General features: G+C 42.5%; 2 long non-coding RNA genes across 2 annotated transcripts; one reads left to right on the forward strand and one right to left on the reverse strand.

Annotated features, from left to right (window-relative positions):
- Nucleotides 1–19,020: 19,020 nt before the first annotated feature.
- LOC125100332 (uncharacterized) lies at nt 19,021–373,951 on the forward strand. Its single transcript, XR_007127502.1, has 5 exons — nt 19,021–19,159; nt 66,242–66,385; nt 277,730–278,109; nt 282,664–282,804; nt 373,773–373,951. It is a non-coding gene; the product is annotated as an uncharacterized LOC125100332 (long non-coding RNA).
- Nucleotides 351,081–389,772, reverse strand: LOC125100334 (uncharacterized). Its single transcript, XR_007127504.1, has 3 exons — nt 389,669–389,772; nt 362,098–362,162; nt 351,081–351,196 (listed from the first exon to the last, which is right to left on the reverse strand). It is a non-coding gene; the product is annotated as an uncharacterized LOC125100334 (long non-coding RNA).
- Between the last annotated feature and the right edge of the window lie 102,118 nt (nt 389,773–491,890).

Here is a 491,890-nt window from a genome sequence, read left to right on the forward strand (position 1 = left end):
CTTGCCTTTGAAGAGTTAAAATTCCTTTTATACTATGAGCCCCTGAAAATTCATTTTAAGTCAACAAACAAAGAATTAGTTACAAGGACGAGCAAGGAAAAATAAGCCATCATGCCATTGTATCTTAGGCAAAGCATTGGCCAGGGCTTTTCCTTGTTTCGGCAGAAATTTCAACAACTGCAACAGACAATCGGGGACAGCTACATTAATGCTTATACAGGCAAAAGGAAATAGGGAGTAATTATGTTTAATCGGATTAATCAAACATATATTTGTAAGTGAATTTTTTTAAAGATTTTTATTTATTTATTTGACAGAGAGAGATCACAAGTAGACGGAGAGGAAGGCAGAGAGAGAGAGAGGGAAGCAGGCTTCCCGCTGAGCAGAGAGCCCGATGTGGGACTCGATCCCAGGACCCTGAGATCATGACCTGAGCCGAAGGCAGCAGCTTAACCCACTGAGCCACCCAGGCGCCCCTGTAAGTGAATTTTTTAAAATGACTTTGATTTGAGGAAGTTGACTTTAATTTGGGTTGTTTCGTGATTGACTGAATTACCCTCTACCTTGCACATCACCTTAATTGTTTCCACACTAACTTGGGAGAGGAATGTAAAGGAAAGGCTACAGGTGTCAGGCCTGGGAGAGGATGCTGGCTTTGTTACCTACTAGTGGTAAGACCTTGAGCAACCTACTCATTCTTTAGAACTTGAGTTTCTCCAACAGTAAAATGGGATTTTAATACTTACTTTTTAAAAAATTATGGTGCATATAAAGTAACAGTGTATGCAAAGTGCCTGGAATCAAGTAGGTTTTTTTTTTTTCTTTTTTAAAAAGGTTTTATTTATTTGGCGGTGGCAGGGGGAGAGGACAAGCAGGGGGAGAAGCAAAGGGAGAGAGAGAAAGAGAAGTAGTTTGTTACGGGGTTTGATCCCAGGACCCTGGGATCATGATCTGAGCTGAAGACAGACACTTAGCTGACTGAGCCACCCAGTGCCTCTAGAATGAAGTAGTTTTAAAAATGCTATAGTTCCTCTCTCTTTGTTTCTTCTAAGTCTGAAAATATCTTGTGGTTTTTGCTCATGTTATAATATCAGTCATTACCATTTTTCTATTAGTTACTACTTTCTGACACAGAAAATTCTGTGCCTAGTGCTGCCATAAGCAAGTCCAGATACAGAGATGAAAGTGCTGAGGCAGTTAACTCCAATGGGTTTGAATCCAAGCTCTGGCTCTAACATGCCAGTTAGCACATGTGTAAACTTGGGCAGTTTACTTAAGCTCTCCCTGCCTCAGTTTCCTCATCTGTAAAATGTGGTTATCAATATCTAGCATTGCCCTGGGGATTAAATGAGGATTAACTTAAATGAGGATTCATTAATGTATTTGAAGTTGTAAGTATGGTGCAATTATAAGAACTTTGTGTTAGCTGTGATTGTTGCAGACTCTTGATGGTGCATTTGTGGCTGCCTGCTCATAGACCACATTTTTGGGAATTGCTTTCACCCACTACCTCTTCTCCCCTAGTGACTTTTGTATTATTTTGTATTATACAAATGGATCATCCATCCAAGTCATAGTTGTTTGGATCAGGAATGGACATCTTCTCTGAGCTGGATAAATCAGAACTCATTCCTTGGTTTGGGAACACTGAGAATTTGAGCCAATAAACTGTGGGTTGTTGACCTAAAACTTGTATAGACAGAGATCTGAGGCATTATCCAAGCCCTGATGGGTAGATAGAGAAAGATTTTCTGCTAAGAGAAGTAGGGAAGTGGGGCAGATATGAGAGGAAAAAAGAAATGGTGGGAGGCTTGGGAAAATGACTTTTCCAGTTCCTGAGACCAGCCTGAAGAACTCTGTGCTTGAATCCCTGAGAGCTCCAGATTCTTGCACTAACAGTTTCCAATTCCCAACCCCTTCCTTGACTAGCTTAAGCAATCCTCTCTGTTCTGCGCACATAAAGAAGCTGTGATTGAAACTGACCTTCAGCAGGAAAGACCATCAGTGGTCTACAAATGTTTTTTTGATCACATAGCTGCAGAATTGTCAAAAACTATGTATCCCCATACATTTTCAAGTGGACATCTAAAATTTTTATCTTCAGTTTAAATAACATGTATCATAGAATCTAAAAATTCATTGATTTCAAGGTATTATGCTTCATACTTACTATATTAGATTATGCATAACTAAGAAAGAAAAAATGCTATCAGACTATGACCCACCATCATTGTAAGATGCATCCCAATTTCAGAGATGTTAAAAATGTGGAAAAATGTATCTCTTCGAAGGTAATATTCTTCACATTCTTAGAATGTGAATTCTAATTCACTTTGGAATCCAATGTGAAATTTATTCACCTTGAAATGGGGCCATTACCAAGGATATAATACCTTTTGCAACATATTATAAATATTAACCTTTAAAAATAAAACTGTTACATTCCTCTTTTAAATGTATCCAAAGAATCTAAGCACTATAAGGATTTGCTATCTACCATGGTCCTGTTAAAAATGTAGGTGAGCAAGATCTTTTTTAACATATGGAAGTTCTATATCTCCCCCCCCAACCCCTTGATTCTATATTTCCATTCTATTACCTATGCAGAATTTTATCCACATGTTAATGTATTCCTTTATAAAAATATATGAAAGTCTTTTATTGATTATCCTATCAGAATACTATTCCACAAGAAAAATATACCTAAAAACTGAAAATTTATTTTATTCCCTGTATCCATAGACTTTAAGTCTGTACTATCCAATATGGTAGTCCCTAGTAGCTATTTAAGTTTAAATTAATTAAAACTAAATGAAATTAAAATTTCAGTTCCCGCATCATCTCAGCCACAAGTACTCAATAGCCACAAGTGGTTAATTTGTGGCTCCCATATTAGTAGTGCACATAGAGAATACTTCTCTTGTCGTAGAAGGTTCCATTGGACAGAGCTGACCTGAAAGTTAAAAGTTTTTTCCTAATTCATTTATCACTATACTTATTATAAATACTCATTTGATTAAAACAACCTAAATGTATAACATTTTTATAAATAATTAAACAAGAGGAAACATTTAAGTATATGTGTCTTAGTCAAATGAAAGGAGTGGCTTTCTTTTTTAATAGTTTTTGTGTTCTGTGACTTATTGCTAGAATGAACTGGGTTCAGTGTCAGTTCTGTCACTAATGGTTAAATTTTGTAGATGGAAGCATTGAGAAATTTTCTTCACACAAATAACTAGATGAAAATGGGAAGTTTTATGATAGCATTGTTGCTCATTTCTTTGAATTTAGGAGTTTATGAGCCAAAAATCAGATAATGATCTGCCATCTAAATTTATATTTAAGAATCTTTCAGCTCATAATCTGATTATGCAGTTCTTTGTTTCTGTTTGAATCAAAGAATTAGAAACTGATTGACTTGTAAAATAATTTTGCATTATAGTCATCTACTTTCTCAATTTCTGAGAAGTATACAAAAAACATATCAAGACTTATGAAGTTTATTATCAATTATACCTTTTACTCTTACACTAAAGTCACTGTATCTAACCTGATATACTCAAAATAGATTAAAAATATTGCTAATTTTACTGTACTTTGCCAATAAAATATGTTGTGCTAAATGCTTTTTTATCATATATTGTAAATGATATTTTTTTCAGAAGCTGAAGATTTTAACTTATTTACCTGAAAAATAATGACTTTAAACCCAAAGCAGAGAAGCCTAGCTTAATTTTCAAACAAATTAGTCAAATTACAGTTACTCCATGATAGGAAAACTGTGACTTTAATTTACAAATGAAATTAGTATGTTGATAAGTTTTGAGAAATATTGTAAGATACAGAGAGAAATAAATTATGGAATGCATTTTGTAAGGTAGATCAGGTCAGGACTAAAGTGATGACAAATATAATTAGGTTATTTTTATAATGTTGCAAATGCAGAATGGTAAATGGATAAGCTCTTTTCTCTAATTTGTAACTAATGCAAGGTGATATGTTATAAGATAAGTTATATATAAAGCAAGGAGTTGACAAATTTTTTGGTAATTGGTAATTGGCATGGTAATTTTTTATTAACCTTATGTGCATGTGTGTGTATAAAACTCTGGTGTTTTGTTTTAGATGGTTAAGGTGCAACCATATGTAGAAATAAAAAGTCCCTTAATTTCATTAGATATTAATTTTGTTAGACCTTTCCCCTTGTAGTTATTGAAAGTGAAAGGTATATGTTTATAAATGCTAATTATTTGGCAGTTAGAATATAATAAAATTTTTGAAAATTGGTAGTGGCAAATATTAAACATTTTATTAAATGAAATTAGTTAAGAATTGACCAGAGTTGGGATATATAGCTCATTATATAATTTGAAAAAATAGATTTTAGATATCTAATAATATATACCAAATTTGAAAGAAATCATTACAAAAATTTATCCAAAAGATTTCTTCTAACGGATCTTTAAAGATGCATTAATCCCGGAAAATACTCCATTTCTATTTCAAAGAATCATCATTAGAAGTCTATACTATTTGACTATTTGTTTCTTTGCAAATAGTAATATGTTCCAGAGAAGACTTGGAGAATAGCCAAACATTATAACTTTTATTTAAATATGTAAGGGAAAAATTGTTTTTAGGGATCCATGTTTTTCTGCTCTTCTTGATTTGGTTCCTTGGAATTCTTCTTCAAGAGGGAGGTATTCTGACAACCCCTAGTGGATGTAAGGAGAGAATTGACAAAAGCAGCCATTGTTCCACCAACCCGTTCCACCATGGATTGGAGGTCAGAACTCCCAGACCTGGCCAGAATGCCCCTGGGATTGGGAAAGACTACAGCTCTATCAGTTTCTGGAGCTCAGAGGATGTATCCCTTTTGTTTGATGTCTTGGAGAGTCCTGTGGCAAGATATCAGAGTTAGATTTGAGATGCATGAGAGGTTGTCTTTCTTTCATATAGACCATGGAACTTTTGGAAACATAGGTACATTCTCATTCTCAGACTAGATTAATTTTAGGAAAAAAATAGAGGCAGAAGTTGAGGATCTGGGGGAAAAAAATCCCTTAGAACTACATGTGATCACACAGCCCTTGGAAAGTGTGTGTTTCTGTCTGAAAATCACTTGTATACATGCTTGTTTATAAAACAGGGATTCTCCTTTCTTTCTTTAAAAAAAATTATTAACAGGGTGCCTGGATCACTCAGTTGGTGGAATATGCAACTCTTAATCCCAAGGTCATAAATTTGAGCCCCACATTGGGCATAGACTTACTTTTAAAAATATTATTAAAGTTACTAGGGTAGCATTAAAGTGAATTTCAAAAAAAAAATCATTGTTTTACTGGCCTTATATAAAACAATTATCAACCTTCCCTTATGGTTTTCAGTTCTGCATACTCTATATACATGCTTTTATATGATGGTGGTCTTGGTCAATCCAGAGATTTGTGTTCTGCTTTTTTTTCTGTGTTTGTTTTTTCTTCAAATAATGTTGGATAACATTGAGGGTAGTACCCAGAGCATGTATGAGCCATTTATCACCAGTGGTTGGCCCACATTTCTCTGTTAAAACACTTTATTAGTTTGAATTCCTTCTGTAACAAATTGTCACAAAATCTATGGATTGGAGCACCTGGGTGGCTCCGTGGGTTAAGCCTCTGCCTTCCACTCAGGTCATGATCTCAGGGTCCTGGGATCGAGCCCCGCATCCAGCTCTCTGCTCAGCAGAAGACCTGCTTCCCCCTTCCCTATGCCTCCCTTTCTGCCTACTTGTGATCTCCTCCCTCTCTCTGTCAAATAAATAAGTAAAATCTTTTTTTAAAAAATCTGTGGATCAGAACAACACACATTTATTATCATGGGTTGGATCAGAACAACACATATTTATTATTATAGGATTCTGGAGGTCAGATGTCCTAAAATCATGAGGTTGGCAGGATTGCATTCCTTCTGGAGGTTCTAGGGGAAGATCAGCCTTCTTTTTCTTCTAGAGACTGCCTGTATTCTTTGACTCAGGCCTTGGCCTCCCCCGCCCCTGCCCCCACCAAATACCACTTCATCTTCAAAGCCAGCAGTGATGTATTTTTATACCGCTCTTTGTGATTCTCCTGTTACTGCCCTCTACCCCCTGCATTTATAAGGGAGCTTGTGATTTTATTTGGGCTCACCTGGATATCTACGATATTCTCTCCAAATAAAGGTCAGCAGATTAGCAACCCATGTTTCCCTTTGCCACAGGCCCCAGGGGACTAAGATACAGACATTTTAATGGGCTCTTCTGCCTATTGCAGACCCTAAAGTCAGTTGTCACTGAATTTTCCTTTTTTTTCTGGAAAAAAACAAGAGGGCCATTTGGTGTTATTATCATTCCATGTTGTTTGCCTGCCAACAATGCACTGAGCTCTCCGCTAAAACATATTTAGGAACAGTCTTGCTCAATGTGCTTACAAATATGATTATTGTTAACATTTTCAATTATTTAACATTTATTGAGCACCAACCATGCGCTAAGTACCCTTCAAAACGTACAATTAGTCATGGTTGTTGCCTAAAGGGTTTAGTGTATAAAATTAGACAAGTCTAAAATTAGGCAGATGCAAACATCTATAAATAGCAATGCTTTGTGAGAGAACTCTGCATATCCCAGACAAGTCAGATGTAGTGCTTCCTATTATATGTTCCCCAAACTCATCTTCACTCTCAGAAGGCCTAGAAACGTACACTCTACAGAAAATATACAATGAAGGTTTATGTAGACAGGAAGAAATACTGTGTATATGCCACTTACAAGCAATTTTTATAAACTTTGGGACAGCTGCCTTGCATTTTTATTTCCTATCTAATGACAAAGTCTTTTGTGTTTTATGATCAGCAATGAAAAGAAAATATCCCATAAAAGATTCACAGTATGAAATTTAATTGCTAACTAGAGGAAAAAATTTTCAAAAGCTTGTATTGTGAGTGACAAGCCTAGCTCTCAGAAGTCTAGAGCCATTTTAGGAAACTGTTTCACACTTTCACTCAAGAGCAATGAAGAAACCATTTCCATAGTTTATAAGCTTGAACCAGCCATTGTGTTAGTGTCTTGGGATGGTTGCTTGAAGTATAAACATGTATACACTACTTGGTCTAAACCTCTAATGAGTTTCCCTGGCACTAACTTCCTCCCTATGCCATTTATAGGGAGGGGTTTGGCAGAGCTAAATTCAATTTACATACTTGCCCTTTTTTTACAAAATGGAAGCATGTTTACACCATTTTAAAATACTACTGTTTTGTTCGATGAACTCTAGGAGCCAAAACTTTTCATTTATTTGATGATAAATAAACTGAGTACCTGAGGTAAGGTGAATTGCTTAAGGTCATAAAAGAGGTAATGTTCTCTAGTTAATATCAGAGTCAGAAAATGAATCACAGTAACCTGTGACACCAGCAGGTGTTTCACCATTTCCTCTTGATGCTCCTTGTCTGCCTCTTATCAAGACATTCCTTCAATATCTTCTAGCCTCCACTATTACCCACCTCTTGCCTGTAATTCTTTTTTTTTTTTTTTAAGATTTTATATATTTATTTGACAGAGAAAGAGAGCACAAGCAGGGGGAACAGCAGGCAGAGGCAGAGGGAGAAGCAGGCTCCCCACTGAGCAAGGAACCTGATATGGGACTTGTTCCCAGGGCCCTAGGATCATGACCTGAGCCGAAGGCAGACGCTTAACCAACTGAGCCACTCAGATGCACTATAATTCTTTTTTCAAAAAAAAAAAAAAAAAATCATTCATTTGAGAGAGAGAGAGAGAGCAGGGCAGGGAGGAGCAGAGGAAGAGGGGAGAGAGAGAGTCTTAAGCAGATTCTGCACTGAGCAGGACACTGGGCTCAATCTCAGGACCTTGAGACTGCCACCTGAGCTGAAACAAGGAGTTGGAGGCTTAACTGGCTGCACCACCCAGGTGCCCCTATAATTCTTTAACATTAAAAAAAAGGGGGAATGTTTCTTCAGTGCCCTGTATCTATTCTCATTGACATTTCCCAAATGTTCTTCCAAAGTGTCAAATAGATTGTGGAAGCATCAACCTATAGCTTTAAGGAAAGGCTCAAGTTGTCATGCTCCCTGAAAAACAGTGGCATGATGCTCCCCTTTCAGGAGAACTGAGGAGGGTTTGAGTTCCCTGACTGACCTGGCCAACCAGCACTTTGGACAAAAGAATGGCTGCAGGCCTCTGCCTGTCCTTATCACAGAACATGGGGCTACCACGTTAAGGGGCTCCACCACAATGTGCCAGCAATATCTGGTTGTAGGGGACAGATAGTTACCGAAACTAAAATTACGTAGTGTTCATCTGATCCTCTCCCCACAATCAGAGGAGCAGATGGAAAGGCTGGGACATGGCCTTGTTTTAGGGACCAGGGCTCTAGTTAGAAGGAGACACCACAGCCTGTCTCATTCTCTTTTCACTTTCGCTTCAGGCTCAGCCTGGCATCTCCAAGCTTTCCAAGTCTGTTTTCAAACTGCTAGATGCCACCTCTCTCTGATTGTACATCTTGCCTTCATTTCAATCTAGCTCCATCACTTACCACCTGTGTGGCTTGTTTCATAGGCCCTCTGTATCTTGGTTTCCTTATCTGTAAAATGTAGGTAATTTTGGTATTTACCTCGGAGGATTTCTAAAGAGGGTTTCATGAGAGATTATAGGAAAAGCATTTAGAAAAACCATCAGGCATATTATTAGTTTTCAATATGCTTTATTCTTGTTATTATTCATTTGATAAATATCGATGGCACACAATGGGGCTGTTAATAAGTTAAAAGCCTTGCCTTCCAGCAGCTCTCAGCCAAGCTGCAGAGAAGCTTTTATAAAAGATAAGGATAATTTGGAAAGACTTAGGAGGAAGCTGTCAAAGTAGAAGGCCACTAACTGTGGAGGTGAGACTTGTAAGCAGACATCACAGAGGAAGAAAGCATCAAGCAGGAACTGGAAGGGATTGCCAACAGGGTGTCTCATGTGTCTATCCCCAGTGCCTGAGGCAAGTAGCTCTCTAGCTCTTGTTCTTGGTAAGGGTTTAGTGGCACGAAGTTTAATAATTGTATTTTTTTTTAAATTTTGAGCCAAGTGGAGCAGCTAGACCTAAACTGATTAGTTCATTATATCAAGGAGAGTAAAGAAAAATAACATTTTTCATCATGTCCCCACTGCCTGAAAGACAGATCTGAACTACGCTTAAGGAAACAATATGCTCAGGCAGTCACTGAACATATTTTTCTGGAAACCTGAAGGTAGCACTGTCTGATAGGAATGTAATTTGAGCCACATATATAATTTTAGATTTTCTGGTGGCCACATTAAGAAAAGGAAAAAGAAGCAGGTAAAATAAAATTTACACTGCATTTTATATAACTAAACACCTTGAGAAATATCATTTCAACATATAATCAATATAAAAGTTATCAAAGAGATATTTTACATTTGTTTTTGCAATGTAGGTTTTTACCCCCCGGTGTTGTGCATTTTATACTTAGAGTACATCTCGATTCATACTAGCTAGGTTTTAAGTACTCAGTAACCACATGTGACTAGTGGTTACTGTACTGTACATTGCAAATCAAAGTTTTATTGAGATTAGAGATTCAAAAAATACATACTTGAAAATATTTCATCATAGAAAATAAACTCAAATAATTTGGGTAATGCTGTATGTCACACACCGTTCTCTGATGGCAGAACATACTAAGGTTGTTTCAGTAATCCCCGCTCCAGAAATTTTCAAAGAATAAAGGCAAACACAAATCCAGTCTGACGACTTGCTAGACATGATGATTAATTAAGACATATGGCTGAGCATAAAGCAAGATTTCCTCCTATAATCAGTCTTCTACTGACCTTCATTAAGGACAAAGGGCATTTTAATGGATGAAGCCTTCACCTTTAATAAGCCTTTACTCTGTTATTTCCTATGGAACCATTCATTAGATTAACAAAACAATCTTAGCTGGCTAATGACAGAGCTATGGTCAGAACCCTAGGGATAGCCTATGTCACCATTAGGGCCTGAAGGCAAAATGTCACTTGGGCCACTTCATCCAATCCAGTCAAGAAAATGTTGACCTATAATTATATTCAGAGTTCAAGAGCTCAAGAGGTTATAGATGGGGGTGAGTGGATCCAAGCTTTGCACCATCATGTCAGCTTGAGAAAAGGAGACAGGAGAGCATAAATAGAGATTGATATGGGCAAGAGTGAGGCATATTTGTTTCTGCTCCCAACTGATATTCCTGTTTATCATTCACTACTTTAGAGGTGTATTTGTTTGTTTATTGTTCAAATATATTTTAATTTTGGAATAATTTTAGATTTGCAGAAAAGTTGCAAAGATAGTACCAAGAATTCTTATGTACCCGTGCTAGATTTCCCCCTTATATAAACATGGTACATTTGCCAAAATTAGGAAATTAACACTGGTACATTATTATTAACAAAACCCCAGATTTTTCACTGAGTTAAAAAAATTCAAGAAGATTGTGTAAAAAGCAAAATATTAAAACTCTTCTCGAACGTAATTTAAAAACAGAAGATAACTCACATCTTGGAGAGAGGAAGGATAGGAATAAAAGATGCAAGAGGCAAAGTGATGACATCATCTCAGGATGGACACTCGGATGAGCTTTTATCATTCAAGCCAGTTCAGAGTGTATTTCTTTATGAAGACTTCCCCGACCTTATGCCAGTAGTTAGTGTTCACTCTGGAGAACAAACCTCTCTAACACTTTATGTGTTGCATTTCCTGGTACCAACAGATACTCACATTCTAGCTAAAAGAAGGAAAGAGACATGAGTGTTCAAGGTGCATGATTACAGCTTCCCTTACCTCATTTCTTGCCACCCATCACTCTCTGTTAGCTAATGGACTTTCAGAAAACATCTCTGAGAGTTTCATGGATGAAGAATTTGCTTTGGGTCCTTTACCTTTTGAATCGCTGGAAGGGAGATATGTATCTCCAAAAATGTATACTTAGGAATCATTATAGATTACATATCTTAGCATGTTTAGGTAAAGGTCAAGTTATTCTTACTCTAAAATGAATTCAAGGGGAACTGGGTCTACTCATTTTACTACTGACTTAATTATTTTATTTTACTTTATTTTTTTATTATGTTGCATTAGCTAACATAGTACATCGTTAGTTTTTGATGTAGTGTTCAACGATTCATTAGTTGCATATAACACCCAGTGCTCATCCCAACCATGCCTTCCTTAATAGCTATCACTTGGCTACCATCCCCCCCACCGCCCTCTCTTCTGAAACCCTGTTCAGAACGTTCTGGAGTCCAGAGTCTCTCATGGTTTGTCTCCCTCTCTGATTTGTTCTCCTTTAGTTTTTCCTCTCTCCTGACTTAAAATTCAACAAACACAACTTGAGCAACTGCCATACATTTGTCACTGTTCTAGGCATGATTTGAAGGCCACTCCTGTGAGCAATGATTCATGGAATACTTCTTTCTCTCTGTGAGACACTAAGTTCCTTGATGGTGGGGACTCAGAACAGTGTCTTATTTTATCTCTCTTGTCCTTAGACACTCAATGCCTGAAACATTCTCCAATATTTAGTAGATGCTTCATAGTGTTATTGAATCAATAATGGACAAATAACTGTAAATGAACAGATGGTTGAGTGAATGAATATATGAGTTCTTAGAGGAGTAATTCCTAATCATTGACCTTGAAGAGATTACACACTGGGAAAAAAGCATAGAGAAGCACATAAATTATTTTAATGCATGCTGGAATGAGGTAAATACCATTAGAGGTGAGCCTGCTTAAAATAAAAATTTAAAAACAGCACTATTAATGTTTGGGTGAGCATGGCACCTCCTGAGAAAATAAGCTAAGAGTAAGCAGTAATTGAAATTATCCAGGAGGATGGATTGGCTGTCATAGTCAGGGATGGGACAGGAAATAAGTGAGGACATTCTAGCCTAAGGGAACAGAGTAAACAAACACAGCAAGGTGGGAGATCATGAATGTTTGAAGAATTTGGTTTGGATAGCTTATATGTCATGTGTAGGTAAGTAAGGGAAAATAAATGAGATTCACACACTAAGTCTATGTTATATGGATCCTTGAATGCCTGGGTTTGCTAATTTGGAAGTGATAAATCATGAGGAAAAGCTGTCTTGGTACAAGGGCCATAAAATAGGTTTGTTTTAACATATCTCCCAAAACATAATGGTTCTAAGGAAAAGACTGGAATTATAGGGAAGAAAAGGGATTTGTGATAATATGATATGACTTGTCTTCAGGTTCTTTGACAAATCAGGATATTCTTATGTTTATAATATAGGAATCTATGATGTGATTAAACCATGATATTTGTCTAGCAAGTAAAATACGAAGAAAGCCATTAAGGCAGTTTTGTTAAATAAGCAGTTAAAATAGTAGTGGTTTTAGAACGTTATACTTTTTCTTTATGCTACATTAAAAGTTATGTGATCAAGCTGACCTGAGGTTTCCAAACAGAAGCTGAATAGTCAACCTCACATTGTTAAGAAGTGAAAAAGATCTGTGCTGATTTGCATTATGTATCACTCAAGGAGTCCAAAGGATGAAAATGAACATCTCATGTGGGCCAAGTATTCCTAGTTGTAGCAAAGAAAAGGCCCATGAGCATCCCACTGATACCCTTTATTTCAACACTTACGACTGCAGTGGAATAACTCCTTATGCTTAGATGAAAATCTTCTTTGGAAAAAGACACATTGGGTCACTCTGCTGAGTGGTTCCTGTTTATTTGCATTTACAGGGCCTTCTGCTGCACTTGCTGGGTGCCTCTCCGGCAAAACTCTGAGAGTGGTAAAACCCCTCTGTTCCCAGCTCCAAGCTTGCTGGGTGTAAAGATAGAGGCTATCAGCAATAATTGCTGGATGTGCTGTGTTTGCACATCTGCGGTGGCCTTCTGAATTGAGTTTCAGGCCAGAGCCAGGCAGCAAGCCCCCCCCCCTTTATTTTTGCTGTCACACCATTACAGGAAATGAGATTATGGCACAAATCATCGTTCACATGACTCTAGCATTGAAGGTTAGTGAGATATTGCAGAGATAATTCCATAGCCGCCATGGCCCTTGATAATAATTGCAATGTGACCACAGGGGATCACCTTCTAATAGGCTTTTGTTCAGTCAATTCAGACTCTGTTGTGTGCTCTGAGTTTGGATAATTAAAGTTGTGTCTCAGAAGCCACATGTGGTAGCTCATAATTATGTAGTCGAGTCTGAGAGGGACCTGAGGTGACTGACACATGGACTGGAGTAAGAAACAGGGGCCCTGGTGACCAGGCAGAAAGAAACCAGTCCCCTCATTTGGGAACAGGGGGATGGTGTTCACTCCACAGCATCCACTCCTTTATTTATTTTAAAACGAAAATGAGTAATTACAGCCCTTCCCAGTCCAATCCCTTACCCTCCAGAGAGACTTTCCCTAACCCTTTCCTATTGCCTCCAACAAAAGAATGGTAGCTGACCTGGGCAGTGAAGAAAATAGACATGGCTTATTTAAACACCATCATGGTTTAATTATTTAATCATTTGCATGTTGAGTGATTTGCATAAAAGCAGGAAAAGTCCCATGTTGGAATTTGGCCTGTATCTCCTCCTATTCCTCACTGGAGAAAAGATCTCGAAACTTGGCCTGGTGTAAGCTCTTTAATTTTAGAGAAATGTGAACTTTGGAAAGCTTAGATTTGTTATTTTAAGGACACAATATTTGAAAGGAAAACAAATCCAAAGACCATATCCCATAAGGCCATATTTCCCAAGTCAGTTTATAGCTGTCAAAGAAGCAAAGTAGTTGATTTTCCCCATGCAGTATGCCCTTGAAAAAAAGCATTCTCCTGGGCAGAATAGGCAGACTGCTTTGGTAAGTAGGTGCCTCTTCAACATTCTAAGACTGGGTCCCATATTATCTATATGGAACATGTAAGAGATGGCTATTTTACCGTTCTGTTTAAAAGTTGAATTGTTTGGACAGGACACCTTCTATCCTAAATCTTTAGACTGTTTAGAGGATTCGTGGAATTTACTTCTAAAGGGCTTTCAGTTTCTGAGCCTGGAAAGTAGAATTCTGTTTTTTGTTCTAATATAAGACATCTTTTCCTCCAAGTTTTGCCAGCAAAATGGAGCAGATTTGCTATCCCAAAATATGTCTCTTTGGCATAAAGATTATTTTGAGCTAAAGGCAATCAAAACTGGGCAGATTCAGGAAAAGCTTTTTACCTCCCCCTCGGCTGCCTAAATTTACAATGGAAAGAGGGCCTGTACCAGAAACACAGCTATTACTGGAGATACTTCTTACCTAAGAAACTTATCTGCATAACAGGACAACGTTTGTTTCCAAACATTTCCTCTGCCTTCCTGTGAGTAGCTTTTCTCCCACTTTGAGTTACACACCTCTGCCCAGTTTCTTAGCTGAGGATGTTATATAAGACTCAAATACCTGGCTGCCTTTTGGGTTTTCATATTTTTACAGTGCTCTTATAGGTATGTAATTAAGTATGTTTTTCTCCTGTTTATCTCTCTTACAGCTATTATTAGACTAGCCAAAGAGCCTAGAAAGTAAGAAGGGAAAATTTTTTTCTTCCCTACACCAGGTAGACAAAATGCTTCCTTCAAACACTGCGATCTCTTTGAAGCCCAGCAAATTTATTCTTCAGCTAATGTGAAAACAACAATTGATATTCAAAATACTGCCCTTTCCTAAGACTTTGCCTTCCTGAAAATGAAACATATTTTGTACTGAGCACCATATGGTGTTTGTGGAGAGTGGACACACAGATGCTTCCTAATTAAAGCATTAAAGTTTGTCATGAGAAATGGCAGCCACAGATGATTTTGGCTGGGCGTGTGTATGGGAGGGGGTAGGTGGGAAGGGATCCCAGAGAGTGGGTGAAGTGGTAGGCTGACTCCCCGCTTTTTCAAACACTATCTCTGATTGGTCCTCAGGGAACAGATAATGGCAAGAGGCAGTTAATTTGAAGATAATTGAGAGATCTCTTGCCTGTCTTCAAACAATGAAACGAGGTATGGGGCCTCAGCTGGCACTTGTACTCTGGTAGGAAGAAAAGGGCCCAGAATTGTCTGCTAAAGCTGCCACCTCATTTTCACTTCTCACACAAAGCTGGGAAACCCCTTTCCCAGCCTCCACCCCCCCACCTGACCCTCAGACTCCCAGGCATGATCCTGTGTTTATTGTTTCAACACTTCAGACCATAAGTAAGAATTTGCAAAGAGAGAGGATTGTAGGGAACTGGGCATGGTCTCTTCTTGTGGAAAACAAGGGCTGTGCCTCTAAAAACATAAGCTCACAGACCAACTAGAAAAGGAGCACCCTCTCAGATGGCATGTTTTCTTCCAGAAAGGGAAGGGTTTTCAATTTTTTTTTTTTTTCCTTTCTCAGCATCCTTGTTACTATGTACAAAATCACTGAAAGTCCAGGAATACTTAAGGGACTTTCTAAGGCTGACTTATCCACCCAGCTTGTGATAGAGGTAACGTACAGGAAATAGTCTTAAACCAGGCTCCACAATTCCCTTTGCTGCACTGAGAAGGGAAGAGGTGGATCATAAAAAGTCAGGTGCTTTCTTTTCTTTTTCTTTTTTTTGGGGGGGAGGGAATCGTTCCTGCTTTTCTGCCTACCTTCCCAGCTCCCTTTTATTCTCTTTTAGGGCAGCTTGCTCATAACTTCTAGGAAACTCTTAAGCCAAGTCAATGGAAAAATAATCTGATTTCCTCTTTTAACACATACATGTGAGGAATAACTGGAAATTAGACTTACGTAAGTGTGAAAAAGAATGTTGCTCTTTTTTCTCAAAACAGGGAAACAATGGTGACATGCTTATGGGTATGACAATGATAAAGAACTTTACAAAGTGAAAACTTTACAAAGTGAAACTTTACAAAGTGGAGGGGAGGGGTGCCAGATTTACCACATTTATTCCTCATCAGTAAAACCCTAAAGAAAAAGATTTGTGGTAGTGGGCAAACAGGCAAAGAGTGGTAGGGGGCAATCTGAATGAGAAAACCAGGCAGGGGACTCTGAATTAGGTGACTCAGGCAAGATGGCTTGGGGGTCATGAAAGGTAGGCAGACAGCTGGGTTTGCTAGTCTGATTTTAAATTTTTTTTTTTTTTTAGACAACAATGATCTATTTATTTATTTATTTATTTACTTATTTTTACAGCTTTATAAACATATATTTTTATCCCCAGGGGTACAGGTCTGCGAATCGCCAGGTTTACACACTTCACAACACTCACCATAGCACATACCCTCCCCAATATCCATAACCCCACCCCCTCTCCCAACCCCCTCCCCTCATCAACCCTCAGTTTGTTTTGTGAGATTAAGAGTCACTTATGGTTTGTCTCCCTCCCAATCCCATCTTGTTTCATTTACTCTTCTCCTACCCCCTCAACCCCCCATGTTGCATCTCCTCTCCCTCATATCAGGGAGATCATATGATAGTTGTCTTTCTCCGATTGACTTATTTCGCTAAGCATGATACCCTCTAGTTCCATCCACGTCGTCGCAAATGGCAAGATTTCATTTCTTTTGATGGCTGCATAGTATTCCATTGTGTATATATACCACATCTTCTTTATCCATTCGTCTGTAGATGGACATCTAGGTTCTTTCCATAGTTTGGCTATTGTAGACATTGCTGCTATAAACATTCGGGGGCAAGACAACTGACAGAATGGGAGAAGATATTTGCAAATGACATATCAGATAAAGGGCTAGTGTCCAAAATCTATAAAGAACTTAGCAAACTCAACACCCAAAGAACAAATAATCCAATCAAGAAATGGGCAGAGGACATGAACAGACATTTCTGCAAAGAAGACATCCAGATGGCCAACAGACACATGAAAAATTGCTCCATATCACTCGGCATCAGGGAAATACAAATCAAAACCACAATGAGATATCACCTCACACCAGTCAGAATGGCTAAAATTAACAAGTCAGGAAATGACAGATGCTGGCGAGGATGCGGAGAAAGGGGAACCCTCCTACACTGTTGGTGGGAATGCAAGCTGGTGCAACCACTCTGGAAAACAGCATGGAGGTTCCTCAAAATGTTGAAAATAGAACTACCCTATGACCCTGCAATTGCACTGCTGGGTATTTACCCTAATGATTTTAAATTTTTTTGCAGTAAAACATATTTTTTCTGTTGCTTTGGTTAAGTTGGGACCAAGTATGGTCTTTTCTTCCCTGTAACCAGTGAGAATCTGGTGGTCTTCTCACTGGAGAGCTATCTTCAAGTTTGCTCCTGGGGAGCACCATAGAGGTGGAAATATTGGTCTATGTTGCCATTTCTGTGTTGTAATTACCCGCAAAAAGCACAATGGGATAAATTGCTGGGACCGTAGAAATAAAAAATAATGAAACTAAAATTAAAAATTTCTGGTTATCAAATGAGACCATAAAGAAAGCAAAAAGATAAGATTCAAACTTGCAGAGAGATAAGCCAATAAATGTTTAGTATTGAGAATAAAGAATTAATAAAGGTATGAAATCAACAAACCCAGCCCAATAGAAAAGCAACCCAATAGAAAAACTAGGTAAGTGACAGAAATAAATATTCTATGGTAAAGAAAAGACAAATGATAGATATACATGGGACAAAATGCTTGATTTCACTAGTAGGAAGGAAATGGAAATTAAACCCAAATGAGAACCTAATTTATAACACCAGATTAGTGAACAGTTGAGAAATCTCAGATCTCAAGTGCTGATATAAGTGTAGAGGATAAGATTGCTTATACACTCTGGAGTGTGTGTGGATTCGTACCACAACACTGGAAGATAATCTGGTTTTATTGACTCATCTAGTAATTCTATTCCTGGACATAGCCCCTCAGTAATTTCTGGTGCATCTACAAGATGCATACTAAGAACAAAAATTATCTAAACCAAAAGGTCATCAATAGGTAACTTTAAGAATAGATAGTGAAAATTTACCCCCAAAATACAGATATAGTGAAAATAAGGGCCTTTATACTTCAGTGTTCATAGCAGCAATGCCCACAGTCACCAAACTGTGGAAAGAACCAAGATGCCCTTCAGCGTTATGAATGGATAAAGATGATGTGGTCCATATATACAATGGAGTATTATGCCTCCATCAGAAAGGATGAATACCCAACTTTTATAGCAACATGGACGGGACTGGAAGAGATTATGCTGAGTGAATTAAGTCAAGCAGAGAAAGTCAACTATCATATGGTTTCACTAACTCGTGGAGCATAAGGAATAACATGGAGGACATTGGGAGAAGAAGAGGAGAAGTAAGTTGGGGAAATCAGAGTGGGAGACAAACCATAGGAGACTGTGGACTCTGAGAAACAAACTGAGGGTTTTGGAGGGGAGGGGTGTCGGGGGTTGGGTGAGCCTGGTGGTGGGTATTAAGGAGGACACGTATTGCATGGAGCACTTGGTGTGGTGCATAAACAATGAATTTTGGAGCACACACACACACACACACATTTTTTTAAAAGTATAAAATACAAAAAATAGTGATAGTGGAGTATTATATAGTAGTGAGAATAAATGAATTAGAACTAGTATATATCTAATGCAGACTCTCACATATCATATTTAGTGAAAAAGGAAAAAAATCCAGGTTTTACAGGATTCCATACAATATGATGCCATTTTTCTAAAGCCCAAATCAAGCAAATAAAACAATATATCATTTAAAGATAGTTGATTCTTTTTATCCTCAGTAGTTATATTGTCTGTAAAGTTTTCAGTGAACTTAGTTAGCAAATACTGAACCATTGCTCCTAAGGAAAATAAACATACACCCACACCCACACCCACCCCACACACTCCAAGTAGATTATAATCTTAAATTCTGAAAACAGCTCCCTCCTCTGGTAGATTCTATTTTCCTGATTATATAGAAGAGAAAATGAAGTTCAGAAGCGTTTAAGTGACTTGCCTGAGCCACTCCACTAAGTAAACAGAGTGGGATTTTAAACCCTGCTCAACCGACCCCAGAGCCTATGCTTTCTGCACTATACTGTACTGTCCCTTACTTCTCCATTCTCTGGTCATCACTGTATGAGCTGAAGTAAGAAGGTGTTGTGTTGTCTCAGCTGACCTCAGGTGGGATCATGTTTGTCGGGTGACTAAATTTTTCTCTGTTCTGTGTGTGTTCACAAATGACTGTAAAAGCACTCATTTGTTTTGGTTGCCTGCTGTTTACTAGGCTACTGGACATGTCTAGTCATGTCTGAAATTTAGTTATGAATATTATCTAGACATAGGCCAGTATATGGAGGGGTGTGTGTGTATGTGTGTGTTCATATTTTTATATAAACATGGGATATCGCTGAATACTCTGCTGCCTTTTGATCTAATTAACTTTTTAAACTTTCCTCTAGAGTTTCTACCATATGTTACTTTTATTATGAGAAAAATATTAAATATAAATGATCTATGTATTCTCAGAGAAACTATAAGCCCCCAAATAAATACAAATAATAGCTTTCATTCTCCTTACTATGAAAAGAAAGTGTGATAATTTTTATTTTTGAGGGAATATTTTAAAACTGATTTCTTCCTAATTATTAGAATTTTTTAGGAAAAGACAGTAGAGTCATCAAATTGTTAATATGTCTACAAATATCAGTATACTTTTCTGTAGGTAGCAATAGTAAGTTACAAAGTAAGATGGAAAAATAATCCCACTCACGCTAATAGTAAAAGACATAAAATGGTTAAAAAACTTTAACAAGAAAGGTGTGAACCTATATGAATAAAATAAAATTTTTTGAGAGACATAAAATAATATTTGAATGTCCCAAGTCATACACTAGATGACTGAATGGCAATATTGCCTAATATAAACATGTTAGTTCTTCACAAACTCACTTACAGTTGTAAGAGAATTATGATTAAAATCCCAGAGAGGTTTTCAGGAAGAAACTGAAAAAGTTATTTTTAAGGTAATTCACAGGCATAAAGAGTGAAGAATAGCTAAGAAAATGTTGAGGATGAAGAGCATTTCTGACTCCTGCCAAGGTGGTAGGTTAGCACAGCCTGCTGGTTTTACTCTGTAGCATTGACCATGAAGAAACTACTAGAGTAAGAAGAAAATAGGGATTTCTAGAACTAAAAGGAAAAAAGTGAGAAACCCTTGGGAGACTGAACTGTTTGTGTATGTGTGTGTGTTGGGAATGGAGAGTTGGGGGGGGTGGCTTGCGGTGGCTACAGGCAAGACACAGGGCATTCAGGGGGCAGTTGGGAGAGGATAGGTTGGTGAAACTAAGTGTTGCTTTCCTACGTGGTCTCAGGATAATTCTTTACCTGCCCCAGGACCATAGAAATAGGCCCATCACTCAGGCCACCACTCTCCCAATAATATAAGGGTAGCAAAAACCTGACTAGGAAGAGCAGGTAATGAAAGGACATTTATTCTTCTCTCTCTCACTTTTCAAATCCCCCATTCTGGTGAATTTCCATATTTAAAAAACTGCCTTCTAATAACGCTGCTTCTTTCTAAGAGTTTAAGGAGACACACATAAAGCAGGTCTTAGGTATATATAGCTTTAAGTATATTTATCAGAAAATAAGAATGGTTGAAAGAAAAACTTAGCCAAGGGTGTCACTACAAGTGGGTAAAACGGTAATAGAACACTCAAGGAAGGAGAAAATAAAGATACAGGAATGAATAAAATACTAGCACTAGTAAAAGAAAATGTATACTCTTACACTCACAAATGAGGAATGGAGGTTGACCAAGCTCAGTTGTTTCTTTAAGAGTATTCCTAATATTGACAGACTCTAGAAGGAATGACAAGAAAAAAATTAAGTAGACCCCAAATACAGATAAAAGGGGAGAAATTTTTTTAATTTAAATTCAATTAGCCAACATATAGTATATCATTAATTTCAGATGTAGAGTTCAATAATTCATCAGTTGCAGATAACACCCAGTGCTCATCACATCGAGTTCCCTCGCATGCCCTCCTTAATGCCTATCATCTAATTATTCCATCTTCCTCCCCTCCAGCAACCCTCATTTTGTCTCCTGGAGTTAATAATCTCTCATTGTTTGTCTCCTTCTCTGATTATTTTCTGTTCAGTTTCCCCTCCTTCTCTGTTTCTGGTATTCCACATGTGAGTGAAACGATATGATAATTGTTTTTTTCTGACTGAGTTATTTTACTCTGCATGATACCTTCCACTTCCATCCACATTGAGGTAAATGGTAAGTATTCATCCTTTCTGATGGCCAAGTAATATTGCATTGTGTGTGTGTGTGTATGTGTGTGTGTATGTACCTCACTTCTTTATCCATTCCTCTGTCGATGGACATCTCAGCTCTTTCCGTAGTTTGGCTGTTGTAAACATTGCTCCTATAAACATTGGGGTGCACATGCCCCTTAGGATTACTACATCTGTATCTTTGGGGTAAATCTCTAGCAGTATAATTGCTGGATCGTAGAGTAGCTCTATTTTTAACTTCTTGAGGACTCTCCATACTGCTTTCCAGAGTGGCTATACCAGCTTGCATTCCCACCAACAGTGTAAGAGGGTTTCTGAAAGAGGGGGAATTACTAGATAACACTTACTGTTTAGAGATAACATTAAGAAAGTGAATAGGGAAGCCACAATCTGGGAAACAATATTTGTAAAATATATATATATATGACAAAGGACTTGAACTCAGGGTATATAAAGAACTCTTACAAGCCAAGAATGAAAAGCTAAACAGCTCCAATAAAAACTCAACACAATTCTCAAAGGAATATACATGCATGGCCAAAAGTACATGAAAAAGTGTTCAGTATCATTAATCCCAGGGAAATTAAAATTAAAGCCACAAATTAGATACTGCATACCCACTAGATTGCCTAAAATTTTTATTTTTTTATTTAAGATTTTATTTATTTATTTATTTATTTGAGACACACAGAGAGAGAACAAATAGGGAGGAGCAGCAGAGGGAGAGGGAGAAGCAGACTCTCCCCTGAGCAGGGAGCCTGATGCAGAGCTCAGTCCCAGGACCCTGAGATCATGACCTGAGCTGAAGGCAGACGCTTAACCAACTGAGCCACCCAGGTGCCCTAGACTGTCTAAAATTTTTAAAGATTGATGATCTGGGTTAAAGCCTCTGCCTTGGGCTCAGGTTGTGATCCCAGGGTCCTGGGATCGAGTCCTGCATCGGGCTCTCTGCTCAGCGGGGAGCTTGCTTCCGCTCACTACCCCCCACCCCCACCTGCCTCTCTGCCTACCTATGATCTCAGTCTGTCAAATAAACAAAATCTTTTAAAAAAGAAAAAGATTGGGGGCGCCTGGGTGGCTCAGTGGGTTAAGCCGCTGCCTTCGGCTCAGGTCATGATCTCAGAGTCCTGGGATCGAGCCCCGCATCGGGCTCTCTGCTCAGCAGGGAGCCTGCTTCCTCCTCTCTCTCTGCCTGCCTCTCTGCCTGCTTGTGATCTCTCTGTCAAATAAATAAATAAAATCTTTAAAAAAAAAAAAAAAAAAAGAAAAAGATTGATGATACCAAACGTTTATAAGGATATGGAACTAAAACTTTTCTAATTTGTTGGTGGCAGTGGTGAACCAAGGATGGGGGACAGAGTGGTCATCCTGAGCACAAGCGATAAGGGGGTGGGGGCGTTGTCTGAGGTAATTTAGTAGCAATAGCAAAACTGACTATAAGTCAATTTGCTTTTTATTATCAACATAAGCTAACAATTTTAAACAACATTTGTTATAAAATACTTGTCCCCCAAAAATATCTTTTTGTTGGTCTAGCCACTGAACAATTATTGAGCCATTACTCTTGATTTTTAACAATATACATGTAAGCTTTAGCACATGGAGAGTTTTATTATTTATCCTTTACTAATCATTGCATTTTACATGGAACTAAAGTCCAGTTCTCCCAGTTATATAATCATTCTCCTACACAATCACACTCAGCTACATGTGTTTTGAGAACAAGCCCCTTATGGTTTGAAATCTTTCAGCAGCCTTCAGAGCACAGTTTTTATCTCCAACCTACCCCTGTGCACCACACATGCTTGTAGATTTGAAACAAACAACAGAAGCATAGCGGTTGTAAAGTCAAAGAAACAGAACGTTAGTTACATGAATTCTGTCATTCTGTATGACTATGTGGAGTTTTTATTTGTGTTTAAAATTTTAAATGGAGAAATAGAATCCAAATTGCAAGGAATAATACTTTTGTGTATACTTGTCTTTATAATATTAGTAGCTAACATTATGTTTCTTGCTACATGCCAAACACTCTACTCAGTATCTCATCTAATAGTTATAGTGATCTCAGTGGTAGGTATTATTTTCTCCCCCACTTTATAGATGAGGAAACTAAGGCACAGAGGGACCATACTGATGGTCCTAGGTTGGTACATGGCAGAGCCAGAATTTGGACCCATTAAGTCTCACTCTAGAGAGGCACTCTTACCCATTTCATCACAATCTCTCACCACATACGTGCATGTATATGTCTTCTTCCAACTCTTTACATGTATTTGTGCTTTTGTCTACACATACGTGCTTCAGTCAGAAGTATGCATTGGCTCTTGAACAAATTATAAAGTGAGGACAGGAAAAGAGGTCAACAGTGCATCTCTCTGGGAGCTGTAATAATAAACACCAGAGGCGGCTGAACAAATGCTTGGATCTGAATTCTCATCTCCTTTTCTTTCTCCCATCCTTTTCTATACCACCAAATAGTCTTCCTCACATGGACTAAGGGAGCCTTGGGCTCCTGAGGGCATTCAGGAAACAAGCAACACTCACACCAGTTTAGGCTTATGTTCCCTGACAGCTTTAGAGGCTCAGGATGGCCCCAGGTTGAGTATGGTGGAGGGGCGGGGGGAGCCCCTTACCAGGCAGCATGCATTCAAGGTTCATGGAAGCTGTCTAGAAACTGCTGCAGTGTTTTCCATTAAAGACAAACTAGTTACACTGCCAAGTATTTCCAGGAATGTAGGAGTTTTTGATGCTATTCTTTGCATCCTGTTGTTTTGGAGCTCTAATTAGACAATACCGCTTGTAATACTCCCCGAGGTCCTAAGAAAGGGTAATTCGAATGATTTTGAATCATTCGATGATGGTCGAACTTTCTTTAGAAAGTGCTTGGATATTTTTGAGACTTTACTTGCAGGCAGTAATTCCTGATGTGTAGTTGATAATCCAAATGTATTCCTTCGCGACTGTCACCCTTGGGCCACACACTTGATTCTAGTTGCAAAGGATTTATTATTTACCGTTTTTGTCTGTATGGTTTTTCTTTGTTCTGTAAAATAGAGTAGCCCCCCCCCCCACTAATTTTGCTTCTTTTTCCCTTGAATGAGAACTTTATTGAGATTTGCATATCATACAATTCACCCACTTAAAGAGTACAATTCAGTGTTCTTTAGTATATTCACAAAGTTACGTAACCATCACCACAGTTAAATTTAGAACATCTTCATTACTCAGAGAAGAAATCTAGATTTCAGGTCATGGTTTTTGGCACCATTTTCCTATAAAAAGAATCAGAATTCCTTGGGAAAATTCAAGGACTGGGCAGGAAATATCTGAAGATTCTGGAGCATTGCTTAGTGCCAGAAAGTAGAGAAGTGCTAAAACAAATAAAACACCAAAACCCACCAAATCCTGCTTTCGTGGGGTATAGCAAAGGAGCCAACCCAGAGAGCTCCCAGTGGACAAAACTGGAAAAAGTGAAGCAACAAAGTGAAGGAGCATTGGATTATAACCCAAGTTACGAAATAAAAATCTGAGTTCTCACTGATGTAAATGAGTAAAAAAACAAATGGAGAGAAACAAGAAAGTTCAGTTGCAAATTAATTAAAAAATATTTATTAACACTATTGATGAAACATTGTCCTCATACCTTCCTTTATGATTTAAAGAATAGTTTCCTTTTTTATTTTGAAGTCTTTGTTAAATCCAGTATGTGTGTCCCCTGACAGCTCCTGTTTCTTACCTTGTTCTTTGTGTATTAGTCATACTTTCTTATTTGCTTCATGTCTCATGGTTTTTTGTTGAAAACTGCACATTTTTAGATAATATATTGTAAAACTTGGGATACTGATCTCCTTCCCTGGTCTGTGGATTGTTTTTGATGGGATTTACTTGTTGATTTGGCTGGCCCATTTTGGTGAAATCTGTTTCTCTGTTAGTATGATCCTGTGGTACTGCTTCTCAGAAGGTGGAGCCTTTGGTCACGCCCATGCTATTACCCTGGGATGACAGTGGTTTCAGCCCTCTTTGACTGCTTTTATTCTTGGTTTTTCTGTTAAGGTGTCTGTCTCACTTGGTATCCCACCAAACTGATAGTTTCCCCTAACTGCTGGCTGAATGCAGTACTGTTTTTTGTTTTTTTTTTGTTTTTGTTTTTTAAAGATTTTATTTATTTGACAGAGAGAGATCACAAGCAGGCAGAGAGGCAGGCAGAGAGAGAGGAGGAAGCAGGCTCCCTGCTGAGCAGAGAGCCCGATGCGGGGCTCGATCCCAGGACCCTGGGATCATGATCTGAGCCGAAGGCAGCGGCTTAACCCACTGAGCCACCCAGGCACCCCTGCAGTACTGTTTTTGGCAGTGCCTGGGGTATGAATGGCTTCTCAGTCTGGTCCTATTCAATCCAGCACCTTTTGCAAGAGCAGTCTTTGAGGGGTGTTCTGACCCCAGAAAGGGCTTTCCTTACCTCTTTCCTTTGTTGTCTCTCATAAACTACTTGCCTTACCTGTTTTGGTTTTTTGTTCTCAGAGAGCTACCAGCTGCCTCTTCATTGTTTGCCACCAATATCTCTGATGTTTTTGAGAGGATCCTTAGGCTTGAACTTGCCGGCTCTGTTTCAAATAAAGTCAGTTCATTTGGCATGAGCTTCAGAGCTTTCTGTTCTTGGGACCTGCCTTACTTCTTGGTGAAATCTCTGAGCCTCTGCTCCAGAAGTGGGACAAGGGTGACACCCATGCCTTATGAGCAGGTGCTAGACAGGGGCCTTTGGTCTGTCTCAATGTGTTTCTCCCAGCATAAGAGCAAGCTGAGACAAGGGTGATCAGGGCTTCAGTATTCTTGCACTGCTGTGCCTGATGGAGAACCTCTCCTTTATGAGTAGAGGTTTGGGGGAAGGAAGAGGCAACATCTTGTCCTCACTTACCAGGAACTTATTCTCTGCAAGTCATTGAGAAATGCTGCTGGCCATTCTCTCTCAATGAGATACTGTATCCCTTGACTGCGAGAAAAGGGAAGAGGGACCCTCTTCTTGGCCACACCTGTGCAGAGTGGAGCTTCCAGCTCTCTGAGCTGCTAGAAAGGAGGAGGAGGGAGAGCATGGCTTGTGGCCATACCTTAAGGGCCACAGAATATTACTGTTCTAAGATTTAGTAGAGTTTCTTGAATTAATGTTTTTTAATTGATGTTTGCCCTTAGGATGATTTCCAGAGACTACATGATTGCTTTTAAAAATAGTTTTCACTAGTTACGGTTGCTGGGGAATGATTTAGTGGAGCTCCTCATACCACTCTTCTGAAAGTGGAACTCCTTCTGTTTTCCTGCTCTCAATCTAAACCATACTCTATTTTCATGAACGCGCTGGAATTGAAGAGTCTGTCTGTATCGGCTTTTCTCTATGACTCTCTCTAAGGAGGGTGATCTGGGGCCAGATTCCTTGTAGAAAAAAAGTGACAGAAGGTCTGAGGGCAGGTTCTGCAATGGGTCTATCAGATGATTCTGATGGATTGACATAACTGATCTGCCTAGTGTGCCGTGTTGAGTGACTGCATTTCCAGGAATCAAGAAGTCATAAGGCTGGAGACTCCATGATAGCAACCCACATGTCAAAGAACTCCCCACAACCTCCCCAATTAACCAACTGAATTCACAAGCCATTTTTTAACAAATTGTCAAACATGGGATGAGTTTATATAGTATATGACTAACATTTTTTAGTTGGTTATTTATAGATTTACTAGAAAAAAACTAGAAAGATGAACAAGATGTAGAAATATAGATACAGATTTAGAGAGAGTATTTCTTAGTGTACAGATAGATTAAAGATTCAGGTCAGGTAGCAAATATTGCTGTGTTTCCCTTTCACAAACAAACGCATTAGTTCAGACTCCCACGTGTTTCTAGGAATGGAGACGTTTCCTGATTCTGTTTTTCTGTTCCATTTTGTTGTTTCAGTGCTTTAATTAAAGAGTGCCACTCCATACTTTGTTATTCTGCAAGGCCCTAGAAAATTTGGATGAGATGAGATTATACATTTTGAAAAGGATATAGGCACAAATGCACATACATACAGAGCCTATCAAAATTGAAATTTTACCATATTACTGCTCAGATAAGGCTGAAGAGCTGTATACTTTCTTCCAAGTAAGTAAATTTAAAAGTGATTTTGGAGATTAAGCAAAAATTGTTAAGGTGGTATGAAAATGACTGAATTTTGAAAAAAAAAGGTGTAAACATCAGGTAAAATTTCACATGATACCAAATTTTAGACAAAAAGAGTAATTACATGGGTTGTTTAACTCTGTGGCAAGATGGTGTATTCAGAATTCTCTCTTCTAATTAGTTGTATTGGACAGCTTCAAATATAGGGGGCTCACACAGACAAAAGGGAAAAATAATGGTTCCTCTTCTTCCATCCACTTAGCCTTCCCATTTGTAGCTTCAGGTACAGCTAATCTTTTCCTTTTCATTCTTTGCAAAGCACTGTAAGGATTAGCTTGAATGAGCAGACAGCTTGAGTCAACTTAAAAGAGGAGCGTCCGTAGGCCTCTGCTGAATTAGAGAGTCAGCGGGACAGAGGTTAATTAGGAGGGAACCAGCAGAGCCACAGTTCAGATGGACATGAGGCTTCCACTCAATTGGTGGTAATGTCATCATTTTCAAGTTTAAGAGCAACCTTCCAGAGAAGGCTTGTGATTGTTGTCATGGGCTGGTTGCCATATAGACCTTTGATGTCTATGGACTGAAAGCATTGTTTTTTTGTTGTCCAATTTTTTGTTTTAAAGGATTTGTCCTAAAATAGTTTACAAGTTTATGAATATGTCAGACCAAGCTGTGAAGGAAGTAGTTGTTAATATTCCAGCTCTGCATGTCTCATGGCAGCCTTATCTGTGTTTCCCAGGAGCATTGACTGCAAATGTTTGCGTGTCAGAGTACCTGTGTACCTCTCCTTCCTGGTCAGGCTCACCCCCTGTCCTTGCTTTTCTCCTGAGAAGAGGATCAAGTTTTGAGGAAATGGACACAGTCCTCCACTGCCCCACATTTAAAAATGAGAAAAGATTTTGCTGAAAACTAAGCTTAAGAAAATATGATCTGGAACCTACTTCTCTCCCATCCTTTTATTTAATGCCATTTGTCCTTATTCATCTTTATCTTGCTTAACCAGTTTTGTCAGTGAGCTTCCAAGTGACAGCAATAACTGACATGGGTTTTGCTTTTCCTAGTTTCAAGTTGCCCTCATAAAAGATCTAAATAATTGGGCACATCAAGGAGACAGAAAGGAGAAATCAAAAAAGCGGTGGGTCTGGAAATTTCTTGGCACAAGGGAAGGACTGATCACAATAATTATGAGATATATGTGTGGTAATAAGGTGTCTTGTATAGCACACATCCTACTGGCCTCGTCAGATTCTCCTGGCCTCACCTGTCCCCTGAACCCTTGGCCCCTGGACTGGCAGCCGAAGCAAAAGACTTCATGTTGGATCTCATGCCTGCTTCCGTGTAGTCTTCAGCTTTTCCTCCACTTCTAATCCCATAAAATGCCACACCACAGGTTATCAGATCAGCTTCCTTAAAAGAGGTCTGTTGCCAAAAGAGGCCAGATGACCCAACCCAGAAATATAGGAAGAGAACTCCCATGTGTTTGTTTGATAAACAGGAAAGAGGAGGCAGGAGGGAGGCAAGAAGGGGGCTTTCTCTCTATTCCTCCCTCTGATGTATTGTTCTGAGAATTAGTTTTTCATACAGCTTGTCTGGAGACATCCTGCCCCCATCCAGCCACTGGCCTTGTCACTTCGTGGCTTACTGTGATACAGTAGTCTTTGCAGACCTGCATGCCTTCGCCTTGGCTGCCGTTCTTGCCTTGCTTCCCATAATTGTTCTTCCTTCCCAATGGGGCATGAGCACTGAAGCCTTGCCCCACAGGTTGAAATAGTTGGCCCCTTTATTTCTAAGTGTTTTGGGGTTTGCCAGAGTATGAGATCCCTTCTTCCTCCTTTATTTTTTTTTTAAATTTTTAAAATTTTTTAGTTCAGAAAGTCCCAGGGACAGGATGCATAAGACTAAAGAAGATGGTGGCACCTCTTTCATTCAATTTTAAAAATTTCTGGGGGCGCCTGGGTGGCTGAGTCATTAAGTGTCTGCTTTCGGCTCAGGTCATGATCCCAGAATCCTGGGATTGAGCCCCACGTCGGGCTCTATGCTTAGCAGGAAGCCTGCTTCTCCCTCTCCTTTTCGCCCTACTAGTGTTCCCCCCCTCTCTGTCAAATAAATTAGTGAAAACTTTAAAATAAAATAAAATAAAATTTCTGTCTTTAATGCTTGCTATCTTCCCACTTAATTTTGATCCTCTGCTTTTGTGTTTTCTTTATTCTCTGCCTGGCAAGATCTGGCTTTTCCTTCCCAGCCCATCTAAATGTCATCTTCCAGGGTAAGCCTTTCTTGACACTTCTACACACACCTGCCATGCCACTCTCTGCCATCTCCAGCCAGGTGTAATAGAGCCTGCAACTGTGCTTCCTAGAGTACTGGCAGTGTAGTCTTGCTGGTTGGACCCAACGTGACCATGAGCTTCCCCCTCCCCCACCAACTGTTACTGATTTTTTACCTCCAGGATGGCCCATAGAAAGTGTTAAAAAATTTTTGCTGAATGACGGTGGTTCACATTCTCCTCTTCACATTCATCATTTTTGTATCCATCTCAGCCCAGGTAGGCCCACCTCTTCCCTGGGCAGGACAGTGACCTCTTAACTTCCCTGTGGCCAATCTCCTGACAATTCAATCTTCATAAACCACCAGACTGTTCTTCCTAGAAGTTGCATCCTCTTCTCCCTAGATCTCTAGCACCTATAGAAAAGGGATATTATAATAGAAATAATATAAATGCTCAAAGCCTAGACAGACAGTAATGGCACCTAGTGAATGTGAGATATATCCTATCTGATATACATGCCTTTGTCTGGTATTCAGGGTCCAAGTCAACTGGACTCCTGTACCTCCATTCCGCTATATAAACTCTCCATTCTGAAAACAAACAAACAAATAAATAAATAAATAAATAGGCACCTGGGTGGCTCCGTCAGTTTAGACTCTTGGTTTCAGCTCAGGTCATTATCTCAGGGTAGTGAAATGGAACCCGGGTCAGACTCTGTGCTGAGCAAGGAGCCTGCTTAACATTCTCTCTCCTTCTGCCCATCCCCTGCTTGCATATGTGTTTTCTCCATGGTCCCCCCTCAAAAAAACAAAAAACCAAAAATAACTGCTCCCTGCGTTAGAGTAACTTGGAACATCTCTGTACCTACCCACATTCTGTCCATCCTTCAATCTCCCACCTTCACAGGTACCAGTGGAGTTGCTGTAACTAGACAGATTCCCACATATCTCAGCTTTTATAAGCATCAGAAATGTGCCATCCTGTTTTTCAGGCTTGAGATCTGAGTGTGCTAAGCTTTCCCCATCTCTTTCTTCAGTAAGACTGCAAGATTTCCAAAAGCAGGAACCTTGTTTAGTACTTCTTTAAGAATCCTCCTCGTACCTGGGCCAGTAAAGACCCAACAAATATTAGTTGATTGATTCATTGCTACAGAATGTAGCCTGACCAAACCAGGCAGAGGAAGTTAATGATAATCTTTAGCCTATTAGTTTGGGGGTATCATTAGAGTATAAATTTTTTAAAAAGGAATTTTCCATTATTTTTACTTATGTCAGCATGGAAGGAGAAAAACAACACACATTTTTCTATATGTCTAGAGAGAAATACTACTGTACATTAGAATAGTTCATTAAAGCATTCTTCTGCTCCCTTTCTCACATATGCTATGAATCTTCAGAGCAGTTAGGGCACATTTTTTTCCAATTAATTTTTCTCTTTTGCTTTCCTGGCAGTCAGTTTTTCTAATAGCCATTTTTCTAAGTCAAACACTTTAATTAAGGTTCGAATGAAAAATCTGATTAAAATCTAAATTGGCTCAAGTTGCTCTGATCTTCTGGTTTGCTTTTTGCACTTACATAATTTTGCCCTAAATTGCTACATTAGAGCTTTCAGTCCATTTTCCTAACCTAAGGGTTTTAAAATGGTCTGGAGCTTTGAGCCAAATAATCCTAATTTGTTAGCTATTGGATTACTCCATGTTAAAAATTTCAAGACTAGGGGCGCCTGGGTGGCTCAGTGGGTTAAAGCCTCTGCCTTCAGTTCAGGTCATGATCTCAGGATCCTGGGATCAAGCCCCGCTTCGGGCTCTCTGCTCAGTGGGGAGCCTGCTTCCTCCTCTCTCTCTCTGCCTGCCTCTCTGCCTACTTGTGATCTCTCTGTCAAATAAATAAATAAAATCTTTAAAAAAAAATTTCAAGACTAGCAATAGGTTATGGAATGAATTTCCAATTTAGTTTTAAAACAATTCCCAAAGACAAGCACATACTTTCTTTTCTTTTGGTTGACTTTTCTCTCCAGACTTCATCTTCAAATAAATTTAGTATTCACCCCAAAACTCATTTTCAGTGATAGATTCTCTGTTACAATGCAAAAGAAACCAATTAATTTTGAATATGTAAGTGAGTGTTCCATATGAAAAAAGATGTGATGTGGTTTACCTATGTTTCCATTTTTCCATTTTCCAAAAACCTTTCTTTTTTTTTAATAAATTTTATTTTTTTTAAACATATAATATATTTTTATCCCCAGGAGTACAGGTCTGTGAATCGCCAGGTTTACACATTTCACAGCACTTACCATAGCACATACCCTCCCCAATGTCCATAACCCCACCCCCCCTCCCCCAATCAACCCTCAGTTTGTTTTGTGAGATTAAGAGTCACTTATGGTTTGTCTCCCTCCCAATCCCATCTTGTTTCATTTACTCTTCTCCTACCCCCTTAACCCCCCCATGTTGCATCTCCTCTCCTTCATATCAGGGAGATCATATGATAATTGTCTTTCTCTGATTGACTTATTTCGCTAAGCATGATACCCTCTAGTTCTATCCACGTCGTCACAAATGGCAAGATTTCATTTCTTTTGATGGCTGCATAGTATTCCATTGTGTATATATATCACATCTTCTTTATCCATTCATCTGTTGATGGACATCTAGGTTCTTTCCATAGTTTGGCTATTGTAGACATTGCTGCTATAAACATTCGGGTGCACGTGCCCCTTCAGATCACTACGTTTGTATCTTTAGGGTAAATACCCAGTAGTGCAATTGCTGGGTCATAGGGTAGTTCTATTTTCAACATTTTGAGGAACCTCCATGCTATTTTCCAGAGTGGTTGCACCAGCTTGCATTCCCACCAACAGTGTAGGAGGGTTCCCCTTTCTCCGCATCCTCGCCAGCATCTGTCATTTCCTGACTTGTTAATTTTAGCCATTCTGACTGGTGTGAGGTGATATCTCATTGTGGTTTTGATTTGTATTTCCCTGATGCCGAGTGATATGGAGCACTTCTTCATGTGTCTGTTGGCCATCTGGATGTCTAAAAACCTTTCTGATGATAAATTTTTAAAGGTAGGATCTGAAGACCTGGAAAAATTGCCATATTGCAAAACAAACAAACAAAAACACCCCCAAAAAACTCCACAAAAACCCAAAAGCAAGGAAACAAACAAAACCCCTAAAACTCTGAACCACAGAGTAAGTTGATAAATCTGATTCTCACTTAGTGTCTTAGGTGGACGAGTTAATAATTTCATGGCAAATGTATAAGACCATCTGGAAATACGAATTAGAACAAAAGTTCAGAGAACAAAGGTAACAAAAATGGGGAGCATTTATGAGAGGGAAATTGAAGTTACTCGAATGTCTTGTTTTTCAAGCTCAGCTTGTGGGGGTCAGACAGGGTAGTTGGCCCTATTGTTGTTCTCTACAGATTGAAATTGGCTGCCGTGGGCAAAGGTCACCCCGCGGTATCAATTACTTGCAGCTACCTGGAAAATTTAATTTCATGCCCTGCAATAGATCTGCTTTCTTCTGTTAGCATGAATGGCAACTGTCCCCAATTGATAACAAGAATAACTCATTTTCTCAGAGTCATTAGATTCTAGAAGCTCCTCCGTTCAGAAAGGTTTCTACAGATTTCTGGCAGAGTCAAAAGGTCTGTTAACATGCTGAGCCGATGGAATAAAAGCTGTGTGTTCGCCATATTCTTAGCCTTTTTTAAGACATTGTTTGGTTTCTGATTTGTAGTGAATCTCACCTAAACTCTTGTGTATAATCGGTATTTAGACTAACATAGGTTTCTGCATGTATTTCCTCAAAAAAAAAAAAAAAAAAGGAACATCTAGGGATGTTAGCAATCAAAAAAAATGTCTGTATTTTCAAATGACAGGGAATCTGGTCATAGGGAACTTATTTCCCAGGGCTTAATTTTGCCTGCAGACAAAATTTAAATGTCTATAAATAATTTCTCCATCTTCTCCCCAAATCATAGTCTTTGGAAAGGTGAGGTAAGAACTGTTTTCATAGTGAGATCAACAGTACACTAGGAAGCTGATAGGAATATTTAAAACAAAGAAGCAAAGAACAAACCCTTTCTCTTTAGTCTGCTCCATTATTGACCTGGATGTAAGCTAGAAGAATGAGAAAGCAAAACTTCCAGAAACCCCAGGTCGTTAATGACCAAAGGAAAGATTTTATCATATATATGTTCCTCTTTTTTTTTTTTTTTTTTTTTGGTTAAACTTTGTTCCTTTGGCCTTAATTCTTTTTTTTAAAATTTTTTATTTTTTATTAACATATAATGTATTATTAGCCCCAGGGGTACAGGTCTGTGAATCGCTAGGTTTACACACTTCACAGCACTCACCATAGCACATACCATCCCCAATGTCCATAACCCCACCACCCTCTCCCTACCCCAGCAACCCTCAGTTTGTTTTGTGAGATTAAGAGTCTCTTATGGTTTTTCTTCCTCCTGATCCCACCTTATTTCATTTTTTTCTTCCTTATCCCCCAAACCCTCCACGTTGCCTCTCAAATATCTTTGGCCTTAATTTTAATTAAAAATGGTCCTACTTAGTTTCATCAGCATTTTAAATAAAGAATAAAATTATAACTCAGTTAAATAACCATGTACATCTCACAATATCTGGTTTTTTTTTTAAGCAGAAATGAAAAATTAGGTTTTAATTGGTGTTTCTTGCAGAATATGTGTATGGGCATTTTTACATGCGCACGCGTGCGTGCGCGCGCACACACACACACACACACACAAAACATACATGACAGCCTAAACATGCAGTTGTGAACAGAAGCCTTACTCCTGTTTGCCTGTAATAGAGTCATTGGAGAGCGCAAAAGGGACCTCACAGGTCACTTCCTCTCCAAATCACCCTGCCAGTTCTCATTAATAAAGCCAAACCCACCCTGGTCATAGAGCATGTAAGGGAAAGACAGAACCATAGAGCTTAGGGTGTTAGGCATCTCAGCAGGTGGGGAAATGGTGGGGAAGTGAGGGAAGATGAAGAGGTGGGTGAGAATTGCTTCTTCTCTGGCCATTAGTTCCAAGAACAATGCCGCATCTAAGAAGAGCTGCCATTGTCAGAGGAAGCCTCAAATATTTCCTGCTGAGGGTCAGAGGTCTTCAATTTATTCCATCCTTTTGATACAAAAGGCCACACTCTACTCCTCCTTCCCCTCATGCTAAGAAATAAATGAACTAGATAATCATGTGTTGCTTTCGGCTGATGATCTACTATTATGGTTATGTAGATGATTTTTAAAATGTAAGTGGACTAAAAAATACTCTCAAAACAGAAACAACAACAATAAAAAGCCTCTGGAAAGGAAGAGAAGGAAAATGAGGTATCTTGGTTTTTGAGGCCTACATAAAGAAAAAGTAATGATTTTCTAGCGTGGCTCCCTTGTCATGCAAAATGGAAACTGGAACTCAAAAGGCAAAGTGACTTGTCCCAGTTCACATAGCTTCTCAGGGTCAAAAGAGGTATTAAAACCCATGTTCTTAAACCTGGGACAATTTGAACATCAAAATAAGTGTAGAACATTATAACCCATTGAGAGGAATAAAAATTCTAATTCTATACTGATGTAAATAAATAAATTGGGGAAGAAAGGAAAGTTCTTTTTTAACTAGAATGATAATAAATACAGAAGAACTGATTGATCTAAAAAATTGCAAATAGATACTGAAGTTAGAGAGTGAGAAGTCTTGATGAGAAACAAACTATAGAGTCTAAGGATTGCATTAGCTGTTGAGACAATTGACAAAACTTTAAATAGACTGTGGCTTAGATAATTGTATTCTTTCAATATTAATTTTTTAAAATTTGGTAATTATATTGTGTGTAAGAAAATGTCTTTTTTTTTAAAGGAGAAAATACACTGTAATATATTTAGGGGCAAACATTTAGAGTCTCCATCACTCTCAAATGGTTTAAGGGAAAAATACATGGATATATAAATATATATGTATATATCCATACAGTGTATATATAAAAATGAATGCATTTATGAATATTTATCTACATATACATACATGTATATATTATATTTTATAGATGAAATGATAAAGCTAATGACACAAAATGCAAACTTCTAGCAAATCTATATAAAGGATTTATAGTGTTCTATGTACTAGTTTTGTAACTTCTCTATAAATTTAAAATGATATCAAAAGAAAGAGTAACATGAGAAAAAATCAGGAATGCCTGGGTAGCTCAGTAGGCTAAGCATCTGCCTTCAGCTCATGTTATGATCCCAGGGTCCTGGGATCAAGTCCTACATTGGGCTTTTTACTCAGCACGGAGCCTGCTTCTTCCTCTGTCCCTCACCCCACTCACGCACGTGCACATACTCTCTCTCTCTTTAAATCAATAAAATCTTTAAAGAAAAAAATCAGGCCTCCTGACTCTTAGGCCAGAGGCAATTGATTTAAGAATGAAAATTGAAGATCTTCAAGGTTTGTATTTATGTAACATACCTGGCTTAGTCACCCAGATTGCTATAACAAACTACTATAGATGGCGTGGCTTAAATGATAGAAATTATATCTCAGAGTTCTGGAAGCTAGAAGTTCCAGGACCAAGGCATCAGCAGATCTAATGCCCAGTTTGACCACACTTCCTGTTTCGTAGATGACCATCTTCTTGTTTCCTCACATGGTGGAGGGCAGAGAGTGAGAGCAAGCACCCGTGTTTCTTCTTACAAGGGTACTAATTCCAGTCGTGAGGGCTCTATCCTCATGACCTAATCACCTCTCAAAGGCCCACCTCCCAATACCATCACATTGAGAGTTAGGATTTCAACTTATGAATTTGGAGACACAAATTCATAGTTTGTCCCTAATGCTAATGCCTACCAAGGTGCCCCAGTATGCGGAGTCTTCCCTTTGGCCAGCATGTGATTCCTTTCTTGGCATTGAGCCTCTAGGATGGGGCTGACATACTGAATTTGGGTGGTGCTTATTCATGTTTGACACAGATTGAATTCAGGGCTCTGGACTAACAGAGGCCCACCATCAATGCTTGGCCTCTAGCTGCATGGTGGGCTCATGCTTCTGCTCTGACCCATCTGTGTTCTGATCATGAGGCTGCCTCTGGGCCACAACACCCTAAGGTGGCAGGGGTGGCAATCTGGCTTCCTACTGGTACACTGGGCAGTCACCCCAACACTCCAAAGCCTCCATGCCACATGTCAGGTAGTTCTCCACAATGGCCACACCTGTGTCTGTAGGGCTTTTAAAGCTTTGGTTCCATGATGCTAACAGACTTTTTTTTTTTTTTTTTAAGATTTTATTTATTTATTTGACAGAGAAAGAGAGAGATCACAAGGAGGCAAAGAGGCAGGCAGAGAGAGAGGGGAAAGCAGGCTCCTCTCCAAACAGAGAGCCCAATGCGGGGCTTGATCCCAGGACCCTGGGATCATGACCTGAGCTGAAGGCAGAGGCTTAAGCCACTGAGCCACCCAGGTGCCCCAATGCTAACAGACTTTTTCAGTTAATGACCTCATGTTATCCTGGGTAGGTCTGAATCCCTGTCAGATAAATAGTGAACATTCTATGTGTGAATGAGACCAATATTCTAGCTGCCCAGGCCCCTCAGGCACATCCCCTGTTAATGAAGGTGTGTAGAAGGCTGAAGTACAGTCAATATGGAAAGAGATCACAATCTATAAAGACACTGTTGTAGCCTAAGGAGGTCAAAAGAAGATGTACTTGGAAGATGTGCTCTTTTATGTTGATGCTGTAAAATTTCCAATGATAAATTCACCATAACCAGAAAATGAATTATTGCTGATACATTCCTACATACTTTTAGTAAGACTTGCATTTGTGGTCATCATCAGTGAATCCCAATAACTATTTGAGAATGTCATTGGAAGGCAATATTCAGAAATAGCTAGATAAATGATGCAGGGTCATGAGTGAAGATTTCACCAACATTAAATTAGCAGTATGAGGAATGGCAAAGGCAAACATCTAAATTGTTTCAATAGAAACAGGTTCTGAAGAGTCAAGGCATCATCAGTAATACCGACATTACTACATTTTTCTTGTGCTGAAAGACATGAAGTTTGGCAGAAACAGTGCATTTGATAATAAAGAATACAAAAAGAAAGTAGATGTTAGCTCTTCTTGGTGCTTAGACACTTGGAAGAATCTTCATATGCTCTGACTGAACAATAAACAAATGCATAATTTCTACCTGTTATTTCAAATCTCCATTGCTAAATCACTGTACCTCACAGGAGCCCATGAATATTGTAATCTATTTTTTAATCAAATTGTTTATGTAGATAAGGTCTTCATGCAGTCTGGGGAGTACCCTGCCTGTGGTGTTGTCTAACTTTGATGATAATAATTTAAGAAGAGTTACAGAGAGAATTCTTGAATTTGTGGTACCTCTCTGTCTCAATTTTCTCACCTAGCTGAGGGGCTAATTTATTATTTTATACAGAAGCTAAGATGCTTATTTATTATTTTATACTAAGAAATGTTATTATCAAGCCCAAGAAGATGTAAAAATTGGCTGACCAAAGCATTTTCTCTGTATAGACAAGATCCTGGGGAAGCAAATTTATAGGATCAGAAATAGGGGAGTTTATTCTACCATGGGGATGTTTAGTGTGGTCATCAGGAATTGACATCCAGATGTGGGTGGACTCACTGGGTTGCTAGCTTTGGCTTAAAAGGGCATACTCTCTCCTAAACAGTGCCAAGAGGGGCAGCACCAGTCCGTAGTTTTGAATCTGTCTTTGTTGAAGACCACCAAACATGGCTGATCATTCTTTCTGATGGGAGTGTGTCTTATTTTTTTTTTTTAATTTGTTTGTTTGTTTAAAAGACAGTGAGTGAGACAGAGAGCATGAGCCAGGTAGAGGGGCAGGCGGGGAGAGAGAAGCAGACTCCCTTCTGGACAGGGAGCCTGACATGGGACTTGATCCCAGGATCATCATGACCTGAGCCAAAGGCAGACACTTAACTGGCTGAGCCACCAAGGTGCCCCAGGAGTGTTTTTTATTTACCTATATTAACACTTTCAGATAGGTTTACTCTGCAAGGGAGCTGGAGCCTCATGGACATTGTATATTTTTATTTATTATACACTGAATATCTGTGTGCTCCATCCAAATTCATTTTGATATCCTAACCCCTGAAGTGATGGTATTAGGAGGTGGGGCCTTTGACAACTGATTAGGTCATGAGGGTAGAGGTGTTATGAATGGGATTGGTGCCCGCAGAAAGGAGACTCTGGAAAGCTCTATCACTCCTTCTGACATATCAGGTTATAGCAAAAAGATGGCCATCTGTGAACCAGGAAGTGGGCCTTCACTGGATACCCAAAGTGCCAGTGACTAGATCTTGACTTCCCAGGCTCCAGAACGATTAGAACCAAATTTTTATTGTTTATAAGTTACTCCATCTGTAACATTTTGTCATAAAAGTACAAGCGGAGTGAGACAGTATTCAGATTTGTATAGCTGATACTTTAACTCTCTGAGGGCTAAGTTTCCCTCATTTATAATTTATCGGGAAGCATCTCATATCTCTCTTGCCAATAAGGGCTGACCTATTCCATAAGAGATACAAGCCTGTTGACAGTGATTTCAGCTATGTATTATCTTTGTATTAAAGAATGTTTGAATAATTGAAATCTGTATCCCAGTTTGAATGCTCATTTTCTTGTGACACAATGGTGATCTCCCTGATTCCCATACTCTCCAACATGCAGGCTAAGATGCTCCTTCCTCTCATGCTATTTTAAAAGCACATTCCATTAGCTATAACATTTAGTTTCACTGTGCTTATTTTACAGTTCTGCCTCTTCTTCTAAACTATGAAGGTATGGGCCATGCCTGACTCACCTTTGAATTTTCTGGAGGCAGTATCATGCTACTACGGTCAACATCTTGGTCTCTGGAGTCAGCCTGTCTAATGTGGGATAGCTGCTCTAGTGTTTCTTCTGACTTCAGCCTCCATTTCTCAGCTATAAAAAGGGGATATTAATAATAACTGCCTTATGACTTTTTGGGAAGAGTATGAGGTGAAATGTGCATGTTGCTTAACATTGTAGCTGCCATTTAACTACACGTCTTAGATATTAGCATCCAGGTAGTAATAGTTGGTACATGGAACATAGGTACATGAAAAAATATTTACTGAGTGAATGCAGGAGTATGTGAATGAATGAGTAAGAGATGCAGCCAAACCTGTGAACTTAAGTCACAAATAGAGCCCCCAAATCACAAAATGGGTCCATAGTCATAGCCCATTGGCACACAAAGACATTCACTAAATGTGGCTGTAATAAAAAGAGGAATGAATCTCTGGGCTTCCTGAGATTTTCAGCATCTCTTTCTTTGCCCAAAGGGACTATATCTGGTAAAGACCCAGCTCCATTGGGTGACAGAATTAATGTGAGGAAGGGACATTAGAAATCATGGAATTCACTCCCTTTTGCTTCAGAAGTGGAAGGTTGAGGCCCATAGGTTTCAAGAGTCTTCTGAGGGTTAAAGGATCCTGTCCTTTGGAGCTTCTGCCATCCCTATTAAAACATCAGGACTATGACAGTTGGTGGTGTGACTAGAGGCACACAGAGTAGAAGGTCTTCATCTGTAAGAGCAGAGATTAACTACAAAGTTTTCAGGCCTCTTTTTGTGGTATAGTGTTCTTAAAAGGGCTGCTTCAGCACATGGACGCTGGTGTATATCACTGTGACAGGTAGACACATCTTAAAACAAACCTCACAAATACAATTCAAAACAAACCAAGTTTCTAAGAACCAGTTCCTTACATTGGCTCATGAAGCCCATCCCCTTGTCAAGAAGAATCAAATCCCCAAGTAGAAGACAAAGTACCTGATCTTTTCCAGAAGACCATGTGAATTTCATTTCTTCCCCTTCCAGGACTAGTAAGATCTCAAACAACCCCATCAGCCTGGCTCACAGGAGTATGGAGGCCTTGCTTTGCTAAGTAGTTGGTAGATAGCGAGAGCCTGAGATCTCTGTACACACCAAGTTTCAGCTACACAGCTGTACAACTTGGTTTTGCTTTAAGTTCTCTGGCACATTGTTCTCCTTGCTGGCTAATCATGTGGACCAAATGAAATGTGTGTAACAGAGTGTTTAAAATCATCGCAAAGCTCTATGCTGTGATGATCTGTGATGATCTGTCATTCTTCAGGGCTTTGTTAATATATAATCTTTAACTTCAGAGAGCTCTTGGTTTGAATACACTTATGACCTGCATATTAATAAGCTTTGTCTGTGTGTGATTCTGGTAAATAAAGTCAACTTGAATGGGAGCTGTTGGACACGGGCTAGAGCAGAATGGGAGTAAGCATTAGACACAAGAGTTTGGAGTTTTGGTTAGCAGTTACCTGTGTAACGCAAGTCTCCCCAGCCTGAGGGCAGATTAACAAAATGACGTCAGGCCTGCCACCTCTTGATTGCACTTGTCCATGCGGGGTCCGGTTCCTATTGAATGCCCCTCCAATATTTTGATCTGTGTCAATGGGTATAGCTACTTCTCTGCCATTTTCCACTGGGTACCACCTTCTTCCTGTGCCAGGCCTCCCCACTGGGCGCCACATACACAGAACAGTGGCACGCCATGTTTTCTCTTACTTTCCTATCCTTACTTTCCTATTCTCTATCACACTCAGTTGGAGCATTCTCATAGCAGGACTGCCCCCCTCCCTATTATATATTTTCCAGAGTTTTAGAGGAAGGTTTCCTCTTATTTCCTACCCATGCTGCTCTCCACTGAGTCCCACATGGAGTACAAAAGTGCTACACCAGGAGCAGAAGTAGGTGATGGTCTCACTGTGCATGGTTGAGGCTTTCCTTTAGGTCTTACTGGTTGTAGCTGGCTTCTGTCCTCAAGGCTTCTCTCTCAAGAAATTTAGCCTCCTAGGGTCTGTGCTGTGGACTGAATGTGTGTGTCTTCTTCCCGTACCTCAATTCATGTGTTGAAATCCTAATTCCCAGTGTGGTATCATTGAAGGTGGGGACCTTTTGAGGTGATTAGCTCATGAGATTAGAGCCCCCATGAATGGGATTAGTGCCCTTTTAAGATCACTATCTCTACTCTTTGCTGTGTGATTATACAACGGAGAGATGGCCACCTGCAAACTAGAAGCAGGGCTCTCACCAGACACGGAATCTGCCACCACCTTGATCTTGGACTTCCCAGACTCTGAAACTGTTGTGGAAATCACCCTGTCTATGATGTTCTGTTATAGTAGCCCAAATAGACTAAGACTGTCTGTCCCACCAGGTTTCGTTTTGTTTTCACATGTCCCCAGAAATGTCTGTGTCCCATTTAGACTTTACTTCCCTCTTCTCCTGCCCCACTGCACCTGCTTTTTAAAACTCTCCTTGCTTTTCCAATATCCATTCATTCCATAGATTTATTTGAAGTGTATTTACTATATGAAATGTTTCTCAAGCTGTAAAATGAAATCGCATTCCAACTTCAAGCAGTGCTGAAATGTCCCGTAACTTAAAACCGTATAACTAGAAACATTAGGCTTATGGAAAATTGGGGGAATTGTGACTATATTTTATTATGTATATTTAGTTTTAAGAGATGATTTAAACCCAAACACTGAAATAGATTTAAATAGTTTTATTAAAAATATTTACTCAAAAATTACACCTCAATGAAACTGCAGTATGTGTCATTTTACAGCTCCAAATTGCAAAGTAAACCATTAACATTTGTGGATACTTACCTAGTTCTCTTGGCGGTAAGCTCCTGGAGGAACTGAAGGTCTGGAGAAGCTGGAATGGTTCTGGGGTTTGCTGGGGATGGCTGGATGGGTGGGGTAGGAAAAGGAATGCGCACCTCTTCCTCTTTTAACTACCCCTATCCCCTCCTCCCTATTTTCCACGTTGGCCCTAATTTATTTCTCTTTGCCCATGAAATATCTCCACTATGTGGTGTGGGTGGAGTGGGAGGCTGGGAGATAAGACAGGATTCAGAGAGGAAGAAAGAAGGCATTCAACACAAACTTAATTCCTTTGGAAAGGTCTTCAGGGTGCCTGGGTGGCTCAGTCGTTAAGCATCTGCCTTTGGCTCAGGTCATGATCTCAGGGTCCTGGGAGGGAGTCCCACATCGGGATCCCTGTTCAGCAGGAAGCCTGCTTCTCCCTCTCCCTCTCTCCCTGCTTGTGCTCCCTCTCTCACTGTGTCTTTGTCCATCAAATAAACAAATACAATTCTGTTAAAAAAGAAAGAAAGAAACAAAGATCTTTAACATTTTCTTCTCCCATTGGAGACCACATCACATGGTATCCACAGTTTCTTGTGTCACCTGGACAGTCTAATATGGGCATGAGAGAGGGAGGGGTTGGGCGTAGCTATGCCCATATTCTCTCCTCCCCCACCCTGGTCTATCCTTTATTTCAGCTTTTGGAAATCCAAGCAACAACTTGTCCCTGCTCAGGCAAACACCCAACAATGGGGGAATTACTGGCCTTTGTGATTTACTTAAATAAGAACACCAGAATTCCTGTTCCTGGGTTAATATCAGTAGGGATGAGATCATGTAGGGGAAGCGAAGGGGTCAGTTTTAGGCTGTGGTGCTTTGGGAGAGAGATCTGGAGGAGCTATCATGGCTTATCGTCACTGGAGGTCAGTGTGAGACCCCTGGGTCTTGGGAAGTCTTTTCGGATTTTCCCAATTCTGAGTGAGGTGTCCCTCCTTCATGCCCCCCATGAAGGTGCTGACTGCATCCAGAGCAACTCAGCATCCTCAGCCTGTAGCCCTGCCTCCTAGAAAGAAATCTAAGGTTGCTTGTCTAGGAACAAAGGGGGTTGCCATATTGGAAAGGTCTTAAACACGTGTGGAATTTCTGTTCTAGCAATTAACAGGACTGGGTGCTCAGTCTCTCTAAACCTGTTTGTTTTTAATCACAAAATGGATTCAATCTTTCCCATTCTACTAATGAAATAATGGGGCAAAATGAGAAAATGCATGCAAAATGGCTTTCTAGACTATACAGTGCTGGTCACATATAAAATATTATTGTCCAGGTGAAGCTTCAGCAAATAAAAGTAAGATTCTGTCCATTCTATGTAAAGCAATTGCTGTACTTGTGGTGTAGACTTTCATAAGACTAGCTCTGTAGCCTCAGAATGAAATTGAATAAAATTACAATAATAAACAATTATGAAATAATAATAACACTTTCACATTGTGACTATTTATTATGTGTCGGGAAATTATGTTAAACACTTGGCATGCATTACCTTTTTAAAAATTCTGTGCAATCATATGAAGTAGATATTTTTATGACCCTTCCTTCTCTGAGGCTAAGAGTGTCGTGTGACATATGGTGAGTTGAAGTCAAGTGAGATCTGACTTTGGAGCCCAGCTCTACTGGACTATAAACATGTTAAATAGCCACTAGAACTAACTTGAACTTCCTTAGAAAGAAAGTCTTAACTAAAGACAAGGGGTCCTGTGTCTGAATCTTGCTACCTGTAAAATGTCAGTAGTCGATTTTCTCAAAGAACTATAAGGAATGATTGTTTCCTGAATATCAGTGGCCCCCCAGGGAAGATGTGTAGTGTATGGGAGGGTGGGGTGCTGCATAGGCCAGACCAAATGATACTCTGTGTCCCTTGTTTTAATTAGCATTAATTCTAGTTTTTACTTTTGTGAGACTCTTCTAAGACCTAGGAGATTCCATTCTCCAAAGAGGACTTGCATGGGTTTCAACAAGATGTCCCCGATAATTTCCTGGGAAAACTTTTAAGCTAACTTCTCTACTTAGGGTGTTCTCAACCATGCAGGTGGTGTAAATTCAAACCCCACACCCACAGAATGACAAGTACGATCAAGGCTGCAAATTCTCTAGGAAATCTTTTTTTCACTGCTCAGAACCCAGATCAAGTCATGCATATTTTCTTGTCATCTCCTTTTGCCGGTCGGTACACCATTTTTTCCCCTTAATCTACACTTTGACTTTACAAGTCCCAGATTTTGACAGGAGTCTTAGTTCTAGCTCCCCATCTGGCACAGACCTGGTCCCCTGTGTCATTGTTAAAACCCAAGGGCACCAAATTTGTCCAACCCCCCATCACCGCCTGCCTTAACATTTACTTTCCACTCTGGATTGTGGCCTCCCTCCTTCATTTTTGGCACCCCCAGGGTTTCCTCAACTTTCCTGTTTGTTATCATTTCCTAGCATTTCTAGGTGTTTGGCAGTAGGTGGGGTTTTCAGAATATATAGTCTGCTACACCGGCAAAAAGAGAACCCCACCAATATTTTTCCATAAGTAATATCTGGTTAACAACTAACAGGAGAAGAGGAAAAGAAGAAAGAATCTGCTACCTGAATGGGTCAGTGGCCCTACTCCTTAAATCAGAAGTCAGGATGTGTAATTATAAGTTTCTTTAAAGTTCAAGGGATGGAGCATGAAAAATCAGAACTGGTCTAAGTGATCCAGGAACAGAGGTGAGACAAGCAGCACTGCCAGCAGGGCTCATCCTGACTCAGGGCTGAGGAGAACGTGTCTCCAGAGACCAGCTGGAGCATGATCCATGTACTCTAAGAGCTTCCACAGCCTGCCTGAGTCACTCCCAGTCATCCCATCTTCCCAGAGGGTGGAGGAGGCCCAGACAAGAATCCCAGCCTCTTGTCCAGGAGAAGATCTCTGCCATGGCCTTGAGTGCCTCCAAGGACAGGTTCTGTAAGAACACATTATATGTTCAAATGCTAAGTTTTTCTGCCTCTCTCTTTTCTTATAACAGCAGGAAAGAATTTGGAGAAGTTGACTTAGCCACAGGACGTGAGAATTGAACACTTAAGTCAAATATCCATTTTATTTGGTTACATTGCTTAACATAAGGTGGCCATGAGTGTTCTTGGTTGATCCATTCTAATCAGTCAGTGCTAGGTACATTTCTGAACAAGCAGATGGACTGACTTGGAGAGGACTGGTGGTCGTGGCAGTAGCACTTGGGTAGGGGTGTGGACAGTTAGGAAGGAGGCCTATTCTTACTCACTGTTTGCTGCCCTTCTGGCTGACACCTGAGCTACGCTTACTTTGTCTTGCACACAATCACAAGTGAAGCTCACTTACCTCGCTGAACTCTTCCTCTTCCTTCCCACGTTGCATCCTTGTGCTTCAATCCAGGCCACACTCAGCATGCTTATGATTGAGCAGCCACAGCTGGAGGAGAAGAAGTGCCTCCACCGAATTCATCATTGGCCTTGGCTAATTGTCACTGGGGGCACTTGCCACGTCAGACAAACTTCCCCAATGGAAACCAGATTCAAATTTATCCTAGAGATGGGAAACTTCAGAGCTCAAAAGGGCAGTGCTCTTAGAGTACATTTTTTCCTTATTCCTTTAGAGCTGCCAGTTCTTCAGCCACTGAGAACCTATTTGGTATTTTAAATTCATAGTCCTTTGATTAATTTTAAGACTGGAAGTATTATTTCTACTCCTTGCTCTCCAACCAAGGTCCAAAAAGGTCTGGTGATGTGCTGGCATCACGCTGCTCACTTGAGGCAGGATCTCCCATTCCTAGAGCAGTTTTTCCCCTTATCCTCAGTGCTTCCCATAAGATGGTAACAGACAAAGCAGATGAACATCTGGGAAATATCCCCCATGCCCTCCACCTCCTAAACAAAGTAGTGGAAGCAGTGGTTAGGGGGTCTGTCTTGTTTGCTGTAGATTAAGTAGAAATAGTTGCTGAGTAGAGTCTGCACCCTGGGCTTTGTCCTTAAATCTCCAGCCTAACACATGCCATGTCTGGTGAGGAGCTTAAAGAAACAAACACTTTCTTTGCAGGATCAGATCACTCAGGCAACTTATAAAAAGGGGACCATCGTTTTATAGGCAGGTAACTTCTCCAGGTCTTGCTCCTTTCTCTGCTTCAAAGGATGTCATAGCAACAGGGCCTATACCTCTAGGTTCCCAAAGACCTTCATGTTAACTTTCCTGGACATACAGCCTCAAAACCAATTCTTCTTTGAACCAAGGTCAGAGAAATCTAAACTGCCTAGAAAGTACAAAACGTGAACCACCTCTTCCAGTCCTTGTGTCCCTTGTGATACTGGGGACTCATTCTTGATTTGTCTCTGGGATGAGGGTATTCCCGATTTTAGAGAAAGCTCTGTTGTAAGTATCTGGAAATTTTCTTTCTAGCCTCTGGATCCTCCTAGCTATGTTGGAGGCAGGGCTTGCCACTGATGTCAGACCAGAAGTGGTTCAGTTAGTCGTTCTCTCAGCCCCTGGCATATGGGGTTGGATGTAACTGCTCTGGCTTTTGAATCTCTAGTGAGTGATACAGAGAAATATGGGGTTACTTACAGGTGAGTTCTGGAAGTCCCAGCAATGTTAGGAGCTGCTAAGTGCTGGGGACCTCCCGGGGAGCTGCTGTGACATCCAGACCCTTCTGGCAATGACCTTGGCTGTGCTTCCAGAACCTGGCTTCCCTTGGCACCTGTATACCATCTACATCTAAGACTAGTTCTACATGGGCCCCACTCATTGATTTTGCAAGTTATCCAATCTCCTTCCAAAAAATTCCTTTTCTGCTTCAGCTAGCTAGGAATAGTTTCTGTTGTTTGCATCCACAGATCCTGACAAACCCTGTCTCCTTAAAGTTGTTTCAGTGGGAGCGGGGGTGAGTATTTGCGGTGAGCTATGCTCATGGCATCTTATTAAAAAGGAGCATGAATGTGAAAGTTCGTGACTGAGGCTTGCAGGACTGAGGCTTCTCCAGCTGCTGGTAGTGGGGACAGGAAAGGAGGTCATTTATAGTCAGCAGGGGGTGGTGGTCTATGTTAAATCACCCGTGTGACTTCTGCTACAGCTCCCACACCCGTAAGTTAAAAACAGGTACTGACAGGCATCCTGTAGATTTATTTTTCCAGCTCTGCCCTCCCTCTCTCTCTGGCTCTCCTTTCTAGCCAAAGTCAGGCCCCACAGCTGGATGAAATAAAATGGTTATGTTGGGAGGCCTTAAAATTAGCATAGCTCAGTATGTTTTAAAGTTGAGGCCCTTCCCTGAGTAGAGAATGGAGGCTTTTCTCACTTTCTCTGCCACAGCTGCTGGGATAAAGTCAGGAGCTGTCTGCTGCAAGGGCTCCCCTGAACCAGACCTAACACTCTCCTTCCCCAACCCCTTCAAATCCAGTCACGACTACACCCACCATCTACCACGGTGAAAGACAAGCCCACTCCATCAATGGCACATTTTCATGTGGCTTTCCATTTTTCTTAATCACCTTATTCCTTTGTTCTTCAAAAGTTGAGGATAAATTATTTAACAAGTCTCCGGGGGTTAACTTTATGAGAAGTTCAAGCCAGTGCCCATCTGCTCTAGGTTAGGATAAGCCAAATGCTGAAAGTTAATCCTTCTTGTTCCACTCTGGAAAACACCCAACCATGCACACACACGTGTGCACACGTGAGCACTCACAGACACACACACCCTACAACAGCACCTTCCAAACCACATGGCCCAAGCAGTAAAACATCAAGGCTTGAATCACCCTATCCAGGCCAATAAAAACTCAACTTTGCGCCCTCACATAGTTGAGTTTGTGCTTGGGAAGTAGCCTCCACGTGCCTGGCTCTGTGATTGAAATGCTGTCAGGACTTTCAGACAAGGGAATAGGTTCTATTTAAATGTTCATATGCACCTACACCTTCCTGACACATGCGTGGAAGTGTGGAATATCAGAGATGAAAGGCCCATCTATGACATATGTAGAATACACACACATTCCTATTGTATAATTTTATAATGTATTAATTCTACCACCTTTAATTTTAACTTTGGGGCAAAGATCAGCTAATGCAATAGTTGTGAATCTTTTGACTTTGAAACTTGACTTTGACATATTCTGCCTGGAACACCTTTTTTTTTTTTTTTTTAAAGATTTTATTTATTTATTTGACAGACAGAGATCACAAGCAGGCAGAGAGGCAGGCAGAGAGAGAGAGAGAGAAGATGAAGCAGGCTCCCTGCGGAGCAGACAGCCCGATGCGGGGCTTGATCCCAGGACCCCGGGATCATGACCTGGGCCGAAGGCAGAGGCTTTAACCCACTGAGCCACCGAGGTGCCCCCCTGGAACACCTTTTTAAGCCAGAGCTCAGTTTATGTGTAGAATAAGGACTAAAAATAGTACTTACCTAATAATATCATAATATCAGTATAATAATATAATAATAAGTAATATTGATATATATTATATAACATATTATATATAACATATAATAATATTACAATAATATCCAAAGACATCTTAGCACAGTCTGACAACCAGAAAGCCAGGAAAATGATAGCCATCTTGTTATTCATTTCAGATGGATTCTATTTTGAAGGGGTTAGCCAAAGGAAATGCATTTATGAATTAGTAATGAATTCCCTCTCCCTGCTTTTTAATTTTCAGACATATTAATTTCACCCCATTAGGACTTCTCATCAGAGAAATCAGTTGCCATAACTTCAATAAAAGGTAAAGCTTGCTCTAATTCAGTTTAACCTAAGCAGCCTTACTGTCAATGGGTGATGAACGTTAGAATTAAAAAATATGTATTTTTGATATAGCTATTTATATAGCACTGGCCTAAGGAAGTTTCTTTATTTTTTATAAGAAGAAACTACTGTCCTGAGGAGGGACTTTGCCTTAGACCACAAAGCAAAATGAAGAAACCAGGTTTCCAACCACAAGGCCAACTTCAGTCTATATCATCCTGCATCCAACTAAAAACCTATGGCCTGATTTTAAACTACATGTTGGCACATTTATATGTTCTGAGTCAGGAAGTTTGGTGGAAACCTATTGGATTGTATGCACAGCAAGTCACCCCTTTTCCACCTCCAGCTCTTTTTGGAAGCTGCTCCTCCCCACATGCCCACCACTATGGCTCTTGGCGGCTATGTTCATACGATATGACTCAGCCCCTGGCCAAAGGTCCAGGGGTGGTGGGTACCACACCCAGCTTGGGCCAATAGAAATACTACTTCTTAGGAATATGGAATGAAGTGGAGAAAGTCAGTCTTTTAATAGACACCATTATTAGTTACGTTTTCAATGGTGCTTTCTGTAGAAGCAGAGAAAGGCAGGGTATAGAAAGAGAAAGGAAAATGCATTCACCATGAGGAAAGATAGAAGAATCAGATTCCTTATGGTTTTTACCTCCGAATCTCCTTTATTTTGAGGTCTGCTGCACGCTTACCCTTCAGTTTTTGGAAACATTGTGGCATACGTTCTTTATTGGTTTAAGTCAGTTTGAGTCATTTCTCAACTCTTTGCACAGCCACAGGGGTTACATTCCAGGAGTGGGGGCAATTGGGGATCTGCACGGTAGTGCCCATCAGACTGTCTTCTCTACGGAGAGATTATTTTCTCATCATTAGTAATAGTTCTTCTATGCCTCAGATCTCTTGAAGGCATAGCATGCCTCTGGCCAGGATGGCCGAAGCTACCAGGTCTGACCTCCCAACTACTATGATATCTCCCTTGCAGTTGTCTAAGAACTTGTCCCAGGCTCTGACAGCCTTCTGATTTCCTCTCCACTTCTTACCACCATTGCTTTGAAGGCACCTTGGACTTCCATAGAACTTGAATTTTACCATCAGGTGCAATACTCTTTGCCTTCACTTAGCAGCTCTTGGCTCTAGCACTTGTATGTCTTTGGGCAGCCATCTGGGATCCCCCAGAACACAGGATGAATGGCTGAAACAGAGATTGCAGTGGACCAAATGGCACCCATTACATGACACCCTCAACTCAGGAGTGCAGGGGAGAGCACATATGCCCGCTGAAAGGACAGAGGAGTCTGCCTGGAGGGTTCTGCTTAGTTGTGCAGCCTAAGCTTGTTCTCAGAACTCAGGGAAAATACATAGTAATAATTGCCAAGCTGGTGTTAAGTGTGGCTATGTAAATAAGTTTATGTGTGTATACACCTTTTAAGGAAGAAACTTAAGACACAGGTATAATTTTAACAAATCAGCCCTGTGCAGCATGTGGGGGAATATGTGAATTTGTATCCAAAACATGTTTACTTCTACAAGAGCTACAGGAGCTACAAAGGTTTGTTAAAAGCTATGAGAAATATTTGGACTTGCTAACTTAGCAAATGTTTCCTGGTTGCCTACTATGTGCTATGTAGCAATGCACAAAATAAATAAAATTCCTTGCTATTTTGGGCCTTCTGTCTGTAGGCAGGAAAACCCTGATGGAGACACTAGCAATGGAAACTAGTGATAAAAGTGTCTGTTCGGTGCCTTTGATTCCACTAGGTTAATGCGGTTTTGATACATTTTTTGATACATTATTTCTCACGTTCTACCAGATAATGAAGTTGTTTCTCCTCTTCCTCCTCCCCCCACTTCTTCTTCTTCCTCTCTCTCCCCACCCCCCTTCTTCTTCTAGGACTGTGTTTCTTCTTATTCATCATTCCTTTTTGTGTGATTTTATTTATTTATTTAACAGAGAGTGAGAAAATGAGAGGGAACATAAGCAGGGGGAGGGGCAGAGGGAGAGGGAGAAGCAGGCTCTCCGCTGAGCAGGGAGCCCAATGCGGGGCTCAATCCCAGGACCCTGAGATCATGACTTGAATCGAAGGCAGACACTTAACGGCTGAGCCACACAGGTGCCCCACTTATTCATCATTCTGTTTCTATTATCTGACTCACAGCTGGTCCCAGTAAATATTTATTGATGAAGTAAACAAATTATCCAGCCATAAATCCTGTGAGGTTGATATTATTATGCCCATTTAAAATTGTAATGTAAATTGAGGATCAGAGGGTAGAATATTCACCATGTGTAATTTGGCCTAAATCACACAGTAAGAGAAGCTAGAGTTCAAACCCAGTTTTTCTAATTATTCCAAAATACTGCTTTTGCATGCATCAGTTGACTAAAAGTGTCTTGGAGCTCAGGTCACTCTTTTCTATAAGCTGGGCCTGTAGGGATGAACTGTACCTAACACTTTCAGTCCTTGGGATACTATTCTACCACTAACCAGAGGCCATGATCCCTGATGAAAGTGTTAACTCTGCGCTACTTGCATGTTCCTGTCTTCGCCAACCCAGCCAGGGACTACCAATGAGCTGTAGTTAACAGCCATGATCCAAAGCCCCTATTTTTGTCCCAGTCTACAGCCTCTTAAGCATCTCTTTTCTTAAAACAAGCCAGCCACCACTCTAATTACTCCACGTCCACCATGCATGCACAAACACTTCTTGAATTTCTCAAAGACCAGCTTCTGTAGACCTTGAACCCTTCTGCTAGTGGGTCCAAAGCCACCCTGGGTGACTTTTATCTTCTGCCAGAGCTTTGTTTTGTCAACTTCTAACATACGAGCAGTTGTTGGGGGCTCCCCCAACTGTTGCTGCTGTTACTGGTGCCTTTTAGGACAATGAAGACAATGACTCTATTCTCCCAGTTTCCATCCCTGAGGGGCCCCATACTAAGCTGGTTTCTGTGAGGAGATCAGGAGAATGGCCCCATAGCCGCTGTTATTATGGAACCTGACCCGAAAGTAGCACTTACAGTCCTGAGTCTCTAAACATTTCTGCTTCACATCCAGCTGGATACTCTCTCCCTGTAAGTCCACACCCAGGCAGAGGAGGCCTGGAGCACAGACACCCTTGCACATGCTCTGATGGCAGAATACTAGGAAGACACAGTGTTCTTTGTGGAAACCTGGGAGTCATTGATCTATTAGAATAACTGAGTACTGTGATTTTGCTAAGTGATAAACATCTTGGATTCTCACCCCAGCAAGGATTTGTAGACACCAGAATTTAAGGACATACATACGTGTGAGCACACACAGACTTCTCACAGGGAAGGAAATTCAACTCATTAACTCTGTGTATGTATACGCATGTGCATGCAGGAGAGAGACAGAGAGGGAGAGAAGAAAGGAGGATGCGAGGGAGAAAGAGACAGAAAGAAATTGAGTTGCTGTGGACTGTCCATGTGTGGCAGGCCCAGCCCTTGGAACAGCCGGGTTGGAAATCTCTAGGAGATAGCTGAGTCTGAGAGTCATTCAGGTGTCTTGGTGAGTATTTTCAGCACTCAACCCCCCATGAGGGTTCCTTCTCAGTCAGTCTCTCAGTTTCTCAGTAACACAGTGTGATTATACTTGAGGCTCTATTTGTCCTGGTCCAGTTTTAGCCTCCTCCTATTCCCACTGAAGCTGGTAGGCCAGGACAGAGAAGGCTTTGGGGTAAAAGCAAACGTTTCAGAGAGGTAAATGCCAAGAGGGGAGGTTTATTAGGTGGGAATTATTTTATGATATAGCTCAGGACCTCACAGTGGTCTGTGTCTACAAGGGTGGCACTGTAATTACAAGGAATTTTAAAAGGAACATTCCAGCCAGGAATAATATAATTTCAGTCTTTTCTCCAAGCTTCTCAGTGCCTATGCATATGAACTTATTAAGCCCTACAGACTCCCAGCATGGGTTGTAAGTATCGTTGTACCTTTCAGGCAGTAAAAGGAGCCTTGGCCACAGAGAGTGTTGTCTCTGTGTTCCCAGAGTTTACCCACCAGCTCAGTGGTCCTCCAGGGGTGGTCCAGGCCTCCCTGGTGGTCTGTGTGGACTTCCAGGGGTCTACGTAGGGATTGGTGTGGAGTAGTCATGCTTAATCAAGAACATTGTCTCTGCTTGTGTTCCAGAAGAGGTTTGTAATTTACTTACACTCCATCTTCTGGCAGTTTGCCATGCTTTGGTACTATTCTTCTTATTTCTTCTTGTGACATTTTCCATGCCCACCCCGTGAATCTTTTCTACAATGCTAAGTTATTGAATGTGTTAGGTGGCCTGAGTGCCCCCTCCTTCTGACAAAGTAGCCCTTTACTCTAAAGGGGCAGCTTCTCTGGTTCTTCCTGGCTTTGGCTTAAGGCGATTCCCTGTGATACCGAATTTGAGCCCGGTGACTAGGTGGGGCAGTGTTCAGAGGTTACCTCCTCCTTTAATAACAGTTGTTTTTCTCCTCTGAAAGCAGGTGTTAGTTGTCAATATATCATCCAGACAGTGCTACTTTCCTGCCTAGTAAAAGACCAAGAAAGGAAACCATGAAAAATAAAGTTATCTGTAGGTCAAGGTTTGTTATTCAGCATCAAGTTTTCATTTTAGTAGGGGGATGGGGAAAAGAACGTACACATGGCCACCCAAACAGTTTATTAATCAGCGATTTGTTTTCGTTTGTTATTGGCTGCTATTCCAAAGGCTCTGGCAAGTAAACATAATGAAATATTTTTTTAAAGCAGTAACTCTTTGCAAAATTTTACATTTTAAATAGAAATTTCTAACTATTGGCTCAATTTCCCAGTAAACCACAACAACCTGGGGTCTCTTTTTTAACATTTTTGGGCTGTGTGTTTGACAATAAAATTCTACATCTGGGCTGACAAGCCTGGTGCCAGATTTTAGCTTAATGCAATTTTTAATGGAGGAGCTGTTATGTTCAAGGAAGCAAGAAGGCTCAGGCTTCTAATGGAATTGCTCGATAGCCCTTCACCTACAGCTTGCTCATATAATGACAGTGTAGCTCTGCTTTGTGACCAGTAAACTCAGATTCCTGCCTTAGACCATCTTTCTAAAGAAGACAGTGCTTTTTAACTCACTCTTCATCATTTACTTATCAGGCAGGGCCCAACTATCTGGGTTCTTCCATTTATATCATCTGTGCTAGTAAGTGCTTCCCTAGTAAGCCTAGATGTGAGACTCAACTCAACAGTGATCCAGTTTATTCAAACTAGTCCTCCTTTGGAGGGCTACTACTCCCATATTAATTCCTTATTGCTTTTCTTTCCTCTGTACACCAGTAGTACCTCATTCAAAACCTACTGTAAAGATTCTGTAGCAGGAAATCCCAAAGTGTATAGCAGTTCAAATGGGATAAAGGTTTATTATTTCTTGCTTATACAAAGTCCAAAAAATGCTCCCAATTGGTGGCCTGTTCTGCTTCAATATGATGCTAGGATGCAGGCTGATTCTGCCATCTGTCTCACCTTTCCCCTTTATACCTATCCAGCTTCAGGAGGAAGGGTACAGCAACTCACAGCTGGCATGGGTCTGAGGCCAGGCCCAGAACATCACATCTCCCTTCTGCTCACATTCCTTTAATCCGAAGAAGCAAAGGGGTAAGAGGATATGGACCAGTGAACCAGGAGCTGGTCTCTGCCTTGCCTAACACTTCATTCTAGAGCACTTCTTCCCTACTTCCCTCTAGCACGTGGCTTGTAACAGAGTCATGTCCAATCTGTACCAACTGTGGTCTCCAGGAGAATGAAAGGATGAATTTCAGCCAGAAGAGGCATAACGTGGACATATTTGATGGATCTTGGACTTTCTTGTGTGAGGACAGACTGTGAGGCTGAGCGGATGTAGCTGTTAAGGTCATCTTTTGCACAACTGAAAAAAGGATTTTTCTCTTGGCTAATTATAATATATGCTCGTTGTAAAAATTCAGAAGAATCCTGAAATATTTTAAGTAAGAAGATAAAAAATGCCCATCATCTCTTTTTCTGAGATGCTAAAATTTTTCTTGTTTATATACTCTGATGGATTTCTTATGTGCATGTAATTTAAATTAATTTGTGTTCACAAAACAGACTGCACAACCTATACTATTTTGCAGTTTGCTTTTTTACTTAACAAGATACATTATGAACATCAATCCATGTAAATAAATGTAGATCCACATCATAATTCTTGGCTATGTATTTGATTCTATAGATGTGTATGAGAATAATGGTATAATACACTTAGCTTAGCTGAACAGTAAGAACTAGGTAGTCAGTGAGACTGGGATGATGTTATTTCATATATCAGTTTATTCCAGAGCAAGGTACACTATCTTGCTATTGGTAGATGACCAGTAGTGTTTTGCCTAAGCTGACCTCAGCAAGACGGAAGTAGCTCTCAGACCTTGGTGCACAGACAGATCACATGGGGATCTTCTTAAAACACAGAGATGCAAACGTTCATGAGGTGTAGACGAGCCTTGAGATCCTACAATTTGAACGAACTTCTGGGTGGCACTCATATTGCTATGCATATAAGAGGAAGGATTTAAACTGGTGGTTCTCAACCAGGGGTGATTTTGTCACCCCTGGAGATTTGGCAATGTCTAGAGACATTTTTGGTGGTTTAGCTATAGTAGCTTTTGAATCGGGGGTGGTGGGCAGGAGCGCTACTGGCATCTAACAGATGGAGGATGGGACACTGCCCCTCATCCTACAATGTGCAGAGCAGCACCCACAACAAAGAATGACCTGGCCCGAGTTGTTAATAGCGCCCCTGTCAAGAGACTGATCTAGCCTTTCTCAACCACTTTTCTCATCTGAACTGCAGAACACAGAAAAAGTTCTGGGTGACTTTTTTCTCAGCTTTCCCAAGGATGGTATGTAACTTGTACTAAATCAGATGCATAGGAGTAAGTTGATTGATTATGTATAGTGGATGCTTTAGGGAATTCAAACTTAATTCTTTCCCAGAACCCTGATTTCCTGCTGGTTGTGTTACTGTCTTGTTTCAAGAATTATTGGAAGTCACCATTGCATGGTTTGATTTCTCTGTCTCTTCCTCTCTCTTTCTTGCTCCCTCCTTTTCTTCTCTCTCCTTCCTTCCTTCCATGGAAAAAGGGATCTGAAATAATTGCTTGCATTGTAGTTTAGCTCTCCTTGAGGGCTAAATAAATACCTGATTGGAAAAACATAGAAATCTATAGAATGCCTGGATTATTTAGTTGGAGGACATTCAGAAGAGCTTCTCATAAAGCTAGGCCCCAGTGGACCAGTCTTAACACAGAGTTGCAGCCAATAAAGCACAGTCCAGCCACCAAAAGGTCCTCAAGTTCTGTACATGAATTTCTTCACAATGGGAGAAATAACAGAATCCAACAATATTTTAGAACAAAGAAAACAAGCAAAACTTTTGCTTTATTCATTTTCTCATATATATTACCAGTTCCCTTCTTTTTGATGCAAATGCACCTCAGTTCATCCACTAGCCTCAACTTTCCAGCCTTTTTGGATTCCTTCCCAGTTAACTCTTAATTCTGTGCCGTAAAAGGCCAAAAGATCCAGCCTTACAGAGAAAAAAAAATTTCCTTGAAGGACACTGAGATAATAATCTCCATGAACAGAATCAGAATTCTCTTGAGAAGAGAGGGTATAGATATAGATATGGATGTACATATCCATATCCATATGGTATTAGTCAGGATGCTCCAGAAAAATAGAATTAATAAGATATGTGGAATTGGTTCACATGATTATGGAGCCTGAGATGTCCCAAAATCTGCATTCTGCAAGCTGGAGACCCAGTAGAGCAAATGGTCTAAGTACCAGCCCTGAATCTAACGGCTTGAGAACTGAGATAGAAATCCAGTCCTAAAGCCATAGACTCAAGAACCCAAAAAAGAGCCAAATTTTCAGTTTTGGTCCAAAGGTAGGAAAAGATCAGTGTCTTAGCAGTCAGGCAGAAGGAGTTCCCTCTCACTGAATCTTTCTGTTCCTATCAGGTCTTCAACTAATTAAGCAAGGCCAACCCACGTTAGGAAGGGCAATCTCTTTTACTAAGTCTACCAATTCACATGTAAATCTCATCCAGAAATACCCTCACAGATGCAGGCAGAATAATGTTTGACCAAATACCTGGGTGCCCTGTGGCCCAGTCAAGTTGACACATAGAATTAACCATCACGGAAGTGGATGGATAGATATAAATATTTGTATGTTGATAGTAGTGATGATTTTTGTCCTGTCCCATCAGTTTACACCTACAAGAAGCTTCTGAGGCTCCTGTGAGGGTCTCTAGGAAGAGTTACTCCTGCGGACTTAAACTCTCCTGAAGTTTCCTCTGCAGTTATGTCATTTTGAGCCAAGCACATGGTATAATACAGATGGAGGGGACAACAGGACTGTCAGGTGTCATGTATGTCTTCTGGGCCCTGACTTTGAGCAGAGTTCTTAACTGCAGATGCTGGAGTCACAAAGACCTTCATTTAAAGGCCAGCTTTGCTTCCCTTTTCCAACCCTTAAAATGGCACATGGAACCCCTGTGGAGGATTTCTCTAAGAATGAAAAGGTCAATTCTTTTTGGAATGCTCCAGCACAGTGTTTGAAACATGGCAGTGTCACAATGCGTAGCAGGTGATGGGAGGAGGGTGAGGTGATTAAGGTGCGGTGACATGCCTGGCCTTGGGAGGGGCCCCAGCCTTCTAGGTTGGACTCCCATCTAAACCCCTTACAGTTGTGTGACTTCAGGCAGTTTGCAAACTACTCTAAGTCTCAGTTTCTGAGCTGGTAAAATGAGAGCGTTGGGGGATTCAATTAGATATGCAGGTGACACACTAACACAGTATTTAACACAAAGTAAGTGCTTCAGACAGTTTCAAATCTGAAACACAGCATGACCCTTTGTTGATTTTTTAATACCATTTTCATAGCTTAGGACCGTGAATTACTCCAGCCTTCCTGGAACAAGGTTAGGACCCTGTTTTAAAGGAACTCTTGGCTTAAGATCTGGGATACTCCCTGGTCTTTGCCAGACCCCAAATTAACAGATTCTTATTAGGTAGTAGTGCAGAGATTCAGAATTCCAAGAAACAGGTATCAGGTAGAAGAGATTTTCAAATTCTCTTAGATCACATTCCCACTTAAGACACCATGAGCTAAAATTTGCTCAGTCTTCCCCTGATAAGATACTTTGTTTGAATAATTTCAAAGGTCACAGCAGATCTGGATAATCCTCCCTCCCAAGGGGGTTCTCAGAGAAACAGGTCCTTCAAGGCCATGCTCTGTGGACACAGTCTAAACACAGTTTTCCTCTGTATTTAGGAAAGGTGACCAGCCTCCATTATCAATAACAGCAAGGTGAGGCAAGGTGACCAGCCTCCATTATCAATAACGAAGATGGCTGGCTGAGATGACACCCAGTTGCAATGCCTCCCTTCCCATTTGGCACTGAGAGGCAGGCTGATGTTTTTTATAAACAGAAAGATTACAAAATGGCCAGCATGCTGGAATTCTTGTGTGGATGCACAAGATGTAGAGTGAAGAATGCATGTTGATTTCATTCCTTCACCTTCTCTCACTGTACTTAAGTGATCTCTCAGCCACAGAATGGTCCAAGCACACAGTACCATGTGTTCCTGTTGGCAGGATTCCAAGACTACATGTCCACAGGGGAAGGAGACATTCTAACTTTGTAGCTGACCTAGCAGGACGGTCACGGACATTCTGAAACAGGACCAGACATATGAATGCTTCCCAGTGGTTCTGATGTACAGTCAGGACAACTTCAGACTAAAGGCTCTTGGATGCTCAAGACGGTCCCATTCCTTCCCACCAGGGCTGTATCCTTATTTAACCAAGTGCCTTGCCAGTGTCTGTCAGATGTCTCTTCCAAGAAACAACAAGCTCCATGGGGCCAGATGGCCTTATTCCCCTGGTCTCCAGGTGTCTGGTGTTTACCCTGGAGCAAAGCTCGAGTCCCCACAGTTACATAAGTCAGGGGCACTTACAGACATGACATTAGCTAGAGAATATTTGCTAAGCAAATTAACAGTGTAAATAAGATTAGAGGAAAACAAGGAATGGGTTGAAATGTTAAAATGCCCAAGGATTAACTGTATGCAAGCATCTTAAAGGCATCCATTAAGCCTTAAGTAATTTAAAATTAATGAATCTAAAAATTTATCATACCTATCTCCAAGGCCATCTTTCTTGACCTCTATATATTTATGTATGACGCTTATGAAGGAAGCTGCTGCTTTTTACCTGTTCTATGAGCCACAGGTTTCATTTCTATCCAACCTCCACAGCATGCCAGCCTGGGGTTTTGAATGAAATACCATGACTGCTGCTGCCAATGTCTTTGACCTTCTCACTCCTAGTTGTTCATCTAGTACCTTCCATGGTCCCACGTATCTACATGACTTCCCAAACAGTGTCTTCTGTCCATCCATGAATTGGCTTAGGGACATTGCCTCTCATTGCCTCTGCTGTTCATGGTCAGCCTCCAAGGACCCCTGCCACCCACTGCTCTGACCTTAGCCATCCTGCACTGGCCTGCACTGTTTGCAGCTGCAGCTGCCTCCCAGAGCCACATTCCTGCCTTTGACCTGGACCCCTCCCACCAGACCTCCGCCTGGCCAACATTCACCTAATTCACCCTGGCTGCCACCAGTGCTATCAGTCACCACGGGCCCATGACAGCTTCACAGCCTCCTGTAAGTTAGAAAGGAAAACACTCCTTCCCTCTATGTCACCTTCAGATTGGGGAGGGTGGGCGATGGTGGTGGTTCCTTGGGGAACAGCGGGGGTTCCTTGGGCCTCAGATTATTGCTAGTTTTATTGCCACACCTGTCAGGTTACACACCCAGCTCCAATTTAAAACAAAACAAAACAAAACAAAGCCAGACAGATGCCACCAGGACAGCAGGGGGGGGGGGGGAAATCCCATGTTCCACAAACTTCCGCTGCGTATTCCAGGAACATCTCTTCCACTCTGAATCACAGGCAGACCCTGGGCCCTATTTATCTTTTTATTCCATATAGTGACTTCTCCCTTGAGAAACCTGCTCTCTGTACCCCTGTCTCCACATCCCCCACTACCTCACTACTCCAAATATGTCTACACACGTTTGGACCCCATGGAGGATATCATTCAGACAGCCATTCACTCCCCTCCCTGCTCCATGTTATTTCCATTGCTACAAATAGATTGGGGGGTAGAAAGGGTGGGATGTGGACAAAAAAGTATAAGGTGGTATCAAGCCCATCCTACAATCAAATATATATTTAGTAATCCCAGATTTTACCTAGCCAAGACCCTTGTTCTGTAAGAATTCTTTTTTGCATTTTCTTCAATTAGTCTACATCGATGAGGTCATGTACTTCCAAGATTTGTCTACTTAATAAACTTCTAACCTAGGAGGAGCACTAATAGAAAAAACAGAAGTATGTTGGGATAATATTTTGAAAACTTATGGTGCATATTGTCCATTGAGGTAATGTTAATTTTTTAAAACTAAAACTTATGAGAAATGACAAGCACTTGCATGTGAGATTACTGTTTAGTACAAATAATTCCACAGCCCAGAGAGTGAATAATAGAATATGTCAAATAACACAATAATATAACATGTCTCTGTGTTTTTTTAAAGGTTCTTAATTTCAAGTTTACTCAAATTTCCCAACTCTTTATTTAGAGAACATTCCAAGAGATCTGGAAAAACAATTAGTGAGAGACTAGAACATTTTTGGTTCAAGTCCTTGAGCGCCTTCTCTTCCCCTTCACACCTCCCCCAAAGAAAGCTGGGAAAGTTACTGGACCTTGCCTTTGTGTCTTTGGTTTTGCCCAGCTATGGGTTGCCTTTCAGACTGTACCTTCTCTCATGATTTCAACTATCACCTTTACAAAAACGATGCTTTGATTTGTATCTTCACCCCTGATCTCCATTCATCCCTGGGTATGTAACTCTCCAGAGCCACACCTAGCGGTCCTTTCCTCCTTCATCAGAAATACAAGATCTAAAACTAGATTCATTCATTCTTTGTTCCCAAACTAGGTCTGTTTCCAGATTTGCCCACTTCAGTCATTCTATTTTGTAATTTTTGTTACTGTATGAAAACTTTTCAAAGGACCAGGAGGCTTTAAATATTTTTCAGAGAACTGGAGGCTTTTTTTTTTTTTTTTTTAAAGTTGGGTTTTTCTTCCCCTAGCACTGCAGTGGAAGTGTTTCCACTTCTCTTATTGCCTTCTGAGGGAAGGAACAAAGCTGAGCTATAAACAGATAAACATGGCGGCTGCGAGAGGAAGTGTGAAGGAAGAAGGCGGCCATGTCTGTTGGCTAATGGTGAGTGGGCAAGGATTCCAGTGCCAGATGGCATTTCAGAATGCTGTCACCATTATAAAGCCATTGGTCCACATTCTCAGCATCCCAGGGGAACAGGATGTGGGTGTAGCCCTTCTCCTGGATGTGAAGCAGTGTCTCTACTCAGTGTGGGCACTTGCAGATGGGCCCGGAGAATGCAGATGACATCATCATGCACAGCTGCTGCAATGTCAGTCTTGGGGTTTTGCTTCTAGCCCAGCTTCGGCCTGGTACTCTATCTCGCTGGCCCTGAACATTCTGTTGAAGTTCGAGCACATTCTGTGCTTTCTGGTCTTCCTCTGGCCATGCTTTGCTTTTCCTACCCATTTACCCCCAAGTGGAAAGCCACAGCTGCTGCTGCTCACAGCCCTTTCCCATGGTCTCTTTCCACACCAATGTCAAGAGGAGGAATGTGAACTGATAGCTGACACTGACCATCTCTGTTTTCTTGTTGAATGGAGCATATTAGGAGGCAGCTGAACTTCCTTACTTTTCTTTTTATATTTATATTATTCTTCCAACTTCCAAATTTCTTAGTGGCTGAAAGCACTGTAGCTGGGCTATCTGGTTCCAAATCCTATCTCCACTATTTTACAAGCTGTGTAAAATTGGGCAAATTACTTAACCTCTCTGTGCCTCAATTTTCTTGTTTAGTAAAAGGGAATAATAAGAGTACTTATCTCATAGGATTATTATGGGAATTAAATGAATTGATTTCTGTAAAGAACTTAGAATAGTGCATGACCTAAAATAAATGCTACCTGTTAGAATTCTTATCACTAAAAAGGTATTATTAAAAACATATCACAGCAGCGATCCATACCACAATTAACATTCTGTCATTTCTAAGACAAGTGTTTATTAACAGTAGTTGATATTTTTTAAACACTTTACAATTTTAAGGGAGTGCCTTCACTATTTCACTAAATCCTGTGAAATAGACAAAAGCAAAAGTTTTAGTTAGACCTAACAGAGGAAGCTCAGAGAATCTTAATAACTTGTCTAAGATCACAGAGTTTGTAAGTACAGAAACAAAACTTAAATTTAAGACCTTTTGATTCTAAATTTCATACTTTTCTGCTCTATCAGACTGTCTCAATTTTTATTGATCAGTTCAGTCAGTGTTTGTTGAGTTGTGAGTTGGTATTGGAACAGGTGAAATGAAATTGAATGAAATATAGAAATGGCCACCAATGGAAAGATTCAAGCAGGCAAACTGATTTATGATCGTTTATTCAAGAGTTATACTCCTCATATGTATAACATTTAATTATTATAAAGTTGAATAATAGATTGAATCAACTTCCTATTTCAAGAAAGTTTCTTAAGAAGGTGATCTCCTAGATCAGTCAGGGTTTGGTCAGAAAATCAGAAAATCATTCTAAATATTTTAGCAAGAAGGGACTTAATGCAAGGAACTACATACCTATAGAACTATTATAAGGGGTAAGGGGGTGAAAGTCACAGAGACCCTCTGCTACTTTCCGGAAATCATGGAGTGTTTCTAGCAGTTCTACAACAGGCAAACAATAGGAATTCACCTGGAAGCCACTGCAAACCTTACTCCTGTCTTTCCACAAGTTTACCTACAGCTTGCAGAGGGAGAGTAATTACTAATTCTCTTCTGCCATTGAAACCTCATAGCAGTGTCTTTCATTGACTGTATCTGAACCAGAACTGTGCTGGCAAAGGAGTCTGGGAAGTGTAGTTTCTAGACTTCTAACTCTGTGATACAGAGAATAAGTTTAGAGGGCAAGGACATTGCTAAGTCTCAATAAATACAATATGATACTCCTCCCATTCAGCTATAAAATGCCTAATGATGGGGCTGATTCTCTTCCTCAGGTCTAGGAGACTAAATATTGTTTAATGGAGATAGGTGTCACCATTGTTTAGTCCCACCAAAGTAAAAGAGCTGAATGTTCTTCCTTTGTCACTATCTTAATGACATACAGATACTGTTTTGGGGACCTACAGATACTATGTGAGATACTGCTTTTAGACAGTGTAGCCCACTTGAAAGAGGATGTCCATCTGAGTCTCGGAAGATCTTGGCATTTGGGATGTTTTTGCTTGTAGTAGATGATACATATGTGGGTGATTTGCAAGTAGCAGTCAGAGGGAAGCTCTCATACTGTATTGCTCACATGGTCATAGTCTCTGGAATGGCCATCAGGAAACAAGCCCGTGATCCTCATGCAATTCATGCTGATCTCTTTTCAGATTGACTCTTTCCTCCTTACAAGGTGCTTTGGACCATTCCCCTCATCTTAGGTGCCTGTGTCTCATACCACTCTCTGACTTCCTCCCATCCCAGTCTAATGGAAGCATGTAGGGAATAGTGGCCATTAGCCAGGGTCCCTCTCTTTTTTTTCCAATTTCAAGCTAACACAATGCCCAATTTCCTTTAACTTCTCAAGAGCTTTTCCTCTTTGGACCAAACCTGACTCTAACAAATAAAAAATGTTGGCTTTCAAAACTGTTATTTCTGATATGGGCTGCAAGAGCTTACTTTGGAAGTCAGAAACTGCACATCAAATATTGTTCTTTAAAATTATTTCCAGAAACAGACACACATATATAGTCACTTGATTTATGACAGAGTCACAATTCAATGAGGAATGACCTGAACTTTACCAAAAGTTGTATTGGAACAATTAGATATCTATATGAAAAAATTAACCTTGACCCCCTGCCTCACACTAAAATACTAATTCAGGATGAACAATAATCTTAAGTGTGAAATAGATTAATAAATATTCTAAAAGAAAACATAGGAGAGCCTCTTCATGACCCTGGCACAGGCAACAGTTTTTAAAAATCAGGACACAAAAAGGACTAATTACAAAAGAAAAAGCTAAAAAAATTGAACTTAATTAAAGTTAAGAACTTATGTCCTTTAAAAGGCACCAGTAGGAGGGTGAAAATGTAAGCCACAGGCTAGAAGAAGATTTGCGCAATGTATATGTCTGACAAAAGGTTGGCATCCATAATATATAAGGAATTCCTGTGAATCAACAATGAAAAGAAAATAACTGAATTTAAAAATACATATAGCAACTTGAGCAGGCACTACATAAAAGAGAATATAAAAAGGGCCAGTAACTACATGGAAAGTGTTCAACACTTGTAGTCATCAGGATAATACAAATTGAAATAACAATGAAATATCATTATACAACTTCTGGAATACTAAAATTTTTAAAAGATGGACAAAACCACCTGTTGGTAAATGTGTGAGCATTCCCCACCATGCAGAACTTATACATTCCTGCTGGGAGTATAAAATGGTATAATCGCTTTGGAAACTACTTGGCAATCTAAGTATACATTGTTTTCCTAGATATATGCCCAAAAGAAATGTGTTTACATCCCTCAAAAATTTTCACAAGAATGTGCACAGAAGCTTTGCTCATAACAATCAAAAACTAGAAATCACTTAAATATCATCAATAATAGAATGAATAAATAAATTATATATGTATATATACATGTATGTATATATATATATATAAAATCACAAGACATCAAATCATTATGTAGAACATTTAAATGATTTAATGTAAATGAACAAGAAATTGATTTTGTGTATATAAATGTGAACCGCATAGAAAAATCTTAGAGACATTATGCTGAGGAAAGAAACCAACAAAAAGACTATATTTATATGAAGTTCAGGAACAGGCAAACAAGTCATGGTAATAGAAATTAGTACAGAAGTTACCTCTTGAGAGAGAGTGGTCATTGTCTGGGAAGGGACCCAAAGAGGCTTCTGGAGTTTGTGAGAATGTTTATGGCTTGATGTGGTGGTGGTTACTTGTATATATACATTTGTAAGAATTCATTCATGTACTTGAGATGAGTGCATTTATTGTAGGCATGTTATACCTCAACTTAATAAGAAGAGAAAAAGACCGTATTTGGGAAGTTTAAAAGATAAACATCAAATATTTCTCTCTTTTCTTTCCTTGCAATGATTTTAATTCTTCTCCAAGAAATGTGTATACTTCTGATTGCCTTGGGGGAAGGGCCACCAACAAGAGAATCTGGAAAAGAAGAGGACACATATTTGCTTTATTGGTGGGGGAGGTATGGGGTTACGTGTGGAGAGACACATATGCACCAGGACAAGCAGCGGAAAGAGAAGAAAGAAAACACTAGTCAGGATGCCCTGGTGCTCAGTATAATGTTTTGCATGGATAATAGCATGTAAATATTTGCTAATTTTGTGACTGAGCCTTAAAAAGGAGACTGGGCCCCATTAAAGCTAAAGGAAGCCAATATGGTTGTATGAAATTGCACATGTTTATTTCACAAGATTCCTGAGAGTGGACTTCTGCCCACCCTGCAGAACTGGCTGCTGGGCTCAGAGCTACCCCTCTCTAAGGTTAACGCTTAGCCTCACATTGATCAGCTCAGCTGTGCTACAGAGACTGTGGGTTCGCCTGATTGTTGCCTCTCCGGCCTGGGAAAGTCCCTTGTATTTTAAAACTTCCTGGCATAGCTCCCACTTCCCCTCCTGCTTTGCTTGGTGGCCCCTGAGTAAACTGGACATGCTACATTTGAACAATCCCGTCATCAGCAGACAAGCTTATCTCAGTCTAGCCACAGACTTAAAAGTACCTGCACTTTATGTTTCAGAAAATCCATCCTGTGTCTACAGAAATGAACAACCCCTCCTATGAACCCTAATAAATATCTGGAAGATCTCAAGGAATGAACCTTGGCTGACCCATTTGTGCACATCTTTGAATTCCCTCCCTTCTGCACTTTTTGTGGAACTGGGTGAGTAGTCTGAAAACCCTCGAACACTTTTGTGAACCATAAATTCAGAGAACTGTTAGTTTGGGGATTTGAGGAACAGATTTCAGGAAGTAGCAAGGAATAATCATGTTTTGGGTCATTTCATCATTGTCCATTCCCCAGAGGTTACATATGTTCTCTGCCTCTATCCCTATAGATTTGCATTTCCTGTTGGAAGGAAAGGAACCAAGTCAGTATTCAATCTGAAAATGATATTAATCAAAATTATATTTAAAGTGACAGCTCTTGATAATGTGGGGATAGTTCCATTTCTCACAGAAGATCTATTCTGTCTGCTTGAATGTGAATATAAAGCGATGTATGTCCTCTCTGCATAAAGAATCATTTCATAAATATATATCCCTTTCCCATATGGCATATCTTTTCAGCCCTTGTTATGTGTGTATTCAGATGAATAGCAAGCAGTAGCTTTGAGCTGCATGATCAAGTTCATGTTATTTTAAGAATCTAAGGGTTTGACTTCAGCTCAGAGTCATACTTAAAACTGTTAGATTCTGTATCTTGCAATTGTGAAATGGGAATTCTTTGCTTGAGGAGTTTATTTCATTGTTTCTAGGGGATGGAATAAATGGAGATGGTGCTAATTAGGAAAAAAAGTCATTCATTTTTCTTTTGGGTTCTAGCCTAGAAGTTGAATCGTCTGGTGTTTGAACTTGTTTATTTTGGTAAAAAAATGTGACTATAGGGAGAAAAGGATTAGAACATTTTTTGAATTACTTCCAAAAGCATCTTAGACATCAAAAGGGATATAAGCAACATTTTAATGATTTAATGTAAATGAACCAGAATGGATATATTGCATTTCCTTTAGAAGTACACAGGTTTTAAAATTAAAGGGGAAATGCTTAGAGATAGGGTTTCTGACTTTACTGAATCCAAAATGTTTCTAAGACTGATTCTATGCTGGATGGGATTAAAACAGAATAGCTTGCTTTTCCTGAAAAAGTAGTAATCTGATCTGTTTTGAACTCATTGAATTCCATTATTAGCTAATAATGTTTAAATATAAATCATTTGTACTCATTGAAAATGCTGAGGCTACCATCGTAACAATAGGTTTTGTTTTCTTTACCCTAAATAGCAACATTATAGCAATTCTAAAAATTCTAAAAAATAAGGAATGTGAAACATGGGTGTCAGCAAAAATTCAAGGACATTTTTGGTGTTATATTTAAGAAATTATTTCCTGACCCAATGTCATGAGGGTTTACTCCTGTTTTCCTTTAAGAGTTTTTGGTTTTAACGCTTGCATTTAGGTCTATGATGCATTTTGAATTAAATCGTATGGTGTGAAAAAAAGATTCAAGGACATGTTAAAAGTAGAGTTAGCAAGCTTGTGGCCCTATCACTGAATCTTCTGTACTCGTGTTTTATTTGGCCCAGAGAGCCTTCAAAATGTTTTTGAGTTATTTGCCCGCATTTCACAATCAATTGATGTAATCAAAAGTTTAAGATTTCTACAGGGTAACTGGGCAGCTCAGTCAGTTGAGCACTGACTCTTGATTTCAGCTCAGGTTATGATTTCAGGGTTGTGGAATCAAGCCACAGGTGGAGCTCCCTGCTGAGCAGGGAGGTCTGCTTGAGGATTCTCTCTCTCCCTCTGCCCTCCTGCTCACAGGCTCTCTCTCTTTCTTAAATAAATCAATCAATCTAAAAACAACAACTTAAGATTTCTAGTTTCTCTTGTTGAGTAGAAAATCTGGCTACAACCTCCCCAGTTGTGGCATGATAGCCACTGGCGGGAGGGGAAGCCAGGCTGCCTCTTTGGCAAGTGAGTTCTGCAGTTTGCCACAGCCCTCCCTCAGCCACCTCAGCCAGTCCCATGTTTTGTCAGTCTGGGCTCTGAATGCATGATCCCTGCTGAAGGGCAGAAGTGGAATGCAGCAACCCCTAAAAATGACACACTTTCAAAGAAAGATGTGGAGTGTTTCTGCTGCAGGTGCTTCAAAAGGTTTGAATAATTTTCAAAAGCAAGTTTTCTGCTTTACCAGTACTCCATTCCAGATCTTTCTGTTTGTTGTTCATAGATGCTTCATCCAAAGGGCAGGAGAACCACAGGGAGCCACAACACTGGCCAATACCTTAGCTCTTGATCCAGTGGATTAAAAAGATAGCCCTTGAAACTAAAATTGAATTATGGAATTAACTATGACAGTTATTCTCCAGGTTCTACCTCAGCCACTGAGAATTGGGAGCTATGTATTTCACTGGGCTACTTAATTATTACCTGGAATCTTTGGTAGAGACAAGGTTCAACTGCTTCTGTTGGCCCAAGTTTTTGGTTGGGTCAAACATTATCCTCAGGAGGAGCAGATAATGAGATCAAGTATGACACGGACTATTTACATATTATCATCACAGAAAATACCATTAAGCTAAGCCAACTAACTGCTTATCATAAGGAAAGAAGAGGTTAGAAAGTGAACCTGTATAATGATGCAAACCCTTCATCATCTTGAATAAATAATTTAAAAACACAGTTGCAAACAGAAAGGTGTTGTCTTTGGTCAGGTTAGCTTATTTATACTTTCTAACATTGATTTGTGTAAAATGGTGAAGGCTACGAAATATGTCCAGTTACGACTCATAAGACAGCTACTAATTACATGCTAGAATCAGTCCACATAAGGGAAGAATTCCACAACCATGGGGTTATGACCTATGGCACTTGGGTCAAATTGATATGTGGTTTTAGTAGAAATCAGAGCTAAAAACAAAATGCCCAGAGTTTGCCAAGATTCACCCTTCTGGCATGACACAAGTCAGTGTGTGGTCACAAACTCCTTTCTCTCTGACTAAAACTGATGGAGACAAGACTCACTGTCAAGACCACCATGTGAGAATACAGCTATCTGCTCTACTTGAGCTTCTTCTTGATCTTTCTCATGTTCAAAACTTAGCACTATTGTTTCTCAAAAAATTCTTTGGAATGGCCTCTTCTCTTCATTGTGCAAAACTCAGTGCTTGAGGGGAAGTCCTTGGTGTCTTTCTCAATGAGAATCTTAGGGACAGGGCCAAAACTTTTGTGTGGAAATTAGTCCTTAACAAGATCAGTAGTTGTGACTTGCTGTCATAATTGATGACATCTGTTTACTTCCCCCATTCTAGATTTATTCAACAAATATTTGTTGACTGTATACTCCAGGCCAGATATAGTTCCCAAACTATGACATTTAAATCCCTTACTCAACTATTTCTCAATATTTCTTTTTTTTTTTAAAGATTTTATTTATTTTTATTGACAGACAGAGATCACAAGTAGGCAGAGAGGCAGGCAGAGAGGGAGAGGAGGAAGCAGGCTCCCTGCTGAGAAGAGAGCCCGACGTGGGACTCGATCCCAGGACCCTGGGATCATGACCTGAGCTGAAGGCAGAGGCTTTAACCCGCTGAGCCACCCAGGCGCCCCTATTTCTCAATATTTCTAGTGATGGAAAATGAAATTCTTACTCTGAAATCCTTGTTAATGTATGAACTTTCACAAAATGACATCCTTTCTCATGACTAATTAAGATTCTTCATACTTAACATAGCATAATCTATTAACACTACTCATTAATTTTTTTCTGTTCCCGAAAACACTTCAGAAGAACATATCAAGGATAGCAATTAAATCACCAACTGGATGACCTTTTATTTTTCTTTCAAATGAGATTTATTAATTTATTTTTTATTTAATTTATTAATAAATTTATTAATTTATTTATTAATTTATTTTTCTTTCAAATGATGATTTATTAAGAATACTTTTGATGGATATCTTGTCCTCTCATGGAGAAATAAGATAATTCCTTTGTTTGTGGTGTGTGGCCTGGGCATATCCCAGGGATGATGTTTTCATGTCAGCTTTCCCAATCTACCTCAGCAGTCACCAGGGTTGTCCAGAGCTGTAGAAGGATCTATGATCTATAGATGATAAGAGACTCTAACCAATTAAACTACCAGCTGAAGAGGGAGCTAAGGAAGCACAGTGCTAATGTCATGGCATCCCTGCATGATGGGATAGCATGACATAATGCTGCTGCATGTGACTCTGTGTCCTTGCAATTCACATCTATAAAGCCTGGCTTCAGTGAGGTTCTTTGTGCATCCATAGAACTTTCCAGCAAAGACATCGCACAGGGCTTTCCTATAACTCAAGTGTAAATGAAGAGAGGAAGAAACATCTATAGAAGATGTTGGATGCCAAAAATCCAGACACAAGAAAGGTTCAAAGAAGCTTGAGAAAAGAAAATTCTTCCACCCTTCTCTCAGGATAGATGCTTGGTTACTTTGAGATGCAGTTTGTTTTCCTGGGATCTGAGGTACTGTTAAGTTATTGTGAAAACTAATTACTAGCAATTTTGGTTAAAGATGGGCCTTACAGAAAATGGGATAACAGAATAGTATTGAAACCTGTAACTTAGGGGAGAAGTAAGGCTTCTATTAATTTGGACTCCCAACTCAATAGTCACTTATACTTGTTTTCATGAATGTACCTTTTGCTGAAAAGTCACATGATAAGTGCAGTTGAGACAAATGTGCCACTGAGAGGCCCCGGAAACAATTTCCATACCACACAGCATGAAGGGGAAGAACATATTAAGCATATTTCAGCTTTGCAATCTGTATCCCCAGCTTTAACCCTGTGCAGCAGTCTGGCCAGCTACCAAGAACTAGACTTAATTTTTACCCTTGAGTATAAATTAGTCCAGCACACTGACTGCAGGACTCCGGAGCTCAGCTCAGACTCGACTTGCCTGAACCCCACCGTGCACCGTAGCCAGGTCCCTTAAGCCCACCAGCTAATTAAGCTCACTTCCTGAAGGGAGAATTTCAAATGTATGGGGGTCTTGTAATAGATGTAAGTGAAATGCCACTGAGATGGTAGGCAAGAGGAAGGGTTGTATCTTTTCTAAAGTCTGCTATAATTTAAAATTTGATAAACACACATTTCTTTAATACAATAACACAACTCATAACTAGAACACAGAAATTCCATTAAATTTTTATCTTTTATTGGAGAAATCTGTTAAAGGAGAGAATTATGTTTATCTGACTCAGCCTAAGAAAATGTTCAACCCCAAACTATTTCAGAAGCATTAGGCTGGCTCATATGAAATGTAATTAGATTAAATAGTCACTTTTATTGAGAGAAGCCCAATTCACCATTCTGATATTTTTAGTTTTCTTGTAGGTTGGGAAATTCAAGAGTAGAATTGTAGTTGGGGCAGAAAAAAAAAGTTATATGGAAAAGAACTCCAGTAACCAGCAAGGCACCTGAAAAATAATCTGAAACATTGCTCTTAGGAAATAGTGTACAAAAAAAAAAATCGTCAACAAAATAGGGGCCCAGGATTTAGGGAAGACATCACCTATTTTCCATCGGTACAACTTCACAGCTGTCATGTGAAATGTGATGATGACTCTTTGGTCTTGTGACAGCCTCACAAAGAAGTGGAAGCACATGGCTGAAGATTAAAGCTAATCAGAGTGACGCCAGGGTTGTGGTGTCACCTGGAGGGGAGAATTCAGTGGAAGCCTACAAAGCCCATGAAACAGCAAGAGAAGAATGCAGTGTGCCTTCTCTGTGGACAGCTGGAAAGAGAGGGACTTGTACAGTGAAAGGTTAAATGCAGCTTAAGTATGAGATATTAGAGGAGAGGGAAACCAACGCATTGAAGGGGCAAAGAGACAAACTGTAAAAAGTTAATGAAGAAGAAAATAATTAAATAGCAGAGCCACAGTGGGTGGGGCTCTGAGGAAAGTGTGAAAGTATGGCGAGCAATAACAACACACCAACGCTGTTGCCTGCCCTGGCAGGTGCTGGGTGGAAGACACAGCAGGGTGAATTGTAGCTTGGCTGTGCAGACCTCACCTGGGGGTGATCTGGTGAAAGCAACTGACACTACAAAACATTTAAGGTACTGATGCACGGAAAGAATTGGAAATACATGAAATACTCCTAAGGAAAAAAGGCTGATAAGTGGCTTTTGGCAACTCCATAGGAACTCCAGTATTATCTATAGATAGAATCAATAGACACACCCTGAGAAGCATTATTTTTCAAATGCATCCACATGGAAGCATGATGATGTCAAGAACTGTGAGGAGTCTGAGATTTTACCCTATTTATGAGCTATCAAATTAGCCTGTCAGTTTCAGGCATCCTGGTAAAGGATATGGAGACTCCTGGATCAGAGACAAAAGATGCTTGACTACTTAGCAATTGCTATGACTAGAGTGTCATCATTTCCTTGTTAGTTCCCTGAGTCTATGTCCTACTGGGGTTCCATGGGGAAGGTCAGGGAACACTGGCACATTTAGTGGGTTGTATTGCAGGGGAGGAATCTTGAGCTGAAGGAGCCTGGATCATTACAGTGGACTGCAAGCAAATCTGCCCTTTGCTCCAAAGAGAGACATTTTTCTCCATCTTCCAAGACTGATTTCTGTACCGTTACTATGTTTGTGAGATTCATCCATAGTGTTGCATATAGTTTGGGATTATTTATTCTTTTTGCTACATAGTATTCCATTTCTGAACATTCCACAACTTTTTAATCTATTCTTCTAATCTGTTTTTTAAATGTGTATTTTCTAAATCTATTGACGGACATTTGGGGAATCTTCAGTTTCAGGTTATCATGGATAGTACTACTAGTAACATTGCAGTACATGTCTTCTGATAAACATGTGAATGAGTTTCTGTTGAGTAAGTCCCTCTGGGTAGAATGGTGATGTCATACTGTATGCTTACATTTAGCTTTAAAAGATGCTGCCAAATATTTTTCCTAAGCAGTTGAGCAATTTGCACTCCTCAAAAGTATATGAGAGTTCTGATGGCTCCACTTCCTTGCCAACACTTGGTATTTTCCATCTTTTTCATATTAGCCTTCCTACTAGCTATAAATGGCTATCAATGAGTGTTTAAGCTCTGTGAGGTTTAAATCATAAAACAATTTTTTTCTAGCCCTGATTTCAACTATGCTGCCAAATCCCACTTTTCCATCACTTTAATGGTATCTAGGGAAAATCCCATATCTTCAAGGTTCTTTTTGGTTATTAACATTTAGTTTGGTTCAGGTTAAAATTTCAGGTTTCTCTCTGATTCAGACCTCTTCCCCTCCTCCAGGCCAGACTAGTCCTATGGCTTCAGAGGCATAGAGTGGAGAGGCCCACGGTCATCTTTGCAGACCGCCCTCTCCTCCCTTTTGGAGGTTCTGGTTCTGGTTTGGGGGCAGGGAAGAGGGGCACATTTTTTAAATGGCTTGCTAACTAGTTCTGTGAGCACATAATCATCTCCTGGTGGTTGTGGCTGCTTCTCTGACTATCCCTGGTGAGATGTAATGGAGAATTTATCTGATCTTTATGTCTAGACCTGGCACAGCAAACTTCAAAAATCCTTGCAATTTTCTAAGTGATAGGAGTATCTTGCTATGCTACTTCATTATCTGGTGGATTCCTAAATAGCTTCGGGATGGAGGCTGGTCACCTCAAAGACCAATCACATTAGAGGGTTGGGACTTTTGGTCAGCCTGACCTCAGGGGAGGAAAGAGGAGCTGGAGCTGGAGTGTGGCAAACAAGTCAGTTAGTCATGGCTAGGTAAGGAAGCCCAGTAAAAACCCTACATACAATGCTCAGTGGAGTTTCCCGATCAGTGAACTCACTGATGAGCTGGTAGGGTGATGTGTCCTACTTCTATGCAGAAGCTGGCAGGGTGCTATAACCTGATTGCGTGCAGGATCCTGATCTCATGGAGGCTCCCCAGTCCCTCCCAAACCTTACTCTAAGTGGATCCTTTGTAATAAAACTGCAGTTGTAACTACAGTGCGTTCTTGAGTTCTGTAAGCCTTTCCAGTGACTGAGGACGTTATGGAAACTCCTGAATTTGCTCCCAGTCAGTCAAAATTATAAGTGGCCTGGGGATCCCATATGCAGCAGGTATCTGAAGTAAGGACAATCTAGTTGAGGACCATCTCCTTACACCTGTGAAGTCTGATGCTAACTCTGGGTGGTTGGTGTCCAAACTGGATAGCAGTACACCCCCAGTGTGGTGGAAAGAGAACAACTGCTTTGGTACCAAGCTCCATGGCCAGTGTCCAGTGGCTGGTTCTGTCATGGAGCTTCGTGCTTAGTTCAACAGAAGCCTGTGAGGCCTCTCTATGACATGGAAGATGTAGCTCCAGCTTGGACACTCCCATATCCTCAGACTCTCCACACCAGCAGCCTGCCCATTAGCCTTTTGCTGCTGGAATACCCTGGAGAGAAGGTAGTCCTCAGAGGTGGGAAATGGACAATGCAGATCAAGTCTAGGTCCCTCCCTCTGTGTCCCTGACACCCCCAGGAACTTCACACGTGGGAATGGAGAGAACTCTGCCAATAGCCCTTCCTCCCACTTTTCCGTACCTCTCATGATGGCACAGGGCAGGGCATTCAGCCCATTGACCAAGCTGATGTCTAACCTGGGACATGAAATGCCAATCACTTCTTATAGATACTTCAAAGATTTTACAAATAATTCTCTTGGGGCTGCCCCATTCCCCCACTTTGATTAAGGAAAGGAAATAATACCCCTGTCAAACACTCATGCCCCCCTAAATTTAGCTTTCTGGCAACTCTCTCTTCCGGTCTCTTTATGCGGTTAGTGGAGGGATTCTTGATGGTGGTAGCGGGGCTCGCTCTGCTAGCTCTTAATCAGTAAAACCTGCAGGGGGGTGCCTACCCATATGAGAAGCTCTCACTAGAATATAGGCATCCTCAGAACCTCTTCTTTTCAGCTTTAGGCCTCAGCCATAATTCCCGGACAGAGTCCTCTTATGAATTAACCAAGAAAAACAGGTCAGATCAATTAGCAAATATATTTTCAGCGTCTATTATTTCATGCACTAGATGATAGAAAGAAAAGAAAAGGAATCACAGAGTTAGTTGTGAGGGATCTTCGTAGGGAGGATAAATATCTATAATAAGAGATGGGATTTGAAAATTGTAGATAAGAGAGATCATTGGTCCTCATCGGGACTAGTAATTCTGTGTTGGCAATTCTCCACTTCCCCCATTGAAGCAGCACTAATTACAGGCAGGGGAAGGTGAACCCTGAATAACTAAATTGGATTATTTTTATTGTTTCCTCAGGAACCACACCATGTGGGGAATGTTTGTTCAGGGAATATGCTGTGTTTTTATTCATTTCATTCAATTGTCTGTAAGAGTGATTGAATTTTATGTTCTATAGCTTTAATACCATGAAAAATGCTTGTGGTACATTGATTTTAGACAGGACATGAATTTCAAAACTCCTGAGCTGTCCCTTCGCACTGTCCTTCCATGTCCTTTTGTCTTGTCATTATTTTATTTAGCTGATCTTCCTTCTTAATCTCCCATTCAGCTTTTCTTTAAAACATAAAAACCTTAAGGTCATTTGCAAACTCTTCCTGTTGGATCTGGGGTCTCAGCCTTTCTGCCGGGTGGTCATTACTCTGGATGAGGACTGTAATGCTATGGGGCTTCTATTGCATTAACTACAGGTACTGGAAGGGAACAGAACAGCAAGCAATGCAAAGTCATGGTTGGGAGCTCAGCCTTCACCTGGGCTCACATTCAGGTGCCACCATTTATCAGCTCAATGACCTTGAGACATTGCTTACTCTTCCTGACTCTCCATCTTATTATTTTTACAATGGCTATAAAAAGACTACCTCCCTCACAGTGCTGTTGGGAGGATTAGATGAGATAATGCTTGTGATTCCCTTAGGGTGCTGCTTGACGCATAATAGCACTTAATAAATATGACCTGCTCTTCTGAAAAAGGGAGTGGGGGCAGGCAAGGAACGTTCTTAGTAAATGTGTACATAGTCACTACAAATTTTATAAGTGCTGTGGCATTTTTGTGGACTGTGCTGTCTCCAGGAGGGATATATAGCTTTTCATTAGGTTGGAGGGCCTTCTCCGTGAAGAAGGAAATTATCTCATCAGGGTTCATGTTCCGCGGTTGTGGTGCCTGCTGAGGTCGATTTAGCTCACTTACAAAGCCACACACCACGCAGCAACATTCATCGCCCTCCGCCTTAGCTTATTAATCCTCGAGTTATTCCTCTACGGTTCAAGGGTATATTGGCTTTCCAGTCAAGGCATCAAGAGGTGAAATAACGTGCCCCAACCGGGACTGAAAGTGGGTGGCTGAGTCAGCTGTTTCTCTTGTCACCCACCCCACTCCAAGGTTTCATTTGTATGAAGACTTTTTCCTCCTTAAAACTGAGATTTTAATTGTGGGCGTTTTATTTGCTAAGTGAGAGAGAAGAAGTGGGGGATAATAGAATATAAACTGGACCAGTATCAGCTTAGACTTTTAGTCCCTTCCTTGCCCTCACTGTTAGGTGACTGGGTACAAAGCATCCAGCTTTCATTCCTCTCCGTTCCTTTCCAGCCCTCATTCCCACATCGCTCCAATGCAGGATCAGATTGGAACCATCTCAGCGTTCCCTTCCAGTGCAAACACTCCATGGTTAATGCTTTTGGAGAGAAGAGACGGCCCTTTTTGGTGACCCTAAATCTTACTAAATTGAAGAGATTTTAATTTTAGAATGTTCTTCTTCATAATTAAATAACATCATGTGAGTTTTGACCCATCAGCAAGTGACAGTGGAGTGCCACTCTGGGCATCTTTAGATCCAAAGGAAATGAAAGGCAAGCAATCAGAGAGCATCTCGAATGCCCCAAGGTTGAACATCCCATCCTGGGTCCATCCTGACCCTGTTGGCTTCATCCAGATGCTGTGGGTGGTGCTGCTTCCTGCAGAGCTTCCTGGCAGCTGTTGCTCTTGGAGCGTTGTGTCCGACGGTTGCCAAAGACAGTGAGCTCATGCCATGGCTGCCTGGCCCAGCGTTCAGCCCGGAGAGCTCTTTTCAGCAAAGGTCTCTCTCCGTTCTCCTCTCAGGCAAATGTGCAGCTGGCGGAGGTAGCATCTAACTATAGCATAATTACCCAACTGTTCTCCAGAAATGCTAGGGGCTTGCTTCCACCCTCCTCAGCACAGATGCAAGCACCCTGACAATGCTTATGGTTGTCTCTTGGAGCCACTCGTAATGTGCCATTGTTTCTCTTAAATACATCCAAAAGGGAGAAGCTCCAGAAAGTGATTTGCAAGTCTAGGGCTTTGTCCCAGATGCTGCTTTCCCTGGGCTCTGATTTTCTGAGGGAGAAGTCTCTAGGTCATTCCACAGAGATTTTACAACCTGGGTCTTTATCCCTCATGGCCTCTCCAAAGGAAGATGCCGGTCTCTCGATAGCCCACAATCCTGTGGGGCCAAATACTTGGCTGTTCGGATGGGAGCTATCAGTTTCTGGTGGGAAAAGGGAACACAGATAGTAATAGTAGTAAGCATACTATTGTTTGAGCATCTCTCAGACTGAGCATCTTATGGGTCAATCATGCCTATGATAATTACCGTCTTAGAGATGAGAGAACTAGAGATGGGAAGAATTGCCTTTCTCAAGACCACAAGTGGCAAAACTGGAATTTAAATTAGGCTGAGTCTAGTTCAAAAACCAGGAGGGAAGTTCCTTATGGTGAGGGCTGATACCTGCCCTTCAGAACACCGCTCCCCCCTGCCCCACCCCTGCCACAGCCCAGAAAGGCCACACAGAATCTTGTTCTACAGTTGCTCTCTTTATGTAGCACCAGTGGGTATGCCCTGCTGGGTTTGTTCATATACAGCAATTTCTTTACCCCGTTCTTCAGTTGATGCACATCGGGCTTTCCGTTTGGGGGCTACTGTGAGTAGTTATATGCCTTAAGTTTTAAAAAAGTATCTTGTCAGGTCTTGCCCTAAGTGCTAAGTAATTAGGATTTCAGAATGATCACCCCTGATCTCAGTTCTTCTCACAAAGCAGAGCTGGCTGCTGGGCTTAGACCTGCCCCTCTCGCCGCGTGAGCACTCAGCCTCACGTTGGTCAGTGCAGCTTTCCTACAGAGACTGGGTTCACCTGATCCATGCCTCTCTACCCTGGGAAAGTCCTTTGATTTAGAACTTCCAGGTGGGGCGCCTGGGTGGGCTCAGTCAGTTAAGCGTCTGCCTTCAGCTCAGGTCATGATTTCTGGAGTCCTGGGATGAGCCCCACTTTAGTCTACTTCTCTGTCTTTGCCCAGCTCATGCTTGGTCTCTCACTCAAATGAATAAATAAAATCTTTATAAATAAATAACAAAACTTCCTGGTATACCTGGGTTAGCAGGTGAAGTCAGTGAGTACTGGGAAGCCTATAGGGCCACTTTATTTCAGAAAGCTACTGCATTAAGAGTCCTGGATAGGAAGGAATATGGGCCAGCTTATGCCCTGACATGCAACCAAAAATACTGGGGGAGCCCAGTGTCTTCTGGTGGCCAAGAGTCCTGCTGGAGTCTGTTCCATTGGGAAGACTGTGTTACAACCAAAAGTCTTTGAGACAATTAGGAACGTTATAATTAATGGTCTGGATCACTCAAATTTCATGACACAGTTGGAAGATTCGGATCTTGGGATCATTGATTACATTTTGAGGTAAGATTCTGTGACCACAAATTCACTGTTCTCTGCAGTGAACATTTCAGGGAAGGCTTGGCTGTAGGCAACCTTGAATGCCCAGCATTTTAAAGTACATATTTTATGGTGTGGCATAGCTTGTAAGTAAGAACTACAGAAATAAAGTATGTTCTAAATGTCATTTGTCTTTGGGAAATATCCAGTTACATAACCTGGCTGTGTTTGGAAAAGCAGAGCAAAAAAGGAAAAAAGGCAAAAAAGAACAACAGAGCCAGAGAATCTAATAATAGCATATTATGGGGAAATAAGGCTCTAGGATGCCTGATAACACTCTCAATCATGGACACAACTATCTGAGATAGAAATACATATTTTAAATTACTGAGGTTACATAAATTAACTTTTCTTCCCTGATCTCCATGTGTTTTCACAAAAGTGATAAAGGGATACAAGATTTCTAATGGCATTTAAAAAATGCCTAATGGCATTAAATATTTCTTTTCTCACTCTTAACATATGATCGTTTTAGCAAAATTGGGTGTATAAAGAATAAAGTAAAAAAGCACCCATTATCCTGTGATTCACAGTTAGCTTCTGTTAACATTTTGGTGTACTTACCACCATAGTCTTGGTTCTCCTCTATAACTGAGTTCATCCTGGATGATAGCAGTTTAATCCCCCTTTAAAAATTTGCTTTTATATGTGACTATATTCACATACTATTTAATTAAACTTGAAAAGCAGCATCTATGTCTATCACATGGATGTGTCAAATTTATTTAACTTTTTCCCAACATCATATTTTGGGTAACAATATTACTTACCTTTCTGCACTCTGTGTTCTACTTTATAATTTAAACATAAGAAAATTACTCCCATTAGTTAGTATAGAATGTAGCTGTATGCCTTCTTTCCTGTCTTCTCTGAAGGAGTCAGAATAGTGATCCATGGCTTTTTCTTTAGCAAACGTGTCTGCTCTCAAACGTGGTGAGAAGCCATCTACTAGAGTTCTCAGTTAAAAAGCCCATGAACTGGGGCACCTGGGTGGCTCAGTGGGTTAAGCCTCTGCCTTCGGCTCAGGTCATGATCTCAGGGTCTTGGGATCGAGCCCCGCATCGGGCTCTCTGCTCAGCAGGGAGCCTGCTCCCCTCTCTCTCTCTGCCTGCCTCTCTGCCTACTTGTGATCTCTCTCTCTCTCTCTCTGTCAAATAAATAAATAAATCTTTAAAAAAAAAAAAAAGCCCATGAACTTGCTACTCAGAATCAAGATGTCAGCCATGAGGGGGTCAGAGTTTGGTATTCTGAAGGACCGGATGCAATACCTCAGTGATCCTGGCCCCTCTCAAGCCTGAGCACCTCTCCCAGGAGACACCAAATGCTGCCTCATCCTTTTGACGGCATGGCATAGAATGAATGGGGTAATGCATTACCGACAATGACATATCATATTCTCATTTAAGCTTCTCTCACCTGACACCCAAAAGATCCACTTCCTTCCTACCACCCACAGAATCAACATGGGAAACTGATGCCCAGATTTGAAGTGGTTCCAGGGAGTCACAGGCAGGTTAGTGACCCTGCACCTGCCCCTGACAGAGAAAAGAAACTCACTTTCCAGGAAGGTGGAATGGGTCTCTGTCTAAGATGGGAAGGGGGCACAACTCCATTCAGGCAGCCTCAAATCATGCTAATTTGCTGCCCACAATATATCGTTCAGAGGATGTAGGCAAGTCTCAGTGCATCTATCCAGTGGTTTACGCGCTGTAGTCTCCTCAGGGGAGGACACGAGTTGGAAGTCTCTCACTCTTCACATATGCCTCCACACCCCCCAGGGTTTAACCTCAACCTAGCCATGGTATGTACCCTTTACATGTGGACAGACAGAGAGCAGTAAGAGTTAAACTACTTTTCCAGCAGAAGCCGGTGGTCTCTCAGGCGTCTGCATCCTTATTTTGGTGTAGAGAGCCAGATCACTTCAGCCCCCCAGCTACTAGTTTCCTCTCGCTTCCTTTCAGGTTTCTCTGCTCAGCCATCAGCACTGGCCTCTTCTCAGCCTCCCCACAGGACTGCTAATGTTTGTGCAGGAACATTCCTTCCACCTGGAGCCATCTCTCTGCATCTTTCTTCTTTGTTTCATTTCTGTTCATAGCAGGGCGCCATAATTTTCTCCCTTTCTGTTAATAAAAATTAAGCAATCAATTTCCTTCCCCTCCATTATACTTAATTCCCTCTGTAACTCAATTATTATTGCAACTCTGGCAACTGCATTGGGAGGCAGATGGCAGGAAAGACACGTTGCCAAAATAAAGGGCATTGTTTGCAGAGGAACACTATTTACATGAAGGTGATGACACTCCCTTTCCAAGGATAGATTATTTTTTTCTAAAATCAAATTTATGTAACCCTATTCATGTAATAAGTTTATGCAAGTGCTGCCAAGGTTAATATAAGCAAATGTAACAAACTAGCAACCATTAAAAATACTTGATACATATTATTTCCCAATTCAGGGGTTGTAGGACCTTAGAATAAACATCTTACATGACTTTTTATTGCAAGAACAAGAATACAATGAATGCATGGCCTTTATCGAGTGTTAAAATATACGATTTGTAATGGTGTTCCCAATTCTATGTATTGTAGTTGTCACAGTGGAGAGCAAGACTGGCAAGTGGATAGTATGGACCTTTGTAATGATACTCGAGAAGATTTGTTGTGGCCAGGAATGGCATAAGGGTCCCAGCTCAAGTGCAAACTTCAAACGACTGATTGATTGGTTAGTTGCTGATGCTTGCCTACACTGGGGTGAGAGGGAGATGAGAGAAGATGACAGGCACTCTTTGTCATACTCCTGATTCCTGGGGATGCCCAGAAAGAGGGGAAGCAAGATTGTCCTCAGGTCGTCCTGTCCTAAGGTGAGGCCCTGGTGGGTTTCAGTGGGCTCTTTCTGCATTGTCTTAGGTTTGACTATAGAATAGAGATGCTGTTTTCTATAAGCCAGCAATAAAACCAATCTTCTTAATTCATAATCACACTACATTTATAACACTTTCTGCCCTGCAAAAATACTTCCATCTCTCCTTGCCCCTGCCTTTCTGGGTCACTGCTTCTAGCAACTTAGCTCTTCCAGAACACGGGGGAGCCCCTGAACAACAAATCTCAGAACCAGGACTTAGCATTGTAGAAGACTGTATTTGGGAGAACCTGGACATCTGTGTCCCATTAATTCCCAGAGTGGATGTCCTGAGCTTATCAGGACACATGAAGCTGGAATGTCTGGCCAGGATTTTCCTTCTCTTAAAATAACTTGGATAAGGATTACCTAAATGATTAATGGACAGCAATGTAAAAAGAGTACATTTTCTTTGTTTTAGTACAGTAGGAAAACATATTTATTGTTGAAACACCAGAAAACATAAGTAAGCATAATAAAAACCATAAAATCACCCATAATTTTACTTCATGAACAGTCATCAATGTTGTATTGTATCCCAATAATTTTGTAATGTATAGATGCTCTTAAAAATGAAAGCAGCCATATATATTCCATTGCAACCTATTTTTTTCCTGTAGTAGTATATTATTATTATTGTTTACATTTTACCAAAGATCCTTCAGCCTCATTTGGAATAGCTACAAAGTACTCTGTTACATGGATATACCATAATGTCTGTTAATCAGTTTCCTATGATTATACATTGAGAGTAAGTGATTAAGCCCACTATAGCTGACTTTCTTATTGCTATGACTTCAGATATACCTGCAGTTGTTACCTTAGGACAGATTATTAGAGGTGGAACGACTGAGTCTAAAGTTACTCGAAATTTTAAGGATTTGGTATCTACTGTCAAACTGACTTCCTTTAAGGCTATATGATACTTAGTAAATTATATTTTTTCAAGGCTGCATAATCTAATTTTTATTTTCGGTATCTGAGAAGGCACTACCTATACATGTGTTTTGCATATGTTCCATTCAGCTCTGTGGCTAGACATCATAGGTACTGGTGTTCCTTAAGAGCAGTCACAATTAGGACTCCCTTTAGTGCACCAATTTTTCAAGCTCACCGGTTATTTTTGCAAAGTATTCCTCATTTATACAACTATTAATATACTTAGCATTACAAATCAGTGGCCCTAGGCTTGCAATGGGATTCAGATGTCTCTCCACTTAGATTCATTTTCCTAATTTATTTGAAGAATTTTACTCAATATTCATAAAGCCAAATGTTCCAATAGTTTATTTGCCAGGCTATTATGGCCCTGTCATTATATGTGAGGCCCTTGTGTCTGAAGCAGGACTGGCGGCCGCACCCCAGCTCTGAGAGGCACAATACAGGTAACGTTCCTTTGGCTCCACTCCCAAAACCACAGCACACAGATGGCAGAGAACAAAAGGTCTGCGTGGCCCACCACGTTTCAGCTGTCCCTCTAGCCTTCTCCCCAAGCCTCCCGGGTCTGTGCCTTCCCTGCTCTCTACTCCCCTCCAAAGAGTGCCTTTACAACTCTCATGGACAAAGGGCCATGCTGAAAACACCCCAAGTGTTGGTCCAATATGGTGAAGCTGAAAGGGGAGAGATTTATTGTCCTTCAGTCCTCTTATTAGACTTTGTCCTCGCCCTCCTCTTTGAATGTCAGAGAAATAAAGTCCATCTAGGTGCCAACAAATCCTTCTGATAGAACAGTTGCTATAGCAACTTTATAGAGACAATTAAACAGCAAACCATTCAGTCAGAAGGTGTTGGCTCGGAAACTGCTCTGCGTGGTGCACCTCCTTCCTTTGAAACTAGATTGTTCTCTGTGACCTGGCGTCTATTTTGTGTTACTGTGTTTCAGGCACAATCCTTTGTTTAGGTATTTGATTTACGATGGAATTAAGACTCCCACAGTGGGGAAGAAGGGGTGTGGTGGAGAATAGCTGAGCGACTGGAAAAATATGACAAATATAGGAGGATGATTTTTTTAAAAGGGAGAGGGGGAGAAAAGCTTAAATAGAAGCAATTCATTCAAAACCAGGTGCAGAGGAATAATGTCAATTCTGTGCTCTGTGAGATGGTAAAACAAAATCAGCTCTATCTAATGTATGGGGTTGGCTTAAAACAAACCTCATGTTATTATCAATATAATCCCTGCTTTGTAAGCCATGACATTTAACCGGGTAATTAAATAATAATCGATTAAGTCTGCAAGGCATAAAACCGGGCAGAAAGGCCCTGAGGTGATTTTTATCAAATATTGACTTACTCTTCAATATTAATAATGGGAATTTAATGTTATATTTTATATTTACATACTAACTTTGTTTGAAAGGCTCTTTGTAATTTATAGGTTCTCAAGTTACACATGTGACTTGAATTAAAGCACAAAGGAAAGAACCAGGGGATAGGGTATGTGCAAATATGGGGTAAGGGTGGGGGGACCAGTCTTTACTGCAATTAGTCCTGCATTGGCGGGGGTCTTTCACCTATCATGGTCTTCATAAATGTGTTTGAAAGAGTCTGAGTCTTCTACAGAGACATATACTACATGCTGGGGCAGAAATGGAGCTCCCTTTTCTTTCTTTCTTTTTTTTTTTTTTTTTTTAAGATTTTATTTATTTATTTGACAGAGAGAGATCACAAGCAGGCAGAGAGGGAGGCAAAGAGAGAGAGGGAAGCAGGCTCCCCGCTGAGCAGAGAGCCCGATGCAGGGCTTGATCCCAGGACCCTGGAATCATGACCTGAGCCGAAGGCAGAGGCTTTAACCCACTGAGCCACCCAGGTGCCCCTGGAGCTCCCTTTTCAAGCAACCTCCTTTGCTTTTGTTGGCTTTCTGGGAGGGCCAGATAGAGAAGAATATGGTGTCCCAGCCCCACTGGCATGCTGGTAAATGGTTAGCAATTGGCTCTTCAGAAAAAAATGTATGTGTGTGTAGAAACATAGGTAAATTTATTCTAAATTTGACTGATATGAAAGATATGTAGAATATCATTTAAGAAGAAGAATAAATGTATAATATCCTGGTTTTCTAAATTCCATTGAGCCTATTGATTATCACAGAATGCTTTTTGGTTTGTATTTATTTTATTTTTTTTATCTTTTTTTTTTAAAGAAAGAGAGCATGAGAGAGAGGCAGAGAGGGTACAAGTGTGGGAGGGAAGGGCAGAGAGAGAGGGGAAGAGAGAGAATCTTAAGCAGGCTCCATGGTTGGTGCAGAGCCAGAAGTAGGGCTTGATCTCACCATCCACAGGCTGTGACCTGAGCCGAAATCAAGAGTCAGATTCTTTTTTTAAATTTTTTTTTTAAGATTTTATTTATTTATTTATTTGACAGATAGAGATCACAAGTAGGCAGAGAGGCAGGCAGAGAGAGGAGGAAGCAGGCTCCCTGCTGAGCAGAGAGCCCGATGTGGGGCTCGATCCCAGGACCCTGGGACCATGACCTGAGCCGAAGGCAGAGGCTTTAACCCACTGAGCCACCCAGGCGCCCCAAGAGTCAGATTCTTAATCGACTGAGCCACCCTGAGCCACTCGGGGTGCCCACACAAAAAAGGTGCTTTTTGGGGGCGCCTGGGTGGCTCAGTGGGTTGAGCCGCTGCCTTCGGCTCGGGTCGTGATCCCGGGTCCTGGGTTCGGGCCCCGCATCGGGCTTTCTGCTTAACGGGGAGCCTGCTTCCTCCTCTCTCTCTGCCTGCCTCTCTGCCTGCTTGTGATTTCTCTCTGTCAAATAAATAAATAAAATCTTTAAAAAAAAAAAAGTGCTTTTTGTTTTTTTGCTGAAGTTTCAGATCTGTCAACCTCTAGCTGTAACCAATTTTCAGTTGCTTGCAATTAATATATAACAGTTTCCACAGAATTTTTGACAGTTATCTTCATTCCCGTGGACTCTGATGAAAGTGAAACCAGAAAGACACATTGAACTTCACTCTGCTCAGTGATGTGAGAGCCTTCTTTGCTGAGTCATGGCTTTCTAGTATAGAGGGTATATCCCTTCAGTGTTGTGTGGCTATTCACAATGTAATAGCTACAGATACAGTGCACTTTTAAATTTAATTTTCATGATTAACACTTTTCATGTTAATTGTTTAAGCAATTAACAAAGCAGCAAGTTAAGGTCTGATCTGTAGCCTTTGCAGTTTCTGCTCTTGTCCTGGCAGACTGGAAGCTAGCAACATGGATGCCCCTTAACACGAGGGTTCAAAGATGTTCAGTGGCGCACCATGGTTCTTATTTCCACCACACAAATACGAAAGCCTGGAGTAACCTCAAGAACATAGCTATTGTAGAAGATAGTAAGGCAATTAGGAAATGAGTTTTGAGAATATATTTTTTACCTTTGCTTTTAATAAACTCATTAAGTAATCCTTTAATTGTAATAACTGCTACATTGAATGGTCATCTCACAATTTCTGGAAATGTTGCAGTTAGCCTCTGGGAGCTGGTAAGAACTGGTTGGCTCAGTCATTGAGCCTCTGCCTTCAGCTCAGGTCATGATCTCAGGGTCTTGGGATTGAGCCCCTCATTGGGCTCTCTGCTCAGCGGAGAGTCTGCTTCTCCCTCTCCCTCTGTGCTCGCTCTCTCTGTCTCTGTTAAATAAATAAAATCTTAAAAGAATAATAATAAAAAAAAGAACGGATTTCAGTACAGCAGTGTTCCCTGATCCTTCACCTCGGCGTTCACTCCTACTTGCAGCTTGTGTACAGCCCCTGCCCGTACTGAGCACACCATCAGTGTTCTCCACCACTGCTGGTCCTTGGGTGGTCTCCACCTCTAAGCACAGAAACAACTTGCAGCGACTAAACTCTGTACCTTGTGGTGTGGGGCCCTCTCAGTTGCTCCATGGTGTAGGTGCCTGACTCTTCCCTGAATCTCTCTAGCCTGCAAATGTGCACCTATACGGCAAACACACCAATCTCCCCCACTGCCAGGCCCGCCTTGTCCCACCTCTGCTGCCTGACTCAAAAAGCTCACCTCCTCTTGCATCATAGGCCTGTCCTCTCAACAATTACGGAATTGGAAATAATGGTCTTTTTCTCCTTTGGCTCTTAAGTGTTACACTCTGTAAGGAGAAACACGATGGAATCTTTCATTCTCTGGGTTTTCTTCCAAGGCATCCTTTACCTTGTTTGGGATACTCATTGTCATGGTGCTGCCCCTCAACCCCCCAACCCCATTTTTTCAATTTGGGTACACTGCTTAGCCACTCCCAAATGACATGAAAGACCTTTAACTCTCTTTAACGTTAACAAGCTCAGCTTTTTAGCAGATATATAATTCAGTGATATACCCAAACTCCCTGTGTGTGTATTATAGGGAAAGAAAAAGGCCAAAAAAAAAATAAAAAAAGGCAAAAGACATTTATTCTTTCTAATATGAGACAAAACTCTGTGATTACAAACCATAACTCACTTAAGCAAGAAAACAAAGGGAATGCATTGGTTCCTATTTAAGATGTCCAGAAATGAAGCTGGCTTCAGATCAAGCTGGATCCAAGGGTTCACATGAAAATGATGTTAGTGATTTCTCTCTTTTTCTCATTTTCTTTCTCTTCCTTCAGTCTGTTGCCCTCATTGTTTCCTCCTGTAGATGAGCTTTCCTATGATGCCAAGAAAGGTGCCTAAATGGCAACTCTAGGCCGATTCGGTCTCACTGTGCAACTCCAGTGGAAAGGGAGCATCTGTCTTCCCATGCACAGAAATGAGAGAAGGACTTGCCTTGGCACTGCACCCCAGGCAGACAAATCCCATGTGCTCTGAGGGACTTGACTTACAGCAAGGGAAGAGGGAGGATAGAATGGCAGCTGTCAGTAACCCATCCTTATTGCCTTTGCCACACATCCAAGCATCAGTCCCTGTTTCTCTTGGCCTGAAGGCTTTGTCTGGCTTTTATGCAAGGTTGTCAAGAAGTGCATGGGATCTGCTCTCAGGTGTATAAAGACCCCAGTGCTCTTGCCCTTCGCGTGGGCTAACTTTGAGGCTTGTGCTCCATGCTGCTCCCCCAGAGTTCCCCAGCAAGTGTAAGCTCCAGTCCTGCAGTGGCCACTAGCTTGAAGACATGGCCTTTATTGGATTCCTTTCCTCTCCTGCCTCAGATTCTTACTCTCTTACCATTGTCTGCTGGTATTGCCTTGCAAAATAAGCTGCTTGAACTCGAATTCTTGTTTCAGGGTCTGCTTCTAGATAGCTCAAACTAAGACAGAAAGAACCCATGAAGAGCCCCTCCTGGACCATGTGGAATGTGACAGACACTCTTAGCCAGGAACGAAGGTGCTGGCAGACCAAAGCAACAGAGACCTACAATACGTCCAACCCTTCTTGTGGTTCTCCTGGTACCAGGTACCTGCTTCTTCCCTCCCAGCTTTCAGAGTCAGGTGACAGGATCTCACTTCTAAGGCCCCTAGAATCACTTGTCCTTCTGTTCTAGCCTTCCAGGTTCCTACATAGATGACTCCCACTCACTCTCTGCCTCTCTATCATGTCAGTACCAAAGCCCACAGGGGCCCTCTTATTCTTCAAGTTCCATTTCAGACAATTCCGTAAGCACTTGATTCCTAAGATTTTTTTCAAAGGATATTTTTAGGTTAGAAATAAATGTACATAAGGTAAATTCATATAAAGTTGCTGGTTAGGAAATTAGTGTTTTATATTGCTTTTCAACTTCACTCTGCCCCATGACCCTTTCTAAGAGACACCAAACTCTTGGAGAGTCCAAAGAGAAACCTGTTGGTAAGCCAAGAACAATGTACTCATTAGGGTATTTGCCCCTCTCTGTGCTAGAGGATCCTGTTTTTTTGTTTTGTTTTGTTTTGTTTTTTTAGGATTTCTGCTTACTCTTGCCAGAGGTTGAAAATCATTCCTAGATTTTTTTTTAACATTCATTTTTTTTTTCTTGAAATTCCTTTCAACTATCTCTGCATTTCTCAGAGAAAGCAAAGCCCAGAGTAATCATAAAACCAGCCAAACCTGTGGCTTAACTTTGGGTAGATTCACCCATTTTTAGGGCTCTGGCCTTTGAAACCACATGATTTCTCACACTGGTTTAAAAAATGTTTGGAAAGTTGCTCTCTATATGCAAAGCTCAGAGAAACTTTCAGTCCTATATGTTATAGTGGGTCCCAGTGGTGCTAGCTTCTCTAGAGAAATCAGCCAAATTATGTTGAGCTTTACAACTACAGAATGCCAGGGGTGTGTGAATGCAAGAGGATGGGATCCTTTTCGTTATATGCAAGCAGATGACAACAGAGTGACAGAGACTCTGTGTGCTTCTGGTAATACAGTAACTTCTCTATCAGTTTTGTTTCTATATTGTCATAGTGGTAACTTGTATTCTACATTTGTGAGTATAGAAGTTTAAAATTTAGAAAATTTCAAATTTTGGAAATTTCAAATTAATATTAATTAATTAATAATTAATATTAATATAATTTCAAATTATATACAAGCATATTTTTGGAAAATATTTTTTTAGATATTTTGTGGTTTTCTGTGCCTTGAAAAGAGGATAATGAAGACATTTTCATTTCTATTTATTATGACATCTTGATGATTTAGGGTTATAATAAATATCCATAATACCGCCATCATCATCACCATCATCTTCATCATCTAGGCTATAAGGCGATGATGTTCTCAAGAACTTTCGAAGTATGCAGAAGTTTTTGAGAGTGTTTAAACTGCCCCTGACTAGTAGCTTTATGAGGTCTCCCTGTCTTCTCCCCCATCATCATCATTATCATCTTCTTCCTCTTCCCATTCTTCCTCCTCCCCCCTCCTCCACCACCTCCTCTCCTTCTTCCCCACTTCCTCCTCTTCTTCTCCCCCTCCCCTACTCATCCTCTCCCTCCTCCGCCCCTCCTCCTCCTTCTTCCTTCTCTTTCTTCTTCTTCTTATTCCCTAGCAGACTATCCTAAAAACCAGTGTTTTCCATTGCTTCCATTAACCAACTTGGCAAGTATTTATAAGCACCTACTCTACACCTACAACAATTCTAGGTCCTGGGACTTCAGCAATGATTAAAAAAGTCCACTTCTCTCCCTTCTGGAGCTTGTCTTTGGGCAGATAATGCCTACTTGTCTTCTCTAGTTTTCTCTCATCTCCTTGTCCTCTTCTCATCTTTCAAACCAACAAAACTTATAACTAAATAGACGTATGTTTACAGCATCAGTAAGCAAGCCCTGAACAAAGATGTGAAGGTCTAGTCCATGACTCACCTTATGCAGTTCAGTGCATGGACTGTGCAATATGAACTTTTAGGTAGTGAAAACTTTCACTTCTGGTTTCTCACCAGTGAGCCAGATGGTTTGACTTATGAGACAACAGTCTCTGGATAAATGCCATTTTATTTGATTCAGATAAATAGACTTTCTGAGAGAACCATTTCCCTCTCTTGCCTGGTGGAAAAGGACAGTGATACATTATATAAAGGGTCCTGCGAAGTTTTGCTTAAGATTCAAAAGAGCTTGTAGGACATACTGCAACTGGCTCTGCTGGTGTGTTCTGAGTGGGTTTGGTACTGAGCATTGATTCTCAAATGGAATCCTAATGTACACACATTAACAAACCAAAAGCCACCTTCCAGCTCCACCCCAGCGATGCCTGCACTGCAGCTGAGACAAGAAAAATCACAATCTAAGACAAAACCTTACTCTTTAGCTCGTCCCAGTTTAAGAAACAGCCCAGCAGCTGCCACCTGGTCAGTGCCTCCAGATTTGGCACCCAGCACAGGGCAGCCTGCCAACCTGCCACCTGAAGGCTGTTTTTCTTTGCTGACTTGGTCACTGTTCTCCCGGCCCCCCAGATTTGTTTGGTTTTTCCACGTGTTCAGGTTTGGCCAAATGGAAAAAAAATAGTCTTCAATTAATCCAAGTGATCATGCTATGTGAATGGGAGAGAGAAAACCCGAATCTTTCTCTGGCTGCTTTACTGACTGCCATAAATTGTCCTCCAACACGTGTAGAGAGAGTGGAGCCAGAATTTCCATAGAAGGATTCCAACCAGGAAACTCTGGATGTGCTTTATTTTTGAGAGAACTACTCTCTGGTTTTTGGGCCCCCTGGGCAATCCCACACCCGTGGAAGAAACTTGACTGATGGTTGTTGTTTTCAAGGAGATACTGTTGATTTCAGACAGGAGCTAAAAAAGCAATCTAAGGACTCAGAAGAGAGCAAACATCTAAAAAGTCAAAAGTAGTGAAGCTCACACACTCTCAGGACAGAGGCAAAAACCAAAACTCCTTGAAAATATTTTTGAAACCAGATATGACATTCTATTTCTCTTAACCATTTACCTGTGAATAATTAAAAATGATCACTTCGTTGCCCAGAAAATAGGCAGTTTAATTCTACAATCTGAGACTTTGAGGTTTTAATTATGGTAAGGGGAGGGGAATGGAAGGGATTGGGGAAACTATTTTTTCCCTCAGCACCTAAGTTGCTGAGAGGCACTCACTGTTTTGGTCAGGAGGGATGCAGAAAACCCCTGGGTAGCTTTTGAATTCATAAGCCGTCTTGGTAGTACAAGATATGAGACTTTTTACAGGGGCTTTGGAAGAGAAAGGATCTACTACTTTTCTGCAAATACAACTAAGCTGTCAGTGACAAATACCCATAATGTAGTAGGACAGTGACTTTTATCTGGGCCTACATGGAAGGGCAGGAAAGGGGCCTCCCACCCAACTGTGTCTGAGATTTTGAGAATGAGGAGGCTGATGGCTTGGCTACCTTACAGTAGCACACTGAGCAGGGTGAGATGGGACAAGCTTTGCTACCACATTTGAACCCTGGAACCATCAGTAAACTTGAAGCTTCAATTGAAAGGGTCAGTTTAAATACTTTCCCATTCTTCACCTCGTACCTCCCACATTTGTGCCCTTTGAGTACATATAACAGGGAAATACTGCTGAAGGGTGATAAGGGATTTTTACTGAAGAGAGGAAATGCTGCAAGGCAGTGATAACACTTGAATGAAAAGACAGCTCAGTTCTCAGAGCTTTTTCCTTGTGTCCAACTAGACAAGGGCAGAGGTATTTGTGAAGGAGAAAGGGGTGACCTGGGGACTACCTGTGCCTGGGGCTGGAAAAAGGAGGCACCAAAACTACTACGGTTGACTGGGGCAGGGGGTAATGTGAACAGTCAAAGAAACAGAAGATTTAGTGAGCATTTGACATGCAGATCCAGACCCCTGGGGACAACCAGCAAAGAGGAACACGGGGAAAAAGCCATGGTTGAAGATCACAATTCCACATATTCCACTCAGTGCTGCAAGTTTGAGCTCCATGTTCCTAGGACATGTCTGCTGAGGGCTTTCCGTCATTGCAAACACAGCCTCCCCATACACTTGCTTTGGCAACTTTGTAAAAATCGTATATACACATGCAGACTTAATTCTAAATTTTTTATTCTGTTCTGTTAATCTGTTGGGCTACCCTGAGGTCAGCACCAGACTATCTTGATTACTATAGACTTATTGCAAGTCTAGAAATCATGCAGTGCAGGTCTTTCAATCTGGTTTTTCTACTTTAAGATTTCTTTGGCTATTCTAGGTCTTTTGTACTTACATATAGATTTTAAAAAGACGTTTCCATTTTTATAAAAAGTCTTGTGGGATTTTGATTTGAATTGCATTGAATCTACAGAATAATATGAGGACAGTTGTTCTCAAATTACTGAGTCCTTTAATCCATGAAAACATTAAACCTCTCTACTTCTTTAGGCCTTCTTTAATTTCTGTAGCAATATTTCATAGTTTTCAGCATAAAGATATTGCATGTCTTTTGCTAAATTTTATGTAAGTATTTAATTTTTTGGTGCGATTGAAATGAAATTTTATTTTGTTTCTTACTATGATGTAGAAATACAATTGATTGTTGCATTTCGATCTTCTACAATCTGCTAAATTCACTAATTAGTTTCTAGTGGGTGTTTCATAAATAACCTGGGATTTTCTATATACACAATAATGTGATCTACAAAGAAAGGGAGTTTTACATTTTCCTTTCTGACCCATGTGTCTTATATATTTTTTTGTATTGACTGGGATCTGTAGTACGATTTTGAATAGAAGTCATGAAGATGAACATCTTTGCTTTGGTCTGGATCTTCAAGGGAAGCATTCAATGTCATTCTTAAATATAATGTTAACTCTAGGTTTTTTTTTTTTTTGTAATGCTTTTTTGGATTGAAGCAATTTCCTCCTATTCTTAGTTTGCTAAGAGATTTGATTATTAACGTTAAATTTTGTCAAATGCTAGTAAACAGAAGCTCAAAGCATGCTGAATTTATCCTTTCTGAGGGAAGGCAGCACTACCCATTAACTTAGTTTTGGTCCCGTTTCACAGAATCCCCCCAAAAGCAAATTCTCCTTGTGCTTAGATGGCACAGATGGAGCCAGTCTTTCTTCTTGCTTCCTCTCCTTCCTTCTCCCCCATGCTTTTCCTATGAAGGGTGTGGAAAGCAAGCAGCCACAAGTAACAGGCTTCCTGCCTCCATCAACAGATCTCCAGAGAGGGTCTTAACATCTTACTTAATCTGCATGTGGAGCTCGATTTTATATGCTGCACCTGGATCTCACCAAGTCGAAAAATGGAACATTCAGTTCAGTTCAATTCAGTGCAGTTCAGTGCAACCCCTGCTCACACTTGAGAAAACAGTGATGAGATAAAGATCTAGTAATCATGAGACTGAGCAAAGTCTTTTTGGTGTCTTCCTGTTCATATCTGCAGCATCATTTGGCATTGCTGGGCAAAGTAAGTTTGAACTACTGTAGAATGTCTAGAATGTCTAACAGACATATGCTTTGGTAACCATGTTGGCACTAAGTGTCAATCAGACTTTTGCTGGAAACAAAGTGAGCCCAGGTGAGGTGCTAGCCATGCATCATCAAAGCCCCCAGACTCTGAAGGCTGGGTGCCTGGAAGGAGTCAGGCTTTCCCTGGCCCTGAGTTCTCGTGCTCTCACATGCGTCACTTAAGCAGTAGCACCCATTGTGAAAGCCAGTCCTTCCTTTCAGTGCATACAGATTCACACAGATTGTGATGAGTCTGCTGGGTATGTTTGCATAGGCTCCTTGAACATTTGGCCTAGGATATAAAGTGAAGGCTATCACTCAAACAGAGAGATGGTCTTCCACACTGAGAAATTAGACTGCCATAAAAGGAACTGTTAGAGAAGAAAATGTGTGAAACACCAAGCATCTCCCTTTGAAAATGCATAGGAAAGTATCAAATGAGAGGGAAGCCTTGTTGTTTTCCTACCCAGTAATTCATTTAAAAATAACTTTCTGGCCTGCAAGCTCCCTCTTTTTAGAGAGTTAACATTTCCATAGCTAAATTCAACTATATTGCTCTCTTATGACTAAGGGAGGCCAAAAAAAATCTGGTCTGCAAATCAGTGAGAGTAAAATGGTGCACAAGTCATTCTGCAGTGTTGATGCAGAGTGGCTGGGTCTAAGGACCAGAGTGGGTCTCACAGGACCAGCCAAGAGGGTTCTTGGCTCCATGTAGGATAGAAATCAAACACAAGTTGAGAGGAAGTGAGAGCAGAGTTGACTGAAGACCTAAAGAGAGTGCAGATCCAGACAGAGCATCTGAAAGACTCAGAAAGGAAAGAAGAGTGAGCCTTATCCTTGTTTGGGGTCTGGGGTTTTTAATGAGGATTGTGGTTCAATCTGTGTGTCTTCTCAGGCAACCAGGAACAAAGAGTGTTTAGGTCTTCTCCATAGGTGACTTACGCCCAGGAACCAGGGGTCTTGATGAGTCAGTAGTCCTGGAAAATGTTCATGATGACTCCGTCCATCATCATTCCTTAGATGTTATCAATTGCATTGGGAGACTCCAAAGAAATCATTAACTCCTTGACCTTCATCAGGTGGGCAGACAATATCTGTTCTATAAGGTGTGTGTAAGGTGAGGGTGCAGGTCCTCAGAAGAAACGATGCAGGAAAAGGAGTGTAAGCGATTTTTCATGAGGTCCCTTTAGTTTCCCTGTCTTAGTATCATGGGCTAAACAGTAGCAAACTGTCATAACTGTAACTGAGTATGGCCAGTTATGGGCCAGATACTGCTTTATGTCCTTTATATGACTACACAACCTTACAACCAGATGAGGAAACTAGCTTAGAGACACTAGACCAAGGTAATGGGAGAGTGTCATGAGCTCAACTCCGAGGACACACACAGCAGTTGTGTCTTTCTACAACGTCAGCTTTATTCAATCATACAGCCAAGTTAAATCACAATTATAAAGCGGTCCAGGATTCTGAGCTCATGACATTTCGCCTTGTGATTAAACTTGGCTTCTTACACTGCACACAGAGCAGGACAGAAGACAAGCCACACAACACACAAGATAACAGAAGGGCTCAGTAAGGGAATGAACCAAATGCAAAGTCAGTCTGTGGGTGCACAGTTGAGACAAGTCCTTGGTTTGGTCTGGTCAGCTCTCAGTACTTACTGCTTCTGACGTTCAAGCAGGGAAGGCTCTTGGTTCTGTTTGGAGATCCATCGGGCAGAACCTTCAGTGGCTGTTGCCTTTTTAAAATGGCCCGACATCAAGGGTTTGGGCCTAAAGATTTGACAGTTTGCTGCCCAAATCCTTCCCTTTTAAAGGGATTTCATCAGTTTTCAGTCTCAGCAGACCTCCTTTGGTTGGGCTCAATATCAGTTCTGGGGGGTCAGCTTGGTCCTGGCAAGATCTCCTAGTGGCAGTACCTTAACTGCTTGGGTCATTGCTTGACATAGGACCTTGCTTGACATGAGAAAGTCCATTTTGCTCTCTACAGAGAGCAAAGATATGAACCCTCTAGTCTGTCTTTAGAGCACACACTCTTAACTACTAGGCCCAAGTTTAAATTCTATGATAGTAAAGAGGTTTCGCTTAAAGACTAACCTAAAGTATTTCTTTTTTTTTTTTCTGTGAGTTTACTTCTTTATTTTTTAATTTTTACTTTTATTTTTTATAAACATATAATATATTTTTATCCCCAGGGGTACAGGTTTGTGAATCGCCAGGTTTACATACTTCACAGCACTCACCATAGCACATACCCTCCCCAATGTCCATAACCCCACCCCGCACCAAACCCCCTCCCCCCAGAACCCTCAGTTTGTTTTGTGAGATTAAGAGTCACTTATGGTTTGTCTCCCTCCCAATCCCATCTTGTTTCATTTATTCTTCTCCTACCCCCTTGACCCCCCATGTTGCATCTCCACTTCCTCATATCAGGGAGATCATATGATAGTTGTCTTTCTCTGATTGACTTTTTTCACTAAGCGTAATGCCCTCTAGTTCCATCCACATCATCGCAAATGGCAAGATTTCATTTCTTTTGATGGCTAAGCACAACCACTATGACATAGGAACTAGGCTTTGCTTCTCCTTTCACAACAGAATTTGTTATTTATACCTAATACATTATTCATCTAACAGTCATTTGTTATATATTTAAGAAAACACCAAAAAAAAAAAAACACCAAAACCCACTATATGCAAATGAAGTTTCAAAAGCTTAAGCCAGGCCACAGAAATGTTTCCTGCAGTGGTGGCACCAGAAAGCATCTCCCCTCACCCCAGAAGCACCACTGGATGCTTTACTGGAGACAAAGTGTTCGGGGCCAGCCAGATCATTCTAATTGCTTTATTAAGAACAGATTGTAGGGGTGCCTCGGTGGCTCAGTTGGTTAAGCATCTGACTCTTCATCTCAGCTCAGGTCATGATCTCAGGGTCCTTAGATCAAGCCCCATGTCAGGCTCCAAGCTGAGCATGGAGCCTGCTTAAGATGCATTCTCCCTCTCTCTGCCCCTCCAGCACCGCCCCCCTCCCCACCACTTGCATGGGTGTACTCTCTCTCCCTCAAGACAAAAAAAAAAAAAAAAAGATTGTAAAGAATGTGGTAGGGGGAAAGACCACTTAAGAAATTATTATAATAATCAGCTTCATGTGGTGGTTTTCAGATTAAATGAATATTTGTAAAAAAAAAAAAAAGAAATTATTATAATAACCCAATAAAGAAATCATGCTTGCTTGGGCCAAGGTGGCAGCATTAGAGATGGTGACAACTGATGGAACTCCAGATATATTTTTGCTTTATTTTTTTTTTTAAGATTTTATTTATTCATTTGACAGAGACCACAAGTAGGCAGAGAGGCAGGCAGAGAGAGAAAGAGAGGAGAAAGCAGGCTCCCTGCTGAGCAGAGAGCCCGATGTGGGACTTGATCCCAGGACCCTGGGATCATGACCTAAGCCGAAGGCAGAGGCTTTAACCCACTGAGCCACCCAGGCGCCCCTATATTTTTGCTTTAAAGTCAATATGGTTATTTGAACGATTGAGGTGGAGTATAAAAGTAAAGAGAAATCCTGAATGACTCCCAGGTTTTTTATTTCAGCAATGAGAAGGCTGAAGGTACCACTGACTAAGAAGAGAACCGTGGAAGGGGCTGGGTCTGGGAGGGACTCTGAGGAGCTTAAGTTGAATGCATTCACGCTGAGTTGCTTATTAGCCATCCCATTCAGGAGGTAAATTAGGCAGCTGGATATGTGACTCTGGTGTCAGGGTAGAGGACCTGCCTGGAGATATAAACTTAGTAGTTTTTAACATGTAAAAATATTGAAACTGAAAGTGCATAATATCATCACTGAAGTGAATAATAGTTGAAAAATTCAGGCACTGCCCCTCAAAATGTGACCCACAGATCAACATCAACATCACCTGAGAACTTAATAGATCTACAGATTCTTGGGTCAGCCCATACCTACTGAATCAGAAACTCGGGGCCGGGGTTGGGGGAGTCCTTCATAGTGAGGTTTTTTGGTTTTTTGCTTTTTAAATTTTATTTATTTATGATGGAGAGAGGGATAGGGAAAGAGGGAACACAACCACGGGGGAGTGGGAGAGGGACAAGCAGGCTTCCCACTGAGCTGGGAGCCCGATATGGGGCTCAATCCCAGATGCTGGGATCATGACCTGAGCTGAAGGCAGATGCTTAAAGACTGAGCCATCCAGGGGCCCCTATTTTTTGTTTTTTGTTTTTTTAACAAGCCTCCCAGGTGATTCTTTTGCCTGCTAAATGTTGAAAAACAGTGGTTTAGCAGTTACAGAGATAGGAGAAGTCTGATCACAACCAACCAGAAAGGAGGAGGAACACCAGAGCCTGCGGCATGTTAGAAACCAAGCTAGTAGTGTGTTGTGTGCAAGAGAGAGTAACCTGTGGTGTCTGTGCTCCTGAACGCTGTCCAGTGGACTGAACCACATGAGGTCATTTGTCTTGTCTGCGGGTGAAGTAGTTTTGATGGAACTGTGGGTAGAAACAAGCCTGACTGGGTGACTGTACGGTGTTAAGGGGGTGAGGGTGGAACGATGGCAAAATTAGGTCTCGGGAGGAGTTTCCCTTCAAAGGAAAAAAGAGGACACTATCTAGGGGGGAGAGGAGGGGTTAATGGCTTTTTTTTTTTCTTTTTAAGCCAGGAAGCTGTAATACTATATTTTTATGGTGTTGGAACCAATCTGGCATAGAGGCAGGAGATAGAGTTCGGAGGAGCAGTGTCTCTTGAGGAGGTCGGGAAAATGAGATAAAATGCCCAGTAAAGGGTCAGCTTACCCAGAGCATGCAGGTGTCCTCCAGAGTGACCAGTGGGAGGGAGGGCTACATGAGCCAGAAGGACAGAAGGAGGTGGATGGATGTGGTGGTGAGAGTCCCCTGAGTTCTGTTCTGCTTGTTTCCCTTTGCTCGGTCACTTAGGAAGCAAGCTCATCAACCGAGGGGGAGGATGGTGGAGTTGTGTGCCATCTCAGAGAGCAGGAGAGTGAAAGGACCAGGGGGAAATAGTACAAAGGGCCCGCTGAGGTCGATCAGCTTTGATAGACTTAGCCAGGATCAACGTGGTTTTTTGTTTTTTGGTTTTTTTCCAAAGAAATCTTTCAGAAAAATTTGAAACCAGTGCACTCAACCACACACACATACACAGAGTTATACACAGAAGAGGGAAGAAACATCAGAATGCCACTGTGGAAAAATTCTGATCGTTGGAAGCAAAAATGGGCTCTGAATTGCCCCAGGGTGGGAAGAAAGGAAGGTCACTGGTCCAATGAATGGCCTGAAAGGGGCTTTTGAACATGTTCCCTAGATAGACAGCAGATAGGAGAATGTCGTGCCTGACAGTCATACCCTCTACAGGGGAGGGATAGGATAGACTTGGGCAAAGGGGAGATCTTAGGTATCTGTGTTGTGGGGCATGAGGGTGGGCGTGAAGAGGGAGGTTCAGGATGCTGGAAGGAGTGACCCAGGTAAAGGAGGTCAGAAGTAGATGGAATAAGGCAATGGGGAATGGGGCATGACTGGAAGAGGTGCATACTGGGGACCTGGGGTCTGGAGGCAGATGCTTTCATCTGAGTCCTGGCTTCCCCATTCCTCCTGTGTGACTTTGGGCAAGTTACTCAATTTCTCTGAGTCTCATTTCCCTCCCCTATATATGGTACCATGATACACATAGACACCTGGCAGGGAGCATGCCATTTACTAAGTATCAATAGATGCTAATTACAGTTAAGGAGGAATAGGGTTAAGAATGGACAAAAAGTAGAGGGAAGGAGAAAATATAAATACACTTTTGAATACAAAAAATATAGGGGGAATGTGAGGGAAGGAAAAGAGGAAGAACAATTAATGCGAAGAGGAAAAGTAAAAGAGAAGGAGAAGACTATTAGGAGTAAATAAGGAGGAGGGGCAATGAATTCTGTAGAATGCAAATGAGAAACACATGAATAAGAAAACGGGGGAATGAGGAAAATGCAAGCATCATACACAACTTTGTAATCCTCTCAAGAAACTATAACCCAGCCATACTTTTGGTAAATACATGAGTCTGAGAGCATTCATGTCTGTTCAGAATGTGATTTGACACTGTACATATTTAGATCTTTGAGTCATTGTGAATGTCCTGATCAAAACCTTGAATTTCAATAGGAAATCCTAGGCTTTAATTGGTGAATAGCTTTGGAATCCTAAGCTTACCTCATCAGGCTCCAATAAGTCACTTGACAGCATATTTCTACTGTTTTCTACTTCTAAAGCCCTTTCATGCCATTTTGCAGTCCATGATGAAAATACACTTTGTGTAGGACAAGGCCATTCCATATTCACATTAGCCAGGTTCTGTGAGTCCCTTTCTGATGGGGAGAAGGTTTAGAAGAGTTATTTACTTCATCCGGAGTTGTTGAGCAAATCCACTGTGCCACGATACGTGGAATCCTCCAAAGTCTGAAGGGCACAGTCCTGGCTCCTTTTCTAACAACTGAATGGACCGCATAGGGCTCTGCCCCTTAGGGACCCTTGAAGACCTCAGGCCTTCAGCACTTTGGCTATAATTACTTGTCACCATCACCTGTGGGCTTTCAGAATCTTTCTAAAGCTCTCATAATGCACAGAAAGGTAGACAGGGGAGAAAGTTGTTCAACCTTTTTGAACCTACGTACCTTAGCTTCATTTCTATTTTGAGCCCTCATTCCAGTGAGTGACAAAACCCAAATTTCAGTCGGTTCAGGTTTCCTGTTCCCCTTCCCAGGGTTGTGTCCAAATCCCAGGTGGTCACAGTTCTATGGTGCTGAGGGAAGGAGAAGTGAGTCTGTCATCTTTTCAGGTTCACATTCTCTGCAATATGTGCTGTCCCATGCAAACCCCTGAGACCCATTCCAAACAGTTCGCTTCTTAACCCTTTCCAGCCCCTGGACATATTTGACTGTTCTCCCACAATATTTGGATACCTAAGAAGATGGTGGGGCTACTCAAGTCCCTTCATTATTTGCTTTGTGTTCCCTGGGCCTCACCATGCCCATGTTCACGGAGATTCTCAAACTCAGTTGGGATTTGACCAGTGTTGGGGAAGGGACCCTTGCAGTGGTCCAGCTACACTGGATCTTTCTTGCTTCAGTCTGGACAACTTTCCCTAGCATGGAGGTAAGGAGTGGTGCCAGAAGGAATGGGAAATAACTTGAATTCCATATTGACCAAATCCTCTGTTTATGCCCTGGGCCTCAGTTTCTGAAAGGGAGAAGCCGAGAGTTTGGCACCTTTGTTGTCCCTGCTTGGGCATCAGTGTCCCTTCCCAGAGGCAAAAGACACAAAATGTGTGGGTGCTCATACAGTTGCAGAGGTGGGTATAAGATTTTATTTAGATAGAGTGAGAGAAAGCACAAGCAAGGCAGAGGAGCAGAGGGAGAGGGAGAAGCAGGTTTCCCGCCAAGCAGGGAGCCTGATGTAAGCTCGATCCCAGGACCCCAGGATCATGACCCAAGCCCAAGGCAGACACCCAATCAACTGAGCCACCCAGGTGCCCCTCTCAAAATCAGTCCTAAAATGATTTCACCCTGAATAATGAAAAACCAGTGCAATGCCCAGTATGCTACAGTATTTGCATTTGAGTAATTTGCAGATTGATGGTAAGGAGCCCAAATGTCTTGCAGGGAAGCAGGATGGTCTTGATGGCAAGAGACCCAAGCAAGGAGTACAGCATATTCTTGTAGGAGCCATAGAGTATTATTCAAAGCACATTTTCTAGTCCCCAGGGAAACTTGCCCATATGATTCCATGTGATGAAGTCTACCTGGGAGGCCCTATCTCACTTGGCATCTTATTTCCAAAGAGGTCCTGCTTGAAAAATCTCATTTTTCTTACAGCAGATGCTGGGTTTCAGTCCAGATGCCTTAGACATGTTTGCAGTGTATGCACAGTGCTTTGCCTGGAATGGAAGAAGAGCCAAAAAGTGCTGGGAGAGTGTGCAAAAGCCCCCATTTCATGCCCAGCAATTGGAACATGTTTGTTTTCCTCTAGAAACGGCTGGCATCAGCAAGGTTACCAAAGTGGAGCGCGTAAGGGACTAATTCCTACATCTAGATCCCCCTGCCTAGTTTTCCAGGGGAAAATACTCCTGAGGATCTTGGTGGCGCTCTTGCATCTCTAGGGTGGCTTTATTTAAAATAGTGATTTCAAACTGGCATCATATAACAATCATCTGGGGGAATTTATCAATAATGTAGCTTCCCAAGCCTCACTCTGAGATCTGGGTTGTGGTCAAAGGTTCAGCATTTTTAGGAAGCGGCCCCACTATGTGATCCTAATAAAGGTGTTCCCAGACCGCATGTTGAGAAGCACAGTGGTGGGCCTCTTTGGTGGCCTTTATGAGGCCAGTGGTAAGGACCCCCTGGGTTTCTGTCCAGGCATCAGGCTGTGGCACTCCTAGAGTTGATTCCCAAGCTCCAGAACCCTCCTATTGTCATTACTAAATAGCCACCTGAATACAGGTGCCTCCTATGTATTCCTTCTCTGTTAACAGGGAACAGCTCATGTGCTCTTTTGAACAGTAGGTGTCCACAAGCCCTCTCGAAACAGGCATCTGGAAGCGGATGTAAATAAACAACCACTAAGATAACTGTAGCAGGCTTGAGAGTCACTGACTGGTCCGTCTCACACAAGTTTAGAATTGCTTATAGGCACTTTGCTTGATGTTTTTTCTCATAATTAGGCCTCCCAAAGAAACTGCAACGTTTGGGGAAGAGGTCATAATATTATTTTTTCCTTCTACTTCCCCCACAGCATCTACTATATAAATGTGCTCAATAGAGAAAGATGGTTTCCAACTTACAGTCAGGTTCCTTCCAAAGGTTCATTCTTAAGGCAGTTATTTGGATCTTGTTTCTCATTAGGACAATGTTATAAAAGGTAATTATGTTCCCAGAGCAGCTCCTAAACATCCATTGAACCAGCAGTGTAGCTGAACTATAGTTCTAATAGTACCACAGAACCTAAAATCACCTATAATATTGCTTTTTATGGGAAAATCTGTTCCAGATTCCAACTGGAGATGCCAGGAACTCATTTTTCTGGCCACAGTTCTAGAATAAGACTTGATCCATTTGCAGTTAAGACTCCCCCAATACACGCATGCACACCACACACTGCATGTGCTCTTCTGATGAGGTTCCAAAGATGAGGTGGCATGAATTCCTGCTGGGAGACCAGATGAGGAAGGGAAGGGATGCTCCTGTCAGAAATGCTTCCAGTTGGCCTGACTGAGTCAGGAGGAGGGACCTGGAAGAGGGAGGATTTCAGGGCTATGGAGTTAGGGGGTCATCCTAACTCCCTATGGAGTTAGGGAGGTTGGAGGAGTCTAGAGGACACTGACTCCCTTGGCTGGGGTAGCCGAGGCCAGCGAGGGCTATTTTGGCAGCCATGACAGTTGGGCACAGACTGGGGTAGCCATATTGGCCGGGGTTCCAGCTTAAGCCCGTAGAGTGTTTGGGAAAGTGATGGTGTTTGCTCACTTCTATGGACAAACAGCCCCAAAATGTAGTGGCTTAAAACAATAATGATTTTATTCCTCATAATTTTTTGATATGGGTTTGCTAGTGGTCATGATGTGGTTGCATTCAGCTGGCAGGGAGGCCAAACTCTGGACTTAGCTGGAGGCTGGACTCCTGGACTCACTGTCCCTCTTCATGTAGCACAGGTCTTTTCCTTCTCTGTGTGGCTTCTACCTTGAATCTCCCCACGTGGCTAATCCAGCAGTGTAGCCAGACATCTTACTTGGCAGTTGAGGATATTCAAGAAGCAAAAATAGAAACTTTCAGGCCTTTTAAAATTAGGGCACTGGCACAGTTTCACTTCTGGTTAAAGTGGTCACAGGGCAGCCCAGAATCAAGGGAGGGGATGACTCAAAGGCATCAATTCCAGGAGGTATGGTCTGCTGTGCATTCCTGAAGTAACTGATGGCCATGGCTGGTGCCATTCCATACCTGGGAGAGCCTCCAAAACCAAGTGTATTTAGCTAGGGATTCTCCATTACAACCACCACAACCATAGTGCTGACATTCCTAGAAGAAGCCTCTAAATTTTTTTTTTACTTATCATTTCTTTTTTTTTTTTTTTTTTATAAAAGGTACATATCTGGCCATAAAATGGAGCCTGTCAGTTTTTTCTCACATCCCAGTCTTTTCAAAGACACAGCCACCTACTTTATATAGGCAGTGTTCTCAGTCTTAATGTCACAATACCTTGGTAAAGTTCAGTAAGTTTTGAGGTACATCCACAAAATAGTACAAAGCCCCCAACTTTGCATCTGATTTATTTATTTTTTTTTTTAAAGATTTTATTTATTTATTTGACAGAGAGAGATCACAAGTAGACGGAAAGGCAGGCAGAGAGAGAGAGAGAGGGAAGCAGGCCTCCTGCTGAGCAGAGAGCCCGATGTGGGACTCGATCCCAGGACCCTGAGATCATGACCTGAGCCAAAGGCAGCGGCTTAACCCACTGAGCCACCCAGGCGCCCCTGATTTATTTTTAAACTGTCAACTAAAGCAGAGTCAAGTTTGGCCCTGTAATAATGTCCCTCTCAGATTTGTCTACTTATCTGAGGGGAAGAGAAAAGAAAAAAAAAAAGAGTTGGCATTGGTACTCTGGTATTATATATATACAAGCATACCTGGGAGATACTGTGGGCTTGGTTCTAGACCACTGCAATAAAGCAAATATTACAATAAAGTGAGTCAAGTGAATTTGTTGGTTTCTCAGTTCATATGAAAGTTATGTTTATATTTACTGTCATCTGTGAAGTGTACAATGGCATTATGGCTAAAACACCCCAATGTGTATATTTAAAGAAATATGTTATTGCTAAAAATTACTAATCATCACCTGAACTTTCAGCAACTTGTACTTTTTTAAAAAAAGATTTTTATTTATTTATTTGACACACAGAGATCACAAGTAGACAGAGAGGCAGGCAGAGAGAGGCAATGAAGCAGGCTCCCCGCTGAGCAGAGAGCCCAGTGAGAGAGGGGGGAGGTGGGCCTTGATCCCAGAATCCTGGGATCATGACCTGAGTGGAAGGCAGAGGCTTTAACCCACTGAACCACCTAGGTGCCCCTGCAACTTATATTCTTTTTGCTGGTGGAGGGTCTGGCCTCCATGTTGATGGCTGTTGACCAATTAGAGTGGTGGTTGCTAAAGGCTGGAGTGGCTGTGGCAATTTCTTAAATAAGACAAATAAGTTTGCTATATCAATAGACTCTTCCTTTCATGAATGGTTTCTCTGTAGTATGTGATGCTGTTTGATAGTATTATACCCAAAGTAGAAATTCTTTAAAAAATGTAGTCAGTCCTCTCAAACCTGCCCTTGCTTTATCAACTAAGTTTATGTAATATTCTAAATCCCTTGTTGTCATTTCAACATCTTCACAGCATTGTCAACAAAAGTAGTTTTCATCTCAAGAAAACATTTCTTTGCTCATCCAAAAGAATCACCTCCTTATCCATTCACATTTGACCATGAAATTGCAGTTCAGTCCCATCTTCAGGCTCCACTTCAAATTCTAGTTCTCTTGTCATTTCTAGCACATCTGCAGTTATTTCCTCCACTGAATTCTTGAACCTTTGAAAGTCCTCCATGAGGGCTGGAATCAACTTCTTCCAAACTCCTGTGCATGTTGCTATTTTGACCTCTTCCCATTAATTGCAAATGTTCTGAATGGCATCTAGAATGGTGAATCCTTTCCAGAAGATTGTTAATTGACTGCCCAGATTCATTAGAGGAATCACTTTCTATGGCAGCTGTAGCCCTATGAAATGTCATTCTTAAAAAATAAGACTGGAAAGTTTAAATTTGATCTGTGGGCTACAGAATAGATGTGGTATTAGTAGTCGTGAAAACAACATGCATTTTGATGTACATCTCCATGAAAACTCTTGGATGACCAAGTGCATTGTGAACAAGCAGGCATATTTTGAAAGGAATCTTTTTGCTTGAACAGTAGGTCTCAGGAGTAGGCTTAAAATATTCAGTAAACCATGTTATAAACAGATGTGCTATCATCTAGGCTTGTTGTCTCATTTGTAAAGCATAGGTGGAGTAAATTTAACATAATTCTTAAGGGCCCCAGGATTTTCATTGACATCAACTTAAAGTCACTAGCTGCATTAGCCCCTAACAGAAGTCCTTTGAATCACTAAAGCTAGGCTTTGACTTCTCCTCTCTAAGCTTTGAAAGTCCTAGATGACATCTTCCAATAGAAAGCTGTTGAAAATGGAAAATTTGAAAATCTATTGTCTAATGTAGCCAGTCATGAATGATCTGAGCTCGATTTTCTGGAGAACTTGCTGCAGCTTCTACATCAGCATTTGCTGCTTCACCTTGTACTTGTATGTTTTGGAGTTGGTATCTTTCCTTAAACCTCATGAACCAACTTCTGCTAGCTTCAGTCTTCTCTTCTGCAGTTTCCTTACCTTTCTCAGCCTTTACAGAATTGAAGAGAGTGAGGCCCTTGCTCTGGATTAAGCTTTGGATTAAGGGAATGGATTTTCTATCCAAACCATTAAAACTTTCTCCTAATCAGCAATAAGGCTGTCATACTTTAAGATTTCTGTGTTCATTGGAGGAACAATTTTCATTTCCTTCAAGAGCTCTTCCTTTGCATTCACAGCTTGACTGTTTGATGCCAGAGGCCTGGCTTTCAGCTTGTCTTGGTTTTTGACATGCTTCCCTCATTAAGTCTAATAATTTCTAGCTTTTGATTTAATGTGAGAGATGTGTGACTCTTCCTTTCACTTGAACACTTAGGGGCCATTGTAGGGTTATCAACTGGCCCAATTTCAATATTATTGTGTCTTAGGGAATAGGGAGGCCCAAGCAGAGGGAAAGAGATGGGGAAATGGGCAGTTGGTAGAGCACTCAGAACATGCACAACACTTATTAAGTTCACCATCTTTTATTGATGGGACTCGTGTTACCTCAATACAATTACAATAGTAATATCACAGATCACCATAACAAGTATCACAGTAATAGTAATAAAAAAAGTTTGAAATATCGAGGGAATTACCAAAATGGGACACCAACACATGAAGTGAGCAAATGCTGGTGTAAAAATGGTACCAATAGACTTGCTCAAGGCAAGGTTGCCACAAACCTTCAATTTATAAAAATACAATATCTACAAAGTACAGTTAAGCAAAATGCATTAAAAGCAGGTATGCCAATATAAGCCTCACTGAAACAGACCTAGCTGCCCTCCTCCAATCTCCTCTCTCCTTCGGGCAAAACTTCTGTTTTATTTGGGGTAGTAATATGCCCAGCCTTTTTTCCAGCTAAGTATGGCCTTGTGACTAACTTCTGGCTAATGAAATAAAAGGGAAATAGTGTCTAGGACTTATAGAAAATTTACTTAAAGGGAGCTGACTTAACTGGGAAGGAACCCTTGTGTCTTACTTTGGATTCCTTCTTCCTGTTGTCTACACTGTGGATGCAGTGGTTGGATCTCCACCTTATCATGAGGTGACCTTAGAGTAAAAAACACACTCCAGAATGGGAGAGGGTAACAAGAGATTGACTCTGGGTTAGTGATGGCCATGGTGCTTTATTCTAGCCCTGAACTCTAGAATTAGATGTAGAGCTCTAGGTCATGATGGAGGGATATTCTTCCTCTGAAGCCATTGTTACTTTGGGGTTCCTTACTTATAGTGGAACCTTATGCCCCAGCTCATAGCCCATTATGAATGCAAACTTCTATGTGTATTGCATCAAAAATAATTAAGAATCACTTATTAAGGCCACAAAACCATTTATAGCAGTGTCATTCATAATTGCTAAAACTTAAAAGCAATCAGATGTCCTTTAGTAAGTAAATGGACAAACGAGCTGCTGTACATACAATCAGACAACAGATTATTAGTGCTAAAAGGAGATGAACTATTAATCTATAAAAAGAAATGCATATTAAATGCATATTACTAAGTGAGAGAAGGCCTTCTGAAAAGTCTACATAGAGTATCATTCCAACTTTAGGTCATTGTGGAAAAGGCAAAACTATGGAGACAGTAAAGAGATCAGTAGTTGTCAGGGATCATTATGGCCCAAACAGAGACAACAGTTTCTCCACCCATTGAGGATGGCTTAGATAAGAGAACTGGTAAATGTGGAGAGAGGTTGGGGCCTCAGGATTTGAATTTCCACCAAGTTCCAAGGTGATGCTGATGCTATGGGTCCAGCAGCCACACTTTGAGAGCCACCAACCTAGAGCTTGGGCAGGAGGAATCTATCAGTGGTCAAAGGAAGCAGACTGGGAGGAGTCAGAGCCAGGATTTAGATAGACCAACAGAGTGAAGGGACACAAACTGACGGGAGAGGTCAGGTTTATAGGTAGTGAGGTGGGACAGGAAGTCTGCTTAGAAGGCAGAGAAGCACTGAGGTCTCTCGTGTGCCAGGGCAGCTCAGTCTAGTGATGAGGAAATCCAAAAGCAAGACATCCTCCACAGGCCAGATGGGGGCTTAGCATGGAGACAGGAGATGTCAGGGCACAGGTCTCTCAGATGGGGATCAGGGAAGGGATTCAGGAGGAGAAGATCACTAATAAGAGCAATGCAGGTTGCTTGTCCTCAGGGACTTGGAGAAACCAAGCAGACGACGAGAGAAGAACTTGATGTAGTGATATGATAACTCTTGTTATAATGGATAAACCCCCAACTGATAGTGACTACTCATGAGAATTTCTCTCTTGATTAGATAAATTTTAAACCAAGTATTCTTCATTGGTGGATAGCTCTCTTCCAAGGAGGGACTCAGGGACACGGGCAGCTTTCAATTTGTATCTTTGCAATCTTCAAATGCAACTAGTTTATGATAACTAGTTTAAAGCGTAATTTACAACTGTGTAAAAATATTGCATGAGAACATCATTGTAAAATCATAGTGTTCTTTGGAAGCTATGCTATGTAAACCCCGGACAAATCCTTAGTGGCAAGTAAGTCAGACCTCAGTCATTCTGGATAAGCAATGTTGTGTCATGTTTGGAAGTGAATAGTGTAACGGAGAATGTCAGAATGTCAGCCTTCAGATTTCCCTCTTAGGATTATTTACACGAAGGAGCATATACCTGCCTCAGGAGAGGGAGGGTCTAATGTGTGACCAGGATGTTGTCTCTTAACCCCAGCTGCACTTTGAAATAACCTACGGGGGCTTTTTAGAACTGCCAATGCCTCTAAACCAATTAAATCTGAATCTCTGGGATGGTATTTTCTTAAAGCTCTGAGAGCCACTAGCCTGGGAAATTGTCTCACTTGCCTTGCTTTGCTCACTTCATCTACAGATAAGAGTGGAAGGGGGAAAATGCTCCAAACAGGACAAGGAGGGCACCCTGCGGAGTCTTGCTGGGAAGAGAAGATAGAGTGGAAAAGTGCCACTGGCTTCTTCTAGCCCTCCAATGGACAGCCTCTGTCTAACCTGAGCTGTGCACAGATTTCACTCACTGATGTAGTCCTCTCGTCTTCTATCTCTCTCTCTCTTTTTTTTAAATCATGAGGATCTCAAAGTTCTCAACTGCAGGGAATTCAGAATCCATTTTCATTTTGTCACTCCCAGTCTGCTGTAGTCATGGGGTCCCAGCCTACCTCCTGTCAGCTTGGTTATCAAGCTGGGATCACTGGCTCCAGCCCCAGAGTTTCTGTTACCTTGATGCTCATTGGCGTTCATCCATTTATTTATATACTCCCCAAATCTTCACTGGCTGATGCTAGGCATTGGCAACTTATTCAGTACTTAGCCTGGGCCCTGGTAGAGAAGGAACCAACTTCAAAATTCTGCAGTGGCATGCTGACATGACAGGGCCACCTCTCTTCTGAGCCTTGGTGATAGTTGCCATTGTTGGAGGATGTCTTCTAGGGTGCAGCCTGCTGGTGGGCTGTGGTCAACTTAGCCAACACATCCATGCACAAGAAGGGGAATCTGCACAGGGTTGCCAATGACCAATACCCTGTGTCAGGCTCACTACCCAGGGATCAGAATCTTTATGACCTAAAACCATAACTACAAAGCTCTCCTTAAAGCTGACCCTTTCTTCTGGGCCATGATTTCAAAGGAAAGACATTATTTTATGTAATTTCCCATCAGTGAACCATGCAGACTGGTTTTTCTCTACCATTTCTGGAGCTCATGAGGTCTCCATGCAAAAGACACATAAATAAATGAGAGTACACTGTAGTCTGTCAGAGGAAGAACATAGGAAGGTTATTTTATGATTGGAAAAGATACCTGCCTTTAAAAGTTTTCAAGCCAAATTTGTCCCAACCTTATTTTATGTGAGAAATTTCAAGCTTCAGTGGGATCCTTAGTCAAATAATTGTTTGACCAAGTAAGTTGGGCCCTAACTATATAAGTAGGTGGGAATCTTAGCCTAAAACCAGGGAAAGTCAGGCTAGTTCCACCTTGAAGTTGAAGAAATGTTTATCTCCTGATCAAACTTCAGCACTGACACCTGCACATCAGAGCATATGGCTGGCTTTACTTTCTAACATGTGGACCAGTCTCCAGGTTCTGCCTAAGGATCAACAAAAAACAATGAGTTCTTGAGAGAGAGTGTCTTTGAATCATACTAACCATCCATTCCTCCAGACCATCTGAGCTCTCTCTGTATGTCAAGATAAATCTCTAGAAAGTTATGGGTCTGGAGCACATTAGCTAAACTCCCCAAAGAAATATCTTCACTGAGTTATGATTTAATAAACAGGCTGCCCTCAGTGTTTATTGCAGGTCAGTGTAAGAAGTGGCTATAAGAAAATCATTTCTACATCTTCTGTAAGCCACTTTTAGTCTATATTGTCATTTATATAAAAATCAATTCAACAGAAAGCTCCAAGAATTTACTGTCCGGAGAAAACCAGTCCCTACCAAAGAACTCCTGAACTTCCTTGATCAGATACTGAAAACTATAAAACTCAGCATCTCTCCTTTTCATCTGACTGTTTTGAGGCATAGAGCTTCACTTGGTGCTCACATTTGGCAACTCCCTTTAGCTGAGGTCTCTGATGTGTTCTTCCTTCTCCCTTCTAATCACTAGACTTTGACCTATTTTTGATGCTTATTTTATTGTGTCTTCTTGTATAAATGGATAATTCTGGAAGCGGGCTGAGACATCTTCACCTTACTGCCTGATCCTCCTGATTCGTAGGCTCAGGGAGCTCTCATCTCCCCCAAAGGAAGGTCCCAAGGCAGCAAGATGGAAATGGTGTATTTTTTGATACAGGATACAGGGAAACCTCCCCCAGGAATCCAAGCCCAAATAGGCTCTGGTGGGGAGTACTCAGCATCTTGGGGGGAAATTGCTGTCTGAATAGAGAGGGTAAGAAACTGAAAGGACCAAAGTGGTAAGAAATAGGAATCCTGAAGGCAAATTTGTAGTTAGATGTCTGTTAAAACCATCTGCTCTGACTTAGAATATATAGACTATACATTTTTTTATCTTATGAAAATGACATTTGCTGAAATGTCCACATATTTCAAAGTCCATGAAATCACTACTTATTGTTAGTGCATTATTTTTCATTTCCTTCTCATCAACAAATCAAAAATACAAGGCTGAGCTGTGAATACTGCTCTTAGTGTGCTACCAGGCGAGTGGCTTTGAATAGTTCCAAATCGTCGTCTGTGCTGGGATCCACTGAGTACATGTCTGAGCTCATCTGTATTTCTAATAACACACAGCCCTTTCTTCAGCGGTGGTGACTGCTAGGGATGTGTTTTATTCCTGGTCAGAAAGGTGGGTCTTATGTAAATGGTCTATCTCTGAAGTACCCATGAATAGAATGGAGGGGGATAAAAGAAAGAACAACCAGAGAGATAATTGCAGAATTTGGGGCAACTTAGGTTACCCTGGGGTAAAGGCAGATACTTACAAGTGAGAATTTAACTTGAGAATGCTATATTTGCTGAATTTGATGAGAACTGGGGTGTACAGAAGAGCCGAGAATGGCAGGAACTTTGGAATCCAAGAGCAGAAGTGAGGGTTTGGGGATCTGCAGACAGCAGGTTGAAAGGGAAGAGAGAAGTAATTACCAAAAGAAAAGAGATGCTGAATAGAGATACTCATTAAAAAGAACAATAATGATCAATACATATAACCTAGGCAGGTGAGACCAAGAAAGGGATCCCCAGAAGAATGAGCAAGTAGGTATGTAGATACTGGAACACTTTTTTAAAACTGAATCATTAAAACTTACCTTGCCAGGTTGTAAAACTGCTTGGATTGTGTGGGTTCTGACGTTAGACCTGAATCCAGGTTTGTGTAGAGATACAACAAGACCCTTATGTTGAAAGAAAACAGGATTATTAATGGAGACCAGGGTATCAGGGGTATCTGAGTAGTTCAGTCAGTTAAGTGTCTGGACAACTCTTGATTTTGGCTCAGGTCATGAGATCAAGCCCTGCGTCAGGCTCTTCGCAGGGCATGGAGCCTGCTTAAGATTCTCTCTATCCCTTTCTCTCTCGCCACCCCCCCCACTTGCTCTTTCTCTCTCTCTCTCTCAAAAAAGTATTTTAGAACATCAAATAGTTCTTACAAAATGGCATTTGGATTAGTTAAATATAAGTGGATCAGAAACACGTGGATAAAATTTATCTTGAAGCACATAGACATTTTTAAAGAATTAAGAATTGAAAGTGCTGACATATACATTTGCATATCTATTGAATGAATGAGATAGTAAATAGAGCTTGAGATGTTCTGTTCAACCCAAACCACTAACGGGATATTGTATTTCTACTTGCTCATTTTCATGGTAAGATTTTTATCCTTCCTATGTCTATGTTTTGTTAACTTTTCTTCACCAAACGACTCTAACATCAGCCTGTACAGTTTCTAAAAATCTCTTCATAGGAGTCTTCTGAAAATATTATTTTTTCTTTTTAAAATATTATCTATCTTTCTATCTATCTATCATCTCTACAACCAATGTGGGGCTTGAACTCATAACCCCAAGATCAAGAGTTGGATGCTCTTCCAACTTAGCCAGCCAGGCACCCCTGAAAAACATTATTTCTTAATCTGAGATCAGATCGGGGTATTGTCTTAATCTGCACCCAGTTTAATACCTAGCAGAATCTGTAGCTTTCCTTTTATCTCTTGGAAATGGTACCAACAATGAGTGTACTTGTCCCATCCTTCTGTGATATATTAATTATGTGAATGGCTTTTAGTCATGCCTCTGGTGACAGAGGCAGAGATGGCCAGGACCCAAGGGCCCCAAGTCTCAGCCAGTTTCTTACTGTTGTCTCTCTAGGGAGGGATGCTAAGACATGAACATTGTTTGCCTAAGAGCTTTGTCCCCAAATGTGAAATCCTGGTTATTTGGGCAGAACCATAGACATATGAACACTAAGCCTGTCTTCTAAACACCAAGGCTGAAGAGCAAACAACCCTCTTTACCTTAGATTCCTAGACCAGCACCATCCAAAGGAATATAATGTGAGTTACAAATGTAAGCCTCATTACATATGAGGCATTAAGTTTCCTAGTAGCAGGTGAAATTCATTTTAATATATTTTATTTTACCCAATATATCTAAAATATTACCATTTCAACATTTTATCAATAATAAACACTTATTAATAAGATACTTTACTTTTTGGAATTTGTAATAAGTCTTTAAAATCCTCTGTGTATTTTCTACTTAGAGCCCCAAATTTTAATTGCTTACTGGCCACTTGTAGTGGGTGGCTGTTAGAACACTTCTGGACCTGTATTTTAATACTGGCCTTGAAGTTGTGTCAGTGATAGTGAGAGAAAGAATAAGAAGTTGAATTAAAGGATGTGAAGAAGCCAAGGGAAATGGGATCTCATTCCTGAAAGCAATGTTTCTCAGTGTTTTTATGAACTTCCTGTGTCAAAAGCACGTGGGATACATATCATCAATAAAATTATGGGATCTGAGGTTTGGCCCTAAATCTACCTAATCGGAACCTCTCATGCTGGGACCTAGGAATCTACATTGTTAAAGCTTCTGGGATCATCTTTGCACACTTACTGCTCTGGTGTCCACAAGAGAAGTCGCATATTTGAGCCACTTGTCCTCACAGAGCAGCTGTATTCTCTCTGTCCCTAATATGTTTTTGCACATTTTGAGCCATTGTTTTAAAACCAGGATAACAGGGCACCTGGGTAGCTCAGTTGTTAAGTGTCTGCCTTCAGCTCAGGTCATGATCCTGGGGTCCTGGGATCAAGTCCCATATGGGGCTCTCTGCTCAGTGGAGAGCCTGCTTCTCTCTCTCCCACTACCCCTGCTTGTGTTCCCTCTCTCACATTCTCTCTCTCTGTCAAATAAATAAAATACAAGTCTTAACAACAACCAAAAAAAGCAACAAGATAACACACATAAGTAGTTTTGCATTCTCTTGAAAACACAGAAAATCTGTAAATGGAAGCTTGCGTTTCCACATGGCAGTAACTAGCCATCAGTGAGAAGTGGGTATTCTATAGACAGGGCAAGGGCTGACCATTTGGCGATTGTCCTAGCCTGGCTTGTTTAATTCCTCTATGTTACATGCTAGCCCCATAAACTTCTTTAACAAATTGATTTTTTTAATTTTACAGTAATTTGGGATTTATAGAGAAATTGCAATGATCGCTCAGAGATTTTCCATAAACTCTTCACTCAGCTCCCCTGGTGTAACATCTTCCAACACTGTGGTGCATTCGTCAAAATCAAGATGTTGACATCAGTGTATGACTGTTGATTGGACTGCGGGATTTATTCAGATTTCACCATTTCATCCACTAATGTCCTTTTATTGTTCCAGGACCCAATCTGGGATTCCACATTGCTTTTAGCTCTTTAGCCTTTGGAACTTACCATCCCTTGTCTAGCACAGCAGACCTCAGCCGTCCTCTGCATGCATCCTTTCTTTGGCTCTTCCTAAAGTTCTTTCAGACCCTCTGGGGCCAGGGGACTCCTCCAAGTGCAGCAACCCCAGACACATTTTAATTGTACCTGCAGACCTGCCTGGACAGTGACTGGCTGCATCTGTGAATTGAACAAGCTCCACCCATCCCCTGTAGAAAGAACTCTTCATTACAGAGGTCTTTTAGGCACACCTGTGCTTACTAATGGCAGTGCCAGTGGCCCCTTCTTGTAAGGAGGACAGCACTGTTATTCATCTATGAAGTTATTATATGACTTAGTGTTCGATGGGACATTAGATTCTGGGTTCGTGGCCACACAACTTTGAATGCATGTATTTTTTCCAAAATGCTCCCTAACCCAATGCCTTTTTCATGTATGGGAAGGCTTAACGACATCACATCTGAATCTTCCATCCTAAATAGTGAAACTTAGACATACAGAACTTTGAGTTTGCTTTCTGGCTCTGCTTAACATGTACATTTTCTTTGAGTCCAGTAGGAGTAAACCTCTTGAGAAAGTGCTTTTATTTCTTGGCCAACCTTTCCTTGAGCAGAATTCCAATTGTGCAGGGCCTGAAACCGCTAACTAGCATGTATGCTGATTTGCCTTAACTGCAAGAACAAATCCAATTAACAAATCCACAAGGAATCGGGCTGGAACTGAGCCATTCTTCCAGGTGGAAACATCTTTCTGTTAGACATGCTGTTTGTACTATTCACTCACAGTCCTCCAGTTGTCCAGATGATCCATGGCCTGACTGGGGGAGTGTGGAGTCTAATAAATTCATCTTCACAAACTCTGGGGATCTATGGCTAACACTTTCAGTGACTTTTCTTTCTAATCTTTATCATTTCCAGTGCTGCCTCTCTCTGATTCTGACACGAGACATAATTCAATAAACAATTGAAAGCAAAACCTTTTTACATACAGTGAAGTCCTGGAAAGGAAGCCAGTTAAGATCACATGAAATCCAAGGTCCAAACAAACCAAAATAACTCAGGGCTATCAGTGGTTTGGTTCGGGCTGCTGTGATTGTACCATAGAGTGTTTTCTAACTTAAGCACCTCTCTACTGCAAACACAGAGCCATGCAGCTTCCTTGATTACTATCAGGAAGTTTAACTACTGTGTCTTGTTGTATCTCAAAGGAGATAAGAATGCCTACACTGTTTATAGACAATACACTTCCTTTTAAAATCACTTGCCTTCCCTTCCGATTAACTGGTTGGGACTTGATCTTCCTCAAAAAGTCAGATCTGCTTCTTCTTGACTAATTTGGTTTCTGGGAAGACTTCATTCAGGTCCTCAATGGTCATCTGATCAAATAGAATGATGTTCCTCATCTTCTCCAGCTCTTTTTCACATTCTTCAACCCTGGCCTTGAAGAGAGACAAAAACTCAGCACAACTGTTCACATCTTCTTTTTCTTCAGCATCCACCTGAACAGTATATTTATCCTCTGGCACAGAAAACTTCAGGGCATTAAACTTCTTCTCAAAGTCATCTACCAAGTCAGCCTTTGCCACATTGGCCTTGCATTAAGCCCCATTTGATAGCAGGTAGTTTCTCAGAGGGAGTAGCCGACCTGGAGGTAAGTGTCTTATTCCAGGATTTCAGGGAGTTGCAAGGACATTACCTTGGAAAATAATAGCTCATATTTTTAAAAGTTGCAGCTTTTCAGAATACTTTCAAATCTATCATTTCATTCTATTTTCTCAGTGGTCTTGAGAGGAGGGTAAGACATATGGTAAGTCACAGGAGATCAGTTATAGGAGAAACTTCATTCCTACAGGGCATGAAATAAATTTCTTAAGCATACACCTTCCTAAGCAACAATCTGAAAAGTAAAAACAAAAACAAAAACAAAACAAAACAAAAAATCTAGGTTTATCTCAAGACTTCTGAGATTCTTCTGTCTTGCTGCCTGCTGTGTGGCCTCCTTCTGGGCCCTTGTGATTTCTCACTTCTTTCTGGCAAAATGCTTCACTTTGGGGGACATTTAAAGGTGTTACCCCTTCTAGGGCTAGTTGAATCTTACTGGAATTCAAAGCATCATACTGAAATTCCAAGAGTGGAATCTGTAGCAAGCCTGACTCTTCTCTGTGTGTTGAGAGTTTGGGGACAGTAGATCCCGTTCTTCAGTCCAGTGAGTCAGGATAATTCTAGCCTGGTGTGGACATGCTTATTGGGAATCTTACAGAAGCAGATTGTGGGGGGCTCTTTTTCTAAAGTCAGGGTCAGTGATGAGTCCTCATCAGTGGGCTTCTTAAATTTCTGAAATCGATTAGATAGAAGATAATTATCTAAAGACTTTATTGATTTCAAGTTAGTATTTACCTTTGTTTTATTTTTACTAGCTGGACGAAATCATCATTGCTAAATTGCTAAATAAATTTTTTAAAAATCATTGTTTTAGTTCTCTGCTAGAATGAAAAGTTAACACTTCTACCCTGAGTCCAAAATAATACTTCCTAAACCAAACAGTAAGACTGTGTTGAAATTAGAAGAGAGGAAAGTGCCAAAACATCAATATATTTTGCTCTCACATGAGCTCATTGTTATCATGGAATTTCTTTGTGTCTGCCTAGCACCTTTGCCCTAAGGATTTCCCATGGGTCCTCATTTTCCTAAGACCTCCTAGCACCTGAGGTCCCATTTATCTCTCTTTCTCCCAGCAGTGTCTAGGGACCTTGGGGGAAAGGGTAGTGTTCTGCATTTAGTCTCCAGAAGCTAGTTACCCTCATGTGGTTTGCATGTGTGCATAATGACATGCTCTAAGTATGACAGCCAGTACCATCTGGGGCGCCTGGAGCAGTGTCTGGGAGCCTGTGACAACTCAATCTCAGGCCAGAGGATGGGGTAATGTATTGGATGATTACAGATATCTTTTAGGCAGAGAGCCTCTTGGCATTAGGATGTCCACATCTGCTAAAGCCATTATAGTCTCTGTTCCTCATGAGCATTACAAAAAGAATAACCACCTATCTGGCTAAATCAGAGTTCCTTCCTGGCCACTATTCTCTGGTCTGATCCAGTCTGTGCCAAACAAACGTTTTGGGTGTGTCAGTCTCTCATTGAGGGTTCTGGACAGCCTTATACCTGCTTATGTTGGTAAAGTGAACCAGGCCACTCAGTACTGAATTGACATCCCTGAAAATTCTGAAGCCTGATATCGATCTGGTGGCTAATTGCTGGGGGAAAGACATGTGTCCTGAATTCAACACAGCTGGCCCCTAGCGACTAATGTCAGTGCTTCTGAATCTTTAGAATATGTACAAATTATCTGAGGAGTTAGAGCACATTCTCGAGCCCCAACCCTATGAATTCAGATTCAGTAGGTCTGGGGATGTGCCTAGGACTTTGGTGACCACACTGAATAACAGTGTTTTCTCTGCTTACAACAGAAAGTGTGGCCTTCACACCACCAGCACTGTCATCACCTGGGAGCCTGTTAGAAGTACAAGTTCTAGGGCTCCCACCCCCCACTGAATCTGACTTTATATTTAGCAAGGGCATTCTTTTCACCTTAAAGTCTGATATGCACTGATGTTTACCATTTATTTAGTGTTGAATACGGAGTGGCAGATCATGGACTGGGAAAGATCCTCAGGAATTCTGATGCTCTTGGTCCTTGCCTCCAGAAGTGTTAAGTTATTCATTTTATGTTGCTTTGCCTGATCACATTTCTATGGGTATCTGTATCTTTCACCAAGATTTTAATAACTTCAAAAGGCAGGGGCCAGGTCTTAAAATCTTTGTACAGAATATTTGGTATATAGTAGGCACACATCAAGGATTCATTGGTCAGTTGGTTGATGGTGAGAATGGTGAGAAGGCACTTCCTAAAATGAAGGTAAGGTCTCTGTTTCATTCCTAAAGAGAGCTGTGTCACGGGTTGTGATCTGTGTTTAGTTGTTCACTCCAATTTACAAACTAGGTTGCTGAAAAACCATCGCACATTTGCAGTGTCTGAACTCTCACTGGCATATTCTCAGTGTGTTGCTGCTTGCATTTATGGGGAAGGTATCTTCCGTAAATAAAGAGTTAGTTGGGAAGCCCTTGTACCTCTCAATTCCAGCCAGGGCTGTATTTGAGAAGTTTTACTTCAGGGAATGATGTGAACTCCCAATCAGAACAATTTTAAAAACAAATAAAACTGCACTTGAAACCAGTAACTGATTTTGTAATCAGTCCTTGCAAATATACTATATTATCATTGTTTGGCATCGTGATAAAGGATGAAGGCTCCTCAGACCTCAATGTTTGAATCAGTAATACCTCCCCATACTAGCTGACTTGCTCTTACATAAAGCTAGAGACTTGGCTATTTCATACCCCTGAGGGCTGGGAAGAGTAAAAAACATACTCACCAAAAAATATTTATTGGCTGCCTACTAGGATTCAGTATGGTTCACAGACCAGCAGCATGGGCCTCACCTGGGAACTTGTTGGACATGGAGGATTTCAGGCCCCAGCCCAGCCCTGCTACATCAGAATCTGCTTCCCAGTGATTGGCATGTGCATTACAGAGTAGTAAGAGGTACTGGCTTAGAAGTCCTCTCTGTAAGGATAAGATTTGGCATTAAGATTAAGCCCTCAGTGATAACAAGAAAGAGCCAGACATTTGGCTGGTTAAGGGAAGGACAAATCACAGGAAATATAGTGTGGGCCTAGGACATACGTGGGGAAGAATAGGGAGGTCTCAATGGTTGGAACTTGACAGGAGAGGACCACAGGGTGAGATAAGCAGTAGAAACTATTACCTGGAGACTAATCCTGTAGCACATTGAAGCCACTACTGGGAGCTTGGATTTTTCTCCAGGAGCAAAGCAGAGCCCTGGGTAGATCTCAGGCAGAGAGGAATCATGATCTGATTCAGATTTGGGATCTGTGTTTGAGATCAAAATCCTCGGGCTTGGTCAATGAATTAGATTTGGGATAAGGCTGGAGAGAGTGAGGGATGAGGGAAGGAGAAAACTTGAGAAAAATTCCTTTGGGGAAGATTATAGCACCATTTGCCAAGACAGGAAAGGGTAGACGAAGGGAACATAGGGTGAAGGCCATGGTGAGGGGTGGAATCAGAAGTTAAACTTCAGGGGCACCTGGGTGGCTCAGTTGGTGGCTCAGTTGGTTAAGTCGGACTCTCGATTTCGGCTCTGGTCATGATCCCTGGGTTGTGGGATGGAGCCCTGTTTTGGGCTCCACGCTCAGGGAAGTCTGCTTGGTATTCTCTTGCTCCCTCTGCGCCTCCGCCCACTCATGAGCTCTCTCAAATAAATAAATAAATCTAAAAAAAAAAAAATTTCCAATGCCACAAGATATTCACCTGGAGAGGGGGACTTGGCAGTTAGATGCACAGATATGGAGGTGAAGGGAAATGAGGCCTGAAAGATATGAATCTGGAATCTCTAGACTCTTAGGTGCCATGTTCTCAATTTTAAGTTGTAGGTACAGGGCCATTTAGCAGAATATAAGAAACCCAGATTGGATGATATCAAGCCATTTTCAGTAGTATGCTCTGTATTCCATGGTAATACAGAGGTTGCACATTTTCAGAGCGCTGTGAAGCCAACAGTCTCATTGCTGGGGAATTATTCATAAGTAAACAGAAATGGAGTGTGATCATGCAAGCTTCTGAAATCCTATTTGTCCTTAATTTATGTATAACTCTCGAGTGTGAGTATTCACTCTCCTAGATCAAAGTAAATTAGAATTTACTTGTTTAATTGTGACCTTGATTATTGTTCACCTCTCCCATTAGTAGGCCTGCTGTGCACAGGCAGGCCCTCACCCCGGTCCTGATTGTGCTGTACTCTCTGGTGCATTGGGAATACCCAAAGTCAGTCCTTGAATGAAAAAATGGGGTGTGGGGGGGGGTGGGTTGGAAGATTTCTAGAGAACAATACAACAAGACAGTAACAAGTAGAAGTCTGACATCCAGGGAAGAATTAGAAAAATTGTCAGAGTTCAATAAATCTAAGACCCTGAGACATTTACCTAGGAAATTTTCTACCACAGCTCATAACTCAAAAGGCCCTGACGTTGCTTTTCTGAAGCATGGTAAAATTATCCACGCTCCTGGCGATGACTCTGAGTCATCAAGGAGAGGTTGAAATGCATTCAGTCACCAGATTTAAAGTAGCAAGTAATATGAAATACATCTGTGAAATTATTTTACAAAAATATAGTCAAGAGGAGCATTTTGGACTTGAATATTTTGTTCTCAGGACAACCTAACATCACATCTAAATCGGAAACTTTACCACCCATTGATGTCATCTGTTCTTCCTTCCTTTCTTTCTTTCTCTGCTTCATTCTTGATAAACAATTATCTTTGGCAAACTGTAGTCATTTCAGTTTAGCGATGAGTATGTAGTCCTAGTTACTTATAACTTTGAAGATTAACAGAAGTCTTTTCTGGAAAAATTGCAGGCCCTTGCTCTTTGCTTGTGACAACAGCATTTTCCTTTCTGAGCACAGTTACCCCTCAGTTACTAAAGGGAAGAATGCTGGAAGTCTCTGCCAAGGAGTAAACAAATGTACACCTCCACCTGTGGGGGAGCGAGGCAAAGGAATAGAAACCATGTGTGCAGTTACCACCTGGAAAGCCTGTCAGGAATGGACTGAGGGTCCCTTTTGGGAGTGCAAGCTGTACTCATGTCCATGCTCCCAGGGTGGCAGCAAACACGCATGTCCTCAGTATGTCATGGGTCCTCAATAAATAGAGGCAAGACTAGATAAAGGTGAATTTCTTTCCCAGTTCATTTGGAAGGGTGCGGGTTAGATTTGGAGTCTCAGGCAGACCAGTTCTGTGAGCTTTTTCATATTAAATGGATCAAGAGTGGCCATTTCTGAAGAAACTACCTAAAACTTTGCATGGCCTCGTGGAAATACTAGTCGGTAAGTTTGGGATGAAGGCAGGTTAGCACAACTGAAATGAAGGTCCCCTTGAAAGAGGACCACAAGAATTCATTCACCAAGTCCTCTTCCTCAGCCCCGCATGCACGCACGCACACTCACACTCCTGGGGACTGAGATCATGCCTCCTACAGGACATCTGAGCTGCGTTTGGGGACTGAGGTGACATGCAGGTTTGAGGAGCAGTTGTTTATTTCCATGGATCTGATCTTCTGACAGTATTTGTAAGCCAGTTTGGAGATAAAGGTGTTTTAGAGTCAGTACCAACAAAAGCTGTGTTTATGGATAACAGGGCAATTGTACAACATTACACTGGGAAGAGTTCACACAGCATCCTGCCAGCCAGCGTTAGGTACAAGCTCCACCTCCAAACGTCCATAACATGGCAAGTCACAATGCCTACTTCCCTAGACAAAGTAACTCAGTTTCATCAAAAGTAGGATCTAGAAAAGCAGTGCATCTAGCGGGAAGAGATCTGTTAACTCCCAAAACAAGGGGCCTCCTGGAGCATGAGCTATAGTCCTCACAACAGGTAATGCTAATCCCTGGGAAAACTTGAAGGAGAAGTTCCATGCTAGCACCGCACTCAAGGGCCTAAATGGACCATCTCATCTAATCTTTGCAGCCCCATGCGTGAGGCACTGCTGGGTCTCCATCCCCAGGTGCAGGAACAGGGAGCCCTACAACTAATAAAAAGATAAAGTAAGCTAAAGAAAGTGAGATAGGAAAGATAGACAATTAACAGGGCAAAGAAAGCCTTTTTGGTTCTTCTTGGAAGAGCTGGGCCAAAGTGTCCATTTTGATACATGTCCAAAGATGGTGTTTTTGAGTATTAAAATACTACCAGATACCCAGAGATGCCTTTAGGGCTACTCAGAGAATAGAAGGGTGATGAGAAAAAGCCACCACGCCCAGGAGGAGAAAACACTCTGAAACTCTAAACTTTTGTGAAACTGGATCAGGGCCAAATGTCAGCGTTTTTCACCTCTTTCCCAGATGGCAGGAGGCATTTCACACCGCTTTTCATAATTTCAATAAATCTGGTAAGTGATATGCGTCCTCTGCATGCCAAGAGACATATAATATGTGTATCAAAATAGATGTCTAGGTTGGTTTGTGACAAGAACCAGATTTCAGCAACTGAAGAGAACAAATCTTGCCTGGCTTTGGTTCAGTGAATGGGTGAACGAGAACCAGGATCACTTTCTGCTTACTTTTTTATTCCCCTTAATTTTTAAATGTTTCCCCTACATTTGCTTATTCTCTAGAAACCCCTGACTATCTTGATAATTTCTTTTTCTTAGCAAACCCTTCATCACTCACAGCCTTATCTGGCATTGTTGCCAGCTGATGGTACAAAGCATTAGGATTCAGTAATTCGTTCAGCCATCCTGTGAATATTTAGTGAGCTCCAGCTCTGTATCAGGAATTGTTTTAGGCACTGGGGATATTGTAGTGAGCAAAAGAAAGTCCCTGCTTACCCAAAAAGGCTGAACATAAACAATGAACAACTTTATATGCAATCTGTCAAGTGATGATAAATAATAATATAAAGGAAACTAAAGTGGGGGAGCAAGGATAAGGAGTGATGGGGGGGGAGGGTATCAATGGCCTCAATGACCAAGTAGTATTTTATCAGAGACTGTAAAGAATTAAGGAAGCAAGTTGTGAGAAGAGAGCATTCTGATGAGCGAGCATGGCCAATGCAAAGGTCCTGGGGTACTAATTTATTTATATTTAAGGACTAGTAAGGAAGCCAGTGAGGCCAGAACAGAGAAAAGAATGGGAGAGTAGTAAGTGATAAGGTCAGAGAGTTCGCTGGGCCTTGTGGGCCCAGCTAAGGACTTTGGCTTTTATTCTGGGTGAGATGGAAGGATAGTGGCAGGTTTTGAACAGAAGAGGTAAATGGTTTGATTTCTATTTTCAAAGTTTACTCTGGCTCCTATTGGGTAATCTGAAGGCAGTGGCAGGGGAGCTGGGACAAGGGTAGAGGCAAGAAGGCTTTTGTAAGAGTAATGATGATACTGACTGGGGCTGTTCTGAAGGCAAAGACTAGAGTCTGCTGATGGATAAATGGTTGAGTGTGAGGGAATCTGAGATGATTTCATGTTCTGGGGAACTCTGGTTATGCTTACAAACTTAACAAATAAAATGTATTGCCTACAACACAAAGCTTGTCACACCCAAGCTGACAGCCCATTTTATGTGCTATTTTGCACACATTTTGTACATCAACAGGGAAACTGGAGCCCGGAGTGTGATGCTACAGGGCACTGCTGCTGTCAGTCTGTCATCACAGATTGTTCTGGAGCTTTCCTAGAAGATGTGTCCCTTTTAAGTTTCCATCAAGTAATTATAAAAAAGCACAAAAGGGGGGTTTCTTTTTTGAGCCATTTCAAAGAGTGACTCTACATTGAACAGTCCTGTTGTAACACTATTCTTATTAAAAAGTTAGGAAAGAGAAAGCAATTTTTCAAGTAAATTTACAAAATTGCCAACTTGGGTGTCAACCAGGCAAGCTAAACACTATGGATAAGCTACTCTTATTTCTCCAGAGAATGGCACTATTTTTTGATGTTAAAAATAACAAATACAGAAGGAAGACGAGGTGAAGACCTCTGCCAGTTCTTGTCTATGTCTTAAATGAGTGCAGCTTATAGTCTTGGTGTCCATTCTAACTCCAGCAAGTAGCCTGGAGCTCCTTGGAGGTAGATCCTGTATAATAATCATCCAGACTAGATTAGTCTAGTCTAATCTAGTCTAACCTAGATTAGTCTAGACTAATCTAGTCTGAATGATTATTATACAGGATCTACCTCCAAGGTAGGTTGTTTGTTCCAGCTGGCCTTCATTTTCCCTCTGGCTCATCGTAGGGCCCCTTCTCTCTGGGTGATTACCATATTTTCTGGGAGCAAATCTAGGCCGTGGAAGTGTAGAGTGAAGCAGATAGCTCCTGGGGACCACCTAGCTTCTCCTCATCATGGCTGACCTTCGCTGCTGCAGACCATAGGATAGGGAGCAGATTGCCCATCACCTTGGCAGTTTCTAACCATCCTTACCTCCCAAGGAGAACCATGAATACAACCTGAGGGACATCCAGAGGTCCCCTAGACCTATCTCAGGTGCTGGATTTTTCTCCCGTCCCCAAGTGAAGAGGTCAGGATAACATAGGTAGAGTTGCTGAAGTGAAATCTCCCTAAGGGAGCTTATTTTTTTTGGCTTCATACACCTTCCCCTTGATCCATTTCATGCTTTGTCTTAGGAAGTACAGTCATGGAGTAGGAAATGGTTAGAGGTTCAAAATGCTATGGACGACTTTGGGAGTTGGACTGAGGTATAGAAATGGTAATTCCGTTGGCTGCAACATGTCCTGCTGACATTGACTCAGGGCTGGCTCCATTTTGTGTATTATGGAATCCTGTTTAGCCACAGTGGCTTAAGGAAAAGATGACGGTGGTTGAGTTGCTGTGGGAAAAGTGAGGAGGAGGTGGCTGGTGGTAGCTCATCATGGTTTCTGACATCATAAGTGTTCCTGAGGATCTGAGGGTTATACATGTATGTCAGAGGCCCTTGTCCTTACCCAAAAAGGCACTAAGGAGATTTAAGGAAATTCCATACCCTTTGCACAACATCTGAGGAGAAAAGCCCTAAGGATGCCTAATCACCAGGTTATATGCTAATAGTTCATGTCTGCCTTCTGAATAACGTTCCAGTTCAAATACAATGGCTTGATCTTTGTTCATGTAACATAGTATGGGCAGCCCAAGTCCATCCACCCCACACTTCCTTCCTTCTTTTCTCTAGTATTCTTTCTAGAAGGGGGCTGCTATCCTATTAAGTCCTGGAATAGTTCATACCATGGCCTGCTGTCTCCTGTTCCCAGACACCATTCTTAGTTCCTATGTCTGCTCTCCTAGCTTCCTACCACTTCTCCCAACTCTGGACCCTGCTACTCTTCTTTATCCCTCAAGACACCACTCAGTAAGGTATTCTGGAGAGTTCTAAATGTGAAGAAGAGAATTACAATGCAGAAAAAAGTTCAAGAGAAAGAAGAGTCAAACAGTTACCAAAACCTCAAGTGAATCATCCTAATTTTAAGCTTAACCTCCGTATGTAAATCTTCTCTCTCCTGAGAACTTTCTTCTCCACTTTACATTGTCACCTGTCTTGGACTGTCTGGAAAAGCCAAAGTTCTGTTAGTTTAGTAAGAAAAACAAGTAAATTCTCTTGTTGCACTTGAGTCTAGGCTCTAGCCCAGGAAGACTAAGAGTGTTCATTGCCCATGACCACGAAAGCTCATTAAGCTATGGTGGACATGGAATAAAGTGTGGGCCTTGCCAGACTCACAGTGTGAGCTCTGAACCACTGCCCCATACTGCTTTCTTACTTTCCCTCCATTCTCCAGGCTCAGCAGAGCAAGGGCGAGACAACAAAGGAAGGCTGGGGAGAAAACTCTTTTCCTCCATCTCTCTCCACAAGGCAGAAGTCACCAGTGAGAACCAAGCATTTCATCCAAGGAAACACACCCCATGCCTATACACACTTGTTTGGTCTCTGTCCAAACCTTTATTTGCCACGACTCCAGCCATGGTCCAACTGGGGTGTGGACCAGTTCTGGCTCTGGTGTCTCTTGTGTGAACAAGCCACTTAGAGCCCAGACAACTCCAGCTGAGCTGTTAAAGTCACAGCAGTGACTGGGGCTGCTAATAGCATCCTGTTGCTTCCTCTCCTGGACTTTCTCTGCTCAGTTCCCCATGCTCAACTCTGAGACCTTGTAAATGTGTATCATACAGAGACTAAGCAAATGTTTACAGTGAACCTTTACACAGAATCCAGAAAAGTTCCCTAATCCGTAAAAGTTTCCTAGCAAAAACAAGCTCGCCCAGTACAAGGTATGCCCAGTCTGCTGCCTGTGTGCTGAATGTCTCTTTTCAAAAGCTGGAAGGCTCGCCTGCAGCCAAGTGTCCATGTTTATGGTCTCTGTGAGGTTTTCACAGTGACGACCTTCATTCAGATGGAGTACAGTCATCTTTCATGATCGCCATAAATCAGAGAACTGCCTATGTCAAGGAGGGTTAGATTGCTCTGGGGCGTTCTCTTTCGGAGTTTAAAACAGAGGGGGAAAAGGTACTTTACATGTAATGAAAAAAGCAGGGGGGAGGAATGTTATGAATTTTGTTCTGAAAAATTCAGCTCAACAGTTTGAATAGGGCCAATATTTAGGCTACAGTATTTGGCTGGATCTATTATGCAATTCATCTTCCTGCAAGCAGATACAAATGATCTGACCCAGAGCCAATTTATTTTTATGGAGTTAAATTAGTCACTATTTATAAGCTGAAGAGTTTTCAAAAAGGCTGTTTAAGGAGGGTGCCATTACTTTTTCTAGTATGTTTGCCTTTCTATCATTCTGGATTGTTTTTGTTTGATTGTGGTTTCTGGGTAAAATAGTGGGTGCTATTTGTAAACATGGGCAAGATAATTTCAACTTTCTGAGGCCTTGGATCATTCATCTTTAAAATGGGGGTGACACATTCCAAAACTAGGCTGGGCAAGGATATGTGGGTTCGAGGTCTGAGTCAGCGGTGCAAGTAGAGCCAAATGTTACCTGGATGTAGGTTTTAATAAAAGGCAAAAAGGGAAGAGGACTTCATTTCCCAGCATGGCTTGGATCCCCTTCCTGAGTTCTTTCCCCAATAGAACTAGAGCTAAAGAAAGAGATGTCAAAGAAATGACCTAATCAAACATCTGCTGTGACGGAGAGGTGCTGAAGTTATATGAAGTCACACTCCTTGGCCTCCTACCCCAGCTTTTCCAAAATTACCCACCCTTTCTGATTCCTTTTCCTCCAACTTCATTTCAGCAAACTAATTCTGGTGACCCTAGGGAAGAATGCCATAGTATCGTAGAGTGTTCAGTTGAAAGATCTTAGCAACCTTTTGTTAGGCAACTTTCTTTTGCAAAATGGAAGGCAAGAGGGGAAGAGAGCCTGCAGAGTTAGAGAACATCAAAGTTAGGTCTAGAACTCAACTCTTCAGACTCTGTGGCCTCCCTTAGGACTATTCAAGACAACTGTAGGTGAGTTACTGGTTTCAGAGGGTGGGAGTTGGGTGTGGCAGGCTGAAGCCAATTCCCCACCCCCTGCTTCCCCACTTCCCCCCTCCCCAACTTCAAACCTCCTGCTGCTGAAGTCCTACCTAGTCCCCTTACCTACCCATCTGCAGTTAAAGATCAGATTGCATAACTTCTTTCCCACACCTGGGCTGCTCCAAGAATAGGAGTCTCTGCAACATTTCTCCCTGCTCATCTCTCCTGCTGGCTCCTTCCCGAATGGTATCAAGCACTCAGTGCCCAGTAACAGAAATCACTTACGCCTCTCCCAAAATGCCTGATTTGTATCCAGATTTTATCCCATCATCTAGTAGGATTCATCCAAATATTTGTAAATTGTAACATTCAGGAAAGAAGTAAGTGGCAACTTTTTGACCACAGGAAAAATAGCAGGTTGCTCCTGTCATCCTCCTCCTCCCAGGCACTTTCTTTAACTGCCACAATTGTGCTCTACAAGTACTGGCTGTGCTCCAGGATCCTCTCTCTTGCTCTCTGCTCAGATGCCCACAACCTTCTGCCTCCACCAGACAGGGAAAGCCACCCTATCTGTCCCCTTGGAGTTATGCGACAAATAAAGTGCAAAATAAAGAGCCATGTTGTTTAGAATACACTGTGGGGCACATAGTTGCCTTTCCACGAGTATCTATGGAATGGATGAATGTTGCTATCTCTAGAATTGGAAAGAACCATCAGTCTTCTTCCCAAATGTTTTCAACTCAGCATACTGATGGATTTTTTCCATGGCAACAGAGCTCTTATTATCATAAAAGTCAACTGGAAAATATCATATGCTCTACCAACATTTGCTCTATTTCCAAGGCTGCTAGACAGCATCTATTCCATAAATCAAGAAATAGATCTCTTTGCAAAATTTTTGTAGAATAATCACAAAGAATATCTCGAGCCACATAAAATCCCCTTCTTCGGCAACGATTCTTAACAACAACAACAACAAAAAAACTTTTGTCATTATACAAATGGCCTGCATTCCCAGGTGATTTTGTAAATAATGCACTTTTTGGAGCCAATGTAAAAATAACTACCCCCTTGAAGAAAGTCCAACAGCTTGCAATATCATGGTAAGTATCCCAGCTTTCACAAAGTTCCTTGCAGGATAGGTCCTACATTTCTATAGTGAGTGCTTTTCATTAAGGAAATGAGTTATTCTCCTGGATTCCCCAAGCTAGCACAGAGAGGGCTCTATAGGGTTCTTCATCAGAACAAGCATCTGCCCTAAGGGGTCACAGTCAGAGATGCAGGCACAGAGTGGGTGACAGACCAGCTGGGGAGAGGTCTGCTGACTCCATGACACAAACTGCCAGGACCAGACTGTGTTGGGAAATAACTGCCAGTTAATGTCTCCACTTGGAAATAGGATGACACCCTGTGTCCTTAAGCAAAAGCCAAGAAATGTTTTAAAAGATGCATTATATTAGAGAGTATAGAGTATTTTCTAATCCTAGAGTCAAAAGTACCATGAGTTGTCCTGCTCTTGTCCCTGAGTCCTGTTCCTACCTCTTCCTTGGCCATCTGAAGTCAGAACAGACTCAGGGGGTGAGAAGTGCTTCAAACTCAGCCCTGTGGGGTGAGGCAAGTCCAGTGCAAAGGACTCTCTTCCCAGGAGTTAATTCTTCCCTAGCTTTATTATAAATCTGCATTCCAAGGAGTAGTTTCAAAGGCAGTGTAAACCTTCCTAAGGGATTTATGTAAACCAGCTAGTGACCCAAAGTTTCTTGGCAAAGCCTCCATCCCCAGGAGGCAAGATGGCTCAGCTGGGCTCACAGAACTTTCCAATCTCATCTGCTTAGCAACAGTAAAGTCAAGAAGCCTGCTAAAGGGCTATATCAGCCAAGGAGGGTTGTTGGCCTCTTGCTGCTCTTTCTGAGCCCTGCCAAGAATGACATCATCTCGCTGGATTATTAGCAGGCCCTATCAGCAAACACTATCCCATCAGTCACATCAAAGCTGCCCCACATATGTTCATGCTGCTTGGGGGAGCCAGTTTCCATCAGCTTTGTGCCCTGCTTTAAACATTTCTGAGATGGTCTTGTGAACTGAGCCTTATTTTTAAACATGGGGGAAGATCAGAAGGACACTATGATAACAGAGCATGTTATTTTAGAGATTCAGATACACCTCTGGTCAAACCGTTTCTACTGAAATTTTTGAAAAATAAGAAAAATAATAAAAATATGATTTCTGGTAAACAGTTGGATTAATACAACTGACCCAAAAAGTGAAAGCTGCAAAACTTGTAAAGAAGTGGATATTCCTTTTCTTTTCTTGGTCAAACCTACCACGGGTGATGGGAATACTCCAGAGAGAGAGAAGGGTCACCATGTGTCTTTTCCACAGTAGATAGAACATAGCAGAAATGGAATACTGCTGAAAGACATTCTCTATCCTGTCCTGATACCCCGTGAATTTATATGGGCTGATGAGTATCCGTGCCATCCTCTTGGACATTTCAGAGAATATTAGCACAGAGAAGGACCTCAGAGATCAATCATCCCAACCCCTCATTTTGGAATTCAGCTGAACTATGAAAGGGCAGTCTGAGGCCTAAAGAAGTTAGTTGCCTCTGGATAGCTAACTAGCTAATCAGCTAACTAGCAAGAGCTGAGCTTTGGACCAAAGGGACTGTCTAAGCATGAAAGCATCACCACCAGGGTGAAGGTTCAAGTGGTAAAAGAAAAGAGGAAAGGGGTGTAATTAGTGGTTTGTTTTAACAATATAAAACCACCTAGCCTAAAAGTTACCAGAGACCAGTGTTCTTGCCTCTAAGACATGACTGATCTCTTTCTGAATCTGAGAACCTCTCCCATCTCTCCAAATGCAGAACCAGACACACTGGGATAGCACTCTCAGCCTTTATGAAGGGGGCATAGGTTAATACTCTTAACTAGGACCTCATCATCAACCTGGTCTTGCTTTTCCTCTTTCCTTCCACCCTCACAAGAAACTGCCTCTCTCCTCCAGACAAGCTTATTTTAGAGACTATCACAGGAAAGAATGGTCTTCCAGCCCTTTAATCATCATTGGTGAGGGCTGGTTATATGCTGGGCTTTGGCAACTCAGCAAAGTTGAGCAAGAACAAAATGAAACAGCCTTAAAGCTGGCATAAGCTACCTCAATTTCCTGGGCACTAAAAAAAAAAGTCACTCACCCATACCTCCTGAAAACGCGATTACTTGGTGTTGCAGTTTTTAAAACATTAATGAACTAAATCAGTTTGAATCAAAATGAAATTACATGGTTCTTGAAACTTTTGTATGAAATAGAATATTCGTTTAGGACCTCCAAGATGTAGACATTGGGATATGATTAAACATGCGAGGATTTATTAGAAGAAAGCAAGAAAATGAGGAAACTAGAGAAGGCTGGAGCACCTGCCATCAGACTGTGATGCAGGTCTGACCCTGAGGGCAGGAGAGCGAGCTGGACGGCAGAGCAAGAAGGGAGGGTGGAAGCATCTTAGACTGCCCTGCAAGACAAGGAAGGCTGGGCACAACTGTCAGGGGTCCACAAGCCAAACACTGGCTACCAGAGGAGTCCCAGGACTCCTAGAAACCACCTGCCTTTTCTCAGGCATTGGCCAGAGTCGCCTGTGGGAAGGAAGTGCCCTCAATGCAGACAAGGTGATACATTTTAGACTGTAGCAGCTGGACCTGTGCTCACTTAATTTCCCCATAGCTGAAGGTCTGTGAGGCCCATTCCCCTGACTGCCACAAACATTGACTATCACAGGCTGTGTAGAATAGTAGTGGACAGAATCCACTCTGGATTCAGGCTGCCTGCTTTTGAGTTCGGGCTCTGCTCTTACCCACAGTGTGACCTCAGGCAAGTGATTTAACCTCGCCATGACCCAATTTCTTCAGTTCTAAAATTTGGATAATAACGATATTGTCTTCATTGGGTTGTATTAAATTAATCCATGTAAAGCACTCAGAGTAATGCCAAATTCAGAGCAGAAATGCTCAAAGAGGGCTGGCTTTTATTATTAAGTGCCATTTTGGTTGTGAGCTATTATGGGTTGTATTGTGCTCTCCCCACAAAAACATAGGTTGTAGCAGTAATCCCAGCACCTCAGAATGTGACCCTATTTGCTGATGGAATCTTTACAGAGGTCATCAAGTCCAAAAGAGGTTACAAGGGTGATCCCTAATCCAATATGACTGGTTCCTTAGAAAAGGGGGAGACAGACACCCATAGAGGAGGGACAACGTGAAGAGACAGAGCGAGAAGACAGCCATCTTTAAGCCAAGGAGAGAGGCCTGGAACAGATCCTTCACTCATGGCCCTCAGAAAGAAACAATCCTGCCGGCACCCAGATCTTGGACTTCTGGTCTCCCGAGCTCCAGAAACATTACATGTCTGTTGTGAAAGCCACCCGGTCTGTGATCCTTTGTTCTGGCAGCCCTTACAGACTAACACACTGTCCCTTCTTAAATTCGTGAAATCGTCCTTTCAGAAAAATGTTTGAGCGAGAACACTTGCCACAAGTGGGTGCATTGGCCCGTGGCTCTTGTGACATTTTCACTGGTGGGCGTTTCCAGAGTCAGACCCCATCAGGCCGTGCCTCCTTCTTGGCAGCTGCCGATGCCTCCGCATGTGGGTCCCCAGCCCGAGGGACAGAGCCGACGCCTCACTGTTATTTTAGACCATGTACAATTTAACCACCAGTGGCAGACTTGGAAACTGACATTTGCCCATAATTGCTGTGACCTGGCACCAGCATCACTGGGGAGGAAAATGGTGAGCTTTATTGGAAGCGGATGCCCCACAGAATGAGCAGATCACAGAATTCAAAATGAAGTTTGCTGTGATGTCACCTGAACTCATCCTGAAACCACGAGGCCAGATTAACTGGGTCCATTCAAGAGAGTTGGAAGGACTTTTAAAATGCAACCAGCATCTAATTTCTCCATCCCAAAAAGAATATGATCTTATGTGAACAATTGTCTCAGGGATAGGGGAGGATGGGCAAGAAGGGAAAAAAAAAAAATAAGCAACATTTCTTTGATGTTCTCTGTGGTTGTCTAAGAATCAGAGCAAGTTAAATGAGCTTTGATCTGAGTTTCAACCAATTTGATTCTTTCCATTATCTAAATGGAACCAGTTTCTCACTGTGCCTCTTATGCTATTTAAAACAAGGATTCGTTGCTACCTTATGTTAGCTAGGTTGGAGACTCTTGGGAGATGTCACGGACCTCCAGGGGCTGTGGCTGATCCTCCCTTTGGCTGGACTGGATGTCTCCTGGGAGAGCCCGTTTGGCCCAAGCAGTCTGTGACCAAAGGGATACATGTGACTGGTGTTGGAGGAGCCTGTTGTCATCTTACAGAACTGCCCAGCCCCTTGAATTCATAAGCACCTGCCTGTCTAAATGGATCATGGGCTAAGAAGATTGTCCAAAAAAAAAGCCAGTTCAAGTGGGATGACTTTTTTTTAAAAGAAGCTTGATTTTTTTTTTCTTTTCTTTCTTTTTTTTTTTTTTTTTCCCCGCCCCAAAGGTTTTGCAGGGAGAACCAAGGTTGGAAGGCATCCTAGCAATGCTGGATATTTCCAGGATAAAAGAAAATGCTTACAGGAGCAGTATCTCTTAGATAAGTAGGTCTGCCCAGGGGAGGGTGAAGCTGTGGGAGCATAATTCTGTCGCCCCTCCCACCTTTCTGTCTCTCCTGGCTGGGATTCACGTTGGTAAATTTATTACTTATTTTACCATCTGAAGCCAGAGAGCGGATGAGTAAGATCGACCCCTGTGTCCTAACAGATTTAGGGCAGAGAATGTGGACTAGGGAAGGGTAAATCATTGGTTCTCAACGCTGGCTGCACATTAGAATCACCTGGAGAGGATTTAAAAAAAAAAAATGACTTTCCCCGTTGCAGCTCCAGATACTCTCATTTAAAAGGGCTGGGCTGGGACGCCTGGGTGGCTCAGTTGGTTAAGCGGCTGCCTTCGGCTCAGGTCATGATCCCAGCGTCCTGGGATCGAGTCCCACATCGGGCTCCTTGCTTGGCAGGGAGCCTGCTTCTCCCTCTGCCTCTGCCTGCCATTCTGTCTGCCTATGCTCGCTCGCTCTCCTCTCTCTCTGACAAATAAATAAAATCTTTAAAAAAAAAAAAATAGTCTAAAAGGGCTGGGCTGAGCTGGGCTGGGGCTCAGGCAGTAGTAGATCTTAAACACTCCCCAAGTAACTCTAATGCTCGGTCTGGGTTGAAAACCAGTAACGCGCTTCTTCACCCAAGGCAATGAAGTAGCAACCCAGATCGTGTCTCTGCCCTTGAGTGCAGCCCCCCTCCCCCCAACCCCCCGCCAGCTGCCCTGACAGGGGAGAAGCTTCCAGCCATAAGGGGACCTGGCCCTGCTGAGGGACACTGAGGCTGCCCAGACAGGGTCCTTTAGTCTGTTGTGGAACCACAACACTCAAAAAATCTGCACAGTCTGCCTTCAGTTGAAGGGCAGGGACTGGGATGAAAGGGGAGTGTGGAACTTGTTAAGCAAGAAGAGAGAGGCCCAAGAGTTTCTGCTAAAAAGGAGGAAGGGAGAAGTGGATGTTGGAGAGCTTGAGTCTGAAGTCAGTCATACGTGTAAAGGCAAGAGCGTGTGTTATCCTCTCTGGGAGTCTGAGAGGAGAGAAGCTTTGTGGAGCTGGGGGCTCTACACACTTTCCATCGTGTCCCAGCGCCCCACTGACTGAGGGGACAGGTTGCAGAGCTCACAGGTACCGTAATAGAAGTCTCCTCTCTTCTCTTGAGACTACATAGAAGGACATAATGTCACCTTTGACGTTGATGGGTTGGAGTATGTTTCTTTTATGACATCAGTTGCAAGTAGTTTTTCTCTTCTGGAAGTTGAGGAGTTCAGGCCCGTCACATCCTTTATGCCCTCTGGGGCTGCCCCAGCCAAGTGGGCTTCTGTTCCCCACACTTCAGTGTCTGCAGGGCCTGACTCTCCATGAAAAGTAGTCCTTCTATCTTAGCAAGAGATGGTCTGAAGCTGGCTTGGCTCTTCGGTGTGTGGTCTGAGCCTTACCTCCGAGATGCCCTTCCTCCCGATGTGGGATCTCAGTGTACACAAAATCAGTTCACGTCTCAAATGTGGAAGGAGCCATGTATGGAAGTCTGTGGATTGCAGCCTTTACTTCTGAATTGCATTTAAGCCCCATCATTGGGAGATGAAACCAGATTGGCTGTTGAGTGCTCAAAGGATCCTGAGGAAGCACCTAATCCCACTGCCTTTAAGAGTCAGGTCTCTTTAATCCTGGGGCCTCTCCAGCCTTGTGAATGAAGAGAGAGGGTGTCCTTCCATCCTTGCTTGACATGTGGGAATGTTGGCACCCAGAGTGTGGTAGTAACCCACCCAAGGTTGATTGGGGAAAGGAGTTATATTTTCTCACAACCTTTTGTTTCTGGGGGGTACTTCCTTCTAACTTATCTGGATAGAAAATTTGAGTGAGAAGTGTTTTTTCCATCTGCCATGTCAAGGCTGTCTACCTCACATGGAGTCATCACAAAGAATTGCATGAGGCCCTCCTCGCAACCCTCCGCATCACAGGGAGAGAGGCTGACCCACCAGGCCCCACACCAGGGCGCTACAATTCTTCCAGGGGGTGCTACTGACCTCCATCCTGTCTGAAGTGGGGCTAAAGGCTAGAATGAGCTCTCAAGAGAAAACTGGGGCCTGGCTGCTGCTTTTGCAAAAGCAAAAGGCTTTCCATCCAGGAATCATGACTTGAAAGTCAATTCATTTCTTAAAGCTGGTTGGAAGAGACATTTGGGAATAATCAGAAGCTATAGAAGAGTGGGGGGGGTGCAGTTTTGAAACTGCCAGGAGCTAATTTTCTGGAGGAGATAGAATTGGCTTTGCTAAATTGTTGGGCTCCTGTTGGCAGCTCTTCCCTACACTCAGGCCACAACTTCAGAGAGGAGGAGAAAACAAAAAACAAACAAACAAAAAAACCCACATGTAAATGACAGCTCTGGAAAGGGTGTGGGCCTAGGGGGTGCCACCCGAAGCAAAAAGCCACTCTGTACTCCTGCTTCCTGGTAATCAGATTCATGCCCCACTCAGTCCAGCCACGTAGCCCTGAAAGGCTTTGGAGTCTGGCCTAGACAGATTGCCTATTCCCTTTGTCTGTTTCACTTCTCCTCCCTCATACCTCAGCTCAAGCCTGAAGCTCTCAAGAAAACTACTCCTGGGGGCGCCTGGGTGGCTCAGTGGTTAAGCCTCTGCCTTCGGCTCGGGTCATGATCCCAGGGTCCTGGGATCGAGCCCCACATCAGGCTCTCTGCTCAGCAGGGAGCCTGCTTCCTCCTCTCTCTCTGCCTCTCTGCCTACTTGTGATCTTTGCCTGTCAAATAAATAAAATAAAATCTTTAAAAAAAAAAAAAGAAGGAAACCTGCTCCTGGGGGTGCCTGGGTGGTGCAGTCTTGGGTTAAATGTTGGACTTTCAATTTCATTTCAGGTCGTGATCTCAGGGTCCTGAGACTGGGCTCCAGGTTCAGTGTTTGTCCCTCTCCCTCCCCCGACTTGCTCTTACTCTCTCACACACACTCTTTCTCTCTCTCAAATAAATAAATAAAATCTTAAAAAAAAAAACAAAACCTAGTCTGACCAGGCTCAGCTCCCCATAATTGTCATTGCGAGAGGGGCCTCTCTTTCAAGAGCCCAAGCAACAGTTACAGCTTTCCTTAACTGTGTCTTTCTTTCAGTAGACTGGTTCACCCAAGGAATCCTGGACCAGTGTCTGTCTCTGCTGACAATTTTGTCCCCTCCATTTTACCCCATGTCTAACATGCAGCAGGTACTCAATATTTAATCAACTTACTGCTTATGATAACATTGGTGTGCATGCCTACACTTTATGAACTCTTTCTCCCTTAAAAATAATGCAGTTTTTTCTCTTCCTCTCTCTCTGCCTGTCTCTCTGCCTACTTGTGATTTCTGTCTGTCAAATAAATTAATAAAATTAAAAAAAATAATAATGCTGTTTTTACAACTGAGATGCATATCAACACTACCCACCCCCCACAAAAACATGCACATGCCCACCTACACACACTCATATAGTCTTGCCAGCACTGATCTCTCCTCTGTGGGTGAGGATGGGCCATTAATGGGGCCATAGCGACTGCCTTGGGACATTTTACCAGGCCAGCCCCCATCAATGTGGTCTTCCACTACTATTCTAAGCCTTAGAGTCAACCAATAACCCTATGGGTCAGAATAAGAGTGGGAAAGGAAATGGGCTCTGGGGAAGTAGAAAGGGATATCAAACCACAAGCCTGTGCTTTGGGAATGAGAAGTATTAAAATAAATCCTTAAGGATCTAATCTCATCCTTGAAAACATTATTCGAAACCATATAGGTCTCCGACGAGTGTGGGATCCATCTCTACTTATTAAAGTCATCTGCTCATCATTAGGGAGGAACAACTCCAGTCTGTGTATTCTGGGTCATTAGGTTAAAGGCATAAGCAAACAAATGCACTTGGAGTTGGGCCCCAAACCATCTCCAGACAGTGGGACCTCATAGAATTGGTTACATCCACGGCCTCCTGGGAGGGAGGGAGCAGCAGAAATGCCATTAGTAGCTCCATGCAATTATCTCAGATGCCTGGGGAGGGTGGTGGGCTGAATGCGGCTTGTTGGAACTCAAGTCATATAGACCAGATTGAGGCTAGCTCCACAGTGTACAAAGTGGACTGACTCAGGCAAATTACTTAATCTTACTACCCCCATTTTCTTGATGTGAAATAGGAATGATAATGGTCTCTATCTGGTAGAGCTGGTGTGAGAATTAGTGAAGGAAGCCATGTAAAAAACTTGGTCTCACACCAATGGAATGGAATGGTCTAGGAAATGCTCAATGGTTACTAGATATTAATACTATTTTCAGAAGGCACAGGTCAGAAAAGAAAATCTGTACATTTCAAAACACCCAAACTCACCTCTTTGCAAGTGATTACATAATGAAAGTCAGTACTCTTCTATTATATATCTCCTTTCATTAAATCATCTTTCCTAAAATATGCTCACCATCCCAGTGCCCACTGCTTCCACCCACCCCTTGCTTTCTCTCAGGTTCCATGGTAAAAGAGGTCTGGTTACATGTTTTCAAAGCTGATTTTTGCCTTGAAATTATGCATTTAAGAGGATTGTTAGTAAGGAACATTTTGGGTAGTTTGGATACCATGAGTCAGGAGAAATTTGAGTTCACAGAGTTACTCTCCTTTGCACTATTGAAAATTCCAGCAGTTCATGAGAAAATCTGTTTAAAGGTATATTCAGGTCTGGAGAGACTAAAAGCATATTTTCTCTAAATGATATGTCTTTTAGGACATTCCTTAAATGATTTGCTTTGTTTGAGGCTCTTTTAAGAAACCACATGTAATTACGTTCAAGTATTCAGAAGGTTAAGCCTCAAACTCACAAATGCCAAGAAATTCAAAGTTCTGATTGCCACCCCATCTCTAATTCAGTGAGCGGGCCTTTGTTCCTTCCCTAAAGCATGATGCCTTCAGAAAAGAATGTGAGCTTCAGTGTCCATGGCTTTTGGCTTCTCTCTGTAGCATTCCTTTCCATTATTTGGGAAGTCTTTTGATATTAATCAATTTAGCAGTATTCGTAAACAGTCCTGTCTAGGGGAAAAGGCGCATATATGTTTTAAGACAGTCACTACATGCTAACAACAGAGTGTTTTGAGGTTTTTCAAAGTCTAAAGATGGATCAGGTCTAAAAAAGATTCTGAAGCCTAGTTCTCAAGGGTTCATTATTACTTATTTTGACTAACTCCTAACATGCATACTCATGCCTCCTGCGTGCAGAAATACTGCTCTTGTTAATCATGAGCTAGATCTCCATTGAATTCCATATTCTTCCAATTTTTTCAGAACACTGAGACCCCAGACATTATTCTTTCCTGCAGTTGCTTAAATTATCACTAGCATATAAGGAAGAAGCTGAAGGAAGTAAGGACATGACTAAAGGAAATCAGACTTTACATAATTGTGATTTGCAATTAAACACAACATATGTAACTATGTTTCATGACCAGTCTCTGCTGGATTTTCTTGAGTTTTGGGTAACCAGGGATTACCATATGAAATGGAATGGAAAAGCAAAGTAAGCCCGATGAAAAAAGAGAATCATCCATGCATTCAGCAAATTGTTAGCAATGTCTAGTCTGGACCAAGTACTATTCTAGGCACTGAGGATACATACAAAAATACTTGCCTTTGTTGAGCTCATTGTAGTGTTGGGAAACAGATGATAAATGTATGTGTATGGTGTTTTGTTGTAAAGTATGCTATGGCAAGTAGAAGAGATAGAGGAGAAAAATACAATGAAGAAGAGGGATAGAGAGTTCTGGGAGCAGAAGACAGGTGACTACAATTTATAACAAGATGGTCAAGGGAACCCCACTAGTATCTGAGCAAAGACCTGAAAGAATGCAATGAATGATCCATGTGGATATCTAAAGGGAAAAAACATCCATAGCTGCCATAGAAACCCCAAAGAAGAGGCCACCACATCCAGAGGAGTGGAGAAGTCAGAGTCACAGGATTTAAGGTCAGGGAGGAGAGAGGGATGGTATAAATTGGGCATCATGGGCCATTTGTAAGGACTTAGGCTTTTATTCAGAGTGAGATAGAGCCATTGCCATCTTGTAAGCAGAAATGACAGGATCTGACTTTCACTTTAAATAAGATCCCAGGGGGGCACCTGGTTGCTCAGTGGGTTAAAGCCTCTGCCTTTGGCTCAGGTCATGATCCCAGGGTCCTGGGATCGAGCCCCACATCTGGCTCTCTGCTCAGTGGGGAGCCTGCTTCCTCCTCTCTCTCTGCCTGCTTCTCTGCCTACTTGTGATCTCCATCTGTCAAATAAATAAATTAAAAAAAAAAAAAGATCCCATGATGCTGTGTTAGGAATGGGCTGAATGGGGGCAATGGCAGAAGCAAGGAGACCAATGAGAAGGATGTTCAAAGTTTGCACCAAAGGTCTGAGAAGCAGCCAGATCCTGAATCACTGAAGGAAGAATTCATGAGACTTGCTAATGGATTAGATGTAGGAGTGTGAAAGAAAGACAGGAGTCAAGAATAACTCCAAGATTTTTTGGCTTGAGCACAAAAGGATGGAATTGTCATTTTTTAAGATAAGAGAGTGAGGGGTGGTGAGGATTTGAAGATTGATGTGTTAGGCTTGAGATGCTTATTAAACATCCAAATGGAAATGTTGAGTAGGTAGTTGGAGAGACAAATCTGGAATTCAAGGGAAAAGTCCAGACTTGACTCATAGTTTTAGGTTTTACTCAGCATTTGGATGATATTTAGACCCATGAGACTAACTGAGAACTGTATGTGGTGGAAAAGAGCCATTCAAGGGCGGCCCCTGTGGCATTGGCAAGTACATAAAGATGCCACTCTGGACAGTTGTGCTATTCATAAATGTCTCAAGTCTGTATGGTTCAGAAAACCACATTTTTCAAATCAAGTAATCTAACGTTGTCTTTCTCCACACGTTGTCATCTGAAGTGCTCCTCTAATGAAATAGTGCTTAACACTAAAATTGTAGATAACTGTGAGGTCTTCCATCTCCTTTGTGCTGAATGAGTCTTTAGTCACTGACTTTCAGAAACAATTTCCAAAAGCTTCTTTGGCAGTGACTAGGCTAATGCCACATGGCCAAGCAAAGACACACATCCAAACATATTTTCTGTTGTGTATATGAAGGCAAGGGGCACTGCCCAAAGCCAGGAGTGCAAATGCCAATTTTGTGTTTCAGTAGGAGATAGTGTATTAATTGTCTATTGCTGCATAACAAATTGTCCCCAGAACTTAGTTGCTTAAAACAACTGTTCATTTCCTCATAGCTCTTATAGGTCAGAAATCTAAGCACGGTTCAGCTAGATTCCCTGACTAAGGGCCTCCCACAAACTATAATCAAGGTGTTGGTTAGAACAGTGGTCTGAAGGCTCAACTGGAGAATGATGTAAAATTGGTTAAAAGCCACCTCAGCTCCTTGACTCATGGGCCTCTCCAGCTTAACTGATTAGAGAAAACTTGTGAGAAATCCAAAAAAAGAGCATTAGCAAGGTAGTGTAAGCAAGATGCTAGTCACAGTCTTTTGTAAACCAGTAACAAAAATGGCATCCCATCATTTTTATTGTATTTTATTCATTAGTAGCAAGTCAACAGGCCTTGTCTGTATTTAAGAAGAAGGAAGTAGTCAAGGGTGTGGAAACCCAAGAGGCAGGAATCATAAAGGGGCATTCCAAGAAGTCTGTCTGCCACAGATCCCATGGGTAATTTTAAACACCAACAAACATAGATTGACACCATGACTTTTAGTAGGTAGGAACATTTTCTAATTCAAAAGTACCACTTGTTTTTTGAACTCAGTAGCAACAACCCAATATTTATTAAACTGTGGATTGTAACTCCTTAGTAAGTCATGAAATGAATTTAGTGGTCATCACCAACATTTTCTTTTAATAAAACAAAGTAGAAATGATCAGAAGAACATGGCACATAAAAAAGTTTAGAAGATGTACTAGGTTGTGACATAAATATTATTTTTGAGGATCATGGTCAAAATTCGTGATTTCTATAATATCATTAAAAGTGAGTGGCCCACCAAACATATTTTGGGAGAACAGCCACCTCCACACAAGGCAAAAGAAAGAATGTCAAGAGCAAAGAAACTCCAATGCACTCAGGTGAGCTAAATGAGCGTGCACTTGCCAGTTCATGCTTCTAGATCCCAGTTCTCTCCTGGGGTCTGTAAAGAGTAATTAATGAGAGACTGTAAAACCCTGAACAGACATGACAGATATGACATCTTGCTTCTGCAGAGGCAAAGCAGACGCACCATGAACTAATGAAAATACCCTGAGCAATCCTACCCGTCTTGAAAGGTCAAAAGAGAGATTTTCTTCCCCCTACAAAAAACCAGCTGTGAGTGCCTCAAAACAGTAGGCTTGCTCCAGACAGATGAGGCCATTTTTCAACTGGAGCACCCCCTTCCCTGTCTAAGGAGACAGCCCCCAGAGACAGGCACGTTTCTCTGTCAGAGATAGAATGCAGCCAGTCCTTCCCCCAAGGCCGTGACCATTCAGAGCCTGGGATCAGGTCACTCAGCACTTTTGCCTCCTCCCCATCTGTAGCTCCAGGCCTGTCCAAATGTCCAGGAAGCTCCAGTATTCGCAGTGATGACCAGTAAGTAGAAAACAAAAGACTGGCCAGTTTAATTGCTGCTTTCATCTTAAATGCCCCTTTTAAGATCAGCACTCAGATATCTCTCATCCACCCTTATCAGCCAGACAGCAAACAAGCCAAGTTTCGGTTACAGAGTCCAGATTTGAAAAAGACATCGTATGCCTGGTGTTTCACATTTTCCACAGTGCTGCACTGCAGATCTTCCTGGTTTCATGTGAGAGTGCTTCAGAACTCATGAAACCAAAGCCAGGAACTGGTGAGACACACTGAAAGTCAGGACGTCTTGGCAGTGTTGAATTTGGGGAGGATTGGAGGTTCGGTTAACAGCATGTGAAACCTATTAACATTGGGTTTGGAGGAAAAAGGCAAGGAGAAAGGAGGAGAGACAGAGTAGAAGGGCTCAATTCGTGGTTTTAGTCAAAGCTTTAGGCTCCTCTAATTCCTAGAGATGAAAAGAGCTAAGCATTTCAGAGGTTTTGCTTAAAGTGAATTTGGATGTACTTCTGCATTTTCATTTAGCATTTAATATCCATAGTCTAAACAATTTCACTTGAAGTTGGATGATGAGCCAAAAACTTATTGTTCTGCCCATCTCATTTGTTATAGATACATAATCACAGTGTAGCCTGAATGTTAAACAGTGTTTGCTGATATAGTATGTTATTAATTAGTTAATTCAGAAATAGCTTTGACATTAACTTGAGGATAATGTGTATGTCTTAGACCAACTAGAAGTTTGGAAAAAGGGATATTTCTACTTCTCTGAAAAATGAGTCACGTTCTTGAGAGCTTTTTACGTGATAAAATCTGAGAAGCACTACATGAGGTTTATTTTTTTGCCATGAAGTATGATGGAAGACCAAGTTACCCTTAGATTTATAAATATCTGAATTAGCATCCTCATAAATGGCTATTTGTGGTCTCATCAGATAAACAAACATATGCAAACAGGAAAGACTGTTTCTCCTTAGGTTTTTGGGCCCTCTTCTTAAAGTGTTCATATTTAGATGAAGGTTAGATTCCTATTTAGATTGAAAGTTTATTTAGAGTCTAATTAGATTTAGATTAAGGAGATAATTAGATTTAGATTAAGAAGCAGGTTAAAAATAGCTTATTTAGTTCTATCAGGTAGGAATGCTTTGGGCTGCAACAAAAAGCAAGCCCAGATAATGCAGGCTTTAACAAGTAGGGTCTACTTTACCCACATAATAGGGATTTCTAACATAGGCCATGTCCAGAGCTGGTCGCTATGTTAATGAGAACACGGGCTCTTTTTACCATCTGCTCTGCCATTCCTGGGGCATCAGATGATTGCTCCACTATTGTAAGATGGCTCTACGTCTCCACCCATCACATCCACACTTCAGGCCTGAAAAATAGGAGATGTTGACATTAGCACCATCTGTCTCTTGTATCAGGAGTGCCAACAACTGAACAGAAGGTCTTCTGCTTGTATCCCATTCTCTCCAGCTCGGCCTCATGGCAAAGCCTAGCTTCGAGGGCAGCTGAAAAAGCAAGTATTGAGCTTTTCCCTTTGTTAGAAGAGGCAGTTGTTGGGGAAGGGCCTGGGAGTGGATGTTAGACCAGCAGAAATCCATTAGCAGAAACGCCATTGACCTGGGAAAGAGCAGCCATTAAATCAGCTCCAGACACCAAGTCCTGGAGCTTCACCCAGGACCTTTTTATCCCCCACATAGAGGACAGAGGTTTGCATCCACATAGGTAGAAATACAAGTAGCAATCTGGGTTTTCAAAGGCCAGTGGGGAAGTTTGGTCCTGATTCTGTATTGTATGGGACACTAACTGCTGTTTAGTCTAAAGATGAAGACACAGTGCTACAAGTTAAAAGTTATATAAGTTATAAACCAAATGTGCTTAAAAAAAAAAAAAGAAACCAAGTGATGTTTATTTTAATGGTTATGTGAAGCAAAGAAGATTGACATGTTTTCAATGAGACCTCGTTTAAACCATGATGTTTCTTACAACTGTATGCACTCATTCATTCAAATATCAACTCATTCTTTTAATCAGCCAACTCAGTCACTCAAATATTTTCGGGTACTGGTATAGGCAGTGATGAGCAACAGCAGGCCTAGTCCCTGCCCTCATGTTAAATTACAATCATAATTAGTATTCTAAAATCAAGCCTGCGGAGAGGAGCAAGGGTGAGTCAAAATCTGATATATCAGATATATGCTGAATCTTGGGAGATCATCAGGACCTGATCAGGCAAAGGGGGAAGGGAAGAGCAATCTCCAGAGAGGAATACACTCGTTCAGAACCTAGAACCAACCAGTACCGCAGCATAATTCAGACTTTGAAAGAGATTCACTGAAGAATATTTATTCCAATTTATTTGGGGGATGTTTATTTTTACTATACCTAATGATAAAAATGAGACTGTTATGTTAAAAAAATAAATAAATAAAAATACAATTTTTTTTTTTTTTACCCTGTCAAAAAATTTTAGGCCCAGCTGGGTGGCTCAGTTGGTTAAGTGTCTGCCTTTGGCTCAGGTCATGATCCCAGGGTCCTGGGATTAAGCCCAACCTGGGCTCCCTGCTCAGTGGGGAGTTTGCTTTCCCTGCTCCCTCTACGCCTCCCCCTGCTCATGCTCATTCTCTCCCTCTCTCAAATAAAAAAAATCATTTAAAAAATTTTTATGAAAAGATCACATTTTTTTTTAAAGATTTTATTTATTTATTTGACAGAGAGATCACAAGCAGGCAGAGAGGCAGGCAGAGAGAGGAGAAAGCAGGCTCCCCACCGAGCAGAGAGCCTGATGCGGGGCTCGATCCCAGGACCCCGAGATCATGACCTGAGCTGAAGGCAGTGGCCCAACCCACTGAGCCACCCAGGTGCCCCAAAATATCACATTTTTAACTCAGATGGATGTCTAACTCACTGAAGATGAAAACTATTTCATTTTAAAGGTGCTACCTATAAAGATGTGGTTCCCTAAGACCTTATTTATATTTTAAGCATGAAATGAAAATAAGTCAGTATCAGGAGGTTTGCCTTGAACCTAGTGTTAAGGCCTTCGAATGGGAGAGATTCATTTCAAAGTCAGTATTGGTCTTAAAACCTAACAAGTTAGGACTTCTTACTGGGGCCACTATGGGCATCTCAATAATTATGCAGTTACTTTTGCCTGCTTGTGTTCACGCTTTTAATAGCATGTTTGTTTAATAGCAAAATAGAAACTTTAGACTCTTAATAAATGAATAATAACTTATTGATCATTATGTGATAAATATACTATAACCTAAAGAACACATGAGTCTGAAAGTGTGGATGGAAGGGGAGAAGTTTGGAGAATTGGAAAAGTATTGGCTTAAGTATTAGAAAAATGGAATTGCAGCAATCTGAAAACACAGAAGTTATGTTTTAGAAAATGGAAGTGAAGGAGACCAGTGGGAAATGAGAACAGAGGTGAAAAGATTGTGAAGGGAATAGATAAGGAAAGGGGAGGGGACAGAGAAGGGAGAGGGGACCTGGAAGGAGGCAGTAATGAAGAAGGATGACACCAAATTGCTTTGGCCAATGACTGTCTCTGGGCAGACACTGAGAAAGAGGAGGGGTTTTCATTTGGGAGCTTGGGGTCAGTGGCACCTAAGGGACCAAAGTAAAGGGGTTAGGAGGACTCAAACGACCATCCTAAACAGTAGTCTCGGTGGAGCTGCGCTCTTGTTTTGGTGCTGTGTAAAGTCAATATTTCTGAATCCACTCAGCCTGACGGCCTCACATAGAGCAGAGCTGACTTTTCAGAAGGACGGCCTGTAAATCTGGGCAGAAATCTGTTGCCACCAGCTGGTTCACGCTGTAGGCCTGGACAGCAAACTTAAGGAGTGAAGCCACCCCCGTCTCTAACCAATGACACCCCCAAACTCCCTGACACAGACCAAGGGAGAAGATTGCCCTTTTCTAAGAGTTTGAGGCTTTCAAAGGCTCATTTCAAAGTTTCAGTGAGGTCTTGTATTATTAAACTGCACATGGTCAGCAACAGATCAATTTCTATTTCCTTCAGGTTTGAGGAACATAACTTGGAAAAAAGAATAAGGAGGGAATAGGGAATGAAATCTAATTCCTTCTTGCAGAGAGGAGGTCATGCAAATTCTAGGCAGTTAGGAAAATACTTCCTCTTTTAGCCTCTTTTAACCTCTACTGCATTTAAGAATGAACGTGCGATCTTGAAAGGCCTGTTTGTGTGTGTTAAAACCATTAGTAGCTATATAGGAAATCAGAAAGGTATGGTTCTTGCTTACATTGGTGGGGATACCTCCATGTAGCCCAGATGAGTGATTTCTGAATGAGTCTATGAGACTTAAAACACAAAGCTTCCCTCTGGAAAGATGTAAGGAATCTGGAGTGCCCAAGCCCATCAGACACTATGCAGCTTGAATACCCCTCAAGCCTCAGTATGGATTGAACAACACAAAGTTAAGGAAATACACACTTCAAGAAAGATTTTCCAAAAAGTGAATGATGATTAACAAGCAGATTTTATCATGGAGGTTCTCTAAGAGATGGGCCCAGACATGAGGATAGACCTAAGTTATCTATTCCTTGTTAACTCCTTGGAGACTCTTCATTTGGAATATGGACAGTATCATGCCCATAATGTAGTCTTAAATGCATTTCTTCACATATTTTTCTTTCCTCCTGTTCTCAGTCTTTCACAGAATTTGGTGAATCCACACAAATGTGGATCATGCTTTTGTTAAGGGAAGTAAAAAATGGAGCCTACTCTGTATTCCCCACTCTCTCCATGGAGATCCTGTGGAGGTAGCAGAATTACAACATTGAAACACCAATCCAGGGGCGCCTGGGTGGCTCAGTGGGTTAAGCCGCTGCCTTCGGCTCAGGTCATGATCCCAGGATCCTGGGATCGAGTCCCACATCGGGCTCTCTGCTCAGTGGGGAGCCTGCTTCTCTCCCTCTCTCTCTCTGCCTGCCTCTCTGCCTACTTGTGATCTCTATCAAATAAATAAATTTAAAAAAAAAAAAAAAAAAAAGAAACACCAATCCATTATCCAAACCCAAGATCTTTAACAAGGGGAGTAGTGACCCTCAGTGAAGCTAGAAAAGACACACTTATTGAGATGAAGGTAGCTGTTGGGGGACAATTTGAGTTGATCTAACCTCCCTTTCCCAAGTATACCAGAGGAAAGCTATCTTTAAGGGAAAGAGAAAATTGATCCTTGGTGTGAGCTTTTTAAGACAAGGCCACCAATGTCTTGATGTTCCTCCCATTAAGAAATGGGGTTTATATCTCCTTCCCATGAATCACAGTGTGCTTGGGCTTGCTTTGACCAATGGAGTATGGTGAAAGTGATCTATGACTTTGAAGATTAGGTCATGCAAGATCATGGGAGCTCTGCTTTGCTTACTGGCTTACTCTTGGAATTCTGAGCCATGCAGAGAGGCCGTGTGTAGGTGCTCTGGTTAACATTCCCAGGTGGGCTCACCCTCACAGTCACCCCAGCCCAGGGAATCAGTCATTTTTGCATGAAGAAATCTCCATGTGATGCCAGCTGTTGTAGTCAGTCCCAGATGAAATCCCAGATATTGTAGAGTAGACACAAGCCATGCCCACTGTGTTGTATCCAACTTCCTGCCCCACAGAATCTGTGCATATCATAAGATGGTTGTTGCTTAATGCCCCTCATTTTTGGGAGGATTTGTTAGGTAATAATAGAGAGCTGGAACACTTGAGTTACAAATAGGATTTAACTACCTAGCTTCTGCTAGTTTGCCGTGGTTCACATCCTTGGCTCTATTGTTTATTCATGCCCTAGGAAACTGTGCCTGTCTTAGCCATTGTGTCCTGTAACAGTACTTGCCAAGGGCGATTTGATTGTATCAATTTACAGTGAAGTGTGTACTTTGCAAAAATTATGTAAATAAGGCTTCAAGTCAGGCTTTTGAAGAGAAGAATTAGTATATGGGTGACACCAAACCTTCAGAAAGCCTGGCATGTCCATAAAACCCTTCCAAAGGGTTACTTCAGTAAAACCAGTCCAAGTGAACCCTACTGTTTTGACTAGTAGTTGTTAAATCTGGAACAAGTGCCTGATCTGAGAACAGCTAACAGCAAACCTTAAATTGGCTAACAGTCTGTAAACTCGGGATGGCCAAGAGGAATAATGATGGTTAACTGTTCCAATACAGTTCTCTCTCTGGGAGCATCTGGACTCAAGAGACAGAGACAGACAGGGTTGGGGGTGTTGGTAGTGGACGGTAAAGAACTATGTGAAGAAACATGGAGGAAGCATAAACATAAGTTCCAAGGTAATAAGAACCATCTGAAAGAGACACCAGAGTAAACCAAAGTCATGAGTCACCAGAATCCATAAAATAAAGAAAATGGGGGTGGGGGGGCAGGTCAGTTAATGGTGTCCAGTGCAGCGGAGAAAGTAGGAAAATGGCACTAAGAATCAATGAGTTCCAGTTTCAAAGGGGCTTGAAAGACAAGTCATGAGAGTTATGTTCCATCCACGTTTTTATCTAGGGACATAACTCTCAATATAAAATTGTTCCTATGGAAAAATTAATTTCTATTTGATCATCTAAAAATAGGGTGTTTTATGATACTACTTCTAGGTATAAAGCACACACTGTATTTGTTTCCTACCCATTTTCCTGCTCAGTAAAATGACACTGTCCAAAGTCTTTAGTGTGGGCTTGACAAGATGCTACAGGCACCCTTGAGCCCTATCTCATTGACATCACTGCCAGAGCTGAAATTCCACAGAGTAAGTTCCCAGGAACACAGTGGCTATAGCCACAGAATCCTGGCCCCACATCCTCACACAGCAGCTTCCTTCATCTGCCCCTGTTTGGTTTCTGTAAACCCAGAGTAGGACTGTCATGAAGTGGCCAAGGAAGGGCCACACAAGGTCCTGGACGAATTCCTCAAATGTATCCCACAATGATAGCAGTCAGCAGAAAAGAGGTGGAAAAATTTCACATAGCCAGTCAATTCCATATCGATGTCAAGACCCAATATCACCAGAAGAGTCTGCTACGGACACACTTAGAGAGGGAGGCCACGCAGTTCTGAGATTGTATTTGCCCTGAACTGAGCTCACTCTGATGCCTCAGAATACATACCAGCGCATCTCTAATTATTTCCCCCAAGTAATCCATAAAATAGCATTGGCTTTTGACCAGCAGCTGGAGGATGGTGCTCATGGAGGCCAGTCTAGAGCAAAGAAGTCCCATTTCCTACCCTGAGCTCCACATTCCAGTAAGTGTTGGAGAGAGCCTGGGCCTTCCACAGAGGATGCCCCAAGAAGAAACCCCACCCATGAGCGGCCTCCTCCCCATTGTAACTCACGGAGACCCTGATTCCACACAATAGTACTGGGCCAACTTCCTGCTCACTATGGACCTGGGCATAAAGTAAACAATGGGGCCTCTTTTAATAGCATCCTGTTGTTTGGCAGTCATACACCCTCCTAAAGAAACCAGCCCCTCAGTGTGAGGACAACACAGGGTTTGTCTATAAATGCTTAGTTAATGGATAGGAATTGTTTGCCTAGACACGCTCTTAACCAAACTGGCAGCTTCACATGAGCAAGAAAAAGAAGATTCAGAGCAGAACCAATGCTGTTGGAGTGGGTGCCTGGAAGTTCGGGCAGCAGAAATGTTCCCTGCTCCCCCACATGTCACGTTACGATGAAGAAAACACGATTTCCTAACAACAGATAGGAGCCTCGAGAAATAAAGTAGGGTGGGGCCTGAAAATCCATCTGTAATACTGAGGATTAGCGGTGATTAGGAGGAACCCAGGAAGGGCCAATTCCTGTTTTGGGCAAACAAGGGGATTGACAGGTGCAGTCAGTGTTGTGTATACACAACGGTGGAGAGGGAGACGGTGGCTTCCCTCCTGCCCCAGGGTTAGTAACGTGAGATGTCCTTCTAGGCCTGACTGGCATTCGTCGTTCTGTCCTTTGGCAATGGTGCTCCCTTCATGAATGTCCTTGGAGGAAATACAAACCTTCTCCTGGTTTTGACTGCTCTTGTGAACCCTTTGCCCTGAGTCAGTCCTGGCAAGGTGGTGCATGTCGCAGGTGCTGTTTCACAGCTGTGACCTGAAACTTAACTGCCTCATCCTCATGAAGCTGAAGAAGAAGAAGAAGCAACCTCATGAAGCTGAAGAAGAAGAAGTCACACTGTAGGTCTGTAGGTCTGTAACCTTTGTCCAGGGCTCAAGCCAGTGCAGAATGTGGGGGGCTGAGGCTCCCAGTGCTGTGTGCTTGCTCTCAGCCACCACCTGCTTTGCCTCGGGAAGGAAGCTCTAAACCCATGCTCTGAGGAAAGGGCACCTGCCCTCTGTCACGAGGGGTTATGTGGCGCACCCTCCCTCAGAGGATAGCAGTACACCTCTCTAGGCGAGGGGAATTTGAAGGCTCCCAGTATGGAGGTTACAACCCTTCAGCTCTCTCTGAAAGGAGAATTCCTGATGGGAAGAGCCCAATGTACCCATCCATCCCAACTCCTGTTTATTTAAGGAATTTCCTGCCAGGAGGCTTCTGCTGCTAAAAAAAAAAAAAAAAAAAAAAAAAGGAGCTATGTTCTAGAAAGAGGACCATGACTTGGCCATGAGTGCTTGTTCGTGGCAACTGCCTTAGGGTCAGACAAATCCCTCTACTTTTTCTTCTTCCTGCTTCCTTGCCAGCAAGGGCTGTTGTTCTTAACCTTTGTATTCAAGGCAACATGCTGTGTGGTGCGTTCTGCAGACTGTGCCACTAGAAGGAAGCCAAAACTGCTGTGAGACTGCTCCCTGCTCTCAGACATGCCGCCTGGCCACCCTCACTCCTCATACCCGCACAACCCTCTCCCACGACCTGAGCACCATCATGTCTGCCCAATGCCTGTGACTTGAGCAGGCCACCTCCAGCTCATTTTTAACTTAGTAACCATACCATCTGCATTGACAATTAACAGCGAAGGGGAATTCTTTGGCAGTTGAGGTAGCACCCTAAAGCAGGTGGTTAAGACCTCCGAGAATAGATGCTTTGGGCAGTTGACCTAAGAGAATTATGTTCGCTGTGTAAGAAGAATGAAATGAGGGAAATGAAGGAGTCAGAAAATGCCATGGCTGGGGACAGAAGCAGGAGGCAGGGTCTTACAGCATCAAATCCCTATCACTTTGGCGTGAGAAAGAGGAAACGAATCACTACCAGATAGTGCACATAACGTGAAAAATTCTGTTGTTTCCTACAGGTGATTTGATTCTCATTCTGGCCCAGCTTCCCTCATGGGAACCCTGGCCCCGAGAGCTTGCCACTGACTCCCAAGCCTCAAGTAGACTTCAGAACATAGCAATGGACCTGGATGAGGCAGGGTCTCTCTTGTCAGATTGCAGAGTGAACCCCATTAAAACAAAACAAAACAAGACAAAACACCCTCAAAATTTCCATGGTTAGGATACAGCCCTGAAAGTAATTAAGATCAAATCCCGAATCCTCTCCTAGCGCCCACGTCTCTAATTATGTTCTTATATCCTGATTCTGGGCAAAGGAGTTTGAAAAGCTCGAACATCAATTACTCAGACCCATTTACATTGAAAGGGCCATGAGCTCAATCCTAGCACGACAAGTAAGTGGACTTGTTTCTCTGTCCCAGCTCTTACAGTCCCTGCTTGCCAGAGAGAAGCTTGCCACCGGCAGGGGTGGGTAAGACTATGGCCTTGGGGAAATAGCTCATCACAACTGACTTGACTGCAACCGACTCTGCCAGATATTTTATGTATATGACCTTGAATGCTTCCAGTGGCCCTTGGAAGTTGGTGTGTCTACCTCAATTCTGCATATAAAGAAATGGGTTCAAATAGGAGTCTACCTTCCAGTCATAAGTTCAGATCCCAAAGAGCAGGGAGACAAAGATGCTAGTGAAAGCGCTTCATTAAGAGAAGTTCCCAGGAAAAGTGGTAAGGAGCTAGCAAAGTGGGACCAAGATGGAAAGGGAAGTAGGCCAACAAAAGGAGCAATGTCAGGAAGGTCTTGAAAGTGAGCTCTAAAGACGGTATTAGAGTCTGTCTGTTCAGAGATGAGACAGCAGAGTATACGCTTGACCCAGTCAGTTTCCGGCTAAGGGCAGCCCCCAAAGGGAAGTAAACTCCCAGGTATCTTTCTGCTCTGCTGGCACATTGTTCCAGTAATCTGAAGGAGAACAAAGATAGAGGGGCTGGCTGCTGGTAAGAAAGCAGACTGAGAGCCAGGGCTTGCAAATGGTAAAGGGATCCAGGGATGGTGTGGAGCCCATGCCTCTCTGCAGAGACATACCCTTGTTGGGGACATAGTTACAAAGCTGTGGGCCTTCTGCCTCTGGTGGCGGCCCTATTGGACCTTGGCTACAGCACCATAACGCTCTGGGCTGGGCACTGGCAGGGTCTGTTCCAATGCTGCTGCAGGGAAAGATGCTTGTGAAAGAAACAGAAAAATCTGTTTCTACCAATGCCCCATGGCTACAAAAACCTCAATTTTAAGCTTGTGCTGATAGCAGAGATAAAATGAGAGAATGGAAGGATGTCATCATTCAGTTTTAAATTCACAGATCCAGACTATCCTGAATGCACTATAAATCAACTAATTTCTATGTTCCTGTCTTGTAATTAGTGCATTCCTACTGTGGGACACTTCCTTCTGTGATGGGACATATTTGATCTATTTTCAGAATTTTATCAATAGATTATGAAGAGATATGAATAGAATGTAGCCATCATTTGAATTGTAATAGTAATGGTATTCTTATAATAGTCCTGATTATCAATGTTTAAAGTTACATTATGTTGCCATAAAATTTTTGATATCTCACATCAGCAGATATTTTTTAATCAGGTTTTTTTTTTGTTGTTGTTCTGTACAAAAATCAACAAACTGCCATCTCTTATTAAAAGCACCATTTTCTTAAACATAAATATACAAATATGCCACAATTTTGCTGGCTTGCTGTGGCATTTTTATTTGTTAACATTTTGAAAACTACAATGTGAAAGGAAGGCTGAGCTTCTCTCAAATCCAGGGAAAGCTGCAGATAAAGGAGTAATGACACACAGCCATGGGACAGCCGCCTTCCCAGTCAGAGAAGAAAAACCAGCAAGATGTCTGTCTCAGAAGGTGGGTGTTCCAAATGTGTGCAAATGGCCATGAGCCAGTCTCTTCAGGAGCTGTCAGGAAGTGTGGGGAGGTAATGTGTTCAGTAAATGTTGTCTGACTGAATGGAAGGATGAAGCACCATATAGACCCAGGGACTGGGGGGAATAATTCCAGATGAGGCATAGAACCTTTGAATCAGTAGAGGCTGAGGCAGGAGCCTGAGCTGTGGGTTAAAAGGCAGCACAAAGTGGGTCCTGCTGCAGCCTGGAGAGGCTCCAGCCGGGGGCCTTCCCTGTGGCACAGCCCGGCTCCAGAACTGTGCAGCTCCGTCTCCACACCCACCGCAGGGGGGTCTGCCTTAACACCCAGGCTCTGCCTCCAACCTCAAGGCTAGAGGGCCAGACAGTCTGAGGGGAATGCTAGTGTGCCTTATACATTATTTATGGCAATGGTCTCCAAACTTGCACTTAATCCTGTATATTTTTCCTAAATGATTTCAAATACATCCTTAATGTCTACAGAACAGAATCTTGACCTAGATCTTTCAGTTGTCGGCTGACAAGGTGACAAATGTGTTATTTTTCCCCAGAGGGTTGTATCAGATTCACTTAATTTCAGTTTTTGGCTCAGCACAAATCACTGCCCTCCCCATCCCCACCCCCCACCCCCCAGGCCCCAAATGAGTGTGAAGCACTGTCCCAGGTGCTGGGATCCAAAGATTGGTAAGACCGACACCCTGCCTTCCAGAAGCTTATAGTCCAATGGCGGAAAGAGCCCAAACATGCAAGGCAAGGGTGGAGGGGCTGGGGCAGATGAGTAAACGCAGGGATTAGTGTAGATCACAGAGGCCCCTCAGGCTAGAGTGCAGCTCATTTCAGTCAGCTTTAAAAAGATGAAATATTATCATTCTAACCACCTGATCTACTAAGGGAAGTGGAAATTTCCAAGTCTAAAGGCAAAATCTCCTAAGGTGAAGTAGGAATGTATATTTAGAGCAGAGGCAGGAGCTCTGGCTGGTGTGGGAGACCTCACTGAAAGCAGAACTTCCTGTCAGTTTCCTCACAGACCCAGTGGAAGCAAACCCTGAGTCATAGTCTCTGGTGCCTGTCACCTACTGTAAAAGCTGAAGGGCTGGGAGGCAGGAACAGGGGACCAGCGTGCATCCATCCGTGTCTAAGCTCTACCCTCAGCCCTCTGAAGACCACCTTCGGAACAGAGTAAGCCACCAGCTGCTTTCCCCTCATGGTCAACTCATCTCTTCTAAGGTGTCTCTTTGTCCTTCTGTCCCTCTCGCCCTGTGTCTCTCTCTTCCCCTGGTATCCAAATCTCATTATCCCCTGGTTTCACGGATCTACTGTTCTCCTTTTGGCTCTGCTGCTCTATCCAGAGTGTCAGAAGCCGTAGATGCCAAGGTGGCAGAATCCCCACAAGGAGAAAGCAGAACTCTCCTTGTTTGTTCTGGTGTCCACTTTTTAAGTCTCATCACTTCTCTGGTAGGAAGTCAGACCCCCGAATATTAGTGACTCACTCGTGCCCGGCTTAGCATTGCTCCTTTACAGAGAGCTGGTCAGCAGTTCAAGTTAAAATGACTACAGAATGAGGCTGTTCTCTACTCAGGTTATTATTCAGGATCCTCTCTCATTTACATGGCCCGCTCCATTCACCTGAAATAGTGCCTTTCTACTGTACTGTGAACATTTTTGCCTCACAGCAAGTACAAACCACGGAGCAGACAAATGCTGATTAGCGCCTCTTCCTGACTGTGGCAAGAGCTGGGTTTCGAGGCAGCCCTGTAGATGGACAGCTCACAAAGGGGAGCAGCCATGGTCAGATCGTCAGAATGCTTGGGGTACAAGCTGTTCTGAACCCATGGAGGAGAATGGAAATGAGGGCAATTCTGATTCTATGAGTCCAGAATGGTACCTAAGAATTTACATTCTCGCACATATGCCTGATGATACCGATATATAGTCAAATTCGGGACTCATTGCTCTGGAGAATATAATTAGCTTCTCTTCCAATTCAGAAATTGGCTCTCATTTTGCTAGAACTCGTGGACTCTCAGACTCTCTGGAAGCCTGTGTTTACCCTCCAGAGGGAGTCGGGTGCTGGCTCAGCAGGCCTCCCCTGCTCTGTGCTGTTGACAGAGCCTGGGGCTTGCTGCCCAGCCCATGGGCAGGGGTTCTGGCTGCCTGACGGCTCTGCAGTCCTCTCTTTCAAATTCATTATCCAAACGTGCAGAAATGACCATTTGGAGTCACTCTCCTATTTCTCTGTGATGTGACACTCATCCAAAGGGATCATGTGTGGAGGAAACGTGCCCCTTTGACAGAAACGTTATTTCAGTGGGTTTCGTCTTTCAAACGGTCCCCCCTTTATCTGAACTATCAAATTGTTCTTGGTTCCATAAAAGCAGGACAGCTATTATGATGGAAATTTATATACACAGTGTAAACTTTGAGTGTGTTTGTTGTTTGAAAGAAACTGCCGGAGACTAACCAGATCAGGTGTGTCCTGGTCCTTCATTCAGGCGGTGGATTCAAAGGCCGATCTTGAAGCGAAGCCCTCCTCCCCCTTCCTTATTCAGGTTACAAGGGCACTGAGGAGGAAGCCTGTGCCTTGGACCAGCTGAGCCCAGAGCAAAACCTGATCTCCTTACCCTCTTGGAGTCAGGAGCCCCTGCTTGGTGGTGAGCACCTGGCTTGCCAGTGCTTTGGGGTATTAATCTCACTCTTCATCTTCTGGGAGAACTTACGAGTACAACGGCCCTTTTTTGGTATTTACTTTTCTCAACCCACAGATGGACTTCTGCCCCCATAGACCACGTTTCCTAAGAGATTAAGCACTACTCCTGGTACACTTGAGATTTAATACATAAAGTCTGGTCTGTGGGCAGCACCTCATGAGTCATATTTGATTGAGAGAGTTTCTGAGTAGCCACCACAGAAGACAAAAGAGCATTTCTAAATTTGGTAAGAGCTTCAGGGTACAAGTAGGAATGCATGAAGCACAAGTATTTAAAACATATTAAAGATATTCAGTCATAAACACAATCACAAACCTGAGGGGTTTTCAATTCCTGTGCCCCTTTTGCCAAAACTTGCAAGGATACATACTACCCAAGTGTAGGTCCAGCTGGCCGATATCTGTGAGCAAGGTGGAGACATCCATTTTTCTCAGAAAGTGTGAGCGGGAAGAAATAAATGGGAGGCTACAGGGTATAGCCAACAGCGAACTGGAAATTAGGAGCTCAGGGTTTGCAAACAGACCCCATCATCATTTGTGTCTTTGCACATGGATCTCAACCCCACATGCATTTTTCAGTGAATGGTAATAGTGAGAGAAGGCAGACCAGGGGGGTTTTAGGGATAACTTCACCAAGTCCCACCTTTAACAGATAAAGCAGCTGACTGCTAGAGAAGGTAACAGGACCAAGGGAAAAGCAATTCTTAGCGTAACATGGGCACAATCCCACGCTTTCTGGGTTGTAATCTTTCTCCTGCACTTGCTGTTTTATCACCCACCACATGGAAACATTAACGCTTATCCTACCTACCTCATAAAAGTCTTAGAAAAATCAACTGAGATAATATGTGGGTTGGATTGAATTATCTCTAATGTAAAGTGCTATTTAAAGATTATGTATTGGTTCTTTTCCAGTTTTCCTTATCACAAGGAATAGCCTCACTATCCATCCTGTTACACAAGATAAAAGCCTTGATACTTCCCTCTCTCACACCCTCCCCTAAATCCAGTCCATCACTAAATCCTATTGAGTTTCCTTCTAAAGGCATCTTGAGTCTGTCTACTTTCTATCATGTCTAACTCTCACCATGCTTACCTAGCTATGGTAATCTCTCACTCAGACCACTGTAGCAGCCTCCTAATTGGTCTTTTTAAATCCACTATTACTCCCTAAAGTGAATTCTCAACATAGAAGCCAAAGGGTCATCAAAAATTCAGTCATGGTCATGATCATTCCTGTTGTTAACCCTTTGATAATTGCCATTGCTTTTGAAATAAAATCAAAATCCTTAAGCCACTAATATAGCATTAAAAAAATAAAATACTTAGCAACAAATTTAACAAAAGAAGCACAAAACTTATACTCTGAATATTATTGAAATTAAATCAAGGAAACCTAAATAAATAGAAAGACACCTCATATTCAGGAACCTAGAAACTTCATACCACTAAAATGGCAACACTCCCCAAACTCATCTACAAATTCAGAGCAATCACTGCCAAAATCCCAGCTGGCTTCTGTGCAGAAATTGACAGGCTGATCTTAAAATTCAAGGGACCTAGAACAGTCAAATTAATCTTGAAAAAGAAGAAATTAGTGTGAGGGCTCACACTTTCTGATTTTAGAATTTGCTTCAAAGCTACAGTAGTCAAAACAGTGTGGTAATGGTATAAGGATAGATGTAGGCATCAATGGAATAGCATTGAGAGGAAGAACACCTTCACATTTATGGCTCACTGGTTTTTGACAAGAGTGCCAAGACAATTCAATGAGAAAAGAATAGTCTTTACAACAAAATCCTGGATATTCGTATACAAAAAGAATGATTTTAGACCCCTGTCTTAATACCACACACAAAAATTAACTCAAAATAGATCATTGACCTAAATTTAACAGCTAAAGTTTTAAAACTCTTAGGAGAAAATATTGGAGAAAATCTTTGAGACCTTGAGTTAGGCAAAACCTTCATAGATATGACATTAAAAGCACAAGTGACAAAAGAAAAAAAATAAACTGGACAATGTCAAAATTCAAAACTTTTGGGCTTCAAATGATACCATCATAAACATTAAGGGGACTCCATTGAATGAAAGAAAATATTTACAGATCACACAATAATGGGCTTCTGTCTAGATTATAGAAAGAACTTATGATTCAATAACAAAAATAAAAATAACCCAACTTAAAATGGGTTATGAGTAAGGGTCAGTCGAGTCAGGGTATCAAATTACAGGATTCCTAGAATAAAAGTTTTGCTAGGAGTTCAGAGAAAGGAACAGGGCATATAGGCTGGGGGAATGGGATTTGAGACCTTCATTAGGGGATAGTTAAAAATATGATCTCCAAGTTTTAGGACCTAGTTTGTCCAGTAAAAATAAAATCACTGAGCTCAGCTTAAGGAGAGAATGATCTGGAATTCTGGGCACGGGCATCTTATTGGAGGAATAGAAAGGAGACCACTGGGGCTGGGGGAGGGTCTAAGGAAGATTAAGAGAGTCACAGAGAGGAGGTTGCAGGAGCCAGACTGATTAGGGCTTTTAGGCCAATGCACTGGCTTTGAGCTTTTCTCTTGTAAGATGGAAAGTCAGGGACACTTGGATGGCTCAGTTGTTAGATGTCTGCCTTTGGTTCAGGTTATGATCCCGGGGTCCTGGGATCGAGCCCCACATGAGGCTCCCTGCTCGGTGGGAAACCCGCTTCTCCCTCTGCCTGTCTCTCCTCTTGCTTTTGTTCCGTCTCTAGCTGTTTCTCTCTCTGTCAAATAAATAAATAAAATCTTAAAAGGAAAAAAAAAAAGATGGAAAGTCAGCAGTTGATTCCAAGCAGAGGGACATGCCCTGGCTTCAGTAGGACATCAAGGGCAGAAGCAAGAAGATCATGTAGGAGATAGTATGCAAAAACACAAGGGAGATAGAACAGTGGCTTGGTTCAGGAAATTGGTGTGGAAGTGGTGAGAAGGGGTTAGATTTAGACACAGTGGGAAGGTAGAGCCAGTGAGATTTGCTTAGGATTGGAAGCAGGGTGTGAATGATAGGGTTTAAAGATGACTCCAGGGTTTTCGCCTGGAGCAAAACCAGGCAGTATATTGCCATTTGCTAAGATCTGGAATAAAATCAGTGACCCAGAGTGGAGAAGGGAGATCTGGAGTTTGATTTTTGAATTTGTTAGATTGGAGATACCCATACAGATAGCCAAAAGGAGAAGGCAAAGTAGGCAGCTTTTCAAAGAGAATGACCAGCATTTAAAAATATCTCCCAGAGGGGCACCTGGGTGGCTCAGTGGGTTAAAGCCTCTGCCTTCTTGATCCCAGGGTTCTTGGATCAAGCCCTGCATTGGGCTCTTTACTCAGTGGGGAGCCTGCTTCCCTTCCTCTCTCTTTGCTTGCCTCTTTGCCTTCTTGTGATCTCTGATAAATAAATAAAATCTTAAAAAAAAAAAAAATCTCCCAGAGAAAGGAGAACCCTCCTACACTGTTGGTGGGAATGCAAGCTGGTGCAGCCACTCTGGAAAACAGCATGAAGGTTCCTCAAAAAGTTGAAAATAGAGCTACCTTACGACCCAGCAATTGCACTACTGGGTATTTACCCTAAAGATCAAACGTAGTGATCCGAAGGGACACGTGCACCCAAATGTTTATAGCAGCAATGTCTACAATAGCCAAACTATGGAAAGAACCTAGATGTCCATCAACAGATGAATGGATAAAGAAGATGTGGTATCTATATACAATGGAATACTATGCAGCCATCAAAAGAAATGAAATCTTGCCATTTGTGATGATGTGGATGGAACTAGAGGGTATTATGCTTAGCGAAATAAGTCAATCAGAGAAAGACAATTACCATATGATCTCCCTGATATGAGGAAGTTGAGAGGCAGAGTGGGGTGTTTGGGGGGTAGGAAAGGAATAAATGAAACAAGAGGGGACCAGGAGGGAGACAAACCATAAGAGACTCTTAATCTTACAAAACAAACTGAGGGTGGCAGGGGGTGGGGATGGAGAGGGTGTTGGGGTTATGTACATTGGGGAGGGTATGTGCTATGGTGAGTGCTGTGAAGTGTATAAACCTGGCGATTCACAGACCTGTACCCCTGGGGCTAATAATACATTATACTTTTATTAAAAAATTTTTTAAATTAAAAAAAAAAGAATTTTAAGTTTCCAATAAATCAAGAATAGAAAAAAAAAAATCTCCCAGGGTGGAATCTTTCCGAGGTTGGGAAATGAGAGTTTATCGGAGGCTTCAGTTTCCCCATGACTCCATCCAGATACTTACTTCAATTCCCAGACCCCTGGAGATGCCACAGCGGAGCGCCTTTGCCTTCATCTCCAGGCTGTTTGTTAGGGTTGGTTTGGATTTATCTTTATTTGCTTTGTCCAAGCTATGCAGATAAGCACCCATACTAAGGCTGTTCTTTATTGTATATATGGTCATCTTATCTAAAATAGTAGAGATTATTATGTCCAGTAGTTTGCTTCATGCTTTAAGATGTTAGACTACTCATAGGTTGAATAGCAAATTGTTTAACTGTGGGTGAGTTATCAAGTCCAGATCTAGAAAGAAGACTACCAATTCAACCGGGTTTTTAAAAATACATGTTATTATTTTATAAAAAGGACCTTTGGAATCTTTTAATCACATGGCGTTTTCACATTTTGTGTCTCATAAACTGTGTTCCAAGCACCAACCCAGATCTAAAGTTTGGCCTGATAAACCCAGAGTCTAATTTTTTATTCTAAGAGAAAGGAATGAACATTTGGAGATTGTCCACTCTGTGCCACATTCTTTTATATCTTACTTAATCTTCCCTTTGAGAAAAAAAACAAAAAACAAAAAACTCAGAGGTTACCATGCCAAAGGTTACATGACAGAGAAATGGCAGGATGAGAAATGACAAAATCAGTGCATTCTGCTCCATCACACATCCCAGATTCCTAGAGCATTCCTCCACTCCTGAAAATACAACCAACCCTTTAGATCTCCTGATGGAGTCAAAGGAAGTCCCTTTGGAAAAAAGCAAATGTGCATGGATTCAGAGGAGGCAAGCTCCTCCTCAACTCTTTGGGATACGAGACATATGGCACCAAGGAATAAGTAATAGCTTTCCTTTATTTTTATGGTCCTTCTTGGATCTTAAATTTTTGAGATGTTTTCATTCACAACTTCAAAGTTCATAGAGCTGGGCATGTGGAGCCTGGCAGAATCCTCAGCAGCAAATGCCTGATCAGCTACAGATTTGCATTTCAAAAAACAAGTTGTGCTCAATAATAAGGCACAGCCTAGAGGGAGATCTAATTTCACCCCATTTTGCAGATGGAGAAAAAGAAGTTCAGAGAGGCTAATTCACCCCAAACCCACAGGACCAGCAATAACAGGGCCATGGCATTATGCAGCTGCATGAGATGACTCCCCTCGTTTCTGTGAATAACAAAGAGGAAGTTCTTTTTTAGCCCTTGCTGCAATGGAAACTATATTAACTATTTCAGCCCTCACGACAACTCCCTGAAATGGGTACTGGGGTACTGGTATCATCACTCCTTTTTACAAATTAAGAGACTGAGGCGCAGTGATATAAAGTAACTCATTCAAGGTCACACAGCTGGTAGGAGGCAGGTTCAAGATTCCCACCCAGACACCTGGGTTCACTGACCCTATGCCGTTATCCACTCAACCATGAGCCTTTTTCTGCCTCTCCTGGCAGCGCCAGATTTGGGCAAGAGGGTCTGACTCTAGATCCTGGGCTCCCTCTACATCTCTTTCGGTCAATGCAAGGCCTGGGTTTCAGCCCAAGGGAGGAGCATAAAAAGGGCAGGAGAAAGTATGTTGGGTGAATGCAATTTGCAGCAGGTGCCTGGTTCTACAATGAGGTAGAACTGGTTCCTCAGCCCTGATGACTTGGTAGGCAACTAATGAGTTATACAAATACAGTCCCAGCTGAGTGGTACCTGGGGGATTTTCTTCCTCTCTGTCTCAAGTACACACAGACACACAGACACACACACACACATTCACACTCACCTGCTGCCTGCTGGAACTTACTCCATTACCCACCTTTACCAATGGCCCTGCCCGTAGAGAGACAAAAAGGAAAGAAAGATACAACGAAACATTGTGGTTGGTTTGCAGCTGCCAGAGGATCAAGTTCATTGGCAAACAGTGAATAGAGGGTCCACTCTGTGGGATTCTGGCATTGTCAAAAACCAGGCAATGTGATGTTTCCTCCCAAGGACTCTGAGTGCGAATGTGTGTGTGCAGGCTTGGGGGTCACAGCAAGGACTATACAGGACCAGAGGAGTGAGTTACACATGAGGAAACAGATCTATGCATATCAAAGGCAAGAAATACGGGCACAGTGATTAGGAAAACAGTCATTCTGAAGTGGAGGCAGGGATCATGTTTCTCTTTTATGTGTAGCCAAGAGGAACTTAAGCTTGTATTGACTGTGCCCCAGAAAGCCGCAGTCACAGGTGACACAGGTAAGTGAACACTGCGGGAAGATGTGGGCTCCTTGTCGACTCAGAGCCACATTTCCAGATGACACTTGAAGGCTTCCATGAGGATCTGGCCCCCCTTGGACAGCTGCCATCTTTGGGGGGGCCACCTGTGTCCACACAAAGTCTGGCAAATCCTACTACCAGCTCACTTAGAAAGATACCAGGGCTTCCTTAAAGAGCACTGTGAGCCTCAGGGGAACCAGGGAAATGTTCCATTCTTGACCATGTGCCATGGCACAGAAAGGTTGGGGCAGTGGGAAGTGGCCCCAACAATAGCTAGTGATGAGGAAAAATGAAAAGAACAAGAGAGAGATATGACAAAGGGGGAATAAGCCTGAAAAACACCTCCCAGAATCCGAATCTTGCACAGTTCTTCTGACCAGTGGTATACTGTCCATTTGCAGTGATTTGAGTTAAAGAGGAGGTGAAGAGGGAGTTTTAGGAATGGGACATCCGGGTCACTAGTGAGGAGAGAAGTTGTAAAGAAGAAATTTGGCTGTAAGTGTTGCCAAGTCCTTCAAGCCCTCCTTACTCTTTCCATTCTAAAAAGAAGTCCAGGAATCTTACGCTGGAGTGCTGTTAGCTGTCTGGGATGGCTGCAGAGTTAATAGGTCTGTAGAGGCAAGATGAAATAAAACTGAGAAGGTTGAGAAGCTGGCAGATTCCCATTGGACAGGATAGAGAGATGCTGTGCTAGGGAAGGACAGAGCTGATAAGGAGTTGGGAAGAAGCAGGGAAGGGGAAGAGAAACACACGCCTTCCAGGTGAGCTGAACCGAGGGGTCTGCAGGTAGTGGAAGAGACTAAGTCAAAGGCTTTGGAAGCAGCTGCCTTCTGGGTGAGGGGGTGAAGGCAGGGGAGACCAAGAGAGAAGCTGTGTTTTGGTGGTGAATTGAATGTCCACAGTCTTCAAATGAGACCGTGTGCTCAAGAAGCCACAAAGCAATTTTATTAGGATTTCATTTCTTTTTAAACTCCATGACATTAGAGTTGAAGGAGCAGGAGCCAAGGCTGAGCCTAGTTTCGCCATATGCGCCCACAGGTCCGGGCTCCTTGGGGTCTCTAGATAGAGAAGGACTCGGGCAGATAGAGCCTGAGTCCCTTTCAACCAGCATCGCTCCATTGAAAACATCTATTTCAGAGATAAAACAGGATTCAGTATAAGGTTTTCTTGGGGGAAAAAGAAGATTCGTCTGCTAAAATGAAGTTTGTAAAACAATTATTTAGTCCAGGTCCCTTACTAAGAAGTAAACTGAGGCCTGGGGGCTGTGCCTAAGGTCCAGCCTCTTAACTCTTGGGCAGCACCCCTCCCCCCTGCCGCCCCTCGCCCCCCGACCGGGGCCAGCCTCCCTGTTTGTCTGTCTCTCTCCTGTTTCTGGACATGCACGTGTTTCCAGTCTATCTCTGGGCTCTGTTCTCTGTTTTGGAGCAGGCAATTTTGACTTTCTTCGGGACTATAAAAACAACAACTGAAATCTAGGGACAAGCAATTTTATACCAACTCAGCTCATATACAAATGCTACCACACCGTAGAGAATACCACCAGCAAGCTAGAAAGAAAAAAGGCACAGTCATCCAGCACCTCATCTGAACTCCTAGAGCAAACATTTGGGTTGTCTTTATTTGTTCACTTGTTCTAAACTCAGCCAGGATCTTTTTCAGACAGTTAGTCTGCTTAGTCCTGTCCAGTGACATCCTGGAATTTGCAAACGGCATCTTTTCTTTGCCCCCCTCCAGGCTGGTGATGCTCAGTATTGCCACCAGCTTCCCCCGGCCCCTTAAAGGAATCCACCTGTTCCTTTCTAGGATCCTAGGACCAGCAGCTGGTATCAAGCAGATTTCATGGAAGCTCCTTCCCTTGTTAAATAAAAACAGAGGGTTTTGACTGGGAGCTGACCTGACCAACCCCAGGGCCCATGAATCCCCACACTGACTCCTGCTCCTCACCTGTTCTTTGCCTGTTATGGAAAGGTATGTACTGAGGCCATCCCTCCTCCCCAGCTGCTTCTAATTATCTTCAAAGACCCAGCACCAGTGAGTCAGCACGACTCAGGAATCTGATTTTGTAAAAAGGTGAGACTGTTTTGAAACACAACCAGCATATGCAAAACAAAATTGCACCATTTAACGCACCAATTATAAGTTAAAGAGCAGCAACAATGGAACGGCATTTTTCACACTGAAAAATCCAGAATAAGTAGGCAAGTCAAACCCAATTTGAAACATACTGATTTCTTTTCAACCAGCATTGATCACTGGGTTGACATAATGTCTGATTTAAAAATTCACATTTGAGGGGCACCTGGGTGGCTCAGTGGGTTATAGCCTCTGCCTTCGGCTCAGGTCATGGTCCCAGGGTCCTGGGATCGAGCCTCACATCGGGCTCTCTGCTCAGCAGGGAGCCTGCTTTCTCCTCTCTCTCTCTCTGCCTGCCTCTCTGCCTACCTGTGATCTCTATCTGTCAAATATATAAAATCTTTAAAAAAAAAAAATTCACATTTGACCAATCCAGAAAGATCATGTTTGACCCTCAGGTTTAGGCATCTCATCCCATACTTGGCTTACTAGCACTATGTGGGGGGGGAGAACCTTTACCCTCTCGAGGTTCTCTGGGGGCCAGTCTAACCCCCCACCTCACACCTGGTGGTGGGGAGCGGGATTTCTGTGTTATTCTGACTCTGTTTACACTGAGCTCGTAGTCCAGTGTATGGGAAATAGAGCAATGACATCGAAACAGAATAAAAAAGAAATCACAGTGTCCTGAAGGGTACTGAGCTGTGGCAGCAAAGAGAAGGAAGTGATTTATTCTCCCTGGGAGGATCATGAAGATTCTCTGCCCCCCCTTAGAGTCCTGGATTTTCCATGAGTGGTAGGGGCTCTCTTGGGATTCCGAGCAGAGGGAATAACATGTATAAAGACATAGCCTTAGGAGAACATAGAATCCAGTCTCGGGACTGGTCAAGAGATTCCTTGTTGCTATAGCAACACTGGGCAGGTAGTCAAGGGAGGTGAAAATGCAAGGTAGTTGGAACTAAAACATATTTGCCACATTTTGAAGATCTGGTTTTATTCTAGATAACTTCAATATATGTATACAATATATGTATTTCTTTTCTTTCCAAATTACAAAAATAACACAACACATACCCATTATAAAATTTAAAAATTTTGTAATGGAAGAATCACCCATAGCCCTACCTCCAATGAAGACAGCTATTAACATTTTCACTCATCATTTCAGGTACACACATGTTGACATGTGCACACATGGGGCCAGATGTATTAGATGGTCTTGCTCTTTTCGTTTAACCACATATTGTGAACATTTTCCATCTTCTATCATACAATGTGAGACCGTTTGTAATTCTGCCGTGCTTTAATGAGGCTACGAAGAGCATGCATGCACAGTTGTTGGTACAGTTGCTCATTTATTGTCATAACTTAAAATTATGATTTCAGATTCAAAGCAAATACACATTTTAAGTCTTTTCAGATTTTTGCAAGATATCTCCTGAGACAGACTGCACTGCTAACTCAGCATGAGGAATTAACTTAAATGAGGAAATTTTCTCATTTTCTTGCCATTATTGGGCTTTGCAGTTTTTGTAATTTTTGCCAATTTGTTGGCCAAAACTACTCAATCATCAATATTTACCTTGCTTTTCATTACTACAAGGGTAAATTTTTTTTGTGTTCAACGACCTTTTTGATTTTTCTTCTTTTGTGAAATGACTGTCCCTGTTCTGGGACCATTTATCTTTTTTTTTTTTTTTAAAGATTTTATTTATTTATTTGACAGAGATCACAATAGGCAGAGAGACAGGCGGAGAGAGAGGAAGAGAAACAGGCTCCTGGCCAAGCATAGAGCTCGATGCGGGGCTCGATTCCAAGACCCTGGGATCGTGACCTGAGCCGAAGGCAGAGGCTTTAACCCACTGAGCCACCCAGGCACCCTGGGACCCTTTTTCTATTAAGAGATTTTCCTTTTTTCTGATTTATAAAAGTTACTTTTATAAAGTAAAGTTACATTAATGATATAAACTTTTTGTCCATTACAAATGCTTTTTCAGTTTGTCCATTCTTATAATTTATGGTAATTTTAGACATAAATAAGTTTTTTAATTTCTACAGGAGCAAAAGCATCTATCTTCTGGCCTTGAAAGGGTCACTCCCTCTGCCTTCATATTCTTCAATTTAAATATGTAATGCATTACAAACACACTTAATGTATGAGATGAGATAAGAATCTAAACTACCTACTTAGTAGGCTGAATAATGGCCACCTTAAGATATGAGGTCCCAGGGTGCCTGGGTGGCTCAGTCGTTAAGCATCTGCCTTGGACTGAGGTCGTGATCCCGGGGTCCTGGGATCGAGCCCTGCATTAGGCTCCCTGCTCGGCGTGAAGTCTTCTTTTCCCTTTCCCACTCCCCCTGCTTGTAGTCCTGCTCTCGCTGTGTTTCTCTCTGTCAAATAAATAAATAAAATCTTTGGGGGAAAAAATGAGGTCCTAATCCCTGGAACTGGTGTTAGTTTATAAGTAAAAAGGATTTTCACAGTTGTGAATAATTTAAGGATTTGGACACGGGAAGATTATTCTGGATTATCTGGGTGTTCTGTGAATCCAGTCACAAGTTCCTTAGAGAGATACAAGGAGATTCGGCACCCAGAAGAGAAGGTAATGGGCAGACAGAGGCCCAGCGTGAAGCAGTATGTCCGTCCATAAGCCAAAGAATGCCAGCAGCCACCAGAAACCAGGAGGGACAGGGAACAGACCCTCCCCAGGGCTTCCAGAGGGAAGGTGGCCCAGCCAACACCTGGATTTTGATTCAGTGAAACTGATTTCCAACTTTAAGCGTCCAAATCCATGACAGAACATATTTCTGTTGTTCAAAGCCACCAAGTGTGTCATGATTGGTTACAGAAGCCACAGGAAACTAGCACCTCACTCCACCAAATAGTTTTCGTAAACCAATAAATATCCATGGTTTGCTTCCTTGTCTGAATGTCCTCTTTCTCTTGCTCTGCTTCTGGGTTTTTTATTCCTTTCATCTATTCTTGTGCCAGTAAACACTATTTTAATCGTATCTTTTTAATTTCATACCTGGAAATACAAATAGGCCCTTATTACATAAAAAATATTCTTAACTATGTAATCTAGCAGATACTAGAAGATTTAGAATAACTTTTCTGGTTCTCTACAAATGTCATTTAGGATTAAATGCATTACATTTACAGATTAATTTGGAGAAAAATTACCTTTTTGAAGATATGACTTGTCGCCATTCCCATTCTCTTATTATTAAAACCCTTATGTCCTTACAATAATTCTCAAAATTCCCATCACATGGTTCCTGTACATTTCTTGAGTTCCTACCTAATTTTGCCTGCCTGCCTGCCTTCCTCTCCTTCTCTCCCTCTTTCTCCTTGCCTCCCTGCCTTCCTCCCTTTTTTTTTTCTTTCTTCTGTTGTGGCTTATATAATGTTTTTCAGCAGAGGAGTGATGTGATTTTTTCTTTGGCAGTTAATTTAAATTTCTAACTTTGTTTTGTTATTTTCTTAGGCTAATACTGAAACTCATTTTTAGATTCTAGCAGATGCCATGTGGGTGGTGGCATGAGGTAGTGCAAGTTATGGTGTGTGTGACGGGGGATGAGAGGGACAACAACGCCAGTAATTTTTAATTAGCTCTTGATAATTAAGGGATCATTATTCACATATTTTGAAATTGCGTGCAAGAGGGCATTAGGACTTTTTGAAAAGAGAAAAATGTCTCCCAAGAGCCATACATAGAAGCTCTCCTATAAAGACCTTCTTGAATTTCTGAATCAATGATTGTCACCTATGGGGAGAAATGCTTCTCTATATCAGTAATGAGTTCTGAGGTTCCCTGCAGCCTCAGTCATGTTTTATCTCTGCCTGAGGCTTTGGCTTCCCAAAATCCAGGCATGAGAAAAGCTTTAGAAGGAGAAGAGTCAGCCTACTATTGAGGTCTGAGAATCAGCCCTCATATCGCATCTTCCAGACTTACACAGTTTCAAGATAGAATTTGGCGAAGACTCGCATTGCAAGAAGATGGAGAGAAGGGGCCGCTCTGATTCCACTTTGCCAGTGGAAGAAATGGGTAAAAAAAAAAAGAGAAACCAATCTCTATTTGGTTATCACCATCCTAAAAAGGTAGATAATGCTAGGTAGAAAAGCTGAAGGCAGTGCTTCTCAGGCTCAGGAATAAAATGAAGCAGATGCTTTAATGGTGCTTGTGTTAAGCACCTCATCAGTGATCACTGAAGATTAATTAATGATGGTGATAATAATTATAATATCATTTTTATTGAAGTGCAAGAGCAATCTGTAAAAAAAAAAAGATATTATCTTCTTAACTAGGTAGACTTTTTAATTTTCTTTAACTAATTAACACTCTGCCAAGAAAAGGGAACCTTCTGCCAGAATTGAAACTGAAGAAGAAGAAAAAAAAGTCCTCGGGCAAGTTTATATAAAACCCCAGAAAAGTGATACATAATAAATTAAATATACTGAAATAAGCAAAGCATGAATATTTAACCACTTGACTATTTTAATTTAAAAAAAGACTGCGAAACCAAGGCCCTCCCATACGGGATGGAAAGTTTAAGCCCTGACTGGCAGTCTCAGAAGCGGTCTTGGATCTTTCTTTATTCAGGATACTGGCAAACAGAACATGGCACCCACGTGGCATCGAGCAGCAGCCTAGGCCATACAGTTGCCAAGGGCTGACCGTGTTCCAGGATCTACATGGCTGGGGAACTTGGACACAGAATTTACTGCATATCTAGCTTCATGTCGCCTAAGGAGTGTGCAGGCACCAGATGACAAACCTGGCTCATTTTGTTGGGAGCCGTGGGCTAGGGGCAGGCCCCCTTATGGAGACCACTTACCTGCGTCATACATATGCCACAGCAGGGATGAATGTAAATACAGCTAAGCACCAACCGTTAAGTAGGCCGAATGGATGAAGGACAAGCAGTGGGAGCAGATGGAGCAGCCGAGGAAGGGACTAGAGGGCCAAAATGGGACTCCATAGCCGCCTAGGAGGACACCTGTCCCACCCTTAGTGAAAGGACGCACTGTGTTCTGGGGAAACTTACTCTCCCTCCCTGTCCTTTGAAATGTATATAAAACTGATCCTTGTGTCCCCGCCCCCCATTCTGTGTCCTGTCAGAAGTATAGGGCATGTTCCCCAATATTTCTCTGTACCAAGAAAACACAATCCCCTGCCTTCATGGGGTTTACTGTCTGGGAGGGAAAATGGATAGAGGACAAAATAGAGGACAAAACTGAAGGGAGGAGATTTACTGGCTAGAACATGTACTGAGGGAATATTTCCCAGAGCTAAAGGAAGATGGCAAGAAGCAAAGATGAGTGGGAGGTGGGAACTGATGTAAACAACAGGGAAGTGATGATGCCATTGACTTCCGGTGTGGGGAAGAGGTTTAAAGACCCATTATTTATGAAATGGCCTCTACCTATCTAGACTTGGACTGAGAACTTTATAGATATGGGTTTATTTAATCTTCACACAGGTCCACAAGATAGGTTTCATTATCACCATCCCTGTTTCATTGATGAGAAAACAGATTCAGAGAGGCCAGGGAACTTGATAAAAGGAAAAAACTCATAAGCACTAGAACTGGCCCCGAGATGCAATTTCTTGCTCCAAAGCCATGCTCTTTATCATCATTGTACTGTTTCTCATTGCAGAGAGAGCCAGACAGATAGTTCAGCATTTATTTATTTATTTATTTATTTATTTATTTTAAGATTTTATTTATTTATTTGACAGAGAGAGATCACAAGTAGACGGAGAGGCAGGCAGAGAGAGAGAGAGAGGGAAGCAGGCTTCCTGCTGAGCAGAGAGCCCGATGCGGGACTCGATCCCAGGACCCCGAGATCATGACCCGAGCCGAAGGCAGCGGCCCAACCCACTGAGCCACCCAGGCGCCCGATAGTTCAGCATTTAAAAATATGACTTGATCTAGATAGACTCAGACCAGTGGACAGGTCTGGAGAACGAATGTTCTTTTTGGCCTGAGCTTACATGTATCTACTGTAGATGCTGCTTAAAATGCATAAAGTTAGTTGATTCTTGAAAGCAACTCTTGGAGTCTGGCAGGTAGTGCTAAAAGACATTGGCTAAAGCAGCAAATTAAAGAGCCTAATGCTATAAGCAAAAATAGACTTTTCCCCTTCTACTAGCAGAACACAATAAAAACACTTCATGCTTCTACAGCTCTTTCCACCTAATAGTTTATTGTTGCCCAGAATTCTTGTAAACCCCAGGATATCTTCATTCTTTTGAACAGACCCCAGTGTTTCTTAGTAATGTGTAATGTAACAGAAACATCTAGAAAATTGTTCTTTTCTTCCCGGTACTTATCATTCGAGTATTTCTTCTTCTGTACTCATTTTATATTCCGGAAGAATGAAGCATGGAGAAATTGAATATGTCCTAGATATGCACTAAGGAACCAAGGGACAGAAACAGGGTGAGGATTCTGATTATCAAACCAATGTCTTCTTTGGGATTCCAGTCATCCCCTTGCAATCAGTAGGCAGGAAAAAAAATCCAAGTTTCCTAGGAGGAGATTATCTGCACAAACAGATTCTTATCAGCAAACCTAAAATGCTTTCCACAGGCAATAATGAAAGCACTCAGGGGAAATTCATGCTGGCAGGCTTTTTCCCTCATAAGCTCTGTAAATGTGAAGGCAGGGGGCATAAATGTGAAAGGAAAGGAAAGCTTTCTTGAAGCATTACTTACTTATGGAAAAGCACTGATTTTGTTAGAGCTTTATAAAAACAGCTCAGGTCTAATGTAACGTGAAATTTGACTTGAATGTTGGACCCAGCAGCCTTAGGAGAAGCAGATTTAAGGTTTCCATTTAAGCAGTGCTTCTTGGTTTGGCCTCCAGAACCACAGCCAGCCTTCTGGTGCCAGGATTAATCTGTGTTGGCACTCTCTATGCCCACATTATTTTCCTTCTGCTCTGTCCACAGTGTGCCTTTCTGGGTGGACCTCTAAGGTTCTGGGTTAAAATGTGACCAGCCTGGGCTTCCAAGGGCTTCATGTGTGCTCAGAGTGAGCCAGGCCCTACCTCTTCTGGTACTCTGTGGTATCCTGACTTGTATTTGTGCTCATTAAGCTGAGATGATATGTAGATCAGGTAGGTAAGTAAGAAGGTAGGTAGGTAGATAGACAGGTAGAGAGAGAGAACAGAGAGAGAGATTGTGTATATTTCTATTTAGATTATTTACTTATATTTATTATCTAGAGATATTTCTATTTATATTATTGCACTATTTGCTTATATTTACACTCTTACTTGAATTTATATAATTAGAATATATCTATGTATACTTGGGTAATCTAAAATGCATTTTTAAAAGGTTAAATGTCAGATTTACATCCAGGATTTAAAAAAATAGTATGAATATGTTCACTTTGAAGAAACATTAGGATATACTGATAAAAAGACTTTATTACAGACCATCCATAATCACATTTTTCTGAGGTAATATCTGATAATACTTGAATATATAACATTTCCTCCTTTTTTTCCTGGAGGTCTATACATAAACACATATACAGATGTAAAAATCACCTTATACAAATAAATATAAATATAATTATGTATTTAATTATAAAATATAAATAATAAAATTGATATTTTAAAATATGTATTTATAATATGTATACTATCTTATATTTACCCTTTTGAACTGCCTTATGCCTTTTCTCTTAAAAATATATTATTGGGGCGCCTGGGTGGCTCAGTGGGTTAAATCCTCTGCCTTCAGCTCGGGTCATGATCTCAGGGTCCTGGGATCAAGCCCCGCATCGGGCTCTCTGCTCGGCGGGGAGCCTGCTTCCTCCTCTCTCTCTGCCTGCCTCTCTGCCAACTTGTGATCTCTGTCTGTCAAATAAATAAAATCTTTAAAAAAAATACATATATATATATTATTAACACCTTTCAATATATGGATATGTATATATACAAAATCATTTTTAAGGTGGTAGAGTATTCTAGTATTAACCACCACTATCAATTCCAAATTTTTCTCATATAAACAATACTGGAAATAATATTCCTATCCATGCATTTTTGTCCAGTAACCCCCAGATAAGGAATTGCTGGATCAAAGGTATATCTTTTCAAAGGCTTTCCATGCCTATTGCCAAATCTCCCGTTAGAAAAACTGACAATTCATCCTCCCCACAGCGGGGTGCAAGAGCCCATTTCCCCACACCCTGGCCAGTGCTGGGCTTGTAATTCTTTTTTAATTTTCACCAGTTTGGTAGGCAAAAATAAAATGGTGTCTTGTCTTTGACAGGCAAATATAAAATGGCAATCATTTTTATTAAAGAAATTTTATTAGACAAACCAGACACTTTTCATTTTTTCTTTCTTAATAACTTGTGTTTCTACTTTGGGGATTAGCTGTTTACATTCCCATCTTTTTTTTTTTTTTTCTTCTTGGACTGTTTATGTTTTCTAATTTAGTTATAAAATTTCTTCATGTATTAAGAATGCCAATTTTTAAGAAAAAAATTAAAAGAATACCAATTATTTCTCTTTCATAATGTTGCAAAAGTTTCTGTTTTAATTTTTCTCAGTTTGATTTATAATACTTTTGACATGCTGAAGTTTTAATTTTACCTTAGTCAAACCTGGCATTCTTTTTTCTTTTTTTTTTTTTTAAGATTTCTACCATTGGTGACATTTGCTATACTATTGATTGAGATCACTTATTATATGGTATATCTCACATCTCACAGTTGAGATACAAACTAATACAAAGTCAGTTCAGATGCCAGGGTTGAACTCTAGGTGTACTAAATATTTCTGGCAGAAGAAGGCATGAAATTTCTGGTAGAATTAGAACAAAGATTCTGAGTGTTGAGAAGCTCAGCAGTACTCGGAGGTACCCAGAGACAGTATAATTTTACACTGAAGAAAAGCTTTATAATGTATCTCTTAAGTATTCCTGAAACATCAATGTGACAAAATGTATTTTCTACAGGGAGCCACAGTATCTCCCTTCCCACATGCTCTGCTGATCAAACTTGGACCCTCCTTCTATGGAGAAGGAAGGTCTGTGTTCCATTTCCCCCAATTAGGACACTATAGGGAAATAATGTTGTAACTTCAGAGATTATATTATCAGAAGACAACATAGCTTCCTCCTGCTTCTCTTGAGACACCTGCCTTTAAATCCCTGGTTGTCCAGATAAGCCTGAGGGCTCTTAAGCTGTCCTGGGATTGAAAACCCAAACTAACTCAGGTGGAGAGACCACAGGGGGTCAGAGACCTGAAGTAAAACTTCATGAAGGGAGAGATGCACAAGCAATCTCCAGCTGCCTCAGCTCTCCCATCCCCACTCCTAGTTTTTCCAGCCCAGCTCCTTTCAAATCTGAGAGTCTAATAAGAGATATGAAATATGGTACTATCAGTGGCCCTCCCAAAACTTCTTTGCCTTCCCACTTCAGAGTGCTGCCAGCACCTGCATTTCCGGGCTGAAGGGCTTTCTCTGACCACCAGAACCCAATCTACAAGCCATTCCCACAGGATGTCAGTGCCAAGGAATTCATCCTCCTCACTAGAGTATCCTTCAGCTGATAGCTAATGGTGTGTAAATATGCATGTTCCCTGCCCCTCAGGTGGGATAACTCTGCTGTTCTCAACTGGACCTTAGATTCCTCAAAGAGACCTGGTTCCTGCTAACCCACATGATAACTTACTTCATAAAGACTCCTTTCTTTTCTACCTTCCTTTTCCTGTCTCACTTCCCCATTGCCCTGACACTTTGTGGTTTGTTTTGTTTTATCTGGGACGACCTCCTAACTAAACTATCTGCACTCAAAATCCTTGTCTCAGGGTCTGCTTCTGAAGGAACCTAAACAAATGTTTTAAATGCACAGGAAATTATTGTGTAGTATGATAGAGAAAATACCTGATATTATAGTCAGGTATTTTTTATTATATTATAATATATTATAATTATTTATATATATTTATATATAAACATATATTATCTATAAGTATTATATATATATTTATAATTATATTATAAAAATATAATATAATTATATTATAGGCTGACCTAGCCTTGGAAGTCACAGAAGGCTTCCTAGAGGAGGTGATGCAGGAGCTGAATGGAGTCTGAAGGGCTATAAGAAATGGGACTAATTCCCTCAGTGTCGAGGGAATTCTAGTCAGAAGGCTCAGCATGACAAAGACCTGAGGCAAGAATCAATGTGGTCCATGAAAGCAAATGGAAAAGGGTCCATGTGGCTGAAACCTGGGCCAGGAGTGGTACGGATGTGAGTGATGAAGCTGTTCATGTAAAACAGAGTCATGGAGGACCTTGTTTGCCAGGCTGAGAAATAAAAGTATGTCTGTTTATAGCAGGGTGTTTATCATGAACATTTCCAAATCTTCCTAGGATTTTAGATATGAAATGTGAGACTTGGATAGTCTAAGCATTTGCTTATACCTTTTTCTTGAGAACTAATTCCATCCATCTTGCTCTGCCCTTCTTTATGGCACGTTCTCCCATCCCACCAGAAGTCCGAAGCAGCCTCCAGTTTAAAGCTTAGTTTCTCCATATGGAGATGAGGTTCATTCCCCTTTGTACCCCCCATGGTGCCTAGCACAACCCACTGGTCATGGTGAATACTTACTACAAGTTAAGACACATGTCAGTGTCTTAACTTGCATATCCCTTCCCTCCTTCTTTTTCTCTCCCTTTCCCCTCCTCCCCGCTACTCAGAATCTCTTCGCCATCAACCCACGTGTGACTCATGGTACCATCTCCCAAAGGGGAAACCCCCTCCGCCAACCAGCTGGTCTAGCCTCATTCCACTAACACTGCTCAGTGGGAACATCCCCATCACACAGCCATAACCCAGCCCATGTGTGCCGAGCACTCCTCTCATCTCACCAAGCTCTTCCAAGTCCTCATCTTTCCCATCATCTTCCATCTTGTTTTCCCCTTCCACGAGGCTCTGCTTCTTTGCCTTCAAGTCTCATTTACTGCCAAGTGCATGTGTCCTGGCCTTCAGAATGAAAACAAGTAGTTATCCAATTTGTGAGACACTGAGAAACATGTAAGCCTCCTGTGCTTAGAGAAAAAGATTAGTTTAAGATACAGAGCAATTATAGAGTTTAGAGCATGAAGAACAGAAATCCTTTAGACCAGGGTTGAACAGACTTTTTCAGCAATAGATCAGATAGTAAACATCTTGGGCTTTGCAGTCATTAGGTCTCTGCCTTTGCAGTTGGAAAGCAGTCACAGTCAACAGACATCACCTCACCAAATGGCCAGGCTCTGTGCCAGTGCAGCTGGACTTACAGTAACAGCCAGTGGGTTCATTTGCCCCACAGACCATCGTTGCTCACACACACCCCCCACCACCCCATCTAGACCAACTCTCTCACAAAAATAATGACACTGAACTCTAGGGATATGTTCCAGTTCATCCCAAGAATTAATGGTTGTACTGGGCTGGGGAGTGTAGGACTTCTAACCCTCTAGTCCTTATGACTTGAGTCCTGCTTTTTCCTGCTCTTCCACTTTTTCCACTTTGAGTCTCCAACACTCACCCCCAGCCCATTTGTCCCATCCTGACAGTTTGATAGATCCCAACTCTCAGGAACCAAAGACAGACATCAAAACTTGGAAGGCTGTGGACTTTTCCCAGGTTTTCTGTCTTCTCAGAAACAATCTATGTCTGCTTTTGTAGTGATCAACCTCTAGTTCCAGTGGAATGTGTGTGTGTGTGTGTGTCCTGATGTACAGAAACACGCCCACTTACAGATAAACAAGAGCAATGACAATTGCTCAGAGGGATCTTGCCCAAATTAAAGAAACACTTTCTAAGTTGCTCATACTGAATTATTAAACTGAAATATCTAAATTTGGGGAAAGAAGACTTTTAAATAATGCAAATATAAAGAGGCTAGAGATGAAAATCCAAGTAAACAAAACAATGAAACCTCACTGAATCACTGGTAGGACATTCCCTAACATTTAGTGTGCTGTTAATGACTCTAAAAGGCAAGAACAACAACAGAACTAGTTCCCACAAGAGGACTATTTTGTCTCCTGTCTCAGCCAAAACCAGCCTCGTGACCTGAATGGCCTTAAAAGTGTTCTCAGTTACAGGAGAATTGATCTGTCCTTTTAAACATAGATGCCTTAAAGCTGTTTTCCCAGAACACAAAAGAAGGAGGGCAGAACATTCTCAAAGGCCTAAGCAAGGGCACTGCTGGCCCATCTCTGACCTGGACAGCATGATAGCCACTGCCCTGGTTTTATAGGACAGGAATGAATAAGAACTAAAGTTTTTCTACTCCCTCTTAGTCCCTTTTGTTTAACCGTGAAGCCATTTTCAGTTCTCAGGAACAGTGGCTATAGACGTACAGTTAAGGGTGAGGTTTACCTGTGCACACTGGTGAATTCTTTCACTTTCTGGTGGCCATTTCAGTCATTCTCCCAGACAGTCTTCATCAATTTCAGTAGGGTCATCTGCAGAGTGTCTCAGCGGCATTTGAATGTATTAATTAATAAAGAAAATCACCTGGAACTATATCTAGGGGGATCATATTTGTCCTAATGATGACTCAGGAATTATATGAAGTTACTGTCATGATAATGAACTTTGACAGCTACTACAGTAAAAATAAAAGCAACTCCTCTCCTCTTTGTTCCACTCACTCTTTAAAATTTGACTCTCAGCACCAAAAATTTCCCACCAACCTGGAAGCCAAAGGACACTGGTAACTGACCAAAGACAACAAGACTCATCCTTTAAAGTATGAGATTTAAATTAATGTCCCCCCACCTTCTGATCCAGGTTACTTGCCCAGATTTAGGCCAGTGACTCCTAGACATTTAAAATTTATATCTACTTTCATATTTATTTAATAAAGAAAAAGTTAAATTTCCTGATTTGTTACAGTCTCAAGATATAACCCTACCCCCACCTGTCTCCTTGCCTCAGTTTTTTTCAAATATTCCCAAAACTTAATGGACAATCGTATATATCTGGTGGAAAATTTTGAAAAATAGCGAAGAGGAAGAATATAGGAAAAAGAAGTATTACTCTGTTCATTATGCATGAACCAAGAAAACAGTAATATTTCATGTTTTGGAAATATCTCCATGAAACAGGAGGGGGTTTTTTTCCTCCAAACTGTTGATTATAACATTTTACATGACCTAGTAGGGGAGGAAACTATTTCCTGAGAGCCTGTTATACTGTTTTGCTTAGACTCATTTATTTAATTCTCATTCCTTCCCTAGGAGATCATTATTACCTTTATTTTATAGATGTATACAATTTAGCTCAAAAAGGCTAGGTGTTTTGACTAAGGTTACAAACTAGTAAGGAAAGGGACTGGATTTTTTTTTTTTTTTAAGATTTTATTTATTTATTTATTTGACAGAGAGAGATCACAAGTAGACGGAGAGGCAGGCAGAGAGAGAGAGAGAGAGGGAAGCAGGCTCCCTGCTGAGCAGAGAGCCCTATGCGGGACTGGATCCCAGGACCCTGAGATCATGACCTGAGCCGAAGGCAGCAGCTTAACCCACTGAGCCACCCAGGCGCCCTGGATTTTTTTTTTTTAAGATTTTACTTATTTATTTGACAGAGAGAAAGAGAGCACAGGCAGGGGAAACAGCAGAGGGAGAAAAAGAAACAGACCCTCTGCCAAGCAGGGAGCCTGATGTGGGGCTCAGTACCAGGTCCCCGGGATCATGACCCAAGCCGAAGGCAGATGCTTAACCAACTGAGCCACCCAGGGGCCCAGGGATGGGCTTGCATTTAAAGCCAGCTCTACCTGACTCAAACTCCCTGTGCCTGTCCTGGCCTTCCTACTTTGATGAAATAAAGAAAAGGAATGCTTCCCATATATTGAGATTACCACAACATTTGTAGTAATAGGGAAAGAAAAGATAAAAGTTCATTATTTTGAAAACAAGTTTTATAACATTTCAAAGTTATAGAGAGCAGAAAGCCAGAAGATCAAGGTTCTGCTAAAAATCCCAGGTAACACCAGTAAAAACTCAAAAGACTACCAAGTTCCCAACTTACTTTTTTTGTTCAATAATCACCTACCTTGATTTATACACTTCAGAGAGGTCTAATATGGACAGTAGACTTTGAAAATTTAAAAATAAGATGGGTGTAGGGACACATGGGTGGCTTAGTCAGTTGAGCATCCAACTCCTTTGATTTCAGCCCAGGTTGTGATTTCAGGGTCGTGAGATCAAGCCCCACATGGGGCTCTGTGCCAGGCGTGGATCCTGCTTGAGATTCTCTCTCTCCCTCTGCCCCTCTGACTATTCATGCTCTGTATCTCTCCAAATAAATAAATAAAATCTTTAAAAATAAAGTAAAAAAAAAAAAAAAAAAGGTGAGTGTGGTGCTCAATGAAATGTTCCTAACTCAATCTCATATGGAGATTGTTGTTAATGCCATTGTAAATATTTTTTTAAAGACTATTTATTTATTTGAGAGAGAAAGAGACAGAGCACAAGCAGGGACAGAGGCAGAGGGAGTAGCAGACTCCCTGCTGAGCAAGGAGCCCCATGTCAGACTCGATGCCAGGATCATGACCTGAGCCAAAGGCAGACCCTCAACCAACTGAGCCAACCAGTGCCCCTGCCCTTATAAATATTAATGAAATGTAAAATATTTACTAGAACACAGTGATCAATAATGCAGTTTTCATGAGTGGGCAATCATAAATAGTATTTTTACAAGCAGTGAGAAATTTATTTTCCTTTGTTTTTTAAACCCATAAAGAATGACTTGAACACTTTGGAATGATCATCTTAAAGATCTGTCTTTGTTACATTTTGTGTGGAGATAAATGGCCTTAATAAATAAGTGCATAAAAAGTTTTTATTGTAACTCATTGAAACTCACACACTCGTTTTTATGTATAATTAGCTACAAAGTCCTTTATCCCTTTTTTTGCTCTTATGGGACACTGACCATGCCTGTGGTTTAATGAACTAAACATTATGCATTGTTTTGAATTAACTGGTCGGGTACATGGCACAAAAGAAGCCTTGAAGTCTCTCTTTCACTTTGTGCAGAAGTAGGAAGGTGTTAGTTTGTAAATACTTGTAGTGAGGAAATAATCCCTGGATTATTTAAGCAAAGATACTCTTCCACAAATCATCCAATTGGTTTGCATAGGTTCACCAAATTGCCTTGCTCTGAATGGCATGGGGACATTGCATAGATAAAACTTGAGTCCACTGTCTTGTTAAGATGAAAGAACAAAGATAACCACATCATCTGAGTTTTTCTCTCTGTATTCAAGCCATATTCACAGTTTTGTAGGAGGATTAAATGATGTCATGGATATAACATATGACGGAGTCGTGACAAGTAGCTCCTAAACCAATTGCTACTGTGATTGCTGTTTCTACTACTGTTACAATAACCTCACAGCCTTCACTCTGTCACTGATTTGATCAATCACTGGGTGCGTGCGGTGATTCGGGTTCTTTGAGAGGGCATCAGAGGGAAAGACATTCACACTGCTCTTAAAGGGCTCATCGTCCAGAAGACCACTCGGGCAAACACTGCAACTCTTCCTTTTTCACATTTGGGGCAGTCAAAACTTTGCAAGTCCATTCACCAGTCACCCGCCCCTGAAAAACTAAGAGAATCGTTGTTAAACCTCAAGAAACATGCTTCAGGAAGTGAGGGTTCTCAGAAATGCAAACTCTGTTCTTAAACCTAAATTGAATAAGAAGCTGTAATTCAAAACTTTTCCAAATGGAGGATCTGTGAATCATGCACAGAAATAAATTGCTCTCTTTGAAGGCCAAGACCCTTGATGTGGGGGCCATCTGACAGTAGACTTCTGAGAGACTCATTCCAAAGACTTCATTCTTCTCTTTTATTCCCAGTGGTTCATCACTCAATATAGAAACTTAATTGAAAAGTAGAATCTGGAGCCAGTCAGGATCATTGAAAGGCTAGATTCATATTTAGACTGGTCCAGTGTGCATACTGGCCTTGTGTCTTACCATCCAAATTTCCACCCATCCACATCTCTTTAAAGAGCTTATCCAATGTGGGGCACCTGGGTGGCTTTGTCGGTTGAAGACCAGACTCCGTTTCATCTCAGGTCATGATCTCAGGGTCCTGGGATTGATCCCTGTGTTGGGCTCCATGCTCAGCAGGGAGTCTGTCTGACATTCTCTCTTCCTTCTTCTGCCTCTCCTCTGCTAACATAAATAAATAAATCTTTAAAGAGAGAGAGAGAGAGATTATCCAATGTGTATATATACCTCAGAACTTTCTCCTCCGCTCTCTCATCTTCCCAGCTTCCCGATCTCTGGCCACAGAATGAGACAGGGATAGACACTTGATCCAAGCAAGTTCAATTAAATTTACTCTACCAGGGACTTGGAGTTGGGACCCAGAGATTGGGGAGCTCTGGGGAGGGGAATTGGGCAAACATATTGACTCAGAGAATGGAACAGCTGTTTGCGGGTAGAAGAGGGTTGTGAATAAAGAAAGATGAAATGAGCCTGTGGAGACAAGGAAGAGAGATACAATTTTCCAATTCCTGGGAAGCCCTGCTGTCCTTTCTGTGTGTTTCTGTAGTATCCCTCTGCATCCTTAATAAAAAGCCCTTACTCATTTGAGCTTCTATGAAAGGATTTCAATTCCCAGAAACCAAAAGCTCCCTGGCTAAAACCCTCTCTGGCCACTCAAGCAGTTGAGTTTGAGCTAACCATTGTCCTTTGCTCATCTCCCAGAGGCCTCAATCACTTTTAACCTTATGGAGTGCCTAACTGGTAGAAGTTGTGTTAGTTGTTGACAAGAGATAGGAAAGAGGTAGACAGAGAAACTTGAGAAGTAAACATTGAGTAACACTGAAGAGATCAAAGTTCTGTCCTGCCCTAAACAAGAAGGTGGGGCACCGCCACTGGCTTTGAAACTTGGGTTGTCTTTTCTTATCTGCGTATGTAGGTCTTTGATGGTTTCAGTAACATTTGGAGCAATAACTCAGGGAATCCCTGTGGCCCAGCCCCCATTCCTTCATTCCAAGAGGAAGACTGATATAAATTGACCTCGACACACACACACACACACACACACACACACACACACACACACACACACACACACTTATCTGCTTTAATAGATAACGAATCTCTGTGGTGCTTAAACCAACCATTGTAGGTAATTAATTAAAAAAAAAAAAAAGTCTTTCCTGAAGAGGAAACAGAATGATTTGTGAAGAAACAGTTTCCCAGAAGGGACTTAAGGTACCAAAAAAGGAAGAAGAGAGTGATTTCAAAATGGAAAGGGGAAAAGGTGTAGTTTTTATTTGTGTGGTTTTTATACCTCTATAGAATATAAAAACTTTAAGATGGAGTACAGTTCAGTGGATTTCCTTTTCTTTGCACTTGGAATCAAGGAGCTCCTTTGTGGGAAGAGAGATGAGGCAGGCGTATAAAGAGACTCTTACCACAAGGAAGTGACAAATGCCCTAAGAGAGGGACAGATAAAGAGGCTGGGACTTTGGGAGAAGGGAAATATTATTTCCATATGGGTAATAAATAAGGACATCATGATAAAAGGCAGAACCAAAGAAATAACTTTGGGGCAAGCTAGTGGGATTGTGGAGTGGATATAGTTTGGGTTGCAGAGCTTTGACAGCAATGGTTGGAGCATGGTGCCTCCCATGACTGGCCCCAGAGGAAGCTGGCCTTTGTCCTCCCATGATATATATATATCATCCCATATATAGATATATAGATATGTATATCCCATAGATATATCTATGGGATATATATATAGATAGATAGATAGATCTATATATATATCTGTGGTCATTCCTACTCTGGGAGCAAAGGATTGAATCTCTAAATAGAGTTGTTAATACCTCTGAGAAAGAGAATAGAAAGCAGGTTTCTCTCAGGAAAAAAATGAGATACCCAGTGAGCTGTGGCCATTTTCCTGGCAGTGGTAGGAAGAGGATAGGGAGTGATCTAAGACCACAGAACTATAATTGACACTAAGCAGTCGCTGCACATCCCCACAGACCCTGCAGGCTTCCCCCGGAGCGCCTGTGTGTTCTTGGGGCTGCCCTCCCATGGGTCCGTGGGCTCATTAGGAGATTAGTTAGAAGGGTCCTTGTGGTTGTCTCTGCCTGGAACCCACACAGACTGCCAGTCCAGGACAGATTTTTAGGTTGGTCTCTGGGTTCCCACACTCTAAGATTTCCACACCACATGTCATAGAAGCGTTTGGGACTCATGGCTCCATCATGTGCCATTGGGGTTTGACTCTCTCCGTTAGCTCTGCTTCTGTTCATGGTCCAGGGCAAGGAGCCCAAGTCTCTGTTATTCTTGGGGTGAAGTAGAGAGACCTTCTTGTCCCTATTCATGAGGACTTTCCTGGTGCTCACCTTGTCCTGAGAATCGAGTCTGGCTGCCTCTGACTCATGAGGCCAGACAGCTGCTCTCACGTCAGTTAGGAAACCTTTTCTTCTACACCACACATCTGCTCTCTTTGTCAATACGGACAATGTGGCCTACATTCTTTCTTCCCACTAGGAAACAAGGGTCCCCTCTTTATCTCTTGTCCTTGAATTTTCCCTTTCTTGCTTTTGAATTCAACCAGGTATTGCAAATACTTGAGTTTTTAAAGCATTATTATGCATGAAGACTGGGGTCAGGGAGTTCCCATGTTAAGTTCATACCATCTTGGCTGAAAGTACTTCTCAGCTAGTAAGTGACAGGGCTAGGTTTAAAATCTAAGTATCCTGAATCTAAAGCTAGGGTAATTTTTCATTTTACCCTATTTCTTTCAGAGCATCTCAATAAGGTTGAAAGACCTAGTCAAAGTGAACAGTAACAAAGGAAGGAGAGAGGTAAACTCATGGAAATTTTTACTCCCTAAACTATTACAGGCTAAAACTATACATCTGAGATGGTTGTAGCAAACTCCATGGGATGGAACTCTGCAGTAGATGAGGATATTCTAGAGACTGACTCAGACCTTCAGAACTTGGCTTGAAGGCAGCTTGTGTCTCACAGTGTTTCCCTATGCAAATGGGGATCTAACCCAACCTGGTAATTCCTGCACCTTTTTTGGCTGTAGCAGGAAGACAGGACTGCTTATAGGTGCTGTTTCTCATATACAGATCATTTTGTCTCATCACAAACACTTTCATCTGCCTGTGTGCGCGCACACGCACACACACACACATGCACACACATACTCCCAGTGTGAAGGCAGCAGGATGATGGCAAGAGCATGGGCTTTGTTTCTGGAAAACAGCGAAGCTTATCATGGAGTCTCTTATGCCTGTGGGAAGGGGCTGCTGATAAAATGCCCATCGCAAGTTCTCCTAGGGAAAGGGGTTCGTCTCCCACTGACTCCAACCCTCAGGTAGCCTGCCGTATGCCTTACACCACATTTTCATGTACTAAGCAGCTGAGTCCCCTCTCAAACACAGCCGTATTGATTATCCACAGTTTCCATTTACATTAATGCTGCCTCCCATGATGCAAGTGATTGAGTATTGATTAGACTGTAACAGTTCAGTTAAGTGACTGGGCTGGGAAATGGAGTGTTTGGTTAAGTGAGTTTCCTGTTTCTAAATAATTTAGGAGGTTAGAACCTGCCCCTGGAATTCTCCCGAATGCATATGTAGATATGCTAATTGACCTAGATTAATAAACATTTATCAAGTATAAAATATAAAAGTATGGATGTTGGCACCAGTTTGGGTGTCTGTCAAGGCTGTGTCTTATAGGCTGTGTCGTCTTGGGAAAGTTACTTAAATAGCTTCTGAGCCTCAGTTTTCTCATCTGTAGATTGGGGGCAATAAACATCACACCCTAGAATTATTGTAGGGATTATATTAGATCATGGGTAAGAATGCTTGGCCTGGGCCCTGGTACAGAGTTCACTAACCAGAACCTCTGGCTACTGTTATTGTTATTATGAAATCGAAACTATCTCATTGCAAGAAGGCTCTCACAGCATGATGGATCTGGGATAGACTCAGCAACCTACAACAAAAGTCACCTGGAAAAGGTGAGGTTGGAAAAACGAAGCAAATGATTGACCTATAGATTTGCACAAGAGAAAGTGACTAGATCCCAGGTATCCCGGCTGATGACTGAGCTTAAGGCACGTGAGTCAGTGCCCTGAAGCCTGTGTGGTTAGTTGTTGATCCCAGGTACCCCGGCTGATGACTGAGCTTAAGGCACGTGAGTCAGTGCCCTGAAGCCTGTGTGGTTAGTTGTTGACAGAGAAGAGAATTCTTTGTCCCTATAAGATGCAATTGCCTACGAGAGTCACTTTGGAAGAGTCATATTTTGGACTGGCTTCCGTAGCCCAGCAGTCAGAGCCAAGATTGTTTTTCTCTGGGATCATAGCCTGGTAAGAAGAATCAGGGTCTGGAGTTGAGCTACAGAAATTTGGACTCTTGTCATTTATGGAATTCCAGCTAATGAACTCACACAGCAGGACATGGTTTTGGGCAGATCAAGAGACACTGACTTTTAAGAGATACCACCCCTTTTTTTGGCCTCACCAGTCCACCCTCCAGAGCCCCTCTCTGGTTTCCCACACACAGTGTTTGTTCCGCTGGGCACTACTTCTCAGGAGTCTGGGAAAAAGGAGATTGGGTCTTCCAAGGTTACAAAACTTATCTTTTTTCCTTTGCTGTGCAAACAACTTGTGTGAAGGCCACCCAGGTTTCTGCAATTAAAGAGAAGCTTACAGGAAAGGGTATAGCCAAGGCTGTTTTATATTTTGCCAAGTGGAGACTCAAGTTGCCTCTGTGGGAGAATTCCCCTGCCATGGCTAATGAGGCAGCCACCCTTTCTGTAGGGCAGGGGCATACGGACTTAGAAGCTAGAGTCTCAAATCAGTTTGCTTGTCTCTGTGCAATGTTTTGAGCTCAGTCAGAGACTGCTCAGGGACCACAAGTTGGAAGTGATTTCACATTAGCAGTAGAGATTCCAAACAGGGAAAATCCAGTAAAACTTGATGACCTATAGTCGTGGTTCTCAGAGTGTGACCTGGATTAGGAGCATCAGCATCACCTGGAATGTGGTTAGAAATGCAAATTGTTGGGCCCCATCTCATTCCTGCTTATTGATTCAGAAACTCGGAGGATTGGGCCCAGTGTTTTTGAAAGCCCTCCAGGTGATTCTGAAGCATGCTGAAGTCTGAGAACCACTGGCTTCTAGAAACTCCGGCAGAGGGAATAAAGGAAATCATCCCAGAGTCTTATGAAAACCAATGTGTGGCTAAATAGGTATGCCTGTCCTATTTCCCACCTACCACACCCCCAGAATGATATAAGAAAGGTGGGGCACATGGAGGTAAGCAATGGTTTGGCCAGACCAAATAGAACAAATGGACACACCTGAGCCTGTGTGAGTAGTGGTTAGCGTCTGTTTCCATTTACTCATTTATTAATTAATGTTTTCAGTACTATAGCAAAGTTTCTGCTTATCCTGCAGAAATGGCCATTACTATATACAGGATTCCCAAACTGGCAATGTGGAGAAATGATCCAGGACAGGCAAGGAATAAGAAAGAGAAACAGACCCCCCTCCACACATACACCAATCCTAAAGGTCAGTTGCAGAACTCAGCAAGTCCCAGTGGTGTGGCTCAGAGGAGAAGACAAAATTGGTTGAAAAGCAGAGAGAAGCAGAGAACATGAGAAATAATGGAGGAGTGGGCATGGACAAACCCACCCCAATATTTCCAGGACTGGGCAAGAGGACAAGTAAAGATCCATTTACTATATGTCTAAATATTTTAAAGTTATGAATCAATTGGACATCAAATAAAAGACTTACTTAATAGAACAAGAGAAGAAGTAAAAAGACTTAGTAAAGTAAAATATGTCCTCTCCTCTTACCTTGACATAGCAAATAGGAAGTCCAAGATTGGTAAATTTACTCTTCTTTAACCCCTCAGAGTTTCAGAATGCAATAAGGCAAGGAGAGTGTTCACCTGCCCTGGTCTCTTGTCTACGATCTCTCTCCCCATCCTGGCCCACTCTCCACATTACCAGGGGTTTCATTCATATGCTGCGTGGGAGCAAGATCCAAGCTCCATCCATACCCCTTGCCAAATAGCTTCCTATGGCTGTCACTCAGATGTAAGACGTGTACCTTAGCCTCAGAGGCTGGACCCAGGAAAGATGCCCATAAAGTCTCTGGAAATAGACACAAGGTCTTTGAGGCAGGGAATTGTGCCTGGTTACTTCTTGTCTTGAAAAGAGGAAAGGTATAGGGCATGACCCCTTGGCCTGTGGATTCTTTATCCCATGAGGGGAGGAGGAGGAAAACAAGAGCAGGTCCCCTGACTCATGGGTTCAGGGCAGGAACCATCTTGCTAAGGTCTAAGTATGGTACCAGATAGAAAAGAGGAGGAAGGGTCAGGGAAGTAAGAGAGGGGAAGAAGTAGCAGGTAATGAAGACAGAAGATATCCTTCAAAAAGTGGCTTTTACTTTCACTGTACCTTGAGGGACCTGATAATCTTCTGGGTATCAAGCTATGATTCTTCCTCTAGATTGGCAGAACCATCCACACTGTGGAGAAAAGTGAGTGTCAATGCCCGATTCGTGTTTTATTCCTCCACCAATGTTACTACTTAGAGACCAGTAACACCTAAGTTTCCTTTGATAATAACTATAGATCCATCATAACTTCCTGAGCTTCACACTGACAATGAAGAAGGAAGGAAGGAAGGAGAGAAGGAAAGAAAGAAGTTAGTTGGTTATGATCACAGACCAGAAGTTTCTCTGGGTGAAACAAAGTAGTATTTCATCAGATAAACAACTGAAAGCAAGTTTACACACACACACAAAATGGGAACTTGAGTCAGCATTTTGGGCTTTGTGATGTGGGTTGGTTGTCACTTGGCTTCAGTTCTACTGTTGCAAAAATTTCATTTGTGAAGGTTTCTATGGCCAATTGTTTTGGTGTAGATTATTTGAGTTTTGCTGTTTGCAGACATGAAATATGATACATTTTCACTGGGAATATTTCTTTTCCTGGGGCTAGAAATGTAATGGGGTTAGGTGACTGCTCCATTTCTGAGCCACATGTTCCCAGTAGAGAGGTACAGGGTAATGTAATTCACAACACTGTTCTACTTTCAAAATCATACTGTAAAGTATTGTTCCTTAGGAGGAAAAAAAAAATACTCAGGATAAAAGCAACAGAAGGAATCACAAAGGAAAAACTCATAGAAAAGCATCATGCAAAAAAATTTAAAAGGCAAACAGCAAACTGGGAAATAAGTTTATCATAAATATGGCAAACGGGACAATTATTAACATATAAAAACTTGTACACTTATACTTTAATAATCATCAATGTTCCAGTTTTTAAATGGTACAAGAGACACTGCACAAAAGAATATTCAAAAGGACATAAGTTAACAATGAGATGTTAGTTGCAATTACTTTTCTGGATGCAGATTGACAAATGGGTCAGGAACATTAAAAAACATCCATGGTCTTGACCTTGGCAATTTTTCCTAAGAAAAGTATCTACTATAGCTTTAGGAAACAAAATAAAACACCGTGTCTTCTCCCATCATGGCCTGTCTAAAACTTGCACTCTGGCCTCTCTGAGGATTTCATTCCCTCCATTATTCCCTCTGTCTCATTTATCACCACTCTCCCTCTCTCCTTGATACATCCCATCAACATATGAAAATGCTCAGTATCGTGCAAACTTTTAAATTCTTTTTTGATCCCACATCTTTATCTGGCTATAGCTCCATTTTGCTGCTTCCCTTTATAGGGAAACTCAAAAGAATTATCTTTGCACACTCCCTTCACTTCCTCACCTCCTATTCACTCACTGACCTGCTCTCTCTTGTCAACATCAGAGACAACCTCCATCTTGCCAAAGCCAGTGAGCACTTCACTGCTTCATCCTTCTACTCTCAACAGCATTACCCTTGTTTAAGCAATGCCTTCTGTAGCTTTCCTTGGCTTCCAGGACACCACATTCTTACTTTCCCTTTTCCCTTAGTGGCCACTCTTACCAGGCTATTTTCCTGAATCTTCTTTTGCCAGGCACCTTTAAAAGACTAGAGCTCATCAGGGTTCATTGCAGAACATCTCCGTCCATATGTGTTTCCTTAGATGTTCTTATCCAATCCCATGGTTTCTGATGTTGCTTCACAGCAATGACTCCAAAATTTATGTTTCTGGCTTGAGCCTCTCCCCTGAATTCTAGACTCATAGACAACTCCTTAGTCAATACTGACACTTGTATATTGTCAGCTCCCTGAAATTTATATAACTAAAACTTCATCCCATCTCCCTCTCCCCCAAGTACCCAGCTCTCCTTCTGCCATCCCCATCTCTTTAATTAGCACCGTCCATCTGCTTAATCATTAAAACCAGATGATTGCATATCATCATTGACCCCTCCTACCCCTAAGACGCTACAATCAACAAATCTTGTTGGTTCTATCTCCGAAATATATTTCTTCCCTCTGCGCTGTTGCTACCTTAGTCCAAGTGACTCCTTCCTATAGTAAGTCACTAGTTTCCTAAATGGGCTTTCTTCCTCTACACTTGCCCTGCCCGCGACAGTACTTGCTTTCTTTAAGCAATACCAGGGTTTGAAAAATGCATTTTGATCATGACTGTCCATTTCAGTTAGACTAGTTTCCAAATTCTTATAGTGGACTGGTAAACTGTCCATGATCCACCTCTTGTCTAGTGGTCTTATTTTATCCCTTAGCCCTGCCTCCATGTCTACTCCAGTCCTGTCTGCTCCTCCCTCTCCTGCTTTCTGGAACACGGACTAATGCGCATGTGCCTACACAGCAGTGCTCCTAACTGCAGTCAGCTGTCATACCCGGTTTTTTACTTCTCCACCTTATGAGGGGTTTCCATGCCCAAGCCCACCTTCTAGTGTCAGGATAGCTAATACAGTTTGTGTCCATGTTCTGAGAAAAGAGGGAAATGGTTAGAATTCCATTTGAGACTAACAAGGTAGCATCTTTGAGAAAGAAAAATACTAAGATCATCTTTCCATCATTTCTCACAAATCATTTCTTAGAAAGGAAAAAGATGGGAAATTAAATTGAAGGTAAAGGAAATGCACTCTCTTCTACCACCAAGGTCAAAAGATTCTGGAATTGAGAGAAGGAAGAAAGAGAACTAACATTTTTGGCATCTTTATCGTGTACCAGGAACTTTATTTCTGATATCTCTTTAGGACAGATGTGTGTTATGGGCTGAATTGTATGCTCCCCAAAATTCATATGTTGAAGCCCTAACCTCAGAATGTGACTGCATTTGGAGAAAGGGTCTTTAAAGAGGCAATCAAGTTAAAACGAGGTCATTATGGGAAGGCCTAACCCAACATGACTGGCTGGGGTCCTTGTAAGGGGAGATTAGGACACAGACATGCACCGAGGGAAGGCTGTGATGAGACAGGGGAGAATAGCTGTCTACACACTAAGTAGAGAGAAGCCTTAGAAGAAACTAACCCTGCCAACACCTTGATCTTGGACTTCTAGCCTCCTGATCTGTGAGAAAATAAATTTCGGTTGTTTCATCTACCCAGTGTGTGGTACTCTGTCATGACAGCCCATGAAAAATGCATTTGATTATGCCTGCTCTTCAGGGAAGGAAACAGCCCAAGATCACAAACCTGTAAGAGGCAGTACCCTTGATCCGATCCTAGTTCTGGTCCAGTCTCAGAATCTGTGCCCTTTCCATCCTGTCGGGTGATTCTCTGCCACACCCATCTCTCCTTTCACTATTGAGAGCTTATTTCCCCCAAACACTGAGATGGTCTACATCTTGTTCAGGTGTCCTCGTAAAAAGGGGAAACACAAGGGCATCTGGGTGGCTCAGTGGGTTAAAACCTCTGCCTTCAGCTCGGGTCATGATCCTAGGGTCCTGGGATTGAGCCCCACATCGGGCTCTCTGCTCAGCAGGAGCCTGCTTCTCCCTCTTTCTCTGCCTGCCTCTGCCTACTTGTGATCTCTGTCTGTCAAATAAATAAAAAATCTTTTTAAAAAGTGGGGGGGGTGGACACAAGAAAGAAAGTACTGATTAGGAAAGAGAAAAGAATGTTCCAAGGGCTCAACTTCTGGACATCAACCCTGATAAGACAGCAGTGAAAATCACCTGTAATGCATCAGGGTCAAGAATAAACATTAAAAACCACCTGCCAACCCAGATGGAAGATGACCAATGATTGATTACCAATTTAACTCAACTGTAATTTTTCAGGGATTTTAATCTTTTCATTCTGACATTCCCTTAACAGATTCTGGTGATTGTGGAACTGTTGATTCTACATGAAATTAGGAGGGCATTTTACTTTTATTTATCCTTAGGTAACAGTCCACTCTGGTTATTTTCTGCCAAGCCACCTTGACAGATTAATATTTAGAGGTAATATATTCAACTGTCAAGGAGATGAACACGCAGAAATCCCCCTAAATTATAAATTAACATCAAGCAGGACTAGAGAGTCCAACAGAGTGAACTTGCTAAATGACAACGGCTCATCCACTAAACTCAGTCACCCTGACCCATGAGTAGAGGCTGTGAACTTATGGATGTCACCCAGCATCTTACTTAGAAACTGAACCACAAGTTTCTATTCAAGGTGACAATTTGAGGCCATATTTTTATCTTCTCTTCACCTATAATTTTAATGATATGACCAATGAGAAATAACAATGGTAAAAAGTCTTTTTACATAAATAAAATAACAAATATGAAAATAAAATAATATCTTTACCAATGTGAAACAGGAAAGGGAAACATGAAAGGCCAAACACTTTGGAAAATGTCTGCAATATATAGAAGTGGGATGGACCTGAAGAGCTCCCTGCCCGCAAGTTCACATGTGTTTCACTTACCTACTGCTGTGTGACCAAACACCCTGAACTTAGTGAATTTACAGCATTTCTTTCACTCATGGATCTGCAGGTGGTGCAAGGCTTGCCAGAATCAGCTTATCTCTGATCCCCTGCACATCAGCTGGGGTAGCTTAAGGGCTGGAGCATGGAATCTTCTGAAGACTTGCTCCCTCACAGGTTTAGGGGTACTTGCTGGGAAGTTTGAGGGGTCTGGGACACCTCTTTGTCTCTGTGGTCACTCCATACTGTAGCTCCAGCACTGAGGCTTTGGGGCAACAGACTTCTTCCAAGGTGTAAGGGGAGACAGAGGGAGAGAGAAAATCAGGCTGAAGCTCTGTCACCTTTTCTGTCCTAGCTGATGAAGTTATGCAGTGTCACTTCCACCACATTCTATTTCTAGAGGCTCAGTCATGCTCAAGGAGAAGGGGACTACTTGTCCTTTTATGATATGAGGAGATGCATCCTTCTGGGCGAGGGTGGCTTGTGGCCATTTTGAAAATGCAATCTGTCAAATTTATGCAGAAAAACACAACTGGAGAAAGTGCCTTTGATCACTAACAGTGTAGCCAGAATTTACCTTCAAGGTCAATGGGACAGAGGCTAGGAGTTGGGCTAAGGTGAGGGCAAAAAGGTTTGCAAAAATCCCTACCCCACACATGAAGCAGCTCACCCCAGGGATTCCATTAGAATGTCACCTGATGTGTAGTGAAGAACCAGGGAAAACGGGACATTGTTTCAGCTACCTCTTCAAGAGAGTATTTGCCTCAGATAAAAATAAGAGCAGGGGCACCTGGGTGGCTCAGTGGGTTAAAGCCTCTGCCTTCGGCTCAGGTCATGATCCCAGGGTCCTGGGATCTAGCCCTGCATTGGACTCTCTGCTCAGCGGGGAGCCTGCTTCCCTTCCTCTCTCTCTGCCTGCCTCTCTGCCTGCTTGTGATCTCTGTCAAATAAATAAATAAAATCTTAAAAAAAAAAACAAACAAGAAAACAAGAAAAACAAGAGCAGTTAATTTCAGTGTGCCACAGCACGTATGCCTAGGAAATGCTTCTCAGAGTCCTGCCCATGGCTGCCTCTGATCTTGTGCCCTCCCTATGCTTCATAGACAATGAGAATCTTGGTTTGATTAAAGTAGACTAGAGGAAGTCTAAACTTTCAATATTCCCCTTTAGTCGGGACTAAAATATTTGGATAAGTACCTACAAAAACCCTGATAAAATCTATCTCAGCATCTAATATTAGACATGCATAAACTTCCCTCTGGTTGAGAAAGAAGGGAAGGAAGGAGGAAGGGAGGGAAGAAGGAAGACAAATCACTGGGAATACAAAAAAGATAAAGTTGTTCAAAACAAAGGGCTATTCTTAAGACCTGGAGTAAATATGACTCCCACTCCTAAAAAACAAAGAAAGCACTTAAAAAAATATGAGACCCATGGACAAGTTGAAATCTGAGAAGATATAATCGAAGATAATTAAAAATTGCTTTGAGATTTTTTAAAAGTTAGCAAACTCAAGATTCAGTGGAGACAAGACAGGTAATACAGAGAACAAGCTAGATGCTCATAAATGAGAATAATAAGATGAGAAATTTGTCACTATTCCCAGGGAAGAGATAAAGAAAATTACACAATGTACCAAGCTATAAGAGACATAGAGGACAAATACAGGAAGACTTTTTTTTTTTCCTTCTGGGAAAGAAAAGTAATAATGTCCTTGTAGAAAGACTCGAGACTTCTAATCAAAAGGATACAAATTATTTGAGAAAGAAAGTTCCACACATAGCTATGCTTTAGTGATACTGTCAACTTTGCAATTAAACTTTGCATTTAAAGACTATGGAAACCCACAAACATTTTGGTTTACTATATAAAATGAACTACATTCAAAATGGAAATAAATAAGATTATCAGAGTTTCCTATAATACTAAGGGAGTTGAATAATGGCTCCCAATCTTGACAGATAAATAGATCAGTAAATGCGATAATGTGGCTGGTTTTAAAATAAATAATCAAAAGTAGAAATCTTTACTGTTCTGAACAATATGGCAGAGTAAATTCAGTTCTAAAAAATACTGGAAAGTGAGAGGGAAATCGAGAATCCCAGAGCCTAACACAAAACCAAAGACAAACTCATGGGAGAGATTAAGTTGTTAGATATTGACAGAGGATTAGGCAGAGGGACAGGGAACCACCAATGGGATAGGACGACTGGTGAGCACTTCCTAGCATTTGCCCTTTCTTTTTCTTTCTTTCTTTCTTTCTTTCTTTCTTTCTTTCTTTCTTTCTTTCTTTTTAATTTTTTGACAGAGAGAGACACAGTGAGAGAGGCAAAAGAAGCAGGGAGAGTGGGAGAGGGAGAAGCAGGCTTCCCTCTGAGCAGGGAGCCCGATGCGGGGCTCGATTCCAGGACCCTGGGATCATGACCTGAGCTGAAGGCAGCCACTTAATGACTGAGCCACCCAGGCACCCTGCTTTTGCCCTTTCTGCAACCCCACCTTGCCTTGGGCAGGTCAGTGCTTACCTCCTACCCCAGTGGGGCCAGAAGCCTAGTGCCAACTAAACCAGTTGGAGGTCATGGGGCAGCACCATGGTGATGTCACAGGCTAGCTGAGCTGAAATTGAGAAGAGCAGGTACAGGTGTGCTGGCCAGCCCTTAAGAATGTCCTCCTTGTCCAGATTCCTGTGTATCATTACATGTTCCTGTCTTCATAGAACACCAATCCTATTTCCAGGGAATTAAAGATGAACATAGGTATCATTTTCTTAAAAATAAATCCTAAGAACCTTTGTCATCTAGCATTTTCTCCAGTTTATGATGTCTGCTTGACTTCATCTGTGATGGAAAACACGTACCAGGAGAATCATATTAAGGGATATTTGCTGTTTACCTTTAATGTGCAGTCTCACCTAATAAGTGGAAGCAAGAAGTCTTCCTTCCAGGGAGACACACAATACATACTATGACACTACACACTACACACACATGCTTCTCATTTTTTGAAGATTCTACATGTCTACACCATAAACCAATGGCTCTTCCAATATGTTTAGACTGGTATATAACATTAACTTATTAACATTCACTTATATTTGCTAACTAGAAAGAAGAAAGGGGTTTTAGGTGAATAGAAAAGGAAAATTGCATTGCCAGAAAGTCACTGTTGCCTCTGGGGACATTGCTTAGAGAGCAAAAGTCTACTCTTTCCAACTTTGGAATGGTTCCATGCCTTCCCAAGTTTTTACCTGCCCTCCTTCCCACACCACATACATACTTTCAGATTCATTCCTTTTATATCTTATTCTAAATTATTGCTGAAGGCTGAGCTATCCCTCCCTTGTAATCTGACCTCTGTCCCATTACACCCACTCTTCTCACTCTTAATGAGAATCAGTCTGACCTCTGAGTTGTCCCTAGAGTGGTCACAAGGAGAGAAAAGGGCATTGGAAGGGAGGGTATATGTTTTAGGAATCAGTACAGTATTTAATCAAAGCTTCCTTTTAGTTTTATTTCTTGGAACTATCATCCAGGATGATCGTGTTTAGTAATACTGAGGACCCCAAATTATGCTTACCCTTCATCCACTGCCTAGGTTCCAGAAGGATTTTCTTAAGCCTCATGTTTGGAATGATGAGAACATTTTTCTGTAAAAACAGTGTCACACACTGTGGTCAGACACCAAAGATACTCACAAAAACCTGTGTGATTCATGAGGTTTTTTAGTTTAGGGGCTGACTCTTGGAACAAATCCTGCCAGCCAAATGGCCATGACACAGAGAAAGCAGGAAACCCATGGCCTGGGATCTAATCCCAGCTCTACTTTTCCCAGACCTTGAGTAAATTGCCTGATCTCAGTTTTCCTGAGCTTCATCCCTGACACAGGGACTAAAAACAGTATCTACCCTCTAGGGTTGTAGTGATGATTAGATGAGATAATACAAGCAAAATGGTTTGTACAGTTCCTAGATCACTGCCAATCCTTCCATAAATACCGAGTCTAATATCCAGTGAGTCTTGATTAAGCATGGCCAGGCTCTGTACTGGCTGCTGGCATGTGGCATGAGTGAAGATGAAAGATCTAGGAAACTCCCCACCTTGCTCAGCTGCCTCTCAGGCCCTGGGTGCTGGGATGTCTGGCTGGCATAGGTCCAGCTGAGTGAAGGAAAACATTTAAGGGATGAGGACATCCTGCCAGGCAGGATCCTAGACACCCCCACGCCCCAGATTTATGCCCCAGCACTTTGTTTCCCACGCAGGGCTTCAGGATATATCTGCCCATCTGTCTATTCCTTCAAGTTGGCCCATCTCTCCCTCTCCAGGTGACTGCCAAGTTGAAGAGTTTCCTGCTTCCCCTTGTCCCCATCTCTGGCAGACAGTTTTCAAGGGCATTTTTCTGCTTGGCAACAGTGGGAGGGTCATATTCCCATGGTCATGAAAACCTTGTCATGCCCCTCACCACTACCAAACTGAGGGAAAGACATTGGTGTGTGTCAAATGACGACATCCTTGCTTTATATGAAGCATCAAAGCACAAGCTTATGAAGATAGTGAGTCAAGGACATCTCTGGCACTCACCTGAGAAATTTCAATTCAGTGTGTTTGCAGTGAGGTTCAGGCAGGAGTATTCTTCTAAAATTCCCGGGTGATTCTGATGATCAGACAGCTTCCAGTAGGATCAAAGGGATACCCATCTCCCTGGGACTGCTGGCCACTGCAGTCCGCAGCACTGCCAGACATCTCGGTGGAGGGTGAAGGCTCAGGCGCCGGAACGGGGAGGCAGATTACATCCATGATGGACTCTCTCCCATCAGGGCAGACGGAACAGCAAGAAAGACGGTGGGACCCCCTTAAGCAGAAGGTGAGGTGGGAGAAGGGGCACAAAAGAAGATGAAATCCCATAGCTAATGGGAAGACTGGAGGATTCCTTTGGTTCCAGGGCTGACCCAGCCATTTTCAAGATGCCAGGTGACCTCAGGCCTCTTGAGAGCGCCTGTAAATCAATGCTCATGAGCCAGAGACTGCCTGTGTATTGTAAACTGCTTTAAAATATCTTTCCATCAAAAGCTCTGGCCCTTGTTTTCTTTAAGTCATAGGACCCCCAACCTTCCTAGCAGATCCCAGCAGAGACGAGATACTGCCGAAGAATGAGCTCTGTGCCCTGGCGTCTCTACTTGCTGACTATGCAGCTGGCTCTCTGTAACTTAGGATGTTACTGTTGCCTTGGGGACAGCCATGGGGCCCACGTCTCCTGGCAGGTGTGCCGGAGAGGAGGCAGCAGGAGTCTGAAAAGGCAGAGCTCTGTACAGGCTCTCTTTCTGGACCTCAAAGCTGATCCAAGCTACGTTATTATGAAAAGTTATTAACTGATATTCAGTTACAAGATCCTGGGCTGAACAAAGAATGGGGCCCAGGGCAGCCGAAAACCATATGGTCTTGGAGGGCGCACACACCTGCAAGAGGACAGGCAGGCCTGGTCAGACACCGTCATCAATTCGAGGAGAGCCGTAAAGTTCGGACTTGCTTCATAGCACTTTCTAATTAGCTGCACACTGAGTTTTCTCCACTTCCTGATTAAGGCCCGTGCCCCCTCTTCCACCCCTGCCCACGTCCCACGGCTCAAGACATCAGGGGAGAAAGTTCCCACCCAGACTCCCAGGCCTCAGTCAGACCAAGGAAGACATGATAAACAGGAAAATAGCACTTACCTCTGGAGGCAAAACCAAAATAGGGAAGAAACTCCTAGGAAGTTATCCTGAGGCAAAGGTCCCGAAGGGAAAAAGCACAGTGCTTTCATGGAACAGCAAGGAGCTGGAAACTGTTGGAATTGATGAAGTGTAGGAAAATGGTTAAATCAATTACATTATATTTACCCAACAGAATGGCGAATAGAAAGATAAATATAAATGCTTGGCGATGACATGGAAAAAGGCCTACCATATACTGTTCAATTAAAAAAAAAAGTGGATGCAAAAATGAATCTCTGCTCTAGTTATGCTGGTCAAGTTCCATATTCATATGGCCCTGGGTAGGATAGGGTGACGAAAATGTGAGCGCAGTTTGACTGCCAGGGGGGTGGGGCTGTGGGTGGCTTTTCTTGCCTTTTGCTTTGACTTGGGTTCATGCTTTTGTAATGTTTGTGTAATACACACTCAAAAATACAATGACAGGGAAAATGCAAGGGATGCCTATTGTTTTAAAAAGCAGGGGAAGGGGTGGAAGAGAAAAAGATGATGGCGTCAGAGCCAAACCTACACCAGAGTTTCCCAGGGCGCAGTTGCATGAAGTGACTTCTGCGGAAAAGAATTCGTTTTCACCACCACTCATCCCCATTAGAAAGAAGAAGAAAAATGAACCTCGTCTTGGAAGGAAACGGAGGTTTCCACGGGCTTCTCCGAAGGTAGAGACACTGCAGTCACTGGTTGGCAGTCACCAGGATGAGGCCCTGCCTGGGTTTACCCCCATTGAACCTATGTGATGAGCTTGTCAGGAAGATAAATGTCAAGCAGGCATGATACAGGGCCCCAGTTTCTGGATGGATGAATGTGCCCCAGCAGCTGCTCAGAGGGTGGCAGGGGGAGGCTTGTCAAGAGTTCCCAGAAAGCAGCGCTCAGCCTTCTCCCAGTCTGGGGCCCCTGCTCTGGGGTCAGCTCCCCAGTGCTCTACCAGAAGGCTTGGCCACTAGCCATCTGGCTACTGGAACGGCAAGGCAGGCCATGCCTGGGCCCTGGCTCACACTGGGCTTTGCAAAAAAAAAAAAAAAAAAAAAAAAAAGAAGAAGAATTACCTATAGGAACTCAGAATTTTACTCTTGATCAATTAAAATATTCATTTCTACCTTGGATTCATATACATCCAGAGTAAGGGGCCAGTTGTTTCTATGAAACTGGAAAACTGAATACATTTGTCCTATAGTTAAAATTCAAGAGAGGCATCACAGCAGGGAAACTCATCCTGGGACTAGGTTTTCATTCTTTCTCACTCTGGGGGTGAGAGTAGGACCGGGAGGAAGTGATTGTGCATTCAGAGGAGGAGGACAGTGTGTGGGAAGGGTCAGGGAAAGAGTTCCCCCTGTGTGTTTCAGAGGATGAGACAAGCTTACAAAATATCTCCTCTTCCCAGTCCCAGAAGGGAGGCGGCCGCGCCGCATTTTTCCAGTTAAGGGAAACCCCTAAGTGTTCAAGAAACAGCCTGGAACAATCAGGGTTATCATTCCCGGCTGCAGCAATTGTAAGGGAGGGAGCAGGAGGAGCCACGCAGAAGTAATTAGGCAATTGGTGAACACAACTCAGAACCTGGAGTCCCAAGTCTTAGCCGATAAGCACGACACGAATGCTTTCTGGGTCCTGCAGCATGGAACGCAGCTTTGATACCTGAGAAGCGTTCAGACCTTGCCCTTCTGAGGCATCAACTCAAAGCTAGTAAAATCCACCTGTGATTCTCACCCAGAGAAAATGTGCTTCCCACCTTCCTTGCTGCCCTACATGTCCTAATTGCCATTTGCATGTTTTCTTTTGAGGAATTGGGCTCTTGTGTTTCAGGGACTTGGCAGAAACCATGAAAATAGTTTTACCAGTTGCTGCATCCTGGTCACTCAAGGGTGATATTAAATCTGAGGGCGGTTCATGCTCTCTGGAGAAATGAATCTGAGAGATAAAAGTCTTTTTAAGCCCTACAAGATTCTCTGCTTTCAAGCATTTCAATGTTTTTAAAAACATTTCCCTTTCCCTCCTGTCGTGGCATTGATCTTTGCGTCTCAGCAGACAGATGGAAGATAGGATCTGCACGGGGATTTCCACTGGAAATAGGTCTGAAGGAAGAAATCCTGCATTCCTGCAATATACTGTTCTCTCATGTCCTTTGGTCAGCTCTTCCTTCAGACTCTTGAGTCTTGCGGCAAAGCATCATGGAGAAGAAAAAAAAAAGAAAGAAAGAAAAGAAAACTAGGAAAATCATTAGATTTCATTAATTTATCCTTTCTGAAATGGAAATTGAGTCCCTCACTTAACAATATTAGGTCATACAAAAGAAACAGAGGACAGAGTCTCAGGTGTGTTGGCATCCAGAATTTATTCCTACCATTTAGCTGAAATGCCCTGCACCTATTTCTAAACATCCCACTCCCACCTATTTTTTCCAAGGTCAATGCCCCATTCTCCACCAAGCTTCCCCTGATCTTCCAGTCCCATGGGTATGAGACATGTCACAGTGTCCTGTGTAAGAGAATATACTCTGAAGCCAGACATCTTGTATTTCCCTCTCAATAAAGCCTCTTGGCATCTGGGCAACCCTGGGCTACTTATCCTTGGCCTGCACTGGTTTATTATTGAGGACTTGGTGCCATAGAAAGTCCTCAGGCAGAAAGAAGCCTAATAGAGCCTCCATGCTTGAGGTGGGAAGCTGTCCACCTCAGCTGTAGGGGAACCCAGAAGTGAGTGGAGAAGACATTCACAGCATCTGCTACACAAAATGGCATGTCATCTGAGGCTCTGGCACCTTCCTCAGAAGTCATCTTTACTAGATAACAAAAGGAAAAAGGCAAAAAAATACCAGGTTAATAGGAAAGAAAGGGTTAACAAAGAAAGCTGCAGTTTGATTCGGTTACCAGAGAAAATACAAAGCACTCATTTTTCACTTAATTGTAATATTACTGACACAAAGAAAAGGCAAGGAGAAAATTAACTGCAATCTGTAATCAAACTGTGTAGAATACTGTTGTTTGAAATGTTATGATCTGAAATGTCTGTGACAATAAATTTAGACATTAGTGGTATAAAGATTTCACCTCCAGGTTTTCCTTTCTCTGCTTTGGATTTTCTACCCATGCTCCAGCCGTGGATGTCCATCTGCTGGCCACCTCCATGGGGTGACTCATGAAGCCAAACAGAAGGCACGCGTGTATTCACAACCTAAAAGAGGTTTGAGGTCTTCAGGGTTGAAAGACTCCATGTAATTACTAATTGTCATCATAATACAAATATGTCTGGAGAGACAAGTCCAAGGGAGAAGTGGGTTTTCACCAAGGACCAAGCCCTCGCTTTCATTGATCAAACACACATTGTAGATTTCCTGGCCCAGCATGTTCACACCCCAGCATGTGCGGTCCATCTGGAACACATGGTCAGTGGAGGCAGACAGGCTATGGAGCTGCTGGGGAAAGCGACCTGGATGCCAGGCCTGCTTCCACCCATAGCTCTGTGGCTTGGGACAAGTGGCCAAAGTTCTCAAAACATGTGGAATTGTGAAGGCACTTTACAGAATGAGGAAGGGCTGTGTCTCTCCTGCGCTTTGGTCAACTCTTCCTCCAGACTCTTGAGTCTTGCAGCAAAGCAAGGAACTGAGACGGTGAATTACAACTTCTAGCTGCCTGAATTGGGATGCTCACTTTGGTCACCTCCCTGACCCTTTCATCCCATCTTCAGATACATACGCTATACAAATAAAAGCAAACATTTGAAAAATGTCAGTTTTTCAGAGGGAATTCTTCTTAACCTATCTTGCCTTAAGCTCCACGTCAGTTCTGAGCAAACAGATAAGTTCCCTTTTTGTTCTTATTTCAACCATCATTGCCCTCATCTCCTACCATGGCACCCCTGTTGAACACCTCCAGTGTACAAAGCATTGTGCTAAGTAATCAGTAAGGACGCAAGGGCTCACAGTCATGGTTCTCAAGAGGATTTTGTTGAAAGATAAAAATCTTCCACATGAATAGAGAGCTAAGGACATGAGGCTTCCAGGGCTAGAGACCAAGCGAGGGACCTGAATAGTTGGTACAGTCATGTGTTTGAAATGCACTCCTTGTGTATAAAGCCAAGAACCCCATTTTCTTCCACATTCTTTGGAACCCCCACCAACCACCCCCTATCTCTCCCGTATATCAATCAGTTCCTCTCCTTGGATATTTTGGATCAGATCAAGATGTTCACGTACTGGGGTGCCTGGGTGGCTCAGTGGGTTAAGCCTCTGCCTTTGGCTTAGGTCATGATCTCAGGGTCCTGGGATCGAGCCCCGCATCGGGCTCACTGCTCAACAAGGAGCCTGTTTCCCCTTCTCTCTCTCTCTGCCTGCCTCTCTGACTACTTGTGATCTCTCTCTCTCTGTCAAATAAATAAATAAAATCTTAAAAAAAAAAAAGATGTTCAAGTACTTTCCATTTAAGAGAAAATCCTCACTGCCCACTAATTGCTCCTCCAACCACCCCCCTTTCCAGGCTAACACCTTGAAAGAGTCACCCCCATACTCTCTCCATCCCTTCCCTTCTCCTCAGCCCTTCCAGGCTCACTGCCACCCGGAGACAACTGCCCTTTTAAGGCTGAACAGGGTCATCCTGCTTTAAAACCCTAAGAATAGTTTGCAGTCCTTGTCCTTCCTGACCTCTCAGCAGCTCTTGATATTCTTGCTCCCTCCTTCCTTTCATTCTTAATCTTTTTTATTGACATAGAATGTAATGTAGAAAAGTGCAAAAATCATGCAAGTTCATAGATGTTCATCCTTCTAAACCCACGTGATAAACAAAACATCACCAGTATCATAGAAAACCCTGAGCTTGGTGCCCTCTTCCAGTCACTACCCTTGCTGAGAAGTCATCACCCATAGGGGACGCTGTGGGGTCACATCCAGAAATGAAGCATTCATTCCCAACCACCTACTGGGAATGTTGGTGGCCAAATCCTCTCAGTTTAGTCTCCCTGCAGACTTCCTCAGGATAAAGTGACCCTTACTCAGGTTCACGCACCCTCTTGAGGGCATCTTTCATCCAATTCAAAACAGCAGTTTCAGAGCTCCCCTTCAGGTTAGCTGAAGGCTTTGTTGGCAGCGTTATCACGATCTCCTTGCTGTGCCCTAGGCACCTTCCTTCATTCCCTTACAGGCACTGACCCCCAGAGCACTCCTGACAAAGTTTCCGGCACATAGACCTGGGCTTCCTAGGCAACTGAAGCTACGATACCACTAGCCTAACTTCCAACTTTGTGGATTGTTCCATGTGATTTCGAGCTTTATAATGAATGGAAGCATCTAATCTTTTCTGTTTTTGTTGTTGTTGTTGTTCAACATTATGTATATGGGATTCACAGGCGTCATTTTGTACAACAGTAGTTTGCTCTTTTTAGTGTGGTTGAGTAGTCTTTAAACGCACCTTGACATATTTACGTTTTCACTCTTGAGGGCATGTTAGGTCTAGATGTGGTCTAATTGTTGGTTCTTACAAATAAGGCTGCAAGGACGTATCTTTGGGCACACCTATGGTAGAATTTCTGTTGGTGTGATCTCTAGAGGTGTAATTTCTGTTATATAAGGTATATTTACATTTGGTTCTAATGGATATTGCTGAGGGGTGCACAAAGTATTTGTACCAGTTTATTCTCTAATTAGCAAACCATGAGGGTGTTATTTGGATTTGCCATCTGGACCTTTACAGAAAAAAATTGGCCCATCTCAAATCGAAGCCAAAGAATGAGAAAAGCAGGAAGAAAAAAAAAGGCCTAAGAGAGAAAAGTACCTGATATGTCTTCAAAGACTAGTAAGAACACCAGTTTGTCTAGGTTGTGGAGACTGAGTGGAAAAATGGCATTTCGATCATAGCTTGGCGAACTTTTTCTGAAAAGGGTCAGATGATAATCTTAGGATTTGTGGGCCCGACACTCTCATTGCAGCTCTTCCACGTTGCCCTTACAGCTCAGAAGCAGCCACCGACCAGAAGTAAAACATGAGGGTAGGTGTATGCCAATAAAACTTTATTTTGGAACCCTGGATTTTCAATTTTATGTCATTCATGTTGTCACAAGATAGTATTCTTTCGATTTTTTTTCCTGCCGTTAAAAATTACAAATATCTTTCTGAGCTCATGAGGTAAACAAAAACAGGTAGTGAGTGAATATGGCCCGTGGGCGACAGCTGACACTTTGGGTAGAGTGTGGAGACCTCTATAAAAAAACAGAACTTCACTTGGGAAGCAATGTATTTAGGGTTTCTAAGGAAGGGAATGATGTGTACAAAGCAGTGTTTTAGGAAAACTGAGGTAGAAGCAGCACTCAGGATCATCTGGAAGGAAGGAGATCAGAGGGGGGCAGCCAGTCAGGAGATGGTCTGGACAGGCCTCATAAATACTAGTGAGGGTCTCTAACCTCACGGGATGAAAGAGTTGGGTGTATGCAAGAAGGTATTAGGATGAAGTAAGACAAGGATTTGATGGCTGGTGAGAGAAAAAGAGACAAATGTCAGTGTCTGACACCAGGATCTTGAGCATGGGAGACTGGGTAGATGAAGTTGATGATAAATTGGGAGATGGGAAGTCTCCGTCTTTAGGGCGTGGGCCCTGTGCCAAAATGTTTGAGCCCAAACCTGGCTTCCCAGCCCACTAGCTGTAATCTGTTTCATTCTCTGTAAAATAGAATTAATAATAACACCTACTTCGTGAAGTTTTTAGGAGGGTGGAATGAGTTTGTATATATGAAGTGCGTGGAACAGTGTCTGGCACTACAGGCACTCAGCAGGTGTTAGCTTTTATTAATCATATAGTCTCGTGTAAAAATTGCAAAATGAAAGTTTTAAAGATAGGAAGCAAGTTTAAGGGAAAAAGGGATATCTGGATTTAGGTGGGTGAGCTTCAGTACATTCTGGGCAGCAGACAGATCATAGAACAGAAGCTCAGAAAGGCCAAGAAAAGTGCTAACGATTGGCTGGGTGTTCATAAAGAGAGCAGCTTGATTCCATGGGGGCAGATGAGAATACTGTGAGGGCAAGGATACAGATATAGAAACATGTATGATGGTCAAGACCTCAAGCTCTGCTTAAATCTCTTCTCTGTCTCTTAGTAGCTATAAACCTTTGGGTGGGTTACTTAGGTCTCTGGTACCTTAGTTTTCCCATCTGTAAAATGGGTATAACCATAGTACTTACTGCCTGGTGTGGTTATAAAGATTAACAAAGTAAATGTGAGGCCCAAACAAATCCTGCCACAAAATGAGTGTTGGGTAAGTGCTGGCCTTGATTACTCTGAGGACATTAATGGGATCTAGAGGACAGAGAAGCACCCGGTCAGGAATGACTGAAAAGCACAGAGGAATTCGCCCAGAATTCGCCCATCGAGATAGTCCTTATAGAACTTCTTTATCTCTCTGCCTACTACACTGCTTTAGGAGGAGGAAGAATGATCCTCTGAGGAAAACCTGAGCAACTCCTTCTTTAAGATCAATGGGCAGAATCCCAAGCTCTCTACTTAAATGCTGTTGACCTAAATCTGCAGGATGACAGTGTCTCTAGGAGCAGCCCCTGGTGCATTTCAAGTGGCACTGGCTGGGCTGGCTAGAAAATCCTCTGACTTACATAAATCTCCTCCTTATTGAGGCTTGCAGAAAACCCCCAAATTGCTCCTTTTCACTGCAGGGGGGGAGGGGCTGCTCGCTCATCATTTCTGAGAAAGTATCAGCTCCGCCTCCATGTCTCACATTTAACTCTCTATCCCATCAATCAGGCTCTCATACTACAAAGTTGCTCATCTACTAATCCATACTGAGTGAGGCTTATTTCTTTTTAAGCTTCTTAATTTGCTGCTTGGAAAATTACTTTGGGTGGAGGCAATTAGTGTTGCCTATTTTTGAGGAGAAAATTGCAACCTGGCCCACTCTGACCACGTGGGTCAGGGATTTCTTCAGTACTCCGTTCCCTCCTTCTCTTCCGTTCCCTACTTCTCTTCACTTTTTCTCTTAGCCCCTATTCAAATGATCTGGTGCCTTTAAAATTCCAAGATGATTTCCTGGTGCATATTTAAAATTCATTAAAGCAGTACTTGGTTAAGGAGAAGAGCTTGGGTATGAGGAAAACAGGTGACAATCTTCCCAAATAAGATTGGCTTCAGGAAGGTTTTCCTTGGCCTTGCTGCCTGGTGTGCGGGTTTTGGTGGTGGGTTTTGGTGTGTGTGTGTGTGTGTGTGTGTGTGTGTGTGTGTGTGTGTGTGTGTGTTGGAGTGGGGTAGGGGTGGCAGTGCCTGGATACACAGTGGAGGTAGACTTAGAAAACATTTTAAGCTTTTCTTAGTAATTACTGCCTCTCTTAAGGCCCTCCCAGTCATTCCTGGAAAAATCATGGTAGAAATCTCTACTAGGCCAAGTAAAAAATCACCGTAGGGACATGATCTTAATTTGGAGGTCACCAGGAAGTGAATCTAGGTCCTGTAGCATCATAGTTGGCCTTCTCCACTTGTGAAGATAACCATACTAGCCAGCAGCAGCCTCTGCCTCTAGTCTCTGCCCATCGCAGCCACAGATACACCATGACAATAGAGTCGACTGCCCACCTGTACATTGAAGCAACTGCTTGGCAGAAAGACAGTTTTTGTGCCCAAACACCTAGCAGTGGAGAACAGAGTTGCAGTTCATGTTTAGACTCAAATTCTGTTGCTCTGGGCTCTCAGGATTCCTAGGAGATAATTCTCCACCTGAGACATGTTCACTCCAGACATGTGGTAGATTCTCTGATGGCCCCATTAAAGGACATGGGATAGGGGCCTTTGGGTATCAAATCATCTTTACCTTTCTGAAGTGGAAGGTCCAGGAGCTACTAGAATTATAGGAGATAGAAGTAAGTAGAGTCCAGAAGGCTTGATGGTAGTAGGTTTTGTGATAACTTTAGGTAACACCCAGTAGGTCTATCCTCTAAGGAACCCTAAAGCATGATTTCAGTGAAGCATGTTCTTTCCTCCTGGCCACAACTCCTTGCCCTTTCCCCTGAGACTTGTTTCTGAGAGTTTTATTTTTGGTACCTGGCCCCTAAGATTATGAAAAAACCATATCTCTGATAGCCCTCACCCAGTCCTTGAGAGCAGAAAGAGAATCTGGCCTAAAAGTAGGCACCTGAGCTTCAGTCCCCAGAGATTTATTTTCTTAAGAGTACAGTGTTTACTGGGGCACCTGGCCAGCATAGTCAGTAGAAGTGTGACTCTTAATATCAGAGTTGTGAGTTTGTGCCCATGTTGGGGATAAAGATGACTTAAAATTTTATAAAAAGAGAGAGAGAGAGAGTACAGTATTTGCTTTTGACTAAAGGAGAGAGAATAAATGTGTCCTCTATCTTTTTCTGCCGGGTATGTGAGAATGCTATTGAATTGTAATCCATAAGGACTATAGTCTCAGTGAGTGGAACAACCTTTTCTCCCTGGATGGATTATTATGTGTCTGGAAATCAGTGGGAGCATTATCCTAACAGGGACTGGGTCTGGATTCTATAATACTTGGAGTGGTTTACTCAGTGGAGTCCTTCAGTTATACAATTAAGTCTTCCCCACAGATCCATCCCCTGACCAACATTCTCACTCATAAGTCTGATGCTGCTTTGTCTGAAGGATAGCAGATTTGCTTTCATTTTCATTTGAGTTTGAAGTGGGAGGTTGCAAGGGTGAGGTCTGGACTGTGAGAGTAAGTATAAGTTATAATTATATTTCTTCACATTATGCCTTTGATTATGCTTTGATTTGATGGATTGCACACCCCCTACTGCACACACCAGGATGCTTCTGACAAAACTAAATACATATATTTTCATTAACCATCCTAGTGACGTCCCAGAAATACCTTTTGAGAAGTCTCCCAGTGTTACATGAAAGTCTCTCTTGCTAAATTGTTACCTCAAAGCCACAGAATGACTATTAAGAAATTAAGAAATACATTCTAGAAGTCTTGCAACATTTCTCTTCAACAGAGAGACTTTGGGGGTCACTGGTGTGGCCATTTTGATCAAGCTGATCATTTGCTTTATGCAAATACCAGAATGGACTAATGATTGCCTCCCTGAGGTGAATCTTCCTTTGACTGAATGGATGAATATGAAAATCAGCAATTTATTGGGGCTTGTATGGTGATAACCTAAGGGTCACCATATCTGAGTCCAACAACCAATTCCCTGTTACATGACCACAAATAAAATCACTTCCTGTCTACATTTTCATGACTGTAAGATGAGAAACAGAGAATTCCACTTGTTTCCAAATATGGAGACTCAATATTCAGATCTGGTAGGCTGGGATAACTGTTTTTAAGGAATGATAATGTTAATAATGATTATTATTTTTAGCATTCATTTGCCTTGAGTTGATAGGCATGGAGTATTTTGTTTGGGGGGCTGAAAGTGGAGGAAGAACATTGAGAGGGCTTGTACATTTATTTGAGTTTTTCAGTGCCTTCAGCTCTGAGAGAGCGTGAAGAGACAGGTCGCATGGAAGAACACCGTTATCTGTTCCTCAACCCTACCCTTTGCTGCTGTTAAGCAACCTGAGGACTGGGGTTAGAACAGCAAGTTAAAGAGCTGGATTTCTGAGAGACTTGTGAGACTCTAGGCAAAGACAGCGCTACTTTAAGCCTCAGAGTCCTTGATTTGAGAAGAAAGCCAGTGTCCCCATTACTACATGGAACCTGGCCCCTTTGACACTACGGAAACAGCACTTCATGTGAACATGGGCGTTTCCACACAGCAAGGCACATGGTTGGACAGCAGACAGTGGGTGCAGCTGAGGCACAGAGGGAGTCCACGGCACACAGTGAGGGACAGATTATGGCTCATATGCTGCCCCCCCAAAACGGGAACTTCTCTTTAGGATTACCAAGAAATATCTAGGAACAAAACACTTGAATGGTGGAAAACAAGATTCTTCATAAGCAAGTGGGGAAAAAGAAACTAAGAATTATCGATACCGTTGTGATTTCATTTGTAGCTGCAGAAAATAGTAGATCAAAGTTGTTTTAAATATTTTAAACTACAATACCAAGGGTTGTCAAGGATGTGGAGCAACTGGAATTTGCATACATTGCTCTTGGGAATGCAAAATGGTAGCGTCACTTTGGAGGAGAGTTTGGCAGTTTCCGATACACATACATATAACCCAATCCCATGCCTCCGTGTTCACCTGAGGGGAATAAAAACATGTGTCTGCACAAAGGCTCATAACAATCACTTTCCAGTGTAGGGGGGTATCTTGTTAATATTTGTTTTGCTATTTTTTTAAATGCTAAAATTGTTCTTTAGATAATTTTACGAGCAACTCTGGACTTCTTGGTTTTTTTCTCCTGTTTCTTTTGGAAAACCTAGAATACATAAAATGGAGCTCTTACTTGGTATTAATATTATGATAAGGATCATAAGGTATTATGATCCTTAATGAATGAGAAAAGAGACTGCAGACTCCAAATTGGTACATAGTATTGCTAGGTAACACATCTTCCCACCAGTATCCTGAAAAAGTTCTAGGTTTTTAGATGATGTGTGCATTGTCATCTCTGAAACCTCTCAAACCTTAGTAGGATAATTACGATTCTCACTTCCTTTGATTTTTCTTTCCCATTACTTTTACATGCAGGCTGTCGTTACATGTCTAAATATTTAACCACATCAATAGAGCCATCTCTTAGTGTTTTCCTGGAATGTTGGATTCTCTGTAGCTACCCATCTTGACCCCTGACATCCTTATATGCAGAGAACAGTGGTCAAATCAGCAATCATTACTCTTTGGTTTTAAGAGGAGGTCAGACAGGACAATGAGCTAAAAGTCAAGGTAACAAAAGAACTGAAGGCTATAGAGGGTCCTCTTCACAAGTGAGTGAACTTGATTCTTGCTTACTGAGATGTGAGGAATATGGGGCTATTTCAGGAATGTCAGCAATTTTGCCCTAAAGCAACTTTGATCTTGTTGCCCCTCCTCAGGCTTGGTCATTAAGGGAAAACCTGGAGACCCAGGACTGCCTGTCAACAGAGAACCACTATTCCTTGCTTAAATTGATCTCCTCCTATTGTTCTCTTTTCCTGGAAGGAAAAGCACCCATTCTCCCAACTCCCCTCAGAAGATCTCCAAGACCAGGGCTGTTGCCCCCACTAAGAGGAATGCCTTTGAAACTAGTCAACAAAAGCCAGAGAGGAAAAACTGAAGGTCTCAGCCACAACTTCCTCAAGTGGTAATTCCGTGCTGTCTTCCCCAGCCCGTGGGCGAATCCCAGCAGAGGTGGCATTTCCTGGGGCTTTAGGAAATTTCTTAAAAAGGGGAAAGGGGGAAATTATGTATAATTTCTATTGTATCTAGTCACAAAAAAGTAATTCTGTTTCCCACCCTTTTTTTCTTTTAAGCTTTGAACTTTTAATAGTGGCAATTAATATGAATTAGGCCCCAACAGTGACATTTTATGCTTCATTCTTCTGGAAACAACTGGTTTATGAATGATTAGTCCTACTTACCTCCTAGAGGAGTCTGTGGGAGTTCTCTGGATGAAGAAATCCTCCCAAATTCTCATGTTTCCCCATAAGCAAGGATCAAAGCAAGAATCCCATTGTCTCTGTTTTAATTCTGTTTCTCAGACTATAACATGATCAGGGTCCTCTTTCGTTCAGATTCTTTCCACATATGCCTGAGGTTTAGGATCTGTCATCTACAAGGTTTAGAGATTTGCATGTATTTTATTGTGTTTTCAAAAATTAAGAGGCCAAATTCCCTCAGAGCAATTACTAAGACTTGTTTAAGAGTCCCTCACCTTAGGAAAAGAAATCGCCGGCACACTTGTCCAAACAAAATGTGTGCCAGTTTTCTTTATTTTATAATCTTATAAAAATGTTTTGCTTACACCATGGGATTCTGAACATGTTTATGAACATTTTCCAAATGTCTTCAAGTCTGGAGTTGGGAGCCCAGTCATTGTCAGCTGATGAGTCTGGGGGAACCATTGGAGGGCACGATAGCACTGGGTCGGCTTTCCTCCTCTCTCCCCACTCCCAGGACACTGTCTCTTCAAGATTCACTTTTCCTTTATGAAGTACTAGCAATGCTGTACTCAGTGAAGGGCCATTCAAAGGAAGGGGAAAGAGGGTACTGAGCAAGATTTACTTATCTTTGGATGACTTAAAACATACATCAGAATCCAGCAGCATTTCCAGCCCACTTTGTTGAAGCTCCATCATCTCATTTCTTAGGAAGGATTGGGGAAGCGTTCAGGGTTACGCCACCTAGAAGCTAATTCATACACGTTGATGGAACTCACCATGGCATTCAGACTTAGAGCGGGCCCCCAACTAAAAAAATGTATGTTTACAAAACAAATACATGTGGCAGTAATTATTCCATTTACAAAGCGTTCATCTTTAGAATTTCTTTACATGGCATTTAAAGGGGAAAGTAATTTGCATAAGTTCAAATTACACCTACAGTTTTATGAACATACTTATGGAGCATACAGTCTCCATTCCCTTTCCTCCACTATGACCACGCCCACAAACATACACACACATGCATACACCAGTGCACATATGCTTAAACTTCCCTCCCAAGCAAGTAGAGTTATAAGAATAAAATAAAGAAGGACCTTCTTGCTTTTCTCTGATCATTCTGCCTTCCTCCTAGAATTGAAATCTGATGCATGAAGTCTTTTACATCTCCTAGTCCAGTCTCACTTTACGGTTGAGAAACCAAGGCCCAGAGAAGTTCAATGATTTGGCCAGAAGTCACAGAGTTCATTAACAGCGGAGCTGAGACTAGACTCCAAGATATGAGCTTCTTATCTACAGCCTCTGGTCTTTCCACAAAACTCTGTTTCCATACCTGGGCAGAGAAGCGCTTCTTTATTCAGAGACCTATAGAGAAGATAGCTTTACAGCCTGTCCAAGAAGTTCATTTTCCAGTTTCAGTTGTGCACACTCGGCCTAAAGTCTTCCTCTGACTTTATCTACACTAACAGAACTGCCCACCTCTTAAGAAAGAAGGTCATGGGGGCGCCTGGGTTAAGCCGCTGCCTTCGGCTCAGGTCATGATCTCAGGGTCCTGGGATCGAGCCCCGCATCGGGCTCTCTGCTCAGCGGGGAGCCTGCTTCCTCCTCTCTCTCTACCTGCCTCTCTGGCTGCTTGTGATCTCTCTGTCAAATAAATAAATAAAAATCTTTAAAAAAAAAAAAAAAAAGAAAGAAGGTCATGTCCAGACAGAGAAGGTAATGTTAAGGTGATCACTGGTCAAGGCGTATACCACTTCTGCATAAAATGGGTAATAACCTAACCCTCTAGGTTGGGTGTGTGTGTGTGTGTGTGTGTGTGTTTAACAATTCCTCAGCTTTGTCTCAAAACCCTATGTTTTATTCTTTAATTATCTTTATAGATTCCTCAGAACCCAAACTACATTCTTAACATCTCTCTTGAATGGTGCAGCTCAGACAGAGATATAGGATTGTAAACAGGCCCCCTTGGTGGTGACTAGAAGAAAGGTAGCACAGACTTACTCACAATTTCAGCCGTTTCGCTTTATAAAATTTTAGTACTTTCCTTTGATTAGAAGAAAATTTCCACAAGATGAACTTGTTTCTTCTTCTTGGCAAGTATGCTAAAGCAGTCATTTATTTGGGGCTATGGCAAAGCATGCAGTTTCCATCATTATGACTATTGTTGCAGCAAACTTTACTTTTAAACTACTTAATATATGACTTCTCAGAGGCCTGATCTGTCTGTTCTTTGAGGTGGAAATATTTGTCACAATCTTGTTCTGCTGCCCAATAAATCAAAATGTTGAGCCTCTTGTAATAAAAATAGTTGCTTTGAAGTATAACCTTAAATGTCTAATTTCCTACCAGTAATAATGAGGCTTTATCCAGCCATTTTGGGGGACTGAGGTTTTTTTTCTTTCTTTCTTTCTTTTTTTTTTTTTTTCTCCTCTCTCCTTTTGTTTTTCTAACATGTGGGCTGTCTAATGACAGGATTTTGTATTCCAGATGTTTTGGCGAGAGAAGCAGTAAGTGACGGGTACACATCTCAGACTTTCATACCACCCAAGTGGCTGTTACATCACTGGCCAGGGTGAGCCTATCCAGACTATCTCTACCATGCCTCCCTCCCTTTTAGTTCATCTAGCAAACCCTTTAGTTATCAACACAAAATAACAGAAATTCTTTCATGCAGCCATTATTACACAGACATCCCAAGAACGAGTAAAAGAGTCTAAAACTACACAGAAGTTTCAACCCATGTGGTTTTAATAAGAAAAAAAGAAAGAGATGGTTTAATTAAGTAATAAGACTAGACTCCCTGGTGGTTAATAAGGTAATTTGCCACATGATTAAAGGTATATGCAAGTGGAATTTCTGTGGTAACATTCTCACTCAAATGGATGCTCTTTGGAGACTGGGATTGTTAGTCATTTGAATCCTATGACTCTTTTGAAACAGGAGAAGAGCAACAACAAAGAGACACTTTTGAAATTCTTTCACCCTTATCCAATCTTTGCAGAAAGAGGAAACAGAGAACTATATAGGAGCACCATCCAGCACCAAGGGCACCCCTCTGTGCTCTCGGCACCATGAGGCTCTCCAGGGGCAGAGACCAGGTCCTACTCTGACCATTCTGTGGAATGCATGAGCGCATGTGAGGGCTTGGCGCAGAGAAGCCTCCAGGACCCTAGCTTAGTTTTAAAAATGCTTCCATTTGTTTATTTACCACCTATCTTCCTGCTTCTGCCTCTCTTCTCTCCATATCCCACCAGCATGTCTCCATTGCTTCTTGAGGTCATTTCTCTCCCTGGGGAATTCTTCCTCAGGTTTGCCAGAGATTCAGGTGATAGGGTTGGTGTAGCTGGGTGAGCAGTGACGACTGCCCAGTTGGCAGCAGTGGGGACACTTGTTCCAAAGCCCTCTGCCAGACGCCTGTGTGCTGGCAAGCTGAACTGTACTCCCGGAATCCAGGCTCTTGGCTGCTACAAGCCGTGTGACCCCCAGGAAGCGCTTCTTCTTATTAGTTGAATGAAGGCAGGATAATTCAAAATACTCTATAAACTCCAAGGTGCTGTAGACACAGGTCAGATTTCTGTCATTATCTTCTCTCCACAGCATCTTCCATGTGTCCCCAGGGGGTTTCTTGTCTTGGGGAAAGAAGGACCCTGCCTGGTCTCCTAGTCTACCATTCTTCATTCATTCATTTATTCGTTCACTTTTTGGATCCATATGTATTGAGTTGGGGCTGCTACAGTGACTGGGATTGCAGAGTCCCTGCCCTCATATAGCCGACTTTCTGGGAGGTTGACAGACAAGATACAAGAAAACAGCTAGGATCACTAGAAAGCCTAAGAAATGCTTGGAGAAAATGACAAGGCTGATGCAGTGGGCAGTCAGTGGGGTGGGAGCTGCTGTAGGCAGGGGGTCCAGGAAGGCCACTCAGATGTGAGACTTTCCCGCTGGGGTGCCCAGGCTCAGAAAGGACGAGCAGCACAAAGAGCAGCAAGAAACCTATTCCAGGGAGAGGGGTGAGGCCTTCTCATGCGAATAGCTGGGCAGTGAAGGAACAGAAAAGTGGCCACTGTACCTAAGACAAAATGAGTCTCCGAGATAAAGTCGGAAAAAGAGGCGGGGACCAGGTCATGCGGGATCCTGCAGGCCAGTGTAATAAGTGCACACTTTATGCCACGTGCTAGGGGGAGCAGTTAGAGGTGCTGAGCAGGAGTGCGGCATGACCTGACATACGCTGTTAGAATTTCACTCTGACATGCGGGGAGTGGACTTGAATGGTGTAAGACAGAAGAAGGAGATGGAGAAGAGAATATTGAAGTGGTTCACAGGGGCAACGAGGTGACTCAGATGAGGAAGACGGCAATGGATAAAGAAGTGGAGAAACATGAAGTATAGTTTGGAGGCAGAGCTGAGAGGGATTACAGAGGGTCTGTGCACATTAGCCAGACAGACCAGATGGTGGGTGGGCTAGACGGTGGGCACAGTGGAAGAGGAAATTCCAAAGGGCTTTCTCTCGTGACCTGTTCTCTAGGAAAACTGTGTGCGCCTCCCAATCAGCCCCCTCCCTGTCTTTTGATGCAGAGGAAGAAGGGGCATCTCTCAGTAAACCAGCTCCTGACCACACAGGGCTGGGTAAATGGAAATCAATATATTGATTCCCTTGAAAGGGCACAGGAAACCAACATGTGTTCCAGGCACAACATCCTCTTGTTTGAGGCTGACCACAGACGTCTCAGTTTGGTTACTGTAGTCTCTGTCCAGCCAGAACTGAACTCAGACGTCGTAAAAGCACTTGGGCTTTTCCTAGACAGCCTAAAGTCAAACAACTACAACTGAAAAAACATGAGAATTGTAGTCCTGTGCTCATTCTCTCTCTCAACCTTATATTTTGAAATAATTGCAAATTCACAGACAATTGCAAAGATAGGACGGATAGTTCCCATGTACCCTTGACCTCTTTACCTCAGCTGTTACATCTTGCTTAACTCTATCATGATATTAAAACCAGGAAGTTGACACTGATACATTGTATGTATAGTTCTGTTCCATTTTATCACATGTATACATTCCTGTAAGCAGCAGCACAATCAAGATACAGATCACCACAAAGATCTCCTGGCACCAGTATCTCACCAGTTTGAGTGAAGTGTAGAAATCTTACCTCCCTTTAAGTGCCCTTGTCCTCCCCACCTACTGCCATGATTTACAATATAATTGTCTCAAATATTTCCCCCACATACATTGCAATCCACCTCAGACAATGTTATGCCTTTTGCTTTAACAAATATAATTTAGAAAACTAAAGGAAAGTCTATTTTATTTATTCATATTTTTACTCCTGCTTTTTTTTTTCCTCTTCCTTCCAGATGTTCTAGAATTTATTCCTTTCTGTTTTAAGAACTTTCTTTAGCCATGTTTTCAGGGTAGGTTTGTTAATGACAGATTATCTTGGTTTTCCTTCATCTAAGAATCCTTCTCTTCCTGAAGGATAATTTCACAGGATATAGAATTCGTGCTTGACAGTTCTTTTCTTTCAGTTCTTGAAAAATGTTTTGCTACTTCTTTCTGCCCCTTTCCTCCCCCCTCCCCTGTTTCTGATGAGGAATCTACTGTCATTCAAACTGTTTTCCCTCTATTGGTAAAATGGCATTTCTCTCTTGCTGCTTTTCAAGATTCTTTGTTTTTGCTTTTGGTTTTCTGATGTTTGATTATGTCTTAGTGTTTATTTCTTTGGATGTTTCTCATTTTTTGTCAAATTGGGGAGGTTTTCAGCCATGATTTCTCTGAGTTTTTTTTTTCCATCTTACCTTCTTTCTCCTCTCTGAGACTCTGATGACATGAATGCCAGATCCTTTGTTATATTCCCACAGGTCCCTGAAAGGTTCTGTTCATTTTACCTTTTTTAGCCTATATTTTCTCTGTTGCTCAGATTGGATCATTCCTATTTGGTCTTCAAGTTCATGGGTTCCTTCTTCGTCCTCTCCATTCTGCTGAACCCCATTACATTTTCAGTTTTTTAAATTGTATTTTTGGTTTCTAAAATTTTCACTTGGTTCCTTTATTTTTTTTTTTCTTGCTGAGACTTTTTCATTATTTCAAGCAAATTCACAATTGCTTGTCACAGCATTTTTGTGATGGCTACTTTAGAATCCTTGTCAGATAATTTCCCCCACACATGTGACATCTCAGTGTTGGTGTCTATTGATTCCTTCTGTTCTCTTTTACAAAACTTTTTACTCACTATTCCATTGTCAGAGTGATTCAACCATCCCTTGCTCTAAGGACAACCATGTATGTAAGTGTCCAGATTGTGGTTAGATTTTGGGGGGGTTTTTTGGTTTTTGGAGTTTTGTTGGGTTTTTTGTTTTTGGAGCTTTTTTATCTTTACAGGCATTTTACAGTGGTGAGGACCACAGACATTAGGGTCTGCAGACTCCAGTTCAATTCAGTTTTACCACTTGCCAGGTCTGTAGTCGTGGACAAGTTACTCAACTTTTGAGCATCAATTGCCTCACCCATAATCTGAATACATTTTTTACTCATATCATAACATTTGTAGGGGAGAGGAGGGAAAAGAAGGAACAGGGTAAATAGATGATTTTTTTAAATTAGTAAAAACTGTTTCACCATGTTTGAGAAGTAAGAACATTGAAACAAAAATTTATTATGAAAGATAACATACCCAGAAGAGCATATAAAACATGTATGTACATAAAAAAAAATGAAGAGCCACAGTCAAAAAATAGAATAACCATGGTCACAAAATAGAAGATTGCCAGTACCTCAGAAGTATAGCAGCTAGATTTACCAAAGAAAAATTTAGAAACTAAGGGGCACCTGGGTGGGTGGCTCAGTTGGTTAGCATTTGACTCTTGATTTAGGCTCAGGTCATTGTCTCAGGGTCATGGGATGGGGCATCAAGTGAGGCTCTGTGCTCAACAGGGAGTCTGGTTGAGATTCTCTCTCTCCCTCTCCCTCTTTCCCTCCCCCTGCTTGTGTACTCTCTCTCTCTCAAACAATAAATAATCTTTATTATTAATAAATAATAAATCTTTAAATAAATGAATGAATCTTTTAAAAAATTCAAGCATTTCATTTCTAGCTTTTTTTCTGAGCATATTTTAAGAACAATATTATAGGCAATATAATATTCCTTTGTCTACATATATGGCTTCTCACGAAGATCATACTAGCTGCACCTGCCACCAAGTCTTCCCAAGGCCTTTCCAGTGGTCCTGTTGACAGTATGAACCCAAAGAGGTTTTGTATGTGACATAAGATCTCTCCTTTCTCCAAAGCTCAGTATTATTTTTGAGACCTCCCAGAATACCTTATGTTTGTTCTGAAGTCATCTCTGCATACTTTTCTCTTAGTCCTTTTAACGGGTTTCAAGCTTCTGAAAAATCACTGGAAGACTGTGCTCTAACTACCATTCACTATTCATGAGATCCAAGGCCCTGGTTGGCCCCTCTGGTACTGGGTCCCAACCCAGAGCAATGCTCTAGGCAGATACAGGAGTATGCTGCTCTTTCTCACTCTCTGAGGTGTACTTGGATACCCAGGGTCTCTCAGGGCAGCACTTCCCATACTTCAATGTGCACACAAATCACCTGGGATCTTGTTAAAATGCAGATCTTGGTTCATGAGGTCTTGGATGGGTCCAAATGCTCCTAGATGAGGCTGATGCTGATGACCCCAGCACATGCTTTGGGTAGCAAGGCTCTAAAAGTTCTCTGTGAACACGATTCTGCTTAAGCCTTATAGCCCTGCCCAAGGAGAAACCCAGGTAGATCTCTTTGTCTTCCCCATCCAACTTGTCTCCTTTTTTCCCTTCTTTCTCTCCCCTTCAACATACAGATTGATACTTAAAGGCTACATACTCCCTCAACTTAACCCATAAGCCCAGATATTTCTTTGTTTTTTTTTTTAATTTATGATTAATATTTTTTTAGTAATCTCTACATTCAACCTGGGGCTAAAACTCACAACCCCAAGATCAAGAGTCGCATGCTCCACTGACTGAGCCAGCCAGGTACCCCAAGCCCAGATGTGTCTACATAGCTCTTCTGCATCCCCCTTCAGATGCTCTATTCCTAATTCACATTTCTTCCCCCTCTCTGTTCTATTGTCACCTTTTCTTGACCCCCAGATTCCCATAATCATCATAGGCAGAGAAGTTGAGTTCCTCTTTGTCTGTTGTTGTCCATCACCATCATCTTTATATCCATAACTACCCCAGAAGTTGTGACCCTAACCGAAGGCAGTTTTCTCTCTTAAAGGGATTATTTGCTAGCACTTAGAATAATTATTTTCCCAGTTGAAAAACACTATTGCAACAAACATATTTACACATAAAGCTTTGTCTGCATTTCTGAAAATTTCCTCTTCAGGCTAGATCACCTAAAGCTGCAGCTACGAGATCAAAAGTATGAAAATCTTGGGCTTCTTGACACATAGCAGCTCCCATTTTTCTTTCAAGGGGCCACACTGTCTAACACCAAGTCCTTATGGCTTCATTTGTGGGGCTCTGAGAAACAGAAAGATATTCCTTACTCCCAAATAGTTTCAAAACCTGTTCTTTCTTGATAACTAAAATCCACTTTGCCCTGCTTTGGTTATGAGCACAGAGGATGCTCTGAAAATATCAGAGTCACCATTACCAGGGCTAGAAAGCAGACACCATAAAGAGGCATTAATGTTTTAAGTGAAAGCTTTCCTTCAACAGGGGAATCCCTCTGTGAGCTCAGAGCGCCAGCAAGTGTGGGTGTATTGTTGTTGGGGTTGTATATATGAAGATGAGGAACAATGTTAAAGCGTGGAAATTTGAGGCATGGAACTTGTTCCCCCAACTCTCCCCACCCCGCTTCGCATGAAGCAAGAGACCAGGAAGGCACTACTGTGGACATCATCCTAGGATGGCAGAAAGAAGACAGGTCATTGATGGAGGCTAGGAAAGGGCCACCACCTGCTCACCAATTCTACACAGTTCTGCTTTTCCCAGTCAGAAGACAGCTGAGGATCCTCTGGCTTTCTTCGTCTGTAAATGCCAACTCCCCCAGCTCCAAAGGTTCTTGGACTCTAAGGGACTGTGCCAAGGAGATGACACAGGTACTTTCAGAACTTCCCAGACTCCTTGGGAATCGCCCCACATAGAACCACTTCTTTCCTTATTGCTTCACCGAAAACCCAGGATCTCTGTGAAAGGCTGCCCTGTCCAGTCCTGATGAATACTCATGGTTCATCAAAAGTAAATTGTGCAAATGAGAGCACACAAAAGAATGATTAATAAAATTTAGGGAATCAAAGTGGCATCAGGAGCTGTACATTTTATAGAGTCTGCTCATTAAAAGAGAAAAACAATGAGCCCTCTGACCAGAGCCACTCCCTTGAGGCCAGCCACAGTGGATCCCACAATCTATTATCTCTGTGCCTCATTTCCAATTCGAATGGATACCACCTGTCTTGTTTTGGCCTGCCATGGATGGCGTTTTCTGGTTTAAAAAGCAAAAAGAAAAAGGCTCATGTTGTGCTTTTTACTTAGCCGGGGTAGCATCTGTTCTCATCCACAACAGGGCTGCTGGCTAAACGACAAAGGCCAGGATTTTTTTTCCCCCAATGATTTTTAAAATTCCCAGTAAAGTTCCTATCACAGCTTTTTGAGAGTAATTTTTGTCTTACATCTTTAGGCCCTTGTCTGAAAATAATAGGCATTTGCAGACCCCGTACCTACCCAGTCCTAGGCCGTGGGGTAATGTCATCACCTGATTAATCCATTATTCATATGCATTCAGTCTAGGGACCTGGAATTTTTCAGAAGTTGTTTCAGTTCCCACATGTGAAAAGATGGCTGCTAGCAAAATACTTTCTGAAACACCCTTTATTTTTAAAATTAATCTTGTTAGCCTCATTGTAAAGAACAAAAACAAAAGAAAAAACACATAGCCCTTGGTGGCTTAGTTGATAGGCCATTGGTTCACAATCAGTCTTTGTGTTCATTTTAATTCAACAAAGATGAATTAAGAAGCGATTATGTGCAAAACACCTTATAGCCCATGAGATGTGTAAGCTGGAGTAGTATTAGAGAAACAGAAAATTCTAGAATCACATGATATTCTAGGATCACTGGGGGGAAATTGCCCACCTTTTCTTACCTAACATCTTAGAAAGACAATATTTCAAAGTGGATAGCCAAGGATAGACTGGGGTCCCTTTCCCTTCTCAGCTTCTCAGTGGCATTGCTGTGGTGTCTGAATAACTGAAGCTTCGCGGCTTCCTTTCTGAAGCTCACCAGGAAGATGGATGTTACAGTGGTCTTTTGATTCACTTGGCAAGATGATTCTTCTCAGCTTTATCTTGAGAAAAAGGTAATAGTTTGGTGCCCAAGTATATGCTCCTTGGGGAAATAGGAGCAAAATATGTGCCAGACTTTTCTTAAAGAGACACTAGAATACCAGGGTATCCAACCCTGATGGAGATAGGCAAGATATGAGTGGGAAGTAATGTCAGCAAGAACAAGCACCAACAGAAATAAAAGGGCTAACATAAATCATTGTCATTTATGGATCACCTGCCATGGAACAGACAGAGAGATGTGATTTCCATTTTATTGGTGAGAAAACCAAGGCTCAGAGGGCTGAAGACATTTGCTCGAGAAAACAAAGCCAGTTAACGTGGTAGTAAATAGCATGGATTTTGGCCAAGGACTGACTTGGGTTGAAAATCCAGCTTTGTCACTTACTGGTTAAGTGATTTAGGGCACAGCACTGAGTTTCTCTCTGTTGGTTAATCAATTCTGATGCCTTATAACAAAGAATCTGAACTTTTAAGACTCCACCCCTCCCTCTTTTCCTTCTGCCCTACATTTGGGCAAGATGACCAGAAAGCCTGGGTGCTATCTTGTGTGGGGCTGGCTGGAAATTTAAACCACGCATGGGGGCCCTCACTCTGGCCCCACCACCAAACCAATAAAAATACCATGCCCATCTCCTTTCTCTGCTCTCTCAAGCCATTTTTGGACCTGCCTGGGACACCCATGCTCTCCCAGAAAGCCTCCTTACATGAGTTAACCCTTTTCATACCCTCTTAGTATATATGTGGTATCATTAGTCTTAACATTCAAAACGAATTTTAGGTAGAGTCTATTCTGCTTCAGGGTGTCCAATCCTCAATTCATTTTCCTCATCCTCTAAGTTGTTTGTGCCGAGGAAATCTGATCTGCAAACCATCCTCCTCCTCCTCCCTTGCCCTCTGGCTTCCCATAGGATCTCATCAGCACAAGGCATGGACGAGAGATCTGGGGAAGAAGAGAGAGAGTTTGAGGCACTCCTCCCTACTTCCTCCTTGATGTGATGGCCCATTTCTGGCTGTCACAGCATGTGTCTGTGACATCAGCTCCCACCACAAGGCCCTCTTCCACATGCTAGTGGTCCCTGTCTCCTCCTCTCGCCCTTTCAGCACTAGGGGTGGTAATAGTTTACGGAGGCTGCAGTCTTCAGTGCCACATCCGCCTTTGTTGGTTCTCTTATCCTTGCTCCACCCCTGAAATAAGTCTTTTTATTAAGTGTTCCTTATTGGAACCATCTGAACTCAATTCTGCTGCCTGCCAGGACCCTGACTGATTCACAATCTATGCCTTGGTCTTCTCACTTATAAAATAGAGATGACTAATAATACCTAATGATAATACATCATAGAATTGTTGCGACGATTAAATAAGGTAATTCGGGCAAGCATCTAGAATATTGGCTGTATGTGTGATGTAAGCTATACTATTTTTTTATTGTTACAGCAGCAATAATAATAATGAACAGTGACACTGGAATTAAAAATTCTTTCTTCTCATAAAGTTCATGCCTTTCTCACCAAGATACACTTCTTCCCTTTAGAAAAAAGAGGTCAGACATCTCCCTCCTGGCCCATCTTGGAAGTAACATATTTAGATTGTCACAGGAACTAAATCATTCCTTATTCCTTACTTAAACAAAGCTTCTCCAGCTCAACAGATTTGTCAGTTCAATGGGAATGCGCCAAAAGAATAAAGTGTACTGTTTTCCTTTTAACATCTCAATGCCAGACATGATTCTGTATCTTTCACTCAGCAGGGACTTTCTGGAACATCAACTGGTGAGGCAGCCAATGAGAATTCAGTATAAATCATAGTAATTAGTATTAAATGATAGGTGTTTGTCACAAGTCCATTATCAGAAACCAAATATTCATTAGGCAATAGATATGACCTTTATAGATTCTAAACATTTGTGACCACTGCTTGAGATGTTCTCCATCTGCCAATCCTCAGAGAGGCAACTTGTATGAAAGAGAAGATTGTGTAGTCCTTAAAAATAGCCAGAAAATGTGATTCTCAGAAAGACTTCCAGATCATTGTGACATAAATAATATATAGTGTGTGTAAAAGAGGAGGATGAACAAAGGAAGGGGTAGAAAAGCTGTGGAAAATTAAGGGGATTTGGGTGACTGTAGAAATAACTTGAGCTGAAGAGTTCATCCTGCTCTAAAGGAGCTCTCCCACCTTGCCAGGCATCTTTTTTCTACATTGTCTCCTGACCTCCCTGGGGTTTAGAAAGCAGTGGATAGAAGAGGCAGTGCTTTCTATAACCAGCCTACTTAGGGGACAGGTTCCATCATTGAAATAATTTTAAATGACCACCACTCCAGGTCACAGTCTCTTAGTAGATGAGTCAAGACAAGGCACAAGGTGTCATGGCAGTAAGGCATGACAAAGAACAGTCTTTGAAACAGGAAAACATAGGTGAAAATCCTAACTCTCACACTCACTAGTCATGAGCTTTTGAGCAAGTTACTCAAACTCTCCATACCCCTTTCTCTTTAGTAAAATGAGGGTAATGGTGCCCATCCCAAAGCCTGTTTTAAGAATCTTATCACATTTAGGAAAACCACTCAACATAGACGTGGTACATGTTTAGTAAATAACAGCTCTATCTTTCGGCCTCTAAGAAAATAACATGGGCAGAGCTGGCTTGTGAGTAGACTCCATGGGAAACTGTTCATATCCCACTCCAGAGCACCAACATGGGAGCCACGACACCCAGGATTCCAGTCCAAACACTGCCAATAACTTGCCAACAACTTGCTATGACCTTGGGCAAGTCACAATATTTTAGATGCTAATGAGGGCCTTTGAGTAATTTTCAAAATTTGAGAGTCCAGTGGAGATATCTAATTGTTAGAGCTGAAGAGGTACAAGCTCTGCCTTTGCTTTTAGAAGAAATTATCTCAGAGTCACATAATTATCCTCATTATTTTAATTTTGACCTCATATTCTAATTGACATTACCTATGACTTCAATATAGTTGAGAAAAACCAACAGATTGTTATTGCCTTTTATCATCCGTAGATGAACGAGGATAGGAGGTAGTGACTTATTTTTTCCCAAATAAATTATTGGCACATACTCTGGACCAGGTACTTGTCTAGATAATGAGAGCATAAAGATGAACCCAACAGAAGAGTTCCCTACCCTTGGGGAGCTGACATTCTAGTGGGAAGAGATAGGCAATGAATCAAATCACCAAACGGATGGATTATATGTTAGTGACAGTGCCTTGAAGGAGAAAGCAAGTCTTGGTGAGGTGGAAGAGATAGGCAGTCAGGAAAGGTACAGTGAGGAAGTAAAAATTGAGTCAGTACTTGTAGGTAAGGGATGGAGACATGTGGATAGCTGGGAAGAGTGCTCCGGATAGAAAGCTGAGCCAGAGAGGGAAGAAACTTGGCTCATCTGAGGAGCTGTTGGCCACTGTGGCTGAAGAGGAGCCAACTAGGAGTGGATGGCAAAGGGAGGAGAGAGGCGGCCATGAGCCAGACCCTGTGGGGCCTTGTGGACCATGGACGAGCCTGTAGATTTTATTCCAAGTGTGTGAGGGGAAACCGTTGGGGAGTTTTGCATATGGAATGGGCATTTTCCAAGGATGTTACCAATAGCAAGCCTGGGGAGGGACCCCAGTAACAGTCTGAACCAAAGAGTTGTGAAAATGTGGGACTACTCCCATAATGAAAAGCAGCAGAATCTGCTGCTCCCACATTCCCGGATTTAAATGGAATGTTCCCATACCAAACAGAGGGAGTCTCTGCCCTGCTTGAAACCCTATTCTGTTCTTCAACCCTGGCCATGGCTCAAAGTAATTAAATGTAAAGCCCCATTTTTAGTGTGAAGATTAAAATGACAGCAAAGACTATTATAGGCAAATTCAAAACCCTTCACAGAATCACATAGATTTTAAACTAGAATAGTGACTGTAAGTCACAGCTTATCTGTTTCCCAATCTAGGCACGCTTCGGTTTGCCAGCATCTGTGCATTGGTTAGAATAAAGCTTCTTTGCTTAGGAGCAATGATGAGGGATGTATCCATTTAACAACAAAATCTCATCTTTCCTGCCTGTCTGCTTGGGACAAAGGACTTGGGGATCCTTTCTCAGTGTACAATGTCTGCTTTTCAACTTGGGGGTCCTCTAATTTTGAATTGTCGTATTAACAGTTCAGATAAAAACAAAAAAAGCAAAACAAAACAAAACAAAAAAACATATTTGAGAGAGTTTTCAGATTCTGCCTTCCAATCATTCCCAATGTCAGCAGAGAACAAATATAATTATCAGAAGTTCTGGGGGTGTAGCCTGACTTGTCCTGCTAAGTAAAGAAATTTCTGTAGAGATTTCATCATACAAATACTACTGTGACTCTGTTGTTGTTGTTATATACCATATATCATAATATATCCATGCTTGTTTTAACAAGTAGTATTTTAAGATACCGCTTGAACAACTCAAATTGTTGCCCACCCCCCACGTGTACACAAACTCATATTGGGATGAAGTGAGCGTCCTTAGTTGTGCTCTCTGTTCATTGGGGGCTTAGTCCTCCCTGCCATCCCAGGTTAATACCTGGGAGAAATGTCACCTAAAAGAATGCCAGTCACTCCTGAAAGACAGATCAGACTTTACCACTAAATTCCCCTTAAAGTTCCTTCACATCACTGTAACCTAAGAGCATATTCAGCATTTTTACTAAGAAGCAAAGTAAAAAATAGCCATATTTATAGCTGGTTGTTACATAATAATTCTTACACCAAATTCCTCTTGGTACTTGGGAAATGTCTCTCTTTGTGAAATGGCACACTTCTTAAAAATAAGATCTCATGAATCCATCTTCTTCTTTTTTTCTTTGACTGATAGGTGACTCAGTTGTGTTTTGCATTCAATATTAGTAGCATTCCTTAGTCTTAAGTTTCTGGTGTAATTATCTCTCCGAGGCCACCACCTTATCCCACCCTATATTAATTGACTTTAAGGTTTTAATTTTCATTTAAATGTCTTTCAGATATATTGAACCTGTGTTTGTTAATTTAAGGCATTTCAAAAATATTTGCCAAGTAGTCAGTGCAGACAACCCGGTGGACTGGTGATTAGGAAAGGGAGAAAGAGAAAGAAGTTCATTCATTCATTCATTCAGCAAACCCAGACAGGGCTCCTCCTCTGTCCAAGCCTGGGCTATTCAGGAACAAAGGGTCACAGGGGCGTGCAATGGGTTTCTTCTTCCTTTTCACCAGGGCGAGAATCATGGCCTCTAAATATCTCTGGTCTTTCCTTTAAAAAAGCAGAACTTTCCTTTTAAACTGTATATTGTATATTCCATAACTGACCTTGAAGGATCTTATTTTGGAGAATGTTTCTCTAGGTACCTGCATTCCCCACCCTACCTCCAGAGGAACCATGCTGAATTTTCTTGCAATTCATGTTGTATCATTTGTCCTTTTAAAACAAATGCCTACTTAAAATTGCCAAAGGTGTGTGGAGACTGAAAGATGAGGGAAATATGTCTGACGTTTTCTCTGGAAGCTCAGGTTTTGGCTGTCAAGTCTTCCCTGGGTTAATTATGGTGCAGGTTGGAATGCCAGACCCAGGAATCCTTGAGCCAAGTTCCACAGCACTAATTTGCTTCTAAGTACTTAAGAAGCCAACTCTCAGATGCCCTCAAGGAAGCAAATGCCAGTGAGCTATTGCCAGCCCCTGGGGAAAATGGTGACAGCCTTAGCCAGACTCCCTTTTGGTTTTTTTATGTGGTTCACACGACTTTGTGACATCTGTACAAACCTTCCTCTGCTTCCCACCATCTGAACATCCACTTCATATAGACCTGGACTCTTAAGCCAAGCTCTTCCCACACCAGCCAGAGACTTCCTTGGAAGAAATAGGCCATTCTCGTTGCCCACAAAGCAAGCACCCAAACATGACCAGAACAATGCTCCAACCACCGGTGACTGCTCTCGTGGGAGCCTGGGAAAGGGTCATAGAACAGCTGAGATCTGCGTCCTCCTCACTCCCACACGGTTAAATACTCATACCTGCGTTTACCCCAGACAACGCCTATCACTTTGAAAAGCCCAGAATCCTCTGTTACATCACGTGCATGATTTAAAAGCAGGTCATTAAATCACCTCCTAATTAATTGGCTCTCATGTTGCCAAGCCAGATTGCTAGAGGCGGAGTCCCTGTACTATAGGATTTGCCAACCCTGACAAATTATAAATATCTGTAAAGACAGTGTTGAGAAGACCAGGGACCAGCATGGAACCATTCCTAACTAATCCAGGTTCCACATTTGCTCCTGTGTTATGTCAGAGGCTAAAACGGGATTAACTTACACAGGAAGCCAAGCTGGGGAAACCTATGTAAAATAACTCTCCCAAGAATTTACCATGCTTTGCACAGAGAGGCCATTCTATCAATATTAGCTCATTGGAAATGTTTCTCAGTGTCTACATGCAAATATTTATTGATCCTAGGCCAATAAATCTTTCAACAAAAGCACTTTCAGTCCACTCTCTGGTTCAGCTTTGCCCTAGTTTCAGAATTAGCCGAAGACATAGACAGAGAAAAGAGAACCTTTTCTCCATAAATACAGCTTGCAGCTTAGGAACTCATCATTTGTGCTGGTAACTTTCTTCAGCTTCTAATTCTAGTTATTGTATTTTGACTTGTCTCTTATTCTAACTTAGCCAACCTTGGGGCTCCATGTCATCACCCATCCTTAATTAACCCCTCTTGTCTCAGAGGAAGAGTCCCTGTTGCTTTTTAAAGCCATTTTCAACCTTAAGTCCATTCCTACCAGCCCAACTTCTTCCGGAGCCTTGCTCATTAAAGTATTTCTTCTCTCCTATCTTCAAAGGATGCCTCCCCCTTCTCCACCTCCCAAGGTTTTGCAATCTCTCTGTCCCATTCTAAAAACAACTTCCTCTTGATTCTGCTTTCCCTTCCCACCAGAGCACTTTCTCTCCTGTTCCTTCCCATGATGACGAGGCTTGCCACCTCCTCTTCTCACTTCCCATTCTCTCCTCAACACACTGCCATCTGTCATCTGCCTCCAACGCTCCAGAAAACCAGCTCTCACAAAAGTTACCGGCGACCTCCTGTCCCCACCCTCAGCATGCTTTTGCTTCTCATCTTGCTGCCACATTTGGCCTTATTGTCTATGCCCCAACAACCAAATTGTCTCTGAGCTCACCATTTCTGCCTGGCTACTCTGTCTTCTGACCAGCCTTTCCCTCTCCCTCTGCCTTGCTTCTAAATATTTATTCTGCCCCCTGACTTGCTTCTCTTTCCCTTCTACTCGCCCTCCCTGGAGACAGTCAGGCACACATCTTTAGATTCAGACCTGCTTGAAGTTTCTATTCTGGTTTTACTACTTATAGCTCGCAAACCTTAGAAAAGCACTTCACCTTTCCAGGATTCAGCTTTGTCTTTTGTAAAACGAGGGGAAGCGGTAACAACAATAATCACTATCCTACAGAATTGTTGTTCCAGGCATGCAGAAGAACTAGCCCAGTGCTAATATATGGAAAATGTACTATTCAGCAGCTATTGCTACTTTATGATTATCTCTGTTACCATCACCGCCAGAACAAGCTCTTCTCATCTTCTCCCCTGAACTTAGCTCCTATCTTGGTTCATGTTGCTCACCTCTATGGCCCCAGCCTTGACCTCTACCCCAAGCTCCAACCGATACTACAAACCATCTACTATACAGTTTCTCTGGAATATCCACAGGCACTTCAAACTTCATGTCCTGTTATGGACTGAGTTCTCCTCCCAAATTTCTTAGGTTGGAGCCCAACCTCAGAATGTGACTGCATTGGGACATAGGGCCTTTAAAGACGTGATTGACTTAAAATGAGGCCATTAGGATGAACCCTAATCCAATCTAACTCTGTTGTCCTTAGAAGATGAGAAAACTGGGACATGCACAGAGATACCAGGGGCACATGCACAGAGGAGAGACCAGGTGAGGACACAGATGGAAGGCAGCCATCTACAAGCCAAGCAGAGAGGCCTCGGGAGAAACCAAACCTGCCCAACACCTTGATCTTGGACTTATAGCTTGAAGAATTGTCAGGAAAAAAAAAAAATTGTTGTTAAGCCACATCCTGGGTGATATTTTGTTATGGCAGCCCTGGTAAATTAACACATGTTCCAAGCTGAAACCACTGTGTGTTTCCCAGACATGCTCCTTCTCTGGCTTATTCCCTCTTGGCTGATCAGTGACTCTTCCTTCTCCATCATCCTCTGCATGTTATCAGCCCCCAAGGCCCGATGATTTTAATTCTCCAATAGCTCATGAGCTCACCTTTCTTAGCTCAGGCTCATGTGATCTTTCCTCTGATCTATTGCAATATACTCCCACCTCACTGGTCCCTCTCCCTGCAAAATTCCTCCATTTCAATTCATCCAATATACTAGTTAGATTAATCGTTACAAACACAGTCTTGTTTGCATCTGCCTTCAGCAAAAGTCCTTTGTTAATTCCCTACTGCTTGGTAAAATTCCTCAGCCTGACACCTGAAACCATCCATAATTTGGCTCCAGCTTACCCATTACTCTTATGTCTTGCCATTTCCTTTCCTAGACCTTTACCCAAACCAGAAAACTCACTGTTTCAGGAAAAGAACTCCATCCTTTTTGACCACTTCCTGAACTGAAATCCTTCTCCATTCCTTAGACTATCATATTTTCCCCATTCTTTAGGTTCCAGCTCAAATTCCACACCACTGTACCTTTCTTCCCTTATTCTTAACAGGGAGAGTCTTGGCACTGGGCTCAGTCCCTGACTCATCATGAGAGCCTGTGTCATGTGTGTGTTCTTCTCATTTGCAAACCTAGGGAGGGCCAGATGGCTGGCTCTCATTTACTTTGGATCCCCCATGGTGCTCAGCACATCACCTGGTGCTTATGTCTTCTTGACTGAGGAACAAATGGAGAATATTGGAAGCAAGGTCATAAAGACGAGCAGACCTTGCTACCCTGAATAAGCTATTCTCAAAAGAGAGCTTCTGTTCCTGATTTCACACTAGTAAATTGGGTTGTTGGTTCAACTGGCCAAAATGAATCTGTATTCTGGAATTTAAGCATTGGAGAGGAAGCAAATAACCAAAAATTTAAAAAGAGAAAATGGTGGTAAGAGGCACAGGATCGAGGTATGACGTTATTAATACTTAGTCATCATATCTTGACATTAACATTTCTCTAGAAACCATTTTTATCTTTATTAATGACTCCTGGAGAGCTCTTCTCACCCCTTCCCCAAACTGTTCAACTCTGTTAGCAGGATGTCCACCTGGTGCCACCTTACCTGACCTTTCTAGTCCCCATATATTCCCCTACACCTGCTTTTTCCCCTGAATCGTGACATCCATGACAGAACAGAAGCACCATGAACTTAGGTCAACAGTGTCCACCATGGGATCCATTCTGACTGGTCATTCCTAGCAGCCACTGCTTGGGCTCAAAGCGTGACAGCACTCTGATACTTCCCCAAAACCATTCTCAAACAGGGCTGTAGCATCTGGGTTCTCTTTCTCCTCATAAACAGAGCATGCATTTGCAAGGATTGGACTGGACATAATTCTTTGGGTTTTTTATAAGGTTTTCAAATTAAGAAAGAGTGCCTCCATGTGCCAGGCCAGTGTCTGTCTGCCTTTCCCCCAACAGTTCTGAGCAGGGGTAATCGCAACGTGGCTGCTTTGCCATGGCCCTCGAGCACTGTATGTTATAGCTTGCTACACCCATTCTAAGAAAGGGAGATTCTGCCAAGCTCGTTATTCATTTGCTTGTCTGTCTTGGCATACATAATTCGACCTTTCTTAAAACAAGAATATGAACTTGTCTAAACAAAGCCTTAAAATAAGTTGCAGGAATACCTAAGATTCAGAAAATTAAGACCACATATTTATTAGTTAGAAATAGTCCTTGACCTTTTGAGCCTCAGTTTCTTTGTTGGGAAAACAGGCCAACACCTGTTTGTCTCATCCAGTCAGATGAATACATCATTTGAAAAATATAAATATATTACTTATTTTACATGTATTTTCATATGTAATAACTGAGCCTTCTTATCTACCCATAAGTTTCTTGACATCAAATAACTCAATATGTGTTTAAGCCAATTAGTCTCCCATCACCAACAAATTTCTGGCACTGAGTATGAGTGCGAATGTGATATATTTACCATGTGCCTGATACATGGTAAGTATGTAATCAGTACTCATTGAATCAGCTAATTGCTTGGTAGTATAAGCTCTTTCTGAGTTGCCTACAATTAGGCAGTGACCAGATTCACTTCCCTTAGTTCTGTGGTCTTTCTACACATTTTTCTACACATTATTTTTTATAAAATGTGATTAAAACATTTTGGGCCATTGCGCTGTATGTATATACAGTTTCACGTTAAGCCATTTCTTGGCCATTTTCTTGGAATAAGATTGGAGTGGGAGATGGCGAGCTCCTGGGGCTGAGGACCTACAGGAAGGAGGAGGTAAGTGAATGCACAGGACTTTAAACAGAAGACCTGGGAAGAGTCTACATTCTGATACTTTCTACCCAGGTGTCAGTTTCCTCACATTCAGAAAACCAGGAGGAAATACTAACCTCAATGTTAGATAGACAGATGATAGATAGATAGATAGATAGATAGATAGATAGATAGATAGATAGATATTCTTGGGAGGAAAAACAGGAGGCATAAGGTTTGTCATGTGGTAAATAAGATAATGCTAAGGATTCTAATTTTCACATCATAAAAGGACCCCCAAAGTTAAGACATTTTTTCTTTGATCATCAAAGTATACACATGACCCTGGTTCTTAAATCAAGAGTCCTGTTCTTCTCCAGTTCATATTCTCAATAGGCATTTTATTGTGGCTGCTGGGACTCTGGTATAGTGCTAGGTGATACAGAACCTTATCTTCATGGAACATTCCTGTCTAGCTTTGTTCTGGCTTTAGCCAAAGTTCTGAGAGACACCTCCAGAAAGCTGAGTGGTGATGTACATGCAGCTGAAGGCAGAATATATTCTGGGAAAATAAAACTTTTAAAAGTAGATTCGTGTCTCATCACACCATATGGCCATGTGAGTGATCAGATGCATCTATCTGGGCTATTGATAGAAAAATAGAGCGTATTACATATACTTATAACTGTGAACAGTTACATCATTAAAGAATTCAAAAATAGAAATTAGCTCTTATTTGGTTAGAAAGAGCATTGGGGGAAAATGAGATGCATCACCAGATGGGTAACCTTAATTCCAATTTGCATTTTAATGGAAATGAAGCTTCAAATGCCTCCTTTTCTTCAGTAAGCCTTTTGTGGGTCTCTCTAGTTGAGCAAACCAGATTTCAGCTGGTGTCTAGGTTTCAACCTAAATGCATTCCAGGTGAGACTATCATACATTGATATGTGAAGCCACATGTATGAGGAATTCTTAAAATTTGGCACAAAAAAGTACATGATTCTTTTTTGTAAAGAAGTGTTTTTCCCTGATTTTAAAGGTCATCTATATTATTGGAAAGAGAAACATAAAGGGGTACCTGGCTGGCTCAGTTGGTTAATTGTCCAGCTCTTGGTTTCAGCTCAAGTCATGATCTTATGGGTCACGGGATTGAGCCCTGCATCAGACTCTGTGCTGGGTGTTGATCCTGCTTACAATTCTCTCTCTTCCTCTCCCCCTGACTCTTCCCTCCTCCAGAAAAGTTGCTAAAATCAGTATATATATTAAGTGTGAACACACAATATTATTAAAGGATATTCTATATTCTTCATTTCTCTACTTACATAAATGATTATAATTTTTATTGCTTCCGTTTTTGCAAATTAGAATATAAGACATTCTATTTGTGATCCATATGTGTTCCTTTAAAGCATATTGTGAATATCTTTCCCTGTTTATGTATATAGATCAACATGAGGGTTCTTAGGGGCTGCGATATTATACTATATGAATGTGCCATAGTTTATTTAACTTACTTTCTACTGGTAGATATTTAGTTTTCGGTTTTTGCTATCATAAATAGCATTGTACAATTATTCATTGTACTTTGGGTACATTTTCAATACTTTTCTAACTTTTAAAAATGGTACACAAAAATTTGTCACATCCTTTAGAAGAAGACACTCTGACATAACTGAAAAAAAGAAAACTTCAGCTCTTAAAATTATCAGGTATGTCAAGGTACTTTAGAGGTAGTCTTTAGTAAATGGTGCTGGATTAAAAAAACAAGTACAAATAAATGAATCTCATTCTTGGCCTTACCTTAGGAAATAATTCACTCAAAGTAATCTTAGGCCTAAAAGTTAAAAACAGCATAAAATTCTACAAGAAAACATGAGAGAAAATATGACCTTGGTGTAAGCAGATTCTTAGGTGGAATACAAAAAATACAGTCTGTTTTTTAAAGTGATAAATTGGGGGCACCTGGGTGGCTCAGTGGGTTAAAGCCTCTGCCTTCTGCTTAGGTCATGATCTCAGGATCCTGGGATCGAGCCCCGCATTGGGCTCTCTGCTCAGCGGGGAGTCTGCTTCTTCCTCTCTCTCTTTCTCTCTGCCTGCCTCTCTGCCTACTTGTGATCTCTGTCTGTCAAATAAATTTTTAAAAATAAATAAATAAATAAAGTGATAAGTTGAACTTCATCAAAATTAAAAACTTCTGCTCTTCAAAAGATACTGTTAAGAAAATGAAAAGGCAAGGAATAGACCAGGAAAAATAGTTGCAGGACATATGTCTACTAAAGAACATTTATAATACATGAATAACTCTTATTATACAATAATAAGACAAACATGCTGATAAAAGCAAATGGGAAAAAGATTTAAGAGACCCTTCCCCAAAGAAGATGTAGAAATGGCCTCTAAGCATGTGAAAAGGTATTTAACACCAAAGTCACTTGGGAAATGAAAATTGAAAGCTCGAGACACAACTATATACCCACCAGGATGGCTAAAATCAGGAAGATTAACCATATGGTTAAGAATGGGGAGCTGGAGCTCTCAAACTCTGCTGGTGAGAATATAAAATGGTTCAGCCACCTTGCAAAACAGACCAACGGTTTCATGCAAAGTTAAACATATACTTACTCTACAAACTAGCATCCTCCCTCCTAGATACTTACTCATGTGAAATAAAAACATATGTCTGGGCAGAAACTCATATATGAATGCTCTTAACAGCATTGTTCATAATAGCCAAAGAGTAGAAACCACCCAAATGTCCATCAACTGGTAAATGGAAAAACAGACTGGGGTATAGTGCGATATACCACTCAATGACAAAAAGGAATGAACTACTGATACATGCAACCACATGACTCAATATCAAAAGAAATATGCTATGGATGTTCATCAAAAAGTTGAAAATAGAGCTACCTTATGACCCAGCAATTGCACTACTGGGTATTTACCCTAAAGATACAAATGTGGTGAACCGAAGGGGCACATGCACCCAAATGTTTATAGCAGCAATGTCCACAATAGCCAAACTCTGGAAAGAACCTAGATGTCCCATCAACAGATGAATGGATAAAGAAGATGTGGGGTATATCTATAATGGAATACTATGCAGCCATCAAAAGAAATGAAATCTTGCCATTTGTGATGACGTGGATGGAACTAGAGGGTATTATGCTTAGCGAAATAAGTCAATCAGAGAAAGACAATTATCATATGATCTCCCTGATATCAGGAAGTTGAGAGGCAACATGGGGGGTTGAGGGGTAGGAAAAGAATAAATGAAACAAGATGGGATCGGTGGCGGAGAGACAAACCATAACAGACTCTTTTTTTTTTTTTTAATTTATTTATTTGACAGAGAGAGATCACAAGTAGACAGAGAGGCAGGCAGAGAGAGAGAGAGGGAAGCAGGCTCCCTGCTGAGCAGAGAGCCCGATGCAGGACTCGATCCCAGGACCCTGAGACCATGACCTGAGCCGAAGGCAGCGGCTTAACCCACTGAGCCACCCAGGCGCCCCCCATAACAGACTCTTAATCTTACAAAACAAACAGGGTTGCCAGAAGGAGGCGGGTAGGGAGAGGGTGGTGGGGTTATGGACATTGGGGAAAGTATGTGCTATGAAGTGTGTAAACATGGCGATTCACAGACCTGTACCCCTGGTGCTAATAATACATTATATGTTAATAAAAAAATAAAAAAATTTTAAAAAAATATGCTAAAAGAAAAAAGCCAGAAATGAAGTCTACCTATCATATGATTTCATTCCTATGAAATTCTAGAATGGGTAGAAGTACAGTGATAGAAGGAGGTCAATGGCTGAAGGGGGGTGTGTGTGGTAGATGGGACTGACTGCAAAGGCACTTGAGGGACTCTTCTGGGATGATGGAAAGATTTTCTGTATCTTGATGTGGTGATGACATGTATCTTTTAAGACTCATTAAACTGTATATTTAAAATTGATTAATTTTATTGAATGTAAGTTATACCTCAAATTTTAAAAAAAGGCTCATGAGACTATATACTGCAATACATGCAAGAGATAGTCTCACCAAGGGGCACGTGTGTGGCTCAGTTGATTAAGCTTCTGCCTTTAGCTCAGGTAATGATCTCAGAGTCTTGGGATCGAGTCCCATGACAGGCTCCCTGCTCAGTGGGGAGTCTGCTTCTCCCTCTCCTCTCCCTCTGTCCTCTTACTCTCTCTCTCTCTCTCTCTCTCTCTCTCTGTCAAATAAATAAAATCTTAAAAAGAGAGAGAGAGAGAGGGTCTCACCTCATTCCTCATTTTCTTCTCATCCTTCATCTTCCAAGGATATATAGTAATTTACCCATTTCTTGGTAGAAATAATTTTAAAAACTGTTTTGGTTCATCAAAATGACTTGTATCAATAAGCTGTGACACATGGGTTCTATAAAAGTGGCTTGTTTCTTCCCAGCCTTGTCTGGGATAAGGCAGTGTCGTCTCATGCCTCACAACATCCAAATGTGGACTAGAAATTTCCATCGATCCTCCAGATATTTAGAAAAACCTAAGCAGTTGGTACCTGATATGTTGGCCATCTGAGCATTTGATCGAGTTTTTCATTTTTCATCTGGGTGCTCAGATGCAGAAGAGATTCTGAGATTCTGAGGTCAGTGAGTAGACGTTGTGGAGGTCTGGGCTTGTAGAAACATAGGAGGCAACCACATGACCTAAAGACGTGAATTCAAGAGAGAACTCTACTGGGGACACATGAGAGAGACTGTTGTGAGGACTTTGCTTGGGAATTCATGATTGTGACAGTAATGCCACTGACAGCAACTGCAGTGGCTTCTCTTCCCCCGTGCCTCCTCAGTACCAGGTTCTCTGTGAGGCCACCAACTTGCATTACCTTATTCACTCACTACAACCCCGTGAGTGTGGTGCTGTCAATAGTCCCACTTCATTAAGATGAAGAGAGAAGTTTAAAAAGTATGAGAGTCTCCCCCAACTCTGTACCACAAGTAAATGGTGGACACGGGGCTTTCAAGAGAGACCCAGGGCACAAGGAAACTTAGAGCCCCAAGGAAGCTTGCCACAAGCAGCCAATTAGTGAGAGGGGGCAGACACACCAGGCCAGTGGTCAGGAGGAAGATGAGGGGAAGTGCTCTGTGACAGCCACAGCACTGTTAGAGAAACAAAGGAGTTCCAGATCCCAAAAGACAATGCAACTTTGACTAGTCTGTGGTCAAGAGGCTGCATTTTAACTTACAACTGGTCTAAAGGGAAAATCAATCCAGTCTCCCCTTCTTACAATAAACTTGAAAAGCATGGTTTTCTTCTTGATAATTTTGGCCAAAACCTCTTCTCATCCTTGGGGGTCTTCCATTCCTAAAAATGCAGATCTATGCCCACGTGGAGTCCTTCGTTGTCCCAGAGCTTTGTGCAGGGAATGGTACCCCTGAGACACTAGTGCCGTAAAATGACAATTCAATTTTGGAAACATAACCCAGAGGTTTGTATGGATAGAAACACTCTAATTAAATCCTGGTTAGTTGTTTGAGGTATTGCAAAGCCTGTGAAGTGTTGCATCCTGACAACCTAATATGCCTTATTCTTTATTGGAAGAATGATTCTTGTAATTCAGTGAGAGCTCATGCTCATGGGACATTCACCATGCGCCATGTACTCTGCCCAGCACTTCACATGCATGGTCATGTTTGAGTCTCATCTCAGCCCTCTGAGGTGGATACTATTATGTTCCTGTATTATATACAAGGTAAGAGAAGACAGAAGCCAGTGACTGCCCAACACCCTCACTCGTCCCCTCTACTCCTTTCTGCCCTTCTCCTTGGACCCTAGACTGGAGAGAGCCCAAGAACTGAATGCCCATGTGTCTACCCCACCTGTGTTTATTTCCTTGTGGGTAGAAACTTGGACCACACAGAAGCTGGCTGTGCATCTGCTGATGGGGGACTTTGGGAAGTTCAGAAGCAAATGTCCTCAGGTTAGGTGACTGTCATACAATCAGCTCAGCCCACCAAGTCTCCTCCTCTCCCATCAAGCATGGAGGATTGAATAACTCCAGCACATTCTATGGAGTGCTGCAAAGCATCAGGAATACATTCTTTATAGTCAGGGACGGCAGTCTTCTGCAGGGAGTTGCCTGGGAGGTAGTCACGAATAGAAAGGCAGCTGCTAAGGTGAAACTCCACCATGGATTCAGGAAGAGATCATAGCAATGCTCTTAACCAGTGTCTGTTGCTTGCTACCTGATCACTTCCCACACTGTTGGGATTGTTGGCTTACTTTTTAGAGAAGGGGAGGGGAGGGGAAGGGACCTAAAAAGAAAGGTCCTTTCCACCACCAGTTTATTGTAAAAAGCATTGCTGGTGATGCACGCTGCCAGGAATTAGGAGAACAGTTGCCCCTGGGTGGTGACTGGGCGGAGGCTCAGGGACACTCCTGGGGGCAGATGACATGCTCCCTCCTGACCTGCGTGCTGGTGACACAGGTGTGTTCAGTTTGGAAATTCATCCACACTTTTCTTCATGTTTGTTATGCTTCTGTAAAAGGTAAAAGAAAAGGGACATTGAAAATGAAGATGACCAATTAATAAATTTATCCTCTTTTAATCTTTCTGGAGCACAAACCCTGGCAAGAAGTACAAATTAAAACTGACTTGTGATGCAGACCCAGGTTTCTGCTGCTTTGCTGAAAACCTCACAGTAACCACTGTCACTGTCCTGATGGTCACCTCCTGTGAGTAGATCTCACTGTCTTTATGGCTTTGGATACCTCTGATGGTAAAAGAGAAAAGGAGGATGAGCAGAGGTCAATTAACTCTGACTCCCGCAGAGACCAGAACTATTCATTCCTGCCCATTTTCCACACTTCGATTCTGATTTAGTGACTGTCAGCAAGAAGATGCCTGTCACACATTCCTGCCAGAGTTAATGGAGAAGGCTGGATGCTTATCTGCCCTCAGCACAGGGTTTCCCAAGTGGCAGTTCATACCACATGCATACACCATCTTAAGCTCAGGGACATCATGAACTGAAGCTGGGGAAGGCCCCAGAATAGGATATGTCAACTACTTTATTTTGCGATAGTTATAAACAAATAGTCAAAAAATTCCAAAGGGAGATAATGTTTTTTTCTTCCTCAAATCTCACCATCATTTTTACCCCAAATTTATGTTAAACAATATGCTCTACGCTAGAAAGAAAAGGGTTGACCCTCAGTGAGTCATAAGAAAAGGCAGCCAGCATATTCCCTCATCCAAGGAAATAAATGTTGGGGTGGGGGGATAAGTGACAGAGTGGATGAAACAAGACTGACCAGATATGGTAATTATTGAGACTGCATGGGAAGTATTATTTCAAACATCTCCTCTGTGCAGATGACTCCTGAACCTCCAGCCAAAACTTGACTGACCATCAACACAGTGAGGTGTTGGACATTGTACTTGGTCACTGGGGCCTTCACTTAAGCCTCCACATCTAGGCCTGAGTTTACCATCTGATCCCAGAATGGTCTTCTCTTCAGATTTCTCCATTATTCCAGTCTCTTGAGACTGAAATCTCAATTGTATGTCACCTCCCTCCTCTACAAAGAGTATCTAGTTAGTGACCACATCCTGCTTTTATTTCACAATACTGATTACAGTTCTACCACCAACACACCCAAAATGGACCCTTTTACCTTTCCTAATACTATTGAACAACCTCCCTTCCAGTCTTCTTAGCTCTGGTTTCTGTTAACCTCCATTTTTATTCCCCACTTCTATGTCAAATTATTCATCCCCAAGACAGTTTGATTAGACCAGTGCCACTCCGTCTCTCAGAGACCTTCCATGACTCCTCATTGCTTACTGGATTACCCCCTAAAACCTACAGTTAGGCCTTCACAATTGGTCCCAATATATTTTTACAACCTCCCCTCCATTCTAGTCCTCTACACAAAACATCAACCATAGACACGTCTATTTGCTCATTCTCTTCCAAATATAGTCTGCTCCTTTCATTCATCTTGCTTTTTCATAGGTTGCTTTTCCCACCAGGACTGTCTTCCTAACCCGATTCTGACTCCTAGGACTAACTAAGGTCAGTTCCCCCTTACTTAATGAGTTTCCTCATTCTCTAGTTTGAACTAGTCACTCCATCCTAAAAATTTCCCATAATTATTCATCTAATTCCTTTGCTAATTTACCACTCACTGCCTGCTGACATGTCTTCAATTATTGTTTATTTTTAAATGTTTTAAGTTCATATTTGTAAATCTTATAATGTCTTCAATTTTTATTGCCTCTTATTTGGAAAGAGACAAATTTATCTTCTTTGTAACTCCCAAAGCCTTTAAGAATAACTTGCACATGGGTAACACCTCAATGAATGCTTGTCAATTTACTTTCTTGTCTAGATGAGTTGAAAAGTGCTTACCTCTAACATTTAAGACATATTTAAGGTTATCATTTCATATTCTTCCAGTTAACATGGTTTCATGGTTGTCCTTAGAGCTCTGAAAATGTCTGCCCCTCTAATGTGTTTATACCTCCAGCCATGAGTTCCTACAGTGTACCTAGTGTATTCTTCCTGGCTTTATGTATCACTCTATCACAGATTTAGCCTTTGACTCAACCAATCAGACTAACTGAATGTGATTTCTAAATATTGAGAGTAGAGAGCTAGATTAATTCTGCTATAGTTAGGTGAAATGAGAACTCCCTGCACATCCCACACAGATGTCACTCAACAAAAGTGTATTTAAAAAACAGCTTAGTTATCCACATTATTTTCATGTAGTATTATTTTAAATGCTTTGAAAAGGAATGAGCATGATATGCATCGACCTATTTGAAGGAAGCTAGATATCTGCTAACCTTGAAATACAGTCAAGTTACTATTATCCTCACATAGCTTTAGGGTTTTCCAGACAACTGGTAACTGGTGATCAACTGTTGACCAGCTGTTGACCAGCTCTAGCTCCCACCAAGTCCACTTCACCTAACCACACTGAAAGTGAGTGTTCGTTTGGTCCAAGTCACTCAATATCAATCTAAGGTTGCAAAAAAGTATTTTCTCAGGTGCCGGTGTCTGTTGATTTGTAATGGCTGCCAGGAGTGAGTGAAGAATTCTAAAACCGTACCCAGGCTCAACAAGAAGGGCTCACCAATGATGTCTGCCACAGGCACAAGAGGCAGAAGTGTTGGCACCTGAACCATGAATGTGCTATTTCTGGCCTAAACAAAGTTTAAGATGCTGCGTTCCTCAGTGGCAAAGATTCTGCTTTCTTCATCTTGGCACCTATCTGCCTCTTCTTTCCCTTTCACCCGGACTTAGTCCCGTGTCTGCCATGAAGTTGGCATCATTTCTGAGCACAGCTACTTAGATGTACCTATCCATATAGTGGACCTGTGTGTTCTTCAAAACACTGGGTTTCCACTCGCTTCTTGTGGAAACATTCCCATTTCCATTTAGAAACCTACTCATCTCCTTCTTTCAGTCCATAGGGTTCTGGGGAAGATGATTCTACCCCAAGCTCATTGTGACATGTGATGTAGGCTATCCAAATGGACCATTGCATTTCTCAATAATTGGCTTGGGAAGGGCACATGATCCTAAAGGTCTATGAGATATCTTGAGATTTTTGCTGTGGTGTTTGTCAGAGGGATTGTCATTCTTCTTGCTTACTGCATTTGAACCTAGTTCCATGTGATCATACGGAATTGAGAGTTTTAAGCTAACAAAAAGATAAGTCAAAACATGATGACGACAATAGCAGTCCTGATTACCCCAACTAAATCCCAAAGTCTGTCATTCCTGAGCCCTAACTGCCTCTCATCCATAAATTCCCTTTCCCACTTAAGCCTTTTTGAGTTTTTTGTTACTTATAACTGACACAGCGCCCCTGTAAACCTTTTTAAGGGTCTTCTTTGGCTTTGACATCTGCAAAAATGGTAATAATATCTAGCAAAACCCACATATTATGAGAAAAGCTGCTTGGTCGGGATTTATGCTGATGGTAAGAAAGATTATACCCTGTCAGTAGAAAGCATAGCTATTCAAAAGCAAAAGTTTTGGAATTTGAAGGTTTGGGCATGTCTTCTGTACTGCTCTGCTTTCTTCTGTGAGTGTTGATCATTGAGAATGGGCTATTTACTTTATAAGTGCTTTAACAGCAATTCAAATGGGTAGTAAGGGAAGATTGGTGGCTGAATCACTGTCAGAGCCATGTTGGGGGGCACTCTCCAAAGCAAGAAGAGAGGCCTTCTCTATAAGCAGGAAGACTGGGCCAGGCCACTGTGGGAAGAATTGATAGCCATAGAAACCCCAAGGCTTGGAGCAGAGCCTCCCAGGCTCACACACCTTGAACACTCTTCACGGGGGATGAGGTAGCAGGGAGGGGCTGTGGCCTCCTACATTAAGAAGGTAGTTCTCAAGAGGAAGGTTCTTCATAGCTGTGTCTACCCTGGCTGGAATTTGCTGGCTTTGTTACATTACTTGAGTACCTAATCATGTCCCAAAAACTGACCAGAGGGTTATGCCCATTGCTTAGCAAGTATCTTTTTAACCTTGAGTAATCTGAAGAAACAGTAGACTCTTGGCCATGACCCGATTCTCTTCATCTTATGTTGATATTTTTCCCAGCTAAAAATAGTAGCTTCCTGCTTCCCTGAGATCAGGCTCTGAGGGAGCCTTAAACATCTATGTTGAAATGCTATTTCAGCTCCTGGAAAATGAGCCTGTTGTATTTCAACAGAATTGCTGTCTGAGGCAAAACTATCTTTTGCTGCAACGCCCCCACAAAAGCCTTCAGGAAAGGGTCACATAAGCATCCACAAAGAGAAAAATCAACGAAAATTTCCTTTCTTCCTTCTCTTTTTTTCTCCCTTTTAGCTCTGGGCTATAAACATGCTTAAAAGTCCAAGTGATGAGGCCAATTCTGAATGGTCCTTGTTCTTCAGGGCAAGTTCAAAGATACTGAAAGTCAGTCTCTGGGGCTGACTGGGTAATGGTGCTTTTATACTTAGCCGCCAAAAGACTTTAAAGTCTGAGGCTTCATAGAAATTCAAAGGTGAGAACTGAGAGGGAAGTTGAAGATCATTCCCTGACGTTGGAAGATAGGGCTTTTTTCTTTTTTTTCTGCAGGCAAAATCAAACTTACACAGCTGTGCCTTTGGAACAATAAGGCACACCTAGATCAGACTGAGATGCCAAGAAAATGTCCCCAGGAGAGAAACAGTAAACATTCTGACATCATATGCACTGATTGACTTTTTAAAATCTGAGGCATTTTCACATAGATTTTGCTCTGATAAAAAGGTAGTGTCTGAACCATACACCTAAGTGTTTTCTCTCTGCTGCCAGCCTGAGCAGCTAAACATGACCCAGGATGGGTGAGCCATCCTAACCAAAGCATTTCAGGGGGACGTGTGGGACAGGGTCTGGAAGATGTCTGCATCTTTAAAAGGTACTAATTGCTCAAAGGATGAAACAATTCTTCTGAAATCTAACCCAATACCTTATTAGGAACCAGAATGACACTGAGAGAGTCTCAGAGAGAAAACCTGCTTGTTTGACACCTTCAGATGAGGAAGAAAAGGAAAATAGAAAAGGAAGCACAGTGGTACTTAGTGATGTGGAAGAAGGCACTGACTGGAGCTTTGCAGGCACTGAGGAGTCCTTCAAGAACTCTAACAAAAACTTGATGTTAGCAACTGAGCAAGAGACAAAGGAGCAAAAACCCATTACCAAACACTGGCTGGAGAGGAGGTTACTGGTTTCTGTAGAGACCTCGAGATCTGTCTGTTCAGTCATTCCAACAGCTAATGCAGAGGAAAGGGACTTGTGCCCACCCAGCAGGAATGGTGGGCCCATCTACATACAAAGTACTTCTAACCCTCCAGGGAGAACATGAACCCCGCAACTGGGGCCTAGGCTGCCCCTTTGGCACAGGCACTTTGAATTCCGTATCAGCAATCAACAGCTGTCTGATACAAATTTATGAAACATATAAAATCCTACATTAACTGGGCACTGAAACCAAGTAAGGATTTAAATGGCCAGATGCCATCTGGACCAGTAAGGGCCTGGGGACTTGGGTGCCTACTGCCATGTTTTATGTGGCCACGGTGTCTTCACATCAGGCAATCTCAAAGGTTTCAGGCTCTCCAGTGGTCATTTCTCATCCCAATTTTTTATCTAAAAAAGTTGAAACTTAAAAATGATTAAACATTCCCAAGTCTCACCCACAAAAATCTGTTCAAGTAGGATCCTCAGCTCTTGGTCCCCATTGCCAGTGGCAATGAACCAAATCAAATAAAGAATAATAGCTTCATAAAAAAAAAAAAAGAGTTATAGTTTCAGGATAGCTATTCAGCACAGCTATTCTGTGCCCCTGACAACAATTAAAATAGTAGTGTTGTCTGCAAAAATATGATCTTAATAAATCACAACATTAAAAATTCCCAAGCTTATTTAGTAGGCACACATCAATCTCTGGTGATGTCACCAGGAATTAATTGAGTATAAAATATTGTGCAGAAATGGAGGTACTCTCATGGTAATGAAGACTAATAATTTTACAGAATACAGCAGGGAGCCCAGTGTCCCATCACCCTCCCCTCCTCCCCCTTCTTCTCTGCCTCTTCCCTCCACTGAGGCAGCAGTGCCCAACCAAGAGAGTTGCCAAGATTACTAAATAGGAGATGAATCATGGCTGTGTGGCCTATAGCTCTGCCTGAGCTTCAGAAGAGAGTCACAGTCCCTTTCAGATGCAGATGGTAATGGCCTCATTAGTGATGATACAGAGGCAGCAGCCCTGTCTTGTCTAAAAGAGAAACTGGTATTAGCCAATGTCACAGGGTAAGTTAAATTCTTTGTGGCTTATTAACCAACTTAAAGATGGACATATTCTCTATGAGCAGAAGCTTTAGAGTGAGATCATGCTAATGCCTGATCCTTGTGTCTCACTGGGACAGCACAGGAGGGATGACCAGTCACAGGGTGTCTGTGTAGAGGATACTCTCTCCTGTCTTCAGAATATGCTGGAATCCAGCCTTTTGCGTGGCTGCATTTCTGAGTTGTGGGGGAGGGGAGGTTATACGCTTGTTTGGAGAGTGAGAAAATAATGTTATCCTCTTTGCCGCTACCTACTATGGAGGTCTTAGAGTTTCTCGTTCACCTACTACATGCCAGGCTCTGTGCTCAGTCCATAACACACATGTGATCTCATTTAAAGACAATCATCATCTCTTAAAGTCGATATCATATCTTACCATTATACAAACTGATAATCCAAGAAATGAAGTTTCTTGCTCAAAGTCAAATGCAGTAGTAAATGATAGAAAAATTGGAAGCTCGATGTGTGTCCTCTCTCTATCTGATAGCTACTTGCCCAGGGCTGTAGCTTGGCTGGGTGCATAAGGACTGAGAAGAGGCTGACACTATGTATTGGGTGTGTAACAGCAGAAACTGACCACAGTGTCCACCTGTGTGAAAAATAAGGCTGTGTCCGCACTTAAATGCCTGTCACTCCTCCCAGTTGCTGAGAACTGAAGGACAGCAGTGGCATTCTTTTCCTCTGCAGGTGAGAATCTACAACTGAACCTCGATGTATAACTGGCTGATATGGCTATCCAGAAATATCTAGAGCTTATTAATGTGGTATGTGAACCACCCCATGTGTTACCAACTCCTTAATACCCAGTGCAAACCTTCCTGCCTGGACTCTTGAGAAAAACATAAAGATCAAAGTAATCAATGTTACCATTCATTAGACAGTCTCAGTGTAGTATGGTTGCATGCAGGCACAAAATAATCATAAATTGAGACACATTTTTGGAACATAATTTTTTTCATATTTGTGAATTTATATGCTCTGCTGACTGGAAAAAATTAAAATCTGGAGAGAACCATGTTGAAGAACACTGGTTCTCAGTGCACAGGCAAGGTGACCTCATCACCATTTCTGGGCCATCTGTCCTTCTTTTATTACATCAGAGCAATAATGACTACTATAGTGAGAATAGCTATGATAACATAACCATGTATTAGAAATTTTATCAGATTAGAATCTCATTGGCATTTTCTCCAAAACCCTACCTCCCAGTTTTGCTGGGCATGGGGTGCTCAAGAAATCACTGCTCTTCCAAGAATAACCAGAGAGACAGTCAAGGTCAACAGTCACCAAATCACAAAAACACTTCTCACGCTTTTCTACCAAGTTCTCCCAAAGACAGAGTCAACCCATCACCTGGACAGTTAGTCCAAGGCTGTATCTTATATTACTTACATATTAAGAACTAAAGCTTCAAAAAGATGCATCCTATGTGTCCAGTATTTCAAGGGCCACCTTGCATTCTGAGGGTATGAATACAGAATCTAATGTCCTTGGCTCTTAAAAATCAGGGCAGAATTAAATTTATTGTAGAGTGATAATAAGAACAATCCCCACCGTGTCCTGTTTTAAACAAGACAGTACATATGTGCAAGAGCTTTGTGTCCCGGTTGTGCTGACAACACAGCCAACATGTCACAGAGGGAACAATTGTCATATCATTACTGAAGGGCTTAATTCCCAGGCAGGGTTCCCGGTCCACAACCAGAAAGCTGACTCATCGGAATGCTTCTGCACCTACCCAGCCTGGGAATCCCCAGAGAAGCCCCCCAATCCCTCATTCTTTTCTTAGCAGGGAGCAGGAGCCTGGGGTGGGGGTGGGATGGGTGTCCCGCTGTTGCTCTCTAGGACGGAGTCTCCGTTGTCCCCAGCTCAACCAAACAGGTCTTCTTCCGGATTCAGGTTCCCATATGGAACGGGCACCAGGGTGTACAAGGAGTGGCCTCCCATCTGGTGAGGTCCTGTCACGGCCTGCGGGCTATTGTCACCAGGCCTTATCTGGCCATCCAGGTCTATTTGTGAAGATGGTTACTGGGCACCAGGCCTGTGGGCAGTGATTGAGGTAATGCCAGCAAGTAGGTTCCTCATAAGACTGATGCTCGTGTGGGCATGTAGAGTGGTGGGACCTCTAGGAAATTCTGGAAGGTGCTGAGAGGGCAGTCAGAGCCTGAAGAACCCCAGAGGTAGGTCAAGGAGGAGCAGAGAATGTTCTGGAGGTTCTGGAAGGTTATGCCAGAGGCAGTGCCATTCCCTAAAGCCCTCCTCAGAAAGAGTCATCAGTCGTCTTCTCTTGCCGGAACTTCTTGGGCCACCATGGTTGCCTTTGGCTCTCAGGTTGGGCCAACTCTATATAAGGATAAAATAAACACTTGAATGTTTGTGATGTGTGTCTCTGGGTAGTGCCCTCATTGTAAAACAGCCACTTTCCCCTTTTCTTTCCTAGAGACAAAAAAAGAAAAAACAAAACAAAAAAAACCCAAAAACAAACAAACAAAAAAACAACAACAACAGAAACACAAAAAAATTTTTAAAAATCCAGCATATTTAACAAAAATCAAGCTAAATTAATTTCTCCAGTTTTCAAGTAAAGAAAAGCATATATACTGGAGTTAAAATTCTATTTCCTCCACACCTCTGGAGCATAGAGGGTGGGGAAGGTTGTAATATCTTCTGGTGTGAGGATAAATCAAAAAAGGGAGAAGAAAAAAGTGGAAAATAAAAAGGAAAGAGGAGAATAACTCATGAGTAAGTAAAGGCCATTTCATAGGCCATTAATATTTTGAAAGCTTGAAAAGTGAATAAACTCCCAGACTTCACCTCAATGGAATACGAAGAGATTAAAAGTGTGAATTATGTAGAGATCACAAAGCTATATTTTGTACTTTCCCCTGCACAAGCCAAGCAGGAAGAAATGGAACAGAGGGCCCAGGAGGCAATAACACCTGACACTTGCATGACACATGCTATATGCAGATGCTCTTGTGAGTGTTTCTCATGATTCAGTGCTCACAGCAACCCTGGGGGTAGGGAGGAATGGGGCACAGGACTGTATCACTATCCTTCTCTTATGGATGTGAAACTTGTGGCCCAGAGTGTTCACAAGACTTGCCCAAGTTCGCATAGCTTGTAAGTGGGACACCCAGGATTTGAGCACAGGTTGTCTGATCCAGAACCCCCCAACATAACCACTACCCTATACCACTTCTCCAGGACAGTAGTTTTTTAGTGTGTGTTCACTGTTACTCTTGGAAGGTTTCCTAAAGGCAAAATTACACATTTAAAAAGAGAAAAAACAGGTAGAGAGAGAGATGTCGGGCCGGTCTTGGGAAATAATCTGAGCAAAGAACTGAGTGTGGGAGGGTCAGTAAGATGGCCTCTACTTGGAAGCCTGTCTGCATGGTTGGATGGTTAGCTGTGCTCCACACACAGGATCATGGGACAAGCTGAGCACAGAATCCCAGACATACCTCTGTTCTTTAATTTGTTCTGAGTACTGGATAAGTAAAGGAAGGGTTTCCCAGGGATGTCATTATCTCACAGTCTTATCTCCTGCCTTAAAACATTCAGCCTTGAGTTTCCAGTATCTTTGAGTCTTTCTTAAAAATGCAAACTATAACTAAAGACAAAAATAAAAAACAAAACAAAAAAGTGTTCTGCCTTAGTTACCTAAGGGCTCATTGACTATAGTTAAAGCAGTTAGGTAGAGCAATACTGGAAATCATTCAGTCACAGAACACACTGGAGTATTCTTGTTGGCATTTCTGACATCATCCTACCTACATACCTTGTCTTCTTCCCCTTGGCCTTGAAGGCAAATTGCTGGGAAACAAATTCTCACCAGATGCCCTAGCCAAGTGCCTGTCTTTTTGCTCTTCCATTTTTTTTTTTTTTTCTTTTTGCTATGTTCTAGCGTTTGTCATCCTGGGCTTTTTGTGGTCTTTGCAGAGCCTAAAGAGCCACTGTGCATTCGGAATACTATTTAAGTGGTCTGCAGCACTCTTCAGATGTAAATTCCTTGCTGGGGGGCAGTGGGGAGGAGCCCATAAATTTCCGCTCAACTAAACAAAGGCTGTTTGAATAAAACAAACCTCGGAAAAAATTTAAAACTGATAAAAATTTATCATCATAACTTTTTCTCTCTGGATGCTACTGCATAACCAAGTTGGATAGTTAGGACTCACTCTCAAAAACATAATCACTAAATACTGACATGAGAGGAGTGATAGATGTTCTGGTTTGGGTTCCAAACCTTGGACTTCAGAGTTTCTGTAGATGAAGAGAGACATTGTTTCTAATAAGCGTCCCTGATTAAACCACTTGGGGGGAAGTAAAATCTTGTTACATGATGGGCTTCCTTTTGTCCTTTTGCTTTCACCCTCCCTTTTTATAGCAGCCATCTAGGGGAGAATGTGCTGTTTTCTTTGGGTGTATGACAAGAATCCATGGTGAATTAAAAACTCAATTCAGTGAGGAGTGATTCTCAATTGTGATGCCATGACTGACTGCTCCATCTCAATAACTCATGAGGAATATCACAAATAAGTTGTTACTCATAAGAGAATACCAAAATGTGGAAATGAGTTCCTTTACAAAAGACAAATTAGAGCCGACTCAAGTTCTCAGCCTTTCGAAATCACTCAAAAGCCCCTGTATTCCACTGTGCCTTCGTAAATGGCAAAGAAAGACAATTACAGCTCGTGAGAAAAACTGCACATGCTCAGTATACAACCCAGGGTCACTCATACTCAGCAGGATGGCTAGCACAAACCAACAGAAGAGAAGTGTTGACAAGGAGGAACAGAAATTGGAAGCTTTGTGCCCTGTTGGTGAGAATTACTTGTATAGCTGCCGTAGAGAACAGTATGGGGGTTCCTCAAAAATCAACAATCAAAAATTGACAATAAGACTAACACATCATCAAGCAATTCTACTTCTGGGTATATAGCTAAACGAATTGAAAGCAGGGTCTTGAAGAGGTATCTGTACACCATGTCCCTAGCAGCATTATTCACAAGAGTCAAAATTAGAAGCAACCCAAGTGCCCATCAGTGGGTGAATAGATAAACAAAATAAACAAAATATGGCATATACATACAATAGAATATTGTATTTAGCCTAAAAAGGGAAGGGAATTCAGATACATACTCCGACATGCTCCAACATGGATGAGCCTTGAGGACATTATGCTAAGTGAAATAAACCAGTCACAAAAACAAATACTGTATGAAAATGGTCAAATTCATAGAGATAGAAGGTAGAAAGCTGGTGTCCAGGGACTGGTGGGAGAGAAAAATGGGGAGTTGCTGTTTAATGGCTCGGGAGTTTCCATTTTGCAAGATTAAGAGTTCTGGAGATCAAGTACTCAATGGTGTGAATGAATTTTACTGAACTGTATACCCAAGGACAGTTAAGATGGTGAATCTTATGTGTATTTTATTTAATTTTAATATTATTTTATTACATTATTGCAGAGTTACTCTGACTTACAAGATGAAAGTGGACTGTTATGAAAGTCAAATCTCCTGGTGGTCTTCACACTCCATGGACCTTGTGGCAACATCTAGGTACTTCAACCAAGGGAAGAATATCTCAGAAATAGACAACAGATTTTTTTTTAATTTTAAAATTTTAAATTAACACATAATATATTACTTGTTTAAGGGGTACAGGTCTGTGATTCATCAGTCTTACACAATTCACAGTCCTCACCATAGCACATACCCTCCCCAATATCCATCACCCAGCCACCCCATGCCTCCTACCCTCCTCCACTCCAGCAACCCTCAATTTGTTTCCTGAGATTAAGAGTCTCTTATGGTTTGTCTCCCTCTCTGGTTTTCTCTTGTTTCATTTTTCCCTCCCTTCCCCTATGATCCTCTGTCTTATTTCTCAAATTCCTCATATCAGTGAGATCATATGATAACTGTTTTTCTCTGATTGATTTGTTTGCTTAGCATCAGAGAAAGACAATTACCATATGATTTGTATATATATATATAACATCTTCTTTATCCATTCTTCTGTTAATGGACATCTCAGCTCTTTCCATAGTTTGGCTATTGTGGACATTGCTATTGTAAACATTGGGGTGCACATGCCCCTCCAGATCATAACATTTGTGTCTTTAGGGTAAATACCCAGTAGTGCAATTGCTAGGTTGTAAGGTAGCTCTATTTCCAACATTTTGAGGAACCTCCATACTGTTTTCCAGAGTGACTGCACAAGCTTGCATTCCCACCAACAGTGTAGGAGCGTTCCCCTTTCTCCGCATCCTCACCAACAACTGTCATTTCCCGACTTGTTAATTTTAGCCATTCTGACTGGTGTAAGTTGGTATCTCATTGTGGTTTTGATTTGTATTTCCCTGATGCCGAGTGATGTTAAGCACTTTTCATGTGTCTGTTGGCCATTTGGATGTCTTCTTTGCAGAAATGTCTGTTCATATCTTCTGCGCATTTTGTGATTGGATTATTTGTTCTTTGGGTGTTGAGTTTGAGAAGTTCTTTACAGATTTTGGATACTAGCCCTTTATCTGATATGTCATTTGTAAATATCTTCTCTCATTCTGTCGGGACAACAGATTTCCTAGCATCCTAAGAAAACCTTAATAAATGTTGTCCTTAAGTCCTGATAGAAGTGGATGATTAGTCAGAAACCTGTCCAGGGAAACCCACACCCTAGCAGGGCTTGCTTGATGGCTCCCAAACACTCAGATGCCTTCCTGAACATTCGGGGCTGGCTCCTACTGAAGACACCAAAGGGGATGACAATTAATCAAAAAACACTCCTTCAGCCCTGGCACAATAATCCTTTGTTTTGTATATTTTCTATGCAAGAGCATGGCAATTATTTTCTGAGCCAAATTGTTTGAGCAATAAAGTGTTACAGGGTGAAATGTAGAGATATAATTAGAATATAAAGACTAATGAAACTAATAGTTTCAAATTAAACCCATATACAACTGTGGCAACACAAAACTGCCTTCTCTTCTTTGTGGTCTTAAGGAAACATCCCAGATGTATCAGGAAAAATTAGTTGTCTATTCTAGGAGTTAAAATCAAAAAATACCTGCCTCACAGAATATGCTTCACAATTTTTAAGTAAGGGGAACAAAGCTTCTGTTGCCAGGGTGATTTTCACCAGTGGGACCCTCATTCCCAACATGCAGAGTGAAATCTTGCTGGCACCCCCGACAAAGAATATCAAGGTCCCTTTTTCTACTCATTCTTTGCCTCCTCCAACCACACTCTCTCTCCCCTTCCTAACACCTGCATCACTAAGGAAACCATGGTAACATCCTTGCCTCTGCTGAGCGCACTGATAGCTCAAAAGAGAGAAGAATGCGTTCAGCTTATTATTTGAAATCAGAAGTATGATTTGAAGGAATACTCAAAGATATCTCATGATTGAAAGAAATTGCTAGGTGGCTAAAATAATGTTCTTGGTGGTTACTAACTGCAGTGTCGGCTTGATAAAATTCTCACCAAGTCTCTAAAATTCAGGAGCAATATGGGATCTGGTTGGTGGGTTAAATTCTAGGTGAGAAGAATCTGGTCTGTAAGAGTTGGCACTACCTTTGAGCTTGCCATGTAATCTGACTGGGTGGCTCTGGTAGCAGTGCCTAGTGAAGTCCCAGGAATCTTTTCTAACAACTTTTATCACCTACCATTTTGTACTCCTGTTGAACCACCATGCACAGGCTGTTGAATTCAGCTGTCTGTGGAAAAATTATAACAACCACATGCTTAGGCAGAAGGAATACAATATATTGCTTATTTTGTATCTACAGAGAGAAGCAATGTGGAAAACATCAAGCCTGCACTGTCACCTTCCATGAGGACAAATGAAAATGCATCATAGTAACCTTATACCAAGCACATATCAATCTATAATCAGATGACATTTGAGATAATAAGAGACATTAACTAGAATCTTTGGAATTGAATGCTACTGAACATGTCATCTTAGTTTTCAATGAGATAGGAGTTGTTCATCCGAATGGCTTGGGTTTGTCCATCTAAAATTTTGGTATCATTGGCAAGTTTTCTTTCTGAAATTTAGTTGCTTTATTTGTAAAAGCAGACTCCTTCTTTGTAAAGATAAATGCTTTTATAGGGATATTTCTTCTTCTCCTTCCCCTTCCTCATCCTCCTTCCTCTCCTTTTCTCCTCCTTCTTCCTCTTCTTCTTCTTCGTATTCTTCTTCTGTAACATAAACACTTGCCCATAGTTGGCACCCAGGAAATATTTCCTGAAGAAACAAATGGATGAATGAAGGGCAACTTAGGATGTATCACAAGGCTACTGAGAGAATGATGTAAAATCACTTTGAAAAAGTTAATAGACAATAAACACAAGAAATTTTATTTATGCTAAGGTAGATGCTATTATTTTATTAATGTCCCAGAGAAATAAATGTGTCCAAAGAACATTTATTTGGTGAATACAAACAAATAACCGGAAATTCTTACCTTCCTAGGTATTTAACTGAAGGGCCAGGGTAGTTTTGTTGATCAAGTAGGCACTTCTGTGGTCAATGTCACATTGTGCTTCATGGTGACCCAGCATTCCTATTAGGAACTGGAAAGAAAGGAAAAGGAAGGCAGGGCTGCAGCAGTGACATGGTGTGGTCAAGAGAATATTGGCTGAGAGCTAGTAGACTTGGTTTCTACAAGATCGTAATTAACATAGCCTCTCGAAACAAAGCTCCTTTTTACCAAGATGGCCTTGGCATGAGATAGGTTGGGAAACTTCTGTTCTCCTCAGGGGGAGTAGAGAGATGTGGAGCAGGAAATAGACAGTAGTGAGATCAATCAAATTCTGAAGTTGTGCACTACTCTGTGGATGGGTCCCCTCCTCAGACCTGGGAAGGAGCTTCCTGGCCATTTCTCTGTGATGCTCCATTCCTAGTCACTGGTCCTCCTTCTCAGCACCATTGATTGACCAGTGTCCCTCAGAGTGGCCCCACAGAGGACTATCATCTGATGTCCAAGACTCCTACCTGTTCTTCCATGCTGTCCTCTCTACATCAGGTGACCGGGAGCCAGTCCGCTTGCTACAGGGGAAACTAGAAGATATGGGGAAGAAGAGGCTTTTTTGCCTGTTACTGGCAGTACCATTAACAACAATAGTAAGGGGACCAGCAACGATGGGGCCCAGAAGCTTCCAGTTGAATCCGAGCTCTGGCAGTGTCAGCCCTGGTCTCAGCAGCATCAAAATGTGGCATCCTGGGTTCCTGTTCAGAGGGAATAGCACAGATCCAACAGCAATTGTAGCAGCAACAGCAGCTCAGCAGAGAGTGTGGGCCTGTAGGCGCCAACCCCAGTCAAAACCAGCATCCTGATCTCTGCGGAACAACTCCCTCCTTTTTGTGCTGCCCCCAGCCCTTCTAGTTTCTTTGTAAAATTTTTCTCTATTCATCCCCCTCCATGTAAAGCATCCAGAGCAGTTTCTGTCTTTCTGTCCGGATATTGAGTGATACCCCTCCAACAGCCCACCTCTCTCCCAGAAGAAGCTCCAGGCTGGGGGGTCACAGCCTGCTTCATCCCTAAGGTAGATGAGGAAAGGTGAACTGAACAGAGCACCACAACTTACAAAGCTAAACTCCATTTTGAAAATCATGAAATATGACAAGCCATCCTTCAGCCAACTAATCTATTATGACATGCCTTCATGGTGGGTGCTGTGATGTGCCACCCAGATCCTTCCTGAGGAATGAAGGGCTCATGCCCCCAACAACTGGGTCTGCTCCCAAAACACTGTCCCTACTATCAACCTTCTTCAGGAATTATATTGGCTGACGAAAATCACCTTGCCCAAGGTCATACCTCCTTCCAGAGGCAGCCCACACCCAAAGATAGATTGACAGGAGGGGACAAAGGCCCAGACCCACATTCTAACTCGAAGGGCCATCTGAGTTCCAGAATTTCCCATGGAGTCAGCTGAGGCCTTCAGTGGGACTACATCTCAGCACAGCTTGATATCTTCCTCTTCCCAGTCTGCTTCTTTCTCTTCTATAGGAATTTATCCCAAAAGTACTCCCTTACAAACTTCCTTCATGCCAACCCCTTCCTCAGAGTCTGCTGTCCAAGAGACCTATATTAGTTTGCTAGGGCTGCTGTAACTAATTACCACAGACTAAATGGCTTAGAAGACAGAAATGTATTGTCTCACAGTTCTGGAAACCAGAAGTCCAAGGTCAAGGTGTCAGCAGGGTCAGTCCCTTCTGGGGGCTATAGGAAAGGATCCGTTCCAGACCTCTCTCCTTGGCTTGTATGTGACTATTTTACATTCATATGTCATTCTCCCTGTGTGTGAGTGTACCTGAATTTCCCTTTTTTATAAGATACCAGTCATATTGGATGTGGGCCTGCCCTAAAGATCCCATTTTAATTTGATTATTTCTGCAAAGTGTCCATCTCCAAATAAGGTGATATTCCAAGGTGATGGAGTTAGGACTTGAACATAGGAATTTGGAGGCTGGGGACAAGTCAACTCACAACAGAACCCAGCTGGCAAGTACATTCAATTACATCTTCAACCAGGAGGTAAATGGACATGGACACGACAGCTTTCTGAGCCCTCTCTCAGATCCAAGTCCCGTCTTATCAGGTTGCCCTTATTAAAGAGTCTGCTCTCTCAGCAAGTAGAGGCAGAAAGATGCTCAGCAAGGTTATCCATGGCTTCTCCAACACAGGCTGGCAAGATTTAAATCAGGAAGGACAGAGTCTGGTTCTCAGGCTAGAGGGAAACCTGAAATGGGGAGTCTATTGGGAAATCTGCATTTACAAGGAAGTTATTTGTTACACATAGCTGGGTGATGAGAAATGTGGCCAGTGTATTCACCTCTGGAAGGGTGTCTGGGAATCTCACATAATTAGCTTTCTATGTCCTTTGTTCTCAAAATTAATAACAGTATGACGATGAGTAGAGGTAGGAGGAGAAAGATGGCAGGCAGATAGATGATGGATTTTTCACTAGAGAATGGTGGATTTTTTTTTTCTTAATTTACTGGTAGAGTTGTAATGGCACTGAGGTTTTTCTCCACATGCATATTGCATTAGTTTCAAGCTGGAAATGCAAAGACACATTGTAGTGGAAAGCACTGCTGCAGTAAAATCCCTTAAGCATCCACATTTTGTTAGTGGGGGCAGGGCAGCAGGAAATGCGAGTTAGGGAGAAATTTATACACAAATGCCTGAAAGCAACTCAGAAGGCCAGCCCGTACTTGGGAACTCAAGGATATCCTTATTCAAGTTGGTGTTACAATCGGTATCTGGAGCCATCAAAACCATGTTCAGAGGGGGGCATTTGAAGGGGCACAAACAGGCAGGGTTACAATCTGGCCCCGGGCCCTAATTCCCAAGAACACTTGCCTCAAAGACATCAGAAAGCAGTGGAGGTCTGAGAATCAAGGGCAAATGTGCTCGTGTGCCAAGAAAACCTAAGACGGCTATTTTCACAGCATATTGGGGCTTGGCCAGGTTCCAGAAACCATCAGCCAAGTAGCCTGCCCTGATACTTCAAAGGAAGAACTCTCTCACTGATAAATCCTGCCCCACACTTTGCACAGCACACATTTAATCTGGAGGCATATAATACCACAGCAGTGAGTCACTGCGCTGAGCCTCAGGGCCCGTCCACGGGACAGGGAAAAAGAAAAAGGTCCCCCACATCTGTTGTATAGGGCAATTCCCCTCACTCTGCAAAACTGCACTGAAACAGAGCAATAAAAACTGTCATGAGGCAAGTGAGTTACAGCCCCGTTAGCTGCACAGAGCCCCTCGCTGAATGATAATGAATTCAGCCCACCATTTTTCATTACTTTGTTTTATCACATTTTGATAAAACCCACCAGACGGAGGTAACCAATCTGCTTTCTTCCTTGGGTTGAGCTCAGAGATCCCAGAAGGCCTTTCGGTGAGGAGACAAGCAGAGAAATTTTCTTTCTTACACACACATACACACCTTTCTCAGGAGGTTTGAAATTTGGAAAGCCTCAGTCTTCTGAATTGCATTCAATCTAAATTAAAATTCAGCAAATATTCACTGGAATACCTAAGATAAAGAAAATCAAACCTAGGTGTCATGGAAGAGAAGACAGCAGCAAGGGAATGCCAGGGTCAAAAGTGGAGGCCTTTGTTTCTTCATGGTGGGGGGGTGGGGAACAAGAAGATTATGAATTCCTTTGCTGTGAGTTCTGCACCATCTGGAGCATTCATGGGCTGCTGGCAGTTAGGTCAGGCCGTGGACTTGTTCTCATCTGGTCATTTAGCAGTGGTCTATGGAAGGAGTGGAAATAGTCTAAATCTTTTCCTGAGTCACACAAGCAAGCCAACAAATTCAGTGATTACGTAATAAGCTGGGGGCTAAGTCTTAGGAGCCACATTTGTTTTAGGTGTTCACATGCGGCTGTGTGTGCATTTGAATGGGTTTCTGGGCCCACGGACATTTCTCTACCTCATCCCACCCCTGTTCTCTTCTCAAGGCTTTTATGATGCATAGTTCCTAAAGGTACATGCTTTCCAGATGACCTACACACAAGTCCTGTTCCAGACTCTGCCTGGTTTCTCTGAATCCTAGTTTTCCTTTCACTTCAGTTTTCACTGATCTCTTCCACGATACCAACTGCAGTCAAATTAGCCTCTGGCAGGCATCTAAGGACAAGCTTCACTGCCCCATCTGTCCGTGAAGAAGATAATGAAGAGCTGCCAATTTGCCTATTTACAGGTGCCAGTAAAATCATGCCCATGCCATTCCTTGGACTTCCCAGAACTTTAGTCCACAGGGCTATTTTGGAAGAGGTGGCCAACAGGGTGGCCTTTCCCCAGGAAGGGCCACCTTTTTCATCACCTAAGAAAAATCTCCCATGTTTTATGTGGTGCCCTTGATAAATCTTATTGAGTAACTCCATGCACATTAGCTACCCTAAGAAGAAAGTGAAACTTGGTGAGCCTTATTTTGATTTTCCGAGGCAAGGAGCCTAGCTTCTGTGGCAAGAAGTGCTTGAGGTCTCTTAAGGAATGGCAGACAGGCCCAACCATAGGCAGAGGTGGAAGAGGGACACAGTTCTCCTCAAACACCTCCAGAGTCGAGGATCCTTCCACCTTTCAGGGAAGAGGGGTGGTGAACATTCAGGAAGTTCTCAAGATGCCCAGTAGGAAAGGAACCTCGAGATAGGGACTGCGGTGGGGCCCCTGAATCCTGGGTGCGGAGACTCAGATCCAGGTTCCCCCTGCTCAGCCCTCTTTGGGAAGAAGAGAAAAGCAGGAAGATATTTTCCAGCTCTGGGACCTTCCTCAGAACATTCTCCCAACTATAGGGTTTATGGGTAGTAGTTCTGATGAGCAAAAAGGCTACCTAACTGAAGTCAGAAAATTTGTTTCCTATTCCTCTCTCTCCCTTAGTACCTTCTAGAAATTAAGTGAATTACTTCACTTCACAGAAGCTTCATTCTTCATAAAGTTCTTAAGATGACTAAATAAAATGGTATGTAATATTAATAGGTGGTGTTTATTAAACACTTGCTATAAGCCATGCACAGGGCTAGGATAATTAATAATCCAGTGTTCAGATGAGAAACAAAGTAAAGTACAAAGACTAAGTAACTTGCCCAAGGCCATACAGTTAAAACAACAGATACCTAATGCATATTTTAGTTATTTTGTTTATCACTTAAGAATAATGAGAATCTTGGCTATCACCATAATTGTGAAATTTTTTAAAAATCCAGTGGCAATATTGTTTGTGTTTTTGTTGGCAGGACACAAAATTTATAAAAAGGCTCACCCAGGATGGCCATTGTTTGTGTGATTAAGTTTGAGAGTTTGGTTTAGCCGCCGGGGCATTTGGCTAGTGGTGTTTGGTTTGTTTTTGCTCTTAGTGGCCACAGCCTTAATAGGCCGACCAGAGACCAAGATGGCTCCTTCTTCTAGATATTTGGGAACAACTTTGAGGCTGAGTCAATTGGAGGTGAGAATGGGACATACAGAAATGGCATGGAAACACCCAAGGGCTGAAGACAAATTTTAGAAAATACACCACCCTCTTACAGAAAAAGCAGATTTCTGTTTTATAAAAGCAATATTGACAACCATTCCAGGCCAGCTACCCCAAATGGCAGGGGTAAAGTTTTCAAGCCAATCAAGTTTTCATCTCCACAAGGGCCCCAGTGGAATCCATCTGACTAGAGTTATCAGTTCGAGGGCAGAGAATCCCTTGTTCTGCAGTCACAGAGCAAAGGCACTCTCCCTAGTGACCCACATTTCTGTTTCTCTATGGTGAAGGGGTTAGACCATGCAAAACAAAGAGGGGGGTTACCTCAAGCTTTCTTTCTGTTCCAAAATTCTGGGATTCTTAAGGATGTTGAAGAAGCTTGTTTGCTTCTACTTTAGGTAAAATAACCAGAATCTGAAATAATTCTCAATTTGGGCCAAGTACACTATTCCTGGCACTCGAGAACATACATTTCCTGTCTCTTTTCAGAGTGGCTTTCAGAGAAAGGCTTTCACACAAGATATCTCAAAATCCTCACACTTTTCTTCCTTTCTCTTTCCTCCTCCTCCTCCTTCATCTTCTCTACCATCATCATCATATTTTTGTATGGGGGATGGGTATGTTTAATTTGTTTGTCCTAAAAGAAAGTTCCTTACAGGGTTTCTACTGACTTAGTAATGGGAAGTAAACCACAGAGCTCCAAGCACCCTCACATACATCCTGAAGCTGTAGAAGATGTGCCCACCAACAGACTCGTGCCTCACGCCCTGCCAAGAGGGTCCCAACTGACAGCCCCAAGCTAAGGGGTTCTTGAGACATGCATTGGTGTATTCATACCATGTGACCTACCTCCTGGACCACAGGTAACTAGTTGGTCCAGGTATAGAAGCCTGACCTAAGAGCAGTCAGTCTGAGTTGGCCTGACACAAAAGTCACATCCAGCAGACAATGGGATAAATGGACCGTCTCAGATTCTCTCTCCTAAAGAATCTAAATGTGAACTAGAGAGAGAGAGAGATTCGTGAGTTGGAAGGTGGGAAGGAAACAGAAGCTAAGAAACAATCAGCAGGAACGTAGAACAGTAGAAGCCACAGGCGAGACAAACCGTGGGCAGGCAGGAGCTGATATAAGTCTGGATGGAGTACTAGAAAGCAGAAACCAAGTGACATACTGAGGAAAAGATGAGTTTCTTGGTTGTGTAGGGACATGAACAGAAGAAAATTAGAAACTCCTGTCGCTCTAGGGCAACAAGATAATCCAGTTCCTACAGTTGCTTTTCATCCTACATAACCTCCCAGTTCCTGCTATGCATTCCATTCTCCATGGGACTTGGCTGTTTGCAATTTCCCATGAGGTGTGGTACAGATCTCTGTCTACATATATCCATCAATGGATCTCCATTTCTTTCTTGTAACCTGAGTCAGTCTCCTTTTCTTATAACCAAAAATACCTATTAAATACAAAACGTTCGGGACTTGGCTGAACGATGACTTCTAACCTGTTCACAGTTCCATTGACATTGATGCTTCTGTTCTGGAAAATTCCAGGGCTCATCTTCCATTTTTAAAAATGCTCTGAACTTTTTATTTCCACAGTGCTCTTATACCCTCTTTCACATATGTCTCACAGCATCTCTAGCCACCCATAACTAAAAGCCTTGATGCTATTAGTTCAACTACCACTCTACATTTGTACCCTTCCAGAGTTTTCCACACGATTTCAAATACATGATCTCTTTTGAACCTTGAAATATCCTTATGAGGTACTACTACTATTACTAATACCTAATATTGTACAGTGCTATATAATTTACACATGACTTTTATATACACAGTCTCATTTGATTAGATCCATTTAACAACACTGTGAAGTAGTTTTCTCATTTTACAGAGGAGCAACCTGAAATTCACTAATGGTAAAGAACCTATCCAGTTCATACAACAAAGAATGGTTTCTACTGCGATTTTTGGCCTCCATGTCAGTGTGAAATATTTTGTGGTCATTTTTTCTACCACAGGCAAACAGGAGCTACCCTTAGATGTACTTGTATGGCACTGGAAGTGTCTAGTTTCTTGTCTCTGTATATTAAGTCAGAGGTCCATTAGGTTTACTATGCCTCATCTCCTAGGACTGTAGTCTGCCCACCTATCTGGCTCCCACTGCTAAGGCAACACTCAGAACATGGCTATTTCATGAGGAAACTCATCTTTGTCTCCCACAGGTGCACCATTAACCCATTGATAATATGAATTTAGCACATAGACCTGTTTCTTCCTGGTCACTAACTCTGATGCGCACATGTTCCATAACAAGGTTACCTGAAGCAAAGCCTTGCTCTAATTCCAAGGGCTTATTTTTAATACCACAGAACTGACATGGTTAGAGTCATGAATCAAACCAGCCTTCTATAGATACTGGACCATTTCAGCTCGTGGGACAGAATGTTGTGGTTTAAGAGAGAAAGAGAGACTCAAGACATAAATTGTTGTTTGTTTTTTTTATAACAAATGTGGTTGCTCTAATGATAGCACACGAAGCTCCAAGCTCCTTGTTTTATCATTCCTCAGATAAGACCTTGACATTCAGTACCTCCTGGTGCTATTATTTGAAAGCCAACAGGGGGTAAATTTTGTTTGCCCCAGTAGCTGTTCTTCCCAGGCACACAGATGGCTGATGCCATTGACAGTGGCAACTGTGGTGATTAGAGCAGCACTGTACGTGTAATAATGTAAACAATACATAGACCAGCATGAGCTGGATTGTGGAGGGCTCTCCCAGAGTGGCCCCATCTACTGCAGAGAGGGGCATTTGGATACAAGTCAGCAACTCCATGACACATGAGCCCCACGCTATCAGTCAAGGCTTTCTGGCTGATACAAGACATAGCCTCGGATTCCTCAAAACACAGTACCCTGGGCACCTACTTAGCAGCTCAGACGGGGCTATAAGATGAATGTCGTTTTGCCATTTAACATGTGATGATCCCTAGCATATAAGGCTGCCCAGAATTGATCTCAGCCCCACAATAACTCGGTCCAACTACATTTCCCACTCTAATTAGCCTGCACGTCCAGCACGGTGAAGGTAATGATTCAAAATGTGTCTGTTACCCTATATTATAAATGTGCACTGTAACACTTACAGTCCTGTTCCTATCAGGAACTCTCTTTAGAATTGCTCGAGCATCACACCCTGATAATACAGGACCGTGGTTCTCCCAACATACCACATGGTTGCATCCCTCTATTCCCTGTGCCTGGCATGTCTTTTTTCTTATAGGGACTTATAAACTCTTCCTGATCTTTTCAAGACTTCCAGATTAAATATTATCAAGACTAGATAAAACCCCTAGAGAAACATGTACACCAGGAGACAAACAGAAATGTTTGTAGCAGAAAATGGCCAGTGGGAATGGGCAAAATGTGGTATATTCATACAGGGGGACACTACATGACAGGGGAAACAAATAAACTAGAGGTGTATCAACATGAATGAAGTTTATAAACAATGTAGAGTGAAAGAAGCCAAGACACAAAATAATATACACTGTGTGATTTTCTTTATAAAATTCAGAGCAGACAAAACTAAGCTATACTATTTAAGGATACATAGGTGTTCACACTGTAAAGAAAAGGACAGCTGTGGTCACCCTAAAAGCCAGAAGAGAAGCCTCCATGGAGAGATGAGAGGGTTGGGGGGAAAGTAACACGAGGGCTTCTGGGTTGTGACAATGTGCCGTTCCTTGAAATAGATCAAGGTGACTTCATCTTCATTCTTTGTTAGGCTGTACATTAATATTTTATGCACTTTTCTGTAAGTGTGCTATATTTAATAATTTTTTAAAAGATTTTATTTATTTATTTGACAGACAGAGATCACAAGTAGGCAGAGAGGCAGGCAGAGAGAGAGGGAGGAAGCAGGCTCCCTGCCGAGCAGAGAGCCTGATGTGGGGCTCGATCCCAGGACCCTGAGACCATGACCTGAGCCGAAGGCAGAGGCTTTAACCACTGAGCCACCCAGGCGCCCCTATATTTAATAATTTTTTTAAAGAGGTAAAAGGAAAAAATGAGTACAGAAATTCCTGGTTAAGAAATATCATAAAAAATGCAGACATCATCTTCCTGATGAAAGAGTCCATTTTAATGGACAGAAGGGCCTGTCATGCAGTCATTTATTAGTGGGGAAGCCCCCTGCATCCATGTAAAACATGCTGCTTTAGGAGAAGGGCGACAAAAATAGCCTTCCTCTGATATGCCATGACTACTCTCACATAAAATATATGTTTACAGAAAATTAGTTGCCTCAGTATTTTTTTTTAAATGTTAAATTCAGGCTTTGTCTTATCTGCCTAGAGCAGAGCCTTCAGAAATGTGGTTTGTAGTGGCTATATTCTCCTTCCTAGTGTCATCCCCTCTCTAGAGGCAGATTTTAAAACTGTTTCTATAATCCACCTTTGCCTGGCATTAGGACCATATATTTTTTTTTTTTTTAATTTTTTAAATCAGGAGGAATTCATAAACTCCCTTGATGTTGGGGAAGCAGAGAGGTGCTGCAAAGGTAATTACACCCTGCCTTCTTCAGTCCCCACTGTGACTGCTATTGGATATGGTCCCCTTCATTTCCCATCCTAAACAGGTGTGCCCCACCACTCTGGGTACTCAACAGCAGCCATGGCTATCCACAGGTGGCTGCTCTGTGAGGCTGTGTGAAATGAGTCTAATATGGCTGGCACTCCAGCACATCGGTTCTAGGGTCTGTGATACATTCCAGAGTACAGGTGGAAATTATATGATCAGAGCTGGAGATGTGCTTTCGGCCACTTGTTTTGCAACCCCCAGAGATCAGCACTTGACAGGGAAGCTCAGGTTGGGTGAGGCAGGGGCTGATTTAATTAGCTGAGTGGCTCGAAATTTTTCCCATGGACCTAAGAGCCTAAACCAAAGGAGGGAGCAGGGGTGGTGTGAGTCAGTACGAGGACTTCTCTGAAATCTTGATGAAAAATCTAACCACAGAGTAAGTGCATTACTCTGGCTAGAGTTGGCAGGATGCCTAAAATAAGGGGCAGGGTGCTGAGAGCAGGGGCAGTGGGGTGAGGTTTGGTTTGGTTTGGTTTTCATTTCTGGAAGATTTTACTTAAGTTATTAGATGTTGTAATGTTATATTGAGGAAGAAGGATTTTGTAAAAAGAGAGAGTAATCTGCTGGAAAAAGAGAGACAGGGATATATGGAGATTGAAAATCCAAGAGATCCAGAACCCAGAGGAAAACAAGAGATGGAGAGAGGTGCTGGAAGCAGAGATAGATGGAGAGAGGGTCAGCAGGAGGCAGGGGACGGGAACTTTCCTTGCCTTTGTTCATTTTTTTAAGTTGGGATGTCAAAATGGACCTCTTTTTTTTTTTTTAAGATTTTATTTATTTGTCATAGAGAGAGAAGCGAGAGCGAACACAGGCAGACAGAGTGGTAGGCAGAGGCAGAGGGAGAAGCAGGCTCCCCGCCAAGCAAGGAGCCTGATGTGGGACTCGATCCCAGGACGCTGGGATCATGACCTGAGCTGAAGGCAGCCGCTTAACCAACTGAGCCACCCAGGCGTCCCCAAAATGGACCTCTTTGTGCCATTCCCAATTTGTGCTGTACTTAAACCCATTTAATTACTATAATGGATTGCATACTTGCCACCAAAATTCTTGTTCTCACTTGCCCTAACTATGAATGGGCTGCAAGCATGGCCTTTAAAAAAATGAACCAAGTTCGATGTAGATTTGTGTTCATCTCTGTTAATGACAGGCAGGAGGTAGACTAGCTCTTCTCCTCCAGTGACTCAATGCATTGCCCTGGCCTGGCCTGGGTTCCACTGGACAGAGGGCCCTGACCTGACTGCATGCAAATCCCAGCTTTTCTCATCCAAAGAAACATCTCCAGGAAAGGGGAGAAGCATTTACAGCAGGGGCAGAAAGAGCTTCGGTTATTGTTTGCTGCACAGTTGGGTCCTAAACTCTTTCCAGCGATGAGCAGCTTCCGCTGCAAATAACTAAACAGCTTTAAAGGGAAGGAGCTGAGGAGGTGGGGAATTAATGAGCTCCACCCAGCAAGAGTTACAGCATAATTAACTCCCAGACGGTCTCACTGGTGCTACAGCAGTGCTGTACAACCCAACCCAGAGCTTCCTCCCCAGATAGAATTAAAGTTTAATTCAGTGTCAGAGGGGCATTAGAAAAAAAGCCCGGCACAGGACAAGAGGGAGCAACCAAGAATTTCACCGAGAAAGGGTCATGCAGTGGCTACTCCCTCCTTCATAGATTGCCCAGTGCACAGGCTTTAAGGTGAGACTGTTCGAGTGTCTGAAATGGACCAAAGGAAGTCTGAGTCTGGGCCATTTGGGAAAGCAAATGATGGAAATATCTGCCTGATGCCTGGAGAAGTTATTTGTTTTGACTACTGCTGCTGCTATTTTCCTTAAGGTTAGAGCCCACAGGACCGTGAAAAACCAGTGCCCTGAACCAAGAAAAAGTTTTCTCTTCCAGCAGCTGGGAAGCCGTGTGCTTTTGGACCCCACTTGCCAAGTTGGTGTTCCACACTCAGGACAGGGAGACCGGGATCACTGGCTTATCATGTGTATTTAATCCCCCAAACAGTTCACTCGTAACATCCCCCATCTGTTCAACAAAATTATTTTCATCAAAATCTTGAAATAAAATTAAAGATAGCGTGGCCAGAAAAGCCAGTGAAAGTTTCAGAGACAGTGAAAATGTTCCTTTACTACACTTTGTATGTATAATTTGCCAGTTAAAAAAAAATAAATACTGTATGTGCATAAAAGGAATAAAGCACTTTTTATTCAAGAATTTTATTTCCAAATTAGGGTTTGAACTTTGATCCTTTCTTTACAAGAAGCTACAATATTATTTTCTATAAAGAAACTTCTAAGTAAAACTTCTAAGTAAATTTTAATAAAATCAAAATGTCAGCAAAAAATACAAGTCAGATAATTATGAAATTATATCATTGTGGTGATTACTTACTGGATTCATTCTTTCATTTAAAAGCAATCATAATTGTAAAAGAAGAGCACATTTCAATTTTAAAGATATTGTTCACACTCAGTAAGATATTTCACATACGAACTAAAATTTACACTTAACAAAAACATGCTACCCCAGCTGTAGTAATGTCATTGTTCCATATTTCAGAGATAACACTCAAAATGCTCCCAGAGAATGACAGAAAGGATGTAACTCAAATTCAGTTTCTTTATCTTTTGCAATGATCACTTACCTTAAATCTAGTGTTTAAATGCAGGAATGTGCAGTACAATGGAGTCCAGGAAACAGACCCGGCGTGATGTAAGCTCAGATGATTCCAAGCCTTTATGAACTGGTTCATGAAATAAAAGTGTGGAGCTTATTCCCACAAAACTAGGAATTCTCCGAATTCACTTTCATATAAAATATAATGTATATTGAAGGAAGAGTAATAAAAATGTGCTGATTCGAAGCTTACGCAAAGCATTAAAACCCAACAATAACCACAGCTGTTGCTTCAAATTTAGATCATCAAAAACTTGTTTCAGGGAAGATATGTTATCTTGACATTATTTGGAATCAGGAGTACATGGTGGTAATGGAAAGCAAATCCCATTTTCACTGGTTTGATAATTGTTTTTAAATTCTTCACTCATTTACCCACCCTGTTGCTGGCATCGGTGTGGACCTCCCGCATGGCTCCCCCCCCCCTTATATCCCTCTGCATTATTCTCTGCCCATGACCCCAGCCTTGGGGATCAACTCAGTAGGGGCAGCTCTGGGCATCTGCTGTAATCATGACCGGAGTAAGGAGGGGAGGAAGTGGGCAGGAGTCACATTTTAGAGGCGCTGCTCTGTGTGAAGCCCACCACTAGGCATTTCCACTCAAAATGGCTCCTTCCTGCTTCCCAAAACTGCTCACACAGGGGGTTCTAATCCCACTATCTGGAAATGAGGAAAAATAGACAACATGAAGCTCCATGGCTTGTCCATGGCACAAATAGCAGAAAATGGATTAGAACCCAGCCGAGACTAGGGACAAGGCTCAGGTTACCCCCTAAAAGTGAGTCCCACAGATTCTGTGGAACCCCTAAGAACATGACCTAGAATTCCTTGACTTTGCACAGATGTAGAAAAGACATGCTAAGGGTCCCACTGCTCTAGTTAGAATAAGCTTACCCCTCCCAAATTCGAGGAAATCGCATTTTGAACATCATTGAACCACTAACCCTATGCCAACAAAGGTCTTGCATTTAATTTGAGGTGGTAGAGAAAATTTACCTGAGTTTCTGGACCTTTTGCCTTTTCGTTTCTCTTCTTTTCACTTCTCCTTTCTTTCCTTCTTCCTTTCTTTCTTTCTTTCTTACTGTCTTTCTCTCTCCCTTTGCCTTTCTTTCTTTCTTTTTTCTTACTTTTTAAATGTACTTCCTTACCAAGCTTTGTATCTTGAGTAAAATTGCTGGAGCTATCACATTAAGTTCCAGAGAATTTCTCCGTGGGGACCTTGCATATAACACATAGCTCCAAAGAGTTGATGGATCTTTTTAATGTCCTCTTTATTACTAACACTTAGGGGGAACATCTTACATCTCTCTTTCTTCTTCCTCCTACATTAAAAAGATGGTAATGTCACTCTCCCCATGTCCTGAGTATGGCTGAGGTCTTGCCTATTGGTTAGTATTGATTAGTATTCCTTTATAGTTGGCATAATATTCTCCCTAAAGGGTGTGTATTGCAATTTCCAGAATCAGGTCACAGAAAGCTTTGGCTCACAGAAGTCTAGGAGTTGACAAAACTGAACCTGTAATCATAGTCTCTCTTCTCCTTTCCACTTCCAGGGAGAGCTATTTTGTCTCTTATTGTCTTACCCTTGAATCTGACCAGGAACAACGAATAAAACTGGCCACCTCAGACTCCTGGGAGAAGGGCTCCTCCCCACTCACTACCAGCACAAGGATGGTCTAGTGGGAGCTAACATACACAGATATGTACACGGAGCCTGGCACACAGCAGAGCCTTCTCTGAGCTTTGTCTCCTGGAGACACACCCTTGAGACATTTCATAGCAAAGAGACTGATGAGTGAGGAACGGGGAGAGTAATGGAGGGTTTCTTCTCCTTCCATATACCAGAAGGATGGGTTGTACCATTATTTTCCTCGTTGCTAGCTTACCTATTCAAAAACACATTGGGGGTACCTGGATGGTTCAGATGCTTAAGCATCTGCCTTCGGCACAGGTCATGATCCCAGGGTCCTGGGATCAAACCCCGCTTCTACCTCTCCCACTACTATTCCCCCTGCTTGTGCTCTTTCGATCTGTCAAATAAATAAAATCTTTAAAACAAAAACAAAACGCTTTGGAGGGAAGCAAATATCTTCAGAAAAACAAAAGCATATCAGTTTGGATTAGGTTCAGCTGCATATAGCTGAAGCACAAATAAGTGACTTAAAAATATACATGTTTATTTTCCACATGTAAAAGCAGTCCTGAAGTGGGCAGCCCAGGGCTGTAACAGCAGCTCCACAGTCATTGGGGACCCAGACACTTTCTGCCATTCTTCTCCATCAGACTTAGCACATGCCTTGCATCTTTAAGGTCACCTCATGATTCAAGATGGCTATCGAAATGCCAGCCACCATCTTTACTTCATGCAACAGAAAAAGGAGGTTAGAAAAAGGGCAAAAAGAAACCTCTCCCAGCTGAGGCAGCATTCTTAAACATTACTAGAAGCCCAATCAACAACTTCAACTCACAGGAGACTCAGGAAATGCATCTCTCTATCTAGGCACATCACCACCCAGAATAAATGCAAAAGCTCTACTAGTGAGGAAAAGGGGAAACTCAGTGTTGAGATGGCATCTAGCTGTCTCTGCTACAAGCCAGGTGCCTGTTCCCAACCTAATAGTTTTGTATACATTACCTGCTTCTTCCTCAAAACACTTCTACTGGTCTTAGGCCAGTAGAGTTAGGGAAGTCTTAGGAATTATCAAGCCAACAACCCAATTTTATTTTAATGAACACGGGAATGGAGCTCTGGCATTTATAGAACTTCCCACAAATATCATTTATTTCTCAACCCCGCCCCCGCCACCTTGAGGTAAAAAGCATTCTTAACTTGATTTTCCGAGGAGGAAAACAAAAATCTTGAAAGATTTAAGTGATTGGCTCAAAGCCAGGTAGCTAATTAGAGGAAAATTGGTACTAGCATTCAGATCTCTAATGGCCCCATATTTTTCCATGTCTTTTTGTTTTTTAAAGCTTTTATTTATTTATTTGTCAGAGAGAGTGAGCACAGGCAGACAGAGTGGCAGGCAGAGGGAGAAGCAGGCTCCCTGCTGAGCAAGGAGCCTGCCATGGGACTCGATCCTAGGACGTTAGGATCATGACTTGAGCCGAAGGCAGCTGCTTACCCAATTGAGCTGCCCAGGCGTCCCTCCATGTCTTTTTAAAAAGAAATTTCAAATACAGAAAAGTTCAGAGAATATTACAAATGTCTAGCCACAACTCAGAATTAACAAATGTTGAATTTTTGAATTTTGCTTGAGAATTTTTTTCTTTTAGATTAAAAAAAAATTAGTTGAAATCCATTTTGTACCCCAAGGGCTCCCCAGAGATAATATCAATTTGGTGGGTATTCTCCTGGTCCATACCTTTCCATTTTAACTTCTGATAAGCATGCATAAATAAGTTATTTTTGTAGTTTTATTTTTCACCCAACTTTTTTTTTTTTAATTTGACAGTGAGAGAGAGAAAGAGCTCACAAGCAGGGGGATTGGCAGGAAGAGGGAGAAGCAGGCTTCCCGCTGAGCAGGGAGCCCAATGCGGGGCTCGATCCCAGAACCTTGGGATCCTGACCTGAGCCGAAGGCAGGCACTTAACCAACTGAGCCACCTAGGCGTCCCTCACCCAATATATTTTTTGAACTCTATCTAGGTTAATGCATAAAATTCAGTCATTTTAATTGCTATGTGATATTCTGTTATATAAACATACAGTGCATTCTATTTATTCATTTCCATTTTCCTACTATATATATATTGAGTGCTTACTCAATAAGGATATGAGGAAGTGTTTTAGGAGTTTTTTATATTAGTTTCCTTAATCTTCATAACAAATCCATGAGGAAGGGTTGTTATAACCCCAGTATTGTACACAACAACGAAACTAAAAGAACAGACAAGGAATTTGCCCAAGGTTTCACAGCCAATATACAATAGATCCAGAATTCAACCCCAAAGGAGTTAAATCCAGAGCCCCTACCCATGACTTCTAGTCTCTTTATTTTTGCCTACTACTCAAGCATCTTTACTAGTACAACCACCTCTGTTGTGCAGAAACTATCCCCAGAGCCCTGCCATCACCTGGTAGAACTCAGCCTGAGTTCATGGCCAGCATGTGTTCTGACTGATTTGTGCCCGTATCTACTTTATGGCTATTTTGAAAAGCATGCCATTCTAAATTGACTAGACACTTAAGTTGTTTTCAATTCTTTACCCTGCAAATAAGAGAACCTAGAAATAGACATGCTGAGACATAGATTATATGCCTCAAAGGTTTTATTAAAAACTATTGATTGCTCTTGATCATTGGTTATACTAATGAACTAATAAACTATACTAATATGCTAATGTAATTCATGTATTCTTCATGAATATTATATACCATCAATCTTCTTAATTTTGCCAGATTGTTGGGTATGAAGTGGTATCTCCTTCTTTATTTGCATTTTGCTGATTACTTGTAAGGTAGGGAAGGTTTGGTTGTTTTTTTTTTTAATATGTTTATTAACCATTTAGGTTTAGTCTGATTTGAATTACCTTTCTCTTCTCTTTGCTCATTTTCAAAGTAGCTTCTATTTTCTTTTAAGTATTTTCTTTTTTAAAATATGGTTTGGACATTCATCTTCTGGCCATTATATCTGGTACGAATTCTCCATACCACTTCTTACCTCCGGCCCCATCTCTGTCTTCTGTCATATAAGAGTTTTTAATTCAATATAGTCAAATCTATAAATCTTTTTCTTTATAAGATATACTTTTGCTACTTTGAAGAAAACCTCACTTTTGAGGTAATGAAGAAATTTTCTGTTTACTTCTAATTGCTTTATAACTGTGTTTCTTGAATTTGAATTTGTTTTTCTGTATGGAATGAGAAAGGAATCTAGCTGAACTTTTTTCTACTTGGAAAAAATTCCAATACCATTAATTTATTAAGTTACCTTTTCCCCACTGATTTTTTAGTACCACTTCTAACATAAATGACCAATGTCTGTATATACACCCATCTGTTTCTCAGTTTTTTATACTGTTTCACCGACCTATTTCTCTATTCTCAATTTTCTTTCAGTTTAACTCTCTGACTTAAAAATAATGCATGTCTGAGCCTAATACATTCTATCTACTCTTGTAATTTTTATGGTCCTGATGCTGAACACAAGCCTGAAAATTTAGGAAGTGCCTTACAGTTCCTTAGGAAGGTAAGCTAGAAGGCATATGGTCTCTTTGGTTTCCACATTGGAGATTCCACTTGCACTGGTGAAGGATCTGGGTATTTGGAGTACTGTAGAAGGAAAAATAAATTCTAAGGATAATGAGGAAGAAGGAATGAGTCTTGATTTCTGCGTCCTCAGAGAACCCCAGGATTGATACACATTCTCTAACATCTTCCAAGTAAATCTCAATGACCACACATCATTCATAAACATCATTCTTATTAATTTAGGTGGACCAGATATCCCAGTTTTTAAAAGGACAAATATAAAAAAAAAAGACTTGGGAAAAAAAAAAGTCATTTCCAGAGTTTAGAGAACAAATTTTTAAATTGCATTTCTTTTTGTAAATGACTATCCAAATTATATAATGATCTATAGTTCAGAGTGTTTTCCAGGGTTCAGCTGTCTATATATTTATGGCATAGAATCTGACTTGGAAAAGTTCCCCTCAAGCATGGTTACAAACACTGTATACAGAATGTGGATCGATGTCCTGCACAAAACACTGAAGTATGAAGGATTGCTTCATAGCAATCCTGAGATTGGCCATAGCAGGGTCTCTCCTCTGCCTGAGAAACCTGACCCAGGCCTGCGGTGGGGAGTGGAGGTGGAAGTGTGAAGGATGGGGCCAGGCCAGGAACTGGCATCTCACGGAGTCTAGCTTACGACCATCACCTCAACCCAACCATAATGGTTAAAAACATGATCATATTCTTAGTTAATGTTAAGATCATAGGCAGGCCTGATAAAAATCTTTTTAAATTCAAACCACCAGCTTTATTTTTCATATTCTATAAACCACAAAGTACCTGATCTGTAGAATTTTAAAGCTCCTGCAAAAGACTCCTGCGTGGCAGCTTCAAGAATAAGCCACAGTCCAACCAGAATATTGTTTTCAGTATCAGAATGTATTTTTCCAGGCAATTTGACTTTCATGGGCCAGTGGAAGGTGGGGGTGAGGGGTGTGGAGAGAAGCAATTTCTAAAGACATGCTAACTTTCTGGTTCTGTTGGTGGTTGCTTAAGAAAAGACAGGATACTAATTGCATGAGCCAACATTCAAAATTCAGTCTGTATTTTCTGATCATATCTCCCTCCACCCTCCCCTTCCTCCCCTTCCTACCCCTGACTTTCCTCAAAAAAAATTCTGTCAAAGTGAAGAAAGATCATTTTTAATCATTTAAGGAAATCTGAGGATATTTCTGATTTGTAGCCTCTAATTTCTATAATTAAAGTTATATATTCCTCAGTTTAAATTTAAATAGAAAAGCAGCCACTATATACCCAAGGATATTTACCTTAAAAACTTTTTTTCTCCTGTATTAGAGCTGACACGGCTCTTTTCATCTTCACCAAACAAAACAATTGGTTTTAAAAAGGAGAATAATCCAGGCTACTCATTTGTTCAAAGCAAGAAGTTGAACAGAGGATGAAATGAGAACTCTGTCCCTGTCTTAGAACTAAACTGGAGCCTCCCTGGGACATTGTTCTCCGGATCCCTGTCTGGGACTGTGTTTTAGGTAAAGCTGTGTTTTAACAAGATTCTCCTTTTTCATCCAGTAATAAACCATGTTGGACAGAGTCCAACACTAAAATGCCATGCATTGAATTATGCATAATAGTGGGTCATGTTTATGCAGGGCCCTACTGCAATTGTTCATAAATTTTTACTTCTTTTTATTCCATTGCTTCACATGCAGGCTTGGCTGGCATGCTTACATCAGTTGCTCTGTTTTTCTTGCTTTGTTGTGGTTCTATGTTTTAATGAAAACCCTTCCTCCTCAAAGACATCCAGCTCTCTGCCAAACCTATGGAATCTATAGATTTTCTCCCTGGTACATAAAATAAGAGCTCTGATTCAACTGGCCAACAAACACATTTGCTAAATGAGACTTTCCTCAAATGTCACTCTTGCATGCAACAGGTATTTCCTGAGCACCTCGGGCTCTAGGCATTGTGCTTGTCCATCAACATCACAGGGGATGAAGCTAATGTACGGAGTCCCTGCCTATGTGGTGGGTGTGATCCAGGGGGCAGACAGTGACAAGTAAATATCTAATCGCCCGTGGTAGTTCAGTCAGGGGAGGAAAAATCAGGATACTCTGAGAGAGAATAATGTAGTGGAGAGAACTACTCCTTTGCCACGGTAGCTGAAGTAGACCTCTTGGAAGCAGAACATTTAAACCAAGTCCTCAAAGATGAGGAGGACCCACCATTCCGAAGGGGAGAAGGGGCGGGAAACCTTTTGGGAGAAGAGCAGCAGATGAGAGAAGGTCCTGCAGAGTGCTTAGCCCATCTCTTCTGCCATCTTGGCTCATTCACCCCGTGGCCAGCCTTGCAGGGCCAGTCCAGTCCTTCTGTCCCCAAGAAGCCTTCCTGCCCAGCCAGAACGCATAGGACTCTGTCCTCTCCAGCCTCCTCCAGCACTTCATCTGTTTCCCATGACTTCCCACTTAACCATATGCCGGGTTGTATTGTCCTCAGATGGTTCCTGTGGTTAAACTTGTCTCCTCAACAAGTTTTGTAAACCCACTGAGGACAGAGGGGAGTGCGCCCCTTTGCACCGCACCCCACCCCACGTCTGCTGCAGCACTGGAGCAGAACTGACGCGGGCTGCATTGAAATGGGCTGGAGATGTTTGGCCTGGCAGGGCAGGTGAACAGCCGTGGCTAAGCTGCTTTCCTATCTGCATCTGCTCACATTAGACAAAATGCAAATAGATAGGCCCCCATCTCTCTCTGTTCTATTTAGCATTTATATGACACCTTTCAGCACAGAGAAATGAGTAAGTGGAACCAGAAGTGGCTATTCCATGTGCTCATCCCCCAGCCCGGCTGCAACCAGGCATCTGGTCCCCACCTGCCCCCCACACACCCCTCCTCCCCAGAGGGGCAGGCTGCAGGCACCAGTGCTCTGCTTTCAGCAGCGCTCTTCCCACTGAGCCGCATGCTGTTGAAAGAATGCATTGTCTGGGCTAAAGGGAGAACGGCGGGTAGCACGTTACAAATCTGAGCTGTTAAGTGATAAATGAGCAATGAAAAGCGTCCTGACATCATTAAGGTGTTCCCAAACATGCTCTCTGCTCAGCCTCGCCCTCGCACAACCTCATGAAGACAGAGTGGCTTGTAGGGTGACCAGAGCCTGGCCGAGGAGTCACCAAACTGGGTCATTCTGACCCCATGGGGTTTTTCTACATTCCGCCGGTTGGAAACATAGGCACTTACAGAAACTGCTAGACTCGCTTCTCCATAAACCTTCTTGGAGGCACGGCTCTCCTCAACCATATATGAATGAATTTGCCTTGCCCCTGCTCATAGTACTCCCAGAGTCTGAAGCAGTCCTTCAGCAGTACCTCCCACCTCCACACTCAGGAAGCCCTGGCCCCAGGCCGCAGGGCATGCACGTCTTGACTGGCCACTCTGTAGAAGCCACACCACATCCTCCTGCCCACCATCCCCCCACCCCAGGACCCAGTACGGACAGGCCATCAGGACAGACTGCCTGCTGGGGGACAAAACAGCTGATCCAACTTTTTTGAGATGAAAATTTCCAGGGCCAGAAAGGGCATCCTCTTAAAAACCCTTTCAAGAGCATCTTAACCCTTGCAGTGCCTCCTGGGGGGCTAAAAGCTACCCCTGTCCTCTGACTCACTAATGCTGTAGAATTCTAAGTTTCTAGAGAAGAACTCGGTACTGGTTCACAAAAGCAGTGTGGGGGAGAAGAGGGTCGATTTCTTTTCCTCACGGCTCTGCCACCCCTGATTTGCTTGCAGGGATCTCATGGCCATTGGTGTAGAAGAAGGTACATAATTCTATAATAACGTAGGCTGACAATATGGAAAAAAATGTTGGTTCCATCGCTTGCCAGCTATATGACCTTAGGCAACTCACTTGAGCATCTTGCTTTCCCTATCTGTAAACTAGAGTGAAATGGCATCCATCACATAACGTACGAAGGAAGAAGGATCAAACAATGCCAAAAGTTACATGTTGAGCACAGGATCTGGCACACAGAAGGCGAATAGTAAATATTTACTGTTCATTGAGACCTAGTCAGTGTATCTCATAAGGGATTATGTGCTTTATCTGGTCCTCTAATTTCGTCCTACAACTCTCGAAGATAAGGCCTGTATTTATAATCACTGTGCTCTCATTCTTACCTTGTTTCCCTAGGAGAAATAATTTCATGTCGGTGGCTATTCCTGTCTGCAGTTTTCCCTTGAAAAATTGCTCCAGGATGGGTACTTCCTAAGGGGAAGCTTTCTCTATTAGGTCGACAGGAGGGGAAACATAAGGGCAAGCCTTGACCCACCATTACCAAGAAATCAACTGTGGAAATGAGTCATCTTTCTCTCACCACTGGGCTGGACTTGGTGATTAATGGGAGACATTTAAGATAATATACTTTCTTGTTCTAGTTTTGATAATTCAAGCTCTTGGAAATGTGAGCCCGGAGGATGAAGAAAAAAAGAACAAAGTCGAACAATATTCTCTTTCTAGTTGCTTGCTTTTAAAAAACTCCGTGCCTTTCTGCCAAAATTTACAGAATCACCTATTCCTTGTCTATGTCACATTGCTTTCCTTTTTTCCCTCCTCACCTCCAAAAGGAAATGAGTTCCAGCCAAAATGGTTATCATAGATCCGCAGCACAAACAGTTTCCAAGTTACCAAAGGAGACAGAGGAGCAATTGATCTTACTGGCACAGGCCAACGATGGGAGATAAGGGAGTAACATGTGGGCCCAAGCAGCTATTGTTGTTGCGTTGTTTTATTTTATTTTTTTTCAAAGCATGAGTGTACAGACTCTGCTGGCCTGAGCCCTTCTGATTCTTGGGAAAGGAAAGATACCTCAGCTGGAGTCTCCCCAGAGCCAGGGTCCTCAACATTCAGTCCATCCTTGCCACTCAGCAGAGCGTCATGACCCACCTTATGAGATGGGCTCTGAGGTCCAGCCACCAAGAGCACCCTTTGGCCTCAAATGTCACCCCCCCAGAGTGAGGCCACAAGAGTGATCATGAATGACATTGATTAGTACTTTCCTCAGAGTTAAAAGGGCTTCTCAACCTTTCATTTAAATATCAAAAGAGAGGCCTTTAAAAGGGGACTTGAAATTTCTCCTTTATGAGGATGAAGAAGCCCAAAGACACTGCGAGCCTCACCTTCAATGGTACAGCTGGGAAGTGGTAGAGCCAGAAAGGAGCCCAGGTCTTGTCTCAGACCCTAAGCATGCTGCTTGGAAATGAGGAGAGAGAAAAGGGAGGCCCAAGAAGTGAGAAAAAAGAAGGAGAGCAAGACCTGAGCAAGACCTGAAATGAAGATTCCCTACTCAGTGTGGCCTTGACGTCTGCTCAAGACTGGAGGGCCTCTATGGTGAGCCAAAGGCTGTCCACCGACTTCTGCTCCCTGGTACACACTCTCTGGCCAGCCAACCCTCTTTACCCATGCGCTCTGGCGCCAAGCCCTCGGAAACTGCCGCAGCCTCTATGTGACAGAGGTGCCAGAGTTTGTTAAGCCAAGAGGAATCAATAAACTCGCCGGAAAGCAGGGGCACAGTCTGAGGGGTATCCTGCCAGGACGTCTACTCCCCCACAGGAGCTTCCCGAGCGTCTGCCATGCTGCAGCCATGCTACCGGTGTCCATGCCAGTTCCCTCAGTGCTGGTCACACGGCCTGTGAAACAGGGACATGTGCATTACCCTGATTTTGCAGAGAAGGAAAATGAAGCAGAGACAGGTTCAGCAGCTCATGCATGGTTTGGAAACAGTGGAGCCGGTCTGGGGAAAGGGCTCAGGAAGCAGTCTATGTTCAGGGCACTTCCGGCGCCATCTGGTGCGCTGCCGCAATGGAGAGCTACTTGACTGGGTTCCTAGGTGGCTCAGGTCTTGATCTCAGGGGCCTGGGATCGAGCCCTGCTTCTGGCTCCCTGCTCTGCGGGGAGCCTGCTTGTGCTCTCTATCTCTCTCTTCCCCAAACAAATAAAGTCTTAAAAATCTTAAAACAAAAACAAAAAACCTACTTTACCGAGCCAGCACAATGATCCTGTGAGCCTATCATCACATAAGTTCTTGCGCCCTGAACTATTCCCCATGAAAGTTTTATGTCTCTAATCAGAGTATTCCAACACTGGTAAGGGCAAACGGGAACAAGGTCTTTCTTTTTTTTAATTAATATATAATGTATTATTTGTTTCAGGGGTACAGGTCTGTGAATCGTCAGTCTAGAAACAAGGTCTTGGAGTAACTCAGAATCTGTTCTTTCAGAACTAGCCCCAAGGGCTGTACTGAGTAGATACTCAGTACAGTTGAGGCCTTCTGACTCGGATTGTGCACAGCACTTGCACACTTTCATCTTCAAGGCAGGCTTCACATCAACTCTTCCATTTATTCTATGAAGTCAGTATTACTATTCTTGCTTTCATTTTATAGATGAGGAAACCCAGGCAGAGAAAAAAGCCAGGGACACATAAGTGGTGAACAGTAGGGCTTTGGATTGAAAACAGTCTGACTCCAGAGCATGGTCTCATTGACTGTGAAACACTGGCAGGGGGAGGAGGTGTGGGACACTATAAACAGGAAGATGGAGAAAAATAGAGAATTCCAAGATAGAGTAGTTTTCTGGGACTGCTGTATCCAAGTACCATAGATTGGGTGGCTTAAACCACAGAAACTTATTGTCTCACAGATTTAGAGACCAGAGGCCAGAGATCAAGGTCCTTTGACCTTGCAGGGTCAAAGTTGTCAGTCCTTTCTTTACAGGCTGTGAGGAAGAATCAATTCCAGGTCTCTCACCCCCTCCTGGCAGTGTGCTGGAAGTCTTGGGCATTCCTTGGCATGTGGAAACATCACTCTGATCTCTGCCTTTATCTTCCACATGGATGCCTTCCTGTGTTTGGGTCTGGCTTCAAACTTCCCCTTTTACAAGGATACCAGTCACACTGAATTCGGGCCCACGCTCAAGACCTTATTATAACTGGATTACCTCTATAAGGACCCCATAGAGGAGCAAAGTTTGCCACTCCCAACTGTGTGTCTTTGTCACGTGGACTGTTTTGTGCTGATGACTTTTCTTTTTAATTAACATAAAATGTATTTTTAGCCCCAGGGGTACAGGTTGTGTACCAGGTTTACACACTTCACAGCACTCACTGTATGTGCTGGTTACTTTTAAGAAACAAAAGGCTCAGGAAGAAACTTGGACTTTCCTCCCAACTGCCTAAAAGAATTGAGATGGAGGAACTGCTGCAGGAAGGGAGCCCTCGCCACTGATATCAGTACAGTACAGCGTGAGCAGCAGACAGGGAGGAACTGAGCAAAGTCTGTTGCTGAAAATTCCTCTCTAGGTCCCAGCAAACATTTGTTCACCAAACATTTACTCTTTTTCATCCGCCTGCGGGCTGTCTTCCTTCCCAAACCCCTACGCCCTTCTCTCCCTAACTCTGAATGGCGTACCAGCCTCAACTACCTGACTGCCTCTGGGCCTCATTTTCTTATGGAGACCCTGTACGTACAGAATTAAGTTTTATTTTCTCCTGTTAATCTGTTTAATGTCCATTGCATTCTCAGAGCAGCCAGGAAAACCCTGAAGGACAGAGAAAATTTTTTCCTTTCCAACAACCCTATCTCCAAATAAAGGCATGTTCTGAGGTACTGGCAGTTAGGACTTCAACATAGGAATGTGGGCAGGGGGGCACAATTCAACATGTGACACAAGCTAAGGGCCATGCGGCCTATAGGCTAATAAGCCCGAACTCCACAGGAATGGGGAAGGAGAGAATCCCTGAGAGAGGAGACTCAGAGCTCCCTGGAGAACAGCTTAGTGTCTCCAGAGGAGGGTGGGTCAAACTTCAGCAGAGGCTAGGGCAGGAAAGGCCAGGCTCAGGGTTTCTCTGGCACCAAGAAGGAGTGTTCCTGGATGGGTTACCAGTTTTTCCTGACATTGCCTCAGGCCCTCCTTGCACAACCCTCTCATCAATGAAAGCCAATAAAGTTTAAAAAAAAAAAAATGAAACAAAACCAAAAAATCCTAAACAACAACAACAAAAAACCACATACAAAAAAAGAGTAACTTTAGGTTGTCTGTGGAAAGCCTCAAAAAATGTCAACAAGTGCTGAGTCAGGAAATTCTCCTCTAATAGCTTTTGTTGGAAACGTTTAACATTTCAACTTTATCTCTTCTTTCCTTTCAGACAGCTCCTCAGAAGTATTCAAAAGCAACAATTCAGGACTTCTGGCTCCCTGAGGACTAGACCTGAGCCATGGCCAGCAAACACCCTTCAGAATCAGACCAGTGGACCAGGCAAACACTCCAAGGAGCTGCTTTCCTTCAGCCCTTCTGAGCTGGGGGAAAGAAGGACCCCACGTCTGATATACCAGTGCCTGTTGCCATCTGGCCACCGAAGAGAGTGTCCCCTCTATAGGGACTGCTTAGCGTCCAGACGCACACCAAGACCTGAGGTATCATCTTTGGCAGTGGGCAGGAAGTACCAAGGAACTTGCTTCATGGGCCCTTGGATGCCCCCCAGAGACTCATGGTCACCCTCACGTCATAGGACAAGAAAGAGTTCAGGTAAGGAAGGAGCACAACACTTGCTTATTTCAGCTTTCCTCACACCTCAGTCTCCATGTGGGGTCCCAGGCCACTCTGCTATCTCTGCTTCCCTGTGCCAGTGGCCACGACATGACTGTTAGCTCCCTGAGCACCTCCATGGTCTTCCCCATCGTGTCTCACCTAAGCAGGGTGGCTATCTTTTTCTGAACCAAACAAGCCAACAAGGGCAATAGCAGAAGTTGTGAGTAAAAGCCAGGAGAGACTATCCAGAGGGAATGGAAGTACGGCAATTTCATGTGGCCTAAGCTGGTTGCTGCCTTAATTAATATGTGCCCATCTTTCACACCATCTTTCTGGTCAAAGAAGAGGTGTTTTTTAGTGCAGAGCCATAAACAGCAAGGAAAATAGAGGCACGTTGCCCTCCCACTACACTCATGCGCAAAGGCACCAGTCTACTCCCGAAAGTGGATTCACAGACTTCCAGGATGGCGTCCAGTGGGCCTCACATGGAAAATGCATCCTTCCAAACAACTTGGGTGGAATCAATGAGCCTACTGTTCTCAAGCGTGAGCTGAGGAATATCATGTCCAGGACAAAAGAGGATTCGGTACCAAAGGTAATCTTTTGTCACATAATCACCCTGCTAGAATAAATAACGCATCGTCATACGTTGATTAGGATATTAATTATCCAAATTAATATTGTGAAATCGTTATCCCCATATATGAGATCTGAAGGAAGAAGCTGAGCCAGCCACCTTTGCCCTTTTCAGCATGAGCATTAAACATTGCTGAAGACACAGCAGCGAGGGCCACACTCACCCTCCAGACACAGACCTGGGATCACAGCCCAGCAGTCCCTGAAGGAGCCACTCCAAGAAAGGCTGGGGAGACTGAGTCACAGGCATCACCCCTGCAAACTTGAGAATGTTCACATTTCTCAGCCTGCGCCATGTTTTTACATTCGTTGCCCAGTAGAGGACTGGCATCTGGTATGTGCTGGTCCTGTGCTCTCGTGCATTTACTCACACCAGGGGCAGGTACCATCATTCTTATCTTACAGATGACATTAAGAGAAGAGAAGTGACTCAAAGACTCAAAGACCAAATTATCAGGGTAATAACCCTTTACCTTGCAAAAGGATGTTCAAGTCAGATTCAAGGCCAAGGCAAAGGGTAAGGAGTTTGGTTTTAGGAGATTGTGAGCACAGAATCTCTGACATAGAACCAGCCCAGTGAACTTGTTGGGATATGAAAGGAGACCAGTTTATCCTTAGCCCAACTCAAGCTCTCTTTAGATGCCCTCCGCACCCCCACACAGCATCCTGGGTTTACCCTAGAGCTTTCTGAGCTGCTCCCACCTATAGAACAAGTTGCACTGTGATGCTTAAAAGCTATTCCGGTACTAAAAAAAATCCTGTCTAAGTCAAAACTTCTCTCTCCCTCTAGACTGAAGCTTTTTCCTTTCTGTAGCTGAGGACTGACTCCCCTTGGATCAGAAATTACAAGGGACCTGAGAATGTCCTTCCCCTTTTTTAACCACATCATTTTTCCTCCCCACTTCTGGGTCTTTGTGGGTCAGAGTAGAATGGGGGTGGGAGGGGCTACAAGGTGTTCAGGAGTTTTGCTTGGTGGTACTCTCAGCAGTGATTTCTTGACCCTGAATGTTCTTTGTGCCACAGGCATTCAAATGTTATTTATGAGAACCCATACAGGAGACCTCCTCCCTATACACTTTTGGGTTATGACTAAAGAACACTCTGGCTGACCTTTGAGGAACACCCCAGCTCCTTCCTGGCTAGCTTCCCACTTCTGCCCCTTATGCTTACAGGAAGACCTCTGGCTCGGGGTTCCCTGAAGGCACACGTGTATCCATATGGCCCAAAGAAAGCTCACACATGCTTGCCATACCAAATGGCAGGGGAGTGGGCTGCCCACAGCCATCTTGTCTCCTTACTGTGCTTGCTTGCTGTGCTGGGTTACTCCAGCCAGCCTCCTGACTTCAGAGTGCCCCACACAAGCTTTAGGCTTTAGATTCACATCTCCCAGCCCTGCCAGACTTTCATGGGGAACTACAAACCTCTCACAAGGTGCTGGATGAGCCTCTTCTTTTCCTGTAGCTCAAAGCCAGATAGCCAGAGGGCAAGGGTCCATCTTCTCTTCCTGCAGGCCCCCTGATCTCCCTGAGGCAGGCCCACCCCTAACCCTGCAGGGCCCAAGGCAGGAGTCCAGATGGAGGTCCACATGCCAGATACCCAAATAGTTAAGAGTTAGAAATCTAGCTAACAATACTGTGAAATAAAGTGTCTTCTAGCCTCCTACCTTGACAAATACACCTTCCCCATGGCCTGCAAGATCAGTTTGAATTTAGAATTCTCAATCCCCTTGGAATTTAAATCTGTGAGACGTGTTCCTCCCATCTTCAGACCCTGGACCCCAGCAGGCCCTGGAAGGCATTCTAGGAGAAGTGGATACCTGGAATGTGGTGCAGAGGGGCTTCAGGAGGACATGTCCCCTAATGCCACAGCTTGCCTGCTCCATGGGGAGGATGCCGGAGGAATTCCTGAGATACTTTCTCTAAAACATACAGGTCAGAATGGGAACTCCACATTAGGGTGGTTCCAATGAGTATTTTCTCAGCCTTCCCTCACCAGACTAGAGGACATGCCATGGGAAGGGGCAGGCAAAGACAGCAGTCCTATCCCCCAAAGGCCCTCAGCAACCTCCTCAAGGACTCCCCTTTCTATGAATGTGCTCATAGAGACTACTCGAGATGGTGCAGGAGAAGGGCAAAAGGCCCATCTGGCCACCTCTGAGGGAGGTGGTGGGAGATATTCTGCAGTAACTCGGGTGCTCCCACCAGGTGATGGAGACCAGTCTTTGCCTCTTGTCCTCAGCTTTGAGGCTTTAGCTACAGTCCTGACACAGCCAGCCAGCCCCATCAGGTTACAGAATAGACAGGCACATAGTACTAATGTGACATGGATTTTCAGCTAAGCAGGAGTGTTTCACACGCCTACAGTTTAACACCGTGTGAGGTGGGGAAAGAAAAAGCATGGTTCACAGATGGGCAGCTTGAAAACCAGACTCTATTCTGTGACAGAAATAGATTTATGGAAATGTGTCTGCAGTGAGGAAGGAGACACCAAGTCCCTGCTGAAGGAAACTCCACAAGGACTTTGGGAGAGAAATGTGCTGTTTCCCTCAACTGAGAGCAACTGTTGGTGTGCCGAGGCCTCCAGTTGGGAGATCACTGCCCTCACATCGCAACACTCCTTAGAACTACCGTCCCCACCACTGAGTGTCCTCACTTCCTCTTAGTGCCATCACTTCCGTCCAGAACCCAGCCTCCCTGGCCTCTTCTTCCCACAGTTGGGATCACCTGGCCCACTGGGATCCATAGACTCAACCCCGCTCTGGTCTCTGCTCAAGAGGGAGTTAAGGATGTTAGCCTAGTACCTCAGCACACAGGAGGGCACAGAGAAAATAGAACTTGTCAGGAACTGGAGCACCTGGATTTCAGTTGTGATCTGGCTACTTATTATTATAAACATTTTAGATGTCAGTGAATTTTCGAGGCTTCATCTGGAAATGGGGGCTGTGAAGAATATCTGCTTGGCTACTTCAGTGGAAGTTGGTAGATCCAATAGTGTCATTTGGAAAGTATAAGTTCTGAGTTATTAGTGGTATGAGATAAGGCTTTGGGTAGGAGTGTGGTGGTCTTTATCTCTTAGAACCATGGCTCTGCCTTAACTAAAAGACCAAATAATGACAAGAATCTTGTGGGATTCATACAGAAGGAGAAATCTGTAATCCTACTGAGGGCCTACTACTACCACTAGTGCCCTACTGAGGGCACTACTACCACTGCTCCTACTCCTACTGGCCCCTCCCAGCTCAGCCATGATTCCTGATGATTGCCACACTGACCACAACAGACACAATGTCGTCCTAACCTACACCTGGCAAACACCCCTGCCGGAGCCCGCTTCTACTCCCCTCATGCCTGCAACATCCATTCCGGTCTAAACGGAGTCGAGCTCTGTCAGAGGCCTCTGAATGAACACTGATGTCATTCCTCCCTCCCGGCGGGGAAGCCCTTTGGCTGTTCCTTACTGAGCACATCAGCCTTGTGCTGGCCTTGGCTCTCTTGCCCTGGGCCAGCATGGAACTATTTGTTTTACCCATATCCGTCACTCTGTTTCTGACACCCAGTGTGGATCTCACCAAATCAGCCAGGCTAACCTCTAGATGGCTCAATACCATAATCTTTAAGCAGGTTACTCCAGGACATGGCCAAGAAAGGACCTAACTGTGTAATTTACTAAAAGTATGAACTCTGGGCATCCCTTCACCTTCCGAGTTCCCAAGATATTGAGATAAAAGAATCTGCTGGGCTTGCTGCACAGGCTTATCCTCAGGTTCAAATAAGGTCTATGTGAAAATGAGTGGAAGAAGACATGGAATAGTAATTTTTGTATTACTATTACATGTGTAATAGTACACATGTGTAACATGTCATAGTAATTCTTGTGACAGCTGTCCTCACACTGCTTCTATATTCTCTTCCCCAGCCTACAGAGACTGTGGACTTTCAGCCCTTCCCCTTTCGGCCATCCCACTCAGAGCCCAAGAGCTCATTGACTCCTCATCCTCCTGGGCATCCCTGCAGTGACACAGTTGCCATGGACACCAAGCTGACCCCTCCCTCACAGGTAGGACGCCCGCTATCTCAGCCTCTTTGCAGCACCCTACCAATGCCAGATGAGAATGGGGTGATCTCAGGGCTGGGCCCTGGTGACTGGTCCCACAGGCATGGTCATTCTCCAACTGCCCTAATTGTGAGCAGTCCGGCCCATGGCAGGGCCTCCCCACAGCTAGGCAGAGTGCCTCCTCCACCTGTGTCCACTCCCGTTCTGCTTCCTGGGGGGAAGATGGCAAACAAGTCCACCAGGACAGGCCAAGCCCCAAAGACAGTAGCCACTGTATATAGATGAGGGAGCAGAGCCTAGGCAGGCCCGTTGTTCCCCTCCCATAAGGCTCTAATGGGCCATGCTTAGGGTAAACTCCCAAGGACAATGCCGTTTCTGCCTGTGTGGACAACCCTTGGCAGGAAGGAAAACTTTGGAAGGTTCCAACTCAATGCTTCTGGAGTCTGGGCTTTTTTCCTTATCCTCATCTTTCCCACACAAGAAAAGGGGATGCTGGGCCAGCTCTGAAAATCTGGCCTGACTGTGGTATAAAGGGGTTTATTCCCAACTGCCGGAGTGCCAGTGGTGCTGGAGAGGCTAAGGAAAAAAAGGATGGAACTGGTTATCATTTGAGAAAACCCAGAGGGCAGCGACAATCAAGATTAAACTGGGCAGCTGTGCTGGCAGAGATGGGGGATGCAGGAGGGGGGCTGCCTTGCAGGCCACCGTGATCCAGGGTTTTAAAACTTTTACAGACATTTGTCTTTACTCCTCATAATAGCTGTGGGGAGAGAAAGAGTGAGATTTTAATATGTCTATCCTTGCCAATCTTTATTTCCTCCTGACAAACCACCCCCACTGCTGCCCACCATGCCTAGAAGAGCCCCCGGGTGTCAACTGGGGCCAAGTGGTGGTTCATGGAAAGCAGCTGGAGCCCTTGCCCCAGCTGACGCTCATTTCGCGCAAAGACCCTTGGGAGGTATTTAAACGGGAGCCAAGCGGCTGACTCTAGGGCTGACGGTAGGCGTGGTCAGAGTGTGCTGGGGTGGAAGGAGCAGTTAGAGGTCCAAAACCAGAGAATCAGGCCTGGAAGAGTAGCGAAGGAAAGGGCCAAAGAACATAAGCAGAGAGAAAGTGTAGAGCCTGCCCTCAGAGTAAAGACTGAGTAGAGGAGGGAAAGGAGGAAGATCAAGGGATGAGAAAAGAAAGGGCTAGGACACGAGGAAGAGAAAAACAAGAGAAAGGCTTCGGAGGAGAGGAATTAAAAAGAAATGTGTGACTGAACGCTTCCTTGGGTGGCTTAGTCCTTAAGCATCTGCTTTCAGTTCAGGTCATGGTCCCAGAGTTCTGGGATTGAGCCCCGTATGGGGGGTCCCTGGGAAGCCTGCTTCTCCCTCTCCCACTCCTCCTGCTTTTTCTGTCAAATAAGTGAAATCTTAAAAAAAAAAAAGTGCAAGAGAAACAGGTGAGGAAGGGAGAAACCCCCAAATGATAAATGAATGAGTCCTGTAAAAGGCTTCTTTGTGCAAATTAAAACTAAAAATCTCTGTCCAAAACATGGAATCACATGTTGACTGAGTTCCTAATGCAACCCCCCAAAACAGGGCTGATCTGCACCACCCTGAAAGTGAGCTCTGCCTTCAACTGTGCCCCTAGAGGCCTCGTGTCACCAGAACCCTAGGGCCCTCCGCCCTGTCTGCATTAGAATTTCCAGGGAAACTTGTTAAAAGCACCCAGGCCTGGGCTCCTGCTTGGAGCACTGAATCCAACTCTGGGGAAGGGCTCCCCTGGCAGGACTTAGCACTCCCAGGTGATTCCAATGTGTCAGGTGATTCCAGTGTGCCATCAGTCTAAAATCACGAATCAAACTTGGGAAGTTGAGCTCTAGGAAGGTAAAGCTGGCTTTCTGGCCTTCCCAGATAATCTTGTTCTAGGGGAAAATGCGCTGAGATCTTAACTCCAGATGTCAGGTACACAGCAGCCCCCTCAGCTTGTGTCTCACCCACCCACACACTACAAAGCTTAGTCAGTGAGGATGGGGAACAAAGCAGCCTGCAGAGCTTCCCCCCTTCTCTGCACCCCCACTCTGCCTGGGACCCATTTGTAGGCCATTCAGTCCCATGGAGGAGAACATTTCATAACTTGTTTACAACTTAGGGGGTTTTATTCGAGTTGGGTTCAAGCTGACCAGAAAGGGGGAAGGAAACGTGTCAACAATAACATGGAAGGAGCTCTATAAGAAACAGCAGAGTCTTCAAGTTAATAAATAAAGAAGACACATGCCTGGAAACGGAGTTGAAATGTGGCTTAACAATTCCATACTCAGAAACTTGCTGAGCCAAAATGTCAGAGAAGCTAGTTCTTAAAACTGCGTTAACGTGTGTCAGAGACGCCAGACAGAACGAGATCATCCCAGTCAAACAAATACCGTCATTTCTCCTGGGGAAACAGAAAGGAGTCCCAGTGTGTACGCTAAGTTCTACAAACTGGGGGGCGTCCCCCGAAGGGATTTCTCGGGAACCTTCTGTGGCCCTCACTCCCCACTTGTGGGCCCACCACTGCAGGGGTCAGTCCCAGTCCCACTTCCTATGGATCCCTCAAACATAAGCGCCTGGGAAGTAGGATGCGGCTTGTGAAAAACACCCAGGGAAACAGTTGGCAGCAACACAAAGCTTCGTGAAATCCTTAAAGCCAACAAGACAGAACAGAACAGGCCAGAGGGTACAGCCAAAAACCTGTCGTTTCTTCACCTCTTCCAGAATCACACAATAGCAAGTCAATCAATAATTGAATTACATAAGCAACAGCCAAGGGAGGACTTGCTACGAGGAGCCAGTGTCGGGGGGCAAAGTGGGTCTCTTGAATTCCCTTCCAACAAGACTCCCAGTCTATAAATGGGCTCTGGGTCCAGTGGCCGGGCTGATGAGTCACTGGGACTGCACAAAAGAGTCCAGCGTCCTCGGAGAGATTTTTTTCCCCACTGAGACTGGTCATTAAGAAGCAACTGGTGTGGGAGATGATGTGGAGGCCTATACCTGGGTCTCCCTCCCTCTTACTCTGTTAGGAGTAAAATAGCACTTTGATGCCTAAATTCCATGAATTCCTTTGTGAGCCAGGCTCTGCAGTTACCAGGATTGAGACTTCCATAAGGTACCCCAGAATGGGGGTCAATAGAGGGACATGGAGCAAGGAAGGTGGTACTCAGCCAGGGTACAATCGGGACAAGCTCAGGATACAGGGTAGCTCCAGGGATCTGGTTGTCTTGTCCTCACAGGAAGGGCTGCTGTTCTCATCACAGGCACTCCAAACCCTGTTCCCCTCCTATAGCTTCTGTGGTGACCTCAGCCATGAACTTCATGCTTTGCATCTACTCACGGCTTCTGTTCCTTGGGGCTTCTGCTTACTTGTCCCTTCTCTGTGCCCTTTGGTTTCTGTACAACTCTAGAATCTTGCATTCAAGGAGTCCCTCTAAGATGGAGGGGCTGATGAAGTAGTTAATGACTACGTATGGAGGTTTCTTACTGTGCAGAATTCTCCCTGTGGCCTCTTGCTGGCTGCCTTTGGGTCCTACACCAACAACTGGTCCATACTGCTGAAGCCAGGGTAGAAGAGGGCTTTGTGCAAAGCCTAACAACTTATCTAAGCATGAATTCCTGTACCTTTGTCAGAAGGGGGCTCTGGGTAGGCAAGAATCCCTTGTCCAGGATAATCTCTGCCTACTCTGCTACTCAAAATATTTTTCCTAAAAGTATGCTGTGAACCTGCACAACACAGTAAAGCTAGCATGTGCAAAGCATACACAGAAAAGTAATGCATAACAATAAGGGAAAGAAGTCCAATAACTTCTTGGTACCAGTACCAATGATTCAGGATTCACATACTATATATGGTTGAATATCACTGTGGTGAGGCTGAATCAGGTGCAAAGGAAAGAAAAATAGGTTCTTAGAGTCACGCTAACAGTTACCAGGTGTGGGCTCTGGGTCAGGTTCTGTGTTAAGCACTCTGCTACAACTCACAACTATCCTCATGTGAGCTTCTGCCATCACGGTGAGGCAGTGTCACGCCTACTTGCCAGCTGACTCCATAGCACTCCCAATCCCTTCTCCTTTAACCACTACCACAGAAGCTAAAGAAGACTTTTCCAATTTCCCTCACAGATGAGCTTTGGGGCCCTGTTCTGTCCAGTGAAATGTAAGGAGAAATCATTTGGGAACTTTTGGGAAAGTTTTTTCGGAGCAGTCCTGAAACATGGAATTTTCCTCAGAGAATACCATTTTTTCCCCTAAATCCTACCACCACCCCCCACTTGCGCCCCTAGTCCCCACCCCTGCTTCCTTATGAATGAAAATGTTGTCTGGACAGACTTCCACTGTCTTGCAGGGGCAATAAATATGAAGGGAAAATTAAGGATGGTGAAGTTGTCAGAAAAAGCCAGGGGCCCTAAGAAGTCTTAGCCCCTGTATCCATACCAGCTGCATATCCAAACTGATAAAAGAGATTATTACTAGTCCCATATTGCAGATATGAAAAGTGAGGCACAGAGTAAATAAATAACAGTCTAGGATCTTAGCTGCAAAAGGGCTTAGTCAGGATTCAAAACCAAACCTGCTGATTCCAGATTCCTAGTCATTAAGACAGGACTCTCCAGCCAGAAGAAATCTTAAAATTGAAAAGACCATGTTTGGGGGCGCCTGGGTGGCTCAGTGGGTTAAAGCCTCTGCCTTCAGCTCAGGTCATGATTCCAGGGTCCTGGGATCGAGCCCCACATCGGGCTCTCTGCTCGGCAGGGAGCCCGCTTCCTCCTCTCTCTCTCTCTGCCTGCCTCGCTGCCTACCTGTGATCTCTATCTGTCAAATAAAAAAAAAATTAAAAATCTTTATGAAAAGACCATGTTTGGAAGAACCCTTAAGGACTCTACTGTTCAACTCCTTTGAATTTTTTAAAGATTTATTTGAGCAAGGGGAGGGCAGAGGGAGACAGAAAGAGTCTTAAGCAGACTCTGCTGAGCCTGGAGCCTGACTGTGAGGGTCCATCTCACGACCCTAGGATCATGACCTGAGCCAAAACCAAGAGTTGGGTGTTTAATCAACTGCACCATCCAGGAGACACCCCCCCCCCCTTTAATTAAAAAAGTCCACAGTGGTTAAATGTTGGGTCCAGGTCCTATTGGCTTCCCCCTTCCTGCAGTATTAGGACTGAATCTTGACTCCCCAAACAGTATTCTTCACCTTAACTTAGGCTTCACAGTGGCCCGTGCTTTCTCCTGAGAAAAACCATAGACTACACAGCCTGTATGGAACCCTGGTGGTTTCTACGTTGCACTAGCTAAGGATTTATCATTCTGATTCCTTGTGGACCTTTGACACTGCAGAAACCAGGACAGCAGTAAAAAGGATAGCATTCTATGTCAGAACACTATCCTGTTGACCACATTACACTTCACTGTATTTAGATTATATTAATCCAAGATATTTTATACCAGAAAATGTTACCTGAGAAGGACCATTATTAGTGGCTTTTGCAATATTCACTCTGGAAGCCTGTGGCACAGTCCCTTAGGGAGAACAGTATTGCCTGGAAAAGCAATGACAGACCCCCTTCCTGAGGCAGTTTCTATTATTAAGCTGCTCAAAAAAAAAAAAAAAAAACCCACACAGAACTCTCCAATTTGCTCAAGATCTCAAGAAAATGGAGAGTTTTGTTTACACGTAAGTTTTGAAAACCAATTCTGAGAATCATTTTATTCTGCACTCGGGCTTCTTTTCAAACATCTCTTAACTTTCCCAAAAAACTGCCGCCGTCCTGTGATTGATGCATTTCTGGAGATTCGGTTGAACTTGTCTGTTCACATTATCCAGCTGTTCAGTGCCTGTGGTTTTCACTAATGGTCGTTACATTTGATCATTCCCTCCTTGCCCCTAAACTTTCTGGCAGTGCTCAAGAAAAATGTAAAATGCAACTGGTACTGAGAGCCTTGCAAACTTAGCAAAGTTTAGGATAAGAAAATGTCTTTGTTTGAAATAATATGGAAAGGTAGGAAATCAGAAGAACCATATGTTCATTCCAATATTCAGTGAGCACTCACAGTGCGTCGAGGTCTGTGCTTAAAACTCTGATGCATTATCTCGTTTCACAATGCCTCAGATGTATGAGTTAAGCACTAATCTCCTCACTTTATGGATCAGGAAACTAAGGCTTAACTAGGGTAACCTATAATCTAAAAAAGCAGGTAGTACATATATGCACACAAACTCCAACACAATGCAGGATTATAGTAATTTGATGATCCAGATGTCTGGGCTCAGATAGAGAAAAGATTGCATTTTTAATGAGGGTCCAGAAGAGGTCTAGAAGATGTATAAAATTGCGGCTAAAAAAAAGTGGGAAAACCAAGAAGCAATGATCTAGGAGGTCAGAGCAGAAGAATACAGAACGCATTTAGAAATGGTGAGCCATCCAGCTTAATAAGCGCAAAAGGCACAGGACTAAAGGTGTTGGGGTCAGTCAGATTGAGCACAGGTCATGGAGGACCTAGAGTGTCAAGCTACATCTGGAATTCATGACCATTACAAAGAGGAGCCACTTTGCAGCTTTGGGAAGCCAAGAAGTTCCCAGTCTGACCTCAACTAAAGTGTGCTTAACAGTAATTTGAAGGCTGGGAAAGGGGAGAGCCTGGTGGCTGGGAGCCCAAGAACCACAGAACACTATGGCAAATAGTGAAGATCCAAACCATGCATGGTGGGAGTACATGTGGTACATGTGGTACAATGACCACACGGGCAAGAAAAATGGCAGTTGCTAGGTGGGGGAAGGAGGTATCTGGAATAGTTGTGCTGTGGAGTGCTGCCAACACACTCAGGTAGCTGCAGTGTCCAGGAGGCAATAGAGCAAAAAAAATTGCAATGTGAAGAATTTCCAGGTTAAGAACATCTCTGGCTAGCAGTTCCTGTCTCAACCTCTCCTAGCTTCCCACTAAACAGACCTAGGACTGTTAAAGGCTCAAACTGAAAAAGAGCCCCCAAATGAAAAATGAATTGGTGAATGTGGAAAGAATCTCCCAGACTCCAGTGTGGCTGAGGGTAGATGAGAACGAGGGGTGGCCAGACTGGTTGTCCCCCCTCAAGTGGTGAAGTTCACACACAGCCAAGCAAGTGAGGTGGGCCCCGGTCCTTTTCCCCCGTCTGCCCTTTCTTACGGGCCCAGGCGCATGCCAAAAGGACAAGTGGGTGACTGTCTCCCTCCTGTGCGAGTGGCTCTTTCTAAGGTGTGCAAGTGAAAAACCAATCATCTCTTCCCCATTGCCGTTCTCTTTCCCTAATTCAGTCCCGCCCAAATTTTGATCCCATTGTGGACCGGAAACCATGAGCAGGGAGTTGACAGGTCTGTCCTGCTTTGCCTTCTGGGGATGGAGCTCTGACTTGCAAGTTCGATTTCACCCAGTCTTCTTTCTGGCTCATGGGACAGCACTGCAGGCTGAAGCTGTACATTTCACAAAGCCCTTTGGTTTCAGGGTGTCAGAGAAACCAAGCAGCACAGTGAGAAGATCCCATTTCTGTACAGCAGAGCCACAAAATTGGTTGGCAAATCCCTAAATCCAGAAGGAACTTGCCTAATCTAAGGACTAGTAAAGTATAACCTCAACAGGGGGTCTAGGAAAAAAGAGCCAAAGCTCAAGGGAAAGAGAACAGTACACTAAAGATGCAGAAGAGGAACATGACTTTGACAATGACTCTCTAACAACAAAAGAAATTATGAAATTCTTTACATCTCCAATAGGATCTGAGAATGCCCGGCCTCCTAGAAACAGGAGCAGAAAGCCCAACAGCTCAACTGCATGAGGAGATGAAAAGGCAACTGGAAGGGACATAGAGAGGCCACAGACGCAGAACCAGGGAGCTAGGAGAGCTGGAGGGTGTGATTCAAACAGGACACCCAAAGTCATCACCAAAGATGGTGAACTAGACACAAATCAGTAATGTGTATAATGAATTTGGAAAGCTCTCCCAGAAAACAGGAAATGTAGGGACGGAAGCAGGAGGCAAAAAAAAAAAAAATGTGTTCATACTTTGAGGCCGAAAAAAGGGGGTGGGGAATGTCAAGACAAAAAAGGGGGATGTGCAGAGTAGGAAGATAAATTTCATGCACAAATAAGAGTCCCCTCCTCTCCCCTCCTCTCCCCTCCTCTCCCCTCCTCTCCCCTCCTCTCCCCTCCTCTCCCCTCCTCTCCCCTCCTCTCCCCTCCTCTCCCCTCCTCTCCCCTCCTCTCCCCTCCTCTCCCCTCCTCTCCCCTCCCACCCAACACAGCCACATGAAAGCTGGAAGTGCAGGTATAACATGAAGGCTGTGAATGCAGACCTCTCCTATAGACAATCTGCTCCGTTTCTCCGTGTCTCGGGGTTGTTGTCTCTACAGTGGGGTTTGAAAACCATAACACAGAGTTTTTAGGAGTTGTAAAGGAGATTCCGCCTGTCCTGCACCTGGCCTCAATACTGGGACCTAGTAAATGCTTAGGACAGTCAGTTGTCACTTATTCTCCCTCTATAAATCTTTCCTACGAATTGATAAGCAAAGTTAAGTAAATAAATGACCGAAAGTCTGAAGAGTGAATCCATGAAAGAACTACAAATAGCATATAAACATGCAAAAAAATCTCCACCTTATTAAGAATCCAACCCAAATTAAAGCAAAATCTTCTCTAATCATACATTAGTTGCTATTCTTTCTTTCTTTCTTTCTTCCTTTCTTTCTTTCTTTCTTTTTAATTTTTTATAAACATATAATGTATTTTTATCCCCAGGGGTACAGGTCTGTGAATTGCCAGATTTACACATTTCACAGCACTCACCATAGCACATACCCTCCCCAATGTCCATAACCCCACCCCACCCCCTCCCAACCCTCCTCCCCCCATCAACCCTGTTTGTTTTGTGAGATTAGGAGTCACTTATGGTTTGTCTCCCTCCCAATCCCATCTTGTTTCATTTATTCTTCTACTCCCTTAACTCCCCATGTTGCATCTCCACTTCCTCATATCAGGGAGATCATATGATAGTTGTCTTTCTCCGATTGACTTATTTCGCTAAGCACAATACCCTCTAGTTCCATCCACATCATCACAAATGGCAAGATTTCATTTCTTTTGATGGCTGCATAGTATTCCATTGTGTATATATACCACATCTTCTTTATCCATTCGTCTGTTGATGGACATCTAGGTTCTTTCCATAGTTTGGCTACTGTAGACATTGCTGCTATAAACATTCGGGTGCACGTGCCCCTTCGGATCACTACGTTCGTATCTTTAGGGTAAATACCCAGCAGTGCAATTGCTGGGTCATAGGGTAGTTCTATTTTCAACATTTTGAGGAACCTCCATGCTGTTTTCCAGAGTGGTTGCGCCAGCTTGCATTCCCACCAACAGTGTAGGAGGGTTCCCCTTTCTCCGCATCCTCGCCAAGCTGCTATTCTTTCCTTAACGATCCAGCACTGCATTGATTAAAAATGGGCCAAAAGCTCTCCCCACCTTGCTGGCAGCATTCTATATTGGTTCAACTTTACAGCTGATATTTATAGATCAAAAAGATGAAAAGGGTTTATATTCTTGGTATGAACTCAATTGTGTGTCCCCCACCAAGGTGCACATGTTGAAGCCCTAACCACCCTCCCCCATCCCCCATCACCACCCAAGTGTGGCTGTATTTGGAGACCTGTATTTGGAAGAGGTGACAAAGGTTTAATGAGGGTAGAAGGGTGGGGCCCTAATCCAATATAAGAAGAAGAAAGATGTCATGTGAGGACACCTCAAACACCACCATCTACAAGCCAAAAAGAGCACTCCCACCAGAAACTGATTCAATCGGCACTTTGATCTGGGATTTCCTGCCTCCAGAAGTGTGAGAAAATACAACTCTGTTGTTGAAGCCCCCAATCTAAGGTATCTTATGGCAGCCCTAGTAGACTCCTTTAAGCAGAATTTCTATTTACAGGAGTCTATTGTAAGGAAATCAGTGAGGTAGACAACTTGTAGTTGCATCCTACAGCTTTCATGGCATAGTTAAAACAAACTAACAACTGAAAAATCCTTTTCGAAAAATGCAAAATGCATATTTTGCAAATATTACTTGACTTTAAGCCTATGTAAAGATGTAGGAAAATGATTTTCCTAGACCTATAAAGACAGTAGAGCAAACTATTCATAAGATCCTCCTTTTATCAAATTATTTTTCAAGCATATACTCACAGAAAAACCAGTGAGAGGATATACACCAAAAATAGTTATTCTTTCTAAAGGTAAGATTACAAGTAGGTATTTATTTTTTTGAGTTTTCTAAATTTGCAATAATCATCCTGTATTTTTACAATCCTAAAAGAATTAAATTATTTAAACAACGTATGTGAATCCTACTTCTGACACTAGCTTAGAATAGCCTTTAAAGAAAGCCTTGTTTCTTCATGCTGTGCTTGTTTCCTGGAAATAATATCAGCCATTCTCCTGCGTATAATAATAAATTCACCTGTAGAAAGTAATAAAAATTATAAGGAAATTGTCACTACAGGATGCTGGCATTGTTGCTTTATTAATAGCTCCTGAATTTTCTTTCACCCACCAGCCCCCAATAAATGTGTGGTTTCTATCCAGGGGTTCTGTGATAGAACCTAACAAAATTCTTGCTTTTGTCTTTAAGATGCATCAGTACAAAATCAGGCCAGGCTCTTCGGAATTTCAAACGTTGAAAAAAGTAAGCATATTTTTAAAAATACAACCCCCCCCCCAAAAAATAATATTAAAAAATAAAAAATACACCCAACATGAAAAATTGTGAAAGAAACTTGCTCTGTATTGTTGAACGACAGTCAAACAGTGCAGGCTAGGAGAAGGAAGATTTCCAAGTAGAACAAAGAATTCCTTGGAAATCGGAGATTCTGTGCAAAGTAGTGAGTCCTCCAACAATAGCAATGTGAACAGCAAACAGAAGACCACTTGCCTGGAAAAAGCAAACAGCAAAAAAGTAATTTCTACATCAAACTTGAACCAAACTGAAAGCTGGACTGGATAACATTTCGGGCAAAATAACCACTTATGGTCCAAACTGAGCATGTTTGAGAGAAAAGAGGCAATCCTAATAATTGCTTTTAGACAATGGGCATCCTAGTTTCATGCAGGGTCACCCTGCTCTTGGGTTTTTTCTAACTCTTAAGCGCTAACTGAAATTCTACATTCATAAACTTCAAGTCTTTAATCCATGTTTCAAGAGCTAAACTCTTCCAGTGTCTCCATTTTAATGGCTTAATGGCTTAATGTAATGGTCAGACATCCTGGTGTGTAACAACCTTTCTCTGAAGGGCTGGGGGTGGTGATGGGAGGTAGAAAGGCTAAATTTCCCCAATAATTGGCCCTGGCAGAAAAAAAAGAAATAAGCAGAGTTAATTGGAAGCCTACAAGGCATACGGCACTGGCAACCCCAGAATTATTTTGAGCCGCAGTTAGCATACTTAGATGATTACTACTTTTCCTAAGCACATAGCTGGAATGTGTGGCTCTGATTTGTTTTCCAGCTGGAAATGTTACAGACCCAGGAAAACTTGCTCTTTGGTGTCTTGTTGTATCCTGCCTCTCTTTGGCGGGAGCTCTGGTCTGACAGCCCTGTACATCACTTCCACTGGGCTCAAAAAAGTTAACTGGGGGTGCCTGGGTGGCTCAGTGGTTAAAGCCTCTGCCTTCGGCTCAGGTCATGATCCCAGGGTCCTGGGATCGAGCCTCGCATCGGGCTCTCTGCTCAGTGGGGAGCCTGCCTCCTCCTCCTCTCTCTCTGCCTGCCTCTCTGCCTACTTGTGATCTGTCTGTCAAACAAATAAAAAAAATCTTAAAAAAAAAAAAGTTAACTGAAAATGAGCCCCAGCAGCACCCATGGAATCTCCCAGGCAACCGACCAGTCTGCTCACAGGCTAATTCCATGTGGTTTATGGTCTCTCAAGACTGCAGGTCTTCAGCTAGAGAGGTGCAAGAGAGAAGAGGCAGAAGGCAGGCTTTCGTAGACCCCCATTGATGTCGTGTGATTTTAAGGGTTCCTGCCTCTTCTTTATATCCTGTGGGCCTACCAAAAGTACCATTGGATTAAATAATCATATTCTATAATTTCCCCCATGGGAATGCAGAAGTGTTGTATTCTAGAAGTAAGACAGGAATCTGAGTTATCAATAACGTTTACATTTCTACCATCAGACCATAAATTCTCCTAGGGCAGAAGTCCTTTTAATCTTCTTTTGTGTCTCCAGGGCTTGGCAAAGACTAAGTGCTCGATCCATGTTAGGGAGGAATAGTGATGGGGTTGTGATGATAGTAATAATGATAATGGCTCTTTTTTTTAAGGGAGGTTATTGTTTGTCATTAACAGAAAGGGAAGGGCTTCCAAGAGACGGAGTCAGGTGAATTTTGCAAGGGAGAGTAAGTCCAGTAATAACCCAAAGATGCTATCCGAGGCAGACTAAGCTGGGACTACACAGCAATACTAGTGAGCAGGTGGGAGGTCCTGTGCCCATGATGGAGAGGAGGAGAATCTAGAGCATGGAGAAGCCTCTGAAGTGGAGATCAAACAGAGCTGAAGACAAGTCCTACCTGTCTGCCAGTTCTGCCTGGAGCTTGGGAAATACACAGAAGGAACAAAGGTGATCCTCTACCTGAGCAGAGAACCAGGTCACCTTTCTAAAAACTGAGACGAGCTCTTTCCAGAAAGGTGTGCATGTCAATTAACCAGCTCTAATTGCAAGGAAAGATTATATGTCTTTGGATGTTCTTACTAAGCTCTGGCAATTGGAAAGCAGGGAAGAATAAAATGTACAAGTGGCCTAAAAACTAATGATGGTATCTATCTTTGCACCTTTAAGAAAGCCAGCACATCGTCTGAGTAGTTGGAGCGTCAAGCCAGACGCAATCTCCTCACCAGTCAGAAGCAGAGAAGCCACCCTGTTTTTACCCATGAGCAAAACTGAGCTCTCCCATAGTCACCCTTGACCAGTTAAACCAGCCTCCTCTCTGAAGCTTTCAAATTTGTCAGAAATAAGAAAGTGACACCAAAAGTTGCTGAATAAAGCCAAACGATCAGTGGAGGAGCAATGTCAATCCCTAACTCCCCCGCAAGAGCTGAGCTGGGGAGCAGCAGCATCTAGAGCCGAGCGTCAGGGCGGGTGCACAAGGTTACTGGGAGAACCGCTTCTTGTACCTCCAAGTAGCCAGATAGCTCCAGAACCTGAGTGCCGCTGGCAGACTAGTAGAAAGCTCCAGAAATAGCTCATGGATAGGCTCCCTTTTAGCAAAGGCTGTGGATAACCCAGAAACCCCAAAAGACAAGGTGAGAATAGCCTGTCACAACATGCTGTTGCAAACAGAGGCTGTTCTGATGAACTGAGGAATGAGCTACACATGAGTGTCTCCCTAGGAAAGCTCTGTGTCCCTCCTACATTGATCACAGTTGGAGTTGTCTTTATGAACAACACTAACGGGAAATAGAAAGTGCACTATAGTGGGAGTCTGGGGATTTTGGCTCTACCACACACTTTGCCACCAACTGGCCTTATGACTCTGATTACTTTTCTCTTAATTGACATGCCCACATCAATAAACTAGTCACACCTTCCTTTGCATTCCAATTAAGTCTGGCACAAAGGGTAGTCAAGTATTGAATGAGATAACCCCTATGAAAATTATGTAGCCAAAGACAGTAGAATTCAGATGGAAGTCATTCATTTAAGGCAGTTTTATAGGATAAAAAGTAAATAATGGTGTCCTATGCTCCAAGAGGCAAAACAAAATCCTTTCTCATGTTTCTAGACAAAACAACTTCAAATTGTTTCTTTTAAACAATGCCTACTACCATGAAAAGAGTTTGCCAACTTGTCTTAAAAACAACCCTATTTACCTTATTACCTGAAACTCGGGCAGTTAGGCTGGAACTGATGAGTCCCTTGACTCTGGGGTTCCCATCCCTACCTTCCGTCCCCAGTGTTGCAAATAGAAGTGGGTAAGCATAACTGCTGGCAATAAATGGACAAAAGTGCCAAATTCTAGGCACTTTTTTCCATTTATGGTAGGCAGCTACCATCCTCTCACCACCACCCCCTCCCCAAGCCCAGAATCTGACATTTCTGTCACTTGCATTGTGAAGCAGTATCAAGACATCAAACACAACTTTTTAATGAAGTACTGTCTGTCTTCCTGTGATCTACAACATTTTTACTCATTTCTCGTCCTTTTCCAGAATTGGGTAGTAAGGAAAAACCTTATAAACATTCATGCCTCGATGGGTGTATGTGTGTGGGGGCGGGGGAGGGAGCAGTTCCACAAAGGTCCGTAGGCAGCACGCATTTAAGCACAACCAGAGTAGGGATACAAAGTTGTAGGCATTAGAAGAACTTGAATGCATGAGTTCTGCCTCTACAAAGACCAGCTGCTCCAAGCCATCAATTTGGTTGGCATAACTTGGCACTGAGTGCCTGGCACAAACATTTTAGCTCTAAAAGTTTCCCTTGGTGACACTTTAGGCTTTGTCACCCATTTAAAAGATCAGGAATCCAATCACATAAAACAGAACTCTGCAAATTTGAAGCTAACCAATATCATTTTTTAAAAGCTCTCAGGAAAATAAAATGGATTAGGCAGGAAAATTTTGTAAATGGAAAAAATTGCATATACAAAGTCTGAAGCAATCCAGGACATTTTAAACCAGAAAGCAGATGGAATAAGAGCAATATAAATTAGTGTAACTGTATTTTGCCAAATGCAAACAACTCTAACTCCAAACAGAACTTTTTCTCCCTAACTTGTTGATTGCATATGTATTTGTTTTTAATTACCACTGGGTAGAATTTGGTGAGATGTTTAGAGACAGAGTCATGGAATCTAAAGATCTAGGGGACACCAAGTCTGGCCAAATAACCCATGGAATATCAAACTAAAAATTAAATACAAAGTATTTACATTGGAAATGATACACATGCATATGTTCTATAAGTCAATTAACAAAAACTATGCATGTGGAAGTTTTTAGGAAATGCCCTACAAAGAGCAGGTACATTAATCCTAAAGAGAAGGGCAAAACTTCATGAGCAGTGCTTCCTGGCCTTGGCTCTCTCAACATGACTTCTGTCTTGTCTCTAGGACACCTTGGCAGCTTCCCAATGGAAGAGTCTTAACCTCTGGGTGTCAAGTCAGAGCTGGTCTTAATCCTGATTAGGTCCACTCTGGCCCTTCAAGCCAAGCTCAGGAAGATTGGTCGAAATTACCCTGACTGGAGTAAATCAACTTAGTCATAGTACAGCAAACTAACCAGCTAATTAACTTATGAAGGAATGAGGAAGGGATTGACAGATTTTTCACTGCAATGCAAAGACTCTGATTACTTCTCATGAATATGTCCCTTCTCTAGTTTCCTGCCAAGGTGCCCGGGGCCTGGAGCCATTTCCTTGAGCATGGATAGGATTTGACCAGCAGCTATCCTCAACAAGGGTAGCCTCAGGGTAATAGTGCTACAGTAAGGTTACACAGATGACTCCCCAGGCCACCAGCCAGCAAGGCTTCTATTTGGATAAGGAATCTTGCTCAATGTCCTAACCCATGACTGGCTCAAGCTGTCAAAATGCAAGTTTGTAATGACAAGCCACTTGAAAGTATGGATGATAACAGAATGAAGATTTCCTCTGCACACCGTTTCTCCAACCATATAATACAGAGTAGCACAGAACTATATATTCATGATTAAACGGATAAGCACTGCAAGGTGTTTGCTGTGTTCTTATTTTTCTTTGGTATCCAAGACCTCCATACACTTATCTCTGCCTCAATAGACCTCTCTGTACACCCTGCACGGTCTCCAATCTTGTGCCGGCTGCTACTATCAGGTAGAAAAGCTCAGGAAGCAATCAGCATCTGGAAATGTGAATTTTGCATGAAAGTAGGGGATAAGAGCAGAAGTTAGAGGCTGCGAACTGGAGATATCTGCTCATTACAGTATTAACACATAACATGATACAGCATGAGTAGGGAAGGAGGCATGAAGATCCACCAGAGAGACCAAGGAAGGCGCTCTCCTCCCCAGACTCAAAGGCAGCAGGCACCATTGGAGGGAATTGAGAGAGACAAGCCAGGGAAATGGAACTAACTAAATGAACTCAAATGTTGAAGGGCACGTGCCTTGGTGTCACGGGGAAGGTGAGAGTGATCAGAATCTCCAATCCCTGCAGAGCAAAGCTTCAGTCCTCATTCATCCCTGGAGGGCTCTTCAAAAGGATAAAAGGACCATTCTTTGGGAATTCCAGTAAGGAAAAGTGGAAAGAGCACAATTCCAATACAAGGTCCATGTGTGCAAGCCCTCAGTTCTGTGCCATGCAAATGCAAAGATGTGCACTCCTTTCCATTCATAAACCAAAATCTAGCTTAATGGGACCATATCTGAATGTCACTGTAGCTGCTTCCAGAATCAGGGGGTACCGTGTGCCACAGAAGCCTCCAGAAAGCCGGGCAGCTTCAGACACTTCAGATGGCTTCTCTTTCCAGGATTAGTCCCACCACAACACACCTATACACTGCCAGGAGGGGCAAGTCTAAGTACCATTCCAGATACCAGCAATAGCCTAACACAGGAACTGACCCTACCACTGAAGATCTCCTAACCACGTTTCCTGCCAAGTTTCTGAGGTGGGGAAGGACAAGTGGGTGGGATTGCAGAACACCAACATGACAGCGTTCACTTACCTCAGAAGACAGTTGAGAGAAATGGCTAATAAAAATTATTACAAATCACAGCACACACAAAGTGCTTTATAATAAACACTAATACTTTAATCCCATATTGCTTGTTTGGGAGGCTTGAAGCTTAAGTGCAAGTTGAACTGAAAGAGTGAGAGAAGCAAGCTTCACTTTCTGTCATTTTCTAGTTCCAAGCAAAGAAAAAAAAGGAAAACCCCAAGAAGTCCATTTTAAAATTGCTGCTTATGTAACAGGAGCCTGTGAACTGCACCAGAATTTAATTGAAGGAAAAGTAACTGTAGGGGAATTGCTTGGAGAGCTGCCAGAAGGGTTTTAACAGCTGGAAGTTGAAAAGTGATTAATTTTGACAGCAATAAAAGCCTCATGTTCATACATAATTATGCTTAGATTTGTGGACTGCTGGAATTTTTTTCTATACACTATTAACCTTTTGCTGTCCAAATTGCAATTTAGATACTTTAAATGAGTCCCTGTTTTTAAGCTGAGTAATACTTGATTTCTATGGCTTTGACTCACCTCAACACAAGGAAGACAGGGAAGAAAGTGTAGAGTAACTGGGCTAAGTTCAAGAATTCTTTTGAGTATATTCAGAACTTAATGGAAACAAAGTCTTCCCATTCTACTGCATGCAGGAACCATCAAAAAGGGTTCAGGAAGGGGCGCCTGGGTGGCTCAGTGGGTTAGGCCGCTGCCTTCGGCTCAGGTCATGATCTCAGGGTCCTGGGATCGAGTCCCGCGTCGGGCTCTCTGCTCAGCAGGGAGCCTGCTTCCCTCTCTCTCTCTCCCTCTCTCTCTCTGCCTGCCTCTCCGTCTACTTGTGATCTCTCTCTGTCAAATAAATAAATAAAATCTTTAAAAAAAAAAAAGGGTTCAGGAAAAAGCCATTCAGAACAAAGAAAAAATGAGATTGGAGTGGTAGTCCATCATCAACTCTGATTCAGCTGCATTCCTGGCAATAAGACAAATCTGTAAGTGGACACTAGAATGCTACATTGAAAACCACTGCATAGATGAAGAAGTAATGAATTAAAGTGAGTTCTAGAACCGTCAGTGTTGGTAATAAGGTCTAAAAGCTTAGACAATTCACTTTATTTTTCTCTAACTTTTCTGTTCCCCACGTAGGAAGAAAGGGATAGAGTAGATGCTCTAGGAGACCTAAAACCTGCAATCTAATTATTTTAAATTGCCAGCTTTAGAATTAGCCACATTCTGAAGCTTTTCTGTTCTTGTACCACGAGTTTGATTAGAGATAGTCAAACTTTGGTAATATAAAATATTTTCCAACTGACTGGAAATAACTAGTATTTAATAATAGTAATGATGGCAGTTTCCAAGGCATGACTCTAAAGATTTCATAAAGTATATTTTAATCTTTTCAACCGCTCTACAGGCAGCTCCTACAGTTCTAGTACTATTATCGCATTTTACAGAAACTGAGACAATAAAGAGGTTACATGACTTCCCAGTCAATCATCACCTAGTGGGAAAGCCAAGACTTGTGTGCTCTAATGTCCCGTTGTTCCCAAGCAAATAACAATTATTGAGGATACAGTTAATTTGTGGCATTAATGGTGAAATGGGAAGAACAACAAGTAACCTGGACTCAAAAGAAATTAATTTGGTTTTAGTTCCCGCACTTCCTCAATTGCTTCAGACACTCTACCAATTTCTCCATTCCAATCTCCTTCGTTATAAAGGGCGGGAGCTGTCTAAATCAGTGGTTCTCAAGGCGTGGTACAGGGGACAAGTAGTATCAACCTCACCTGGAAACTTGTTAGCAATACAAATTCTTTGGCCCCACCCCAGGCGAACTGAGTTCACCTGTGTTTTGACATGCCTTCCAAGTGATCCCAGGAGCCACTGAAGTTCGAGAACAATTGGCCAAAGGGATCACTGAATTACCTTCTGATTCTGACCTGCTATGATTCTATTTATGAATATCTCATTTCAGATTGTTGGATTTAAAACTGAGGTGCCTTTACTGTATTTAAATTCTTCTTCCCTGATTCATCAGATACTTGGGCCTCTGTTGCCAGGAGGTAGGATACCTAATGTTGGCTCACTGGAAGGATTGTTTCCTGAGTCATCAGAGCATTATGGAATTAGAAAGCAGAACAGAGTCCTGAATCTAAATGGAATGTTACCGTGAATGTTTTGTTACCTCAAGCAAAAGTGTAAGATTGAAGTCCATACTCAGAGCCTCAGTGTAATAGGCGTTTTGAATCCAAAGGCAAGCACCACATGGGGTCTTCATGAACCCTTGTTGCTGCCTGAGGCAGATAACATCCAAGCTGTGATTAGTAGCTGAAGAAGTTGGCCCATGGATGCTCACATACTACCACTGTGCCAAAACCCGGAACTACCTTTCTTCTTTGTGTCAGAAAGGAGACAGTCCCAGAGAAGATACTGGATTTACCTCTTAACACTCTTTGGCCATAAACAAAAAGGAGTCAAAAAGGAGTTAGGAGTCAAAAGCCTGGACACCTCATAAGAGACCATTCCAAATGTATTCATGAGCACCAAATTCAAATGGGTCTTTGCCTTGTTCCTTTCAAGTACATACCTGCTCATCAGAAACAGCATGGAAAGACCTCTGAATTTTGGTCAACCAATATATGATTGTCCAATGCCTCATGCTTAATAAACCGACCTGTAAAGGCAGAACATCAGGTGATCTCATGTCCTGATGTACAAGACTAAAAACAGTAGGACAGCAAAGACTGTCTCCCTGCTTCCTTTGCAATTCTCATGACACCTCATTAACATAAGTTGTTTGTTGATGAATCTTAAAAGAGAATCTCTTAAAAGATTCAGGAGAAACAAAGACAGAAATGCAAACTGTTGGAGAAGTAAACTTCTGAAGAAAAAAATAGAAACTTAAGAAGGAATACCATACTGAGAAAAAAGGTGGTCACTTAAATATGACCTTGTTCAGAACTATAGCTATAAAAGTCTCCACTCTTTAGAACAAATTAAGGCCAAGACATATGTGGAATAACTCTGCTTTTTGTTTTTTATGACATTCATTCTAGACCATCCCAGAGATCAACGATTTTACCTTTGGCCATGATAAATATGAGAGGAGCTGAAAAAAAAATTGACAAACCATTTCTCAATGTGTTTACTTAAAATGATGTGTTACCAGAGATTTTTGCCTTCTTTTATTAAAAATAATCTAGGCTCAATTCTCTGACTCGGAACACCTATATGTTGATCCCACAAAAAAGTCAAGCTGCTGTCTTGTTACTTCTTCTGGACTACACCGCACAATCTTTGAAGTAGGCACTATTATTATTTCTATCTTACAAATAGAGAAACTGAGGTAGAGAAGGTTTCACCCAGCCAAAGTTACAAAACTAGAGCTTGAATCCAGGCAATCTGGCTCCAGAGTTCATGCTTCCAGATAATCAAGTCACTCTTGTTTTACTTATTCCATGTACCACTTAAGAATGCTTTCGGTGGTGTGACAAAAAACCAAACTTAGCATAGCCTTAAAACATAGGAATTCATTTTTCCTGACTTAACAACACTCTCCGTTTTGCTGATCCATCCTCTTAGCATCCGTATTTCGTGGTCCTTGCTCTTCAAGGCATTCCCCTCCCCATCATGAGGATGTAGAAGGCTAGCAGAAAAACCTCTTCTTAAGGAAACTTCATCTTTTCATTTGGAAAACTAAGCTTACTTCAGTAGACTTCCTCTTACATCTCACTAGTCAAAATAGGATCACATGCCATCCTTCAACCAACCAAAGGCCAAGCAAAGTGATATTATTGTGACTGGTTTTACTAATCATGATTTATATTTTGGGGCTGGGAAGAGGGCTGAACCAATGGGTCTCTAGCTAGCTCCTGTATAAACTGGCCTTCTTTCAGTGCAGAAGGAGTGGACTGGAAGGAGGATGGGTGTTGTGTGACAACAAACACTGCCAGCCACACTCTCGTACTATGGACTTGTGGTTGCTCCTCATTGTTAGATACTTCCTTGACATATGGGAAGGCACTCCTCCAAGAAATGGGGATAACGATAAAAGACATGATATCTGTATAATTATCAATACTTAAAGCCTTCACTTGAGAGAACCAATCTCCTTGGATTTCAAATAAAGAGGTAAAAAACCTTAAATCCTATATGGCTGAGTTGGCAAAAATGGCTGCCAGTAGACTCCAAGAGGCCTTAACCTCCCTCCGAGTACACAACAGATGGGAAAGAACAAGCCCCAAGGTATCATTCATAGACTATAAAACTACAGACAGGGCAAGGCATGTGTATGTGCTTAAAAAAAAACTGTATCTTCAGTATTTTTGAGGTATTCACACACAGTAGGTTCACACCCACAGGTTTCTCCTTATCTTTCCTGCCACTGGGTATAGATAGAATCAGGCAATACTAATGACTCACACCTCCCTGGCCCCTGCCCATACCAGCCCCCGAAAATGTCCCTGCTCTATATTTGTGGCAGTGTCAGTAAGGTTCTCACACGTGCATACAGACAAGCTCAATTCCTTTGGGAGTGCCCCCAGGTCAGATTGCCACGGTGCTACATTTCAGCCTGAAGCTGAGCAGGGGGAAGCAGCTCACTGTCTTCTCCTCCCCTTGAACCCACTGCTGGAAGGTTTAGAAAAAGAACTACTTAGAGCTTCTCTTTCCTGGAACCCAAACATGTATCCATAGGGCTGGGCTGGGCATGGACTCAAGTGATAGTGACTGTGATAAACTCACCATCTTTTCTCTTCCCCAAATATTCTAGCTTGTTATTACATCAGATCATCTCGTCTGACTCTTTCTTCCCTTAGGACAGCTGACTAATTATCTCTGTTCTAGGAATTCATTCTTAGGAAAGAATCAGACCCATGGCCAAATATCTGCATAAGGAATCAATTAGAGTTCTTTATAATGGTAAAGGAAAATCTTAATTTATCAGTAGGAAACTGGTTAAATTAATTATAGTGCATTCATTTTGAAGAATAATATGCATCCACTTAAAATGAAGTACATCGACATTTATTAACATGGGAAGATGTCCATGATTTATTGTTGAACTGGGAAAAAGCATGATCTCACTTTTGTGTAAAAAAAAAAAAAAAAAAATCAACACATGCTTGTGTGAATGTATGTGCATTCACGCATCCACACATGTGGAGAAAACACAAGTTATCTTTGGATGACAAGGTTTTTTTACTGTCTTTACATGTTTCTGAATAGCGTGAATGTTGTCACAAGAAGCATGAACTTCTTTCACAATGATAAAAAAATAAAGCCATACTCAATTTGAAAAATAATTTTAATAAAACAGGCTTTAGTAATGCATTCTTCAGAGTGAAATTGTAGACCGGCATAAAATCTCCTCGTAGTGATATTATTGAATATAAGGAAGGTCAGATCACTTACTGGAAATTCCTGGGTACTGTGGAAGAAAAAGAACTTGGGTTGATGATTAGTACTATACATCTCCCCAAAAACATGTCACACTGGCCAGCACTGTGGTACCCCCAACATCACTGCCCCTGGAAGCCTTAGAAAAGGAGATTTCTGAAAGAAAAAGGGCATATGGGGCAAAGCAAACAAGGATGGTATGTTTTGTGGTTGCCTCTTTATAGCTTTGCCCCACTTTTTCAATGGGCTTTTTCTAATCTATAAAAGCTCAAAGTTTAATACCTGGCATTTATGTTACATATACCTTTTTCTCCATTTGTTTGCTTTTCAAGTTTTTCTTGTATACTCTTACACCATACAGAACTTATTATTGTTTATGTGATCAACTGTAACAGTCCTTTCTTTTATGATTCTTGGCTTTGATATCACACTTGGAAATGCCTTTTTTATCCCCAAAGACACACAGAATACTCACCTATGTTTTATTTAACCTATAAATTTTCATCTTTTTAGAGGCGGGGAGGAGTAGAAGGAGAGGGGAAGAGAGGAGAATCCCAAGTAGGCTCCACACCCAATCTGGAGCCCAATGCAGGTCTCAGTTTCACAATCCAGAGGCCAGGACCTGAACCAAAATCAAGAGTCTAGGCACTCAACTGAGTGAGCCACCCAGACACCCCAAAATTTTCATCTTTTACAATTAAATGTGAATTAATCCTAATTTTTGTGTGAGACATGTATGAGGTGGTGATATAGTTTGTCTCAGTGGGTTGGTCATTTTCCCCAACAGCATTTATAAACTATTCTGCCTTTCCCCAATGACTAGAAACAGTGTTTCTCCTATACCAAAACCAAACAAATGCACAAGGGCCTACACATACTTAGCCTTGGATCTCTTCTGGACTTTTCTTCTGTTCCATCATCTGCCTGTCTATTGGTAAACTAATGCTATATAATTACAATTATTATAGTTTCAAGATGTTTTATTTTCTAATAAGACAAAGTACCCCTCATTCTTTTCCAAAAGTATATTAGCTGCTCTGATGGTTCTTCCGAAAAATTTAGAATTATTTTGTCAAAATCTGAATGTTTCAATTAAGATTTTCTTTGAAATTGGGATGCCTGGGTGGCTCAGTCATTAAGCATCTGCCTTTGGCTCAGGTCACAGTCCCAAGGTCCTGGGATCAAACCCTGCATCAGGTTCCCTGCCCAGCAGGAAGCCTGCTTCTCCCTTTCCCACTCCCCCTGCTTGTATTCCCTCTCTCACTGTCTCTCTGTGTCAAATAAATAAAATCTTTAAAAATTTTTTTATTGAAATTACATAAAATTTACAGATTAATTTGTAGAACTTAATATTTAAGAACTTAATATTTTCAGTGGAAAGTCTTCTTTTAGTTTCCTATTAAGACTTCATAAATTTCTTCTTATTGCTCCTGGATATTTCCTGGTAGGTTTTTGAAAAGTTGATTTTTCTTTCCCTCCCCCCATGTCCGGTCACAGGCACTGTAATTGAATCTCCTTATCAGATCTACAGTTGTAAGACAGGTTTTCATATTTACAGCTCCCAGGCAAAGTTCCACTTCCCACAGACTTTACCTCAGTCTTCTTGAGGTGACACCTTCCTCTGACCTCCACTATCTGGCTCCTGGTTTCTGATGACCCAATTAGTCACTCTAATTCCCAGAATGCTCTGCTCCCAGATCTTTTCTTTCTTCCCCACACAATGCCTACTTCATACACTGTAAATCCCTCTATTACTCTTTCAGTACAGAACCACCACAAACTTAGCAACTTAAAACATTTATTCACAATTTCCACGGGTTGGAGTCTGGGCCTAGCTGACCTATATCCTCTACTCAGGGTCTCACAAGGCTGGAATCAGGGTGTCAGTGGGCTGCTTTTCTTTCTGGATCTTGGGGCCTCTTCCAAGCTCACAGGGCTGTGGGCTGCATTGGGCTCAGAGCGGCTGTGGGACAGAGGCCTGGCTTTCTCAATGGCTGTCCGCTGGGGGCTACTCCGCAGGTCCTTCCTGGCCCCTGTCAGGCTTTCCCACAACATGGCAACTTCCTTTCCAAGGCCAACAGGAGACCTGCCCTTTGTACTATCATCACAAGTGTGACCTCCGTCACCTTTACTGTACTCTGTTGGCTAGAGCTAGTTGCGGGTACTGCCTGCACTCAAGGGGACAGGATTGTTCAAAGGATGACTCTTTGGGGGTTACCTTAGAGTATGTCTTCTACAGGTCTTGGACCTTTACCAACATGCCATTATTTCCTGGATGCTGCTTTTCTGAAATATGGGGTATTGGCCTAAATTATAACAAGATGGAAACCTCAGTGGAGACAAGAGGCAGAGGGACAGGTGGTAGTGGGAGAGGAGGAGGAGAAACAGAAAGAGAGGCACTCTGTCCCCCATGGCACTGGGAAGTTTTCTGTTGGATAGATGTACCACAGCTCCACATCATGGAGGTAAAGTAGACCTATGACATAAGCTGTAAGTGATACTGGTTATTCTTGGTCATCTCCATCTGCCTTGTAATTATCTTCAGTTCCTTCAAAATTCTGGAATTTGGTTCCAATGTTGTCTTTTCAGTGTTGTTCTTTATCTTTTTTCCATGTCTTTGTTTATATCTTAGTACAAACTTAGTGAAAACTACTAGCTTCATGTTGCTTTGAACCAGACATCTCAGCCAAGACCATTTCCAGCAGGCATCACTTCTGTCTTCTTGAGATGGCATTGCTGCCTGGCCCTTAAAGAGCAGGTGCAAGGGGGGCCTGGGTGGCTCAGTGGGTTAAAGTTTCTGCCTCCCACTCGGGTCATGATACCAGGATCCTGAGAGTAAGCCCTGCATTGGGCTCTCTGCTCAGCAGGGAGCCTGCTTCCTCCTCTCTCTCTCTCTGCCTGCCTCTCTGCCTACTTGTGATATCTCTGTCAGATAAATAAATAAAATCAAGGGACGCCTGGGTGGCTCAGTTGGTTAAGCAGCTGCCTTCGGCTCAGGTCATGATCCCAGCGTCCTGGGATCGAGTCCCGCGTCGGGCTCCTTGCTCGTCGGGGAGCCTGCTTCTCCCTCTGCCTCTGCCTGCCATTCTGTCTGCCTGTGCTCGCTCTCTCTCCCTCGCTCTCTCTGACAAATAAATAAAATCTTTAAAAAAAAAAAAAGATAAATAAATAAAATCTTAAAAAAAAAAAAAAAAGCAGGAGCAAGGTTGAATGCAACACATTTGATAGGAGGCGTTTGGATCCACTGTGATACCACAGGGAATCCAAAGAGGGAGCTAGTCTATGCCTCAGGACGTTGTAGATATCAGAAATGTATCTGCATTACTGGCGGCAATTCTGTCCTCATGAGAACCTACTGAAGGTTTAATGGAAGAGGGAACAGAGGCTTTGACTAGACTCATAACTTCCCCCAATGTCACACAATCAGTAAATAACAGAGCGTGGATTCGAATTCCGCTTTGCCTCGCTCCAAAGCTCCTTCTGTCATGTCATGTTCTCTGGATAGGGGAACATCTCCTGAAATATTTAGAGGCATTTAATAATAATCAACACATTTTCCCCATTCTTAATTCAGGAAAACCTCACAACCCTAATGTAGTAATCAACTGTAACTTCCTGCAGTTGGGAGTTTTTCATAATGAGAATGGATGAAGTTCTCATTTCTATGATCATACCACAACACCTTTGTAAAGCACCAAAAACAAAGCAAGCAATGTCTATTATTAAGGGATTGGATAGTCCTTCAGAGTGGCTCTCCCACTTGGGCTTTCTGTTCAGCCACAACTTCAAGACCTTGTCTTGGATATCCCTGAAACCAGCCACAGCAAACAGGAACATAAGCAAGTCTCAGGTAGACACCCCCACACATCTTGGCTCCCATAGGAAACACTCTAGGGAGCAATGCAGCCTGATGGAAATGGACATGGATGCTGGAATGAGAGTGCCTGGGTTTGAATTCTAGGCTGTTTCCTGTCGGCAGCCTTAGCAGAAATGTTGTACATGGGGTGGTGGGGCTGTAACAGACACACAGATAGAAGGTCTTAAATAGCAAGTGACACCAAAATTTTGGGAGGTGTCTTAACAAAAGAGGAGACCACACAACATGTTCTCAGGTGGAGGTATAGACTCCTTAGGTCTCCCCAACAACGCAGAGCAGCTACCAACTACAAACCCCTCCCCACTGACTGAGCTCCCAGTCTGCCTGCTAAGTACAAAAATCAACCCCAGCACATCCTTAAGTGTTCATAGGTCATCGAAGGTCAATTTCTATAGCATACTAGTCTCACTAGCCCCAAGATTTAGCCATCCCCCCACTTTGGTTTACTCTTGCAGAAATCTTGGGTAATCACAAAATCTTGCCAATTAACCATTTCGCCTAGTTTAGTGGATCTCAGATGTAGCTCCCAGGCCAGCAACATCAGTATGACCTGGGATCTTCTTAGAAACGCAAGTTCTCAGGTTCCACCCGAGATGTACTGAATCAGGAGAACCCTGGGGATAAAACCCAGCCATCTGTTTGAACAAGCCCTCCAGGTAATTCTGATGCATAGGAATCTGAGAACCCCTGCTGCCGCCCCTCCTAGAGTTGGGAGAAGTAACTGAGGTGATCCATCCTGTTCCTCCCCCATGTGTTTCGGTAGCATGAATCCCCCCATCAGTGATCGGTCATTGAGGAAGGGTGTCCCTCTAATGTGAAAACTGCCCATCATTACGCATTAAGATCTCCCATTGCAATGTGAAAACTGCATGTGGGTTGTCACCATAGGTGGGCTTTCCTGAGGAGGAGAAGATGAAAGAGCAGAAGAGCCATAAGCTTCAGTGGGAACTGAAAAGGGCTGAGCCCCCCCCCCCCCCATTAGCAGCAATGATTCTGCTACGTCCAGGGAAATTTTAAAATGAGCACCTGCATCCAGGGCTCTCCATTCTCCAGTAGGCACACCCCAGCCTCAGGGGCTCTTAGTTCTGGTGAGGTTGTCCTGCCTCCTGGGCCCATCTGAATTGCCCCATGGACTCAGAGCTCATTTACATTTCCCTATCTCATCCCATGCCACATCGGGTCTGTTCAAGACTTACCAGTTTCCCATCTCTATTGTTCTTACGAATTGTAATATCCCTGTGGCAGCTTCTAGCCCCTCAGCCGCTGCCAAGGTGGTCCAAGTGACCTCCTCAGTGATTGTTTTGGTTTATCAGAGTTGCAAGAGATTTGAAAGGTCTGCTTTGGTCCTATTTTCCCCATAAATCCTATTTTTATACAGAATTTTGCAGAAGACAAACTTTTCTGGGAAGTGTTACTTTGTGTTATAGCAGAAATGCCTGTATGTGTAAAGTCCCTGGCACATGGTAAGGGCTCAATAACTCTTTTATTAGTCCATGTCTACATACTTTGTCCTTAAAATGCTGACTAAAAAGAAGCCAAGAAAACCTTGCAGTGACCATCCCAAAGCAAAGCGAAAGAGCACCAGGATAATTTTGATGATGAAATGGTGAGGTTCACACCCTCCTTTGCCAATATTTTTAATGACTTTCATTTGGAGCAACTCCTCTGCTTTCTTCTCCTTTTTCTTCCAGTTTGAGCAGCTTTTTCTAAGACATGGGGCTATTTTATCTATTTCTGTGCATTTAAATCCTTAATTACGTTCAGTCTCTTTCTTCATGGCTTTAGGAGATCAGGCACTTATTCTTGGAAATAGCCAAGCAGAAAGTAATTATCTTGGCCATAATTCTCTGGTGTTTACAGAGTATGGCACTCAGACTTGAAATTTCCAATCTCCTTTGCTGGCAGAGAGGAGCTCAGTCTCCTCATCTGACAAGACTGGAAACTAAGATCTGGCTCCAGGTCTAACAGCAAGATAGTCTGGCTATGAAAGTCAGCCAGGTGTCCTGGAGCCTCACCAGGATTCTGTCTCTTCCTGTGTGCTCTGTAGTCCCACCCTGCCTTATGAGGTCACTCCTCAGTTGTTTTCCTCAGACATGGGGTCACTGGTCAAAATTGGTGGTCTGAGGTCAAATTCAGCCCACAGACATGTTTTGTTTGCCCACATAATATCTTGAAAACTGGGAAATTTCACATTTAAAAAGTCCAGCTTCTCTTAAAAACTTAGAACATCTGGTAACAAAGAGCTAATATCCCCACACAGATCCTGGAACAATCAGCAGGAGCTGAAGAGTGCCTTTTCCTTTCAGCCAGGACAAACTCACTCAAAACTTTAACAGGCTCTACCACTCTCTCTTGTTTCCCCTTACACGTGCATGTGCATACACACACACACACCCCACCCCTGCCCACACAGAAGCACACACATTCTATACTAGTCTAAGGCTGCCATAACCAAGTACCACAGGCCTGGGGGCTTCAACGACACAAATTTGTGTTCTCAGAGTCCCAAAGGCTAGGAATCCAAGATGACAGTGTCAGCAGGACTGGTTTCTTCCAGGGCCTCTCTCTTAGGCTTAGGGATGGCTGCCTTCTTCCTTTGTCTTCACATGCTCTCTCATCTAGATGTGTCTACATGCAAATCCCTACTTCTCATAAGGACACGAATCTTCTTGGATCAGTTCCCACACTGATGACCTCTTATTAATTCCATTTCCTCTTTAAAGACCCTATTGTAAATACAGACACATTCTGAGGTACTGGGGGTTAGTACTTCAATGTACGAATTTGGGGCAGTGGCAAACTTTGGTTTGTTATCTAACTTGTCATAGATTTGTTTCTTATTTCATCAACTAGCCCATAGAGAAAGTGACTTAAAAACGAAATTCATAAAGTACATTTCAAAGAGATAAAACATTTTAAAGACAGGAAGAACCTGAGACTATTTCCTCCAGTGGAAAGAATACTTTTCAAACCATTTTAAGCCATAGCGATTTCTAACAAAAGTTAAGATATTGGGCCTTCCTATGTGGACTAGAATTTGAAGACTGTGATCTAATCCAAATTCTTCAGGGTATATATGAGAAACCTAAGGCCCACCCACACGGCCAAGGTCACAAGGAGATGAGAGCCAGAAAGGACTGGATCCCATGTCTCCTGCCTCCCACAGTTCCTTCTCTCTGCATGGCTCTATCAGGTCAGAACATCAGTGGAACTGGCCAAGTTTATTTGGATAATCCTGATATGGAAACATGGACATGGAAAGCCTGATATATTATTGGTGGGAGGAGCAGCTTGGGGCCCAGGTGTAGGATTCAGGAGGCCCAAGTTCTAACTGTGCTTTGTCAGTACAGGCCATACAACCCTACGGAAAAAGAGCTTGGCTCACTGTTCCTCTTCACGTACAGCACAGCAGGACCAGACTCGTGGGCTTTAATGTCTTTTCCAGTGCCAAAATCCTAAGATTCCAGAATGTTATGCTTAAAGGAAGAGGAAAGATGAGCAGAATTACTCTATTAGTACAAAAGAACTATGATAATTCATACCCCCAGATGCATATTTCCAGCAATGGCCAGTCCTACCTTCTCCACACACAAAGCACCCCACAGAGAGGTCCTCAAATCCTCTGATTACCAAGGTCCCCTCTACATTCATCTTGCTGTCCTAGAAAAGAAAAAAAACAACTATGACACAAAATATTCTGTAAAAGAGTGTCTTCTACAAACCCACACTTTTTTCTCAGTAATAGAAACTAAGCACTTTGCACCACATGGGAAAGTAGGAGCAGGAGTGTGGGAGGAATTGCTATGCTGTTAGGGAACTGTAATTATAGAGCTCCAGAGTCAAAATGGCAAGAATTTGTTCTCCAACCAACATTCCAGTAACAATGAACTTAGTACTTCATAAGTTGGCCCAGCATTAGCATGCTAATTCACACAAGTACTTTATATCATTGTGAGCCACAACCTCAGGCCCCAAACATCCAAAATTCAGTTTGGACACCCATGTTCCCTTCCTCTTCCCAGACATACAGCAAGTTGACTTTTTCCAGCCTCTCCCTGCAGTTAGCTGCAGCCAGAGAACAGAGTTCTGGCCAATGCAATGCGAGCCAGGTGTTTTGTGTCTTTTCCAGGCCTGGTCCATGAAAACCTCCCATATGTGATCCTTCTTCCTTATATTCCAGCAAAATGGAAAGGGCTCTAGAGCCACGGCGGGGCTGGGTCCATGAGGAAGGAGCCTAGGTCCTGGACTTCAATACATGTGACTGGGACATAGACTTACCTGCATCCTCACTGGCCTGTGATAGGGGCAAGAAGTAAATTTGTATTCTGTTTCGTCCCTAGGGTTTGGGCCTTGTCTGCTTCAGCAGCTAGCATTACCTTCTTTAATACATGCATCCTCTAAAGCACATGACAAACCTACTCCTTGTCTATCTGCCAGAACCTGAAATATGCTAGGATAACTTTCATCAAAAAGCCACAGAATGACAATTCTATCTTCTCCTTTGGTATTTTCCTCCTCTTGACTTTCCCTGGTTTGAGCAATTCCTTGTTCTGAACACATTGCACCAGGACTGGGTTTTGAATGGAAGAACTCAGGGAGAATCTTTTTCTGGCTAAAGTTTCTAAAAATCTAAGCTCTTCGTACATCAGAAGATTCCCAACATAATCAGCAATGTTGATTGCTCCCAACATTGCCTATTGCAATGCCATCGGTGAGGTGGGAGGGAATGATTGAGAGAACTAGAGCTTCTCCACAACCAAGCTGGAAAAACATTCCACAAGGCCCAAAGTCTCTCTCAACTAGAGTTCCACAGCAGAGTTAAGTCTCAGTGCCCTAAGAAATGCACTATATCTAATGCATTAACTTCTCTCCTATGCATCTAGAACAATACTAATTATTTATTGCCCTTGAGAGAATTTTAAAAATTGCCTGAGTAGTGTGGCTTTTATGAGGAACTCACCTTAAGAATGATGAAGTTTGGCTAGAGGAAGGGTTGGGAGAGTAAAGAAAGTAGGGTCATTGGAGGGTCCTAGCAAGCAGAGAAAACTTCCAGGCAGCTAGCAGAATGCCAGGTAGAGGTAGCCAGGGAACCTGGCCTTGCTGAGCAGGTAGTGCCTTGGGAAGCAGCAGGATATGGTAGATGAGTAGCATTGTGACAAGTCACAGGCGCCTTCACAGACCCTGGCTCTCAGGGACTCCGAGGCAGTGAAAGAACCCTTCTTGAAGGAGTAAGGCTGGCAGAAATAGGGTCTTCCAAGAAGTAACCTGCAGGACCATTTAAGGATTCTCTGGAACGATAAGCATCTCTGTGGGTACCTCTGAATACAACTCAAGCACTTCCTAAAACTCACATGTCTCTTCCATTTGCCTGTCAGACTAGCTATTCCGAAGGCCTCAAATGATTAAGTGAGGTACTTGTTTAGTCAGTGCTTCCTAATGCCAAAGTCTTGTGAGAAGACAGCCATGTTCTCTCTGTGTTGACAGAGAACCTCTCCAAGATACTAGCACAGTCCTTCAAGTACAAAATCAGTGCTGGGACCTTCTAGAAGACCTTGCCAGACCACCAGCATCCTCCTGACAGGATGTGGTTGCTCCTTCGTTTTATGTTTTGCCAGAGGAATCACTTCCCTTAATGTAATCAGATTCTGGAACTTTACCCAAACAGCACTTCTGCTCTAAAGGTCATGAGAAGAGAAGTCTTGCTATTGAAACTCCTGAGACAGGCCCTGATAATTGTAGACAGGGCTGGCAAATAGATGGTCAGAAGTAGATATATAGTGGGGAGATGAGAAATAATGAAGTAAAAACTCAAAGTTTTTTTTTTTTTTTTTTTTTTTTTTTTCAGGAAAAGTGGGCATGTAATAACTATAAAGTGTTAAATGTGGGAATTGCAGTAATCTTTAATAAAGTGTGTGCCGCACACATAAATATATAATTATATGTATAACTTGAGAAAGAGTCATGTGTTGTCTGTAGCCTGGGGCTTTGCATTCTAAGTGGGATGTGAGAAAACAGCAGAAAGGACAGATCAACCCAAGTTATGTCAGACCCTTGAGGGAAGATTAAAGGAGAGGAGATGGTTTATTCTGATGATGAGAAAACTAAGCGAGGGCTACATAGCTGCTTTCAAAAATTTTTCAAAAAACTCTGGTCCTGACCCTTCTTAACTCTGAATGTTTGAACTCAAATTCCGGCTGAGAACTGGTATCTTAAATGAAAAGGGGGAATCTTAGGCTCTCCCCTCACCCCAGGAGCTTCCCCTTAGGACCCCCATGTTGGTTGTCCACATCACTGTCTCCCAATCCCGTGCACTGAGTGAATATCCTCCCTGCCTCCCCAAACCATTCTACTCAACCGGTCCCAGGGGCCCTACCAAATCTAATATCCAGTTGACCTGCTCTCCTTTCGCGGTGCCCGGTCCTCTGGAATTCTCTTCACTTCCTGCCTATAGCTTTGCAACCCTTGTTGAACTGGCCTCCCTGCCCCCCATAGCCTCCCCATCCTCACCCACCAAGCCATTTCTCACTGCCCCAAAAGAACTATTTTAATGCCTTCACTCACCAGCATAAACACCTGCCGTAGACTTGGTATAGGCTTAGAGTTTTTCAAAATAAATAATATTTTTAAAATATCTTCCTTGGCTCCTTTTTGCATCCAGTCTCCTTGGCCATGTTCTCAAGCCCCTTTACAAGCTGGCCCATGCAACCTGTCCCCTCATTTGCCCTGACTTGCCCCCACTTTTTCCTCCAGTCATATTAGACCGTCACCACTCCTTGAACATCCTCATGCTTCCCTGGGCCTGCCTTCTTGCTGGTTCCTACACCTGCAATGCCATCCTTGTCTCTTAGTGGGATAGGAGTGGGATAGTGGGATGTAGTGGGATAGGAGTCCTTGCTCACAGTGCAACTCAACTCCCCTCCTCTCTTAGGCCTTGCCAAATCTAAGGAGAACTCATGACTTCCTCCTATGGTCCCCATCGCGTTTGGTCTTGAAATAGCACTTGTCACATAATTATTTCTGTGTTTTTTTGTCTCTCTCACTAGACTCTCAACTTCTTAAAAATAGGAACCATATCTCATTTACTTGTTTTTCTTCTCATCCTTAAGTGCAGTTTTCTTCTCATCCTTAAGTGCAGCATCTCGTCTATAGTACATGTTTGATAAACATTGAAGCATTGAACGAAAGAAGCAGCTCCCAGTTCCAGGATTCTCTTTCTAGTTAACTGAACCATACCCTATGTGGCTGGGAGCTGGGTGTGTTCATCTGGGAGGAAGAAGCAGGATCCCAGGAGCAGGTGAATAGGAAGAGAGTTAATAATTGTCTGTGATGGCCCCTGCCGGGCAGAGTTTCACATCCCAGTATCTGCATCAAAGCAATTGCTGTAGCGTCTATTCTGAAGTGTCCTAACTGCAGTGAAACTCCCATCAGGGGATCTGGCCACACCACAAACACATGGGCTGGGAAGCAGAGGCTGCCTGGTTCTTTGCAGGTTCCTATGGATACAGCGCCACAAGGATCCACTGGGATTCGTCTGCGTGGGCAGCTGCCAATGCTGGCTGGGCATATACAGCGAACAGGCTGGGGGGGGGGGGGAGGAGGAAATGGAAAGGACAAGTAAGGGGAGGGCAGGGAGAATTGAGAGAGCGCATATGGGCAAAAGTGTGGAGAGAGGAGGGTTTGGTGTTTGTTCCTCTAGAAGAGAAAATGTATTTGATAGCTTCTTTAAAATCAAACTTGAGTCCCTCTTGCTAAATGTGAAAATCACCCATGGAAAATTGCCTTCCTCTCTGCCGCCACTGCAGAGCTCCTGGATATGTGTTGATCGGAAACTTCTAAACACATTCTTCACAAACATAACTAGGTAGCCATGCATTCTGATAAGTGCTTAAGGCAAATGAGGCAGCCAATCTGTAAACATGTAATGTGGTATCTTTTCCTCCCTTGTGATAGTTTTACTGATAGACCTGTACATTTATGAATACAATGATAATAGTACTTTAAAAGGCTGGCACTTTAGAGTTCATGAAGAGCTTTACTGTTGCATAAAAAAATTTTTTGCTTAGAGTTTTCAACAACCCAGTGACCTACTGCAAACTAGATATTATCCTGTTTCCTGACCAAGAATCTGAGGCATCGATTAGATCGTTCATTGTCCCAGAGCTGCTAAGTGGTGGTAGAGCCAAGACTCACACCCAGGGCTTGAGTTTCCAAGAATGGGATCCCCACATCCTCTTCCCCCTGCCATGCCTGGCTGCCAGCTAAGCCACAGTCCGCTTCCCAGTCAGCACAAGAGATCAAAGAGAATGGATGGTTTGAGGAGGGGTGGGCATGCGGACAAAGTTTTTAGAGTCTCCTGGTTTTTAAAAACCCCACATTAAATACATGGATGTCTACTAATCAAACCACTGGCTTATAACTCTTATAGTCATCATTTTCTCTGAATTTATAAATTTGGCTTTCTTCCCAATACATTCAGGACTTTTGAACATGGTTCCTTCAGTGGATCAGTCTTCAGAATGGAGATTATGGTTTCTGTCCCATGGGGACGAGAGGTTTAGTTCTATGTGGTGGCCCGTAATTGCCCTTCTGTCCCCATGAACCACAGGAAGTCCCCGGATACAACTGGTTATTTCCTTTTTGACCGAATTTTATCTGTTTCTTCAGTATCTGTATTTGTGGGCACAGTGATGACAACACATTATATTTACAGGACATTACAGTTGAGGAAGAGCTTTACTGTTGCATATGCCCTACTCCCTGCTTCCCCTCCCCACAAGGTCCCCTACCTGGCCGTGAGGTTTGAGAGGATGTGTCACTATTGTAATTTGACAGATTGACACTTGGAACATGGAGAGACTAAGTACTGTGTCCATTTAATACAACTAAAAAGTGGTAAACCAGGAACCATTAAATCCTAAGCTTCTAATCCCAAATCCCGAACTCTTGCCATTCTGCCTGTTGATTTTGTTGCCCTCTCCCACACCCACCACAAAAACTCTGCTAAGCCAAGGAAAACCCATCATGATTGACAAACACAACTCCAAGCACATGCTGGACTATTGGTAAGGCAATAGGGTCCTCCTTCTGGATAGAAAGTGGGGCACTTCCTCTTCTGTGATCCCACAGCACCTGGACACATCTCACAGCTAGAACCTGCTACTCCATGGGATTTACATCTACTTATCTGTGCTTCTCAAGGGAATAGAAGTCCTTAAACCTGTCCATTAATACTTGATGAATACCCTGCAGATGAATATTTTTTTTCCTCCAAAAGGAGGTCCACAGTTCTTATGAAATCTAATTCCTACTCTGAAAGGAGGATGAGAGTAGTTAAAAATCACTGTTCTGCTCTGTAAGCTCAGCAAACCTGGTGTGCCCACTTTTACCACAAGAACTTTCCTGTTCCTATGCTGGATGGATGCTTGTGTGCATGGCTCTAAGCTTTTTGTAAAGCTCTTGTCCCACAATTGACTGAACTATTATGCAAACTAAATGACACTAGACAGGACCTAATCGATGGGACCAGAATTTGGGGGGAAAAGATTTGAAATTGAAAAAAAAGTTCAACTCTCAATCCTATTATCTGTGCTATGACTGACTTACACCCACCATTGTTCTCTCAGTCTCCCCATCCCCCTCACTGTCCCCTCTCACCGAGAGGAGGACTCACACATCCCCAGGCTCAGCAGAGCACATGAGGAAATTAGATGGTCTGTGTTCCAGCCCTGACTGGTTATACGTTTTACATTTTATAGCTATTTCCCTGTCAGAATTATAAATCTACCAAAAAATAATCTTAAATGAAGCCTATCAGAAAAGTGCAGCTCAGCAAAATGTCTTTTTCTTTACAAATACTGAATAAGTAATATGTACACACTGTGGTTTTAGAGAGTGTCCAAACTAGGGGGGTGATTTGAGACTTCAGTCCCTCATCCCTGAGTGCTGGACTGATTTCAAGAAGATAATTAAAGTCAAGGGTACCTGGCATGTGAAATCTAACACCCATCCTCTACCCTCTGGATTTCATAGGTCAAAGACAATAAATCTGTCATAAGTCAAGACAAAGGGCCACCAGGGAGTGACAAACGCCTCTCAGGTTTAAATGTTGTCAGAATGGACAGTGCAGGTACAAGACCGGTAAACACGCCAGTCTTCCCTCTAATCTAGGCTGAACAGCCCTGAAGGAAAACTGGCCAGGCCTCTCAACATGTTGGCCATTGCCAAGCCCTGACAGCCTGGAAACAAGCAGAGAATGGGAGAAATGTGCTGGAGAACGGCGCTCATCTGTCCTGCCAACACTCAACATCACTGGGGCCAGAATCAGTCACTGGGGATTTTCGCAGCTATGTATAAACTGTACACAAGAACTACCTGGGGGCTGACCCTGACTCTGGATTTGGTGTTAAATACCAAAGGGTATAAAGTATCCTGCCAAGGACAAACATTTACAACCCTGCATTCCTCTCCTAGTGATTCGTATTCTTTTCCGTGTTAGATTAGAAAGAGGCGGCAGGGTATAATCAGCAGATTGAATGTCAAGTCAAAAGTCCTAAGGTCGAGGATCTATTTAACTGGTGGACAAAAGACATCCTAGTATTCAGGAGGTCAGTTGGACTTCTTTCTTACACCATTATGATAAGAAGGAGGATAATTCTTTGTAGTTTATCATCTCCTTTCTACATTATCTTATCTTTGCAACGCTGTGAGGTAAACAGAGCTGGTGTTATGGTTCTGAGTGTGCAGATATGAAATTGGAGATCAGACTTCGAGTAGCTTGCCGAGGTACACATAGGAATTGCTAGAGCTGGGTCCTAAGTTTTCCGATTTCGGGACCAGGATTCATTCCAGCACGGTCTTTCCCTAGCAGATTGTGAGCGCTCTACCAGGTCCTATACTCCTGCTCAGATGTCCCTCACACCAGCAAGTGCCCTTATTCCTGAAACTCCTTTATAAAGAGGACCTGTTAGCAATGTGTTTGATAAATCCTTTAGGTGGATCTAAAAGGTACTCATTTAGTTTAGTAGTTTAATTATAAAATATTGCCACATTTATCATTATGTTACTTTAACCTCTAGAACAATAACAAATCCTGCCGAAGGCATTTGAAAAAATTTAAAACATTTGGAAGTCATTATTTATGTGACGTTTGCATTGTTCATGAAGTTCCAAAAATAACTCTCAAGGGCCTACCAGGCACTGCCCGGGGCATTATGAAGAGAAAAAGTGGTCAAGACAAGGTCCCCTCTCTACAGAGTTTAAAACAGAGGAAGTCAAATAAGAACAGGTAAATGCATATTTTGCACAAAGAACTATATTGGGACAAGGACAGAGGATTCTGAAAGCGCCAGGGAAAAAAGGGCATTTGGTTCAGTAGTGGTGGTGAGAGAAAGACTTCCAGGAGGAAGAAAGTCAATGCCAACAATTTTGGAGAATAGGATTTGGGGGAACTTTTCTAGCTTTGTCTTACCTCTAGGACCACTGGAGAAGAGTGGCCAACATATAAGCACTATCCTTTCTCACTTCCCTGTTTTACACACACCATCCCTTAGGCAAAATGTCTTCTCTTAAATTTGATTCCTGTGTCTTCTTTCTTACCTTTCAAGGCTCAACTGTTGCCTTTGCTAGGAAGCCCTCTTAGTTTCACTTCTGTTTCTTAAAATAAGAAAGATTCTAAATATAAGATTCAAGTTCTATTACATTCTCTTGATCTTTCAGAAACCCTAGTCTCCTCAGTTACATTTAGTCATTAAAAGATCACAATGCCTGCCATGTCCATTTTTTCCTGTTTTAAACATAAGACACTCTATGCTCCTTGAATGTTACTGGGGAAGCCTAGTGGGGAGAATTATGGCCAGACTTCTAAGGCTTGTGTTATTACAGCCTCTTGATGGTGAGCCAAAGCCAGAGGAGTAAGAGGTGAAATTGCCCTTTCTCTGTTCCTTGGATGCCACTTAGGGTATGTGAAACACTCTGAAGGGCAACCACCATCTGGATCTTTGGTCAACTGGTGGCAAATTTGGACGAAAACAAGTCAACATTGCCAGACAGAAGACCTCAATTTTTTCATTCTAGAATTATATACCAGTTCTTTTGACCATCAGCAAATCTTTACAAATGGGACCAAAACAACTTTCTACAGAGGTACTGTGGGGACTAAAGAGATAGACAATATTTATAGTATAGAGTTTTGCACACTCCAAATGTCCTAACAGTAAGTTACAGATGTTTAATCCTAAATTAAGCCAAATATGGTATGGACTCTACAAATGGCAATTTTTCTATAATTTGAGCTACCAAATATTTTCCTTAGTGCCCACTAGAAATGGCTGACAATGGTTCTGCTCTGTGAAACACCTCTGTCAGGTCTCTTAAAGACAAGATCATTCAGAGAAGAACAATGGATTTTTATTTTTTTAAATAGAGTTGATAAAGAAACTCTAATTTGAACTTTGCTCTGGACATGTTGGTATCCCTTTATAACGGGGATAGTAATAGAAAATCAAGGGGTCTATGTTTATATTTGTAACAACTCCATTGAACCATTTCCTGGCTTTTCATATTTTGTGTTATTTCCTTGTTCTCCTTTATTTTGAAAAGAAACTCTTTTCCTGTGGCATGCCATTTTATCTCTTTATTTGCTTGCAATAAGATATCAGCCTAATATTGGCAGAGCAACCTACTACAATGATTCTTTGTTCCGGAGAGGGAAAAATGCATGAATAGTACATTATTAAAATAGAGAAGGAAGTGTATTTCCTTTCATTTGTTATTTACCTAGTGAATATTGTCATGGTAGCAGGTACTTTACAAAAGACAAAGTGAAGCAATAATACAGTGCACTTAGATCTTGTGTCTAATATTAAGATCTCAGAGTATTTACCAAACACCGACTCATAAATCAACTCGCTTCAGGTACGATGCAAATGTTGCCTTAAATTTATAGTCAACTTTATGGAAACTCCATGCTACCAAGCACTGTATAGACCACCTCACTTGGTCTCTGAGGAAAGGTGAAACCAAAGTGGGGGTGGGCTTAAGAAACATACTAGGGGAGTTTTGAAGAAAAACGGGGGTGGGGGGGCAGAGGTAACAAATAGAAGAGAAACACGGGAACTGAAATCTAAACCAAAGAATTTCATAGACAGCTGACAGCTCTGGATTCTAAATCAAATGCATACTTAACGGCTGTCAGAATCAATGTTTTACTTATCTTAAACTTGGCTCTTATCTGTGTCTACACATTCATGACATCCAAAGCTGTTTTTTTTCTGCGCAGAAAATTCTTCTAAATTTCTTTAAGATATTTATAGCCTAGATTGTATTTTTATATTCACGAAGTTGAAATCGGCTCCATCCTAAATAATAATTACATATAATTTGCTACGCACCCTGTTGGTGTGAAAATTGAAATCACGAAAACCTCATCATCTCTGCTCTCCCTAAATTCTGAATTTGTGGGAAGATAAACAGAAACCAGTGGAAGATGATGCTTGTGAGGTTTGTCAAATAATGTTCCAAAGGGCCCATTCCTGTGATGGGGTAAAGACTAAAGGTGACAGGCAACAGCCTTTTAGAGGGTCCCAGACTTCAGACCCTCACTATTGCCTCTGTAGACCTTTATGAAGAGGGTACTCACACTTGATCTCTTTTGGGGAGTGTGGTGAGCCCAAAGCCCAGAAATAAACTGGAGAGCAGAGAGCCCACAGACGAGTCTTCCAGTGACTATTTCAGGACAGGCAACCGGAGACCATGGCCATACTGAGGCATCTGAGCTTTAGCCTGAGATCCACTGCCATCCACTTTCGGGGTTCAGAGCTCTCTGGATCTGGGCTGGTGGCTGTAGCCTAGTGAATGAATGTCTATTGCCTCAGGGCTGAGCAGCCTCCTGGGAACAGTGCTGGAGGGTAGAGAGTCTGGGCACACTGCAACCTGGTGGAGTAGCAAGCAAAATTCCACTCTAGAGGAGGACCAATGAATTCCAGGAAGCAGCTCATTCTGCAAGGAAGGAGCCAGGAATAGGGTCCAAGATAGTAACAGTCTTAGGGTTCCAAGAGGATATGGGAGGAGTCCACTTTCTGGCAGCTTGGCCTTTATCCATGCCCGGCCCCACCCCACAGGCCACATGTTTAGATAGCTCCTAGGGAAAGAGAACAATAGGACCAAACCTTAAAACAGCTGTATCAATAAATACTTTCACTCAGTAGAGCCTACACCTCACATTTAGCACAGTGCAACCCAAGGAGGGGAGCCCTCTCCCATTCTACCGTAGATGATTGCACCCTTTGAACATGGCCACCATGCCTGCCAAGGTCAGCATGAGAGACCCCAGGGCCTGGGAGAACAAGGCAGAAGAGATACAGCCCTGGGAGTGAGACTCCCAGAATGACCTGAGGGAAAAAATGGAACATCATTAGAGTACTCATGAGGACTGTTTGAAAAAATAAAGTATTTTGGGGGCGCCTGGGTGGCTCAGTGGGTTAAGCCTCTGCCTTCAGCTCAGGTCATGATCCCAGTGTCCTGGGATCGAGCCCCACATCGGGCTCTCTGCGCAGCGGGGAACCTGCTTCCCCATCTCGCTCTGCCTGCTTCTCTGCCTACTTGTGATCTCTCTCTCTCTCTGTGTCAAATAAATAAATAAAATCTTTTAAAAAAATAAAATAAAATAAAGTATTTGGGGTTCAGATTCAAGTAACTGTACTTCTGAACATTTACAACTTATCCACATTTGCCATTTTCATGATCCTCTGTTTTACAACCAATAAATGACAAGGGATTGTGTATTTGTTTTGGGAGAATATGAGGAACTGATAAAACCAAGACTCACTTCACAAACTTACTGGGAGGAGCAGATCAAAGGAATACAGAGAATTGCTGGTAGGAAAAGGGGTAATAGACTAAGATTTTAGTTTCTGCACTAAAAAGCAGAGTTTGCAGACCCTGAAGATCCCTTACAAGGTTTGCTAAGAAAAATAATAGAAATGTTTTTAAGATCAGGGTAGGAGATGGATTTTTAAATTTCATATAGGAACAGACTATATAGAACCATTTGCATAATTCTTCCATTCAACTAGCATGCTTATTTACAAATAAATCTTGTATATATAGAATCTGACCATGTACTAGATTTTTTCTTTTAATTTTCTACATATAAACTCCTACTAATGCTTTTTGACAAAATGATATTTCCAAGGCCCTATAGACCTTCTATTGATAACACTTTAGACCCATCAATTGAGCTGAGTTTCTATGTAGGCTTTAAAGGACTAGAATCCTATTTCCTTTTCTATTTAGACTCTGGTAGGGATCCGAACAGCTCCTTGCAACCATCAGGACCAGTTAGGGAGGTGATACTGTGTCTGAATATAAACTGCAAGAGGTTTCTGTGACAGGTCAGGAAACCCAAAGGGTCCAAACAAAATGGGACTTTCTTGGGGCGCCTGGGTGGCTCGGTGGGTTAAGCCTCTGCCTTCGACTCAGGTCATGAGCTCAGGGTCCTGGGATAGAGCCTGCGTCAAGCCCTCTGCCCGGCAGGGAGCCTGCTTCACCCTCTCTCTCTCTGCCTGCCTTTCTGCCTACTTGTGATCTCTCTCTCTGTCAAATAAATAAATAAAATCTAAAAAAAAAAAAAAAATAGAGGGGCGCCTGGGTGGCTCAGTGGGTTAAAGCCTCTGCCTTCAGCTCAGGTCGTGATCCCAGGGTTCTGGGATCGAGCCCCGCATCAGGCTCTCTGCTCCCTTCCCTTCCTCTCTCTGCCTACTTGTGATCTCTGTCTGTCAAATAAATAAGTAAATTCTTAAAAAAAAAAAAAAACAAACCTTCTAAGAGCTAATGGGGCTGTGCATGTATGTGTGTGTACAGAGCAAAGCACTCAAGACAGGTAGCCTCCTCTTGCCCAGCTTGGTTTTCCAAGAAGAACAATAACATTCATGATGAGGGTACAGTTTATGCTCAATGCAAGCGCACCTTACTCTTCTTGCTTACATCTTTATAACTTGGGACCTTCTGGTTGTGTTCTCTGCAGGGTCTATGCAGTGGTCTGTGATGGCCGCTGTTGGAGAGTGGGGACCCCTGCCTGGCAGGAACCAGTAGGATTACCTCAATTAAATGTGTTAACTTCAGTGTTGAGAAACAAATAAACTATTCCACACATGCTTTCTGTGCCAAATCAGATTTTTCCTTCCTTGTACTTCCTAGTTCATTTCCATCTGTTGGGGCCTCATTTCTCTGTTTATGATCGTCCTTCTTTTCGTCCGGCTGCCCAAAACCTGCAGCAAGCTGTCTCCATGCTAACCAGCAGAGGAAAGGAAGAAACAATGAGAACCTTCCACCTACCTTTTGACTTCTTTGCCTGAACTCTTTCCCTCCCTTTTTTATGTCTCTTGACTTCCTTAAAACACTTCCACCTTCTTTATCTGTATCCAGTGAGTTAGCCTTTAGCACCGTGAGTCCAAGGTTAAAAATTAATGTGCTCATAAGGAAACATTTCCATTTTGATTATATTGCTTGTTCCTCAACAGGTTGGATCTATCCAGAAATGCACAAAGCTATTATAGGTAGCCTTGCAACTTTTTAAACTTTTTTATATTCCCAGTTATTCCACAGTTGTATGACGTATAATCGCTCTTCAGCTCTGTTTCCCCAAATGACTTTCCAACTTTAATACAAAATTGGAACAAGAACTAGAACATGAGCGCTTCACTCTGAGCAAAAAGGAATCTGGTCAAGGTCCAAGAATCCTGAGAATGGGATCTACAAACAGACGAGCTACAGATTCCATCTCTGCACTGATCTATCTCTTTGCCCATTTACCCATCTCTCTCTGTCTCCCTCCTGTATCTCCATCTCTTCTTCGTGCTGCCACTGTAGTGTCTGCAGCTCATAGTGCTCCCTGTCCTTCTAGACTGTAATTTTCACTAGGAGCCACTGTCCCTATAGAGCTTAAAATTCTCAAAGGCATGGGGTGCCTGGGTGGCTTAGTGGGTTAAGCCTCTGCCTTTGGCTCAGGTCATGATCCCAGGGTCCTGGGATCGAGCCCCACATCAGACTCTCTGCTCAGCGGGGAGCCTGCTTCCTCCTCTTTCTCTGCCTGCCTCTCTGCCTACTTGTGATCTCTGTCTGTCAAATAAATAAGTAAACTCTTTAAAAAAAAATTTTTTTTTCTTAAAAAAAAAAATCTCAGAGGCAGACTTTTGCTCTCCTACTCCCTGCACTCCAACCTCTTCCCCTACCCTTATAATCTCGAAGGACACAATGAGTACTGCTCACCGATCCCCCACTGCAACAGGGGAGAGCCTGTCTGAGAACACAGGCAACTGTGAGAAAGTGACCCAAGAGATGGAGAAGAATAAGGTCCTCAAGAGGACAGGGACAATCTGATACACTTGTGTTTTCTTCAATACGAAGATGGTCTCCAGAAAAATCTTACCGTCAACTTTAACCATCTCATTTTCGATACCTGACAGTTTGGCACCTGTTTCAACATGCCTCTTCTCTGTTGACTTCTTTTTCTTCTTTTGTTGATGCTAAGGGTGAATTTAAACAGGAACACTGCTCAAATTAATGAACTAGGCTGTCTGCCTCCTTTTCATACAGTTTTGAAGTCTCGGACACATCCTGATCTCTCTCCTATAAAATACAATCTTCTAGAAAACAAAGGCAACTAGATTTTACAGGCAACCTCAGAGACATGCTCATCAAATTCATTCCTGTTTAATATGTGTTTCTTAATTATTCATCTGCAAGACCCAAAGTTGTTCATTGTGAGAAGAGGTCTCATTTGGGTGTTAATTTGCAAATGAAGGTCAGGAAAAGTTTGTATAAATGATTTCTGTAAATGTATGTATGTAAAATATCTTCTAAAATTTTAGCAAACCAGCAATGAAATCTTCCTGGGAAGAATAATCCAGAGATAATCACCTTGCCTTGGAATAATTTTATCACAGTCCATCTTTGTGAGCTTCTTGAGCAATCTAAAGGGTGAGGTTAGACCCTCATTATGAACTATTTACATACATCGTTTGAGATGATGGGAAAGTAATTTCAAGAATTCGGAGACTGGTAATGAGTTTCCTTTGAAGCTGGGGAGGGGTGGGCAGTGGGAACAGAATTTGAGGTAATTGCTAGTTGTCTCCAAGGAGTTCAAATTTTGATGAAGCTTCTACCCTTAATAATTGAAGATGCTAGCCTCAGAGAGAGACAGAGGGATGTCGTCAGTAACCCTCTGGACACTTCAGAAGCCTGCATCCCAGTCTGTCAGTGTACTATCTTAACCCCTCTTTCACTGTTCCATCTCTGTACTTGCTGTGCCTTCCACTGGAGGCATGGAGAAAAACAGCCAAAAGCCTAAAGAATGTAAGAATGAAAGCTTAGGAAACTTGACTCTGACAGCATCCCACACTGCAGTTATAAAACCTCCACCTCTCTGCCCAAAGTGACCTTCTGGAGGACAAGGGTGACAGGGATACCTCTTCCAGGCATGTTCAGGAAATCATCAAATGTTTGCCCCACTCTTTGATGTTTATAAGCTCTGCATCTGGGTTAAGTCCAAGTAAAGCATCCATAGGAAACCCTTTCCTAGGAGAAAAGTACAATTCTGGGCATTCTTTTTTCTTCCCATTCATTCAAGTCTCTGCTATTAGACTCGTGAGAACTTGACTCCAATTAATCATGCTATGCTCAGAATATTCTCCCAGGATCTGCTACCAGGAGATCTCAAAGCCCATTTCCAGCATTCTACGTTTGGCCTGGGTCAGCCTTCATCCAATCGAAGTGACTTTTGGCACAGCTGTGGGGGTTAGGGGAATTCTAATGGAAAGTACAAGGAGCTGTGGTCATCTCTCATGCCAATTCCCTAAGCATCTCCGATCTAAAGGCATTTTATAGCCATACCAGCAAAGCACCTAGAGGTAATGGAGAATGAAGAAGATGGCCACGGGTTGCCCAGAAACCAAGTCAAGGACATGACTTCATCTTAACAAAATGCATCTGCAATGACTCAATTTCAAACAAGGTCCCATTCTGAGCTAGCTAATGGAAGTAAAGATTTCAACACAAAAAACTGGGGTGAGGGGGGGACAACTCAGCCCATGACAACATCTAAATCTGTGATTCCCGAATCCTGGTCCAAGACTGAAACAGATCAAAAATGCAACCTCCATGTCAGATAAATTTCTCCCAGAGAGTCTTGTCTGCTGCATTAGAATCTAGGTTTCACTACATCACCCTGAAGGTCCTTGCATCCCTGTACATACTTTGCCCTGGCCAGACCCTTGGTCTGCAACTGCCTGCTCCCCCCACCCCCCAGCCCACCCCACCCCACCCTGACCCAGGGAGGGCAGGAGAAGTAACTGGTCAGGTGGCTCTTGTTTCTTGATTTTTTTGGGCTCATGCAAGATTTGGACCCTGTCAAGGAAGGGGGCCAGCAGAACGTCCTTTCTGAGAGACAACCTCTTATACCACAGGAGCTCTTAAAATCACTTAAAATGAAACAATACAAAGACAATTCTATTTACCAGAAGGAATAGGCTGGCTCAGCCCTCTGAGAACATGTTCAAATCACAACAGACTGCTCTCTGATTGTCTTCATGGGAGAGTAACCGATTCGGCCACCTAAAGGATTTAGTTTTGTTGAGTAGGATATTCAAGGTTGGGGGCACCATTTAATTGTTCAGATCAATCAAAGCAAGACTGACTTCTGCCACAAATCTTCCTTCTCTGCCCCTCCTCTATCCATGACCACCCCTGTCCCATCCCCCCACCTTAAAAATGGGTGAGTGTAAATCTTACAGGGCAATATAGTTCCAAATTATGTCGTGACCTCAGACACCCACAAGTACCACCCCACCCAAGATAGTCCAAGTTCAATGAAATTACACCAGGAACGAGGTTCCCATTTGCACTGACATTGTTTTGAGAAACAGGATTTGGGCACTGAATATGGTTTTTAAATGTAGCTCCTAGACACTGATATTGGGGCTCCATTTCATATTGTAGAACACAGATCTTCAAGTAGGCAAACTTATAACAAGAAAACAGGTATCTAAAAGGTTATATGATTAACTAAAATGTTCTTTCATCATTCTACATTCCAAAATTTTAAATCCATTTTTCTAAATACATGTATGAGTTTAGAGTTGTTGACTGTGTCTCTCAGGAAGGATGGGCCTTTTCCCTGCTCTTTGGGATTAAATTGCCCTTTCAGCAGTGCCTGGATAGCTCAGTTGGTTAAGTGTCTGCCTTCAGCTCAGATCATAATCCCAGGGTCCTGGGATTAAGTCCCATATCGGGCGGGCTCCCTGCTCAGCGGGGCGTCTGCTCCTTCTCCCTCTCCTGCTCCCCCTGCTTGTGCACACTATCTCTCTCAAATAAATAAAATCTTTAAAAAAAATTCTCCTTTCATATATGAAACAATGATGAGATTTTCAACATATGTCCCTGGTGAAACAAAAACTAGCAATCCTAAAGAGCTCTGCACCCCCGCCTTCCGATCCATACACACATCACTAGCTTTGACTTTTTTCACGAGGCTGTGATATCCAGAACTCTGGAAGCACTGGTTGAAATGATCAAAAAAAGAAAAAAAAACCTTAAATGGTTTACATGCTACCGTCTACTGCCAAAGATGTTAACCAATGTCTGACGAAGGAACAGAACAATAGAACTGATTTGAAAAAAGAAAAAACAAAAACAAAAACAAAAAACTCCTCCTGAAAAGCCAGTCCTGCCTAACTCCAAAGAACATTGTTTCTTAACCGCCTCCCAAACTGAATCTATCTGTGAGGCCAGGGTCTTTATTTCTGCTTGTGGTCCTTGCTGGCTACCATGGGTTTTACGCACACTATAATATTTATTTCCCTCTGTCTGCGACTGCTGGTTGGTGGTGAACAGCCTGTCTCGGACTGTCTAGAGAGCAGGAAGCAGATGGGAAATAAATACAGTTGCAGAACTCTGGGGGCAAAGCATCAGACAGGACAAGAAGGCCAAGAAATAAACAAACAGGGAGGAGATTGGTCTTTCTGTCTTTCATCCCTGACTCTGAGAGATAAGACCTAAGCAGCAAGAAGTCAACTGGGCTCAGTTTCAAATTCTACCCAGCTAATATACCAGGGTAGTTTCTCCCTTTGAAAAATCTCTCTGTGCATTTTTAAAAAGGGATGATTTAAAATAAGCTCTTAATAAATGATTACAACTCACCTTGGATGCTGTAATCATTACATTAGAGATGTACGGTATGTGAGAATTTGCAATCCTCTCCAACACCTATATGGCACATAAAGGTAGAAACATGTACTCAGATGCATCTTAGGTATATTAAAACAGAGTTTCAGGCCCGGGTCTAGAAAAGGTCTTTGAATGATAGGAAACCATGACACTACTGCCTTCATCATTCTCCCAGTGCCCATTCTTCTTCCTTCTTCCCTCTCCCCTTGTCAAACCCAGATTTAAGAGCAGAATCTAAAACCGGTCATGGATAGCACATGATAGACTTAAGTCAAAACACAGTCTCTGACTGTAAGTCATTATTCTTACCATAAATACTTTACCCTCAAAGACCATTTTTTGTTTGATTTTCCTCAGTGAGAATTTCTTCCTTACATTTTCCAGTTACCGTGTAACCTATCTTCAACACTGCCCACCTCACCACTGGACCAAATGCCGCCTCCTTAGGGTTTGCTGAGGTGATCACCATGAATATCAGTTAATGCTCTCGAGCTGGGGTGTCCAACTTCTAATCCTGACTTCCCCACATGCTAGTTGATGAACTCACCACTGAGTCTGAGCCTCAGTTGCCTTATCTGCAAACTTAGGATGGCAGCATTACCTTCTTTGTGGGATTGTCATGGAGAGTAACTGGGGTAAATGTAAAGTTCTTCGAACAACACTTTGGGTATTAGCTGGTGTTATTACTTTCATTGTATGGTCAGAAATTATTAATGTGAACAGATTTTTCTTGATATTAAAAAAAATGAACATTTAGGGACACCTGGGTGGCTCAGTCGGTTAAGCTGCTGCCTTCAGCTCTGGCCATGATCCCAGGGTCCTGGGATTGAGTCCCGCATTGGGCTCCTTGCTCCACGGGGAGCCTGCTTCTCTCTCCGCCTCTGCCTGCCACTCTTCCTGTTTGTGCATGCTCTCTCTCTCTGACAAATAAATGAATAAAATCTTTTTTAAGAAATGAACATTTAAAGCAATGGACTCAGCATAAAATGATGAATAATTTAAGAAATGTTTTATTTCTTAAGGTCAGCATCTTACAGAATTCTGTCTTCGTGGTCATTTTATGTCCAGTAAGACCATCTTAGTCACATTCTCTTAAAAAAAAAAAAAAAGCATTGTATTTTAAAGAATCTTCAGGTAGAGGGGTGCCTGGGTGGCTCAGTCGTTAAGCATTTGCCTTCAGCTCAGGTCATGATCCCAGCGTCCTGGGATCGAACCCTGCATGGGGCTCCCTGCTCAGCAGGAAGCCTGCCTTCCCTCTCTTAGGCTCCCTGCTTGTGTTGCCTTTCTCACTGTGTCTCTTTTGGTCAAATAAATAAATAAAATCTTTAATTAAAAAAAAAAAGAATCTTCAGGTAGAAATACATGTAGACAGTCTCAAATTTTCATCTTTTTTCCAATACAGGCAATAATCACCTATTACTAATCTAGAACCTAGCATATTTAGTATATATTTTTTAAAGCTTTCACTTATCTATTGATTTTCTTTAGAGAAGGAACAAGTGAGCAGAGGGGGAGAAAGAATCTTTTTTTCTTTAAATTAACATATAATATATTTGTTTCAGGGGTACAGGTCTGTGATTCATCAGTCTTACACAACACCCAGCGCTTACCACAACACATACATTCCCCAGTGCCCATCACCCAGCCATCTCATTCCCTCACCCGCCCTTCCCTTCAGTTACCCTCAGTTTGTTTCCAGGAGAGAGAGAGTCTTAAGCAGACTCCCCACTGAGTATAGAGCCTGGGGCTCCATCCCAGACCCCCGAGATCATGACCTGAGCCGAAACCAAGAGTCAGATGCCTAACAGACTGAGCTACCCAAGTGCCCCATACTTAGTATATCTTGATTCAATACATGCCATAGTTTCTGCAGAATCTGTTTCAATCTTCTCTCTACTAATTTAAATGCTGTTGAATGAGAATTTTTGAAGGGAAGGAATGCCATTCAATGAGTTAGCAAAGGGTAAAAATAATTGACTTCATCTTAAAATGCTTACATGTCACAGCGACAACCCAGCACTGAGGTCACCAGAGAAGGAAATCCTGTCTGTTAGACAGATGGTATGGCTTTGGTGAGTCCTGGCTTATATTTTCAGGCCATATTGTTACTCTAGGTAATTGAATAAGATGCATTTTGGTAGCAAAGTCTTAGCTCAAACCACTGCCTTTAACTGTTACAGGAATGGTAAGGATCGTGAGGGGCGGGATGGGAGAAGCTGCCACATCTCAGCAGTCACCCAGTATAAGTGGCCTTCTGCTCTGTTTTCACCAAAAAAGCTGACAAAACAGATTCATTCTGATGTAAGTTAACTGCATTTTTATTTGGCATCAGATATAAATTGTTAAAGTTAAAATCAATTTTCTTAGGTTTTATTCAGTAACGGTGAAAGAGAGCAAACTTGAGCCATAGTGCAATGAGACTTATGTGTCTGAAGGAAGGGCCTTTTCCGGAATGTCCAGTTCAATCATTGCTTCTGGCCAAGTCCTATAGCTTCCCGTGTGTACCTGCTGCAAAGCTCAAGTCCGACTGTTTCATTCTCTACAAGAGATGTTCTATGGATTAAGTGTCATGTTGAGAAGCGGGTAGTGCTTGTTCAGCTTACATGTATTATTACATCTGCTCTGTAATGAGACCACCTCAGGTCTCAATATTTACAGAGACTGATGTTTAAATTGTATCGCAGTTCTACAATGTCCTCCAAATAATCATCATGTTTTAATTATAAAGTCTTGAGTTTTCAACAGTAGCTGCTGAGTCAAACTTGAGGGTCTGTGTTAGGATCAGAGAGAAGGTAATCTGCCTAAAGCCCTAAGTTTGGCTAGTAATCACCAAGGCATCATAAGCCTATGAGTTGTAACAGAGACATTTTAATAGTTACTTTAAGGGAAGAAGATCAGATGGGAAGCTGGGAAGGAAAGCCAGGCTGAGGGGAAAGTTGGGATGATGACTATACTCTAAGCTCCAAATTAAATCCAGCAGTTGGACCAAAGACCTTATAAGCACTCTAAATGAGACTTTTAAAAATATAGACTTCACAATTTCTTTGATTTCTGTCTCTGTGACTCTAAACATATTTGGAGAACAGTAGAAGAAAAACATTGCAAGTCTCTCTGTCCTAATATAACATTATGTTAAGTATACTAGAAATAAAACTAAAAAATAATTTTTTTAAAAAGGCATGCTGCATTTACCCAATTTTTCATTACAAAAAAGAAAATAAAGACTACAAAATGCCCCGCTACAAAACGAACCACAAAATGTCCAGCTCTGTTCCCACCTTGGCCTTGACCCATTCAGAGTTCCTGAGCAGGTCCTTCAACCTGAGTCTCCCTCACATTCCCCCACTACCAGAAAAAAACTAAATTAAACTCTCCAACTTCACAAGGAAGTTATAAAGATTAGAGTTAGAACATTGAACTTCAAAGATGAAAGGCTCAATATAAATTCCAGCCTTATTGTCAAGACATCAGTGTGAACGGACAGTATGTGCTGCTTATGCAATTCCCACCTGTCAGCAGATCTAAACTAGGATGACCTTGCTATGCAGAGAAAAGGGCAGAAGTGCCTCAACTGGGAGGCACATTATCTCAGAGCCAATCCTTGTTATCGCACCGCTTAATTGTCGGTGCTGGGCGGCTCGCCACAAAGATGGAATGCATACCTGCTACTCTCCCCCCGCCCCCCCCCCCAGCAAGCAATAAACACTTAGCCTGCACCTACAATGTGCAAGACTGCCTGAGGCACTGGAAATATGGAAATGAAAGAATACATAGTTCTTACCCCTTCGAAGCTCAGACTTACTGTAGGAGACCTGTGCATTCTCTATGTAGCCTAGAGAGCAGTGAGGCTGCTGGCAGCTTCGAGGATCCCACAGAAAGATCCTCCACAAAAAAACTACCCAATAATTTTGTAGCAGACTTTCCCATGAGCAATGACAATATTAGGCCATGACATGTACTGTGACAAATCCAAATTCTGCACCTTTTGTTTCCGTTCTCAAATCAAAAGGACATTAGTGCTCTTCAAATCCACAGGGGCTCCAAATGATCGCTGAAGACATTTTTAAAGAGGCTAAGATGATGGCTCCCTCACTCTGCTCTAAGAGTCAGTAAGCTTGAAGGGATACTTCAGCCCAGATGACAAAGGCTTACAGCAGTGCTGGGCAGCTGGATAGCCTCGAGATGCATTCCAGTATGGCCAGAGATAGAACAGAATACTGTACACGTGTGGGTGTGGCCCTCTGTGTGTGTGTGTGTGCGCGCGCGCACGCGCACGCACATGGACCTCCCGCGTGGATGAGCACACACACGCACACACACACGCACACCAAGGACAGCATACAAAATTACAAAATTGCCCTAGCCCTGCCTGGGGTCCCTGCCTTCCTCCTGACTCTTCAGTAGTGAATAAATGAATGACAAGGTTCAGGCATGGTCTCAGAAAGCCCATCAGTCTCAGCCTAGTTCATTTGCAGCAGCTATCCCAACCTCATTTTAAAGATCCAGGCGCTGACCTCCCCTGGACATGTAATTTTGACATCTGCCCCACGTGCAGGTGGGAAAGCCTTCCCTATGTGGAAATAGAGAGTAAAAATTCAGCTTACTTTCTGCTAACCTAGAGATATTGTCCCACCTTTACCTTTTCAACTTCTAACATTAGAGTTCAGCTTTCCTCAAAGAACGTCTAATAGTTTTTTCTTCTCCAGATTCTTTCCCGTTTTTCCCATGCGTCTTTTTAAAGCCACAGATTGAAGCTAGCTGGCTATCCATGTAGAATATGGATGAGGATGTGGGTATTCATTTCCCCATCTGTAATGAGACAAGATGATTCTTAAGATTCATTTTGCTCAAGGAATGAAATTCCTGAGAAATTCTATATGATCATCTAAAGCAGGAATCAGCAGATTTTTCTGTGAAGAGCCAGACAGTCAACACTTTCAGCTATGTGGCCATAAGGTCTCTGTAGTGTCAACTCAACAGTGCCATTATTGGGTAAAAGCAGCCATAGGTAATACAGAAGCAAATGAGTATGTCTGTGTTCCAATAAGGCTTCATCTCCAAATCTAGGTGGTGTGTTGGATTTGGTGTTAGGGCCCTAGTTTGCCAGTCTCAGGTCTGAGAAAACAAGCTGTTATACTATACCTCCATGCTCCTCTACCTGTCCCAGAATCTGGACTCAGATTTTAGGACATGACCCACAGCCATTCAGTAATCAGGGGGCTCTAAAAATCCTTCAGTTGCCTAAGTATAAAACACATGCGTGCACGCACACACACACACACACATACACACACACACACACACACACACATATGGAGGCAGATGGCAGGGAGCCAAACCTGAAAAGCAAAATGTCTTTTGTTTTTACATCAACCCATGTCTGACTCTCACGATAAGTGGAAGCATACATTTACTGGGTTTTGTAGTGAGAGTATTTTCCTCTCTTGGGTCATATTTGCCAACAACAATGACAGTATAGTTAATGAGGGAAGTGCTTGTGTTTCCTCCTCCTGAAAGCATAGTCCCCAACCAGCAGCTTCAACATCATCTGGGAACTAGTTAGAGATGCCAACTCTTGGACCCCACCCCAGATCTACTGAATCAGAATCATCTGAACCAGATTCCAGGTGACTCTAATGAACATTCCATTTTAGAAGCACCATCATTTGTGATGTATTAGTAAATGTCCTGCCAATAAATAGACATCAACCACCTTGGGTTGAGCAAAAGGAGAGGTATGATGAAGGGGCCTCCTAGGTGGGTGTGGCCAGACAGAACTCTCAGGGATGAAGAGGAATCTTTGGAGAAGCAACAGCTATTGCTATTACAACCCTGGGGGCTGAGGGAACATGCAAGTGAAGTGGTGATACTTGAACCCATTTTGTGCTAGAACCATTGAGGAGAAGCTTCCTGGTGGAGATGACTTCCAAGAGGAAGTAGCCACTTCTGGAGACCTCCCCGAAGCAGGGAGAGAGCAAAAAGTAAATATCCCAGCCTCTCCTCTCACTCTTGACCAAACCCAAGTGGAAGATGGAGTACAAAAGAGCTCAGAAGGAGCAGTCTTCAAGAGCAGGCTCCCAGGACACAGAGCAGAACGGAAGAATAAGGGAAGGTAGCAGAAGATCACCAGCATAGCCAGAGAGTGCTTACAGAGGGGTTCACTTCCCCCTGGGGCTCTAAGCTGGTTGCTCTCCAGCTGGTGGCTACCATCTGCCACTGTCTGCCTCACTGGTAGGTCTGTGTCCTTAGTTAACACTGTAATACTGGCTTTTCCTTTTATTCAGAATTCAAAACTGTACAACTTCTGTTATTGCCCAAGCTAAAACCTCATTCAGAAAAAAAAAAAAAAAAAAACTTTATTATCTCCCTACCACCTCCAGAAAACCACACTTAAATTGTTTCTTTTTCATGGTCACCCCACATCCCAATAAAATTAAATCAAGCTTGTTTTATGCCAGACAATAGGAAGTACTTCCTGCTGTAACTGGCAATAAGTTTGACTCAGACAAGCTAGCTCTGCTCTCCCATCTGCAACAAATTCCCAGAGATAGCTTTCAGACAAGACTTCACTTTGTTTCTTGACATACATGATGGATCTCGTTATTTCTTAGCAAAATACAAGAATCAACAGTGTTGAAAAGAGTAAAAGGAGGCAATAAATATACTTAAAATGAAAATCTACCTTAGTCCAAACTGTCCATAGGCAAATCACTTATTAGTTTCAATACGTAAAATGGAGATACCATGTGTATTGTGGATAATGATAGTACCTATCTTACATGTTTGGAAAGAAAACAGGAATGCGTCCTACAGCTGAAATGAGATGATGCAGAAAGAGCACTTAGCTGGACTATTAGCTGTAATGATGATTACTCCTGCTGATATTGAGCAACATTTCAAATGCTTCTAGAAGAGTTTTTCATCACCCAAACCAAAACCTCCACTTGGGTCATTAAGAAAGGGCCAATCCAATGTCATCTTCACTGAGGGATGGCATGTCTACCCCTTTCACTATTTTGCCAGTCTGAGTCAGATGGATAACCTAGAAAGAAACTGGACAACCTTCTTCCTGTCTCTCTGGGAAGTGTTAACAAAAACCTTGAAGAGGGAGCTCCCTTTGTCCCAACCTTCTGGCCTCAATTGGATCCACTGACTCTTCAGAGGCAAGGTATCCTCCAGGTAGAAGCACAAAGCCCAGTTCCCACCTAGGCCATCCAGCTATCTCAAGGAGAAAGAATAAACACTGTTCTCCTTTGGGGCCATCCATTTCTTTCTAGGAAGGGCTTTGGTGTGCAGAAGTTGAGAAGAAGCATTGACAGGAAAAGAAAACCCTGCTTCAACCCCCATCCTGTCTTCTCTATTTTCAAATAAATCTTACCAGCCACTTGGCCAATTCCTTCCAGCACTTTCTACATCTCCCATTCCATATTATTGTAGCTACCTCTAGTCCTCACCTCAAGACAGGACAGCAAAGTAGGACAGATAATTGTATCTGGCATTGTGTTTTGTCAACATTGGATGACACAAGAGGCAGACAAAGCAGTACTCAGGGTGTATGCATTACAAAACAAAGCAAAGAGAAAAAAAGGAGAAAAAGAAGGGAAGTATGGAAGGAGGGAGAAAGGAAGGAAGAACAGTACAAAATAGTTACTTTGGATATTTCAAATCTGTTCTGAATGAATCACTAGGGCAAAATGCAGAATTTGTTGGGGTTTCTGAAACATATTTTATGATATTTTTATTTTAAACTGCATTAAAGAGGTGCTTCCATTCTCACCATGCCTATACCCTTATGAAAAGTAGTGCAAGCCAGGTTGCCCTGGGAAGGTTGAGCAGCTATGATGGCGACCCCTGCATACCATGACCATTCCAGCATATGCTGGCTCAAACTTGCTGGCTATCACCCGACAAGCCCACCAGGTCCTCAGGGCATCTAACCATTAAATCTGTGTGTATGCCTTCCATACAGCAAGCTCCCATTCCTAGGGGGTAAGCTGATGGTATTTCTCTTTCAGAGGTTCCACATGACAGCCACAAAAATGACCTAAACCAAGAGGCATCAGACTGCTTGCTTTGTTTCAGTCAAAGCTCTCTTTCAGAGCACCGGCTACCTGGAGGTCACATACTTTCAATGTGAAGTAAGGGAGCCGGGACAGAAGTGTTCTATAATGCATGTGCATGAATTGCCAAATCCGGGTTCCCCAGCACAGCTCCAACTAGTTGCCGCAGTCACCAAGTTCACTTTTACTTGTAAATGTGATAAAATTTTAACCCCCTAGGGACTTCTTTGGGGAAGACTGAAACTGTCTTCACCATGAAAGTATACAGTATAACCTCCCAAACAGTCACTTGGTAGCAGGAAGAAGGAAGACCAGGCTGGGTAGATCAGTAAATCTCAGGTGGACCACCTGGGTGGTTGGTGCTAAAAGGGAAAATGCTAGAAAAAGCTGAATAGAGTGATAAAGTCATCCAGGACAGAGACAGGAAAAAAAGAGGAGCAAAGAGGGTGGCTCCCAAATGGAAGAGAAATGGGATTAGGGCAGGAGTGGGGAACAGGCCCTCCGTGGCATCTGGAGGTACAGGAATCCAAGATTGGCAGATTTAGAATCACCAAAAGTATGGAATTTACATGCACCTTCTCAAGCGTTGTCCCATGCAGAGGAAGATAGTAAGCAAAATCCCTGGTGAGACCCTAGCCATGGAGAAGACAACTCTCAGAGGAGCTCAGCCAAAATCTCAAAGGTGTGACTGGGATGCAAATGGAAAACATTCTCCTTCCTCCAGAGGTCAGAAAAGATCCAAAGGCTGTGCTAAAGCCCAGGCCTAAGAGCAGAAATTAAGGGCAGTCTCCAAAAGGACTAACCCTAAAAGACCCAGCACAGAGCATCAAAGAGGAACACATACACATAGGGATTATATACCACTTCCAACAAATAATCAGGCTATGTGAGTTAAACAAGATGTGACAAAAGATCTTTCTTGGCTGGGTCACCTCAGAAGGCCTCACAGCCCACTCAGGTTCAGTCACCCACATAAGTCAACTATTCATGCTGGACTTGAGCAGGCCACAGTGGTCAGGCAAGAAAATGGCCAGAACCAAGGAGTCTGGGGATAAAAAGACACTTCCTCACATTCCCTCCCAACCCATTTTTACCTTCCGTTGCTACCGCTGAAGGGAAACACCCAGATCTTACCAAGCCAGAAATGGCAGATCTACTTCCTTTGATCCATCCCACCCTTTGGATCCATTTGAAAATTCCCTACCTGGCACTGATCTCACCAGTTGACTCAACTAGTGGTTGTGTTCTTACCCCATGGTGGGCGCTGTATCCAACAGCGGAGACACAAAGCAAGTAGGACGATTCCCTGCCCTCAGAAAGCTCATCTCTAATGAGGAGACAAATAATTAAAAAGGCAATTACAAGCAAGTGACCAGGGCTATGACAGAAAGGAATTCGGGGTGAATAAAGGGCATGTAGGAGTTTTAACCCAAGAGGATAGAACCACTGGCCAACTTCCTGTTAGTTTCCTATTGCTACTGTAACAAGCTACCACAAATGTAGCAGCTTAAAACAATGCAACTTGATTGTCTTAGCATGCCAGAGATCAGAAATCCAAAAAGGGCCTGAGGGGCTAAAATCCAGGTGTCAGCAGGGCTGTGATCTTTCTAGAGGCTCTAGCGGAGAATCCATTCCTTGCCTTTCTCAGTTTCTGGAGGCCATCTGCCTCTCTGGCTCAGGGGCTCAGGGCCCACTTCCAAGAATGGCATCCTTCTGCCCTGTGCTTCTGTCCTAACATCTCCTCTTCTCTGACTCTGACTCTGAACCTCCTGCCTTTCTGCAATAAGGACCTGCGATGACATGGAGCACACCTGGGCAATCCAGGATAATCTCTAATCTCAGATCCTTAACTCAGTCACCTCTGCAAAGTCCCTTGGCCCACACATTCACCTAATCCAGGGATTAGGACTGGTCTCTTTTGGAGGCCAGGGGACCTGATTCTGCCTACCACCGAGTTAATTCCTAAAAAACAAAGCCCTTTGCATGAGTGGGTCCTATCAGCATTATTCTTGTGAAAAGACTAACCTCCTTTCTTCTTGACCCAAAGAACTTGGAAATATTCTTCTACTTGAAAACTTGCCACAAATTATGTAAATAACATGTTAAAATCTTTGTGGATAACATCAGCAAACATTAGAAATCTGCAAAACCTATGCTGCTGTTACCACCTAAAGTTTCTCCAACCTGCTCCTAGATGAGTCACGCCAGTTCTCCCCATGCTGGTTTTGCCATTTTTGGCTCTCTTCTCACCTTTTCCCTTAAAATAGAAACCAGTGAATCCCCAGAGAAGACTTCATTTTTTGCGAACTGATAAAACACACATTAGCCAATTTTGTATAAATTAGGCACAAAAATGCAATTTAGAATGATTTCCTATCGTTGATTTGTACCTATAAAATCATAAGCTGAAAGTCTTAAGTTTCTAATATATTTATGAATTCTGCTATTGTGCTGGGGGTGGTTGGGGAGAAAAATCGAACCAAGAATAAACTTTGCCCACAGTCACACAGTTTATGTTAAAACCTGGCAAAAACCTCAGCCTCTGGACTCCAGACCCAGTGCTCTTCATACTAGCCACACTATCTTGTCTATGTCCTTTCCCCCTGTGAGATAAAAAATTTGGTGGGAATTCACTTTCAAATTAACACTGGGTTTACATCCTTGTCCTGATTTTCCTCTTCATTGAGAACTTCCCATCAATAGCAATAATTCGTGTTCCATAAAGAGTCCTTCCTGTTGGTTGATGTTTGATTCTGTGAAATATAAACAAGTTGCAACAAGAAGACAGAATATGTAATCATTATACCTTGGCTCTCATTCAGGAGGGCCAGGCATCTGGCACTTGATATCTTTGCAGAAAATGGATATTGGAAAGGAAGATCACACTTCATTTAAAAGTGAACAACAGATGTAGGGGCAATGGTGTCAGTGAGAATCAGTTACATATCTGATGAAAGTCTTTGTGAATCTCAAATAATCACAATATGGTAATCCTTTTGTTTCCCTCTAGAATTCCCCAGAGCAACTCTGCCAGACACCCCCCCACAACAGTCTTCCCCTCAGAGCCAGATGGCCAAAGCAACTACCCTGTGGAGGAAATAAAGGCCAGCCCCACCCACAACCTTGACATTCCTCCTCACCACCTCAAAATCACCCTTACCTTCACTCAGCTTCTCTTCCTTCCCCCTCAGTGATCATCCCCTCATCTTTCTTCAATGGGCTGCTTCCCCTTGATCTACTCACACATTAGAATCCAAAATCTTCAGCATAGTAGGAAACTCATACGTTGCCTTCTGCCTCAACGCTACACTCCTTGTGCTCTCCACTACAGGCGCACTACTCACTAAGCTCACTCCATGCCTTTGCATCTGTTTCCTCTGCCTGCTACCCGTTCCTCCATTCCTTGCCTGGAGAACTCCTAATCACCCTTCAAAGCCCAGGTCAGCCTCAGCCCCTGTGATGCTCTTGCCAACCCCTGCCTCTCCCCAGTAAAGATGAACACTTCTTGCCCTGTGTGGCAAGGCCCTTGACCTTTCCTCCCCCAGAGCTCTTAGCATACAACGTGAGCATTATCTGTGTACTTTCTGTCGCCCTCACTAAGTTCTCAGACTGAGAGCTCTTCAGGAGCAGAGACTGCTCCTTTTATCTTTAAGTCTCTAGCACTTAACACAATCCTCAGTACTTAGTAGACACCCAATGAATGTTTCTTGGGCAACTGAAAGAAAGCTCAAGTCTTTCCACCAAAAAAAGAAAACCCAACTCTCCCTCTGCTACCTTCTGGAACTGCTATCTACCCTCTGCATCTCAGCTTCCCTGCTCCCTAGACCTCTCATCACCCAGTCTCCACCCTTCTCCTCCTCTGCAAACAGATTTCTGGTCCCACCTGGATGGTTTCACTGGTGCTGGGTGAGTTTGCCATCATCTAGTCAATACACACAATAAATACTGGCTGCTCCATGTTCCAGTTACCTGCCCCTCGACAGCAGGCATGTCTGATGCTTTTGGGTTCCTTCCTTCTGCGTCCCACCCCCACCCCGCCCTCTGAGTTTAAGACTTCCATTTCCTCCCCATGTTTCTGGCTTCCCATACACCCCCTTTGTCTGAGCATCATTCTCTTTTCCAAGTCTCACCCTGCCAACTCCATAAAGGTTCCAGCCCTCGCCACTCTCCGGAACCCCTGTGTAGACAGCCCAGGAACATATGTGAATTGAAATAAGCCGCCTCCTCACCAGGCTCTGGAAGCTAGTAATTACAGGAGGTAATTGCCTATGCACTTAGCAGAAGGCCTTAGATGCTCAGTGGGCTTTGTTCTCCTCCCTCCTGAGCAGGCTGGCTTCCAAACTGGCCAGCCTGCTCCTACTTCTCTTCCCTTTAATTCCCTCTGAGCAGCACTACTCTATCTATTTCTAATGCAGTGTTAGAAGCCTCCGAGGTGCTGCCTCCCACATTTACAAAAACGAAAGTTTTAAAAATAAGTAAAAATAAAGCCTAATGAAAAAGTTTTCCCAAATGTCCACCAAGGCAGAAGGAGCAAGATGAAGGCAGTACAGGGAGCTTCTGATCACATTACATTCCTTCAGCTCAGGAAATCTTGTATTTCTGCCTTCTATATTAAGATGCCCTTTCCTCTAATGAAACAGTGGTCATTTTCCTTTATTTCACTACCCTTATTTGGGAAGATAAAGAGTTCATAAACTGTAATTGGCCTAGATTTTCTGTTCTGGAAATTAGATGAGCTAGTCTGTCATTCTGGATTTCCGCAAGGGCCCTCTACATTCTTACCATGTTGGATGGAGAGTTCACGATCACTTAACAGTATTTTAGAAGTCAAACACAGGCATAGACAAAAAGATGTTTATTACAGTAAACACCTACTTGAGAGGTCCACAACCCTCAGTTTCTTTTCAAGAAGGTACATTTCATCATAATATTGAAAACACAGGGGCTGGAATTTTTTTGTGCTGTGAATTGCCTCCTGTTGTGTATTTGGAAATAATGCATTAAGAAATGAGATTTCCTTGCTTCTCTCTCCATCAAGAGGGGCATAAATGTCCAAACAGCATCAAGAGTCTTTTTACTTATTCACACCTTCTAGTTTCTTAAGGATTATGTGACTTTAGTTTGCCTTTTAGTTTTGTAGACACACATACTAATAGTGACTGTCATCAAACACACACACACACACACACACACACGTTAAAGCAGGCAATTAATCATTTTCTCCCCGAAGACCACATTTTACCGTCAGAAGCCAATTGTCAGCACACATGCTCCTAAATAAACTGACACACGTACCAGCTAATAGATTAATTCACATGGAGAAGGCGTCGTGGGAAGAAAACCTGCGGTCCCAGATTTCTCAGGCAGGTTCTCTGCCTGTTAACATAAAGATCAGTCTTCCTGGCTCCAACACTTTGGGCACACTGCCCAAAATTACTTACAATTTCTAACACAGCTGATGCTAAGATAGTTCTGCAAAATGAGAGCCTGGTTTACACAATGTAACCTAAGATCAGCTAGCTCAGAAGGAGCCAGTATGAGCTTTTAGTTTAGGGGAGGTTTTTTGTTGTTGTTGTTTTGGCTTTGTTGTGTTTTCTTACACCTGACTTTTCTAATAGAAGATAGCCACACAGCAGTACTTCCTGCTTTCACATTTCCTTGCAGTGATCCTCTGTTGTTCTTCCAAATCCCCCTGTCTGTGGGGAAATGTTGTGGGGCCCCAGGAAACAGACCTATGGGCATGAGTGTGTTCAGAAGGGAGAAGGTTTGCACATGCGTGGGTGCATTCACACGTGCACACACATTCCCACTCACCCCTCCCCTAACATTCAGAGCTCCCCTGGGATCCCTTCCCACTTCCTTACCTTGTGGCTCCAAAGCTCATCCCTTAGCCCACGCAGCTGCCCTTCTGAATGGAAGGTTCAGCTCCTCTCTATATCCCTTCATTCAAAGAAGGGACTGTGGTAGAAGTTACTCTAAGCTCCAAAAAGGGGATTTTTTTTTTCTTTTCACTTCACCAAATTGCATTTTCCAGAACAGTGCTATAAAGGATAGCATAGGGGTACAGGGATTTGCATGACAAGATGTTAGACTTCCAAATTTCTGTAAAACATCCTATCAACAGTATTCACTATTTACTTCTAGTTTTCAGAAACAAAGATCATCCATACTCTTCCAGACAGGATTCACAAAGATGTCAAATATGGCTGCCATACACCTGCCCACTTTCTTCCCTTTCTGGGTCCTCAGTGAAGAAAGGATGAGAGCCTGAGTAAGCCGCTCCTGAGAAATGGGCTGGAGGCGCAGGGTGCCCTCTTGGGAATTTGTTCCCCCAGTTCAGCCTAGAGGTCCAGTAGGGAGGGCTGCCTCCCAGTGAGGTGGTGGCTTTTGGTTTTACCTATTCCTCTATTGTAATCCTTCAGTAATCCCACCTGTTTACAAAGACACCTTCCTCATTGTTCTTAGCTCCCACCAAAAAAAGGCAGGGGGGTGGATTAAGCTCCAGCTAACCCAGCAACTATCTAGTTCTGGCACATTAAGAAGTAAAGGATTTCACTTCCCTTCCGTAACTGGAGCAAAGCCTTCCCTCCCTGCAGGGGATATGGTCCCATTCTGTAGCACATTTCCTCCAGAGAGTCAGCTTTTCTGAACAAAGACCCAACTGTCTGGGCAGTATGGGAAACTATCTGTTGATGGAGTTTGGAGCACACCCTCCTACAAACCCAGACATGCACAAAAGTTCTGCATTTCACCGCAGGAAGCAAGACTGGTGGCTTCAGGCATCATTAATCATTTTGAAGTGATTCTTCTTAAAAAGAAAAAAAAAAAAACAGGGATGCAGTTTGAGTTAAGTCATGCCCAATAAAAATTAGCACTTCTCAAAGTAGCATTTCCCTGATTCCTTGTGGAACATTAGAGTTTGCTGTACTGACAAGACCTGGAGTAAATTAGAGAATCTTCCTTAGTTGGAACTCTAACAAATACCTGGGACATGACTTGGTCTAAGGGAATCTTCTAGAGTTTCAGACTGAGGAAGAGAGGGGTAGGGAGGAGGAAGGGTCTGCTTCCTTTGCCTTCCCACCCAGGCATACACACAGTTAAGAAGAAGATAAAACAGAACAATTTGCTTCCTACAGTGGAGAATGCCCCTCCCTTCCTCCATCACAAGGCCTTCCAGCCCAGCAGGCAGGGGCCCAGTGAAGCTCTGCTCCCTAGAAGGGCTGTTCTCCACCCCTCAAGGGGCTTCCACCTGAAAGGAGCCAAGTACCAGCCAGTTGTTCAAATCCCACACACACATCGCCCTAGTCTATGCCTTTGAAGTAAAATTGTTTTTCTAGTATGGGAGAAGTGATAACTCGAAAATGAGATCTTCAACACCATGTTTCCTGGGAGAGTACATTTCCTGCTGTTCTGGGTTGAGAGGAAATTCACTTACATAAAATTGGATTAATTTTTTTTTTCCCCTGAAGTCTCCTGGTCTACCAGAAGGCTCTTCCGTCAGTTGCCCTTTTCTGAACCCTTGGCTATTTCCCAATCTTCATTTATCCCCTAATCAGGATATCTGGCTCTGGAGTCAAGATCAAAACTCAGAAAATAAAGACAGAGAAGAGTATGCCCCTTTCATCCTGGTCCAGCCACCTGTGCATCCCCTGGGTTTACCTTCCCTCGAGTCAGGTGTGAACCTCGCTACACTGGGCCTTCGTTTCCTTCTTCACCAGTCAGCTACTGGGGTCTCACAGTGGAATCCTATCAGTTGTTTTGAAATGCAAGAGAGGGGGCTCCTGGGAGGCTCAGTCATTTAAGGGTCTAACTCTTGATTTCGGCTCAGGTCATGATCTCAGGGTCATGAGATCCAGCCCTACCTCTGGCTCTAAGCTGGGTGTGGACACTACATAAGATACTGTCTCTCCCTTTCCCCTTCCCTACCCCTTCCTCTCTCTCTCCTTCTTTTTAAAAAAAGGGGGGAATGGCAAGGAAGAGAATCAAGTTTCATCTTAGTACTCTTAGCTACATTTTTTTTTAATGTAATAGATGTGGGGCGCCTGGGTGGCTCAGTGGGTTAAGGCCTCTGCCTTCGGCTCAGGTCATGATCCCAAGGTTCTGGGATCGAGCCCCACATCGGGCTTTCTGCTCGACGGGGAGCCTGCTTCCTCCTCTCTCTCTGCCTGCGTCTCTGCCTACTTGTGATCTCTGTCTGTCAAATAAAAAAAAAAAAATCTTTAAAAAAATTTTTTTTAATAAATAAATAAAAATAAATGTAATACATGTGATTAGAAGGAGGTTGGTTTCTTAAATTCAGTTCAATATACCCAAGAGGAGCCTTTGAAAATCTGCTCTGAGTTCCACTGTCAATGTCTGAGAGAAAGCCTGACTGAGCAGGGTGAGGAAGGTCTCCCCCTAGGAGGGGCAGCCTGGTGTGGGGTACTGGGGCCCAGTCCCGTGAAGGAGGATATCCACGTGGAGGCAGGCAGGGTCAGCCAGGCCTGGGGAGTCAGAGCCCCAGTGGGGTGAGAGGGGTGTAGCTGGGGCACACACAGCTGAGTCACCGCACACAGTCGGGGGGGCAGGGCCTAAGCATCTACGGAGAGAGCCTCTGGAACCTTGCAGATGGGAGCTTGGTTACGCACAGCGGGGCTGACCAGGTTAGTAACATTGTAAGGATGGCAGAAATGGAGAAAACTAGAATGGGGCTGTGTATTAGTGGGCTGGAAAGGGATGTAGTGGTATGAATAAATGGTTTTCAATACACAGAAATATAGAAATATAGCTCCGTCTACTCGGTGGACCTGGGAGCAGTGACGCTACAGTGACAATGAACACAGCCAGTGTGCCCTAGATAGTCATTTCTTTTTTCTTTTTAAAGATTTTACCTATTTATTTGAGAAAGAATGCACAGAGGGAGAGGGAGAAGCCCCCCGCAGAGCTGGGAGCCAAAAGTGGAGCTTGACTGAGCTGAAAGCAGACACTTAACCAACTGAGCCACCCAGGCGTGCCCTAGATATTCACCTCTAATTACCGTCTTCCACAAAAAGAAACCAGGGCTCCTTGGAGAAACACCTGATTTCAGAGCTGGAACAGGAAAAGTACAAGTAAGTGGACTATCTTGTCATGCCAGAAAGCCAGAGTTCAAAGAGGGAGGTAAAAATGTCAAAAGGACACAGAGGCCAACTTCAATGGACTCCCACTGGCCAAATCAGGGACAGCTAAACACTGAAAGACTATAATGACAACAGATTACAACCCATTGACTAAAACAGGAAACAATGAGTGCGTCCTGAAATAAACAGATTGGAATCTTGATGAGGAAGAGAATTTTTACATAGTTTCCAAGTACCTCCCCACAAAGTGCTTATGAATTACAAAGAAGTAAATGGTCGCTTTCTAGTAGGAAAGGCTGGCAGACACCATCTTAATCAAGTGATGACCACAGGCATCAAAGGATAGAACAACTTGAAATCTTGTGCTACTAGAGGGGTGCCTACTCAACTCCATTGTTGGGCGTCTGCCTTTAGCTTGGGTCATGATCCCAGGGTCCTGGGATCGAGCCCCATTTTGGGCTCCCTGCTCAACAGGAAGCCTGCTTCTCCCTCTCCCATTTCCCTCTGCTTGTGTTCCCTCTCTTGCTGTGTTTTTCAGTCATATAAATTCTCTAAGAAAGAAAAAGAAATTTTGTGCTACTTGATAAGGCACAATGAAAAGAACATAGAATCATTTCTGTTATTCCCAAAAAGGTACAGCTTAAATCTAATCATGAATGACCATTGAATGGGGGCTGAGGATCAGATGTAGTGATATGTCACTGTTACTTCCTTATTTGGGGGTTTGGATTGTGCTTATGGAGAAGAGTGTCTTTATTTTCATAGGAAACTCTAAAGTACTCAGGGGTGATGGGTGACAACTTATTCCCACATAGGTAGGGGGACAAATTATATTACATTTCCAACAATTTTTAAGTTTATTGTTTTATTGTATTCTTAAAATTTAGCTCTTAAAAAAGGTGGCGGGTGCGGGGGGGGTGGGGTGGGAGCATCATCCCATGAGCACTGGGGAAGGCAGAGACTTTGGAAATTCATTTTTATCCATATCCAAACATGCCAAGTCCGGGTGAGTGCTCAATAAATATTTTCTGAACATTTAAGTTCTGAGATAAAGAAGGAACACAATGAAAGTGCTTCCGCTAAGGTTTAGGTATTTATTTTAAAAACACGAGGCTTATTACGTGTCAGACATTATTGTAAATATTTTGCAAAAAGCTCTATGAGATAGGTGTGATGAACATCCCCATTTTATGGAGAACGGAACTGAAGGACAGAGTGGTTATGTGTCCTCCTGCCCAAAGTCATACAGCCAATAAGTAGTGCAACTGAGACTTGAACCTAAGCAGTAAGTCTCCAGGATTCTGCTCTTAGCCACTTGAGGCCTCTTCAAGATCCCACCTGCAGAAAGTCTAAGATCTTCCCCATTCAAAATACCCAGTTCTCAACTATCCATCTGTATTGTTTGTATATTGTCAATTCACAAGGTTAAGTCCTGTTCTTTCTTACATACTGCATAGCATGAACCTAAGAGAAGCTCACTCCAGAGCTGGGCATTCATCTTTGTGGGCAGTGCTTGTCCACCAGCTTTGAACTTCACATAGATCTTGGTCACTCAAGTAGACCTTTGGTTCTTAATTATCTTAACCACAGCTTCTGTGGCCCCAGTTTTTAGTTTGTTTTTTTTTTTTTTTTTTAATCTACTATGCATTTCCATTTCTCCTATGGTTGCATGGGGATTTTAACATGGAGTAGATCTATCTGGATATATCATGGGACAGCTGATTTTCCATATGGCAAGGAAAGCCCCATTAGCCACTGACCGAGGCCCCTGCATGATGACTCCTCACTGTCCAATTTCCCTCCCTCACAGGAGGGCAATGAGGCATCAAATCAACTGTGTGTCTCTTAATGGAATGGAGATTTCTACAGTCCCTATGGAAAAAGCTGAAGATACCCTGCCCTATAAAGTCTTCTCTGCCTCACTTTCTCTCTCCTGCGAAATGTGATAATGTCGTTTTATGTTCATTTATTGTCTAGGGACAGGAGCTTTGTCAACAGCAAGGTGCACCATCCATTAGATGTCCCTGTACAGCAAATGGCTCACAAAAGCTCCAATAAATAAATACTTTTCTTCATAATTCAGTGCGGCAAGTTCCCTAATAAAACTAGAATAGGCATAACACAGTGACTTCTTGTTCATGAGAATGATTCGACTCTTTTTGTAGTTTTCAGTGTTATCACAAAAACATATCCCAAGTTTCAGGTAGGTTTAGAGCAACTTCCACATTGCCAAATCATCCTTTTTAGTATTTTTATCTTCAAATAATGTTTAGTCGTAAGAACAAGATCTCCCATTCGTTATGCCCCATTTCCTTAGGGGTGAAAACACCAGCAGTAACAGGAAGAAAGCAAACTTTTATTTAATCTTAAGTGCTATTTATTTTTCTATAATAGAACTATGATCTTTCCCTGTACTTCTCTGTGCCAATCTCCAACCATCATCAGACATTATTTCCTCAATAAATAAAATGTACATTTATGTATTTATGTGAATATGAATCTGCATGCACACATGTATGTGTATGTGTGCTTGTCCTCCGTTATCCCATCTCCACCGTAAATTTCTTGCAGGTGTGGGATCATAGTTGCAGTGTGATCAGTGCATGTTCAGCATCCCCTAAGCCTTATCACTCTGTTCATCTGCCCAACCTCCCACTGCAGCCCTAGCCTTCCTTTGCCACAGTTGGCTTTCATATTGCCTGAGCCCACCGTGCTGCTCTGCAGACAAAGTATTCTAGAAGGAGTCTCCCCAGGAGCAGTGAAACCCTTAGTGCATAAATACTCCAGCTCTCTTGCCCTTTGGGTAGAATGATTTTGAGGGAGTATTTTCAATACTTGCTGCCCCAGAGGAAGTGAATTCCAGTCAACCACAGTGATTGATGGCTGACTTGATAAACACCCTTAACTGGTTGCCTTCTTGCGTTCCTGTCACACTTCCCCAATCCCCTACTGGAGTTGTCTACACTAACTACTTGCACTTCTTTTTTTTTTTTTAGATTATTTATTTATTTATTTGACAGACAGAGATCACAGGTAGGCAGAGAGGCAGGCAGAGAGAGAGGGAGAGAAGCAGGCTCCCTGCTGAGGAGACAGCCCAATGCCGGCCTCGATCCCAGAACCCCGGGATCATGACCTGAGCCGAAGGCAGAGGCTTTAACCCACTGAGCCATCCAGGCACCCCAACTACTCGCACTTTAATCCTTGCCTTAGTGATTTCTCCTAAGGAAATCCAAATTAAGGTAATCACTCTCCAAAGAATATGGAAGCTGACCAAAAACCACGGGACAAACAGCTGTCCTGCCTGTCTCTGTTGTTGTTGACTCTCCCTTAGAAGAACTTCAAAGCACAATATGTACCCAAGCCTTCATTTTTCTCTACTTCCTCTCATATCCCTCTCCTTTCTCTACCTTCTGCCAATGTCCAGGATGCCGACTATAGTCCCTTCTTCATTATTTCTCAACAGCTCTTACCCAAAAGTTGCATTTTCCCAGTAGTCTCTTGTCCAAGATGTCCACTGTCTGTGGCATCAGCCACACTGGCTCTTAGAACAGTGTGCTTACTCTTTGCCTATGCACAACAGATAGAACCTACCATATGTTTATTTCCACTGGGGTCACTCCGCCATCTGGACGGTGGAAGCTTATGCCCCAGGGAAGACATAGCCATAAGCCAATTTACATTAAGACACAGACTCTAGACATACAGTCTAAGTTTGGACCCAGAGTTGACTCCAGCTGACAAGGCCACCAGACTCTGATTGATTTCATCCACAATACACGGGGGTTCCTGTGTCTCACAGACAGAGGCAAAGACCTTATTTAGGCTGCATGACTAATCCAATTGTTTAGTCCCTTGCTGTACTCATCTTTATTTGATCTGAGGGCACCAAGTCCAGGATAATAGTTTCAGGTGCCCCTCCCCATTCAACCCTATCCAGTTCCCTCAGGCTTGGTTTGAAAGGGGCCAAGGATCCTGGGCCTGTTGGTCAGCATTTTCTTCACGGCTACTCTTGGCATGGCTGGGACTATTAAACTCTTCATAAAAAATTGAAGGGCTGGTTATACATATAAAAATTAAAGTCACTTAGCAACAGTTTTTCACAATCTCTCTTGTACCCCAAAATACAGTGGCGGTGGTGGGGGAGGGAGGTGGGGGCAGGGCAGAAGAAGGCTGACCAGCTTTTGGTGACCTAATTTCTGTCTCTTATCCAAAGCAAAGTTTCTGCTTTCTCTATTTTTTATGACCCTGTCAGGATTTTCAGCAGTCGCTCTCTTTACCTCCCTAGTGCTTCCTCCAGTGTGACCCCAAAGGTTCCTTTGGAGCCCAGAAGCAAGGAGGAGTAGACTGCCCTATCAGTAAATTGTACTCTCGGACTCCTCTCCTCTGAGTGGAGATTGGAGTGGTACAGGAGGAATGCTGGCATTCCCTGTGCCTCCGTGCTGGTCAGACGCAGACCCCTGCTGGCCCAGCTTTCTGGCCATCCAGCAGCCCTCCGCAGGCAAAGCACTGCCTATGCGTCAGAAGTGGCTTCATTAATTGTTTTCTCACATGCACATGCGCACACATGCACCCACACGCACACACACTTTCTTTTAATCAGCCTGAAAAGTTCTTAACACTTTCCAAATCTAATCTTAGCAAGAACTAAGTGGAATATTCTGGGAGAGGACCTGACCTACAGCAAGTGCTCTCTAAGTACCTATGCCTTTATCTCTTTACCCCTTTGAATGAGACTCCAGGCCAACTAAGAAGTATCCAGCAGAAAGATGCCACTCTTAAGAAATCGAAAGTCACTATTACTTTAGAATTTCTAAATATACTACTAAGTGTAAGAGTATGTTAGTGTATTCAGCAATAGCTAAGGAGTCATGATGACAGGTCATGAAAAGAATCTAGGACAGAGACATTTCAGTTCCCTGGTGATGATATGTGGAAATTTAATCCATGGACACCAAAGCTATACCTTCCATCATTAGACGGGCAGCCTCCTCGTACAGCTCTATTATTCTAAGAACTGATGATTTCCTTGTCTCCTCAGTTCCTTGGCAAACAAGACGGTCCTGGGTTGTTTCCACATCCCCAGTGCCTGGCACAATTCTCCTGCATTAGAGCCATTCAGCGAAAGTCTGGTGAACGAATGAAGGGATCTATCATAGGACACAACTATGTAATGTGTGTCAAGGGTTTTTTAAGACCTAAGCACTTACTTGTACAGGGAGGTCTTTTCGTAGACAGGCTGAAAGATCTCTCTGATCTAAGGATTGAATTAAAAAGCAGCTAGGGACCCATGGGGGGATGTGCTTAGCCAATGACTAAGGGGCTTACGAGTGCAAAAGCCCAAATTCCTGGTCTGGAATTGAGACATCTTCTGAGGACAGAACAGTAGTTCCTTTTGGGATCAGGCTGAAGGTGCCATCTGAGGGACCTTCTGGAAATCACACCCTTCTCCCCTATCACACTTCTATCACTCCCACACCAGTTTATTCTGGGAACACCTCCTTAATGAACTACTAACACATAAGGGAAAAGCAAATTAAGAGAAAAGGATGGATTCTGTGTCGAGAGATCCATGCATAGATGGTCTTATTTCCTAGAAATGTTGACTCACCACTTCACCTTGCCTCATCAGCGAAAACAGGTCCTGCCCAGTTGCTCTCTCCCCAATTGCCTCTCTGGATCACACCACTCTCTATTTCTGGTTATTCTCCCCCCAAACCCCACCCTTTACTGCTTCCTACACACACATCGCCACCCCTGAAATTTGACTTCTCCTCCTGCTTGTAATCTTTCCTACCACCAGCAAATCTTTGTGGCTCATCTGATGGACCCCGCCTCTTGGGACAGGAAAGCCTTCACCCCATTTGGTCTCTAGTGAAAGGTAGAATAAATCATAGCTCTCGAGTGGCACACCTGCCTCCATGAGCAGGTATCAGACAAACAGGGCACCTGTTAAGAAAAGGCAGAGGACTCCTGTTGTGTCCGATGCATGATAAAGCTTCCAAACAGGGAGAAGGTACAAATGGGAAAGGAAAAGTACAAATGGGGAAGAAAAAGGTACAAATGGAGGGGCTCATGTTATGGAATGAGGAGGTATGCTAAGGCTATTCCAACTCTTATTTACTGAGAGAGGCAGATCTACTTGGACAAACTCTAAGTTACAAAATGACTTTCTTAATCTGTCCCCATCCTCTTTCTCTACAAGGGACCTCTCCTGGTCACTTTGTAGAAGACCCACACTAGGCTGAAGGCAGCATTGTGGCTGCTATTTAGTCACCTGAACTTGGGTAATAACTTTCCCTGAGCAGTATGGGCCTGATCCCCGGGAAGGTGGTGGCTTAGAAGGCTATTTGATAATTCAGCTTGGTAAGTCACCGCAAGGTTATCATAGATGGAGACAGCTACGGGACCCATTCTTTCTAGGGTCACCTGATATAGTCCTGCAGATCCTTTTGGATCCTCTGTCTGTTTTGGTTCCAAGGGTAGAAAGCAAATACTGGAATCTACATTTCTTTCTGAACAGTGTTCAATATTTCTCTCATTTAGCACTTCCTCCACTTTATATGCATACTGGTGGCGTTTATAGAGAAGTATAGTCAGGTGGCCCATTGGTGGTGTCTCCTTTTAGAAAATGTGATTCCTCCACCTGTGTGGTTGGACAGCAAACCCCAGACTCTGGACCCAGGCCAGGCCAATTAAATCAGAAGTGAGGACCCCAATCAAGACAGGCCTAGGCCAGCAGATAGGACTTGAAAATATGGGGGTGGGTTTTGGGGTCTAGTTCATCTCTGTTGGTTGCTTGAACTGAGAAGAGATATAAAGGTGAAGCTGGGGAACTATGTCATCTCACAAGAAGATGAAAGCGGGGGTGGAGTCAGGAAGTGTGCTGGTGATGGAGAAAGGAAACAAACATGCAGAGAGGCAGAGAGGAGCAAGAACATGGCCTCAGTCAGACAGAATAGTCATCCAGCTGGGCCAGTCTCTCCAGGGGTCTGGCTAAAATTTCTGCCCTCAGGTTCCATAACACACACCATATCCTTCTAACAAATTCCCTTCTTTGATTAGGTGAGTTGAGCAATTTGGGGTCCAGAGAAGAGAAAAAAAGAAAACAAATGTAAGACAGGAACAGGAAAGTATTGGGACTTGTTTTTAGTTTTTTGAATACCATCTCCAAGATAAGAGAACATTCTGTAACCAGTGACTTTTTTTTTTCCTGACTTATCAGCATTATACTTTTATCCTCTATTTGTAGATCTGGAAAAAGGTCCCTGATGTTTAAAAGAGACTTTGTAGCATCTTGTCATCCTAGGAAATATTCTTGGGTTAGAGAACCGAATTCCTGATTTTCCAGACAACTCAGCAGGGTCCCAGAGACTCTCAAATCAACATATGTAGTAACTGTTATTGCACCATGTCATGAACTGATAAATTCATAAAGCCTAAAACACTGCAGATAGAGAAGAGGTGGAGAAATATGCTTATCTCCCTTTTGAATTGAATTAACTTCATAGTGCCAAGAATAACTGATTGTTCTCCCTGTGATAAAATGTACTTTCCAGCAATATTGAGTCCTTCCCACCAATACTGGGTTACGATGTCAACATGGCTTACTTATTCTCATGCCAACATGAAGGTTGACCAATTTATTCAAGTGCCAACATGAGGGCATGGTCCTCAGTTTCTCTTCTAGGAGCAAGAGCATGACCACCCCAATAAACAAGATCCTCTTACTGCCAAATATCCCTCCACAGGAGATCGCTAACCAATGCCGTCTGAGCTGTACTGCTTTCTCTTCCGGAATTTGATGTAGGATTTCACACATAGACTTGAGCTGTTTTTGCCAGACTTTGGCAATTTCTAAGTTTCCCACAGATTAATGACAAATCCAGCTGTTTCCAGCTATTTGGAACAGTGCAATACGTGATAAAATGAGGATAGAGGGGAATCTTTATCCAATTTCTCCAGCAGCCAGAGAGACTTGGAACACATTGAGAAGAAAAATTGCAAGAAGAAAGAACGCTTTGTATTAAATTTCTGAGAATGCCTTTTATTTACCAAACAGAGAAAGCTAAAAAGCTATTCTTTGATTAATCAGGTATGAGCTCATTCTGCCTTCCTAATCCAGCCTGTGAATAATTGTAATGGAAGGTGAGTAGCTGTGGCTCACATGAGGGACATTTGGACATCTTGACAATCTGAGAATGGATCTCAGGGCAGCTGCAAATGAAACTCTTGTGTAAAGTCAGTGCTCCTCGGGGCGCCTGGGTGGCTCAGTGGGTTAAGCCGCTGCCTTCGGCTCAGGTCATGATCTCAGGGTCCTGGGATCGAGTCCCGCGTCAGGCTCTCTGCTCGACAGGGAGCCTGCTTCCCTCTCTCTCTCTCTCTCTCTCTGCCTGCCTGCCTCTCTGTCTACTTGTGATCTCTCTCTGTCAAAATAAATAATAAATAAAATCTTTAAAAAAAAAAAAAAAGTCAGTGCTCCTCAAACCATCCTTGTTGAAGGACCACTCTTTTTGCTAATCTAAAATTTCTCACAGAATCTTTTCAACAAATAGTGCTCAATTGTATACATATATACCCCCCAAAAATCCACACTTCCCACCCTTTATAGAAATTAATTCAAAGTGAATCCTAAATCTAAATTCAAAATCTTAAACCAAAAAAACTTTCAGAAAATTGACTATGATACCGAAAGCATGATGCATAAAGAGAAAAACTGATAAATTGGAATTCATCAAAAATAAGAACTTCTCTTCAATAAGCTTAGAGAATGAAAAGACCAGACAGTCTAGGAGACAACATTTGCAAAGCCCTTCTGTGATGAAGAACTTGTATCCAGAGTATATCAAGAACTCTCACAACTCAATAATAGGTGGGATAAAACTATTTTTTTTAATTGGCAAAAGATTTGAACAGATATTTCACTAAAGAAGAGATAGAGATGATAATCACATAAAAAGATGCTCAAAATCATTAGTCGAATACAAATTAAAACCATAATGAGATCCTATTACACAGGCTGCAGTTTTAAAAACTGACAGCACCCTGTGCTTGTAAGGATACTGAGCAACTGGAACTCTGGTACATTGCTAGTTGGAGGGTGGAGTGGCACAGCTGCCTTGAACAATAGTTCTGTGCTTTCTTATAAATTTAAACACAGACTTGCCATTAGAGCTGCTAATCCCTTCTTGTATGTTTACTCAATGTAACAAAAACCTGTGTTTAAACAAAGAACTACATACCAATGTTTATAGTGGCTTTTTTTGAATTACCAAAAAACTAGAAAAAACTTATATCTCAACTGGAGAATTGATAAATAAACTATGGGTATCCATGGAATACTACTTAACAAAGAATAATATTCACAATAACATGGATGAATTTCACATATTTTTATGCCAAGTAAGATAGGCCATACTCAAAAGACCACATAATATATGCAAATAATCACATTACAATGTACACCTGAAAATAATATGTTCCATGTCCACTACATCTCCATTCAAAAAAAAAATAAACTTTTAAATACAACAAAATCAATTTTTGTAAAAGACTGCATGATGGGTGATGCCATCTATATGGTATTTTTTACAAAGGCAAACTCTAGGGATGGAGAATAGACCAGTGGTTGCTAGGAACTGAGAGTTTGGTGAAGGGTTGATGACAAAGGAACAAGAAGGTATTTGGGAGGTGAGAGAACCTCCCTTTTGCTCTGTTTAGACCTTCAACTGATTGAATGGGGTCCACCCACACTATGGAGAGAAACCTCTTTTACTTTAAGTCTACCAATCAAATAAGACCTCACCCAAAAACACTCTCAAAGAAACAGCCAGAATAGCATTGACCAAATACCTGAGTATCATAGTCCAGCCAAGGTGGAACATAAAATTAACCATCACAGGCAGATTTTAGTCTTAGTTTATAGATGAAGCGATAGCAGCTCAGAGAGATGAAGTAACATGCCGAAGGAGATAGAACTGCTAAGGTGGAATTTGAACCCAGTTCTGTCTGAATCCACGGTCCCTATCTCCCCATACAGTTTTGTGCTAGTTCTGTAGAGAAATGGATTTGCACAGACGTTGTGAAACCAGAGAACGGGTGGGAATACCATGGGCCCAAGCATCAATTCATCAGCTGACTAATCATGGCCACAGAAAAGGAATAGATTCCTGGTATTTCTTCACATCTTGGCTTGGCTTTAGAGCTGGGCGGTTCAAAACAGTCATTGTTAGGCACATACGCCCATGAAAATGTTTAATTAATATTAAATTGAATAAAAATTCAGTTTTTCCACTGCACTAGCTGCGTTTGGACAGCTCAGTAGCCCCCATGTGGTGAGTGGCTGCACTATTAGATGACCAGACACAAAACATCCCATCATTGCAGGAAGTTCTAGTGGATGGTACTGCTCTAGCAAGACCAAAACGTCCTCCCATCATAGCACTTAGGCACATCTCTGTGAACAGAGTCCTTGTTTCTTGGAGATGAATTAGGAGCAATCTTGTAACTGTAAGCCTAACCAGTCTCCCCCCGGCCCAGACTTTTCTTACACAATGCAGATCCTTGGGGACCTGGCCATTGGGGGCCTGTTTCTGCACAGTAACTGCTTTCTCCGCTGGATCTCTGCAGAGACCAAAGGTGCCATTGACATTTGGCTCCCTTCAAACTATAAACATCTAACAAGCTCCAGATGCGCAAGCAGTAGATTTAAAGTCCCTTCAATATGGACACTAGGGCCTGAAATGAAACACTTGGCATTCATGTTGACTCAAATGTTAAACTCATAATTTATTGGTTCAATAAAATATGAATGCTAACAGCCAATTTTTAGGTTGGAGTCTCTGCACATGCCGTGGGTATGTGTAAAGACAGTTTTTCAAGAGAAAGTTACCAGCAGAGTTAAAACACTGGTCTTCTAGACAGAGCTTTGGTGAATTTTTAATGGGTCCAAAATTGTATTCCTCATAGCATGTTGACACAAAAAACCCTTTCCTGAGTGGAATGATAAAACTGCTGACTAACCACAATGTCTATGTGGAGGAAGGACATGGACCGCAGAAGAGACTGCAAGTGTCAGAACAAAGGAGCCTCCCCTAAGTGACTTCACCTCCCAGCGTTTCCCCATGGAAGGGCTGGCTACAGCATGACAAGCTCCAAATGACTGGGTTTAACGGAAGGGGAAACACGGTGAGCTGTGTAGCTATGGAGGGGGTTTAGAAAGTGGTAATAACTACACCAAATGTTTAACTAAAGGTAAGCATGACATGACAGCTAAAAACAAAACAAAAGTTGATTTTCCCAATCAACAGGAATCATTAAAAACAAACCAAAAAAAAAAAAAAGGGCACAAATTTATTCCCTGACATCTATTTCATCTCTTCCCCTTCTATTTAAAACAAAAACATGGGAAGGTGGCCCAGACTTACTTTTCCCTATTCTTCCCACTAACTGTAACAAGAAAGGGGAAAAAAAGCTTAGACATTGTATATAAGATAAACATGTAAGATTTTGAAAGGTAAGGAGAAAGAAAAACCATTAGGGAGCTGGAGACCCAAGGCACAAAGTAGCAATAAGTTTCCTGGGTTGTCTTTTTGCCTCCTATATCTCAGACTGGAATCTAAAGAAGCTGGTCACCCAGAAACACCAACTAGCACAGGCCAAAAATATCAAAGCCTATTCTCTTTAGCCAAAGGACTAGGGAAGGAGTAGCCTAGTAAGACAGAAACCTTTGAGACAGTAATCCAACAGAACACCAGAGAAAGATCAGAGAAAGATTTATGGCCCTCCCCTACCCACACCAATAAAGACTAAGGTAAGCTTAGACTTTCACCTTCTGGAGGATGTAATGAGGTGCCAAGCAGGAAGCCAGGACTTTCATCCCTGCTGAATGATAACAAGTCCCTCCTCACTCCCAGGGAGACCACATACAGAGCCTGGACTTCCACCCCAACCCAGCAGTAATGAGGCCTTCCTCCCTCCCCTGCTAGAGTGATGGCTAGAAGACCTACTTGAGAGCCAGGAAGTTCATCATTACCACCATCATTAGCAGTAAGAAGACAGTTTCTCCTTTCATGCTGTCAGTAGAGACCATGTGGGGAGTAGTAACAAGGCATCTCCACTACCTCAACCAGGCAGGGAGGTTATCCATGAAGGCAGCATGTCAGAGCTCCCAGGCCTGCCCAGCAGTTATATGGAGAGCCCTTGAGTGTCAAAAGAGACATAGTGGAGAACCAGGACTTCTACAGGCTAATAATGAGTTGCTTCCTCCTCACCCCCTCCTGGAGTGGTGACAGAGGAAACCAGCTAAAAGAGAAGGTTTAAATAAGATTCAGAACCCGATGACACAGTATCCAAGATGTCCAGGTTTTCATCAAAAATCACTCATCAGACCAAGAACCAAGAGGTTTCAAACTGAATGAAAAAAGACCATCAATAGGGGTGCCTGGCTGGTTCAGTCAGAAGAGCATGTGACTCTTGATCTCTGGGTTCTGAGTTCAAGCCCCATGTTGGATATTGAAATTACTTAAAAATTAAATCTCAAAAAAAAAAAAAGATTATGAACAGATATGAACACTGAGAGGACAGAAATGTTTGAACTGACAAAGATTTTAAAGCAACCATCCTGAAAGCTTCAATAAGCAATTATGAACATGCTTGAAACAAATGAAAAATAAGGCTCAACAAAGAAAAAGAAAGGCTCATTAAAGAAATAGAAAATACCAGGATAAACCAAAACTTAGACCAGATACCCTTCAAATTGTATTGTATCCACAAAGTGGAATATTACTCACTAATAAAAAAGGAGTGTGTGTGTGTGTGTGTGTGTGTGTGTGTGTGTAAGATTTATCCATTTATCTATTTGAGAGAGAGAGAGAGTGAGCATGACAGGCAGAGGCACAGGGAGAGGGAGAGAACAAGACTCTTCAAAGTGTGGAGTCCAATGCAGGGCTGGACCTCACAGCCCTGAGATCATGACGTGAGCCAAAAATCAAGTGTCAGATAGGTGCTCAATGGACTGAACCACTTAAACGCCCCAGGGATATACTGTCGCTACATGCAGCAACCTGGATGAGTCTCTGCAGAATTACGCTGAATTGAAAAAAAAAAAAAATCCAAAACGTTAAGTTTTATAGGATTCCATTTTTATTACATTCTTGGAATGAAAAAATTATGGAAATGGAGGCCAGATTAGTGATCACCAAGTGTTAAGGAAAGGGTGAGGATAAGAGAGAAGTGGGAGGCTCCAAAAGGGCAGCTTGAGGGATCCTTGTGGTGTTAGAAATGTTCACTATCTTGAAACTAGACCCTGTCTTACACCATACATAAAAATTAACTCAAGGGACTAAAGACTTGAAAGTAAGACTGGAAACCATAAAATGCCTAGAAGAAAACACAGGCAGTGAGCCTTGACCTAACACTGGGTGATTTCTGGTGTCTGACTACAAAGGCAGTAAAACCAAAAATAAACAAATGGGGCTACATCAAATTAAACAGCTTCTGCACAGCAAAGAAAACCATCAATAAAATGAAAAGGCAATCTACCAAATGGGATAAAATATTTGTAAGTCCTATAGCTGATACAGGGTTAATATCCAAAATGTATAAAGAACTCCTACAACTCAATACAAAAAAAAAAAAAAAAATTTTTTTAAAAAGGGCAGAGACTCTGAAGAGACATTTTCCCAAAAAGACATACAGATGGCCAAGAGGTATAAGAAAAACTCAATATCACTCACTCATCAGGGAAATGCAAATCAAAACCACAAGGAGATAACAGTTCACAACTCTTAGAATAGCTATTATGAAAAAGACAAGAAAAAACAAGTGTTGGTGAGGATTTAGAGACAAGGAACCCTTGTGAACTGTTCCTGAAAAAGTAAATTGGTGCAGCCACTATGTAAAACAGTATGGAGGTTCCTCAAAAAATTAAAAATGGAGCTACCATATGATCTAGAAATTCTACTGCAGATGTTTATCCAAAGAAAATGGAAACACTAATTTTAAAAAGATACATGCACTCCCATGTTCACTTCAACATTACTTACAATAGCCAAGATATGTATATGACCCAAGTGTCCATCGATGGATAAATGGACCAAAAAAAGATGTAGAATATATATCCTGTGGAATACTATTCAGCCATAGATGAGAGTAAATCTTGCCATTGAGACCAACAAGGATGGACCTTGAGGACATTCTGCTAAATGAAATAAGTCAGAGAAAGACAAATCCTGTATGATTTCACTTATATGTGGAATCTTAAAAATAAAACAGAAGTCCTCATTCATAGATACAGAGAACATATAGCTGGTTGTCAAAGGTGTGGGGTGGGTGGTTGGCAAAATGGGGGAAGGGGGGCAGAAGGTACAAACTTCCATTTATAAAATACATAAGTCCTGGGAATGAACAGCATGGTGGACAACAGTTAATAATGCTGTATTGTGTATTTGAAAGCTGATAAGAAAGTAAATCTTAAAGTCCTCATCGCAAGAAAAAAAATTGACAACCATGCAGGTGATGGATGCTAACTAGACTTCAGGTAGTGCGCATTCTCCACTGTATGCAAATAATGAATCATGTTGTTGTATACCTGAAACAAATATAACGTTATACGTCCATTATACATCAATTTTTTTAAATGTTCTATCACTTGACTGTGTTAATGTCAATATCCTAGTTATGATATTATACTATGATTTTCCAAGATGTTAGCCCTGGGTAAAGGGTACATGGGATATCTTCATATTACTTCTTATAACTGCATGTAAATCTATAATTATCCCAAAATGCAAGGTTGAATGTAAAAAATGTGAAAAGTGCAGCTTCTTAAATAATGAAGTTCATAAGTTATGACCAAAATCTAGTGATTTTGGATCCATTTCCCACCCTCCAATAGAATACTCATTAAAGTACAACATTTACTCTTACAAAATTGTATTAGCTGACAGTGGAGTACAGAATTCATTAGTGATTCAAGGAAACGCAGCTTGGTTCTGTAGACAAAGGACAGAAGAGGAAGACATATGAATAAACAGCTGCACTTCTTGTCTGGATATTCAGTTCAATTCAACACTTACAATTCTTTAGGCATAGGAAGAGCTTAGTCTTGAAGATAATTGGTGCATTAATTCAAAAGCATTTCTTGAGTGCCTGCCATATGCCTGAGGTTTCTGTTTGTTCGTTTAATATTTCAAACCCTTCAATAACAAGGGGGTTTGACTGGGCAGTCATGAAATCCCCCCACCCCATCCCAAGCTCTAACACTTGTAACTTCAGTTCCCAACCATGCTGTTATCTCAGAACAAACTATCAGGAATAGAAGAGTACCTCGGGATCAGGGCAAAATAACACCATTATTTTGTCATTAGCAAACAATGTCTTTTTCCCTAAATCAGTATTACTGATGTACTGTGCACAGCCTGAGATAGACATAGATGAGTTACCGGGCAATGAGAAGGGAAGAATTACTGGGAAATTACCATTTCTTTTTGGTTCCAGGCAGTAGACGAGTACAATCTGTGTGTCGTACTTGGCAAAAAGAAAAACCAAAGAGAGGGACCACAGAAATTGTTTTTCCATGGCTCTGACAACTGTATGCAAGACCTAAGGATGGAGAATAACGTTTTCTAAAAAAGCATGTGCTTTCTGGAAAATCTTTTTGGGAGTTGTACCAAAATGAAGGCCTCTAAGTCAAATGCAAGTAAGACAGTGAGAACTTACTTTGTGTTGTTCAAACCATGCCATAAGCATCACAGATTTGGAATTGGGATCCCATCCTAACCATCCCCAAATCCAAATTTCTTTGTGAGATATGAAAGATTGAAGTCAGTGTTACATCTTATGAGAGAAATGTTTATAAACTATCTTCAAAGAGTCTACAAGATGTAACAGCTCTTACTCAACACAGCTTCTGGAGGAATTAAAGTGTAAATAAATATTAAAATGGCTACAAAATTCTCATTCAAACTCATACACATGGGTCTAATACTAATAATTAAAAGAGGAAAGCTGGCAAAACACATGTAGACTTTAGCCAAACCCAAAATGCTTGAGAAATAAGTCAGACTTTCTGAAAACATAGAACACTGCTGGGTTTGCTCATCCCTAGTGACAAGAAACTGAAATACTGAAACTAAATCCATTTAAATGTACTCTCTACTCCCAGCAGATGCTGCAGTTCATTCCTGCCAAGGAACTCCACAGGCTGGCTCTTTATGCCAAGAACAAAGCATGGGTCTCCACATGCCTCCCATTCTGTCAGGGCTCGGATGCCATCAGGGCAAAATTTTCTCCCTTCCACCTCTAACCAGATGACATGTTCAGGCAGAGGTCTCACTTGCTTTTAATATCTAGTTTCTCACCTCTAGTTCTTGAAGGGGCTATCAGCCCGTACTTTGAGGTTGAAATGCTGACCATCGAGCCTCTAGAACTCTCGGTTATAATTATCCTGTGGTGGAGTCCCGTTGTTGATTCTGGTAAATACTTGAAAGAGTTCCACGCTTTATAAAATATTTTTCTCCACCTGATGTCTTGTCATCTCCACAACAGTCCTCTGAGTGAGGCATAGCCATTCGCAGATGAGAAGACCATGACTCAGCCAACGGCTCAAGAGGGGCTTCTCAGGTCATGAGTCCAGGAGTCCTCTCTCCAAATTCAGGGCTCTGTCTACAATAGCACTGCTGAGGTATGGTGGAGCCATTCAAGACTCCAAAGCCAATAGGTGACCTTCATGCATATCCAATGCTTTAAACACAGAACTTAAACAAGCTTAAAAGACCCCATGATCTCCTGGAACTCTGCTGCTCAAATTTACACTTACTAAGCCTGCATCTCAGCATCACCAGGAGTTGGGTGGTATTTTAACTCTTGGACTATATGAACCACAGTGTTTTTATGTGAAGAACTTAGAAGCTCCTGAATGTTTTAACTCTATTTTCCACAAAGAAGATCTGAAATGCTCCATCGATAGCAAAACCATCTCTGACCAAAAAATCTTCAAGATGCTCTAACGAATGGTGGTATCTGATTAAAACTGAAACTTTATTATTGCATTTTTTACACACAGAACAAAAGAAAGAACTATGTCAAGTTTTAAGGAATGTGTGCAGTATTACCTTTCATTAAACAAAAGATATTATCTAGTGCCTGAATTCAAACCCTCGATAAATTGAGATGCCACTATCTAGCTGCTGTACTTTATTTCATAATTAGAATACAAAATTATAATCCATTAAAGTGTTTTGTTTCAAATTAACTGATAAAATAGTTCACCAGAAGTTCTTTTGAAGGAGGAACATTAACCTAATTATTATCAAAAAGTCAAACCAGCTGATTTCTATGGTATCAAAAAGGCTTATTTGTAAAATTTATTTTAAAAAGTTCTAATTGTCCTCTACTCTTTTTTTCATTTTGTTTTATTTTATTTCTTTTCAGTGTTCCAAGATTCATTGTTTAAGCACCACACCCAATGCTCCATGCAATACGTGCCCTCCTTAATACCCACCACCAGGCTCACCCAACCCACCACCTCCTCTTCTCCAAAACCCTCAGTTTGTTTCTCAGAGTCCACAGTCTCTCATGGTTTGTCTCCCACTCTGATTTCCCCCATCTCACTTCTCCTCTCCATTTTCCAATGTTCTCTGTGTTATTTCTTATGCTCCACAAGTAAGTGAAACCATATGATAATTGTCTCTCTCTGCTTGACTTATGTCACTCAGCATAATCTCTTCCAGTCCCTTCCATGTTGATACAAAAGTTGGGTATTCATCCTTTCTGATGGAGGCATAATACTCCATTGTATATATGGACCAGATCTTCTTTATCCATTCATCCGTTGAAGGGCATCTTGGTTCTTTCCACAGTTTGGGGACTGTGGCCATTGCTGCTATGAACATTGGGGTAGAGATGGCCCTTCTTTTCACTACATCCCTATCTCTGGGGTAAATACCCAGTAGTGCAATTGCCGGGTCATAAGGTAGATCTATTTTTAATTTCTTTTTTTTTTTAAGATTTTATTTATTTGACAGAGATCACAAGTAGGCAGAGAGGCAGGCAGGGTGGGCGGGGGGCGGGGGCAGGTGCTCTGCCAAGCAGAAAGCCCGATGTGGGGCTTGATCCCAGGACCCTGGGATCACAAGCCGAAGGCAGGGCCTTTAACCCACTGAGCCACCCAGGTACCCCTATTTTTAATTTCTTAAGGAATCTCCACACTGTTTTCCAAAGTGGCTGCACCAACTTGCTTTCCTGCCAACAGTGTAAGAGGGTTCCCCTTTCTCCACATCCTCTCCAACACTTGGTGTTTACTGTCTTGTTAATTTTGGCCATTCTAACTGGTGTAAGGTGGTATCTCAATGTGGTTTTGATTACGTGGGAAATATTTTACTGAAACTAGAAATCCAAATATTGAAAAACAACCAGACCTGCCATTACTGTAAATCCTGGCCCAAACAAAAGCAGTAAGATCAGCAAAACTCATGAGAAAACAAGCCCTGGTGAAATTTTCAGCCCATTAATCTATTTCTATGACAGAGTAATAGGCCCAGTAGATTGAAGAGAAGCAAACAACATTATATATCTTGATTTAAGAAAGGTCCTTTTTTTTTTTCGTTTAGTCCCCTACCACAGGGACTAACTAATTAGAAAAATATTCAGAACACAAAACTACTTGGTAGGCATACAGCTAGCTGGTTGATTATTATAGCCATGAAGGAGCTGTGAATAGATGGATATCAGCCAAACAACAATGTTTTACATTTTAATCTATGACATGAGTGTTTTGTACGATGGCACTCTCCTCAGGTTTGGGAACACCACCCCATTCAAAACAGAAACCAACCCCTTGGAAAGGGTACCCCAGAGAGTGGTGACACTGAGCCTTTCTACCCTGGAGAATGGGAGAGGAGGAGGAGCAAGCGGGAGCGAAAGGGGGAGGGGCAGCAGGGGAAGAAGTTAATCAAAAGCAAGGAAATAGTTACTGAAAGGGGAAAAAATGAATAAGGCTGAAAAGATCTTGGAGTCGTAGTGGAATAAGTTAAATATAAGTCAATGTGATATCTGAAAGGGACTCTAAACGGTCACTTGGCTCAGTAGCTGTTAAATGCCAGTTTTTACCCATCTTTAGTAAAATTTAAAAAATGAATACCACGTTAAGTTTTTCATAGAGTTTTTAAAATAGGATTCAAGGACTGTCCTTTACTGCTAATCTCCCCCTCTCTTTCTCTCTCTCTCTCTCTCTCTCACACACACACACACACACAAACACACACACACACACACACACACACACACACACACACGGTGTCATAGTGGATAATACCTTGATACTTTCTTAATGGCCTTACTTAGCAAAAGGAAATGAAAATTCAATGTCATCTTTAAAATCATTTTAGGAATTTTAATGTTCTGTAAAAGCCAAGAGTCTAGAAGTCACTGGCCTCGTCCATCCTTTTATCCCTTTCATTAAGTAAATTCATCTAAGTATCCAGGTCCATTCAATTTGGAAGTTCCCTGGCAACTCAGACAAAAATTCAGTCAGTCTCCAAATGTTCTGGCTGCAGCAAGCTTTCCTCAGGGCCAAGTCACCCACTTGCCTGATGTTTGTAACTAAAGGGGAAACAAAGGTGGTGTGATACAGGCACAGTCTAGGTACCTCAGAAGACTAGGTTCTTGCACAGGACTGAGAAGGGAGGACATTAGCTGACATCCCTACGTCGGAAAGCAACAAATTAAAAGGAGACGTCTGGCCCAAGGAGGAAATAGCAGGCAATGATTATTTAGGATTAAGATTCTCATTTCAAGACATGCACGGTAAAATATTGCCTCGCTCAATCTTATTTGCCTCCTTTGATGAGGCCAAATTAACGTTAAACAACTGTTAAAAGAACTGCCAGTCATGGGCACTGATGTCACATATTCTTAAATATTCACCCTCGGGGCTGAAAAAACATTTAAAAATCCCTTAGGTAATTAAGAAGTCCTACAATAATTAAATACGAATTATAGTTTGGAATGCCCTAAACTAATTATTGTAGGAACTTCAGACACAGAAGTCCTACCCAATCCTTCACCTCCAGTCTCCCAAAGGAAGCTATGTCTGCTTCCACCTCCTCCAGTCAAACCAGACAGTGAAGAGAAGGGCTAAGAGGTTTGGAGTCCCACTCCTCCTCCTTGGAAGGCACTGCCTTCCAAGGAGGACAGAAATTTCAGCACCAAGCTCCTGTGTTTCCTCTACAGTACAGGAGCAAGGAGCCTGCCCAAATGGGAGAAAGGAGAGAAAGGCTCTTTAATCCAAGCTGACTGAGGTCACACCCAGGCAGAATCACTCTGCTAGACCTCTAACATGTACATGTGTGTAGATGCATTACACACGTGCTTTTAATCACGTTCCTTGTGTATTCCCATTTCCCTTCTAAAAGCCTCTGCTGCCAAAACCACATTGAACGACATGTGTACATGCAGAGCTGCCAATCAGCCACCCCGACTGGCGGTCAGCAGGTGTGCAAAATATGCCTCTACACTCCTCCAATAACAGGGTGCCGCTGAGAGGTCAAGGATGCAGGCCACCCGTGGAGAGGGGACACTCCCACTTGGCTCTGACACTTGGAGACTGTGTGACCTCCAGCCGGTCATTTACCTCCCCAGGTCTCTGTTTTCTAGTCCATAAAAAGCCAGAAGCAGAATATGGGTGCCGGTCATTTCTTCTGCAGCCTTGACTTTCAAGGTTCCGTGCAACTACAAAGGATTTAATAACCACCAGCCGCTGAACGGAACACATGCTTCCAAGCCAGAGGCTAAGCAGCATCTGTGGCTGACCGTAGCCAAACTTAGACCTTAATGTGGGGTTCTTTTTACAGTTAGTTTTGGAATACACTCAAAAACCCAAAGGAAGTCGGATTTCGATCCCTCAATGAGGCCTGCGATCATTCTCCAAGGGCAAAAGATAAACCTGCAAGCCTTAGGGAGAGTGAAGAGAGGAATGACTGCAGGAAGCATGCAAGTCCTTTGGATAGAGGGGGGGCTGGCTGCAGGCTCAGAGAAGCCCCACAATTACCCAGCTGAATCTCTGAAAGCAGACCAGACTGGGCACCCGGCTTCCCTCTGGGCACCAAGGCTAGTAGGCTAACTACCCTTCAGAATCAGCACACACCAGTCTTGAGCTACCTACCCCCACCCATATGTTACGAAATTCAAGTTTCCCCAGACTAAGTAAAAATATCAGGATTGATCAGAATGCTGATGGGTTTTCAGAAACAGAAAGATTTGCTCAGTGAATGGAAGAAAGCAGTTCTTTGAATAAAACGACACAGCTTGAGGGCCTGCCTAGGGTGAATGGAAATTAAAATAATCAAAATCAATGGTAATAATGTGCTCAAGAAGCAGTTCTGAAATGCAGATTACCCACTCAGCAGTCAGCTCACTAATGACATTAGATAATATGAAATACAAACAGGAGAAAAAACAATCTAAGCCAATTATACTGATTATGCTTCTGACATCAAAAGGTATGGCAGATGAAGCTAAATTTCCATATATTAATATTTAAGCCAGTATAGAATAGAAAGTAAGGCACATAATGAAGACCCACTAGATTTGAGTACACATAGCTAAAATCTCTAATCAAGCAAAAAACAATTTTCTAAATGATAATTAGCAGTAATCATGTTCTTTAAGTGCAGGATATTATGAAGTACAAACTGCAATATTGAAAAAAGATGGAAAAGCCAGAATTCTATTTCCTAGCTACAGCACACCAAATAGAATAAACAGAGCAACTTTAGAGCAGGCCTTATCCTGATCTTATCAATACATGCACAGGCAGAGAAAAAGTTACATGTGGGACTGGTATGATCAAAAAGCCAATGAATATTCACCCTGGAAAGACAATAATGAGTAAGAGAAAGTACTTACTTTCTCTAAGCCTGAGAAAGAAAGGAAGAAGGAAGAGATGAAAGAGAAAATTAGTAAGAATGGGAATAAAGAACAAGAAACCTATACCTCCCGAGATTTTTGTTGAAACAATATACAGCTCTGACCAGGCCTTTAGCTGGCTCTTGTTTTTATTTCTCAATTAGCAAATGATCTCACAGGGCAAGGCAGACTTCCTGCCAAGTGAGCACTGAAGACAGTTAGCATCATTTGTTGTACTACATCTGTTCAGTTAGGAGTTGAAAAACTAGTGGAAGCAACAACGTAACATGCACAATGACCTCCTACACACACACACACACACACACTCCCCACCCACAAAGTATGTACAACTCCTGGGACACGAGATGCTTTATAAGAACAAAGCAGGGCTGGCCCGCGTGCCAGTGCCCCTGAAGACAGTGGGACTGCATCACACTGCTCCTATAGACCTCGTGACTCCTTTCAAAGCTCTTAGGTAATGTACGAAATTCTGCCATTATTGCAGGATGAACCACAGCACAGAACAGTAAGGTGACTTTGCTAAAATCCCATGGCCAGTCTCCAGGACCACGGTGGAGGGCATGCAGCAACAATGTGTATCCTTTCACTTTCTGCCTTTAGAAGACCCTTTCCTTAGAAGAGTGGCCATTTGAACCCAGCACCGGAATGTACGCCAGTCTGGAAAAACAGCTCTGGTGTGTGACAGCAAATAACTGATTCTTGAAGTCCCAAAGACTTTTTCATCTGAATTACCACACCAGGGAAGTGTTTCCTTTAGTGTCCTATTTGGTAACAAAGTTTATTCTCAGTCTCACATGTAATTCCCACCGTGACAACAATAATAATACCCTTTAAAAATAAAGATCCAGGCGCCTGGGTGGCTCAGTGGGTTAAGCCGCTGCCTTCGGCTCAGGTCATGATCTCAGGGTCCTGGGATCGAGTCCCGCATCGGGCTCTCTGCTCAGCAGGGAGCCTGCTTCCCTCTCTCTCTCTCTCTGTCTACTTGTGATCTCTCTCTGTCAAATAAATAAAATCTTTTTTAAAAATAAATAAATAAATAAATAAATAAATAAATAATAAAAAATAAAAATAAAGATCCCAGTGAAGTTGGTCTGATTTTCAAAACGCAAATACAAATTTCAGGCTAATTCATTTGATATTGAGCCCTGATCTGTTTGCCCTCCTCCAGCTGCCTCACAGGCCTGAGGCAGAAAATTTAGAAGAGAAACACTTTGGTGTCCAAAACACAGCAAAACCATGAGTGTACTTACTACCACTAAACTGTACACCTACAAAAGGTCAAGATAGTAAATTAAAGTGATATGTATCTTACCACGATTTTTTTTAGAAATTAGGGGGGAAAATGCCAGCAAACTCCTGAGCAGGTATCCCTGAACCTGAACATAGAGAAGCCAGAACCAGTGATTAGAAGAAGCAAATGGCTGCACAGGATGGGAAAAAGTAATGACTCAGAAGTCTCCTCTGGGGCCTCGTGTTCTGGCATGTGACTTTCTACTTGGTCTTTCAGCAGCCCACATAGCTGGTTGGTGACTTCCTGGTCAAAGCTGCTTTTAAAATAATTAGGTTGTGGGGAACACCTGACCTGTGCCCCTCAGACTTCCTACTGATGCCTCCACACTGCCAACTCCTCCTGTCCGCCCCCCTGCCCAGGAACTTCCCTGTGATTTCACTACTCTTCACCAAATTGCTTTATTCATGCTGTGATGCCTAGTGTGTTCCAGTCTGTCCTAGATGCTCCACTATCTGCCTCCGGTCCAGAGCAGAAAAAGACAGCAAGATGCATACTTTTCCAACAAGTTGGTTTACATATCTAAGGGAGAACCAGGGCTGCAACCAGATGAGAGAAGCAGCTTCTGGACAACTCCTAGCTTAATACAATACAAAATAACAAGGTTAATCATGAGCCGAGACAAGAAACCAAAATCAGGCTTTGAAAAGTAGTTTGTGTATGCAGTTGAGATTTCACCTAGGATTTAGAATACTTATTCTCAGCCCTGAATGTGGAAAAGTATTTGGTTGAAAACAAAAATCCTAGAAGACTAAAGGAATAAATAAATAAAAATCCTCCCATTGTATACAAAATTACTAAGACTGGCAATCTGCAAAAGAAAAGAAAATGATCATCGCTAAGGGAGTTCTTGAGCATCTCCTAGCTGCTGAGCAGTTCTCTGGGCACTGCAGGAAATAAGGTACAAGTAACATGGCCAGGTCCCTTAAGAAGTTTGCCTGCTTTTTAAGTCAAGACTAACCACCAAACGTTCATTGTTAACAAAGTAGTGGGTTATGTTGCACAGTTTAGCTCCTGCTCTTCAGTGCTGTGGGCGTGCAGTGATGGGAGGAGTGTCCAGTGTACTATGCTATGTCCCTACTGTCCTACTGATCTGTCTGGGCAGCATCGTTGACAAAGGCGCATGTGCTATTTAAACCCTGGGAGAAGGATGTGTTTGAGGAGGAGGTTGGCGTTTATTCACAATGGGGGCTCAGATATTCTGATTGATTACAAGAATCTATCCCATAAAATCTGTGTCCAATCATGTCTGCTGAGAGCTTCCTAGTTTGAAGATCTGTCATTCCCACAGTCTCAGGATGACAGCGTAGCCACCAGTCAGGATAGTCGCATAGTCTTCTCGTAGTCCTTTCTCCGCCAGACATTGTTCTTTCCTAACAGACATGGCGAACTCAGAAATGCAAGTTTCTAGGTCACAATCAAGCAGGAAAAGAGAAAGTTACTAAAGACAGTGCTCTATGAAACAAACTAAGGGGAAAGAACTGAATTATTTACAAAATAATGCCAGGGAAAAAAATAGAAGAGTTTCCTAAGTATATGTAAAATGGAAGAAATCTTTAATGAGCAAGTATGACTTTGTTTATCTATGAATCATTTTCAATTAGAAAAAAGTATATAAATGGCCATATTTCTATCACCCATATTTAATAGATACTTGTATTTGTCCACATAAGACAGTTTCAACTTGAATAACTGTCCACCAAAAAATGGCATAAACAAAATTAATATTGGGGCACCTGGGTGGCTCAGTGAGTTAAAGCCTCTGCCTTCAGCTCAGGTCATGGTCTTGGGGTCCTGGGATCGGCCCCGCATCGGGCTCTCTGCTCAGCAGGGAGCCTGCTTCCCCCACCCCCCTTTGCCTACCTCTCTGCCTACTTGTGATCTCTCTCTCTCTGTCAAATAAATAAATAAAATCCTTTAAAAATTAATATCAAATGACAAATAGGAAAATGCATTTAAAAATAGTACAATGAAGGTTTAATATTTTTAATATGTAAAGAATTGCCATAAATTAATAAGAAAAACAGTAACGTCTAAAATAAAGATAGGCTTGTGCAATTAGACAATGCTCAGGAGAACGGAACTGGCTAATAAAAACGTTAGAAAATGGTTAGTCTTACTAGGTACAAAGTACTAATAACCACAGTTATACAAAATAAGACCATGAACTACTACTTTTAAGTATTGGTAGGAGTGCGGACAGGTGGTTGCTCTCATAAGCTCCTACTTAGGAATGTCAATTGGTTACTTTTCAGGAAAACAATTTTGAAATATATGCATAGACATTTTAAGTATATACACTTTGACCCAGTTAATTTTGCTTCTAGGAATCTTTGCTAACAAAATAATCAAAGACTCAGGAGAAATTAAATACCAAAAAAAGTTCATTGTAATATTATTTGTAATTGTAAAAATTGCAAACAATTTAAACACCCGAATAGAGGAATGATTAGCTAAAATTCAGAGCAGTAAGCTCTATTATTTATGTTAGTGAGTCTAGATGTGTGTGCCTGCCTGCATGAGTTATACTGGGTGACAAAGATTTTTTTAATCCATCAGTAAGTCAATTAATGACCAACTGATAATATGTTTTTAGAGAAAAACTCCCCTTTTTCTCTAGCTCCTTGAAAGGGTTTATCCTTGCAATCATACAAATTTAAAAAAAAAAAAAAAAAAAGACAGCCTCACTTTACAAATTTTAAAAATGAGACCCACACTCCACCCCCTTCCCAGCATCTGACAGCTAATAAATGGCTTCTAGGACACTGGAGGCCACCTTCCTACAACACCATCCTGCCTTTGAGAGAATGTTATTCCTAAACACAATCACCAAGTAACAGTGAAGCTTCACATTTGTTAAATAATGAGGCTTAACACAGAGAAGAAAATTATATGCTTTAATGTTTTATAGCAATGAATCACAATATTTATTAACAATAATTCCTTAATAATGAGGAATTACAGCAATGTGCCTTTTAATGTTGCATCAGAAAGATAAGGTAATAAATGTTCATGTTAAAGAAACTGATGGAAAAAAGGTCCAGAAAGGTTGTATTTACCATTAAAGGAGCGTCTTGGGGAAATTAAAATCTGAAGGCTTTATTTATACATTAAAAAGAAGAAGAGGAAATAAGCTATTACAGGGAGTTCAAATGAGATAATGGTGGATGGTTTTTCCAGCTATTTAATTAGAAAAATCTGCAGGCGAGGATACTTGGTTTTGAAACACTACATGAATACAAATGAGCACATCGCATTACAGCAATGTCAATCCAAGAACATAATATTTTAGTATTTCCATTTTTTTCGGGAGAGAGGGAACTGCTTTCTAAGTACAGTGATAACCCGCTTATTAATATTTAGATGTCGTACACCCTCCGCTTTCCAGGGAAACTGAAAGAGCCTGAGTAGCAACCATAAGAGCGTGTATGACAGAAGGCATGTTGGGCTCAATGAGCTCACTGCTGTCAAAGAAAGGGAGCCTCTCGCGGGCCTGGCTGGGACCGCTGTGAAAACCAGCACCACAGCCAACAAACAAAAGGTGACAACAAACTAGAATATTTAATATCAAAGTCAACAGTCCTCCCTGTGTCAGCTTTCCCTGAGTCCACACTGAGGCACACACAGAGAGGCCCCACAGTTTATTCTGAAATGTTTTTCCCAAACCCTTAGTAAGGGATGGCTTTAACATCAAAATGGGATCTCCTAGAATAATCAGTTGGGGAAACACTATGTCATTATATGTCCTTTCGGGGTATCTCTTGAGGATAATACAGTCCTAGAACAAAGAAACATAGTTAACATTTCACACTCCTCCGTTGTTTTGGACTGAATTGTGTTCCCCTGAAATTCCTATGTTAAAGCCCTAATCTCCAATGAAACCTTGAGGGTATTTGGAGATAGAGAAACGAGGTAACTAAGGTTAAATGGGGTTATGAGGGTGAGGCCCTCAGCCATGAGGGCTAGTGTCCCTGTAAGGTGAGGAGGAGATACCAGGAGCACCCACACCCAGAGGAAAGGTCATGGTGAGGCAACAGCGTGAGGGAAACCATTGGCAAGGCGGGAAGACAGGCCTCACTAAAAACCAACCTTGCCAGAGTTTGGTTCTTCAACTTCCAGAACAGTGAGAAAATGAGTTTCACTGTTGAAGTCATCTAGCCTGTAGTGTTCTGTTTGGCAGCCCAAACAGACAATACACCAGTATTTCCCACCCTTCCATGAACACAAAACACTAAAGTCCCAGTACTCCTAGCAACATCTCTCAAAATGGTTCAGAAGATATCCAGTGTAATTCAAAAAATTAAATTTCGGCTATCTCCACACACCTGGGTAGAAAACACTTGAGCCTTCACAGTTCAACAGCACAGGATAGTACAGGTTTCCCCTGCTCCCCAAAAGTAGAGCGTTCCTCTGGAAACTTTGGTAAACAGGCTGTTAAGCGAGGAAGCAGTTACTGTTAATTTACACGGAAAATGTTTTGAGCATCTCAGACCCAAAAAGTAACATGTCTTAGGCTTTTCTGATACCTTAGGCCACATTTTGCTAATGATGCACAAAATAAATGGAGAGAAAGCCCAGGTGCTCACAGACACCCTTCAAAGCTGTGTTGGCCTGATGCTCAGATGCTGACTATAGTTCCCAGAGAAGGAGCTTTCCCAAATCAGGGGCTACCTCTATTGGTTTCTTAGTGTTCATTCCTTTTGTTAGGAATGCAAGTAAGAACCGTAGCTGTTGAAATTGGGTGCACTTGCAATAATGCCTAAAAGATTAATCTTCCCCTGTCTGCAACCCTCCATGACACAGCACTGCTCATTATTGATGGTGATGTTTGTTAGCACTCATTCTAGACACTCACTGAGGCACTGAGCTGAGCATGGCACAGACATTAGTCATGTGATCTTCCTCATGACTGGTACCTACTTCATCAAAGACTATGAAAGAAGAGTTTGTTGAGCAAGGGTCACACAACTAGCCAGTGGGGGATATGGGATTTAAATCCAGGTCTTCAGGGTGCCTCAGGTCTTCAAGGGTGGCTCAGGCAGTTGAGTATCTGACTCTTGATTTTAGCTTAGGTCATGATCTCAGGGTTGTGAGATTGAGCCCTGGGTCAGGCTCTGTACTAAGCATGGAGCCTGCTTAAGATTCTCTCTCTCTGCTCTTCCACCCCTCCCACTCACTTGCGCTCTCTCTCTCTCTCTCTCTCTCTGTCTCTCTAAAATAAATATATAAATATAAATACAGGCCCTCTGAAGACATCCTCCATGTTCACCCACATACTACTCTCCATTTCCTTCTCTCCTTTCTTGGAGAACTGATCTAAGTCAAACTGGTCATTCAACAAGGGTCAGCTCTTTTGGTAAATAATGACAGCCTTTGGAGATTAAAGATGAAATATCACCTATCAAATTGTACCACCTTTATATTATTGATTAAACAAACAAACAAACAATCTTAAAACCAGTCACTGGAAGCTGGGTGAATCCCTTCTCTCTGTTCTCAGGCTTACCAGCTCATAAGCAAACACTTCACATGAGAGGTTCACTTGGCGGCAGACCCAACAGACTCTAGCAGCAGACTCAGCTGTATCCCTAGTTGGATCAGGCTGTGGAGTTCTCTGTGGAACATATGACCAGGCCCAGTAGTGATCTAGGCCTAGGGCCATGGGGCTTGACAATTCTTATACCTTATTCTGGCAAGGGTAATGGGGACAGAAAAATCATTTTAGCCAACCATACATCTTGAATGCAATCCATACCACCAATTATACACATATGTATTTTTATCATTCGTCATCTCAATTAACAAACTTTCTGGAGTAGATTTCTATAAGATACATGAAGATGCAGTTGCCATCTCTGAAGCTAGGAGTCCTCATTTGGTGCTTCAAATGCTAATAATTACTTGTATCAGTCAGGCTTGTCCAAACAGAACCAACAGAATATGTCTATATGGAGACATTCTAAGGAATGATTGTGGAGGCTTGAGGAATCCAAAGTCTGATGGGGGAGGGGGTGGGGACTGGCAGGCTGGAGACTCAGGAAAGAGTTGAGTCTGAGTCTAAAGGCAGTCTGCTGGGGAACCAGGAAGAACAGATTTTGCATCAGAAGCTGTAAGGCAGACCGCGGGCAGAATTCCTTGTTGCTCAAGAGAGGTCAATCTCTGTTCTATGAAGGCATTCAACTAATTGGATAAGGCCCAACCACATCGTGAAAGGTATTTGGCTTTACTCAAATTCCACCTGTTTAAATGACAATCTCATTCAAAAAGTACCTTCACAGAAACATCCAGAATAATGCTTGACCAACTATCTGGGCACTGTGTCTCAGCCAAGCTGATAAATAAAATTAACCTTCATACCACCCCAATAATAACTACCCATATATTATACTATTTATACTAAAGTATTTTTTTTTTAAGTTTTAATTTATTGAGAGAAAGGGAGAGAGAGTGTGCACAAACAGGGGGAGGAGCAGAGACAGAGGAAGAGAGAGAATCTCCAGCAGGCTCCCCACTGAGTGTGGAAAGCCCAATGTGGAGCTCAATCCCAGGACTCCAAGATCATGACTTGAGCCAAAATTAAGATTCAGACCCTTAGGCAATGGAGCCACCCAGGTCCTCCCATACTGAAGTATTTTAGATATATTTCTACACTGTACTCCTAAGTTTAGATTAAGCTCCCATAACAAATTCTGACCCCCTAAAATTCCAGGGCTTAGAAGAGTAAGTTTATTGCTCTCTCGTAACAAAAAGCCCAGCATGAGGACTCCAGTCCAGCTGCTGTCTGCTGCATGACATCACTGAGAGACTGAGTCCCATGGCAGTTCTGCTCTCTGATGCACCAGCTTCCAAAGCTGCTGTAGCCACTGAAGCCCTCAGGTCTGGAGCAGCAGCGTGGTCTCTAGGGGTTCTCCTGGCCAGGTTGGGGAGGAGCCCATGGCACCACGAGAGAAATGGGAGATTGCCATGTGGCTGTGTCCTCAGGCAGGATGGGATGGCTAGTGGCCTCTGCCACACACACACACAGTATAATACCTGATGTTACAAGAAGGAAGAAGTGCCACCTGTATACGACCTGCACATTAGTATGCCCCCTTTCATTTTCTTCAGAGCATGTACTTCTCTTCAAAAGTAGCTTATTCACTTAATAGTTTACTTATCTGGTTTGCAGGATGGAGACAAAATGATGGTTCAGACAGGGGGCTCTGGGTCAGGCTGGATGGGGTCTTTCGTGTGTGACCTTGAGCAAGTTGTTTAACTCTTGGAGTCTGTTTTCTGCATATGTCCCTAGCTCTTAGGAACACTGTCATCTGATGGCTCTTCAGCTGCTGAGAGCTGGCCTTGCCCAGGGTCACACCCCCGCCTTAGGGGAATCTAATATGCACTGACCATTGAAGGGCATGGGGGATGTAAAAACCTTGCCCCCTTGTCTCAAAGGGAACAACTGTGAAATGCCTTCCCAGCTCCAGAGCTCCCTCAGGGATCTGTAGAGACCTTAGCTGCAGCTACCTAGCTTTGCAACCCTTCCCTCTGTCCTAGTCCCATGGCCTTCACTCCCCACAGCTGTGGATCCCCCCGCCCATAAACTTCCTGCACATACCTTCCCATCTCAAAGTCTGATTCCTGGAGAAATGACCCAAGGCACAATCTCGTAGTCTTGTGAGGATTCAAGGATGCAAGCCTTGTAAAGCACTCAGAAAAGAGCATGGTGCCCAGTGAGCAATTCAAGGAACATTCATTCTGTTTGTGCAATGAACAATGTTTTGTCCATTTTCTAAATAGAAATAGGAAACAAGAGAATTTAAGAGAACATTACTGCCTAAACTTATCTATGCCTAACTTATATTGAGGACACAATTAAAAAGAGTAGGCAGAGTTACTGTAATATTTTAGCACCATTACTTTTTATAACCAGAAAACTATCACATGTGGTTTCTGGCTGCAAACTGTGCAAGAGGAAAAAGCATGAAATCAACAACCACATATACCGAAGCCTTTCATTTTGCCCTAATTTTAGACCAATTATGTGATTCTTCAGAGCAAGGGAGTGAACACTGAGATGAGACAGGCAGTTTTATAACCCCTCCCAACATCTTTCTGAGAAACCTAAGAGCTGTGTTTGATTTCTTACGTTTCCCCTCGATTCTGACTCTTGCTGCCGATGGAGCTGGTTGGTACAGAGTCCCTTCTATCTCTGCAGCCTCACTAGCACTCAGGTGACAGACACACAAATATCTGGGATGCCCTCCACATTTCCCCACCCTTTGGGAATTGCCCAATTGCCCCACCCTTGAGCCCACTGGTTTCTTCCTTGGAGCACCACCTCTACTCTCCACCCTGTTCTCCGTGGGCTTTTATTTTTCCTAGTAGTGTGCTGTAGTCTGACTGTGAATAGGAAATAAAATTCAGAGTCTAAACTCCACCAATGATTTTAAAATAATTGGCCCCCCCGACCACTCATAGCAACTCTTGAAAAACAATCACTGAAAGAGGTCATTTGCCAGCATCCAGGTACTGAGGGTGCTCTCAGATACGCCTTTGCATTCATTTCCCTTCCATGCAAATATGCATACAGCCCGCATGGAAAGAGGCGCAATTACCAGCCTCAACCAGATCAATCTCTGTAAATTGAATGTCAAAGAAACATCCGGGGAAGTCATAATTTACATGTAGCCCACTCATCTCCCCTTTTCAGATGGACTACATTAATTCGCAGGGGAGAATAACCTTCTCAGAGACACACATTTACATATACATAGAGGAGAGTGGAAAATAATTTGTGTTCCTCTGAGAAAAAAGATTGCTTTCTACCTTTTTGTGGGTCAGCCCTAACACTGCTTTGAAAATTACATCCATGGAAAGGATACTTGGAAAGGCAGTGGTATGTTTACAAGCACTGTTCAAATCACTCACAAGTGCCTTCACCTTTTCCCTTCTTAGGAGTACACCTTGCTTAATTTTAGTATATGTTATCCCTCAATAACAATGTATCACGTGAATAACTTTCATTCTAAACTGGCTTCTGAGAACATTTCTCCTCTGAGAGTCTTAAGTAAAGATTGTACATTAAATGGTTTTATAAAAGACCCGGAATAAAGGCTATTATCCACATGTAACATTCACTTGCACCGTATCTCATGATCGATTGACATAAAGCAGTTTATTGGTCAATATCATCGGCCAAGGGCAGAGACGGAGGTCCAGTTCCAGCCATCTGGAAATCTGTTATCACAGGGCTAATGCACGGGTGTTTCACTCTAGAGATCTGGTTTCAGTTTCATCAGTTAAAAGTGAGTTGGGTGATCATCTTTTACCCACATTAGAGACCCATTATGCAGTTTAGCCTAAAGACACACACACCAGTGGTCATGGGCATCCATTTACAAGGCAGCCTCTGGGAAAAGTCCAGTCTCCTCTCCATGCCTCCATCATTGATCATTTATTCCCTGCTCAGGCTGACCCTAGGCAAAAAGCATGATGTAGGCAGAGTTAGATGGGGTGAATCTTAGTCTATTAGTCAGTGGCATAGAATGAAGAAATAGAAGAGTGGACAAAGGGACAAAAGACCTGTCCTAGCCCCAGCTGGGCTTGAGCACGTCACAGCTTTTCTCTGGTTCATTACCTTCATCCGTAAAATGCGGGTAACGACCACCCCTCCATCTTGAGTGCTCTTGGAGGATCAAAGAGCTCGTGGCTAAAAATGCTATCAATTATTTGCAAGTAACAGGATGACTACTACTATCATTTTTGCCCTCATTTTAATTTACATTTTAAACATGCCCTCCACCATTTACAGAATCCTAGTGCCCTCCTATTACTTCTGCTTCTCCCCAGACCAGGTGGTTAGCAATCCTACATCCTGAGACTTTACCGACCCCTCTATCCAGTAATGATTTCCCTGTTGTTTCCTCTTCCCACAAGGTGTGATCTCTGCTAGATGACAAATAGTCTAGCAGAGAACCTGATACTCCCTGTGCTCTCCGGGGAAAGTGCTGCCCCATCCAACACTTATGAGACACCCTGAACTTTCCAGAGAAATCTCAACATTGACACAAGATGATTAGGAGCTAATAGCAGTGAAGATAGAACTTTTATCAATTTTCAAACCTCAAGGAGGGCATGATGACTCAGTCAGTCTCCTGCTGGGCACCAAGCCCAGGACATCTAGGGCCAGCCTGAAGGAAATAAAGTTGGCTACCATACATCTGCATGCCAAACTCATGTGACTTTCCTATATCCCTAAACCATAAGGAACTCTATAGATGTACAGCTCACCTGTGATTCTAAGACACAGGCCTCAGTTTAGAACTTCTTCCCAGGGCCAAATGGGACATTTTTCTCTCTACTGTTATTCTCTCTACTCCTCTCATGTCACCTCAGGTATGTCAGTTGGCTAAACTGGAATCAAAGGCTCAATTAAGCTAGCTCTAAACTATCCACTACTGGATTATTAATGAATATATATATTTTTTAAAAACCCAAATAGTGTTCTCCACATATCTATCAGTGTTTCTGGGTCACTTTCCTTCAGCTACAATTTGGTTTCCTCCCAGGAAATGCAAGCTGGGATTCATTTGGTCTTGAACCCAATCATTAGATAACCAGGCTGCTCTCAAATCACATCAAGGTAATATCATTACCTCATTAAATGAAAATGTTTTCATATAAAAACCTGCATGGAATATCCATGGTTACTGTACTCCTACCCTCCACCCTGCACCCCCCAGGAAGAATCAAGATCATCCTATGAGCGTAGAGGTCTTAAACAAAAATACACAACTCTCCAACTCCCTCACTTCAGCTGTACTTACCCACACATTCCTAATCTGTATTTTGCAAATGACATCATTCTTAATCTGTTTTTGTAAAAGAAATGAGGAAAATACTACCAGGAGTAAACTGAAGGGTTTAGGGCCTGGTGAGGAAGCAGATGATGGGGTCAGGTTCAGGGGCTAGGGAGGGGTTGGTACAGGAACCAAGAGAAGAGTAGATATTAGGGCTGCTCCTGCATGTAATGACTTGATAGATTTTTAAGCACCAGGGACAGTCCCCTACTCTGAATCTGCCTCAGTGGAGGGCTTGATTGAGTATCAGAAAATACGTAAATAACAGGGAGCCTATTCAAAATTCAGATTATACATCTCCCCCCCCCCCCAGCAATGGATCAATAGGTCTGGATTTGGGGCTGGGTTTGGTTTTGGTTTGGTTTGGTTTGGTTTGGTTGGAACAGCACAAGTTACTCTGAAGCAGTGGCCAGAGGACCTCACCTTGAGTTCTAGCTAGTGACTTCATTTTTTAATGAAATAAAGCAAAATGTAAATGAACAACTTTGAAATGAAGGCACTGGGCTTTATGAATGGGGATCCTCCATGCAGGCATGAGCCCAGGGGAAGGTGTGTGTGAAGATCCTCGAAGAGAAGGGTGTAGCTTGAGAGAATTCATTCAGCTGACATGGGACGGGCATGCTACATGTCTGCATAAAAGGAGGCATTAAAGTGCTTAATCACTACCTCTCCAATGTTTTAAAAATGTACTCTATGATCCCTGATTGCTTGAAAACCTAGGGAAAATTGTTGAAGAGCAATACCCACAAATCATAGCAATAAATGGCTGTGAAGAATGATTTTATCTGGCCTCCAAGTGAAATGATACAAACATGTCTCCCAATTTTATATGAACATCATTTCCATATTTTTATTTAGTCCCTCAAATAGAAACAGTGTTTATAGTGTGGTTTGTGTTATATAAGGAAGGGATATTTAAAAGAGCCCCACAATTTCTATTAATATAAATATCTTATTGTCCACTCTATTCTGGCCATCTCAAGATAGTATTTCAGCAGTGATTTTTGTTTTAGAGAAACTCGATTTTGAAAGCTATTTTCAATATTCCAGAAAGGAAATCTTCTATTTCTCTAAGACCATATAGTTCAATATTAAATACCTGGAATTATTTGAGTATGTTAAAAATCTTCTGGAAAGACGTAAGCAAAAATAACAGCAGAAGTCCTTGATGGCAAAATGGCTGGGGAAATCTCACTTCAGAGGAATATCTGACACTTCAGCTATATCCTGGCAACCAAAGGTGGCTTCATCAAGAGTCAAATTCATTTCAGAATTAAAAGCCTTTATAAATGTTCTGCTCCAGAACTATCTCTGGAAGCACAAATCGCTGCATCTGCCATTGAATCACATGCAATGTCAGGTTGAATTTTTGTTTTTTAATGATTTTATTTTGGTCTCACAAAAAGAAAAAATAAGGCAAGAAAGATAGCACAAGAAAGAGAAGCTGTCAGAAAACTGAGCACATTCCAAAAACCAAATAAGCTGTCTCCCCAAAAAAGCATCACTTTCTTTGTTGTTTATCATATGCTGAAGTGATTTGCATGTTGTTATTTCAGGTGGAACTTTCCATTGCATTTTCATTCTCTCACGAGCCAGTTGCTACCCCCTCTTCTGTCTATCTCGTTGTTATGGAAACGATGTTGTACAGTAGGACACAGAGCAAAGGTAACAAGGCTTTAGGTAGCAATATTAAAGGAATCATCTAGAAAGAATGTGGAGATTCCTCTCCATCAGGCAAAAAATATATTGAAAAAATTACCTACACTTATAATCTGCCCTCAGAGAATAATTATCTAGCAATAAAGGTACTAACCATCTTTGTTCAACTGATTTTATTTTTTAAACCCGGAATAACATGATATAATGGTATAGCTTGATTTTTTTTTAAGATTTTATTTATTTATTTGACAGAGAAAGATCACAAGTAGGCAGAGAGGCAGGCAGAGAGAGAGAGGAGGAAGCAGGCTCCCTGCCAAGCAGAGAGCCCATTGCGGGGCTTGATCCCAGGACCCTGGGATCATGACCCGAGCCAAAAGCAGAGGCTTTAAACCACTGAGCCACCCAGGTGCTCTATGGCTTGATTTTTATTTAGTTTCTTGTACTCTCAATGCTAAGATTGGTTTAGGGGATGCCTGGATGGCTCAGTTGGGAGAGGATGCCACGCTTGATCTCTGGGTTGTGAGTCTGAACCCCATGCTAGGGGTAGAGTTTATTATTTTTTTTAAAGGGGTGGGGGAAGATTGGTTTAAAATCTGTCATGCTTTAAAAAAAATAAAATAAAAAAAAAATAAAATCTGTCATGCTAACTTGGCAGAAAACATTTCACATTCCTCAAGCTCATAGAGAAGTTTCCATGGCTCAAGTTTTCAAAAGCAGCAGTTAAATTAGAACCCATGCTCAGTTTTGAAATGAGCATGTGACCTTAGACAAGTCTCTTGAACTCTAAATCTTTGTTCCCTCCTCTGGAAAATAAGATGATACCGCTTATGTCACAAAGTTGTATAAAGATTGGATCTAATGAAAAGTTTGGCACATGATAGGCCTTCCATAAATGCTCACATGGAGACATTGTAACTGAGTTCCTCAGCACACACCAACTGAATGAAGGAGATGGTTTGGAGAATCCTAGTGGGTGGCAAGACAGTTGGGAGAAAAAGAATCCAGGCGCAGCCTCAAAATTTCTGCGAATAATCCATAAAGTGGGTTATCTACACAAGCAAGCATTGGCTCTACATGGAAAGAGCTTCCCCCATGTACTCAAGATAAAGGGCCTGGTGGACACGATAATTCCAGGCTGTGGTTTGACACTGAGCACTGGCAATGCTAGCTTTCCCCACAAGCTCAACTATTCAGAGCACAAAAATATGTTATAATATCCACCCTGTGGCAAAAGTGATCTGAGAGCAGTGAAAACTCCTCCCTTCTTCTCTCCACCAGAGCCCAGACTGTTAAATATTTGGTGCCAGTGGTTAAGGTTGATTCCATTTCCAGAAATGCAATGTAGCTGGAAAATGTTTTTTCTCATAGTGGAAAAAGTCTACACGGTTATATATCTCTTCAACAAATACAGGAAATCGTTATGATACATATAGAAATTGACCTTAATGCAATGTAAAGCACACAATTTACCAAGCCCCACACAGGAAATAAAGGCCGTGTTGCTACTATCAAGTGAATTTATCACATTTCCCATTATCATTTGTGATTACTGGCTATCGTGAAAAGTGGTCCCTTTTCTACGAGTGTAGCTAGGTGATTTTAGAGTTGTTCTGGATATATAAATTTAAGTTTGTTAATATAAGTCCTTTCAACGCAATTCCTTTAATTACTTTACAAAAAATGAGAAAATATGCTGACATTGACCTTTAAACTTTTGTTGCTTTCTATTTTTACCGTGTTAAATAAGTTGGCGACCCTAACATTAGGAATTCATTCAAAAGGTTTAAATAAATCACACAAAGCTCCATTTCTTTTTTTATCCAGGCTCCAGAAATCTACTTTCAATTTAAGTTAACACTATTTGCAATAAAACCCCCATTTACAGGTAGTTATAATGAGTCCTAGAATGTGGTAGGCTTTTTAGTATATTACCTTGAGTAATCCTCACAACCACCCTAGGAAGTAGATATTTTGTTATTTTACAAAGGAACTAAGGTTGGGAGAAGCTCACTCCTCTGTTTAAGGCCATAAAACTAAAAATTGCTAGAACCAGGATCCATCTTTCTATTCCAACCCAATTCTTTCAATTCTTCTTTCCAATTCTTCTAACACTTGGATACCTAACTGAACTTCTCTATAAGTTGGAAACCAACTCTTCTAGAAACTCTAAGAGTCACCCTAACTTGGTCTTCGATTGCAATGATGATACATTATTTTTAACTCCATTAAAGTCTATGACAGTGGTTCCAACTCTGGGGAGCTTTTTTAATACAGATGTGTAGCCTCTACTCCAGCAAATTTAATAGAACATCGGTTAGGACCAGGCATCTTTTGTATAGTTTTAAAGTGTTCCAGATGATTCAAATGTGTAGCCAAGACTGAAAACCACAGCTTTAAAATACAACATCCTATTGAACCTAGGAAATCATAGATCGTAAGTGACACCCTTGTTTCCCAAATGTTAAGATGAGAACAAAGTTGAAAGTTGTATCAAGACACCAGGAATTGTGCCACCCATCTCAGTTCCAGGGATGTTAAAATATGAACATTTCAGAATCATTAAAAGAGAGCACAACACATAAGATGATGAAAAGTAAGACATGTTCTTGGGCTACTAAATTACATAAAACAAGTTAGAGTAAAATGAACTTGAAGGTAAGGTTTTTATATAAGGCTTTGTGGTATTTTCCATTTGAACCCAACATTTATTGCTTGTCTCCTTAATACAGAAAGTGAGAACCATACAGTGCATCATCCCCACAAAGGTTTGCACTGCCCGTCAGCCCATCACACACCAGCTGTCCAGGGGTAGAGGCAAAAGATTATAAGCAAACTCTTTCAACTCAGGTAGAGCCCACTGGGGGTGAGAATCCAGACTGACTGCCCATACTGCCCCCTCCTCAAAGCTCAGGAGACTTTTCTGCAACTTCCCCAGCACCTGCTCCTCCCTCCCTGCCCCCACAGAGATCAGCAACTGATTATTCAGTTTTCTATCTCCTACAAACAAATGTGGACAGAGAGTAAGGAAGGAAGACAGGTTAAATGAACATTTGCATTCCTTAATTCATATGTTTTTTTGTTTGTTCATTTTTCTTAAAGAATTTTTTTTTATTTGACAGTGAGAGAGAGAACACAAGCAGAGGGAGTGGAAGAGGGAGAAGCAGGGACCCTGGGATCATTACCTGAGCCAAAGGCAGACGCTTAATGACTGAGCCACCCAGGCTGCCCCCCCTTAACCCATATGTAACAGAATAATATGGAACCATTTAAAATAATATGGTAGAATACAAATCTAATATTCTAGCAAAATTCTCATAGTGCATAGCTAAGTAAAAAATTAAAGATGCAAAACAACAATCAAGACTGGAAGAATTACCCAAAATATTACTGCATCGAATGTTATGATAACAGATAGTTTTTATTTTCTTTATACATTATTTTCCAAATTTTTATAGCAAACATATGTTAAAAATCAGAAGAAGTGTTGGGGCACCTGGGTGGCTCAGTGGGTTGAGTGTCCAGCTCCTGGTTTCAGCTCAAGTTATGATCTCAGGGTCACAAGATTGAGCCCCCCATTGGGCTCTGTGCTCAGTGCAGAGTCTCCTCGAAAGAATCTCTCTCTCCCTCTCCCTCCTCCTCTGTTCTTCCCCGCTTCGTGCTTGCACACACACTCTCTCTCTCTTTCTCTAAAATAATTTTTTTTTTAAATCTCAGTAAAAGTGTCACATATATGGAGTAATTGTGGTTACGATACAAATTAGAATAACAACATGGAAAATTCCTAAGAGCCAATAATAAAAAAGAAGTAAAAGAATATAAAATTGTAAATATCATAAAACGAAAAGTCTTTTTATCAAGTATAGATGAAAAAGAGTAGTAAAAGGAAAAATACCAGAATATTATTATTTCAGATCACTTTTAATACCTAATTATTTAATATTACTTTTTATTCCTAATTGTTTTATGAGAAAGTATGGCTTTAAATTTTCAAGCATACAAAAACTATCACATCACATATGGAATTAAGATTCATCATATTTGGGCGCCTGGGTGGCTCAGTGGGTTGGGCCGCTGCCTTCGGCTCGGGTCATGGTCTCAGAGTCCTGGGATCGAGTCCCGCGTCGGGCTCTTTGCTCAGTGGGGAGCCTGCTTCCTCCTGTCTCTCTGCCTGCCTCTCTGCCTGCTTGTGATCTCTCTCTGTCAAATAAATAAATAAAATCTTAAAAAAAAAAAAAAGATTCATCATATTTAATTCAGGACTCTCTGTTTCTAAGGAATAAAATATAAATACGGCTAAAATATAACACTCCTCCATTCTCCCCCCTTTTTTTAGAAGTAACCACCATTCCATAATTAATACTATTAATTAAATGCATGTTGTAGAACTTTTGCCACTTATCTATATATGTATAAACCACATTTACTATATTTTAATGTGCCAAGCAGTATCATATTATACATGCCCTTTTGTGTTTTTTTTCCCTTTAAGATTTTGCCATGTTAATATGTAGCTCTAATTCATTGTTCTTAACTACTGTACATTATTCCATTATCTGAATCCCCCACAACCTATTCATTCCTTTCCTTCACTGTTCCTCCAACTTCAGTGAACGTCAGAGTCACGTAGCGGCCCCACAGTACAATGCCTCCATGAATGAGCTTCTAAAATTGTAAACCAAGCAGAAACGGACAGATGGCTGGATTTTCCCCAGCAGGCTGGGTGGGGCGGCAATTGGTCAAGCCCCCACTCTCACCAGTAGAGGGTTGGATCATTCCTACTTCTTTTGCTATTACAATGTTCCTTGAGCATTTATGAGAGAGTCTTAGAGGAAATACTTAGAAGTGAAATAACTGATTCACAGAGGAGAGGCATCTCCCAACTTTACTGGGAATTACCAATTTGCTCTACAAAGTAACAGCACAAAACCTACCATCCACCAACAAGAAGTATGAGTTTCTGTTTTCTTCGATCCTTGAGCATACTTGGTTTCAGCAGGTCTTTTGATGTTTGTCCATCTGGTGGACACGGAAAGGCACCTCACTGCTGTTTTATTTTGCCTTCCCCTGCTCATTCCTGAGGTTGCTCTCTTTTTAGTTTTGACCATTTGCCTTTCCTTTCCTGCCTTCATTTTCATGTAGCTCACAATAATGGAAAAGGAAGAGAATACCTTATTCAGGAGTCGCTTGCTCCAAAGTTCGTCAATATAATGGAATTTCCTACCCAGGTCCAAAGCAGCAGCTCACTGGTGCTGGAATTCCTCTCTCTTCCCTTCCCACGTCATTAGCACACTGGCAAAACTGGAAATTCGGTTTCTCTTAGACTAAACCAGAGAAGTGCCCTGACTTACAGACTTGTTGACTTCTCTCTCCAACTGAACAGGGTTATGGTCTCAAGAAAGTGGTTCCAGGCATTCCTTTCCCTAAAGCTCTCCTCTCTGAGACATGAATAATGCTTTTCTTAGAAATGTCATCCTGTTCTGCTTACTCACACTCTGTTGTTAGGTCACCCAGGAAATGAGATAATAAAAATACTGAAATTAATCAAAAGCATTTGTGATACTAAACAAATAAAGCATCTTGAGTCTTTCAAAAAATATCAGCAGAGCAAATTTTTTCCTACTGTGACAACTAATGAGGCCACCTTCTAAAACTGTGTTCCTCACTCTGTCAACTATTTCATTCCCACCTGTGCCTTGAGAGTCACATGGGTTCTTTTTTCCAGCTGTCATTGGGACAGTCAGATGACACTCAGCCACATCCCAGCTTCTCTAAACCTTTCACTCAGTTTCCCATTCTGAAACTAGGAAATCAGATTATGTAAGTGTGTTAAGAAAATGTGAGGGGACCCAATGGGCTGTGAATCTCTTTGACTAGAATCCCAAATTACACATATTAGGTTAACTACAATCAGTCTCAGATCTCCTTGTTTCTTCCTTCTCTTCCTTTATGTTTTCAACATTGTCTCAGGCTGCTTTCTTATGGTCACACTTATTCAATGAGGATATCATAAATGAAGGAAACTGAGTTGAAAGCTTTTAAAATCTTCATCTCATCATCTAATGACATGACTAGTGTTTATGAGCAGCCTAACCCCAGCTGATTCACTCTCTTAATCTTTGGCTGCCATACGATTTGAATATGAAACCCAAAATCTACAGGGTGGGTATTTTCCTGCATCGGTGAAACGGTCTTTTCAAATTGCCCTGAAGGGAAAGGTTTTAAGGCTATTCCTGGTAGCCTGCAAGTTATCAAAAACCACATTCAAATGATTGCTTTTGTCCCCACAGCTTTGAGCATTCCAAGTTTTTCATCACTCCATGGATGCAGATAGAGCCACTCAAGTTAAATATGGCTGGGAAGAGAAAGATGAGGAAATGAGAGAGCTTCTCCAGTCTCCCCCAAAATGTTGGCTCTTGGACACCTTTGTCACCATGTACCTCACCAGCAACCATAAACCTGAGAGCCTTCCAGTGAGAGATTCATCCTTTCATCTATCCACCCAGTTATCCATCAAATTCTTCCACCTTTCCCATGCCTCAGCATCTTGCCAAGCGTCCTTTCCCATCTCTACACCTCCAGTCTTCACAGGGGTCCTGCTAACACACCACAGTGTCCTTTCAGTAAGCCCACAGTACAGACAGGAAGAGCCACTGTCAAAGTACTGGCTTACTTGTATCAGTGGAAGATTCTTGAGTCACATGTCGTAACTCAAACTGGATGAAGCAAAGGCCCATGGATAGAAATTTAGAGGTCAAAAGAATGTCATCAGCATTTGAAATCTCACCTCTTCACTGTGTGGTCTTCATTCTCAGCTTCACCTTAGGGAGCCCCCAGATACAGGTTTTTTGCATGGTAAACCAAGCCTCAGTCTCAAAGTTTTTTATCAGGAGACCCAAGATCAGCTCCCTTTCTGTTCTGCAATACCTTCAGCCTCACGTGATTCCTCACTTTCCTCAGTCAGAGAAACAGCTCTTAGGAAAATGGCCAGGAATGAGTCATAGCTCAAGACAGGGGGTTTGGGTTATAATCTCAACTCTGTTACTTGTCTGTTGTGTGTTCTTGAACAATTTGTTTTTTTCTCCCTGGGCCTCAATTTCCTCATCTGGAGAATGTCATGATCTCTGTGAAGCCTTCCCCAAGCAAGTGCCCCTCTCTTACTTGAACTAGTCACTTCCTCCCAAATACTCACAACACACTGTCCTGCATTTATCCTGACATACCACATCCTAGAGGAGTAGCTCCTGGAAAGCAGAAATTTCTCTTGTAGCCCTAGGCCAGGACAGAGTAAGTAGAATATCTCCTTCACTGGTACGATCAGGAGATCCCCATAGCTCTCCTAATCTTTGAAATCACATGATTAACCTGGTCATTCTACCCCAAGCTGGATTTATTCCTAACTGGCTGGACCAATGCCCTCCGTATTCTTTCTTTCTCTGAAGCAGCTCTCAAAACCCAATCTCTATCTTTGAGCTTTTTCAGACTAACTGACCTCTTCCATCTTCACAACAAATTTAGGTCCCTCTGCGTTACTCACTGAATGCCATATGACCCCAGGTGGTCTTTCTTTTTGCTGGCGTGCTCTGAAAATGCCATTATTGTGACCCAATCTTGCCAGTCTTTCCATTTTCTTTTTTTTTTTTTTAAGATTTTATTTATTTATTTGGCAGACAGAGATCACAAGTAGGCAGAGAGGCAGGCAGAGAGAGGAGGAAGCAGGCTCCCTGCAGAGCAGAGAGCCCGATGCGGGGCTCGATCTCAGGACCCTGGGATCATGACCTGAGCCGAAGGCAGAGGCTTTAACCCACTGAGCCACCCAGGCGCCCCAGTCTTTCCATTTTCAAGCCTCCAAGGCTGATGATTGCAGAACCATCTTGGCTTGCAAGGTGCCAGAAATCAAGGGCTGTCGATCCATCTAGACAGTGCCCCAAGCATACAGCTGTCTCATAAATGCTTTTAGGGATAATGAATGGTAATGACATTCACATTGATTATGTTATAATATTCTGCAGTGTATGTTCCAGATGAGCACAAGGGCCAATTTAAAAAGCCCAATTCAGTGACTATCAGTGGAAGATGGCACCTCACAAATATGGGAGGGGGCTTGTATTTGGAAAGAACATATTCAATATGATCATATTATGTTATATATTTAGAAAATGTAAAACAACAACACATTATTTGAAATACAAACTAGGGACGCCTAGGTAGCTCAGTCAGTTAAGCATCTGCCTTTGGCTTGGGTTATGGTCCCAGGGTCCTGGGGTCAAGCCCGCAACAGACATCAGGCTCCCTGTTCCCTGGGGAACCTGCTTCTCCCTCTCCCTCTGCCCCTCACCCCACTGCCAGCCCTCCTTGTGCCTCTCTCAAATAAATAAAATCTTAAAAATTTCTTAAAAACATTTAAAACACAAGCTATAACTTTGATTCATGGGTACTTGAACTATTAATCCTTCTTATCTTCACAAGCCTACCTTTAATCAGGTATGTCTACTGAAGTTCAAGGAGGTTAAGTTAGTTCTTCAGGATTGGTTAGGAAACAACAGAGGTAGAATTTGAATTCAGGGCCAGTCTTTATTCTACTACACTGTTTCTCCATGAAAGAGACAGCAAGGAGGACAGCCCCTGACCTTACCTGGTTTTATACTTTGTCATTCTTCCACCTTGATGGATCTAAATGGTAAAGGGCCCTGTAGTCTCCTTGGAGATATCATTAAAACTTGATCCCACATCATGGGGTGAGCCAGACTTTCTAATAATCAATAAAAAATTCTCTAGGCACTAGAGATCTACTGACACCCAGTCTCACAGAACAAGAACTAAAGTCCCATCTCCTTCCTTATGCTGAAGAGTCAATGTGCCTCCAGTTTCTCCCCAGGAAAATGAAATGGAGGAATGATAGGCAGTTCAGCTTGTCTCACAAGGCTTTGCTGATTGGCCTCTGAAAGGCTGAACAGCCAATCTATACTTTCTATTTTTAAGATTTTATTTATTTGTTTGAGAGATGTGCGAGTGTGTGCACTCCAGCACACAAACGGGGGAATGGCAGAGGGAGACAGAGAAACAGACTCCCTGCTAAGCAGGGAGCCTGATGCAGGGCTCTATCCCAGGACTGAGGCATCATGCCCCGAGCTGAAGGCAGATGCTGAACCAACTGAGCCACCCAGGAACTCTTCAGTCTATACTTCTCAACACCTTCTATGTACTGAGCATGTTGCAGACCTATATTACTATTTAGTATTTCCTTACAATGAAGTTGTTAGCTCCTCCAGTGGCCTGAAGTACAGTTCTATTTCACTCCCAGTGGTGATCTGGTACTATCATTTGCATAAGCAATTACATTCTCACAAACACATCCCAGCATTGCGTTCCCACCTTTGTGACTGGCAGTTCAAGTCTCATTTCATGTCACACTTTGTGTAATGATTTTTGGAGAGCAACTTCAATCATCCACTCCTCGATGTTTGGAATCACTTTCAAGAAAAGGCTTTGGGGTGAGATTTCACACTTAGCAAATTTAAACACTACCATGAAGGCATAGAAAGCAGAAACAAAAATAGTGTTCAGCACAAATTGGGTCATAAATTCGGGGCAGGTACAGAACTGGCCTCAATAAGGACTTGCTAAGAAAGTTGTAAGCAAAAAGAAAAATGGCACACCACTGAGGTTTTGAAGCATACGCTCTGCCCTGAATAAAGAAAACCTGAGGTTCTGCTTGGTAGCTCCAATTCTTAAGTACACAGGGATGACGTTTTTGAAACATTTTCTAAAGGGGTTTTGTTCTCAGTAAATTCTTCCAATCAATACATCTTTCATTTTCCCGCCCTTACAACCTTCTCTACCTGCCCCCCATTTTTCCTCCATTAAAGCTGAATTTGAAGGGCACCTGGCTGGCTCAGTTGGAAGAGTAAGTGACTCTTGATCTCAGGGTCATGAGTTCAAGCCCCACACTGGGTATAGAGATTACTAAAAATAAATAAATAAATAAACTTAAAAAAAAAAAAAAAAACAGAATTTGACACTGAGATTTACCACCTCATGAGAGGTCAAAATCCAGTGAGAATAAAGCAACCACGTTTCTAAATTTAATTTTTTTTAATATCAATTTTTTTTAAAGATTTTTTTTTTATTTATTTGTCAGAGAGAGAGGGAGAGAGAGCGAGCACAGGCAGACAGAATGGCAGGCAGAGGCAGAGGGAGAAGCAGGCTTCCCGCCAAGCAAGGAGCCTGATGTGGGACTCGATCCCAGGACGCTGGGATCATGACCTGAGCCGAAGGCAGCTGCTTAACCAACTGAGCCACCCAGGCGTCCCTTTAATATCAATTTTTTAAACTTCTAGTGGAGACTAGTCTTGAAAACCAAGACCCTTCTGATTTGCAGAAACCAGGCTTTTGAAAAGATAAAAGATTTTCTGAGGCTCAAAAACTTGGTTTTAAATATCAAGTGCTAGGGAGGCACCTGGTTAAGCCTCCAATTCTCAGTTCTCTCTCCCTCTCCCCCAGCCTCTCTCTCTCATATATATTTCTATATATATAGAATATATATATATTCTATATATATCTATGTATATTTAACTATATATATTTCTATATATATAGAAATATATAATTATATTGTATATTATATATATATTGTATATATTGTAAGCTCAGTTCGTTGAGCAACTAACTCTTGTTTTCAACTCAGGTCATGATTTCAGGGTAGTGAGATCAAGTCCCGCGTGGGATGCTGCACTTAGGACAGAGTCTCCTTGACATTCTCTTCTCTCCCTCTGCCCCTCCCCCGCACTCACTCTCTAGATAAATAAATAAAATCTTTTTTAAAAAATCAAGTACTAGACTTCTGTGTAACCTATATATAAAGTTTATCCATAAATAATAGTTTGGGGGAGGAAAAACTTTCTCTCCACTGGAAAGGGAAGAGATTAAAAAATCTTGGTGGGAGTGGAGTGTTGACAAATGGGGGGACACTAGTGTTCATTGCTAGTCTATTCTGCCCTATCCCACACCTGCCCCAGGTCTGCTTCAAGCCCCACCCCCAAGCCCCACCCACATGTTCTGCCTCACACCTGCTCCAAGCTCTGCCTGAAAGCTGTGCCCATGTGCCTAAATACCCTGAAGGGGTTCCAGAGTAGAGAAGTCTGCTTGAAATCCCAGTACAGCAAGTTTTTCTGAAGGCAGTTCATTGGCCAATGCCCCAGGGGTTAAAGCTGAGCCAGTGATGTGTCTGTAAGGAGTCCCACCCCTCTGGCCAAGCGGAGGAAGGGCCAACTTACCAGAAGTGGTCTCCTGGTTGGACCATGGCAGAGGCAGAGTATGGAGTGGTGTTGGGGGTTTTGGATGTAGAGGGCTGACAGGAAGAAGCCCGTGGACATAACTGCAGAAACTAGGAGGAACTGAGGCCAATGGTCTTTAAAGACCACCAGGCCAGGGCTCCTAGGTGGCCCAGTGGTTAAGTGTCTGACCCTTGGTTTCAGCTCAGATCATGATCTCAGGGTGGTGGGATTGAGCCCATGTGGGGCCTGTGCTCAATGTGGATTCTGCTTCAAATTCTTTCTCTCTTCCTCTCCCTAGGCCCCTCCCCACTTGTGCTCTCTCTCCCAAATAAATAAAGTCTTTAAAAAACAACAACAACAACAACAAACCATAAGGCCAATGACATCTCATAGAGTGCCACTCAGAGCCAGAGGATTTCCCTCAACCCATTTTGCAAAGTCTGCCAGCATCTCCCATGGGTGAACTCAGATGCCGACCCCAGAGCCAGGGAAGGGGGGCAGAACCCTGCACATGACTGGATCTAGGCAGGAAATGACTGAGTCATGGCTAACTAGACTATTTCCCTTGAATTGGCAAGATTGAATTTTGTGGGCCCAAGGAGAATAGGATGTAGTGGCAGAGATTAAGTCTGACTGAATTTTTACCCATTACATAACTACTAAGCTAACAGAAAAATGAAATAAGTCAATAAGAAAAAGACAATTATATGATCTCACTGATATGTGGAATTTAAGAAACAAAACAGAGGATCATAGGAGAAGAGAGGGAAAAATAAAACAAAATGAAATCTGAAAGGGAGACAAACCTTAAGAGATTCTTAATCATAGGAAACAAACTAAGGGTTGCTGGGGGTGGGGGTGGAGGGATGGGGTAACTGGGTGATGGGAATTAAGGAGGGCATGTGATGTAATGAGCAGTGGGTGCTATATATAACTGATGAACTACTAAATTCTACCCCTGAAACTAATAATATACTGCATTTTAATTAATTGCATTTAATTTTTTTTTAAAAATTAACCCAGCAGAAAGTTTAGCCTTCAACAAAGCAAAATAAATCCAGAAACAGCCGGGGGCAGGGGGGCGGGGTGCGGGGAGAGGGCAGGGAGCACAGATATTGTCACCTAATAACTATGGTATCCTTTTAAACTTCTCCCACACAAAACAATATAAATACAGTAGTACTAGAAATCTTCTTGGTAATTTAAGCTATAGTCCCATCAATGAATACGTGTCACCTTTGAAATTTTAGAGGCTATCTAAGGTTCTGTTCCAGCAGTTTACTTGAATATTAGAATTATCTTTAAATTTTCAAAATAAATGAGCTGAGCATTTCAAAGTGCTGATCTGATCATGTCAGTTCTCCCCAATTTCCACCTCACGAGAGCAGGAGCTGATCTGCCTTTGCTCACCACTTTTTGAAAGTTCAAGTTACATCACATTGCTTTTATGAAAGAGGACCTATTTGCACTAAGCAAAAGAAATCAGAAGAGGATTTTTGCTTCTATGAAAAAGGTGAAAATCTCAAATAGTGTCTAGCATTTGTTTTGCAATGAGTCCGTGTAGAGGCACTGCGAGACCTAGGAAGCAAGAGTGGCATCCCCGGGCTCCTTGCTTGGGAGCCACACTCAGCATCGAGCTGCCAGAACTTTGACCTGTGTCTGTCAATACCTGGGCTTTATCCCAATTTATTTTGTGCATCTGTTAGCAAGATGGGTCCTACGGTACCAGAAAAGCCTAAGCGAGGTTTTGTGGGGAGCTCTAGGCACACTCAGAAAGTTTTCCATATAAATTAATGAGAATGGCTCCTTCACTCTATACCACTTTGGCTCATGAAAAGTTTCATGGGAATACTACTTTCTGATGGCAAGGGAAAATCTGTAATCCTAACACCTAGCAGGGAGGGGTGGCACCTAATAGGTCCTCATTTGTTGAATGAATGCAAAAGTGAATTAACTAATGTGATGAGACAGGTGAATTTCTGTCTCATTCTAGCTTTAAATTCTTAAGCTAACTGAGTCACATGTACTTTCTCAGATGAAGGATGACAAAGATCCCCTTGAATTTCAAGTAATTTGACCTGGTGAACCTCTGCAGTAGCTGAGAAATGGCTGCTATGTTTCTGTTCTATGAATTGCAGACCTGGTATCCCACGTACATTTATACATGCATAGTAATCCAGTCTATTTAATACAGTTCTTGATCTCTGAAATCTAATTAACAAAGGCATTACTTTATTGAAAATTTGTAAGTTCAAATTTAGACCAGGGTAAATGTTAAGGTAAGATGAGATATAATTCTTTCATGTTGCAATTAAAATGAAAATTTATAGAACTGGGCATGTAAGAAAAAATACATATATAAGTAACATTCTACTAAGGTCAGGTAGTGGGAATGAACACACTTTCTTTCACCCAGGTTGGTCTGTAGAGGAATTACTTTATGTTCATGATGAAACCTTTTCCCTAAAAAGAGAAGCAAAAACATCAGCTTTTGTTTTCATTCCCTGACCATTTGTTCATCTCTGCATACTTTGACACACACGTGAATATATTTTATAGATTTATGACCATCTATAAAACACCTTTCTGGAAGTTCCCACTTTTGCAGCACTTGTAGGGATTTAAGACTCTTACCTTTTGCTCATATTTTGTGGAGAATTAAGGATTGCAAATTCTTGCTCCCCATCTACCAAAATCTCTCCTGTAGTAATTAAAGTCTTTATCAGCATCATCATGTGCTACATGACGATCTAGTCTCCCTCAAAATAAATGTATGGGGGGAAATTCCTCTCAGTGATAGGCAAACAGCAATTATTATTCCCTGTCATTAAAATGCTCTCAGTTAATTGCACAGATACCAATGGAGAGATTACCTTAAAAGGCTGGAGACTAAAAGAAGGGAGTTAGGCAGAGTCTTGAACCTTCTGGGCTAATTTGGAGAACAGTTTACAGAGTAATTTAGTAAATATTTGTGAAGAACCATTAACACTAAGTAAACAATTCCATGCAGGCAAAGAAAAAATGTATTTAAATAATTGTAAAAGAAACTGCCCTGACAAATACTGAAAATGAATTATTTCTAAATGAAAACAGCCCAAATACATTCACAGAAGAATACTACCAACCACATTTTCTAAGCGTTCTTTGTTGTATATATACACAGTTTATCATCCTGGACTGTATTTATGAAAAACACATGTTCAAATTTAAAAAAAAAAAATGCTGTTTTCACCCAGGATTATTTTACAGAGAATTCAGAGAGCTCAGTCCTTTCTTAGCATCTTTCCTATCTCAGTCCCAACAGAAAGGAGATTTCACTGTTTGCTACGTGCTGATAACACACGAACTCGCCAAGGTCTGGTGCCATGCTTTCATCAACAAGGTGGAGGAAGAAAGAACACATTAAATGAGGAAGTTCTGAGATTTCGCTTCACCTGCGAATGACGGCTAAAGCTAGCCAGGCGACATGAAAATGAAGTGTCTTGGAAGGCTTCCTGACTCAATTAAAATCCAACTTTGATGAAATACTTTGTTAAAGGGGAAGATGGTGTCTCTCTAGTGAAAACTCTGCAGGACAGCTGCTACGGGGGAAGCAGGTGGCTGAGTCAACCCTGAGGGCTTCAGAAATATTAATATTAAAACCTCTCACATTTCACTCAAGTTCAGGGCAGCTTCCTAATGCCTGGAGGAAGACGGAGCAGGAAACTCACAAACCACAAAGCGGGGCATACCTTCTAATTTGGCCGGAGCTCGGTCTGTTGTCTGAATCCCTCTCAGCCTCTCTCTTTGCTGTTAGCTCACAAAGGCGTGGCCTCTGTTTCAAAGCTGGCTGCTTCCGCTCGGCATTGCAGAGACATAACATGTCATCAGAACACAGGGGTTTGCCAGGGCCATGATTTGTTTGTCTAGACTGGTCATTGAACTCTGTTTATTACTAAACATCATGTGGAATGGGCAGCAAATCAAAGGGGTTTCTGGGAACCTGCGAGGCCTGTCTCCCCAAGCCAGGGGTACACATGGACCTCCCTCTTTCTCAGTTTCCACGACCTGGAGAGGCCTACCTTTCCCAGGACCTGGGGTCTGTGACCACTAGCCTAACTTTTCATCTTTCGTTGACCCAGGGATGTGACCCCAGGTCACTGGTAACCTTCAGAGCCCCTATCCACTATTGTTAGAGTATGCAGCCCCTAACAGCCTTATGTTCTGGACAGCTTCGTGGAGAGGTCGTGAGGAATGACTAATGATTAACATTTGAAAATGAACCTGAGAGGAAAATGCTACCAATCACAGAAAAATGGTCTGTCAAAGAGCAGAGGGCCAAGGGGTTGGGGGGGGAGTACATAAATGATATCCTCTTTTCAAGATACAAATGTGGCATTTAAAAGAACTCTTTAGGTTTGGTTTTAGAAAGACACATAATGAATAGATACAGTTTCATTTTTATGGATAATTGTTCAGCCTAATTGATTATGAATACATAAGTTCACTGAAAGATTTAATCTAGAAGATAAAATGAAGACTCAAGGCTTTTGTCAGAAAATAATGCGTGACAAGGTTTTGCTTTTTTTTTTTTTTTTTTTAAGGAAAAGCACTTCTGTTGCTTATAAGAACAAAATTGCTTCAGACAAAAATCAGTTCTCCTGAGCAACATTTCTGATACATAGTGATTATGTTACAGAAGACGTGAGAGCTATGAGAGCTATTGGAAGCTCCAGGGCCCCAGAAGGAAGGTCTCTCTCTCACTGGAAAGGCCTCTGTACCAAATCCATATGAGCTTTCCACATTAGCTAAATGGCGGCAAGTTATCGAATTTGTGTTTCTTTTCTACCTGGAATTAGCAGCTTTCACACAAAGTAAGTAATACAAAATAGCACTCCCAAAGAGTCCGGCTTCTCTACTGTAACAATTTAGTGGTCAACATCAGAGAAACTGAAAGGGTCAAAAAAAAAAACAACCAAAAAAAACAAAACACCCATAACCTGGAATCATAGCCAGGGCCACTTGGCCCTCTCGTTTTAGAAGTCTCCAGTCACCCAGCAGAACATGTGGCCTAGCCATTCGGCTGTTTTCTGTCCGCACACACACAGACCCAGACCTGTATCATCCCAGAAGGCTGAATCAGCAACCACGGGCCTCCAAGTCCTCTGACAACTAGTTCTAGGGAAATTCCAGAGGAAGTGAGGGCGAGAGAGGACACCAACCAGGATGTGCCTGAGACCCATCCTGATCTAGGTCCTTGGGAGGACGTCCCCAAAACCCAAACAACAAAGAAGACCGAAAGGTGTCGCCCCAGTGAATCTGAGGTGATGGGATGATAAGCACGACATGAGGAACAGGGGCTTCTAGGACGGCTTCAGCCCTTTCAGAAATGTGCCAGGGAAATCAGGTGCCTTAGTATTATCAACGCTGTCATGAATATGTAACACAGTTTTGTGATTTGAGGAATCAGTGTATCATTTATGACTAGGAATCAGATTCCATTTGCCCAGCCAATTGGCAAGGGTTAGATCCTATAATGCTGAAATGCTGGCTGAATTAAACTGAATAAATTCAATGGAGCTTTTACAACTCCAAAACAAAAAAAGCAAATAGTTGTTTCATTTAGGTTCATACAATAAGTCATTTTCTTTAAAGGTTGACAGGGATATTAGATCAAAGTAGGAAGAGCAGATATAAATGTGCGAGGAAGAATCTCCCCCACCTAATTTGGACACTGATTTTTTCCCTTCCTTTTCTTTTGAAACTAAATCTTTTTAAAGAGAGAGAGAGAGAGAAGGAGAGGTGGGAGAAGGGGCGGAGAGAGGAAAGAGAATCTTAAGCAGGCCCTGCGTCCAGCATGGAGTCTGACACCAAGGCTCAATCTCACAACCCTGCAATCATAATGTGAGCTGAAATCAAGGGTTGGGCACTTAACTAAGTCACCCATGCTCCCCTAAACTAAATCTTTACACAGAAGGTACTAAGTTATAATTTAACTCTCAAGTTAACTGAGAGTCCATTAGTCTTTCAAGTCTTACAAACACAAAGGGCTTTAATGATTTTTTTTTTTTAACTAAAGAGAGAAAAAACAAGCTGTATGAAAATCACTTCTCCCAGTAACACAGATACCCTGGCCAATCAAAGAGAGTTCTGTGAGATCTTTACCCATAGGACCCTTTCATAAGAATAGCACAGGAAACTCTCCACAATCCACACAAATTTAACTTCGACAAACACAGAGAATCCTGGCACAAGTGGTTCTGCTTATGTAGTTAAATCATTTGAGCACTTAAGTAATATAAGTTCCCTCCTAAAAGGTGGATTTTTAGCCAAGTCAGTTCTCAGTTTCAATCAGACCGAATTTAATGCATAAACATCTTCTTCCACCACAATAAGGAGACCGAAAAGATTTTCCATAAGCAATCATAACAAGCTAGTTGGAAGAGACACAGTTTTTACTGGGAGCCCCCCCAGAAACACATCCATCCTTGAAGACGATGCACTCACACAGGGAACCCATGAGCACACAAAATCTGTATATAGTCATTCTTTAAAGGCAGCAGAGGACTCCTTTACAAGGAAATAATCCTTAAAAAAGACAATGAGGGAAAGAAAGACAGTGATCACTGCTAAATTACAGGATTATAAATAATTTTGCTTGGCTCTTTTTCATATCTTCCAAGTTCTTACACAAAGACTTTTACCTTTAAAATCAGAAAAAAACAGACATCTATTTCTTTAAATTAAAGAAATCTTATGATAGAATCCAAGGTGAAGAATGGGCTCAATACTGAGACAACCCATTCCTTTCCTTTGTGTGAATTAGGAAAAGTCAACACCTGGGGGCAAACACAGCTCCTCCCATTCCCAGAATCCAGCTCCTCACCCCTCCGTTGAACACCCAACTGTGCTGTCCTCAGTCCTGTCTGCTCCAGATTCTGTTCCATCACATTCGCTTCTGCTCTCACTCGCACCTGTGTGGGAACCATGGGACTCACCAAGGGTGCGCGATCCTCACACACTGACCGGGAATTTGATATCAGGCGCTATGAAATCTACACCAGCCTTGACGTTTCACTCAAAAATCCTGCCTAAAGAAGGCACCCCAGACAGTTATATCCTGAGAAATGGAATGATGTCTGTCTCAGCATGCAGGAATACCAGAGAGAGCTTCGCTAAACAAATAAAGGGTATGACTCTGGGGACAGATAAGGAGAAAACACCTGTTTTCTGGCCCCTTTCTGCACCTGCAGCTTAGACCGACCTTCACTCCCTGCAGCTTCGGGGCCTCAAACCCTCAATATCCAGTCACATCTCTTTTTAGTTCCAAAATAATGCCCCTACCCAGCCACCCCCAGAACACTACTGACACCCTCCTAAATGACCGTGCAAATCCTCACGGCTGTGAGCAACACAGTTGCTTATAGTCACTCTAAAGGGCACACAGGTCTGCTCTGGAAGTTCTGTGTCTTTCAGAGCGTTCTGTTGCCTGGCCAGATCTGGATTGTGCACTCAGAGTCCTCCACTCTTTCCATGTCAGCCAAACCTCCACGGTAACCCTGAGACATCGTGAGAAATGAAACACCCGCATCCTCAGAGGGAGGGACACCAGGTGACCTGTGAATAAGGAGAGCAGGGAGGAAGAGGGGGGCTGCTACCTAGTGAGACTTAATGAAGATTAAGGCTGGCCATCCAGACTACCTACATAATTTGCAGAGCTCATTACAAAATGAAAATGCAGGGCCCCCCCCCCTTCCAAAAAGCATCAAGAATATCAAGACCGCCACAGTAGAGCATAAAGCAAGTATGGGGCCCTTCCCAAGAGCAGGGCCCTGTGTGACCACACAGGTCACAAACCCACAAAGTTTATTCTGCTGGCTCTCTGTGGGGGAAGCCACTGGCCTTTCTGTCCAAATAAGCAGCAGATGGGCTGCAGAGAGAAAAATCGTGAAATAGATAAAGAGTCTCGAAACAAACATTGACAGGCAAAAGCTGTACATCCCAGCTCAGTCTCTTATCTATAGAGAGCACAAGGCATTATTAGGAACTTTTTAAAAATTTGTTTGGAAAATGGGAAATCAATAGTGCCCAATATCACAGTAATAGGTCTTGAACTTGGCAGCTCCTGTTCTGTAACTGGTGAGCATGTTCAATGTACCCCTCAATCCAATTAAGGAGGATCAGTTTTTATTATAACAAAAGTGGATGGAATTGAAATCACTTTGAAAAAAAAAATACAAAGCCATAATTTCCTCCCCTGGTGTACTCATGTTCAGATAGAAGTTAGTTATGAAATGAATAAAATGTACCTTTTGGGGGAAGCCAAGGACAACACTAAGAGCCTTCACTCCAGGAAATCCCTGAGCCAGCTGGTAGCTGAGATCCCACCCAGACCACCTTCCTGGTATTCTGTAGCTTCCCACATTAGCATGGTTCCCCCCGGGTCTCAGCACGGAGGGATAAATACATCTACGTACATATTTTTCAACCAACTCTTTTTACGCTCAAAAAGTAGTTAGAGCTGGGGCGCCTGGATGGCTCAGTCGGCTGAGCGTCTGCCTTCAGCTCGGGTCATGATCCCAGGGTCCTGGGATCAAACCCTGCATCAGGCTCCCTGCTGAGCAGGGAGCCTGCTTCTCCCTCTGCCTCAGTGCTTTCTCTCTCTCTCTCTTTCTCTTACACTTGCTCTCTCTCAAGTAAGTAAATAAAATATTTAAAAAAAAAAAAATAGTTAGAGCTGACTTTTTTAAACAAAATTCGTAGGATTTGCCATCTCTCCAAACTGGATTCTCCATCCTTAATAACCAGTTAAAGAAAATGTCCAGGCCCCTATTCCGCAGCCTACAAAGGCCCGAAACTGCTTTGCAATCAAATCACCTTTTAGGACAAAAGAGAAAACATCAACAATCCTAAAACTGGCCTTTAAAAAGTCCTGCTGAAGTGGATGAACGGTCTGTTGAGCTGTGAAAACATACTCAGGCCTCAGATGAGCCTGTCTTTGGGTTTCAAACATACAAGCCACATTGTTATTAATGGTCTGGGATATACACTGAGCGGTCCTACCAGCTTACACAGCTAACCCCCATAACCCAACAGTTCCTCTTCTGGGGGACTAAGCAAAATAGGCCCTTCCTTATTCTGAATAGCTGTATTTCCTATGGAAAGCAGGGAAATGGAACACAGTCAATGACCTACTGTGTGCTAAGTTCTAGGTTAAGTGCTTTCTTTCACAAAAGGCATCTCCTCTCTTCCCTCCACTTTAAAGATGGCTTTCGAAAGGTCACCCAACTGATCTGCAGTGGAGATGGGGTCCGAACTCACCTCAGCAGGTACCTAAACCTTCTTCCCCCTCTACTACCAGGAAGCCCTGGTGCTTCCTGAGCCAAAGGCCTGTTCTGTAGATGGGCTGCCGACCCCACAACCTGGAAGGGAAGGGCTGACCGTGGTGTGCACGAGCTTGAAATTTGTCCTCCCTCCACACTGGGAGCAGCCCAAGCCTGAACACAGAATACAGGGCCAGAGGCTATGGCGATCAGAGCAGGCCAGTAAAGCAGCTACACAGAGCAAAAGGTGTCCGGGCTGGTGAGTGGAGGCCAGCCTGGAGGAGGCCAGGAGCCTGCACTGTGCAGAAATCTACACGTGGTCAGCCCAGCTGCAAGTGGGGAATCTCTAGGGAGAGGAAGGAAGTCCCTGTCATCAGCAGCGTATTGACTGAGTGTGCACCGTGAGAAGTAATACATCCCGCAGGTGAAGAGCTCGCTGCTGGGTTCAAAAACTAGTTCAACTCTTAACTACCTGAGTGACCTTGAACAGCTAAATTAAACTGTCTGCCTCAGTCACTGTTCAGTACCAAAGAGAGAGGTTTTGAAGGCTCAAATGCTTGAATACTGATAAAGCACATGGAACAGTACCTAGGATCCAGAGCAGGTGGGAATTAGAGATTATTATGTACCAAGTACCTTTGGAAACAGGCCTCAGACCCCAGAAAGTTCCTTCAACTCCAAAGAGCCAGAGCCATCTGTGGGATGCCTTGAAGGCCCCAGTTACGGCCCCCATATTCAGTAGCCCCTCCCTCCTACAGCATGAGCTGTGACCTTAGCTCTGAAAAGCAATGTGCTTTCCAACCCAGGCACACTAAGATCCAGGAACAGCAGCCCACAGATGGTGTGACCTGTCCCCTTTTCTGGGACAGGACCCCCCAGTCCCTTCCCTAGGTTCAACATGAAAAACATTCTCATGGCAGAAGTGGGTTCCTTCTTATGGGGTGCTTCTGAGAAAACCAATCAAATCACTGGCACCGAAACTATTTGCAAATTCCAGGGAAGTGTGGTGGGGAAGGCGCAATTCCCTCTCCCTTAAGATTGTAATAAAATGCTTGGGTGCCGCCAGGGGACTTGCCATACCCCAAACCAATCCCCAGAGCTCCCCCAGGCGAGGGCCACCCTGCTAACCAGAAGAATTTTCCCAGTGTGAAGCCCATCAGCCAGAGACTTGGTTTTCCTCTACCGCTCACACGAAGATTAATGGTTCGATTTGCAGCTGCTTCTAGTGTTGGAGGTATCCCCTCTCTCTCCCCGGTCATTTAGCCCTGGGCTGGCCTGAGGACTTGCGGTTAATGGGGCAGGTGGGGAAGCCATTTGTTTCCCCTTGACTGAGTGTGTTAACACTGATCTGCTACTCTATCGTGTGGTGTCTCAATGTCTTAATCTCAGTCACGCTTTGATGGAATGTTCTTCTCCCCCAGGCTTCTAACAAGGCCAGGTATTGACTATCTAGAAACCCAAAGCTTCCCTGAATGCCCGGCTTGTGGCTTCCAAGGATCCAGTCCTTAAGGAGATAAATATCTAAAATAAGCTTTAAAAAATGAGAATATGCAACGGCACCCTGCTTACCAAAATGGTTGCCGTCTTTTATAGTACCGATATCTTCAAATGCACCTTTGCTTAGGGACATGAGGGTTTGTAAGATGACAAGAAAGGCTTTTGTTCTGCTTGTTAGTCACTCTGCAACCTTCTTTTTCCATCTACCCCACCCAGCTCTTTCTTCTTCTGTTCACTCTCTGCGCACCACAGTTACTAAGACCCCTTTCAATCTTTTCATCCCCTTCAGTAACAACATTTTTAGTGCCGGGACATAATTAGATGTTTTTACCTACGATCACCACACAGAATCCAGAAAATTTGGTAAACACAGGGTAGAAGTCTACTCCGTGGGGGCTGGCCTTCTTATGCACTGATAGATCCCATAGAACACGGGCAGCTTGACTGACAGCCTACCCTTGGCCCTCCAGCTCTCTTTGAAAAAGAAAAACTGACTCTGAATCTCATAACCATATCTGCTGCACTGGAAGGGGATTTGTCCGAGTGAGCGGGGAGCAAAACAGAAAGTTCCCAGCCAGGTGTTCCCACCACTTCAAATGGGAAACTTCAGCTGGCTTTGTACAGAGTCCACCGAGGGCCTGTAACCCTTCGGCTGTGCACAGTTTTCATGGCCTCTCTGTTGATTATGGGAGGCCTCCAATAATTCGAGATGGTGAAGACAACAGGACTCCTCCTCTACCCTGTACCCTAGGGTTTATGTGTGGGGAGCCAATTCCTCATGGTTCTCTCACATTTTACCTGTCTTATCAGTAAGCCACTGACTGCCCTTGGTCCTGGACTAACTTTTCAGGCATGTTTGTACAATCATCTTATGAACCTGTAAAAAGTTTAGGAAAAAAGAGGTAGTTTCCCTCTGCAGAGCTTACGTCCCCTTAAAAAGATTCAGTTTCCCTGAACTCAGGTGTCATTTCCTGTAACACAGCCCACTCCCTGGGTAGCAATCAGCTGGCCCTCTTATGACTGTGTAAGGATTGAGGCTCAAGGAACCAGTTCAAAAATGCTGATGCTCAGGCTGTTGCTTATGCTGTGAGTAATAAACTGTTCTGTAATATCACAGTTCTGTGATAAACTGTTCTGAAGATGAAACTGTTCATCTTCTTCCGGCATCCATGAAACCGAGGCAGGTTAACTTGGTAGCTTGTGAGTAGGGTCTCATTGAAATGGGCTTGTAGTAACAGCCTCAGGATATGAATTTCCAATTAGGACTTTCAAATGCTAACTTACTACCCCTGGAGTATGAATCCCTGATTGGAAGACTCTTCAGATATTTAACCTACTCTAGGATTTCATTTAAATCAGCACATCACACACAGTTCACTCTCTCTGTCCAAAGTACCTTAAAATAAGTGACAACACTTGAATGGAGGCATTTTGTTTTTTTAAGATACAGCTTCTGGTCCACACAGCTCTTCCCTCTTACCCTTCTCTGTATTCTCTTCACCAGAAGAGAGTATTTGGTTGGCTCCTTTGGCTCATAGAGCCAGGGATCTCTGGCACAAATGGCGTACTAGAAAGGGTCAGGTACAGTCCCATGTAACTCAATTAACTTCCATCCTTTAAACAGAGTTTCAAACCTGAATGACTCAACCTCTTTCCCCTCCCTTCGGGTTGCCGAGCTCCTTTGGTAGCCCCAATTCTTGACACACATTCGTTCATTCATTCAACAGATACTGATTTAAATACCTACAGATTCCATGCTGGCTCAGGACCCTTACTGCCACACAATCAGCTTTTCTTCTGGTCCACAGATTCTTTTATCGTTTGCTGGAGAGAAGTAGAGTCCTAATCCTTTCCTTCTGGAGATTAAATACTTTGAAAATCTCAGCGATCTTGTCCCATGGTAGACTCCAAGTTTACTACCAGGACCCCTCAGGGTCATGAAACAGAAAGACTCACACACCAAATCAACATGCTCATACTGCCCAATATATTAAATTCACTTAAACACGTGGCAAGATATGTGGCAAAAACATGAGTTAGGTTAGCACACTTGGGATATCAGCAAGGTGGGAGGACTATGCCACCTGAATCCTAGTCACACAGTGATCTTACGTCCTCTCTTCTCTCTCTTTCCTTTTCTCTTCCCTATATGAGCTGCCTTCACTACTACTATGCTTAGAAGGACCCGAATTGAGGTAGGCCAGAGACACACTCTTGCTCTCTCAGAGATTCAGGGACAAGTACTCTCCTGGCCAATAGCTATAATTTGCCGAATAAGATGCTGAACAACTTTGGATTTTATTCACTTTTCTTGTACTATGCACAGGTGGGTCCACAGTGGGCCTATAAAAGCTATGACCAATGGATGCCAACGTAGGGGTGACACAGCTGTCAATGCAGGAGAGACCAAATGTTAGGGTTGATCTTTCTATTCCTTCTTTATCTAAAAGTTAACTCTCTTCTTTTTTCCATTATATATACCATTCTATTTTTAGCATGTCTTACAGGTTACTAATTTACTTACTACCCATATCTAACATAGCTCACGAATTCTCCTTATACAGGGCTCTTGCTTCCTCATTCTCTGCATGCCAGTGAGTTTTGTCTGTATCTCATAAGCTGCTGCTTACAGTTAGGCACACTTAGCACATTGTGACTCTCAAACGTCCCATTTGTTTTCCTTGTATTATTTGAATATTCTCAAATAATAAAGTTAATACCCATTACAGATATCCTAAATGAAAATGCAGACTACAAAACAATATATAAAATGATTGTAGGCACTTGAGGATATGCATGTACTTGGATAATTGGAAGGTAATACATACAAATTGAAAAAATATGCTAGGATAGTGATACTCCTGAGTTAACTTTCCCTTCAAAATTTTCTTTAATATTGTTTGTATAATATTTTGAGGAACATACATTATTTTTAAGTAGGTTGACAATCCATAAATACCATAAAAAGTTCCTTTTGACCAAGTATTCAGGTAGGAAGTATTTATCTACAAAGTCTATCTAAAGTTTAAGGGGTTTGATGAAATAAACTGAGCTCTTGGAGAAACACATGGACCATAAACCACTTATTTCCCTAAGAAAAGGCTCAAACCACACAGGTTCTTTACATATTTTATAGAAAAATTTTTAGGCAATGTATTTAGGTATGCTTTTTGCCTTTATTTAAAATAACTACTGAGGGATGCCTGGGTGGCTCAAGTCAATTAAGTGTCTGACTTTGGCTCAGGTCATCATCCCAGGGTCCTGGGATCAAGCCCCACGTTGGGCTCCCTGCTCAGTGGAGAATCTTCTTGTCCTTCTCCCTCTGCCCCTCCCCCATCTCATGCTCTCTCTCTGTTTCTCAAATAAATAAAATGTTTTAAAAAAAAAAAAAGTAGCTACTTTTTTACTAGACGGACTTTACTTTTTTTCTACTAGACAGAAATTACCTGTCTAGCAATGCTTTCCCTCTGTTTATAAAATTTCACTTGAAATTTCAAGATAATGTAATGAAAATTAAAATGACTCACTTTTTAGTAGAATTTCCCCTTTACTTGAATGATTAAAGCAAAAACTACTAGACTTTCTCTCTCTTTCTCTCTGTTTATCACCTAATGAGCACTTTTAGCCCTCAGTTATAATGATCCAGGTTAATTTCTTACATTCCTATTTATGCCATGAAACCGTTTCTCAAAAGACGCAGAGATTTAAAAAGGGACCTGGAATCTTGAAACTCTTAGAATTTCTTTAGACAGATCTCCATTGTAAATGGAAGAAACACGTAATCAGTTTTCAAGGTGGAGGGTTCCAAGGGAATGAGCCTTGGCGATTTCAGCTAAAGTTCTGCCAAACCCACTTGCAGTTTAGTGAGAACCGAGCTGTCCTTCCCTCATTGCCTAGCAATTTGACTTCCCTGTGTGATGACATGAAGAGATAGACGTGTTCAAACCTTATCTTTTGGGTTTTGCTGAACTGCCCAAGTTGAAGAGTGTGTAACATGAGCAAGGACAGACATCCTTAGCTTGAAATTTTCAAATGCCAAGGAAAAAATTTAGAATGTTCTTGATATGAGTAAGGTTTATCTTTTTAAAGCACTCAAATGCTTAGGCAGCTAGATGCTCCATGACACACACAGATAGTTTTTCAGGTTAAGTTTTTGGTGGTTCAAATACAACCTCTCTCTTAGTATTTATCACTATTAAAGCTAGTGTCCCAGCTCTAATATAGATTTTGTTTGCTTTAAATCTCACTGAATCCACATGTGGTGAAGAAGAGCTGTTAGTCCCATCAAACAGGAGCCGACAAAATCATTAATTCTGGTAAAATCATCATGCAATTTTGTTTGTTCAAAGGCAATCTTTTCGATCACATTATGTGTGACTAAAGAACATTTTAAAGAGGAAAAGAGATTTGTTTTAGAGAAACAACAATTCTCAGAGGGAACTCTAAATTTAGTATTAGTTGAGAAACGATAGTCGACCTGGGAATTTGATATATGAGAGGAAAAGTGATGATACTTCTTTTTTAAACCAGTAGACCTTATACATTAAGTACAGCATGGTCATGAAAATATTCCCCCTGGGGGATGAGTCCAAGTGGGCTCCCATTGCTCAGTCTAATATTAAAATTCTTACTATAATTGCTTTTAGGGACATTTTCCACGAAGAAAAGAATATCAGAATATTATAACTGAGCTTGTTTGAGCTCCTACTTTATTCACTGAACCTGGCCCCTAAGGATTTGGATAATTGAAAAGAATCAATTTATTTTCCACATATAGAGATTTGCCACCACTGAGTATTTGGAGAAAATGCCAGAGGGGCAAGAGAACTTTAGTAAGCTGTGAGTCTTTGAAAAAGCTAACACTCACTTCCTTGGACGAGTACGTCCTGGTGTGTTGTGTTGAAAATAAACAAGTCCCTTATCTCCATGCTGAGCAGAATGTGCTCTCTGGGACTTGGCTCTCACAAGACAGCTGAACTTAGGTGGTGCAGGCCCCAGAGGTCTTCCTACAGGAGATCTTGCCGCTGTGGAGCTGAAATACAGCTCTCTGGGGTCCCTGACCTGCTTCAGAACCACCTTGCTGAGTGTTCCCTACAAAGGAGCTCTCTTCTAGTTCTTCTGTACTTATTTTCTCACCATCCAAAGTTGAGCCCCCAGCATGATGGAACCTGGCATTCCCTTAGCACAAGCTGGGGGCCAAAAAGGAACCCAAGACCAATGACAGGGTGAAGTTACCCAGTGTCCAGGGGGCCCGTGGATCAAGGGCTATCATGCAGGTGAGAGATGACGCTTCTCAGGCTTCAGTTAGTTATTGTAATACCAAAAAGAAAAGCCTGGAGAAGCTACTGAACAAGAACAGTTTGTTCCATCTTGAGCCAAAGTATCCCCTCAAGGGTCAGCAAAGTGACAAAGTTGGTTTCTTTTGTTTTCAAGACTTGACAGCACTTAATGTACAACTTCCCAAGGACTGGGTAAATGGAGTCAGTTCTCAGGGTAAACTGTTCTCAGGGTAAAGCTTTTCATCTCAGGATAAAAGAATCCCAAAGGCAAAATCCCAGAGGCAGGCCCTGAACCAAAGGCTTCCCCTACCAGCTTCTTGTGGATTCCTCAGCTCCTGGCCCATTACTACCTAGAGGATTATAAAAGGATTTGTCCAAAGACTTCCACCTTAGTCTACCACTCCCCCATCTAGGACTCCACTTCTCCTCCATCTCATTATGAGTCCTATAAATGCCCCCCATGTTTGGTGCAGTGGGAGAGCATCTCAGGTCAAGGTCAAGAGTTCAGCTAAAAGACACTGTCCTCCAATTCAGATAACTGGACTCAGGCTTCCAGCATTAACTAGTTCTCTCCCACAGTCTACTTCTAGATTTTTATACTCCTGCATCTCTCGCTTAGCCTCTTGAGCCCAGGCTGGACAATGTGCTCTGTGCCTTGCCACAAAAATTCTTCCCGGGAGATTTTTGGAGAAAAGAATAACTTCTGAGCTTCCCTGAATTGAGTCTTCCTCCCAACACATGTATGCATCCCTCTTTCGACCCACTGTCTCTCTATAGATTCTCCTTTCCAAGGGTCAGACTTTCTCACAGCCTCTTCCCCCCAGGAATAAACCTTCAACATCCCAACCAGGAGCACCCCAAGCCAACCCGGAGTCACAATCTACTGTACCCAACAGATATATCCGATCTGCCCAGCCCATCCACACAAAGACAAACACGTGTAAATTAGACTTATTTTCTGGTATGTTTTCATTCCCAAAATACCTATTGATAAATATTTATGGAGAAGCAAATCTCTGGATTTCCCTCTGACCAGAGAGCATGAGAAAAAGCATTAGGCCTAAGCCCTGATGATGGGCCCCTCAGTCCCTCAACAGGGCATTCCATCAACATTGGGATTCTAGTCATTTATTCCTCTGGTTGCCATAGAAATCAAGCTACTCCTTACCTGCCAAAGCCAGTTCCTCTACTTTTCAAACACAACTGATGTTGTCTTTCTCATCTTGAGGCCTATAGGCTGCACACTTCTTTCAATATTCCTAGGCACTCCCCTATAGGATCTGGCTACACTAACTGTACAGACACAGAAAATGAAGGCTTTACACCCTAGGCTCAGAGTCTACACTTACAGCAAAACAATGCCATGCAAACCTCAGTATTTACCTGAATTATGGGTGTGGGGGCTAAAGGCAGATTTGTGCATCCCATCTACTTTGGGTCCTGAGAATCTTCTTTGGTAACAGACCTGTGTCGTTGGGGGTTTTTTAAGATTTTATTTCTTTAAGGAATCTCTACACCCAACATGGGGCTTGAACTTACAACCCCATGATCAAGAGTTAGATGCTCAGGGCACCTGGGTGGCTCAGTGGGTTGAGCCTCTGCCTTTGGCTCAGGTCATGACCTCGGGGTCCTGGGATCGAACCCTGTGTTGGGCTCTCTGCTCAGCAGGGAGCCTGCTTCCCCCTCTCTATCTCTGCCTGCCTCTCTGCCTACTTGTGATCTCTCTCTGTCAAATAAATAAAATCTTTAAAAAAAAAAAAAAAAAGAGTTAGATGCTTTACCACCTGAGCCAGACAGGTGCCCCAGCCTATGATTTTAGAAAGGGCTGTTTGAAAACACTGCTGCATGTCTTAGGTGTTTTAATATATTATAAATCCTCTGAGGCAAGGGGCCACTGCTTGCTCTTCTTTGCATCTCCTATAGGCTTTACTACAGTTTCTATCCTACAATAGGCACATAATAGATGGGATGATGCTAAAAGACGTCATTACATTGACATTTACTTACTTAACATCACATTGAGCATGTTGCATTGGCCCTGGAACATTATTATGCCTGTTCTAAGAGTGACAAACATGGAGCTGTTAAAAACAAAACCGAACAAATAAAACAAAACTGGTGCATACGGAGGGGTTGTGTGCTATAATGAGAAATTCATCTTACCCCCATTGCCGCTTTCTCTTCTCCTAAGTAAAATCATGTGTAGAGCTTTCTCATTAGCTTCTCTGCTGGAGGTAGTGAAATGTTAACTTCCAGCTAGCCATTAGCTGAGAGATAGCAGATTACTTATCCACTTTCCCTCTGTTTAACCTCTGTCCGCAAAGATGCACTCCTCACATTCCTTTAGAATGACCTGGCTCTTCAAAGCCCAGCTCCCTAGCCCTAAGTCCAGCTCTACAGCTGAGAATGTTACAAATGTAAGTACAACCCCAATGCCCTAAAACAGTGAAAGAGCCCATGTGAATCCTTACTCCAGCTTTTCCTGGCTACTCTCGCCTATAGAATGTAAGGAGAGGGCACATGGTCTACCTAAGAACACTGTTGTCCTTCCTGGGTCCCAGATGACAAGAGGGAAGTTATTTCTCGGTCTTCTTTTGGTTATTGGGCTTTCAAGGGATTTCCTGCCCTTTGGAAAGTGATGAGAACCTCTGAGGCTTCCGTGGAGCACATTCATGTTCTCAGTGGTCTGGGGACGAGAATGGACTCAATAGAGGTGTGGAAAGGTGGGGCAGACAAACGAGAGGAGAGGAAGAGGAAGAGAAAGGCTAACACACAATGTTTACCATGCACTTTCTATGGGCCACACACTTTACAGCCACTAACTCATGGAATCCTCATGACAGCATGAAGCAGACACTCTCAGTGCCTCCATCTGACAGATAAGGACCAGAGAAGTAAAAACAGTGAGGTCAAGTCACAGAGCCAGATAGGTGTGATTACAAATTTGGTGCACTGGTCAACACATCGAAGGGCACCGATAATGATTTAATTGAAATCCATTTCGTAGAGTTTCATCACTCCTATGCCTTCAGTAAAAGGAAACTTCTAGAATTATTTTTTATTCCAGAAGGGTAGAGCATCCATGTCAATTTTGCAACCTGTTCAGAGACTCTTAATTATGAAACTCCCCCAAACTAGCCCCCAGATGAGATAGTATTTCTCGATTACAGTCATCCATAAGGCACCCCTAAGAACATAACCTGCTTCCCACCATGCATATACCCAACAAGGAAGAACCTCACTCTTTAGTCATTATTTAATTGAGACAGGGTCTCTCTTTTGAGTCCCTGAATTCCTCCCCAGTTTTTTCTGACTTATTTCTTGAATGTTTATGGCGGATGCTTAAAGTAAAAGAGGATAATATAGAAAGCCTATGGAAAGAAATGTGTTTCTTTCTTGCTATTTCTAAAAATTCTACCATTTACAAAGTAGGCGATGGGTGTTTAATCTCTTTTAAAGGGTTGGCAAGTTTAAGCCTAAAAAACGACAGACCACAGAGAGGAACCCACACCTCGACATGCTAGACCTCACATTGCAGTAGGAAGTGAAATAGTGTGTTAGTAATTATGCCAATAAATACACTAGTGTTTTTATTTTTTTATTTTTTTTTAAGATTTTATTTATTTATTTGTCAGAGAGAGAGAGAGAGAGAGATCACAAGTAGGCAGAGAGGCAGGCAGAGACAGAGGGAGAAGCAGGTTCCCTGCCGAGCAAGGAGCCCGATGTGGGACTCAATCCCAGGATGCTGGGATCATGACCTGAGCCGAAGGCAGCCGCTTAACCAACTGAGCCACCCAGGCGTCCCTACGCTAGTGTTTTTAAATGCTGTTTAGAGTGAAGCCCCCTCAGATTCTGGCTCCCTCTCCTCACTGTCCCCATCAGTGCCCATGCATAGTACCCCTTTGCTCCACAATCAGAGGGAAGCTAGCACAATAAGAGCCTTGTTTCTGATAAGAGTATCTGTCCCTGACATAGAAAAGGCAATGTGCTTTTTATTGAGTCGACCCCCTTAATGAGCAATACACAAGAGATCATCAATTATAAGCCCTCCTCTGTCCATATGTACATTTACATTTCCAAAAGCTCCCCTCCGCCCTTTTGATAAAGGTTTGTGCTGGGTTCTGCCAGGCTGGTTAGGAAAGTCTCACGCAAAGACACTGCCAACATCAACAGTAGGGACGTAAGACATACATTCAGATAGGTCCGTCTCCTGAGCCCCGGCTGCCCACGGAAGGATATTCACAGGTAAACATCCTAGTGTCATCCTGAATTCCCACCCCTGGAGAGACGAATGTCCATTGGGAGAAGTGAATTTCCTCCCTTTACCGCATTTGTGTCACAGGATGAACACCGCTGAATGGAATTTTTTTTAAAGATTTTTATTTATTTGACACAGAGAGAGAGAGAGAGCACAAGTAGAGGGTGCAGCAGGCAGAGGGGGAAGCAGGCTTCCTGCTGAGCAGGGAACCCAATGCAGACCTCTATCCCAGGACCCCGGGATCATGACCTGAGCAAAAGGCAAACGCTTAACTGACTGAGCCACTCAGGCACCTGCTGAACAGAAGTCTGCTGAATTCTGGGACCATGTACAAATGAAAATAAAAGGAACTGTCCTGCTTGGAGTAGCTCTGTTCTCCCTCGGAAATACGGATTCACCTTTCGAACTAAAACAGCTACTGAAGCCGCTGCTTCAGATGTGCTTTGCTGGCTCAACACACTGGGTCAATCTTCATGTTAACATTTGACATGACACGGTTTGAGGAGATTATTTGTTTGAGAGGAACCATGTGGGCAGGCCTGTTATCCAGCGTGCAAGGGATATACAGTATAGTTTTAAAAAATCTAGAGGATGTGCTGAACAGGAATCCTCACCACACAGATGATTTGGAAAAGGGTGTAGGGGCTGAAGCAAGTGGGAAGGGATCCCACCTGGTGACCACCTTCCTGGCCTAAACAGTGAATAAGTACATCACATGTCATCAGGGAAACACGAATTTAAGTGACCCGTGAGATAGCACTGCCACATCTATTAGAGTGGTCAAAATCCAGAACACCGACACCGCCAAATGCTGGCGAGATATGGAACCACAAGAATTCGCCTTCATTGCTCATGGAGATGAAAATGGCGTAGCCACTTGAGAAGAGAGTTTGTCAGTTTCTTAGAAAACTAAACAGACTCTTACCATATGATCCAGCAAGCGCGTTCCTTGGTATTTACGCAAAGGAGCTAAAAACTTATGTCCACATAAAAACTTGCATATGGATGTTTATAACAGCTTTTATTCATAATTGCCACAACTTGGAAGCAACCAAGATGTCCTTCAGTAGCTGGATGGGTACATAAACAGTGGTACATCTAGACACTGGAATATTATTCAGCACTAAAAAGAAATGAGCTGTCGATCCATGAAAATGCATGGAGTAACCTTAAATATGTATCACTAAGTGAAAAAAGTCAATCTGTAAAGGCTGCATACTATTCGATTCCAACTAAGTGACATTGTGTAAAAGGCCAAACTATGGAGACAGTGAAAAGATCAGTGGTTGGTTACCAGAGGCTGGGGCAGGAGCAGGGGAGGGATGAACAGATGGAACACAGAGGATTTTTAGGGTAGTGAACTAATGGATACATATCATTGCACATTTGTCCAAACCCACAGAAGGTATGATACCAAGAGTGAACCCTAACGTAAACTGTGGACTTTGGGTGATGATGATATGTTGATGTAGGTTCATCAGCTGTAACAAATGTAGCCTCTAGTAGGAGATATTGATAATGGGAGTGTTGCTATGCATGTGTGGGGGCAGTAGGGATACATGGCACATCTCTGTACCTTCTTCTCAATTTTGCTATGAAACCAAAACTGCTCTAAAAAAATTAAGTCTTGATTAAAATAATATTTTTCTGGGGTGCCTGGGTGGCTCAGTTGGTTAAGCTTCTGCCTCCAAATCAAAGAAAGCCCACAAGAAAACAGAGTCAAAACATACTGAAATTGATTTAGAAGAATAGACCTTTCATCTAAAGGAAAAGTAATGCTTTACAGAGTGATACATAATTGGACCTTCTGCAATAGCATGAGTTAAGCTGTCTCTCTTTTTTTTTTTATATTTATTTATTTATTTATTTATTTGAGAGAGAGGGAGAGAGATCATGAGCAGGGGAGAATGCAGAAGGACAGGGAGGTACTTGCCCTAAGCAATTTACCCAAACCTAAGCAAATTACCCCATCCAAATTTGTACACAGTCCCAGAATTCAGCAAAATTCTGTTCAGCGGTCACCTGAGTGGCTCAGTCAGTCAAGCATCCGCCTTTGATTCAGGTCATGATTCCAGAGTCCTGGGATCAAGCCCTGCATTGGGTTCCCTGCTCACCTGAAAGTCTGCTTCTCCCTCTGCCCCTCACCTGCTCATGCCGTTTCTCTCTCTCGCTTTTGCTCTCTCTCTCTTTCTCTCAAATAAGTAAATAAAATCTTTAAAAAAAAAAAAAAAGATTCTTGGGCGCCTAGGTGTCTTAGTGGGTTAAAGCCTCTGCCTTCAGCTCAGGTCATGATCTCAGGGTCCTGGGATGGAACCCCTCATTGGGCTCTCTGCTCAGCAGGGAGCCTGCTCCCACCCCCCACCTGCCTCGCTGCCTACTTGTGATCTCTCTGTCAAATAGATAAATAAAATCTTTTTTTAAAAAAAAGATTCTCATAGAAGTCTGGCATGTCCCCGAAATTAAGAGTCACTGCCACAGAAAATACCAAACTCTTACTTTGAGTCTTGTTTTCAAATCCAAATGCATGTAAAACTCTCTTCTTCCTCTTTTGGTTCAACCAACATGTGGTATATTTTTTGAAAGAATTTCACTAAGAATCTAAGGAGAAATTCAAAAGAAATTCAAATTCAAAACACATACAAGAACAAAAAAAATTTTTTTTAAGAACAAAAATGTTTTAAAAGGTAAGCATCCAAGTACAGTGTACAGTTAGCTATTCTGAGACAACAGGACAGCACGCATTGGCTGGGTCTGAACGCAGGTGTGTGGACCCGCATTCCTTCCCTCATGGCTCGGCTCTCTTGTCTCTTGGGAATTAACTGCTTTCTTTCATTTAAGAGTAGAATCCTTGGAGTGCCTGGGTGGCTCACCGGGTGAAGCATCTAACTCTGGATTTCAGCTCAGGTCACGATCTCAGGGTCATGGGATTGAGCCATGTGTGGGGTTCCCTTCTCAACACAGAGTCTGTTAAAGATTCTCTCTCCCTCCCCCTCTGCTCCTCCCCCCAATGTGCACTCTCTCTTGAATAAATAAATAGATCCTTAAAAATTAAAAAATAAAATTAAAGTGGAATTATTTTAGTCAATTTGCCATCTGCTTGGATTTGTTCATAAAGACACAGACCATGGCTTCTTTCTTAAAACAACTCTTAAAGGATAGTTTACTAATAACCAAAATGGCTGGAAATGACTCTCTCAATGACTAGGTAACTAAGAAGATACAGAGGAGATCAGAGAGAAAGAGAATTTAGGAAGAACCAGAAAAGGAAAAAAAAAAATGTTAGTGCCCTATACTAGCAACAAAAGGATTTGCTTTCATAAGCAAGTGCCCCACTCAGTTATTAAGCCCTTAATGTCAATGAGTTTTAGGGGCTTTCCTGAATAATAGATTCCTTTTCTGAGGGAGGGATCAGACCTAGGTGAGGCATACAACAGTGTTAGAAGTAGTAGAGCCCTGAAGATGCTCTCCCTCCCTTCATCTATCATTAAGTCTGAATGGGTGAGGGCCTTCCGAAAAGGGAAGGGTGGGGAAGAAATCATGAAGAATAGAGGAATTTCTGACAATCATTCATATCCGGTTCACAAACACTGGCTGAGTTTTTATTGAATGTCACTCTATGGACTAGGCTCTAGAAAGTAGGAAAATGAATAAGATTAAGGTTATGTTTTCAAGAAGCTCTTAATCTAAGGAAAGGTATAAATGATAAATAAATAGCATTCAAAATGATAAGCATGTTATTAATTATGTGATAGGGAACCAGAAGAGAAATAAGTTTTGATAAAACACATCCCACTTTGAAGACCACGTTGCCCTGCTTTAGAATTATCCCTGGGATCTGCCCTTTCCCATCTATAACCACCTGATGTTCTTCCTAGATCCATAAGCCAAAGGTGACATGAAAGATTTCCTGGGATCACAGCATTTCATGGTAAAGCCCAGAGATAAGCCCTCCTAAGCATTTTGGTTATAGAAACAGTAACTTCTTTCTACTTCCAGGGAAATGAAAAAGAAAAGGAGAGTTGTTCTTTTTTTCCCCCACACACAGCCCTTGAAATTATAATCTTTCCCCTAGCTTCCAGAATGCTTTTTTCTTTAAAACTCTGTATTTGCAATTTGTATATTGCAAACTGTATTTGCAATACAGAAACTATTTTGCCAGAGTATAAAGAAATCTCAGGATGTGAGTTCCATAGAGTAGACAAAATATGGGCATTCAGTCTGGTTCCTTAGACCAGCTTGGTTCCAAGTGACCCATTACTAACTGGATATTTCTTCTAAGTTCTACTTCTAGCCCTACTTCTGTCCCCAAGGAAGCCAAACCCTTTTTGTAGGTGCTGGTCCAGTCTTACACCAAAACCATTCTCTTCACCACCACAGGAATCTCTGAACAAGTCACTGGGAGATAGAAACTTCGGGTGCCAACTGTGGCAAGAGCAAGACAAGCCAAACCTGGGTTCCACCAGAGAGGTAAAGAAGAGGAATCCTTAAAAAGTGCATCACATTGGCAGGAGAACTTTCAGGAACTCTCACCAACCCACATCCCACTATACCCACCTCTCTCCAATTGGCCCCATGTCTACCCTTCAGACCTCCTCCAGACCTGCCCAGCTGGAATTCCTGACCTAGACCCCGGTTAGTCAACACCATGGTTTTTAAATGGATGTCTCTTCCCTGCTGATGATGTAGCAAGAGAGAATTTTCTGATCCAAAGTTAGCACTTAAAACTGAGCTCTCTAACTACCACACACCCCTCCCACTTCCTCCTATATGCCTTATCTCTGGGATGGTTCCATTGTAATGGTTAATTTTATGTGTCAGCTTGAATAATCACAGGATGCCCACCCAGGTTAAATGTTACTTCTGGGCATGTTTGTGAGGATGTTTCCGGAAAGGATTAGTATTTGAATCTACAGACTCAGTAAAGTAGATTGTGCTCCCAGTGTGGGTGGGTGTTATGGTCTGAATATTTGTGCCCACCCCTCAAATTCCTATGTTGAAATCCTAATCCCCAAGGTGATGATATTAGAAGGTGAGACTCCTGGGAGGTGATTAGTGCCCTTATAGAAGAGGCCCTACAGAACTCCCTTTTCCCTTTCCACAATATAAGGACAAGGCAAGAAGTTAGTAGTATGAAACCAAGGAGACAGGACTCACTGTGGGAAATATATTTCTGTTGTCATAGGCCCATAGGTCTGTGGTATGTTGTCATAGCAGGCCCAACAGACCAAGACACTGGGCATCATCCAATCTGTTGAGCACATAAATAGAACAAAAGACAGAAGATGGAGATATTTTTACCTTTTTTTTTTTCCGGCCTCGATGATGGAGCTGGGACATCTCATTTCATTTTCTCCAGCTCTAGGACCGGGATTTTTACTATCTGCTCTCCTTGTTCTCGGGGCTGCAGACTCAAACTAAATTATACCACCAGATTTCCTGGGTGTCCAGCTTGCAATAGGCAATCATGGGACCTCTCAGCCTCCAAAATCTATAAGCCGGTTCCTCAAAATAAGTCTCCCACTGATCCTTTTTCTCTGGAAAACCCTGACTAGTACCCACCTCTGTTCTCTGAGCTCCCCCTCCCCTCATCTGACAGTAAAGACACACATTTCTCCTTTACCTCTCACATCTGAATCAGCCAGGTCCTAGGGACTCAAACCATCATCATTTGTTGCCTTGATTACTGAGATCTTCTCTAAGTATTCTCTCACTGCTTCCAGTCTGATCCTTCACCCATCTTTTTTCCAAATAATTTACCATGGAGTCGCCACCAAAATCATAAAAAGCTGCTCATGATTACAATCATCCCAAGGCTTCTAGAAGCCTAGGGAATGAAATTGAAATGCCTCTGTATATCATATAAGACACTTTCTGATCTGCCTGTCTCTCTAGCATGCCAGCTACCATGCCCCACCATTCCTGCCTATGTTGTGCCCCACCCATGCTGAACTCCTTACTATCCCCCAAAATGGAATAGTTTAACCAGTTAAAACAAAAGAGAATTTACTGGAAGGACATGAGGGTTGAGTCTTGGGAAGAGGAAGGAACCATGTATACTCAGGAGGAAATAGGAGGAAACACGAGAGTGTTTTCAAGGGAATAATCCAGTAGGCATGCCACTATTGTAATGAATGACCTCAAAGTCTTCATTCTAGCCTTGGATTAAAAGAAAGTTCTGGGAGAAAGCCTCTGAATGGCATAGTTTAGCTCGGTGTTGTGGTTGTACTAAGGATTAGGCAAAGAACATTCAACTCTCCAGGAGGAAGGGAACTGTGTATTCCCTCCCACCCATAGTACAACAGTGGGCAAAGAGGCAAGGGGTGCAGATGGTCAAAAGAGGTTTGGGGTGCAGATGCTGGTCATCTGAAAAATTGTGTATGTTATGAGCCAGCTTTTCCTCCTACTTGAAATCTTGCCTCTCCCCGTCCCCACCCACCACTACCACCCTCATCCTGCCTCAGGCATTCTTGCTTCTTTTTGTAAGCTTAACTCTGATATTACCTCCTCTAGGAAATCTTCTTTGACCCCACAGCCTATGTTAGGGGCCCCTCATCTGCATATCTTTATTATAGCTCTTCTCATACTAAACTGAATTTCTCTGTCCTCTTCTACAATTGTGAGTTAAGTGGCCCCTCATGACCTGACAAGGCATCCTAACCACCAAGTGTAACACTGGAAAAAAACGTAGATGAGTTTCGAACAACTCACTTATGTATAGTGACCTGCCAAAAATTATTTTCTGGACTGCTTTACGCAACCATTTTTAATGGAAGGAACTGAAGTTTCCCTGGGAGCCCCTAAAAAAATTCTTGCATAATTCATGCATCCCTATGCTGCTGCAGTGATTTGCATACTACACAGCTAAGGGGATTCTCAAACCAAACCCAGTCTCACCTTTGTTCCTCACTGATGTAATTCAGCAGCGTATCATGACTTTTCTTTCTAAGCTAAAACACGTAAGTTCACCGAAAGCCTGGTTGGGATTCTTAATCTGTGGGAATTTTCTGCTTGTTTCAATATCTGCAGAGGATCTTAGTTTAATGTGTGGAAAGAGAAAAACATATTAATATGTTTCTATAACCATCTTGTGTGCTTTGGAGAATGATTCATTCATTTTTAAACCATGTTCCTGATGAAATTAGTCTGGCCGTCCTCCAGATCCGTTTCGTTAGAGGATATTGCAAATTTATTACAAAAGTGCTTGCTAAGTGAATCACTGATGGGCTTAATAAAGTGTTTTAAGAGAAAATCCAACTATATCAAGTGGACTTTGTCAGGCACTGAGCCATATTAGGAGAGTAACGCATGTCCTATGGGAAACAAAGGACAACAGCAACGCAGCGGTAGCAATAACGGTTGATTTCTCCAAGATGGTATTGTGAGAACTGTTGCTATTCTCATCCGCAGGACCAGCATCTGGGGATCAAGACAGCATTGCAAGCTCATGCTTTTTCTCTCCGCTCTCTAAACACTTTGCAATTATAGATAACCTATTTTAAAGATCAAATTTAAAAGATAATTGGAGGAGGGGGAATAAAGCATGCACATATACATACATAAAGAAGAAATAAATATTTGTGCCCTAGAAATTGAACAGAAATGTAACCCAGGAAGTTCTAAAGCTGTGAGCTTGGTAGACTCTGAAGGTAAAGCCGAGATATGTGAGCTCAGTCCTCCACAGTACCGGGGTAAATGTGCCTTGGGTGGCTGAACCCTGGTTCCAAGCTTCTTCGGTGAACTTGAATGGGGTGGGGAATTCCTGCCAGAAAAAAAGCTGCAAATGAGGTGAGGGCTTAAATGAACATGAATCTAGAAAAGCAGGAATGAGCAAGCAAGACCCTGTGGCCAGGACACCTTCTTTATCCATTCATCCATTGACACTTAGGTTGTTTCCTTAGCTTGGCTCCCGTGAATAATCCTGCAATAAACATGAGGGTACGGTGGTACCTGGGAGGCTCAGTGAGTTAAGCGTCTGCCCTCGGCTCAAGTCATGATCTTAGGGTCCCGAGATCAAGCTCCACATAGGGCTCCCTGCTTAGCCGGGAATCTGCTTGAGTTTCTCTCTCCCTCTGCCTCTCTCTCTCTCTCTCTCTTTCTCCCCCCACCAAAAAATTAATAAATCTTAAAAAAAAAAAAAAAAGGGAAGTACATGTGTCTATCTCTTCCATAAAGTATTTTCATCTCCTTGGGATGTATACCCAAAAGAGAGATTCAGATTCTATGGCAGTTCTATTTTTAATTTTTGAGGCACCTTCATATTGTTCTCCATGATGGCTGACCTATTTTACAATCCCATCAACAGGCACAAGGGTTCCCTTTTCTCTACATTATTGCCAACACTTATCTCTTGTCTTCTTGATGATAGCCATTCCTACAGGTGTGATGTGACCTCTTATTGTGGTTTTGTTTACATCTCCCTGAGAGTAATGATGTTGAGCACCTTTGCATGGATCTTTCGGCTATTTGAACATCTTCATTGGAAAAAATGGCTATTTAGTTCCTCTGCCATTTTTTAATCAGGTTGTTTGGGCCTTTTGTTATTGTTTTGTTTTGTTTTTTGTTTTTTTTTTTATTTGACAGAGAGAAATCACAAGTAGGCAAAGAGACAGGCAGAGAGAGAGGAGGAAGCAGGCTCCCTGCTGAGCAGAAAGCCCGATGTGGGGCTTGAACCCAGGACCTGGGATCATGACCTGAGCCGAAGGCAGCGGCTTAACCCACTGAGCCACCCAGGCGCCCCTTGTTATTGTTTTTTGAGTTACATGAATTCTTTGTCAGTTTTGGATATTAACCCCTTATCCAAGACACGGTTGGCAAACATTTTCTCCCATTCTGTAGGTTGCCTTTTCATTTTGTTGACTGGTTCTTTTGCTTTATAGAAGCTGTTAAGTTTGTTATAGTCCTGCTTATCGACTCTATCTTGTAAGTAAGCATGTTAAAACACTAAAATGTATTAACTTGATTTGGGGCCACATAGAATGGTTCTCAAATGCATAAGACTCTTTCACGGAAGCTCATTAAAATCCGGATGGTGGATACAATTCTCAGAGATTCCGATTCTGAAAGTTGGGAGAATCCAGTTATCTGCATTTTTAACAGGTAATTCTTATACAGATGATGGGAAAACTAATTTCTGAAATGTTAGCTTAGTAAAGTTAAACTAGTCAGGTGGTCCTGAAGGAGTCAACACCAAATAGAAAAATTGACTCCTGCACTCTGGGAGAGACCTGGGTTGGAACTATGACAATTATAACTAGTGAGTTAAATACCAGTCTAGAAATTAAAAGACCTGGTCCTATCCCAGTTCTGCTAGTCACTGGCTTTAAGACCTTGGCAGTTGTTGGGGGTGGGGGGCAGGGGGGGATGTTATTCTTCCTCTCTGGGACTCCCTTTCCTCATCTATAAAATAAGATTGGATTAATCCTTGCCAGCTCTAATGATCTTAGGCCCTGTGAGTTTAAAAAAAAAATTTTTTTTAGACTGAAGCATTTTATTAAAATAAAAAACTTTGTATAAAAGCTTTACGGATCAAAACTCTATTTACAGTATTTACATCTTATTGATTCAAAACCCAGTTAGGGTTTCTAACTGAATGGGCACATTCAGTGTTTCTAACACTGAGTGGGCACAGCAACAGGCTACACATGCAAAGAAAAGGGACACAGACTTAGATTCCACGTCTATAAAACAAGGACTCTATGAATTTTAAGTAACAGGAGGGTGGATCTCTAATTGATTTCATCTTTATGCATTTTTTGCAAGATGAGTGTTACCCTATTTTCCAGGGAGATAACAGTGGGAAGGGGTGACAAGGAAATGCCCAGGACAGCTTCTGTTTGGGGACTGGCTCATTAGTATTGGGGCTGCAAACAAGTAGGTTCTGGAGGCTGCTGAACTGCCCCGCAACATCAGCTCTCCACCCTTGCCGTTACAAAGTCATTCCCTAGTAAGCAACACAGCAAACAAATACAGCAACGTGAAGAAAATGAAGTAAAGCTCCTCTAATTGGAAAGCACCTTGGCAACAGGGCAAAACAGTTTAAAATAAAAACGGGCAGCAACGAAGATAACAACAAAGATTTGATTCCCAAGCTAAAATCGCACAGATGCGTCCCAAAGCCAGTTGGCACACAGCAGCTACAAGTCCTAGGAGATGCAGACCCCTGGAAGACCCCTAGGGACGGGGCAATGGCGGCCTCAGAGAGCAAGTAGACTGCTAACCCGTTCTAACAAAAAGAGTTTCTCCTTTAAAAGCGATCTTTTGTCAGGCTTGGATTCCTCCAGCAACGAATGTAGGGCCAAGCTGTTAACCCAAAGACTGAAGCCCTTCATGCCTCCTCCAGAGTCCACCGCAGTACTCTTCATTGGTTCTGGAAGCCCTTTTATCAACGTGTGAGTGTAGAGTCTAAACACTGCTGTTTAAGGAACTATCTGCAAATCCTGGAGTGGGTAATCCCCTGAACGAGGTGTTAATTGGTCTCTTGGGGATTCCAGCCCCACACACAATAACCCATAGCATTGCTTTTCAAGGGTAGAAGTTCTGCACCCCACCCCCACACCCTCACACCCCCACCCCAACCCCCCACCGCTGGCTGCCAGTCCCAAGGGCTACCAGTCCCAAGCGCTGGGCCTGCTTCCCTGGCTCGGTGTCTTCTTTTTCTTCTTTAAAGATTTTATTTATTTATTTGACAGAGATCACATGTAGGCAGAGAGGTAGTCAGAGAGAGGAAGGAGGGAAGCAGGCTCCCTGCTGAGCAGAGAGCCCTATGTGGGGCTCAGTCTCAGAACCCTGAGATCATGACCTGAGCCAAAGGCAGAGGCTTAACCCACTGAGCCACCCAGGTGCCCCTCTTCTTTTTCTTCTTTATGGCTTATGTCTTCTGTGAGAATGAAGGCAAAAGAAAGTAGTAAGAAATATAATGGCTTTCTCTCCTCATCTAATGATAATTACAGGCTGTTAAACCCAAAGTAAACCAGGCTATACAGTGTCTTCGCGAAGAACATTAGGAGGGAAGTTTGTCATTCCTGAAGTGGAGAGCACAGGACTCCTGCATTAAATAATAAACACCTCTTAGCGCCTCTGGCCCAGACGCCCAGTTACCCGTGGCCCAGTTTCCCTGCTGTTGGCTGAGTGCTTAGCAAAGGCAAAGAGCCAATCAGCAAATGACTGACATTAATCCGTTTTAATATCTTTATTTTTGTCTCCCACCTCTGACCTCCAGCTACTTCACGTTGTCAGCTCATCTGCTAGCATCTTTTAACCCTTCCCTTGCCACTAAAAGTGAATTTTCCTGATGGGAGTGTTGTGCTACAATTGTTGGAGTGGCGATCTAGCAGGAGGGACCTACCCCTACACCCATGAGGCGGGGATGGACTCCCTCTGGGTCCTACCCCCGTCTTTCATCTTCAGAACCACCACCAGTCACCATCATTTCAGTGGGAGTTCTTTGCTTTGGCATCAAACAGGAATCTGACCTGGGATTTTCATCAGTTTTCTGTTAAGCAGATGGCCCTAGACCAACAGAGTCTCCTATTTCCTTCTGCAGTTCTTGTCTTTTCTTGGGAGCGGGGCTGCATTGAGGGTGAAGATCCTTCCCCCAGCTTTCCACAGCAGACACAGAGTTGACCTGTACTTGGGAGGCTCTCATGGGGCTGCGTGCACTTCCTGTTGGGCCCAGCTGCCAAGCTGCCTCTGGTGGGACTGGCCTGGAGCCCGCAGAGCTGGGGTCAGGAGACAGGATGCAGGGTCTGTATCACTGTCTGAACTGGGACAGGGACTGAGGGGGCTGGGCGCTGGGAACTGAGCGCTCAGACATGACTTCACACGTCCGCGGAATGAGGCAACAACGGCCCTGCTGAGGGTTCTGTTAAACAGCTCAGTGTTTGGTTCTCTGTCCTCAGTGATATCCTTGTCACTGAGCCAAGCGCTTCATCGCAGGAATTAAGCAAGGATCCCGTGGTGGCCATTTTTTGTTATTGGTAATAAAAGTCATCATGATGGGCTCCCTATGCTGACCACTGTGCAAAAGCCAGAAAGAAAAAAAAGCAACACTCCCTTTCTAATGATGCCTTTACCTAAAGATATTTTTAAGTCTTCCTATATGATTCATTCAGCAAATATTCATTGAGCAGTTTTTATGGGCATGGCACTATGCTGGGTACTGGGTTTGCTAGTGGATTATGAATTCAATACCATCCTACCCTCAATGAACTTAGAAGACATTAGAAAGAATGGTTGTACGCATAAAAACTAGGTAGTCTGGGGCGCCTGGGTAGCTCCATCAATTGAGCGACGACTCTTGGTTCAGGTCATGATCTTATGGGTCATGGGATCGAGCCCTGTAAGGGGAGGGGGTGAGGGGCGTCCTTGCACTCAGTGGGGAGTCTGCTTAAAGACTTTTCTCCCCCTGCCCCTCCTCCCGTTCATGCTCACTCCTGTGCTTGCTCTCTCTGTCTTTCAAAGTATCATGACAGAGACCTGGAGCTAAGGGGAAGGGAAGGCTATTTCTAGCTGAGGAAGAGCAAAGAGGGATTGGACTGCGTTGCATTATCCTTGCGTGTATGTTATACTCAGGGGTGAGTAATTTATGTTGTAACTCAGCAAGCACGTAGGTGTGGTGAACTTCTCCCTTCTCCATATCAGGATGGAGTAGAATACGCATTTGACATAAAATCTCTCCCGGTCTAATCTGTATTTCACTTCTACAACAACAGATGAAAAAAGAGAAGGTGGGGAATGTCTGAATAATTTCACATGACATCTAATAATAACCTCCACTGGCCATTCAGGATCCACCAGGGCAACGTGGACGGTCCACTGATTCCCACATCAATTGGAAGAGGATTCCTGTTGGAGAATCGGTCTGGCCTGCCGCTGCCCTCACTTCTTTACTGGAACTCCCCTTCTTCCCTCTACCAGCAATGCTCCCGCTGCATACCCCTTCCTCTCCCAGTGCCTAAAAACCTCACTTTCCAGGGACCTTCGTGAAGACCCTACCTGAGACAGCTTCTCCCTACCCCCCAGCTGTCCGTTTAACTCATGAAATACAGTTCCCTTTGTGATGCTTATTTTCTTAGCATGTATCTCTCTGAGCAGACCGCAGACTCCTTACAGGATCCTTCCTGTCTTGTTCACGAAGGTATACCCAGGGCTGAGCACAGTGCCCATGCGTAGTAGATGTGTGACACTTCTTTGACACACGACTAAATCAGTAAATAAAGAGTCAGTGGCACTATGACTTTAGCTAAGTCCTCTTACCTCTCCAGGCCATGGTTGCCACACCAATAAAATGAAAGAATTTGAGCCAGAGATCCAGGTTGAATAATCTATGATTCTCTGACTTACTTGGCAACCTCAAAACTAGTTCCTCACCAGAAAGGGTTGAGCATGTCTGATTTCAACAGTTTCCTAGGATAGAGATCCAATAGGCAATTGATGGGAGAACGTGCGACATTCTGGTCTCTCCTTTTTTTTTTTTTTTTTTTTTTTTTAATGAAAATGCCTAAATAAATGTTGTGTTTGCTGAAAAGCCAGGAAACCAAAGCTGCCCCTTGTGTGCGGGTGGATTGGTTCACATGGTGTGGGCAGTTCGGGGGGCCCCGGGCTTAGCCCCATCCCCTGGGGACACTAATATGAAAATGCCTGCAAAGTACCTTCTGACAGAGTTAAAATTGTCTCTACTCAAACCCACAAGCTTGCATGAAGTGCTTCACTTCAACCTAGATCTGGCACTGTCTTCGAGATCCAAAAAAGTGGGTGGTCTAAACCTCTCTACTCCTAAGCCTACCTCAGACTCAAACAAACCCCACATTAGTTTAGAACACAGAGGCCAGAGGGATTGGCTGGATCAGCAGTGTTGGTAAATACAGCGGCTTTTTTTTCTTTAATCAGCAGGAAACACAAGCTCCTGTACATGACAGGGGCAGTAGGGGGCAGGGAGGGGAGGGGAGGCACTGAAAGTGATTTCTATCTGAATCCACGTAGTAGTAGACGTGAAACACACCAGTGGTGTCATTCTAATTCCCACCAGACCCAGCTCCAAAACTCTTTTAAACCAGTCTTTCCTGTTTCCTACTAGCAAAGAACATGGGGTTATTAAAAAAAAAATTGCACTGAGTATTCCCAAGTGTTGATAAGGCTTAGGAATCCTGTGCATCGCATGAGAAGAAATCAAAAGTCTTCATTAACAGTTTTGTTCTCACCATCCAATCTTGAACTGGTGCCCTGTGGCTCCAGTTCTCACGTGGTAACTCCTATCCATCTGCCTCCAAGAGATAAGTCAACAGTACAGAGGATGAACCATGATCAGCAGATTATTAATTATTATAATCTGGGGTTTGGAAGGGAACAGTGTTTTGCTGCATTGTCGTACTCTGGAAGTTCTGCCTGCCCCTCTGTGCACCCGGCCCCAAGGGGGTGTAGCCGGCAGTCCATGAGAATGTGGGGAGCTGAATTTCTCCTGGACTGATAACAGGGTCTCATCTCCAGGGCTGACCAGGCAGACAGAGGTGGCTCATTACATATTACAATCCAGGGAAAAGAAACCGGAAACAGACCTGCCATTGGATGGCCTGGGTATTTTTCATCACTTTAAGCAGATAATTCAGACGCTGGAGTTTCAAAGGGCTGCCTCTCCATATAAGCAAATAATGAAATGGAAACTAGGGCTGTGAGGAACCACCTGCTTATTTCCCTGAACAGATTCCATATTTTCCAACGAAGATACGTGGTTTGACCACAGGGCTGAACATGTGGAATTAGGACTGTCCTAAAAATCTGGGACGTACGGTTAGGACCTGAGGCCTGTAGTCAAACTGGAGTTTTCTCAGCTGTACTTGAACCTTTTCTCCACCTTTCCCTGCCTTAGTTCATAGCCATGCACACACACGCACACACACACACACACACACACGCGCGTGTGAACACATGCATGCACCCAAAATTTCATATTCATGGAAAGGGCAAACATACTTTATAGACTTTGAGTATTGAAAGGAGCAACTGTGAAAAATTTTAAGGCACTTGGTATTTGAATGCTTTCAGGTCTGATCCACTTAGAAAAAGACAGACTCAAAATTTGAACATTAAAGCAATGGTGGATTCAAGCAGGCAAACTCCTTTTATTCGAAAATCTGAGTCTTATTTCTGAGACCTCTGGAGACCACTTAGAAATTTCTGGAAGGGAAATGGTGTGAACATATTTTCTACTACCGAGACTGTCACTAATTAAAGCACCTTACATTACAAAAAGTTCCATTTCACCTGTTAAACGGTGAATCCATGTTTGGAAAGCTTTGGGTGGAGGTGGAAGTAGGTGGGAAAGCAACACCTGTGCCCATGTGGCAGCGGCCATTAAAGGCCTCAGGGGAATCCGAGCTGCAAGTCCCAAGCCCTCCTCCTGGCTCTGGAGGGCCTCTCTATCTTGGGATGATGGTTACCTGAAATAAGGAGGAAAGGCAGTGCTGAGTGAATATCCTTGTTACCCAAGAGAAGGGCCTTCCCTATGGCTTATCTGTCTCTTTCTTTTTTTTAGTATTTTATTTATTTATTTGAGAGAGAGAGAGAGGGAGAGAGAGCACGAGCAGGGGGAGGGGCAGAGGGAAAGAGAGAGAGAGAAGCAGACTCCTTGCTGAACAGGGAGCCTGACACAGGACTCGATCCCAGAACCCCGGGATCATGACCTGAGCCAAAGGCAGATGCCTAACTGACTGAGCCACCCAAGCACCCCCACCCATCTCTTGATTATTCAACTGGTGAGTTCCACAGGTGCCTGAAGCCTCCCCCAGTGTTGGCATGCGTTTTAGCTATTTCTGGCTGGAGGAAAGTACAAGAGGTGAAATCCTAATAATGCAATTTTCCCACTTTTTACAATTACAAGATTTTCTGAAGAAGAAACCTCAAAGTTGTGGCATATTCAAGTTTCTTTGGATAATCTATCAATCTAAATCATGTCCAATGTGTATGTTCCCTTTGCCCATGCATGACTGAAATGGAGCCCAACTAATCAAATCTTGTTATTCTACTTTCCCATTTTGTATTTTAAGAAATCTGTCTTTTGAATGCATGTAGGAGCCTTTTTGCCAAAGAGCAGCACCCTCCTGTAGATATTCTCCCAGCGATCCAATTCGTATCCCCTCGGTCTTCTGTTAAGGACCCTTGAGTTCTAAGAAAGTCTAGATAGGCCTCCAGCCCATGATGTAACGGCGAGATGATTTCATTCCAAGAAGAGGAAGCAATATTCAGGGAGTTACTTGCCCTGGGTGACAAGAAACACCACTGGGCTCAAGCAATACAGCCACCTCAACCTCGTCCTCCCTCCCTCTCTCCTCCTCCTCCTCCTCCTCCCTCTTCCTCTTCCTCCTTCTCCTTTTCCTTCCCACACCCCTCCTCCTCCCTCCCATAACCCCCCTTCTCCTCCTCTTTTTCCTCCCCATCTGGGTGAAGACAGAGGAACTAATTTATCAGCCCCCTTCCCACACATTGTTGGAGTGAGTGTCCCCCCAGCCCGCTCCCCCGCTCCCCCCACCCTCCACCCCATGCCTCCAGGTTTTGTGCCTCCTTTCCTCCTCAAATTCATCTATGAGGCTCTGTGGGGCCCGCAGGCCAGTACATTCCAAAAATTATCTTGAATATTTCATTGTCAGGGAATCCTCAGGAGCCAGCTCCTGCAAGTCGCTCTTCCCTCCAGCTCTCTCTGGAAGGCAGGAGTCGTGTCTTTGTCCCCTTCTCATTTGCCCTCTCTAGCCCTGACACCCCAAACCCACTGTCTCTGGCCCAATAGGTAAAGGAGAAAATACTTCTGGGATTAGCCTCATAAATCTTCTGCTGGCTCCCCTGGAAATTCTCTACCCTTGAGCAAGTTTGGTGTGGGAGAGCCTTAGAAGATCATTCCTGACTCATTAGTGTGTCTCTGCAACATGCCAGCTGGATATTCTAAAAATTATTCTGCTACCCAGGAGGAAAGGCTTTTTGCCAAATTTCAGGCTAACTCGAAGAATTCAGTGCAATCTTGTACAAAGCAGAGCCCGGAAGGCCCTTCAGAGACCCATTTCCTGACCCCTAGGGCATTGGTGTGCCCACCCCCACTCCGCCCTCCCTCCAGTGGATTTTTACAGAGATCCTGTCCCTATCTGCGAATCTTTCTAAAGAAGCTTGGGGAAGTAATCCACTGTGTTGCTGCCTCTGTGCATATCTGGGAAGAGAGAAGTCCTCTACCTTCCTATTCGTGATGGAGCGTCTCCTGGGAAATAGTGTTAGCTTGCCCTCTCAGACCCCCGTGAACTCAGTCAGGCTGAGAACACAGGCCTTTACATTTTCATGTGTGCGTTCACCATTTATTTCCTGAATAACTTTGACCTTTTCTGCTTTGGCCTCTTCCATCTCTAAGATTTTATCATCACTTTCTGATTGTATTTGTGTCTGTTTTCTGTCCCTTACTAATGCTCTACATGGCATGTCATCTTATCAATAATACCAGAAGCTACCATTTGTCAAGTCCTTACCTGTGTCAGGCACTGCGCTGAGGGCTTACCCACATCAGTTCATCGCTCTCTTGACCACGCTGCAGAGTGTGTGTTTAGTAGCCCATATACAAAGGGAAAACTGAGGTTTAGGAAGATTAGGACTGTCGCTCAAATCACCCAGCTAGAAAGCGGCAGTCAGGATCTGAACCTTGCTCTATCGGGCTCACACGCGCTGCTCAGATCCTCTACCCTCAAACCCAGAGAGCACAGGAAATAGACATTTTTCTCGAACTGACACCTGTATCTGAGCAGAGGCAGCAGACCCTGAGCAGGGGCCACCTTCACCAGCAGTCTACAGATGATGATGAAGACCAGGACAGCCACCACGACAACTTCTGCAAAAAGGCACAATACAGAAGGAATTTCAGAACTGTCAGAAACCTCGAGGCCAGGAACATGTCTAGTTCTTAACACAGAGCAGTGCGCCAAATAGATGCCCGATTAAATGCTTTTGATGATGAAAGAGAGTTCCCGGGGCAAGGGAGACAGGACATCTGTGAGGTGAAGAGTATTAAGTGTAGACCCCCAGGGAACAGGAACAGGGTGCCATCAAAGACAGGGAGATGAGCCAGACAAACATAAAACCAGCACGATCATGAAGAGAAAAGGAGAGGCTTCAGAAGCCAGAGGGCTGGGAGAAGGTCAGAGCGCGTACCGGAAGTCCCTCTGCTGTTGCCTTCTGGTCTTCAGATCTCTCCGTCTCTGTCTTCCTCCTCAATACGAACCCTCCAGCAACATGCGCCAGCAGAGTGCTGGCTCCTAATGAGGCTTGAGCTAGAAAATCATTGGTGTGAATGAGCACAGGCTTGGTTTTGACATATTTAGTCTCTCTGTCCTTCGTTTTCTCATCAAATACATGCATTCATCCTAAAATACTGAGAGCCTCTCTATGCAAGATTTCGTCGTGGTACCCTGAAAGATGTGAGAAACGGGAGGTATGAGCCCTGACCCTGAGTGGCTTGCTCCCTAGCTGTAAAACAAGAAATACATGTACAAAAAAAGCAAATGAAAAGAATGGTAGGATGTTTTAAGAAGTGAATAAACTGAGTTCAGACCCGTATCCACCTGTCTGACACCATCCCCACTTGAAGGTCTAATAAATACCTTGAGCATCAATAAGTTCGCACATCCTTGTTTTCCCAGGGTCTTGACCCATCCCTCCATCATTCTCTTGATCATCCTTCAAGGCCTAGCTTGTCCCCCTCTGAGGAGCCAACCTGCTTTCTAGCCCATAGCAACTTCTCTCTCTAAAACATTTTACTCTCATAGCGCCTGGGTGGCTCAGTTGTTAAGCATCTGCCTTCTGTTCAGGTCATGGTCCCAGGGTCCTGGGGTCGAGCCCCCATTGGGCTCCCAGCTCACCAGGAAGCCTGCTTCTCCCTCTCCCATTCCCCTGCTTGTGTTCCCTCTCTCACTGCCTCTCTCTGTCAAATAAATACATTTTTAATTGAAAAAAATGAAACATTTTTCTCTCTGACCATCTCACAGAGGTGACCCCTGTCATCCTCACCTCAGTAAGAAGGAGGTTTATCACTTCCCCTCTGTGGTTACATTGGTCTTTCAGTGAGTCGTGCCAGCCACCTCTCCAGGACCTCTCCTAGTCTGCGCCTTTCCCTCATCCTGTATCACTTCCACACCCAATACTCTCAGGGACTCCTGCAGTGGCCTCACAACCAGCCTCCCTGCCTCCATTTGGTGGTTCCTCCACTCTTTCTCCACACAGCAGCCAGAGTGATATTTCTAAAATAAATTGGAGCTTATCATTCTTCTCCTTAAAATCTTCGAATGTCTTCCCAACACATGTAAACTGAGATCTAAAACTTCCTACCTGAGGCCGCGAGGCTGTGTCCAATCTGGGGCCCACATATGCCTGTGACAACCTTTCCAAACCACGTGCTTCCCCCTGTACCCAGCACATAAATGGCCCTTCTGTGCATTCGTCCAGCCTCTAGGCTTACCCCATTCTTGGGGCACTGAACTTGCTAGCCTCTTCACCTAAAAACTAGTTACCCCAAGTTATCCCAGGGTTAACTTCTCTATGATTCAGATCTCAGCTTAAATGTTCCCTGCTCAGAAAATCAATAAATTCTCCTTATCCACATCACCAATTCAAAATAGCTGCTCAAAGACTTTCAAATCCATCCCTGTTTAATTTTTCCTCATAGCCCTTATCACTAGAGTGTTCTCGATTGACTGACTTATTTATGTAATTGCTAACTACCTTTTCCACACACGCATAATTAGAGTGTAAGCTTCACTCTCTCCTCTATTCCACACTATTTCCCTAGTGCCTAGGAGAGCGCTTAGTAAATATTTACTGAGTACGTTAATGTAGTACAATAGCACTTTTCCTAACTAGGAAATGGTGCTGCTAATACATAAAAGCTAGTGTGTTCCAGCAGAGAAAGAAAGCGGGAAGATCTGGCTATGTCAGGGAGGCTGCATGGAGGCAGAGACAAGCTGAGCCATGAAGGGGGAGTAGGAGAAGAGCAGCGAGAGGGAGCCAGTCATGTATATCTGGCCAGGGATGCGGCACAAGGAAAATGTCCTCCATACACAGTAAGGAGCAATAAGCCTTGGGGCACCTGGGTGGCAGAGTCGGTTAAGCTGACTTGGTTTCAACTCAAGCAATGATGTCAAGGTCGTGAGAGCAAGCCCCACATCAGGCTCTGTGATCGGTGCAGGCTGCTTGAGACTCTCCTCTCCCTCTCCCTTTCTCTCTCTCTCTCTTGAATATGCACTCTCTCCCCGAAATAAATAAATAAATAAATAAATAAATAAATAAATAATAAATCTTATAAGAAGCAGCAGCAGCGGCAGAAGCAATAAGGCCTTGATACATATCCAGGCAGCCATTTCAAATACACTGCGCACCAGCTACTGGTAAGCTGGGGAATATGCTATTCATTCAGACTTGAGATATGACCTAAAGCAAAGTGAGACTGGAATGGAAATGCAGTGGGAATGAAAATCAGGGAAAATGAGAGAGCCATTGTCGAGAAGAGAGGAATAGGCAACAGGTTATTTTAGTATAATTAAATCGAGCAGAAATAAGTTAGAAGTAGCAGGAGGAATCAAAGATGAATTGGAAAATCAAAAATAAACTTTAAAAATGGGAGAAAATGGCAGTGCTATTGATTGTAATGAGGGGGATTCAGATTATGTGGGAAAGTGGGTCACATTTTAGAGCTAAGTCTGAGAAGGTGGTGGGGCCTTCTAATGTAAGTATCTAGGAAGCCTTGGAAAATGTTGACTGACATCTGATAAGATTACAGGCAGAGAAGTGTGTCCATGAGTCATCCAAATGGGAATCATAGAGGATGTTGTGACATATTCCAAGAAAGGGGAAGACCAAGGAGACAGTCCCAGTGTCTCTCCCCTCAGCTGTTGCCTTCCAGTTTCAGGAAAAGGAGACCTGCCCCAAGGTGGAAGTGTGTCCCAAGCATCCTTCCTGAAGAACAGAGCAGTAAGTTGAAGCACTAGAGAAGCAGAGAGTCTAGATGGGAAGATAAAATCCAGGTGCCAGTGTCCACGTGTCACAGAAGTTAAAAAGGCAAAAATCAATGGAGACTTGGTGAGGAGGGAATGAGAATTTGGTCCACAGACAGGGATACGTAAAAGAAGGGAAGGAAGTCAACAAGGATATATACCCTATATAGTCAGAAAACCGTAGGTGGCAGAGTCCAGCAGCCAAAGGATGAAGCTTCAAGGGACCAGATGTGACCAGAGTGTCTTGTATTTCAAGAAGGTCAAGGAGAGTAAAGTCTAAGAGAAGGTAATCAGCCTTTCCAAACAGTGAATTTACATTGACTGTTGGGAATAATTTCAGTTGAGTGGTGGGACAGAAACCCGATCGTTTGGGTTTATGGGTAGGAAATAGAAACCCCAGGGGCACAGAATTGGCTCAAGAGGAAGAATTGTAGCCACCTTTTTTTAGTGTTCTATACAATAGTGGATGAAGTTATTGGCTGAAAGAAAGGAAACGGAAGTGGGGTCAGAGGAACAGAGAAGCGCTGGCATAAAGGCTAAGGAGACAGGGTAGAGAATAAACTTTCAGACAGGATGGTTACTCAAAAAGTGAAAAATGCTGAACGCGGTCATTTGTTCACTTGGTAAATACTTTCTGAGCTCTGTCTTAGGCAGAAAGATGCGGCCATGAATAAGACAGCAGCCCGTGCTCTCATCTAGCTTATAGAGGTGGGTGGTCATGGCAGCCATGATCACAGCACCATTACTCTTCTGTAACACTTTATATTTGGAAAAGCACTTTCATGTGCCCTTACTTCATTCAAACCAGACAAGCTGAGTGATGAGAAGGCACATGAAATGTTGCAAAGCTAGTTCCTGTGAGTGTGAAAATGAAAGCCCTTGTTGTCTGGACTCGGGCAGATTTATCTCACAACAAACAAAGGCCCAAATGGGCAGGCATTCCTATTTGGGGCATTTTTTTCCTCACTCTCTCCCCCATCTCCTGCTGAAGTTTGATGAAGTCTTCTTCTTTTATCTAATATCTTTGATCTGGGCTTAGCTCCAGCACTGAAATGCCAATTCACATCTAACATACCACTTTGGATTTGGGTGTAGCTGAAGATAGTAGTCATCGGTTTTTAGATGAACACTACGTAGCAGATAGCTTTTAGGTACATTAACTCAAATCCTCAAGAATCCAGCTATCCCCTGGGATTTCCTTGTTCCTTGGACTCTAGTGAACTTGGCTTGAAACTCCCAATTCCAAAAACTGTGAAAGTTCAAAGCCCTTCCTTCAATTTCTCTGAATTCCCAGAGTGTTAGAGTCTAATCTCATTGTATATGGTTTATATTCACCTGTGCTGTCTTCTCTTTGGCCCCAAACTGAAATCCAGCCCCATCCACTTGTTTCCAGAACCAATCTCATGAGTTCAGTCATATCTATAGGTTTGTTTAGGGGGACAAGAAAAGGGTTTGAGGAGATGTCTAAGTAAACTTTGTAGAGACTTCTACCGTCTCACTATCTCCACCCTCTCCTCTCTCCCCTTTCCCCTTACGGGCTAAGTCAAATCCTCCCTCTATTGGGTACAATTCAAAGGATTAATCACATTGGGTGTCTTGAGCTTGTCCTTGGGGGTTTCACTCCTCCAAAGTATCTCATCCAAATAAGTATAATATTCGTTATGAGAGAAGGCAAATAGCATATTCTTCATTTTGTGACCTTCCTGGTAATCCTCTGAGAGAGACATTATTATTGTTTTCATTTTGTAGACTTAGAACCTGATACACAATAAAGCTAATCCTCTGCCCACATTTTTATAGTTGATAAGTAGCAAGCCTAGAGTGCAACTAAGATATGTTGGACTTTAAAGTCCATGGTTTTTTGTTTTGTTTTGGTTTGGTTTGGTTTTTTGCAAGACACAATGATCTTGAGATTGTCCCAGAAAGACCTAGGTGAAGGACTAAACTTGAAGAGAGGAAAATGGAAAAAGACCTCTTCATTCCGTATTCAGGAAGTAACTGCCAAGCAGAAAATTATGCCTCCAGAAGAATTTCCCTATGTATATCCTAATGAGAATAAAGCCTAGAACACCCAAATTATTATTTTGGTCCAGTGTATGTCTGTCCATATCTTTCAGATCTGACAGAGGAATTTATCTTGATGTAATGGTTAGCCCAAGCATCAGAAGTAGTTAAACCTTAACATTATCCACTTTAGAAAATTGCAGTGTGACAACATGGATGGACCTTGAGGATATTATGCTAAGTGAGATGTCAGATGGAGAAAAACAAATATTTATATCACTTATATGTGGAATCTTAAAAAACCAAACTTGTAAAAACAGTAAAATTATGGTTACCAGGGGATGGAGGGTGGGAGAGGGGACAGATGGTGATTAAGGGTTCAAACTTACAATGAGTAGTAAATAAATACTAGAGATCTACTGTACAATATAGTGAGTATAGTCAACAATATTATATTATAATCTTCAAACTTGCTAAGAAACTAGATCTTAATTATTCCAACCACTAAAAAGAAATGATAATTATGTGACCTAAGAAAGGTGCTAATCATTACTACAGTGGCTATCACATTACATTATATAAATGTATCAAATCAACATGTTGCCCACTTTAAACTTATATAATGTTATAATACATCAAATATATTTCAATTATAGAAAAAAAAAAGAAAAGAAAATTGCTATGGAGACTAACCCCAAGGAAAATGAAGTCATGATTGAGGAAACATCATTTAAAAGATCTGGAGGTTGACCATAAGGCTGGTATGGATGGCTGGATTTAACATGGGAAATGAACCAGGTTGCCTCAGGACTCTCTTCCTGCTGATGCCATGAACCTAATAGTTTATGAGAATCTGCCTAACCTAACTGATGTCTTTGCAACACCTTGCATGACAGAAGAGAGCCCAGCAATGAGGTCTATACAAACAGGGTGAGCTCTTGGATCTGACTTCTTGGTTTAACAAAAATTGTAGAAGCAAATCCTGAGGGGATGCCCCTTACCATGGCACCATATGTTTTATAAGGAATCATCAGCATCCCTCATTAACAGAGGCCAGGCACCATGCTAGGCATCTAGGTCTAAGGACAAGGAAAAGCAGAGCTGTTACCCTCACAGAACTTCTAATCTAATGGAAGATTTTATTTTTTAAAAATCACAGAAATAAGTGTATAATTGCACTAAAAAATTCTAAATACTTTCATTGCCTTATCTGATTCTCATAACCCTAAAAGGAAGTAAGTATTATCCTCATTTTGTGGATGAGTAAATCAGGGTTCAGAGAGGTTAAGTAGTCAGCCTACCATTACCTGGGACTGGGAATTGAGTTTGGTCAAGTTTAAAGCTACCCCTCTCCATTCTTGAACTACTAAAAAGAAGGACCTAACTTGAGCATTTTGACATTGAACCATGACCAGTTAAGTCATGTTACTCTGGGTTTTTAAGTTTTTATTTAATTCCAGTTAACATACAGTGTTATATTAGTTTCAAGTGTACAATATAGTGATTCAGTAATTCCATACACCACCCAATACTCATCACAACACATGCCCTCCTTAACACCCACCACCTGTTTAACCCAACTCCTTCCCCTTTGGTAACCACCAATTTTCTATAATTAAGAGTCTGTTTCTTGGTTTTTCTCTCTCTCTCATTCACTCTCCCTCTAACTAATCTCTACTCCCAACGTGTGGCTCAAACTAATGACCCCAAGATCAAGAGTTGCATGCTCTTGACAACTGAGCCAACCAGTCTCCCCTGTTTCTAAAATTCCACATGTGAGCATTATACTCTCTAGCTCCTTAAGAAGTGATGCATATATGCATGGAGTATTATTCAGCCATGAAAAAGAATGAAATCTTGCTATTTGCAAAATCATGTTACTACTCTGTTAAAGTGTTGATAAGAGAAAGAAGGGAGGATCATCTGTTGAGCTTTGTGGACTTGGGAACTACTTTACTGTTTTTGCTGTCACATTCCACCAGGTTACAGATATGAGCAACTCCTTGGGTTTTTCTTATCCTGAGCTCTCTTTAAAAGGAGATGTTTTTGTTTAAAATGTTTTTAATGCCTGGCCAGCTCCGTCAGTGAGGCATGGGATCCTCGATCTCGGGGTTGTGGGCTTGAGCCCTACATTGGGTATTAGGATTAATTAAAATCTTTTTTAAAAAGGGGAGGATGCTTTTAGAACCTAATTTGATTATTCCCTTATTTATTGATCATATGATCATTATCCTTGTTTATTTGATTATTTCATTATTGCCCTTGACTATGCTCGAACAGAAAATGACCAAAATTCTTACCATGACAGGTCCTTGTGACCTGACCTTTTTCATTCCCTGTCTAGTTCCCAAGCTGGAGCATACCACTCTTTTTAAGATCCTATCTTCTCATTTAATTGCTTTGAGAAACTCTCCCCCCAACCCCCAGCAGCGATTTCTTCCTTTGTGTTCCCACCTATATTAAAGCTCTGATACCCTCATAAGGCTTTTGTGCCTCACCAGGTGAACCCTGAGTTTCTCCAGGTAAGAACCATGTCCTATCCATCTAGACAATTCTAGCACCTAAGAACAGGCACATAATAAACACTTGATCAGTGCTCCGTGGATGAAAGTATGAATGAGTAAATGAGTGGCTAAACATCTTGGAACTCGGGGCTCTTGCATTCTAGGCTAGGCACAACTTCGAAATTCCTAGCAAGCCATTTCATTTAAGTAGCTCGATAAGTAGCATCAGAGAGGATCAGTCTGGGAGGTTCCTTAAATAACCTCTTCCACCACTTTTCTTTTACAGAAGACCTGAGTTTTGCAGGAGAGACTTGCCGAAGGTCACTTCTGCATTACTCTCCGCCTGCGCCTCAATCACTCTTGGTTGCAGGGCCTTCTTTCTTCCAACTTTGAGCTCAAATGCAATCCCAGTTTTTATTTTGAAAATAAAAACTAATGACTGATCTACAAAGGAGCCTGTTAGGGTCACAATTACCCAGGGACCTTGAGAGACACTCTGGCGGGTGGACAGAGGCAGAGGCGATGAGATCATCTGGTGTCTGTATTTATCAATAGGGATCTTAGTTCCTTCCCTCCATGAAGACTCCCTGCATTTAACGGGGAATTTTAAAAGCTTGTGGTTTGCAATAAGCTCCATCATGTGGCTTTAGTCAGGCCTATTGTTCCTTGCTGCTCACAGCAAGTACAAAGTGGGACTCAAATAAATGTGGGTTGACATTGAATAAATATACATATGGCATCAGTAACATACAATTAGCCCAGTCGTAGATAGCGCAACTAAGCCTCAAGCATGAGTTGTAGCCAAGAACTTGGAAGTCTCACCCCTAAGATTATTAGAGTGATGAATTCTTTACAAAGAGGTTTTATCCTTAAAGAATTATATAAAAAGTATAATGCTTCTGCTTGCCACTCAAGGAGCATCCAGACCTCCCTGACCTGGCCATGGCTCTTTGGGTATTGGCTCTTCCCTTTAGAAAGCAATATCACATTTTGTTTATCCATTCATGCCAATGGACGTTTGGGTTGTGTCCCCTGTTTGTTGTTTCCCCTATACTCGTGAATAATGCTGTTTATGAACACAGGTATATCAAGTAGATCCCTTCTGACGAGCTTGGCAGGAAGTCCCGACCAACATCCACTAATTTTCACTGGGCACCCTTCACTGCAAGGGAGTTGGGTGGACATATTTGCCACCCCGAAAAATATATTTCCCAAGTAAAGCAGAAAGAGAATATTGGATAAGCAATTAGCAGACCACGAAGCTCTGCTGAAGGGTGTGAGTCTCATCCACATGGCCACTTAGTCTGAAATAATCCCTCTGCTCCCACTTCTGAACTTCCCCTCCAAGACAGTTTGTCTGGGGGCTAAAGGATTGTATCCCCAGAAAGCCCATTCCCATAAGAGACTGACTTGTTCAGGCCTGAACAATAATTCTACTGCATGTTTTTCTGAGCATTTTCACATATCTACTCTCATCTCCAGACCTACATTTGCAATGACCTGTTTAACATCCCCGCTCAGAAATTCGCTGCTATTTTAACTCTACAGATCAGAAAAAGGTAATTACCCTCCAATTCCTTCCTACACACCAAATAGCTCTTCCTTCCAGCTTCCTCATTTCAAGTCAAATTGGCTTTCTTTAAGTAACCTTAAAGAGTTTTTGATAGGGTAATTTGTATTGTGAAGCTCCAAATAAGGGAGGTAGAGATGAGAACACTTTTCAAAGGTATGTGTCCAGGGACCCCTCTTCCTCTTTTACAGAACGCGTCTTGGAATAAGTGCACTGAGAAATGTACTATGGGGAAACAGCCATCAAGCTGGGAATTCATAAATGTCTTCAAGTCTCTCTTACCTTTGCTGCTTCGGGAGTCCCCTGGATTCTGCCTCCCAAAGTCTCTCATCTCTCCTTTCCTTCTCTTCTCTCCTCCTACATTAATTACACAAGGGGGTCATTAGACTGAAGGGGCTCTAGCACCTTCACAGCTAACAAGGTCCGCAAACCCAAACCTAAGCCTGCCAATGCCTCCAGGTTACTAAATCGGAAAGTAAGGACAACCGATCACAAACAGCCATCCAGGCGTTTCCAAATAAGGCAGCCTCACGAGCTATAGCACATCAATAATTTCCTTGCTTTGCTTTCACCTGTCAACAACAGCCCCTCTATGCCCTGGTCAGAGGATTGCCCTTACCCACTTTCTGTTTCCTTTCTGCCCTCTTCAAATCAATGTTTGTTCAAATACATTCTTAAGATGTTTACCTCAGGGTATCTTTTAGCATTCCCTTCCATTTCTACGGCCACTAGGCCACCTTTCCCAGCGTGACTGTCCCCCTGAGCTAGGACATTCGCTTTGCTCATTCATCCCACACACCATGACCAGTGGTTGCTCTGGGCACGGAGGCAACAGGGCGTGAAGGAGCCATCCACCCTGCCTTCATGCCTCACGTTGCCTCGGTCCAGTCCAGAAGGCTGGGCGAGACGGACCTGCCTGAAGGAATCACACAGTAAGAGTCAGGTGACAATGGTGAGGGCTGCTGCCAAGGAGAAGACACTCGTGACACTCCGGGGCTCTCTGGGAAGGGCACCAAGGAGACGTGTTTGAGCAGATGCTCCGACCTCATAGGAGTTCATCAGGCAAATGGAAGGAAGGCTTTACCAGGTAGAGTGGGGGGCGGGAGGCAGCCTGGTGACAAAGGTGAACCACAGCACAGGACCCACAGGACACAACAAACGGCAGTGGGCGAGTTGAGCCAAAGGTGGCCACAGAGACAGGCAGGCCCTGTTAAGAACTTTTACTGTTGGCCTTTAAGCCAAGGGATGATTTCTTACTGTTTCCATTTTGAAAAGTTGGTTTCCTCCGCTGTGTGAAGGACATGGGCCTGCAGAGAGGCAAGAATAGAAGAGAGAGACCAGACAGAAGTTATTATAAGAACCCACATGAATGATGGTGGCAGTGGCTTGGGGGCCAGAGTGGGCTTGAGTGGTATTTCAGAGGGGGGGTCAACAGGATACTGGATGGGACTGGATGTGGTTATCTGTGGGTAGATCTTTTTCCTTGATGACAAAATTCCATGTCTTGCTTATTTCTCGATTCCTTGCACCAAACTCCAAACCTTGTTCTTAGTAGGAGAAGGCCATTAAGTTCAAGGAGCTGATTTGCATTGAATATTTGCATAAGAGACCAAAGGTGTGAGGAAATCCAACCTAATAGGTGCATTCTGATGCAAAAAAAAAAAGAAGGGGCAAATCCCACCAGCTTTACAGTTCCTGAGGGGGGTCAGCTGGGTGAATTGGGTTGCCCTGAGGAGCATGCCTGGGTCCCACTGTGGGCACACTAAAGGTACCTCTCTCTCTCTCCCCTGCATCTCCCTGACTGCACAGGCCCAGAAACACTCTGGAGCAGAGCTGTATCTATATGGTCACTTCCCTAATCTACCAGAGACATAAAGGAGCGCCTGTCCAGCTGTATAGCTCCACTAAGAAAGAAAAATTTGAGGCCTATTTCATTTAATAGTTTGTGATGAAAAGTAGTTGCTGAGCACTTCAATTCCTGTGTCTATTATGGCTCTTAGATGTCAGAGGCTGTGCCTACAAATTGGAAAAAAATAAACCCAAAAACAATGATCTAAAGAGATTTTGATTAATTGCTGTAGTACAAAACACTCAGTGTGGGACCACCAGACACTAGTCGTTGTGATCCACATCTCTTGTGAAGACAAGAAGTAAAAAATCATGTTACCGCAGTCTTAAACAGAGTTAACTTCTGTCAGAGATGCTGAAGAAAGTTCCAGATTCAGAGGTCAGTTGCCATTTTTTTTCAAAGCTGAAGTGATTATCTGTCATAAACAGAGGCCCCCTTGTTCTCACTTGTCTCCACTCTAAGAAACACTGGTGTTCTTCCCAAATCTTTATCACTGGCCCCACACCACAATCACAACCATTCTGAAAATTTCCCAGAGTTCAATGGCTCTCACCTCAGTGACAGAAACACAGAAATATTTTCTCTGCAACACAACAATGCTGTCGATATCTGTGATGCTTTGTAAGTGATTAGATAACACAAGAACAGGGATGGTTTGGGGAAATTACAAAATAGTAGCTGGTCATGGGATAACAGGAGGAAAAGAGGGTGCCTGAGGGGAATTGCTAAATCAGAGCTTTTTTTTTTTTTTTTTTCTTTCACTGTTGCCCTGAATTTTCATTAGTTGCTCTCTGGAGCTGAAAAGGTCATAGGCCTAATTATACCTGTGGACACCACATAATAGAAGCATTAACATGGTGCCCAGTGACCTGCCAGAGAGCCCCTTGCCAGTGGCCTCAAAGTTCTCAAACTAGTCAAAATAAAAGTCCATGAAATCTGGATGACATTAAGGAATTATTGTTGGGCTTTTTTAGGTGTGACCATGATATCATGGGTATGTTTTAGAAAGAGGAAGTGTCCATAGCTCTCAGAGATATGCTTTGAAGTATTTACAGATGAAGAACCCAGCCATCATGTTTTTTCATCAAGAAAATCCCGCTGGGGTCAGGGGAGAGGCTGGAGAAGAAACAAAGCACACTCAGGCTCAAATTGATAATTGTGATGCCGGGTGATGGGAGGATAGGGTCAGCAGACAACGCTCTCTTTGTGTGCATGTGTATTTGGAATTTTCCATGATAAGAGTTTTTTAAATACCACAAGCATTTTCTCATTTTTTAGAGACCCCTAAGAAAGCCAGGCCCTGGGTACCCAGAAACCCCTTTCTTGAAGCCAGGAAACCAATAGAAACATGCTAGTGTTACCACATACTCTTGGTGTTTCTTAAAATATGAAATGTTAAACTCTTCATCTACAGAGGTAAGGAAAGCTAGCAATGAGGTACAGACCCTCTCTCACTCCATAAAAAGAAGAGTCACATTAACATTTTTCTTCACTTCTCATCACATGTGCCCCCGTGGCCTGCCAGATGTAGCCAACTGATTAGTTTTAGAAGAATTTCTAAAATTCGACTAGGGCACAAGGCCCTGTGGGTAATATACTCTAAACGCGGACAAAACTGAGATCTGATTATAAATTCTTTTTCTTTTTTTAGGGGCACCTGGGTGGCTCAGTTGGTTAAGAGTCTGCCTTCAGCTCAGGTCATGATTCCAGGGTCCTGGGATCGAGTCCCGCATCAGGCTCCCAGTTCAGCAGGCAGTCTTCTTTCTCTACCCTTCCCCCCTGCTTATGATCTTTCTCTCTCTCACTTTCTCAAATAAAAGAATTTTTTTTTTTTTTAAGATTTTATTCAATGTTCAAAATAGTTTCTCCTCAGAGTCCATGTCCACAATGTTTCTAGAAGAAAACTTGCCCTGTTTGGGGTTTAAGAATTTGTCTGCCCAGGAATCTGGCTTTTGAGGTTTCCCTTGGGTGCCTCATCTCTCAGTTTCTTTTGTCTCCTTTCACAGCAAGAAGCTAAAAGTATTCTTGGGAATACCCACCCTTCTGGTTTCTCCTTCTTCTTCAGAACACACAGGGTAACATCCTTTAGAACCCCCTGTTATAGTCAATATTCAAGTAAGGCCCTTGTCCCCCCATTAACTCAGGTATTCACAACAATCCAATCAAGCAAGACCAAAAAGCATCAATGTAGTGCCTTCTGCGAGCCCAAAACTCTCTAAGTCCTAAAAGAAAGAGAGGAGAACGAGACAGACGCAAGAAGAGGGAGAAGGGAGAAAAGGGAGGGAGGGAGGGGGTAAGGGGAAGGGAAGGAGACAAAATAAAAGGAAGGGAAGGAGGGAGGAAAGGGAAAAAAGAAAAAGAAAGCAAAAAATGAGTTCCTAATTAACTCTCCTCCATGACTTGCAAACATGAGAATATTTTCTCCAGAAAGTACTCTCCTTGGATGGACCAACAGGGAGCTTTGAGAGAGAAAGGACTGAGGCTGAGTTTCACATTTTGTCTCTTCTTTCTCTCTTTTCATCTCCAGTCACCTTAGGTTCAGAAAGCTATTTCTGTACGCTGCCTCATCTGGCCCTGGACCGTCTGGTGGAGGCAGCATCCTTGCCTGATGATTCAATTCACTCAGTGGGGACTAGATAGTCTTAAAAGCCCTTTGTGTCATCATGGGGTCGTTTGTCTATATCAGATATGAAAGGAAGCTCAGCAACCGCATGAGATCACCTAGAACACTCTCCCCAATGCACCAGATGCTGTGATTTGTCAAGAGAAATGGAACATTACCTGGGAAAGTTCTTCCTGAACAAGGGGTCCAATGTCAGCTGGAAAAATGTCCCTTGTGCTTGTTTTACTTGAAAGTGTGTGGTTAAAAGACCTCGGCATGATTTATGCGTGGGTTGGGTGTTTGGTGGAGTTGAGAGAACGGGGCAGAAATTATATGACAATTTAAAACGTAACAGATTGTGTTTGGCACTCCTTGGTGGGAACTTGAAATCAAATACAGTAGCAGAGTCATCTGTCAAGGGCAACTTGCTCTGATGTCCAAGAGAACCTCCCTTAAAAACCTATAAGTCATCAATGGGAGAAATAAATGACCTTTTCATTCCTTCCATTCTTCATGTCTTGAGGATATAAGATGCAAAGAATGAGATCTTGGATTGTAAATCACGGTGACTGGCTTTTACATCTGAGAAAAGGCCCATGGGTTACTTGCATGTTCGGCATTGTTCATTTCCAGCTCTCTCTCCTCCCAGCCCTCACCTCCCAGACTCCTCAACCCATAGGCTTGTTATTCGCCTCCATTCATCTTGGTAAGGATGACTTAATGGGAAACTGTTAAGGCTTAAAGGAATTGCAAAGAAATGGTCAACTGAAAGATGAAATGGGGCCCTGCCCACCTTTTTCAGTCTTGTGATAAAACTAAATGATAAATGAGAGAGAAGGAAAGGAATTGAATCAGCCCAGCACATTTTTGCTCTTGTACCGAAAAAATATGTAATTTCTGTGAGCGTGATTTGACATCAGCATCTGTATGGAAGATCTTTAATAACCTGTAGCTCAACTAAGAAGATAAAACTCCAGCGTATGTCTGTTCCCTGCACCTAAAAGAAGTCAGGATTATAAAGGCTTAGCTACGTTGGAAGAGGAAAATAGTGAAGTTGTCTTATTTTATATAATGACAGAATAAGTGTAGCCCTAAGTCCCATTTAGATAACTGCCTGTGTGTGTGTGTGTATGTGTGTGTGTATGCGCGTGCGTGTGTGTGTGTGTGTGTGTGTGTGTGTGTGTGTGTATGCGATGGGGGAATGGATGGAGTGGAATAAGAAGTTTGATCACCCTCGCCAGACCCTGGCCTTTCCCAGTATGTGCAGCTGGGGTCCTTTTGCCCGGATTCAACGCTTCCACGCAGTTCTGGAGAGCGTGCTCCCAGATGCTGCTGGCTCTGTCTCCCTAGGTCTCTGCTCCACTCAATCCTGGACACGGTCCAGCCCAGAACCCAGGAGGGGTTGCAGCAGAGTGGAGGGGCGATTCTCTCTTTCTGCAAAGTCAGAGGGCAGACAGACATTACACCTCCCCAGGGGCACAATGAGGGTCAGGCTAACTCTATGGGAAACTGCATTTTGCAGAGGGGGAAAAAAGTTATTTTAGTCAAGAAACTGACACAGTGATTTACATCAGTTCTGGCAGGAAACTGGCAGGAGAGTACGTTTTCACAAACAAGCAGTGGGTGCTGTGGCCCTTAAAACGGCCTCAAGCCATCCATCAGTCACAGGCTCTCTGTCTGAATGTGGAATCCCCATGGGCAGGAACCTTGCCGAAATTTTATTTTTACATGTGATTATTCAGGTCCTCTGAAAACGGCAAGAGGTCAAAGGGAGTCAAAAGAGTGGGTGGGTAGAAATGGAAATAAATTAAGGCACAGATGCAACCAAAGCCCAAGCTGGGAAATGAATGCAGAGTCACTATCCAAGCAAGGGCAGCATGTGTAGTCCCCATGGTGGCGGCCCCCACAGAAGCAGAGCAGCCCCCGCTTCTACTCGCAGCCCAGTCTTTTCTTTAAGGCCACAAAAACTCTAGCCATGGGTAGTCCCCGTTTCAGGTCAAGGAGAATAGCATGTCCTCTCAAACTTCATTCTTCCCTTTCTCCTTGCTCTGGATGCTCTCCAGGTCATATCTACCAAGATCACAAGAGATGAGCCAGAAATCTGAAATCCTAGTCTCTTCATTTAGGGATAAATATGATGGTCAAGATGACCAGACCTCTCCTATCAAGCCCTTAATAACAGCAGAAGTTTACTTGGTGAGGGTAATCATTGCCAAGAGAGTTGGACTGGAGGAATTTTCTTTTAAGATTGATTTATTTTTAGAGAGAGAGTGAGCATGAGCAGGGGAGAGGGGCAGAGGGAGAGAGAGAATCCCAAGCAGACCCCACACGGAGCAAAGAGCCTGACGAGGGGCTCAACGCAGGGCTCCGTCCCACAACTCTGAGATCATGATCTGTGGCAAAATCAAGAGTCAGACACTCAACTGACTAAGCCACCCAGCCCCTGGAGGACTATTTGTATCAAGATGTTATATGGCTCAAGAAATCACCTTTTTCCTCTGAAAGAATTCATCTGCTACTTGGACCAGAACTGGTCTCTCCTTTCCTTTAGTGTATAGCATGGAGACCTTCGTGTTTGTCTGGGGTTAATACACCCCAGATCATCACGCTGAAGAAAGAGTCAGAGATTTGGGGCAGACAATCTAATTGGGCAAAAAAAATTCTCTCTCAGAAGACCAAGTGAGGCAAGAGTATATAGGAGTATTATTAGGATCATTCTTAAGAGTTTATGCTCTGTGGGGCACCTGGGTGGCTCAGTTGGTTAAGCATCTGCCTTCTGCTGGTCATGATCCCGGGGTCCTGAGATTGAGCCCTGTCTCAGGCTCCTTGCTTAGCAGGGAACCTGCTTCTCCCTCTCCCTCTGCCTTCTGTTCCCCTTGCTTATGGTCTCTCTATATATCAAATAAATAAATAAAAATCTTAAAAAAAAATTTTTTTAAAGGAGTTCGTGCTCAGAAAGCAAATCCAAACTCTATCACTTATACCAGCTTTGTAACTACAATCCGGTCATATTCCCTCTCTGACATAAGCTTCTTTACCTCTAAAAAGTGGGATAATTGGGTTGCTGGGAGGTATAAATTAAAAAATACACAGTGCTTGGTCCATTGTAAGTGTTCAATACATGTGAGCTAATGTAATCATTACCATCATCTACCGTCTTAATATTGCCATTTTCACTCTATCCACTCCCCAGCTTGCTTTGGATCTCTCTCTCTTAGGCAGTGATCCCTCTATTTAAAAAAGGATGGATGCCCCGACCCACTCTACTATCCCAAATTTTCTTATCACCAGTAAAAATAATGTAAGTTGTCAATTGGAAAGCAGAGGAGGAATGATGTTCCTTAGCATAGAGTTCCTTTCTTCCCTTGAGAGGACGCCCATGATCTTGCAGCCCACCACTTGGCTGATGTGCAGGAGACTTGGGTGTCTCGTCCCCGGGTGTGCAGGCCATAGAAAACTGTCTTCTCTCACTCACATGCGGAATCTTAAAAAGCAAAACCTGAGCACAGAGAACAGATGGGAGGTCACGAGGGTCAGGGGGTGGGAATGGACAAAAGGGGTAAAGAGAGTCCAAAGGAGCAAGCTTCCAGTTATTAAACCAAACAAGTCTTAGGGATGTACAGCATGAGGACTGTAGTTAAGAATATTGCGTCTTTGGAAGCTGCTAAGACAGCAGATCATAAAAGTTCTCATCATGAGAATAAAGAAAGTATGTAAATATGGCGATAGATGTGATCATTTCACAATATCTACAAATATGGAATCATGATGATGTGTACGTGAAACAAATATAACATTGTATGTCAAGTATAACTCAACTAAACAAAAACAAGCCTGTCCTCGGAATAGAATCTCCATGCCTCACAGAAGTGTGGCCCTGTCTGCCATCATTTAGTCCGGATTGGCTCCTGGGAAGAACACCCCCGACCTGGTCCCACCTTTGCCTGGTCCTCGGCCACCTCTGCCAACATCATTTACCAGCTCTTTCAACTCAAGAGAGAGCAAAGCATTCTCTGGCTTTCTCCAAGTCCAAAGTAATTTTATTCAAAGGAGCTTTGTTTCCAGAGGAACTATTCATTTGGCCATCTCTGTATGTTGTTTGGCGTCTTTACTGTTAAGCATCCAAGACCCTGTAACCCATATGCTCCTGGGATAAAATTACTTTAAGTAGTGACGTATCCTTCAGGTGCAGATGAGCACAAGGAGAGCCCCAAAGGGGACTCAGAAGGAGTTGATTAGGAAAACAGAAACGGAAACCAGAATCTCTTTTATCACAAACAAAATAGTCATCAGCACAGCAAATATGTAACTTATTACTACCTTTCCCTTGGTCTCTTTATATCCTTCATATCCTTCCGTCCAAAAATTCCACTTAGAAATTTGGCATGTATAAGGATATTCACAGTAGTATTGTTTCTTTTTTTCTTTCTCAAGTTTTTATTTCAATTCCAGTTAGTTAACATACAGTGTATTATTAGTTTCAGGTGTAGAATTTAGCAATCTGTCACTCCCTCACAGCACCCAGGGCTCATCACAGCCAGTGCCCTCCTTCGTCCCCATCACCTGTTTCCCCATCCCCCCATCCCCTCCCCTCTGGTAACCATCAGTTTGTTCTCTGTAGTTAAGAATCTGTTTCTTGGGCGCCTGGGTGGCTCGGTGGGTTGGGCCACTGCCTTCGGCTCGGGTCATGATCTCGGGGTCCTGGGATCGAGTCCCGCGTCGGGCTCTCTGCTCGGCGGGGAGCCTGCTTCCCTCTCTCTCTCTCTGCCTGCCTCTCCATCTACTTGTGATCTCTCTGTCAAATGAATAAATAAAATCTTTAAAAAAAAAAAAGAATCTGTTTCTTGGTTTGCCTCTCTTTTTTTTACATTTTTCCCCTATGTTCATTTGTTTTGTTTCTTAAATTCCACATATGAGTGAAATCATATGGTATTTGTCTTTCTCAGGCTGACGTATTTCGCATAGCATAATACCCTCTAGTTCCATCCACATCATTGCAAATGGCAAGATGTAGAACTGTTTCTGATGATTAAAAAAATTGCAAGAAGTCTGAGTAAATTACAAGAAACTATTATACACCCATATTTTAGAATACCATCCAGTAGTTTAAAAGAATGATACAGATTTTCATGTAGTGACTCAGAATGATGTCTAAAACATATTAAGGGTGGGGGAGCAAGTTACTGAGCAAATGTAACCCCATTTGTGTATCTATATACATACACCAAACAAAAACAAATGTATTTTTCTACATGTACATATAAATGTAACTGTGTGGAGAAAAGTGGGGAAGGCAGTCTGGTTCATTGGAGAAAGGGGAACAGCACACTTTGATTTTCCTTGTATGATTTGAGTGTTTCACAACAGGAATGGATTCAGGCCTCACTTGTGTATTTAAATACGAATTTATTTTTTAATGAGTTATTAGGAAATTTAATGAAATATGTAATCTCAACTGGACGAAAAGAAAAAAGTATAGCCACGATGTAATTGACATCATTTACCAGCTCTTTTCACAACAAAAAGGCCATTTTGCTTGGCATAGGAGAAAGCCTGAGGCAAAGATCTAAGGGAATTGGAGGATCACACAGTTTAATGAAATCAGGTTTAACCATCTGGCCAAATTAAAGATAACCCATCACCTGTTGAGAGCCCACAAATCATTTACTAAATTTGAATCTGCCTACCACGCAGACAAAGATTAATTTACCAAGCCCAGCAGTGATTCAACCCAAATCACCGTTCTCCCACTAACAATGCCTTGCTGAATAATTTTCCAGTTCTCTTATGTTTATAAAGTGGAAGTAAGGAGCGGAAGTCACATCTCACACAGCAGGGTAGCCAATATGCAGTAGGGAAGATGAACATATCACATAAGGTTTTCATAAAATCTAAACTGTTCATTCAATATCCTGTTGTGGAATACAATAAAGGATGATTAAAGCTGTAAACATAGAGTTAACTGCTGTTAGATTATAACATTTATATTGGTTAGCTTATTTTTCAGCCATTCAGCAGCAAAATCTCATATATTTTCAAAGGAACTGTTCTTGTAAAGGAGACATTCTGTATTGAGTTCACACTCAAGTCTGAAAGATACAAACTTAAGCCTTGCCAACTCCCCTCCAAAAAAAGAAAGTAGGGGTGCACCTGGGTGGCTCAGTCAGTTAAGTGTCAGACTCTTGGTTTCTACTCAGGTCATGATCTCAGGGTTGTGAGATCGAGCCACGGGGTGTGGAACCTGCTTAAGATTTTCTCTCTCTCCCTCTCTCTCTCTCCCTCCCTCTCCCCTTTCTCTCTCCCTCTCTAAAAAAGCAAACAAACAAACAAACAAAAAAGCAGAGGTAAAAAGCCACCAGTTCTATGGGGAGTAACATACTTTTGAAACTCATTTCCCCAGAATGCCATCAAGAAAAATCTGGATAAATTCTATGGACACATAGGGCATAATTACTTTCCTTATTTCCAAAGCAACTTAACATCTGTTTTTGTTGATTCAATAGCCCTATAGAATAGACAGGCAGATAATAGCATTCCCATTGCTATCCCACTGAAGATAGAGAAATTGTGATAAAGAAATTTAAGAATACAAGATCAACTAGCTAAATACTGAAAGGGCCTGGGCCAGAATTCAGGTAGGTTGACTCCCCGTCAAGAGTTTGGAATTGCTTGAGTAAAATATCAATTTCCTAATTGGAAAAGGATCCTGGTCATTTCGTCAAGTCTTGTGTAAATGACCTCCCACTCAGGGTAGGCCTTCAGCTTCCCTTAAGAGAGAGTGGACCAGTGGCCCAATCTGCTATTTCGCAGGTTGGACCTATGCTGTAAATTCAAGTTGTTTCAAATATTTCATACAAATTTGAACAATTGTCATACTCTTGATGTTTCTGTCCAAATCCCTTCCAGGTCAGAACACATGGACATCAGAAGCAGAGAGCATCATGGGTCCCGCCTGCGTCTTTATTTTAAGACCCAGATGCTACCCACAGGCTCTCCAATAAGTATCAGAGTAAGCAGCAATGTACCATATTGATTAGTCTTTCAAACTTTTCCGCCAGCTTGACAGTCCCGTCCCTATTAATAATGCTTGTCCAAGTCTCCCTGACCTTAGGACTGACAGCTTCCTGGCTCTGGGGAGGACGCTAGCTGTCTAGTGACATCATCCTGCCGCACTCCCACCCCCCCCCACCCCCACCACAGTGAGCAGACGCTACCCTCCCCTCGAGGAAGGACTGGTACAAATGACTTGAGGCTCTTATTGCAAGATCAATGACCTGAGCATAGGGGGTAAACTCCCTCAGAGAATTGGATTCAAGAGACTTGGAGCTTCCCAGGAATCTGAAAGAAGTGGCATTTAGGTATTCATGGCCCACTAGAGCCGGTTAAAAGGTCAGAAATAAAAGGTTATTGACCTGGGAGATTTTCTTGAGAGAAGGAGGGCAGCATGACTGCAGCCCCTGGGTCCTTCCAGCTCAGGGATCAGAAAGGCGTTTGCAGGTTGCTGACTCTGGAGAAAATTCGAGTAGGGAAATGATGGGAAAATGGACTCCACATTTTATTTGATTTTTACCGAAGTAAGTTAGTAGGTGATGCTTGGCTTCCAGAAAGAATATGCGAACTCAGAAATAGGTGATGTTGGTTTGTCTTGGGTTTTATATTCAAGTTCATATTCCTTTAATAACTTCCACATTGGGACTTCCCGAGATCCACGGAGTTCAAGTCCCAGTCTCCAAGTAAGGAAAGAATTGTGTATCTGGCCGGTTCTCTATTCTCTCCTAAAAATCACCCCCATTGACTTATGACCAGGAAACAGCAAACATAAAATTCTCCTTAGCTTTGATCAAGCTGACCTGCCAGTCATCTGAAACTGCACTTGACAGTGTGGATGTACAAGAGGAAGTGAACTAGCAAACTGGGTCATGGAATTGGAGACGAGGAAACAGGAAAAGTTCACTGATCAAAAAGCCATCACAGCAACTGAGATTAAACGTCTCCAGACATGACACTGGACACCCTTTGGGAAAGGTTAGCCTTGCGGAAGGTGCAGCTGTATATTTCCTTAGCCTGCTTGAAACGTTCTCCAGCTCAGAGTAATCAGAGTGTGCAAATGCCACTTTCCCTCAGAATCAACAGCAACCTGGAAAAGCCCCGCTCTCACAATTTATTACACTCAGCTGGGGTCATTAACATGCAGCTTCACACACTTCTTGGATTTTGACACTGGTTAAGCTTGTTTTTCTGGTCCCCTGGGGCAAAAAAACAAGCACTAGACAACAGTTATTTCACCTTTCCAAATGTCCTTTCCTCTCCCAAACTTCTCCCCGCAACACCATGTGATACCTGAGCTCATATTCAGAAGAGAAGTACAAAAGGCAATCTGACCCATTCAGAGGACAACACTTCCCAGTCAGACAATGGGACCATTGGTCATGGACAGCTGGCCACCAGTGACCAGACAGAGAGCAACAAACCCCCTCGTGCCATTCTCTGAGCCAGTCACTCAGTGGGAATGACTTTAGGCTGAGATAGGCTTGCATCAAATGGCTTGGTAAGGCCTCTTGGTCTGCTATCAGTCTCCAAACTTCAAAGTCCCCTGTGTCTTTTGATGGTTTCTGATCCACGCACGATGTCCAAATGGAAATTTTCCCTTGGGTATGTTAGCAGTGCCAAGGGAAAGAAAGGAAATCTCTTGCTTGCATAACACTATATCAAGTATGACAATCGCGTACATGTCATTCCCATAGCAGCACATCTAGGAAGCTTTACGAGACACAGCCATTCATGTGTATGTTCAGTGCGTTCCCTTCTTTCCTCCAGGGGTAAAAAGAGGAGCGGTCTTTACTCACCCAGCTCTGTGCATCTGTGATGTGGAATGAGGGTGATGCATGGAGAGCTGGAGAGAAGCAATGGATGAGCCAGGAAACCAAGGTAGAGGAAAAGGTCTAGTCCCTCTGGCTGGGGGAGAGTTGCTTGCTGGTTGATTGGGGTTATTTTTCTGGTCAGGAGTGCAGAGTGAGAAGAGAGAGAGATGGTGAAGGACCTGCCCCTTTTGGTCAAGCACCCAACAGTGGCTGAAATAAGAGGATAAGACTTTGAAGAGAATCTAGCATACCTGAAGTGTGTCTGTCCTTCTGTCCTTCTGTAGTTTCTCCAGGCCTAAGTTAAACATGAGCTTATTATTAGCTTCATCTTTCTGTTAAGCAATTCTCTTTAAACCACCTTAAGGGAGCCACAGGGGGGCCCAGTTATAATCAAGTTATCCTGGGAACCAGTAATGGCAAAACAGAGTTCAAATAGGACCCTGTGGTCACCACCAATGAGAGGCCCATTCAGTACAGGGACTCATTTTTGCCAACATGGCCCGTTCTTACCCACTGATAAGAGTAACACCTACATGACTGCTACCCCTTGGTGTATTTGAAAGATAAAAATGTACCACACTGATGGTGAGCATATCATTACACTGATAAAAGTTTTCAATCAACTAGTTGTCTGCCTTCGAGTAAACAGAAGATCTAGATGATGAACTGGAATTTTCTTTTCATCTGGATGTTTGCTGGAGGGAGATGTGGCCATTGACATTTTGAGTGTCAAACCCCCGGTGGCTCTGGTGTAAGACATGCTGGAATCCCAGCAGAGAAATAAACTAAGAATAAAAAGACCAAGGAAGATAGATGACTGGGTGGGTCCCCTGGGGGAGAGGATGGCCCACAACCCAAGCCCTAGTGTTCGAGAAGCACGAGGAACTCAGACTTAGTGCTATAAGTAAAGTATTTGACATAGTGACTAGATCATTTTTTTTAACACCCTCACTCTCCTCAATACCAAAAAATTATTTTTAGTAGGAATCATGAAATAACAGATGGCAAAATAACGATGGCCAGAAAGGAAGCGAAGGGAGGAAAAATGTCCTGTGATTGAACTACCTATGTATAATCATGCCTCTAAAAATCATCATAATACATGAAAGTATATAAAAGGGAAAAATGAATGTATTAATATTTCCTAATTTACATTAGGATATTTTTTGGGAAAAGAGAAATTCATAAGTACACATGGGTCTATTAGAGTCTATTACAGTAATGAATCTCACAGTTCACACTGTTTGACTGTTTAAAATATTAAACACAAATAGGATTTCCAAGAAGCTTTGCAGTGTTTGCAGTCCTGATGCCATCACTGTTTGTTTTGAAGCTACCATTTAAACGCAGCAATGTCTGGTATCAAAGGGGTTGGCAACTTGAACTTGAGACCTAAGCCCAGTTCAAATGATTTTGAATTGCTACAATTCTGTTTCCACCTGTGTTGAGGTCCAACAGTATAGCTAGGAGTCCTCGGAATTAATTCCCATGTTTTCATGAGACATGTATTAGAAGACAATGATATTAAAATGTGTATTACACAACTTTATTAAACTATAATGTGTATTGAGGGACAATAACAAACATATGCTCATTGGACACAAATTATGAAAAAAATCAATTGTTTAGAACTTGGAACATGTCCCACCTTATTTTTTGCACCCTGGAGGAATTGATCCCACTGCCCTGCCCTTAAAATGCAACTGTGCAGGCTCAGGCTGGCCTAATATTGTCTATTCTGATGAAAGCAGCATAGCACGGGAATCTCTAGGTAGTGTCAAGATGGTGGAAATGGAGTCTAATCAAAAACTGGACACACACAATGGTCGTTGTGGAGTTATAACTCATTAGGCACTCAAAACTGACTCCACTCCTTACCTGCCCACCAGAACAAGCTGCTTAATTTTCTGGCACGTTTGCTCCAGATGGCTCAGGCCCAAGTGGGTGGGGCAGGCCTCTGGGGAAAGTTCTTTGATCTGAAGCTGAGAGGGGCTTGGAATGGTCCTTCAGGAAGTGTTTTATCAATATCAGATGAAGAGTGGAAGACTGTCAAAGCTCCTGTAGTCAAGCAAGTGTGTTCGCATTATTATTCCCAAGTTGGGTTATTTCTAAAGTCAGTGTTAATTTTCGGAAGCCCTCATCTGTCTCTTTCACTGAAGAACTGAAGAAATGAAAGGCATAGATAGAAAGATGGGATGGCACACCATTTCTTTGGCTGCATTTCCTTGGATTTCTCCAGTGGCTGATTTTGAAAAACCCAACAGCTTTCCCTAGCTGTTCTGTGACAGCTGACCTTCAGGAATCCTCCCCACAGCAGGTTCTTGAGCATTCCTTGATTTGTACTGATCGTTACCCCCATTTATTGGGCCCTATGTTCCAGGGACTATGTTAAGCTATATCTGGAAAAGGAATAATAATTGGTCTTTTTGGTACAGATCTACAAAGAGACAGTTCCCCATCACAAATAAGAACAAGCAGACAGAAAATAGCTCAAGGGAATTAGTCATCATCCCAGCTGATAGATATAATCACACCAAAGTATGTCAGAGTCAGGAAATACCAAAAGGTTAAGAAGATTACAAAGGGCAAAGATGACTATAATTACTTACGTTTAACTGAATAGTATAATTGAATCACATAATTCATTTCCATTATTTAAGTTCCTGGCTTAAGAGTGGGATGTAACTATGAATGGGGAATGACCTGTACTCCAGTCTTTGCCAGACAAAGATTACTGGGGAGCAGCGGGGTGCCATTCAATGTGGCAAATAAGGCTCTCCTGCTCATCTACCGCCCCCTGAAAATTCTGTGACAAAAGAAGGCTCTGACATTGTAAACTACAATAGGACCAGCCTTTGACTTCTCTAGGGTGTAAAGAATTCTAGGAAGCAACTAGAAAAGCAACCATTTGTATGACAAAGCACCTCATCAGGACTGTGTGTGAGGAAGAGCCGGCTGCAGCGGTTGATCAGAATTGGAGTCTCCATTCACAGGTTCTGGACCTCAGCAAGGTCTCTGCCTCTGAGATTCCTGTCTGTAGAATAGTGATGAGTCCTACTGAACTCACAAGGATTACACACGATGATGCGTGTGAATGCGTGTGAATGTGGTGGGTTGCAGATCCTGTAAAAGGAAGAGATCATCACCCATAAATGTGTTTCACCTTCTATCCCAAGTGCATGCTAATTATCACAATTTTTCTGAGCAATAGACAGTATTAAATTTAAAATGCACCTTTAGTATAACAATTCTTTTAGGCACTGCAGTCGTCCTCATGGTTTTTTTGAAATTATCTTTTATGAGAAATGGTTTAGTCATTTTGCTGTCATACGATCTGCTTTTCATCTTGCTATGATATTCCGTGGGGCCAAACGCAGCAACTAGAACCTAGCCAAGCAGTGGGAGGCTTCACCAGACTCCTGCATTGTTTCAGTCCCATGGAGATCTCTGTGAGAATGCCACAGATTTGGGGGAGTAGGAGTGAAAGGAAGCGAGGAAGAAGGGGAGGAGGAGGAGGGAGAGGTCGGTTTCCAGCTCTGTGGAAATACCCTGGCCAGCCAGGACAAAAAGTATCAGAACCTTCCTCACATACCAGAAAAGCATCCATTCAGTGTCAGCCTGAGCCCACCACCGATTCAGTCCTCAGCTCTACTGTTCTGTGACAAGAGTCCAGTGGGAAAGCCCACCCTTTGGGCCATAGGACTTGGTGCATTCTGCTGCAGCCCCATGGCCTGGAGAGCATTATCAACATCAGAAGAACATGTTTACTTAGGTTGTGGCAAAGCTAGCTTCACCACAGACTAGGCATTTGTTTAGGCCTCAATGCTCATTGGATAGATTAGTAGGCAACTTGCTTACCTTGTCAACCACTGGGGCTAACTCCATGTTTCCATGTCTGAGTGCCTTGGTGTTCTACACTCATTTGTTTGTGTAGCAGGAGGAGTGGGGCAGGGGGCGGTGGGGTGTTGTAGGCAGGAGTGTATGTGTGTCTTGGGGGACTGTCTCTCGATGTTATTTCAAATAATGGTTCATTTCAAATAATCTATTTTTAATATGAAATAATTTAGGAGCAATAGGCCACTAGTTAATCATATTTCCAATTCTATCAATTTTGCTTGTAAGACATTTGACCACAGTCACATTTTCTGATCACCATTTTGCCTTCATACCATAAACTTCTTGCCTGGGAATATATATTATAGAACAAGGGAAAACAAGTCAGATCCTTAGAACTTAATTCTCTGTTGTTGTTCATCCAACACGATGTGCCCAGCACAGATGCCTGGGATTTAAACAGAGGCAGGCACACGTTGGCAAGGAAATCCTGGTTTCTCTTTGACACCCTCACTTACTCAGCAGGGAGCAAAAGACAGCCCACTCAACTAGCAGTGACAGAGAGAAGACCAAGATTATCATTACAATCATCTTGAGAGTCTTAGTGGAAGCCTCAATACTTTGAAGAGAAACATAGCATCAGTAAGGCAACTGATGGCTTATGTTTGAATCTACTTTTGTTCATTACTAGCTATTACCCTCAGGCAAGCTCTTAATCTCTCGACACCTCAGTTTCTCCATCATTAAATTGGGAACAATCATGGTTGTTGTTTTTTTTAATGTGGTTGTGAGGAGTCACTGATTTAATACTTGTAAAGCAATTAAAACAGTACTAGGGCGTCTGGATGCCTCAGCAGATAAGCGTCAGACTCTTGATTTCAGCTCAGGTCATGATCTCAGGGTCATGAGATGGAGCCCCACATTGCACTGGGCATGGAGTCTGCTTAAAAGTCTCTCTCTCAGGGCACCTGGGTGGCTCAGTGGGTTGAAGCCTCTGCCTTCGGCTCAGGTCATGATCCCAGGGTCCTGGGAGCCTGCTTCCCTTCCTCTCTCTCTGCCTGCCTCTCTGCCTGCTTGTGATCTCTCTCTCTGTCAGATAAACAAATAAAATCTTCAAAATAAAAAAAAGTCTCTCTCTCTCTCTCCCCCTCTCCCTCTGTGGCTCTCCTTCCCCACCCCCGCCAACCCAGCTCACACTCTCTCAAAAAAAAAAAAAAAAAGGCAATTAAAATAGTACCTAAGTTATAGTAAACATTCAATAACCATTACTTATTGTTATTATTAGAAAAATATGCTGCTCAATTATTACACACACACACAAAATTCCCCCACCTATCTCTCTAACCAAAGGCACTAAAACTTGAAATGGTAGTAGTAGAGAAAAATAAGATTTCTGAGCTCACAGAAATATTCAACATGGTAGCCATGATCTTAACATGTGTAAGTGTAACAGAAGTAAACCCAGACAGAAACTAGCCTTGTTAGAGCAGAGTTCTGTAAAGGAGATAGCCATCCCCGCCTTGGCCCACTCTGAATTCTATTGTTGGCCTTCATCATCCTGGAGGATCTACCAAATCAGACACCCCAATGTAATATTACCTAATATTACCCCACCTGTTTAGGGGCTCTGGTTCCCAACCACATGGAACTGTTAGTGTTTGTTGCTTGTTAACTCCAGGAGTGGCTGGAAAATATTAGAGGTCCTGCTCCCTGACTAAGCACTCTCTATCTGTCCTATTGTGTTATTCTACCAAGGAAAGGGGTGGCAGTTCAATCTCTCTTTAGTAAGAAAGAGTTTCTGGTTTAAGGTGGAAGCTAAGAGCAGATCTCTCATTATGCAAAGATAGGCTGCCATGACCTCTAGATCTCTGCTGAAGATCCTTCTGGCCACAGGATTGGGATGTTACAAATGTATTTTTCTGGGCCTAATATTGTATGAGTTGCTTGCCTTTCAGTAAGGTCTCTCCCAGCTTTTTCTTTTCTAGGCTTATAGCAAGGAGAAAAACTTTCTTAGGTCTTCATTCCGGATTCAGTGCTGGAAACAGGTAGTGCCCAAGTTCTCCAAAGAGCTTCTGTAAATCTCAGGGTTTCCAATTTGGAGGACCCTTGACCTTAAGTCAGTGTTCTTATCCTCAGGTTTAGGTAGGATGAGGTAGGAGGCAGGTAGATGAATTTGATTTAGAAGCAATATGTGCATCGAGGGGCGCCTGGGTGGCTCAGTCGGTTACGCATCTGCCTTTGGCTCGGGTCATGATCCCAGGGTCCTGGGATGGAGCCCCAGGTTGGGCTCACCACTCAGCGGGAAGCCTTCCCTCCTGCCTGCCCCTCCGCCCTGCTCACAAGCACTCTCTCTCAAATAAATAAAATCTTAAAAAGAAAAAAAAAAGAAATAATATGTGCATCAAGACCTCAACTCTGGGGGCGCCTGGGTGGCTCAGTGGGTTAAAGCCTCTGCCTTTGGCTCAGGTCATGATCCCAGGGTACTGGTATTGAGCCCCGTATCAGGCTCTCTGCTCAGCAGGGAGCCTGCTTCCTCCTCTCTCTCTCTGCCTGCCTCTCTGCCTACTTGTGATCTCTGTCTGTCAAATAAATAAATAAAATATTAAAAAAAAAAAAAGACCTCAACTCTGTGCTTGAACAAGTTTGTCACTGAAAAGATCAAAAGTAAAGACCATCAAAAGGAGAAAAAAATTAGTCTTTCCAACACATGCTAGAACAACTAGACAGCCACATATAAAAACAAGTGACCTCCACTCTTGAGCTTGAGGCCCTAAGCCAAATGGTCTGCTCATTCCTACCCTCTCTTGTAAGATCTGTGCATGTACTCATACAAATCATCCCCAAGAAAGCCTGTGTAGCAGACATGCAGATAAAGTAGTGTTTCTTAGCATTTTGAAGAACATAAAGCAATGGACTCATTCTCCAGGAAAATTGTACATCACCAATTTGCATGAAATTTTGGAAAGCTATGCTTCTACAACCCCTGTGACCTTCCTTGGACCCCATAGTTCTGTAGGACCTAAACAAGAGATGGGAAATCAGTGTTGGGGACATAAACTGTTTGCTACCCTGAGTCAAATGGGAAGCTAGCCCCCATCCATTCTCCAACGGAAGTCTGTCATCCTCTTCTGAACCTGGTTGATTCTTCCTAAAACCCAGCCATGAAAGACCTCCACTCACAGTAGCAATGGATTTGGTGGCCCACAAGTTTTAGGAAAAGCAACATTATGATTACCCAACTCTAGCACCAGCCATCTGTGAGAATCTTCTCAGGGACCTGTGCTGAGGAGAGAAAGCCTTGACCATCCCCTTCCGTCCCTGCACAGACGGCGTAAGCGACAGTCCTCGGAAACTTCCACTTTCATGCAATTGATCAAGTTCTTACAAAACACGTACTCTGTCTCCAGCATGCACTAGGTACTTTGAGAAATGGGGCATTTCCCAAAAATGTGTAAAGCACTGTCCCTAACCTCAGATACATTAAAATCACCTTAGAGACCACAAAACAAATACTTACCATTTTCTGAGAGAGAGAGAGAGAGAGAGAAGGAGAGGGAAGAAAGTAAAAGAGAAGGAGTGGGGCTGAGGCAGGGAGAGAGAGAAGCCATGTGATCAAATGTTTGTCAGAGTCTAAGTGCAGAATATTTTATAAAGGGCAGTGTGCTCCCTGAACTAAGGTCTCATAGGGCATAAAAACTCTTCCAGGAAAAACTGGGGTTTCAACCAGATTTTTTTATGTGTCCCTGTAACTACTGTTCTCCTCAAAATAGACTTTCTTCTACCCACCTCCACCTTAATTCACTAGAATCCACCTCTCAAATATTGTCTTAGCAACCCGCTTACTGATTAACACTAATAAACTCAATAGGCCAGCATAAATACTGACACTGAAACTCAGACCTCTTGCTCTGAGCTGTTTTTATACCATTACAGAATTCCAAGGGAAAAAAGTCACTGTAGAGGTCACCTAGTCCAAACTCTCTTCTGTTGCTTAGGAAAGACACATCTGGAGACATGTTCTCCAAACTTCACACAGAGTAAACCTGGTAGCTGTGGAAGTCTGGCCAAAAAAGTCATCCTTGTATCCATGAAGAAGCAGGAGATGTTCGGACAAAAAGCACATCTGAACAACCTCACCAGCATGAGCAGAAAACAATCACCTCCAAGATTCAGGCCACCATAGTTCCAAATTGTGTAAATATGGCCATGCATTGAATTAGCCCTTCAAACAACCAAAGGTCACCAGACCAGCCATATTATAGTCAGCAAGCCTAAATTTCAAAGTCAGTATGGAGTTCTGGTAGTTCATACCCAAACTAGTTCTAGCCCAATTAAGAACTCTGTGAGGGTAAGGATTGAGACTCATTCATATGGGCATGTCTAGGCCCAGTATAATGCCTCACCCTCAGTGGACAGCTCAGCATGGTTTTAGTGAACTGAACTGAAATGCACAAACTAAATCGCACGGAATAATACAGAAAGCATTATCATGAGTAAGAGCAATATCACATGCAGAAAATGTGACCATGGGCCACCTGAATGGCTCAGTTGGTGGAGCGCGTGACTCTTGACTTCGGGTTTGTAAATTTGAACCCCACGTTGGGTATAGAGATTACTTAAATATAAAAAACATGTATTTTTAAAATAAATAAATAAAAAGAAAACATGACCTTGTTGCAAAGAAATCATGAGTAAATCACCTGCCCTCCTCAACTCCCTAACCACCTTGGGATCTCTCAATCCAGAGAGAAATTTTCATTTCAAGTATGATGAGCTAAGGGCTCCTGGGTGGCTCAGTCATCAAGCGTCTGCCTTTGGCTCAGGTTATGATCTCGGGGTCCTGGGATCAAGCCCCACTTTGGGCTCCCTGCCCAGCGGGAAGCTGCTTCTCCTTCTCCCACTCCCACTCCCCTTGCTTGTGTTCCCTCTCTTGCTGTCTCTCTCTCTCTCTCTGTCAAATAAATAAATAAAATCTTAAAAAAAATTTTAAAAAGTATGAACTAAAGATACTGGTTCCTTCTGGTAATAATATTAGAATAATAATATTAATAAAGAATAATAATAGAATAGGGGCACCTGGCTGGCTCAGTCAGTTAAGCATCTATCTTCAGCTCAGGTCATGATCTCAGGGTCCTCGAATCAAGTCCGGCATTAGGTTCCCTGTTCAGCAGGGAACCTGCTTCTCCATCTGCCTGCTGTTCCCCCTGCTTGTGTTCCCTATCTCTTTCTGTCTCTCTGGCAAATGAAAAAATAAAATATTAATTATTCTATTCTTCTTTTTTTGATCAATGTATAGAATGATCAACAAGTATAGAAATTGGATTGGATTTACTTGGAAGAAGTAAAAATTGAGCTGGGTTTCAAAGGATAAGCAAGATTTTCTATCACTATTTGGGCAGAAAAAAAAAAAGAAATGTGAGAAGATACCATCCAGAGGGTATGAAGAGAACAAGGACAGAGTGATATCAAAGCAGCAAAGAGGATATAGGGCTTCAGAGAGGGAATTAGAAGAGTTTTGATGGCAGCAGATGCAGGCAATTAGACAAGGACTGACCTTTCCATTGAATGTAGCAATTAGGAGGCCAGAGTTGACCTTAGCAGGAGCAATAAGAACAGCTAGGATGGAAGCCAGATTGCAGTGACCAAAACAGGAATAACAGTCACAGACCCGAAGAGGAGACCTGCTTTTAGGTCAGTTGGTGAAAGTAGCCTGAATGGGCGCAGAGCAGAATTAAGGAGGGTTCTGTACAATAAGAGAAACTCCAGCTTCTTCATACGTAAAGTGACAGGAGCCCGGGAAGTGGGAGAGGGTGGGAATCCAAGAGAAAGAGGAACAGTGTGGATGGAGGGGGATTTGCCTTAGAAAGAGGAAAGAATGGGGTGCCTGGGTGGCTCAGTCGGTTAAACATCTGCCTTTGGCTCGGGTCATGATCCCAGGGTCCTGGGATCCAGCCCACATTGGGTTCTTGCTCAGTGGGGAGCCTGCCTCTCTCTGCTTGCTGCTCCCCTGCTTGTGCTGTCTCTTTCTCTCTGTGTCAAACAAATAAATAAAATCTTTAAAAAAAAAAAAACAAACGGAAGGGGCGCCTGGGTGGCTCTGTGGGTTAAAGCCTCTGCCTCCGGCTCAGGTCATGATCTCAAAGTCCTGGGATCGAGCCCCACATTGGGCTCTCTGCTCAGCGGGGAGCCTGCTTCTTCCTCTCTCTCTCTCTGTCTGCCTCTCTGCCTGCTGGTGATTTCTGTCTGTCAAATAAATAAATAAAATCTTTTAAAAAAATAAAATAAAATAAAATAAAATAAAAGGAAAAACATGTACACAAAACATCCTGCATGTTGACGACAACCCTCTTCCCATAGCCTATGCACAGATTTTTCAAGAAAAAATTAATTTTGTATTTTTGCCTTTAAAAAAAAAATAGCAAGACAACAAAACTCATAGTGAGAGAGTACATATTCTGTGTCAGGCTTTGTGCTGGTTAATCTGACACTGGAAAGTCTCAGATGCTCAGATGGCTACGGAGGTGAAATGCCAGCCGGGCGACATCTGGTCACAGTTCTGTGAGACTGGAGTTCAGGGCATTAAATGCTTGTGTGGCCAGGCCCTGGAAGAGCTGCCAGCCCTGGCCATCTGCACACTGACCATTCCAGGACGGCAAAGAAGAGAATCACGAAGTCCCCAGCATTCCCCCAGTGACCTCCTTCTCTGTAAGTCAACTTCCAAGTCAGCCAACTCAATCACAAAATATCATCTTCCTTTCTTTCATCTTGTGGAGGAGCCTAAAATACCCTCAGGTATTCACTGAACACTTACAAAGCACCTGTTACAGGCCAGGCTGCATCAGGTCGCTTTTGTCATAGAGCAACGACCCCCAAAACAGCAAACATGTATTCTCCTGACCTGCATGCCCTAGTAAAAATCGGGGATTCTGAGGAAGGGATAGTCCTGTTACAAAGGTAAGAGTGGCAATTTCTGCTCAGGGAGTTAAGGGAAGGCTCTTTGAAGAGAAGCACTCTGTGGAGGACTCAGACCTCAGACATAGGGTACAAGTTCATCTGGCAAAGAGGGAAAGGGGGGGCACATTTGAAGGAACAGAAATAGCTGGTAAAGCACGAGCAATGGAAATACCAGAGCAAGTTGGGGGAACTATCCAGAAATGTGTGAGAAAACGCAGGGTGATAGATGACGTAGAAGTTAGAGCAGTCCCATCTTGAGAGATGGTAAACAAAGTAAAAGTTGTCTTTGCTGAACTAAGGGAAAAATGGTGGAGAAGAGGAGACATTTGTGAGAACTGTTTTGAAGTAGACTTGATAGTTGGTTTCAGAAGGTGAGTGGGGGGAAGGGTAACGAATCCCAGGTTTTGGTCTGTGTTCATGGATGGACGGTAGTATTTAGTCAGGAGAGAAATACAGGAAGAGAACAAGAGTAATAGTGATTAATTTGTGGTACCTCGGGGACATCCTAGAACAGCTGTTCAGTGGGTAGTTGTATACACTGGTTCAGAGTTCAGAAAGAAAGTTCTGGGCTGAGAATTTAATTTGCAAGCTGTCAGTATATGTAGTGCTTTAGAGCTATTAAAAAGAATGGAGATCTTAATCATGGATCACCCCAGCTGGCAAAAAAAAAAAAAAAAAAAAGAAGAAGAAGAAGAAGAAGGAAGAAGGATAAGAAGAATAGGAGAAGAAGAAAGTAATTTCTTTTTTTAAAATGAACAATCATTTTCAAATTCTTTTCTCCCCCAACAAAGGACTTAGCCACGGGTCTGTTTCAAGACCAAACAAAAAAGGGGGAAGCGATCATCTTTCTCCTGAACGCAATGGGTAATTCATGAGGCTCTGAAAAATACAGCTGCAGTTTTGCCAATAATTTCCTGTGCCTGTGTAAACAGTACCATATTCTCTGAAGCTTTCTCCTCCCTCAAAAAGGTAAACTTTGCTCTGCCAGTAAGGAGAGGCAGAACAATGTACTGGGTCTCCAGATTCCTTTAGAAGAGTCTTCAGATATTAAACGCGGTCCTACTTTGGTTACTTCTTCCCTGGAGAACAGGGTTAGGAACACGTTCAGTGAAAGTGGCCAGGTGTAGTTCGCTGTCCTTCCTGGGTAGCTGATGACGAGTGAGAAGGGGGAGGAGGGTGAATCCCAGCAGCACCCTCCTCCCCGCAGCCTCCCACCTCCAAGCATTTCCCTGCCTTGTAGTAACTGTTTGCTACTGTTCGGGGAATATCTGCACCAAAAAGAAAAACAGAAACAGTTAAACAGTTTGCCAACAAGGACGTCTGGGGAATACTGGACACTAAATCCTCTCAGAAAATCACAAAAGAAACTTGTTTAGCTTTAAGTCAGTGTTTCCCCACATTTAACTGACCCAAGAAACTTCATTTCGCCAAGCACTAATGAGGATGGTAGGGTCTTAAAGAAACACCAACGCACAGTTTGGGAAATCCTGTCTCCAGGGCATTCGGCCACTGGCTCTGGTCCTTCAGATACCCTCGCTTCCCTCCCGGCATTTCTGTCAGGCAGACCTGGGTTTGCAAAATGAGGCGCACATTTCCCCCATCTCCACAGACCTGGGGACAGGATCTCAGCTCTGGGCGGTCTCTCCCAATTTAAATTCTGAATCCGAAGGGCCAGCGCAGCTGCCTCCCCTCCCCCAAACCTGCCCTGCTCTGGGAGGGATTCCTATTGAAGAGGAAATCCACCATTTCCTGCCCCAGCAGTTCCTCTACTCAAGTGGGCCTTTGACCTGCTGAATTGGGGGTCTGTCCCTGGGATTTTTCCAGGACAGAGGGAAAAAACTCCTCTTAGAAAAGATTCTTTGTCCTTGAGCAGCGCACCTCTAGGGGAAAAGGAAAAACGAACACAGTCAGATTTTTGTAGCCTTAGTTTCTATTTAATTCCATGTATTAGGTCCATGAGAAGTACTCTAAGAAAAAAAAAAGAAAAAGCCAAAGCAAAATCCAGTTCAAGAAAAGTAAAAATGTTTATGACAGCTTTTCTTCCTTTTAGATATTATATTTTATTTTACATCCGGAAATGCACCATCTCCATCTGTTCTTAAGGATTCTCTTTTTTTTATTTCCCCATCACCACAGATTTTCTTTTTTTGGCTAAAATGTCAGACACTATAAACTCGCATGTACCTCCTAACCAACTCTGCGTAAGAGGAGACCAATGGAGCTGAGGAAAAGTGCTTTTAAAAAAATGGGAAGGTGGAAGGAACTGAGAAGGGGGGATGTAGATTGGTATCAAAGTTCAGCCACAACGAATAAACACATAAATAAATAAACAAAGCAGCCACTGCTCTGACTTCATTAGGACACTCCAGGTGCTGGCGAAGTAGGAAGAGAAAAACGGAGTGAATCAGAGAACAGGCCTGTGGGTAGGGGGAGTGGGTAGTAAGGGGCACCTGCAAATAGGATATGAAGCTCTGACTTTTCATTCTCACTCATGTGCAAAATCAGTAGAGTGCAGCCTTCTTTGTGCATCACTTACCCATGTGTGTAGTGGAGGCTGGGAAGTCTCCTTTAGTTAAAGGCTTGTTCCTTCAACCCACACTCTATCATCCACTCTGTACTTGGGCCCAAATGCTACCTTCCAAGCTCACACAGATGTTCCAACCCATAGGAGACTCCCATGCCACAATAGAGGAGGGAAGGCTGACTGAGTCAATCAACTCAGGAAGAACCTTTCTCAAGGCACCTATAAGTGTATGTGTTTTATTTGGATCGTTAGGATTGCACTCAGCTTTAAGTAAGCAATTAAGTGGACTAAACAAAAGAAATCTAGAGGGAGGCAACTGCTGGTTTTGGTCCTGTATCTTAACAAAATCAGTCCGATGTCTGTAATTCTTATAGATTTTCTGTTATGGTCACAAAATGATTGCCTCCATTGTAGACATCCCATCTGCATTCAGTCTTTTTGGGTCTAAGAAAGAAAAGGAAGTAGGTCCAGTGCTATCTTTTCCTTTTATCGGAAAAGAAAATTTCCCAGAACCCCACAGTATGACATAGACATGCCTAGCTTCAGGGGGCTGGAAAAGAGGGTATTGAGTCTCCCCAGCCTCTACAGTGGAGACAAGAAGAAGATTGGGTGGGTCTGTTGGCTTAGTCAATTGTCCACTAATTTTACTACTGCTGGATGCTTATTCCTAAAATCAGATCAAGGGGCTCAGCCTGAAGCTAATAAGCCACATAAGCACATCACTTCACTTGACCACTGATAGTGGAGCTATGATATGAGTGAGCTAATAACTTTGTTCCCATTTAAAAATAAGAGCTTTTAAAGTGGTTTAATTTTTTTCAGGACCCCTCATGTCTTCCCAAAAGCCTCAAGTGTCTTTGGTTTACATCAAAGTCCTATCTAATTTTCTCCCAAGAGGAAATCTCCCACAATAGTAAAGTTGTATATTTCCACAGGGATTTTCCCTAAACTGTTAATGAGTTGTGACTTCCTTATATGTACATGCAGACGAGACTGGTTCACTCCAAGCAGGTAGACAGAATTCGAACCAGATGGTTCAAGGAAAGGAAACTGGATTAGCAGATCATTTCAAACACCTCCATGTGTTGACTGAAATCCATAAGGGGAATGACAAAACATGTACCTTATTTTCTCAACAAACTGTGCACCATATTGAATGTTAAACATTATATTGAGGGAGGTGTGGAGCAAGCTCTGGGTTTTCTTTCCTTGTCACTGGAACCATAAGCCTAGTGTTGCCTAATTAACGTATATGGAGGGGAAAAAAGAAAAAAATTGACTAAATTGGAGGTGGCAAGGGTGTGTCTAATTTCCATGAGTTCCTGCATGGAAAGCAAATCCCATTTTGCTTGATTTTCCAGTTTAAACAATAAACCATAAGAGTGTCTCATCCCTACCCTTAAACCAACTTCATTGAAACTGGGCCTGATGCAAATTAAGGCAATTTCCAGCATTCAGGCCTCCAATCCTTCCTCCCTCCCCCAGTTTAATTAAAGCCCAATTTGGTTGAGGAGTAAACTGGTATTTACAAATCAGGAGAAAATCTGGTTCCAGTAATTAAAGGGATTTTCTAAATCTTGTCCTCCGTGTTAGAACACCCGTTTTAATAGTTAATTAAAGACTCCTTAACCATCCTTTGAAGGAAATTCGAAAAAGAACGATTAGGGACCTGCCACAAAGACATTACTAACAATGGGGACTGAAATTCTTTGTTAGGCCCTTTAGGGAAAACCAAGGTCTTCATTTACCTAAAACACTTTGGGTATGCAAACTTTTTTTTTTTCTTTTAACAAAAGGAGATACTTATTTGCCTTTGTAAATAAGTATAATTTGAGGGTAGCCCTGCAAATTTTACAGCTGTTCCACAAATAGAAGCCTGCTTGCCATCCCCCACCTCCACCGCCATTACAATTAGGGTAGGGCAAGAGCACAGATGTCTTGTTCCCTTGCTTTCCGAAGCTACAGCTGGTGTGACAAAGTGTCAAACTCCTTAGGCCAGGGGTCTCTCCATGTACAGGGAAGAGCAGCATTCCTTCCTGGAGATTCTGTGTGCTTCTCTTATTCGAAATGGGCTTAAACTATGGAGGTTGATCATTTGACCAACATTGAACCAGCCCTGTGCTGGGTGCTGGAAGGAATACAGTTGAGTACAGTCTGGTCCCGGCTGCTCAGGGACTTGACTGTTTAAGGAGGCAAACACTTGTCCAGGCAACGCTAATGCAAGATGTACAGACACAGAAGATATGGTGGAGACCCAAACAAAGGACAGCGTGAGAATGGGGGAAGGGAGAGAAACTGAACCAGTGGCCCTCGCAAAGGCATGAGTCAAGCTCCTTTTTTTTTTTTTAACTATTCATTTTCATTTTTATTTGTTTTATTTATTTTTTTTAAAGATTTTATTTATTTATTTGACAGAGAGAGATCACAAGTAGATGGAGAGGCAGACAGAGAGAGAGAGGGAAGCAGGTCTCTGCCGAGCAGAGAACCCGATGCGGGACTCGATCCCAGGACCCTGAGATCATGACCTGAGCTGAAGGCAGCGGCTTAACCCACTGAGCCACCCAGGCACCCTGTTTTATTTATTTTTCATTTCATTTTATTTTATTTCTCTTCAGTGTTCCAAGATTCATTGTTTATGCACCATAGCCAGTGCTCCATGCAATACGTGCCCTCCTTAATACCCACCACCAGGCTCACCCATCCTCCCACCCTTCTCCCCTCCAAAACCCTCAGTTTGTTTCTCAGAGGAGCTATCTGGAGAATAACACTCCCTGACAAGGAGAACAAGGAAACAGAGGCAGGAGAGGGCGATGCACATTCCAGAAAGAGTCTGGAGGTCCCTGGGGCAGGATCTCGGGGTTCTTGGGGCCTGGGGCTGGGAGGAGGGAAAGAAAGCATGAGGTCAGCTCAGACCATATTGTGGAGGGGCTTTCCCATCTGGCAAGAAATTTGTTTCATTCTATGGACAAAAAAAGGTTTTGGGGGGAGGGAAGTAACTGGGGGGAGGAGGGGGCATAAAGAGACAGGTAAGAGACCAGTTCAGGTGTTCTGCTCAATGCTGGGGGCAGCACCCAAATGTGTGGGCTAAGACAAGAGCTCTTCAATTAGTCGTACTCGTACCCTTGGGATCCACAGATTTTCCAGGGGGTACAGATGTTAAAGAAAACATTTGAAGGGAATCACTTTCTAGATCCTCAAATCCTATACGTCCTATATGTACTCCATGTCCTTTTCTAAAACTGCCTGATAACCCAAATCACACTTGAAAAAGAAAGACCTGACCCTCTCCTAAGCCAAATCTTTCTGCGCTGGGCTGATCATTCATCAAGGCCCCTGAGAAGTGTGGGCTCCCTGTCTTGCCCTGTCATCTCAGTTCCCTCTGTTAAGAAGGAAACTTGACCTTTGAGGGAGGTTCTGAATTCAGAATAATCAATACAGTATAGATTAGGGATGTTGATCATTCAAATGTTCCTGGAATGTTTCCTAGAATTACCAACTTTTTAAAGACAAAGCCCGTAAGTAAAGATTCTATTCAAATTCTTTCTGATTCAAACAGCATTTCAGGAAGTCACCTAAAAATCTATTTTATCAAATCTGTCAAAAAGTGCTTCTTTTAATTAGAGTGAGTTCTCATCTTATTTCAAATTATAACTTGTTTCATATTTTCTACCTCCTATTTACAGTGTACTCCTTTAAATCCAGGACGAAACATTTTCCGTGTTAATTAACCAAGGAGTATGTAGGATTTTTTCTTCTTTTTTTTGTTTTGGTTTGTTTTAAGTAGGCATCACCCCTAGCACAGAACCCAGGGCAGGACTTGAACTCATGACCATAAGACTGAGACCTGAGCCCAGATCAAGAGTCAGACGCTTAACCCACCAAGTCACCTAGGCACCCCGAGAGTATGCAGTTTTTGAAAAAACTTATGCCCAAGCAAATGAGTTTTTTTAAAACCATTTTCTGTGAGATGTCATTATGAGTTGGGAGGGCAAACAAAGTGAGGGGAGGTGGGTTTCTATGGTAAGTTAAGCTTCAGAAATGCTGACTTGGGGCACCTGGGTGTCTCAGTGGTTTAAGCCTCTGCCTTCGGCTCAGGTCATGATCTCAGGGTCCTGGGACCGAGCCCCACAATGGGCTCTCTATTCAGCAGAGAATCTGCTTCTCCCCCTCTCTCTCTGCTTGCCTCTCTGCCTACTTGTGTTCTCTGTCAAATAAGTAAATAAAATCTTAAAAAAAAAAAAGAAAGAAAAGAAAAAGAAATGCTGACTTGAGGTGGAACAGGCCCCAGATCCTTCTAATTCGCTGAAGAGGTTAGGGTTCTCTGAGAGCTATACTCTTCAGTTTCTCCCAAGTTTGGACCAGAGGAGAGAAGCAGCCCCAAGGGGTAACTTGAGAGCACCTTAAACGTTCCCCTCAAGAATCTTGGTCTCTATAACCTCCCCCAGCCACCACGCCCAAAACATAAACCGAGTACACACTGTATGAGTGCTATGACCCCGAGCTTCAGGTAGCGGGTGCTAGAGCGCGTACAAATGGCTCCCACCAGTGATTTAGGCATTACCAGCAAACACAATGTCCTCTGAGAAGAAGGTTGTGGAGCAGTACTTCAAATCAATCCTGATCACACTAATGTCATGCCGGAGAGGCCCACATTAAAGCAAATGTGAGGAAAATGCTAGACCCCTAAAATACCTATGTGCTTCCCTTATAATATCCAGAGGTGCAAATTGGATATTTTTCCTCTTGAGTTATCTGGAAGTTTGCTTCAGTTCTTAAAATCATTTTGTATGAATTCTTGCAACTTCTGTTCATAGGTCACTTAGGTCATTCCTGATTTGGGCCTTATTCGTGACATAGTCTTCACCCCCTGAAGTGTGTAGAAAAAGTAAGTTAGCTAGAAACATGGACCAGAAGTAGAGACAAACTCCATGACAAAGAATTCCTTCATGTCTCATCACTTAATACTACAGATCAGATCCTATCACCGATGTCTGTTTCACACGGTATGGATTTCCAACATAATCCAGAATGCTTACGAGTATTGTCTTTGCCCCTCTTGAAGGAGATTCTAAAAGTTCACTTGGTTGTCTGAAAAATGCTTCCAAACACCTCCAATTTAGTTAATTCTCTGAATAAGAAGATGTCTTTTCAATTCCAAAACTAACAAAATTTCTTGTTCGATATCAATTTAACAAGATAAACTATGGATTGACTGACTCTTTGACGTCTCAACGGAGTATTTTGTGTCTGATAATGACATACGTCACTGTGCAGAGCAGAAAGGCCATGTGGTGACAGCTAGATAAGGAAGAATGCTGTCTTCTTACAGCACTCTTGCTCAATACTGAGCTGTGCTAAATGCTGTAAAAATGAGTTTCCCCAACGAGAAATGTCCTTCAGATGCCAGCTTCGTATCTCCCTTTCCCACTTGTGGTGTCTCTGCACAATGACGTGTGATTCTGACCTAGCCTTCCCCTACCCAAAAGAGCAGTGTGAAGGATCTGGCTAATTCTCAATTCAGGGTAAGCAACATATAATTTCAGAAATGAAATGGAAGCCCCTTTGTAGAAGACAGCATGATCATCTATGAACTTTCTTTTATTATAACACATCATCACATTATTTTGTAAATATTTGTTTTCCAAGCCATCTGTTTGTCTGCCCAACTGAGAGCTCCTCAAGGACCTGGGTGGCGTGGGCCTTATTTATCTTCATATCCTGAACAGCCAGCCCAGAGACTGACCCAAAGTGGACACTCGATAAATAGTTGTTAAATGAACAAGTGGAAAATAGAATGAATGAATAATGAAGGAAGGAAGGAATTCAAGACTTGAGTCTCCTTCTTCTGGACAAAGCCGTCTGATAAATCTAAGAACCGTGAATGACCATGACCTTGTCTGCACCACAGCGGGGCAGGCAAAAACTGACATTTCTAGGTCTTAGAAATGTGCAGTGCCCTATATTCTCTGAACAGTGGGACTAACATTCGTAGCCCATTCAATACTGAGCTATCTTGGGTTTAGTAGCACTTTTTGTACTTTGATATTTAACCTCCTTTTTTCCCAGATACTATTTTATTTCTGATAATGAAGATCTTGCTTAAATGTGCATTTCTCCCCGACTTATCTTCTCTGTCAACTTTTTTTCCTCTTTTCTCCCCCTTTTTTTCTCTGTCACTTTTAAGACATGCCAATATTTTCTGTCTTTACTACCCATATATTCTGTATGTTGTCCTTTAGAAAAAATACGTATATCCTCTTTGTTTCTTTTCTTTCTTTTCTGTAATTCATTCCCAAGTCCTTGGGTCTAAAAGCTGAGCCCTGAACTTGCCCTGAGTTCCCAGACACTTCCTCAGCTAGGCTGCCTGACACTATCTCTAGGACATTCCTAGAATTGCTCCTTGGTGAGATCGAGCTCATGTGTACACCTTAATCTCGATTCCTCTGGAGGGTTCTAATTCTTCCATATATGGCCCACATACCTCCCTATTGTCTAAAGACCCTGCATCTGTTCCACCCCCAAGAAGTCCCTGTATCACTTCCTCAGTTGTCCTCATCTTCCCTGACATTTGGGGACTTTGCTCGGCTAGCTTCCATCCTCAGATCTGATACTGTTCAAGTTATTTCATGACGGCCAAGGATCACATGTGGAGACTTGAATTTTGTTTTTCCCTAGTTCTGCTACTGACATGATAAAAAGCTGGAGACAAGGTATTGAACCTGACTCTCTCAGCGAGGATAAAGCAGGGATTTAAAAATACTTGGCAATCGTCCTACTTTGGAGTGTAATTCTGAGGCTGAATGAGGCTATAAGCATAGTAAAGAATTTATTATTATGGATCTCTATTAGCAGGACTATAATTTTACTGGTGATTGTAATGGAGCTCATAATAATATAAAGAAATAAATTAGCAGTCATGGAAGCTTAGAAAAGCTCTATTGTCGTTGTCTTGAAGAATTATCTACCCACTGTGCTCCCTTCCTTCTCTAAACCCTACTGGATTTTTTTTAGCAGGCATAAAACTGCCCCGTAATTAATTTTTACCTTACCTTATTCTGTTGGACGAGCTTTGTCCTGAAGAGATCACAAAACCTTTAGAGATCAGGCTTATGCTTGATCCTTGTCCTAAACCTCTGCACTACCAGCTCCACAACAGGTCATGTATGTTCTCACTAATGCTTTTTTTAAAAAGATTTATTTATTTATTTGAGAGAGAGCACGCATGCAAGCAGGGGAAGGGGCAAAGGGAGAGGGAGAGCATCTCAAGCAGACTTCTGCTCAGTGCAGAGCCCCAACACAGGGTAGGACTTGATCCCACGTCCCCAAGATCGTGACCTGAGCTGAAATCAAGAGTCGGAGGCTTAACCGACTGAGCCACCCAGGTGCCCTCATTCATACTTTTTGATTAGCGATATAACCTCATCCTAATGACTCCTTTTATCATAGTGAATAAAGGATGGCTTATGACTTCTAATGAGATCGAAAAGTTGAAAAATTACTAAGTGCAATACCTTTTTTTTTTTTCTGTTTCGGGAAAAGAAATTGCTGCAAACCCTCTCAAAGCCCCAAACAAGGTCCCGACAATCCCTGAGTACATAACAAATTCCCCCAAGAGATCTCTCTGCTTCCCCAGTTCCCCCAGGGGCCGAGGCTGAGGAGGAACTGTCTCCTTTCAACTCACCCCCATTTTCCTGGCCACATTCCTCTCCAGCCTCCTCCCTGTCATAGGTCAACCCCTGAAAATGCCATATTTACCAGAGACAAGAGACCTGATTAGCATAACAACTTACACACACACACACACACACACACACACACACACACACACACACACACATCTCTGCTCTCCACATACTGCTGCACTGACTTCTGGTCTTACTCCTCTCGTCTGCTGCTAAAGGGAGAGAGGGATTTGAACTGACTGAGCACCTGCTCTGGGTAAGGGACTCCTCTCCTGGTTGCCTTACAATGTGTGTGTGTGTGTATCTCACCCCAAATCTATCACCTCCCTCTCTTCTCTCTCCCAGAGGTAGGTTTGGGAAAGTATCGGCTGGTTAATGCATAGCAGCCAGTCTGGTGGAGGTTTGTAGCACTGGCAACCGTCATTGTGTAAGGAGCCGCCCCCTCCAGCTGATCCCACGTCATGAATGTGACCTGAACATGGAGGTGAAAATAGCTCACAAAGTCAGCTCCAGAGAGCAGGATGGAGCAGACCCTGGTTTGGGGTTAGAGTAGGTAGCTCTCTAACTCAAATCTCTCTTTTCCCAAGTTTCTTCAGAACCAGCTCAAAGATGGAGCATAAATTTGGCTCCCCCCCCTTTTTTTGACATCTCACTTTTAAAATTTGACTCGGTTCCCTTGCTATACACGAAGGTTCAACTATTTACCCCCCAAGGGCAGTAGAAAGACTCTGCTACTACAAAATATGCCACCCTCTGCTTGAATTTCCTGATGGCATTAGGGCTGCCTTCACTTGCAAAAGGAATTTTTCTCTAGTTTCTTCAGTACAAAACATGCAGGGCAGCTTTAATGAAAGGCACTTCATAAAAAAAGAGAAATACTACCTTAAGACCACTCACGCATATGACTTCCTGACATTGCCAGAAGTGCCAACTAGCCCATGAGCTAATTATCCCGTAAATTTCCTTTTCTTTCCCAGTGTGGAGGTGAGATCTAATTTGAAAGATTAAAATCTTTGCGTGATTACAGTATATGGTAATTGTTAAGCTCTGTAGTTACATGCTCAGTAACTACTAAGTGCAAAGAATTACAGGTGATTTGTGCTTGTAAGGTAAATTCCAAGAATTTTGCTTCCACAAAAGGCAAGAAAGAAGTGGAGATGGCCAATAACACATGTGCTAAATGGAGCAAATCCTCATGAACTTCAGGAAAGAGGGGCTGAGGGGTCTCTGGATTCACAACACGTCTGCTGGTGCATATCTTCAGTTGTGCTAAACTTGATTTACTTAAAAACGCTGCTCCAGTGGGTCAAGTTATTTAAGGAGGATGTAGCTTAACTTTTGGAGGAGTGCCAAATGTCTGCTCTTCTCACAGCAGAGGAACCAAGCAAACTGTCTCCATCGCTTTCAAAGCCAAAAAGCCAAGTCCGACCTTCTTGAATTCAATATTAGAGCCATGATACGGCATTATTTATATATACGTGTATATTCGCTTAAGAAAAAAATAAGAAGGCTTTCCGTATTTATGCTTCCAACTCCACCACTATTTGGCTTTGTGCCAACCATTCTTTCCCTACCTTCATAGACCACACCGGAAAGTGCATTCATTAAACTAATATTTATTCAACACCCAGTGCATACCAGGCTCCTGTTCTTGGCACTGGGGACATGATGATAAATAAAAGAGATAAGGTTTCTGCTCTCATAGACTCAGAGTCCAGCAGGAAAGAAAGATGACTAAGACTTGCAAGGACTACTTCTGAGTCCTAGGAAAGAGAAGAGTAGTGCTCTAGGGACAGTCCAGTGTCTGTCCCAGTTTAGGCACCAAGGAAAGCTTCTATGAAGAAATGATGCTTAATTTGAGACCTTAAGGATGAGGTAGTATGATTAGCTGAGAAGAAGGGGAAAGAGCAAAACCAGTCTTTTCTCCAGGCAAGCAATGCAAAAAGAGTTTCCAAAGCTATTAATGCCTTTCTTTTACTGTCTCTCTCACTCCAAACCATGAAGATCCCCAGCGCAGCCGGCCTGCTGTAACTAAGATACCTTTTATTTTTCTAGTTCTAACTCCTGGCGTTACTGGTAGCTGCAGGCATAATTCTAAAAGAATGAGAAATATCAGACCTGATGAAACTGGGCCTTTATGTAGATGGGCAAGAATGAGTCACTAGAAATTAGAACTCAGAATGGCCTGGGAGGGGCTTGTTCCAGCATCCATTCTGGGGAGGTATCCGGGAGTCTGGCTTCCCTAGGAAAGAGAAAGGGACACAGGAGCAAGCCAAATAAGGAGGGGCTGGTGGATGGGACAGAGTCAGACTGAGCTCACGCAGCACAGGATAAATGGGGTTTCCCAGAACCATTCCAGTTGACCATAAAGGGTAATTCAGAATGAACTCCTTCCTTGGAAGTTCATATATGCAAAGGATAACTAGACAATCATCACTCTTATGTATCATGTTTTATAGTAATGACACAGCTTAAACCACGTCGACATCGAGAATTTTTGGAAAATTCACCCATCTGACACCAGAATAGGAGCCTCACCATTTACTTATCTTAGTGTATGATTGTAACATGCTATTAATAATTTTTATATTTGTAGTTTTTGAAGTAGGTTTTGTTTTTTAAAGCAAATTAGAAAAGTAGGGAAAAAGGAAACACGTGACACATGGGCTGTCTCATCATCTAAATAAAACCAGAGTTTATATTTGGGTTTATTTTTTTTCAGTCATTTTTTCTTATTCATCATTTTTAGGTTTTATTTTTCCTCCTCCTCCTCCCCCTGCCCCTCCCCTCCCCCTTCCCCTCTCCCTCCTCTTCCTCCTCTCTCTCCTCCTCCCTTATTCTTCTGAGAGACAGAGAGGGCACAAGGAACATGGGGAGAGAGAGAATTTTAAGCAGGCTCCATGCCTAGTGTGGAGCCCAACGCGGGACTCTATCTCACGACCCTGAGATCATGACCGGAGCTGAAATTAAGTCAGATGCTTAACTGACTGAGCTGCCCAAGGCACCCCTTTTCTTCCTCTTAATATAACTAATTTAATACTCCACGTATGACTCTGAGAGCTGTTTTATTTTTGTTTTTATTGAAGCGTAGTTGACACACAATGTTACATTAGCCTCGGGTATACAACGTAGTGATTCCACATCTCTGTACCATGCCTTGCTCACCCTCATGGAACCACCATCCATCACCACATATGATTGTAGGACCAGTAACCATACTCCCTATGCTGTACCTTTCATCCCCAGGAGAGCTGTTTTATTTTTCTTTAACATTCTAACAGGAATCTTATTCTGTTATGGCATAACTTTTGGAAACACGACATTTAATGGCTGCACAATGTTCCATCAAGTTGATACGCCATGTTCACTGTCCACAAGTCTTTCTCTGGACCATTAGGGCCTGATGAGCATTGGTTTTAACGCAAATCTTTTATCACTAATGAGGATTATTTTTGGAATGCCCAGAAGTCTCAGTCGATTGAGTGTCCCAACACTTGGTTTCTGCTAGGTTTGTGATCTTGGGGTTGTGGGATTGAACCCTGGGTCGGGCTCCACACTTGGTATGGAGTCTACTTGACATTCTCTCTCCCTTTCCCTCTGCCTCTCCTCCTGCTCTCTCTCTTTCTAAAAGTGAATAAATAAATCTTTTTTTAAAAAGATAATGAGGATTACTTCCATAGTAAAGACTCTTAAATGTGACATAACTGGGTCAAAGGTATCAACATTTAAGGATTCCTAAAATTTGTAGTCTAGATTATGTCTTACAATATTGTGTCAACTAATATTCCCACTGACAATGTATAAAAGCACTTGTCCTATCACACCTTTGTTAGTTCTCTCTCATTCTCTTTCTCTGTGTCTTACTTTTTACTAATTTGTTGGGCGGCGGGGTGGAAAGATGTTTTAATTTGCATTCCTGTGTGACTGATCTTCTTCCCATATTTTTTATTTCTTTTATTTTATCCTTGATATACTGTCTATTTATGTTCTTGGTCCATTTTCAGTTAGTCCTCTTTTATGCTTTTGAGGAAAAAAGTAACTCAGTTTTTGCCCTAAAACTTTTTAACATATAAAATTGTCTCATTTTTTTGCTGTTAATTCCATACCATGACACATAATATGACTTCCATTTGAGATGATATTTTTTAAAGATTTTATTTATTTGTTTATTTGGTAGAAAGACATGGAGAGAGGAGAAACACAAGCAGGGGCAATGGGAAAGGGAAAAGCAGGCTTCCCGCTGAGCCCCCAGGACCCTGGGATCATGACCTGGGCCAAAGGCAGCCACTTAACGACCGAGCCACCCAGGTGCCCTTGAGATGCTGTTTAAATGCAGCTCCTTTTGGGGGATGCCTGGGTGGCTCAGTTGATTGTCTGCCTTCAGCTCAGGTCATGATCCCAGGGTCCTTGGATCAACCCCGGCATCAGGCTGCTTTCTCAGCAGGGAGTCTGCTTCTCCCTCTGTCTGCTCTGCCTGCTGCTTCCCCTGCTTGTGCTCACTCGCTCTCTTTCCCTCCCTCTGACAAATAAATAAAGTCTTTTTTAAAAAATAAATGCAGCTCCTTTATGTTTCAAATAAACTCAACTACTCTGAGACAGACTCTGTGATGTCTCTTTCTACTAGACTTACATCTTTTCTTATATTCTTATAGCTTGCCTCCTTATCTTAAAAAGATACATGTGGTGCATATGTGTTTGTATATTTTTATACTCATATACAATGTGTGGATGGAGACAAAAAGAGGAGATAAAAGTTCATTTTCTTTCTTTTGTTTTAGTCACCAATTCAATAAAATATCTGGTTAAGTTATAGGTATCAATTATGTATGATATCCTTGTCCTTAGAAGCAGAGAAAGTTGATAACTGAACATAAAATAACAATATTAAGAAATGAGAATTTTTTTAAAAAGGCAAGCACATAATTTTTAAAATAACTATTTAGAAGGCTATGTGTTAATTTTACTGAAACTATCCTTTTAGAATCATTTGTACTTGCCTTCAGAATTAGTTTGAGTCTCTTTCATTTTACCACAAATGGTATCACCCAGGCTGATTACAATGCTTATTCACCTGTTTTGATTTAACCTACTTTGCGAGGGTTCCAATGGTAAAGTTTCCATCATCTCAAGGACTAGAGGATTGCCATGGTGCATCTGTCCATTTCAGTCCATATTCCCAAGAATCTAAGTACAAATCAAAGACCAAAATAGGGAGGGGGTTTTGGGTAACAGAACATCCTTGTAACAAGCATGTGGCATCTGGACCAAGTCCAGGTTCATCTACAGATACCAGTTCCGCTAGAGATGACCAGGGTCTCGGTATGCAACCAGTACCAGCATAGGTCACGGCCTTGCTTCTCGAATGTGCATTTGAATAGTCCATTTTGAGTCTAATGTGAAGCTCAGATGCTCAGAATTGCCTTTATTATGTTTTCAAAAACTACGAAAAGTTGCATAAAATCAAGATAAAACTGAGACTAAGCTGCATCATGTCAGTTTTAACAAGGTTTTGTTACAATTAACTGTTGATCCATTCTGAGCACTACTTTTTCTAATGAAATGGAACGAGTCAAGTCCACAAAGGTGTAATGCCATCATTTCAAAAAATATCACGCTGCAGTCCTTTGAGTAGAGAATTGCACTTAGGTCAAAATGCATTTGTTCAGAAATTCCTGAGACACTCATATTTTGAGGTAGAATCAGCAGTGTGATTGATTATTCATTTAAAAACACTCTTGGCCTCCCAGCAACAATGAATTAATAATGTCTTTAAGAAGATCAATAATTTTTCTCTCTAATCACAAAAAGAAACCCAGTGCATCAGAAAAGTTATTGGCAAAATTATAAAAAGATATGTGCCAGCTGTTTCCAGCAGCCTGCAGAAGAGGGGACAGAAGAAAACAGCAAAAAATGTTTGCCATATGTTGAGAGATGAGTGGTAATGGAAAATATTCATAAACGAATGACTAACACTTGTCTGTATGTTATTCAGGTGCACAGATAAAACACGTCCGTCTCCTTCGCATCCACTCTCCCGGATGCAAATTACTGTAAGGCTCCAGCAGTCATTTCCAGAGCCTTGTAATTCTTTATACAGGCTGAACCATCATTGGTGTCAGCAGTTTTGCTGCATAAGCACTTTACAATTAAATCTTAACATCTGAATTAGCATAAAACATTCTGCATAAAATAATTCATATTAAAGTTTTCCCTTTTCGAATTCCCAGTTGGTGCTGCTGTTGTCTTATATTTCAAATCAGCCTGGAAATCTTTCTTCTTTCTTTTTTTTTTTCCTTAGAGAGAGAGCATACTGGTGTGTGAGCAGGGGGAGGGTCAGGGCAGAAGGAGAGAGAATCTCAAGCAGGCTCCACACCCAGCGCAGAGCCCAACATGGGGCTGGCTCTCATGACCCTGAGATCAGGACTTGAGCTGAAATCAAGAGTCACTGATTAACTCACTGAGCCACACAGGCACCCTTCTCCTTATCTTTAATTCCATTTCCACAGTCCTTGTCCTGACATTCCTCATCCTTTCCCTTAGACAGGCTGCTTCGGTGAGTTTGCAGCAGAGGCAACTGTTTGATGTAGGAGGAAAGGAATACACAGAGCCTGCCCCACTAAGGGCCAAATCAAGCTTCTGAGAAAACAACCATTTCCCTTGCTTGTATAGAAGCAGGTATGACAGATTACTTACCCCCATGAATCCACTGTCCTCTCCTGAAATTCAGCTTTGCCAAAGCAAGAAGTGATGGAGGAACACGGGGTAGGCAGTAAAAATCCTCCTAAGTGAAGGGAACCCAAGAGGCCCACAACCCTTCCCGGCTGCTATTAAGTCAGTCAGTTATAGATGAACTAGACTGTGGCTTTGACAATCTGGTTGGGGTTCAAACATTTGAGGGTGACATCCCAAGGCTGATGGGAGAGCTAGGGGGCCAGTACTCCAGGCTGTGGGATCCCAGGTGTGCCCAGAGCTGTACAATCTCTTTAATTTGGACTGCTTTGTGGAAATAGGTACTTAATAGAGTTCTCAGATCTCTTGCTTTAAAACACCTTGAGAAGGGAAAGCAGTTCTGTTCAGGCTAGAAGCAGAGGACTAATCGAGTTCTCAGAGGAAGGGCTATGACTCCTTGGGGAAGCATGGAAATTTGCGTTTTTGATTGGAAGCACTACTAGCATTTAGTGGGTGGGGCTAGACATGGTAAATACCTTAGAAAGTGTGGGGTATGGTCCCCATGACAAAGAATTTTCCCATATCCATCACTAAGTTCAAATAAATGTCTCATCAAACTTGATAAAATGATCTGAGCCTCATAGCTACTCCATTTAGCATATAAATACAAAATATATTTTTCACAGCTTTAATATACGTTGAATTTTCCAAGAATGCAACCACTGTATATAAATACTTGTTTTGTTGGGAACTCTACCAAGAACTGATCACCTTTTCAGTCACCTTCCAGGGACAGCATATCAGTCTGCATACGTAATTGTCACCATTCAAGTATAGACACATATATACTCACCTAGCCCTTATTTCCAAGTGCCAGATATAAAGAGAAAGTGTTGGCCATATTCAGTTGAGTACGGTCTTCTTTTAAGCCCAAACGAATTCGTTAAAAACATTTGCAATTATCGGAACACTTCACAACGTCTTTTAGTTACCTCCCGTGAGAAATACATATGCTTTTATTAGGAATTACTTTCCCATTGTTTTTCCTTTCTATTACAGTTTGTGCTAGACCCTGGGGGCTCCCTCTAGGTCTCTGCTTCAGGGCTTCCACAGCTCCTAGAATGTTGACTGCGGACAGCCCATAGCTGAGTGTCTCCACCCCTTCCCAGTGGCTCTGGTCTCCAGGGGGCTGACTCCTTCCTAGAAGTTACCTGCATCCATTGACCATCACTGGGGGGGGGGGGGGGGTGGCCAGGGGTGTTAGGAAGGCTTTGGTTGGGCACAATTCATCAGGATCACCCTAAGTCTAGAGCTCCCTGTAGGATCTGCTGTGTCATTTGTGAGACTGCCTTCAGGCACAGGCCCACCTCTCCCTCAGCCCCATCCTGCTTCTTTCTCTCTACTACATGTGTCGATCCTGGGAATGTATGGGATATCCTTCTCCTGCCTTCTGATGCCATCTCAGCTTCTGATACAGAGCATTATCACGGTTTTTGGACATTGGGCACTATATTGTGTGGTAATTTTAATTTAGGGTAGTAAAGAGAAAAATTATAAAATATTCGTAGTAAGGGCACCTGAGTGGCTCAGTTGGTTAGCAACCGCTTTGGACTCGGGTTATGATCGTGGAGTCCTGGGATCAAGTCCTACATTAGGCTCCCTGCTCAGCAGGGAGTCTGCTTCTCCCTCTGATCTTTCCCCTCTCATGCTCTCTTTCTCCCAAATAAATAAATAAAATCTTTAAAAAAAATATTTGGGGCGCCTGGGTGGCTCAGTGGGTTAAGCCTTTGCCTTCAACTCAGGTCATGGTCTCAGGGACCTGGAATTGAGACCCGCGTCGGGCTCTCTGCTCAACGGGGAGCCTGCTTCCTCCTCTCTCTCTGCCTGCCTCTCTGCCTACTTCTGATCTCTCTGTCAAATAAATAAAATCTTTTAAAAAAAGAATAATAACTCTGTCTGATTGGTATGAGAACCTCTGGACTAGGTGATCTCTTTAGGGTTTCTCCACATTAAGACCCTGTCCTACCCAGCAGAAACACTGCCTGCCCCAGAGAAGCTGCAGTACCAGACACTCAATAGGACATCTGACTGACTGCTTCTCACACATAATGAATAAAAGAGTGGTTCCATGTAGTATTATGGCATTTCAGTACTTTCTGCCATATTGTCCTCCCACCATACCGCGTGTCCCTCACTAAGTACTTGCTAAATGTGAGACGTGGACACAACCCAGCAGGGCCTGGCCTTCCGACTCTCCTGCTGCCTCCACATCCAGAGCCCATGTTGCCTCTTGAGCTCTGAGAGATGTCGGCTGCCCAGGAAGATAATAAGCTGGTTCAGTAGCACCAGGCACTCTGTCTTCTGAGATGTTTTTTAGGTGAAATATGGTTTTAATTTAATTCTTAATATCATAGAATTGTGGTCCTCCTTTAATTGTCAACTGAAAAAGATCCACACAGCCAGAGCAGAGCTGGAGGGTATGTGTGCGTGGGGCGGGGGGCGGTGAGGGAGAGCATGCGAGTGAGCTTTTGCTGGCCTAAGGGACTACAGAGAACAGTCCAAAAGCAAGACCAGTGAGCAATCACTTGGTCTAAGTTTCTGACCGGGCTGCCCCAAACCGGTGACTCAAAATCCGCTGAAGCTACTTAGTGTTCCCTTGTACATGGAGAGTGTTCTTTTTGGGTCAGTAAAGCCAGAATGAGGATTATGTACCCAGTTCTTGACTCCATTCAAATCCATTGTTGATGTATTACCTCAGCGTGCCTCAGGCTCATCAACTATCTTACTCACTGGACAGTCAACACAGAAACACAGACCAGGACCTATAAGTCTGAACCCAGCGCCTCCGAGTCGGCACGCTTGCTGCCTCCAGGCCTCAGAGGCTGTCTGTCTAGTCACTCGGTAGCCCTTCCTTTTAACTCCTTCCCCTGTAATACTGGGATGCTGGTCAGAGTTTCTACCTCTGGTTCCTCCTAGGGGTGTGGTGATAATTAAAGCAATAATGTTTCTCAAGTCCAGAGATATTCCGGATTAAAGACACTGCATAATTGAACCCATTCTGCAGCTAGTGACAGAGGTTGATGTAATTGCAAGCTAGGAAAATCAGATGAAGCCAGGTGTCCCTGTTACAGCACAGGGTTTGCTTGCCTTCCTCTCGTGACTTAGAGACTTCGTGTCACAATTAAAAAAAAAAAAACCCTAGACCCCAAGAAAGACATAAGTTTAAGAAAGAAATGCTTTTATCCACTCAACTTTCATTCTTTCAGGAAACAAATGGGTACATTTTTATTACAGTCACTTAATTCAAAACTAAAAATAGAGTTAAAAAAGAAACGGCTCATCTCTTTGTTCATCAGGTCATTTGTACTTCGGAGAAAACTTTTATAAAAATATCCATGTTGCTGTTAAAAGCAGGAAGACTCCCCACGGTCTACCAGTTAACCGAGGCAAAGACTCTGCATGTTGATTTCCTTCTGTCCTGGGTACCACTGACATACATCTTACATCCATGACAGCGGGGCTCCACAGAGATCCTGGCGCATCCCTGGGAGAGGCTGAGCGGTACTGAGGCTCCACACCACAATGGTGGCATCAAATGCGTTGCAAAGGTGTCAAGTAGAGTGGTTTGGAGGTCTGAGCACTTTGCCAACAGACTCTTCTGTAAAATAAAGCTTATGAGAGTTTGTATTAAGAAGTTCTGTCCGGAGATGCCTGGGTGGTGCTGTCCGTTTAGCATCAGACTTTTGGTTTCAGCTCAGGTCCTCGGATAGAGCAGAACCTCACATCAGGCTCCTTGCTCGGCACGGAGTCTGCTTGGGATTCTTTCTCTCCCTCTCCCTCTGCCCCTCCCCACTGTGTGCTCACTCACACACGCTCTCTCTCTCTCTCTCTCTCAAATAAATAAATCTGTGTGTGTGTGTGTGTGTGTGTGTGTGTGTGTGTGTGTGTGTAAAGTTCTGTCCATAGCCAAGCCACTGAGAATATATTTGCTGATTGCGTCCATTCATATATGTTTGGAACCTGGATCTAAACTAGCAAAGGATCCAATCGAGGCAGTTAGAAGGAAAGTGCAAAAGAGTTTATAAGGCAGCTGGGATTGAGGAGGCTTATTCCTAATTTCCCAATGTCCAACCCCCTTTCAGGAAGAGAGAACAAGATTCTGAATCAGAATATCAGAGAATATCATCTGTGATATTCACAGGGAAAGAACTGAATGGCATATTAAGAGAAAAACGCAAGTTGCAGGTTAGCAAGTATAGTATGATCCACCCTGCACCACATTCATCAGAAGCCAAGTGTGTATGGGATTAGGATCAACTATATTTCCATCACACAGTTTTAGAGGCCAGCACAAAAACGGCACCCATCAAGGTGAACTCCCCCTCTAGGGCCTCAAATTTCAAACAATTCTTGCTTATCAGCTTTTCAACGTAAGTCATTCCTAAAGGCTTTCAAAAATTTGTAACATAATAAATGGCTTAAAGGAGGAATCTGATTTTTCAAACGCCGGGTGGTTACTTCCTAGTGGCAAGCTAACACGCTCTCTTCTTTTTTCCTCTGGGCCTTGGCCGTATTTCTGCAGACCCTCCCATCATGGGTGCCCCACAGAGACCCAAGCCTCACCTCAAAAAAATGATTCTTCAAATTCCCTGGAAAATATTCCCATCTGAAATTAGGATTAGCCAGTTAAATAACAATGGAGTGTTTATTACTACTTAAATAAATGTAATTTTATGCACTGTGGCATAAAGGGAATAGCCCAAGTTATTTAGATATTTTAATTTTGGTTTAAAAAAAAAAGTTTGGCAATATTTTTATCAAGTTGAAACATGAAAACTCTCCAGTCAACTTTTTCTGCATTTAAAAAACTTCTTCATCAGCTGTCATTTCTCCTTCAGTTCAATGCTAAGGATGAATTTGCAGCAAGGCGTGTGGCTGTCAGAGAATCGATTTTCGCTCCTCAGTAACGCTTCAAGTGGGTGACGGACAGCACTCTGAGTAGGTTTAACTTGTCTCCTGCTGTTAACATTTCAACAGAAGGGCTCTTAGTGGGATCGTTTAATAACTCTCAAGTTACAAATAACTTTATGACATAAAAAGGGAGGCCCCCAAAAGTTTCTTCTATTTTTTTTCCTGTGATTAATTTGGTTTCTTCTCCTTCCTTAAGACATTGAAGTGAATCACAGAGATGAGCTCAAGGCTGAAAATGATGTGTCAGCTTTTTAATGAGCTTTCATTGTCACCACAGAAAATTAAGCACAGGCCCAGAGTCAAGATTCAAGGTCAACTACCAGTCCCAGACTGATGATCAGTTCTGATCCCATGATATTATGAGAGTTTTGTCTCAGCGTAAAGAACCAGTTCAGAGAAAACCAGCATGGAGTGCTAAGAAGGAACTTTTTAGCCAACTTTTTGGTTGGGCCCCAGCTCAGATGACTTTCCATCATTTCCTGCCCTGTCGACTCTGGCCAAAGGACGCTAAAGCAGCCCGCCGTGAAGGCTGGCAGGGTCTTTTCTGGTCCTGGCCAACAGTGCCAAGACAGTGGCATCAGTTGCTGTCTTCTCCAAGTCACTGTCCTTTGCTGCTCCTCTAAAACTGTATACTGGAAACAGAGAGCTGACCTTGAAGAAGGACATCTGATGTGGGGTCAGGATACATAATAAACTGAAGATGACCAACCTGGGCTTCCTACCGCTTCTAAAGCAGGGAGATGCTCGCAGATGCATTCAAACAGCATACTTTTCCTGAGGAATATTATAGCCGTCTGGAGGAAAATGGGAAGAAAAATAACTGTGGAGCTCAGTATACTTGGTACCTATTTAATAACAGTCCTCAAAGGTCTCCATTGGAAAATCTTGAATAGACACAATAGTCATGCTTTTTAAAATGATCAGAGATGGGGGCACCTGGGTGGCTCGGTGGGTTAAGCCTCTGCCTTTGGCTCAGGTCATGATCTCAGTGTCCTAGGATGGAGCCCTGCAATGGGCTCTCTGCTCAGCAGGGAGCCTGCTTCCCCCCACCCCTCGCCTGCCTCTCTGCCTACTTGTGATCTCTCTCTCTCTGTCAAATAAATAAATAAAATCTTTAAAAAAAAAAAAAAAAGACCAGAGAGGGATGTGTGGGTGGCTCAGTCAGTTAAGTGGCTGCCTTCAGGTCAGGTCATGACCCCAGAATCCTAGGATCAAGTCCCGAGTGGGCTCCTTGTTCAGCGGGGAGTCTGCTTTTCCCCCTGCCTCTGCCTGCCACTTTGCCTGCTTGTGCTCTCTGACAAATAAACAAAAAAAGCTTTTAAAAAATAATAAAATAAAATGATCAGAGAGTGCTAAGCTGGTACAGAACCACATTATTTTTAAATCCACATTAAATGGCTCCCAAATAATTTTGTTCAAAATTTCCAGATTAAAAAAAAAAAAGTTTCTACTAAGAAAACACTACTCCCTCCTCAGAGAATAAGCTTGTAGAGCTGCTAAGACACTATCAAATCACCCATCTGAGCTACGAAGAAAAATAATGGTTTTGTTTTGCTAGCACGGAGAAGTGCCATTAGCTTTAAGGCTTCGTTATAGATGGCTCGGGGACGATTGCTACTGCTACAAACCGGAGTGTTCTAATTGGGGATGAGCTCATTTACAGGCCAGAGTGAGGAAGTTTTTGCCCAGGTGACTTGTAACAAAATGAAATAAGCAGATGTTATGCAGCCTGAAATCACTGCCAAGTTTTCGTGAGCTGTTAAACGCTGAGATGCTCTGCAAATTCTGCCTAAAATTGCAGCTTAGTTGTGAGCAGAGCAATCCTAGCACTATGCTCAGGCAGATCATTGCCAAATGCTGAGACATTTTCCAACACGTTCCATCATCTCCCCACATATAAAAAAGAAAGTGAAGAGGGACGTCTGGGTGGCTCAGTGGGTTAAGCAGCTGCCTTCGGCTCAGGTCATGATCCCAGCGTCCTGGGATCGAGTCCCACATCGGGCTCCTTGTTCTGTGGGGAGCCTGCTTTTCCCTCTGCCTCTGTCTGCCTGTGCTCACTCTCTCTCTCTCTCTCTCTCTCTGACAAATAAATAAATAAAATCTTAAAAAAAAAAAAAAAAAAGAAAGAAAGTGAAGAAACTGGCCCTTTGAGAGGAAGATGTTAAAAGCCGGGCCACTGGGGCCATCGAATCTCTTCCAAAAAATCTGTCGCTTGCCCCTACATGTGTCCTGTCCCCAGGAAATCACAGGGCCACCAGGCAGGACGATAGGTGGGCATCTTAGTCTTTCCATCTTAGTCTTCAACTTTAATCCTCTTGGATTGGTTTGGAAATCCAAGGGCTGATGTCAGGATGAGAATAGACCAGCAAGAGATGTCTAGAAAGAAAGACAGTGGCAAATAAGGAGAGGGCCAGAGAAGCCAGGGAGACAGCTCAGATCACACGGACCTGTGTGACGTGAGGAAGGAAGGACGCGGAGTGCTCTTCTGAATGCTGCCATTGCCCCATGGTGGTGGCGCTTCCATGCTGGGTACGAATAAGCTGCTCCGTCTGTCCACTCTCTTACCTTACCTGCCTTGCGGGTTCTGTTCTGTCCCACAGCTTATAGATTCTAATGCTACGTCCATCATAGACTCCCTCATGCCTTTCTGTGCCCTGTGAACGGGGCTGTCAGGGCATAAACCAACCTGGAGAGAGCAGAGATGACCAGATCTTCTCCCTCTCAAATACTCTCCCTAGGGCACCTGGGTGGCTCAGTGGGTTAAGCCACTGCCTTCGGCTCAGGTCATGATCTCAGGGTCCTGGGATCGAGTCCCGCATGGGGCTCTCTGCTCAGCAGGGAGCCTGCTTCCCTCTCTCTCTCTCTGCCTGCCTCTCTGTCTACTTGTGATCTCTGTCAAATAAACAAATAAAATCTTTAAAAAAAAAAATACTCTCCCTTTTGCTTCCCATTGAGGGCTAACGCCTGGCCCCTGGTTTCCAGGTACAACTGTAGCAGCTCCTCCCTGCCTCAAAGGTAGCATCTTTCCTCCCTGTTTTGGAGAGCTCCTACACTCCCAGTGATAAAGAGAAAGGAGGCATGCCCATCCCTTGTCCTCAGAGGTTAGACAAGATTTACTAATGACAGCTATCACCCTGAGGAACACACTGAATGCCACATGTCTGAGCACAAGCAGAGCCAACCAAGACACCGCAGGACTCCATGGTTCTCTGTCTTTATCATGATACTTGGAGGGCAAGAGAAGCTATGAGTGCCTTTTGGCGATTGCAAAGACAGTCACTGTCTTACATAAATTCCTCCTCACAACCTTCTTTCCAGTTTGCTGGAAAGGAAGGACAGCCACAGCCACCCCATCCACTGTGCCCACACAGCCCACCACACTTCTCTACCCTCAGGGATACTGAGGCCTAAAGGTGCCTCTTCACAGAATGTTCAGGGAGGTCTGCCCTAGAACTGGCCATCAAGGCCAACCTACTGACATCCAAGAGAAACATTCCGTTTCCCTTCTGAGCCATCTATAATCAGCTCTGGTAAAACTTTTTGAAACACCCATGTTTCTTCCTGAATAAAGTTTGGTTTATCTCTCTGAACATTTCTGCACTTCCAGCAAATGGAATTAATTTTTTTCCCAGCGAATAAACCAATGAATGAGGAAATGAATTTCTCATCAACACGTGGGCATCTGTACACCCATTTAGCCATTTCCAAAATTAGTTTTCTGCTCCAGACAAATACCTGAAAAAGGGAAATTTAAAAATATATTACAGTAATTAAATTGAAGTAAATTAAATTTTGAATGCTAAGCATTGTGGAGGGAAAATGTTGGCAGAAATAAAGTCTCAGAGTTAGCATTTACACTGTGAGTACAGATATTCATGTACAGGTATTAGTCAAAACATAGACCAGCATTAAGTGACGAGTGAGTTGGCTCAGACAGTGTGAGTTGTAAGTTGGTAGTTCAGAGCAAGGGACACGTACCCTCATGGCGATGTACATTCTATGAGTTTTGACAAACATATAATGATAGGTATCCACCTTCATAGCATCATACAGAATAGTTCCACAGCCTTAAAATTTTTCTGTGCTCTTCTTATTCATCCCCCACCCCAACCATAATATTTTGGGCATAAAATGTTGCCTCTCTCATTCTTCTCCCACCTGCTACTACTACACCTACAGTCTTCCTAACTCCTGGGGTTCTCCTGGGTGTGTCTCAGTGTCTGAGTCCCACTCAGGCAAGGCACGCCCGAGTTCCCTGACACAGTTTGTCAGCACTCCCAACCTACGCCCACCCTTCAGACTGGCCCTCTTCATATAAACCTGTAAATGACTAACAGCCCCCCAAAAGGGGCCTAGGTGTTTTCA

This window comes from Lutra lutra, chromosome 5 (assembly GCF_902655055.1).
Source record: "Lutra lutra chromosome 5, mLutLut1.2, whole genome shotgun sequence".
In the NCBI taxonomy this organism is placed as follows: Eukaryota; Metazoa; Chordata; class Mammalia; order Carnivora; family Mustelidae; genus Lutra; species Lutra lutra.